Source organism: Moschus berezovskii, chromosome 12 (genome assembly GCF_049115385.1).
Source record: "Moschus berezovskii isolate FMDL1 chromosome 12, NW_MosBer_1.0, whole genome shotgun sequence".
NCBI lineage: Eukaryota > Metazoa > Chordata > Mammalia > Artiodactyla > Moschidae > Moschus > Moschus berezovskii.
In genome coordinates, this window is record NC_142471.1 from 28,204,852 (window position 1) to 28,748,266 (window position 543,415).

The 543,415-nt window shown below is 50.3% G+C and overlaps 4 protein-coding genes and 2 long non-coding RNA genes across 8 annotated transcripts; 1 reads left to right on the plus strand and 5 right to left on the minus strand.

Moving 5' to 3' along the window:
- The first annotated feature begins 5,866 nt into the window (after window positions 1-5,866).
- CDH23 (cadherin related 23) lies at window positions 5,867-448,621 on the plus strand. Its single transcript, XM_088841955.1, has 68 exons — window positions 5,867-6,140; window positions 50,545-50,616; window positions 58,269-58,346; window positions 122,521-122,663; window positions 123,614-123,661; window positions 123,774-123,866; window positions 182,722-182,916; window positions 186,501-186,629; window positions 196,031-196,109; window positions 236,879-236,991; window positions 238,651-238,839; window positions 263,586-263,735; window positions 264,212-264,370; window positions 294,652-294,716; window positions 312,239-312,476; window positions 313,879-313,984; window positions 315,775-315,902; window positions 320,636-320,708; window positions 322,555-322,671; window positions 326,359-326,471; window positions 327,729-327,836; window positions 334,120-334,309; window positions 334,621-334,766; window positions 337,435-337,654; window positions 339,328-339,480; window positions 341,526-341,639; window positions 344,327-344,475; window positions 354,037-354,097; window positions 354,986-355,134; window positions 359,766-359,901; window positions 361,395-361,783; window positions 362,594-362,695; window positions 366,891-367,040; window positions 368,077-368,205; window positions 369,393-369,521; window positions 370,612-370,839; window positions 408,635-408,856; window positions 409,125-409,244; window positions 409,872-410,052; window positions 422,057-422,190; window positions 422,713-422,922; window positions 423,455-423,562; window positions 425,229-425,331; window positions 426,589-426,714; window positions 427,405-427,608; window positions 429,068-429,526; window positions 432,794-432,910; window positions 434,018-434,242; window positions 434,961-435,130; window positions 435,352-435,489; window positions 436,473-436,592; window positions 438,271-438,448; window positions 438,586-438,797; window positions 440,893-441,084; window positions 441,276-441,389; window positions 442,045-442,174; window positions 442,273-442,524; window positions 442,605-442,766; window positions 443,884-444,140; window positions 444,489-444,586; window positions 444,984-445,104; window positions 445,185-445,264; window positions 445,396-445,436; window positions 445,586-445,646; window positions 446,115-446,244; window positions 446,351-446,473; window positions 446,853-446,957; window positions 447,628-448,621. Exons 2-68 carry the CDS (start codon window positions 50,550-50,552, stop codon window positions 447,949-447,951), a joined length of 10,053 nt encoding a protein of 3,350 aa, XP_088698081.1. The 5' UTR covers window positions 5,867-6,140; window positions 50,545-50,549; the 3' UTR covers window positions 447,952-448,621.
- Window positions 267,267-270,990, minus strand: LOC148775952 (uncharacterized). Its single transcript, XR_016038734.1, has 3 exons — window positions 270,641-270,990; window positions 269,528-269,793; window positions 267,267-269,095 (listed from the first exon to the last, which is right to left on the minus strand). It is a non-coding gene; the product is annotated as an uncharacterized LOC148775952 (long non-coding RNA).
- C12H10orf105 (chromosome 12 C10orf105 homolog) lies at window positions 346,585-356,659 on the minus strand. Of its 2 annotated transcripts, none has more exons than XM_088841953.1 (2): window positions 356,571-356,659; window positions 346,585-348,019 (listed from the first exon to the last, which is right to left on the minus strand). In XM_088841953.1, the coding sequence occupies exon 2, from the start codon at window positions 348,012-348,014 to the stop codon at window positions 347,643-347,645; it is 372 nt and encodes a 123-aa protein (XP_088698079.1). In that variant the 5' UTR covers window positions 348,015-348,019; window positions 356,571-356,659; the 3' UTR covers window positions 346,585-347,642. The 2 variants fall into 2 exon arrangements, with proteins under 2 accessions (XP_088698079.1, XP_088698080.1); XM_088841954.1 differs by lacking the exon at window positions 356,571-356,659 and adding an exon at window positions 351,013-351,720.
- VSIR (V-set immunoregulatory receptor) lies at window positions 372,374-403,514 on the minus strand. Its single transcript, XM_055425519.2, has 7 exons — window positions 403,294-403,514; window positions 392,355-392,780; window positions 391,419-391,475; window positions 385,539-385,646; window positions 381,528-381,555; window positions 380,028-380,224; window positions 372,374-379,871 (listed from the first exon to the last, which is right to left on the minus strand). The coding sequence occupies exons 1-7, from the start codon at window positions 403,373-403,375 to the stop codon at window positions 379,834-379,836; spliced, it is 936 nt and encodes a 311-aa protein (XP_055281494.1). The 5' UTR covers window positions 403,376-403,514; the 3' UTR covers window positions 372,374-379,833.
- LOC148775953 (uncharacterized) lies at window positions 437,140-440,883 on the minus strand. Its single transcript, XR_016038735.1, has 2 exons — window positions 440,191-440,883; window positions 437,140-437,515 (listed from the first exon to the last, which is right to left on the minus strand). It is a non-coding gene; the product is annotated as an uncharacterized LOC148775953 (long non-coding RNA).
- A 263-nt stretch (window positions 448,622-448,884) lies between the features above and the next one.
- Window positions 448,885-481,822, minus strand: PSAP (prosaposin). Of its 2 annotated transcripts, none has more exons than XM_055425515.2 (14): window positions 481,670-481,822; window positions 464,258-464,391; window positions 462,125-462,199; window positions 461,458-461,583; window positions 460,003-460,206; window positions 459,478-459,621; window positions 458,305-458,361; window positions 454,049-454,180; window positions 452,519-452,611; window positions 452,002-452,188; window positions 451,758-451,915; window positions 451,355-451,435; window positions 450,992-451,099; window positions 448,885-449,963 (listed from the first exon to the last, which is right to left on the minus strand). In XM_055425515.2, the coding sequence occupies exons 1-14, from the start codon at window positions 481,707-481,709 to the stop codon at window positions 449,928-449,930; spliced, it is 1,575 nt and encodes a 524-aa protein (XP_055281490.1). In that variant the 5' UTR covers window positions 481,710-481,822; the 3' UTR covers window positions 448,885-449,927. The 2 variants fall into 2 exon arrangements, with proteins under 2 accessions (XP_055281490.1, XP_055281489.1); XM_055425514.2 differs by having other exon boundaries at window positions 452,519-452,614.
- Between the last annotated feature and the right edge of the window lie 61,593 nt (window positions 481,823-543,415).

Sequence of the window (543,415 nt, forward strand, 5' to 3'; positions counted from 1 at the left end):
CCAGGGGGAAGCCAGTTCAGTCCCAGGTGGCTTAATAGGCTGGACAGATTTAAAAGGGCAGACTTGGATTCCCTTGGCTCCTTTCCTCCCGTTCTTTCTCACCAAGAGTGCCAGAGGGCCACCAGAGTGTTTGGCATTTTAAGGATATAGAGACGGTGAAGCAGAGGTGCCCATTCCTCCAAGATGCCAGCCCAGGGCCACTGTGGGGCCATGCAGTCTCCATCCTTTAGCTCATCATACTCTTTAGGATTATCATGCATCATACAGGGTGGCACCTTTGCCTCCTAGTCCAGCCCCCTCTGCCTCTAGCATCATTTGCTGAGTGACCCCCAGGCCCAGGTGTGGCAGACCAGGCCACATGGTCCAGCCCATGTCCCTCTCCTGAGATTCCTCTCTCACCCCTCCCAGCACATCTTGGTCCAGCCCTACTGCTTCCCTACCTGAAGTCTCTAAACCATGTGATGCCCCCGTGACTTGGCACACACACAGCCCCTCTACCACAGATGTGCTTGCTGACCTTATCTGGCCAAGCACACTCATCTTACAAGGCTCTGCTTAAGTGGTCTCTCCTCTTGGAAGTCTTCCCCAGTTTTCTTGGTTAGGGTGGACTGTAAACTATTGCAGCCCCTCTGTCACTGCTGAACCTGGTCCTGGCTTCAAATAGCATTGTCTTATGCCTCCCAGCTACCTATTTCTGTAGCTGTCATTCCAACTGGACTATCGCTTCTCTGAGGGCTAGAAGAGGTCACATGCTTCTCTGTGTTCTCAGCCCCCAGTCCAGAGCCTGGCACACTGTGGACCTTCCAGGAATGCTTGCTAGATGAGTGAACAAAGACATTGCCTCTGCCTTTGAGGATCCTAAAGTCAAATGCATCTCTGAGCTAAAGATGAACCCTCTACAGAGATGTGGCCACTTCTGGAGAAACATGGATAAGGTCATTCTGATATAGAAAGAGCCAATATATCAGTTCTTTCTTTTCCGTCTTTCCTTCCTCCCTTTCCCTCACTCCCTTACTTCCCTCCCTCTTTCTTACTATTTCTTCCTTCCTTCTTTTTTCCCCTTCCTTTCCTTCTTTCTTAAATTTTGGAAAAGAAGGGATGGAGGTACCTTGGCAAATCTGACCCCATGTAGCACTGTAATCCCCTACAGCTGACAGGAGAATCTTCATATGGTCCATACCTGGCAGGGTTCTCATAGTTGCCAGCAACAGAAATAGACTCTGGCTAGCTGATGCAGAAAATGAGTTTGCTAGTTAGATAAGGGAGAGTTCTTACAGAATCAAACAGAGGCTGGAGGTCAGGCCCAGAAAACAGAGAGGGACCAAAGAAGGCAGGTCGCCAAGAACACAGCTGAGAATGAAGCCCAGGTCAGGCCTCAAGTGCTGTCAGTCAGGGTTTGGTACTTTCCATAACTTCTGAACTATTCTAAACTATTTCTAAACTTTGTGATTCTCTTCAAGGTTCAGAGTTGAGAGGGGAGCTTCTGATTGGCTGGTCTGGGCCACGCGCTGTGCCCTGTGGCCAGGAGATCGGTGATGGAGGACCTTCCCTTTCAGTTCAGTTGTGACAGTTGGAGCAGGGTCTGGTCCTTCCTCAACAGGAAGCTCCCCCCAGGAGGAGAAGCTCCCCCCAGGAGGAGGGAGGTCTGCATGATGCTGGGCCCTGGGCTGGTAGCATCTCTATGCTTCTTTATGGTTGTCAAAGTGCTCTCTCACTGCCCCAGGAGGAAGGTTGGGCAGGCATCATGATCGTAATTGCAGAAGTAGAAACCAGAGCTCAGAGAGGCTGAGAGACTTGTCCAAAGTCACATAAAGTGGTGAGAGGTGCCCCACAGGTTTGGGGGAGAAGCAAAGGTTTCTTATGGAGAGGCAGATGGGGAGAACTCTGAGCTCTTGGTGGAAATGGTTTGAGAGATGGAAACTCCAGTCAGGAAGAAAGGCTAGCATTCCAGGGAATAATCCCCTGGAGAGGAGAAGGCACTGGCTCAGGGCGTAGAGACTGAGTTCCCTTTACCAGCTCTGAGCCTCCTGCAGATGCTGCCATCTTGCATTTGGCTGCTTGGTGTGTAGACAGCAGGGCTGCTACTCACCTACAGGGACAGAAGGCTTCCACGGCTCCTGCGGGGAGAGTCCACATGCATATCGCTGGAACTTACTCACACTCTTTCCTCTACCCGAGATGCCCCTGTGCTTTTGCTCCCTGTGGAATTCCTGTTCATCGTAGCAAAACTCAGCCCTGAAGTCTCTGGGTCTAGAGAGCTTTTCTGGACTCAACTTTCCTGAGAATCTATCACCCCACTCTCCTTGGGCTACCTCTCTGCTTTGTGACACTTACCTTGTCAGCCTGTACCTGATTTATATATCTGTCCCCTCTTGGACTGGAAGTGCCTCAAAGACAGCCTGTTATTCACAGCTGTGTCCCCAGTGTGCAGTGTGGGCTTGTTCCTAGCAGATCCATTCCCGGCTCCTCTGCTATGCTTCAAATCATAGCAGGACTGACCCAAAATCCCACTTGGGTCTACAGCTTCTGGCTGGGGTCAGTCAAAGAGAAGTGCTGGGGAAGGCCAGAGCTGGGGGAGAGAAGCCAGGGCGTCTCTTCTTCATTCTTGACCTTAAGCAGTGTCTCTGGTAGCAACTGTGTCTCTGGCTCCCACCTGCCAGCTCCACTGTGCTCCCATCTTGTGCTGTGTGACCCTGACCCTGGTGACTGCTTCCTCTCTTCGTCCCTCCAGCCTAGGGTGGGTAGCAGCTTTCTGCTGTTGCTGAACTGAGTCACCTCATCATCCCCTATTTGAATTCTCAGCTCTTCCATCACTATGTGACCACAGTTGCTTTGAATCCCCTATTACACATTCAAAGCAGTTCTGTGGGTGGGTTGCACTCAGACAGACACCCCAGGTCCTAGCACTGTTCTTGGCACAGAGCAGGCACTTGACAAACGCTTGTGGAATAAAAGTGGCTGCCGAAGAATTTCTATGAACAGAAGTATGATGCCCACATTGGAGGAGGTGAATTCAGCTGAATTCAGTGCTGCTTTGTTCACTTGTAAAATGACTGCAGAAAGGCTGGGGAGTCATAGTTTGAGAAAAGGTGGCAAACCAGAAAGAAAGAAGGATTTAAGATTGGAGAAACTTTGAAGAGCACCTCTTCGAGTAGTTTCATTTTAAGAAGGAGAAACAGGAGTCTTAAGAGAAGTCATGTCTAGGTCAAAACCAGTTAGAGGGCCGTCTGAAATTCAGAAACCAGATCTCCCACCTCCTCGCTCCATCACCATCTGAAACTGTGACTCCCTGAGGCCCGTCAGACCACATCTCCAGCACTGCCCTTTGTCTTCAGGCCCAGACTCACGTGTCCAATGGCCTCCCTGCACTCGGACACTCTGCTGGCCTCTCACACTCTACACACCCTAGCAGAGGGTTGGTGGGGGGGAGACTCTTGCTTCTCTTCCCTCTTGATCCTCTTCCCTCGCTCCCCATCTCAGGGAACAGCACCCTGTCCATTTATTTCCACAAGCCAGTAACCTGGGGTCTCCATGACATTTCCCTCTCTCCCCCCAGCATCACTCCGTCTCCCAGGTCTGTAGATATTTTACCTCCTGAGTATCCCTTCCCTCCATTTCTACATCACCACCCCAGGCCAGGACTCTGATACCTGGACAGCTGAGATAGCTTACAGAGATGTGAGCTCTGGGGGGTGTAGGGGGTGGGGGTGGGGGGATTTGTGTGCATACATTTCTGTGTGTGTTTTATTCACTGATGTATCCCAGTGTCAAGATTCCCAGGGGTTAGCAACTTTTTTGTAAAGGGCCAGATAGTAAATATCTTAGGCTTTGCGGACTGGAGAATCTCTGTCGCAACTCCTTAACTTACTGTGAAAGGAGCCATAACCTGATGGGCATGTCTATGTTCTGCTAAAACTCTCTGTACAAAAATGGGGGCCAAGATGGATTTGGTCTGAAATGTGCGGTTTGTTCCTGGTTGAGAACTTCCTGGCACACAGTAGATGGTAAGTAAATATTTCTAACTGAAGATGCTCTTATCATCTATCACCTCCCAGTCAATTCCCTGTTTTTCCTATTTTCATGACACTCCCACCCCTCACCCTCCATCCCAACCATCTGCTTCAAAGCCTCCACTCCTAGAATAGAGGTCAAGCCCTGATTAAGCCAACATGCCCTGTACGTCTGGGCCCTGCTCCCACCGTGGCTTTACACTCACTGACCTCCTCACCCTTTGCAGTGCTCCAGCCCCTCTAGACTTCCTTCACTTCCTTAGGTATACCAGTTCCTTCCCACCATGAGGCCTTTGCACATACTGTTTCTTCTGCCTAAAACCCACTCTCTCTCTCTCCACATCATGCATCCCTCTAATCTCAACTCAGTGTTATCTCCTCCAAGAAGTCTTCCCTGGTCCCCTAGGCCAGGTACCATTAAAATATTCCTCTTCCTAGCACCGATTCTGACTGTAATTTTACCTGATTATGTGTTTCATTGACTGTTTTTCCTGTTAGAGAAGCTCTGCAAGGTACAAGGACCAAGCCTATTTCTTCCTCTGTCGCATCCCCAGAACCTCTTTCAGTTAGCTAGCATATAGTAGCAAAAACGAGTAAATGGTAAAGAATAGGAGCTTTGGAAGTAGGCATATACTAGGTTCAGTACCTGACTCCACCATATGGTAATTCATGCACCTCCCTAAAGCCCATTTTATTCCGGAAAAAGCACGCTAATGACACACCTACCAGAAAAGCTGTGTTGAGATTAGAATGAAGTCAGGCCAAAAGTGTCAGCCCTGAGCCTGACTCCAGGCAGCTATTGGCAATATGCTGATACAGGTCCAGACATCCAGTCATATGATAAATGGTTAAAAGAATTCAGAATGTTTAGCCCTGGGAGGTAAAGATCAGGTCAGGGAATGACCATCTTCAACTATGCCTGTATAGACTCCTGTTTCCAGCTGCCTGGAAAAGTCATGAAATCTCCATCCTTACATGGGCAAAAAGAAGCTGGGAGACCCTTATTCAGGGGTGCACCCTGCATGGGTGAGGGTGTTCAGGTGACAGCACAGGTTTCTTCTAGTTGGGGCCCCTCATTTGTAAGCAACTGGGGACATTTTCAGCTTTGATTGATGGAGAGGGCACAGATGGGAGAGTAAGAGTGGGGTAGGCGAAGGAACCTAGTTGAGCCAACACAGCTAAGTGGTCCCAATGACTGGAGGGAGAGCCCCGCTCGGCGCGACTTTGGGAGCAGAGAGGGGGCGCTTAAAGCCAACAGATGGCGCAGGCTTACCTAGACCCGGGCGCCCGCTCGTTCTGGCTTCCTGGGAGCGTTTCCCCGTTCCGCCCGAGGCCAGCCTGGCCCCCACCCCTCTGCGGGACAGTGGGCGGCCCTGCGGAGCGCGGCTCCCGCAGGCACCTGGGGCCGCTTTCTCCGGCTTCCTCTTTGCCCCTTTGGGGGATTCGTCGAGTTGCCACAGCAGCCGGTGCCATGACATCGGCAGAGGGCAGTTTCGCCAGCCCTGAAATATTCATGCCCTAAGCGCCTGGCCCCGGCTTCGCGCCGCTCCCGGGGTCCGAGCGGGGTCAGGGGCGGGGGGCTCAGGGATCCCGGCGCCCACCGTGGAGGGAGGGTGGGCGGCGGGGCGCGGCGGGGCGGGCAGGGGCCGGGCGAGGCGGGAGCTGCGGGAGGGAGCGTCAGGAGGCGGGGTCTGGGTGGCGGGGGCCGAGCAGGGCGGAGGAAGCGAGGGAAAGTTGATCGCGGACTTGAGCCGCGGCGGCGGCTCGGGAAAGAGGGGCGCGGGCTGCGAGCGCGATGCTTGGTGAGAAGACGCGTCCGACGGCTGCCGGGCGCTGATCCCGGCGGGGCGGGGCGGTCCGGCCCCGGGCATGGGGCGCCGCGGTGCCGGGCTTCGGGACGATTGGGGCGCGCCTCGTCTGAGCCCGCGGCGCGCCTGAAGTTGCGGCCGGCAAGCGGCCAACAGCGAGCGGACGGCCGAAGGGGACCCGGGAGCGGCCGGCGCGCCGCGGATGAGCCTTCGCAGCGGCGGCGAGACGCGGCGGTGGTCAGCACTCGAGCAGGCGACCTTCCGGGGCCGATCCAGCGGAGAGCAGAGCCCAGGGCGCGGCGCCGCTCCGCACATGCACACGGTACCAAGAGCCACGCACCGCCCCTTCCTTCCCCGCTTCCCTCGCCTTCTCCGAGCCGTTCACCCGCCACGCGGTGGGAAAGTTGGAGCCGTGGGGTCGCGACCGTAGCCGCCGAACCACTTGTTCGCGGCACGGCCATAGCCCTCGGCGGGCGCCCGGGGCCTCCTTCCATCCCTGCTCCCAGCCAGCACCCTGCGTCCCACTCCCAGCCCGCGGCTGGACGCGCGGCAACTTTGATTCCTGGCAACTCGAATTTCCCCGCGTTGGCCTTGGGAGGAAAGGCACTCCACTTCCCACCTCGCTTCCTGGACCCGGGAACGTTCGTGCGCTTTGCTTTCTGCGCCTCAGAGAGGGTCTGTCTGGGGTGGGGAGAATTCCGAGGGCAAAGAGGGCGTTGGGGTCCGATCTCGTCTCCTCCAGCGCTCTGGATCCCGCTTTGGACAGCGGAGATGGGGTGGGGCACAACCCCACCTCGGGGTAGGCGTCGGCACTGGAGGGACCTAAAGTCACGTAGCTCTCCCCTCCCTCATCACCTCTCCGTGCCCGTCAGAGACCCCAGAGGACTCCTGCATCCTCCCCTCCCTGGGCCGGCTATGGGAAGACGCGCCCCTCGAGGAGCAGGGAGCCTGTGCGGCTCGCGCTTTGCCTTCCCCGGCCACCGGCAGTGCTGGTTGTCCCCAGGGGCTTGCGCTCAGGAACGCAGCCCCTGTATCCCCTGCAGGTCAGCCCGGGACGCCTGCAGAACCCGTGCGTGCCAAGGTGGTGGCGGCACCAGCCGGAGGGTAGTCAGTGCCTTGCTTTCCCGCGGAGCCAGCACCTACAGCCTCTACCCCTGTGCCTCCGGCCGGGATCCTCTGCCCTTGCCGCCGGCCACCGCCCCCTGCGACCCTCACCCGCAGCCCTTGTGCAGTCAGCAGCCCACTGGGGGCAAATTAGCCTTTCCTGGGTAGCAGCACGCCCCACCCTCCCCAGTAATTCAGAGAGCAGCGCCTGCCTCTTTTTTCATACTTTGCCCTCATGCCGGAGAAAGCATTGACCCTTACCCCTCAGCCGCTAAGCAAGTACCCCCACCCCAATTTGGATTGGATTTTGAAATAAGCTGGAGAGGCACAGGGGGAGAGTGAGTGTGTGTGCGTGTGTGTGTTGGGTGGAGTCAGACAGTTGCCCAGGGGAGAATTAAGTTACCCAGGGTGGGGTGGGCTGGAAAAGCCTGGCTGGGGCCAGGAAGAGAGGTGCTGATGAGTCAGCCCATTTATGGGGGAGACCAGGCTTGGAGTTAATGTTTGGTTCGTGGTGCAGGGGTAGGTGCACTGCGGTCAGCACCTGTGAGGGTGATCAGTGCCTGTGAGGGCACCTACGAGTCTGGGTTAACAGATGTCACTCTGCGGTGGAGGGGCTTGGAAGTGTGAAGTCGTGTCTGACTCTTTGCGACCCTGTGGACTGTAGCCCACCAGGCTCCTTCATTCATGGAGGAGGCCCCTTAACTGGGGGAACTGGGATGCTTGGTGCTGTCCAGGGAGAGTGGGAAAGCAGAGTGGCTGAATGGCAGAGAGGGAGAGGACCCTGTGGGCTGGAAGGGCGACACTGCAGAAGTGATTGGTGTGAACCAGGTGGCTCTGCTGTGGGTGGTAGAGAGCTTCAAGAGTGTGTGAGAGGCCCAGAACTGACTGACATCCTGGCTCCGCTGGGCTGAGCCCCAATACACACGTCTGTCTCCACCTTCCTGACCCCCTCAAAAGCTGGGCTTCTCACATCTGCTTACCAAAGAGGTTAATTTGAGGGTTATGATGGTGGATGGTCCTGGTCACCTCCCAGGTATTTCCTCTGCCCAACAAACAACCTTACCTGCAAACTCACCATTTGAGGTTCATTTCTTTGAGCTTAATATTTTGAAGGGCGCCTTTCTGAAGCCCTAATTTAAAATGCACATACTTCTGGGAGGTGAAGGTCTAGTAGAGCCTTGCTCCTCTGAGTGTGGCCTGTGGACCTGCAGCATCAGCATCACCTGGGAGCTTGTTAGAAAAGCAGACTCTTGCACCCCACCCCTGACCTCTTGAATCAGAATCTGTATTTGACAAGATCCTTGAGAGGTTTGTTTTATCAGTAAAGTTTGAGAAGCCCTGGTCCACAGTACCTTCTCAGGAATGAGCATTTCACAGCCCTTGGTGAAAGAGTGTCAAAAAGGTCGCTGGGTAAGAATGTAGGTTTGAGAATGAGATTGAGACTGGAACTTCTTTTCCTGGACATTTATGGTAGGGTTGGATTAATTGTCCACTGCTGGCTCCTTGAGGGTATCTCCTGCTAGTGCCAGGAGGGTGTCTGTGTTTGGGGCATCTTTAGACAGATTCAAGTAGCAGCTCAGTTTTCTGTGTAATTAAAACACTGCCATGTGTGCTACATATGGGCCAGTAGGAAGTGGGCGGAAGGGGCAGGGTTTTTGGAAGCTGGGTAAACTGCTCTGCCTCTCGGAGGCATGGGCTTGGGTAGATGCTGTCCCTTAAGGAGAAAGAATTAAGGAATTGTCCTCCACTTCATCTATCCCTCCCAAATGAATGGAATGACCCAACGATCACACCTCTCCCCAGTCTTCAGGATTTATGCAGAGGGAGCTGCAGAAATGCTAATTTGGGGCTGTCAGCAGAGGAGAGGATATCAGCCAAGCTCCACTCTTAATTACCCCTGCCACCAGCCCAGGCTGGACACCCCATTTCTACCACCTGCTGCCCTGGGAGGTCCCTAGGCCCAAGAAACAGGATGATGCCAAGGCACGGTGCAAGTCACCACCCATGGTCCTCTGGAGGAATGATGGTGACCCTGACGCCAGCAAGGCTGGCCTGAGACTGGGGATCTGAGGATTTCAGCGCCTTGGTGGGGCTAACGGTATCACAAGTGAAAGATTATGGCATGACTCGTGCACCCTAGACCTACTTAAAGTGGACTGTCCTTCCTCTGTGTTGGCCTTTTTGCCAGGAGGCAGAGTGGCCGGGGGGAGCTGTGGGAGAACGTAAGTTGACATGGTCATGGAACTAACAGACAGTGACATTCATGTGAAAGATACCTTCATCCATGAGTTCAAAAACTCCTTGGTCAGTAGAAGTCTTACTGTTTCCTAGAACCCTCAGGTTTTAAACAAAATTCATTGTTTTAAAATATGAATATGATTTTTTTTTAGCAAATTAATTTAACTGCCTTTGTTCATTTTTTAAAAAATTATTTTCGAGCCTTGATTTGAGTTTTTCTTGGCCCCAGGTAATCCTATTTGTCCATTTAATTGGTGTGCAAAGTTATTTGTGGGTTGGACCCTGCTGGATGGGTTATTTCAGAATGGGGTTACTTTGCCTCCAGTGGAAGAGAAGTGGGGAGGGGAACAGGCTCTTCTGTGCTCCAGCCTCCTGTACTAGTGTGGACAGGACCACGCGTCAGGTGGGTGGAAGGGGTGGTTAACTCCCCAGCTGTGTCTTCCTCACTCACGGCCCTAACATCGCACTTCACCCTACTCTTCAGTGGTCTGATCTCTGACTAGACCGTGCGCTCCTTCAGCATGAGCTGTATCTTATTCCTCCTTGTATCCGCAGGGACCGATGCTTAATCACTGTCCATTGACTCAGTGGCTCATTGGCATCTAGTATGCCTATATACCGGTTTTAACTATTCACATTGATTCCTTTCAGACTGGGCAGCTAGTGCCCATCTTGCTGTATCCTGGGCTCTAGGCAAATGCCTTTGGAGTAGAGGCACAAACTCATGTGCCTAGAGGGGCTGGGAAGCTGACTCGAGAGTAAAGCAGCATCAGATGTAAGATGATAGGGCGTGGTGGGGACTGTGGAGAATAGAAAAGCACGGGTCCCAAGTAAAAGGCACAACTGTAGGCAAAACCCACCTATATGACAGAAGTCAGAATCATGGTTACTCCAGGGTGTGATGACTAGGGCTCAGGGGTTGCTTTTGGAGTGCTGGAAATTTCCACATCTTGATCTGACTATCTACAAGAGTGGTGAGTGATCATTTGTGCGAAAGAGTCAATTCAGAAGAATTAGAGCATTTATGGAGATAAATAGAAGCATATTTATGGTTCAATATGAAAATAGCTTTATTGAATTCCATAAGGCAGAAAATGCATACTCTTACCAATGCTATTGACTAGAAGGGTGTCAGTGAGAAACTTGGCATATTTAAGAAGTAGCCACATGGAGATAGCTTTCTAGTCTTTCATTGTGAAATGTAATCTGGTTCTGTCCCGGGGAGTGGTACGGGCTGCTGCTGCTGCTGCTGCTTCTCTCTGGCTGTGTATTTGGGTCTCAGTGATCATGCTCCTGGGGCTTGTCTCCCTTCAGCAGTGACAGTCTGCGAGGCTCCGTGTGTTGTTGGGGGCTTGGGGCTATCAGAGGTCTGTCCCCAGCCCCAGGGGCCGCAGGCAGTGACGGCGAGAGTGACACAGCAGGCTCAGGCTTAGCATTTGTAGTTTTGATCTCTCCTTTGCAGAGTCTAACAGCTCATGCAAGAGTTGGTTATTATTGTGATCATAAACCTGTTCCCTTCCTGATTTTTGTGAGGCAGCTTGGAGGTAGATAGAGCTTCCACTCCTGAGCTAAGGCTAAGGCCTTGTCCAGGCCTTAGTTTTCTCAGTGGTTGAATGGGAATAATTTCCAATTACACTGCAGGCTTGCTGTCGGCATTAATAAGAAGGAAACTCTACAGAAAGCCTTTTGTGCAGGGCCTGGCACATGGCACACATGCAGAATGTGGTAGCTTTTTCATTATCCCTTTTCGATTCAGTCATGTGTTAGGCACATTGTATTCCAGCAAAGAGGTGAAACCTCCCCTTATTTTGAGAGGTGGACAGTCTGTAAGTTCTTAAATTGAATTCTGCCTGAGGATGTATGCATGTGTGGTTGTGGTTTTTCATTTTTCGTTAATTATTAGCAACATTAAAAATGGCATTTTCGTAATAAAGAGCTAGATTTCTGGCATATCTGGCTAGAACAGGCAACATTGGGTCTGTGTTCCCCATTGACAGTAATTGATTGGGGCTGAGTTAGCCACCCCTTTTATTTATTTGTATTTTTATTTAAAAAATGCTTTGAGGGTTATATACATACAATAAAGTAAACAGATCTTAAATGAAAGTGATGGGTTTTTGCATATGCGTGCATGTGTGTAACCCCAGCTGGATCTGATGCATCCTTGGTGGTTTGATAAGGCCCCCTCAGGCCCCCTCCTGCTCTTTTTTTGTGTGTGTGTGATACTCTTATTTTACGTTATAGCATATTATAATCAAATAATGTAATTACAGAGTTTTCTATAGCATTATTTTTAGAGACTGTTTAGTTTTTCGTTACATTAATTGAAGTAACCACTATTATGATTTTGCTCTGGCTTTTGTCAGCATGTGAGTTTTACAGGTGCACTTATAGCCTTCAGTTCTCAGTCCCCACCATTCCCTGTTGCCTCACATCTGACCCCATTTATCTATACTACATCCTGGCCCCATTAGCCATTTGAGTTTGTGACATCTGTGCCAAGGACTAGAAGAGTCCTTAGAAACTAGCTGGATATACCATGTACCACATTACAGGTGCAGAAACTGAGGCTCACAGTCAGGGAGTGGGCTGCTTCGAGACCCTCTCCTGGGGTAAGGTGGGCCTGGGTGGTAGCTAATCAAGGGCAGAGCCCTGCTACTTCCACCGCAGCACGAGGCCAGGCAGACTGTCATCTCTTGGTCCCTGGCAGCCACAGCCTGACCCTGCAATCACAGTCACCCAGAGCCTCCCGCAGGCTGATCAACCTAAGAGGGAGGGAGTCCTTCCTGAAGATGTATCTTCCCCAGGACAGGCTGTTAGCAGTGCTGCCTTCATCTTTAAAGGCCATGTTCCATTTGGAAAGGACCTGCAATGCCATTTGTGACAAGGGCCCTGTGTACCACCTTGATTGTGTCTGTTTCTGAAAGGAAGGCTGTAATTTGGGAGCCAGTGAAATCAAGGGAGGGAAATAGAGGAGAGCCAACGAGAGAGAGAAAGGGAGGGAAGGGAGAGAAAACAAAAGGGGTGGCTGGGACTATATCTGAGTCTTCATTTGTAGTGCTGGTCCTGTCCCCAAGAAATGCTGGCTTTTCCTGGCTTCCTTGGGGCTCAGTCAGGGTGGGCTGGGTCCCTCCCAGGGCTGCCCTTTAGCTCTGCCCCTCTTCTGCTCTTTGCTACAGAAATAAGAGACTTGTCATCCTGCCCCGGGCTTACCCAGGGCTTCACTCTCCAGTCCTCTGCATCCCTTCTCTGGCTCTTGTCTGCCCTTGCCCTGGGAGGAGACTAATGTTGACCTTTACTTCTGGGGCCAGAAGAGCTGCTATCTTCAGGGACTGGTGGTGATGGAACTCTAAGTCAGGCCTCTCTCTGTCCCTTCTATAGAGGCCTGAGGCTTTGTATTAGGAGAGGCGTGGGTAGACTGCCACAGGAAATCTAGCATGTATTGGACAGTGGGGCAGGAGGTCCTTCCTTTGTGTTTTAGGGTCCCACATCCACTGTTGGGGAGACGTTTCATTTAGCTGTTCAGTCAACCAATACTGAGCATCACCTGTGTGCCAAGCTTATCTAGTGCCTGGGGATTTATGCTGAGCATCTACAGCAGTGCTGTTCAATAGAAATACAATGCAAGCCACACCTGCAAGTCACATACATGGTTTTAAATTTTCTGGTAGCTATTTTTAAAAATTGAAAGAAATAGATGAAATTATTTTTGATAATCTGTTTTATTTAACCCAGTGTATCCAAAATATTATCATTTAGCAATAATCAATATAACAAACTATTAATGAGATCTTTCATATTATTTTTTTTTTAATGAAGACTTTGGAATTTTGTGTGTGTTTTGCATTTATAGCACATCTCAGCTGGACTCAGCACATTTCAAGTGCCCATTGGCCATGTGTGTTCGGTGGCTACTGTACTGAACTGGAGGAGATAGATAATAAATACACACTCAAGACAATTACAGATGGTCATGAGAGCTACAGAGAAAACAGAGGGTCATTGACATGCTAAAGGCAGAAGATACAGTAGTTGGGGAAGGCTTCTTGGAGAATGGGAAGATGGGATCTATCTCCATGGATCTGAGCCCTGGCAGGGTTGGGGAGGGGAGTGGAAGGTGGGGAGGGGTCCATGTGTCCTTAGGCAGTCCCCCAGTATCCCACAGCACCTTGGTTACCAAGCATGGGATTAAATATCCCCTCTCCTTAGAAGACCCAAGTAGAAGGGGCCTGGAACTGCTAGCAGTGTTTTAGAAAAGCACCTTATCTGTGTGTGTGTGTCTCATTTTCTACACATACTTTCTAAGAGAAAGGTAAGGATTAAGTTCATCTTTCCGCTGCTTTTTACACTTGGGAGTCTTCCAAGCAAGGAGGACATTGGCTTGGAAAGCTGAGGAAGTTGGGGCAACCCGGAGCAGTTGGGGTTGTGTCCTCTGGAGGAGAGGGTCTGGCCTATCCAAAGTAGTGGGGCTTGGATGCCAGGGGGCTTCTGGTGCTTAGCAGACCTGAAGGCCCATTTTTTTTCTGCTGGACCAGGATGGGAGGAGGACTGGGAGGGGATCTTGGGGCTTGGAAGAAGTGCCATGGACAGAATGCTCTGGGGCTGGGTAAATGCAGACCTTCCTTGCTGTCTGGACTTTGCCTGATTGACCTGGGCCAGGGTGAACATTCAGGTGCCCACAACGTCCAGTCTGTCTGGGCAGCTGGTGTAAGAGAGTCAGACTGGCTATGCGGACACTGGGCAAATTGCACATGCCTGCCCGATAGAAAAGAGGGCACCACTACTACAGTGTTTGCCTGTGGTTGTAAAGCAGCATGCAGGATAAGTGTGGTTAGACACTTTGACTTCTCAAAATCCTCTGGAAATCTAGATTTAAAAACTACAAAATTGTATTTCAAATGTTAGCAACCAATTCAAGTATTTAAAAACACCATAAAGCCATTCATTCATTGGTCAAATTTTTATTGAGCCCCTACTGTGTGCCAGACACTGTTTTAGGCCTCTGGGGTCTGTCAGTGGCTCCCAGTTCAGTTCATTTCAGTCGCTCAGTCATGTCCGACTCTGCGACCCCATGGACTGTAGCACGCCAGGCCTCCCTGTCTATCACCAACTCCCGGAGTTCACTCAAACTCGTGTCCATTGAGTCGGTGATGCTCCACCCTTGTGCAATCTATATGGTTGGGAAAGGCCCTCTTGTGAGCTGCGTGTAGCCCACAGATGGCCAGTTGATATATGATCTTTGTCAAAAACGGAGAGTTTCAGGGATGAAGATAATATCAGGAAGCGTTTATTAAACACTTACTGTGCGACAGCCCCTGGGCCTGGCACTTCATATGAAACCCCTTGCTTAGTCCTGACAACAACCAAATGAGACAGGGACTTCTGTGGGTTGTAGTTTACAGGTGAGAAGTCAGGCACAGAGAGGGGAAGCAGTTTACCCAGGGTCACAGAGTTAGTAAGCAGCGGGGTGTCATCTGACCCAAGGCAGTCTGAGTCCTGAATCCTTTCTATGTTCTTCTCATTGTACTGTTCTTAGAGAGGGCTAAAGCCAGATCCCTGCTTAGACAGATGGAAACTGAGTCCAGAGAAGACAAGTGAGCCCCGCTGGGTATGCACAGAGGCAGTGACAGGTATGGATTTTCAATCCAGGCCCGTCAGGTGTGTTTATTGCCATGTGGACTTTTACCTGTGATCAACTCTGCCCCAGGATTGGATAGTCAGGTGCCTGCCTTTCCCAGGTGTTTAAAAGCAGGGCTGGGTAGTGATTTAACATCCATGGGAGTAAATGAGGGGTCAGCTCACCAGCTTAGACTACAGGTCATCTGCTTGGATCAGGCTGCCCCGTGTGGGAAGGCCAGGTGTATCAGTGCTCTCTGCTCTTGCCTAGACTGGAGATCCTTGCCTGACCTCAGCTCTCTTCCCCATAAAACCAGGGGGGTCAAATGCAATGACTCTTGTGGTTGAATCTCTGCCCCACACCTTCCCTCTGCTGTTGGCCAGGCTTGCTGATGAACTGCCCTCAGTGTTTCTGGCCAAACTTTAATCCTGGCCTGGACTCTGGGTCCTGACCTGAGTGACTAGAGGACCATGGATTCATCTTGTAGTTTCCTTGTGTTGCTGTACCTATGGTAACCATGAGGCAGAGGCATATGTGTGAACAGTGAAGAAAGATGCCCCTGGCAGGCTTGGGAAGACTGCGTGGCAGGTTTTACTTGGCTCTAGTGCTTTCATCCTCTGAGCCACAGTGTTCTCAGTAGAAGGGAAAACCCTTCTGACCCTTGATTCAGGGAGGAAGGGGCTCTTGTGAGCTATAGGAAGGTACTTGGCTAAATGAATTGAGATATATAGGCAGCTCAGTAAATGAATATTTTGAGTTATCATTATGCATTAATGACTTGAACTATGCAGGATTTACAAGAGATATGCAGATAGGTATGTAAATATCACAAACACCTCTAAATTCCAACAGCAGTGTTTTTGAATGGCTTGATGGCTTATGTCCACTCCAGCAACTTGACACCCCTCTTCGGGGAAAGTGTGTAAGTCAACCAATCCAGGGACTAGTGTTTGCGGGCACTGTGCAAGGCACAGAAAGTCCAAGAGCTTTCACAACTATTCAGAGTACCATATTTGGGCCAGTCAGTCTGGTGTGTGTGTGTGTGTGAGAGAGAGACAAAGTGCCCTATAGCCCCCTTTGGGAACTTCAGCATCGCATGTCTGCCTCAGCTAAAGTTTTCCTTCTCTGCTCTTCCTCACCGAACCCAAAGCTCTCCCCTTCACCCGAAGTGCAGTGTGTGACAGCTGGGGGCCAAGCTAGCACGGGGATGGCTGCGTCCTGGGAAGGAGGCAGGAAGGGCACAGGGTGTAAAGAGTGGGGGTTGCCGCAGGCTAGACCTGCCAGGCTGGCTGACCTGCCAAGACGAGCCTGAGGGCTGCTGGAAACTGGAGCTCCGGCCGGAAGAAGGGAGCCCATGAATAATACAGCGGGAGGGAGGCTGTTAACTAGGTGACCTCGTTGCACCTGTGTGTTTCACAGCTTCCTGGGGAGCCGACACGGGAGGCCGGGGTGTCGGGCGAGGGCAGGGGGAGAGGGAAAGGCCGAGTGGAGAAACAGTGCCTTCTTTTCCTTCCCGCTGTCCTTTCAGATCTCCGGCTCAGAAGTTCTTTGTACTAGCAGCTCCTGCTCCTTCTGGCTTTGACCCAGCTGGCCTTGGCCATGTGCATGGGCGCATGCGTGCTCGGGAGCATGCGTAGGCGCGCGGGTGTGTACGTGGGCGCGTGTGTGCGCTCACACAGGTGTGCGGGTCACCAGCGTGTTCCTGGGCAGAGGCGGAATGTGAGGCTGGGCCTTCTCCAGTGCCCTGCTTCTCAGGCCTGCTGTCCAGGTCTGTTTGCTGAACTGCTCCTGGCCTCTGGCCGTGATGTCCTGTGTCACTTTTGTCAAGGTGGCCCCCTCTCTGGGCCATTTCTGGCCGCCATGGACAATACAGGCTCCTGGGCCAGGACGGTGTGGCGTCCCAAGGTTTCAGATTCTGACAAGGGAAGCACCGTTTGATGTAAGTTGAGGGTCGGTAGCCCTGACCTCTTCTGATGCTATGGGGTCCGTCATTTTAAAGTGTTTGTCACCGGAGCCCATTTACAGCCACCCAGACCTGGCACAGAGGAGCCTCCCTAGTTCCCATAGCTCTCAGTGAAACAAAGATCTCTGGGCAGATATGGGGGCCATTCTAGGACCAAGCAGAAGGAAATGAGCTTAGTTCAAGCTCATTTCAGCAGGGGAGTAGTAGGGCAGACCCGAGGAGAAGCTGGTTGAACAGTGTGTGGGGTGAGGGGCGGAGAAAGAGGTGAGATGCTTTAGTCCATTCCCTGGCTTTACCTTCTGAAGAGCTGTTTCCAGACCCCTGGCCTGGGGGTGGGGAGCAGAGGGCCCCTGGCCAATACCTGGGACCAGAGCAGGAGCCCCGGCCTGCACCTCCTCCTTGGTCCTGAGTGCTGTCAGCAGGGACCTGACCCCTGAGGAAGGGGTCAGGCCCTGCTCCCCAGGCCTGGAAAGGGACTTTCCTCCAAGGCCATGCTCTGGCCTTAGCCTGCTTTCTCAGACTTAGGAGCCCGGGCCCAGTGACCTAGGCCTTCCAGCTGCCCTCTGAAAACTAGGCTTTTAAGAGGTGTTTCTGCAAGGAAGGGGACCCAAAAAAAGAGGTGGTGCTCCTCCATATACACACACCTCTCTGCACAGACTCGTAGACACATTTGCCTGCCTGGACAGTGTGGGGAGCATCTCCTCCTTTGTGTCTGGTCTGGGTGTGTGTGGCCAGAGCTACAAGCACCAGGCTTCATCTTCAGGCCCAATGCTTAAACCAGGAGAGTATTTCTATCTCTGAGCCAGACCATCCAGGTTCAAATCCTAGCTCTTCCAATGATTAGTTGTGTGACCTTCGGCACTTGAATCATTCTGTTCTTTAGTTTTCTCATCTAGAAAATCAGGATAGTAATAGAACCTCACTGGAAAAAACTCTGACGCTGGGAGGGATTGGGGGCGGAAGGAGACGGGGTCAACAGGGAATGAGATGGCTGGATGGCATCACCGACTCAATGGACATGAGTTTGAGTGAACTCCAGGAGTTGATGATGGACAGGGAGGCCTGGCATGCTGTGATTCATGGGGTCGCAAAGAGTCAGACACGACTGAGCGACTGAAATGAACTGAACTGAAAAGGGTTATTAGGAGAATTAAATGAGTTATGGCCTGTAAAATGCTTAGAAAATATGCCTGCCATATAGTAAATGCTCAAGAAGTGCTACTGTTAGTCATTTGTAGGTCACTGTTAAACTTTTATGCTACTGTTACTCTTAGCTCCTGCGTTTTGGAAACTCACAGTCTTGCAGGCTACCTGAGGGTGCCGGGAGTAGCTATTATACCTATAAGAAAAGTTCTGTAGGTTCAAAGGAGGTAGGGGTGGCATCTGGGTTGGGATGAGAGGGCAGTCTTGGAAGGCTTCATGGAGGAAGAGGTGCCCTTGCTGAGAGGCTGTGGCTTTTGTCTGTGTCCACTGGCACTGTACTCCCACAGTAGCAGGGCAAGAAGAAAGGCAGGCAGTTCAGTGGTTAGTAGCATTAATGTTGCTCCCAAGTCAACTAGAATATTTTTAGTCAGCTTTTTAATTGAAATATAACACTTACAAAAAAGGGTACCAATAATACACGTACAACTTGAATCCTTTCATTTCTAATTATTTGTTTCTGGCATATAGAAGTATCATTGAGTTTTAAAATATTGACCTGTATCTGACAATCTTTGTTAAATTTACTTATTATACCCAATAGTTTATCTATAGAATCTTTAATTTTTTTAACCTGCACAATCATGTTTTCAATTAATAATAACAATTATATATCTTCCTTTCCAATATTTATGTATTTTTTCTTGCCTTATTGCAATGGCTAAGTCTTCCAAAATAATATTGCATAGACGTGGTAATAGTAAGCATCCTTATTTTGATTCTGGTATTGCAAAAACTTTCGATGTTTCACCGTTAAGTATGATGTTTGTTGTAAGTTTTTTGGAAACTTACAAAGGAAAAGAAAAATTTTTCCATTACTTTTTTCATAACTGTGGGAAAATACATATAATATTAAATTTACCATTTTAAGTATACATTTCATTGGCATTAATAAAATTCACAATGTTGTACACACCATCACTATCCATTTCCAAACTTTTAATCATCTCAAACAAAAGCTCTGTTAATTCTGTAACCATTGGACAATAACTCCCCATTTTCTCTCCTTCCAAGCCCTGGCAACCTCTGTTTTCTGTCTCTATAAATGTGCCTGTTTCTAGGTATCTTATGTAAGTGGAGTCATACAATAATTGTAATTTGTGTCTGGCTTGTTTAGCGTGCTTTCAGGATTCATTCATGTCTCAGAATTCCTTTTTTTAAGGTGGAATAATAGCTAAGTTGTATGCATATACCATATTTCATTTATCTATTCATCCATTGATGTCATTTGATTGTTTCTACTTTCTAGCTATTGTGACTAGTACTGCTAAGAACATCAGTGTACAAATATCTGTTTGAGTCCATGCTTTCAGTTTGTTTGAGTATATATTTAGGAGTGGAATTATCATAAATAATTCTACATTTAATTTTTTGAGGAACCGTCACACTGTTTTCCACAGAAGTTACTTTATTGTATGTGCCCACAGCAACGCGCAAGTTACAATTTTCTCCATACAGTCACAAATGCTTGTGATTTTTGTTATTATTAATATTTTTTATAATAGCCATTCTAATGGGTATGAAGTGGTATCCTGCTGAGATTTTGATTTGCACTTCCGGGGTCGCACAGAGTCGGACACGACTGAAGTGACTTAGCAGCAGCAGCAGCAATGGCTAGTGATGAGTATCTCTTCACTTAATTGGCCATTTTAATATCTTCTATGGAGAAATAGGTATTCAAGTACTTTGCAAAGCTATTTTTGAATTGGGCTGCTTATATTTTTGTTGTTGAGTTGTAAGAGTTCTTTATATGTTCTGGATATAATCCCTTATCAGAACATAAATTTTTCTCCCATTCTATAGGTATTCATTCTGTTGATAGTGTCCTTTGATATACATAAGTTTTTAATTTTGATGAAATCCAGTTTATCTTTTTTGTTGTTGCCTATGTTTCTGGTGTCATAGCCAAGAAATCATTGCCTGGTCCAATGTCATAAAGATTTTCACCTAAGAAGTTTATAGTTTTAGTTCTTATATTTAGGTCTTTGATCTATTTTTTGTTAAGTTTTGTATATAGTATAAGAGTCCAGCTTTTGCTTGTAGTTATTCAGTTTTCCCAGGATCATTTGTTGAAAAAGATTGCCCTTTCCCCATTGAATGATCTTGGCAGCCTTGTCAAAAATGTTTTAACAGTATATGAGATGATTTATTTCTGTGCTCTCTGTTCTGTTCCACTGGTCTATATTAGTGTCCTTACACCAGTACTTCACTGTTGTGATTAATGTAACTTTGTAGCAAGTTTTGAAATCAAGAAGTATGAATTCTCCAACATTGTTCTTTTTCAATATTGTTTTGGCTATATTAAATTCCACACAAATCTTAGGATGGGTTTTTCTATTTCTGCAGAAAACATCATTGGCATTTTGGTAGAGATTGCCTTAAATCTGTAGATTGCTATGGGTAATATTTTATCTTAATATTAAGGATAGTATTTTAACAATATTAAGTCTTCCCATCCATGAACATGGGATGTCTCTCACTTAATTTGTGTCTTCTTTGATTTCTGTCAGCATGTTTTATAGTTGTCAGTGCACAGGTCATTTGCTTCCTTGGTTAAGTTTATTCTTAAGCATTTTATTCTTTTTGATGCTGTTGTAAATGGAATTGTTTTCTTAATTTTGTCTTCAGGTTATTCGTTGCTGGTGTGTAGAAATGCAACTTATTTTCATAAGTTGGTTTTGTGTCCTGCAACTGCTGAATTTATTTATTAGCTCCAACAGTTTTTAAATGGAATCTTTAGAGTTTTCTTTATATATGATCATGTCATCTGTGCATGGAGATAATTTTACTTCCTTTCCAATTTGGAATTGGGAATTTATTGCCCAGTTACTCTGGCTAGAGCTTTCAATATTATGTTGAATGGAAGTGGTAATAGTGGGTATCCTTGTTTTGTTCCTGATCTCAAGGATGTCTTTAGCAATTGAGTGTGATGTTACCTGTGGGTTTTTTGTATCTGGCCTCTTTTCTTCTGTTTTGCAGAGAGTTTTTTAAAAATTATAAGTGCGTATGGAATTTTATCAAATGTATGTTTGCATCTATTTGAAATGATCGTGTAATTTTTCTTCTTTCTCCTGTTAGTGTGCTGAATTACATGAATTGATTTTCAAAAGTTAACCAACTTTGCATTCCTGGAATAAATCCAACTTTGTCTTGTTGCATTATTCTCTTCATAATCCCTTGGAAACTATTGGACTAGATTTAATGGTTTCTCTTGACCATATTTTGCATGTGAATTATTAGTATCCCTTAAGATATTTTTTTCATCTGTGTTCGTTAAAGAGATTGGCCTATGATTTGCCTTTCTTCTGATATCTTTATCAGATTATAATATCAAGTTGTGCTGGCTTTGTCATATAAATTGGGAACTGTTCCTTCTTTTTCTGTTTCTCTATAGGAGTTTGGATAAGATTTGTATTATGTTTTTCCTCAAATGTTTAGGAAAATTAAATAGAGAGGCCACATGAGCTTATATTTCTTAAAGAGTAGGCTATTTTAAAAAAATATTCTTTATTTATTTCTTTTTGGCTGTGTTGGGTCTTCACGGCTGCACAGGCTTTTTCTCTAGTCATGGCGAGTGGGGGCTGTTCTCTAGCTGTGGTGCTCAGGCTTCTCGTCGTGGTGGCCTCTCTTGTTGTGGAGCATGGGCTCTAGCGCGCGTGGGCTTCAGTAGTTGTGGCTCCTGGGCTCTAGAGCACAGGCTCAGTTAGTTGTGACGCAGAGGCTGAACCGAGCATGTAGGATCATGCAGCTGAACCTCTGCAGCATGTAGGACCTTCCCAGATCAGGGATTGAAGCCGTGTCTCCTGCATTGTCAGGCAGATTCTTTACCACTGAGCTACCAAGGAAGCCCTAGTGGGAAGGTTTTTGATTACAATTTCAATATGTCTAGAGAAATAGAACTATTTATATTTCTGTGTTTTCATGTGTCAGTTTTGGAAAGATGTTTTGAGGACTTTACCTACTTTATATAAATTTTTATATGAATTGACAAAGGTATTCATAATATCTCCTTCGTTATTGTAGTCTCTGTACTTTGTAGAATCTGCAGTGAGACTTGCTTATTCATGATACTGGTAATATATTCCTTCTCTCTCGTTTATTTCATTGTCGTGCTGATCACTGGATTTGTTAGTCTTTTCAAAGAATCAGCTTTTTCTGTTGTTGTGCAGTCACTCAGTCATGTTTGACTCTCTGCGACCCCGTGGACTGCAGCACACCAGGCTTCCCTGTCCTTCACCGGCTCTCAGAACTTGCTCAAACTCATGTTCTTTGAGTCAGTGATGCCGTCCGACCATCTCGTCCTCTGACTTCCCCTTCTTCTGCCTTCAGTCTTTTCCAGAATCAGGATCTTTTCTAATGAGTCGACTCTCATTCAGTTCAATTCAGTTCAGTTCAGTCGCTCAGTCGTGTCCGACTCTCCGCGACCCCATGAATCACAGCACGCCAGGCCTCCCTGTCCATCACCAACTCCCGGAGTTCACTCAAACTCATGTCCACAGAGTCGGTGATGCCATCCAGCCATCTCATTCTCTCGACTCTCATTAGAAATCATTATCACCTCAAGTATTGGAGCTTCAGCATCAGTCCTTCCAATGAATATTCAGGACTGATTTCCTTTAGGATTGACTGGTTTGATCTCCTTGCAGTCCAAGGGACTCTCAAGAGTCTTCTCCAACACCACAGTTCAAAAGCATCAGTTCTTCGGCACTCAGTCTTCTTTAACTCCCACATCCCTACATGACCAGTGGAAAAACCATGGCTTTGACTACACAGACCTTGTTGGCAAAGTAATGTCTTTGCTTTTTAATATGCTGTCTGGGTTGGTCATAGCTTTTCTTCCAAGGAGCAAGCGTCTTAATTTCATGGCTGCAGTCACCATCTGCAGTGATTTTGAAGCCCAAGAAAATAAAGTCTCTCACTGTTTCCACTCTTTCCCCATCTATTTGCCATGAAATGAGTGGACTGGATGCCATGATCTTAGTTTTTTGAATGTTGAATTTTAAGCCAGCTTTTTCACTCTCCTCTTTCACCTTCATCAAGAGGCTCTTTAGTTCCTCTTCACTTTCTGCCATCAGGGTGGTGTCATCTGCATATCTGAGGTTATTGATATTTCTCCTGGCAGTCTTGATTCTGGCTTGTGCTTCATTCAGCCTGACATTTCACATGATGTACTCTGCATTTACATTAAATAAGCAGGGTGACAATATACAGCCTTGATATACTCCTTTCCCAGTTTGGAACCAGTCTGTTGTTTCTTGTATGTTTCTTGTATGGTTGCTTCTTGACCTGCATACAGGTTTCTCAGGAGGCAGGTATTCCCATCTCTTTAAGAATTTTCCCATCTCTTTAAGAATTTTCCACAGTTTGTTGTGATCCACATAGTCAAAGGCTTTAGCATAGTCAACGAAGCAGAAGTAGATGTTTTTCTGGAATTCTCTTGTTTTATGATCCAATGAATGTTGGCAATTTGATCTTTTAATTTACTGATTTTTTAATCAACTTTTAATTTACTGATTTTTGTTTTATATTTAATTTCCTTTCTTTAGTAAATCAAAAAAAATTTAACTTGCTTTGAGTTTAATTTACTTCTTAAAACATGTTCCAAGATAGATACATAGATCATTGGTTTTTGGATTTTCTTCTTTTTGAAAATCTGAATTTAAGGCTATAAAATTTCCTCCAAGCAAAAAAGTTATATGTCACAAATTTTAATGTTATATTTTAATTATTTTAAGGTTCAAAATATTTTCTAATTTCTTTTGCAGTTTCTTCTTTGATTTATGATTTCCTAGAAAGACATTGTTTTATTTCCAAACATTTTGGGATTCCCTCATTTTTTATGCTTGTTTTTCAGCTTAATATGCTGTGATTAGAGAACATACTTTGAATGACTTCAGTTCCTTGAAATGTTTTGAAAGTTACTTTATGGTCCAGAATGTAGGATTTTGGTAAATTATCCATTGCTTCATAAGAAAAGTGTTTATTCTGTAGTTGTACGCAGTTTTCATTTTGTCAGTGAGGTTGGATACGTAAGTCAGGTTGATTAGATGCTGTTATCCTTCTGATTTGTTTTCTGTTTTTTCTATCCATTTTTGAGAAATATGTGTTGACATCTTCTATTACAATTATAGATTTGTCTCTCTTTCTAGTTTTCTCTGAAAGTCCCCAATCCATAGGACAAGGCCATTGGAGAGTCACCTAGATGTAAAAAGGTTCATGTGGTTTTAAATTCTCTTCCTTTTCACCCAGTTGTATCATACCAATTTTTGAATGCAGAAAGTTTAAAAGACCTGTACTGTGGACACCCAGGTACCCGCCACTGGGGATTTTACACTTTACACTTTGTTGCATTTCATTTATAATGTATGTATCCGTCAAGCCATTTCTTTAGGGCTGTATTCAAAGTTAGTTGTGTAACTGGCTCACTTCACCCCTAAACCCTTCATCATGTGTATCATTAAGTAGTCATCTTGCCGAATTTAAAAAAAAAAAATAGGGACCTGGAACAGTTCAGGTACAAAGGACAGCTCTTCAAGAGAAGGTGGGCCAAGCAGGAAAGAAGACGCGTCGCCACAAGGGTTTCCCCGGGAGACCTAGGATGGTGATTGTGAGGCTGAATGTCCCTCTCACCTTCCAGGCAACAGGGAAGGGGTCTGGCTTGGCCTCTCTAGAGTTCTTTGCCTCTAGCAGCTTGGGGCTGGTGATCAGGATAGGTCTGTTGTGCAAATGAGTGGTGTGCTTCAAAGGGCGGAAGTTGACTGTGTGATTCTGGAGGCTATAAGCCCAGAGAGTGAAAGTTCCTGGAAGGCAGCTTGGGGTCCATTTAAAGAGAAAATTTGTCTTTCTTTTTTGAAGTACCAAATTAACTTTTGTTTCTACAACTTTATTTTAGGGTAGGTAATATAGGCATGTTGTTGCTGTTGTTGAGTCGCTAAGTTGTGTCCGGGCTCCTTTGTCCATGGGATGTTTCAGCATGCAGAAAATTCAAAAGGCCCCAAATGGAATGCAGTGCAATCTCTCTCTTCCCTCTCTCCTCCAGCCAGAGGTGGTCAGTTTCTGGTTTCTTAGTGTCCTCTCAAGCAGTCTCTGTACACACGTGATGATGATGATGGTGAAAGTGTTAGTTGCTCTGTTGTGTCTGACTGTAACCCCATGGACTGTAGCCTGCCAGGCTCCTCTGTCCATGGAACTCTTCAGGCACTGGAGTGGGTTGCCATTCCCTACTCCAAGGAATGTACCCAATGAAGGGATCAAACCCAGGTCTTCTGAATTGCAGGCAGATTCTTTACGATTTGAGTCACCAGGGATAGTAACACTACTAATCCCACTTATTGAGAGCTTATTGTATGTGAGCTTGTATTCTGAGTATTTTACATTTGATCTTTGTAGCAACCCTATGAAGTAGGTACTATTATTATCTCCATTTCAGAGATGTAGGAAACTGAGCCCATAGGAGTTAAGCAGCTCAGGCAAGCTAACATACCCACATGGACAGTCGGGATGTGAGTCCAGCTGGTCTGGTTGCTCTCTTGACCTCTTGTTCTATTCCTTTCAGTGTTTCTTGGAACCAACTGTATCAAAAGTTCCCTCCAGTGACCTGGCAACTGTGCATTGAACAGTGCACCAGCCTGGCTGATATGGTGGTGAGCTCCCTGTCCCTGGAGGGCATTCAACTAAATGACCCCAAAGGCTTCTCTACAAATAGCCATGTTAGTTTCCCCCCTAGCTTTAGTTTCTGCTTCTCTCCTGCCTGTGGGATCAGTTTTCTCTCCTCTCTGCAGGGGCCTCAGGTCTGTATCCTATTCTATCAAACCCCAGAGAGGAGCCCTTTGAGCATCTCGTAAGGAAGGATGATGAGGTCTGGGCAGGGTGGCCCCTCCCTGTTTGCAGGAGGCAGTACTGAGGCACAGATGGGCAATGGGAGCTAGTCAGCCACAAACAAGACTGTGTCTGCCAGGAATGGGCCTCCCCACTCCATTTCTGAACCCTGTGTTTAACCTGGCTTCTCTGCCTCTTTCCATCTCCCACCCCTGGCCCAGCCTGAGGAGAACCTGTATGCCCAGAGAGGAAAGTGGAGGCATATGGGAAAGAGCTGAGTAAAATTCTTCACTGGGAACAAATCTCATTTTCAAGAAAGTCTTGACAAAATGAGGCATTAAATTACAATATTTCGGAGAGCGTCGTAATTCTATTGCAGACAGCCCTTCATCATGGAATCTGAAAGCTGGGAAAATACAAAACTCATTAGATTAAAATAAACCACCTACTGCTCTAGAGAAAAGCTTATTTATCAATATCAATTTACTTATGATTACTCTGGCCTGCAATTTGTTATTTTTAAGAATTATGATTTGTGTATTGCTCATACAGATGTGAAATATTTTTTCTTAAATTGGGTGTTTTAAAAAAGATGTCCTTAGTAAAGGTTAGAAAGTGGGTACTGGGGACGAGGAATTGGGGAGGGTCAGGAGATAAATTAAGAGGTTGGGGAGAGGGATGGTGAGAAAAGGGGTGTGTGAAGAGCTGGATGGAAGCAAGTGTGGACAGAGTGAACCAGAAACCACATAAAACCTTTGGGTCTTTAAAAGAGGTATTTTATTCATTAAGAGGAAGGACATCCTAATCAACCAAGCTGTCCAAAGATGGAATGTGTCCTGTGTAGGTAGTGAGCTTTCTGTCACTGGAGGCATCCAAGTTTCAGGTTCAAAAGGAGGATGCTGTAGAGGACAGCAGTTGGATGAAGCACCATCTGTAGTTCTTTCCAGGCCTGATGTTCAGTGATTCTGTGAATCTCACACACCAGGTCTGGAGGGTAGGGCAGTGTGGGGCACCCTTGCATCATGTAGAATAGAGTATTGGATTGGGGGACAAATCCTCCCACCTTGAATTCACCGGCTCCGGTGCTCCTGGTTCCAGCCAGCCCTTGCTGTGTGGTACTATGGAAAGAGCTTTGTTCCCACCGCCAGAGCCCCCTGGGTTCAAATATGGCTGTCATCACTTTCTGCTGTGAGGTGTCAGTCAAATGGTGGATTCTTCCTCAGCCCCACTTTCTTCATCAGTAGAATGGGTCAGTAAAGCCCCTTCATAGGTACTGGTAAGGATCTATGACATTTTATAAAAAGTCTAGCACACGGTAGGCACACTCAGCATGTGTTAATACCATTCCTGCCTCCCTCCTGGGCCAGTTTCCTTACCTGCAAAGTGGAATGTCTGCTGGAAATCTCTGGGTTTCTTCTGGTTCTAGTTTTCTGCCCCAGGTATTCAGTGTTCTTTGTGTGAGGAAGGAAAGAGGTTGGGGTGAGAGGGAGCCCCAGGAGCTCCCAGCACCTTGAACCTCCTTGATGGCCTCCTGCCCTGACATAGGTGGTTTTCCTGCTCAAAGGATCTGCTGTCAGTTCTCCATGTTTTTATCCTGCCTTTGGGAAACTGGATCCCCATTTCGTAGATGGGAAAGTAGAGGCCCAGAGAGGTGAGGATAGTATGCTCACTGCCCCTCCCCGCCCGAGGCGCAGGCCCCCTGTTCTTAACTTCTTTTCCTGAGCAGCTCTGTGGGTTGTGGGGAGCAGAGGGGACTGCCTTCAGAATTTCCGGGAGTGTTTGGCGTGGAACACACCCACTGCAGTCTCTTGCTGTCTTTTCTCCATCTTTCTGCCAGATTGTAGTCTCTCTTTGGGACAAGCAGCTGTGCGCTGGTCCTCTGCTTTCTCTCCTTTGCTTCCTCCCTCCCTCTATTCTTGCATATTTTCAATACCTAATATTGACCTCTTCCTATGCTATGACAACCCCATGTTAGGCTCCAGAGCAACCAAAGTGAATAAGGCAGGGTCCTGATTCGAGGGGATTCCAGAGACCAGTGGAGGAGACAGATGTGTGTACATACACACACAGTGTGTGGCGTGCTGTAACAGTGAGGGGCGCAGCTTCATGCTGAAGCCTAGCTGGTGGACTCAGAGAAGACTTCCCAGAGGAGGTGATGGCTCAGCTACCTGTAAAAAGAGAAAAAGGAGCTTGCTGTGGATTTTGTGCCCCTATAGAGCTGGGACTCGGTGACAGCCGAATGGCTAACCACGCGTTGCAGCTGGGGCTTGGTTTGAAATCACTGCCTGTCCCAGACTCGGGGCAAGTCCTTCACCCCTGGCGGAGGAAGGTGAAGTAGGAAGGCCCTCCTTGGCTGGGTCTTGGTGATGGGCACATTTGAGCAGAGGTTAGCAATGGATGACAGAGGGACAGCCAGCCAGCAGCTCTGGCAGGGTGATTCAGCCTCTCTGGCAGGGTCTCTTTGCTGGGGAGTGGGATGGGGGAGGTGCGGAGAACTGTGGCAGGAGGTGACAGATTTGGGGCTCACCTAAACAGATTCCTAGTTGTCAGGTGAACCGAGGTTTAAGCGCTTCAGGGGTTTTGAGGCCATGCCGCTTATCATTCCTGAGATTGTCTCACCATCCGGAAGAGTGGGTGCCATTGACACCTGTAAGGTGCTGGGAGAGCCAAGTGACCTAAAAGGCAGCACTCGCTGGGCAGCCAGGACGGATGGTGCTCTCCGTCCTGAGTCCACCTGGTACCTGATCCCTCATATGATCCTGGGGGCAGGGACAGGGCTTTGATGAGCATGACAGTGGCACGTCCTGCACATGTAACGGGCACTTCTACTACTGTCGTCAGTGTTCTGTGAATTATGCAGAAGAGACGGGGACTGAGGATGGAGCAAGGCAAGAGGACATTTGAATCTAGGGGATGCTCGCCGTGGGTGAAGCACACTCGAGGGCATGCATTTAATCTTCACGATGTCTGCCGATGTAGTGGTGCTGTTCTCTCGGTTTGTATGGAGGGGAAACAGGCTGAGCAGGGATTTGAGGTACAGGTGTCTCCTTCCAATCTCCTGAAGGTCCCTGTTTGGAATGGTCCCTTTCTCCCTACCCCGTAGTGAGACAGCTTTGCGGTACCTGAGTTCCTCACTGAGCTCTTGGTCGAGGGTCCAAAGCTCCTCACCCATGAAGCCTGCGCTGGGCTCCCCTTTCTCCCTTCAGGAGTTGTGATATTAATAAGCGTAAAGGCAACTGAATGGCATCTCACACAGTTATGTGGGGAGGAAGTAGCTGTCACAAACAATCTGGAAAAGATTAATCATTTAACTTACAAGGAAAACTTTCATCTTACTCTTAGAGAGCCCAGGTCTTACCTTCCCTCCTCCCATTCCTTAAGGTGGGGATCCCAGCCCTGTTTGGGGGCCCCATTTCCACCACGTGGACTTGACTGAGAGTCACTTTCTGGCTGGCTGGAAGGCCTGGGCCTTCCCTGCATCACAGCCTCAGGCTGCTCAAGCTAAAGGGACTGCACCTACATCCATTTCCTCCTGGAGTGTTGGCTGTGCTCCTACTATGCACAGGCTCGGGCTGGCTGGGAGGGAGCGCTCAGCATGGTTAGCACAGAAACAAGAACTCACACGCCCTTGTAAAGTGCTTTAAAACAGTGTGAGTCACACAATAGGAATCCCAGATAGAGGATGGGGGCCCTTTTGCCTGGGAGGCTTGGGGGGGTGGGGGTCAAGGGAGACTCCTCTGGGGAGGTGACATCTCAGCCTCTTCCTGGCAGCGGAGTCCCCATATGGCCAGGTGGGAAGAAGGACCTCGGGGCATGGAGAGGCCCAGGCAAGGGCATGAGCTGTGACGTCCTAAGTGGCATTTTGCAGGCAAGGACACCGATGCCCGGAGGACCCAAAGCCTTGCCCGGGGGGTCACCCTGTGATTTATGTCTGCCCTGTGATTGAAAACTCCTGTTTGCACCTAAGGATGAGGAGGAGAGGCTCAATGCTGAACCGGTATCCGTGAGAGATGGGAGACTGTCATGGAGGGGGTCCTGGAAGGGGTAGGGTGGAGGGCAGGCGAGGGGACCAGTGTGGCTAACATGACAGTGGGAGACGGGGAGAGAGAGAAAGAGTGTGAATGGGCTCCCAGTCATTAAGCCCTGGAGATGGAGGTGAGGAGCCTGGCGGGGGCCTTTCCTCGGAGTGAGGCTGGCTTGGAGCCTTCCCTACCCATCTCCCCGGACAGCGCCCACCCTGGCCTGGACTCTCGTGCTTCCATGCGGGTGAGGCCATGGCAGGAAGTGGGCACCTTCATGCTCTCTCTCTCGCCTTCACTCCCTGCGGCTCTCTGGGGTCCAGTGCCAAGGAAGAGGCCTGGACTTGGCCATCTGATCCCTTGGCCAGTTTTTAGCATACAGTTGACTCTCTCAGCACTCAGCCTGCTCCTTGGTGAAATGGCCTAACCTCTGCCTGTCTGGATTTGCAGTCACGTTCACAGAAAGCCTTTGCAGAGTTAAAATCCACAGAGATGTCCTCCTGGCAGCTACCTAGAGTTGGGGGTCATGCCTCAGGATGCAGCATGGAAATTGCTGGGTGATGGCTGCCCAGCATTCCAGACTCTTTGGAGTAGGTTTTGGGGTATAAGAGGCAAGAGTGGAAAGGGTTAAAGGGGAGAAGGAGGTGGATACTTGGAACAGATGTGGACCCCTCCATCTAAGATGGACCCTCACCATCTGTCTGATGAGAACGATCACCCCCTGTATTGGGGATGGTAGTGAATTACCCAACAGAGGTTGAACATGGTCCCACCCACAGTTCCCTTGACTGCCCCCTGGCCCCCGAGCAAATGGTCTTGACTTGTCTGGGGGCAGGGCAGTGGTCAGCATCTGAGAGGCAGAAAAAGGCAGAGCTGGGAAAACCAGGTCCACCTCGCCCTTCACAGCGGCAGGCCCGGATTTCCCAAAGGCTCTGTCGGAACCTGGTGTCCCCATGTCCCTCCCTGGCTCTCAGGCGAAGGGCTGAAGACGAAGGCAGCCTCCATGGCACTTGGTGTCTGTGTTTGCAGCGTGGGTTGCCTGGCCCAGGTTGGCTCACCATGGGGCATGGACTTCAGGGCTGGCAAGACGGGGCTAGGTGGGGCCAAGCCACCTCCCTGATTGGAGGTGGGAGGCAGGGCCCAGGGAGGCAAGCAGAAGGGTCTGCACGGTGGTCGAACTTGGCCAGTTCACTGGCTTAACTTTTGACACACTTCAGTTTCTACGCTAGTTTGCTTTCTTTCTAAATTTAGTTTTTATATTTTAAACAGCTTTATTGAGATGGTGTTCACATATGATACTATTGACCCACTTAGAGTCTACAATTCAGTGGTTACTAGTACATTCACAGAAAAGTACAGCCTTTGCCACAGTGTGTTTTGGAACATTTTCATCCTTTTCAAAAGAAACTCCATACCTTTTAGCTATCACCCCTGCATCCTTCCATCATTTCAACCCTAAGCAACCACTAATCTATGTCCTGTCTGTATAGATTTATCTTTTCTGGCCATACATTTCATATAAGTAGACTCATATAAAGTGGTCTTTTGTGACTGACTTCTTTGACTTAACATGATGATTTTAAGGTTCATCTATGTTGCATCAGTACTTTGTTAATTTTTATGCCTGAATAATGTCCCATTGCATGGATATACCATGTTTTGTTTATCCATTTGTCCATTAATGGACATTTGGGTTGTTTCACCTTTTGACTGTTAAGAATAATAGTGCTTGAATGTTCAAGTTTCTATGTGGACATAGGTCTTAATTTCTCTTAGCTGTATACCTCGAAGTGGTATTGCTGTGTCTTATGATAACTCTGTAATAGTTTGAGGAATAGTCAAACTATTTTAAAGTGGCTGTACTGTTTTACATCTTTTTTGGGGGGGTGTTAGTTCTAAAAGGTCTTGTAGGTCTTCATAGAACCGTTCAACTTCGGCTTCTTCAGCATTACTGGTTGGGGCATAGGCTTGGATTACTGTAATACTGAATGGTTTGCCTTGGAAACAAACAAAAATCATTCTGTTGTTTTTAAGATTGCATCCAAGTACTGCATTTCGGACTCTTTTGTTGACCATGATGGCTACTCCATTTCTTCTAAGGGATTCCTGCCCACAGTAGTAGATATAATGGTCATCTGAGTTAAATTCACCCATTCCAGTCCATTTTAATTCACTGATTCCTAGAATGTCTACTTTCACTCTTGCCATCTCCTGTTTGACCACTTCCAATTTGCCTTGATTCATGGACCTAACATTCCAGGTTCCTATGCAATATTGCTCTTTACAGCATTGGACCTTGCTTCTATCACCAGTCACATTCACAACTGGGTATTGGTTTTGCTTTGGCTCCATCCTTTCATTCTTCCTGGAGTTATTTCTCCACTGATCTCCAGCAGCATACTGGGCACCTACCGACCTGGGGAATTCCTCATTCAGTATCCTATCATTTTGCCTTTTGATACTGTTCATGGGGTTCTCAAGGCAAGTATACTGAAGTGGTTTGCCATTCCCTTCTCCAGTGGACCACATTCTGTCAGACCTCTCCACCATGACCTTCCCGTCTTGGCATGGCTTAGTTTCATTGAATTAGACAGGGCTGTGGTCCATGTGATCAGATCGACTAGTTTCCTGTGATTATGATTTCAGTGTGTCTGCCCTCTGATGCCCCCTCGCAATACCTACCGTCTTATTTGGGTTTCTTTTACCTTGGTCGTGGGATATCTCTTCACAGCTGCTCCAGCAAAGCGCAGCTGCTGCACCTTACCTTGGACAAGGGGTATCTCCTCAAGGTCGACCCTCCTGACCCTGAACGTGGGGTAGCTCCTCTCAGCCCTCCTGTGCCCACGCAGCCACCGCCTCTTGGATGTGGGGTAGCTCCTCTTGGCCGCCGCCCCTGACCTCGGGCGTGGGGTAGCTCTTCTTGGCCATGCTTCTGCGCGTGGTTGGTTGTGCCACTGCCGGAGCCAGCGTCTCACATCTGCGCCGCCAGAGCTGGCGTCAAAGAGGCAAATTTGTCCTTGGAGCACAGAATGAAGCAGGGCAAAGGCTAATAGAGTTTTGCCAAGAGAACACACTGGTCATAGCAAACACCCTCTTCCAACAACACAAGAGAAGACTCTATACATGGACATCACCAGATGGTCGACACCGAAATCAGATTGATTATATTCTTTGCAGCCAAAGATGGAGAAGCTCTATACAGTTAGCAAAAACAAGACTGGGAGCTGACTGTGGCTCAGATTATGAACTCCTTATTGCCAAATTCAGACTTAAATTGAAGAAAGTAGGGAAAGCCACTAGACCATTCAGATATGACCTAAATCAGATCCCTTATGATTATACAGTGGAAGTGAGAAATAGATTTAAGGGACTAGACCTGATAGATAGAGTGCATGATGAACTCTGGACGGAGGTTCATGACATTGTACAGGAGACAGGGACCAAGACCATCCCCATGGAAAAGAAATGCAAAAAAGCAAAATGGCTGTCTGAGGAGGCCTTACAAATAGCTGTGAAAAGAAGAGAAGCAAAAAGCAAAGGAGAAAAGGAAAGATACAAGCATCTGAATGCAGAGTTCCAAAGAATAGCTAGGAGAGATAAGAAAGCCTTCCTCAGCGATCAATGCAAAGAAATAGAGGAAAACAACAGAATAGGAAAAACAAGAGATCTCTTCAAGAAAATTAGAGCTATCAAGGGAACATTTCATGCAAAGATGGGCTTGATAAAGGACAGAAATGGTGTGGACCTAACAGAAGCAGAAAATATTAAGAAGAGGTGGCAAGAATACACAGAAGAACTGTACAAAAAAGATCTTCACGACCAAGATAATCACTATGGTGTGATCACTGACCTAGAACCAGACATCTTGGAATGTGAAGTCAAGTGGGCCTTAGAAAGCATCACTACGAACAAAGCTAGTGGAGGTGATGGAATTACAGTGGAGCTATTTCAGATCCTGAAAGATGATGCTATGAAAGTGCTGCACTCAATTTCCCAGCAAATTTGGAAAACTCAGCAGTGGCCACAGGACTGGAAAAGGTCAGTCTTCATTCCAATCCCAAAGAAAGACAATGCTAAAGAATGCTCAAACTACCGCACAATTGCACTCATCTCACATGCTAGTAAAGTCATGCTCAAAATTCTCCAAGCCAGGCTTCGGCAATATGTGAACCGTGAACTCCCAGATGTTCAAGCAGGTTTTAGAAAAGGCAGAGGTACCAGAGATCAAATTGCCAACATCCGCTGGATCATGGAGAAAGCAAGAGAGTTCCAGAAAAACATCTATTTCTGCTTCATTGACTATGCGAAAGCCTTTGACTGTGTGGATCACAATAAACTGTGGACAATTCTGAAAGAGATGGGAATACCAGACCACCTGACCTGTCTCTTGAGAAACCTGTATGCAGGTCAGGAAGCAACAGTTAGAACTGGACATGGAACAACAGACTGGTTCCAAATAGGAAAAGGAGTACGTCAATTGTCACCCTGCTTATTTAACTTCTATGCAGAGTACATCATGAAGAATGCTGGCCTGGAAGAAGCACAAGCTGGAATCAAGATTGCTGGGAGAAATATCAATAACCTCAGATATGCAGATGACACCACCCTTATGGCAGAAAGTGAAGAGGAACTAAAAAGCCTCTTGATGAAAGTGAAAGAGGAGAGTGAAAAGGTTGGCTTGAAGCTCAACATTCAGAAAACAAAGATCATGACATCTGGTCCCATCACTTCATGGCAAATAGATGGGGAAACAGTGGAAACAGTGTCAGACTTTATTTTTTGGGCTCCAAAATCACTGCGGATGCTGATTGCAGCCATGAAACTAAAAGACACTTACTCCTTGGAAGGAAAGTTATGACCAACCTCAGTTCAGTTCAGTCACTCAGTTGTGTCCGACTCTTTGCGACCCCAAGAATCACAGCACACCAGGCCTCCCTGTCCATCACCAACTCCCAGAGTTCACTCAAACTCATCGAGTTGGTAATGCTATCCAGCCATCTCGTTCTCTGTCGTCCCCTTCTCCTCCCGCCCCCAATTCTTCCCAGCATCAGAGTCTTTTCCAGTGAGTCAACTTGTCGCATGAGGTTGCCAAAGTATTGCAGTTTCAGCTTTAGCATCAGTCCCTCCAATGAACACCCAGGATTGATCTCCTTACAATGGACTGGTTGGATCTCCAAGGGACTCTCAAGAGTCTTCTCCAGCACCACAGTTCAAAAGCATCAATTCTTCGGCGATCAGCTTTCTTCACAGTCCAACTCTCACATCCATGCATGACCACTGGAAAAACCATAGCCTTGACTAGACGGACCTTTGTCAGCAAAGTAATGTCTCTGCTTTTTAATATACCATCTAGGTTGGTCATAACTTTCCTTCCAAGGAGTAAGCGTCTTTTAATTTCATGGCTGCAGTCAGCATCCGCAGTAATTTTGGAGCCCCCAAAAATAAAGTCTGACACTGTTTCCACTGTTTTTCCATCTATTTCCCATGAAGTGATGGGACCAGATGCTGTGATCTTTGTTTTCTGAATGTTGAGCTTCAAGCCAACCTTTTCACTCTCCTCTTTCACTTTCGTCAAGAGGCTTTTGAGTTCCTCTTCACTTTCTGCCATAAGGGTGGTGTCATCTGCATATCTGAGGATATTGATATTTCTCCTGGCAATCTTGATTCCAGCTTGTGCTTCTTCCAGCCCAGCGTTCCTCATGATGTACTCTGCATATAAGTTAAATAAGCAGGGTGACAATATACAACCTTGATGTACTCCTTTTCCTATTTGGAACCAGTCTGTTGTTCCATGTCCAGTTCTAACTGTTGCTTCCTGACCTGCATACAGGTTTCTCAAGAGACAGGTCAGGTGGTCTGGTATTCCCATCTCTTTCAGAATTTTCCACAGTTTATTGTGATCCATACAGTCAAAGGCTTTCGCATAGTCAATGAAGCAGAAATAGATGTTTTTCTGGAACTCTCTTGCTTTCTCCATGATCCAGCGGATATTGGCAATTTGATCTCTGGTACCTCTGCCTTTTCTAAAACCTGCTTGAACATCTGGGAGTTCACGGTTCACATAGATAGTATATTAAAAAGCAGAAATATTACTTTGCCAACAAAGGTCCGTCTAGTCAAGGCTATGGTTTTTCCCGTGGTCATGTATGGATGTGAGAGCTGCACTGTGAAGAAAGCTGATCGCCGAAGAATTGATGCTTTTGAACTGTGGTGCTGGAGAAGACTCTTGAGAGTCCCTTGGACTGCAAGGAGATCCAACCAGTCCATTCTAAGGGAGATCAATCCTGGGTGTTCATTGGAAGGACTGATGCTAAAGCTGAAACTCCAATACTTTGGCCACCTCATGCTACGAGTTGACTCACTGGAAAAGACTCTGATGCTGGGAGGGATTGGGGGCAGGAGGAGAAGGGGACGACAGAGAATGAGATGGCTGGATGGCATCACCGACTCTGTGGACATGAGTTTGAGTGTACTCCGGGAGTTGGTGATGGACAGGGAGGCCTGGCGTGCTGTTATTCATGGGGTAGCAAAGATTCGGACACGACTGAGCGACTGAACTGCATCGTTTTACATTCCTATCAGCAATGTAGGAGGGTTCAGTTTCTCCACATCCTCTCCAGCACTGCTGTTATCTGTCTTTTTGATTACAGCTGTACTAGCGAGTGTGAAAGGGTAGCTCGTCATGGTTTTGATTTGCATTTCCCTGATGACCAATGACACTGAGCTTCTTTTCATGTGCTTATTGGCCATTTGTACATCTTCCTTGGAGAAATGTCTGTTCAGATCCTTCCGCCATTTTTTAATTGAGTTATTCATCTTTTCACTATTAGGTTGTAAGAATTCTTTATATATTCTAGATGAGTCCCTTGTTAGGTGTATGATTTGCACATATTTTCTTCCATTCTGGGTTGTCTTTTCACCCTCTTGATAGTGTCTTTTGAAGTATACATATTTTTAATTTTTATGAAGCCCAACTTATCTACTGTTCTTATGTTGCTTATGCTTTTGGTGTCATGTTTAAGAAACCTTTGCCTAATTTAAGGTCATGAAGATTTACACCTGTTTTTCTTTGATGAGTTTTAGCTCTTTTATTTAGGTTTTTGATCCATTTTGAGTTGATTTTTGTAGATGGAATGAGCCAGGGCTCAACTTTATTCTTTTGCACCTTGCTATCTAGTTGCCCCAGATCCCCTGGAGAAGGAAACGGTAACCCACTCCAGTATTCTTGCCTGGAGAATCCCATGGATGGAGAAGCCTGGTAGGCTAGAGTCCACGGGGTCGCATAGAGTCGGACACGACTAAGCAACGGAACAGAACAGAACAGATCTAGTTGCCCCAGTACCATTTGTTGAAAAGACAGTTAAATGGACTTGGCCCCTTTGTTGAAAATCAGTTGACCATAGACATATAGTTTTATTTCTGGAGCGTCAATTCTATTTTGATCTATAAACCTCTTTGAATGTCAGAACCATACTGTCTTGACTACTAGCTTGTTTTTAAATGGAGTATTTGCTGCTTTGTTTAAATACTGTTAGTATCTCAATGCAGAGAGCTAAGAAAATACAGAAAAACATTAAGGACAGAAACATCACCTGTTACCTACTCCAAAAAAATGAAATAAAGGCACTGCTTTTACTGTGTTTACTGTGTTGCTGCTGTGTGTTTTCTCTACAGATATAGACATCTCTCATTTTTCTCCAACATGGTAACACGCTTTGCGTAGTCTTGTAGATTGTGTTTTCTGTTTAACAGTTTGCCATGAGCATTTTTCCTTGTCAATAAACATTCTCTGAAAACATGGTTTTGCCTCATAGTTGGCTATGTGAAACCGCCCTAACTTATTCATGTAAAACCTCTGTCATTGATCATTGACTTGCCTGTTTTTATGAGTATAAACGGTGCTGCCACAAACATCCTCAAAACAAACCTTTGCGCCATGATTCTGACAGTTTCCTTAGCAGAATTCCTGCCTGTGGAACTGCAAAGTCAAAAGGTGTGTGAGTGCTTTTAAGGTTAGAGTTTTATTGTGCCAAATGGCCTCCCAGAAAGCTGCACCATTCATACGAGAGGGGGTTTTCATAAAAACACAGTGTGGAATATAGCCTGACTCAAAAGCTGTTTCGGAATTGTTTATGTACTTTAGGTATTAATACCTTATCAGATATGTGATTTGCAAATTTCTTTTGCAGGTTTGCCCTTTTACTCTGTAGATAGCATCCTTTGATGCACAAAAGGTTTTCATTTTGATGAAGTAAATTTATCTATCTTTTTATTGCCTGTGCTTTTGATGTTACAGTCAAATCCAATGGCAAGAGGATTTCCCTCTGTGTTTTCTTCTGTGGTTATATACATTTCATAATGCTGCTATCAGTCATTTATTGCCTCAGTAAAGCTGCGTAACAAACCATCACAACAATCATTTACTTTTACTCATGTGTCTATGGGCCAACTGGGGAGGGTCAGCAAACCTAGGCCTGATGTGACTGAGCCTGATTCTGGGCCTTCTGTGGGTTCAATCTGCTCACTTTTCCTGGGGGATGTTCTTCTCAAATTGAAAGGCAGGTGCTCAAGAGGCAAGCCCCTCTGCACAAAAGCCGTGCTTCTGCTCATAGGGAGATTAGCCAAAGCATCCATTTTTCAAAGCGAGTCACATGGTCAAGTCCAGCATCGAGGGTGGAACAGCATCCTCTGCCTACTGTGAGACCCCAGCATGGGCGTAGATGCTCAGTCCTATGCAGCGTGAAGGGTTGGGACCAATAATTTGGTCATCCTCAGTGATGACCGGGGACAGGAATGAACCTGGCAGATTTGAGACTGGTAAGTAGCTAGTGTGCCTGAAATATGGAGATGAAGGGTATAGGGAGGAAAGTGCCGCTTACTGGGTGCACGAAAGACACCGGTTAACTGAGTCAATCAAAAACTAAAAGAATGGTCAGTGGAAGTGGGTTTACTGAGATGGGAAAGATGAGGAGGGAACCTTTGGAGAAGAAATCGGCTCACTGTCGGATAAGTTAAATGTTAGAGACACACCAGGAGGAGATGTTAAGTTGGCAAATGGCTGTATGCGGTAGACTCTGCTTGCAAGGAACTGAGGGTCTTCTTGCAGAAGGAGGATGTGTGAAAGTCTCACTAACCCTGGCGGCTGGGATGGCTGTCTCCAACATGTACAAACAACGAGGGGAGCTGAGGGTCTCACTGCCAGCAGAAGTCTGGGAAGCCTTCGTGGAAGATGTGGCATTAGAACTGGACATTGAAGAGAAGCTGATTATGCAAGGTGCGGCTAGGTGGTGCTCTGGATGGAGAAAATAGCCTGACCCAGGCACAGGGAGAGCACAGGGTGTGGTGACTGGCAGTGCCCCTTGGGGTAGAGGGTGCAGATTTTAGCAACATGCCAGAGCTGGGCCAATGTCTGTTGCCTGTTCTCTGCTGGTGAGTTGGGAGATAGGAGAAAGCTGACTTTGATCAACTCTGTTCTTCCTCCCAGCCCTAGTGGGACTGGGGATCTGAGGATCAGGACCCTCAGCTGTCTTTTCTGAAACAAAAAAAGAATGAGTCCCTGGTACTGGTGACAGTATGGGGAAACTGGCTCTTTCTTAATTGTTGGAGGGAGTGCGATTTAGTGCACCCTTTTTGGAGAGAAGTTTGTCAACACCTATAAAAATATGAAAATCTCCTCCTTCACATATGTATATAGACATGGAAATAAGGATATTCATTGTGGTTTCATTCATTAATGAGAAGGTTCAAAACAAACTAAATGTACATCACTGTCGTTCAGTCTCTAAGTGGTGTCCAACTCTTTGTGATATTAAGGATTGCAGCACTCCAGACTCCTCTGTCCTCCACTCTTCCCTGGAGTTTGCTCAGATGCATGTCCATTGAGTCAGTGATGCTGTCTAACTATCTCTTCCTCTGCTGCCACTTCTCCTTTTACCTGCAGTCTTTCCCAGCATCAAGGTCTTTTCCAGAGAGTCAGCTCTTTGCATCAGGTGGCCGAAGTATAGGAGCTTCAGCTTCAGTATCAGTCCTTTCAGTGAATATTCAGGATTGATTTCCTTTAGGATTGACTGATTTGATCTCCTTGCTATCCAAGGGACTCTCAAGAGTCTTTTCCAGCACCACAATTCAAAAGCATCAGTTCTTCAGCACTCAGCCTCCTTATGGTCCAACTCTCATATCCATACATGACTCCTGGGAAAACCATATCTTTGACTATATGGACCTTTGTTGGCAAAGTGATGTCTCTTCTTTTTAATACGCTGTCAAGGTTTGTCATAGCTTTTCTTCCAAGGAGCAAGTGTCTTTTAATTTCATGGCTGCAGTCATCATCTGCAATGATTTTGGAGCCTAAGAAAATAAAATCTGCCAGTTTTCACTTTTCCCCCTTCTGTTTGCCATGAAGTGATGGGACTGGATTTTGGTGTGTTTTTTTTTTTTTCTTAGTTATTCGAAAGTTGAATTTCAAGCCAACTTTTTCACTCTCATCTTTCACCCTCAAGAAGCTCTTTAGTTCCTTTTCACTTTCTGCCATTAGAGTGGTATCATCTGCATATCTGAGGTTCAGGATATTTCTCCCAGCAATCTTGATTCCAGCTTGTGATTCATTCAGCCCAGAATTTCACATGATGTACTCTGAATATAAGTTAAATAAGCAGGGTGACAGTATACAGCCTTGTACTCCTTTGAACCAGCCTTTGTACTAGTTTTGAACCAATCAGTTGTCCCATGTCTAGTCCTGACAGTTGCTTCTTGAACACAAGTTTCTTAGGCGACAGGTAAGGTAGTCTGATACTTCTATCTCTTTAAGAATTTTCCAGTTTGTTGTGATCCACACAGTTAAAGGATTTAGCATAGTTAATGAAGCAGAAGTAGATGTTTTTCTGGAACTTCCTTGTTTTCTCCCATGATCCAACAAATGTTGGCAATTTGATCTCTAGTTCCTCTGCCTTTTCTAAATCCAACTTGTATATCTGAAAGTTCTTGATTCACATAAGGCTGAAGTCAAGCTGGAATAAGCCTTTGATTTTGAGCATAACCTTGCTAGCATGTGAAATGAGCACAGTTGTATGGTAGTTTGAATATTCTTTGGCATTGCCCTTTCTTTGGGATTGGGTTGAAAACTGACCTTTTCCAGTCCTGTGGCTATTGCCAAGTTTTCTGAATTTGTTGACATATTGAGTGCAGCACTTTCACAGCATCTTCTCTTAGGAAATAGCTCAGTTGGAATTCCATCACCTCTAGTAACTTTGTTCTTAGTAATGCTTCCTACGGCCCACTTGACTTCAGACTCCAGGATGTCTGGCTCTAGGTGAGTGACCACACCATTGTGGTTATCTGGGTCATTAAGACATTTTTTGTGTAGTTCTGTGTTTTTGCCACCTCGTCTTAATCTGTTATGCTTCTGTTAGATCCTTACCATTTACTTCTTTCCTTTATCATGACCATCCTTGCATGAAATGTTCCCTTGATATCTCCAGTTTTCTTGAAGAGATCTCTGTAGTCTTTCCCGTTCTACTGTTTCCCTCTGTTTCTTTGCATTGTTGAGGCCTTCTTATCTCTCCTTGCTATTCTTTGGAACTCTGCATTCGTTTGGGTGTATCTTCCCTTCTCTCTTGCCTTCTGCTTCTTTTCTTTCCTCAGCTATTGTAAAGCCTCCTCAGACAACCTCTTTGCCTTCTTGCATTTCCTTTTCTTCGGGATGGCTTTGGTCACTGTCTCCTGTACCGTGTTATGAACGTCCATCCGTAGTTCTTCAGGCACTCTGTCTACAAGATCTAATCCCTTGAATCTGTTCATCAGCTCCACTCTGTAATCATAAGTGATTTGATTTAGGTCATACCTGAATGACCTAGTGGTTTCCCCTACTTTCTTCAATTTAAGCCTGAAGTTTTCAACAAGGAGCTCATGGTCTGAGTCATGGTCAGTTCTCAGTCTTGTTTTTGCTGACTGTATAGAGTTTCTCCATCTTTGGCTCCAAAGAACATAATCTGATTTCGTTATTGACCATCTGGTGATGCCCACCAGAATAGTGTAGAGTCGTCTCTAAAGTTGTTAGAAAGGGTATTTGTTATGCCCAGCATGTCTATCAGCAGGGGTTAATTATGGTCCCTTCATATAGAACAGTCTGCAGCTGCTAAAAATAGCAAGGCAGTTCTGTGTGTACTGCGATAGAACAACCTTCAGAATACGTTGCCATGTGAAACAGCTAGGAGGAGGATAGCATGAATAGCCCTTAGATTTTTTTTAAGAGGAGAGACCTATGTGCTATGTCCTTAGGTGCACCTACAATACTTCAGGAGTTGTTGGCTGCCTCTGGAAAGGTGTGGGCTTGGGTGGAAGGGAGGCTCTCTTCCTGCTCAACACCCTCCTGTGCACTTGTGTACCATGTCCGTGTGTGACTTCCAAAAAGGACAGAATAAAGTATAGTTCCTGCTGGATGATTTCCTTTGAAGTATAGGTTGAGGGTACTCAGGCTACCAGGCCTCCCGTGGCGGATGCCGGGCCACCTGGCATGCCACCACGGGGGTCTCAGGCTGCGCCCCTGCTCGTCCTGCCTGACTCACCTGCCTCCCCCTGCCGTGGACCCTGGTTCACTCACTGGGAACTTTGGGGAGGACACAAGAACAGAATGGCCACCAGGTGGTCTTTTCCCTCCTTCTGGGTGGGGTCCCTGTAAGTGTCCTCCCATCCCAGCAGCCTCCCCTGCCAGCGGCCTGGCCTGGATGCTGTGGACTCTGAAGCATGGCGGTCGGTGGCCGACCGTGGCTTTTCCATCAGTGGCCCTAATGGTGTGTCTGCAGGTGCCTCCTCGCATGCACGAACATCTCTGTGTGTAGTGGTGGTGAATAATCCCCAAATTGTCTTTGATTTCTGCAGTGTATTTCTGTATTTCTATTCAAAGTTGAGTGCGTCTGATTTTATGGGAATTCATAACAGTTCAAACGACATCGTGGCACCCTGCTGTGAAAATCTCTCATTCCTGAGAAGCTGAAATGCTGCTCAGATGTCCCCTCCTGCCCTTTCCCTCCCCCTCTGCTCGGTTCCTTCTTGTCCCCTTGCTTGCTGGGACGGAAGGCGCTGCCTCTCCACGCACTGAGTGCACCCTCTGCGCCTGCGTCTCCTGACTGGGCTGCTGTGGGGGGCGGTGGGAGATGGGGACAGGAGGGTCCCACCCAGGAGCTGAGCCGAGAGTGGGCTGGTTTCTGCGAAGAGGGGAGAGGGCTTTGCTCCACACCAAGCAGAGGCAGGCTTTTCAGTCTGTCCAGGAAGCCAGGCTGCCTGGGCTTCATCTCGGGTTTGGTTCAGAGGCTTTTGGTGAAACCCCTGCAGGTTGGGAGGAATCTGGCACCCTCCCACCTGGGGAAAGGGGGGATTCAGGGGTGGGCCAGGGGCCCCACTTGGTGATGGGACTTCCCCGGCAGCAGTTCACAGAGTTTGCATGTATGAGAGGGAATGAAATACATTAGGGCACTCATTTTACTTTTAAATTGTTAGTGTCCCCCTGCTCCGCCCCAGCCCCCTACCCTGGGAAAGAAGAGCCCTCAGAACAGGCCCAAGTTTCAGACCTGGGCCTGGTCTCCAAAGCCTTGGCTTTAGCCCACTCTTCTGCTCTTGGGTCTCCATGGGCAGAGCAGGCGGACTCCTCTTGATGATGGGCCTCCTTAGGCCTCCTCTCTGCAGCGCAGTGTGGGGCTGAAGGCCAAGAGGCAGGGCTTCTGAGCTGGGACCTTCTGCCCTGGAGGAAGGGAACTCCTGTCCCTAGAAGGGTCTGAGCAGCTGCCCAGGGGTGTGGTTAACCTGAAGCCCATCAGGGACCAACCCAGCTCTAAGGGTCTCCTCTGGCATTCAGAGGACTGCGGGCCTGGGGATGGAGGGGTTGGGGCAGGGCTCAGTAGAGAATAGGAAGAAGCTTCCTAATCAGAGTTTTCTGTCTGTTCATGGGCTGCTGGCAATGTTTTGGTAGGGTGGACACAAGTTAGGGCTCTGATTGTCAAAACATTGAGTATATATTATAGAAAATAAGGAGAATGAAAATTGTGTGTGGAAGAATATAACATCAGTCATAACCTTACCAGTCAGATAAAACCGCTGTTTCACATGAGTGTCCTGTATATGCATCCCATACAGACACACGTGCACACATGGTTGAAGCCACACACAAGCCTCTGTATGCTTTCTGTGGGGATCCCACCACTGAACCAGTCCCCGAGGGTGTCTGGGCTGTGCCACTGTTGTAAATAACACAGCCATGGATGTTCTGTGGCTGAGTGTCTGTGCTCAGCCATGATGGTTTCCTCAGCTAAAGTTCTGGACTTGTTGGGCCACGAGGGCAGACACGTCTTTGGGCTCTTCACACAGATTTCAAGTATTCCTTTCTCAGCCGAGCTGCCTCAGCTCAAAGGCATGGGGCACAGAGATCTTGTCCCTCCTGTGGCTTCAAGTGCTGGTGACACCCACGTGTACATCTGTAGCCCCACCTCGGGCCCGAGCTCTGGTTGAGGGTGTCCTCCTGCCTGTCTCACATTGCTGCTTGGTGGTCACTGGCCATTCCAGACTCACCGCGTCCCAGCCTGAGCTTCAAATCTCGCTCCTTGGTCTGTCCCAGCAGCGGCTTTCCCCTGTCCTGGGCCAGAACCCTTGGCCCAGCTCTTTCTGGTGCAGCTCTGTCCACTCCAGCAGGAATCCCCCTGAGTTCTACTTTGAAAATGTCCCCGTCTGCCAGATCTCAGACTCCCTGCCTGAATCCCTGCCGGAGCCCCTGCCCCCTCCAGCCTGTGTCACTGTGATAGCCTCCACTCCTGTCTGCCTGTATCTGCCCTTACCCCTTACAGTGAGCCCTCAGCTCCGCAGCCAGTGTGCTCCTTTAACCCCTGCATCATTCTTATCCCTCTTGGCTGTCTGAAGACCACGACTCCCAGTTTACTTATGTCCCTGGTGGCTCAGAGGTTAAAGCATCTGCCTGCAGTGCGGGAGACCTGGGTTCGATCCCTGGGTCGGGAAGATCCCCAGGAGAAGGAAACGGTAACCCACTCCAGTATTCTTGCCTGGAGAATCCCATGGACGGACGAGCCTGGTGGGCTTCAGTCCACAGGGTCGCAAAGAGTGGGACACGACTGAGCGACTTCACGCTCACTTTCTGGTTTACAAGGTGCCCATGGCGGGCCCATCGTCCTCTGCCCTCATCTCTTACGATTCTCCGCATGGTGTATTCCACCAGCTGCACTGGCCTCCTCGCCGTTCCTCGGGGATGCTAGCACGTCTTGCCTCAGGGCCTTTGCACAGGTTGTTGTCTCTGCCCAGAAGGCATTTTCCCCAGGTAGCATGGCTCGCTCTCCTGTTTCTTCAAGCATGTGTTCATACATTATCTTCAGCGGTACTCAGACCTCTTGCCCTGCTCCTTTCCTCTTTCCCTAGCATGTATCATCCCCAGCATGCTGTAGAACTTGCTCACCGATGCTGTTTGTGCTGGTCTCCCAGGGAGGATGCCAGCTCCCTCTTGGCCAGGTCTTCAGTTTGTATGGCAATGTTTAGCACCGTGCCCATGCCTGGCCCACAGCAGGTAATGTTGGGGTAGACATTGCCTTGTGGCCACACTTGGCCACACTTTCTCTGCAGCTCACAAGCTCTCTCAGGTATACGCAAGGCTTTGATTTGATTTGGGGGGGTCATGCCTCTGTGGGGCAGTTCCCTGGATGTTGTAACTGTGCCACCTGCCAGAGCCTACCTTGCTGGCCCTCAGGGCTCCACGAGTAGCAGGACTTTATGGGCTGAAGTCAGGACAAGGTGAAGGCCAGGGTGGGCAGGGGTGCTGCCTTGAAGCTAAGACAGGTTTTTGTCCACTCCCTCCAGGGACAAACGTGTTAACCTCTCAGGGATGGTGCTGGAGGAGACATGAGGGTACAGAGGAGGGGACTTGGTCACCCCTGGTGGTGCATGCATGCTCTTGTTGGTACTGGTTCCAGAGCAATGTCTGTCAGATACCAACAGCATCGAAAGACAGAGGAAACAGGATCCTGCTCACCAGCCCTAGCTGTGCTTCCTCTTCCTGGCACATGCACTTGGCCTTGCTGCTGGCTCCTGTATACTGTGGCTGTGGACCATGTTGGATCCTGACCCAGGCTTGACTTCCTGGCGTCTGAGTAGATGCAGGATCCTGCCCAGGGCCTTCCCACCAGGCCGTCACCCTGGGCCTGCCCTGGGACATATGTCTGAGCACAGCAAGAGTTGGGGCTGAGGCTGGGAGACCTTGGGCTTGGCCACATACTAGCTCTGTGACCTCAAGCTTTACCTCTCTGAGCCCCAGAATGCAGAACACACTGTCCACCACAGTGGCTGGCACATAATAGGTGCTCAGTAGATGCTGACATTCTTCCTCTTGAACTCTGTGCAGCTCACATCTCAGCTCTTCAGGAAGGCTCGAGAGTTCTCTGTTCACATGGCCTCAGACAGCGACAGGCGCTATTGCTTATTTGGTACCTCACCCACATTTGCAGCCATTCTCATGGCTCCTTATCCTCCCACAGTGCCTGGTACTGGGCTTGACATGAAAAAAGATGCTGGAAATTGGCAGCCTGAGGGCTTTGGATCTTCTTGGCAGTGGGTATGTTTCAGAGATTTCTTGAAAGCTTCCTGCCAGCGTGGATTTTGGGGCAGACAGCTCTAACCCTGTTCTTACCTTTGGGGCAGGTCTCTGGCACCTATCCCAGGCCAGACAAGAAGTCCAGCACAGAAGGGTGTGTGTCTGGGTTTTCTGGTCCAGTAGGTACAAGTGAGGGTTGCTGGGAGCTCAGGGTGGCACAGCCTCCCAGGGTGCAGGAGGCCTTGTAGCTCTGCTGGGGGGTAGGGCAGAGGGCCAGGAGGCTGGGGGAACAGCTGTTGTATAGGGTGAAGCGAGGTCAGGCTCTCCCAGGGGACCTGTGCCACTCGCTGCGGCCCCAGCACTGAGGGAGTGCTGGCAAGGCAAAGGCAGCGTCTGTTGTGGCACCTGACCTGGAGGTGGGGCCCAGGTGCTTCTTCCCACAGCCACCAGCCTCTGTTCTCTCTGGGCCTTGCTTTCCTCCTTGTGGCCGAAGGAACCAAAGGCAGAGTAAGATCGGGGTCACTGGGAAGACCCAGTGGTGGGACGGACCCACCTTGTCCTGGCTACTCTGCTTTGCCCTTTTTTAGCCTGTGCTCCCCGACCTGGCGTTCGTGCCACCTTGCCCAGAGGCGAGGATGGAGAGTCATGATGGAGCTCTGCTTGTCCCGGTTTTTGGATGCTCCCGGGGTGGTCTCTGCCAACCCTGCCGAGTGAGAGCATTATCTGGTTGCCATCGGCTGACAGAAGGGGCACTGAGGCAGTGTGAGTGTCTCTGAAGGGGAGACGGGTGTTTTGGGAGAGAGGGTGGGGACAGGGTGCCCGCCCCGCGGCACGGAGCCTCAGCGTGTGGAAGGGGAGCAGCGTCTGCCCGCCTGTGTGTTGTGCACGTGTGCTCACTTCTTTGTGTCACAGTCATCCTGTGTCTCTTGTGTTGTGTACTGTCCTCCTTGAGGGAGGGGCCACGGCTTCCTCTTTTATGGATCAGGAAATGGAGGGCGGGGTGGGGGTGGGCAGCAGCATGTGTGTGTGAGTGTATGTGCAGGCTAAGTCGCTTTAGTCATGTCTGACTCTTTGTGACCCTGTGGGCTGTAGCCCGCCAGGCTCCTCTGTCCATGGGGATTCTCCAGGCAAGAATTCTGGAGTGGGTTGCCATGCCCTCCTGCATTGGATCTTCCCAAGCCAGGGATTGAACCTATGTCTCTTATTTCTCCTGCATTGGCAGGTGGGTTCTTTACCATTAGCGCCACCTGGGAATTCCAGCAAAGTGTGATGGCAATAGGATGGGACTCAGGTCCAATCCTCGGTGACCTCTCTGAGCCTTAATTTACTCATCTGTAAAATGGGGACTATAACATCTACATTTTAGAGATATTTGGGAGGACTGAATAAAGTCATACCTGTGAAAATCCCAGTGAGTGTTCATTCATTTTCTTCCTTCCTTCCTTCCACTGCGAACTTCCTGCAACACCCAGCAGAACGTGTGTACTCCCAGCTATTTGTGGATGATCTTCTTAGCAGATGTTGTTTAATTCTCATAACAGCTGGTTTCCAAAGGCAGAGAGCTGGAGATTTTTTTTTAAAAGACACTCACTCACTGTGAGATGTCAGCTTGTCACTTAATTGCTCTGTGCCTCGGTTTCTCCACTTGTAAATCAGGGATAATGCTAGCAGTGCTGGTTAGCTTCTTCTCAGGATATGATAAGCTAACACAAGGTAACAGATGGAAAGTGGTTTGAACATTTAGAAAAAGGCATTGTGTTCAACCTTGTTGGCAGTTAGGGAAATGCAAATGAAAGCAACAAGGCCATACCATTTTTCATGCATCCGATTGGCAGCCATTTAAAAGAGGGATGACTTCCAGGTGGGCACAGAGGCCTTCTCCTACACTGCTGGAGGGAGTGGGAATTGCCACAGCCTTTCAGAAGGTAATATGACAATGTCTAAGAGAAGTTTACATACTTGCCCTGTGTTGTATTTAATTGGCCCGTTAATGCTACTGTTGGAGAACCAGGATTAAGAGCAAAGTCCCAACCCAGTTACATGTGGAGAGATGTCCACTGCGACACTGTCTGTGTGGCAAGAACATGGAAACACCCAGATGCCCAACAATAGGGCTGTTTGTCTCCACGACAAAACATCCATACCATGAGCTGTTACCCAGCTCTGAAAATGGAGGAGGTGGATATGGCAGTGTCGACCTGGAGAGTTATGTGTGAATCATCATGACACGAGAAAAGTGAGTTTCTTTTGTGTAGAGGGTATCTTCATCATCCTAAAGAGAAACAGCAGCCACATCACTGGTGTGCGTCTGTAGTGCGAACGGATCTGCTTGGGTCGGGAGAAAGGCCTTGCAGGATGCATACCAGGCCCAAGCTGCCTGCTCTGGCCATCAGATGGGTCATGTTTGGCTCATAAAATGGAATTATTTGCCAACATGTAAAAATTGAATTCATAGTAAAAGCCAAATTTCCAGCTTTTCATTGAGAAAACTCGGAACCTCTGGGCACACTGGGCCCACATTGCCTCTTGGCTGAAACACATCTGCAGCGGTTGCTTTTGTACAGAGCACGTGGCCTCTGAATGGCCGTCTTCCCCATCACTGGGTCTCCTCATTTCTGTGCCCTGCCTGGCCCCTGGGATAGGCTCTTGACCTTTGGAAACACAAAGGGGTGGCAATATAGGGCTATAATGGGGGCATTTGTCTTTTATGATGTGAAAACATCTTAGAATCTTTTCTTCCCCACATTTCTGTTTCATACCTGATAATTAGAACATCTTAAGTATAGTATTCCAGGGAAACATGGGGTACCATGGGCCACTGTGTGTGATGTGGGGCAGTTTCCATCCTGCATTCAGCACGAGGCTGGGAGAGGGAGCTGGCTCCAAGTCCAGAACCAAGGGACTGTACTCTGGGCCCTTTCTGAACCCCCAGCCCAGATCTTGCAGAGATGTAGAAGTCTTTCCACAAAACCCTTTTCTTCAGCTCCCCTGGCCTCCCCAGGGATTTTCTGATCATATATTGATGAGGGAGGAGGCATGTCACCTTGGGTCCAGATGCTGACCTCACCACTCACTAGTTGGGGGTCTCTGAGCAAATTGTTAACAGCTCTCAGCTTCCAGACCCTTACGAACTGGGAAGGGTAATGCCTCCCCGGCGAGGGGCATAGTAAGTGCTGCCTGAAGGAGGGTATGTGGACCCTTGGCTAGGCTGTGGGGGGATGGGGAGGTGAGTGGGCTTGACTTGAGACATGGAGGTGAGACAGTACTAACAGACTGTTTAGTGGGAGGCAAGGATTCCCAGCTGAGGAGTGTAGGCCTCTCTTGGTGTCACTGCTGGGCTCCAAGGAGGCCTGCAGGCGAAAGAAGGAACCAGAGAATCATGGCCCTGCTGTCATGGGGCTGGGCTTGAAGGGTCGGGTGAAACCCCACCCCTGAAGGCTTAGAGATGGGAGCCCGCCTTGCTGAGCTTCTGGCTGCTGGATCCCAAATCTTTCTAGAGCTTAGCTAGAAAAATCCAGATCCAGCTTCCCACAGACTTCCTGGGGACCCTGGGCAAGTTACCTCCCTTTGCTGTGCCTCTTTGGACACTGTGACCTGGGGCTTCCTTTCATATCCAAGGTTATGAGATGATATGCAGACATAAAAACAGGAAAGGACCTCCTTGTTGGGCACTTTGGCTGGGGAGGTGGTCGGAGCAGTGGGTCTGCCAACCACACTGAGATCCCTGCCTTCCCGCTCAGCACCTGTGTCCTAACTCTGTCCCCACTTACCAGGTTCCATCGCTCCTGGGGGATGCTATCCTGGAGTGGCAGGCAGCAGCCCTTTCCTCCACCCATGGAGCCTAGTGTGTGTCACAGACCTGTCCCTGTGCCCCCGAGCTCTGCCCACAGGCCATGCAACCCGCCTCCACGAGGGCAAAGAGGAGACTGTTGCCGCTGTCCTCATCTCCATCACTCTCAGGCCACTGAGCTGTACCCAGCATTGGACGATGACAGAACCACAGGCTGCAGACACTCTCTTCTTCCCTATGTCCTCTCCCCACCCCCGACCCCCATTTGCCTCAACTCCCTCTCCTCCTGTCTCAGACCCAGTTCTCCTGGGAGCAGCAGGGGTGGGCAGTTCTGGCGGGGCTGGAATGCTGGCAGCTCCAATAGGCAGCTTCTCACCCTCTCCCCTTTTTGTCCTCAGGAGCCATGAGGTGCCACGTAGCCTCCAGCTGCCTCGTGTTCTGGCTTTCTCTGCTGATCTCTGGATGCTGGGGTAAGTCCAACCCTCTGCCTTCTCCCCCTGCAGCAGGCATGGGTGGCCGGGCTGGATGGTATGTGGTTGGGGTTTGTGCTCTGGGACTCCAGAGACCAGCCTTGCTGTGTGTGAGACTGAGCACGCGCGTCCCTCTCTGGGCCTCAGTTGCTCCAGTAGGATTCACAGGGCTGAAAATACCAGCCATCCCCAGGGCCTGGGACCCAGGTGGGAAGGGGAGGAGCCTTGAGAAATACTTGTGCTCTAAGGGAGGCAGCTGTGACGGTGAACTGTCCTTCTGGGATGCGGGGACAGGCCCTGGTTCTCTTCAGTTCCATGGTTGTCTTCTAAGCACCTACTGTGGGTCTCCTGTTTGTCCACTTCTGGGGTGTGGAAGAAATGACATTCTCGGGAGTCAGGCCGCATCGGGGAGAAAGACATGGGTGGAGCTGCTGTGAGCAGGGAGAATGAAGTGGTAATAAAGGCTGCACAGAGCTCCAGAGAAGCCCATCAGAAGAAAAGCTCCATTGAGCTGTGGGCACAGGAGAGCCCGACAGAAGGGAGATGTTTCATCTGGGCCTTGAAGACTGAGAAGTTGTTTAAGATGGAGGGACGGAGGGCATCCTGGAGGAGGGAACAGCCTGAGCGAGCGTGTGGCTGCCAGGAGTCTCTCCTTCCTACAGGGAGGACCAGCCCTCTTTCCCCTGGCCCTGCAGCAGCCAGATCCGTACCAGCTCTAGTGCCCACAGAGGAAGCCAGGGAAGGCCTGGGCATTTGCCTTCTCCTGAACAGCAAGAGTAAAGCAGCTCTGGTCTGCAGGAAGGAAGGCCAGCAGGCACAGCTGGCTCGGTGTCCCCCGGGGCCAGGGCGCCCTCAGGGAAGAGCTATGGGAACAGCCTGCCAGGCGACACAGGCAAACACATTCCTGAGGGGGGCCGGCTCCTTCTCCCACTCCAGGGAGCCAGGAGCCTCTGGAGGAAGCCAGGGCTTCGTGCTTGGTGGGTTGCTGCTGGCGTCCTGCTGCCCGAGAGTCCTGTGAAAGTTCCGGTCCTGGCTTACAGGCTGGAAGTGCTCTCTGCTGGAATGCCCCTGCATTGGGGAGCTCACTCCCACCCAGGCAGCCCAGGATGACAGCACAGCCTCAGAGACACTCAGGGCAGATCTGGAAGGGGTCTCAGACCCTCTCTCCACTCCTGGCTCACTTCACAAAGGAGAAAACTGGTGCCTGCAGAAGCAGCTGGCCCCGGGTCATACGGAGCAGGGCCCAACTGGGTCTCCATCCAGGTCTCTGTCCTCCACTGGGGCTTTGGTCAAAAAATCCAGGCCCCTGCCCCTCTCTGCCCCATTCACAGAGGCCTCAGTAAGGGGTACCCGAGACCAGCACTGACCCTCTGGCTTTGCTGGATGATGTCCTCAGCCTCCTCAGGGACTCCGTGACCTTGGACATTCATACCCTCCCCACCCCCATTAAAAAAATATACATGTAAAAGTAAAGCAGGTGTTAAGAGTTCAGCTGCCTTCCTGGAAGAGGTGGCAGTTTCCCCTTGTGCTCTCTAAATTGGAGATGGTTCATGCATCCTAAGTGGGCACAAGGCAGCAACATGGAGTCGGACTTCTGTGTTCCAGTCCTACTTCTCCAAGGGGTTCTCTTGGGCAAGTTTCTTAGCTTCTCCATGTTTCAGCTTCCTTCTCTCTAAAATAGGAAGGACAATAGGACTCTGCTTCTTACATTGTCAGAAGGACCAGATGAATTAATATGTATATCAAGCACTTAGAATAGTGCCTAGCACATATTAAATGCTAAATAAGTGTTCAGTTCAGTTCAGTTCAGTTGCTCAGTCATGTCTGACTCTTTGCGACCCCAGGAACTGCAGCCCACCAGGCTTCTTTGTCCATCACCAACTCCCAGAGCTTACTCAAACTCATGTCCATCGAGTCGGTGATGCCATCCAACCATCTCATCCTTAAGTGTTAGCTCTTTTATTATCATCTGCATCTCTCCCTAAGGGGAGAAAAGTGGGGTGCAGAAACAGAGGAGCTAAGGCCTTTCCTTAGGCCACCCAGCCATTCTCTAGCCTGCCTGTGAGCTATCCTGCTTTGCTCACACATATACACATATGTGTGTGTGTGTATGCATTCTTGTGTCTGTGTCACTGCTGGCACAGCCCCCTTTCCTGGGCCCTGTGGGGAGCAGCCAGTGTGGTTCCTCTGGCACAGTGGGGCCAGGTAGCCCCAGCTGATCTCTGCTCCAGTGATTTCTCTCCAGTCAGCGATAGGTCAGGCCTAGGAACAGATGCCCCCCTCAATGTCATCTCTCTTTGTCAGCCTGCCCTCTCTGCCGAAGCTTTCTACACTCCCTCCCAACATCCCCCCTGCTTCTGTGTGCTTCCAGGCATTCCTCATTGTGGGCCTGTGGGCTTACTGGGAAGGCAGGGGGTGAAGGCCTGAGGAGACCTGCCCTGCCCCTTGTCTAGCCTGGCCAGTGAGCCTCCTGCTGGGCCCCACAGGCCCCTGGTGTGAGGGGTGTGGCGGTGGAGCCCCGAGGCTTCCCCATGTCAGGCCCCTTACTGCTGTGCTCCCGTGAGCCACACTGCATTCACCGTAACAGGGATGGTGTGCACGGGATGCCTCTGACAGGGAGTTGTAGGGTGGGAGGGCAGTGAGGGCTTTTTGTCCTTATCTTGAGGCTGGGCAGCGGTGGCCAGAGAGGTAGAGTGATTTGCCCAGGCCACACAGCAGCAAGTGGCAGGGCTTACCAGGCCTCACTCCTGGTTGCTGCTCCATGCTCCTTGTCCTGTGCACCTTCTAGTCTTGAGCTGGGGGGCAGGGCATAGGGGTTTACCCCGCGTGGACCTCAGTGAGAACCTTGGTACCTTCAGAGGCCTGGGGAGGCGGACTTGAGCTGAAGTCGGGCCTTCCTGGTTCCAGTCCAGGCTCTGCCACTTGCGGTGTTCTTCAAGCTGTAAGAATTCCCTGTCCCAACCCACAGCTCTGAGTGAGGTTGTGCTTCCTGGCCTGGTGGACACCTGGTCCTTCCCACACTGAGTGTCTTGACCGCTCCACTCTTCCACATTCCCACTTTTGCTTCCTTCCCAAATCTTTCCCTTCCTCTTCTTTGTGGGGAAGGCCTGTCGTCCAGCACCTGCAGCCCAAATTCGCCTTCTCCCTTCTCCCCTCAGGCCTGTGATGGTTTAAAGCTTGAATCTCGTTTGTGTGTTTGAAACATTTAAAGCTGGTGGACTCACATCTGCTTTGTAGGGAAGGATCAGTGTGAGTGGGCGGGTCATGTGCGGAGAAGGCGTCCAGGGCAAGTGAACAGTAGGTGCCACAGCAGGGAATGAGCTGTGGAGACAGAGGGGTGAATCATGGTTGCAGGCAGCTGGACGCCCCTTCCTCGCCGAAGTCACCGTGGTCCCCTCCCCTTGCTGCACTCACTCACATTCCCTCTTGGCCAGAGGCCTCAAGGTTCCTGAGGCGGGAGGACACAGCCTCTGTGCCTTAAAAGTGTCTTTAAGCGAACAAGTGACCTGTGAGCCCTCCCCTTTCCCACTCCTCCCAGGACCCTCCCAGCCGCCACTGGCAGCCCAAGGCCACGGGGCTTCCTGGGGTAGCAGCCTGTTCCCAGAACTCAGTCCTGCTCAGTGTGTGGCAGGCAACACACGTCCCCCGGGCTCTGCCCAGCTGCCCGTGCAGGACTCTCATGGCTGATTATTGGCAGGTTGTGTGAAACAAAATTTGAAAAAGAACGATGCTGCTGCGGGTGATGTTTTTCCTGGCTGATTTCCCTCTCCCACCAGCCTGAGCCCACCCTAGATTCTCTGGGCACCCCTGAGCCTTCTCCCCTGGCTCAGCCGCTTTCTATCAGGGAGCCCAATGTCCCTAGCAGGGATCCATCCCCCTCTGGCTGCATGGGCAGCACTGTCATTAATTTTTGTTGCTGTTCAGTCGCTAAGTCATGTCTGACTCTTTGCGACCATGGACTATAGCATGCCAGGCTCTTGTGTCCTCTGGTATCTCCCAGAGTTTGCTCAAATTCACGTCCATTGAGTCAGTGACGATATCTGACCATCTTGGTGTTAATCATAGCTACCACTTTTCGAGTGCTTGCTGTGTTCGAGAGCACGGTGCTAAGCACTTTATGTATGTAATCTCATTTAATCCCCAGCACAGCAAAGAAGTGAAGTCTTGTTATTATCACTGTTTTATACCTGAGTAAACTGAGGTTCGGGAAGGTCGCATGACTAGAAAGAAGTGCGGGGAAGTTCCAAACAAAAGTGAAGCCCTTGACCACTGTCCTGTTTCTGAGGCTGTTGTGTATGTGAGGAGCCCCAGATTCCTCATATGAGAGGGTGTAAGGGTGTGGATGAAATGCAGTGGTCAGGGAGGGCTTCTTGGAAGAAGAGACATCTAAGACAAAAACTTGAAGAATGACTAGGAATTTGGCAAGAGAAGGCAGAAGGGTCAGCAGTCCGGGTCCGGAGGAGAGAAAGAGGCTACAATGCTTGCAGAACCAGAAATGACACGGCTTGGTGCCTGAGTGAAGGCAGGTGGGGGTGGGAATGCCGCTAATCCTGCCTGTTTTCCACTAGGAGGTCTCAGGCAAGGAGGGGAGTGCTGGCCTCTGTGTTCTTGGGCCTGGCCTAAACTCTGAGGGAGCCAGGTCTGTGGAAATGAGGGAGGAGAGGGCTGCAGCCCATCCCATTCAGGGCCCCTGGAAGACCCGGCACAAGCCGCTCACGTGTGTTCTGTACAATGCTGGCCCCATGTGAGATGAGCCAGCCCCCCACCCCCAGCTGGCAGGGTCAGAGCGGGAAGTGCCCTCACTTGCCTACTGGGCTGTTTTCCAATACCATCAACCAATTCTCTAATTCTCCAGACACCGACTGTGTGTCCAACAATTAATTCAATCCTGATGCTAACTACCTGGAGTTGGTGTCAGAGTCCACAGATTTAGGGGGTCAGCTGTCCTTTAGATGCTAGTGGTGAGTCCCAGGCCACCTGTACTTCTGGCCAACAAGCTATAAATCAGGGCTTCCTACTAGCCCTTCTCAGCTAGAATGACTCACAGAACTCAGGGAAATAGTTCACTTATTACATTTACCGGTTGAATATACAGCATAAAGTGTACAACTCAGGAACAGCCAGATAGAAGAGATGCAAAGGTGGAGGTGTTGGTGGGGGAGGCGCCCTGGGGTCAGGTGGAGTTTCCACATCCTTCCAACTCATGGATGTGTTCACCAGCCTGGAAGCTCATCAAATCTTGGAAAGCTCCAGCCTCCCTTCCTTCCCTCCCTACGGTTGGCGATGGACTGGAAGTTCCCATCGAATCACTTGATCTTTAGTGATTGGCCTCTTCCTGAGGTTTTCTGTAGAGGCTCCACTCTAAATCACCTCACTGGGAAAAGGGAACCCTCCTATCCCATTGGTGGAAATGTAAATTGGTGCAACCTCTATGGAGAACAGTACCGAGGTTCCTTAAAAAACTAAAAATAGTTACCTTATGATCCAGCATTCCCACTCCTGAGCGTATATCTGGAGAAAACTCTAATTCAAAAAGATACATGCATCCCGGTATTTATAGCAGCACTATTTACAATAGCCAAGACATGGAAGCAACCTAAGTGTCCATCAACAGAGGACTGGATAAATAATATGTGGTCCATACATACAGTGGAACACTGCTGCTGCTGCTAAGTCACTTCACTCGTGTCCGACTCTGTGTGACCCCATAGACGGAAGCCCACCAGGCTCCCCTGTCCCTGGGATTCTCCAGGCAAGAACACTGGAGTGGGTTGCCATTTCCTTCTTCAATGCATGAAAGTGAAAAGTGAAAGTGAAGTCGCTCAGTCGTGTCAGACTCTTAGCGACCCCACGGACTGCAGCCCACCAGGCTCCTCCATCCATGGGATTTTCCAGGCAAGAGTACTGGAGTGGCTTGCCATTGCCTTCTCCAACAGTGGAACACTACTCAGCCGTAAATGAACGCAGTAATGCCATTTGCAGTTACATGGCTACAACCAGAGTTTGTCACACTAAGTGAAGTAAGTCAAAGACAAATGCCAGTGACGCTGCTTATACGCGGAATCTAAAGTACGACACAGCTGAACTTATTTACACGACAGAAACAGACCCACAGATGTGAAAAACAAGCCTATGGTTACCAGAGGGGAAAGGGAGGGGCAGGGATTTTTTCCTCCAATTAGGAATTTGGAATTAGCAGATCCAAACTAATTTGCTATTTTGGAATTAGCCGATCCAAACTACTATATATAAAATAAATGGATAAGAAGTTTCTACCATACATCACAGGGAACTATATTCAATATCTTATAATAAACTATACAGTGGAAAAGAACATGAAAAGAACTGAATCACTTTCCTTTCACCAGAAATTCACACAGCATTGTAAATTAACATACTTTTTAATTAAAAGAAATCACCTCATTTGCATAAACTTTCAGTTCAGTTCAGTTGCTCAGTTGTGTCCAACTCTGCGACCCCATGGACTGCAGCACACCAGGCTTCCCTGTGCATCACCAGCTCCCGGAGCTTGTATAAGCTCATGTCCATCGAGTTGGTGATGCCATTCAACCTCCTCATCCTCTGTCGTCCACTTCTCCTCCTGTCCTGAATCTTTCCCAGCATCGAGGTCTTTTCTAATGAGTCATTTCTTCATATCAGGTGGCCAAAGAATTGCATGTACTTAGGTGTGGTCAAAGGAACTCTTTATGAATAACAAAAGACACTCCTGTTGCTCTGAAAACTTCCATGGGGTTTTGAAGCTCTGTGCGAAGCCAGATTCTGGGCACCAGAGTTGCAGTGGTTAACAAAGTAGACAACTCTCCTCCTTACCAAGCTCCCATTCTGTGCACATTTGGGCTGCCCAGTAGAAACGCAATGTGAGTCACAAGTGTGATCTTAAATTTTCTAGGAATTGCATTAGAAAACAGGTGCGACTCATTTTAATAATGTATTTTACATAATCCGGTATAGCTGCAGTATTATCATCTCCACAAATAATCAGTATAAAAGACGAATGAGATATTTCAATCTCACTTTTCCATACAGGGCGTCCCTGATAGCTCAGTTGGTAAAGAATCTGCCTGCAATGAAGGGGACCCCAGTTCAATTCCAGGGTCGGGAAGATCTGCTGGAGAAGGGATAGGCTACCCACTCCTGTATTCTTGGGCTTCCCTTCTGGCTCAGCTGGTAAAGAATCTGCCTGCAATGTGGGAGACCTGGGTTTGATCCCTGGGTTGGGAAGATCCCCTGGAGAAGGGAAAGGCTACCCACTCCAGTATTCTGGCCTGGAGAATTCCATGGACTGTATAGCCTATAGGGTTGCAAAGAGTAGGACACGACTGAGAGACTTTCACTTTCCATACAAGGTCTTCAAAAACCTGTGTGTATTTTACATTTCACCACATCCTGATGTGGACCAGGGCTCAATAGCTACATGTGGCTGCTGGCCTGGCTGACGAAATGACCTCACAGCCTTTTGCCTGCCTCATAGTTCCTCGTGATTTGCCTTGAGGCAGAGCAGTGAGCTACCAGGGGCCGTGGCACTGGATGCAGGTTCAGTGCCCACTGTAGCCCCTACTCTGTGCCCCTTGCAGAATGCATAGAATTGGCATGAGGGTACTTGACTGATGCTCTTCTTCTCTAACTTCCAGGCCAGGTGAACCGACTGCCCTTCTTCACCAACCACTTCTTTGACACATACCTGCTGATCAGCGAGGATACGCCTGTGGGTGAGCTGGCACAGGGATTGGTGGGCATGCTGGGTGGTGTGGGGTGGTCTCCTTTCCCACAAGTGAGAGAGATCTTAGACATGGAGATGATCATCCCCCTGTGATTGGAACTTCTCCCATGCTGACCCTGATGGATGTTCATGTGGTCTCTTCTTGGTTGCCTCCAGGGATGGGGCACTCACTACTTCCTATGTTGGCCCATTCCAAGAGAGAGGAGGTCTCAGTATCAAAGATTTTATCACACTGAGCCCAAGTTGCTTGACTTTCACTTCTACATTAATTTTGTCCTACAAAATGACTTGTTCTTTCTTGTGAAAATTGGAAGATAGAAGCTCTTATAATTTGATTTGCAGCCTTTGTACTTTTCTGTGATTACTGAATTTTCTCTGCACTGGGTATGCCTGTTTTTTGTCATTAAAAAACAATAGCTGTTTAGGAAGTGATCAGGAGCATCTTGGTCTGTGCCCCTCACCACCTCCCACCTGCCCCAACTTGACTCACCTCATCACCCAGGTCTGTCTTCATGAGCCCTTTCCGAGGGCCAGGCTCCTTTACCTGCAGCTGGAGGTCAGCTGACGTAGCCCCATGGCCTTAACTCAGCTCTAGGGATCCCAAAGCTTCTCACGAAATGGGGTTGAATTGATCAAAGCCATCTTGCAGCTGTGCTGATGTGTGTGCTAGTTCTGTGTGTGTGTGTTGTGTGTGTTAGTCGCTCAGTCATGTTTGACTCTTTGTGACCCCATGGACTGTAGCCCACCAGGTTCCTCTGTCTGTGGAATTCTCCAGACAAGAGTACTGGAGTGGGTAGCCACTCCCTTCTCCAGGGGATCTTCCCCATCCAGGGATTGAATCCGGGTCTCCTGCACTGCAGGCAGAGTCTTTACCATCTGAGCCACCAAGGAAGCCTGTGATCACAGAGGAAAACTGCACCACGTCACATTCACTAACACTCCCTCTTGTGTCCTTTCATTCTTGTCTGTTTTAGAGAAAGTGCTTGTAATCTGGGGCTTCTTACCCTCAGATCTGCCTGCTTTGTGGGTATCAGGGTGGGGGCTGTGTACCAGGAGCAGTATACACAAAGGGCCAGCATGGTACATCTTTCAGGGGCATCACTTGTACTTGAAAGTGAAGCAGGATGGCTTGGAGAGGGGAGGGCTCTGAAGATATTAACTAATAGGTCATTTAAAGCACTCTTTCATATATGCAAAACCAAACCTAAATGCAAAATTCTTCAAAGAAAATCTCTGCTTGAAGAGGAGAGCCTTAGTGGGCCCCAGACTCACCCCTGCAGTTTGCAGGGACACACAAGCAGCCCCCTGCAGAGGTCTTTCCTTCCAGTCTTCCTTTCTTTGTGGATGGGTGCCGGACACAGAAGGTGTTTCTGACTGTTGTGGGACTTGTCCCCATGGCCTAGTGATGCTCTATTTCTAGGGCTGTGGGGGCCACTGTGTAGAAAGTAGCCTCTCTTTTGATGGTTAGCAGGCCCACACATCAATGTTGTGAGGCTGGATTTGGGGTTTGGTGATCAGGGATGTGGTGTTTGAAGTGTTATCCCAGAATGAGGCAGATTGCTTCTCTGGAATATTCTTCCAGAGGCTTAGAGCACCTTCTGAGGGGTGGAAAGGATGGCTGACAGCCTTTTGGGGACCATGCTGAGCTGTTCCCCCTAACTGAGTTGGGTCAGGGATGGATTCTTCATGGCTCCTCCCCAGGCCCAGACCTGGTGTGGGGCTGGCATGGAGCCAGCAGCGCAGAGGCCCATGCACATGAATCCGTAAATGGTGAATGTTAGCAGCGTTTATCACCATTAGGAGTTCTACTTTTTTCAGTTCATTCATCAGTTTATCAGATACAGACGGGGTGCCCTCCTGTGCCAGGCCCAGTGCTGTGACTTCAGAAAGGAATTTGACAGAGGGATAAAGAGACCAGAGTCATGGGTAGTAGCAGCAGCGCTGGTTGTCTGGTTAAGCCCCAGTGGCGATTGAAGGGGGAAGGTCATCCCCCTGGGGGCAGGGGGAGGTGATGGCACTTGAGCGAAGTCCCGAAGGTTTCCTTTCCATTTCTTCACATGCTGTTTCCTGTGGCTGGTTTTTGTAAGTGTCTGTTAGAACCTCATCCTCCTGGAGAGCCCTTCAGGGTGGAAGATTCTATCTGGGGCAGGTGAGGTCCCTGAGGCAGAGCTGTGGCCAGCCACTCACTAGTCGGGGCTGCTGACAGAGAGGCAAAGGCCCCTCAGGTGAGTGGTGCCATCGCTTGTGGCCCTGCACTGCCCCGCTCAGCCCTGAGTGGGGGGTTCTCTGAGGTCTGTGCTGCAGGGAGGCAGGTGGGGTGCCCCCAGTGAACACACCAGCAGGCCCTGCTCCAGTTACCTTTAGCCCCAGCTCTTGATCATCTTCTGGAGATGCTGACATCGGTTGGCCTCCAGAAATAACTCCTAGGACTCAGCCCATTGTGGCAGTCACAGCAGGGGTGTCCATCTCATGCAGTGGAGATTGATCCCCAGCTCTGGGAGGCTGCAGGAGTTAGAGAGGACTCAGTGAGCTGGAAGACAGCTCTGCTCATCTCTCTGGACAGGGGCCAGTGCTGAGCTGGCCTGCACTGTCCTGGCCTCCTTGCTTCTTTTTACATGAGGATGGCATAGCCCAGTTCTACCCTGAAAGTCAGGCACCCAGTTTCTATTCCTTGCAGTGTGGCATTGGGCACAGTGCCACCCCTCTCTCAGCCTCTGTCTCCCCATCTCATCAATGAGAAGGCACTGGAAAGGCAGGCCCCAGTGAGTTTTGGCCTGGGCAATCCTGCTGCCCAGGGTATTGTATCTCTGGGCCCTCAGATAACACAGGCCTGGAAGCCTCCAGTGCGTGCCATCACCTGCTTGCCTGGGCCACTCAGTGGCTGTGAAGTTTTTAGAACATGCCAGGCTGCAGGCCTCTGACCAGCAGTGGCCAGGGTGAGGGTAAGGGTTGAAACAGCCTGTCAGGGGTCTGGCCCTTTGCTTGCTGTGTGGAATGAGGTAGCCTAGAGCCCTGACTTTGAGGCTTGGCTCTCACTACCCTTTGCTCTCTGAATCTTGGTGCTCCGAACTGTAAAATGGGATGGAATAGTTCCCCCTCTGGATCATTGGCATGTGTACATACACTGTTGTTAACTCGAAAACCTCCATGCCTGGAATGCTTTGTTCTTACAGAAAAGAGGACTTATGTGTGGCCCAGGGATGACTGGTTTACTGTCCCACAAGCCACCAGTTTGCAGGGGGGACAGACAAGCATGTAGATGAGCTGGGTCCAGTGGGGTGGCTAGTGCCAGTGGCTGGAACCAGAGCCCAAATTAGTCAGATCACCAGAGGAGGCGGTCAGAGCTGTGGGCAGACCAAACTTCCAGCTGGAAAGATAATCTGGGACAGAATATCTGGCTTCTGCCTGGACCCCCAGTGATGGGGAACTCAGGATCTTATCAGGCTGCTCATTTCTGTTCTTGGAGACAGTTCTGGGGATGAGAAAGTCTTTGTAATATTACTATGAAACCTGTCCCTGGAACTCCTGCCCACTGAGCCTAATTCTGACCACTGGAAATTTGCAGAATAATAATGACAATTATTATATACAATGTATATGTATAATATATATTGTTACAATGACAGTGTTTATTGAGTGTTCAAGGCAGTGTCCTGAGTGTTTTGTTTTTGAATTCCTTTTAAGAATGGAAGGAAGGTAGAGTTTGGCTACAGGCTCTGTCCGGATGTAGTTTCTGTGAATGTGCTTTCCTGGGCTGGAGAGTAGGACTTTGATTCACCTCAAACCTTCTGAGGGTTTCTATTCTTTATGCTCTTGCCTCAATTTCCGACCACAGGCCCGTGGCCCTGTGCTCGGGAGCGGAATGGGAGGGCACAGCCCGGCCATCTGAAATCCGTTACATAGGCTGCTTGTTCCGTCTCTGTCTCCTCCTATCTTAGCTTCCAATTTCCCTCTGTGCGATGTTCTCTTGTAGACCATCTCCCAGCAGAAAAAGACAGAAGCCAAATGAAGTCATCAAGCAGCTCTGCCTTCCCCCGGCCTGTTAACATCCAGGCCCCCTTGTCCTTGCATGTCTTCTCCAGACGCGAACCTCCGTCACTGACAGCAGAGCCTGGCCTGGGCGGGGTAGAGCAAGGGCACAGCGAGTACTTAATGGTCAGGCTGCTTGGCATTGCCCACACCTTGGCCCTGGCTGTCAGCAGCAATGGCTGTGTGGCACCTTTAGAATGAGGGACAGGGTGCAAGGATGCCGTCTCTGATTGCCCTCCCCAATCCACTCCAACCACTCCAGCAGCTTTGCTCATGTTGAGATCACCGACCACCTCCCCGTGGCTAAAGCCGACCTAATCCTCAGGCCTTGTGGCCTTTCAGCAGCGATGTTTATCTCTTCCAGGGCATTGCCTCTAGCTGTGCCTTCTCAGTCTATTTCCCCCGCCGCCCCCCCCACCCCGCCCCCGCCTCCATGGAGTGACTCATCCACTCCAGCCACATCAGTTTCCTTGCGTTCCTTGAGCATGAAAGGTGAGTTCCCACCTCTTGCCCTTTGCAGCCGCTGCTCCTTTTGCCTGGAGCGTGATGGGCCTCCATTGGTCAGTCAAGTGCCTCCATTGGTCAGTCAAGTTGATTCAGATGCCGCTGCCTCTGTGTGGCCTTCCTGGATTTCTCCAGGCAGGGTTCAAGTGCTGCTTCCTTTGCTTTCTCCTTCTCTGCTAGTCTAGTCGCAGAGCTGTTGTTACTCAGCTCCTCCTCTGTCTCCCGTGTTGCCCTGTGAATCCTTCCAGGTGCCCAGGCATCTCCGTGTCCCCTGAGCCCACCCCTGTGCCTGGCTCATGCTGAGGGCTCCAGGTGCCTTGGGGCAGGAGTGAAGTCTAGAGTTTGTGAGTGGTGGGGGTGGAGGGACCTTCCAAGTCAGGGACTAGGGCTGGCTCCATGCCTGCTCGCTGTCCTCCTGGAATCTCAGGCCAGGCAACCCTGTGCCCCCAAAGGTGTTAGGAACAAGGTTTAGGTGATGATAAGGATGGTTGCCAGGGAGAGAGCCCAGGAGAGCGTGCCCCACCAGATGGCACAGGTGCTGTCTGTGCCTGCACATGTGAATGGCAAAGCCCACATTGTGCCAGGGGTCGTGTTTTTATTACCCCAGCTGCCGCCGGGCCTGTATGTGACATATTTTCTAGGGACCCTCAGGACGCTGAGCTCTGGCTGGCCTCGAGAGAGGGACACAGAAGCAGCCCATGACACCTGGCTTGGAGGCACCAAGCTAATTTAGGATTCTGAAGGGGATGGAGGGCATCTAGTCCATCTACCTTGGCTGCCACCCAATCCTCATTCTTCAGGTCCTGGAGTGGGCAGTGTTCCTCAGGGCTGGGTCCCAAGGTCACTCATCATATCCCAATTCTAAACATCCCTAGCCTAAAGCCTCCCAAGTGCCCAGAGAAAGGAGTGAGAGCTCTTTATCATAGCCCGTCGCACACCGCTCCTTACCTGCTCCCCAGTCACGGGAACCTGCTCAGCACCCCGACCTCTCAGCTCCAACTCACCACTACACCCTCGCCCACGCTGTTCCTTCAGCAGGGAGCACCTTTTCCCCTCCCCTACCTGATGGATTCCTGCTGTCTTTTGAGACGTAACTCAGATGTCACCTGCCTGGGAGGGGCCGTAGCTCCCCCACCCCTCACTCCCTGTTTGCTTTGAATTTGACTCTATGGAAGCTCTTAGCAAAGTCCTATCAGGGTTATTTGTGGTAACTCCCCATTGGCGGTTCGTTTTTGCTTATTACCTTAATTAATATCGACATTGCAATTCATTATCATTTCGGTATTTATGTATAATGTAAGATTGTAGAACAATACTATTAGCTAGCGTTTATTGACTGCCAGCCTCCAGCCAGGGCCTCTGTTAGGCGTCTGAAACGTGGGCTCGTGTCGACCTCACAGTGGATCTCAGAGGTGTCATCATGTCCACTGTACCGAGCAAGCTGAGCGTCTTGGCACACGTCCTGTGTGCCAAGCACGGTGCTCTGTGTAAAGTGGGCCTTAACAGATGCTGGTCGGATGAGTAGAGGGATGAAGGAAGGATGAAAGGATGAGTGGATGTTGAGTGTCTTGCCAGTTCCCCTCCTGTTGGCTCCTATCCCTCCATGTGTTGCCAAGGTTGGCGTACATGAAGCCGACTTCCCCAGGCAGACCTCCCCCCACCTCTCAGACCTCCAGAGCGTCCTGAGCCACAATTCAGGTGATAATGCCCACGCTAATCACCTACACGACTAAATTAGTCTTGTCAGGAGCCATTAAGGCGGGAGCTCGGGATTCATTAGGATGGATTGGGCCCAGGCAGCGCCTGGCACTGCTGCCAGTCGGCACTGATTAATTTCTCTGCAAACTCCATCAATGCCCAGCTGTTTCGTCTGGACCCAGTGAGAGCAATTTTCAGGTGGGCTGACCCGCGTCCGCGGTCTCAGTAGACGGAGGAGCTGTGTGCCTGCAAGCACGCAGACAGCTCGCTGCGGGCACAGCTCGCAGCGGGCTCGGAGTGGGAGATGTGGGGCGGGGATGGCAGGACATCAAGCGTGAGGTTGGAGCAGACACCAAGTGGGCGGGTGAGAGAGGGATCTGGGAGGGGCTTTCCTGCACCTCTCTGTACCTGATGTCCCAGGAGGGCTTCCGGCCCTCGAAGTTGGCACCTGGAAAGCCGGGACAAGCATCCCTGAGGCAGGCGCTCGCGCCTGTCCCTCTCTGTGCCCCTCTCCCTTTGTCTAAGTAAAGGGAAGAAATCATTTCTCGGGAGAGGATGGAGAGCCCCAAGGTGAAAATGATTGTTTCCTTAGCCAGAGTGTTCCTTAGGACACAGAGAAGAGGAGGTCATTGTCTCCCAAAGCAGTTCCTTGTCAGGGGATGGTGGCAAAACTACAGGAATTGAAGGGTTAGAGGGACATGGATATGAGGAATCCAGTCGGGGGGAGGGTCCAAGACATCAGCGAGGTGTGTGCTCCGAGCATGGTTTGTGCTTTTCCGCCAGCCACCTGCACAGAGGCAGTGTAGCTCAGTAGCTAAGAACAATACCAAAAAAAAAAAAAGTAGATTGGCTGAGACAGTAATGTGTTCAGGAGAAATCATGATCTGTGGTTGAAGTTAACTCCAGAGGTAGACAGCACTACTAACAGCCTGTATGCCTCACCTTCAATGTTACCCCTCACCTGAGAATCCTCAGAGGATTCAGCAGTGAACAGCTAGGACCTCCTGTGGGACAATTTGACAATCACTAGTCAGTCACACCCACTTTACAGGTAGGGAAACTGAGGCCCAAGTAGGGAGCTTGCCCAAGGGCCTCAGAGAGTTACTATTGAATTCCTGCCCTAACTTCTTACACCAGCTGCAAAGGAATTTAAGGGGGCTCTGCCCATGCAGGCACTGGGTACTTCTGGGCCTAGGGAAGAAGGGGCTTGGTGGGCTGTGAGCTGGGGACTTGATTTCAGAGAAAAGGACTCCAGGTGCCTCAAAGTTGCTGCAGTCCGAGGTTGGAATGCTTAGGGAGGGGAGCCCAGCTGCTCCCTCAGGCTGTCAGTACTAGGTGAGGTTCTGGAGGAAAGAGGTGATCTAGTATCTGTCCAGGTGAGCAGGTGCTGGACAAGCCAGTCTGGGGCCCTGGCTCAGTGGTGCCTTCACAGAGCAGGGCTTTCATGATTCCTTCTGGGAGGTGTGGATGACTCACAGACTCCAGAAGGGCCTGGATGCCACTGTGGCCCTGCTTCCTTTCTGCCATTCCCCAGGTCAGTTTCGGCCCTCAAAGGGGTTATAGGACAGAATAGTGTCCTTTTGGGGGTTTCTGGATTGTAGCCACTCCTTAGAGGTTCCTGCCTGGGCACATCTGGAGCCCGTGGCACACCCAGCTGTGGACTCCCTCTTGACACATGAGTGGGGATGGGGTGAGTGTTTCAGATGCAGCCATAATATCACTAATGATAACGATGATGTGCCACCTGTCATGCAGGCAGGCGTTAATGGTCTGCACTGCGCACCTGTGCCAGACTGTGCTTGGTGGCCGTGTGGGGACACACACACATTAAAGATAACTGGGGAAATGGCAACTGTCTTTAATTACACACTTACTCTGTGTCTAGGTAAGCTCTTCATACACATTGCTTCACTGAATCCTTGTAGCAGACCAAGAAAGTGGGCCTTATAATCCCTGCTTTACAGATGAGAAGGCAGAGGGCTCAGAGAGGGTTAGTAATTTGCACTGGTCACATAGCTTATATAGGGTGGAAATTGAGCTTGAACCCAGTGCTGCCTGACCCCAAAGCCTGTGCACTTAGCCACAACTTGGGGACTCTGTGTGTGGGTCGTTGCTTTTAAGGAGCCCCCGTTTGGAGCTGAGAAGAGGATGTTGTGGTAAGTGTCCAGTCCACCCCAGGCAAATGGGAACTGTGAGCTCCAGGGTGCTGCTAATGCTTGAGGGGAGGAAGGACTTCATTCTGGGCTTGGAGAGGGGGAGGTTCATAGAGGCAGTAGCATTGAGTGATGGGGTGTACAGGCAGCAGCCACAGGAGTGGCATTTCAGAAGGCCACGGACCAGGTCAGCCCACCATGGGGCAGGCAACTTGTGTTGTGTCTTGGGTGGTAGAAGTAGGTTGTTGTGGTTAAAAATAAAAATAATAATAGTAATCAATTAGTACCTGCATTTTAATAGTTAGATTACTTGCATGATCTCACTGAATCCTTACAGCAATAATGGGAAGTCTGCTCTATCATGATCCCCCTGTTACAGACTCGGATCAGCCAAGCTGCCCAAGCTCCCTCGGGATTTGAATCCCAAGAGTTGAGTCTTCAACATCCACACTCTTACTCCCCTCCTCTGCTACCTCTCAGGAGTTTTGAGGGTCTTTCCTCAGTTTGTCAGCCAGGAAAGGGTCTCAGTGATCAATGATTGCACATGGGAGAGGAGCTGGGCGTAGGGGCAGTTGCTCTCAGAGAGGGGAAAGTGGCCAGCACAGCTCTGCCTTCGAGTGCAGGCCCAGGACTGGGTCAGGAGCCTGGGTTCCCGGCTGGGCTCTGCTCCCGTGCAGCTGTGAGAGCTTGGGCAAGTTGATTTCCCTGTTTGGGCCTCACTTTACTGGCTACTTGGACTATGCTAGTGCTTGCTGGACGTACTGTGCAGAGTTGGAAATATTTTTGGGAAACAACTGGGGAAACAGATGAGACTGTTAGGTTAACCAGGTTGATAGCTCCTGGGCCCACGGCCTTTTCCATGGTCAGCAGTGAAGGAGGTGGCGGCCTCGAGCAGCTGTGCTGGTGGCCAGGCAGCAGGCACCCCCTTTAGGGGTGTTGGCAGATGAGCCTGGCTCAGCTGTGTCATTGGGTGAGATTGTGCTGAGCTTGCAGCCAGCCGGGAACACTTGGGCTCTCTGGGAACTAGCTGAAGGTATGATTTACAGGAGCTAAAAATCCTCCAGCTGGTTGGGGACACAGTGGCAGGCAGAGCCGACTTTGAACTTGTCATCACTCCCCTCACCCTGACTATTCTTTACACGGCTCAGGGGACCTGTGAGCCTGACTGTCCAACTACAGCTTAGCCCGGAATAGATCAAGTCTCCGTGGCAGCCCTGGACCTGTGTTTGGACACTCAGGAAAGTTGTCCTTTGATGCAAGGATCTCCCTGAAGGTCCCCTCACCTGGGTACCATCTCCCTCCTCCTCTCCCCTCTCTGGGCACAGGGCACCAAGCACTGGGAGGGATGGCACAAGGCCTGGGTTCTAATTTCAACTGTACCACTTGTTATCTCTGTAACCATATGAAATCCCTTAGCCTCTCTGAGTCTCTTTTTCCTCATCTGAAAATGGGGCTGATCAACTTGCCCAGCTGACTACACAGGGATCTTTATGAAAGAGTTTTGAAAACTAAATTGCCACGAACATAGCAGACTTTGTTTTTATTGAGATATTTGTCTTGAAGTGCCTCCTCTTCCAAGAAGCCCTCCACTGAATCTTAAACAAGTATGGACTGTATGAACTAGCTACTTAAAAAAAAAAAAAAACTTTCTATGCCTCAGTTTACCTTGTTGGAAAACAGGCGTGATGATCACATAGTATATACTCATAGGGTTAAATAAGTTAACTTAAGACCTTGAGAACTGTACTTGGCACTAATATATGCTAACTATAATGTTGTCATTGACTCGCGCTTTTCCCAACTAGGATAGAAGCAACTTGAGGACAAGAATGATACCCTAAGTGGTCCAACCCTACTGTACTCAACACATAAAAAATTTGGTGTGATTTATGTGTTGCTCTTCCAAGAGCATTTTCACTTTGTAGGTGGGAAAGGCCCAGAGGTCCCTGGTCCCACCTCCCAGCCTGGCCAGGAATGTACTTTGTATAGAGCTGTCAGCCAGCAGGTAGTACAAGCACAGGGTGGACCCTTGCAGCAGTGGGCAATGCCCCATCTCACTGGGTAGTGAGCACACCCTCTTGCTCATGGACTTTCTGCCTCCTCCCCATGCTTTATCATTCCTGCTTTGTCCAGAGCTCCCTGTAGTCAGCCTGTTCCTCTTCACATGATGTTGTCTAGGGTCTGAAGACCAAGGCCTGCCCCTGACTCTGCTCTGTTTTTCTCTAGAGGTCCCAGTTCCTATAGCCAGCCCCCAGACTCAGGACAGACTTTCCACCTACTCTGTCTTGGCCACCCTTCTATGTGCCAGGTGCCATGCGCAATGGCTGTTCATGCCTTGCTCATTTAATCGTCACAGCTCCCTATAAAGGAGGTGGTTATTCAGTCCATTTTATAGATGAGGAAACTCAGGCTTAGAGAGATTGTCACCCACCCAAGTTATTGAGTGTGCTGAATTCAAGCCCACGTCTTTTTCCTTCCATAACCAACACTCTACCCTCTTTGCAGTTGAGTAGATCAGAGTAAGCAAAGAGGAGAACCTTCTGTCACTGGGGTAGAACAGGGTCCTCATCCACCATCTGTGGTCTCTCTTCAGCTGCTTCACCCTGCCCTCATACTACAGCGGGTGGAGGGGAGCAGAGCATCAAACTCCGGCTCCTCTGCCTCTTGCCCTTGGGTGAGGGAGAGGGTGTTCCTCGGCCACCTCTCTCTAGCCGCACCCTGGCGTCCTGGTGCTGCCCGTGGACCCTCTGTTCCTGGGCTCTCTTGGCAGTAGGACTGTGTGCTACAGCAGCCTAGCACTTCTTAGGACTGATTTGGTCTTTGAAAAGGATAATTCAAGATGAATATGCTGGCGTCCGACCCAAGTGAGATGGAGGGGTTATTGAATGTTGAACCCGCTTCACCGCATCAGCTGCTTTATGAGCTCTTCAGAAAACCCTATGCCGGGGATAACTCAGCTCTGTCGGGCAGGGAGGCAGCTTGTGGGTGAGCAGGGCTGATGGGGCCCAGGCACCCCACTCGGCTCACATGGGTGCCAGAAGTGACTTCCAGCCTTGTTGCGGTACAGGTCACTGTCCCTCCCCCCTTATCCATCCTATGTTGCCCCAGAATGTGGGGTGCGAGCAGTGGTGCCCACCTGCCGGTCCCCCTGTGGACTCTGGCTCCAGACTGCCTTGGACATTGCAGGTAGGGTATAGGTGTAGTGGCCCAGAGCCTGTGGGTAAATCTCATTGATTTCTGGCATCCTGTCACCACTACAGGCAGCCCGGTCCTATTGCCAGGGACACTGCCTCTGCAGGCTGACAGACGTCCTAGCAGATCAGAGCGGATCCGTAGCTGGGGACTCAGTGAACTGTTGGGGAGATGTCCTTGAGGGATCACCTTGCTTGGTGTTAACACACAGGGGCACAAAGTACTGGGTGCAAAGCTCCCTTTGGGGCCCTGGCAGCTCACCTCACCCGGGTCACCCCAGGTGTTTGTCCAATCGGCTACCATGGCAGCCCCTCGATGTTAGAGGACTCGCTAGAGGGGAGCCAGGGAATAGACCACGCTGTGAGCTCTTTGAGAGTAGGAACCCAGTCTTAAAGCCTGTTCGGTGGGGTCACTGGGATGTATCAGAGGCTGGCAGTGAGCTCCAGCAGCCTCCTTCTTCAATGTCCCTTGTGGAGCCTGGCACAGGGAATGGCACTCTTCCCATGTAATGACTTAAGCGTCTGTCCCAGCCCGAGAACTCATTCCTCCCTGGGCAGCAAATGTCAGAGAGCCTTTTCTGAGGAAGAGGCAGGTGTCCAGGAGAGGAAGTGATGGGGAGACATGCCCCACACATGAGGGGCAGCTTGGGGACAGGAGAGTGCAGGGGATGGGGGCTTCCCAGGGACAGGGGTCAGAGTGATAACAGTCAGTGCCCTGGGTTGGGGTGGCACCAGCATTCTGTCTCTTAACACAGTCCCCATGACTTCCTCAGTCCTGCCTCTTCTCTGTTCCTGGCCACATCATGGGATTCAAAGTCTGATGGCAGTGTCTTCGGATAAAAGCAATTTACAGACCCTGTGCCAGTTTCCCATACACCTGACCCTCAGGACAGCTGACAAGGGCCACTTCTGCCTCCACTTCTGCCTGACAAAGAGGATGAGATGGTTGGATGGCATCACTGACTTGAGGGATATGAGTTTGAGCAAGCTCTGGGAGTTGATGATGGACAGGGAAGCCTGGTGTGCTGCAGTCCGTGGGGTCACAAAGAGTCGGACATGACTGAGCCACTGAACTGAACTGCCCCCACTTTCAGTCAGTTCAGTTGCTCAGTCGTGTCCGACTCTTTGCGACCCCATGAATCACAGCACACCAGGCCTCCCTGTCCAACACCAACTCCCGGAGTTCACTCAAACTCGTCCATCGAGTCGGTGATGCCATCCAGCCATCTCATTCTCTGTCGTCCCCGTCTCCTCCTGCCCTCAATCCCTCCCAGCATCAGAGTCTTTTCCAGTGAGTCAACTCTTCGCATGAGGTGGCCAAAGTATTGGAGTTTCAGCTTCAGCATCAGTCCTTCCAATGAACACCCAGGATCGATCTCCTTTAGAATGGACTGGTTGGATCTCCTTGCAGTCCAAGGGACTCTCAAGAGTCTTCTCCAGCACCACGGTTCAAAAGCATCAATTCTTCGGCGATCAGCTTTCTTCACAGTCCAACTCTCACATCCATACATGACCACTGGAAAAACCATAGCCTTGACTAGACAGACCTTTGTTGGCAAAGTAATGTCTCTGCTTTTTAATATGCTATCTAGGTGGGTCGTAACTTTCCTTCTAAGGAGTAAGCGTCTTTTAATTTCATGGCTGCAATCAGCATCCGCAGTGATTTTGGAGCCCAGAAAAATAAAGTCTGACACTGTTTCCACTGCTTCCCCATCTATTTCCCATGAAGTGATGGGACAAGATGCCATGATCTTTGTTTTCTGAATGTTGAGCTTCAAGCCAACCTTTTCACTCTCCTCTTTCACTTTCATCAAGAGGCTTTTGAGTTCCTCTTCACTTTCTGCCATAAGGGTGGTGTCATCTGCATATCTGAGGTTATTGATATTTCTCCCCACAATCTTGATTCCAGCTTGTGCTTCTTCCAGCCCGGTGTTCCTCATGATGTACTCTGCTGCTGCTGCTGCTAAGTCACTTCAGTCGTGTCTGACTCTGTGCGACCCCATAGATGGCAGCCCATCAGGCTCCGCTGTCCCTGGGATTCTCCAGGCAAGAACACTGGAGTGGGTTGCCATCTCCTTCTCCAATGCATGAAAGTGAAGTCGCTCAGTCGTGTCTGACTCTTAGCGACCCCATGGACTGCAGCCTACCAGGCTCCTCCGTCCATGGGATTCTCCAGGCAAGAGTACTGGAGTGGGCTGCCATTGCCTTCTCCGGATATAAGTTAAATAAACAGGGTGACAATATACAACCTTGACGTACTCCTTTTCCTATTTGGAACCAGTCTGTTGTTCCATGTCCAGTTCTAACTCTTGCTTCCTGACCTGCATACAGGTTTCTCAAGAGGCAGGTCAGGTGGTCTGGTATTCCCATCTCTTTTAGAATTTTCCACAGTTTATCGTGATCCACACAGTCAAGGGCTTTCGCATAGTCAATGAAGCAGAAATAGATGTTTTTCTGGAACTCTCTTGCTTTCACCACGATCCAGCGGATGTTGGCAATTTGATCTCTGGTGCCTCTGCCTTCAGTGACCTGTCCAAAGTGAAAGGGTGCCTTAAATATTTGTATCAAGGTTTGAACTGGTTGGTCTGACCCCAGCCTGGACTTTTGGGTGCAATGCCCGGCTGCATGCCCACACCATGCGCACAAGTAAGCCGTGGCTCTTTAGACCTCAGCTTCCCCATCTTGTAAACTGAGGCCAACAGGCTCATTCCATTTGTGATCTTTCCCTCCCACTCATAGTTCTGAACCCCCCAGGGGACTTGTTATAACTCAGATTGCCGGCCACACCCTCTAAGTTTTTGATTCGGTAGGTCTGGCTGGGGGCCCAATAATTCACCTTTCCAATAAGTTCTTAGATGCTGCTGCTGCCGCCAGTCTAGGGACCACACTTTGAGGCCTCTCCCCTTGCCCCGCTGCTTCCCAGCCTCTGGAACTGGCTCTAGAGTCCAGCATGAGTCCTCCGTCATCCAGGCCTGCTCAGGCGGTGGTTGCCCTGTGGGCCTCGAGTTGGGCTCTCTGGACCCATCTCTCACTGCCCGGCCATCTTGCAGGTCCCTTGGCTGGGACATCCCCAGTGTTCTCTACACCTCAGTGGTGGCTCCTCCTCGGGTAACAGATGTGTGAAACAGGAGGTGGTCTGCAGGGGAGGGGAGGCACAGTAGAGCCGAGAGGAGACAGTGAGACGCCCTCAGCCCCCGCCTTTTGTGTTTACACAGAGTAGCCGCACAGCAGTGGGCATAATTACTCCTGACGGCCTTCATTAAAAGCTCTGGAGCAATTTACAGTCAATTAAGGAGCAGGGAACTGCTTCCTTCTCAGGTGCACCTGCTTGAGAAGGAGTCCTGCCCAAGAAAATGTGGAGATGGCTCGGAGGCAGGGTGTGTTTCAGGGTCTGTCAGGGAGGGTGGGGTGGCTTCTGAAGCAATGAACCTGCTGGCCTCACTGTCAACAGCCTGGCCATCCATCACCAACTCCTGGGTATGCACTCCCAACGTGGTGTGAGAGTCCGTGAGCTGTGGAGGGAGCTCTGAGGCCAGGCTCTGCCCCTGCCCATGCTGAGGCCGCAGGCAGATCCTTCCAGCCCTGGGAGCCTTAGTTTTTCTCATCTATAAAATGGGGCTGATCCCATGTACTTCGCAGAGCTATTTTGACTCTTGAATGAAATAATAAGTGCGGTGGACACAGGGCCTGGCCCCTACCGGGTGTGCAGTGGCAGGGATGGTCATTCCTGTCCCACCTGGGGACCTGCCCCTGCCTGCACAGGTGCTTTCAAAAAGAAAAAAAAAAGGCTGATCAGATCCTGACATTCTGAGGTGCCCCTGAGCCTGGTTCAGTGCCTGCCCTCACTCTGCAGACAGGAAACCAGAAGACATGTGTGGGGAGTGGGCCTGTGGTGCCTGCCCCTCTGGGTGGGACCTTCAAATTTAGCAGGCCTCAGATCCCAGGGAGAATGCTTCCTCTTTTGCCTGAAGGTCAACTTAGGAAAATTAAAATGTTCGCCTGCTGCGTTTCTTTGGCTCAGTTGATGAAGAGTTTGCCTGCAATGCCGGAGACCCAAGTTTGATACCTGGGTGGGGAAGATTCCCCTGGAGAAGGAAATGGCAACTCACTCCAGTATTCTTGCCTGGAGAATTCCATGGACAGAGAAGCCTGGTGGGCTACAGTCCATGGGGTCACAAAGAGTCTGACGCAACTGAATGACTAACACTTTCAAAATAAAAGTAGCTTCACTGAGTGCCATGGTTGAAGGTAGGGGAGGAGAATGAATATCTTTACAACTTAGATTACCTACTTTACTGACTAGAAACATGTCAGTGAGAAAAGTTGCACTGCCTTTTAGCTCCAAATATGTAAATAAATCTGAGTTCATTTGAGAAGTGGCAGTTATGAAACTGCATTCTGAAATTAGACCAGGGGCCACATTGAGAAGACAGGCTGCCTGGGAGCCTGGGGCTTTTCCCTGCTCCAGCCTGGTACCCTCATTTGGTGAGATGACATATGAGTTGTGACACAGGGCTTGTGACAAATGCCTAGCACTGCGCCTGGCACACCATCCAGGCTCATTAACCCCAGCCTGTGCTCACCCGGTTGGCAGGAAGTGTTGTCTTTTCCTTCCCAGTTACTTTCTGTGCTGTCAGTGCCATTAAAAGAATAATGAGGGCTGAGGACAGGGTCACCCTCCCTCCTTTCTCTATCCCTTGGTCTCCCGTCTGGGCTTTAGAAGTGGTGAGTGAGTGTGTGGCAGGGGAGGCCGGATGGATGGTGGAGAAGATTAGCATTCTCTTACTGGCTGGCTCTCTGGCCAGAGTTTTCTCGTCCATAAATCAGGACGTTGACTCTCTCATGACAAAGTATCAGTGGGTGTGAAGACCTCAGGGTGTCGGAGAACCAGGCCCTCCCTTGAGGTCAAAACATCTTCGAGTTGGAACTGATCTGTTTTGTTGAAGTTCTTCTGTTGTTTCTTATTCTCTGCCCTTTTGCTTCACCTAGGGCAGTGTCCTGCCATCAACATGTCAATTCCCAGGCCTGCTGGAATTCCTTACATTGGCTGCTTCCTTATAAGGAACATACAGATGTCGTCCACCCACCACTCTATCTTTGGAGGACTCATTACAATATTTAGTTTTAGCAACACGTGTAGTATTTATTCTGTGTCAGTAACTGCTGTCTTGCTGCTGCTAAATCACTTCAGTCATGTCCGACTCTGTGCGACCCCATAGACGGCAGCCCACCAGGCTCCCCTCTCCCTAGGATTCTCCAGGCAAGAAGCTCCTTTAAAGTGAGGAAGGGTTACTATCTTTTCCATTTTATAGATAGAGAAACTGAGGCAAATGGTTGCAGTGACTTGCCCAAGATCATATAGCTGGTGAGTGGGGGTGGAGCCAGGATTTGGACTTGGGTGGTCCTGCTCCAATGACCGGCTTGTTAATCAGTGTCTTCTGGCACCCCACTCCAGTACTCTTGCCTGGAAAATCCCATGGACGGAGGAGCCTGGTAGGCTGCAGTCCATGGGGTCGCGGAGAGTCGGACACGACTGAGCGACTTCACTTTCACTTTCCTGCATTGGAGAAGGAAATGGCAACCCACTCCAGTGTTCTTTCTTGCCTAGAGAGTCCCAGGGATGGGGGAGCCTGGTGGGCTGCCCGTCTATGGGATCGCACAGAGTCGGACACGACTGACGTGACTTAGCAGCAGCAGCAGCAGCTGCCTCCCAGTAATAGTAATGACAATAGTAATAACAGCTTTTATTTATTGAGCACTTAGGAGGCACTTTGTACACACTGTTGCATCAAATCTTTATGATAACTTGTCAAGAGGGTCTTTAAGTCTCTGTGTGACAGATGAGGAAACTGAAGCTCAGAGGGAAAAAACAAGATGCCCTGCTCCCAGAGCTAGTAAACGGTGGAGTCCAGACTGAAATCCAGGGCAGACTGTTTGTGAATCCCTGACTGCCTGGTTTTAGAAGATTGTCAAAGAGTCATTTCCCCAGCCAGTCCTGCTGCATCTCCTGTTGCTCTGGCTCCAGGGAAGAGAATCTTCGAAAACCCACCAGTTATCTGTGATGAGGACTTGTCTCATCCAGAAGCAGTTCGACCCAGCCTCACTGTCCAGAGCCTGGGTGAATGGCTCACCTTTACATTTCTGGTGATGCTCGATGAGGAATAGGGGTTGGGAATGGAGGGTGCAGAGTGGGTGGTCGTGCCAGATAACAGGGCCTCTCATGGACCCTTTCAGTCTCATTGATTGCTGACCCTGACCATGCGTCCCGCGTGCCCCCGCACTGGCGGCAGCTAGATCTCCTTACTAGTTAAACTGAAAACACATGGCTGTTAAAGTGCTGTTATAACCAGACACTTCTAAGTTCAACCTTCCCCCTGTCCGTCCGACCCTGTCCCATAGAGTTAACCAGAGCTGCCATTTATGGAGAGCCAACTAGCTGACAAGACTTTATGTGCATCATCTCATTCAATCCTCACAGCCACCTAGGATGAAGGCACTACCCGTATCTCCATTCCTGTCAGCGTGAGACACCTGAACTCTGTGGAAAAGTATAATGCTGCGTTGCCTAAAGTGCAGTGGCTGCTGGCCACACGTGACTATTTAAATGTACATTAATCCCAATGAGATGAAAATGCAGAACTCAGTTTCTCTTTCCCCATGTTTCAAGTGTTCAGTAGCCACACCTGTGGAGTGGCTGTGTCTGGGGCAGCATGGATCATGTTTCCGTTTTCCCTGCACATTTGGTTGGACGACGCTGGCACAGAGTCTCTCTGACCTTCAAATGAGCAACTGAGCCTCAGCATCCTGCCCCTGGCCACTCAGCTGGGGACAGGTGGCCCTCTGAGGGCATGCCTGGTCTTTTAACCCCCGTTCTCCATGCCTGGCCCTGAGGACAAAGAACTTTCTGTCCAGGTGATAGCTGGAAAGCTTCAGGGACAAAGAGGCAATGTGACCTACTCAAGGTCAAGAGGCTGGAATCGATGGGGTGATAGAAACCAGGGGGCTCTGAGTCATCGAGTGCCATCCAGCTCCCCAACCCTAGCCAGGCCAGCTCAGAGCTGGGGCCCTGGAGGCCAGAGGCAGCCCTGCTGGTTATGAATTTTTACAGCTGTTTACCTGACGTTGTTCCGTCCAGGAATGAAATAACTCTCCCCACGGCCACTATGAATTCTTTGCTTCCCGGGGAAGGAAAACAGCCCCTGTGATTGGAACATTGTCTGCAGTCCTGTCAGGTAGCCAGCAGTGAGTGACAGGTGAGAGAAAGCAAGCGGCTGAAAGCCATTACCCTCTTACTTCAGTGGACTTGGGAAAATAGTCATAAATTAGTGCTGTGCGCTGAACAAGGGGAGAGGAAAAAACACAGGGAAAAAAAAAAAACTCCCTGAGAAAGTCATAATTTTCCTCCTGAGTGTGGGAGGAATAGGATGTTCAGAAGATAATGTCTCAGAAGAGCCTGCTCGGCACCCTGGCCTTTGGCCATGGATGAGACAGAGTGTGGTGTGTGTGTGCATGTATTTGTGCTCACGCACCCACGGGGTCACGGTCCACCTTGGTGGCTGCTGTTTATTTTGAAGTAAGAATCCGGGGAAGAGCAGCAAGGGTAGCCTTTGTGGGACTGCAGGCTCTCTGAGGTTGTGATTACTTAAAGCACGTTGGCTCTTTTTCCTTTGTGGGGGATGGTGGGAGGAGGGTGAGGAGGGGCTAGCACAAGGCAGGATGGCTGAGCGAGCCCCTTTGGAGACCAAGGAGAGGATCCCCAGGATCAGGGTTGCTGGGATGGGATCAGCCATCTAATTCCAGTGAGTTAAAGCTGACAAACCTAAGTGTGAACTTGAATTAGAACATTCTGTGGGTGGGTAATGTACACCACTGGTTCTTAGACCTCAGTGAGCCTCCGAATCCTCTAGAAGGCTTGCTAAAACAAATTGCTGGGCCCTGATCCCAGAGTTTCTGATTTGGCAGGTCTGGGGTAGGGCTGGGAATTTGCATTTCTCACTGCTTTCAGGCGATGTTGCTGCTGCTGTTCTGGGGAGCACATTCTGAGAACCGCTGATGCACGCCTTCGAAAGAGTCCTTTCATGAATCCCCACTACCCTGCCCAGCATCTCCCTACTACCCGCCGGTACTGGAGCAGCTCAGCGGGTCCAACAGCCTGTCTTCCTGGGGATTCTGCTGGGGTGGGAGGGTCAGATGCTTCTCGGCTGACCGTGGCCTCCCAGACTGGACATGGGTAGTAACGAGAGGCAAGCTGAGAGGACAGGGTGGGCTCAGGAGAGAGTCTCGCCCTCAGGAGGGGTCCTGGCCTTGCAGTCAGACAGAGCCTAAGTCTCCAGAACATCTCTGTGAGTGCCCCTGATTCGCTGGAACCAGGGTCCTCCCTGGTCTTTCCTAAGGATTCAAGGAGCAATGTGTATCAAGGACTCAGAGTGCAGCAGAGGCACTTGGGTCAGGTCTCAGTCGGGAAACCGCAGGTGCAAAGGGATGGGACAGACAGGAGCCACTCCTCCTCCGCTCCTCGCGCCTCCCAGAACTCCTCCCCCACACACCCTTTGCCTGCTCCCCCTCTGCCTTCTAGACAGCGTCACCCCTCACGCTGGCTCTCAGGGCTTGTCTTTCTCCTAGGCTTCTTCTGTGCTAACCTGAGGAAGGCTCAGCAGTTCCCTTGTTCCACAAGAGCCCCAAAGCAGGGCTCACATCCCTTCCATCCTAAAACACAGCCCTTCTAGACCCTGAAGCTCCCTCCACCAATTTTCCTTTCTTTCCCATTCAAGTTCAATTGACATATGAAAAATGTTGTGTTATCTTATACATATTTGAAGTGTATAATTGATTCTTTTTGAGATATATGTATACCCTGAAAACTGTTACCACAGTCGGGATACTAAGCTTATCCATCACCCTCCAAAAGTTTTCTCATGCCTCTTTGTAACCCTTCTTTCTACCCCTCCTACCTTCCCTCCCCAGATAACCACTGATCTAGTTTCTGTCTCTGTGGATGGGTTTGCTTTTTCCAGAACTTTATGTCAATGGACTAATACTGTGTGGACTCTTTTTGTCTATCTGCTTTCACTCAGCATCATTATTTTGAGACTCATTCATATTGTTACTATGTAATAGTTTTCCCTCTTTGTTGTCCAGTTGTATTCCAAACAAAGATAGATCACACTTTGTTTATTCATTCACCTGTTGATGAACGTTTGGGTTGTTTCCAGTGTTTGGTTCTTCCAAATAAGACTGCCATAGCTCAGGTACTTTATGACATATGCTTTTATTTTTTGGGGGGAAATATCTAGGAGTGGGATGACTGAGTCTTATGTGTGTATTTAACTTCTTAAGAAACTGTCAAACTGTTTTTCAGAGTGGTTGTACTATTTACATTCCTACTCAGCTGTTCCACTCACTATACTTGCCAGCACTTGGCACAGGATGTCTTTTTTTATTATGGAAATATATATGTATATAATACATAAAATTTACCATTTCAACTATTTTTAAGTGTACAATTCAATGGCATTAAGTATATTTCCAATGTTGTGGAAGCATCCCACTCTTCTCAGAACATTTTCACTGTCCCACACAGAAACTCTGTACCCATTAAACAATTACTCCATTCTTTCCACCCACCTCCAGACTCTGGTAACTCAATGATGGGAGATATTTTAAATTTTGGATATTCTAGTAGGTATGTGTGGTATATCATTGTGGTTTTAATTTACATTTCCCTAACGGTATAGAGCTGATTGCAGCCATGAAATTAAAAGACACTCCTTGGAAGGAAAGTTATGACCAACCTAGATAGCATGTTAAAAAGCAGAGACATTACTTTGCCAACCAAGGTCCGTCTAGTCAAGGCTATGGTTTTTCCAGTGGTCATGTATGGATGTGAGAGTTGGACTATAAAGAAAGCTGATCACCGAAGAATTGATGCTTTTGAACCGTGGTGCTAGAGAAGACTCTTGAGAGTCCCTTGGACTGCAAGGAGATCCAACCAGTCTGTTCTAAAGGAGATCGGTCCTGGGTGTTCATTGGAACGACTGATGCTAAAGCTGAAACTCCAATACTTTGGCCACCTCATGCGAAGAGTTGACTCACTGGAAAAGACTCTGATGCTGGGAGGGATTGGGGGCAGGAGGAGAAGGGGACAACAGAGGATGAGATGGCTGGATGGCATCACCGACTCGATGGACATGAGTTTGAGTGAACTCTGGGAGTTGGTGATGGACAGGGAAGCCTGGCATGCTGAGATTCATGGGGTCGCAAAGAGTCAGACGTGACTGAACTGAACTGAACGGTGTAGAGCAGCTTCTCATGTGCTGATTTGCCAGTGATATGTCTACTCTGAAGTGGCTAGTCAAATCATTTGGCCATTGTTGAAAACAAGTTGTTTTCTTATTATTGAATTTTGAGAGTTTTTTATATATTCTGGATCAGAGTCCTTTATCAGATGGGTGATTTGCCAGTACTTTGACTCAGTCTGTATCTTGTACATCCATTTAAGCAGTGTCTTTTGAAGAACAAAAGTTTTAAATATATGCAGCCAGGCGTCTTGATGCGTGGTCTACACTCGCTTGCTCCCTCTTGACCTGGGTTGGTCTGCTGTTTGCTCCTGACCCTCCTGCATGGCTCCTCCCCACATTGCACTGACACCCCTCACACTAAGGCCAGTCAATGGGGCAGTTTTCAGACCTCACCTCTCTGTTTGACCTTGCAGCTCCTGGGACCTGACTCACTGTTCCCAGACACCCTCCTGCCGCTCTCCTGCCTTTGTGATCACCCCTTCTTGGTCTCCTTCTTCCACTGAGCAGTGCTTCCCAGGAAATGCCCTCTGACCCCTTATACATGCTCCTCATGACGGGATCTCCCCCTCCATTTGTCCCATGACCACTTTGAGCCAGTGACACCTAGGTCGCTGTCTGCAGCCCAGCCACCTCCCCAAAGCAGAGCATGCAGTCCCAGCTATGCCCTGCAGCTGCTCTGAAAAGTCCAGAGGCGCCTCCATTGTCATGCACCGAACACTCTGCTGTTTCATGCCTCAGTGCCTGGTTTGCACACTTCTGCTGCCTGAGATGCACTTCTTGAGTTTCCTTTCCTCTTTCTTTGTCTTCATTCACCTCACACCGTCTCTCTTCCAGGAAGCCTTCCTGGAATCCCTGCCTCGGGGGTCTGTCCTCTGGCCTCTCCTGGCCGGTGATACAGCCTTGCACCTATCACTTTATGTGGAAATGAACTGTTTCTATGCTTATTGGGCTTTCCAGGTCGCACTAGTGATAAAGAACCTGCCTGTCCATGCAGGAGACACAGGTTTGATCTCTGGGTCAGGAACATCCCCTGGAGGAGGGCATGGCAACCCACTCCAGTACTCTTGCCTGGAGAATCCCCATGGACAGGGGGGCCTGGTGGGCTGCAGTCCGTAGGGTCACACAGAGTCACACACGACTGAAGTGAGCTAGCACATGTGTTTATTTTCCTCACTGGGCAGTAATCGCTTAGAGGGCCTATATGACTTCTCACCAGTGTCATATGCCCCACATATGTGTCCATATACACCACATCTGCAGGTGTGCCTGGAATGGATTCAGTGCTCAGAAAATGGTGGGTGATTAAATTTTAGGACAGGAACCTGGGTCCTGAGCTTGTTCCTCAGATCCATTCTTGGCCTCTTCACCTCTGCCCTCAATCACAGAGAGCTGACCCCATGGGCCATCTTTCCTGGGTCTGCTGGCTTCTACCTGGATTTAGCCAATGAGGGGCCCGGCAAGAGACTGGATAGTGGGAGGAAGGCTGTCCACTACTTGGGTGGTGGCTCCAGCTCCCACCAGGGGCCATAGTCCCTAGGCTTGGAAATGCCGCTTTCTCCCTTGTCCCTGCTCTGCAGAGCTGGCAGTGGTGGCTTCTTGCTGCTGCTGATTCCTGAGTCACTGCGCCATCCCTTTCTTGGCCTCTCAGCTCTTCCTTTTGTCGTCTGTATGACTGATTCCCAGCACCGCACCCCCTCTCTGCTCAACACTGATAGTGCTTCTTTCTTCTTGCCTGGACCCTTTCAGATGGGCAGGGGCCCTTCTGCTGATACTGAGGACCACCTGGCATCATGGATCCTGGGAAGGCTCAGTAAATAGCAGGCATGGAGCCCCAGGCCCAGCAGGCTCTGTCTAAAGTCTTTGGCCCTGAAAGTCCTGCCCGGTACTCCACAGCTAAGCTGGGCCTGTATCCTTTGCGCTGGGGTCACTGAGGGAGCAGCTGAGTTGGGGGTTGAGCAGGCAGGCGGCTTCAACATTTCCTGTGCTCTTGGCCTGGCCCCTTTATCGATGAAGCCTGCTGAGTGGTAAAAGCCAAAGCAGCCCCAGGTGGTGGGATAATAGCATCTTTAATTGTGCTCAAATGAGATTAACTTCTTATCTGACAGTTTGACATCTTTATTGTTATTAATGCCCGAATAATGTATTGTTATTTTTATAAACTCCATGGTGGCAAACATTTTCCCTTTATTTGGATTAAAAATAGATGTATCTGTTACTTCCCCTCATTACCCTAGGTGGGACTCAGGGTCCCCAGCTGGGAGGAGGGTCTTGGGTGCAGGGAAGTCACATCTGCCTGGTCACCTCCCGAGGGACAAGGCCCAGGACTGGTCACTTGACACTAGAATAACCAGGGCCTAGATGAGCTGAGGCCTCCAGTTTCCTAGTCACTCCCTGAGAAGAAGGGGTGCTTCTGGGTGACCCCTGCCAGAGGCAGTGTTCTGGGATACAGCGTGTGGATTCTGTCCTGGGCAGTTTCAGGAGAAATAGCCTCAAATTGAAATTCAGGTTCTCTGTAGTACCAAATAGATTGAGAAAGAAGATGTAAAATGTAATTAAATGTAAACCATCTGGAAGAACTAAGAGCTCCCTTTGCTTGTTCACTTGTAAGTTAAGCGTTGATCACCTGCCAGATTCAGTGTTAAATGCTGCCTTCAGGTTGTTTCTTTCAAGGATGGGGTCAAGGGGAGGGGTAGCATAATACAGAGGCCATGAGCATGGCTCTGGAGTCAGACTGCCTGGGACCCACCCTGCTACCCATTTATCCCAGGGTAGGATACTCAGCTTCCCTGAGCCTCAGTTTTCCTATTCTGTAAAATGGAGCTAATGAAAATATTTTTTTCCAGGGATTTGGGGAGCATTAAATACATGTGAAGACATTTAATATACAGCCTGGAGCGCATAATAGCCGAACTGTATTGAAGGAAGGACTAGGTGCTAGCCATCACTGGGACTGGTCTGCTTGGGGATCCCACAGCATCTGTGGTATGGGGATAGGTTCTTGCAGAAGGACTGCTAGGAGGTCAGGTGAGCCCTGGGAGGGCAGATTCGTGCCCCTGCCCCTAGGGCTGAGAGCTGCTCATGGTCAGTGCACCGGAGAGCCCTGTACTTCCTCCCCAGTGACCTGTTGCCCACTCCCAGACACCCTGTGGCCTCCACTTACCCACTCGTTAGCCCTGCCAACAAAGTCGATAATGCTTGCGCCTTGGAGAGCTGGCGCCAATGTCTTTATCAAAGCCAGTATTAATTTTCACTAATTAGGAGCTGCCGCTAATGAGCGTCACAGCTAATTTAGCTCATCTATAACCCGGGAACGGCACCGCTCACGTGCCAGGTTCAGGATGCTGGCACCCGTTGCCTCCCCCATCCCCTCACCGCAGCACTGAGGCACCAGCTGCCAGTACAGCCTGCACTGCTTGGCCGACCCAGCCATCTTGTTCTGCTGATGAAGGCCCAGTGGTCCCCATCTCCAGGGTGTCCCCCAGTGGGGCTCATAGGCAAGTCCTTCAGGGATAGGTCAGAGTGTGTGCCTGCTGGCCCCCAGTCCGGGAGACTTCCTATTAGGAAGGCTCTGGCTCCATTCTAATACCTTTGCCACCTCCTCCGGGAAGCCTTCAGAGACTGCCTCAGTCCACGGAACCCTTTCCTCCCTTAGAGAGCCTTGTCCTCACTGGAAAAAACATTGGTAGTGAATTAAAATTTGTCTATGACAGTGTTTGTCAGATTGCCTATTCCTGGGAGATAGTAGAGCCTGGTCATCAGAGAGTGGGCCACAGATTCTGACAAGTAGCAGCCGTGAGGCCTGTGCCTCAGCTTCCTCTTCAGTACAGTGGGTACTAGTACGTTACTCCTAGGGTCATTGTAGAGGTGGGATGGATCATTGCATTAGCTGTGAATCATTGCTATTGACATGCCCAGTGTAGTTCAAGGGTCCACGTGCTTACATCTTGCCTCTTCTTTATGCATCCTTGTACCCCACTCTGTGCCCAGTACTGGATTTTCCTCAGAGCAACCAGTGGGGCAAGAACCCTGACTAACAGGCTAAGCTCCCAGTGTGGTGCCAATAATTGTCAAATGGATGAATGAATGGACTTGGATACATATATCACATGTGTGAGCCTTAGTTTTCCTATCTGTAAAATGGGTCCATCAGCCTGGTCAGTCTCTTAGTGCCCTCTCAGCATATCTGTTTGACAGACTACCTCCAATCCTTGGAGGTTTTGGGTAAATATTTGCTGAGTGGATAGATGTTGACTTCTGGCTCTCACTAGGAAGACTGGAGCAGGGATTTATTTCCCCTCCAGGCCCCTCTCAAGGCAGCTCCCATTTCTTAAATGGGGCTCAAGATCAGATGTTGGTCTGAGCTGTGCACCCTTGGAGTGGGGCCAGTTTACCTGAACCAGGCATAGCTCTCTCTTCCCCTTACCATCCCCAAGCCATCACTTCTGGGAAGCCAGAGAGGTGCTTTACCTGGCTTGGCCCTTGAGCATACAGTGCAATCCCCAGGAGCTGCCCAGGAGTGTCCTCTGCCCCTCCGTCTTCCCCTGCTCTCCTTGGCACTTCACAGCCATGTGTGAACACATTTGAGGATCATGGCAGGGGGAGGGGAGGGTGGGAATGGAGGGAAAATGGGGGCAACGAGCTCAGACTCTCTTGGAGAAATTCCATTCCTGTCTCTTTCCCTCGGATTCCTTCTGTGCAGCCTGTGCCCTTGCTTAGGATGGGGGAGGACCCAGGAGGGTGGGTGAGGACATCTTTTTTGCACTTATCACCTCGGAAAAGCGACCTTCAGGCCGAGCCAACTTTGGGGGAAGTGCCTTCAGCCGTGACAGATTTGACTATAAATCTTTAGTATTAATGCCTGGTTCCCAAGGTCTGTCATTCTGTATGCCCGTGTGACAAGCTAAAACACTGCATGCCCCATCTGTCACCTGAGGGGTCCCTGCCTCTTGCTGGCTTAGCCTGGGGAGGGTGGTGGCTTGGGGTAGGGTTATGAAGGAAAGGGAGAAGGTGGGGATGATCAGTCCAGGATCTGGTGGTGGGGGATGAGGCTCCAGCAGCCTGGAGCGCAGGACTTGAGGGGTGGAGGCCAGACATTCCGGGTGAGAACTGGCCCTAATTCCATGTCTGGGCTTCAGAAGTCTGGAGGTGGGTGGGAGGAACAGCAGCCTGTGGGTCCGAGCCTGATTTAGCATCTGTGGTGGTTGAGATGATTTCTGAGGTCCTCTGCCCTCTGGTTGTTTACACAGCTCTGACTCCCTAAGGGCACATAGACCTTTGGTGATTCTTTTGATGGGAACCGAGTAGAGCTGTACACGGACAGCAGCACACACAGCGGGTAGCTGTGTGAGAGGCCAGGAAGGGGGGATGATGTGTCTCCAATTTGCTCTTCTAGGTTCTCTGCAGAGATTCGGAGCTGAAACAGACACTTGATAGCCACATGGGAAACCACTGACCTGGCTGAAGGGACAGAGGTGGTGTTGGGAGGGGACACGGGACAACGTTTTCACTTTTGTGAAAATATAACATACAGAAGAGTGAATAGAACCTGAAAATGCACATTAAAGAGATATTATGAAGCAGACACCTGTGTGATCTCACCATGAGCATTGCCAGGACCTTTAAAGCAGCCCCTCCCTGTGCCTGCTTGGCCTGTTCCCCCTTCATCAGGAGTGGGGCTACCCCTCCTTCAGGGCTGTTTCAAAGTGAGAACATTCTCCAGAAGAGTCTGAGAAGAACTTTAACAGAGAGGGGCCATGGGAGCATCAGGGCTACGTTATGCTTGACTTTGATGACAGCCTCTGTGCAGCATCCCACATAGCCAGCCTTCCCACTTCTCCATCTGCCCACCTTCTACCTCTCTAAACTCCCTTTTTGCCTTCCTCCCTACTCCTCTTTCAGCAGGCTAAAGAATGGCTCAGCGAGTAGAATCTGCCTGCAATGCAAGAGATGCAGGGTGATGGTGTTTGATCCCTAGCTTGGGAAGATCCCCTGGAGGAGGAAGTGGCAACCCACTCCAGGATTCTTGCCTGAAAAATGCCATGGACAGAAGAGCCTGGCAGGTTACAGTCCATAGGGTCACAAACAGCTGGACACGACTGAGCACAAGTACAACACATCATAGCTCCTCTTTGAATGCTGGCATTCCTCAGGCCTCTGCCTTTAGCCGGCTTCCCCCACACTCTGCAGCTCTTTCCCTGGTCCTCATCCCTACCCCCATGGCTTCAGGCGCCACACGGAGGGTCCAGCATCACAAACAACCTCCAGAGTGAGACGCACGTGTGTCCACCTGTCTCCTGGACCTTACGTGATGTATTCCGCAGGCACCTCCCACACAAGCCTAAGCCAGAATTTGTCTCTTGCCTATCATCCCAAATTCAGTTAGTTGGACCAGTTGCCTAAGCCAGAAATCTACAAAGTCAACCTTCCTACCCCTAAGCTGATGTACTGAGTCACTAGGTCTTTCTATTTTTACTTCTGATATTTCTCCCACGTGTCCCTTTCCTTCTATGCTGGGCTCTTATCATCTCTACTTAGTGCAGGAAATCTCTAGCATTCATACCACATTTCTCTTGTCCTGTGTCCATGCCAGACATCATTAGTCAATCGTTAGATTTTTCCCCTTTCAATGCAGTACCCTAGCAGCCACTTGTATCAATCTGTCAAAATTGGTGCATGAGATGAAACTGATTTGCTACCCGTGGCCTGAGTTTCATAATAACTTCCCAACTGGTCTCCTTGTTTTCACTGTCTGCCCACACAAATCTTCTATACTACTGCCAAAAGATCTTTTAATTTGTTTATTTTTATTGAGGTTTACAATTTTATATGTTTCAAATATACAGCATAGCAATTCAGAGTTTTTATTTAAAATTCTTATATTGATTATATTTCCTGTGCTATACAACATATACTTGCAGTTTATTTATTTTATACGTACTAGTTTGTAACTCTTAATCTCCTACCCTTATCTAGCCTCTTCCCCCTTCCCTCTCCCCGCCGGAAACCTCTAGTTTGTTCTCAATATCTGTGAGTCTGTTTCTGTTCATTATATTCACTCATTCATTTTGTTTTTTAGAATCCACTTGTAAGTATTAACATAGTATTTTTCTTTCTCTATCTGACTTATTTCAGTAAGCATAATATACCCTCTGGATCCATACAAATGGCAAAATTTGGTCCATACAAATGGTTGCAAATGGAAAAATTTCATTCTTATTTGTGGCTGACTGGTAGTCCAGTGTGTGTGTGTGTGTGTGTGTGTACACTTAGCTTGTTTCCATATCTCGGCTATTATAAATTAAGCTATTATGAACGTTGGGTTGCAAGTGTCTTTTTGAATTAGCATTTTCATTTTCTTTGGATATATATTCAGGAGTAGAATTGCTAGATCATGTGATAGTTCAGTTGTTAGCTTTTTGAGGATCAACCATACTGTTTTCTGTAGTGGCTGCACCAATTTACATTCCTACCAACCATGTACAAGAGTCCCCTTTTCTCCACTTCCTCACCAACATTTGTTATTTGTGGTATTTTTGATAATAGCCATTATGACAGGTGTAAGATTATCTCTCATTGTGGTTTTGATGTGCATTTCTGTGATGATTAGTGACTTTGAGCATCATTTCATGCTCCTGTTGATTGGCTGTATGTCTTCTTAAAGTCCCTATTAAGGTCTTCTGCCCATTTTTAATTGTTTTTTTTCTGATATTAAATTGTATGAGCTATTTACATATTTTGGATATTAACCCCTTATCAGTCATATATCATTTGTAAATATTTTCTCCCATTCAGCACTTGTCTTTTCATTCATTTTGTCGATAGTTTCCCTTGCTGTGCGAAAGCTTTTAATTTTAATTCAGTCTCATTTGTCTATGTTTGGTTTAGTTTCTTTTGTCTTAGGAGACAGATTCAAAAAAAATATTGCCGTGATTTATGTCAAAGAGTGTTCTGCCTATATTTTCTTTTAGGAGTTTAACTGTTTTGTGTCTTCCATTTAGGTCCTTAATCCATTTTGAGTTTACTTTTGTGTATGGTGTGAGAAAATGTTCTAATTTCATTCTTTTACAGGTAGCTTTTAGGAACAATTATTGAAGAGACTGTCTTTCCCCACTGTATGCTCTTTCCTCCTTTGTTGTAGATTATTTGACCATAAGTGTGTGAGTTTATTTCTGGGCTTTCTGTCCTGTTCCATTGATCTATGTGTCTGTTTTGGTGCCAGTACTGTACTGTTTTGATTACTATAGCTTTCTGGTATAGTTGAAACCAGAGAGTGATACCTCCAACTTTGTTCTTCTTTCTCAAGTTTGCTTTGGTTATTCAGGGTCTTTTGTGTTTCCATACACATTTTAGATTTATTTGTCCTAGTTCTATGGAAAATGCCATTGGTATTTTGATAGGGTTTGCACTGAATCTGTAAATTGTCTTGGGTAGTATGGTCATTTTAATAATATTAATTCTTCCAATCCTGAACACAGCGTATCTTTCTATCTGTGTATGTTGTCTTCAGTTTCTTTCATTGATGTCTTATGGTTTTCTGAGTGCAGGTCTTTTAACTCCTTAGTTAGATTTATTCTGAGGTATTTTATTCTTTTTGATGCAATGGTAAATGAGATTATTTTCTTAATTTTTCTTTCTGATAGTTCATTGTTAATGTATAGAAATGCAATAGATTTCTGTATATTAATTTTGTTTCCTGAAACTTCCAAATTCATTGGGTCTCCAGTGGTTTTTTGGTAGCATCTTTAGAATTTTCTACATCTTGTATCATGCCATCTGCAAACAGTGATAGTTTTACTTCTTCCTTTCCAAGTTGGATTCTTTTTTATTTCTTTTTCTTGTCTGATTGCTGTGGCTCAGACTTCCAATAGTATATTGAATAAAATGGTGAAAGTGGGCATCATTATTTTGTTCCTGATCTCAGAGGGAATGCTTCCAGCTTTCACCATTGAGTGTGATGTTAGCTATGGGGTTATCATATACAGCCTTTATTATGTTGAGGTATGTTCCCTCTATGTCCACTTTCTGGAGAGTTTTTATCAGAAATGGATGTTGAATTTTGTCAAAAGCTTTTTTTTTTTTTTTTTGCATCTTTTGAGATGATCATATGGTTTTTATTCTTCAGTTTGTTGATGTGGTATATTACATTGATTGATTTGTGGATATCAAAAAATCCTTGTATCTGGAATAAATCTCACTTGATCATGGTATATGATCCTTTTAATGTATTTTTGAGTTTAGTTTGCTAATATTTTGTTGAGGATTTTCACATCTATATTCATCAGTGATACTGGCCTCTAATTTTCTTTTTTTGTGGTGTCTGTGTGGTGGCATCAGGGTGATGCAGGTTTTGTATAATGAGTTTGGTAGCATTCCTTCCTCTGAACTTTTTTGGAGTAGTTTGAAAAAGATGTTGTTCAGTCATTAAGTCATGTTTGACTCTTTGCATGCCCATGGACTGCAGCACTCCCTGTCCTTCACTATCTTCCAGAGTTTTTTTCAAACTCATGTCCATTGAGTCAGTGATGCCATCCAACCATCTTATCCTCTGTCGCCCCCTTCTCTTCCTGTCCTCAATCTTTCCCAGCATCAGGGTCTTTTTCAGTGAGTTGGCTCTTCACATCAGGTGGCCAAAGTATTGGAACTTCAGCTTCAGCACCAGTTCTTCCAATGAATACTCAGGGTTGATTTCCTTAGGATTGACTGGTTTGATCTTCTTGCTGTCCAAGGGACTCTAAAGAGTCTTCTCCAGCACCATAGTTCAAAAGCATCAGTTCTTCAGTGCTCAGCCTTCTTTATGGTCCAACTTTCACATCCATACATGACTACTGGAAAAAATCATAGCTTTGACTATACTGAACTATTCTGTGAATGTTTGGTAAAATTCACTAGTGAGTGAAGCCATCTGGTCCTGGACTTTTGTTTGTCGAGAGTTGTTTTTTGGGTTTTTTTGTAATTACCAATTTAATTTCATCACTGATAATTGATTTGTTTATATTTTCTGTTTTTTCCTGATTCAATATCGGGAGATTGTACTTTTCTAGAAATGTGTCATTTCTTCTAGGTTGTCCATTTTATTGGTGTACAGTTATTTCTAGTAATCACTTATTTTTTGTATTTCTGTGATGTTTCTATAATGTATCATAACTTGTCCTTTTTCATTTCTTAATTTGGGCCCTCTTTTTTTGTAGATTAGTGGGGCTAAAGGTTTGTCAATTTTATATACCTTTATAAAGAACTAACTTTTAGTTTTACTGATCTTTTCTATTTTTTTTAAGTGTCTATTTCATTTATTTCTGCTCTGATTGTTATGATAGCTTTCCTTCTACTAAGTTTGGCTTCTGTTTGTTCTCCATTTTCTAATTCCTTTAGGTGTAAGATTTGGTTGTTTGAGATTTTCTTATTTCCTGAGATAGACTTCTATCACTATAAAATTCCCTCTTTAAACTGCTTTTGTTGAATCTCATAGACTTTGCATCATTGTGTTTATGCTTTGATTTGTCTTCAGGTATTTTTCAATTTCTTCTTTGATTTCTTCAGTGATCCATTAGTATCCATTAGTATCCGTCATATTGTTTAGCCTTCACACATTTGTGTTTTTTTGCATTTTTTTCCCCTGTAAAACAGTCTTTTTAAAAGTACAAATGAAGCTAGGTTACTCTACTACTTTAAAATTCTTCTGTAGCTATTGTTTATTGGATATACAGCTTCAGTGTTGCAAGATAAAAAGAATTCTGGAGATGGATGGTGATGATGACTGCAGAACAATGTGAATGTACTTAATAGTGCTGAACTGTACACTCAGAAATGGTGAAGATGGTAAATTTTATATAATTTTTTTTCTACAAAATATAATGAAGGAAAAAAATGAATTCTGACACAGACTACTGTAGACATGAACCTTGAAGACTAAGTAAATAAGCCAGTCACAAAAGGAAAAATATTGTCTGACTCCACTTATATAAGGTACTTAGGATAGTTCATTTCATAGAGACGAGGTAGAAGAGTGATCGCAGGGGCTGGGAGGAGGGGGATTGTGGACCTTACTGTTTAATGGTGGTGATGATTGCAGAGCACTGTGGATGCACTTAATGCCCCTGAGCTGTGCTCATGGTCAGAATGGTCAGTTTTATGTCATGTATATTTTACTGAAATTTAAAAATATATTTTATGATTTTATAAATTATATTGGCACATACATGTGCCTGCACATATATACAGGGGACCTAGGTTTGATCCTTGGGTCAGGAAGATCCCCTGAAGAAGGGAAGGTCTACCCACTCCAGTATTTATTCTTGCCTGGAGAATCCCATGGACAGAGGAGCCAGGTAGGCTATGGTCCGGACATGACCAAGCAACTAGCACTTTCGCTACTTTCATACGTGTATATTTACGAACATAAATATATGAAATCCCTTTATAGCCCTCCATGGCCAACAGGATAAAATAAAAGCTTCTCAGCCCTAGATATATGGCTCCTCCTGATCCAGGCCCTGCCCACCTCTCTCAGCTTCTTAATCTCGTCTCCTCCCTGCTGCTTCATTGTCACTCCTGCCACACCTGGAGATTCGCAGTTCTTTAGACACATCATGTGACCTCATGCCTCTGTGCCTTTGCACCTGCATTTCTCTTTGCTAGGAACCCCCACCCTGCCCCTACCTCTGACTACTTCCTTTTTATCCTTCAAGACTCTCATCTTCTCGGATTTCATGGTCTCCTTACCCCATCAAAGTGAGTTGCCCCTCCCTGACCTCTTAGAGTTTCCTGCCTGACAGAGCTTGCCTAGGTTCTTTCTACCACTTGACTGCATTTGACTCATCTTGACATCTGCTGGACCTGATGCCATACTGAGTACATGTAGTCCTTAGGTAGTTCATTGGATGTTACTGGGGCAGAGTTTGGGGTGCCATGCCTCCCTCTTCTCCATATTTCTCACTGGTCTCTGGTACTGCTGTCCACTGGTTAGGGGCACCCCACATTCAGCAGTACATCAGTAACTCCACTGGCTGTGGAGAAATCCAAGAGCCTAGTCCTCAGTTCAGTTCAGTTGCTCAGTTGTGTCCAACTCTTTGCCACCCCATGCACCGCAGCATGCCAGGCCTCCCTGTCCATCACCAACTCCTGGAGTTTACCCAAACTCATGTCCATTGAGTCAGTGGTGCCATCTAACCATATCATCCTCTGTCGTCCCCTTCTCCTCCTGCCTTCAATCTTTCCCAACATCAGGGTCTTTTCAAATGAGTCAGCTCTTCGCATCAGGTGGCCAAAGTATTGGAGTTTCAGCTTCAACATTAGTCCTTCCAATGAGCATCTAGGACTGATCTCCTTTAGGATGGACTGGTTGGATCTCCTTGCAGTCCAGGGGACTCTCAGGAGTCTTCTCCAACACCACAGTTCAAAAGCATCAATTCTTCTGCACTCAGCTTTCTTTATAGTCCAACTCTCACATCCATAGATGACTACTGGAAAAACCATAGCCTTGACTAGAGGGACCTTTGTTGACAAAGTAATGTCTCTGCTTTTTAATATACTATCTAGGTTTGTCATAACTTTCCTTCCAAAGCGTAAGCGTCTTCTAATTTCATGGCTGCAGTCACCATCAGCAGTGATTTTGGAGCCCCCCAAAATAAAGTCTGACACTGTTTCCACTGTACTTAATAGTGCTGAACTGTACACTCAGAAATGGTTAAGATGGTAAATTTTATATAATGTTCATTTTTCTACAAAAAAATTGAAGAAAAAATGAATTCTGACACAGGCTACTATAGACATGAACCTTGAAGACATATAGTAAGTAAATAAGCCAGTCACAAAAGGAAAAACATTGTTCGACTCCACTTATATAAGGTACTTAGGACTCACCCTACTCCTCCATGCTGTGGCGAGGTGACCCACAGCACTACCTCTCTGTCCTGTTGGCAGACCTGATACATAGCCCACCTAGGTGCCAGGGGGCTATGAAAGGGGGGGGGTACACAGGTGGGGAGAGCAGCAGGAGCAAAGGTGCAGGGGCAGGAGAGAGCTTTCACCTGCACTAGGCATGCCTGCAGGAAGCCACTGTTGTGTTTGATGAGGGAAAGGTTGGAGTTGGGATGCTAAGTGGAGATGAGGTTGCAGGAGCTGGAATAAGTGCAGGGAGACCAGGTGGGAGGAAGTCATGGTTCCTTCTCACATGGGGAGAAGGACATGGATGGGGGGACATTTGGGCTTTAGACTCAGCAGCGCTTGCCAACAGGCTGGCTCTGGGGTGACATGTACGGGAGTTTGTGCTATCAGGACTAACCTTCCGTTTCCGGCTTTTGGAACTAGAAAGTTAATGACTTCCGGGGACTGCCCTCTTAGAGGAAGATAGGGGTTCAGTTTTAGCCTTTGGTCATCCAAGTGGGCATGTAAAGATGGCTTTGTGAAAAACTGGGGGCTTACATGAAACAGCTATGGCAGGTGGGCAGCTGTCCATTGACTGCCACACACTTGGAAGTCATGAAACAGAGAAGGAAGGGGTGTGGGGGAGAATCACAGCCCCAGGGAAGGGAGCAAGGATTGTGAGAGCCTAGGAGTGGCACCTCTTCTCAGAGTCACTGGGGTCACTGGGCGCCCAGATGCCCTGGGCCAGGCCCTGACCTGCCACGAGTTTGGTCAGTAGCAACCTCTGTCTGAAAATGGACAATCAGGGCTCAGGAGGAAAGCTTTATGAACCTGAAAGCTGGGGAACCACTGAAGAGGGCCAGAAGGAGGGAAGGACTTCTTGGGTCAGTTCTTCCTCTGGAGTGCCAGCCTGAGCTGAGCTCCAGAGAACAAGGCTTTCCTCTCTCTCATTCAAGCTGAGTCTTGGGAGGTGGCTGTGGCGGGAACTTCTGGGGCTGCCCCGAGTCTGGCTCTCAGATGGTTCCTCTTGCCTGTGTGGGGTGAACAAGCTCCCACCAGTCCACAGCAGGCTGATGATGCTCTCTCAAGACAGGGGGAGTTGGATACTGTGGGCCTGGCCTGCATCTCGCTGTTTCAGGGCAGCTCAGTTGCTGAGTGGTGCTGGGAGAGCCTGGGCCACTCTTCCCTCCAAGGGACAGGGGAGTTGCGGCTGGCTTGAGTCACTGCCCACCTACCCACCCTCCCCAGAGGAGTGGGAGCTTGATGGAGGTTCTTTGCAGTGGTGGTGGTGGCAGGGGTGGTGGTTTGGTCACTCAGTCATGTCCGACTCTTGAGACCCCATGGACTGGGTTTCACCAGGCCCCTCTGTCCGTGGGATTTCCCAGGCATGAATACTGGAGCAGGTTGCCGTTTCCTTCTCCAGGGAGTCTTCGCGACCCGACGATCGAACCCGCATCTCCTGTGCTGCAGTCAGATTCTTTACTGACTGAGCCACCAGGGCGGCCAAGTCCTGGTTGCCCCATTCTGCACACTCCCTGCCCATCTCTCTCCATTGTCCGTCCTCTCCTTTCCCTTTGCATTTCTTTACCTCCTCTAGCATTGAACCTCCAAAGTGCAGTTCACAGGCAATAAGGATCTCAGACCCAGAATCCCTTGTGGATCTACCTCCTCCCCACCCACCTCAGTCCCTATCCCAGGAGAGAAACGCCTCTGTCCTCTCTCAGTCACAGAGCTGCTTTCTAGTGGATGCCAGAAGTTTCTGGCCCCTTGGAAAGCTTCTTTCCTCTAGGCCAAGGCCGACAATGGAGGCCATGGGAGGTGAAAACACCCAGTGGGGAAGGAATAGGCTGCCTCCCCAACCCCAGGAGGACACTGGGACAGGGGCTCCAGTGCTCAGGAGCACACAGGTCAGGCCACACTGCTGGGCAGGTGAAGGACCAGGTTGTCGTTAATGCCTGGTTGTTTACTTCAGATTTCTTACTTCCAGAAAGACCTGGGGACTTAACAGGAAAGGCCCAGTGTGACTGGAGACTCAGGGGAATAAAGCATCACAGCAATCTAGGGGAAGCTAAGGGATTAGGTGGTTTCAGGTGCCCGAGTTGAGCAGATTAGAGCATTTGGGGCACTGGCATTTGGCCCTAAGTGTCCTGACAGTTAAATCCAAAAGTGAGCCTTGCTCAAGTGTTTCCAGGCAACAGAACGCGTGCCCATTAATCTAGAGAGGCAGTTCTTCTCCCTGGAAGCAAATCTCAAGCAGGAATTGATCATGTGGGTCTTATTACTAAAGGACATCAAGGGGTACAGTCCATAGTGTCTTCCAAGAAGGTTTTGCAGGAGATCTGAAATGCTGCTCACCTGTCCTGACATTGACCGTGGATGAAGGCAGGAGCCTAATGATAAATCACAACACAGCAGAGATTCAGACCCCATGTGAGGCTGGGCTGGGGCCTTGCTTTCTGTGAAGTTCCCTTGATAGGGTCTAGTCCTTAGGACTCGGCCACCCATCTGGTATAACCGTCCACTGCTCAGGCTCTGAAATCACATCCTCACACCTGCCACGGGTAACCTTCAAGATGCTTCCTAACCTTTCCAAAGCGGGACACACCAAGAAGAAGACACTATCCTGCCATGGGGCCAGAGCAGGTCCAACAGATTCTCTGGTGGGTAGGATTGAGCTTTTTGGGAAGGGGGCCAGGGCAGGGAGGTGGCGAGGGTCTGGGGTTTCGGTGTTTTAGCAACTGGTGTGACTGTCCGGGAGCATCCCAGTGGGTGCTCAGCCCTGCCCCTCCTCCCATTCCCTTCTGTGCTTCATTCCCAGCATCTTTCACAGACCGGGACACCCATCGTCCCCCTCCTTCCTATGGCACCTTCATCCTGGCACCTGCTCTCACATGCAGGTTTGCCTTAATAATTACAGCCGTGGGAAGGTGAACTCCCCACACTTTCCTGGGCCTCCTCTGTCCTCAAGGGCTCAGCCTTTTGTGTGAATCAGCTGATTTAGTCCTCCTGACAGGCTGTGTGGTGGCGTGGTTATCACTCCCGTTCTGCAGGCAAGGACACAGGCCTGGAGGGTTTACGTTGTAGTCATGGTACTGGGTGAAGCAAAAGTTACTGTTGGTGTATTTGCTGACTTACACATATCATCTGTGCCTCCACATCCACACTACTGCACACATGTGTGCACACACACACACGTGCACATGCATGCACACACCCTGTGATGTGCACACTTTTGCATCTTTGCTGTCTGAACTCCCCCTGTCCTACAACCCACAGGCTCCTGTCAAACTCATGGTTCTGGGATCCTCTGTTTCCCCACACCTCCCACGCCCATGGGGCGTGGCCGTGGTTCTCCTGGGGCCTGTGCCTGGAAGTAGGGGGGAGAGGGCCTGCGGCACAGCGGTCCCATTACTCACAGGTGGGAGGATGTGAGAACAGTCGGGCCACTCTTAAACGTCTCCCCACGTCGTCCTCATTAATAACTGTAATGCCGGCATCACTCGCTCTTAAATAGCCTCATTTATCAACAAGCAATTTGCCGTGGCGAGGTGGCAGGGACGCAGATAAGCAGACGGGGCCGAGGTGCTTGCAAGACACCTGCCAAGTATCTTGCTCTCTCCTCCTCCATCTCCAGGGCAGTGGGAGGAAGAGGAGGCGCTAGGTAGGAAACTCAGAGAAAGGAATATTCCAGCCTGGAGAGAGGCTCACAGACTCACCTATTTTTCTAAACACAGAGGACTTGGCTGGTGTGGGACAAGCATGGCTGCTGGCAAAACTCTGCTTCCTCTGGGCCCCAGAGCTTGTGTGGCACTCACAGGCAGTCCTCTGTCCTGGAGACACATGCCTGTCTGTCTGACTGCCCCTGGGCTGAGTCAGGGGGTCAGAGCTCTGCTCCGCCACTTCCAGGTGATGACTTTGGGGACACCATTCAACTGCCGAACTGTCATCTCTAAACCTTAGCAGTGATGGTGAGCATCCCTGTCTTGTTTCTGGTCTTAAAAAGCTTAAAAAGTCCATTAAGTTTAACGCCTGCTGTAGATTTTTGGTATCTGGATTCTATAGCATTGGGGAAGTTGCCTTTTATTCCTTGTTTGCTGGAGTTTTATTACAAATAGGTGTTGCTTTCAATCATATGCATTGGTAGACTCTCATTCTGTAAAATGGACACCTTGTAGCCATCATGGGGATTGAATGAATAATTTACACAAAATTTCTTGTACACTCACTAGAGCTCTGTTACTTAGGAATTTATCTGGCTACAAGTGACAGAAAATTGGCTGACCGTGGTGTAAACCAACGGGGGCTTGTGTCCTCCTTAGAAGGAGGCCTGAAGGTGGGTGGCTGTTGGAACTGGTTCACTAGTGGATGAGCAACACCATCAGAAACCCAGGCTCTTTCTTTCATCCTCCTTCCTGCAGTGACCTTTTGTCCTCAGGCTGCCCCATCCTCAGGCATCACCTCTGCCTCTTTATTCCAGGAAGGAACCAAAGCCTTTTCCTTTGGCATGTCTTTGAGAAAACCTTCCCACTTGCTCCCAAGAAGACCTCCCCTTAGATCTCACTGGCCAGAATCTGTCCAGGAAAGTGAGCCTGTTTGACTGCTTTAGCTTAGTCCTGATTCTGAGCCCAGGATGCTCAGATTCTATGACAAAGCCAGGAGTAAGCTGGAGGCATGGTCTGGACTTCTAATGCTGGGATACATGGACCCAAGTAGCACACAAAAGTGAAAGTTGCTCAGTCGTATGCGACTCCTTGCAACCCCATGGATTATACAGTCCATGGAATTCTCCAGGCCAGAATACTAGTGTGGGTAACCTTTCCCTTCAGGGGATCTTACCAATGCAGGGATCAAACCCAGGTCTCCTGCATTGCAGGCAGATTCTTTACCAGCTGAGTTACACAAAAAACCACAGATAAATCTGACTTATCTTCCTGGAGTGCTAATTTTACTTGACAGTGGGATGGAGAGGGAAAAATTTCATATAAAAATAAACATCATTATTGCATTATGGAGTAGAATGCAAAATTTGTAGATTTTTAAGATAGGCCTAGTGGACTCTAAGCTCCTTGAAGATAGGAGCCATATCTGTCCTGTTCAGTGTTATGTAGGCTCTCAAGTGCAGCTTTATTGAGTGAATAAATGAGTGAATTAAGATGCATATAAGTGAAATATCAAACACACTTTGAATTAAGTTCATCTTTGGGATCTGCTTCTTTAGGTTGCACATGTTAAAAATCTCCCAAGTTACAAGTTCACGTCTCCTCTTGTCTCTAGGATTATTTTGGTGTGAAACACTGAATTAACTTATTATTTGTTGGAGACTCCAGCACTCTGAGAATACAGAGGAGAGGGAGGCAGAGAATGCAGGAATGTCAGAGAAGGCTTCCTGGAGGAGGTGGGCCTTGAGCTGGAAAAGAGGAGGAAGAGTATGCTTCTGTAGCCACTGGACCAGCCTAGAGCAGAAGATAGGAGGGGAGGGCTGAGATGGGATAAATGGGCCAGGCTTAACTGTGGTGATATGGCTTAAGGTGGCCACACTGTCTACCAAAGTTTCCCCACGTATCATCTCATACCAGGCTTCTGACAGAGTGGGCTTAGTATCGTAGTCCTCATTTTGTAGGTAAGAAACGGAGGCTTAGGACATAGCTGCAGTTACATAGTCATTAAGGGGGAGACTCAACTTGAACGCGGCATGGCGAACACCAACTCTGCTGCTCTTGGACCATATCTCACTGCCTCAGGCCAGGTTCCCGAGAAAGAGACTCTGAGATGAAGATGTGTATGCTGAGTTTACTGGGGTATACAGGAGTGTAGGGGCAGAGGGAGAGTCTGGGTTGTGCTGCCATTGCAACAGCCACCTCAGCTGATCCTCTGGGGAGTTCTGGGGCTGGGATGATCCAGCTCCAGAGGAGGGGCTGGATGAGGCAGGGGGCCAGGCCTTTGTCCCCTCCATCAGTCACTCACTGGGCACAGACTGTAACCTTGGGCCAGCCATGTGTTTCATAGCCTCCCCCTCTTGGCAGATGGGGCTGCTCTGCCTCACGCCTCGAGGTATATCTGTAACACACTGTTCCCTCTGCCTGGAATGGTCCTTTCCTTCATACCGACGAACTCCAGCTTATCCTCCAGGTTCACAGGCCATTTCCTTCAGCTCTAAAATCTGTTTGAAATAAAGTATAGGGCAGTAGATGCCCACTTCCTTACAAAAAAAAAAAAAGAGAGAGAGAAACAAAAATATATATACAGATATATCTGTGTATATGTATACACACATACTCGCTTATGTATACATAATGTAAACATATCTCTGGAAAGATACATAAGAAACTGCAAACAGAGGGTGTTTTCAAGGTAAGGTCCAAGTGGGTGGGGGCTTTTTGTGCCTTACAAAGTTAGAGTGACGTAAATTACTGTAACGAGTCTAAATTAGGCCAATTATTTAATAAATAGTAAATTGAGTAAATAAATTTAGTAAATTTAATAAATAGTAAATTTAATAAAAGTAAAATAAATAATTATTAAGAACACAAAGAAGGAAAAGGATGGTTAAGTCATTTGCTGGGGTAGGGCCCAGCTGCTTATGGCCTCTCACCACTGTAATTAAATAATTCCCGGTGTAACTATTTACTTCGAGTCCGTCTCCACCCCCAGACTGTAAGCTCGGTGAAGGCCGTCTTGTCCACCACGCTCACCCAGAGTGCTGCGCACCTAATGAGCAAGCGAGGAGATCCAGCCCACGTCCTCAGGCTGGCTGCTGCTTCTCCTTCACCTCTCTCCTTCCCCTCCCTATGCATAAAAACGGCCTGCTTTCTTTCCATTTTTGCTTATTAATGCTCTTTATGATCACTTATGCAACCAGCCTAGAGGCCCTTTGCATAATATATCCATCCTGTGCACAGGGTGGAGAGTCACTGCATACATAATGTGCAGGCATCTGCATTCCCTGGGCCATGGTCCCCACCCTTGTCTGTACCTTCCTCAGAATCTCAACTACTGTCCACTGGGTAGCTACCCCATGCCCTGCAAGAGACTCAGAGTCAGGCTCTCGAGCACCTGGGGAGATGGGCCATGCATGGACTTGTTCTTTCATGTGCTGAGTGCCTGCTTGATAGCAGCCAGCACACGCATCTTTGTGGGTGGGTCAGGGATGCCTCTCCACTCCTCCCACCCCACCCCAGGACGTGTTTGAACTGAAATATGGAGGAAAAGGCATATACCGGGAGAAAGGAAGTGAAGGGCCCTCCAAACAGGAGCTCTGGCCTTGTACCCTCTCCTGCACATAGGATGCTGAGTTTGGGTACAATGCTCAGACAAAAAGATGGGAAAGTTTCACCCAGGAATGAAGGCTGCCCACCAGTCCTGGGCTTCCCGGTGTTACTGCAGTCGTCCACAGAGCCTTTTTCTCATGCTGCCCTGGCTACTTTAACGTCCCTTACTCTGTTACTTGGTTAGTCATTTGTCTCCGCCAGCTAATAGTGTACACCAGTGATTTACCACTTGCATTTTGTTCCCACGCTGGCTTTATTGGCCCACCCAGGCATTCTTTAAACCTCTGATCTGTTGCCGACACCTAAACACTGGGAAATTTTATATCAAAACATGGATTTCCAGTTTCATTGATTGGATCTGGCGACAGTCAGATACCTGCCCCCTTGAGATGAGATACATATGCCCTGCAATTCAGCATAATCCCCACCTGAACTTCTTTGTTCATCTCTGTCTCCAGCCTGACTCCTAGCGACATTTAACTATGACTTGGTTGTTTCCTAAAGAGACTAAATAAGCTGAGTATGTCTTTGTTTCACTGTTGTTCTTAAAAGGTGTTTTTGCTTCATAGGAAATTCTAGGTTGGCATTTACTTCCCCTCAGCACGTTAAAGATATCGACCTATTGACTTGGGCATCCATTGTTGTATTTGGGAAATTAATTCCAGTTTAAAATGTTGGTTCCGTGGTGGTAGTCTGTATTTCTTCTCTGGTTGCATTTAAGATGCTGTTTTTCTTTGGTGTTTCTGTGGTTTTGCTATGACCTAGTGAAGTGAAGTGAAGTGAAAGTCACTCAGTCGTGTCCGACTCTTGCGACCCCATAGACTGTAGCCCGCAAGGTTCCTCTGTCCATGGGATTCTCCAGGCAAGAATACTGGAGTGGGTTGCCATTTCCTTCTCCAAAGGTGATCAGCTTAAGTCAGGTTTAAATTCTTTATGAGCTTACCGATGGCATTTTGTTGATGCTGATCACCACAGTTCTTTCTCTGAACTACCATACTACAATGCCCTGTAATTTTTTTTTTAAAGGAGGCGGGTGTTTAAAAATGGACTCATTTGTTGGTTTTTTAAGACAATTCCACATAATGTTACCAGTGGGCTAACGATGGGATTCAGACCTATCTGGTATTAATTGCTATGCATTTATCCTGCTTGAGTTTCATTGGGCTTCCTGAATCTATAGATTGGAGTCTTTGGTCAATTCTGAACATTAGCTCTTCAAATGTTGCTTCTGTCCATTCTTTGCTTCTGGAATCTCAGTTAAATATAGGTTAGACCTTTCAATTTTATCCCTGTGCTTACCTTCTTGTTATATTTTCTATTGCTGATGCTTTGTGCTACATTCTGGATAATTTCATCATTTTTATCTTTCAGTTTACCAGTTTTTTCCAGCAGTGTCTAATTTTTAGTAAAACCAATGCTTTTGAAACTTTCATGATCACAGTGATTTCTAGGAGCTCTATTTGATCCCTTCTTTACATGTACTTGCTTTTTGTTTCCATTGGCAAGCTCCTCGTCTGTTTCTTGAAGTATAGTGAACATTTTATGTTTCATGCCTGATAATTCCAATTTTTAAGGTGGTTGAGGTCTGATTACTATTTTTTCTTCAGGTTTTCAGTCATGATATTTAGCATGTGTGTGGATTTTGACTGCAAAATCCTCATTTGGTTGGCACTGTGAAGGAGGGATTCTTTGAGACCTGAGACCTTTAGGTCAGTCACTCCAGAGAGGATTTGTATTTGTCTTATTATTAAGCCTAGATGTTTACATCTAGGCTTGATATCTGTCTGGGACCACGTTAAACTCAGTTTTTTTGCTTAAGGGTTTTTGGACACACAGACAAGGTGAACTTGGACTGCGAGTGCATCTGGGAACGTCTGGTGGTCATGAATCCTTGTGGGCTGAGTTCCCCTTTTCAGTCAGTACCATGGTTTCAGATAGGCATTTTGTTCTTTTCAAACACTCCAAGTTTGTGTGGGAGTACAGGTTTATTTCCAGTTCACTCTTACACTAAGGGTGTGGTTCCTGAGGTCCCTGCTTTGGGGTGGATGGTTTTCTTCTAGACTCCCTACCCTGAATGGGGCCTGGTGGACCCTATCATTTTTCTCCTCTTCTCTGAGCCCTGGGGGCTCTGACAATGAAAACTCAGGTTTACCTGGTTCAGTGAATGCCCCCGAGGTATTAGGCAGCCTCTCTGGGTTTCTTCCTTAGTGTTTCTGGTCCTGGCTGGGTCTCTGAGGGAGCACCATTGTGTGCCACGTGGCCTGGCTGTGGCTTGCTTTGGGCACCTTTTAACTTCTCCCTCAATGCTGCCTTCATCCAGAACCTCTTATTCACCAACTCCCTGCCTATGCACTCCCCCAGGAAACACCAGTCACACTGAGGTCCCCAGTTGGCGCATAGTTGAAGTCCAACAAAGTACCATCCTCCAGACTTGATCAGCCTCAGCACCTGTTTACCACAAAAGGGCTTTGAACTATAGTGATGGTGGTAAATTTGACTGAGTTGCCCTTGGAGGAATCAGTTATTTATTTTTTTTAATAAATATCCCTAAACTAGGGTCACAGTCTAAGCCCTTCATTTGTGATACAACTGGAAACATTACATTTTGTTCTCTGAGATTGTCTTATGTATTCTGTACAACTTGTGGGAGGAAGGGATACAGCAAAGTTGAGAGTAAAAGAGCACGTAACTGGGACAGAAGGGAGCAGGATTTTAGTCCCGAATCCATCATTGTATAGGGGACCTTGACCAGCCCCCGCCCACCCCTCTGTTTCAGGTCCCTGTAAGTAGCCCGAAGGCATTTCATGGTGTCTAAGGCTCTGTCCAGCTCTGACATTCTCTGATTCCCACGGGGGCACACCAGGTCTGGGGGCCATGCTCAGGGGCTCTTTGCCCTACCATCCGTAGGTTCCCACAGTGTCTCATCAGCCTTGGTGCGGGGAGGATGGGAAGGCAGCCAGTGCCTCCTGCATCTGCCTGGCAGGTGGGACTGTCGCTGGCATCCTGCCATGCTCTCTGACCTGCTCTGGTGGGAAAGTGGTCCTCTGTGCCCTGGCCACCCAACTTCAGGCCCTGTTGTAGTGAAGGGCAGAGGGACTTAGAGGGCATGAGATGCATGTCCTCTGCCTCCCTTTCTAGGTTTCTTGAAGCACCAGTGGGTTTCACAACCAATTTAAGAGGGAAGACCCTGCCAGAGAGAGAAAAAGGAAAGAGGCCAGAGTCTTGCCCCCAGGATTCTTGAAGTGAGTTAACCCCAATATTCAGAGAACGGGGGCACTGAGAGCCATGGGGGCATAAGTGTGAATGCAGAGCTGTGTGGACGCCTTGTCTCTGGGCAGTGGCTTGGCTGAATGGCAAGAGAACCCCTCTGCAGCCCACCTGCAGCTCTTCACTCACTTGTTCCCACCACTCGTCCACCAGTGGTCACCATTTCCACCATGTGGGGCTGAGAGCTTCCAGCTCTGTCCACAGGGGATTAGGAGGAAGAATCTTGATTCCAGTAGGAAGAGGATCTCCAAGGACTCCAGGAGTTTGCCCTCTGCCTAATTAAAAGATAAACGTACCTAGTTAAAGAACATCTTCCCAGCTACATAGTCACCAGGCAGGTGGGCACTGGGAAAGCTGTCTGGCTCTTACTGTCTTTTCTCTGCTCCTCAAAGAAAAGCAACAAGACATTCCTTGGGATGCCTATTAGCGACTGAGGATGAAATCCTTGGCGTGGCTTTTAGCAGTGCAGTAACCACGCTCCTGCAAACCCTAGAACCACGTCACCGCATGTTTCCGCAGCAATGCTTGATTCATTCATTCACTCACTTGCTCAGTGGACAGTGGCTGAGGGCCTGTCCTATGCCAGGCACTGGGCCAGGATGTGGGCGATCCAGCAAGGAACGGGGCCACAGTCCCTGCCCCCTCAGGCTGCTCACCATCAGGTGGAAGAGTCAGACCAGAAGATCAGCCCCTCATTAGGATACAGGGTACCGACTGCTTTGGTTGGGTTCTGCTGTGGGGGCCTCAAAGCTTCTCTGAGACGTCTGGGATTTATGATGTGCTTCCCCTTCTGTTGTCTGGCCCGGCCTTTGCCCCAGCCTTCTAAGGCAGGAACAAGGCCAGTGAGGTGGCAAGAGTTGCTTAGATGACACAGATGGGGCCAGGAGTGGGACCTGGAGCCCCACACTGTACAAGTCTGGGCTCATCAGTCAGTTGCACTGAACCACAGCTTCTTCACTATTAGGAGAGCGTGTAGCCCCTGGATAGGCCTGCCTGGAGGTGTGGTGGTGTGGACCTGGAGTGAATCCAGGAAAGCACTTTCCAAGTGTTGGGTATCATGCATATGTTTAGACTTATTGTCTCCGGTGTCGGGTGATCAGAACTTGGCCTGAGCGAAAACTGCTCACCTACCATCCGTTCGGGTGACTTAGGCTCCCCAGTCATGAAGCAGTGACTCCTAACCTGGCTGGCAGATGGGCAGTGCCGTCTGGGGAGCTGTCTCAGGCTCTGCGTCCTGTGTTTCCCTCTGTGACAGACACTCCGAGAGGCTCTTTGGATGTTTGTTCCTTTACTCGTTTGCTTATCCATTCATCCACCCACCCCCTCCAAGAAAAGATATGCCTGAAGTAAAATTAGCCAGAAATCTTCCTGGCCCAATGTTTCTCCAGTTATTATTTCCTGAACCACTGATGTCCTTTGATATGCTCTTAGAAGAAAGAGATTCTTGGCCAAATAAATTTGGGGGAAGCTGTGTTTTTTCTACCACCTCGTGGAGCTCTTCACAATGCACATTAATGTAATAAAGGCTCTGAGAGGTCCTGCAGGAAAGAAACTGATTTGCCTTTTTTTTTAAACACAGTGTTCCCTAGACCTTTGCGTCCGAGCAGTGCTTTTCTGTGGAGTATCCATTAGCCTCCTAGGGAGTTAATGATTCGTGAAATACACTTTGGGAAGCATTCCTTTAAGCACAAAATCTTTTTTTAATTATAATGACTTGCATGGAATATTCATAAGATCTATTTTATATGCACCTGCCTCCTTACATAGGGATGACTCAACATTCAGCACTTTCTTGGCACATCATTGAGCACATCACCGTGAACAGCACTCTGGGACAATGCGTCGTCATTGACAGGAGTTAGTGAAGGGACTTAGAATATTTTAAGTTTTTACTTTACAGAGAGTTTTGATCTTTTCCTTTCGTGAGCAGCAGAAGCTGTTGATAATTTCTTCTTCCATGCATGCATTGTTCATGTACCTGCTTGAGATACCTATGGGTTGAAAATACAAAGAACCAGTCTGATTATAATCATATGTAAAGTAAGAGTAAACAGGCTCTGAATGAGAACCCAGCTATATCTCTCTCTTTCATAACGGGCTTAAAATTTGGTGCATGGGTTTTATACCATGACTCTTAGCTGTTCAAAGACCTTTGGGATGAATTTCCTGCTTTTCATCTATGTTCTGGTAAGTGAATACATGGGATGTGTCTCTTGAATATGTGGAGTGTTACTAAACCCCCAGCAGAGGACAGGCCTTTGTGAATCATTTGGGGCCACTACTGAATAAGAGCACTGTCATCAAGGTCAGCTTGTCCTGAATTTGAATTCTGACTCCACCTCTTTTAGCTGTGTGATCCTGGGCAAGTTGCTAAACCTCTCTGAGACCCAGTCTCCTCATTTGAGTGTGGGAATACCTTTCTCACAGGTTTGTGGTAGATATTAAAAGAGATTATGCCTGTACAGTGCTTAACAGAGTGCCTCTCAGACAATAGGTGCTCAGTGAATGGGACCTAGTAGCAAGGCCAGGACTAGGGTGAGACAAGTGTCCAGGGCACAAAAGCTGGGGAGACACCCTGATGTGTGCAAGTACAGGGTCAGCACTGAGGGAGTGCCACCTTAAGTTTTGCATCCCGGTGCCTCTCTGGTCTCACACCCTTGCTAGTGGGAAGCTGTCACTCAGAGTTGTCTCAGAGACTAAGGGCCTGGAAGGCCTCTGACTGGATGAATCGACCCATGCTCACCTAGAGAATCAGCCCACCACCTGTACCTGCCTCCCCACCTGAGGCGGCAGGTGAACCAGCTACGAGGCCTGGCCCCAGGTGAATAAAGGCATGCCCGGGAAGAGGCGGGACAGAGGAACGAGCTGAATGGGAAGGCTTGCTCACCTGTGCTCTCCCAGGTCGGGAACCCCCACAGAGCCCTGCCCCACCAACCCTTGAGTAGCGGCAGGGCCTCTGCCAGTTGGGCTGGACCCCACTTCCCTGCCAAAACTTTTAAAAACACAAACAGTGGCAAGAGCAGCATTTGCATAAATCTCATTAGAAAAAGTGCAAGTTTCATAAATCTTGTGATAAATTAGCACGATATCATTCTCAACATGATGTATTAATTTTAGGGCAAAATGAATGGTGCTGTGATCATTGTGGGTAATTATGAGTCTCCTCAAAGAGGAAGTGATTTCTGGAGGGACTTTTCTGGCCTCCTTCACAGTGGGAGGCAGGAAGGGGGAGCAGGGGTAAGGGGAAAGGTGTCTTTCTCACCTGCTTTTCCGATTGCACCTTTCTTAGTTTCCCAGTCTCCTTTCCTGCTATTGAGAGGTAAAAAGAAGCAGCCCCTTGGGTTTGTGGGTGCAGGAAGGGGGCACAGGAAATTCTGAAACCAGGCCCTAAGGTCCAAATTCCCTGTGAAAAGAATTCTAAATGACTGGGGCCCAGGCCCTTGGAAGGTCCAACCCTGTGGTTCTCAAAGTTGTGGTTCCAGACCAGCGGGCTTAGCATTGCCTGAGACCTTGTTAAAATGCAGATTCTGAACCAGAAACTCTGGCAGGGGCCCGTGAATCTGTGTTTCAAACAAGCCCTCCTGGTGCCACTGCTGAAGGCTCAAGTTTGAGAACCTGTACTCTAACCCAGTGATTGGCTACTTGGCTGCACACTGGAATCACTGGGGGAATTATAGCAAAGTACTGATGTCTGGGCCCTGGCCTAGACCAGTTAATTAAAACAGAACCCTTTGGGAGCAGAGCCTGGGCGTCCTTATTTTTAGAAGCTACCTAGGTGATGCTAATATGAAATCAGGTCGGGGTTCACTGCTTTAAAGGCATAAATTTACTTCTTTTTTAAAAAAATATTGGGACTTGGAAAATTTTGAACACGGAAAGGGGCAACAGAGCAAATAAGTTTTTCTTTTTCTGCCCCACCTGTGGAATTGACTTGAGTGGAATGGTGTAGCTAGGGACCCACGTGTTTGACACTGTGGAGTCCCCTGGAGTGGGGGTCATTGGGAAACTAGCTTCCCTGTTCACCAGGTGAAAGCATCACTTTGAGCCGTGATTCCCAGTCTTACCGGCATATTAGCATCACCTGGGGACTTAGAACTTTCCAAAGCGTCGCTGTACCCCAGCCCAGTTAATCACAGCCTTAGGGTGTGGGACACAGGCATGGGGGTTATTTGAAAGCTCCAAGTCAGTGTGCTGACAAGTTCAGGGACCACTGACGTGTGAGTTTTCCTATGATGTAGGAAATTGGATTGGACCTGGCAATTAAAAGAATCTCAGGGATCATCTAGATCCTGGTTATCAACCTTGGCGGCTGCCCTTTGGAATCATCTGGGGTTTTTTTGTTAGTTTGTTTTTTGAGCATTCTGATACTTGAGTCCCTTCCACAGAAACTCGATGTACTTGATCTGGGGGGTATGACTGGGCCTCTGGAGTTGCAGAAATGCCACAGGTGATTCAGACATGTCGCCTGGCCTAAGACCCATGGGACTGAACTGCCCCATCATCTGCAGGAGAGGGACGGGGCACCCTGATGATGCAGCCTGTTGGCAGAGCCTCACCTTGAGGTGGCTGCTCTCACCAGGGGGACCGTGCTGACAGGCGACAGTAGCCCGGCTCCTTCCGAGCCAGGAAGAGTGTGAGTGTTGGCATGATGCATGAGAGGCAGGAGGGGAGCACCGGTCCTCTGAGCAGGAAGGAATCAGCATGTGCCTGCAGGTATTTGGATAATCTCTTCTGAGCCTTTAAGGGCCAGCAGTGCTCTGTTTATTTTAGTGATAATGTCAAGTTCAATTTGCCGTCATTTTTCCACATTTCCTTTTGTAAAGTTAATTGAACAGGTCAATGAATTGAAAAGTTTCAGGAAAAAGGAAAAAAATACCCACCCCACTATTATCATTGTTATTAAATCTGGTAACTACAACTTGGCTTTCCTGGCCTCTGTGACAGGACTTCAACCCCCGTGAGCCATGGAGCTGCAGCAAGGACTCGGGAAGGTCAAACAGAATATTGTGAAGCCCCTTTATTCATGGCTATTTCATGCTCAGGTTGCCGTTCTTGAGCAGAAAAGAATATATAGTCTACCCTGCACCCAGGCTGTCTGCCCTGATGAGTCAGGCTCTTCTGGGTGTGTTTCAGTCAGCTTGGAAATCCTTGCCAGTGGGGCCAGGTCATCCATGCCCTGCTGTCCTCCACAGTGCCTCGGACATAGTGTGTGGCAAACAGAACTACAACATCATAGCTGGATGGGACCTTCATGTGGTATAGTGTAAAGAAGACTGGGGAGCCCAGGACTCACCTTAGTGTCAGCTCTGCCACCTGTAGGGGTTCACTGGGTGGCGGTGGACGCTTCACCGAGCCGCCCAGCCTCACGTCTCCTTTGGGTTGTTGGCCTCATCAGTAATGTGAACATGTGGCATGTGTACAACTACCCCTTCCCTACTCATGTCACGTGTCTTTAATGGATCAGAGCATCCTCCTGAACCGAGGTATAGCTTTGAAATCCTTTTCCACACAACACCCATGACCTGGGGACCAGCCTGGCACCTTGGCCACTCACCACGTTGGATTCGATTCTCCCCAAGGCCCTCTGTGCTCTGGCCATTAACGTCAGCACCATCATAGTGTCAGTGGGGAAACGAAGGCTCAGAGAGGTGAGTGACTCATGCTCAGTCACACGAAAGTGGTGGCTGAATGCTGTCTGCTGCCAGCCTTGTTAGTTCTGAGTCCCAGTGCTTCTGTCTCAATAAAGAGATTTCACTGAGGCTGCTTTCCTAGAAACTTCTGTGTCCTTTGATTCTAGGTCCCAAGTGCCCCCAGTGCCAAGTGCTCATTATGGGGGTCACAGCCTGTGAACCAGCGGGAAGGGTAAGAACACAGTTCCTCCTCCATCCTGGCTATGACTGGATCCCAAACCTGCGCTTTCATTCCCGAATGTGCCTGTGAAAGGCCAGCAAAACCATGTGGCATAAGGGATATGTGTGTAGGCCTGTCCGCTGGACTGTCCGCTCCGGGAGGGCAGACAGTCTGTTCTGTTCACTGTTGCTGAGAGTAGTGCCCAGCGCAGAGTGGGTGCTCAGGCATTGTTTGCTGAGTGAATGATTGAAGGACTGTAATTGCTCATGAGGATTAGAAAGTCAGCAAACAGTCCCAGCTCTGCCTTGAGTAAGCTAGGTGACTTTGGGCGAGTATCAACCTCTCTGTGACTCATAAGGTCCTAGGGGATTAGAGTATGTTGGTGTCTGTGACCGGGCCAGGCAGCCCTTGGCCATGATGACTCTATCATGGTTGTGCCAGAAGCAGAATAGCTCTGGGATTCTGAGACTCAGAGTCAGACCCTTCAAATATTTAATGTCTTATCTTTCCTCTTGTGCTTTATTACTTTAAAATAACAGCCACGTGTAGCTCTGGCTCTTCCCCACCTCCGAAGCCTCTGAGCTTACATCACTCTGCTCTGTTAAATGTCTCCTTCTGTTCTGCTGAATTAGCCTGTCCCCTTGGCCATCAGACACCTGTGTGCCCAGGTGAGCTGGTCACCCCTTCGCTGACTCTCAGGAGGGAGTTACCATCTTCCTGGCCAGTGATAAGTGGGTCGTGGAAAGCCCAGCTGATGGAGAGGGTCCACATTTCCTACCTCAAGTGTGCTCACCTTCAGGCCAGCCAAGCAACCCAGGAGTCCAAAGTAGCCTGAAACACGGAGGGAGCCTGGGCGTTAGTCTCTGTGGAGTGAGGAGAGGGAAGCCTCAGATTCCCCCAAAAGGCTTTGTGATTAAAGCTATGAGGGTTGTGGAGGGAAGGTGAATTCTGAGTCAGACAGAATTGGGGTTCAAATCCTTGCTGTGCCACCTCCCAGTTGTGTCACCTTGGGTAGGTTATTTTACCCCAGGAGCCTCAGTATTCTTATCTGTGTAGTGGGGATGCTAACCCCCCTCTGGGGTTTGTGAGAAATAGATGACAGAGAATGAATGAAAACCACTGAGCATAGTGCCTAGAAAATAGTAGGTGCTAAATTAATGCTCATTTCCTTCCCCCAGGCAGTTTATATCATCTGTGCCAAGTAGACTGAGCTGTAGGAAAGAAAGGATGTGAAGAGGGCCTGTGGGCTTTGGTGTCAGAGATACTTCCTTTATCCAGACAAAGGTGTTCTGATGAGTGTAAGGACATTGGCCAGTGCAGGACTGGCTTGAGAACAGGCCCGCCTCACATCTTACACTGGTGTAAGGTGGGGCCTGGGCCCACAAGATAACCCCTAAACAAAGTTGGCTCCCCTGAGGTCAAACCAAGTTCAGGACCCCTGGGAGTTAGAGGGAAGGAGCCTGATAGAAGCCGGAGAGCGGGGAGGGGAAAACCTAAGACAAATGAGATTATCCCCAGGAATCAAGGCACTTAACTGACCTGTCTGATCCCAGAGGGGAGACAAATGAGATTACAGGCTCCAAGGCCAGCCCAGTCTCGGGGAGCGGGGGTGGGGGCTCATTCCAGGGGAGACAGAGAGGGCAGGAGCCCCTGGCTCTGCAGATATCAAGGCCAGAGCAGCTAGGTCCCTCCAGACCAGGGGTGGGGGTGAGGGTCCCTCCTGAATGGGGTGGCCTTGTGTAGCAGGCTCATGGCCGGGGGGAGAGGGGGGCAGTGGTTATTCTCAGAAGCACCTGGGTATAACTCAGGACTTATAACCTGGGGTTGGAGGCCTGCTGTCTGCTACTCCTTGTTCACCCATACACAGACCCATCTCAAGCAGCCATCTTCCAGCCACGACCCCTGCTCCTCTCTCTGTAAAGTGAGAAGGGGCATTTTTGGTTCTCATTTCTGCTGTTATTAGTCCTTGTTTCTGAGCTTACCTGTCTGATTCTCTCCCTCCTAACTGCCCTGAACCTGATAAGAGCAGAATGCTGTTAATAGATACTTAGCCTCTGATTGGAAAGTAACTGTAGATCAGGGCTGATGTGAAGTCATTATAAGTCACAGGTTGCAAAAGGTTTGCTCCCACATGCCTTGGAGGATTGAATAGCAGTGGCTGTATGGAACCCAGCATTGTGAAGGATCCTAAAGTTGAACATAGACTCAACAGAAAAGGGAGCTGTGATCAATTAGTTATGTCTGCTTCGGTTGGGGAAGGAATGGGCCAGCTCCTCAGCCCCAAGAGAAGACTGATTGTCACGGAGGGGTGGGGAGAGTTGCCAGGTATGCCCCAGAACATCAGCCTCCACCTTCAAGGGAGTGATGCCTGCTCCCTGCAGTGCAGAGTTACAGACGACAAATCAGGGAGCACAGAGGAGGGAGATCTTCATGACAGAGGGGGCGTTTGAGGCAGGTGTTTAAGGGTGACCGAGAGTTGAGAGTCCATGAGAGGAAGAAGGGCCTTCCAGGCTGAAGGAACAGCCCCAGGATGTGTGTAGGAACAGGCGAGGTCCTGGTGTGCTGGAGAGGTGACAGCAGTGCATCAGTCTGAGCCCAGGGCTGTGGTGGGAATGTGACTGGCCAGGGAGTTGAGCACAGGTTGGGGGGAGCACTGGCCGTCCAGGAAGGAATTTGATTTGAATTCTGTATGAACCGTGGCAGGTGTCTGAGACAGGCGTGGCACGGTCAGAGGCTTGCCTTCAGCGGATGCCACTGTGAGGACGGAGCATGGTATACTCTTCTTCCCCTTAATTCTTTCTGTCGTGCCCTCTCCGTGTTTGGGGAATATAGCCTTCATCCTTCCCCCATCCAAAACATAAAAATAATATAAAAAGGCCTTGCAGCCTGCCACTTCCCTGCCTGAGTTTCTGGCCCACCCCTGGTCCAACAGGTAAAGACTCACAGCTCCCCAGGAGTGTATGACATGTCAATCCCAGGCCTCACCCCTCAGTGCAAATAACAATAATAACAATAACAGTCATCTCAGTGAGCAGCATGGGCCCAGCAGGGCTGCAAAGGAAGCTGTGATTGTCCACCCCTTGCCAGGAAGATGGATATGGCCTGCTGCTAAGGAGCTTAGGCCACTGTGGGGATGTGTCACCAGCCCTGTGCCTCCCAGGGAGGGGCATTTGCAATCTGCTGGACAGATACCTGCCCTGACTGGGGTTCCTGGCCTCCAGAACAGGGTTCACTGCCCAAGGATGGGGTACTTGGGCCCTCGGATAGGGTACACTGCCAGTGATGGGGTACATGGCACCCAAGTTGGGATACACTGGCCAGTATGTGATGCATGGCCCCAAGATAGGGTACTTGAACCCAGGGTGGGGTACATGGTCCCAGGATGGGGTACCTGGCTGCCAGGATAGAGTCTTTGGCCCCAAGAATAAGGTACACTGCCCCAGATGACCCCCAGGAGAGAGTACATGGCCTCAGGATAGGGTATAAGGCTGTCCCTGAGAGAATGGACCATCAGCCAGTGATGCCCCAGTATGATTCCACCTGCATCCAAAGCCAAGTGCTTCTGGTTTGGGCATTAGTAGGCTTTGATTAGCTGTGCTTTTCCCTGTCCATTAGTGTACATAATTAAGAGTTAGTTTGCTATATTCTCTTTTCTTGTCGTGGCTCAGAGATCTTCGTGACTTTTGGGGACTGTCTTTCTCCAACACCTCTAGGAAGTTGGCAGCATCCATTTATTAACCCAATGACTGTTTACTGAGTGCCTCCATGATGCCAGCCTCATGTTAGGCTTAGGGATACAACAGGGAACATGACAGGCTAGGCTGCTGCCCACATAGAGCTAACAGGAGTGTGTGCGCAAGGAGGGAGGCAGATGGGTTGGGGCAGGTAGTCAGCAAGTCAAGTGAATAAACAAGGTCATTTGAGATGAGGTAGGGGCTGTGAAGACAGTGATGTGGGTGTGAGGACACAGAATGACATCTCTGTAGACAGACTCTATCTATATGATGGTATGTGAGTTACCTTCTCCCAGAAGGGAACTCGTGACCTGAGAGGTGAATAATGAGTAGTATATAGTGACCTCAGGTTGGAACATTCCTGGCAGAGGACACAACCAGGACAAATGTCCTGAGGCAGCTACAGAGTGTTCAGGAGCAGAGGCAAAACCACGGTGGAGGTGGGGGTGAGTCCAGGGGCCACTTTGTGAGATGCAGTGGGAGGATTGTCTCGGGTCAGGTCACAGGGGCCTTACATGTGATCTGGTTTAAGTTTGGGTTTAAAAACATTTTTTTTTAATTGCGGTAAGAGACACATAACATAAAATTTACCATCTTAGCCATTTTAAAGTATACAGAGTGTTAGGTTTGTTAACAGTGTTGTGCAGTCAATCTCCAGAATTATTTTCATCTTATAGAACTAATACTGAACCCCTTAAACAACAACTGCCATCCCTCACTGTGCCCAGCCCCTGGCAACCACCCTTCTAGATTCTGTGAGTGTGACTCCTTTAGGTATATCATATAAGCAGAATAATACCACTGTTGGTCTTTTTGAGACTGGCTTATCAGCATAGACTTAGCATGAGGTCCTTGGGTTTCATCCATGTTGTGGCCTGTGTCAGAATTTCCTTCCTTTTTAAGGCTTAGTAATTTTCATTGGATGTAGGTGCCCCATTTGTTTATTCATTCTTCCATCAGTGGACACTTGGGTCGCTTCCACCTTTGACCATTGTAAAATGCTGCTGTAAACACGGGTATACAGTGATTTAAGTTCTTCAGGGTTCCACTTTCCACCCATGAGGTAGTCTAAGCCCTCACCTGGGTTGGGTTGCCTCAGGGTGGAGGGGGCCAGCCTCTCTGGATTACCCTTCCCGGTGAGGTAGGGGAGGCCAAGAACAGAGAATCCTCCAGAAGCGCCGATTGAGCTGAGAGCCCTAAGACTGAGCCTTTAAATCATCCTGGGGCCAGAGGAGCTTTTCTCTGCATCCAAAATGTGAGCCATAAACCAGGCTGACTTACAGGCAGTACTCACTGGTCTGGTTGTTTATGGCCAGCATCCTTTCTGATTGGTTGATGCCTGTACTGTGCCTGTTGTTAAATATTTGAATATCACCCTGCTGTAAACCAATCTCAGAACTTCTAAACCTGGCTGTGTGTTGGAATCTCTTGCAGGGAGAATGGAAGCTGCTGTTTAAATGTTCACACTCTAGGCTCCCTCCGCAGCCCATCAAGGAGCAAAGCTTGGGCATCTGTATTGTAACAAGCACACTGGGTGATCCTGATGGCATAGTCTTAGGGGGTCTTATGAAACAGAAGCCAGGTCTTGTGATGAGAGTTCAAGTGCAAATAGTTTATCAGGGAGGAGAGTCCAGGAAACACAGGTCAGGGAGTAAGAATATGAGACTGGGAAGAGAAGGAAGTCATAAAGATGCTTCATCAACCGAGTCACCTCAGTGGGCAAGTGGACATGAATCACATGGGGGAACTTCAAGAGCTGGTTTGGAAAACAGTCTTTGAATTACCCCCTGAGAGATGAGGGAGCTAGGGCATTTATCTACCAACTCTTTATCTGCCATCTTTCATCAGTCATTCATTGAGTGCTCTACCAGGGGCATTAGTTCCCTGGCATAAACAGGCCTGTCCTATTTGAAGCAGTCTCTGGTGGTCAGAACCCTTCAGGACTGGCAATTGGCGGTGAGGCTGGTATGTGTGACAGTGGTATGTAAGGGATAGTAGGCAGGATACCAACGGTATTGGCTATGGAGAACTGCCGAGTTCCCATCACTCCACGTACAGGGAGTGGTAAGCCCCTGTGAAACAATGATTACCCTTCTTACCCCTGAAGAGAGCTTGAGCAAGCTCCGGGAGTTGGTGATGGACAGGGAGGCCTGGCATTGCTGCAGTCTATGGTGTCGCAAAGAGTTGAACACAACAGAGCCACTGAACTGACTGACCCCTGAAGAGAACTTCAAGTCTCATCCATTGTTGGCAGAAATGTAAATGGTGTCATTACTATGGAAAACAGTTTGGTGGTTCCTCAAAGAGTTAAGAGTTTCTATAGGATCCAGCAATTCCACTTCTAGATATATACCCACCCCACCCAGAATTGAAAACAGATGTTCAAACAAAAACTTGTCCACAGGTGTCCATAGCAGCATTATTCACAGTAGCCAAAAGGGGGAAACAACTCAAATGTCCATCAGCTGATGATATGGGTAAACAAAATATAGCGTACAGTGGAGTAGTCGTCATAATTAAGGAATTAAATACTAATATATTAGCACAGGGAACTCTGCTCAATGTTATGTGGCAGCCTGGTTAGGAGGGGGAGTTTGGAGAGAATTGATACATGTATATGTATGCATGTCTGAGTCCTTTTGCTGTCCACCTGAAACTCTCACAACATTGTTAATCACCTTTACACCAATAAAAAATGAAAAGTTAAAAATACTAATACATGTTACAAACAGATGAACCTTGAAAACATTATGCTGAGTGAAAAAAAAAAACAGCACTTAATGTATGATTCTATTTATATGAAATATCCAGAACAGGAAAATTTGTAGAGACAGACAGTGTGGATTAGCAGCTGCCAGAGGCTGGGGGAGGAGGGAATAGGGAAGAATGCTAATAGGGATGGGTTTCCTTTTGGGGTGATTAAAATGTTCTGGAAACAAATAATGGTGATGTTTACACCACATTGTGAATGTACTGCATGCCACAGAATTAATTAAAATGATACACTTTATATTATATATATTTTACTACAATTAAAAACAAGAGCTTCAGGTCTTGCATAGCCTGAGTGGCAGGGTCTACTGTTTCCCAGGTGGGAAACAGTGCATGGTGTGTGTATGCCAGGATCCCACAGCTGGAATGGTTCTCCTAGGGGCTGCTTCTGGGGGCACTAAGTGGGATTTGGGCCCCACAGCTTGGCCCCTTTCCTGTCTGAATGGTGCAAACAGAGGTTGCTGGAAACCTCCCTAATGGGGAAACGAGTCCTGTGTCCTAGAGAGCCAAAGCCAGGCCTGGTTTCTACAGAATGGCAGGATAGCTGGGCGGGGGAGTATGTGCCTAGCAGGAAAATTGTGGGGCGTCTTGTCTTAAATATAATATTAAATTGGCACCTTTAATTAGTACACTTAGAAAAGGTCACTAGCAATTACCTGGGACACAAAGAAGGTGTGAGCAGGCAAGAGCCCATGAGGAAGCCGAAAAGGACCATTTTGAGCAACACATAATTGAGGGGAAAATGGATAAAAGTCCAGAAAATTACAGGGTGGGTGACAGCAGCTGATGGCCCCATCCCTGTTCTGCCCAGTGCCCCCCTTCTTGGGAGAGCCTGAGCATCAAGCCTGGGAGAGCCATTTGGGATACTGGGCCAAGTTGTGTGACCTTGGGTGGGGGCCCAGTGTGACCTTTCTGGAATCCCATGGACCGGCTGGGAGCTTGGCCCCATATTCTCTACCTGGGCTGGGCCCTGAAGGAGGTTGACAAGTGAGATTTCCAGTCCAGGGGGCTACCATGGACTTGATGATGTATTGTGGACAAGCAGGGCCCCCATGGGCCTCAGTTTCCTCGTACTGAATCTCCCTAAGGCCTTGGGAAGTAGCTCAGTATTTCTCAAACTTTTCCACTAAAGGACCCCGAGGGTATCAGAAAGGAACCAGATGTCCCCAGAAGTCAGCAGGAGGCTGGAAATTCTTTTATGGTTTTAGATTATATCTTTAAAAATGAATTAAATGTTATACTCACATTATATTCCCATTTGTCTCAGTATAAAATAGTTGCCTGTCACTGAGTGACACAGATGCTTTGGGGACATGTGCTTGGTTTCTCTATGACTTCACATATCCCCTCCTTCCTCCCCTAGGAAGGAGCACTGTACTGCGAGTCTGGAAACTTGGGCTTAAGCCCTGACTCTGTTGCTCAGAGTTGTACTTTGGGCAAATTGCTAAATGCTTTCAGTTTCTCCACCTTTAAAATGGGAAGGGAACTCTCCAAAAGATCTCTGATTTTTCCACTCCATGATTTTACTCCTCCTGCTTCTTACCTCCTCTCATCACCTTGAATGCGGGCATGTCCTACTCTGATGTGTGATCTTGGAAAGCCTATTTTGCCTTTCCAAGCCTCAACTTCCTAATCTGTATAGTGCATGGGAAAATGACTACCAAACAGTTGAGAGGATTTAGTGAAAGAACCCATGTGAATGGGCTCGCATTTCATGTCTGTCATTTCATAAGTGCCCAATGATTGCCCAGTATCTTCTTTTTCTGAGTCACTTAGGGCCTGATAGAGTCATGTCCATGGACATCCTGAATCTTGAGTTCACATATCAAGTGTTGAGATTTGTAAGATTGTGGAAACAAATGTGGGCACTGGGCCAGAATGCCTGGGCTTTGAAGTCCTACTCTGCCATTTGCTAATTGTGTGGCCATGGTAAATTACTTAATCACTCTGTTACCTTATTTGTTAAGTGAGCAGAATAACAGGAAAGACTGAATTAGATATTACACAGAAATCCTTAACCTAGTATCTGGAATGTGGTTAGTGCTCCAGAATACTGGTTCTCATTGTCATGTTAGAAATTCTTTCAAAAGTTGACTTAGAAAAGCTCATCAGCATTCTTTTCTAAATTAAATCCCAAGTCTTGAATCCTTCCTTCCTTAGCTAGATCATCAGAGCTATTCAGTAAATATGAGAGTCAGTATATGGGGCAAAAAGAGTGTCCATCCCATTTTATAGGGTAAACTGAGGCTTTGAAAGAAGTGATTTGCTGAAAGCCATGGTTCTAACCTAACTACTTCGAGAATCAGATGGAAACTGCAGACCCTCCCTGCAGAGAATGACAGACTGTACACTCGGAACATTTTGCACAGTTCTTCGGGGTTTAAGGACCTCTTGAAGTTACAGTCACAACCTAATCCAATGCCTGTTACCCCCTGGTTTTAGCACATCTCCTGGGAAATGCCTCAGTTCAGTTTAGTTCAGTCGCTCAGTTGTGTCCGACTCTTTGCAACCCCATGGACTGCAGCATGCCAGGCTTCCCTGTCCATCACCAACTCCCGGAGCTTGCTCAAATTCATGTCCATTGAGTCAGTGATGCCATCCAACCATCTCATCCTCTGTCGTCCCCTTCTCCTCCTGCCTTCAATCTTTCCCAGCATCAAGGTCTTTTTCAATGAGTCTGTTCTTTGCATCAGGTGGCCAAAGTATTGGAGTTTCAGCTTCAGCATCAGTCCTTCCAATGAATGTTCAGGGTTGATTTCCTTTAGGATTGACTGGTTTGACCTCCTTGCAGTCCAAGGGACTCTCAAGAGTCTTCTTCAGCACCACAGTTCAAAAGCATCGATTCTTTGGTGCTCAGTTTTTTTTATAATCCAACTCTCACATCCATACATGACTACTGGAAAAACCATAGCTTTGACTAGATAGACCTTTGTTGGCAAATATTTCTGCTTTTTAATATGCTGTCTAGGTTTGCCATAGTTTTCTTCCAAGGAGCAAGTGTCTTTTAATTTCATGGCTGCAGCCACCATCTGCAGTGATTTTCATTGTTTCCATTGTTTCCCCATCTATTTGCCATGAAGTGATGGGACTGGATGCCATGATTTAGTTTTCTGAATGTTGAGTTTTAAGCCTACTTTTTCACTCTCCTCTTTCACTTTTATCAAAAGCTTCTTTAGTTCTTCTTCACTTTCTGCCACGAGGGTGGTGTCATCTGCATATCTGAGGTTATTGGTATTTCTGCCAGCAATCTTGATTCAAGCTTGTGCTTTATCCTAGAAATAATGAATGCCTCAGTCCTAGACAAACTTGGGTGGTTGGTCACCCTACCTGAAGGCTACCTGAGGGGGTTGCTGTGAACCCCAGGGGAAGGTGACTTACTCTAAAACTTCTTAGGCAGGGTTAGGCCAGGCATTCTGATGCCCAGGGTGCCCTCTGGCCAGGGCTTTGTTTCTTGATGAAGGCAACACCTCTGTCATCTGATTGTGGACAGGAGGTAGACTTTGTCACCTGGTTTTAGACTGGAGTCCCCTGATGCTGCCGCATATGTTCCTAACCTCTGTGTACTCCAGTGTATACCACATAGCCAGCACCTAATCACTGTTGAATGAGTGTCAGGTTTGTAAAATTTTCTGAATTAGAAGATATTGCTTCCATTCGTAAAAGACAGAAATCCAACTCTGCTAAGGCTAAAAAAAAAGGAGGAGTTGATTTATTAGCCCACACAGCTGAGCAGTCCAGGGATTAGAGCTAATATCACGTACAGTTGACTGCAGACCCTCAAACCATCAGGAATCTCTCTCCATGTACCATTTGGCTCTGTTTTCCTCCTTGTTGGCCTCATCCTCAGCCAGGCTGTTCCTGTGGTGCCAAAGATGGCTTCCAGCAGGACCAACCCCAGTGGAAGAAAAACACCTTTCTCCTATTTGTTTCAGCAGAACTTCCAGGTTTGGCTTTGATTGGCTAGTTTGGGTCACATGCTTATCTCCGAACCAATCACTGTGATCAGGGAGATGCTGTGCTCTGATTGGCTAGGTCTAGAGATACCAAGGGAATATTTCATGCAAAGATGGGCTCCATAAAGGACAGAAATTGTATGGACCTAACAGAAGCAGACGGAGAAGGCAATGGCAAGCCACTCCAGTACTATTGCCTAGCAAATCCCATGGAAGGAGGAGCCTGGTAGGCTGCAGTCCGTGGGGTCGCTAAGGGTCGGACACGACTGAGCGACTTCACTTTCACTTTCCACTTTCACACATTGGAGAAGGAAATGGAAACGCACTCCAGTGTTCTTGCCTGGAGAATCCCAGGGACGGGGGAGCCTGGTGGGCTTCTGTCTATGGGGTCACACAGAGTCGGACACGACTGAAGTGACTTAGCAGCAGCAGCAGCAACAGAAGCAGAAGATATTAAGAAGAGGTGGCAAGAATACACAGAAGAACTGTACAAAAAAGATCTTCACGACCAAGATAATCACAATGGTGTGATCACTGACCTAGAGCCAGACATCTTGGTATGTGAAGTCAGTTCAGTTCAGTCAGTCAGTCGTGTCCGACTCTCCGTGACCCCATGAATCACAGCACGCCAGGCCTCCCTGTCCATCACCAACTCCCAGAGTACACTCAAACTCATGTCCACAGAGTCGGTGATGCCATCCAGCCATCTCATTCTCCATCGTCCCCTTCTCCCGCCCCAACCAAGTGGGCCTTAGAAAGCGTCACTACGAACAAAGCTAGTGGAGGTGATGGATTTCCACTTGAGCTATTTCAAATCCTGAAAGATGATGCTGTGAAAGTGCTGCACTCAATATGCCAGCAAATTTGGAAAACTCAGCAGTGGCCACAGGACTGGAAAAGGTCAGTCTTCATTCCAATCCCAAAGAAAGGCAATGCCAAAGAATGCTCAAAACTACCGCACAATTGCACTCATCTCACACGCTAGTAAAGTCATGCTCAAAATTCTCCAAGCCAGGCTTTAGCAATACGTGAACCATGAACTTCCAGATGTTCAAGCTGGATTTAGAAAAGGCAGAGGCACCAGAGATCAAATTGTCAACATCCACTGGATCATGGAAAAAGCAAGAGAGTTCAGAAAAACATCTATTTCTGTTTCATTGACTATGCCAAAGCCTTTGACTGTGTGGATCACAATAAACTGTGGAACATTCTGAAAGAGCTAGGAATACCAGACCACCTGACCTGCCTCTTGAGAAACCTGTATGCAGGTCAGGAAGCAACAGTTAGAACTGGACATGGAACAACAGACTGGTTCCAAATAGGAAAAGGAGTACATCAAGGCTGTATATTGTCACCCTGCTTATTTAACTTCTATGCAGAGTACATCATGAGGAATGCTGGGCTGGAAGAAGCACAAGCTGGAATCAAGATTGCTGGGAGAAATATCAATAACCTCAGATATGCAGATGACACCACCCTTATGGCAGAAAGTGAAGAGGAACTCAAAAGCCTCTTGATGAAAGTGAAAGAGGAGAGTGAAAAGGTTGGCTCGAAGCTCAACATTCAGAAAACGAAGATCATGGCATCTGGTCCCATGACTTCATGGGAAATAGATGGGAAAACAGTGGAAACAGTGTCAGACTTTATTTTTTGGGCTCCAAAATCACTGTGGATGCTGATTGCAGCCATGACATTAAAAAACACTTACTCCTTGGAAGGAAAGTTATGACCAACCTAGATAGTATATTAAAAAGCAGAGACATTACTTTGCCAACAAAGGTCCGTCTAGTCAAGGCTATGGTTTTTCCCGTGGTCATGTATGGATGTGAGAGTTGGACTGTGAAGAAAGCTGATCGCCGAAGAATTGATGCTTTTGAACTGTGGTGCTGGAGAAGACTCTTGAGAGTCCCTGGGACTGCAAGGAGATCCAACCAGTCCATTCTAAAGGAGATCGGTCCTGGGTGTTCATTGGAAGGACTGATGCTAAAGCTGAAACTGCAATACTTTGGCCACCTCATGTGACAAGTTGACTCACTGGAAAAGAGTCTGATGCTGGGAGGGATTGGGGGTGGGAGGAGACGGGGACGACAGAGAATGAGATGGCTGGATGGCATCACCACCTCGATGGACATGAGTTTGAGTGAACTCCGGGAGTTGGTGATGGACAGGGAGGCCTGGTGTGCTGTGATGCATTGGGGTCGCGGAGAGTCGGACACGGCTGAGCGACTGAACTGAACTGAACTGAAGTAGTGTGTCCATCTTGGAATATAAGAATTGAAGGGTTGTGGACTTGTGCTCATCTGAGCCACATGGAGAACCCTTTCTCTAAGTTGAAAGAGGATAGGTGGAAGTCATAGAACAAGGTGAATGATAGTTCCCTGTTAAACATTGTGACAAGTGACCAGGGCAGAGGCAGGGAGCCTGGGATGGAGCCAAAGATGCAAAGGGGTCCTGTAGCAGTCAATGACCTGCTGGTGGTCTATTGGGCGACTGCTCTCCACAGGAACTCAGCTGCCTGAGTAAGGTGCTCAAGAATGGACTAACCTCCTGTTTTTGTCCTCTGCTGTCCCCTGTGGGTACTTCAGGTTCCTCTGTGACCCAGTTGCTGGCCCGAGACATGGACAATGACCCCCTGGTGTTTGGCGTGTCTGGGGAGGAGGCCTCCCGCTTCTTTGCTGTGGAGCCTGACACAGGCGTGGTGTGGCTCCGGCAGCCGCTGGACAGAGAGGTATGACCCTGCTCAATCTCCGCCCCAGTCCTTCCCTAGGGAGGCAGGGGCACACGCTAGAGGAAGATGGTATATCGTCTCTCACCCTGAAGCAGAATCTTCCTGCCTGAATGGTGTCCCTCTTCCAGGGCCAGTGCTGATGTCTGCATTTGGCTTTAGAATGGGGTGGCTGGGAGTGTCTCCAAGTAGAGGGCAACACTGGATAGGCAAAGGGACAGTGACCTTGGGTACATCCCCTGTAGGATAGCAGCTCCGTGGGAGCCACACTTGTCATTTCCATGTGTGTGAAAGACAGTGGCTCAGTTGTGTCTGGTTTTTTTGCAACCTGTTAGACTATAGCCCGCCAGGCTCCTCGTCCATGCTATTTTCCAGGCAAGAATACTGTAGGGTGTTGGCATAAACCAACACAATTCTGTAAAGCAACTAAAAAATAAATAAATTAAAAAAAAAAAAAAAGAATACTGGAGTGGGTAGCCACTCCCTTCTCCAGGGGCTCTTCTCAACCCAGGTCTCCCACATTCCGCGCCACCTCCCCCCCAACAACAAATGTTTCCTCAAAAGATATTTTCCAGAGACTCAGTAACTGATGACAGTAGCCCTTAGCAAATTAAAGTAAGGGTTTGAGCAAACCCACCCCCTGTTTCTACTCACATTGAAGTGGCCACACTTTGCTTGGGATCACACAGCAGATTAGAGACAGAGCCCAGATTAGAATCCAAGATTCTTGACTTTTAATCTGTTTCTCTTTTATGGGAAAGATCCATATTCCAAACCTACTTTTCCAGTCCAAAAGACAGTGTTTATTTTGTAGGGAAGCCTTCAGCTATCCAGTCCCAGACCAGCTCTTCGGGCAATGCTGGAGGGTCTCCACCCCCGTGTAGGGCTCTGGACTCAGGGCCTCAGCTCGCCTCTCTAATTTTGTTCTCCTCCCTCCCTACATTTTCTTTCAGACCAAGTCAGAGTTCACAGTGGAGTTCTCTGTCAGTGACCACCAGGGGGTGAGTGTCTCCTGAGGCCCCTGCTGCCCGGGGAGGCAGGGTTCCTGGGCCTTCGGCTGGAAAGAGGCCAGAGGCTCAGGCCAACATTAACTCTCCACACTTGTCTTGCCAGGTGATTACAAGGAAGGTGAACATCCAGGTCGGGGACGTGAATGACAACGCGCCCACATTTCATAATCAGCCCTACAGTGTCCGCATCCCTGAGGTAGGTGCCCCCAGGGTCACACTCGAGGGACATTTGGGATCTGCTGCTCTGGGGCCATCTGGGAATAGACTGATGCTGGGGGACAGGCAGCTCCAGCTTCTTCTCTCCTGCCCACACCTCAGCCTGGGCATCTGCTCTGGGCACATTGGTGACCAAGCCAGTACCTCTGTCAGGGCTTGTCTGCTGGTTGCAGAGAGCAGGTTGGTGAGAGACTCATGCCTGAGAGAGGGCCCTGGATAAATCCCCGAACTCTGGCCAGAGTCAGGGACAGGACAGAGGTTGGGAGAGGCAGGTTGTACCTCATTTTTTCCACTCACAGCGTGTGGGCCTTGGATGTGTGGGTTGGCGGACTTAAAACCCTAGGCCTCCCAGCTTTAGCCAGAACAGTCCCCCCAGGATGCAGGGTACATGCAGTGACTGGAAAGGGCTTTCTTTCTTGAACCCCACACTTGCCCCACTGGCTCGCTGGCCATTGGCTCCTCTGGGTCGTCTGTGTACTCTGAGTGTATTTGCATGAGTGCATGAGTGTAAAACCAAGCCATTGCTGGTAATTGAGAAGTACAAATTATTGCATTACGAACGGTTCGATTATAAGCTGGCTGCTGGCCCCAGGGTTCTCATTGCTTTCTGTCCCTCTCCCTGGTGGCTGATGGCAGGCTTCTGGGGTAGCAGTTAGCGATTCAAAGACCTTGAATGTGGTGGATAAAGAGCTTCTAACTGGGTGTCCCTCAGGCCTGCCCTAGGGGCTCTGGGTTGGACAGCAGCAGTAAAGGGTGAGGATGGGAGCTGGCATCCACTAGGGAGAGGGGGCTGCCACTGTGGCATTGGAGTTCTCACCCCTTTATGTCATTGGATAAGGAAATTGAAAGAGCTCTAGAAAATACTTGTTTAGTTTATAGATGAGAAAAGTGAGGCTCAGTGTGGGAGAGTGACTTGTCTAAGGTCACACAGCTTTGACTTCTAGCTTCCTGACTCCCAGGGCAGCCTCAGATGCCTCAAGGATGAAGAAACCTGATATCATGCCCCCATGTTCCTGTTGCTGGCCCTCCTTACTCAGCTGTGAGTCAAGGGTCCTCTGCTTGTGCCACAGAGAGGACCAACGTGCGGGTGGGGTACACCGGAGGTGCTCACGCCCTCCCAGATGGAGTGGGACACAGGAAGAGAGACCCTGCAATCCTACGCGCAGGGGCACAGTGCCCTGAGCTGTGGCCGGCATGCCCAGGGATTGCAGCTTGGCTCTGGGCCCCTGCTCATTTGGAAGTCTCCCTAATTTAATTAAGGGTCTCTACGTGCCAGCCTGCACTCCGGGCCCGGGCTTAGAAACCAAGGGCATGGCTCGGAGTTAATGAGCCTTGGACCCATTGCTCAGCTGCCATCCTGGCAGGCATGGCTGCCCTCTGCCTTCCCTCACAGGGGCAGCAGACAGCAGCAATGGCAAGGGGATGAGGGGTTGCGTCCCTGCTCTCAGCCCGGGCCAACCTTTCCTATCTCCCTTGCCAGAAGAAAATGTGACCTCCAACACTGCCCCATTGGAATCCCCCAGGGTTCTCCAAAGGCCTCTGCCTCCAAGGAGAGAGCCTCTTCAGTCGTTCATTTATTTAACAAATATTTATTGAGTGTCTGCTGTGAGTTTGGCGCCGTGCCAGGCTCTCACTGCACAGACTTGGGAGGCCAGAGGAATATATAATGACGGGAGCCAGAACCAGAGACCAGAGACCCCAGGCTTGGCCCCTGCTCTGCCCCCAGATTTCTGGGTCCATTAGGGTGCATCATTTAACCTCTCTGGGCCATAGTCCTCCTTCTTTAACAAAAACAGAGGACAGGTGAGATAAAATGGCCTGCCTCCTGCCCATCTGATGAGGAGAGGGTGGGCCAAGAGGGGCTAGCTCGAAGGACGCACAGTCCTTGGAGGCTGGCCCATGCGGTTTACTCACCTGCATGTAAACCTCCCTGGGTCACTTCAGTGGCCCGATATTCGATGCCCTGCTCCGGGCAGCTCCATGTAGCCAGTGGGGATGTGGTGTCAGCTGAATGGAGGCCTGGCCACTCCTGACCCAAGGTGGTTTGGCACTGACGAGCCCTGCCCTGGGGTGGTCATCTGAGCTAGAGCTTAGCTGCTGGACTCAGGTCCCAACTGGAGTACCAGTCAAGATTCTGCTGGTCCTTGCCCAGGCTTCAGCCAGGGATCTCCTGCTTACGTGGAGGTCACTCTGGAAACCCCAGGCCCTCGCCCTTGAGAAACATGATTCAGTGGCAGAGGCCCTGTGGGTGTGAACGGGGTGAGAACACAAACCAGAGGAATGGGGAAGGGGCACTACAGACCCCCACAAGGCATCCTCAGGGGTTACCAGAGCAATCAGAGAAATCTCGATAGGCTTCCTGGAAGAGGTGGGTTTCCAGGAGAAGCTCGCCAAGGTGAGCAGCAGAATTCCTGTTATATGGTGGGAAGAGGTAGCCTGGAGGTCAAGACACCTGGGTCCTAGTGCTAACAGCTAAGACTTTAGACCTGTTGCTGCCCCTCTGATGGCTTCAGCTCCAACAGCTGTTACGCTGAGGCAGGTGGCCTGGTCCCTTCCAGGACTGACGTTCCATGATCTGAGTAGGAATCCAAAATGAGTGGCTCCGTCTTACCCCCAGTACTTCATTATTCCTTGAAGGGCTAGCGAAGGCCTCCAGTGGCTCCGTCCATCCACTTAGCTCCTCTTTGGTAGTCCCAACCGCCTGCACACCATCCCTAACCTTCCTGACCTCCACTCCCCCGAGCCCTCGGGGTCTTGATAGTATTTGGGTCTGTTGTGCCCAGAACCCTGGAATAGGCATGAGGAAAAAGTTACAGGGAGGTAAATTCTAGGTCTACATAAGGAAGAATTTGCTGATTGAAACTTTCACAGTCTCCTCCCCAGCTCTGCTGAGGGATGTACTGAGCTCCCCATCCGTGAAGTTAAAACAGAAGCAGAAGCCCATGTTTCAGAAGCCATCTAGTGCTGAGTATTGGAGAGGTGATGAATCAGAGGCTCCCAAACACACCCCATCAGAATTTCCTGGGGAACTAGTGAGGCTGCATATTCCTGGGCCCCTGCAATTCTGAATCAGTGGTTTGGGGAGAGCCGGCCCAGGAAGCTGCATTTTTAACTCCATGGTGACAGCACGCCCTGGGGGATAACATCTGTGGCCGTCCCCACCAGAGGGTTTCTCAGAGGTGCCGCAGCAGCCCATCTTTGAGAACCCTCAGCCTGTCCACAGCTGCCTAGAAACATCAACCCATGGGGAATCACTTCCTCAGGCCTAGCACCTGAGCAGGTGGGAGGCAGGTCAAGACCAGGCACCTCCCCTTTCCTAGAGAAGTTCACCCGCCCCCTGCCCTCCCTGACCTGCCCTGTCTCCCTCCGAAAGCCCCTGCCTAAGCCGGGCAGGTGTGTTTGGGTTTGTTTGTTCTCAGTTCCCCTCCTGCCCACCCCTCTCCCCTCTCTAAGCTGTTCTACATGTAATTATCCATTTTATCAGGGTGAAAGGCCCTGCAATTCACTTGTCGAAGCCCTAACGAGGCAGCGTGGATGCTTTCAAGTCCGTAAAGAAAAGGGAAATCCTGCTAGAATTGGCAACTTAATTCACCAAGCCAGCCTCGACAGACCTCATTAAGTCCCCGTGTATTCATTTCAGGCTAATGGCTGTCATGCTGACTGCTGTTTGATTTGCTGTAATAGACTTTTATGGCATTCCAATTTGCTCAAACGTGTTTGCCTGTGTCTCTGCCCAGCAGCGCTGCTCCAGCACCTCTGTTAGGGGTGCGTGCCCACCTCGCTGACCTTCAGCACTGCCCCATGCTCCTCCTTCTGCCCCCTCTCCTCAGCCCTTCAGCTGTGCCCCAGGGAGGTGACTCTAGGGCCTAGGTGTTTGGGTCAGAAGACAGATGGTGCCAGGAGTCTCCTTGGGCTCATGAGGGCCTCTGGAGTGTTAGGGCTGGCCATGTCGTTGACGTTCCAAGAAGTTCAGCCTCCTTAGCTGGGCCTTTAGCCATCTGGCCTCAACCTACCTTTCTCAGCTTATCTTCTGGTATTCCTCATGAGTCCTCCTGTCAGCCAAAGGGCTAAGCCAGTGCCTCTGAGCATGTGTCTGTGTGTCACTTTTCTTTGTAAAACACATGTTGTACTGTTCTAACTAGTTCTGGAGGGTTTTCTTTCTTCTTGTAGCCTAACTCTATTCTGCCTGTCCTTCAAAGTCCAAATCTGATCCACTGTGCTTTGATTCCCTCAAATTGTTTGAAATGAACACAAACATTTGCTGAACAGCTATGGAGCGGGGCCCAGGGATTTTCAGTTGGCTTGGCAATTCAGGGTAGAAAAAAACAGACTCTACTGTTTGCCAGCTGTATAACTTTGGAAGGAACTTAATCTTTCTGGACCTCAGTTTTTTATCTATAAGATGGGCAACAATATTTCCCTTGTGAGGTTATTGTGAGAGCTATAATAGTGCCAGTAGGAAAAGCCCTAGACCAGGGTCTTTGTGCTCAGGGAAGGTAATTTTACAGGGAGAAAAACAAGTAAGTAAATGTCTGCTGCTGCTGCTGCTGCTGCTGCTGCTGCTACTGCTAAGTCGCTTCAGTCATGTCTGACTCTGTACAACCCCATGGACTGCAGTGCACCAGGTTCCTCCGTTCATGGGATTCTCCAGGAAAGAACACTGGAGTGGGTTGCCATTTCCTTCTCCAATGCATGAAAGTGAAAAGTGAAAGTGAAGTCATTCAGTCGTGTCCGACTCTTTGCGACCCCATGGACTGCAGCCTACCAGGCTCCTGTGCCCATGGTATTTTCCGGGCAAGAGTACTGGAGTGGGTTGCCATTGCCTTCTCCAAGTAGATGTCTGACTACCTCTAAATGTATTATATGCTATGGCAGCTTAGAATGTGCAAAGTGGGATGGAAGGAGTAGACCTATGGAGTGAACTGTGAAAGGAGTGAACTGGTCTATATATGGGGGCTATTCGTATGGGACCTTAGAGGATGAGTAGGAGTTTGTTATGCAGAGAAGCAGATTATGTTGTCTCTGAATATCATATACTTTCTGAGATCCTCTAGTTTTTTTTTCCCATATGTTGGAATTTCCTGAAGAAGGAGGTAAACTCTAACTCCTGACCAGAGATCCTGTTGAGGTGGGACAGTGACTATACAGGTATGTGTGTCCCTTGGTGCCCCCTGTTACCTTGTAGAAACAAATTGGCCTGGAAGTGGGCCTTCTGGCTCCCTGCCCAGGTTTCTGTGATGGACAGGTCCTGCGTAGATCTTTGTCACCCCTGGCTTCAGGTAACAAGATGGGGATGAGGTTGGAGGTGGGGAGGAGTGGGGCTGAGATGAGTCAAAAGGGACCTGAGAGGCTGAGAGTTCTTCTCAGATCCTCAAAGATGGCTCAGGACATGATCGGAGCCAAAACCCAAGGTTCCTGGCCCCAGGTCCAACTAGGCCACACCATCTCTTCATATCACTTAATAAGGACAGATGAAAGTCACTCCTTGTATGTCCTTCCTAGGGATGGGAAAACAGGGAGAAGAGTATTCTTGATAATCCTTTGTCAGTGAAACAAATAAAGAATTCATTTCTAAGATGATTAATAGTAAGGTGGTGTTTTGTTATTGAGAGCTTCCTGTGTGCCTAATGCCATACTTCCGGTATGGGAACTGACTGAACCCTCACTTCATGGGGTAGCCACTCTTGTCCCCATTCTATAGATGTGGACATGGAAGTAGAGACATTATATAAGTTGTCCAAACCTAGGCAAGGATGGGGCCAGGATTCAGGGACAGGTCCGATTATGTGACCTTCAGGAGGCAACTTCAATTCTACCTACAAAATGGAGATAATTATGCATGCCTTGCAAAATTATTTATTGTGAGATTGAAGTATAAGGGACCATGTATGAGAATTGCTTAGCCTAGAGCCCAATGTAAATGCCCAATAAATGGTCATAGTTATAGTCATTGTATGTCCATGTCTCCTGCCAGACAGAGCAGGGACAGAGCTCAAGTACCTGTGCGTCCTCAATACCCAGCCCAAGATCTGGCCCTTGGATGTGAACTTCACAAATGGGCAGAGCCCTGCTGCTTCCTCTGCCTCTTGGGTGGTTGGAAGGACAGCAGGAGTATTTATTGCCAAGAACTCACTGCTGGTGCTCACTGATGCCTGCTGTTGCCTGCCAATTCTTGAACCTTAGCCGTGCCATCCCATGTGCCCTGGGCATGTGGGGAGCCCAGAGTGGCCCAGAGCATGTGGAGGTGGACTTGCTAAATCTATTAGCCCCACTGGGCCCTGTGGCAGTGCCCCCAGCTGCCCTCCTCAAGGTATGTCCATCAGATGATGAATAATTTATAAACTGCATTCTCAGGCTGCAGAGAGAAGTGGGGATGAGAGGGACTCCCACTGGCTTGTGCCTGCCATCCCCCTAAGGTATCAGCCCTGCTCGCAAGAGTATCATCTCCCATGCCAGGAGAGGCAGCCCCTTGACAGGCCATATTAATTTATACCCTGGGGCCACGGTGCTCGGCGGCCCCCTCTGCATCTATAACTACCCGCCTATTGATCTGGGAGAGGGAGACCAGTTGGTCATCTCAGGAGCCCTGGATCCTGCTGGTCAGAGTCAGAGCAGGTGGCGGCCCTGGGCTACGCCTCTGGGCCCCTCAGTGAGCACCCCGGGGTGCCTGTGTCTTTTCTGATCTCCTCCTGTCAGCACAGTGACCGGTACCTAGAAATCCTCCCTTCTTCCAGTGGGTGTCACAGCCTGCAGCAGCAAGGACAGCAGGCTTTGGGCTTGTAGCAGTGAAGTTATGCACACAGCACATCAGCAGCGCTGCCTGTTGCAACAGTCCTGGAGTGTGTGTGTGGTGGTGGTGTGTGTGCACTTAAGTGACGTCTTCTCTGTGTCCTGGCTTTTTCACTGTCTTTCATTTGTCCTTATGACAGCTCTGTAAGTTAGGGGACAATTTTTCTTCCCATTTTCAGGATGAGAGAAATGGAGGCCAGTACAAGATCACTGCCTTCCCTAAGTCCCCTGGTGTCAGATATTCTTGCAACTAGAGCCATAGTCTTGCTGTCTCTCATCTTTCAGCACCTTTGCATGGATTTTTTTGCTACTCTGCCATTACCTGCTGTTTGCCAAAAGTTGCCCTGATTTAGACAGGATGCAGGGAGGTGAGCTGAGGACTCTGGGCTCTGAGCACAGGCTTCCCCCCATCCCAGGCTGGGGCTGGCCCTTGAGCCCTGTGCGCAGGCTGTGGGGGTCCAGTGGAGAAGCTTCACTCAGAGCCCTCTGCCAGCGGTCTGCAGTGAGGACCATCCCAACGGTCAGGACCCAGCCCTCGTCATAGTTATGCACCTTCTGCTGGGCTAGCCCCCGAAGGCAACCTCCAACATTTCCCACATGTACATGCAGCATTATCTGTGAGAAGTGAGAGACCGACACACGTGGGTAAGTGCCAGCCTGCTCCACCTGCCTGCAGGGATGACTCAACAACTTTCTGCCGTCTCTTGCTGGAGTCTTAGGTGCCCAGGAGGGAATAAACGGAGTCCCACAGAATCCAGGCCCAGAGAGCTCAGCCCAGCCGCATAGTTCAAAGCTCCTTGCTCCCTCATCCCCACTGTGGAGTGACGCCCAGGACCACCCCCCCACAAGCCCCCGGGACCCCTGTGGCCCCTCCTTCCCTGCCTGGGGCGCATGGCCAGGCCTGTGGACTCTCGCCAGCATCCTTAGCGTGAGGGAAGAGGACAGTGCAGGAGCAGGAGATGGAAGGAGCCCAGATGTGATTCAAATTATTATTTTGCTTGAATGGTAATACTGCTCTTAATTATGTCAGTTTCCTCGCCGATTCTCACTGGGAGTCTTGGGGGCCATGTAATGCTATTGCAGTGACTGCAGGGCCCTCTGCCATGCATCCGAAGCAGGGGACTGTGTGTGGAATCCAGCTTGTGTGCGTTAGGAATTCTCTGGCACATGCTGGGTTATCTTTTATTGTGCCCCCCACCCTTTAAATAAAGAACCTCTAAATGGAAGGAGATGATAGCTGCCTGCTGGAGATGTTCCCACTGCATTGCTGGGCTGTCGGCCTCGTGCGCCAGAGTCCATCTGGCATCCTTCATCTCCCTTTCTCCATAATGTTCTCCTCTTCCCCCGGTGGGGCCTGTTGGAGGAAGGGAGCAGAACACTTGCCTGCACCCCTTTCACTCTAGGCAGTGGGGTTTCCTTAGACCATGAGTGGGAGGACAGGTTTAGGAAACAGAGGGTTGAAAAAGGTCCCTCGTGCAGCCAAGGGCAGCTGCGGCTTCACTGTATGATAAGAACCTGAGCCCGATCTGTGACATGGGGTCCCTGGTCCCTGCTGGAGCACTGTGAGGGAGCCAGGCACACAGGGGCTCTAACTCCACAGTGGGAGGCTGGGAGCAAGGGGCTTAGCCTGCTGGAGCCTCCATTTCTTCATCTGTAAAATAGGGGTACATTGGGGTTGTTGTGAAAGTTCAGTGATAGCGTGTGTATGAAACAGCACCCATGCAGGATAATTGATTGGCTTTCCTATTGTTCTGAGAAGTTCCCCAAGAACTTCAGGAAAGTTGCTTGAAGTCCAAGTTGCAGCTGGACAGGTAGGCTCTGTTGCTATGGACTGAATGGTTGATACTGGGGTGTCAGTGGCCAAGAACTCACAGTTCAGTAGGAGACAGGAAACATGTGGGAAACATGAAACAAAGACATGACAAGGGAAAAATGGAAACAGAGTCACCTAGAAATATCTAGTAATAGGTAGAGAGCATTTCAAATAGGCTCCTGGAAACTATCACCAGAGGGGCAGTCAAGTTGACTTCCTCCCACCACACATTCTATAGCGATCAGAAGCCAGAGAGGGTCAAGGATGAGCCCAAGGTCACCCGGTAAATCAGTGGCAAACTGCTAAAGACCTCAGGTGACTGGGCAGGATACTCAGAGATGCAGTTTCCAGAACTTGATGAGACTGAGGGCGTGCCTGGGTGGGAGGCGCAACACTGTTTTCCCAGGTGGATGTCCAGAGCTGGGCTAGCAGCACAAGGGGTGGTGCCTCCTGGTCTCCCACAGACCCCCCACACCCCAGGGGCAGTGGCCTCAGGCTGCCTTCTCTATGCAAAACCTTCATGAGGATGTGGACCAGACACCAGCTTGCGCTTCTGCATTGCCTCTTCTCAGGGGCTCTGGGATTTTGTCTCAGCCCCTCTACTTCCCCTAACAAGTTTGAATATTGTCAGAATGGCTTGGCGACAGGCCTGTCAACCCCCCCATAATAATATTGGGGCCCCCACTCAATAAGTTTGTTTTGATGCATTCACAGGCTGCTTGACCCACCTTGTTTTCTACCAAATAAATGAGAGAGGAGAGGTCTCGGGTGATGAAACTATTATAATTTCTGTGATTCCTTAGCATCCTTTAGTTACTTTGCAACTTTGTGGTGCTGCCTGGAAGCTGGGAGGGGCTGAACGCTCCCTCTTAATAATAACCTTAAGTGGAAGCTTCCTGTCCGTCTATTAAAAAGCCAGCTCTTCTCTCCAGATGCGATGATGCGGCTGAGAGATTTCACCCGGGCGTAATCACTAGGTTCAGTGCAGTCGTCCCCCATTCACTGTCTTCTCCATCCATTGGCCAGCCCACCTCCACGGCGTGGGGAATTGCCAACTGCAAAGAGCTGACTGCTTGGTCACGTCCTTGTCCAGGAGGGTCACACCTCCTGGTCCCCTTTCCTAGCCCTGCCCCCAAGAGAGGGAAAAGGCTTGGGAGCCTCTCCCTCCAACCCCTCCCCTGTTGGTATCTTCCAGTGTGAGCTCAGCTGTGCCTCCACCGTTCCCAGCACAAGCCCTGCGTTGTAGAAATCTGTCCCGACTGCGCGAGGCTTTGCTCTCCCAGCTCTCCCGTCCTTTCTGTCTTGGAGCCTCCCTGCAATCTGTTCACTTTGCTGCTGCCCTGCCTGTGTTCATGTTGTGCCCTCCCCTGAGCTGCTCTCACCCAAACCCCCTGCGCCATCTTCCTTCCTGTCATTTAGCCAAGCCCTACTCTTCCTTTTTTGGAACAGAGTGGGGAGGGCAGGAGAGGTCCTCTGTGTCCATATTTACAGATAACCAAGTCAAGTATTAGAGGAGTTGGAAGACTTGCCCAGGTTATTGCCTTTGGAAGTGATCCACTGGGATCAGACCCGAGCTCTTCACTTGGTCTTCTCCACTGAACTTGAAGGCACAGGCCTCTCTTAGTCCCTGCCCTTGGAGTTGCTCCTACACCTATTCCATTGATCCGGGCTTCTAAACCTCCTCCTTGGTGAACCTTCTATGTCCTTACCTTGGCCTGGCATTTCCTTCTTGGGATGGCACCAGGCCTCCCCTCAGACAAGAGAGGTCAGCCAGTCCCAGGTCTGGGTACTGAACCTTCCTCAGGCTGGCTCAGCCAGTGACCAGCCCCTCCAGCTTGTCACCTGTCCATACAGCTCAGCAAGTTCAAGTGGGGTGAGCTCTAGCCCAGAGAGGCCAGGGGCTCCACCACCTGTGGCTGGGTGAGTCTCTTCCCCCTTCCAGGGCTCAGTTTGCCCCTGTGTCAGATAGGACTGTTAGTCTTGTCCACTCCACGGTGTGGGTAAAACTACAGGGCAGATAGGAAGGCCCTGAACTTCAAGCCTCGTTCAGGTTTGGTGGATTAACCCCTGTGTTTTCTCCAGTGGCCCTGCAGGCTTCATGAGTTTTCTTTTCCTTCCTTCCTTCCTTCTTTCCTTCCCCCACTCCTCCCTGCTCCCCCTTCCTTCCGTTTTTTGAGTCTGTGTATTACCTGAGTGTATATATAGAGAAGTGAGCAACCATAACTGTTCATAAGTTTATGAATTAGTTGCAAACTGAATACATTTGTGTTACATCTGGATCAAGAAACAGAACCTCTCCAGGGTCTAGAAGCCCCCTTGTGACCTTTCTAGTCCTTCCTCCTCCCTCCAGAAAGCAAACACTACCCTGGCTTCTAACCTCGTGGGTTACTTCTGCCTATTTTCATTTTATTATATGCATTCTGTTGCATGTGTGCATAATCAGTCACTTCAGTCTTGTCTGACACTTTGAGACCCCACGGACTGTAGCCCACCAGGCTCCTCTGTCCATGGGATTCTCCAGGCAAGAATCTTGGAGTGGGTTGCTATGCCCTCCTCCAGGGGATCTTCCTGACCCAGGGATCCAACCCCCATCTCCCTGCATCCCTGCATTGCAGGTGGATTCTTTACCACTGAGCCACCAGGGAAGGTGTTTTTAATCACCTCAGATTCAGGGTACAGGCAGCCAGCTTCTTCTCGGAGGTCACTTCCCACAATGAATAGAACCACAGTGGTTAGGTTAGTGATTTGAATATTGGTCTCCCAACTTACATCTGTGAGTCTCTAGGAAACTTCCTGTCTCTGGTTAAATGAGTGTGGTGCTGATACAGGGTCGTCACCATGCAGGTGACATGAGACGATGGATGTGCAGGGCTCAGCCTTCAGCCCACACACAGCAAGGCCGGCCAGTCTATCCCCTGTGGGCATCCCCTCTAGGCAGCCCCTCCCTGGTCGTGGGTCATCCCTGCAGGTGGATATGGAACTGCCTGGGAGCTGAGACCGGAGGCTGCACAGGGAACTAAACGGAATGGCTGAAACTTGGGTTGAGAGGAAGGGGAAGGCGAGAAAGGAGGTGGGCCCCTTCCTTTTTGCGCTCTCCTTCAATCCTCATAGAAGTCATCCCCTTGGTAAGAAAGATGTGATTTTCCTCATATTATAGCTGGAGAAATGGGCCCAGAGAGGTTAAATAACTTGCCCAGGGCTACACAGCTTGCCCTAGATGACTTCCTCTGTACTGCCCCCGCAGAGTGAGTCCAAATGCATTTTACCCTCAGTGTATTTGCTTGGGGTTTGGGGTTTACTATAAGTCTATGTGCTTCTGAGAGGCCAGCCCTGGGTCCAGAGAAAGTGGAAGGGGGGAGGTGTTTGCTTAGGAGAGGGCTTCTTGAAGTGACCTTTATTGCGTCCCACCTCCTTCAGTCTTCTACAAAGCTGCAGCTCCTATCAGCAAACCAATCTCAGGCCTGCATGAGAAAACACAAAAATCTTTAAAGGCTTCTTAGCAGCTTGAAGTGATTGTTGTTGGTTTTTTTCCCCCCTTCTCTGTTCAGGGCTGGGGCAGGGCCAGGACGGTGGGAGAAGAATAATAAATTCTTCCAAAGCATTGTCTTTCTCCTCACCTCTCCACATCATCAGGTTCCCCAAAGTCAGGGGCCACTAGGCCTTTAAAAAAACAACAAAATATCCACCCAGTACAGCCCAAACGATAGAGACAGAGGGACATGCAGCAGCAGCTATTGGGGCGGAAAGCCCTAAATGGTGTGGAAGTAATGCCTAAAGTGTGCTGGCGATTACAGACATTTCCACAGAGCCACACTCGGGCTGCATGGGTCGGTAGCAGCAGCCATGGGGAAATAAATAAGTGAGCAAGCCTGGGAGATCCCGTTGACTGTTGCTGTGCAGAAGGGAGGTTTGGGGCAGGTCATTGGTGAGGGCGGAAGGAAGGTAGATGGGCTCATTCACTCATTCTTCCATCCGTCCGTTCATTCGGTTGTACCAAGCTCCTCTGACGGGCAAGGGATGTCACTAAAACCTTTCCGTGGTGTTCTGAGGGCAGTGACCAGAATCCTGCCAGGCTGGCAAGACCTAGCCCCAGTCCCTTTTTCACCTTCCCTTTACCTGTGCTTTCCTATGCCTCTGCCTTCTTTCTGGTGCCTGAGGGCTTGTGCCACAGGATCTTTGCACGGCTGTTCCCTCCCCCTCTTTTCACAAACCATTCCTGGTGGCTCTGTTCCCGAAGCCAGATGCTGAAGGCAGCTCAGTTCTTGCGAAGCCCCCTCCAAGGCCTTTGCAGAAGGGTTGAGCCTGGCCTCACCAGAGTTTGTAGGCAGCGCTGGGAAATGAGGATGCCTTACTCAGGAATTCTGGAGGAAAGGGTGTCATCTAGTGGGGCTGGGGTATGGTAGGCAGACAATAACCTGCAAGGTGTCCACTTCCTAATCATAGGAATCTGGGACTGTGTTACCTCATGTAGCAACAGGGACTTTGCAGGTGTGATTAAGTTATGGGCCTTCCTGGGGAGATAACTGGCTGATCTGTGTGGCCCTGTTGTAATCACAAGGGTCCTTTTAAGGGGAGGTAGGAGAATCAGAGGGGGTATGAATGGAAGCAGCAGTCAGAGAGAGAGATTTGAAGGTGCTATACTTCTGGTCTGAGCATGGAAAAAGAGGCTACCAACCAAGGAATGAGCATGGCTTCTAGAAGCTGGAAAGGCAGGGACACAGATTCTTCTCTGGAGCCCCCAGAAGGAATGCAAGCCTCATAACCGCTTAATTTTAGTCCAGTAAGACCCATGTTGGACTTCTAGCCACAGCAACTGTAAGATGATAAACTTACATTGTTTTAAGCCACGGAGTTTGTGGGACTTCGTTTCACTACATATGGGAGATGGTATAGGTGCTCTGAAGGCAGAGCTGTAGGACATAACATTCTACAGCACATGCCTCCAGCACCCCCAGACTCTACTTCAGTTGCTCCTTTGGGGCCCTTAAGGCAGGGGGATTTTTGTACACAGGGGAGTGTTGTCTGGACATAGGTATGAGACGGTGTTGTTGGAGGTGATCCCTGAGGGTCAGCCATGGGGTAGGGGCACCCAGAGGTGGGGAGCCCACTGTGTGGGAAGAGGCCTTGTAGAAACCAGGAGCGGTGACGTGGGAGAGCTTAGGAGCCCATTCAGTGGGTGGACGATTGTGTTAGAGGTACTACATCGCAGAAGTGGCCCCAGGCTGCTGGGAACCCAGGAAGACCTCTCCATTGCCTGAAGGAGAGCTTAGCAGGTGCCTGAGTGCTGGAGGCCCTCCTCGAAAGTTCGACCTCTTGACACCAACAGGCTCAGAGACAGAGAGGGGTCTCTGCTTGACTGCTGCCAGAGTAGTGGTGGGATGCAGAAGTGTTATTAGTCCCATGCACTTGACCCCACCCTCATTCACTTGACCACTTATTCATCAAGTATCTCCTGGATTCCTCCTGGGTGACAAGTCCATCCTGGGTTCTGGGGACAGAAGAGGAGTGAGATATGGTCCCTGGCCTCTGGAGGTCCCAGCTGGGCCCTGCTCACCCAAGGTGGCACCTTTAAAGCAGGCAGGGAGACCAGTGCTTGAGGACTCGGGCAGCTACCACCCAAAGCTTGGCCCCTTCTGGATTGCTGATGGGTGAAACAGGACAGTTCACCCCTCCCAGCTTTAGTGCTACAGGAATCCTCGGCCTTGCCACCCACCCTCCCACCCCATCCTAACTCCCAGGTCCCTTGTGACATGTGACGTGAGTGGAGATCGAGCACCACTCCCTCCCTCTGGGCAGCAGGATTGGACCCGGGAACTCTAAATGAGCTTGGCAGCTTTGTTCTCTCTGCTCTGTCCTGTCCCTCCGCCACCCTCCCCTGCGGCAGCCTGGGTCACCTTCAGGGTGTTCTCAGTCTGGTCTAGGAGGGAGGAGCAGGAACCAGCTTGGGTCTGAGACCAAGAGAGGCCTCCTCTGTGTCTGGACTCCCCATCTGCTCCCTTATATCTGAGATGGGTGCAGATCCCACAGGAATAGAAAAGGCCCTCTGGATTCAAGGGCGTTACTGAGGAAGGGAGACGTGGTCCCAGACATTGAGAGGACCAGGCATGGGCCCAGTGACTGTGCCTTCCTCCCACTTCCTGTTCCAGCTTCTGACTCTACCCCTTGTCTGAAGCGTGGGTCCTCCTGGTCCCAAGGTCCAAGGTGTGTGAACTGATTAAAAGTGGAATCTCTATCTTATAATTCCTTGACCCGTAAGGGCCAGGGGTACTGGCATGAGGAAGGCACTGAACAACATTCATAACAAAAATGGAGACTGTACATGCATTCACCGGATACTTTTCATTGCCCATCTCTGGTGTAGGTATTGGGATTATCCCCATTATGTCAGGCTCAGAAGGGTTGTCAGTTGCTGAGCTGGGATGTGAACCCAGTGGGTGCACCTCCAGGGCCCCCACCACGCTTATGCTGCCTCTGTTGACAGTGGGTCAGGGGCAGGGCGATGAAGGTGTTCACAGCTGGGCTGTGTGTCCCGTGTGCACACCTGGATTCTCAGGGGACCCAGCAGGTGGCAGATCATTGTGAGAGGGCTGCTCCTGGGCCTGACTTCCAGCCTGTGGCTCCTGGCAGCCCTCAAGGTCTCCCTTTGCCTTCCTCTCTCTAGCACAGTACCTAGTGCCATAATCGCCATGGGATAGCAAAAGGGTAGGGATGCCAGACACTGCTCCCAGTCCTAGAGAGCCTGGCTGGGTAGTGCATTCCTGGAGAGACGCCCCCCCACCCCTGCGCTGGGACACGCACGCATGCACACCCATCAGGCATGACGTCCGCCCTGCCTCCTTCTGTCCCGTGTGTCTCCCTCACGGGTCAGCGCCCCAGAGTGGTAAATCACAAGCAAATTGGCCACAGCCAGCAGGAGGCCAGGAGGACACAGGGAGGGGACATGACCATCAAGGCCATTAGCACTGAGCTGGCCGAGCAGACGAAAGCACAGCTGATCGGGAGAGGGTGGGCCAGCCTTCTTCTCTGGGCACTGTTCTGGAGCCCTCCAAGGCGTGGAGCATGTGTGCTCGCTGGGAATTCACTGGCATGCAGGACTCGTGGTGTAGACCCTGGGTTATGCCTCCCCCATGAGAACAGTTTCAGGTGGGGACACTCACTGCGTACATAGGGGAGTAGAGATAAGCTCATTCCTGCCTATATTCTTTGGACTGGAGGAGACTTCACCCCTGCGTCCCACCTCCACCCCCACCCCCCATATGCACCCCCTACCCCTCACCCCTCACCTCCCTTGGCAGCAGTGTATCTTAAAGAAACACCAGACTGAAATTCTGCTTCAGGCCTTTGGACCTCTTTCATCTCCTTGGGCTTTAGTTTACACACCTATGCAGTGGAGTTAGTGTTTAACCTTAGCTCTAGCTAGCTTCCTAATTAGTCACCATTGTTGTAAAGGCACATGAGCCAATGGGTATGACATGACTTGAAGACTAGACCCCAGGTCCCCAGGTTGTGGCCTAGCTGAATTAGGCCATCATGTCGTGGCACTCAGATGGGTCTGGGTGGCATCCCTGCCCCAAAAGGAGAAGGTAGGATGAGTGTTGTGTCAGTGCAGACCATTCTGGGGCACGTCACCCCCTGCTGCCCCTCTGAACATGGGCCTCAGTGTTCTGTCCCAGCCTCATCGTTGTCTGGGCCCCGTGGTTGACAAGCAGAAGCAGGGCATATGTTGTCAGTAAAGTGGGGCCCTGGACCTCAGGGTCCTCTCTGTGTAGCTGGTGCCTTGGGATGGGTCCCTTCCCATAGTCTCACCTGGAGGGCTGTTAGGCAGGCAGGGCCGTCCCTTCTGCACGGCTGGCCTTGCAGCCGGCCTGTGGCAGACAGGGCTTTTTTGTTTTTGGTTAAAAAGCCTCATCGGAGCGTTATGATATTGGAATGTGAAGGGTAATTGAGCTGAAAGCTATTCTCTTCCTGCGAACAGTGCGAAAGGAGTGATTGAGGCTCGCAGGCCTGTGTACCAGCCTAGGAACCCTGATGAAATCAGGCCTGTGCAGAGATGACGGGTGATAGATGAAGTGGATCCAGGCCCCCCAAACCCTTGTTCCCCACCCGAGGGGTGCAGGCCTCCTGCCCTGAAATGCGCTCCCCTGGGACTCTGAGCTGCCAGGCCGGGCCTCCACCCACCTGGAGCAGATAGCCGAGGTCCCTGGTATGTTGGGGCTAGGAGGAGGGGCCCCGTGACAGGTCTTGAGGAGGGTCCTGGACACTGGACTGAAACAAGCAGAAGAGGCTGGTACTGCGTCCTCTGCACCCCCTCCCTGCTTTGTCTTCTCCTGCACCTACTCCGTAGAGGGTCTCTTTCTCTGCTTTCTGCATCTCTTCTTACCCAGCTGCTCCTTCCTCTCTCTCCACCCGCTCCTCTCTCTCTGCCCCTCCCTCTATATTCTACCCTATCTCTGCCAGTGTTTGGACAGCCCCAGTGTTTCCTAGGCCATTTTACTGCACAGCTGAATCACCTAAGGATCTTGTTAAAATGCAAATTCTGATTCAGTAGGTCTGGGGTGGGGCCTGAGACACTGTTTCTACCAAGCTCCCATGGGATGCCTAAGCCACTGGTCCACAACCTCACTTTGAGGAGGAAAGTTATAGGAAGCAGCCAGGGCCAAGCAGGAGTGACCCAGATTCTCAGTGTAGGGCCCAGATGTAAGGAGACACCCAGAGGGACCGTAGGCTGGTCCCAAGCAAGGCTGCCCCCTGTGGCTGTGCAGGTGGCACACCGAGCAAGCAGGAGCACACTGGTAAAGTCCAGCCCAGTGCTGCTCATGAGCCGCGTACTTCAGAGCTGGTGGCATTGCCTGGAGAAAGGAGCACATTTTTCTTGGCTCCATAGGTCAGTTTGCTCACCAAGCTATGTACTTGCAGGGAAGGGTCCACTCTGAAGGGCAATCTTTTCCTGATTTTGCACACAGGCACCGTACCGGCTTGCCCCCAAACTCCAGGCGGCCACTCTGTGCCTACTTCTGCAGCCCCACGTTCCTCCTCCCTCACAGCCAGTCTCACAGTGTCTGCTGCAGGGCGTGGAAGTCCAGGGAGGAGAGAACTCAAGTGTATCACGCCTGTACCTTCAGACCCAGAGTCTCTCTTCAGTCACTCCAGCCCCACCTGTGTGTGAAGAGTGGGCGTGGGGCTTCCTGAGCCCTAGAAGCCCAAGGAACAGGCCCTCTCCTGCCTTCTGCCTCCTCCCTGCCCAGAGAGTTCAGCTGAAGAGGTTAGGCTGAGCTAGCCCCTCTCTCCCAGCTGGGGACAGGGACAGAGTCTGCTGCAGGGAGGGGTTATCCCTGAGGAAAGAAACTGAGCAACCCCAGCAAACCAAGCCTACACTCCCCACCCCAGCACGTGTACACACACAACCTACACTCCCCACCCCAGAGTATGTACACACACACAGCCTACATTCCCCACCCCAGCATGTACACACACAGCCTACACTCCCCACCCCAACATGTACACACACAGCCTACACTCCCTACTCCAGCATGTACACACACAGTTACACTCCCCACCCCAGCATGTATACACACACAGCCTACACTCCCCACCCCAGTATGTACACACACAGCCTACATTCCCCACCCCAGCATGTACACACACAGCCTACATTCCCCACCCCAGCATGTACACACACAGCCTACATTCCCCACCCCAACATGTACACACACACACAGCCTACACTCCCCACCCCAGTATGTACACACACAGCCTACATTCCCCACCCCAGCATGTACACACACAGCCTACATTCCCCACCCCAACATGTACACACACACACAGCCTACACTCCCCATCCCAGCATGTACACACACAGCCTACACTCCCCACTCCAGCATGTACACACACAGTTACACTCCCCACCCCAGCATGTACACACACAGTTACACTCCCCACCCCAGCATGTATACACACACAGCCTACACTCCCCACCCCAGTATGTACACACACAGCCTACACTCCCCACTCCAGCATGTACACACACAGCCTACACTCCCCACTCCAGCATGTACACACACAGCCTACACTCCCCACCCCAGCATGTACACACACAGCCTACACTCCCCACTCCAGCATGTACACACACAGCCTACACTCCCCACCCCAGCATACACACACACATACAGCCTACACTCCCCACCCCAGCATGTACACACACACACAGCCTACACTCCCCACCCCAGCATGTACACACACACACCATGCTCAGTCTTTCTGCCTGGCCTGTTATTAATTGCCACGAAGGCTGAGCTGAATGGGTCCCATTAATATGTGCTCCGGCAGCTCCGAGGAGCCGGGGCTTGTGCTGGCACGCTGCAGCTTATCTCTCTCAGCCAGGCTTTCCCTGCACAGGACTCCACTGGCATCTAACGAGCCCTCCTCGGGGACTTCTGGGCCCGTGTGCCAGGCCCAGCAAGGGTAGAGTGGCCCAGCCCTCCTTGGCTCTGCCCTGCTAGGTCCCAACCGAGTACAGCCTTTCCTCTTACCCTGCTGATGCCCGCAGCCCGGGTGGAGCCGAGGACAGTCTCCACAGGCTGTCACGCCCACTTCCCACCCCACGCTGGGCCTTAAGCCTCCCCACCTACCCACCCTGGTGCCCCTTTCTGGTTCAGACCTGACTTCCCTCATCCTTCAGTGCTGCTATGCCAAGGACTGTGATGGATTGCCTTGGCATTCTTCTTGCCTGGTTGGTGTACTAGGTGGGCAGGTGTGCAAGGCAGGTCTCTCTTGCAGGTGGGTCACCTCCTCTGTCCTTTCCTTAGCATCTACCTTTCTGACAGCCTCTCATCTAACAACCCTCCTGACTTTGCCTTCACGGCCCCTGTGACCATCACAATAGGGAGGATTCTGGATGCTTATTTTTTCCACCTCTATGTCCCACCAGTGAATAGAGTAATACACAGGGTTAATGCTTACTGGACAGCTATGCTTATCAAACACGTCCTGTGTGCCAGAAACTGTGCTCAACATTTTCTCGGCATTATTTCATTCTTAGACCACCTTGGAGAAAGGTGTATTCACTCTTTCCATTATGCAGATGAAGAAGCAGAGGCTCAAAGGTGTTAAGTGACTGTTCAAAGTCACACAGTTACAGACAATCTTCCAGTAAGCAGGCACCACAATATGCATGGCAAAGAAATGCCTCTATTTGGACATTTTCTTATGACATGGAGCTCCCAGGTTCCCTGGGGTCATCCAGGACAAGTTCTGGCATCTCTAAATTGTAAGAAAATGCTTCGTATATCAAGCTGGAATGTGCTGGCATGCCACCGTGCTGCATCGATCCAGGTTTGCTGGCCAGTGTTAGGGTCAGTGTGTGAGAGTGTAGCCACGGGAGGCTGCCGTGCGGTTGAACCCACCACCTTGACCCCATTAGCACCAGCATATAAGGACTTGTAAGGACCAGGGGGGACCTCGGAGTAATCCTTTCTTCCCAGCTGTGGACCCCCTTCATTTCCTCCAGCTTTTGACCAGGGCAAATAGTCAATGCTCCCGAGCCCTGGAGATAATAAGCCCAGTGTCTCCATTCAGGATTCTGAACCCTCTTAGTTGGGGATTCTCAGACTCCACTGGCACTAACATACCTCCTGAAATATTCTGTTTCTTCCATTCTAAGATGCCCATTTGCCCCTCATTTTAAAATGCATAAAATTGAGATTCATCTCCTGTCTTCACCTGCATAAATGGTGACCACACTCACCTCACCAGTGTGTGACTGCTCTCTGCTCCTCAGCCCTGCTTCCTAGGAAATAGCTCAGGGCCCCATCCTTAGGAATGTGGGCATGGCTCACCCTTCCCATCCCTAGGGGCAAAACCGGGTTGGAGTCCTGAGGAATAGGGAGCCTCCAAAGGCCATCACTGCCTGATCCTTCCAACCATAGCCAACACTCACATTTGGCACTTACTGTGCAGACAGGAAGTGCTGACATTTTTAAGATCCCATACTTGGTCCACTTCAACATTAGTGTGGTACCTCAACCCTGGCCCATTTGGATCAAGATATTCCTCATCTCTTGGCCTCTGAGTGTGCAGGTCAGAACCAAAGAGGGGAATAGCAGTGTTCATTTTTACACTGAGTTCCCAAGTTCAGTTTTTCTAAGAAGTTGAAGAGTTTTGGACTGGAATGAATATTTTTCCCTCCTGTTCAGAAAACAGTTAGTCCTCCCTCAGGGAAACTGATAGCCAGCCCCTCCCGGAAAGAGGGAGTCCCGAGTCCCCTGATATCCACAGCAAAAGGCAGAAGCAGCTGCTTGGGAGCTGGGTTTGAGACCCTATCAGGGGCTTGGGTGGCTTGAGGCAATAGGACCTTCTGCAGGGAAACCAGGCGGCCCCCTCCTCCCCCACCGCAGCTCTTCCCAGAAGTCTTCAGGCAGGAAGGCTCTAATTGATGAACTTGTTCCCCGTAGCTGTCACATGTCTTCAGTTCATTACAGCCCCATCTGCCTCTCACTGAGGCTGCTCTGCCAGCCTCCCGGCTGTGGCTGGGGGAGAGAGTGCACACAAGAGCAGCTGGGCTCAGAGGCCCCGCGATTATCTTGGAGAGTCCAATCAGGGTAATGGCAGGTCCTTCTTCAGGGGAACTGAATGTCTGGACAGGGTGGTAGAGGGGGTGGAACTCAAGGAGGCAGGTTAACCCTTAGCCTTCTGAATCTGGAAGCTGGGACCACTGCCAGCACCTTCTTCCACTCTCCATGTAACCCTCCCTGAAGTCCACCTGGACCACTCTGGACTAGACTGAGACTCAGCTGGGTCTTTTGAATCCCTACCCTTGAGTTCTCCTGCTGCTAAGCTCTGGAAGTCTCAGATTAACAGCATTAAGTTTGACCACTGGCAAGTGTTTTTAAGTGTCGGTGTGTGCACAGCACTGGAGTTAGCACTGCCGGGCATGACAGTGCCCTGCTGTTCCGGCGTCTCCTGGCCGGGCCCCACCTCCCTGTACAGCACGGGCCTCTGGTACTGCCTGACTTAGCCGGCGCTTGGGGAGAGACCCAGCATGATGGGCTTCAGAACCACAAGCCCCCCTCATTCTAGTCCTGTTTCTGCCACCAGCAGGGGACTTGGGGGTGTCATTTCCTACTAGACTTTGGCTTCCTCACTGACACAGTAAGGATGTGACAACCTCCCTGCCCACCTCACAGAGTTAACCCTGCCAGGCTGTATTTAGCCTTCAATTTTATGGGTAATAGATTCCACAAATACTTACTGACTCCGGGGAGATGAAAAACCACATATGCCCCTCAGCACTGGCCTCTGGGAACTTCTAGTCTAATGAGCGAGATGTATGTAATTGTGAGCCAAGGTTGGTTAAACAGGACACCTGCAAACACTCGCTGGAGGTGGAGGCTGGAAGGCACCTGATGGGGAAGGCAGCCTTGCTCTGTGCTGAATGGGCTGAGATGGAGGGCAGGGCAGCCTGGGGGTGTGGGGTGGTGTGGGAGAGGGTCAGAGTGAAGAAAAGCGTGGAGTCGGAAAAAGGCCAGGGTTGCTTGGGGAGCTGTGAGAAGAAATGCTGGAATAGACCCCATGGACATAAGATAAAAACGTGTGTTGATTACAGCCTCAATATAAAGGACCCCAGGTATCCCAGGGTAGTCTGGATTTTCTCCTCTTAGACAATGAAGAGGGGTAGAGGCCAGGGAAGGATGCAGTCATAGCTGAGCTTTTGGGAAGGGTCTCCCATGGCTGCAGAAAGGATGGATGGGTGAGGCAGAGGAAACTGTGCAAGTATTCTTTCTCTGAACGCCCCCCCGCCCCCGCCGGCCATTACCACCACAGACTGTCTAAAGCTGTAACTCCCTGTTCTAGAAAAGGCATCTTGTCCCACTTCTCGTTTCCCTGCATTATTTTTTCCTGAGGTTTCAGAAAGCATCTCCTTTGAGGCTCCCACCGGCCCCCACCCCCCATTCCCAGCCAGGCTCTGAATTTTAACCATTCTATTTTCTTTACTGATTTTATGATAAACAGTCCATGTTTTCTGATGCCTTTCCTAAGTGTGTCAGGCTGTCCCTCGAGGCGCTGCTGCGTCCCTTCACTCTGAGATGCCCAATCTCATCCCCACCCGGATGTATGATTGTCCCCACTTCCAACTGGTTCCTTCTAAGTGGCCAGCACATCTTCGGCCCACCCCAGATCCATAAAATTTGGGGGCGAGTGTCCATCATCTCAAGCTGAATCTGGGTCATGCTGGCTCATAAACTAGCCTGTGGAACGGTCCCCCTCAACTCAACCAAGGGACATCCGTACTGATTTTTCACACTTTTCCTGCCACTTCCACATCTGGAGGAACTGGCTGCTGCAACCAACCACTGTAGTACCATCGGTCTGCCCAGCACAACTCCCCATCGTTCTGGGGTCTCCCAGTCCTGCTTTCCAGCAGCTCCACCCGCTTTCAGTCTTTTGTTGCTGATACAGAAGTAAGTTTATTTAAACCTCTTTGAGCTGGGTACTTTCTTGAATCGTCTCCTATTCCTGGTGTTCAGAAGTCTCGCCAACCTGACAAGCGTGCCCATCTCCACTTCTCCCAAAGTGTTGCCACCACCACCATCCACACAAAAACCAACAGTTAAACTCATAGGATGGTCAGACCAGGTTACCTGAAACATTGGACTCCAGTGGTCTTTTAAGGGTCATTCCTCTGCCCTGACTTCCAGGTCCATTGGCTCTGTTCTGAGGGTGAAGATTGCCACCCACGCTGGACACCAAGGGTAAGACAGGTATAGGCGCTGGCACAGACGACTTTGCTTGGGACCAAAGACTGAGGCTCGGAGGTCTGTAGGATTTACTTTTACTTTAAGCTCTAGGCGCCTGGAGGCTGCCCACCAGCTTGGACAGGCAGAGGCAAGAGGTCCTTTTAGCTGAGAAAACCAATAGTTCCTAGTCTGCTGCCTGAAGAGCCTGCATTGTCCGCTCCCTGCACGGGTGACCAGGACAGGGGCCCCGGGGGTCAGGCTCACTCTGCTGCCGGCTTGCGTCCTCTGAGGCTCTTCAGGGAAGCATGGCTGACTGCCCTCTCCATGCCCAATCTCTTCCATCCAGACTGCTCATTGCACTTTTTATGGCTTGGAGATGGTGGTTTATGGAGCAGGAGAAAGACAGCAGTAGAACTGAAGAAGGGCAGACTGGCTGGGGGCGGGGTGGACGGTGCTTATAAGCTCTGGTTAAGCCCAAAGACATTGTGTAAATTATGGGCCGTGTCTTCCTTCGTCCCCACTTTGCATTCCTGAACAGATCCTCACTTTCTGCCGGGAGAGGGGTGAGTGCTGATCCTCCGCATACAGGGCCCAGGCCCCTCCTGACTCCTGCATCTTGTTCCAGGGGGCAAGGAGTCTTCACAGCCACAGACACCAAGCGTCTGCTCATTTTTCAAGTTGATCCTGGCTCACAAACGTCTTGGGGTTTGGGGCATCATAGAAGGCTTTGTGCCACATCCTGATGTTGCTCGACATCCTGGTAGCCCTGGAAAACTGCCGTGCGTTGAGACCATTCAGTGGGTCTTAAGGAACAGGAAGAAAGCTTCATTGATGGGCAGACGTCCCATCGTAATGGACTGTGACTGTGTGGCGCTGTGCAGGGTACCTGACCTGTGTCTGCCCAGTAGCAGGGTTCTGTGTGTTGTTCACGCCCAGTGGCGTTTGCCCTGAGGCTGGCAAACTCGAGGGGTGGACCCCTGATGTTACCCTCCCCCGTTCCCACCCAGGGCAGGGACTTGGTTAGTCAGACCAGGACATGGCTGGGGCCCACCTTCGCCCTTGTGCATGGAAACGTGAAGATTTATGCCAGCCAACTGGCATCACATCTCCATTCTGTTGTCATCCAGAAGCGCCAAGCAGGCAGCTCTCTGCTTGTGGCATGAGTCTGGACACCGAGGAAAGTGCCCGTAACTGACACAGACGCCATCAGCCCAGGACAGGGAAATTGCCAAGGAAAGGCCACATCCTCTCAGCCCAAGTGCTCAGTCTGCATGTTGAGGGATTAGCTGCCCTGGGCCCCACCCTGGCTGGGTGTCAGAGGGTACGCTGGAGGGGCAGTTGCCTTCAGCCTTGGTGTGTTCCCTGCCCTCAGACAGCCCACATTCTCATCAAAGGATGGAGAACCTAGGACAAAAGGAATTCATGGGGACAGGAGACTGGGGGGAAGTATTACTCTGTGGGGTACAAGCCGGGGGCGGTGCTGATGGAGAGACAGTGGAGGGCCTGTGGGGACAGAAGGGCTTCTGTGGAAGGAGGACTTGAGGCCCCTGGACACAGGGCAACGAAGGGGGCACATTCTGGGAAGAGGACAGGGGAGTAGGGATGGGAAGAGTGTGGTGTGATCGGGGCTAGTGAGGAGCGGGCTGGCCCTGCTGGATCACACACGGCATTCAGGGAAGAGGAAGGAAGAGACCCCCAGAGCTCTGAAAGGTGTGGGGGGCGTTTGCTTTCCCTGCAGCGGGAAATCTGTAGTCTCTACAGATTTTGGAGTGATGGTATGACTGGATGAGAGTGGCAGGAAGACTGTCTAAACAGGAAATGAGTGGCTGCCGTGGGTGCAGAGACAGCCTGTGGGCGGGTGGAGCTGCAGACAGAGGGTGATGAGAATCCACCACCCATGGTCAATCTAGAGCCCTCCTGTTCCATTCAGACCAACAACGGGTCAGTGGGGTCAGCTGGGCACGAAGTGTGACAGGAGATAAGGTAAGAATGTCCCCACAAGGAAAAGGGGCTGGGGCGATGCAGAGGACCTGTCACGGCAGTGCTCAGTGGTGTGACTGGAGGGTGGGGAGACCGTCAAACTCAAAGGGTGAGTGTCTCAGCCACGCCCCTCATCGCACAGGAGGCCCCTGGTGTCCTGGAAGGGGGACAGTCTAGCCTATAATTAGGACAAGGGTCGGGATGATTTGGATGTTTGTTTGCAAGGCTGCTCTTGAAGGTTCCATGTTCCTCTGACACCTGCAGTGTGACAGAACCATCGCAGGAGAGTGTGGGCCATGCAACAGTGCCTGCCCTCCAGCCCCATTATTCCAGCTTCCACGGGTCCACAGCTGAGGGCCTGGGCGTGGAAGCAAGAGGCATGTGGCCATCCTTTGTGGCCAGCAACACTGACTCCCCAGGCAGAAGAGTGGCTCGGATCTCTAATTGAAAAACATCGGGAAATAATAGGATTTCTCCAGAATCATCGGTTATGTTTCAGAGCCAAATCATACCGAGAAAGTCATTAGTAGTAATAAACACAGCCGAAAGGATCTGTCAGGGACCTGACAGAGGAAGCAGGGGAGCGGGGTTGGGGGGTGGGTGGGGAGTCATCCCATTTGCATTTTCATTGGCTAACAGAATGTCACCAATATCCCCCTTTCCTCCCCCCAAAAGAAGTCAAGATTCACAGAAGTACATTAATCTGAAGGAGTTTTCTCTGGTGTTGTGATGCCAAGGACAATGCAGCCAGTAATAGCCTTGTCTCTTCCAAGTGGCTCTTTATGTTTCCTTAAAAATTGAGTGTTATCAACATCTCATCCCTTCTTTCTTTGCATGCCCCAGGAACCTGATAATGAATGAACTCAGTGGGTGTGCATCTCCTGGCTTGTCTCTGCTTCCTGCCCATCCTATCAGTCTGGTTTTCAGTCTTCTGCCAGCCCACCTGCCAAAAGATCCAGGGTCTCAGCCATTGATCCAGTTTCATCCCAGGGCTCACATCGACAGTGACAGTGACCATGTCCTTTCTGTGGGCCAGCGCTGTGTCGATTGATTTCAAACATCACTTCATTTCCTCCTCCTGACTCTCTTGAGATCACGGTGTTATTATCTTATTTCACAAATGAAGAGACCAAGACCGAGGAGAACAAATCAACTACTCCGGTCACTCGGTTGGTGGAGAGCAGAGCTGAAATTCAAACATGTGGCTTCCCCTCCTCCCTCTTAGAAAAGTACAGTTGACCCTAGAACAGTGTGGGGATTAGGAATGCCAGCCCTCCCTGCAGTCAGAAATCTGAGTGTAACTTCGAGTCGGCCTTCCATATCCACGCATGCTCGTGGATTCATCCAACCTTGAACCATGTCGTTTTGTAGTATTTACTATTGGAAAATGGAGAAGGAAATGGCAACCGACTCCAGTATTCTTGCCTGGAGAATCCCATGGACAGAGGAGCCTGGGGGTGGGCTACAGGTCCACGGTGTCGCAGAGTCAGACACAACTGAGCACTCACTGTTGAAAAAAACACTCACGTAAGTGGACCCAAGCAGGTCAAACTTGTGTTGTTCAAGGGTCAACTGTAGGTGCCCAATAAGTGGGTTGGTTAATTTCCCCCACAGCTCTCTGGGGTGCGATCTGGCAGTCAGCATTGTTCATATCGCTGCATCCTTCTCACAGATGGGAGTCACTGAGGCTGGCAGGCAGAAGAGAGAAACAAGCCTGTCTTCCTCTGGCCTGCACTGCCCCGCGAGGTCTCCAGTGGTCCTGTTGCTCATGGAGGAGCAACTGAGAAAGTAGTTAAAATACACCAGGGGTTGCCTGGAAGCCGTGAACTTCCCACATCTTCCGCATGTGCAAATGACCTGCCCCTGGTCCTTCCACAGTGAGGGAGCCTGATGGTCTGATGCCCAGTCGTCCTGGCGCCTTGCAGAATTCTGGAGCCTTTGTGGCCGACCCTCAGTTGACATTTGGGAAACTGAGGTCTAGGAAAGAGAAGAGACTCGTTCTCTGGCACATGATTGGCAGAGCCATTGGCCCCACCCCAAACCATTTCTCTTCCCACTTCCTTGTCATGTCCAACATATTTTTTTCCTGTTCCTCAGATTAATCTGATTTAGCAAAACAGAAAAGAGGAAAGTGTGTCAGGACTGTCTGACACTGAGGTGAGTGCATTCTGGCAAATGACAGGCAGCTACAGGCACTGTCTTCTCAGTGGACACAGTGAGCGATGGACTCCCAGGGGCTAGCAGTCCATCACAGCTGTGTGTATTTTCTTTTCTTCACATGAGCACACTTGGGATGTGAACGTGTACCGGGTGCTTTTGCCTGCCCCATTCTAGTACGTCATCACCAAAACCTTGCGAGGTTGTGGGCAGGAGTTCTTATCCCTACAGTACAGACGAGGTTTGAGGCTGGAGGCAGCAGTTTGCTGAGTTCACACAGTAAAGGGAAAGGATGGGAAACTGGAGACAAGGCAGGAGGAGAGGACAAGAGCCCCGGGCTCTCTGTCCGTGCTCTCCTCACTTGATTTCCATCCTACGAGATTGATTCTGCCTGTCTCCTGGGCCTCTGGAGAGTTTCCAGTGCACCCCACCAAGTCCAGGCATGAGCCCCCAGGGGTGGGGGCTCTCCTCACTGTGTCCCCCGATTGTCTTTCCAGCTGGTGACCATGCCCTCCAGAGGGGAGTGGCCTGGACCTGTCCGCCCCACACCCTCTTGTCCCCTCCCCTGAGTACCCCAGCTGGGAGCCAAGAGGGAGCACCGTGGTGGATGGTGCTCCCCAAGCCGGGACCGACTCCGCTCATGCCTTTCCCGCCTGCAGCCAGGTGCTTCAGGGCTCCTGGCTTCTTTGAGCAGGGCATCTACTCCTCAGAATAAAACGTAGGAGCACTGCTCAGCGCTCAGAGCCAGGGAAGACTGCTCCCCTTGACTGTCTCCCTTCTTTGGCCTTTCTCTTTCTCCAGGGTCTGTCATTCCCTGCTTGTGGCTTTGTTTGTTAGACACATGTCAAGCCTGATGAACTGAATGATGCAGAGCTGGAGATATAACAGCTCCTTTTATCTCTCATTTCAAAACCCAATTTGTTCCTGCTGTCTCCTGAGGGCTGCTCGGCAAACCAGCCTCCCTCCTTCAAGAACTTACATATTCAAGGCCCTTCCACCAGGCTGGGTCTCCTTCCCTTCTTCTCTTGCCCACCTCTCCATGTCTGTGTCTCTCCTGGCCTCTCCCCCTCTCTGTCTCTTTCCCCCATTTACCTCTTGCTCTGACTCTTTGTTGGAGAAGGAAATGGCAACCCACTCCAGTGTTCTTGCCTGGAGAATCCCAGGGACGGGGGAGCCTGGTGGGCTTCCATCTATGGGGTCGCACAGAGTCGGACACGACTAGAACGACTTAGCAGCAGCAGCTGACTCTTTGATCTCTGTCTATCCCTCTGTCTCCCTCTCTGTATATTTCTTTCTCTCTTCCTTCCTCTGCTGCTCGCCCCACCACCCGCCACCATCTTCCCTGACCTCTCACTGGAGACAGGCCGTCTGTGTTTGCCTTCTCTCTGTTAAATGGCAGAAGAACCGGTATGCTTGTTAGGGGCGCAGCTGGCAGGGAGCAGGTTGGCTTCAGTCCTTTCTTTGCTGCCTGGTCCTGGCTGGGGAGTCAGGACATCTCTTTTAACTGAAAACCCTGTGGTTCTAGGGGGCCCACCCCTCCCCCAAAGCTGACTAGGACTTTCTATTCCTTAGGGCCGCTATCCTTAGTACCCACCCCACCCTCTCGGATATTAAATGATCAGGTGGGGGTGATCTTCCTGTCTCCCTACCTCCAAAGTCATGGGTGCAGGGGGCTGAGCTTCCTTCACCAACAAGCAGTTCACGGCCTTCCTGGGTCTGCACGGGGGTCCTCTTAACCAGCCCTTAATCAGCCCAGACCCTGGAGGAGAAAGCAGCTCCTTCCCTACACCTCGCTTGACAAGTTCAGCATGACGGGTCCTTCAGTGCTTGCACTGAGCACCCAAGACCCTGAAGGTGGTCCCTGTGTGGACCTTGTACTTGACTGTGGTCATAGAATGTCCTGCCTACCCCCGCCTCCCAGGCTTATAGCTACAGACCCCCAGGGATTGACAGAGGAGTGGGGGCTGCTCTGATCCCCCTGCGCAACCACACACATGCTTTGAGATGACTTGGTATGGTCTCCCCTTCCCTAAGAGGATCCCTTGTGTATTCCCCCAAGAAATCAGGGAGCAGGGATGAGTTCACTTCACCCTCCCCTGCCCACTTGAACAGAGAAAGGACCTGAGATGGGCTGGAGAAGACCCTTTCAGGAGGCCTCCTCCTACCTTCTCCGAGTTGTGCTGATTGGGGCCCCAGCTCAGGAATCCCCTGCAGCCCAGCTCTGTGCTCATCTCAAGTTTGCAGATATCTTCTAATGGCTTGGGGCTCACTGGGGCTGGGGTTTGCGGGGTCCAACCAGAGGGACCTGCTCAGGATGATGCAGCAGATGAGGCTGCTTCCAGGCCTGCAACAGGATATCCTTTGGCCAGCTACACACCTGGGGTGGCTGGCCTCCCTTGTGTACCTGACTGTTTCCACATCAGACTGGCTCTTGGAGCCTCAGTTTCCTCCCAAGGATGCTCAGCCCAACCTGGTCCTCCTGGTGGTGAGCAGGAGAATAAGGTTAGGGCCCCCTCCTCAGTCAAGTGCAGCCAGAGCTCTGCTCCTTCTGCACACAATTCTCATGCAGCTGATGGTCCCCTTGGAAATAGACAGTCATCAGGCTCTTATGGATCTTTCAAACCCCCTTTTCTCCCTAATAATCCCTCCTCTGGGGCGGTATTGATTCCCAGCTGCCGGCAGCTTCTTGGTATGCCGAGGCCCAGTTTGGGGTGGATATATCGCTGCTTTGTCATTTTCACGCAGCAATTACCCGCTTTGATTCCTCGCCTCCCGGACCCCCGCACCAGCCACCAGGGCCACCTGCTTATTGACAACACACTCAAGACCAGACCAGCTCGTCAGGGAGTCTGTGGACCTGTGAGCCACGGGAAGGCAGGCCTGGGGCCCGCTCTGGGCTGGACGGCAGGTAGGAGGCAGGGCCCCAGAGCTACAGCTCCTGGGAGGAAACCTCTGCATCCTAGACACAGAGGAGAGTGTACCCCTGGGAGTGTGCAGGGGGTATGGCCCAGCATTTCAGGAGACTCCCGTATGCCTGTGAGCAGAGTGATTCCAGCAAGAGTTGCTACACCCAGCTTCCTCTCTGAGCTTTCTCAGCCCTGTTTACTTGGGGGCTTTGGAATCCAAATCCAGCTCAGCCAAATCAGGGCTTGGGAAATGTGTTCCTGTAAACGATTTCTTCTAAAGGAGATCAATCCTGGGTGTTCATTGGAAGGACTGATGCTAAAGCTGAAGCTCCAATACTTTGGCCACCTCATGCAACAAGTTGACTCACTGGAAAATGGGAGGGACTGATGCTGGGAGGGAGTGGGGGTGGGAGGAGAACGGGGACGACAGAGAATGAGATGGCTGGATGGCATCACCGACTCGATAGACATGAGTTTGAGTGAACTCTGGGAGTTGGTGATGGACAGGGAGGCCTGGCGTGCTGTGATTCATGGGGTCGCGGAGAGTCGGACATGACTGAGCGACTGAACTGAACTGAACTGAAAACGATCTCTTGGTAAATATTCCAGGCTTTGCAGACCACATGGTCTCAATTTTGTTGTAGCACAAAAGCAGCCACGGATAACATGTAAATGAATGAACATGGCTGTGAATGTGGAAATGTGAATGTCATGTCATTTACATGTTATGAACTATTATTGTCTTTTTTTAGTTTTTTCCGAAATACTTAATTTTTTCATTTTTAAAAAGTTTAATTGGAGTATAGTTTATTTACAAGACTGTGTCTCTTTCTGCTGTACAACAGAGTGAAACAGTTATACATGCATAGCCAGTCATTTTCCCATGTAGGTCATTGTAGAGTACTGAGTCGAGTTCCCTGTGCTATACAGTAGGGCCTTAGTAGTTATCTATTTTATATATAGTGGTGTGTATATGTCAATCCCAATCTCCCAGTTTATCCCTTCTCCCTTTCCCCCTTGGTAATCATAAGTTTGTTTTCTATATCTGTGACTCTATTTCTGTTTTGTACATAAGTTCATTTGTACTTTTTTAAAAGATTCCACATGTAAGCCTTATCATATGGTATTAGTCTGACTTACTTGACTTAGTAGGATAATCCCTAGGTCCATCCATGTTGCTACAAATGGCCTTATTTTCTTCTTTTTTATGGTAGAGTAATATTCCATTATCTATACCACTGAAAAATGCAAAAAACCATTCTTAGTTTGTGAGCTGTACAAAAACAGGCAGTAAGCCAGATTTGGCCCATAGGCCATAGTTTACTAACTTTTGATTTGGATCTGCAAAGGACTGTAAGGATTTTTCACTCACCGCTCCTCTCCCTGTTTTCCAGATGAGGAAACCAAGGCTCTGAGAGGACGAATCTTGGCCACATGAAGGAGGAGAACTCCTTTGAGGGATCTCTCAGTGTATGAAGACCCTCTTGGGAGTTTCTATGTGGTTTTCTTGAGGACGGAGAGGTGGGCTCAGTGATTCTTGGGGGGATTCTGGGCAACATGGTCTGGAGTTGGACCTCAGTTCAATCAACTCCATGAGGCTTTGGGAAAGTTACAAAATTTCTCCAGAGCCTCAGTTTCTCCTTATGGAAAATGGAGAGGGGTGGGAGAGAGGAGGCAATAGTCACAGGGGTCTTCCAGCTCATAATTCATTCATCGCTTTGATTTACCACCCTTGTTGCTCTGTTTGGAATCAGAAGGTCCCATCTCCTGTAGTAGGACTCAGCCTGGCCTCCCTACCTGCACAGCAGATGTCAACTGTCTGTCCCCAGGTCTTGTCCCTGGAGCAGCCTTGCTCTGGGCTTTGCAGGGAGGCTGAGTTCAGCAGGTACCCACCTGGGCAGGAGGCCGAGGAGATAAGGCCAGCCAAGGCCTGGCCACGGACACCTGGCGTGAAATTGAAAAGCAGCAGACTCTTGCCTCCACAGCTCGGTGCCTGAGTGAGTGAGGACTGGAATGGTGTACGAAACTGAACCTCCCTGGCCTGCTCACCGGGCTGGGCTCCAAGCTGCCACACATCAGCTTCTCGCCCCTCCTCCATGCAGAAGTGCAGGAAGAGCAGGTTCTTGTACATCTGGCTTCTTTGAGGATGCCAGTGGCTCTGAGCAGATAGTCCTTATCCAGGGAGGGTTGGAGGGGCCTGTGTGGGATTTTTAGTGGGCTTTGTGAACCCTCGGTTTTGGAGGAGAAGGGGGAATCTTGGCAAAGGGCTTTGGGGGAGTGTGTGGACTCTGCCTTGTGGAATTGTGCCCATTCAGAACCTCTCAGAACCACCTGATGTGAACTATAGGAATGCCCCTCCACAGTCCCATTCAACAGGTTGGGGCAGCAATGCCCAGAGAGCCAAGCACCAGGTGCACAGGGAGTCGGGGGGGCCCAGGCCCTGATTCCTGGGTTGGGGCTCTCACCTCTTCAGTTTAGAACTTTGCTCCAGGCCTCCTTCCCCATGGAACTCTGTCATCCAGAGAGACCTGGAAGAAACGTAGCTAAGGCAGACTTGAGGGTGGGCAGTGGACAAGCTCCTCCCCACTCCCCCTTGCTGTCAGAGCACCATAGGGCAGCACAGACATTGGTGATGACCTCTCCAAGGACCAGGCCTAGGGGACTGGCTTACTGCATGCTGTCCGTGCCAGGTGATTACATGTCAGGTGATTTCCTGTGGAAACACCCAGTTCCTCATAGATGATTCTGGTTATAACAGTTGTGAGCAAAGAATGGGAAGACCACCATCTATCTTTTTGCTAATCAGTAGCCTGCATTATGCCAAATCCTTATACTTCTCTGGGCCGCTCTAGTAGGGAAAAAGGGACTCTTATCTCATTTGACAGATGGGAAAATAGGAGCCCAGAGGGGTACTCTGACTACCCTCACGCCCTATAGGAGTTTAGGGGCCAAGGTCGAACTGAATTTCCCAGCATCATGTTCTCAGCCACCACCCCGCTCCCCCGTGGTGGGCAGGGAGAGGCCAGAACTGCTGGGAGCCGCTGCTTCCAAATGACTCAGTCCTGCTGAAGTTGCTGAGTTCAGAGGGCAGAGGGAAGACGTCTGTGTGATCGTCGGGCTTCTTAAAGGGCTGAGAAGGTGGGAAAAGAGTGGAAAAAAAAGCAAACTGGAGGTGAGAGCAGGCTGCCTCTTCTGTCCCTGCAATTCTGTCCTACTGTAAAGGGCCAGCTGCATCCTTGTGGCGGGAGCTGAGGAGACCAGTCTCTGCCTTTAATCAAAGTTACATTAGATGAAGCCTTTATTATTCACCTGGCTTCATTATAGCTATTTTTACTCTGAGGTTAGAAGTTAATTTTCCTGGTTTTTACTGAACTCCGGTCTGCATGGCTGCTATAGACCCAGGCAGAGTGGATGAGTGTAGAGGAAAAAAGGAAGGTGGGGGCAGAAATCAAGTCGAATAAACTCACCTCATCCAGCAGTCCAAGAGAACCGGAGGAAAACAACGTTAATAACAGGGGAAGGTTCCAGAGGTGGTGGCAGACTGCTGAAATCAGGCCTAATCAGTCCTAGCAGAAGGGGTTCCAATCACCCCCGCTCCACCAAGGGGAGGGCGGAGCAGACAGGCTGGGAGATGGGCAGGCTGGGGGCTGGCCAGCGGGCAATCAGGGCTCTGCAGCAGAGCCTGCCCCATGCCCTGGCAGCGGGGGTTAACTGGTTAGTGACCAGATAAAGGAGAGGAGCCACACACCCACCCCAGACCCAGGTGCACAGGCTCATTGTCCTGGGGAGTGCTGCCCTGACCCCAAACCTCTCTCTCACCCTCCAGTGTGAAGTCAGGGTCACCAGTGCCGCAGACGAGCCCACAGGCAGAGAATGCTGGGCACAGCTGCCTGGGGGAAGAAGATGGTGCTTCTTTTCCTTACACCTACCTGGGGAGTCATATCATTTTCAGTTGACTTCTCAGCTAGCCTGTCAAGTGACGTTCCAATTTCTTCATAGTTTGGGAGTCGTTTTGTGGCTAGATTGAAGCATTAAGTGGTGGTCCACAGCGGGGGTCTGGTATCCACTCATGACCGCTGCAGTGTGGAGCCTGAGGTCAGCCTGGGGTCTGGGTCAAGGCTGCTCCCTCTCACTATGGCAGTGGAAGAGAAGGAGCCACAAGCGCCAAGTTACTGTCACAGGAGGTACTCATGGCTCCTCAACAGAGCCTTCAGCCCAAAAGCACTGGGTGCGATATTGAGACAGCATTTCTCACCCAGGCTTTCCCAGCAACTGATGGTTTAACCTCTCTAGTTCTGGCCAGAAGGAGGGCTAAGGGCTGCAGAACGAGGTGGCCCAGAAGAGGCATGGGTGCTCCCATGCTGTATTCTCATATCCCAAGGGGAAACAGCCCCTGGAAGGTTGGGGGAAGTGACCGGGAGGGGATGACGAGGTGCCTGTCCTGGACTGAGAGGTCCAGCCTGGAGAGGTACCCACCAGGCTGTTCTCATCTTCCTGGTGTTTTGATAGGAATACCTCGAAGTTCACATCTGCTCTCAGCGAGCGCTCATTGCATCTTCCAGGTGGGGGCTGCAGGTGGACAGTTTCTGTTTGTGCCACAGAGGAACCTGGCTCTTAGTCTCTTTACACTTTAGCCCACGAACAATCTTCCTTTTCATTCATTCATTTGTTCAAGAAATAGTTCGTGAGGGCCTATTCTGTGTCAGGCCCTGTTCTCAGAGCCGGGCACTCAGCTGAACAAAAGTGAGAAAGTGGCTGCTGTTGGCATCTTCATCTAGTGAGGGAGACAGACGAACAGCACATAAATCTATGTCTGTTGGTGATAAGGGCCTGAAGAAAATAAAGCAGGCCAGGGGCTCGAACAGGATTCATGGCCAGGGAAGGCCTCTCCAAGGATACTGGGGGAGAGACCCTGAGGGAGTGAAGCGTGCTCTTCCTTGGGGATGGCCCCTCTCCAGGCAGAGGGCAAAGTGATTGCAGAGCCTGCCTCCCAGCCCACAGTAAGGGCAGTGCCAGGAGGGCATCTGGGGGCTGCAGACACAGAGGGAAGCAGTGGGGCCCAACCCCGGGTGAGGTCCGAGCAGAGGAGTATGGAGTCCTGTGGAACAACGGTATCCGATCTGGCCTGTCTGAGGTTTCCCCTCTGACCTGCTGGCCTCAGACTCATGGCAGGGAAATCCCGGTTCTTCAGCTTGTATCCCCGCTCGGTGTCTTATCTCAAAGCCATCCTCTCTTCCTCTTCGTCATTGCCCACGGTGTCTTCACACATCTCTTCTCCACGTTTCATTCAGCCAGCTGTGCCTCGGTCCAAAGTGTCTCGACCTTAGAGCTTGGGGACACACACGGGAAAGAAGGGGAGGAGTTTGTTCACACTGGAGATATCTCCAGTGGCTGCTGTGTGCCAGGCAGAGGGGTGCAGTGGCGCTGAGGGCACTGTGGTGAGTGGGACAGTCACGGGGTTTCAGTGCTAGGCAGGCAGTGCGAATGCAGTGCAGTAAATGCTCTGATGGTGGCAGAGCAGGCAGGGAGCTCTGGGAGCCCAGAGGATGGGCACCGAACCTAGGTTCAGGAGTTAGGGAAGGCTTCCTGGAGGAGGTGATAACCAAATTGAGATGGAAAGTACATAAGAGTTTGCCAGTGTGTCTCCTGCACTTCCAGCACTGCTTGATATATAGTAGGTGCTCAGTAATTATTTGTCAGATGAATGAGTAAGAATGTTCCAGGCAGGAGAACAGCGTGAGCAAAGGCCAGCAGGTACCAGATCCAGGTGGCAGCGGTGGAGCTGGGAGCCAGAACTCAGGTTCAGCATCTGCCCTTCTGTCTCTGATGCCTTCAGCTTTCCTAGACAGTGTGCCCCCCGAGGGTGCCCGTCAGTGCTGCTTCACCACCCCACAGAGTCTGCATTATCAGAGGCGTTCAGTTTATTTGTTGAATGCGTGAAAGGGAGACGTTTTGGAGCTGGTGTTTCCCAACCGTCTCTCTCAATAGGAGAATGGGAAGAGTGCCCAGAGAGGTGTGCCCAAGACGGCATTCATTCCACAAATATTTATCCAGTACCAGCTGCACGCTGGGCCCTAGGGGCACAGTGATGAGTAGAACTAGGCATGGCCCCTTCCCTCCAAGGGCTTACCCTCTAGTAGGGGGACAGATGGTAATTGATGGATCACAGAATTACCCAGTGAGATCAGAGCCCCTGAGAAAAAGCCCAAGAGGCTCTAAGCAAATAGAGACAAAGATCTGACCCAAACTGAGGGGGTCAGAGAATGTTCTGGAGGAAATGGGCCTTGGCTGAGATAGAAAGGCTCAGTGGGCATTTGTTGGGGGTGAGAATGAGAAAAGATGGAGGGTGGACAGCAAGGGCTAAGGCTCAGAGGCAGAACAGCACCCCGTTCATTTGAGGAGGTGGAGGAGGGCAAAAGTGGCTAGAGCATGGAGGAGGAGGAGGTAAGCAGAGGGAAGCAGAGCTGGACAGGGCCAGGCTGTCCAGGGCCGTGGGAGGGATTCTCTGATATTTATGTTAAGGTCAGCAGGAGGCCACTAGGGAGTTATTGAAGCACAGGAGACAGGGTTGTGGCAATACACTCACATGTGTGTTTCTAGGGGAGTACACATTGCAGGGGCCCAGTTGGGTGGCCACAGCCACGTGCCAGTGGTGAGCTGGCAGTGAGCAGTGAGGCAGAGCCATCGACTGATGTTTGGGGAAGAAATTGCAAAGAGGACTCTGGTTTCTGGCTTAGCACCTGGACGCAAAGGGGGTGTATAGCCATCACAGAGTAAGGGATGCAGTTTCCAGGGGAGACTGAGAGCCTGCTCTTGAACGAGTGGCATCTAAAAGTGTCTTGATGACATCATGCGGAGCTGTCAAGTGGGCAGTGACCTGTTCAGAACCCAGAGGGGCCTCCACGGAGGTTGGGGGTCCCTTGACTGCTGCAGCCAGAGTTAAGGACCAGCTCTGCTTGTCTGACTCCTGCTGGTAACAGAAGCCAGAAGAGAGGCCCAGCGGGGTGGGGTCAGTTGGAGGCTGGCCACGTGCTCCAGCCTGCCTGGAGCCTGTCATCTGCGTGGTGACGGAGTGCATTTCTCGGCACCACAGTAGATTTGGGCTCAGCAGTTGGCTTTAAGTGCTTTTGGCCCTGACGTTTGGAGACGAGTACCGTGGGCTGCAGGAGGGCTGGGATGGGGGAGGGAGCCCAGGGGACAGGAGCCACAGCCTGCTGGGGCCTGCTGCTTGTCTGAATAAATACATGTTTACCCGACAGCCACACATACACCTCACATTACACCCTGTCACCCTGGTGGGGTGGGGATTGTGGTGTTACAGAGCAGGAAGGGGAGAGTATGTCTGTGTGTAAGGGAGGTGATGGCCTGTGGGTTTGTGCTCTGAAGTCCAGTGGCCTCAGAGGACAGGAATATTTCAAAGTCCAGGTAGGATGGACAGAGTCTGAAAATGCCTACCTTGTTTTTCTTCCTTCATTTAGCTAAGATCTTGGCCAGAAACACCAACTCTTCTCCAAGTGGTGATACTGGGAAACAGGGGAGTCAGAATCCGGGACAGGTTTTGAGGTAGGCTGGGGAGAGTCAACATAGAGCCCCTGACTTGGGGAACCAGAGGGAAATTTAATTAATATATATGTGCAACTTCTTTGTAGATTTCTAGGGGTGTGATGATGCCAGGTCTGACCTAGGAGCACAATCTGTATTCACTCACAGAGACACAAGGAAGAAGGAAGTAGTACAATCCCCAAGGTAGTACTTAGTGGTTGTCCTTCATCCTTTAGGGGAACAAGGGAACTACTTTCATAAAATAAATACTTCATTTAAGATCCACATTGAGCTGCCTTTTGTTAGATTGCAAGGCCTGAAGAGGCCACAGGCTTTGCCACATCTATTGGATGTAGCCTGCTGCTGCTACTAAGTCACTTCAGTCGTGTCCGACTCTGTGTGACCTCATAGACGGCAGCCTACCAGGCTCCCCCATCCCTGGGATTCTCCAGGCAAGAACACTGGAGTGGGTTGCCATTTCCTTCTCCAATGCATGAAAGGGAAAAGTGAAAGTGAAGTCGCTCAGTCGTGTCCGACTCTTAGTGACCCCATGGACTGCAGCCTACCAGGCTCCTCCATCCATGGGATTTTCCAGGCAAGAGTACTGGAGTGGGTGCCATTGCCTTCTCCAGGATGTAGCCTAAGCTCAGACAAAGTCCTGTGAGAGTTCTCCTTGAGAAACCAGCTCTAAGTTGGCTTGAAAGAAGTGACAGCCTGCCTGCAATCACCATAATTGATAGCTTGTGAGGCAGAGACAGTAAATAATTGTTCCACAAGTTTCAAGAGCAAGCATAATTAGTACCGTTAACAATCTTAGGTGATTAATTGGTTCATTCAGTACTAGTGTGAATGGGGGGGAACATGAGTGGGAGAGGGGGCTGGAGGCTCCCCAAACTCCCAGCCATGGCCCGTTGCTAGTCAGCCAGGATCTAGCCTCTGAAACAACATCTGATAGTCATGTGGCATTAACCTCTGAGAACTAGGACTCCAGGGGCCAGGGCAGAGGGCAGGTCATAGAGCAAGAGCTCACTGAGTTTGGCCGCACTAGTGAAGACTCAAGGGAAGAAAAAATTGGTTTTGACTTCCATGCTGTTTCATGATAGCCAAAGGTCAGAAAGCTGTTGTTTGTGGAAATAAAACAGATCGATTGATTCATTTAGGAAGGGAGGAAGCAACTGATTCATGGAGCTCTAGGCTCCCTGGGTTAGAGGGACCACAGGAGGCCATGTAACCAGTCTCTTGGCCTCTGAGCTGAACTGCTCTTGGGCATCCCTGTCAGAGAAGACTGGATTACATTTTTAAATTCTCCAGGGAAAGATGGTCTAAAACAGGGACAGCCCACAGCTTTCAAGTCATGCGCCAACTTCAATCCACTGATAGAAGCTGCTTAGAGCACTGGATTGGGAATCCTGCAGCCAAAACTGAGGAAGAGCTCTGTGATCATCTGTCTGCCCTGAGTCCAGAAAGGAGAAGAGGCAGCCTGCGTGCCAGCCGCTGGCAGATCTTTAAAACCTGCCTGAGTCACCCAGGCTGATCTGACACTTTTCTCCAGTGTGGTTTCCTGGGGCCTCAATTACTGCCGTTTAGGAGCAAAAATGGTCTTCGTCTCAACTTTAGGGGACTGAGAGGTTGTGGGAGACAAAGCGAGTGACAGCTATAGACCAAACTTGTTGAAGGCCTCTTTCTTATTCCTGGAAGACCTGGGAGATTACAACATGAAGCCCTGAGCAGAGGGCTGGAGAGTCTGGTTCAACCTGTCAGTTTCATCCAGGCTGTACTTTGCCTTTGTCTGGACGCTAACCCTTACTAGGCGGTTGGCAGCTTCTCTCTGGAAAGAGCTGGTGCACTGGGAGCTTTGCAGTAGGGCAGAACTGAGTCCCAGGCTTGGCCCCTCCTTGCTCAAACTGTCTTAACCTGTTTCCTGCCCTTTACGATGGCATGCAGCCTCCAGGACCATGGTGACCAAGAGGAGAAAGTGGATAGAACTCCTAGCACAGTGCTGGTCAATGAACACCTGAACTGTCTCCCTGAAACATTAAGACCAGTCGGATTGGGGGAACCTCTGCAGAACAAATGGTGGCCATAGCTGCACCCCTTCAACCCTCATTAAGCCAGGCTCCCCTCCACGGTCCTCTTGCCATTGTTTCTTCCCCACCATCCCATCCTCAGGGCCAGAGAGCACACACTGGGTGCGCTGGATTTGGGGGCCAACCCCACTGTCCTGACATGTGGGTCCTGAGCCTGGGGAAGGGCTCTGGGGAGAGAATGTGGAATTCTCTAGGGGTCGAGGTGAGGGGAAAAGGGAGGAAAAGCAGATGTAGCAAAGTCTAGAAGAGGCTTCCCCTTCTTTTGCCACGGGCTGTCTCCCCCACCAAAAGGCAAAGGCACATTCGCAGCAGCAAACATACACGCATATTTGCAAGCTACAGTACAAACGAGCGGCAAACCTAATGATTCGTGATTATTATTTGAAGGGTCCCACTGTTACAGATTTATTTGTCATTTCTTGTAATAACACCGATGGTAATGAATTCATTTGTATTAATGTGAGTGTCACGCGGACTTCCGTCGAAATTCCGCATTAATTAATGTACCATTAAAACAAAGTGTCGCCCAATTAATATCAAACGGAGGTAAGGCTGCCAGGGTCCTCTTCATCTGGGTTTCATTTGTAATTCATGGTATTAGCACCCTGCTTAATGAAAGTTATTTGCAATTCCTACTCATGGTTTCTCCTACTTCCTAGGGGAAGGCCAGTACGCCCTCGGAGCTGCCTCCAGGGGGAGGAGGGCTGGGGGAGAGTCAGTTTCTTGGCAGAAATTGAAAACCTGGGAACTTGCTGACCCGATTGGTCATTGAGTTGCACCACCCAGGACATGTGTGGAAGCACTTTCTCTGGGTTCTGTTAGGAAAGGGGAGGCTGGTTTGTTTCTTGTCGAGTCTGGTCTTAACAGATGAGACCGTGCTGTCCTAGAAACACCTTCGAGCAGGGTGCATCTGGGTCTCTGGGTCTCTATCTTGTCTTGGGGTCAGCCTGGTGGTCTTTGTGAACCAAGACTCTTGCCTGTCCCTGAGGCCAGTGGTGGTAGTCCTTGGTCTTCCAGGCACAGTAGACCACAGAGTTGGGCTCCTTGCCCTGTTTTTCCCACAATCCACTTGAAGGGACCTTCTCCCCAGAGCCTTAGGAACAGATGCTTCACGCCACCCCAGCCTTTAAAGCCTCAGGACCCTTATCATGGGAAAGTTCTCAAGGACAACAGAGCAGGGCACCCTCCCCCTCCCCAGGTGTGTTGCTTGGATGAGTGGGTTTCCCTGAGTCACCCCCACCAAAGCAGGAGAATGGGAGACTGCCATTACCTGGTTATAAAGAGATTCCTCACACTGATGGGAGCTGTTGCTGCCACTGTTACTGTGGGCCAGGCACTGGGCTGAGTGTTTCATGATCATTACTTCATCCAGGACTCACAAATCCAGGAGGCAGGTATTTTTTATCTCCATTTTCTAAATGAGGAAACTGAGGCTCTAAGAATCTTAGTACTTTCCCAACATCACGCAGAAGTGGAAGAGGGGGCAGGACAGACATCTGGGTTGGTTGCAGTGTCTTAGTATCTTACTGTCCTTTCGGGACCATTTGAGAGCTAGTGAGAGAGAGAGCCCCCCAGGTGCCCTTTGTTCTTCCCAGAATGAATGTTCTTCCTCCGCTTGCTGCCCACACTCAGGGTCTGTGCTCTGCAGCCCTAGTGCAGAGCAGACACCAGCAGTGGTGTGGCCTTTTCGCCTGTGTCCTGTGCACGTGAGAGTGTTATGTGTCTCAGTAGAGAGCAACACACTGGAAAAGAGGAAAGGGAGAGGCACAGCCTCCATTGATTCTGGCGCAGTGCATGCTGCCTTTACATCTTCTGAAGATAGCCTCAAGTGAAGAGGCTGGCTTTGCAGCAGGAGAGCCTTGGGTTAGGTTTCAGGAAGGACTTACAGTCATACCCTTGTGGAGAGGGAAGGGAATGTGGAGAGAATGGGCTTCAACTCCCTCACTTAACAGATGAGGACTTGAAGGCCAGAGAGGCTTGTAACTTGCCCAGGGTCCCATGGAACCACACTGATTGTAGGTCTTCTGTCCCCCAGCCCAGTGCTCCTTGTACCTGAAGGGTAAGAGTGATGGGTGTTCACACTCATTATCAGAGAAATGCAAATCAAAACCACAGTGATGTACCTTCTCACACCAGTCAGAATGGCTGCCATCAAAAAGTCTACGAACAATAAATGCTGGAGAGGGTGCGGAGAAAAGGGAACCCTCTTACACTGTTGGTGGGAATGCAAACTAGCGCAGCCTCTATGGAGAACAGTGTGGAGATTCCTTAAAAAAACTGCCAATAGAACAGCCATACAACCCATCCATCCCACTGCTGGACATATACACTGAGGAAACCAGAATTGAAAGAGATACATGTACTCCAATGTTCATCACAGCACTGTTTGTAATAGCCAGGACATGGAAGCAACCTAGATGTCCATCAGCAGACGAATGGATAAGGAAGCTATGGTACATATACACAATGGAGTATTACTCAGCTATAAAAAGGAACGCATTTGAGTCAGTTCTAATGAGGTAGATGAAACTAGAGCCTATTATACAGAGTGAAGTAAATCAGAAAGAGAAGCATCAATACAGTATATTAATGCATATATATGGAATTTAGAAAGACAGTAACAATGACCCTATATGCAAGACAGCAAAAGAGACATAGATGTAAAGTACAGACTTTTGGACTATGTGAGAGAAGGCAAGTGTGGGATGATTTGAGAGAATAGCATTGAAACATGTATATTACCATATGTAAAATAGGTGACCAGTGCAAGTTTGATGCATGAAGCAGGGCACACAAAATTGGTGCTCTGGGACAACCCAGAGGGATGGGGTGGGGAAGGAGGTGGGAGGGGATTCAGGATGGGGGTACACATGTACACCCTTGACTGATTCACGTCGATGTACGGGAGAAACCATCACAATCTTGTAAAGTAATTCGCTTCCAATTAAAATAAATTAATTAAAAAAAGGAGTGATGGATGTTGAGGGAGTCACCCCCACCCTTGCCCGGACAAGGGAGCGGAAGATCAGGGAGGGAGCACTGTGGTGGGTGTCTGCCACCACCGACCATCTATGTGACCTCGGTCAGTCCCTCCAGTCTGCATCTTGGCTTTCTTATCTACAGAGTAGGGTGACTGGTCAGGGCAGTGCTTTTCACCCTAGACTGTACGTGGGAGTTCCTCTGGGAACTTAAAAGACACAGAGGCTGGGGTGGGCTGCAGCATTGATACAGTTTAAAAGCTCCCCACGTTTCCTAACACACAGCCAGGGAAGTAAACTGCTGGATGAGGTGCTTTCTGAAGTCCTATGCAGCCATGGTATTCCCAGTCTCTCTCCACTTAACAAAGCTTAAACCTTTTCCCAAGGTCCCATGACCCAGTGAGTTCCTGTAGCTGCACTCTCCCCGCCTAGGTCCTGCGCCCCAGGCCCTCAAGCCCCCTCTCTCCAGCCCTCACCATCCTCAGCTCCCCAGCAGCCAGGTATGCAGCCTCCCTCAGCCTGTCAGCCTTTAAGCCCCCAGGCACCAAGTGACAGGTTCCACTTATCACATCACACTGCCTGAAGGGCCAGCAGCAGTGGCCACAGGGAGGATATTGGAGAGGCAAACCCTCACCAGGCCTAGACCACACCTGCTGCCTGCCGGGGCCTCTGCTGCCTCCTTCACCCAGCCCTTCAGAGTGTACCCCAACTGGAGGGTGGAGCCCAAGGGGCGGGAGTGGAGAGATGAACAGAAGTTGCATTGCTTGAGCTGTCTTCTTATTCAGAATCCATTTATTAGCCTCAGCTTCCATAGATGTAGGGCCCGCCCCAAGGAGATTTGCATATTCATTTTGTTTAACATGATTCATCATCATGCAGGGAAGGAATTTGGGGCTGGAAGATGGAACCCCATTTGTGAGCCATGGAGCTGTGCACAGAGAGCTCAGGGCAGCATTGGAGGCCTCGCACATCCAGAGTGAACTCCATTAGTACAGAGATGGGGATGTGTGCCATAGGGAGGACCCCCATCCCGACTCTCATCCTGGATTATTATCTCTGCTGAGAGCAGAGCAAGAACCTCAGCCTTTAGAGGCATTCCCTGCCCTTTCAGACCTTCCCCCCAGAAGTAACATTCACAAAGCGCTTTACAGCTTATAGACCTTTACATCTGCCCCATGAGATAATAACATTATGATACAGCCTAAGATTGGTGGAGCATCCGTTATGCACTAAGCATTTATTGTGTGTTATCTCCCATAAGCCTCACAATAATCCCGTGGAGCGGGTTTTCTTATTATGTCCATCTATAAGGAAACTGAGGCTCAGAGAGGTTGCCCAACTTCTGCAAAGTCACACAGCAAATAAAGGGTAGAGCTGTGAGTCATAGAGCACATTACCTTTTGCTCTTGCTCCTCAAAGCCTCCTTTATCATATCGTTCTTTCCCACAAATAACCACTTGTAATTGCTTGTAACCATTTTCCTGTTGGAAAGATAAGGAATGTGCATACAAGCAGTCCAGTCTTGTACTGTGTTGCTCCAGATACGTTTTTGGGATTGATGGATGAAAGAACCTGACAGCTCCTCGTAACTGACTCCTCCCCTTCCAGCATCTTCCTGGTGGTACCTGCCACTGTAAAGTCCTGAGCCTGGAACCTCTACATGACCTAAGTCATTCTGTGGCAACCCCTTTAAACATCCTTAGTAGGCCCTGGCATTTAACATGAATGAGAGGATCCAAGTTTCTCAAGGTCATCTTGGCCATCCCCCTGCCTCCTGGACCTGATACATTTGCTTACTCAGCACTGAGAATAGTATAGCACGGTACTGAAGAGCTTGGGCTCTGGCGCAGCCTGCCTGAGTGCAAGTCCCAGAGTACCTGCTTAATATAAATGGCCTTGGACATCTGGAAAATGGGGATAGTAATGATGTTTGTTCCACAAGCTGCCAAGAGGATTATACAAGATAGTGCATGGGGAGTGCTTACAACAGGGCCTCACCATAGGAAGGCCTCAGTAGGTGTGAGTTATTACCCTAGACCCCTGGAAGGTCTTTCTTGTTTTTAAAAAATCCTAGGAGACTCCATTCTCTATCAGTTGCCACTTTCCAAAATCTACCAAGTCTCATGACCAGCCACCTCATGCCTTAGTCATAGCCTGTTTCTAACCTGGACTCAGCCTGCTGCAGCCCTAGGTTTGGGGACAGTGTCCTGGAACCCAGAAGACCCTGGTTCTGAGACTCCAGGGTAGCTTTCTAGAGAGGACTCTTCTATAGGTCTCACTGTAGCTTTCCCTAATGTTTTGTCTTAGAATTTTCTCCTTCTTCAGAAAGTTATAAAGATTTTGTTTTGACCTTTGACTTTTCAAAGTGAATCATTGTATTGCCTTCACAGTCTGTGTGGAAGGGCAGGGCAGGGACTGTTGTACCCATTTCCTGGATGGGAAAACTGAGGCATTTGATGTTTGCATGGATGCCCTGTAGCAACAAAGAAGGAAGTCACACGGATTGTTATTGGAAAGCTCGAATGTGACCCAGAGTTTCAAGACGGTTGTTTCTGATTTCTTTTTTCCCAATCAGGCCAGTGTGCATGGGAGGGTGGGGGGGCAGGTAATCGTCACTGAATGGATCCTTGCCTGCCTCCAGAAGCCAGTTTTCAAGTTCCTGTTGGGGGAGGGAGCAGGGAAAGCTCCCAGGAGTCCCTTGGGTGACACTGTCAAGTTGGGGAAGGGTGAGACGGTAAAAGTGAACAGCCAAGTTCTGGATTCCTGCCTCCACTCTGATTCCTGTTACTCCTGCCATGCCATAGAGAGGGAGGCGGGATCACAGTCCTGAGGGAGAGGGTATTGAACTGCTGGTGTTGAAAGCAGCATGTATGGAGACTGGAGCCAGCATGGGCACAGGGGCTGCCTCGCTGCCACAGCCCTTCCTGTTCCCTTCTCCCTGCATGGGGCCTGCAGCCAGCTGCTGGGTCGCTCTGCCAGCCATGCACTGTCCATGAGGCATCACGCCCTGTGCTGCAGCATGCCCCCTCCCTCAGCTCCTGCAGTCTGCAGGTAAGAGCGGGGAGAGAGTAGCTGTAGGAGGGCAGGTGCAGGGACAGCCCTGGAGTGTGGGTGCTGCATGGAAGTGGCACACAGGGATGGAGTGGATCTTGAAACCCTTCTGTTACTCATTCTGCAGGAAGGTCCCTGGGCTGGGATGCTCAGTGCCATGGTGGGGAGGAGGGGCGGTGTGGGGGGAGTGAGAAAAACTACCTGGATCTCCTTAATCTCTGAATAAAGATAGCTGGGGCCGTTTCACACTTGGGTATCCTACCTGGCTTTGAAAACCAAATTTCTGAGAAGAAAGAAGGGCAATCTCAGATGTTCCTCTGCTGAGCTTCTTCCAGTCAGGCATGCAGGGCCTAGGACTGTGGGCAGAAGACAGTGTCTCAATCCCAGCCTGGGCTTGTATACCTAGGAAGCCCTGGCTGCCAGGCCGCTTCGGGGAAGGGAGAGAGCCTCGGTCCCCTGTGCTGGTTGGTGATGTTTTTCCCCTGGGAGGACTGCCAGCAGGAATGTGTGTGGAGACATGGAGAGAGCACAAGTACCTCAGGCAGGGTGGGCCAGCATCCTGGGGGCTGCTGTGTACACCGGTCTGACTGAAGCACAGGGTCTCAGTAGGACAAAAATGAAAGATGAGTTTGGAAAGGGAAGCTTCGACCAGACGGTGGTGACATCCAAATGCAGCAGGGACTTGCCTTGGACAGGAAAGAGGAGCCAGTGATGGTGTTTGAGGAGGAAAATGAGATGAAGTGTCCGTGCTTTAGGGCAGTGACTCTCCAAGATTAGTTACAGGAGCAGAGCTGAAAGAGGGGAGGCCACTGCAGTGGTTCAGCCATAGGGAGGTTTTCTCAATTTTTATATTAATGTTATCAGTCATATATGCATGAGTTTAAAAGTCAAATAGTAACGCTAGGCTTATAATAAAAATAGCAGTGCCCTGCCTCATGCTTTCCCATTCCTGATTCCCACTCTGAGATAACCTCATTCAATTTCTGATGGCTGCTGATAGTTACCTTATTTCCAAATTGCATGCTTATACATTTTTTAGTTTTAGACATTATCTATTGACTTTCAGCTGTGAAGGATGAGAATTGAACTTTTATACCACCCTTTTACCTCATCTTTGCTACAGACACATACACGCACTACTCTTAATGTGCTCCACCCATCCTCCCAACATAATTATATTCCTCCTTTTAGCTCACACAACATTTAGTGTATGCAGCACTATAATTATGCAAATATTATTCACAGCTGAGCCACATAGTGTACAATACTGTCATTATATTTCCAGTGTAATTATATTCCTTCTTTTGCTTTCTGTAGAATTAATAATTACCTCTTTTTGTTTGTTTGCTTAGTGTTCTATAAACCTATCATTTTTTCACCCCTAAATATTGTGACATAATTGAATACCACCTCTCCATGTATTAAAAGTATATTGATGTTTAAATTCAGTTCATGTTTTTCTTGGCAACAATCTCCCTGGAGCATTCATCTTCCTGCTCCAATCTGGACTGGGTATGCTCTGGCTTGCTTGCAATTCTGGAGGCTGAATGGCCATGATGTAGGGTATGCATAAGGGAGGAAAGGAAGTTACTCAAAGTCTATTTTTGTTTTTCTCCTGCATTACATCCCCTGTTACATGGGTTCCCTAATATCTTCTATCTCAGTTTCTGCCTTCATTTTAGTAGAATACACCCTTCATTAATTTCATGAACAAGAATTCATGGGGAATTTTTTAAAATTTTGTTTTGAAAAATGTGTTTATTTTGCATGCATATGTGTTGATAGTTTAGCTGGGTATAGAACTCTAGAATAAAAGTAGTTTTCCTCATATTGTGAAGTCATTTTTCCGTTGTGTTCTGGCTATTAAGAACTTTGGTGCCATTTTGATTCTTGACCCTTTGATTGTGGCCTTTTGTTTTCCTTTGAAAGTCTCTAGGATTTAAAAAAAAATAGTGTTTTGAAATTTCATCATTTTATGCTTCAGTGTGGAACTTTCTTCTGAACAGATAGTGTCTCTTTCCATTTGAAAGAATGTCCTTTAGTTCTGGGAGTTTTCTTATTTTACTTCTTGGATAATTTCCTCCCCTTACTTGCTCTGTTTTCTCTCTGGAATCCCTGTTAGTTGGGGATTGAATTTTCTAAACTACTCTAATTTTCTTACTTTCCTCCCCTGTTTAATTCTCTTTAAGTTTTGTCCTAGTTTTGGAGAAATTTCTTTATCTTCCAACTCTTCTGTTGAGCTTTTACTATCTACTAGCTCTTTCTTCTTGAAAGATTATTTATTTCAAAGATGCTGTCCTGTGTTATCTCTCTCAGTTCAGTTCGGTCACTCAGTCGTGTCCAACTTATTGCAACCCCATGGACTGCAGCACACCAGGCTTCTCTATCCATCACCAACTACCAGAGCTTGCTCAAACGCATGTTCTTCGAGTTGGTGATGCCATCCAACCATCTTGTCCTCTGTTGTCCCCCTCTCCTGCCTTCAATCTTTCCCAGCATTAGAGTCTTTTCCAATGAGTCAGTTCTTCACATCAGGTGGCCAAAGTATTGGAGCTTCAGCATCAGTCCTTCCAGTGAATATTCAGGACTGATTTCCTTTAGGATCAACTTGTCTCTTTAAGCATGTTAAAGATATGTATTGTTGTTACTCCTTTTTTTACTACTTTCTTCTCTGTCTTTCACATTAGAAGCTCTTCTCAAATGTTTGGTGACCTTTAGTTGTTCATATTTAAGAGTGAGTTCACATTTACCTGCCTGGAAGCTCACTAGGTTTATTAGGACAGGGTAGGAAGGAGAGTGGGCTTCCCTAGAAGCTCAGCAGGTAAAGAATCCTCCTGCAATGCAGAGACCCCTGTTTGTTTCCTGGGTCAGGAAGATTCCCTGGAGAAAGGATAGGCTACCCACTCCAGTATTCTTGGGCTTCCCTGGTGGCTCAGATGGTAAAGAATCCGCCTGCAATGTGGGAGACCTGGGTTCCATCTCTGGGTTGGGAAGATCTGCTACAGAAGGGGATGGCTACCCACTCTAGTGTTCTTTCCTGGGAAATCCCATGGACAGAGGAACCTGGCAGGTTACAGTCCATGGGATCACAAAGAATCAGACCTGACTGAGTGACTAAACACAGCACAAGAAGGAGGGTGCTGCTTATTAACCAGTGGACTTGATAATTAGATGAGGACTTGGGTTTGTGTGTCGGGGGGTGGATTCAACATGATAATATATTTTCTCTTGGGCCGGTTTTCCCTATTTCCCAGTTTGCCTGGCTGTCAGCCTTCACAAGGCCAAATGATTATAAGAGGCCTGATTGGAGATGGGAATGAGGGGAGATGCGGCTTTTCGCCTCTTCCAGCTCCCAGTCCGAGTCCAGAGCCTGACTACCTCAGCCCCTCCAGAACGCAAACCTCATATCTTCTGCAAGAGTTGGGGAAGGCATCTGGGAGTCTTACCACTCTTCTTAAAGATTTGCAGCCAGTCTTCCTGTTTTGAGCATCACTTTGTGTCTCCACTTTCTGAGCTTTCCCGAGATTCTGAGATGCTAGCCAAAGTTTCAGCTTTCCCTTCTCTCCTAAGGCAGTTTCCAGTTGCATCTGTTTCCAGGATTTTGTTGACTCCTCTCATCTGTTGTCACCTCCTTTCCTATTCTTTTTGCCCTTATGGATGTGTGTATTTTAAACTTCCATAATGTCATTTTGGTGAGGCACTGGGAAACAAATAGAAAGCAGTGGGTATGTTCAATCTACCATGTTTAACAGCAAGTCCTGATTTTGTTAAAAGATTTATTGAATGCCTTCTATGTGCCAGTGACAGTGCTAGGACTCCAGAGGTGGCTAAGGTAAAACACAGAGAGAAGGGGAGGATTTGAGGAATGTTGAAGGAAGACTTGACAGAGCCTGGTGATTGATGAGGAGTGGGAGGCCAGAGAGAGGGGCACATCCGGCAGGTGAAGACACTGGCAGAACTCAGGGATTCATGTTAGACTCATCTACTGGGGATGGAAGTTAGGTAAGCACTTTGACGCAGGTCTTCCCAGGATTCAGAATAGACAGTGTGGAGCCAGAGGCTGAGAAAGGAGCAGGCTCTTGGAGATAGGAGCGCACTGAGCTTGCTCCATGGAGAATGGAACAGCTGAGGAGTCCAGCTCAGTCCAGAGAAAGTGCTTGAGCCATATGAGGGTATGTGGGACTTGGGGCCCAGCCCTTTGAGGCTCATTCTGCCCACAGAGCTGGCACCTCCAGCTGACAGTAAGCCTGGCCCTCAGGGCAGATCTGACACCTTTTAGAGTCCAGTGCACATCATCTGAGAGAGAACAGACACTGGTCGACAGAAGAGATGTTATAACATGATCTCTTCCAGACTGCTCTGCAGAGAGAGGTGCTGGAGCTTGTGTGCACACGTGTGGGTATGGGTGCATGTGTGGGTGTTTGTACACACCGTGTGCCCTCTCCCTGACCAGAATGGGGGCCCCTGATACCTCCACGGAGGCCCAGTGGGCACCTGCCTCTCCCGTTCTCCTCCTTGCACCAGTTCTCTTAGACCTTGCTCTCATCTGGTGTGCCCACACACGCCTTCTTGCTTGTTTGGGAAAGAAATACAGCCCATATCTCCCATAGACCTCATTTCTTCTCCCCATAAGCTGGAATGCCAAAAGACTCCCAAACTTCATACCATCCCCAAGCCCCGAGTAGGCCCTGGCTCCAGAGTCATAAGTGAAAAAAGCACCTCTTTGGCATCAGTGGAGACCAAGACATGGGCACCTCCACTTTGCCTGGCACCACCTACCCCTGCCACCCCCATCAGTCACAGTGGGAGCCCATTTCCTTATCCCCAGTGAAAGTATGCAAATTTTGAGACCCTTCTTCCTTCTGAAATTCTTTTTGGACTAAAACTCTCTACCAACGCTCTCTTCCCTAACCCAGACCACTTGAATCTACCATCTTCGGGCGTGTCACCCCCAGCCCTTCTATAGAGGAAATGAACCAGTTCTGCTTGAGCAGGGGCCCTGAGCTCACTCTCTACCCTTATCTCCAGTGTTCCCAAGGTCTGGGGACACAGAGGTGACCTGATTTTAAATCCTGCTCATCACTTTAGGCTGTGTGACTTTGGGCCAGTAGCTTCATTTCTCTGAGGTTCCATTTCCCCATCTGGGAAAAGGAGGTAATGAGATAAAATTTGTGAAAATGATGACAGGTGAGGGGTTGAGTCCCCGCCCTGCCCTGCCCCTCCTCAGGGACCAGCAGCCCAGCCTCTGAGCCACAAGCTCAGTCCAGGAGGGTCTGTTCACCAAGGCACTGGCACCTTGTCAGAACTCCATCTGTCAAGAATTTATTACTAATGCATTTTATAACAGGCTTTATAATAAGATATTAAAGACTGTGGCAGCATCTAGCAAGCATTCCATAAATATTAATAACGCCTTTAGAGATGGCACCTACGGTGGAAACGGTCGGGTTTGTTTCGAGGTTTGGTCCAGGACTGAGAATAAATCTCACGGGCGGGGAAGGGGGTGCCCCACGAAGATGAGAGGGCATGGCGGCTGTTTTCTCTCTCTGGTCTTTCTCGTGCTGCTCTGAGTTTTTTCATTTCTTGTCTTTTGTTCACAACTTTCCCTCTAGAATGTCTCTTTTGCTCCTTTAAGTCTTCCTCTCCTTTCTTCCCAACTTTCTTCCCTCTCTCTGCTCTCACAAACTCTCCCCCCTCATCCCCAGTCCGCTTTGGCCCCCAGTTCTGCCCCTTTCTCATCCCCCTGGTCTTCCTTTCGCCTTCCCCCTTCTCTCCCTCCCCCTTTATTTACACTCTCTGCTTCCCTGTCTCTCCCACCCTCCGTGCTGCCTGTCTGGCCCTCTTCCTCCCTCGATGCCCCGGCACCCCTCACCCGTTCCAGTGAGCACCCCCGGCCACCTCTGCAGAAACCCAGAGTAACACGGCTCACACTGCGTGTGAGAAGTGAGCTATTTATCATTGTTATTAACGAACAAGATCCCTGGAACGGTAGAACTTAGCCAGAGTCCATTCCCTTGTCACCCCCAGGAGTAGCAAAAAGATTTATTTGTCTCTGAATTGCGCAGGGTGGCCCGTTTACAGCAGGTCCATCAGGAGTGATGCGGAGCTTAAAGGGGGAGTGGAAAGAGTCCGGGGCCTGCCTGGTCTGTGACCTACATGGAGCGGGCCTCTCACCAAGAGGGACGGTCTGGTAGGGCAGGAGATTTGCCGGGGACTATGCCTCACCACAGCATCATCTTTCAAGATTTGAAATAGCTCAACTGGAATTCCATCACCTCCACTAGCTTTGTTCGTAGTGATGCTTTCTAAGGCCCACTTAACTTCACATTCCAAAATGTCTGGCTCTAGGTCAGTGATCACGTTATCGTGACTATCTTGGTCGTGAAGATCTTTTTTGTACAGTTCTTCTGTGTATTCTTGCCACCTCTTCTTAATATCTTCTGCTTCTGTTAGGTCCATACCATTTCTGTCCTTTATCGAGCCCATCTTTGCATGAAATGTTCCCTTGGAATCTCTAACTTTCTTGAAGAGATCTCTTGTTTTTCCTATTCTGTTGTTTTCCTCTATTTCTTTGCATTGATCACTGAGGAAGGCTTTCTTATCTCTCCTTGCTATTCTATGGAACTCTGCATTCAGATGCTTATATCTTTATTTTTCTCCTTTGCTTTTCGCTTCTTTTCGCAGCTATTTGTAAGGCCTCCTCAGACAGCCATTTTGCTTTTTTGCATTTCTTTTCCATGGGGATAGTTTTGGTCCCTGTCTCCTGTACAATGTCATGAACCTCCGTCTAGAGTTCATCAGGCACTCTATCTATCAGATGGACAGAGAGGCCTGGCGTGCTGTGATTCATGGTGTCGCAGAAAGTCGGACACAACTGAGCGACTGAACTGAACTGAACTGAACTAATGCCTCACCACACTCCCTGGCCCCCAGGAGGCATGGGCAATGCACTTGAGGAGATGTCCCAGAAGCTGTGAAGGAGGGGACGGGGCTGGACAGTGGGTGCCGTGGAGGAAGGAGCTCTGGAAGCCGAGCTGAGACGGAGAAGTGGGCTAAGAGGCCTGTCTCAGGAACAGGAGTAATCATGTCCTGTGCAGCCTTTCCTCCGGAGACCAGCTGCTTCTTTCCAGCACAGAGGTGGACCCGGAGCCACTTTCCACAGTGAATATGTGGGGAGAAGTTGCCCTAGAGTGGGGCTGCCCCACCCCCAGCCGAAATGGGCCATTTGGCCCTACTTTTTCATGGCCCTGGCCAACCTGGCAGATGGTTGTGGACCCCGAACACTAAGGCCAGACGCTATAGAGGCACCGTCCCACTGGTCCCCTGACTCCAGGCGGGCAGAAGCTGGCTCTCTGGGGCATCTCTTCTCCAGGTCTGTCCTGGATGATTGTGTCAGCCCCATGGTCAAGCTCTCCCAGACCTGCCCTCCCACCCCACATGCTCGCTGACCTTCACAATGACCTGAGTGGATTTGCATGTTAAAAGGAGTGTCTGGGGACACTGGAAAAGAAGACAGAGCCGACATTCATTCATCCAGGCCTCTCCTCTCCCCCTGTTACCTCCTGTGCCTTCAGCAGTCATGAGCTTTGCTTTCTGTGGCCCAGCTGTGAGCGTGAAAGGGCCAGCTCCCAGCAGGTGAGGGGCAGGGTGAGCCTGGGGTGAGGTGTGCAGTGAGGAGGCCTTGCCCACGGCTGGATGCATCCTGAGCGGACCAGGTTGGCGAGGAGCTGAGACCCATGCAGGCTGGAATGAGCAAGTGGCACCCACAGAACGAACAACATGGCGGGCAGCAGGGGAGGGCCAGGCAGGCTCTGTGGAGGCTGGGGCAGGGGAGGCCCTCTTCTGTTCTGCTTTGCAGTGCCCCACGCTCACTGCAGACGGGCTTCCTCTGCAGCTCCGTTTCTGTGGCTTCTGTGTGACTTTCAGCCTGTCAAGGTCCCCACTCTACCCCAACCAGGCAGCAGGAATCTTTTTTTCAAGTTCCCATGGAAAGTTGCTTTAATTTACAAGGCCCCATGTGATTGGCCTGCTTGAGTCAGATGTTTACCCCTGGACCAATTGCATGTGACCTGGGTCTGAAGTCACTTGGTACAAACACGGCTGCCTAGATCCATTCCTTTGGTAAAAAGAGCATCTCTGCTTGGAAGGACGGTGGGCCAGGATGCAGTGGGTAGTGTCTCTGGGTAGGGTAAGTAAAGCACTTGAGTTGAGACACCTGATTTTCAGTCACAGCTCTGCCATTAAGCACATGTGAGACAGAAAGCTTGGAAGTGCGCCCTCTCACTTTTCCCATCTAAAAACTGGGGAGACTGGGCTGGATAATCTCCAAGGTGCCTTCCAACTTCCATGTTCAAGCCATCTTCTCCCTGAGTGGTGCATGGTCAGGCCTGGCCTCTGTGCTCAGGAGCTCCTTGGCCTCCAGGAACCCCTCCCACCCCTCCCTCAGATCCCACCCCTCATCTCACATTCTCCAGACCCACCTTGGAGGGTCTTCAGAGGTTCTCTGAAAACCATCCTGTCTGCAACAGCCACGAACCAGTCAACAGAGGTGTTCTCTTCCTGAATTCTGATCTACCCACTTGTCTAAATTCGTGACGAAGAGATGAGCTGTTTACCCTGTTTCTAATCCCCCCACACCACTTTAAATTGGCTCATCTCATGCCACCTGTGATGGTATTTTGTTACTGCCATAATAATGGCAGTGACCATTTATGAGCGTCGCTCAATATTGCCATGTGCCTGGCTCAGTGAGAGGTTTTTTCCCCACACCTTAGCTCATATAAAAGTTTCTCACTACCCCAGGATATATAGGTAGTGTTAACAGCTCCACTTGTACATTTTCCTTTACATAGGGAAACTGAGACCAAAATAATAAATTTAGCAGCGCATGTCCGAGGTCTGCAACCAACAAGTGAAAAGGCTGGGACTCAAACTTAGGAGGTCTGACTCAGAGCCCACACTCCTAGCACCAAGTTGTTAACTGCCTACGGTGTACTTGAAAATCCAGATGTGCCTGGTCCCATGGAGGAAATCTGCTTGCATTGAGTGTCAACCTGTGAACGTCTCTGATGTTTCTGTAAAGCAGTAGCTGGACGCTCCAAGAATCCCTCAGTGTATGTGCTGGTGAGAGTCCCCTCCCCCGCATTTCCCTGACAGAGCATGGCGCCCAGGATTGGAAATGCAGGAAGTTAGCATTCTTTCCTCTCCAATGGCCTGTCCCTTCTAAGTACTTGAACGGCTCCTTGTCAGGCCTATTTAAAACCTTTCTAAGTTATGCAGAAGTTAAATGGGTTTTCACTGCAGGGCATGAAACATAATCCAAGAAGGTCAGACTCAGGACCATCCCTTCCTTTCCCCTTTTCCTGTCTTCTTGGAGCTTGCTCTTAAATCCTCTGATCAGAGGCTCAGAGAGCCTTCGCCCCAGACTATGCAGTATGGATGAGTGAAATGTCCTTTCCTCCCTGAGGCAGGGGGCTGGAGAGCTGACATTCTCGTGGGAGCTGTCTCTCTCCTCTGGGCACTGGCTCCATGTGGGGTGCGCTCTGAAGTGCTGTCCAGCTGCCTCACTGGGGGTTGGCCACCCTGAAATCAGAACATGTCTATCCCTTTTGTGGCAAGAGCTACAGGCTGCAATGGCATGCTTTGCTCTGGAGCTTGGGGCTGACACTGGCACTCATACGATGTGTATGTTGGATGCAGAGACGGGGAGGAGGGAAGAGAGAGAGAGCTGTAGGTTAGCTGAGAACCTCATAAAGATCTCTTCCAGACCAGTCTTCTGTGGTTGGCATGTTGGGATGGAGGCTGGCATTGCTGAGCCCAGCGCCTGAGGAGTTCAGTTTCTGGGGCTTTGAATGTGTGGCTTGGGGTAGGCCCTTTGCAGAGTGCCTGTATCTGTGAGGGTGCCCCAGGAGACAGTTCATCTCAGATAGTTCCAATAAAGGCATTTCAGTGAAGAGACAACTTCCAGAGGGTGCAGGGCTAGAGCGGCACTAAGGGTTATTGAGGCTCCAAGGACTAGCAACACGGGAAGTTCTTTCTACTCTTAGGACTGGAGGGGCAAGGGGAACGGCTGGAGCCACTGAAACCTGTGGCTGGAGAGGAGGGCTGCTGGGTTGGAGCTGGAGGGACTGGGAAAGTACCTCAAACCCTTTCTCCTCCTGCCTCCTCCCCAGACTCTGAGCTCCTACCAGCCCCTCGCATTGGCAGCCTGGGGATGCAGTGCACTGAGGCCACCCTGACTGGGGAGGCAGGCAGAGGGTGGGTCATGGCAGAGAAGGGTACTCGGTGGACCTGGGGACTGCAGACAGGGGACGTCCAGTGCAGTATCATTAGCAGTCATGGTCCTTCTTTATGCCTCCCTGCCCTACCCTTGAAGATGTTCTTGTCTGCCACCCTCTAGAAGGCATTCAGACAATAAAATCACAACTGCCGTCTTCTAAGCACTTAATATATGCTGGGAAGTTTATACTCAGGAGCTCGTGTACCCTTCACATTAACTGTCTGAAATATTATTAATTTTGATGCACAGAAAGAGGATTAAGGATCAGAGACATGAAGTAACTATCCCAAAGACACACAGTAAGACGTGGGTTCCAACAGAAGTCTGTCCATCCCTGAAATCTAGCACTTGTCCGCTCTGCCCCCTTGTATACTTGAACACTTTCCCTCTTTTGGAGACAAAGAGAGCATCTGTTTTCCAAGCCACTAAGCTGGGTAGGGCAGACCTCACAAAGGCAAAGCAGGTTCAGGAACTCAAAAGTGTAAGGGAGTGTGCTGGTTTGGAGAAGTGCAAATAGCTCTACCTGCCAGGAAATAGTAAACTGATAAGAAAAAATATTGCACATGATCTTAGGCAAAAGGGTCCAGATTATGAGGCTTGTGTCCTATGCAGAGGGGCATGGAGCGTCAAGGATGGGATGGAGGAGAGGGGTCTTACCTGTCTGCCCCTGTCTTAGCGTGGGTTGGCAAAGGATAGGATGTAAGCCTGTGCATTCAGGTGCACACTTGCCTGGTGGGGGGGGGGGGGGGATGGGCAGCATCAGAGAGAAACAATGGCAGCTCGGTGCTTTGTCCTCTGGAGGCCCTTTCCAGCCCGATTAGAGGTCTTACAGAGAACACACTTGCCTCCAGCAGACAGCCCTGGGGAAGGGCTTCCAGTACGCCTGAGACTGGTCTTCAAAGAGAGACGCTTCTCAAGGTAGTGACCCAGGTCATGGGCAGCAGCACAGAGACGGGCAGCTGTGTGGTACCTTCCTTGGAAGGGGCCCTGCAGGTGTCAGAAGGCTCTCAGTCATTGTCCCCGTGTAAAAAGCTCACACGGGAATGTTGTCTGTGCCCTCAGGGAACTTTCAGGCCAATCCCACACTCCGGGCTAGAGGATACCACCCATGCTGGCAGGTGACCTCAGCACTGTGTGGAAGACTTAGGGGAAAAAAAGCTGCCATCAAGGTTTACAGAAGTGTTTAGAATAGAGCTAAGAGACAGGCTTAGAATGAACTATAGCTGAATTTAGGGTCTTCTTTGCCACTGCCGAGCTGTGTGACTTGGGTGAGTTACTTAACCTGTCTGAGCCTTGGCTTCCTCTCTGAAAGAGGGATCACAGCAAGCACCTACTTGTTACAGAGCTGATGGGCGCAGCGCAGTCAGTGAGCGGGAGGAGCAGGGATTGTTTCTTCCTGCCTCTGGGCAGAGCCTCCTTAAGTGGCCTATCTTCTGATGTGTCCAGAGCTCACTGAGTCCGTGAGTAAATTTACTCACACAGAATTTTGTAGATGTGGCTTACCTGCCAAGCATTGTGGTGGGCACGATCGTGATGAGAGCTGGCAGTTGGGCAGAGGATGCAAACAGATACTTAGAATACAGTGTGCTAAGATGCTGTCATAGAGACTCGTTCATGTCTTCATAGAGGATGCTTCCTGGACACCTGCTGTGCAGCAGGCACCTGCTGGGCCAGGCAGATAGAGCTCTATGGCTTCTATGGAGCACACGTGCGACGAGAGATAGGCACCAACTGGGGAGTTGCAGAGGAACTGTGGGTGATGAGACATCCCAGGGTGCTATGGGGCCCTGGGTATAACAGTGGCAGGGGTTGGGAGCATGGTAGGGGCCGCCCTGCCTTAAGGGTCTGGAAGGCTTCCATGAGGAAGTTACATTTAACCAGAAACCCCAAGTCAGAAAAGGGCAGGGGTCTATCTGTATATACAGTGTGTAGCAAACGGAATTATGGAAGGCTCCCAGGAGGTGGTGACATTTGAGCAGGCTTTGTGTGCCTGTCTGGTTACAGGCTGCCATGGCCCAGGGATGTTGTATAGATGCCCCACTCCTAGGCAAGTCAGGAAATCTCTGTGGGCCAGCCCCACCCCAGACTCTATGCCACCTCCCCATATTACACATCTCCCAGCTCCCTGTCCTTGGAACCTCCCAACACATAGACTCCTGGCTGCCCTCCAGAGCAGCCCGTGCCTGAGGCTTGGGCAGCCAAGGGGCACCTAACAGAGAAAGCAGAACTGCCAAGAAGCAGGGGTTTGGGGACCAAAAGGCCCTCATCCGGAACTTCAGGATAAGCAGATCATCTTTGGAACTGGTGCTGTTACAGCCACCAGGAGGCCATCAAAAAATGGAGGAAAAAAATAGATATAGCGTTTTAAATTCCTGTGAACCCTTTTAGAATAAAAATGACAAAGCCGCAGGTCTGGTTGGCTGGAGGGACATGGTTAATGGGCTTTGGGGGAATAGTCACTGATGGAGGCAGCTGCTCTGAGCTCCAGCTCACCCTTTTATTTGCTTTGTTTCACCCCCAGAACACACCGGTGGGGACGCCCATTTTCATTGTGAACGCTACGGACCCTGACCTGGGTGCAGGCGGCAGCGTCCTCTACTCCTTCCAGCCCCCCTCCCAGTTCTTTGCCATCGACAGCGCACGCGGCATCGTCACAGTGATCCGGGAGCTGGACTACGAGACCACGCAGGCCTACCAGCTCACCGTCAATGCCACGGTGAGTCCCTGCGCCGGGGGCCCAGGCAGCCAGATGTCAGCCTCCTACCCTCAGAGAGGGCACAGGATGTCAGCCTCCTTCCCTGCTAGGCAAGGCTTATAATGTCAGTGCTGATGATCATAATAATGATAACAACAGCTGATGTTCCTGAGGGTTCGTGCTATGTCCCTGGTGCTGTGGGAGCACTCAAATGGCTTATCTCCTTTAAACCTCACAACAATGCTATGGCATAAATATTAAGCTACCCATTTTACAGATGAGGAAACTGAGGCACAGGAGCAATTCAGTGACTTGCTCACGGACTCCAGCACCTGCACTGGTAACCCCATGGGTCATTCCTAGTGCAGGATGTCCTCTCGCTCTGAGACACAAGACAGAGGTGTCAGTCCAGCTGTGTCCTGACACCAACCAGCATGCAGGAGTCAGAGAGTCCAGGCATCCTGGCCACCGCGCTAGAGCGGTGATACTTACACAGGAGGGAACACCCATCTGTGCCAAGCACTGTGCTTGAGTCCTGGGTATTCCAAGATGAATTAGTCAGGAGAGGGAATTCAAAGTTCAAGAGGAATAATTATTCTGTTTTATAGCTGACACTGTTGAGACACAAACCGATAAGTGGTGGGCAGCAAGAACCCAAGCCTGGGTTGTCCAGTTCCCCATGGTCAGGAGTCTCCAAACCTCTAGAACGTCATAGCTGCTTGGCCTCGGGCTGGAGAATGGGCAGATCACGACCTCAGTGGGGTTCTTTCCTTGCACGCTCCTCTTCCCTGCTCCTGGCCACAGCCTCCAAGTGCAGCTGGAGCCTTTAGCTGGCAGCAGGGCGAGAGCTGGCCTGTTGGTCCTTAGACTTCTGTTTACAAAGCTTAGGCTAACTGTTAAACAAATCACAGGAGTCCCTCTTGAGCCTCTGGGACTCATTAGCCTGACCCACAGCATCCACCACCTGGCCCCGTGTCACTGCAGGGGGGCTGCCAGTAGCTCTGTGGGCTCTACTTGGCAGATCACAGAGCTCAAATCCCAGGGGAAGACACACTGCATTGGGGCCAGGGGCCAGTTTGAAATATGAGGTTCCCCCAGAATTGGACAAGATCCAGAGAAGCCCCCCAAACCAGGAAATGCCAACTTTTTCTTTCATACCTGGTCCAGGGACCCTGGGGAGGCCACTGCAGATGATACTCATGTTCTTGCCTTCTCCCCTGGTTAAGTGTTGGTTGCCTGGGAGGACATGTGTGCCGCTATTTGTGAAACTGACTTCTGGGATCAAGGGGCCTTGCAAGACCGGAACCCACTTTTGGGGCACATTTGTATCCTTCTGCACACCCTTGCACACTCACTTAACGTGGTGCCCCTCCCACCACTCTCCAGAAATGCACAATGCTTGTTCTCCTTTTCACTGTGAACTTGTCCCTGTGGGATATTTTCCATCTACAGTGAAAATGGCTTCGGGCTGGGCCAGTGGCGAAGAGAGCAGAGCCGGGCATAGGCACGAATCTGGGTGGCCGGGCCTGGTGAGAGGCCTGGGCTCAAGCTGGGATGGTGAATGTGGTTAAATTGCCATTAATCTTCCAGCGATCGGGCCTTAAAGCAGTGGAACAGGAGGGGCCCTAGAACTAACTCCTTTAGGTCTTGGTGGTTCCCCCACCTGATGCACAAGTCCCTCTCAGGGCTGGCACTGTGCCCTTGGCTACTGGACATCTCCCCAAGGAGATTCTCCCATGTGGCATCGCGGGGAGCATGTGGGTCCCCAGCCTCCACTGGGTGGGTGGTGGGTGGGAAAACATGCGACTCCCCTGGGAACAAGTTGCTGAGACCTGTAGGCACCAGAGTGACAGCTAGAAGCCTGGCCAGGTGCCTGCCTGCCAGATGTGCCCACTGCCATCCCCTTTCCACAGTCATGGAGTCCAGGGTGGGCTGTATGGGGGCATCTGTGGCAGAGGCAGGGCTGTAGCCACAGGTGTGGGACAGGAAGGGCAGGTGCCAGACTGGACAAAGCCAACTGCCCACAGAAGCCTGGTAAGAGCAAACCATAACCATTGGCATCTCCAGCCCCATAGGTCAAGGGCCTTCCTGATGGGCCTCCCGCTCTGGCCCTGTTTGCCTGATACCCGTGCCGGTCCCTAGAGGAGAGCTCTCACCGCTCTCTAGGGTGGTCCCTGAGCCTGGGCTGTGGGCCCCATCATCTTGGAGGCTGGGAGGCTGTCTCTACTGTGGTTTGGAGGGACACAGCTCCTCCCTACCTTGCTGCAGCCGTGACCCATCCTCAAAGCCTCTCTTCCGTCTCCCTGGCTGCCCCTGAGGACTCTTTAGGACAACCAGCCCTTCCTTCTCATTGAAGGCTCAGCATGTGCCTCTGGAGGGCAGGAGCAAGCACTGGGCTTGTAATGTGGGGACTGCCTTGCATCGTTCACATCATCCCAAACAGACCAAGGGAAATCTAACCTAAGGACAGTCACTTCTCCAGTCCCAGAGCGGAGAATTTACAAGGCCTAGAGTCCATAGAGGTCATTCCCGCAAGTCCCTTCATCTCACAGAAGAGGAAGTCGAGACTCCAAAAGAGGAGATAACTTATTTGAGGTGACTTAGCAAGTCAGCAACTGGGCTGAGGTTAGGGCCTCAGGTGAAGACAGATCAAGTCAAAACGACTTGAGTCCTGGCTACACACTTATCAGCTATGTGACTCACGGCAAGTTACTTAACCTCTCTGAGTCTGTTGAACTGAAATAACGGGCACCCCACCAAAGGGAATGAGGTTTCTAGTGCAGTGCCTGGTGTGAAATCTATTCAGCGTGCAGTTTCTGTTCTTCTTGGCTATTGTTATTCAGTAGAAGCAACTATTTCACATTTAGGGTAATAGAAGGTGGGTTAGGCTATTCTTTCTTGGTGAGCTTTTATAGGACTACATTTCCAACTATGAGGGTTTAAACATTGCCTGCTTGGCCACATGGCCTGCATGGTCTCTCAAAATTCCTTTCCAGAGTCCCCCAAGTGTCACAGGCCCCGGAGCTCCCCCTACTGGTTCTACCAGCAAAGTTGCTTGACCAGTCAACCCAGAGTGCAGGGCAGGGATGCAGGGCCCAGACTAGCCCCTCTGTGGTCAAAGGGCTTTTCTTCTGAGAAACTCTTCCATCCTAGTCAATTCCTTTGCTGTCCCTGGAAGAAAGGGTGCAGGAAGTAGGCATGGAGGGAGCAGTGGCCCCCAGGCTGAATCCAGAGAAGGAGCTAAGGGCAGCACCATTCCTTTATCCCAAGGCAGTCACCCGCCCACCAGAGGTCACACTGGTCAAGCCTGGAGGCGGGGGGCGGGGGCAGAGGTGTGGCTCTGCCCCAGCCCTGCTTTGTGCCAGTGGGTACTCCACCATCCACTGGGCTGGGGCACCGTCTGTGTTCTCCTGCACAGGTCAGCGATCACCGAAGGCTCTTAGAGTTCCTGAGCTCCGTGTGCTAATGCTCTTCCCTGTGGGGTATAGGAGTGCATGTGTACATATGTGCACATGTTTGTGCGCATGGGTACTGTGCGTGTGTGCCCATGTGTGTCCTTGTCCATATCACTTAACCTAAGCTGATGTATTCTTTGTCCTTTGAAGGATCAAGATAAGACCAGGCCTCTGTCTACCCTGGCCAACTTGGCCATCATCATCACAGACGTCCAGGACATGGACCCCATCTTCATCAACCTGCCGTACAGCACCAACATCTACGAGCATTCTCCTCCGGTAAGACCCTCCCCCGCCCTTGTGAAACGACCCTCTGCACTTTTGGTGGGCGTGGAGGCCCTGTTTGGTGGGATGGGCTCCTTGGTGTTTCTGACTCCCACATGCCTGGCAGTGATGGGTGTCCCAGCGCAGGGAAAACCCGACTCCTCTTACCCTCCACCTCCTCGCTCTCTCACCTCATCCGCAGAGCTCTCCAAGGGGCAGAGAGCAGAGACTGGCTAGTGCAAGTGAAGGGCAGCAGTTCAGAAAGCTTCAAGTGGGTGATGGGGAATGGGGATGCCCGTGGAAAATCCAGTCGGAGCTGGAGAGTGAATTTGGACTCAGCCCAGCTCACCAAAACATCAGTGGGGCTCAGCCACGCCCCCCACGGGTCAGGTGGTCAATCCTCCTCTCTTGGCCAGCCAACACTGCCCAAGATGGTGGCCACTTACAATCTGTCCCCTGGACCCTCTCAGGCTTGGCTCCTCCCTGAGAACTCACAGCTCCTTCTAACTGCCCAGACTTTGGGTTTCTCAAGGCCATGTGTTCAAGAGAGGTACCTGATTGGCCGTGGTCTGATTTTGTGCCATGTCACAAGGTCACAGGTTGCCAGCCAGCCTGTAGATTGACTGCCCATGGGCCCTGTGTCCACTGTGTCAGTCGACTGTGAGACAAAGCGTACTGCTGCCCCTAGGCAGGGGCTCTGGGTGGGCAGCTTTGCTCAGTTGTGGGCCAAGCAGGCAGTGCCCTGCATCCCACTTCCGGTAGCCATCTGTGCTTATGTGTGAACTAGAATAGAATACCTGCACTGGGCCGATGAATTAGAAAAGGCGGCTCCTCTGGGCAGACACAGCCCCTGAACGTGCAGGGGAACAGCTCTATGGAAAGAAAACTGTGCCTCTCCTTCTAGAGAAACTCAATGTGCTTAGGGGAAGGAAACAGCTTTGAGAGCACAGCGGGGTGCCCGCCTGATCATGTGGCTGTTCAGGACCCTACCTGCATGTCTGCAGAGCCCACAGGTTTGGGTGCAGGTGAGAGGCAGGCTTCCCTGACCAGGCTGCAGGCTGGCCTCCTGGACCACCACAGACTAGGAAGCCTGCCCCCAAGTTTGGTACTGTGGTCTCTCCTGACTGTTGGCCTCTTCCAGGCACCATGCTGCAGGCTCCAGGTGTGAGAGGGTAGCCGCTTCCTTCTTGGGGCCACTTGAGGGCTGGAGGGTCTGACGAGCAAGGTGGCCTCCTATTGCCGGTGTCAGAAGCTGCTTTGAGAGTAGAGGGGGATGTCTAAGTGTCCCCACTCCAACCCTTTCTTTCTTTTTTTTTAAATTTTATTTTTAAAATTTATTTATTTTAATTGGGGGCTAATTACTTTACATTATTGTATTGGTTTTGCCATACATTGACATGAATCTGCCCCGGGTGTACATGTGTGCCGCATCTTGAACCCCCCTCCCAACTCCCTCCCCATCCCATCCCTCTGGTTCATCCCAGTGCACCAGCCCCGAGCATCCTGTATCATGCATCGAACCTCGACTGGCGATTCGTTTCACATATGATAATGTACATGTTTTAATGCCATTCTCCCAAATCATCCCACCCTCGCCCTCTCCCACAGAGTCCAAAAGACTGTTCTATACACCTGTGTCTCTTTTGCTGTCTCGTATACAGGGTTATCGTTATCATCTTTCTAAATTCCATATATATGTGTTAGTATACTGTATTGGTGTTTTTCTTTCTGGCTGACTTCACTCTGTATCAGTTCAGTTCAGTCGCTCAGTCGTGTCCGACTCTCCGCGACCCCATGCATCGTAGCACGCCAGGCCTCCCTGTCCATCACCAACTCCCGGAGTTCACTCAAACTCATGTCCATCGAGTCGGTGATGCCATCCAGCCATCTCATTCTCTGTCTTCCCCGTCTCCTCCCGCCCCCAGTCCTTCCCAGCATCAGAGTCTTTTCCAGTGAGTCAACTCTTCATATGAGGTGGCCAAAGTATTGGAGTTTCAGCTTCAACATCAGTCCTTCCAATGAACACCCAGGACTGATCTCCTTTAGAATGGACTGGTTGGATCTCCTTGCAGTCCCAGGGACTCTCAAGAGTATAATAGGCTCCAGTTTCACCCACCTCATTAGAACTGATTCAAATCAACCCTTTCTTTCTGAGCGATGCATGGACAGCTGGAGTTTAGACTTCTGAGACTGACCTCCACCTCCCCCAAAACCTCTTTGCCAATAAGCCCACACATTCTCAGCCCTCACCTTTCAGCTGAGGTGGGTCCTTCCATCCGTCGGCAGCCTCTGGCCACCCCTTCTTCGCGCTCAGTGCTCCTGCACGGTGCACTCACCCTGGCTTCTCTCCTGGCCTGCGAGGATAGTGCAGCGGGAATGGGCTCTGCTGTGGGCATAGCACACCATGGGTGCCCCGGAGGTAACTGTGGAATGAGTGCATGAAAAAAGGAACGAGCAGATGCACCGCTCAGGCCAGCCCTCTTACTGTCCTGCCATCCTCATCACACCGCGTGACTGCTCTATCCACCCGTCTGTTGGTCCCCAGCTCACTGACGACCTTTCGTAGAATTCTTTTCCTGCCTTCATCCTCACCGGCCCACCAAGCAGAGCCATCTCTCTCTCCTTGTCTCTGCTGGAACTCCCTAGTCCTTAGGCTGCAGGATTCCCCTCTGAATTGTAGCCACATCTTTAACATCCACTGATGTGTAAGTGGGTTACTTTGGGGCTCCTGGTCATCAGGGTGGTTGAGTCTTTGGGTCTCAAACCAGGGCCTCGCAGGGCTTTGTGGCCAGGGTTGAATGAAAGGAAAGACAGGCAGAGCCAACTTGTAGACTGAAGTGAGGATGTGATGGTGGCCCAGCAGCTGGAGGATCTCAGGACAGGCCCCTGTACTACCGCGCGCTCGCTTGGCCAGATCACACAGCATCCAGACCTCCTCCTCCCTGTCGCAACAGTGCCTCCTTGGCCCGGTGGTTTTATGGACTAGGGCACCTAGAATTGCTAGCGCCAGCAGATATTAGCATGCGCTGGTTTTGTCTTTGGATGGGGTTGGCAGGTCCTAGCTTCAGCCTCGTCTCAGAGTCTCAGTGATCAGCAAGAAGGGTGTTGGGGTGAGTGTCCTCTGAGACCCTTCACGTTGTCTCGCTTTTCCCAGCGTCCCTGTATTGTAGCAGAGTAATACTAAATCAAACTGTTACTACAGGTGTTTGTTTCAGATCTGCAGGTTTCTGAGTCCCGCCTGGCCATTCATTCTGTTTTCCATTCGTTTACTCATCCTCTAGACGTTTATGAAGTCCCTGTGGTGTGCAGGGTCCTGTGCTAAGCCAGCCCCTCTCGTTCCCAGATGATTCCACAAGCCCCTGCTAGGATGACTGCTCAGGACAGGCAGACAGGCCCTTGCTCCCCTTGGCCTCAACCCTCCTTATGCTCAGTTTCTTGGCATCTGATATGGTTCTTTCTCAGAATGAGGGACCTTGATATCTCTTTGCCTTGCCACAGTTGTCCCTTTGGCTCCACGAGGCCACTAAAGTCCATGTCTGGGGGGCTCCCAAAGAGCAAGTCTGAATCCACCTTTTGTGTGGTGACCAGGCTCGAGCAAGCCAAACAAGGAAGTAAGTTGGGGGGTTCGGTCTCTCCCAGCACCCACAGAATCACCTCCATGTCCACACACCTCTGCTCTTCCTCCTTGCCTCCAGATTTGAAAGTTTACCTCGCCACTTGCACAGTTTCCCATACACCCTAAGCCTGATTTTTCCAGGCTTCTAATCAGTTTCCGTGCCTTGATCCAGGCCTTCCATGTCCCTTTAGAGTGTGGAAGCCTGATTTAACACGGCACTTCCCAGGCTGGGCCAGGGCTGAGGAGCACAAAGGCCTGATTAGTCCCCCAGGGCCAGAGGCCCCAGGCGTCCCCCATCCCCAGCCCTGCCCCTGCTGGCCCGGGGGCCTGCGTCCAGACCCTTGCCCACTCCCCCTCACTCCCCCTCTTTATCTGCGGCTCCCAGCATGTATGCCTCCGTCTATCAGTGTATCAGGCCAGCATGCCTCATCTAAAGTGTATATATTACCTAATAAAATCCTTCTTATTTGGGATTATTGCATCAAATTTTAATTTCCTCACTCGAGCAGCAGCATGTCGGCCTGCCCGTCAGTGAAGGACCGATAGAAGGTGAAAAGAGCGGATAAACTGCACAAATTACTGCCAGCCGATGCCTATCAGCCCTTTGACTGGAATTGACTGGAATTAAGGACTGAGAAATAGGATTTTCTGCCTCAGAATCTGCTGTGGCAGCTCTTGTCGGAAGTCCCCTTCGGCCCCCTCCGGCCTCCTCCCCAGCAAGGGCTCCTCCCACTCCCAAAGCAAACTGCACGTTTGCCTTTCAAGTCCTTAATCCTGTCGTGGGAAGGGGGAGGGGCTGGGCCAGCAGAGAAAGAGGTGGACAGCCCCCACCGCCAAGGCTCCAGCTTCAGCCACTCTCCTGGCCAGCTTCTATGGAAAGAGGCAGCCACAGAAGGGAGGGTCTTGTTCCTTCTAGAGGAATCCCAGCTCCTCTTGACTCTGTCCCAACTTCACAACTGGTACCCAAGCCTCAGAGGCTGGGGCTGCCTGGCAACCCACCCCCACTCACTAGACTTTGGGACTTTAAGCAAATCCCTGAACCCTTGAGCCACACTCTCTCCACATGTACCCTCACTACGAGGACAAAACGGAGGACCCATGCGGGGGCCCAGCACAGTACTCGGCGCACGTAGGCCCTCAACTAATGCTAGGTCTCCCTGTGAGATCCTAGCTGTTCTCTCTATAGAATGGCCAGAAAACTCCTTACCTCCAGCATAGGGTTGATTAACCTGGGTCTTGGGAAGTCTGCAATTGCTGAAATTGGAACATCACATTGTGTGCATTGTCTGGGAAGAGGTGTCTTAGCTTTCATCAGAAGCACATGGAGGTTCCAGGCCCCAGAGAATAGTGACAGTCACTTTTATAGCTTTTTCTGTGCACCCAGTGCTATTCCAATGCTCCATGTATCACTTGCTGAGGTGTGGGGACTGTTTTATGCCCATTTCATACATTGGGAAAACCAGGCGGTGAAAGGGTAAGTAACTCAATCGAAGGGTTCACACCCTGGCAGTCTAACCACAGAGTCAGACCCTTAACCCCCTTGCTGTGCTGACCTTCCCACAATACGGAGTTGGGGACCCCGCAGGCCTGTGTACCCTAGCCTCTCTGTGGGAAGGCAGGGCCTCCTCTTTGCGGTGGATGTTCTTATGAAGGGAAGAAGCTCCATAGCCAGGTGGGCCCATCCCTAGTGTTTGGGGCCGTCTGTTCTCCTGGTCATACTCCGGTACTCCTTGAACTGGGATCCCTCTCTAGAGAGTCAGACAGACAGAGTACCCCCCTGTAGAGGGGCCCAGGCCCAGGGCGGGCACTTCTCCATCTCCTCATCTTAGGAAGTAAGTTTCAGTATATTGAAAATATAATCACTGAAACTCTGAAACAAGAGCTGTGGGCTCCCAGGAGCCCCCATTCCTCCCTGTTAATTCCTTCTCATAACATTTCCCGTCTTTGTGGCTGCACTTGTATTAAAAGCTCAGGGTTTTATTAAAAATGGATTTATTTATCCAAAAAGAGATGAAACCCAAACTTGTCAGGAGCCTTTCAGAGCTCCCATTGTAGACACTCAGGCGTGGCTTTTCCAGGGGGGAGCCGACCTCCCTGCTCTCTGGTCCTGGGCTCGCCGCTGGACCCAAGGAGCTCCAGCCCACCCAGGGGGACTCCAGGCCACCCAGCTCGGGGCTGCCCACAGGGAGATGCTCACAGGATCTGAAAACTGAGGACTCCCTGGCCGCCAGCCCCCCTATCTGCACAGGTCAGCACTGGCCCCCTTTACTAAGTGCTGCTGAGGCTCACTGTCCTGGACCCGACCAGCCACACCAGGCCCTGGTTGTTCGCCTGTGGGCATGCAGCTGTCCCCTCGAGGTTTACTATTTGCTTGTTTGTTGTTATGTGATGTTTGGCTGCATAGAGTGGCATGCAGGGTCTTAGTTCCCTGACCAGGGGTTGAACCCACACCCCCTGCAGTGAAATCATGGAGTCTTAACAGCTGGACCACCAGGGCAGTCCAGGGTTTATTGTTTAATGACTGTCTGGAATGGTGCTTTTGTAGGCACTGGGCCCAGTCGACCTGGCAGTCCAAGCCCTGCCCTCAGTAGGCCCAGGGCAGCCAGAGAACCCTCATGCTAGAGCACCCAGCATGGGCGTGAAGCCATGGGCTGTGGTCAGATGGGCTATGAAACCCTTTCTGGCAGCTAGAGCCTCAGACCTGAGTCCCATGCTCTCAGGACCTCCTCCTGGATATCCTATTTAAGAGGTGACACCAGGAAAGGCATACCCCCAAAAGCATTCCCCTCGAGTGACAGGGGAGCCCTTTGTGTAGACCCTTCAGATATAATGCAGTGCTTCCCAAATGACCTTCCATGGACTGCTAGGTCCAGGGATATCAAGATATTACATGAAAAGAGCCTGTCTTCAGCTCAGAAAGCCTGGGAGAGCAAAGGTTGATGGATCTTTATCACTTTGCTACTTTGGGGAGCCTTTACCACATTAAAGCAGGTTGTGCATCTCCAAGGGAGGGATGGGGTATATGCTTCCCCACACTTGACATGAACTAATACTGATATTAATACTGTGGCACACAGCCAAAACTTTCATAAATTACAGTTATCATTATATTTATCATATAACCTGTTACAGAGGCAGCATTGTCTGGTGGGCAAGAGCATTTTGGAGCTAAAGTACCTGAAATCGAATCCTGGCTTCACCATTCACTCCTTGCGTTGGGACCTTATAAAGGCCACTTACTTCCTGGCCCTCAGGTTCCTCATCTGTAGAATGGAGCTGTCTCCTGGGGTAGTTGTGAGCGTGAAATGAGTTAAGGCATAAAAAGGGCTTGCAGCGGCGCCAGGCACAGAGCCAGTGCTGGAGAAGGACCCCTGCTGCGGTGGGTGCTTCACATTCTCTCGTACAGCTCAGGTTCTCAGAACCCACTTCAGGAGATACACCTTTAATGGCATCTTTCTCTGACTTTGTAGCAGTCTGTTCCCTGTCCCCCCGACCCCCCATCCAGGGGAATCTAGACAGAGCTCCTGTGAGGGTTGGGGTTGAGGGGAAAGGGATGAAAGGAAGGAGTCAGGCCTGCCCTCTGCGCAGCCTCAGCCTCTGTGTTGTGGCCATTTCTCTGCATTAGATGTTTCCTCTGCAACGTTCTCACCTTCCTTCAGCCAAACCTGGGGGTGTTCCGGATTGCCGCATACCTGGGCTCAGGAGAGGCCAGAGCAACAGCTGTGTGCGGGTAGCACTGCCCCAGGAGGGTGAGGTGGCAGATGCCCCTCCTGTGTCCTGGCAGCAAGACCAGGAGGAATCGGGGAGGCACCAGGCCCTGCCCAGGGCACTCCCTCCGGGGCAGAGTCCTGCGTGTCAGGAACCAGCCTCTCTCCATAGGAGAAGGTGCTCAGATGGGGGTAGAGGGTGCAGCCTGCAGGCTTCAGTCTCTAGCTGATGAATGGCCAATGCTTGAGAGGCGCCATGGCTATTAGAGACCTTCATCAGACATGCAAATGCCAGGGTTGGTATCTCCCTAGGCACTGGGAACTGAGCTGTCCTACTTTCCCTCCATCAGCCATGGGACCTACAGCCTGGGCCAGAAGCTGGGCAGACAGGGCTGGTATGACAGGGCCTGCAGAGCAGACTGAAGGTCACCCAGGCGAGGGGCGACTCAGCAAGTGGTGGTGGTGAAGTTAGGGTCCAGTTGTTCATACGTTCACTTATTCAGTGAGTCAACCAGCCAGGTGGTATTTGTGCCGGCTAAGTCGCTTCAGTCGTGTCCAACTCTTTGCAACCCAATAAACTGTGATCTGCCAGGCTCCTCTGTCCAAGGGATTCTCTAGGCAAGCATGCTGGAGTGGGTTGCCGTGCCCTCCTCCAGAGGATCTTCCCTATGCAGGGATCAAACCTGCGTCTCTTATGTCCTGCATAAGTGGCAGGTGGTTTCTATGCCACTAGCATTTTGTGGGAAGTCCATTGGTATTTGAATGTGTCCGTTATATGCCAGCATCTCTTCCTAGAGAGTCATACCCCCACATCCCTGCCAGTGCTGTGTCTTTTGCCTGAAGCACATTCCATTTTGTGTTCTCTCTCTGGCAAGCTACTCACTCGTCATGCTTGAGTGTGTGCTTAATCGCTCACTTGTGTCCAACTCTTTGTGACCCCATGGACTACAGCCCGCCAGGCTCCTCTGTCCATGGGGCTTCTCCTGGCAAGAATACTGGAGTGGGTTGCCATGCCCTCCTTAGGGAATTTTCCCAAGCCAGGGGTTGAACCCAGGTCTCCTGCATTGCAGGTGGGTACTTTACTGTTTGAGCCATCAGGGAAGCCCAAGAATACTGAAGTGGGTAGCCTATCTCTTCTCCAGGGGTTCCTCCTGACCCAGGAATTGAACTGGGGGTCTCCTGCATTACAGGTGGATTCTTTACCAGCTGAGCTACCAGGAAAACCCCACTCCTCATGACCCATCCTAAATGTCGCTGTTTGTACAACTCTTTCTTCCTGGTGGACTTCTATACTTTGGGGTACATTTATGCCTCCAAGAAACCCCGTACCTGTATAGCAGTGTCTGTCCATACGTCCTTGACCGCTTACCACAGATTGTGTGCTCCTCAAAATCAGGGCACCCTGAATCCCATCATGGGTATTCCAACCCTGGGACCTTCTCCCCAGGTGCTGTAGGGAGAATGAATGGGGTGGAGGATGGAGCCATGGGAGGTAGGAGCTGCTGGTTGCAATGCTGGATGGGGCATGGTTCAGAGGACCGTGGTGGCCACCACAGTTGGCACGGTCATCCCTAGAGATACCCCCTTTCAGGATTTATGATGCTTTCATTCACAGAATAATTCATCCTTGATGTTCTTCTTTACTTGAGTCCTAGTGAAAACAACGTCCCAGGATTTTGTGTTATTCATTTTAAGATGGGGCAAACTGAGACCAGAGGAGGGCAGCAAACTTCTGAGGTCACACAGCAGCTTGTTCAAGACAGAGACCAGATCTCTTGTCCTCCTGCTGGTTGCTCCTCTATCAGTTCTTCCCTGGGTGGTTCATCCGAATGAAGGGCGGTGGGGAGCGGGAGAAGGAGTGAGAGCATCAGCAAGGTTGGGCCTCTGCAGTGGACACTGAGGTGTTTGCCTGGGGCCTTAGTGTATATCCCAGGAATGATAGGGGCAGCTAAGGTTTCTGTACTTGGTCCCTACTTCCTAGACTGACCTGAGGTCCCCAGGGGGAGGGAAGCTGTGGGTTTCAGGACAGCTACAAAAAGAACAGCACCCTGGGGCCTGGCCTACCAAACTCACATCCTTTCTCTCCCACCCAGGGCACGACAGTGCGAATTATCACTGCCATTGACCAGGATAAAGGACGTCCCCGGGGAATTGGCTACACTATCGTCTCAGGTAAGGCCTGGGGTGCCCTAGCGCCCCACCCCTCCTCAAGAAGAGCCACTCTAGGAGTGTCAGGCTCTGTGGGTATGTGGGACAGTGGCATGAGGGGGCCTGTCCCCAGGGACAACCCAGGCCAAAGGACTCAGGAAGGAACTTTCTAGATGAAGGAGGGAGGAGCAGCGGAGGAGAAGAGGAGCTCGAGACAGAGGCTCGGGTGTGGGGGGCCGCTTGGGTGATGGTGGGGACAGGAGTGTGCATTGCTCTCTGAGGTCTCAGGTGTCTGCGCACTTTAGGGCTCTGAGCCCAGGTTATTGGTGATTCTTGTCTGACCTGCTTCAGTACGCTGGGTTTTTCTTTCTTTGTCATTACTTACTTAGTGAAAAGGTGGCAGTTTTTACATCATTTTAGAACTAATTCAGCTGCAACTTTGGCTGATTTCATGCTCTCTTCACATTTCTGACCGTTAGACAGTCACGTTTATCTGGAATGTTGCAGGGAGGCATGTAAGCCCCCCTTTCCCACCTAGGCTCTTGGTTGAGCAGAGAGGTGACTGACTGCAGAGAAAGTTCTGGTTGGTGGGACCCCTGACTCCACACCCCTGCCTAAAGACTAACAAAGCAGCAGCTCCTTGGCCGTCTTGGGCCTGGGTGGCTTTGGAGCAAGGGGGCTGGTGAGTGGTGCAGGAGAAACTGCTCACTCATACCCAGACTCTGGATCAACCTGTCCCTGTTCTCCCAAACCAACCTGGCCTCCCTGCCCAGCCTGCTGGTGAGTGAAACGTGAGCCTGATGCATCTGCGGGGGTGGTGGTGGGGCTGTTTGAAGGCCAAAAGGATGGCAGGCCACTAGGTCAGCGTCCACCCCATTGCCCCTCCCTGCCACACTGCCAAGACAGTAGACTTGGCATTTAGGGGCATTTTCTCCCTAAAGCTCAAGACACCAATGTGTAGTGATCAAGAACATGGATGGAGTCTCTTGAGCATACTATCTAGGGGTGGATCTCCATACCTCAGTTTCTCATCCATAATATGGGAGCAGTAAGAATACCTACCTCAGGTGGTTCAAAAATCAGAAGGCTTTTGTATGTAAAGACCTTAATAAATGTATGTAAGGTATTGATACTTTGTAAGTGTGAACTATTATTAATGTGCATGCATGCATGCTTATTTGCTCAGTTGTGTCTGACTCTTTGTGACCCCGTGGACTGTCACCCTCCAGGCTTCTCTGTTCATGGGATCCTCTAGGCATAAATGCTGCAGTGGGTAGCCATTCCCTTCTCCAGGGGATCTTCCTGACCCAGGGATCAAACCCAGGTCTCCTGCCTTACAGGCAGATTCTTTACCATCTGAGCCACCAGGGTCATCTAATAACACCTTCAGGGTGCTGAGGGTTACGTCGTGGGAGGGAGACCAGTCACATCCTTGGGAATGCAGGAAATCAGGGGTATTGTGGGCTCCCTGTGACCTGCAGCTTCTAGCACAACTGTTAACTGTGCTTCTAAGCCCACAGGACCCTAAGACCCAGGGTGAATGTCAGACCAGTTCATGTGGTGAGCGGCAGCAACAGCAGTGTGGGTTTGGGCCTGTGCTTCCCCCATCCCTCCTCCTCCCCATTCTCATGCCCAACTCAGGGCTCCACAAGAGTAAAGTCCAATTTGTACTTGTAGAGTGGATGAATGGACAGATGGATAAATGAATTAAGGTATGTTACTCTAAGGTAATGGGTTTTCAAATTCCATTTTGTCCAAGAATCACCTGGGAGCTCCTACCAAAAATGCAGAGTCCTTGGCATCCATGAAGGTTCTCATTCTATAGGGTGCAGCCCAGGAAAGGTCCTTTCTCCTTGAGCCCCAGAAGCAGCTGGTCCTCAGGCCAGGATATGGGAAAGGAGGTCCTAGGGAGGAAGCCGTTCTCTAGGAAGACAAAGTCCTCTTGGGAATTGGTGGACTCGCTCCTGGTGGGCAGAGAAGGGAGGCCCATGCTACTGCTGGTCTCCTTCTTGAGTTTGTCAAACTGGGAAGCAAAACAAGTGCCTCCCAGTAACAAGGGGCTTGTGCTGGAGATCTGAGTGAACACTAATGAGCCCCAAGGCTGATGGAGTTGGGGACCTAGTATAAGCTGGCAGCAAGGAGGGGGCACCTGGCTGGGTAGGGGATTGTCTCCTCATCTCATTATCTCTGGGCTGGTTCTAGATATACTCCCAGACAGGAGTGGGGAGCAGAGAGTTAGAACCTGGCCTGAGGTCATAGACAGCTAGAAATTCCTCTCTGATACCAGATGGCCATCCTCCAAGGCATTGGTCTACTTCCAGTCTGCGCTGGGTGCCAAGCCACCAGCCCCAGAACCTCAGGGCCTCTATAACAGAGATGGCCCCAGCCACCCCTTTCCCCTGGAGCAGGAGGCTGGAAGGCAGAGCTGCTCAAGCTTTGGTATCTGAATGGTGCTCTGGAGCTTAGAGTCTGTGGACAATTGCCTGCAGCAGTATTGCATGAAATGGCAACATCCTGTGAAATTTCTAGGGACACACTTTCTCGGGCCAGGTTCCTAAGTGCAAAACACAGGATAAGAAGGGAAACCCAGGATATGACTGTAAAGGTAGGGGATACATGCGAAGGTGGGTGCAGGAGGCAGAAATTTCTGGAAAACCTCGAGCACTTAGCATAGCTTTATAGGATTCCCAGATGTGCCTTGAGGGCTTTTAGAAAGGATGACAAATGGGTTTTCTCTTACCTGTCAGCTTTGATTGATTGGTAATGGCTGACTGAAGGGGACCAGGAAGTCAAACAGGTTCAGTGCGGTCTTCAATTGGTAGAATCTGCAGTGGGTGTGGAAATGGACGGGACAGCACTGGGCAGCTGTCTGCCATTCTTGGTGGGATAGCACTTGGACCACGTTCGCAGGGTGGCCATGACGGTCCTCACTGTAATGGGTATTTGTCACCAGCATCCCACCCGGATCCTTTCCAGACAGTTTGAGGAAAGGGCAGTCTTCTTTCTTCCCTTCCTATCCTGAGCACCTGGTTTCCCTCCCTGCCCTTCTCCCCAGGCCTGGGCTTGCATGGACCCCTGCGAGCCAGCCACAGCCCAAGTCTAGGCAGGCAGACAGGCAACAGGGCACACTGCCCAAGGCAGCAGTGGACAGAGGCTAAGTTTTGACCTCTTCCTACTTCTCTCAGCTAGTCAATGTCGACACTACTGCAAAGAACCTTGTCTGCTGAGGGTCTGGCCTCTCACACCTCCCTCTCCAGCGATGTTAAGGCCTCGGTGGCTTGGCCAGTGCCTGTTTGGCTCCAAACAGAAGAAGGGATGCCCTGCCAGTGTCCCTGACTGCCCCACACTGATCCTGAGTGCCTAGCGGGAGCCTGCTCAGGTGCTCTGCAATCATTTCATTTGAAAGAAAGGACTGAGGGCCTCAGGAACTCCCAGAGCCAGGTGTGAGTCCTGAGGGCACTGTGTGCTACCCAGTCTCTGGGCACCTTAGGAGCCTGGGCAGGTGGTCTGTCTCAGACACAAGCCTGAGCCCACAGTGACGCGTGGCACACGGTTAACCTGCCCAGCTCCCTGAGGCCCTGTCCCCTCCAGGCTGTTTATCAGCCCTGCAGCTGGGGGGATTTATGTCCACACACCAGTGCTTTCCCCATTACTAATGACCCCTCTGTTTTGCCAAGAACAAAGAGGCCTTCAGAGGTAAGTTATGGCTCCATTGTCATCAATTTGTTCTCAGCCTCTTGTGGCCAAACTACGACCGAAGAATGACAAGGCTGTTTCCCACAGCGGACCTGGCACGGGCCCCATGTTCCCTCAGCCCATGCCTGCCCTGACACTCACCAAGGGCATCACTTCCCCAGAGTCTGACCTCCAGAACTCTGCAGGCTCCTGTCCCCAGTGGCCAGCCTCACCCGTGGTCTGAGCAGACCTCCCCTGCCAGATGGACATAGTCCTGCTTCAAGGGGTGGCTGTACCCCTGCCCAGCAGAGCACAGAACTAGGAGTCCAGAATTGTCAGTTTGAGGCCCAGCAATGTCACCTGCAGCAGGGTGTTCAAGCAAGGCATTTGGCTGTCTTAGCCCCATATTCTCATCTGTGGAACAGAGATGACAACTCCCATGGCAGATAAGATGATGCCAGAGAGACCCTTAAGGACCGTAAAATATTAAACATTATTAATTGTTGAAGAAAGTTCAGGACCGGGGGTTCTTGGGACTCTTACTCATTTCCTCCTTCATTCATTTAAGTATAGAGAAGTAAATGGTTGAGCGTGCAGGCTTTAGGGCTGTGTTCAGGGTGGTGACCACTAGCTAAGCTGACCAGTATGGTTGCCTTGAAATGTACAGAGCTCTTGAAATGTAGCTGGTCTGATTTGAGATGTGCTATAAACACACAGGGTTTTGAAGACATAGTATGAAAAATAGATTGTAAAATATCTCAATAATGCCTTACATAGATGACATGTTGAAATGGTATATTCAATATACTGGATTAAAGATAACATATTATTAAAAGTAATTTTACCTATTTTTTCTTTTAATGTGGCTACTAGAGAATTTCAAATAGCAGGTGTGGCTTGCATTCTGTTTCTATGGGCAGCTCTATTCCAGAGGGAGACCGCCTTAGCTTGCCTTCCACTCCGTGTGCAACCTTCTGGGCATCAGTTTTCCACTCTGTGAAGTGGAGGTAGTTATAACCCAGGTCTCACAGGGATGCTATGGCATGTACACACTTAGCAGAGCACCTGAATGTGTAGTCAGTGCTCAACACGCAGGGACTTTGATGTCCACCTACAGTGGACTGAGGGGCTTCTCTGTCCTAAAGTCCTGAGAGCCGGTAAGGCCCGAGTCGCTGTCTCAGCCGCAGGAACCTGCAAGCAGTCTGGGGGACAGGCTGAAGCACCCTGGTGAAATGCTGTGGAGACAGCCATGGGCTGTGCTGATCACTGTTGATGTAGAGCAGTGGCTCCCAGGGGGGTCACTAGACTATTCTTTCTGCTCTTGTGTATATTCAAAAATATCCGTCATAAGAAGTGAGCAAGAATCCGTGGGAGGGGGTACCTCCCAGGCATCACCAGGAGGGGAGGCTCAGCAAGGAGAGATCTTCTAAGCCAGCCCTGACAGATGAGCAGCTGGGAAAAGTGGAGGGAGGGTCTGTTGCTGGCAGAGGAGCAGCACGTACCGAGATCCAGGGCAGCGAGTGTGTGCCCGGTCGCGGAGCTACAGTCATGAGCGTGGCCGAGCACAGCGCGTGAGGGAGGCCACAGCGGGGAGACGAGGCCAGTGTGCAGGGTGTGGAATGCTCTGCCCAGGAGAACGCCAGGCCCTGGTCCTCAGGGCAGTGGGGTGCCAGTTCAGCAGGGCAGGGACATGGTCAGGGGTGTGTTGTGCAAAGCTCACAGTGGGTTGGGGGAGGACAGGTGGGAGCAAGCGGGTCAGCAGGGAGGTGTCCCCAGGTGGTGGACATCACAGAGGGGCACAGAGACGGAGCCAAGGACGGTGAGGAGGCCACGCTGACGGGAGGTGACTGGCAGGGCAGTTGTTGCAGGCACCAGGAGGAGCCCAGGACTGGACCATGGCCTGAGATGCCTTTAGAGTCCCCTCAGGCCGAGAAATTATTTTATTTCCAACCACTGTTTGTTCCAGAGAGGCATCTTCTCTTCCCAGCTAAGTGACCTGGAGGGAGTCACTAAAACTCTTGAAGCATCAGTTCCCCCATCTTTAGTCTGAAGCTGATGGTGTCTTTCTCACAGAGTTGTGACAAGGAAATGAGACTATTATGTAAAGCAAGTGGCATTTGGTGCCTGTCCACCATAGGTCAGCGCACAGCAGGCCTCACATGTCCCTCCTGCCTACCACTGGTCCGGATGCAGTGGGGACAAGCACACACCATGCTGTCAGGAGCCCGTCTTACTAGCTGTGACCACTCATATGTGTCAACAAGCAGGTCGCCTGGGTGGTCAGGGGACTTAGATGGGAGGCTCCTCTCAGTCAGTCCCAAGGGCTCTAAGGCCTGGCATTCTGTCCTGCTATCATCTTCCCACAAGTTCCCAGACTCTTCGTCTCTCATTAAGCACTCGTCACAGGAAGCCCATCCAGGAGAGGCTGTGAAGCAGTGGTCCTCAAGGTGGGGCCTCGGACCAGCCGCAACAGCATCACCTGGGGACCTGTTAGACCTGTGAATTCTCAGGCCACCCCAGAACTACAGACTCGGGGATGGGGCCCTGGAGACTATTTAAGAGGTCCTCCAGGTGATTCCAACACTGTCTGAATCCTTCCCTCCACTTTAGAAACATGTTGATTTTCCAGAAGTACTGGACTGCTGAGTTCTGTCGTTTGACTCTCTCGTTCCCATAACTGCCACTAAACAGACCCTTCCCCAGCACCCAAAGGGCCCCCGCCACCCTGGGGTATGAGGATTTGGTGAAGGAGCCCAAGCTAGCACTTCCTACTCCAACCTGCATTACAGTCCCCGTCTCAGCTCAGACTCCGCTTTCAGGCTGAAGAAGCCTACCCTCTCCCATCGTCTGCTTTCTTGTCTGAGCCCTGCTTCTCTGGGTCTCCTGCAGTTCTCTCATATACCCCATATGTTAGGTGCCTGCTGTGTGTGAGCCACTGGCCATTTAATCCCTCACAATGGTATATGAAGGAGACAGTATTACTGCACTTTGTTGCCATGTATGGCAAGGCTCGGGGACTTTTATATATTGACCAAGGGTCACAGCCACAAAGCGGAAGAATAGGGATTTGAACCCAGGTCTCTTGGGCTTCAGAATATAGCCAGAATTTGCATGACAGCAGCTGTTCTCACAGTGATATCTCCAGATGTCTCCACCTGGGTATTATTAGAAATGAAAAATGCTGTACCCTACCGTAAACCTGAATCAGAAACTCTAGAGGGTGGGGCCTACATGATACTGTTCTGATGGTTTGGGGACCACCCTTTGAGAAGCTCTGGTCTTGAAGAGCACGTGTCATCAACAGATCAGTATTGCCCCCAAGGGGGCAAAAATTTGTTCTGAGAGGTAAAAAAATACCTTACTCCTTATATGTATAAAGCACATATATATATATATACATATACTATATTTGTGATCTAGACATCACTATATATATATCACTATATAGATATACTATATGTATATAAATATATATATACACTATATTTGTGATATTAAAATTTCATGCAGGTCAGGGGAGCAGTTAGAAAAAAATGTCTTAAATGGCTAGGGAGGTTGGAGGGGCGTGTGGTAATGAAATAAAGGGTTGAGAAACAATGGCATGAAATGAAGAATAGGTGTGCAGTGTCAAGGCTGAAACCCCTCAGTCGCAGCTTAAAAGGCAGCGGCCTCACCACTGGGTCATGCTGGGGGACCTGCCCAGGTATGTTAGTGAAAGACAAAGTCTTCACTCACCACTTGCTGAATTTTACTTTTAATGTTACCAAGTGAGGCCGTTCCTTGAAAACACATTGAACACTGAAATGAAAGCCTTATGTGTGTGTGTGTGTGTGTGTGTAGAGAGAGAGAATAAGCAGTCAGATTTGCACAAACCCACATATGCCAGTACATACACCTCCACATATGCCAATAACTAAATCGGGCCCCTGGCCATGGCCTGGTAGGGGACAGCTATCACAGAAGACCATCTTTTGAATCACTTCAAAGCCCTTGTGATTAAGCTGCTTGGCATTTTTCTCCCCCCAAGAAGTAAAAACTTAGGAAAAGCATATCTGCTTTGGAAATCGTAATTGCACACCAAAGCCCCTGGCTTGGAGTACATATTGGGTGCCTGAAAGCCCCAGAAACCTCAGGGCGTCTGGCCAGGCACAGTGGGGAACGGCTGGAGCCAGGAAGGAGTCAGGACTGATGGGAGACAAGTGGTGGGGCCAGTTGGAGGAGGGCATACAGGCAAAAGATGTGGGTTCTTGAGCTCATCTGGGGGTGAGAGAGTCGTCAGAAGATTTATCTCATAGAAGTTCTGGACAGTCAGAACGGGAAAGCACTGGAATGAGGGTGGTCTCCTAACAGGCTGCTGCACCAAACTAGGGGAGGACTAGGGTTCGTTGTGGAGATGTAAAGGAGGAGCTTCATCAAGGCAATATAGTGGGAATGGGTGGTGCAGGGAAAGAGGGAGACAAAGCTCTAAGTCTCGGTATCTAGGGTCCCTGCAGTGGCCTAGGCAAAAGGGGGCGTATTCATAAGGAAAGCTGATCTGCTTACACCGGTGGCTGCCATGTTAGACCCATGTCAGCACGTATACCAGAGCACCCGTATCCCACGTCAAGGCAGAAATCACTAACTGATCCCAGCACACTTTCCCACTGAGCCTGAGTGGGCCTCCGAGTCTCCGTCAGCCATTGGTAGTTGATAGGCATTCTCTAGAGAGCTGGAATGAATATGCCATCCCAGGTTTATCCAGTTTGCATCCTGTGGCTCTCTTCTTTCAACAATATTTAAGGGGCAGTCCCACTGACTTTTAAAAAATTTAATTAAAAAATATTATTCACAGTGCTCTCACACCACCGTACCAAACCAACGACAAGAGGTCACGCTAACGCTGAATTCCTCCTGGTGAACCACGGGAGAGCCCTCACTTCATTCTCCCTGTTCCTTCTCCCTCCTCTCTGCGGGGTTACCCTTCTCCACTTCCACTCCCCACACTCATCTGTGCCGCCTTTGTGCCTTTCCCGAGGCCCTGCACTCTCTCTGTCAGCAGCTGACATCCTTCCTTGAATCAAATTGGCCAGTGGGCTTTGAAGAGGTTTCACCGCCATGGTCTGAGGCTCCCCCTTTCTGCCTCTTCTCTTCCCCATACCCTCCTCATGGGCGGAAGTCTTTGACCCTTGCTCAAGACACTATAGAGCCTCCTATGGGACCCAGGTACTGTGGGAGCTTACCCAGGACCTCCCACTTGGGTCCGAGCAGCACCTGGGTTCCACCTCCACAGCTGGGCAGGGGTGGCCCTTGCTCAGCTCAAGAAGCACTTCTCTCCAGGCCTGGGATCTGGCAGACCAGTCGTGGCTGAAGGCTACTTTCAGGGGCTAGGGCTCATTCCAGTCCATGCCTAGAGATTGCTTTGGAGAGAAGTTCTAGTCTGATGTCAACAGGCATTTGTCTTATTAAAAAAATTGACTCGTTTCTAGTTTTTCCTCATCTCGAAGTAACTGCTTTTTATTGCACTGAGATCCTTGGAGGGCTGTGAAATTAGCCAGCATTTATTTTGCATTCTCTTTCTTTCTTATCTTGGCACATACTTCAAGTGCACAGAACTGATTTAGATATCATCTTTGGCTCAGAGTCAGCACTGGTCCTTGTATGGCCCTCTTTAGTTTCATTATTAGTTTTTAATAATTTTGTGGACACCTGTGAACCCACCAACCAACCCAAGAGCCAGACCGTCACTCATCCTGCACACCTCCCTGTGTTCCCCATCCATCCATCCCGACTCCCCATCCCACAGCCATCTCTTTGCACTTTGCGTTGTTTTTTTTTTTCCTCTTTTTTCTTTGGTTTCAAAAAATGCTTTGTCCCACGTGCATACTGCAGCTGTCTTTGGGTCTTCTTTTAAAGTGTGTTATACGCAGTCCCCTGGAATTGTGTTTTCTCTTCATTGTTACATACAAGATCCATCTGTTTTTTTTCTTTCTTGGTGTCATTATTTGTTCGTTTTTATTACTCTGTATTACTTCATCATGTGAAAATATCACAGGTAATCCATTTTCTTGTTGAATGGTATACGCACTGATTTTTGCTATTGCAAACCATGCTGCTCTAGCATCTCGTGTATCTCTCTCTAAACATGTAAGAGAGGGTTTGCTCCGGGCTGCATACACCCTCTGTCACTCTCACTCCAGAACGCGGCCGGCCAGAGCCATTTTACAGATAAGGAAACTAGACCCACAGAGTTCATGAAACAGGGTCACACAGCGCATAAGTTGGGGGCACAGGATTCAAACCCAGCTTTTCTTGCTTCCAAAACCCACATCCTTTTTACCATCTTTTACTATTCTGCCTGGGAAACCAAATGATTCACGTCAACCCCCTGGTCTATGTACCGAACTAGAACCCCAGGATTCATTCATTCAGTGAACCAGCCAATATTAATTGAGTTCCTACTGTGTGCCAGGCTCCTTGCCAGACCCCGGGGACCAATTGTGAAGGGCTGTCACTGAGCCCACAGAGCTCACATTCTAGAGGGGAAGACATAACTAAATATCAGCAAAGGCAGTGTCTCCTGGCCACATTAAGCACTGAGCAGGAAATACTAGTGTGAGAAGGAAACTGGGAAGAAGGGCCACTCAGGAAGAGGGGGTCAGGAAGGCTGGACCAGGGGGATGACAGCCGCCCGTCTCAGCCTCCCCAGGCTGTGGGCTTGGCAGGAGATCTCATCCCTCCCTCCTCAAAAAAGGTCTCAAATATCTTTTGGGAGATACAATGAGTCCCTCTCAGCGGCTCACATTCCCCGCTCCCTTTCTCATCTCACTCCCTGGATGACTGCTCAGCTTTCAAGACAGCCCCCAGCCGGGGCTAATCTGAAATAAAAGTTTTTATTTATCTAGCTTGATACCTGGTGCAGGGTTAAATCATACAAGAGAAAAAGCAATAAGAGAAAGATTAAGTGTAAGGCGCCGTCTTAGGCATGCCCCTTTGCAATATGGTTACAAAGATATTAAGCCCGAAGTCACCCACAGCCTCACACGGCTGTACCCTCCCCTTTCTAGACTCAGTGATGGGGTGGGTTCCAAAAGAGGGAGACACCCTGGGGTGCCCTGCAGAGAGGGTGAGCAAAGCAGATGGAGTTCTACTGGCTCAGCCGGGCAGTCACCTCCTGCCCCTGTAGGGCTCTGATTCATGATTTCCTGGGGGAACAAAAACGTTGACATCTGCACCTACAGGATGTCAGCGTCTCCATGTCATCAGTATTTATTGTGTGCCTGCTGTGGGCTCGGCACTCTGGAGAGACAGAGGGAGAAATCTAAGTCACAGGCCCTTCTCATGGCCAGCCTGACTCAGGTCTCAGCTGACCTTGAGCAGGTTACCTCTGTCTGTGCCTCAGTCTTCTCATCTGTACAATGGGAATATTAATGGAGTTTATCAAAACATTATCATCTGGTTGATGACAAATGCATACATACTAGGATGCCTCAGCACATAGGTGGTAATGGAAACTCTAGAAAAGTAAATGTCAGTGGCTCTTGCTCCTCCTCTCTGCCTGCAAAAATCAAAGACTATAGCTCTTAGTAAATCCCCAAGCATTGCAGGGCCCCTATGGGCAGGGAGGAAGGCATATGCTATCCAACTGACCTGTTCTTTTGTCCCTGATCTCTTGTGGGTGTCCCTTGTACAACGCCAAGTCAGTAAGTCACCTGGGCCGCTGCTGTCAGCACCCTCCCTAGCCACTGAAATGGCCCAGCATCCCCTGGACACCCCATGATCGTGGAGCCACAGTGGACACGGGCTGCTCATTGCCCCCCTGCAGCTGTACTTGGGCTTGGGCCCCTCAGCATCCCTGCTGAGCCCCTTTATGCTCCATCTCCTCCCCTCCACCATTTAAACAGCTTCTCCCACTCAGCCTTCAGCTATTCTCTGGATGGGGCCCAGACAGAACCACAAGGACAGCATACCACCCTACCCACCCCCATCTCTCCTACAGAACCCACGTTTTAAAGCAAATTTAAAACATGGCAGGAAAGGAAGGGATCTCTCTTTTAGCCCACATGTCAGCAGGCCCAGCCATAGATTCGCCAGACAGGTCCCGTATCAGCCTCAGGGAGAGCCTGACTGCACAGGCAATTTGCCACAGAAGCCTGAAGCGTGGCATGTGTGACGGGTGCTCCAGGAGGTCAGGAAAGTGCTGGTTCTTGAGAAGGGCAGTCCTTGAGGGATGATTTGGAGAGACCACGAGGAAGGGGATGCCACCAGTCACAAGGCATGGTGTGAGCACACATTCAGGGGACCTCCCCATCAGCCCTAACACCCTCTTACAGCGTGGGATTCACACTGGGAGAGCTTTCAATGCCAGAGTAAGGGGTCACGATAACATAGGAATAGTAACTAACACTTATGTGGATGCATAGAACGAGATCTAAATGCTTCTCCTGCATCAACTCTTTAAATCCTCCCTACTAACCCCATGAGGTAGGTACTGCTATTGTCAGCCCATTTTGCAGATCAAGAAACTGAAGCCCAGCTGCCCAGAGTCACATGGCTGGTAGGAGGGAAGAGCATGTTAGCTACAGAACCCGCACTTCCCCAGTGCCTCTGGCCTCCCTTCCCCCTGCCCTGAACACCTGGCAGTACTGCCGGAGGCTGGGGGTCACTGGGCCTGCCTGTGGGCTCGACTGTCTTCCTGTGCCCCCGCAGCCCTCCCTATGCCTCTGTGTCAAGTGCTCCTCCTGAGTCAATTAACTGGCTGCCCCATTCAAATATTTGACCAATATCCTGGAAACAGAGATTTCAGGGCAGATATTTTCAGACATTGATTGAACTGAACAAACATTCTGACACAGAAGGGATTTATTGCTCACATTTTCCTTCTGCTGGGCTGTGCTCCATTCCAGCACCTTCAGAAGGCCTTTCTTTTGTGGGGGCCCATGGGGTGGAATCAGGCTGCCTCTGTTTTCCAGCTCACTGCCCCTCCCACACCCTCCTGCTGCAAGTGTAGGTAGAAGCACCATTCTGAAGGACCATATCAGTGAAACGCTTTTGAATCAGTGAAAGCAGAGGCTGAAGGGCACTTCACAACAATATCCAGCATAGCAAGGGTTATTTTAAAGGAGCCAGTGACTGATTTTTCTTCTTGATGATAGTGTGTGTGTGTGTGTGTGTGTGTGTGTGTGTGCGCGCGCGCGCACTTAGTCGTGTCCAACTCTTTGTGACCCCAGAGACTATAGCCCACCAGGCTCCTCTGTCCATGAGATTCTCCAGGCAAGATTACTGGAGTGCATTGCCATTTCCTCCTCCAGTGATCGAACTTGCGTCTCTTATGCATTAATGGGTGGGTTCTTTACCACTGCCGCCACCTGGGAAGCTCCTTAATGACAGCGGGAGTCTTAAATGTCTGAGAACGATTTCAGTTCAGTCGCTCAGTCATGTCCAACTCTCTGTGACCCCATGAATCACAGCACGCCAGGCCTCCCTGTCCATCACCAACTCCCGGAGTTCACTCAAACTCATGTCCACAGAGTCGGTGATGCCATCCAGCCATCTCATTCTCTGTCGTCCCCTTCTCCTCCCACCCTCAACCTTTCCCAGCATCAGAGTCTTTTCCAGTGAGTCAACTCGTCGCATGAGGTGGCCAAAGTTTTGGAGTTTCAGCTTTAGCATCAGTCCTTCCAATGAACACCCAGGATTGATCTCCTTTGGAATGGACTGGTTGGATCTCCTTGCAGTCCAAGGGACTCTCAAGAGTCTTCTCCAACACCACGGTTCAAAAGCATCAATTTTTCGGCAATCAGCTTTCTTCACAGTCCAATTCTCACATCCATACATGACCACGGGAAAAACCATAGCCTTGACTAGACGAACCTTGGTTGGCAAAGTAATGTCTCTGCTTTTTAATATACTATCTAGGTTGGTCATACCTTTCCTTCCAAGGAGTAAGCGTCTTTTAATTTCATGGCTGCAATCAGCATCCGCAGTGATTTTGGAGCCCCCAAAAATAAAGTCTGACACTGTCTCCACTGTTTTTCCATCTATTTCCCATGAAGTGATGGGACCAGATGCCATGATCTTTGTTTTCTGAATGTTGAGCTTCAAGCCAACCTTTTCACTCTCCTCTTTCACTTTCATCAAGAGGCTTTTGAGTTCCTCTTTACTTTCTGCCATAAGGGTAGTGTCATCTGCGTATCTGAGGTTATTGATATTTCTCCCAGCAATCTTGATTTAGTTTGGACTTAAGGAACACTTTGGAAAGGAGGAGTTGAGGTCCTGGGATGCTGTGGGTCCTTTAGAAGTTTGTGGGGACAGGAGAGTCAGCTCTTCACATCTCAGCAGATGCTTAGTGAGGAGGTCCTGGTGAGCCAGCCTCCCTTCTTGGTGGTCTTGTCTCAGGAGACAGGGTCTAGAATGGAAATTGGAAATGGAAAACCATTCTATGAGAAGCTCAAGGACTTGCTGGAGAGTAAACATATGAAAAGTTGCTTGGCCATCCACAAAGCATTTGCTGAGGGACTCATGCTGTCAGTAAGTCCTCCGGGAGATCAGAGGAGGCTGAATGTGTCGGGGGTTGGGGGGATGGGGTGAGGGCAGCAGCTTCACCCCAGCTGATTACCCAGAGAGATGATTTTAAGTGCCGCACGGGTGGGGCGTGAAATAACACCGAATCACACAGTGAGACGGCTATTCCCTTCTCAATTCTCTTTTAGATTTTCTATTTCTGTCAGCCCTGTCCAGGAGAAAGTCCAGTTGGGTACTCACATCTTGAACACCTCTTCACCATTTAGCTCATCTCTCTATTTAACAAACAGAAAGCAGGCTAGAGCTTTCAGATGCCAAGCTGATGTAACTAAAATCTCACCACAGAGGTTCATTTTATCTATTTTATAATCAGTATTTATGGCCAATGAACTGGTTCTCCATTGATGATATTCTTAAATAGACTATTATATTGATTTTTAAAAGGAGAAGCTGAATCAAATGAAAGATAAGTGGCAAATAATAATAATAGGAGTGACATGCAGATATGGAAAAAGTTGGACATCCAGATGACTGAATTGGGCAATCCGATTGATTATATTCTTTGCAGCCAAAGGTGGAGAAGCTGTATACAGTTAACAAAAACAAGACCAGGAGCTGACTGTGGCTCAGATCATGAACTCCTTATTGCCAAATTCAGACTGAAATTGAAGAAAGTAGGAAAACCACTAGACCATTCAGATATGACCTAAATCAAATCCCTTATGATTATACAGTGGAAGTGAGAAATAGATTTAAGGGACTAGGTCTGATAGAGTGCCTGATGAACTCTGGACGGAGGTTCGTGACATTGTACAGGAGACAGGGACCAAGACCATCCCCATGGAAAAGAAATGCAAAAAAGCAAAATGGCTGTCTGAGGAGGCCTTACAAATAGCTGCGAAAAGAAGAGAAGCGAAAAGCAAAGGAGAAAAGGAAAGATACAAGAATCTGAATGCAGAGCTCCAAAGAATAGCAAGGAGAGACAAGAAAGCCTTCCTCAGTGATCAATGCAAAGAAATAGAGGAAAACAACAGAACAGGAAAAACAAGAGATCTCTTCAAGAAAATTAGAGATTCCAAGGGAACATTTCATGCAAAGATGGGCTCGATAAAGGACAGAAATGGTATGGACCTAACAGAAGCAGAAGATATTAGGAAGAGGTGGCAAGAATACACAGAAGAACTGTACAAAAAAGATCTTCACGGCCAAGATAGTCATGATAACGTGATCACTGACCTAGAGCCAGACAGCTTGGAATGTGAAGTCAAGTGGGCCTTAGAAAGCATCACTACGAACAAAGCTAGTGGAGGTGATGGATTTCCACTTGAGCTATTTCAAATCTTGAAAGATGATGCTGTGAAAGTGCTGCATTCAATATGCCAGCAAATTTGGAAAACTCAGCAGTGGCCACAGGACTGGAAAAGAACAGTCTTCATTCCAATCCCAAAGAAAGGCAATGCTAAAGAATGCTCAAACTACCGCACAATTGCACTCATCTCACACACTAGTAAAGTCATGCTCAAAATTCTCCAAGCCAGGCTTCAGCAATATGTGAACCATGAACTTCCAGATGTTCAAGCAGGTTTTAGAAAAGGCAGAGGCACCAGAGATCAAATTGCCAACATCCGCTGGATCAAGGAGAAAGCAAGAGAGTTCCAGAAAACCATCTATTTCTGCTTCATTGACTATGCCAAAGCCTTTGACTGTGTGGATCACAATAAACTGTGGAACATTCTGAAAGAGATGGGAATACCAGACCACCTGACCTGCCTCTTGAGAAACCTGTATGCAGATCAGGAAGCAACAGTCAGAACTGGACATGGAACAACGGACTGGTTCCAAATAGGAAAAGGAGTACGTCAAGGCTGTATATTGTCACCCTGCTTATTTAACTTATATGCAGAGTACATCATGAGGAACGCTGGGCTGGAAGAAGCACAAGCTGGAATCAAGATTGCCAGGAGAAATATCAATAACCTCAGATATGCAGATGACACCACCCTTATGGCAGAAAGTGAAGAGGAACTCAAAAGTCTCTTGATGAAAGTGAAAGAGGAGAGTGAAAAGGTTGGCTTGAAGCTCAACATTCAGAAAACAAAGATCATGGCATCTGGTCCCATCACTTCATGGGAAATAGATGGAAAAACAGTGGAGACAGTGTCAGACTTTATTTTTGGGGGCTCCAAAATCACTGCGGATGCTGATTGTAGCCATGAAGTTAAAAGATGCTTACTCCTTGGAAGAAAAGTTATGACCAACCTAGATAGTATATTAAAAAGCAGAGACATTACTTTGCCAACCAAGGTCCGTCTAGTCAAGGCTATGGTTTTTCCCGTGGTCATGTATGGATGTGAGAGTTGGACTGTGAAGAAGGCTGATCACTGAAGAATTGATGCTTTTGAACTGTGGTGTTGGAGAAGACTCTTGAGAGTCCCTTGGACTGCAAGGAGATCCAACCAGTCCATTCTAAAGGAGATCAATCCTGGGTGTTCATTGGAAGGACTGATGCTAAAGCTGAAACTGCAATACTTTGGCCACCTCATGCGACGAGTTGACTCACTGGAAAAGACTCTGATGCTGGGAAAGGTTGGGGGCGGGAGGAGAAGGGGACAACAGAGAATGAAATGGCTGGATGGCATCACCGACTCTATGGACATGAGTTTGAGTGAACTCCGGGAGTTGGTGATGTACAGGGAGGCCTGGCATGCTGTGATTCATGGGGTCACAGAGAGTTGGACACGACTGAGCGACTGAACTGAACTGAACTGAACACTGGAGTAACTTGTCCTGAGCCTTTCCTTATCTGCACTATGGGAGGGATGATGGAGCTGCTATAAGTTCTGACAGTTGTATCCATGCATGTAAAGTGTTTCAAACGGTGTCCAACACTGGGCAAGAACTTCAGAAATACCAGCCCTCTATTGGATATGATCCTGTAAATGATATCACCTTAGAGATGAGGGAGAAGGTATTACCAGGACTGAAGGATGGGTGAGTTAGGTAGGGAGGAGGGCATCCCAAGCACGAGAGACGAACTGGAGCAAAATCTTTGAGAAAGGACTCTTCATAAGATGTCTGAGGGGCAACAGACAAGGCCACTAGGCTGCAGAAGAGGAAGGTGATTTGAAGGGTTAAACTAAGGAGGGTTTGGTTGTTCGTTTCAGGGCACCTGTGGCCCCAAGAATTTGAGAACACTCGGAAGCTCAGGGAAAGGGGCCCCGGTGAGGCTGTAGGGGTTCCTATAGGAATCCAAGGCAGACTTTCCTCAGAGTCAGACCTCCAGGGATGAGGAATTGGGACAGAGCTTGCACCCTCTCTCCTCTCTTACAGCATCTGAGTTTGCCTCCTATGGCTTCAGCAACAAATTACCAGAAATCAGGGGCTTAAAACAACAGAAATGTTCTCTCTTATGATTCTGGCAGGCCAGAGTCCACAGTGATTTAGCTCCATGGGGCCAAAGTCACGGTGTCAGCCAGGCTGGTTCCATCTGGAGGTTCTGGGGGGAATCCATTCCTTGCCTCCTCCAGGGGCTGATGGCTGCCAGCATTCACTGGATTGTGCCCAGATCGCGCCAGTCTTTTTATCGTGGTCACATTTCTTTCTCTTCTACAGTCAGATCTACTGTGCTTCAGTCTTTCAGGACTCTTGTGATTATTTGTAGGGTCCAGCCAATAATCTCCCCATATTAGGATGCTTAACTGAGTCACATTTGCAACTTCCTCTTTGCTATGCCAAGTAACATTCAGAGGTTCTGGAAGTTAGGACCTGGATATGTGATGGCCTTTATTTAGCCTACCACAGCCTCTTTGCCCCTGTCGATAAGTTACCCCACTCATACCTCTCTTCCGCACTGGCTCCCTCATGTCCTCTCAGGATGGATCCGTGCATCCTAGTCCATGATGCCCATATTGACCTCTCTCATCATGGCTACCCTTGAAATGTCCTTTTGGCTTCTGTCTTAGTTGTCAGTCATCTCCATATTCTAGTTTTCCAGTTCCAGACTTCCTAGAAGGGATCAGATTGGCCGGTTCATCATCAAAAGCAATGTCCAAAGCCATAGGGAGCTGGTAGCCCAAGATGGTATCACCCTGAGCAGCTGGTATGGAAGAGGGCAGCAGGGCCATGAGAGGGACCAGCCCCAAATTTATCTAATACATTTAAAAAGATAGGCGGATAGCCCAATGGGACAGAATAGAACCAGACCCACATATAAATATGGGAACTTGATATATGGTAAAGGTGGCACCACAAATCAATGGGAGAAAAGATGACTTGTATAGTAGCTGGTATTGGGAAAACTAGCTCGCTCTATGGAGAAAAATAAAACAAGATTCCCTACCATACACCAAGGTAGACTCCAGATGGATTAAAGACTTCAAGGTGAAAGGTGAAATATAAAGCTCATAAAAGGAAATGTGAGGGTATATCTTTGTGACCTTGTAGTTGAAAAGGACTTCTTACCACCCAAAGAACATATGCCATAAGTGAAAAACTGATCATCAAACGATTTCCAATTCCATTGAAATATATAGACAAAGTTAACAATAGATAACATGTGTGGAAAAGATTTTTGCAACAATTAATAAACCAGCACAGGAATAATATTTAGAATATATAAGAAATTTCTACAAATCGATAGGAAAAGTTGGGAAATTCAATAGAAAAGAGACAAAATGCATTCACAGAATGGGATGCCCCAGAGACTACTGAATGTATGTAGAGGTACCCACACTGACTGGAGATCAGAGAAATGCAAATGGCAATTACAGTGAGCAACTTCTTCATACCTCCTGCCTGTTTTCTAATATCTACAAGTTATGGATGGATTTTAAAGATGAGTATTTTTGCACTTGTCTTTGAATTCCACTTAAGTGAAATATTTTGCCCCCCAAATTTCATTCTTCTTACTAGTAGACCAGTATTATAAAGATGTGCTCAATTATTGTTATATATCAAATTTCATCAAAAATTTTGTGGAGATTTTTTTTCTCTACTGTTCAGTAAGTACTAACATCATGTCCTCAATTTTCCCTCTTGTCCTGCAAAGTCTAAAATACTTACTATGGCCTTTTACAACCCCTACACTAAAGCTCTGTATCAGTTAGAAGCAGACACTATTAGGTTAAATCACATGAAATCACCATTTTTGTAGGTCAAAAATGGTCGAATGTGAGCAGTTTCATAGGATTCAACTTAACAGATGTATAGGCAGTGAAATAGATAAATCTTTGAAACTTAGTGTTGAGTGATAAAAGAAACAGAATGGAATAGCATAATACCATGTCTGTAGTTGAAAAACACCTTAGCAACAGTAGATATTTAGCAATAATACATACGTGTACAGAGACATTTAGCAGAGCGTAGGACTGGTACGTCTTTGGGAAGTAAAAGGGGAAACCCCACCTAACTAATAATAACATTGGCCAACATTTATTTGGTAATCACCGTGTGCCTAGCACTGCTTTAAGCAGCCCATGCGTTAACTCACTAACTCCTCACAGCACCCTGATGAGGAAGGTACTATCATTGTTGTCACCTTGCCAATGAGGAAACCAAGCTCAGAGAGGTTAAGTAACTTGCCCAAGGCCACTTAGCTTATAAACATCAGAGCCAGGATTTGGACTCAAGCATTTTGGACTGCAGTTTTGGAGATCAAATCTGGAGCCCAGTAAGATGGGTATTGTTCGAAAGGATGTAGATGGACCCCACAGATCTGAAGAGGCAAACACCCCCATTTACCTAAACCCAACACCCATTCCTTGTCCAGGATGACACCCATCTCTGTTTCTTTCTCATCTTGCTTCTCTGGAACTCAAAGCACCTGCCTCAGCCACTGGCCATCCACCAGGCACAGAGTTAGGAGATATGGACCGTGTCCCTAACTTGACTCAACCTGGAGTGCTGGGCTGTGCCACCCACAGGACAAAATAACCAACTGGCTGCCCCCTGAGAAGTGCTTTTTTATGCTCAGGTAGCAACTTAGGGCTTTGGGTCTGATCTGAGTTCAGATCCTGACTCCAAGTTCATCTGGCTGTGGGGCCTCAACAATCACTTTTGTAAATTGATATTCAAACCCCTACCTCAAAGAGAAGGCAGGGCCTATTTAGCACAGTGACTGATATACATAATAAGTGTTCAATAAATTGCTATCATTCCTAAATTCATTGACATCACCTAGGGGAAGTGACTGCTTTTCACTGCACCTTCTTGAAAGAAGGGAACTTGGGAAGAGCAGAGAGGAGCCTGCTGCCATTATTTATCCATCTTTCTATACCCCTTCCTTTCTTTAAGCCTTATTTTCCCACTCACCACCTCCAGAAGCCTTCCCTGACCACCCAACTTCCCTTTCTGCTGAGTTGATGGGGGAAGGTTGCTTATTCCCTTTCCTTTTCTGATGGGAGGTCATGCTGACCAGCCAGCTCAGCTTCCGTGTTCTCTCTCATCTGCTGTTCCCTACCCTGTGCCAGAACTATGTCCCCTCTGGCCTATGGCTGCCTTGTTGGCTCAGGGCCCACAAGCATCTGCCTTCTTATCCTCATTCTCTTCCTCCCCATCATGGTGACTGTGGGATCCTCTGGAATCCACATGTCCATCAGGCCCCTGGGGCTTGAGCCTCTGAACCCTGGAGGCCTGCTTGGGCCCCATCCATACTGCCCTGGGAACCTGTAAAGCAGCCATTCTTTCCTAAAGGGGCTCATGTATGCCTGAGCAGCTGCCAGGGGCCTTCATCTAAGTTATCCATCCTCTGTGTGACACTGCAAGGGAGGGCTGGCCTTCCTGTTTCACCCCATGAGAACTTGGAGGTCAACTGGGCGAGGTCTTCCTGGAATTGCCGAGGTGCTGTGTGGCCTGGCCAGCAGTTGCTACTGAGCCACACTCATCTCACATCCAGGACCTTTTTGTCACACCCCAACCACCTCCACCCAGAGGTGACCCTCTGATGTCACGTTTCTACCATGAAATCCATCCACCTCCTCATTCTTTCATGGAACTGAAGGCTATACCAACTACTTTTCCTCTGTGGCCCTTGTGACTCAAAACAGATAACTGAGGCTTGGCTGGCATGCAGGCTGGCCCTGGGAAGCCTCTCTGTGATTAGCGCTGATGTTCCTTGGCTCCGAGAGTGGTGCCTTCTGCTTGGCTCCACTTGGGAGTCTAGAGAGTTCACACGCAGTGTGGGCTCAGCAGGGAGAAGGGACTGGCCTGAGAAGAGAGCAGAAGACAGAAAGCCACTGTGACTGCACTCCTTTTGCAGTGTAATTAGGATGTCAGTAGACTCCCTCCCAAGGATGTCATGCCAGGCCGTCTACAGACATTACATGTTATGCTGACAACAAACTCTTTCAGTCTCCCCATTTCACAGGGGAGGAAACAAACCCCAAAAGGTTATGTAAAAGATAGGGTCATTCTAGACCAAGAAATGGCCTGTCTACATGAGTCTGAAGTCCATGTGCTTTTCACAGGCCACTCTGTCCCACTGGATCTTCCTGACAACCTCTTCATGTACAGACTTTGTCTATGCTGTTCCCATTTTATGGATGGGTAAACTAAAGCTGAGATCTCAAGAAACTCAATGTAGACACAGAGCTGGCTTATGGTCCAGTCCTTATTCTGTTGTACATAGAAGTTTCTTATCCATATCAGGAAACCTCCAATTTCTGGGAAGTAGAAGTATAGCTAGGAGAGGACAGGAGACAGTACTGCCCTGAACTGGCATGAGAAACAGCTGGGAGGGATGGCTGGGTTGTTGGAAATTAAGAAGAGTCAAGCTGCAGAAAGTGTTAGAAGCAGGTGAACGTGGTGTGTTAGGCAGGAGGGAGCTGTTTAGGGTCTTCTAGGAGAAATGAAACGCCGACTTGGTACCTTACAGTGCATGTTCAGCCTGCACCATGGCTGCCCCTCAGCCCAGGCCACCCCCACCCCTGCCACTGCCCAAGGCTCCCTCCCTCACAGGTTGGGGACATTCGGCTGCTGAGGTCAGGTCTTTGTTTGAAGGACGGATAATTAATCCCACAAAGTAATCCCAGCACTCTCTGGCAGATTTATGGAGATCGCCTCTGTCCCAGGAACTCTGCCTTATCATCTTTCATTTCCCAGGCAAAGCGAGTGACTTGTTATATCACAGGCCTCACGCCAATAGGAATTTCATTTAGGGGTGTTCTCCAGGTGGAGGGAGATTGATAAGGCAGGCCTGGGCAAGAGCCTGTGGCGGTGCTGGGGTCAGGGAGGGAGGGCGCAGGATAGGCACCTTTGTGCCTTCACCTGTTCCCTTGCCAGTCTCCAACTTTCCCCCAATGCCAGGGGCCTGGCTTCATGGGGCTCACCTGTCACACGCCCCAGGGACCCATATGTCATCCAGTCCAACCCTCCCAAGTCACAGATGAGAAAACTAAGGCCACAGCAGTGAGGGAGGGACTTGATTCGCAGTCTCACTCTTTCAACTACTCTGACCTAGGCTCTTCCTCCTCATTACATCTGCCCCCTCCCAAGTCCCCTCCTGCTCTGCCCTGAAGCTGCCTCAGGTACAGGAAGCTGTCAAGGTCCATCACTGGGAGGACTCCTCAGAACGTCACAACAGTCCTTGGAGCCTGGCCTCTAGGAGGCTCTTATGGTAAGGTACGGAGCAGAGCTTGGCAAACCAGGCAGCTCATCCCCTGCACAGAGCTGGGTCAACCGAGCAGGGAAAGGGGGCCTGGTCATGGAGGGCAGGGTAGCCACCTCTGGTCTGTTGGCTCTGCTTCTAGTTGCTGGGTAGTGTGGAGGTCCTTGTCCCTCTTTGTAACACAAAGAATTGGGGCTAGTTTGATGATTATTCATAAATGCATATTATTATGTGAGTATCTAATACCTCTCATATCAGCTCTGGGAACATAGCCATGAACAAGAGAGAAAATGCTGTTCTCATGGATCTTATGGTCTAGTGAGAAATTCAGAATATAAACTATTGAACAGATGGATGAATAAGATAATTTTAGAGAGTGACAGGGACTTGTAAGAAAATAAAACAGGGGGTGAGGTATGATGGAGAGTGAGCTTCAGCCACTTAGCTGGGGTAGTGACCTCTTTGATATGGTGACATTTGAGAGGGGACTGAACGAAGGTAGCGGAGATAGCCATGTGGAGGTTTGGGGATAAAAGAGTTCTAGGCAGAGGAAGCAGTATGTGTAAAGACCCTGAGACAGCAAATAGCTGGGTATATTTAAGAAAGAGAAAATTGGAAAAAGAGGTTTGGTGAGACTCAGGTGTGGTGGGGAGTAGAGAATTGGGAGTAGGAAGTGAGTTGGGAGAGCTGAACAGAGACTGATCATTTAGGGGCTTTCACGCCAGGGTGCGGACTCGGGGTTGTTCCATTTGCACTGGGGAGACATTGCAGTGGAGTAACTTGATCTGCATCAGGCTTTTGAAAGATCTTCTGGGTGGAGAGTGAGCTGGCGAGAGGGCTAGAGGAGAAGCAGGGCAACCAGCTGGAAGGCCTCTGGGGTATCCAGGTGAAAGATAACATGGGAGGTTCATCATGCGAACCATCTCCGTTGTATCCATCTGTCTGTCCAGCCGCTCACAGCTTTCCCCGTGCTACCCCAGCTCCTTTGGCAGTCTTTCTCTTTCAAGAGAGCCTGGTCATTGTCCTGATCACCCCTGGGCCTTGCCTGCTGTGCCCTGCCCCAGTTCCTCCCTCCTGTATCTCCCCATGCCTCTCAAGACAAAGCTGTCTCACGGGCCAGCCTCGGAGCCACTCTTTGCACATTTCCTACTGCATCCACATTCCTTCACCCCACTCTCAGAGCACATAGGCAGGCACCCTGGAAGGGCAGGAAGAGTCTGGTCACCACCCAGATGACGGGGGACAGTGTGGCAAGCGTGCAGGACCACCCTCGCCAACTTGGCAGTCCCTTGTCAACAGGAACTGAGCCTGGTGGGGCTGGCTCCTTCCCGAGGTTCACACCCGGCTCTTGGTAATTAAAGCCATAAGTCATCTTTGGACAGGGGAGCTGCAGGCTGGGGCTGCTGCAGCTGGCGATGCTCAGGGCTTAGTGCTGGGAGGGAGAGTGGGCACATCTGGGCAGAAGTTGGAGGGGGTGAGAGATCAAAGACTGCCCTCAGTCTGGCCTGGGCGAAAGGGTGTTTGGGGTCTGAGGAATCACTCAGTGCCATCAGCAGTGCCAGGAGCTTCCTCCACAAACAAAGGGTTTCCTTCCTCTTTTCCATGGGCACTGAGAGTCTCAGGCTTGTGAAACATCCCCAAAGATGCCATCTGTCTCCAGCTGGATCCTTTGCTTCCCCTCCCCTGCAGAAGCATACATTCACAGAGCTTGGAGTAGGGGCACCATAGGGTGCCTGTCCCTTCAGCTGTTCTGGGAGCATCCCAGAGAAACAGCCCTCCTGCCGAGGGAGTAGGGGTCTGTAGCCCAGGCCAGCTCCTGTAATTGAGAAGGATCCCAGGCCACATGTCCTGAGAGTGGTCCAGTGGGAAGTACCCTGAACTCTGACCTTTCTCTTGCAAAAGAGTGGTCAGAGGTCTTGCAGAGATTTTGGTGACTGACCATCCTCCCTGAACAAAAAGGCAAGGACATCTCTCTTTTTCCTGTTTTTTGCTTACTCAGGAGAAGTTCCTGCCTGTCTGAGCCAAGGGGACGGAACTGTCTCGGGACACCCCTCCCTGTCTGGCTGGGCTCACTCAGCAAGCATTCTGAACGCCCACTTGGTCTGGGGCACCGGGCCAGGACCCAGGGACATGATGAGACATCTGGGGATGATGCTCGAGCTGGAAAGATGAGGGCATTCTGGAAGCCAGGCTGCCAGGATGAAATGGTCACCCAGCCCCACCAAGCATGCATGCGCGCACACGCGCACAGACACACACATGCACACACATACACACTAGGCCAGGACCCCTGGGGAGAGGGTCAGGGCCAGGATCACTGGCAAATGTGAAATAATAATATTTAGGAAAGTACAGAAACTGACATCAGATACCCCCAGTGTATTCACCACCTGGATAACATTTGTTGACATTTGACCATATTTACTCCTGATCATTTTGCTCTTCATTTTGTTCTGTTTCAGAAGTGGAACTTGACAGATACTGTTATAAGAACCCTTTCTTTCATTTTTGGTGATCCCAGAAGCTTGGTCTCTGAGGACTGAGTAGGAAAGTTTAAGGTGTCTAACCCTAACGTCAGCCTCAAAAATCCCCCAGCTTGCCTGTGGTCTGTCTTAGTTGATATTAAGGACTCATCAGCTTTGTTCTGTGTGATAATGCGTGTCTGACCACATTAATGAAATCCGTATCAGTGATGTGTATGGTATTTAAGGATGAACTGGACTTTGCTTTGATAACTCCAGTGGTGTCAGGGATGAGGGAGTGAGTTCAAAAGAAGGAAGATTAGCAAAATGCTGATGATTATTGAGTCTGGGCAATGGGTACACAAGGCTTCATTGTGTTCTTCTCTCTGCGTTGTTTATCTTTGAAATTTTCCATAGTAGAAAGTTTCTTTTTTTCCCAATATGATCCCAAAGTTGGCAGGGCACCCACCCCTAGTCTGGAATCCATGTCCAAGTGTGTCCTGGACATGCGCCCAGACTTGAGCCAGACTTGAGGTTGACCTGTCTGGTGCCAGCTCTAACTCTTAATTTGCTGTGTGATGTTGGCCAAGTTACTCACCATCTCTGGCCCTTAGTTCCCCAGGAGAGAAGGAGAAGTTTGAACATGATGGGCTCTAACCATCTTCCATTTTCTATCTCTGACACTGGACACATCTACCTTGCGTGCTCAGGGTCCCCACTGGAGGGCAGTGGGTTTCCACACCATTCCTCAAAACAGCCTTTGCAGAAAGGGTTCTGTGGCCAAATCAGTTGGATAGACATCTCGTCATAACATCATCCTTGTCCTGGCAAATCACAAGCCACATTAGCACATTAAAGGCTCTGACAAGTCCTATAGCAGAGATGCCTGTTCAGCATTCCCCAAATTTATTTGACTGTAGAACTTTAAAAGCTGAAACTGCAATACTTTGGCCACCTCATGCGACGAGTTGACTCACTGGAAAAGACTCTGATGCTGGGAAAGGTTGGGGGCGGGAGGAGAAGGGGACGACTGAGAATGAGATGGCTGGATGGCATGACCGACTCTGTGGACATGAGTTTGAGTGAACTCCGGGAGTTGGTGATGGATAGGGAGGCCTGGTGTGCTGTGATTCATGGGGTCGCGGAGAGTCGAACACGACTGAGCGACTGAACTGAACTGAACTGAACTGAACTGAGAACTTTAAAAAGTTGGCCTTTCCTGTACCCCAGGCATCAGAGTTACTGGGGACAACCTCTGGGAAACCCCAGCCTTTCAGTTTTCATGGGGGCTCCTTCTGTGAAGGATGAATTTGCCATTTTTTTCCATGATGATTCTGACTTATTTTCAGTAGAACGGAAGATTTGTTTTCCACATTGTCGAGTGGATTTTGTCCTTAACTAAATCTTTAGTTTTTTTCCCCCCAGTCATTCCCAAATCAGAAGCATCTGCTTTGATGTCACACACTGAGTCACTGACCAGATGCTGGAAAACCCTCTGACCTCAGGAAACTGGGCCTGGCACCATCTAGAGCTTTCTTGATGGGCTTTCTAGAAGCAATGTTTCTAGGGAGGCGTAGGACAGGGAACTCAGGCTTTGCTATCAAATACGGTAGGTGCAAATTTTACCTCAGCCACTTAGAGCCATGTGACTTGGGACCAATTTTTTTTACCTCTCACCTCAATTTAGTAATGGGTGAGGACTAAGCTGCAAAGAATGTGTTGAGTGCCGAGTTTCCTTCCTTCTTCAAAAAAATTTGTAGCAACTAATATTTACTAGCACTTACTACGTGCTGAACTAAGTAGATGCATTTCCTGCTTTCATCTTCCCATCAGCTCCATGAGACAAGTATTGTTTGTTGCTCAGCTGTGTCCAACTCTTCTGCAACCTTATGGACTGTAGCCTGCCAGGCTCCTCTGTCCATGGGATTCCCCAGGCAAGAATATTGGAGTGGGTTGCCATTTCCTTCTCCAGGGGATCCTCCCAACCCAGTGCATTGGCAGGCAGATTCTTTACCACTGAGCCACCAGGGAAGCCGGAGACAAGTATTATCTCTCCCCTTTTACAGCCAAGGAGACCAAAGTCCAGAGAGGGTAGGTAACGTGCCCACAGACACACAGCTTATGAGGAGTTATGCTAAGATTTTAGCCCTGGTCCTAGACACTATAACATCTGCCCTTTTCACATCTGATCCAGATGAAGCAATGCTGATCTTTGAACCTCTTACCTTACCTACCTGGCTAGCATTTATTTGTTCTCAAGTAACCCAGATGGTATGATGACAGGCCCTCCATAGAAAAGCCCACCATAGAAAAGCCCCGTCTTTTTAAACGGCGGAGGACTCTGAAGCCCAGAGAGGTGAAGTAAGTTGCCCAGGCTCTCCATCAGTCCTCCTGAGCCCCAGAGAGATCTCTGTCCTCTCTTCAGGACTCAGCGGGGATCAGATTGAGGGGGACTTCTCAGCCCTCAGGGAGCCCCTCAAGGTCAGTAGTCTGGGCCAGTTCTGCCAGCTGGTGGCCAGTTTCTATGAAGATAACTGTGTCTGAGGCTGGCTCCCTGAACCTCGTCCAACCACATCTATTTCTGGGTCGCGGAGCCCTGACGGAGCACAATTTGATTCATAAATTACCCAGCTCAAGGTGTGTGTGTGTGATGGGCTCTCCTTCCCAGATTTGAAAGTCATTCACTCCGGAACGTGCAGTACTTGGGGTGGAAGTGGGGTGGGGGAGGCAGCTGTGGGATCAGCACTCAAGGAGGGAGAGCAGCAGGAGGGCCAGGGTGGGGGGTGGGGGTGAATCAGGGAGGCTTGCTCCATGTTCTGCATCTCATTGAACCATACCCCCAACCCCAGGGGGCACCTTCCATTATCGTCATCCCTGTTTGGCAGATGAGGAAACAAGCTCACAGACGTGAGGTCACTTGCCCACCCAGAGTCCCGTGGCTGGAAGGAGCAGAGCTTAGATTCGAACTCAGGGCTTTCCGATGCCAAAGTTTTTTACTGTCATGATGATGACAAGACAAGGAACTGAACCAGCGGCATTTAGAGGAAGAGGTTATAGCCTGGGAAACAGGATCGAAAGGGGATTTCAGGAGTGGGGAGCCTCCTCTTCCCACCAAGTTCAGTGTGTACCGACAGCTGGCATTGCCCCCCACCCTGCCCTTCTTCGCCACAGTCTTTCCCATCTAATGTCTTCTTCCAGTTCCAGATACTGCTTACTTTTACCTGCCCCAGGCACCGGGTTCACTATCCTTCACACATACCGTTCGCAGGCTCAGCACTTTACAGTTTGTAAAGCATTTGCTGCTGCTGCTGCTGCTAAGTCACTTCAGTCGTGTCCGACTCTGTGCGACCCCACAGATGGCAGCCCACCAGGCTCTGGTCCCTTATTCCACTAAACCTCCAAATAGCCAAGTGAGTAGGATAGGTATTCTCACCTCCAATGGGGAAACTGAGGCTCAGAGAGGCCAACAAGCCCGTAAGTGTGCATCCACTCAGGTCCTTTATGAGTTCTTCAGTCAACTTTGTACATAAACTTTGTCCTTCCCCTGGGGGTGACCAGTCTTCCCCCTTAGATGGTGGGCTCCCCAGGGACATCACCCATCACCCCCTCACCCTGTGCCTCAGACTGGGAGGCCTTGTAGTGTGGTACACTGGCCCAGTCCCCTCGGCCTGCCTTTCCCTCGTCTCAGTGCTGGATCCATGCAGAGGTGCTGGAGGAGGGGGTGCCAGCTTCCTCAGGATGACAGACAGCACACACCCCGCTCCGTGCCTCCGTCTCCTTGGGCATCTGATCACTGTCCTCTTTGTTTTCTTAAGTGTCTCCCCTCCTCCTTCCCCCCCCTCACTCCCCCCCTGGGACAAGGCCTTTCAGATCATCAAATATCAAACTCTTCTTATGCGAGGGCTGAGATGGCTTTATCGGAGCCCGTAAATCTCCCAGAGCCCTGACGCTCTCTGGAGTGCCAGGCCTCAAGTGAATTATGTGGGCTGGTCCAGCAGCAGGCAGAACACAGCCGAAGGACCCAGCACAGCTCAGTGCCCACCCTTGGTCCAAGGAGGGGCTCCAGCTGAGGGTGGTCTTGGGTGTTCTGGGGCCACTTGCCCCAGATCCTGGAGGTAACACCTCCAGGCAAGTGAGCAGGTGAGTCCTTGAGGGACTCTCAGCCGCTTTTTCACTTCTCTTCACTTTGTTCATCTACTGGCCAGTCTCTGGCCCCCAGAGCCTAGGGAGTGTGAGCCCCACCTCGGAGAAACTATGACAGTTAGGAGGGCCATTTGAGATCCAAAAGACCCAAGTTCTAATGCCAACATTGTCTTTAAGCAATCAGGTGTCCTTAAACATATCACTTCCCTAACTGAGCCTCAGTTAACTCATCTGAAAGCAGTGCTGGCCTTGTGGGAGAATCCAGTAAACTCAGAAGTGCTCTGCCAGTGGGCAGAAGCAGCATCTTCCCTGTCTCTTGGGGGTAGCCTGGTGTGTAAAGTAAGCCTCCAGGCTCCAGGGTCAGACAGACTTGAATCCTGGTTCTGCCACTTGTCAGAGGTGTGACTTCAGGAAGTCACTTAGTTTCTCTGTGCCTGGATTTTCTCATCTGTAAAATGGGAATAGTGATGATGATGATGCCACCACAACCTGGCAGATGGGATTTCTTTGACAAGTAATTGACCAATACATGGGAAGTACTCAGAATAAATGGCCCTGGCCACTGCTCCTTCTCTCACTGTCACCCAGTCCATGCATCACCAACAGGCCTTTCTGCAGGGCCTTCCCACTGCTGTGGACAAAAATCCAAGCTACTTACCCGGCATTTGGGGCTCCTGCCTCCTGACATCAGCCACTCCTGACACTGTTTTGTGTGAGCTCAGCTCTTCCCACTGGCTCCCGCCTTGGGAAGTGGTTGTCCCTTCCAGCCCTTTGCTCAGAATGCCCTCTCCCTCTCCACACTGACCCAAACCCAGTCCTTCAAGGCCTGGCAGAGGAGCCCCCCTGCACCAGGCCCCATGAGCTTTCTCGTCTAGATTGGGTGCCACTTGGGCACAGAGACCTTATTTTTTGCTGCTCAGCCTCTCCAGTGTCTTGCAAACTCCTCTTTAAATAAAGCCCTTATTTCATTTGGCCGAGCTAGCAGTAACCATCGTGGGAAGGGTCCCTGTCCTTAGGGAGGTTAAATTCAGCAAGTTATCATCAGTCATGGTGGTAACCCAGGCAAAGGAAGGGTTACTCATTAAAGTGAATCCATTTCCAAATCAGCCCATGTTGAGCACCAACTTAGACACACATCATCAGATATTGGGGGATTTGGGTGGCAAATATGCATGACATAAAATTTATCATTTTTAAGTGGCATTACATACATTCACAATGTTGTGCAACCATCACTACTATCTAGTTCCAGAACTTTGGGGAGTTTTCTTTAAAGGTACTTGTATTAATTCTTTTTACAAGTATAATTCACATAAATCAACAAGGAAAAGCTGAAATGGCTCTAGAGCAATGGTTCTCGAACAGGAGCAATTTTAGCCCCTTCAGCCCCCATCCCGGGGAATATTTGGCCATGGTCTGAAGGTTTATTGGTTGTCACTACTGGGAGAAGGGGTGCTACTGGTTTCTGGTGGCTAAAGGGTAAGGGTACTTCTAACCACCCCACAATGCACAGAGCAGTCTCCCACAGTAGAGAATTATCCAGCCCAATGTCATGGGCGCTAAGGTTGAGAAACACTGTTCTCATATCACTATTCAGAAATCATTTTTGTTAACATTTTGTCAACATTTCATTTCATTCCTTTCTCTCTCTCTCTTTTTATATTATATATATATATATATTTAAACAACAACAAAAATGTGTACTGTGAACTATGCTATTTTGTACCTCCTTTGCAGGGGTGAAATGTCTTAAACATCTACCTTTTTAAGTAACAAACTTCTCTTCTGCAACATTATTTAGTGGCTGACCAAATTTCATATTGTAGAGTAATTAATCCCTGTTGTTAGACATCTAGGTTGTTGCCTGTTTTCTTTAGTAAGCAACCATGGTGAAAGTCCTGGGAACTGCACCAGTGGGCACGTCCATTGTTACTCCCTCTGGAGAAGTTTACCTGGTCGCAGAGTAGAGGTTTCTCAGGAAATCAGAACGTTCTGATGGCAGCCCTGGCTCCTGGCAACATCTTGTCAATCCTCATTAAAGTCCTCAGAGGACCAGGGTTGCCTGTCCCTGTAGACAGGGAGCCAGGTACGGCCATGCGTGAGAGGGGTCTGGTGTGACCCTTTGCAACCCTGACATAATAGGCTTTACTGTCCTTGGCTGATCAGGTTAATGTTTCATAATTTGGAGCCAGTTATGAGCAGATTAGTCAGAGTCCAGTTTATGGTCTTATTAGGAGAGGTGACCATTTGTTGGTATAGTTGAGCTTGATGAAAAGCGTCGTTCTGTGAAATGCCGACAAGACAAGCAGACTGCAATTCCCACCTGCTTGTGGGACTCGGAGGTCGTCTTTCCCCAGCTGGCCGATAATAACTGTAATTAACCAGACACACTCAGCTCAAACATGTCACTGTGGGTGCATCGGGAGAGTGTGATCGCCCCAGTTGGAAATGCTAATTGACTGCCCCCTCCCCATGACCCTACCACAGTTATGATCTCCGTGAGTGTGACACTGTAAGTCACCCCTGTATCATTCTGTCCTGTAGCCTTTTACACCAGCCTCAGAGTGGCACCCCAACACCCCTGCTGTAGCCCACACACCATTCAGAGCCTTTGTTGAGCACCTATGTATGTCACCCGGGCACTTGAAGAAACTGGTCCCTGCCCTCCTGGGGCTTATATTCCAGTGTGGGAGACAGACAATAACCAAACACATAAACAAGTGAAAAGAGGAGCTCAGAAAGTAGAAGCGCTTTGAAAGAAACAAAACAGGATGATGGAGAAGAGGGTGATGAAGGTGAGAGTAGGATGGTGGGGTAACTAGAGAGTGCTTCTTCAAGGACCCCTCAAAGGTGAGACTGGATTGCAGACAAGGCGCCTGCAAAGATCTGCAGCGTGAGCATTCCAGGCAGCTTCAGGGAAAGCTTTGGAGAAGGGGGTAGGCCTCATCTACCTTCACGGTCCTTGGGGCAGGGGCACACAGCAAGCTCTCAGCTTGTGTCTCCTGTGATTGAAAGCTGAGGTAACCCACACCGCTGGTTGCCATATGTTGGACACAGAGCTGTTGAATGCAGCCCAGCCCAGGTGCCACCCGGGACTCGACTCGGCCCCTTTTGTCAGCAGGCAGCTAAGTAACAATTTTTAATTCATAAGATATCTTGTCCAAAGCCCATACCTCAGACTGACTCCCAGTTTTCATTATGCAGTGATACAGTTCTGTACCAGTCAGAACTGTACGGCTCCACTCGACGGTGATGGGCCTGCCAGCCAGCTTGTCCTACTGGCCCAGGCGACATAGGCAGCACACAGGCAGCTGTTTAATAGGCTGTCCTTGGCTGGGGACAAGGGGGGAAGGGAAATCCAGGGGCCTTTGGGTGGGACGTGAACTCTTTAGCTTAGTGAGAGCTGAGGTTAATTCCTTGTTCCACCCTTCACTGTGATCTAGGACCAGTTAGTCTCTATGCCTTAATTTTTCGTTGGGAAAAGGGGGATAATTGTACCTATGTCTTGGGAGTTTTGTGAACATTAATATATATATATACACACATACACATACAATATACTTTGACGCACATACACATACAATATACTTTGCACGGTGCCAGGCACAGTATATGTTGGCTTTTATGGAGAGAGCCTCTCCTGGCACATTCTGCCTAAGATGGGCCGTGGTTGGGGCTAACTTGGTCCATTCAGAAAACAGTCAGAGTAGGGAAAGAAGGAACAGGAAATAAGACAGGCACCACAATAGGGCCCGCACAGAAGTGATTACACCTGATCCTTACACAACCCTGTGAGTTGGGAGCTGTTATGCACATTTCATAGATGAGGGATTTGGCTCAAAGGAATTCACGATTTGCAGGGGGTCTCACAGCTAGTAACTGGCAGATCTGTTGTTGGCACCTAGATCTCTTTTGCATCCTGCGGGTTCACACCCAGTAGGCAGTCTTCACTCAGGTGTTGATGTAACAGACTCCAGGCAGAGACTACAGCTGAAGGAAGGGCCACCAGGGAGTAGGGGGTGCACATCCCAGTTTCTCTCACTTCCCTGGGAGGGTCGGGTGACAGAGTCAAAGGCCAGGTGAGGGATCAGGCTCCCACTGGTCCCCTCATCCATTTAGGGACTAGTATTTGAGTGGACTGATAGAAGACCACTGGGCCCAAAAGACCAGCTAGATCATGAGTGCCTCATATGCGTGGCTTTTTTTTTTCTCAACTCCATGGCCCAGCACAGGTCAGACCCAGAGCATACCCTACCTAGTGTGCACTCACTGACCCTTCCCAATCCCTGCAGAGGGGACAAGAAACTTCAGGCCATCCAACAGATAGGCAATGAGCACTGTTCTGGGTACCATGGACAGAAGCATGAAACCCTACCCTTTACCCTCAAGGCCATACCAAGTCTCTGGATGTGAGGACCAGGGAGGCCCCACAGCACAGGGCTTTTCTGAGGGTGCCAGTCCAGCTCCGGGACTCAGTGGACACAGCCTTCAGGACTGGCTTCCTGAAGTTGGTGACATTGGTAGTGGATCTTAAAAACAGACAGGACCAAGGTGGGAGCTGTTGGTTTTCCTTATAACTCAGAGGGCAGCAAGAGTGGTTGCTATCAGCCCAGCGGAGCAGACAAAGCAATTGAAAGTCATCAGCCTGTGTTCCCACACGCACCATCAGCCACTCACTAAACTGCTTCTCGCCCAGACCTCGCTCCGCCATGGGTCAAGGTGCTGCCAGCGAGATAACAAGGGGACAAGATGTGGGAGTGATGAGATTTGGCAGGGGCCAGGAGGAGGGGTGCTCGGGGAAGGGGAGAGCTTGCCAGCCTTGAAGGAGCAAGGAGGTAGAAGGTTGAGCTCCCGACAGCCCAAAGAGAGCTGCCCTCCTGCTCTCCAAGCCTGACCCTGTACCCCCACTTGTACTCCCTCCAGTCCAGTTTCCCTCTCCCTCTGCCTGTGACCATCTGTGAGACAGAAGCCCTTCGCTCAACTCTGCTGCGCCCTCTAGCTGCCAGTCCACCTCTCGCCTTGTTTTCCACACCAAGCTCCAGACAGCAGCATCTGTACTCACAGTCCCCAAGTCTGTGCCCCGCTCAGCCACAGCATCTCACAGTCTGACCCCCGGGTGCATCTCAGGATCCAAACAGGAGACCGTCACTGGATCTTTCCTCTCCTGAGCCTGTCTCTCAGACTGTTTGACCCTGATAACCATCTGTTTCTCAGAACTTCCCTTCTTCGGCCTCTGGGCATCTGGCTCTATACTGCTTTCTCCTTTGCCTCCCTGACCATTGCATTGCTTATCTCCGTTTTCCCGCGCCGTCTCACTGGAGCCATAGGTCTCCCTAAAGGCAGGCTTGCCAGTGCCTTGTGTAACTTATCACCGGAGTGCTGGCAACCCCAGCCTTCCACCCCAGTCCCCAGATAGCCCTCCCTTCCAGTTCCTAGAGCAGTGGACCCCAGCCTTTTCTTTGGGCACCAGGGACTGGTTTCATGAAAGACAGCTTTTCCAGTGGTGGTTTCATGATGGTTCAAGTGCATCACTTTTATTATGTACTTTACTTCTATTCTTATTACGTCAGTCCCACCTCAGGTCATCAGGCATTATTAGATCCTGGAGATTGGGAACCCCTGTCCTGGAGGCCATCACCACATGGATATTCTGCTGCTACATAAAACTCGTCATTTTATGAGGAATTTATCTAGAACTTTCCAGAATGTATAGAGTTGTTTTTGTTTTTTAACTAGAACTCCCTCTTGAGAAAAAAAGCAAATTCTTTGCCTCCTCATTCTGTGAAGGAGGCCGATATCTTACTTGTCTCGCCCTCTTACTTGTGCCTTAGTCCAGAGCCAGGTGCAGAGTGGGTGCAGGACGAATGCCTGCAAGGAGAAAAAGAAAGACATAAATCTCAGTCCAGGCCAGCCACTCACCAGCCATGTGACCTTGGACAAGTTATTTAACGTCTCTGAGCCTGCTTCCTCATACGTACGTGGGATATCTTCTTCTAAAGTTATTGTGAAGACTGAGTCATATAGTTGTGCAGACAGCTTAGCTCAGTGCCTGGCATAGGGAAGGGTTCAATAAATTGTAGCCACTATTTTTTTTTTTAATAAATAGGGGAAAGAGGGCTGTGACTCGCCTTCAGCAGCCTTATGTGCTTTTATGAACTTGATTCACATCTTCTCAACCCCTCTCTTGCAAATCAGAAGAGGTCTTGATGCCTGATGCTCCTGGAGGGAGGTGGTTGTCCCAGGAGAACCAGCAGGGCCAGCAGTGACCTGCTTCTCTTGTGTGAATGCTTTAAGCCACCTGTTCCTGAAGCCTTATGGTTCTCAAGGTGCAGCCCCATTCCCCACAAGTTCCCCTCCCCTACCAGGTATATCCCCACACGCCTAGGACAGCACCTGTCAACCCAGGGGAACCAGCTGCCCTTCTGCTCAGCAGTGGGGGCTGAACAGGTGAAAGGCATCCCCCATGAGCCTCCCCCGTAGCCCCCTGGTCCCCATGGGACTTGGGTGAAAAATGTCTGGGAGACCAGAGCACTGACAGGGTAGTGTCAGTTTCCAGAATAACAAAGAAACTCATGTGTATGGTTGCCAAGCCCACGCCACCCTCCCTCCCGCCCAGGGAGGAAGGATTATGGGAGAAGAGCAGTAAGGGGAGAAGGCAATGGCAAGCCACTCCAGTACTCTTGCCCAGAAAATCCCATGGATGGAGGAGCCTGGTAGGCTGCAGTCCGTGGGGTCGCTAAGGGTCGGACACGACTGAGCGACTTCACTTTCACTTTTCACTTTCCACTTTCACACATTGGAGAAGGAAATGGCAACCCACTCCAGTGTTCTTGCCTGGAGAATCCCAGGGACAGGGGAGCCTGGTGGGCTTCTGTGTATGGGGTCGCACAGAGTCGGACACGACTGAAGTGACTTAGCAGCAGCAGCAGCAGCAGCAGTAAGGGAGGGAAGCAAGGAAGTGAGGACCCATCTCAAGGCTGGAACCCTGAAGGCAATGAGCTCTGGACCTGAGGGTTTTGTTCCCAGACTTAGCCTCAAGGCTGCCACCTTGTATTAATACATCTGAGCCCTGGGTTGTGAGACTCTGCTGGTGAGAGAATGTGTTGGCTTCAGTGCTACCACTGGGCACAAACTCTAGGCAAAGGCTCTTGGGTTGAGTGGGTGAAAGAGATGGTCCATGGTGGTATCTTGGTGAAGGACAGGTGGCCAACATTTATTGAGAGCTTCCTGTGTGCCAGACACTGTATTAACTCATTTAATCCTCACAGCAACACTCTGCAGTTGGTACTATTACCCCATTACCTCCATTTTACAGACTAGGAAACTGAGGGCCAGATATGTTAAATAACTTGATCAAGGTCACCCAGTTAGCACGTAGCAGAACATGATGGGAACCCAGACAATTTGCCTCCACAGGGCACAACTGTTTCTCTGTTCCACCTAGCTTTCATTCAGGGACCTTAGCTTTGCAAGTACTCATATACTCAGTAGTGTGGTTGTGTCCTAATTGTGACTCTTGTGTGAGACTAAGGTATGAACCTTGCCTGCTTTTCTCTGCTGATTCTCTAGCATTTCATACACAGTAGGTGCTTGATATGAACTTGGATGAATGAGTGATATGATTGATCCATCAGTCTTCGAATGAGACCTGCCCTGCTTGGGATACAAGACTCACCTCCTGTTCCAGCCCAAGTCCAGCATCCCAGTGAGTGCCAATGTTACCATGGTGACAGGAGGATCATCAGAGCCAGTGACTTGCTTAGGTGGTCTTGTCAGCTCCCAGGGTATAACCCTTTCTGATTGTTGGTCCTGGCAGTTAGTCAGTCATACTTTGTAGGAAACTGATAGGTGAATCCTACCCAGATAGATGTGTGAAAATAATGTATGTGTGTGTTGGGGAAGGTTCCTTGAGTTTCAATTTGCACCAGTTGAGGGATATTTGCCTGCAGGTTGGTTGGACAAAGTGCCTAGGCTGGAGAAGGGGGTGTTTTATGTGCTGGGGACAGACTCTGAGTTGGGGACGGGCAGCATGGCAATGAGTAGGACAAAGGTGCTAAGTGGGGGACCCAACTGAGTGAGCCAGGAGAGACAGCCAAACTGAAAGGCAGAGCACATCGTTCGACACGGGGCTTCTGGTTTGTAAATGATTTATACAGAAATCTTGCAAAGATAAAAGCTGAATCACATTTAAGCATTGATAGCTTCCTTTATTGAGGAGAATAAATTTATATGAAAATCTGGAATGATGGGATGCTGGACAGAGAACCTGGGGAGGCGGGGTCCATGCCTATTTGTGTGTGGCAGGGAGTGGGTGTGGGAGGCAGGAGCCTGGAGGTCTTGCCTCAAGGCAGCCCTCCAGCTTGGCATTTACAGGCTCTGAGAACCCAGCCCCTGAAGCACCCTACACTGTCCACACTCCAGCCACCTCAGTACTGATCACCCTGTCATGGGAATGCCTGGTTGAGGGCTATACATTCCCCCTTGGAAGGTGTCCCTGGTACATTGTAGGAGCTCAGTAATTGTTTGCCGAGTGGATTAGCTAATGATGAGCAGATGAAAGCACACGTCCTCCTGTTTCCCCAACAGCAGAATTCCTAGCTTAAAAAACTCCTTTGTATCCATGCATTTATATGCCTGCTTGCAACCCTGTCCTTCCCGCTACATGAAGGCAGTCATACAGAAGCCCTCAGGAGGGTACCCAGGCTGCAGGACAAAGCCTTAGGCAAGGTGAAGGCTAGGGGGATGTCCCCTCCCTGACCTGGCCCAGGTCAGAGTCTCCAAAGTCCACAGTCTGAGAATGATGAGACCCAAATGGGCTCCTCCATCAGCAGCCTCTCCCCTGCCTTGGGCAGTCTCTGCAGTAGCCAAGGAGGATGGGGTGGGAGTGGGCCACCTTGCTGACCGGCATGGGCCAGCTGAGAACAGCCCCTGCATCAATCTAAAGTTAGAGGAGGATGTTGTCTCCCCTCTTCTTTCCCCCTAGTTAATCCAAGAGAGGATCCAGGCCCTACTGTGTACAGATCCCTTAGAGCTGGGGAAGGGACCAAGTGGGGAGATACAGCAGCCTCCATGGGCGGTCCTGGTGTGCACCTTGTGTATCAGGGGCTTGGATGTTAGTTCCTACCTATGGAATCAGTGTCCATCCACCCCTTCCCCAGTCCTGCCTGTCTTTCCAGTTCCAGTTCAAACAACATTTATTAAGTACTTATTTTGTGCCTGGAACACTTCCAAGTCTGTACATGTGTTTGTTTTTTTCACATTCATTTAGTTTTCACAACCCTATGAGATAGATCCATGATTATCCTAATTTTACAAATGAGACCAAGATACAGAGTGGTTAGATAAGTGGCCCAAGGTCACACAGCTAGCCAGTGGTGTGGTGTAGGGAATTAATGTCACCTCCTCCATGAAGCTTTCCTTCTTTAAGCCTTCCCCTGTGTGAACAGCCTCTTCCTGAAGCAGGAACATCATTCATCTGGTTTGTGCATGATTTATAGAAAGGAGATACTGATTCTTGTGGATGTCAAAGCTCTCTGATGAGGCTATAAGTGCTTCAGTATCAGAATTCCTGGCGGAGTGACCTCTGTGTCCCCCACAGTGCCAAGCACTGGGCCTGGTCATGGGATGGCCTGTCCAAGGGACTGCTGAAAATGTGAATGAATGGCAGTGAGTATTTGAATGAACCAACACACTGGTTAATGAGGAAGAGAAAGTAGTGGAATTGGGAGTTTCCAGTGTGGCAAGCCACTCCAGTACTATTGCCTAGAAAATCCCATGGATGGAGGAGCCTGGTAGGCTGCAGTCCGTGGGGTCGCTAAGGGTCAGACACGACTGAGCGACTTCACTTTCACTTTTCACTTTCCACTTTCACACATTGGAGAAGGAAATGGCAACCCACTCCAGTGTTCTTGCCTGGAGAATCCCAGGGACGGGGGAGCCTGGTGGGCTTCCGTCTATGGGGTCACACAGAGTCGGACACGACTGAAGTGACTTAGCAGCAGCAGCAGCAGTGAACTCACAGGCTGATGGGAAGGGCACGAGGGTAGGTGGGGGCTCAGGTGAGCTGGGGGCAGCCATCCTTCAGAAACTTGCTTACATCTGTGTACCCAGCACTGGCTGGGTACCTTGAACAACAGTCTTGAAAGCCTCCCACCGTCAGGGGGCTTTTAGGCTGGGTGGAAAGAGCCCAGTTACACACAGGAAGCAACTGGAGAACAAACAGAGCAGTGGCTGCAGCCTGTAGGGCTGGAGGGTCAGTAAGAGAGATTAGGACCATCTTCCTGGAGGAGGCTGAGGAGGGGCTGACACCAGGTGGAAGGACAGGAGGTAGGGCCAAGAGATAAGGCGGATAATGAAAGACAAGAGCAGGATTGGATTTGAGGACCCTGCAGAAACCACTGTGAGGGCTGGGGTGCCTGTAGGGGAGCAAAAAGAAAGTTGGTGGGAAAGAGTAGGGTAAGGGTACACTTGAGCCGGTGCCATTTATGTGTGATTTTTGCCAGTACTTTAAAGGTGTATTTTAAATTTTAATAAAATACTTAAAACTTAAAATTGAATTTTGTTTTTAACTTATATTTATCATAAAAGGAAACTTTATATCACTGCCTTATAGAAAATTAGAGTAAAATAGAATAGACTAGAAAGAACAGAATAGAATAGGGAATGACCATAAAAATGAGCACAAGGAAACAAAACAAGGTTACTGCCTTAGTTCACAGGGCTGCTGTAACAAATGTCATAGCCTGGGTGGCTTATCAACCATAGGAATTTATTTCTCACCATTCTGGAGGCTAGAAGTCTGAGATCAGGGTGCCGGCACAGCAGGGTGAGCACACGCCTCCTAGTTCACATGGTGCCTTTCTGCTAAATCCTCATATAGGAAGGGACAGGGGAGCTCTCCGGGGTCTCTTTGATAAAGCGTGAATCCTGTGCAGGATGGTTTCAGCCTCACGACCTAAGCCCAGAGGCCCCACCTGCTCACCGCATCTACTACCATCATCTTTGGAGACTGGGATTTCACCATACAGAGTCTTGGGGTACACAAGTATTTAGACATAGCAGTAATGACTCATTACTGAAGCCTGTTCTCTCTCTGTTAAAGAGGAAAAGAAGCAAATGTTAGAGAGGGTGTTAAAAGACATGTAAGCTCCAAGTCAAGACTTTCTCCTTGACTCAGTCAGAGAGCCTCGAGGAAGACGGAACGGGCAGAATGTCTCATCTTGTGATTCAGTGTCGTCTGCTGCCTGGGCCGTGTGCTCTGTTGTGTCCCAGGGTTCTTTTCATTGCTCCTGGAACCAGCATTCATTTTAAGTTACTGATTAGTCCTTAATGCCCAGAGAGGAACCCTGGCACCAGCCCCTTGTCCACCTGCCCTGGGCCCCAGTCACACCCTGAATTCTTCTCTCTTGCAGGGAATACCAATAGCATCTTTGCCCTGGACTACATCAGTGGGGCACTGACCTTGAATGGCTTGCTGGACCGGGAGAACCCCCTGTATAGCCATGGCTTCATCCTGACCGTGAAGGTGAGAGCCGGACACCTCCATCCTAGGTAGAGGGGATGCCCATTCCTTGGTGCCAGCCTCCAGTGGTGCCCAAGGTGGAGGCTCCAGGAGGCACATCACTGCTGTTCCCATACCCTGCACTGATGTCCGGTGCCTGTGCCCAGGGCCCCTGTCAGGAAGGACCAGTGCTTGTCACACGTCGGCCTTGTCAGGGACCCTGCTGGTCATCTCAGAGCTCTTACTGATGACCGCAGAGAATTGTGACTTTCATCCCCATTTCAGGGGATGAGGAGGCACGGAGTGGGTGCATATCCTGTTGTCCTTTCTGTTACCCCGTGATTTCAAGTTCTCTTATAGCCAACTTGGATTCTGAGAGTTACCCCGTTTCTGGGGTTTTCCCGTTTCTAATTTTCATGGCTTCCCTGGAGGCTATTAGCTGGTTAGGAAAGAGCAATTCAGAAGGGAGAGGCCAAAGCGGCAGTGGTCCCCACCCCAGAAGGTATGACAGAGCCACAGCCCCCCACCTCCTGCAGCCCCCTGCTACTCATGGTTGGTTTTAATTAAAATCAATGACTTGCTGAGGCATTCCCGGGGAAACCTATTTAGGGTGCGGATGCTGCCTGGGCCATGGGCGTCCTCCTCAGTCCCAGACTTCGATTTAGAGAGGGGGTGATACAAGGACCGCGGAGAGGGGCTCTGGGAAGGATAGTGCCCCCAGTCTGGCCTTTCGCTGTTCTCCTTGACTTTGAGAAGGCCTGTGGCAGCAATGGATTGATTAACTCTGACTCTCCCACTGGCTCTGTCCCATCTACCTGATGCCCACATGTGGCCAGCAGGGGAGGGCGAGCTAACGCAGCCTTTCCCTATCCAATTCCAAGCCCCAGGGCACCTCTCAGCCTCCTCTCCTGTCTCTGTTCCCTTCTTCTGGAGGCGGGCAGCTCCAATGTGAGAGAGCTGCTCCATAGTCCCAGCACCACCACCAACTCATTGTGGGACCCCGAGCTCAGCTTTTCTGTCTTTGTATAAAATATAATGTAGGGTTTCCCCCACTTGACTGTGAATCACAGTCCTCTGGGGAGCTAGTAAACGATACCTAGTCCTGGCCTCTCGCATAGAAATTCTGGTTCAGAAGGGTTGGGAATGGCTATTTGGTGGCCCAGGGACTCTGCTCCAGAGACTGGGTGCCCAAGTGTCTGAGTCCATCTATTTCTGAGTCCAACTCGGACCCTCACAGTTGCCTGCACAGTGTTCAGTCTGTAGCAGGTGCTGAATTAAGTCTTGATTATCTGCTAGCACAAATGTTCTCAGCCTCAATTTCATCATTTGCCAAATGAATAATTTGGCATCATTTTCATCCCTTTACCTCCGGATGAACCCTGAAATCTGTCTTGTCCTCTTCACCCCACCTCATCCCACTGCCTGAGTTTGACACGTACTCTGGCTGTGTGTCCTTGCATAAGTCACTTAACCTCTCTGAGTTTCAGTTTCCCCATCAGTAATGGGAACCAGTAAAATGGAGATGCTAATGGTAGAATCTTCTTCCTGGGGTTATGGTGAGGATGAGATGGAATAATTCACATACTGTGCACTGCCCAGCGTTGAGAAAGCCCAAATGAATGACAGCTCTTATTGTGATCATGGCTACCTCCATCCCTAGCATGTTTATTCTTCTCTCTGCAGGGCACAGAGCTAAATGATGACCGCACCCCATCTGACGCCACAGTGACCACAACCTTCAACATCCTGGTGATTGACATCAATGACAATGCCCCAGAGTTCAACAGCTCTGAGTACAGCGTGGCCATCACTGAGCTGGCACAGGTCGGCTTTGCTCTCCCTCTGTTCATCCAGGTGGTAGACAAGGACGAGGTGAGTCCCTTAAAATGTGGTGTCCAGTCCTGCACCTGGCCTGGGCTGTGCAACCCTGGGGGGGACACCAGGGATCTCTGGGCTCTCAGGTCCCCATCTATAAAATAGAAACAAAGTTTGTCTCACCCTCCCCTGCTATGTGCTGAGGATAAATAAGGCTGCAAAAATCCCGTACAAAGTGTCTTAGCACACACCTCCAATGTATAGTTCTGTTTTAGAAATGTATATGTGATCATCCTACTAACCTAGTATGTGTATTATGAAACATACATGCAGAAAATAGAAATTTTAAAAGGGAGAGGCTCTTATATAAATGGTGACTTTGGAATAAGTCTTATTCCTGCTTTTGGGGTGATAACGACCCCACCTTTTCCTTGCAAGTAGCGCAAGTACCTTCCAGAGGATCCCAGGCCACAACAATGCCTACACCCACTTGCCCCAGAGCCTGGAGGCTGAGGCCAGCGTCAAGAGGGAAGGGTGTGGGTCCTGAGTAAGAGAGATAGCTCTAGAGGGAGCTCCAGGAGGCGGGGGCTCCAGCTCCACCCCATGGCATTCTGTTGGCCTGGATGCCTCCCCTTGCCCTACCTCCCTTGCCCGTCAACAGTCACAACCTTAATAGGACTTCTATTTATTACCACTGCTCTCCCGGCCCCACTCTGCTCAGAAATTCCATTAGGTTTTCCCCCCAGAGGTGCTTCTCTGCAGTTACTCCTCACGTGAGGCTCTCACTGGCCTTATTCCAGGCCTGGGGCCCCTCTCCTGTCAGCTTCTCTCAGCTGTACCCAATCCCCCCAAGGACTCGAGTTCACAAGGGCAACTCAGCGCATGCATGCGTGTGTGTGCGCGCGCGTGTGTGTGTGCGTGCGTGTGTGCGTGTGTGTGCGAGCGCGCACCCGTATATGTCCAGTCACAGTTCTGTACGTGTGTACACAGATGATATACCTTCTTCTCCTGCTGAGTCGTTTGGAACCTACCTCTCTGAGATAACTGAAGTATGTCCTGAGCACCTATTGTTTACAAGGAGCTATATTTGATCACTTAAGGAAATCCAGGAAGTGGGATCTTTGGTCCCTGCCCCATGGGGCCAAATGTGTTTATGCAAATATAATATGTAATTTTAAAACATAGGCAATAATGTAGAAAGTTTAAAAGGTGGAGATAAACAGGTATAAAAACAGGTTCTGACATGTTCTCACTCCCCATGGATCACCTTGTATTCCCCGGGAGAGCAGACCCCCTTTAGAGACTGCTGTGTGAATGAGAAAGAGAGAATGTGAATGTGTCAGGAGAAAGTCCCATCTTTGGTTTCAGGCTGATAATAATGCCCAAGGGAAGAGAGACACCAGAAACAGTGTGGCCCAGGGTCCAGTGACTGTAGGCAGTGAGGTTCCAGAGCTCAGCTGAGGAAGAGGCAGACAGGGACTGGGAGGGTCAGGAAAGCCTCTGTGGTAAGAGGGGGAGTAGGGCTAAGCCTTGGGGTAAAAATCAGGTGGTAAAAGGGTGCTCAGGAGGACTGGGGGCCAGGCTATGGGCCTCAGAGAGGATCGGAGGGAGAAAGCTGTACGTAGATCAAGGGAACAGGCAGGAGCCTGTGCAGCTGATCGGGGACTGTGGAGTAGCCTGCTGGGAAGGTGGGCTGGGACACAGACCTTGGGGCGCCTTGAGTGCCAAGCCAAGGAATCAGCCAGGGCCTGTGTTCAGGGCCAGACCTGCCATTTATTAGCTCCATGACCTTGAATGACTCATTGACCCTTTCTAAGCCTCACTTTGCTCACCTGTATAATAAAAAATAGGCAATATATCAGTCAGTTTCTATCACAGGAACAAATTAACCCTGCAAGAGCAGTTTATTCTCCCTTGGACTACTTGTCCAGCCAGGGTAGGCAGGGAGAGCCCCTCAGTGTGGTCACTTAGGCACGCACTCTGCAGGATTGTGGTTGTGGCAGGAGGCAGCCACAGGGTTGAGCACCGGCTCTTCTTTGCTTCATCTCAGAAGTGTGACTTCTGCTCAAGGCCCATCAACCAGCACTAGGTATGTGCCCCCACCTCACTACCTGCAGGCTGGGGGAGGTAGGTGAGCAGCTAAATATCTGTGTCTGCACAGAGGACAGCAACAAGGCGTGTGGAGAGGAGGCGCTCAGCTGACAGTGTATAGGACTTGGCGTGTGCCAGCCACACCCAGATGATCACCGTGTGGGTGCAGGGGGCACCATCCCCAGCAGGGCCTGCTCACCTCAACTTGTTGTGGGATTTCAAGGTTACCCTGTGCCCTTGGGTTTTACCTCAGGCTCCCTTCCCGGGAGAGCTTCCCTGGTGGCTCAGAGGGTAAAGCGTCTGCCTCCAATGCGGAAGACCTGGGTTCGATCCCTGGGTTGGGAAGATCCCTGGAGAAGGAAATGGCAACCCACTCCAGTACTCTTGCCTGGAGAATCCCATGGACGGAGGAGCCTGTCTAAAGCACCTGCAGGAATGCTGATGGCAGGGGCCCTGATCTGTTGGGGTTTGGCCAGTGTCTCTAACAGTAGAGGACTGGCCTCCTTCCCACAGGGTCACACTTCTCCAGGGCACAGCAAGGTGCAGAGAGAGAGGAGGAGAGGCAGCCCAGACCATCCCAGCCTAAGGTCACCTCCAGTTGACCCTAGGTGGAGGAGGAAACTGGGCCCTCCTCCAGTTTCCCAGTAGGGCTGCACCCAGACCACCCCAGATGTGGTCCTGGGCTGGTTTCTAAATAAGAAGGAGAGTAAAATTGCTGTCTCAGTTGCCCTGCTCTTTTGTAGCTCCCATTTCTTCTCCACTCTCCAAACCTCTGGGGGGTGGGGGGTCAGATCTGCCCAGGTGAATGCTCCCAAAGCCTGGTCATGGGTGCTGACAGTCAGGCCTCAGGTTCCCAGGGTGGAGTATTCAGCCACAGGGCCAACAGAAACGCAGACAGAGGCTATTGGCATGCACAGCATGGCCCAAGTGTCCCAAGTCTGGAGAAAATCAGAGAACCTCAAAGAGGAAGCAAGAGCTGTTGTAAAGGACTTGTCATTCCTCTGACTTCTGTTTCTGAGGGGAGACTCCATCTGTTGGGATTTGTGTCTGGGTTGGAAGTGACTCTGGCTTTGCTCGGAATAACAGGAGAATGTTTATCAAGCAGACGTGGAGAAGGGAGCCTGCGGAGAGCTCACGTGCCTTTGTCATGGATTCTCCAGGACGTGATTCTCCCTCGCACTCACCATGCTTGTGATTTTGCAGTTGCTGGTGTGGTGATCTCAAGAGTGTCTGTCTCCCCGTTGGACTGAGTGACCCATGGGTAGGAGCAGGTCTGTTTGCTCACCAGTGTAACCACCCAGTGCCTCGTACTCTGCCTGGCACTTGGGAGGCACTGCAAAAATATATTTTGGTTGAGTTGAAAGCACGATTGAATGATAAAAGAAGCAATGAAGTAGCCCAGGGCTTTATCCAAACTGGATCATCAGTCAGTACCCATATGCTGAAGCCCCAGTTCGACTGAGTTTGTGCAGGAAGGTGACCTCAGAGGTCCACTGCGGGGCAGTAGAGGGTGCTGACGGAAGACTGAAAGGGAAGGAGGAAGCAGTTTAACCTCTCAGACAAGCCTTTGTGGCAGCCGTTCCTAATACAGATGCTAACCTAATTCACAAAGACTAGATAATGCCTACCATCCCCTCCAGGTTCTGCTCAGCCTCTTGCTGAACCTCGGGCTCTGCCAGACCCTTCAAATGCACCGAGAGGTGCTTGAAAGAGACCCTTGCTCTGTCCCAAGGGCTCCAACTCCATTGTCGAGTCTCACCGAGTAATTTCCTCCCCTTTGCCCAGCAATAGAAAACACAGAAAAGCCAGAGGAGAAAGGGTTGGGGTGGGCTGAAACCAACCACCACCCATCTGCACCTTGTGACAGTTGAGATGCAAATAGATGGTTGTAATGCAAATCACACGAAAAAGTCTCTAGGCACAGGCCCCAGGAGTCAGCCTTGTTATAGGAGCTCATCTCTGAGTTTCAAATTAAAGGCTGTGGCAGCTTCATTCCGCCAGCTGGGCGTTCTCTTGTCTCCTCCTTGCTGTTCTCTTGGAAGCCACAGGAAATAACTGCACACTTACCTACTTGGATTCCTACCACATTGTTACCCACTCCCTTGCCCTCAACATGATCTCTGCTGTTTCTCCACTTTGGTCAACTTTTCCTCTCCTAATCGTGCCTGCAGCCCTCCCCAAGTCCTGCCTACAGCTGAGCTAGATACAGGCTGTCGTGTTTTCCCATCTGCATTGATTGGGAGGGTTGGAAGTTTCTGTTCACTTGTCCTAAAAAGCCACTCTTCTATCTGCATTCTGACCCTGAAGTATTGGGGACTGAAGGCAGGGAGTGTGGAATGCCATCCATGCAGCTGGGTGCTTTACAAATTCCAGCAAAGGGGTTCTTAAAAAAATATTGTTTCTGCACTGTGCACGACCCTACCCAGCTGACTGGGCTAAACATGGAGAATTCTTCTTGCATGCTTATCAGTAGAAATACCATCTGTATTACATCCTGCCTCTCTTCTCAGGAGTTGGGGACATTTGATCCACTTTACTTTTGACCCACAGTTTCTTATAACAGAATTGCTACTGTGCTTAGGAATATGTTTGCAGGAGAGGAGGGTTGGGGTGTAGGGTGGGATGCCAATTTCCTGTCCAGAGAGGTCTCTACTGCCCGGTTCTGAGAATTATAGTCATTAAAGAATGGCCTTCAGACCTCATTAATTTGTTGGCCACCCTCTGCCCCTGGCATTTCTAAGGGAATATGTTGAAATTTACACAGGTGGGGGATGATGCATTCATTCAGTCAACAAACGTTATTATATACCTACTGTGTGCTCGCCACTGGGGAAATGGTGCTGAAGATGTGGCCCCTGCCCTCCAAGAGCTTCTGTTTCATTCCAGTGGGGAAGCTAGAGGAATAGGCGCCAACATCACTGCAGGGGGTACTGAGGGTCATCAGGAAACAAGCGGAGTGATGGGTGGTGGGTAGTGGGACTACTTTCAATTCAGGAGTCCTAGAAGGCTTTCCCAAAAGGTGCCCTTGGGGCTGCAGTTCAGTGATGTGGAGGGGTCAGCCATACAGAGTTGCGGAGGGTGCTCCCCTGCAAGGGGAGAGGTCCCCTATGAGGGATCCAACCTGATTTCCAAGGAGCAGAGGAGAAGCTGGTGGGGTGGTCCAGGGAGCTTGAGTGAGAAGTAGGAGGTGAGGCTGGTGCTATCATCAGGGATCAGGCCAGGCCTGCCTGCTGCAGGAAGGTGTTCTTCCATGACGGCGAGCATGGAGGGGAACCAGCTGACATGCTCTGAGTCATCTTTGTTAAGGAGCTCCCTGACGGCTGTGTTGAAAATGCAGGGCTGACAGGGGCCAGGGGTGGAAGCAGAGAAACACCGCAAAGAAAACGCCCCCACCTCCACTGACCACTGTTCCAGCTGGCAGGTGCATCCTAGTGTCTGACTTGAGGCTCTCCTGCCCTTTAGCCAGCTTCCTCTTAAGTGTTTGCAAGAAGCCAGAGAACCCCAGACCCCTTTTAATGAAACCTAAAAAAATCTAGAAGAAACGCCTTCAGAACACTTCTCAGGAGGACACTGAGTGGCTGTCTTAAGTCTTTGTGACAGAGGCTCTCCCATGTTCAGGTTGACCCAGGGTTTTGAACTCTGGCCATAGCCCTCTGCTACCAGGGCTGCCTGGACTGCCCAGGAAAGATGGTGGTAGAGAGAGCAGGGAAGCCAGGTCCCACGCCCCCTCACAGAGGGATTCCAGGCAAGCCTTGTCCTCTCTCTGTGCCTCAGTGACCACCTCTGGGAAACCGTGGGTGGACCCGTGAGCCTTAAGACTATAAACCCTAAGATTCTTTTTGTCTAAGAGGCCCTGGCTGGGAAGAGGGAGGGTGCCGCCCGAAGCTCCCCTCACCACCCCGCACCGCCTCCCAACACTGGCCCACCCTCTCTCCCCTGCTCTTGCCCCGGTCGCCTCTGCTCCCCACTTTGGGTGCGTAGGCCTGCTACCTCTCGCCGCCCCCAATCTCTTTGCCCCACCAACATGCTTCTTTATTTGATACTATCTGGGGTATCCCGGTATGGGTTAGGAAGAAAGAGCCAATTAGAGTGGTTAAAAAATAAGGGCTTTGAAGCCAGACTACCTGGGTTCAAATCCTAACGCTGCCACTTTTGTTCTGTGTAACCTTAGGAGACTTGTTTATCCTCATGGATTCAGTTTTATTATCTGCAAAATGGAGGCAGTACAATTTGAAGTCTCATCAGTGGGGTAGACGCGCTGCCCAGGACCCTTTCCCAATTGGGACTCCAGATTGCTGTTAACGTGAGACTTCCCAGCGCTGTCCAAGTCTAGATATAGCTGTCACTCCAATTTGGTGATATATACGCTTTTACATCTCCCTATTATTTTTACTTCTTTTCTCTTAATGACTGTATATTGAAATTAAGTCAAATAATCTATAAAACTGGAAACTGTTGGAAAAAATGGAGCCGGTAATAATACCTACCTCATAGAACTATTATGAGGATTAAATGAGCCTATATGTGTATTTAGACATGCCTGGCCCATAAAAAAACACTCAAAATCCTAAAAATTCTTACTCCCAGCCCTGGAAGATATGTGTATTATTGTGTCATTTCTAGAGAAAATGAAGTTGAGGTTCAGAGAAGTTAAGGGGCTTCCCTAAGGTGGCACAGCCAATGGGCCTCAGAGCTTGGCCTTAAACATCCCTGTGCGTCTTGCTTGTGCTGCCGGGCTCCCGTTTACAGCCAGGGCTCCCCATTCTCAGAGATCTGGTCCCACCAGAGATGTGGGTCCCCACCTCCAGCCTGGCTGGTAGGAAGGTGAGGGGGAGGTGAGACAGTGGGCGTGGCTGCACTGCAAAGGCGAACAGGGACACATCTGGCAGGAGCTGATCCCTGTTTCAGGCAGGAGATGACACAGTTCATTTGTTTGAGGGGCACAGGAGAAAAAAACCAGCATTACCCCCCTCCCCAAGGAGAAAACATCACCGAACAAACAAGTGAAAGAAAGCAAATGATGAGGAGAAAAGACCATATTCCAGAATACTGGGCTTATTTGTAGGGATGAGGCGGGGAGGGGGAGGGGCAGTGAGGAGAGATTGCTCTCCCTCCCCCCGTCTGTCTTGGCTTTATTTTTATCTGTCACCCTCATTTTCCATTCCACGTGTGTTCCAGGCCTGTCAGGGAGCCCAGTCCATAACCTTGTGTTTATTTAAATTCATTTTCTCATTCTCTGCTGTTACTTGGTCTGTCCGACCTGCGATTCCTCTGGCCCTTCTCCCCACACAGCCCTGCAGGGTTGCAGTGCTGGCCCCTCAAGTCCCTCCCAGATTTCTTTTCAATCCAGGGGTTCTTAATCCAGGAGTGGGAGCCCACTGACTCTCCAAGGCATCCTTGACCCTGGATGGAGAAAAATCTGCATCTTTATTTTTGCTCACCTCTACCTGAACTTCTGAGATCTCTTTGATTATGAAATAGAAACAAATCACAGCAGCCTTAGGACTACCTGTGACTCTGAGCCCAAGAGAAATCTCAGATATTTTCATATCACATTACAAGTGTCACAGGGATCTCAAAATATCATTTACACTCATCACTACTTTGAAATTACAGCATATATTAGACCCGCTGCCAAATCTCATTGTTTCATGCATTAAGAAGCACGTAACTATACTATAATACCCTTTTAAAGTACTTCAATATCTGTGTTTCGAGATAATTAATCGACATTGTGGTCCTTTGTATTTTATTTTATGCAAATAAAATGTTATTCTCTTGAAGGGGGTCCGTGGGCTTTACCAGACCCCCAGAGGGTCCATGGCACAAAAAAGATGAGAGACCCCTCCTTAATTCCCGTCCTCAGTAACTGCCACCCTTCAGCCCAGCTTCCTTCTCAGGCATTTTCTGTAAGGCCAACCTTCCACTGGTTCTCAGAGTTGCCATCCAGAACTGAATATCCATTCAGGGTGAGGTGGGTGAGAACAGGGAGGCCATTTTCTCCATGTCACACATTCAGCTGAGGGTCCATTTTCTGGCTGTGGAGCTTCCAGGCCACTGTTCACCCAGGCCCCATAAATCCACCCACCAGCATCTACTTTGCAGTAGAGGCACAGGAAATATATGTCCCTGGCACCCCAGGGAGTGATCCCCGCTGTCCTGAGCCCTCCCTACCTGCCAGTATGACCCAAGGCACAGACGTCTGCTTCCCTATTTTCCAAAGCAATTTGAGCTGGAAACCAAACTCTAGAAGCACTGAAGAGAGATGGGGGGGGGGGGCGGGGGGGGAAGACTGCCAGCATCCATGGGGGCAGATGTAGGTTTTTGCTCCCTGTGGATGTGTGATTATCCAGTCATCCAGGCCCTTCTTTCCCCTCCATTAGGGAGATAACTGGGATCTGGGAAATCGCCCACCTCCCACCGACTCCCCCAGGGGATATAAAGGCAGTAGTTGGAATGCCTCCAACGTTCTGGATGCCTCACCCAGCTCGTGATTCATCACTGAAGTAAGCAGACAGGAGGGAGGGTGGGTGATCTGGCCCAGGGAACGACCAACACGAGGCACACGGAGAAGAGGAGGTCAGCCTAACGCCTCTTCCCCCAGCCAGGTGGCCATCCCGACTGCTCCCCTTTCTGAAAGGTTTTCTGCTGGTTCTGTTGCAAAGCAGGGGTTAAGCACCCCCACAAAGCACAGTCAGCACGGCTGGGACCTGGGTGAACACTGCCTCTGCGGTGGGCAGGGGTCTGTCTGCATGACCTCTGCCATGTCCTGGCTTCAGTGCACATTCCTAGGGTTCCTCTCTCAAGATTTAGGCTCTCCAGGAAAACATCTGTTGACTTCAAAGCAAAGCAACTATGAAAGGGAAGCCAGGGGGAGCAGGGCGGCCCCGTTAGTGCTTTTTCCCATTAATTTCTCCCCAGTTGCCTTGGCTGAGGTTCTTATTATGACGATGATGATTATTAGGATTTTTCTGTGCGTGGCTGCGTCCTGTGGTATGATTCCTCCCAGCACGCTAAGCTCTAGCCTCTCCCAGGACCAGAGGGTGTCCTCGGCGTGATTCAGACACCTCCTAATTTAGTCTCACCGTAAATCTAATTAGCATGCTATTCACACCAGGCCCCATAGCCTTGGCGGGTGGTGTGAAGCTGTGCCAGCATCGATACTTCACTCCTCCCCACCCAGGTATCTGTGGCTCTGAAGTCCACGCCGGCCGCTGGAGGTCATCGTCCGTGTTGGATCTGGGGGACTGCCCCCCTCTTACTCAGCTCCCTTCCCCACACCCACACCTCCCCTTGGAAAGTATCGTTTTATCCTCAGAGTCCTGCTGCCTAAAAGCAGCAGCTGGCCTCCCTGAAGACTCCCACCCAGATCAGAAGCAGAACTAACAACCTTCATCCTCTCCCCATCGCTACTTGGCTGGGTCATGCTCACTCTGGTGCCCCTTCACCATGGGCCCTGGTGAGCCCAGCCTCACTCCAAATCGTGGTTTCTAGCTCCCACCCTGCCCCGCCTGCCCCATTCACCACCCCCCATCATGGCCCCAGTAGCAATTGGTGGTTGTCTTGTTCATCCCCGACTTGAAGGGTAAGGGTAAGCACAGTGTGGCTGGGCTGTATGGCTGGTGTCCCTCCCCATCACTGATCGTGGGCTGGGAAACCTCCTTGTCAGCAGGCATAGGGAGTGCCGGGCCCCATAGGGCAGCTGCGGTGAGGCTGGCCACCACGGAGGGCAGGGAGCCTCCTCCCCTGCTTTCCTTTGTCCCCTGAGAGGGGAGAATGGTGCAGGAGCGGGGTGGGAGAGGGTAAGAGGCCTTCGATGCCAGGCAGGGTTTCGTGGCTGTATCATCACTGTCCATGAAGGCCTGGGGGGCACATTTCCTCCTTCCTCTCTAGGCCTTAGTTTCCCCAGTGAATTTGAAAAAAGAATTGGAAGTGAGAGAAGTTTTTGAGATGAGTATTGCACACATCCCAGGTTGGAAAGATGTTCTGGCACAGAGCAGAGCATGTTTCCTCTCTTTCATCCTGACGAGGGCCCAGAGCCTGGCGTCAGCAGGCAGATGTTACCTCTGCTCTTCTTACATGAGCTCGATGGACTCGGAGAGGAACCTTCCACATGAGGTCACAGAGCAGGGCCAACACACAGAGCGGCTAGCAAAGCTTGCTATGGAGTGAGCACCCAGGCCAAGGGCAGGAGAGGGATGCCCTAGAGCAGCTCGCACATTGAGTGGAAGGCAGGAACTGATCATTTGTTCATTTATTTAGCAAGTATTTGTTGAACACCTACTGCGTCCCACGTGCTTTTCTAGGCACTATTCATAAGTGAGCGCGCAGCCAAAGTCCAGCCCTTGGGCAGTAGAAGACTAAAGAAACAAATCGATATATATTATTATATGTCAAGTGGTGAGAGTAGCCACGGGAAAAAAAGACAGCAGAGTGAGGGGCCTGAGGGAGCACTGGGGAGAAGGGGGCAAAGGAAGTCTCTCCAATAAGATGATGTTTGTGGAGAGACCTCAGTGAAGCGGGGGTGAGCTTTGTGGTTATTTGGAGGAAGAGCATTCCCAGCAGAGGGAGCAGCTGGTGTGGTGACTGTGGAGCAGGAGCGTGGCTGCAGGTTGAGGAGGTCCGTGGGTAGGGGAGGAGGCAGACAGGCCTGGCTGTTGTCAGGGCTCAGCAGGAAGGCAGTGAGCAGCGAATGAGAGACTTGCTCTGACTAAAGTTTTTCAAGAGGACAGACTCTGAAAACAACCCAGATGCCCAGCACCTGCTGAGTGGACAAACAAATGTGGTGTACAGTGAAATATTGTAGAGCTGTTATAATAATGAAGTTCTGATCCACAGTGTAACACAGAACCTAGAAAACAGGATGCTAGGTGAAAGAAGCCAGATGCAAAAAGTCACCTAGTGGGTGATTCCATTTCCGTGAAGTGTCTACAATAGGCAAATTGGTAGGGACAGAAGGCACACTAGTGGTCGCAGGGGCTGAGGGAAAGGAAATGAAGAGGAAGTGCTTATAGTACAGGATTTCCTCTCAGGGTGATGAAAATACTTTAGAACTAGATATAGATGGTAGTTGTACAGTATTGCAAATATACTCAAAACTGCTGAACTGCACACATTAAAATGGCTAAAGTGATCAATTGTATCTCAGTTCAAAAACTGTAAGAATATGCTGGCTGCCTGGTTTCATAGACAAAGCAGAGCAGGGCCATTCCTTGCAGGGAAGGGCAGTAAGATGTGTGCAGGGGTAGGGAGTGTTCAGCTACAGGGCCTGTTTTGAAAGGAGAGGATTTGCTGGGGTGGAGGGGGGGATGAGGGTCACTGGACTATAAAGAAAGCTGAGCACTGAAGAACTGATGCTTTTGAACAGTGGTGTTGGAGAAGCTCCTGAGATTCTCTTGAACTGCAAGGAGATCCAACCAGTCCATCCTAAAGGAAATCAATCCTGAATATTCATTGGAAGATCTGATGTTGAAGCTGAAACTCCAATACTTTGGTCACCTGATGCGAAGAGCTGACTCATTTGAAAAGACCCTGATGCTGGGAAAGACTGAGGACAGGAGGAGAAGGGGACGACAGAGGATGAGATGGTTGGATGGCATCACCGACTCGATGGACATGAGTTTGAGCAAGCTCCGGGAGTTGGTGATGGAGAGGGAGGCCTGGCATGCTGCAGTCCATGGGGTCGCAAAGAATCGGACATGACTGAGCCACTGAACTGAACTGAACTGAGAATGACTACAGGAACTCTTTGAGCAGTTAGGAACTTGGAGTCTTACTTCCTGAGACGGTGAAGCAGTAACTTTGGTAAGGAGAAGGCAGAAGCTGTAGGTTAGCCTTCAACACATTAGGTTTGACCTGCTTGTTAGACATTCAAATTGAAGTGCCAGGAAGCCAAGCAGGAAATGGGAGCGTTGCCAGAGTCTGAATCGTAGTTAAAGTCACCGGTCTAACTGGGCTTACCTAGGAGAGGGGTACAGGTAGACTAGAGAGCAGGGCTGGGGGCCAAGCAGCCGGAGGGCACCTCAGAGTTAGGGGAGATGAGGATGAACCGGCAGAGACACTGAGAAGGAACCGCCCCTGAGGGAGGAGGAGGACCAGGAGGGAGCACTGAAGGACAGGAGAGCGATCGAGGCAGTGGAGCGGAGAGGGAGGAGGCCGCTGCCTGAGCATCTACCAGTAGTCCCCAGTTAGCATCTGTATCTGTGTTTCCTTTTCTGTTTTCAGCATAAGGACTCTTAATTACCCTCATTAGGGAATGCCCAGATCCACTAACATTTACTGAGCAAGCCCACCAGGCTTTGTTTTTTTCTTTTTAATCCACTGAACTGTCTTCCTGAGTCCACCTTCAAAGTTCTCCCCAGTACACCGGGATGGCCCGCCTCTTAGAGGGATGCAGGGCTTCCTCCCCTAGCTCCGCAGTCCAGGCAGATACGCTAACTCATCCTGCTGGAACGGGAGTGTGCTGAAATACACAGGCTACCAAGGTGAAGTGAGAGTCGGATGGATCTCCAAGGCATTCTGCTGAGCACAAGCAGCCAGCCTCAAAGGCTGCCTCCGAGTGATTCTATGACGTTCTCACAAGACAAAACTCTAGTGACAGAGAACCCATCAGCGGTTCCTAAGGGTTTCAGGGTAGGAGAGGATGACTGGAAAGAAAGAGCACAAGGGAGTTTGGGGTTGGGGTGGACATCTGTAGCCTGGTTGTGACGGGGGAATGCCAAGCTATACATTCTACAGTTTATAGAATTCTATGCACCCAGATGTCAATTCCACTGCATGTTCATTATAAAATTTATAAAAATTTATATTATTGACTTCTCCACCCTCATCCTCCCAAAAAAGATGATGTGAAAAGCACCAGCATGAATAACACCACTGGTGGACTTTTCCACTCAGCACCGTCCTTCCCTCCACTGTCATTTAATTCAACACATGTAATACCACCCTCCTCTAAAGTGAGAAAGGCAGGCTGGAGGGCCATGAGTACCACAGTGAGTCTCAACCTAATTCAGTAGGCGGTTGGGCGCCATCGACGGTTCTTGAGTGCGAGTGATACCCTCAGAGCTGATTCGTCTTTAGGTTGGCTAATCTGGACAGGAGAAAGAGGCTAGAGACCGAGCGTGGTGGCAGATAGCACTAATGGATGAGGACTAGATGTGGGGTCTGTGCAGAAGGTGAGGGCTGGAGTGAGGCTTGGGTTTAGAACCCCGGGGATGGAAGTGGCAGAAGCTCAGAGGGCAGGCCAGGGCAGGGGCTAGATGGGAGAAAAGGTGGCAGCTGCCACCATCTGCCACCACTCTGCTGGGCATGGCCAGGCTCCTGGTTTCATCTTTCCTTGAACTTAGTTCTTTATCTGAATTCCCTCACCTGCTCTCTCTCTGGGTCTCTGCATTAGAGACTTAATTTTCAGATATTTTTCCTCACACCTGTATATTCACAGATATACCACGCAGCTCATTCACTCATCCCTGTATTGCTTTGTCTATTTAACCACGGTTACTATGTGTCCAATACCTGTGTGCCTCGAAAGGCATGGCATGGGTCATATAGACAGTGCTGTTTGCAAACCTGAGCTGTGCCTGGGTTTGACTTCAGGATGCCCCGGGGCAGTTGAGTGACACTGTTATCAGGCATGGTCACCCATCTGCCTAGAGCCCAGTGCCATGTTCCAGCCCAAGATGCTTTCCATAGGGCACTTATGGTGCCTGTGTTCTGAGGGAAGGGGCCCCAAGGCTGGGCAGTCCACCTGGGCAGAGGGCTAGGAGCAGGAAGATGGATTAACCCACTCCCTTCCAGCTCCCAAGACACCCAGGGTCATGGCCTCTAAACAGTCTTGAGTTCTACCCACCCCACCCCACCCCAAGCCTCTTGAGGCAATGGGATCCCTCTCAGCCCCACTCCCTGCCACCCAGAGGCACGCTGAAGGTGGACTGACTATTGGAGAGGCAGAGGAATATAAAGTGGTGTGATTAGCAGCAGGCAGAGTCCCCCTCCTGATTTCCATAAGGCGTTTAGATTTCTTTGCCTTGCCACATTTCTCTCTCTGTGGGAACAGGGAAATAGTTTTAGCATGGTAAATCGACAGAGCCAGGCAGCTGCTTTGTGCAAGGCCCACTGCCAGCTCTACACCCTGCCCCTCCCTGCTCTGAAGCTGAGGACAGCCCCCATCCGCCAGCGCCAGTGAGGCTCATCCTCCTCCTGCTGCCGCGCTGCCCAGGAAGCCACATGAACTTCTGCAGAAGGTGCCCTGAGGAGGGGGCAGGATGATTCTGGGCTTGGGGCAGACTGGGATGCACACCCTTTTATCCTGCATTTTGGCCTGTTTGCCGTGCACCTCTGAGTACACTTACCCTTTAGCGCACTGCCCCAACCCCAGAACTCTGGTGCAGAGTTCTCTGGTGGAGCAGGAAAGGGAATTAAAGCCAGGTATGCGAGTGAGGTCCAAGTTGGCAGATTTTGATCAGAACAGCAGACCTTATTATTAGAAAAGTGGCCGCATGCTGGCAGGCTGGGCCACAAGGACTCTTCAAGCTTTCCACTGAGGGCAGGTTCCTTCAAACAGGGTCCCATGCAGGAGGGAGAGAGGAAAGGATGGGGGAGGGGGGCATGGCCTGGAATCCTTGGAATCTTGTGGGGTGGGGCATATTGTTCCAGAATTAAGAGCTCAGGTCTCATGAATCTCACTTGGTTCCTCTGCCCTTTACATTCAGGGTCGCAGTCCAGTACCTCCGGCCTGGGCAGCAGGCCCCTGCATGTGTGGACCTGGAAAGGTCCCTTCCACACAAAGCTTGCTGTTCGGCCACACCCACAGGCACTGTTAAGGGGAGCCTAGTCCTCCCGACCAGTGCCCCCTGAAGCCACTTTGTTTCAGTAAGTGCCCAGTGGGCTGATTGCTCAGGCCCCTAGAGGTCCAGCGCAGCCTAAATAAAGGTTTGGATCCCACCAGAAATGACTGTTTGGGACGTAGAAACAAGGTCAGAGTGGCTGTTTCCGTCTCTGGGGGTGGTACAGTTCGCTTTGCTGTATCCAGTGGACACCAGTGGCACCTGTGATCTACAGACACCAGGGCTGAACAAGGGCTGCTAGTCAGCAGTGCACCCATCCTCACTGGTAAGCCCAGCTCCTGGTGTGAGCTGCCTGGGGGCTTGAGCCCAGACTTTGCGGAGCATCTGTGGCGCTCGAGGGCCGGTGTGTTAGAACTAGATGCTAGACCCCTTGTTTTCCACACCCAGTGGATGCCACACTGTGTTAGAACTAGATGCTAGACCCCTTGTTTTCCACACCCAGTGGGGCAGTGGTGCCAGCTGGCCCCTGCTGGGCTCTCAGACTCTCCTTATAGAGTGGGGAACCTATTATCCTAATTTTTCTGAGATTTCCAAGGTTATAGCACCTTAAACCAGCATCCTGGGGACACTCTTAGTCCCAGACAGACTGGGACAGCTGGTCAACGAGGGGCAGTGCCCATCATCTCTGATACAGGCTTGGGAAGGGACCCACCCCAAGGCCCTGAACCAGAGAAGCCTGGACCACAGAAGAGAAAGGAACAACAGAGCTGAGCTACCACTATGTGACATGGGCTTTGCTGGGTCACTGGAGTTGGGACTCAGTGCCCAGAGACAGGCGGGGTGGGGACAGGAGCAGAGAAAGAGGCCATCGGGTGTAGCCGGGCTTTGGAAGTGCAAGATCCCCATGGTGCACTAAGGTCGTGGGCTGCAGATTAGGAAAACAGAATTTGGAAGTGTCTGTCCCTCATTTTGGAGAAGGCAATGGCAAGCCACTCCAGTACTCTTGCCTGGAAAATCGCATGGATGGAGGAGCCTGGTGGGCTGCAGTCCGTGGGGTCGCTACTAGTCGGACACGACTGAGCGACTTCACTTTTACTTTTCACTTTCACACATTGGAGAAGGAATTGGCAACCCACTCCAGTGTTCTTGCCTGGAGGATCCCAGGGACGGGGAAACCTGGTGGGCTGCCATCTATGGGGTCACACAGAGTCGGACACGACTGAGGCGACTTGGCAGCGGCGGCGGCGGTCCCTCATTTACCTTAACGCGAGGACCCAGTACACACTGTTTATAATTCCTTTCCCAGAAGTGCTGGGACTGGCTGTAGGACTGACAGACCAGATCCCTCTGGAGAGAGGGAGAGAGGTGTGTACGTGCAGGTGAGGAGCACCTGCCTGCCTCGCACCCTCTTCTGTAGACAAATAATACACACGTCTGCTAGCAATGGAACTGACAGCTCTCTAGTATTCTTCCTCCAAAGTGCCAGCTGCCAATCGGATTGAATTAGATTTCACAGGGGTTTTTGCAATACATGGAATTCACCAGCAAATTACTCTTAAAGAGGGAAAATCAATCATTTGGAGCAGAGATAAGCTGAAGGCAAGGCAGCCTCGGATTGATCCCGTCTGTGCAGGCGTGTATGGAATTCAGCAGACAACCTGGGGAGCAGAGGGTGGGATCTGCTGGAGAGAGGAACGGAGAAGGAGGAGGAGGAGGGAAGGAAGAAGAGCTGGAGGTGGAAGGCAAAGCGGAGAGGGAGAAGATGAAAAGGAGACGCTGAGAGGGGAGGGGAGGAAAGCAGGAAGAAGAGGGATAGAAAAAGAGAGAAACAATGGAGAAGGAGGGGGGAGAGAAAGAAGGAGTGGACAGAGCGAGCATGAGAGGAGCAGAAAGCAATTTGAAAGAGCACAGACGGTGATGATAGCAGGACCTTGGAGAATCACCCAGTCCATGCTTCCCATTTAGCAGGTCAGAAAACTTAGGTCCAGAGAGACAAAAGGGCCTGCCCCAGAGAGGAGCAGCAGATCCAGAGAAAACCTCAGATCCCTGGTTTTCCTGACCTCAGGCTCACGATGCTCAAGGGTCCAAACCACACGGAAATTTGGGAAAGGGGTAGAGGTGGACTGAGAGCCTGAAACGAGGTCTGTCCTTCTCTCTGCTGCATCCTGGAAATGCTCTCAGGCCAAGGCCAACTGGGACAACTGGTCAACTAGGGACAGTACTCAGCATCTCTGGTTCAGGCCTAACTGGTGGCCCACTCCCAGGGAAGAAAAACTGAGGTTCTGAGCCAGGCAAGCATGAAATGCAGAAGAGAAAAACACAGCAGAGCTGAGTTCCCACCATGTGACGTGTGTGGGCTTTGCTGGGCCCCTGAGTGGGAGGGACACAAGGAAACAAAAGATGGCTGTTCACCCAGAAATTACCAAGGAGGTGCCAGCATCAGTTCTCCTAGACTCTGAAACTTGGACGGTCCCTGGGGATTGAGGCAGAGTTAGGGGCTGGAGGCAGTGACAGCACAGGGCTTCTCCCCATTATGCCCTGGACTCTGACTTCACAGCAGGCTCCCTGTGCAGTGGACCTGGGATAGCTGCCCCCAGTGGGCAGGTGGGGCCAGAGAAACTTGGTGTCCCCCTTAAATGTGGGGACTAGAGGGAGAAGCAGCAAATTTTGAGGTGAAGGGGTGAGGAGAGGCCAGCCCCCTGCCAAGTTTACTCTGGCATGTCTGATTGGAGTTAATTAAGTGAAAGGATGGACAAAGGAGTGATAAAGAATACATCTATGGACTTTGATTTTCTGTCGCTCAATAGCATGGATTAGACAACAGGGCACGGTGGAGGAGGGAAGGAGACCTAGGGCCCCTTGCTTACATCCAAGCCTTTGTCCTTCTCTGCCTGCTACCTTCATTCCTGGCCAAATCAAGGTCTAGAAATCAGCCCCACCCCAGGAGTAGCCCCCTTCCCTTCTAGAACAATAATAACCACTCTCCTTTGTTGAGCATTTACTCCATCCCAAGCACTTTACTAAGATTTTGCAGCTCACCCACAATAGGCCTATCAGGTAGGCTTCATTCTTCCCACTTTGCAGATGAGAAAGTTGAGGCTCAAGAAGGTAAAATTGTGCAAAAAAATATCACACAGCTGTAAAGGGTATTACCTGTATATGGACTCAGGTCTAACTCCAAAGCCACCGTTGAAGTTTAGGGCCTCATACCCTGGAATCCCTGGTCAGAGGGCTCTTCTCTGGCTGGCCCAAGTTTTGGACAGGGCTTCTGTGAGGGTGGCACTGACTCCGTGGGCCCATTTCCACACTCCAGATCTCCAGCCCCATTCCCACCTCAGGGTGTCCCACCAGCTCACAGAACTCTCTCCGTGCCTTTGGAGTGGTCCCCGGCCCTTCTTCATCGTGACTCACAACACCGCGAAGTCACTAGTCCCCCTGCATGCATGTGACCCTAGTCCTTCCTCTTCTTCTGGAAGGAACTAAGGTCCCCTCCAGGACACCTTGTGGTTCATAGGATGGATGAGGGCCTCCTAGCATTTGGGTACAAAGGAAAAATACACACAAGGCTCCTGACATTAGGGAGACTCCTTTCTTAGGCAAGAAAACATAATCCACAAGTCACCCACGAAAACCTGGTGAGGCAGAGAGACAACAGTGCTGCTTAATCCTATGGGTTATGCTTTATTCTCCCCACTTCACAGACGAAGAAACTGAGGCTCCAGTAGTAGAAGGTCACACAGCTAGGAAGCAACAGAGCCTGTTTTCCCAACTCTGAAAACTTCTCCCCACTACATTACACCACTGGATCACCAACCCAGCCATAACCCTGACCAATGGCAGAGGGAGATGAGCATCTCCCAGGGGCAAACTGGTGCCGCCATCAGCAGGGAAGTGCCTCAGGATGAGGAGAACCCAGCAAGAGTCAGAGGGATGAAGGAGCCTGGGGGCTAGGTCAGGCCTTCCTCCTTTGGGGCACAGGGTCATCTGCAGAGGGAAGTACCAGGGGATGACTGCGGGAAGCCACATCCAGAGAGAGTCAGGTGCAGGTTCTGAGAGCACACAGGACAGCCCCAAGCAGGCATAGTGGCCTGACAGGGCAGAATCCGCTCCCCAGGAGGAGGGAAGGGCCCTGCATATTGCAGCTGTCAGCCAGTGTGAATCCCACCCCAGCCTCTGCCAGGGTTGTTGTGAACACTCAGTGAGCTAATAGTTGCAATAAACTCTCAATAGTTGAAAACAACGTTGGGTCCATCATGGAGCCAGTGTTAGCTGTGGGAGCTGCAAAGACGTGAGGCCAGCGCGTCCTTGCCAGGCAATGTCTGCTCTGACCTCTCTCAAGGCCAGCCCTCCACTTCCAGGAGGCAGGGGGAGGGTCGGGGTGGTTAGGCAGAGGGAGGCAGCCCCTTCTGGCAGCAGCTGATAACTTGGGCCAGGGACTGGCGTGCTGCCCTCCACGGGGGGTGGCAAGACTTCAGTCACTAGGAGCAAAGCAAATCATAGCTTGCTGCATGGGGTTGGGGGAGCGAGGAGTGATTTCATGCGTCCTTCTCCCTCCAATAAATAAATAAAGCCGAACTGTTGCAGCCCCACGGGCAGCCAGGCGGCTCCCCAGCCTGGTGCGGGGAGGGCAGGCGCTTCAGCTCGGCTCTGGGACCCGCGGCTGCCTGCTATCAGCCTTCTCATCGCCTCTCCCAGCTGGAAAAGAATTTAATCCACCGGGCTCCTCTCCACACACACTGGGACTCCTTTTGATGTTTCTCTTTATCTTCCCTCCCAACAAAATTGCCCCTCGACAGCTCCAAGAGGGCCTCTTGCCTCTCCCCACCTCTCTCCTTCCCTGCCTCACCAAGTAGCCTGGCGGCAAGCAAGGAGCAAGGGCGTGGAGGAGACCCAGCGGGGCTGGGAGGAGCGGGCGTACCCTCCGCCATTTGACTTCCCTCCCCTCCACCAAGGGGCACGCTTTGCCGCTTGGGCCTCACTCCTGGCATTTAGTAAATATAGGAAGGGTTCTCCAGTGCCATCTGATGCCAGTTCTTTGCACCCATGAGGACAGTGTTCTGGGGAGGGAATGATGTGCAGGAGACCAGGAGAGCAGGGTGGTGAGGGGCTTAGACTCGAGCTGTGCATCTTGAACAAGTTACCCTCTCTGGCTTCAGCTTCCCTCTCTGTAAAAAGGGGTGGACCGATGCTGACATCAGTGGAGTGTTGTGAAGATTCTGGCTAAGGTATGGGAAGCACATGGTTAGGGCTTGGTATATGGAAGCGGCTGTTCTTGAAGGCTCTGGGCCAAGGGCTGCAATTCATACGGGGTTTACACCCACTTAGCAAACCAGGTAAGAATCCCATACACACATCCCAAGGGGCAGGCTGAGCATTTGGGAGAATTTAGCCAGAGGGGTCCTGGGGTCTCAGGACAGCCATACGAGGGGTCCTGACAGCTGCAGGATCAAGCCTAGTGCACTTTTAGCCCCTGGTGGCAGATCAAGGGAAGGGAAGAGATCTCATTCCTTGAGGCCCAGAGACCTCACCTGAAGGGGCCAGGAAGCCCTGGGGGATGGGGGCAGGAAACCCAGTGCTGTTACCTGGCCAGCTACTCGCTCTGAATCTGCACTGAGCTCAGCACCACCTTCCCAGGTGTCCCCTCAGTCCTTCTGTCTGTGCGCCATGGCCTCAGCCCCACTCCGTCCTCTCTCCGGCCTCTCATCCACCATCTCACTGGTCGGTCTTCTCACTGTTCTGACTTGCTCTGCACCCCGCCCGCAGCCTTGCTCGGTCCAGCTGATTCTCAAACATCAGTGTGTATCAGAACCCCTGGAGAGTCTGCTAAAATAGTGCTGGGCCCCACCCCCAGAGTTTCTGACCCCAGATTGTGCATTTCTGGCAAGTTTCTAGGTGGTGCCACTGGCTCCCACAGCGCACCCGGAATGAGCCGCTGCTCTCTGAGTAGTCCTCGTCCTTGGGTGCGCGTTAGAGTGAGTGACCTGCGAGCAGTACAAGATCCCGATGTCTCAGCTCCTTCACCCCGAGTCTGGTTTCCTTGGTCTGGAGTGCAGCCTAGCCATGGGGGTACTTTAAAGCTCCCCCAGCGGTTTTGATGTGTGGCTGGTGGGTAACTACCACTCCATGCTGCCCTTCTCGCCCTTCTGGACCCCTGCGGGTGCTCCAGGCTGCCCTCCCTGTCCTGCCTGAGGGCTTCCCTGTGGTTCCCTAGGGACTGTCGAAAAATAGACCTACCTGGGCCCCACCCCTGAGAGAGTCTGACTCAGTGACCCCTGGCGTCTGTGTTTCTTCTCTAGCTCCACTGGCAGTTCTGGCGTGCAGCCAGGTAAGGAGGGCTGCACGGGTGTGATTTGCACTTGGCCACCAAGTTCATCTTCCTTTTTTAACCCTGGCGTCCCCACTGCACATGGACACAAGGCCAGAGCCCTCCAGATGGTGCCTGCGGTGGACCTCCAGGAGAGACACAACCCCCTGATACCCCAGCAGGCTCCCCAGTTTCCGTACGTGAACCCTTTGCAGTCAGCTTGCTTGTCTGCCTCATTATTAAGTATTCATTCCCCTCTCCACGCCTTTGTTTAGACCAGTCGTTCTCAAATGGTGTACTCAGACCAGCAGCAGCAGTAGGAGCATCACCTGGAACTTGTAAGAAATGCAAATTCATGACCTTCCCCCTACACCCACCCCCGCCCCAGACCTACTGAATCTTATATTCCTGGAGGAGGGAGGGCAGCAGTCTGTACTTTACCAAGCCTCCGTGATTCTAATACACACTGAGGCCCAAGGACTTAGTGTTTAAAGCCACTTTCTCCACCTGGAATCCATTTTCCCTTCATTCCTAAGACAACCCCTCTCAGGGCAGCCACTTCCACTGGCGTTCTCTTAGATTCAGCCCTGGAGTGTTCAGCAGTGCCATCTCGGTTTGCTCAGTCCACTCATACTGATGGCTGAGATGCCAGTACATGCCCCTCTACACCCAGGAGCTGCACTTAGGGGATGCCCACGTCAGGCCCCAACTCTGCTTCCCTTGGTCTGGAAGGCACCCCGGCCTGGGCGCCGGGCTCTTCTTATCCTCACTCTGCTGCCCACCTCTGTGAGCTCCGTGTCTTCTGGGGGCGTTCCCAAGCTCCAGTGTTCCTTCATGTCCATCATGTGGCCACGGGAAGAAGCTCACACAGAGTAATGGGTGAGGGAAAGCTGCTGAAGCTCCCTGGCGTCTGCGCACCTCCGGTGTGGTGTGCCTGCTCTGAGGTGGCTTTGCACTGCGCCAGGGACGGGCTGCACCTCGGCTCCCACGTGCCGCCACGACTGACTCCAGAGGGTTGTTCTTTGGTCATTCTGGCAGAGAGTTCACTGGTGTCCAGTGAACGTGTGCTGTGTGGTTGTTGGTATTGTCAGCTCTTTGTACAATTGTGAATCAAGCTTCAGAACGTGGTTTTAGGTAGACACACGCTACTGTGTGTGTGGAAGAGGCAAGCCAAGGATCACAGTGATAATATGCTCATGGATTTCTTTGGGAAAGATACTAAAGATCAGGGTGTGGTCAACTCTGGGGAAGACTCTCCAGTGGTGGGGACAGTGGGGAAAGTGAGTCGGTCGTGTGCCCTTTACACTTTTGAACTGTGTGAAGACTTCCCACGTCTGTTATGCTATGGACATTTTCTGTGTTAGAAAGATTAAAACATGACAGTGCTTGGGATCGTTTCCACCAGGGGTTCTGTCTAGGCTGCTGGGAGTAGGACAGAGGGGCATGGCCCCTCCTCTCCCAGCCTTGCACCACCCCTCACGTCACTCTCGGTGAGGAGGAAGGGGGCTCAGGGAGACAGTAGCCCAGCCCCCTCCCAACCTTGTGCCGTCTTCCTCTGTGTCCCCCCTCCCTGGGGGTGGGGCTGCACAGACCTCCCCACACCCCAGTACCTGAGTGCACCCCCCCACACCCACCCCTCCTTACTCCCCCCAGAGGCCATGGCCCATCAGTTGCGGAGGGGGCCGTTCCTCTGGAGCAGGTGTTCTCCCAGGGTCCATCGCAGCCCCTCTCCCTTACCCTGACCTCGGACCTCACCACAGTCTCTCTGATTCCTTCCTCCTCTCGGTACTTTTCCGGCTCCTTCTCTGTCTCCATACCCTTTGACTGACCGACTCCCACTGAAAGAACCTGGTAAGTGAGCCTGGGAAGGGCAGAGGCTGGGAGGCACAGTGGGCAGGGGGGCGGGGTGTTGCTCCACCTGCTGCGGGCACAGCTCAGAAAGCCCCACCCTCTCAGGGCCACGGTCCATGGGAGGAAGAGGTATCGATGTCAGCTGCTCTGAGCTGTCACAGTCCGCTGGCTTTGGCTATTAGTGCCCCTTCGGGCATTTAATTGGTCCCCTCCATCTGACGGATTGATTCCATGGCAGGGAGCCTAGGAAACTCCACAGCCCAACAGGGCCAAAGGAGCCCTTCTGTCCTGGGGGCCCTGGAGGGCCTGCTGCTTGCCTGAACCCCAAAATTGGCAGTACCTTTATTTCACCAATTTGTAGTTTTAAGTAGAAAAAACTCAAGAGACCTAGAGGTAAAAAAATGTATTCATTGCACAAATGTATCTGAGCACCTAAGGGACAGCTCCAGGGGCATCAGGCTTTACTAAGGGGGTCCTTTCTAGCCTTGCTGGGACCATCCTTCCCTTTCTGACTGTGTAAAGGCTTCCAGGTTGCCTGGATGCCCCTCTTTCAACAGAAACAAGTTCTGGAAGGAAGCCCCTCGACAGACATATCCCTGGGCAGCCAAGAAAAGGGGCGTGACTCCCTGCCAGCCCCCAGTTGCACAGAGGGGCTGTGCTGGACACTGGGCCAGGGGAGGGTCTTGCAGGCTGAGAAGGAGGAGGCATCCTTCTGGTGCTGAGAACCTAGCTCGGTAACCCGCTGGGCTTCTCCTCAGAGGTGGAGAGAGGCTCTTGACTGTTTGCAATCCCCAGGCCCCTGCTGAGGTTTGAGGTGGGGGGTGGCTAGTCTGGGGGTTAGTTCCCCCCATGCAGGAGCCTGGATCACTTTCAGGGGAAGCCAGTCTCTGGGGAGTCAGTAAGCCTTTTCTCCTGCCTTCAGTAGTGGCTCCTCCCCTGACTTGGGGCATGGGTAGCATGGAGATATCACACGTCCTGTGTGGGGACGAGCCAGGTGGCGTCTGAGGGCTCCCTGAGCTCTGACCCTGATTGGAGTGATCAGAAACGCCTGACCTAGAGTGAGGCCTCCTTGCCTGAAACCGTGGCCTCTGGCTGCTGGGTTCTGGCAGAACCAGTGAAGGGCACAGCAACTCTGCACTATCTGGGATCCTGTGTCCTCCCGGCCACCATGGCTGGCCACAGAGAGGGGAATACAGGGGTTCACTTTGCCACTCAGCCATCTGGGTGGTTCCTACTTCACATGTAAGGAAGGCAGTATTCCCCCTGATTGACACGATCCAGAGAGGGGATGTAGGAACAGCAGTTGCCTGCTGCAGCCCTCATGCCCTCTCTGGTCCAAGCTGACCCTGAATGCTTACTTGCTTCATCCCCCTCCACTCCCTTCTGGCCCTCTTTCCTTTTCTTTCCACCATCTCCCTGCTGGGTCTGGCAGATACTTCCCCCAGTTAGCGTCACTGGAACAGAAGAGGGAGTGGGAGATGGAAACTGAACCAAACCACCCACAAGAGAGACTGTGGGCATCTGATGGGCTGATAAAGGCAAAAAGAAGTGGAGGAAGTTTCCAGAAGGCCTGGACATGGGCAGGAGGGCCAGGGAGCCAAGCCAGAATCACAGAGGGGAGGCCAGGCCACTTTGGGGTGGGGAGTTTACAAGTCCTACTTCGGTCCCAGCACCTCACCTGCCTTCCCCACCCCTGCTTCCCTATTCCCCCAGCCACGCTCTGGGCCTTGGCTTCCTGCGCTCTGACGGCTTTCTTCTCTCTTCTGACCTAGGGCCTGAACAGCATGTTCGAGGTGTACCTGGTGGGGAACAACTCCCACCACTTCATCATCTCCCCCACCTCTGTCCAAGGGAAGGCAGATATTCGCATCCGAGTGGCAATCCCCCTGGACTATGAGACTGTGGACCGCTATGACTTTGATGTAAGTCCCCTAACCTCTCCTTGGCTGGGAGGGGATTTCAGGGGAGGCAGAAGGCAACATTTGTAAATGTAAATGTCCCCTACTACCTCTCCCCATTCTTCCCTTGTTGGTCTGACCTAGAGAAGCCCACTGAGCTATGGCAGGGGCTGGCCTGGGCCTTCCCTTTTCAAGGAGGATGAGGAAATGTCCAAGGATTGAGTGGAATTTTATTAGGTACCATCACAGTCTCAGAAGCCCATCAAGAGCCTCTAATGCCCAGCCTCAGCCAGTCTAGCCCCTGCCTCCCCAGCAGATTCTGTGATCACCCTGACCCTGTGAGCATTGATGGAGGGATTCCCAGGAGCACACATCTGGGATGGGCAGTGACTCAGACAGGTGCTCTGGGTTGGGATGGGTGGAGGCCCCAGGGGAACTTATGGGAACAAGGCCTCCAGAAGCATACAAGTGCTCACTGGTTCCTTGCTCTGCATACCCAGCTCTTTGCCAATGAGAGTGTGCCTGACCATGTGGGCTATGCCAAGGTGAAGATCACCCTCATCAATGAGAATGACAACCGGCCCATCTTCAGCCAGCCACTGTACAACGTCAGCTTGTATGAGAATGTCACCGTGGGAACCTCAGTGCTAACAGTCCTGGTGAGTCCTCTCTCCCTTGCAGGGCAACTGAGCTCTGGGGTAAACCATCAGGAGGCGTCCAGAGGGATTTTGCCCAAGGAGTGTGGGCAGTTAGGGGAGGGGGTACCCCCCAAGCCCTCAGAGGTTGTGGCGTTGGTGTATTAGAGCATCTGGTTTCTTCATGATGAGGCTTCCTTGGCCAGGGAAGCAATGTGAAAAAGGTACCCACCTGGGAAAAGATGAAGTTGGGCCCAGGGTTAGTTTTCTGCCTTGTCCCTGAGAGATAGTAAGCTTGAGTGGGCCAGGAGCCCTAGACCTACCTTCTAATGGGGACAGGTGCCAGCCATCTCTCGGGAGGGCAGTTCTCTCTCTCTGAGCATGGGCACCACAGAAGAATGGGCTCCTGGACCTCCCCAGCTGTCTTTGCTGAGACCTTGACAGGGGACCCTCCCAGTGTCCATTTGTATCAGTCAGGACTCATAGTCGCAAGGGATAGAAACCTTTAACTGGATCAAACAAACAAACAAAAAAGGATTGGCTCTTGTAACTCAAAAGTGTAAGTGATTTCAGGCATGGCTGTATCCAGGTGCTAGGTTGATCAGGGATCTGACTTCAGCGCTGGCCTCTGCTTTTTTGTATTGGCAGAGAGGCACACCAGCACCCCCTAGGCTCACCTCTCACCAATTTATCAACCCCAGTGGGGAAAAGAAATATTCTTTTTCAGTAGTTCCAGCAAAACTCCCAGAGCTGATTCTCATTGACCCAGCTTACTGGGGCCCCATAATTCTGATATAACCAGAGATGGGTCATGCTCCCTCTAGAGGAGTCAGGGTGTGGGTCAGCCCCATTCAAGTTACGTGGGCTGAGAATGGGACAGGGGCTGTTCTACAGCAGCCTCTGTTATCAGAACAAAGAGGGGTGCTGAGCAGATCAGTGGCAGACGTGTGCTACACAGGCTCAGGGGCTTGCCCAAGTAGGTGCTCAATAAAGCAGAGAGTTTAACCTGCTGCTGCCCCTCCCTGCCCACTGAGGCCCCCCAAATCCTTGCCCTTCTCGCAGCATTCTCACTCCAGGCACAGACATTGCCTGTCGATCCCAAACCCCCTACTCCAAAGTGTGTTTACTCTACAGACAGATGGTATGAAACTGTTTTCAGCCCCCAGGTCCTTCCCATCTGACAGTTATTAATTTTTCAAACAGATGTTTAGCTAGGCAGGCGTCAGACATAAACAGTAAGTCTGCTGCGGCTGTTTTCTTCCCGGATGCTTCCCCAGCCTGTGGCTCCGCCGGCTTTCACTGAGTTGTTCCTTGCAATCAGTCACCTGGTGCTTGAGGCCCCATGGGCCCTCCTGCAGCCTCTAAGGGCCCCACAAGAGAGAAGGCCAGGGGCTCTGGCCTTCTGGACCCAAAGAAATCCTCTTCATCCCCCCAGCCACCTTCCAGTGTCAGGGTGAAGGACAGCCAAGCAGCCTGTCTCTCACAGGGCCTGTGGCCATATGGATATACTGTACGGCAAGGAGAATGAACAAACTGTAGCCACACAGAACATGGATATATCTCACAAAAATATAATACTGCAAGGGGAAAAGCTCTACATGAAAGAATACTTTTTGTATGATTCCCTAAGTGTAAAATAGATGCAAAATTGATCTCTAGAAAAAGGGATCAGCATAGTGGTTATCTTTATATGGGGCAGTTCTGATGTCATAGGATGTTCAGGGGACAATTCTGATGTCATAGGATGTTCAGGGGAAAGTTCTGATGTCGCCAGATATTCAGGGAAAAGTTCTGATGTCACAGGATGTTCAGGGGAAAGTTCTGATGTCGCCAGATATTCAGGGAAAAGTTCTGATGTCACAGGATGTTCAGGGGAAAGTTCTGATGTCACAGGATGTTCAGGGGAAAGTTCTGATGCCACAGGATGTTCTGATTCTTCATCTGGGTGCTGGTCACATGGGGTGGGCTCTTTGACAATTCATAAGACTACACCTATGACTTGTAAACTTTTCTGCATAACGTCAATAAAAAGCTTATACAAAAATTCAGCTATAAGGCCCAGGCTTGGCAGGTGACTAGGGATTCCTTCCTGTCACTCTTGCTGGAGAAAAGGGTCTTGCTTTGCAGTCCCCATCTCCCGTGGCCCTGGCAAGGGTTGAGGGAACCTAGGGGGCAGGGGTGGGGTGTGAGGTATAGGGAGGCACACCTCTTGGCTGATGCCCAGCTGCAGGTGCCAAGGACTATGTGTGAAGCCCAGTTCCATCCAGGGTTGGCACTGGAGAGTAGGTTCTCACACTGGGTGTCCTCAAGCACTGGAGCAGTTCCTGGGCCTGCGTGGACCCACTGCCTATGACCCCTTTTCCAGCCCCTCTGGATGTTTAGCAGATGTGTTCAGCCTCTGTGGCTGCCTGAGGGTCCCCACTCAGGACTGGCTTATCTGGGCTGCCTCTAGTTCCTGAGTGTGTCTGTCAAGCCCTTCACACCCTCCCGTCACAGCCCCAGCCCCAGGGTCTGTGGAACTGTGCAGCCATGAGGTGGCCATTTCACCCCGAGATAAGCTCTAGCAGCAGGACTCCGTGTCTGAAGGCGCTCAGGTCCCAGAGTGAAACCATGGGCCCTGCCTCCCTACTGTCACTGCATACTCCTCTACCCATATCACCTCTAAGAACCTTCATTTCCCATCTGCAAAATGGGCATGATTCCCCCACCAAGGCCGCCATCAGTAGGTGTGAATGACAGATGTGAAAGCATCCCCCTGGTGACCCGTACTCACTGTCATCTCCCGTCTCCCCCCAAGATACTTCCAGCGCTTCTAGCCAATGGCAAGTTCCGTGGTCACACCCACCACACCCACTGCCCCGGCTTCTCCCACCCTGCCCTTCTCCCCTCACATCCAGTGTCAGCCCAGTCTCTCCACCTGCTTTGCTCCAGGAGGGGCTGAAGTTATAGCCACCTGCTCAGAGACTGCGAAATTCCTTCTCCTTGACCTTTTCTGGGATGTTATTAAAATGTTTCATGGGCAGCTATGTCAGAAAAAAAAAAAAAAAACTATGAAGAAAAGGAAAATGTTTTAATTTGCACTGAAGGCCAGGGCAGAGCCTGCTACATGGGGCCTATCCGACCCTCACCGCAGCAGGCATCCCAGCTGGGATGGCATATCTTCTTACCTCCCTGCGCCCTGAACCTCCCTCACCCCAGGTTTTGAGACCCTTAGAGCCCCCAGTTCTAGAAAAATGAGTTTCTACTGGTGGAGGGAAAAGGGCAGGAATGTAGCAGTCACAGGCTTGACCTTGAGCCCCACTCTGAAGGGTGACCACAGAGGGGAAGGCTGTGTAGGGGCACATTCACCGCATATGTTTGCTTGTGGGGTGTGTGTATGCTTGTGCACAGACATGTCCTTGTGTCTATGTCTTTATTTGTGTTTGTAGCTACATGAACCCCGGAGAAGGCAATGGCAAGCCACTCCAGTACTCTTGCCTAGAAAATCCCATGGATGGAGGAGCCTGGTAGGCTGAAGTCCATGGGGTCGCTAAGAGTCGGACACGACTGAGTGACTTCACTTTCACTTTTCACTTTCACATATTGGAGAAGGAAATGGCAACCCAGTCCAGTGTTCTTGCCTGGAGAATCCCAGGGATGGGGGAGCCTGGTGGGCTGCCGTCTATGGGGTCACACAGAGTCGGACACGACTGAAGTGACTTGGCAGCAGCAGCAGCTACATGAACCCAGATGCCTGTATATAGCACCTGTGTGTGTGGTGCTGGTGGCTCCCCATCCTCTAGGTTGTGTGGTTTCTTCCCCCCTCATATCCCCAGGCTGCTCTGATTCTCACCTTCCAATCCCGCCTCCTGGCCTAATAATAATAGGACTTGAGTAGAAAGACCGTGGAGTTTCTACCTAGGATTCTTCTGGCCTTCGGGCAGCCCTGTAGCCTTGCCGATGGGTACCTGGGTTCTGGTGGGGTATGTGGCTGCTGCTGGACGGTAAGAGAGCAATCTGAACATACGTGGAACACATGTTTTCTGAATCCCTACTACTGTGTCAGGCACATGGCCCTGAGGACGCAGTGGTGATGTGAGTCTTGCCCTCATGAAGTTTATAGTCTCTTGGGAAGGCCTGATGTTAGCACTAAGAAATGAGTCTTTACATTAAGCATCACTTGCTGTATGGAGAGATCGGGGGCTGTGAAAACCTGTAGCAGGGCCCCTGGCCTTGACTGGGCTCAGGGAAGGCTTCCCTGCGGAAGGAGCAATTGAGAAGGCGTTAACAGGTGGGCAAATGGAAGGAAGCGCGTTGGAGAAAACGGGAGTCACGTGTGCAAAGGCCCTGTGGCTAGAATGCAGTGAGGGGCGTGTGCTGGATAAGGAGGTAGGAGTGAGGGGTGGGGGAGGTTCAGCATCTGTCTTCCTCCTGAGTTGTGCCTCCTCCAGACACAGCCACTGGGCTGCTGTTCTGATACTGGAGAAGTCTTGTCTTCATCCATCCACATTCCCTTACCCATTCCATCCTGGTGGCCTGTGGCCGGCATTTGGGCAGCAGCTGGCAGAAGTTTTTCCTGAGATGCGCAAGGAACCGGTCTGGCCTCCTGTGGTATGGAGCTTGTGTCCCCAGGGCAGTGAGAGAAGGACACTGAGGAGGAGCAGCAGCCAGAAGGGCAGGTCTGATCCCACTTTCTTCCCTGCTCCGGGGACAGGGGTGCTCAGCAGAGATGGGCAGAGGACGGACTGTTGGACAAGACAGGATTCTTCCCTGGGCAGGAAGCAATGCAAGAAGGAGAGGTACATAAGGGCCCTAATGGGGCAGGTGCGGGGCCCAGAACCAGCTCAGTCTGCTTAACCCAGGGGTGGCGTGCCAAACCCTCCTGGCTCCTCTTCCAGCCCATCCTTGGGAGGCTGGTACCATCTCAGGCAGGTCCTTGAATCCTGTTCCGTTGTGGACCAGTCACTCCTTCTCTGGGATGTGGTGAAGAAAGTCGTGCCTACCTGTATTGCCTAGGTTGCTGGGAGGTTCCAGCGGAGTGGGATGGATGAAATAGTTAAGGGTTTACAGACCTAAATTGTGCTTCTTACTGTCACTGGCGCCCCATCTGGGCACCCTTCAGCCTGTGTGTAAGCCCAACTCTGCCAAGATGGGTCTATTTCCTCCCCTGCCACCCGGGGAGGTACCCTGACAGGATCCTACCTGGGAGTGTTGTGACAGTTCAGTAGAATGGTGGGTGAAGATGCTCAGCGCTGAGCCTGGCCAGAAACACTCAGAAAATGTCAGCAAGTCATGCTGGCCTCCTGGCTGAGCTGGTGGCACCAGGACTGCCCCCAGAGAAGCCATGTAACCTGGGCGTGTCCCTGAGCCCCTGGGGCCCTGGTGTCCTCGTTATAAAGCAAGATGGTGGCGCCAGTGCTGCTTCGGTGACTTCTGGTTCCTTGAGGCTTAATTCCAGCTCACTGTGCCTGAGAGGAAGGGTTGACTTTTGCTGTCTAGTTTCACTCCTGGCAACATAGACCTGTTCCTGTCCTTCAGGGGTCCCTCACCCACCCACTGTTCTCTAGAGCTCCCTTGCCTCCCTCTCAGCCCCCATTTGGAAGTTTGGTGATGATTCCAAGGTGGTCACTTCCCCACTCCTGGAGCTCACCAGTTTTCCCTTGTCATCCAGCCTGGCCTCCTTCCCCAGCAGCATCAACAGAGGCAGCCCTGCTGCCTTTGGTCCCCTTCTCCTCCTCCCCTGCCCCTAGTGAGCACCGCTGACACCAAAAGGGAAGGGTGATGTGTCTGTCTACCAGGCAGACCCAGGTAAAGGCCAGCCTCGGTCCTGGAAGAATTGAAATGCAGCGTGCCTCTCCCATCAGCTGTCAGGCTGTGGGGCCTCTTCCCTAGCTCTGTGATGCCTACAGGCTCAGGACACACCCCCTCCCATGTTGCTAAGTCCAAGGAATTTAACATGGGCCTCACCCCGGTTGCTGGGAACTCAATGGCCCTGCAAGGTGGTCTGGAAAGACCAGTCCCCTGCCTCAGCTTAAGTGATGCTCCCTGGTCCCCCTGGCCCCTTGCAGAAGGACTTGCTACTCTGCAAGTAGAGGAGATGCCTCCCAGCTGCATCAGTACCTTCAGGAGGGAACCTTAGGAGCAAAACCTGGAAACCAGAGAGACCCAGGTTTAAATCATGCCCCCGCACCGCCACCTCCGTGACCCTAGACAGATGCCTGGCTGTGTCCTATCTCCAGTCCCCAGAATTTGCTGTGGGGATGATAGAAGTAGTCTCTGTCCCAGGATGAAAAGAGGTGCATTTAGATCGCTTACCCCCAGAAAGCACTGAGTGGCTGGCAGCTGTAACAGCTAGCATTGTTGCTTGTGTTCTTATCCACCATAGAATTTGGGGCTCAGTGGAGCTTCAGAGAACACTGAGGAATCACTGCCGTGAATCACTTGCCATGCTTGAACCTGGGTCCTGGGCACTCTCTCCTTGGCTCCGACTCCACTGAACAGTGGGTCCTCTCAGTGGACACACTGGCTAGTTCTTGCCTGTGTCCAGCCCTGGACTGTGGCACTCAGGCCCCAGCGTCAGGTAACAGAAGACAGAGGTTAAAGAGGATGCGGGAGGAGGGCTAAGATTCAGAGGAGCCCACAGCAGGTGCCACAGGAGGACGGGCTCCTTGTGAGTGCAGACTGGGCATTTGCTTGGGAAGCTGGAATGAGGAGAGCCCCACCCTAGGTTTGATGCTCTGCTGTCACCATCTTGAAATTCTTCAGTTTTGAACAAGGGCCTTGTGTTTTCATGTTGCATTGGGAAATTATGCAAATTGTGTAGCCTGTCCTGGCTACAGGAACTCTGCAGCTCTGTGCCCAAAGGAGCTCCGCGGTGGTCCGTTGTTTTTGTCTGTTCCCACATTCCATCAGCACTGCCTCAGTAATCACTTGCCATGTGCCGTGCTCCAAGCAGGGGCCCACCAAGCTTGTTTAGGTTCCAAAGGCTGTGTAAGAAGCCATCCCACATTTGGCCGCAAAAAGCAGTGACCGTTTTCTTACTTTCATGGATCGGGTGGGTCAGGAATGTGGACAGGGCAGCAAGGAAACCCTTCGCTGCCCCTCCAGGTCTGGGGGTGACTCCTCCCTCTGTCCAGTGCCTGGGATGCTCTGGCTGAAGTACTGGCTCAACTGGACACTATGTTCTGAGCTCCTGGCTGTGGTCTCTCCACATGGCCCAGGCATCTCAGACACGGTCTGTAGCAGGAGCCTCCCAAAAGAGGCCTTCAGGGAGTGAGTGTCTCAAGAGAATCAGGCAGAAGCCACGTGGCTTTTTGTGACCTAGCCTAGAGGTCACCCACATCATTTCTGCTGAATGTTGGTTACAGTGAGTCACCAAGGCAGGTTCACACTTAAGAAGAGGAGCTATAATCCCTCCCCAGCTGTCAGTGGGAAGAATGTCATAGAATTTGCACAAGCGAAGGTGTCTTAGACCCCCTTGAAGCTCACTCCAAGTCAGCACCCCTTTCCTGAAATACTGCACATGAGCCTGGTGCCAGGAGAGAGCCAGTTCCCACTCCTCCTCCAGAAAGGAAGGAAGGTAGGTAGGTCACTCAGTCATATCTGATTCTTTGTGACCCCATAGACTGTAGCCCACCAGGCTCCTCTGTCCATGGGGATTCTCCAGGCAAAAATACTGGAGTGGGTTGCCATGCCCTCTTCCAGGGTATTTCCTGGCTCAGGGATTGAACCCAGGTCTCCCACATTGCAGGCTGATTCTTTACCATCTGAGCCTCCAGGGAAGGGAAGCCCTGCGCAAACACAAACAGAAGAGCACAAATAGGAACCCTTCCAATCTCCTCTTCAGCTTGGAAGAGCTCTCCACCAACAGGGGAAGGGAGAGAAAAGAGAGTAACCCCCTGTACTCCCTGGCTCATAAAGTTCCAGTGTTCTAGGCCTGGGTCAGCATTCAAGGCCCCCACACCCCAGCCCTGAGCTGCTTTCCAACCCTCAGCCCTACTACATCCTTCACACCCCTTCTCTCCTGCCTGCCCTGTCTCTAGCCTCCCTGCATATCCCTGCATGTCTTCACACCCTTCCTGCACCTGGCTTTCCCTCCATCCTGTCTGAGACCATCAAAAGCCTGCCAACCTTAAGAGGCAGCCCTCCTAACGGCAGCCTCCCCATAAGAAGCCATCTCCCTCTGTAATGGGCACAGGCCCACCTCCCCCGAGGTCCTCCCCCTCCTCTCCAGCTCCCCTGTGTGCCTGCACCTTGCTTTCCTGGCTGCTCTCACCATTTCTGTTGGGGCAGCGTGGTTAATGTCCTCTCCACAGAGAACTTCCTGAAGGCAGGTTCTCTCTGAACGGGTGCCCCCCTCCCTGGGGTGTGTGGCACAGAGTAGGTTGGACTCCTGTGGCCTGGAGTGTCTAGGGCAGCTTCCTTGAAGGAGGAATGGAGGCAGCAGTCTCATGAGGGAAACTGAGGCAGGGAAAGGGTAGATTATACACCCACGTTCACCCAACAAGTCAAGGGCAGAGGTGTCTGTCTGAATCCGAAGCCTTGTAACTTGTTTCACTACTTGTGCCAGGCACCCAAACACCCGCTCTGGCGATAGGCACTGGGGGAACACTGCTGGACAGGGAGCCCCAAGGCCTGGGCTCTAGACCCTGACTTGCCCTGTGACCCTGTGCCAGTCCCATTCCTTCTCTGGGCCTTGGCTTCCTGCTCATTCCAAGGAGGGGGTGAACTGGATGCCCTCTGATTATCCTTCCTAGATCAGGCAGGGTCTGGGGTGCAGGCTGCAGCCCAGGAACAAAGGCAGGGGTCCAGGGGGTGCAATGGCCAGCAGATTCAAGGGTCTCTTAGGCCTTCTTGTCCTAATCAGGGCATGTGATTATAAGGTCAAGGCTGAAATGTGCCCCGCCCTTCAGCCTCCCTCTGCAGACAGGTCTGCTCCAGCTGACCTTGCTGCCTGGGCTGCTGCTGATGGCGCTGGGGGCCCTGTGAGCCCGTTTCCCCCCTGCAGACACCTTCCCACCGACCCCCCCAGAGTAGGCCTCTGCTCTCTCTGGGGGAAAAGGGACATCTACTAGACTCCTTCACACCCCCAGGTGCATCTGCCATGCTCTTCAATCCATGACTGTTGATCAGTGGCCTGAAATGACAACAGTGAATGAGACAGACCAACCCCCCTGTATGTGCAGGGGCGGGGGAATTTGGAAATCCAGAGTGTGTCGGAGAGGGACACGTGCCATGGGGGAGGGTATAGCTGGAGGCAGCAAGGGAGGAGTCCCAGCTGTGGCATCATTACCTGTCGCTCCAGGTGGTCAAGGAAGACGGGCCTCTCACAGAGGGTGACAATGGATGGAGCTCTGAAGGATGCCAGGGGGAGTCTGAGTTGAGAATTCTGCAAAGAGCTGCCCTAGGCTGAGGGAGCCACAGGTGAGAGTCTTGAGACAAGAGCCTGGTGTAGGTGAATACTCCGTGAGGAGGAGGGAAGACCAGAGGAGGTCAGGAGGTCGCCCTAGGACGGGTGACTGCGCTGAAGGGGAGCCAGATGAATCACAGAGGCTGCTGTGTGGAGAGCAGGAGAGGGAGCGTCTGCCAGGGTGCAAGGGGGTGACCAGGTGAGAGACGACAGCTCCAACAACCCAGGTGGCAGCGGAAAAGGGGAGAGGTGGAAGATTTGGGAACCCTTCCTCCGTGCTCCCTTCTCTCCCGGCCCATGCTTAGGTCTGGACAGAGGATCCGCCGTTCTCTTCCCCAGACCCAGCAAGGCTCACCCATCTTCATCGCCTGACTGCCAGGTGCGCCTTCACAGACACTGGAATGGACGGGCAGCCCTGGGCTGGAGTCCCGCCTCAGTTTCTCACCAGCAGGTTGGCTTCGGGCTGGTTACTTACTGTCCTTGAGTTCGGGTTTCCGCCTCTATGTAAAACAGGAAGAATGGTCCCCATCTCGGCAATGTTGTAGGATGATGCGTGGTTGCTTCCAGCCTCTGCGGCGGCCAGGCGTCCCAGGTTATCCATGCCCCTCGAGAATAGTTGGCCTCTCCCTGTTTCTGACAGCGGTGTTTCAGGTTGATTCTATCATTGTGTAGAGCTGGCGACAGAAATTCCCAACGTGAATTATCAGCAAGTCTGGACGATAACACCACCCAAAGGTTAGGCTTCATCCAAGTTCTTTAGCAAAACCCAACAGAGGTGAGCAGGTGAACACAGGAAAGAGCGGAGGCAGGACTTCCTGGCAGCTGGGTCCCCTCAGCTGCCCTCCCCCTTCCTCCTGTCCCCCCACCTCTGCGCTCTCTCCCCATCTCCTCCTGACACCCCCTCACGGCAGGCATCTTAATTGATCTCATTGTTCTCCAATCCCTAGAGACCTGAGACTCCAGCTGTGCTTAAACAGAACAAAATCTCTTCCAATTTCCCCACCGTTTAAAAGAAAATTGAATTCTTTATCTGCAGCCTGGGGAGGGGAAGAGAGGTTAGACACACACACACACACACACACAAGCACACACACGCACAAGCACACATAAATAGTAGTCACCTAGTCCAGCTCCCAAGCTGTCCTGGAAGGCCTTCATAGGCACACTGTCCCCCATTCAGGGTGGGGGTGTCTAAGCTGTACCTCTGGGCCCCTTTAATCTGCTCTTCGTTCATCTCCAGTCAGCGGGGCCCGGCGCTGGGAGGAAGCTGAGCTGGTTGATGGTGATTGACGGGTCCAAGTTCCTCTGTCTGTCAGGCCTCAGTGCTCCTCTGGATGTGTTTATCTCTTTAATCTAAATATCAGTCCGTGAAACCCGGAATGGGATGGAGTGAGAGGTAGGACAGGCGCTAAGCGAAGAGAGAGAATACGGCTGGCTGCCCACTGCCACCCTGCGCTTCTGGAAGGAGCCTTGACAGGGCCTGTGGTTGGAGGCCAGGGGCTGCTGCTTGCGACTGGCTAGAGCCTGGTCCGGATGGAGAGCCAGGGCTCCCCCAGCTCGGCCCTCAAGTGGATTGTCCCAGACCTTGTTCAAGGTCCAGCAGTTTCCTGCCATTTAGTCGCTCGACTGCTTGATTTTTGGCAAATTGATCTAAAGCCTCGTTTTCCATCAGGCCTCTCACGCCTCCCTCACTGGTGCCTCCAGAATTCCCATCCTTGACAGGAGCAGCTCTGTCTGCTGCTGACCTTTGCCCCTTTGTCCAAAAAAAGAGAAAGGACACTGTAGTTCATCATCACAGCCCTGGTGAGCCCATGCCGTAAGCTCAGTATATAAATGGCAAGCGCTTTACAGCATGTTTCATACCTTTTCCTGGACCCATTGTCCAGAAGAAAGAAATGGAGGCCCAGAGAGGTTTAGTAACCTGTCCAGGATCAGCCAGCTAGCAAGTGACCAAGCCAGGATTCAAACCTGGATCTGCCTGATTCCAAAGCCCTGGGGTCTACCTCCCACTTGCTGCTTGTCACTGTGAGGTGTCCATTCCCATGCTGAGCTCTAGCCTATTGTTGGAATCAGCTGTTTCCAGGGTCCAGAGAGATGAGCTCAGCCTGCCCTCCAGAAGCTGGAGCTACATCGTCATGGGGTGACCATGTGCAGGTCCCTGGCTCCCAGGGTCTTGGTGTCCCCTACTGTAAAATTAAGGGATTCTGCTGGATGCCTGAAGGCTGTCTGTCCCGACAGCACGTGACCGCCTGCCCCTGACAGCCCCCTCCTACATCAGGAACTGTGACTCCCTGCCCTCTGTACCTGTCAGACCCCCTGCAGTAGGGTTGCTGCTCATCGCTCCTCTGAGGCAGTTGCTCAGAAGACACCAGAAGATAGAATGGACCCCGCAAGTGAAGGGACAGTGGGCAACTGTAAGTGCAGCCAGGGCCAGAATGAGGTCATCAGCGCAGTAAAGCAGATGTCTGACAGAGTCCACCTATGTTGGGTGGGTCAGGAGCCCTCAGACCCATCAACAGGAGAGGCGCACAGGCCTGAAAGCTGACCCTGGAAGCAGGAGGCAGAAAGGCTGTGGGAGCAGGGGAAGGGGGCCCGCAGAGGTTTAGGGTTATGTTGAGCTGGGCTTGTGGGTCTGGAGTAGCCTAATCTTACTGCATCATCCTTGTTGGAGGGGATGACAGCTACAGTTCCTTTCACCTTGTTTCTGGAGTGGCTCAAAGCCCCGTATGCCCGTTGGTTTGCTTAGTGTCTTTTAAACATTTTTTTTTTAATCATGATCCATAATAAAAATTATGTTTAACCTCATACCCCAGAAGACACACTCACAGACACACATCCATGTGTAGGACAAAGCAGTACTTCCCTACTAAGTGTGATAATACACCCTAGTTCTTTCTGTTTTATTTTACTAGATGTCATTTTTTTAATGAGAACTTTTAAGATCTACTGTCTTCGCAACTTTCAAACATACAGTGAAGTGTCATTAACGACAGTCATCATGCTCTACATACCTCCTCAGAACTTAGTTTATAATGTTTGTCCTTTTGACCTGTATTCATTTCACCCGTCTCCATCCCAGCCTTTGGCAACCAGCAATTTGTTCTCTATAGCTGTGAGCTGGGCTTGGTGGTGGCGGTTGCTTAAATTCTACTTATAAGTAACAGTATATAGTATTTGTCTTTCTCTGTCTGATTTATTCCAGTTAGCTTCATGCCCTCAAGGAGGTTCATCCATATTGTCAGCAAATGGCAAAATTTCCATCTTTTTATGGCTGAATAATATTCCACTGCATGTGTGCTGCTGCTGCTAAGTCACTTCAGTCATGTCCGACTCTGTGCGACCCCATGGACGGCAGCCCACCAGGCGCCCCCATCCCTGGGATTCTCCAGGCAAGAACACTGGAGTGGGTTGCCATTTCCTTCTCCACCACTGCATGTGTACATCTTCTTTATTCATTGTCTCTCAGTGGACACTTAGCTTGTTTCTGTATCTTGGCTATTGTTTAAAAAAAAGTCGATGTCAGCGTGGGAGTTCAGATATCTTTTCAAATTAGTGTTGTCTTTTTTTCAGGTAAATGTCCAGAACTAGTATTGCTGAATCGTTTGGTAGCTCTATTTTTAATTTTGTTGAGGGATCTCCATACTGTTTCCCACAGTGGCTGCACCAGTTTATATTCCCACCGGCAGTGCATGGGGTTCTCTATCCACCTGCTCATCAACACTTGTTGTTTGTTGTCTTTGTAATCGTAGTTATTCTAATAGGTATGAAGTGATCTCTCTCCGTGGTTTGATGTTCAGTTCCCCGATGATGAATGACATTGAGTACCTCTTCAAGTACCTGTTGGCCGTCTGCACATCATCATTGGAAAAACTCCTATTCGTACCCTCTGCCCATTGTTTAATGAGATTGTTTGGGTTTTTGCTAGTGAGCTGTGTGCATTCCATAGGTATGGGTGTGAACCCCTTATCAGATATGTGATTTGCAAATATATTCTCCCATTCAGTAGGTTATCTTTTTATTTGGTTGGCTTCTTTTGAAGTTCGGAAGCTTTTTAATTTGTTACTTTTGCTTTAAGCATCAAATCCATAAACAATCATCACTAAGACTACTGTCAAGGAGCTCCCCCCTGTGTTTTCTTTTTCAGGTTTTATGGTCTGAGGTCTTATATTTACAGCTTTCATCCGCTTGGAGTTAATTTTTAAACAATTTTATTGGAGTATAGTTAGTTGTGTTAGTTTCCGGTATACAGCTGAGTGATTCAGTTATACACGTACATGTATTAATTCTTTCTCAGACTCTTTGGCTGCACTGGATCTTTTGCTGCGTGTGGGCTTTGTCTAGTTGCAGTGAGCAGGGGCTACTCCTTGTTGCAGCACATGGGCTTTTCATCGTGGTGGCTCCTCTTGTTGTGGAGCACAGGCTCTAGGGCGCATGGGCTTCAGTAGTTGCAACTCACAGGCTCTAGAGCAAGGCTTCAATAATTGTCGGACACAGGCTTAGTTGCTCTACAGCACGTTGAATCTTCCTGGACCAGGGATTGAACCTGTGTCCTCTACATTAGCAGGCAGATTTTTATCCACTGTACCACCAGGGAAGTCTAAGATTTTTTTTTTCTTGTATAGATTATCTGAATATTGAATAGAGTTCCCTGTGCTGTACAGTAGGTACTTGTTGGTTATCTACATTATATATAGTAGTATATGTATGTTAATCCCAAACTCCTGATTAACCCCTTCCCACCACATTTCCCCTTTGGTAACCACAAATTTGTTTTCAATATCTGTAAGTCTGCTTCTGTCTTGTAAATAAGTTCATTTGTATCATTTTTTACATTCTACATATGAGTGATAGCATATGATATTTGGCTTTCTCTGTCTGACTTACTTCACTTAGTATGAAAATCTCTAGGTCCATCCACGTTGCTTCAAATAGCATTTTGTTCTTTTTTATGACTGAGTAATAGTCCATTGTATATATGTACCACATCTTCTTTAACCATTTCTCTATCGAGGGATATTTAGATTGCTTTCATGTCTTGACTGTTGTAAATAGTGCTGCAATAAACATTGGGGTGCATGTATATCCTTTCAAACGATGATTTTCTCTGGATATATGGAGTGGGATTGCTGGATCATGTGATAGTTCTATTTCTACTTTTAAAGAAATATCCATACTGTTCTTCATAGTGGTTGTATCCATTTACATTCCCACTAATAGTGTAGGAGGTTTCTCTTTTCTCCACACCCTCTCCAGTATTTATTTGTAGACTTTTTGATGATGGCCATTCTGACTGGTGTGAGGTGATACCTCATTGTGGTTTTGATTTGCATTTCTCTGATCATTAGTGATGTTGATCATCTTTTCATGCTCTTTTTGGCCATCTGTATGTCGTTTTTGGAGAAATGTCTGTTTAGATGTGCCCATTTTCCGATTGGCTTTTTTTTTTTTTTTTGGTATAAAGCTGCATATATTTTGTTTGTATATGTTGGAGATTTATCCTTTGTCAGTTGCTTCATGGGCAAATATTTTCTCCCATTATGTGCATTATATTTTTGTTTGGCTTATGGTTTCATTTGCTGTGCAGAAGTTTTCAAGTTTAACTAGGACCCATTTGTTTATTTTTGTTTCTATTTTCATTATTCTAGAAGATGGATCAAAGAAGATACTTCTGTGATTTATGTCAGAGTGTTCTGCTTCTGTTTTCCTCTAAGGGTTTTATACTATCTAATCTTATATTTAGGTCTTTGATCCATTTTGAGTTTATTTCTGTGTATGGTGTTAGGGAGTGTTCTTTTACGTATAGCTGTCCAGGTTTCCCAGCACCATTTATTGAATAGATTGTCTTTTATCCATTTTGTTGTCTTCCCTCCTTTATTACAGATTAATTGACCATAGATGCATGGGTTTATTTCTGGGCTTTCTGTCCTGTTCTATTGATCTATCTTTCTGTCCTTGTCTATTGATCTATCTTTCTACCTTCTATATTTCTGTCCAGTACCACACTCTCTTGATTACTGTAGCTTTGTAGTATAGTCTGATGTCAGGGAGCCTAATTCCTCCAGCTCTATTTTTCTTTCTCAGGATTGCTTTGGCTATTTGGGGCCTTCTGTGTCTCCATACAACTTTTAAAATTTTTGTTGTAGTTCTGTTTAAAAAAAAATGCCATTGGTAATTTATAGATAGCCTTGAATAGGATAGTCAAAATTGATTCTCCAAATCCAAGACTGTAGTATATCTTTCCATCTGTGTGTGTCATCTTCAATTTTTTTCATCGGCATCTTACAATTTTTAGAGTACAGGTCTTTTGCTTCTTTAGGTAGGTTTGTTCCTAAGTATTGTAAACGAGATTGTTTCCTTAATTTCTCTTACTGATCTTTCATTGTTAGTGTATCGGAATGTAACTGATTCCTCTGTATTAATTTTGTATCCTGCAGTTTTACCAAATTCATTGATGAACTCTAGTAATTTTCTGGTAGCATCTTTAGGATTTTCTATATACAGAATCATGTCATCTGCAGAATACGACAGTTTTACTTCTTTTGCAATTTGGATTCCTTTTTATTTCTTCTTGTTCTCTGATTGCTGTGGCTAGGACTTCCAAACCTATGTTGAGTAAAAGTGACAGAGTAGACATCCTTGTCTTTTTCCTGATCTTAGAGGAAGTGCTTTCAGCTTTTCACCTGTGAGTATGATGTTAGCTATGGGTTTGCTATATATATGGCCTTTATTATGTTGAGACAGGTTCCCTCTCTGCCCACTTTCTAGAAAATTTGTGTCATAAATGAGTGTTGAATTTTATCAAAAGCTTTTTCTGCATCTATTGAGATGGTCATGAGGTTTTTATTCTTCAGTTTTTTTAAGTGGTATATTACATGGATTGACTTGCAGATATTGAAAAGTCCTAGTATCTGTGGGAGAATTCCCACTTGATCATGGTGCATGATCCTTTAATCTTATTGTTGAATTCTTTTTGCTAGTGTTTTGTTGAAGATTTTTGCGTCTCTGTTCATCAGTGTTGTTGGCCTGTCACTTTCTTTTCTTGGTGTTATCTTTTTCTGATCTTGGGATCAGGGTGATGTTTGCCTCATGTAATTGAGCATGGGAGTGGTCCTTCCTCTGAAATTTTTTGGAAGAGTCTCAGAAGGATAGGTGTTAACTCTAACTTAGTTGTATGAATGTGCTTATCTGCAAAAGAAGGTGGGAAATGTGGTATTTCAGCCAGGTAGTGTTGTACCACCTAGAAAGCCTGGTTCATTTGAGAAAGGTGGCATGGGTATTTAAGTCTCTGCCAGATAACCTCTGTGTGGCCTCACTTTTCTCTCCTGGAAATTGACCATGACAATAGTTCCTTATGGATCTGTTGCGGGGGTTCGGTGAGATAATGTAAACTTTGTGCAGCGCCTGGCACAAAGTGTATACTAAACAGATGACAGGCACTCACATTAAGTGCCTGGTGCCAAACTAAGCACCTTCTGTGTGTTATCTCATTGAATCCCCACGACAGCCTGGTGAGGCAGAAGTTAGTGTCCTTACTTTATAGATGAGAGCACTGAGGTTCAGAGTAGTGAGCCGCTTGCTGGAGGACACACCTGTGGAGCAGGCAGAGCTGAGGGTGAACCCTTGTCTCTAGAATGCCAAGTCCATTCCTTCCCTTCACCATGAGGCACCACAGCCTTCCCTTAGAGGCTGAACCCCTCCAAGACTCACTTGGTGAAACTGTGGGGCTGAGAGGCATGACAGAATGGAAACTGGGCTGGCTGATGTCCAGGCTGAACCCGAGGCCCAGAGAGCCCTCTCTCTACCCAGGATACCCAATGGCCCAAAGGAGAAACAGGACAAGGATCAAAAATCCCTTTAGGCTCCCATTGTCATAAGACCTGCAGCCTTGAAGTCAGGTCAATGATTCAGTTTGCTGAAGGACCCTGGGAAAACCCGTTTTTTCCGTGAACCTGTCTCTGTCTGCAAAATGGACAGAAGGCTGTTGAATTATCTGCCTGTTCTGAGACATTTATAGAGCAGCGTGGCTAGACTGTTCTGAACTCCATGGGAAGCAAGTCTGTATAAATGAGATGTGCTGCTCTCCTGTTGGCTCATTTCTCAGTCTTAGCGCATTCTAACTACTTGTGGGATGGGCAGAGGAGTGAGGAAACCCAAATGTCTATGGATAGGGCCTGCTTCTCAGGCACGAATGTGCCCAGCACACCCTTCCAAGCCCACACTGATACACACAGTCTGGCTGTCTCACCACCAAGCCCTGGGCTGGACTGGCTCAGGTGCAAGAGGGGCTGGGACTGCAGCCCTCTGCTGGGCTCGGGATCATGGGTGATTTATAGTTCCTGCGTCAGACTTTGACCTTAATTTTTTCTGTCGTTGTGGGGCTGTAAAATTCATTAGGGACCTATAGGCGGAGTGATGGAGATGTCAAGCGGGCAATTGTGTGAGTATTTAATCTATCAGTTGTGTGTCTTGCCATTTAGGGAGACAACAGGAGGATGTGGAATCAATATAGTTCATTAGTGAGACACACATGCTGGCCTAATCGGAGCCCATCGATGGCAGCAGGCATGGGGGCTGTGCCACCCAGCTCCAAGTCACCTTGAGTGGGAATGTGTCCTGGCGCATGAGTCAGGACATGAGTCACAGGTACCTCTCCCCACCTCCCCACTAGGCCTGGCACCGCCTTTTGAGTCCCACGGAAGCAGGCAAGGAGAGGAGGGAGGGGGTTGGACTCCAGGCAGGGATACAGTGGTAAGATCTAGCAGTGAGGGGAGGCGTTCCCAACCACAGTTGGGCTGCATCCCCAGGGGGTTGATTGGACTGTCTTTTCCTCCTCCTTCCATGTCCTCTGCACTTCAGGCCCCACTTGACTGAGCCCAGCCACGGTGTCCCCATCTCTCTCTGGCACTCTCCCCTTCTCATCCTCTACCACATAATCCATCTTGATTACTGGCCTCTAGTCCCTTCCGACTGTGAGCGTCACATTCACCCCCCAATCACCCTCCCATATCCCTGGGAAAATGACTTTCTGCATTCTAGTCTTCTTTGTTTGAAGGGGTCTGATGTGATTTTTTTTTTTTTTAAAGACACTTGGTTGAGTCTTCCTCAAGCCCGGGGGCATAAAAAATGGGCAGCGTTGTAGAAGAGTTAGGAGTGGGATTTTTTTGCTCTTTGATTTGTGTGTACAAGGGTCAGACAGATGGAAGGTTCAAGTCCCACCTCTTGGTGACCAACTACAGGACCCTGAGCTGAGTAGCAGCTGTCCCTGAGCTGTTGGCCACTGTGAGTGCCAAGAGGACTGGGGGCATACTGTCGGGTGCCCCGACACCGTGCGTGCCCAGCATCCAGCCTGAGGCTTGTGTCTGAGGCCTGGCTCCCCAGAAGCCAACTCTGAGACAGGGACATGAAGACAGGCAATTTACTTGGGAGGTGACCCCAGGAAACTCAGATGGGAGTAGGAAGTGAGACGAGGTCACTCAAGATGGCACCGCGAAGCTTGTTTCCACGGGGGGCTCCTGGAGTCCCCCGTGGGAACAGTGGGAAGGTTGTGCCTGAGCTATCAGAACTCAGGTCAAGGAGGCTAGGTTATGGGTCCAATGAGTCCTAGCCCCATCTAAGTCGGAGCAGCTTCTGGGGAATGTGGCCACCCCATCATTCCAACAGCTCCCTTGAGAAGAAAGTCCACAGGACAAGAGAGGCACAGGTGCTTCCCCTAAAGCAGCCCCCGGTGCCTGGAAGTGGGCATAGGGGGTCATGTGTGGTGCCAGAAGCTTCTACTGCAGCTGAGCACTTTCCCTAAAATGAGGGTAGAATTAGTACTTATCTCACAGAGTAGGAGTGGAAATGAAATGTGCTAATATTCGTAGATTTCTTGGAATAAATCCTAGAGCCTAGTAAGGACTAAGCAAGAATGAGCTGCTATTTCTATTTTTGCAGTCATATCAGCTGGAATTGCTTCATCTGTAAAATGGGATTGTGACCCCGTCTTGCTGGTTGCTTTAAGGATTAGGGCCATGTCACATTTCTCACATGGTGCCAGGCCCAGAGCTGATACTCAGCAGGGCAGTGATGGCAGTTATCCCCCTGCCTCCATGGGGCCCCCCAGACCAACATGGCATCTCCCCAGCAGGAGGCCTGGTGACCACCAGGCAGCGTCAGGCATGGGGCGCAGGCAGCGTGGCCACCCTGACAGCCCTTGACATCCCGTAATTGCTTTCCCGTGACGACTTCTTTAAGCACAGAGCCGCTGGCCAGAGCAATTTGCTCCCCATCAATTTCTATTTGCAGGTTTTAAAATAAAGAGAAATAAGGAAGGGGTGGAGGAGCCCAAGAACAACACCAAGTCTTCAGTAACAAGCAAGCTGAGGATCCCACACCTTAAGTGCGCTTGTCAGCCCTTTCTTAGCTTTCATTCCTCCTCCCCCGCTGCAGATGGACACAGTAATAGGCGGGGCTTGGGTCTGGCCCCTGCTGGAGCTCCCCCTCCCACAGGGCTCAGTGCCACTTCCCTCTTCCTCCACCAGCCCACTGCAGGCACAGCCCAGGCGGGAGGGCCAGGCTGAGAGAGGGCTCAGCAGGAGCAGGTCTGCTGAGGGCCAGAAAGAGTGAATAGTTAGAACTGTGCATGGAAAGATGAATACTGGCTCCACTTGGACAGCAGGTTCCTATGCACCAGGCACTGGTCTAAAGCACCTTCTGCGGTGTACCTTCTAAAATCCCCACACCAATCCCATGAGGCAGGTACTATCGTTAGCCCCATTTTACAGATGAGAAACTGAGGATTGGAGTGGATGTGACCATGGTTGTTGGCAAATAGGCCAGGAAAGGAAGTCAGAGGCTACAGAGGCTGGCCCACATCAGACCTCAGGGATGCTGCAAGCAGCTGGGACTGTCTTCAGTGCCCTGGGAGCCTTCTAAGCTGGAGAATGTGTCCCATGTGGCGAGATGCTCCATCTGGCTCTGGTGGAGGATGGGCTGCTAGCATCAGAGGAGAAGCAGGCGGACGGTCAGGAGGCTCTGCAGCATGTGGGCCGAGAAGCCAGGGTCTTCCTCAGAGTCCCACAGCTGATATTTGGGCAGAAGCTGGACCAGAACCCAGATCTCACCCTCCCCTTTGGGAGGGATTTTCACAACCCTGCACAGAATCACAGGTCCTTTTGAGGGCCTTGGGCCAGCCTCCCAGGGAGAAAGACATTTCTCACCCTCCAGCAGGCAGAGCAGAGGGGCTCTACCCACGTCCCACTGGTTGTTGACTCCCGTAGGGAAGGTGGGACTGAGATCCTGAGGCCTTCTCTGCTCTCAGTACTAGGACCGCGAATGGTGCAGCATGGGCCTGCGCCAAGGAGTGGTCTACCCTAGGTCTACCACCCACCGGGCGCCCACCCTTTCCTAACTGCCCTCCGACTCAGCTGACCATGGGCTCTGAGCCTCTGTCTCCAGCCTCCCCAGTAGCACTCTAGTCCTGAAGCCTCCTCACACGCAGAAGGCCAAGAGCAGACCCCGGGGGCTTTCCTGAATGTATCTTTCTTCCCATGACCCACAGCCTCCCCGGGATCTCTCCTGCACCCTCTGGCTCACTCCCTCGTCCCACTGCCCACCGCAGCACTCACCTTCTTACCCTCCACCAAGTCCAGTGGGAGGCCTTTCCTTACAACTGCTGTCCTTTCTTCTCCTCCCAGGAGTGTGGCACCCCACCCCCGGGCCAAGAACCCCCAGGAAGGTGCTCACAGCAGCAACTTCCAGCCAAACCTCATTTGCCCACCCCTCACCATGCCCTCGCCCATGAGCCCTGGCTTCCTTCTTGGATCAGATAGCTTCCTTCTGAGATGACGACAGAAATGACATACCAAGCATTTCCCCAGAAGTGGGGGCAGACCAGATTATATTTCCTGGCCATAGGCTTTGTATCCTCTAGAGAAGTCGAAATCCTCGTCCACAGCCCCATGGGAGGGAGTGTGGCAATAGGGGAGAGGACCAGGCCCCGTGGGCCTACTCAGGCCAAGTGGAGGCCACCCCAGCCTCTGGGATACTGGGTTCCTCCAGTGGAGTCCCTCCCTGCCTCACACAGCAACACCCCCAACCACCCCCCCACCCCACAAGCTTGCAAGAGTGCAGTTAATCTTATGTATTTTAAAGAGTTATTCAGAGGGGCTCAGTGAATGATAAATGTGGAAAGCATTACCAGTGAAGCACCGGGGCTCTGTGGAGCTGTTTAAAAATGCATTCTCCCATGTAAATTTCTGCTCCATCAATCCTTATGACATGTCAAACATTGCTATTGTTTCCTGAACAAATTGTACCGTGTGCCCTTCTCTGCAGATTTGTGCACGGGAGCAGAACTGCTCGCCGGTGCCCACTGCCTGCCACGACTGCCGGGACCCAGGACTGCTGGGGAGGCAGCTGGGCCCGCCTTGCTTCAGAGCAGAAGCCCATGCGGGGCATCCGGGCAAGCACGCGTGACGGGAGTGCGGACACTGGTGGGGAGTGATTGAGTGTGTGCCTGCCAGCTGCCGGCCCCAGGGAGAGGCACACAGGTGGCTGGGGAGGGGTGTGGAGGGGCTGCAGGGGCTGAGGCTGGGGTCGGGGTAAGGGTGGCTCGAGACTGAGCAGATGTTCCTGTGTTGGCATATGTGGCAGGATGTGGTCCGCCTGAGCCGGACAGGTTTCTGTGAGAGTGTGTGAGGGTGGGAGGGGAACTGGGGGTATTGGGGGCTGCCTGAGGAAGAGAGAGAGGGTGTGTGGCGGGGAGTGGGTGCGTGTGTGGAGAAGAGAGAGAGTCAGAGGAAAGCGAGACGGCTCAGGATGGGCGAGAGAAGACACAAGAGCAGGACTTCCTAGCTGTGAAGAAGGCAGAGGGTGCTTAGCAACATGAGCGAGAAGGGCGTCTGCCCAAGGGAGGGGATCAGAGTGCAGCAGCTTCTGCTGAGCAGTGGTTAGAGGCAGACCCGAGGGGGCCCGAGCAGGGGGGAGTCAGGTTGGGGCATAAGGCCCAGCATCACTGGATGGGCGTCTGCAGCGCCATGACGAGGGATGACAGGATGGTTTGGGAACCCATGGATATGGTATCGGCAAGGCAGATAGCCTGCAAGGGAGGCCCCTGGCCCAGGGCAAATGAATGGAAGAGGGTGAGAGATGGCGTCTGCTCACTGTCAAAATAGGCTGGGGGAGAGACAGGAGGACCTGACCGCTGTTGACATGGCAGGTCCCTGGGAGTGGGGGTGAGATGCTGTGATGAGCATCAGAGGGCACGGAGCTGGGCTGAGTATAGGGCCCGGCCATCCAAGTTGAAGGGAGAGTTATATCCCCAAGGTGCCAGGGAAAAGCCCTGCGCAAGTCAATAGGGTACCCACAGCCAGCCAGGCTGCCCCGGCCTTTAGCCGATGGCAGCCTCCCCGAGCCTAGGCCCTGAGCCACCTGCACACACCAAGACTAAGCTTCGGTGGGACGAGATGGAGCGGGGGACTGACTTTGAGGGCAGGTGTCTTGGCTGAGGAAACCACAGCCAGAAACCCCTGTGTCCTCTGCGATGGGTATAGCCAGAATTGCTGGAGCCCACCCACTCCAGGTAGAGGCTGGAGGCAGAGCCTCTGTGACAAGGAAAAGACTGCCTGTGGGGGCCTCATCTACAGGGTGAGGACGGTGACCTGCTAGGAGCACTCTGGGTCCCATGGCTGAGCTCTCAGACTGCAGGAGGACGCTTCTCCCCTGGCCCCACTGATGGGGGGACAGAGTGCAGGGGAGGGGAGAGGTTGGGAGCACCTGTCTTGCAGTTGACTGTATTGGGTTCGTGTCCTGGTACTGTTTGACCTTGGGCAAGTTGACCGACCTTTCTGAGCCTCAGTTCCTTCCATCTGTGAGATAGAAATAATACAGGTGCTGGTCCCATAGGACTCTGAGGAAGAAAGAATGAAATAAAGCATGGGAAATGCCGGGCACAGCTCCTGACACAACACAGTAAGTGTTCAAAGGGAAATGCCAGGGGGTCCTTTGCTCCCCACCCCACCCTAGAGCCAGGGGACAGTTGGATGTTTCTGACACAGCCTGGCCCATCTGGGGATGGCTGTTCCCTCACTGCAGGTTCACCTTGTCTTAACCTTTGGAATTTCCGCCCCCCATGTATTTATTTTTTCTCCTTTTTGTCAGCAGAAGAAAATTACACTTCTGCCGGCATTGTCCATCACAGAAATAAGCACTCTTGGATGCAATTATAAAGGCCCAAATGAGGGAATTAGTTTTGCTGGTAATGCCAGTGTTGGGGAGAATCGGAGGAGATGCCTTATAAATCAGGTGCTGGGCAGGAACCAGTCCCAGCTGCACCCTGTCCCTCGAACTGACCATAGGGACAGATGCTGACCTGCCGGTGGTCTTCCTGGGCTGCAGATGCTTCTGCTGGGGGAGGCAGAGACCGTCTGAGCCACCTCCAGGCCTCAGTGAGAGCAGTCCTCATCAGGACCTACCGGGCTTCTCGGTGTCTCGCCATGACTGTCCTGTGGACCCAAGTACACTTTGCCAAGGAGCCTGTCACAGACAAATCGAGCTAAACTGGCAACCCCAGTCACCTGCTAGCCCATCCTCTGTATTTCCGCAACGTTCTTCCACTGTCTGTTATTTAGCTATTTCTCTCCTCTGTCGTTGTCTATCCCTGCTTTCTGATTGTAAGTCACATTCCAGCGAGGGCGGTGTCTTGCTTATGACTGTGGCATGAGAGCCTGGCATGAGAGCTGGCACACTGGAAATGTCAGAAAGTGTTTACTGAGTACGTGACTGAGCGCAAGTCTGGTCGTCATCTTGGTGGAGGTTGTTCTGAGGCGTGCTAGGTACCCCCCGTCTGCCCCTCCAGACCCACTGTGCCCTTCTCACCTGCTCTGCACGTGCCGCAGGCTGACTGCGAGGGCCCTTCACTGGGTGCTCGCCCCCACCCCACTTGCCTCTGGGGTTTGGTCAGTACAGAGCTTGGACAAGAGATCTGAGCTTGGGAGACTCACTGGAGATGCTTTATGAACCCCAGCCCTGCCTCCTGGGCCACCCAAGGAGCCCCTGCTCTGCTGATGGGGAGCATTAGCCCTCCCAGAAGGAAGGCCAAGCTAGCCCTCAGTGTCTGGCAATGAAAATCCCAGACTTTACTAAATTTGACAAAGATTTTGAGCCCTGTGTCAGGCACACCAGGGGATACAGAAATAAGGACAGACTTGTCTGTCAAGGGGAGGGAATGGGACACACACAGGCAGATTTCAGGAATGGCAGGCTGTTCCCAAACCGGTCCAGCTAGGGGTTCTCAGGCCAAGAACAGCGAGCAGCCAGGGGGCTTCCTAAGGGAGGGGGCACTAGGGATGAGCTCTGAGGGGTGGGCCAGAGTGTGGACAGCAGTTATGGATGACCAGGCAGTATGATGGTTTGGGTGCAACAGGGAGACCTGGATACAGAACCACCAAGGCCAGCTGTGCAGAGCCTTGATGCCATGGTCCCCAGGTTTTGCCATCTTGTCCCTGGGCCTCTTGTAGTAATCTTGGCAAGTGGCAGAATGTGCTAATATGTACCTATGGGTGAGACTCTAGCTCAGGTGGGATAGCAGCGGGGACACACAGGTGTCAGAGGGAGGGCCAGGAGCACAGCCCAGGGGCCCACCTGGAACCCTGGTTCTACATTTCTTAGAGTCACCAGGTACAGAATGAGAGCCACCCATCCTGGTCATCCCCTTCCCCCATCCTTGCAGCCCTCTGACTGGCCTGAGAGATCCTGGGGGTGACCCTGTAGGGGGACAGAGCACTCCCAGAACATGGCAGGAGGGACAGGGTGTTCATGGCCTGAGGAGGACATTTGTTCTCTCTGCACCATCCCCTGGTCACGCCTCAAACCCACCTTCTTAAAGGGGAGCCATTGGTCACTGTCTGGCACCTAATTCGTCTGTTGATCTTTCCGTTGCTCAGGCACGATGCAAGGTCTGGAAAGGAGGTTGTGAAAAGTATGGTAAGCAGCAGTAAGGGGCTGGGACAGAGCCCTGCCTGCACAGGACAGGTTGCAGGCGGGTAGCAGAGCAGGCAGGACCGAGCTGCTCCCTGGCCTCCACAGGATGGAACTCCCAGGGCCTGTCCCACAAGGTGCTAAATGGTTTTCAGCACAGGGATTTGGAAGCCAGCTCTGTTGCTTAGCAGCTGTGACATTTCTGGCAAGTTCCTTATCATCCTGTCTCTTTCCTTGTTTGTTAAAGACAGGATCTGAGGGCTATTTAAGCACCTACCATGTATGGATGTGGTCAGAATGAAACAATCTGCAGTTGAGACTTTGAACTTTGGCACATTGAAACATGTGCCGTTGGGAACAGTCTGCCATTCCTGAAATCTGCCTCTGTGTGCCCCGTTCCCTCCCTTTGACAGACAAGTCTATACCTCGTTTCTGTATCCCTTGGTGTGCCTGTCTGGCACAGGGCTCAAAATCTTTTTTGAGTTAAGTGTATAGTGTACCTTAACCTGTGTGGTGTGTATGTGGATGCAGTTGTAGCTATAGATGACGGAGATCCGAGCTTTCCTGAGCCCTCCTTATGTCCAGGCCCTACAACCCCACCCTGGCACAGCTTCAACCCTCTGTGCAGTCAGGGCTGGGAATGTCTGTGGCAGGGTGGAGCCCTGACCCAACCTTGGGGAGCCAGAGGACATGTCAGTCCCAGAGCTCCACATGGTCCAGCTGAGATGAGGCCGGAGCTGGCAGCAAGGCCGGAATGCACGGCTAAGAATGAATGTAAAGGAGGGTCTCCGGCAGGGCTGCCTAGTGGGTCCAATTTGCTGCCTTGCCCTGGGCACAGAGCCCCTAACTGGCCACACTACAGCCTGGCCCTGGCCCGAGCACCCCAGCCAGGCCCCCTCCCTCTGTGTGGGTGCCGGCTGCCCCCGCCCTGGCAGGCGCACAGAAGCAGCTTTTCGTCTTCATATTATTCTGCTTCATGCACTTGAAAAATGAAAGTTCTCCCTCTCCTCTTCACCAGGCATACATATTTCATACGGTCATTAGACGGTGGCAGTAAAGGACTCACAAATCTTCCCTGGTCAGCATCGGCCGCCTGGGCAGGCAGCAAGAGGCCCCCCGGGAAAGAGGTCACCGTGGGAACCAGGGCTGTACTCAGCCCACTCAGGGAGGGAGTGGGGACTCGGAGGGGTGGTAGAGGCCAGCGTCGGCCTACAGACAGAAGACAGTCCCATCTTATCCCCAGGGGCTCGTCACCTAATTTCCCTGAGCCTCAGGGTGAAGGGGACTGGATGGGGGACCTCAGGGGCCCTCCCCACTCTAGCAGGCCAAGTGCTGTTCCATGGGCCACACCAATGTGAAGGGCTTCTCCCCAGGATCCTGATGTGACCTTCAGGGGCAGGAGACGCCCACTCTGCTGACCCCTCTGCACCTCTGAGCCTCTCCCCTCCTTTTCCCTCTCCTCTCTGCCCTCCCTTTTCCTTAGAATCCTCTCTTCTCCTCGCCTTTGCCCCCATCTCCCCACTGCTCCCTTCTTGCTAGGATTGGTTCACTCATTTCCCAAGCAATTGTGAAGCACCTGCTGGGTGCTGGCACCATCTAGGCTAGTAGGTGAGCCCGGCAGACATGGCTCTGCCCCTCTTGCTTCCCAAGACCCTTTCCTTTGATAAATGAGAATGCCAAGACCCCAGGGGATTGCTCTTTGGTCACACAATGACCTCGGCTGTTAACTCTGACCTGGAAATAGGGTCTCTACATTACACTGACCCCTCGCCAAGGGGTTTAATGGCATCTGGTCATCTCCTCCCCAGACCAGGCTACAGTTATTATAGTTTGTAATACCATACGTGGTGGTTGATTGTTTGTTGGTGGAACCGGAGGGGCTTATGGGCACCTCCGCCACTTCTCTGGTCCCTGAAAGGAGAGATGATGGATGGGCTTATGATGAGGGCTTGTGTTCTTCTCTCTCCTGGAATAACCAGGCACCTCTCCGTCTGAGAACAGGTTCTCTTCTTGGTTTAGAAGCAAGAACACATTGAGGTGAAGGGTGTGGCAAGCCGATACTGGGTTCAAACCCTGACTCTGCCACTTTTTGAGCTGAGAAGCCTCGAATAAGCTGTCACCCTTTCTGTGCCTCAGTTTCCCCGACTGTAAACTGGGGGCAGTACTGATAATAACACCTACCAGGCGTGCTGCAGTCAGTGGGGTTGCAAAGAGTCAGACGTGACCGAGCGACTGAACAGCAACAACAGAGTCATTATGAAGGTAAAATACATGACAAGCTCAAGGAGCTGGTAAAGGCAGTTGTCGGGTGTCTCAGGCACAGGGGAGGGTCTGCCCAGGATTCAGTCTTGGGTTGGAGGGTGGGTTACATATCTTGGCATTTATGTTTCCACTTATTTGACCTGCGTCCCCTGAGAACCTGGGATGTGCTCAGAGCCTGGCCCGGGCGGTGAGAGGACAGAGGCCCACAGTCTGCTGAGCACGGTGGCGACACTAAGTGGAAACTGGGTGCAGAAGGCTGTCCTACAAAAGCAGGCTGCCCACAGCCTGGAAGTGGCTTCCTTCTGGATAACAAAGTCTTCCAGAAAACCAAGATTTTAACCCTTTGAATATAAACATATTTGTTTCCATTTAAATCATTTGAAACAGAAATATATCGTTTACTTCTCTGCCTTCCTGAACTGAACATACTGAACACAAGGAGCATTTTCTTGAAAATTCAGGTTTCCATAAAGCACACAGAAGTAACAGAGTTCACAGAACCTAGGAATTGTAAAAGGAATCTCAAAAAATTTTTAGTACCAAGGTATTGAGTGAGAGAGAAATAGGGAGATACTGATAAATGGGTACAAACGTTCAGTTTTAGGATGAGTAAGATCTGAAGATCTAATCTATAACGTGGTGGCTATAGTAGATAACAGTGTGTGGTACAACTGAAATTTGCTGAGAGTAAAGTTTAAGTGTTCTCACCAAACAAGGGGAAAAAAAGGGAAATCTGTAAGGTTATAGGTACTTAATTAACGCAATAGTGGGAATCCTTTCCATTGTCAGTTATACCTCAATGTAATATCAGGGCTTCCCTGATGGCTCAGATGGTAAAGAATCTGCCTGCAATGCAGGAAACCTGGGTTTGATCCCTGGGTGAGGAAGATCCCCTGGAGAAGGGAATGGCTACCCACTCCAGTATTCTTGCCTGAAGAATTCCATGGACAGAGGAGCCTGGAAGGCTGTAATCCATGGGATCACAAAGAGTCAGACATGACTGAGTGACTAACACTTTTACAATATAACATATTATCATAACTTATGTGTAATGAAGTTATAAAATAATTTTCATTAATTATACCTCAAAACTAAAAAATAAATATTTTGAATATATCCAGTTGGTATATTCAATAAAATATATTGAACCATATTTTTAGCAACAGAACCTTTATCCAACTGTGATCTTATCAAGACGTTGTGAGTGAAAAACAGATGACCCCAAGGTCAGCCCAAGGCCTTTCTCTCCTGATGTCTGGTGTCAGGAAGCAGTTTGCCCAGCTCTAGGGCAGTGGCCTGGGAGGGAGCAGAGGTCACAGTGCCTGGTATGGAGTACATGTTTACTAAGTAACTACTGAATAAACACTTGAATGGTGTCACTTACTCTGCACTGTGGATGTAACCACACCAGGGGCAATGCAGAAGCCCAGAAGTCCCAGCCACAAAAGCCAAACCTGCATTGTAACTACCATCATCCTGAGAAGGGAGGGGATGGTGAGGGTCAGGTGGCCCAAAGAAAGGAACTCTGGACTCAGAGTAGGGAATCCCAGCTACTGCCCGACTATGCTTGAACCTCCTAATGACCTAGAGTGGTGACAGGGTTACACTGGACCTCACTGTGGTCTGGGCCTCAGTTTTATAATCTGTGTGATGGGTAGAAATGTGTATCTTTTTCCTAATGTTGTGACAGTTGTGAGGATAAAATGAGTAGTAATAAACATGGGTGGCCCTCGACAATATAAAGTGCTTGATAGCAGTGTAGGCTGGCGGTGGTCACCATTATTGCCATCATCATTAGGCATAAAGCAGGTCACTCTCCCTCCAGTCTCTTTTGACTGTCACTGACAGAAATCCAGCTTGGACCAGCCTGGATAAAACAGATCTTCTTGAGCTCACAAACCAAACTGAGATGGGAAAGGGTGTCAGATTCAGGACTCTAGAACCATCATTCCAGCTTCACTGCCCCAGAGGACAGTTTTTATCCCCAGCAGCAATAAGAATCCCAGGGAAGGATTCTGATAGGCCCCATCTGTGGTCAAGGACCACTCTGAGGTCATGGGCAGAGCAGCCCCTACTCAGACCACTTGTTCAAGCAGAGACAGATGCCAAAGAAGATGGGTGGGGGGTTGGGCAGCAGACTGCTTCCAGCAGAAGAGGTTGCCAGCAAGATGACAGTCTGCCCGATGCATGCAGTGGATTATTCCCAGGGTTAGAGAAGGGGGAACACCAGAAATCTCCCCATAGGGTCTCCCCCACTGGGCAGCACATCTGACTTGGAGGTTTGGGTGGCTGGAGGAGAGTCACTGCAGGAAGCCACCAGATGGTTGAACCCACCATCACTTCTGAGATATTTTGCTAACCTACAAGTTGTGACCCCACGCCACTGGTTCAGGGTCTCTCTTCACAGGTCCAAGCCCTGTGATCATCTGCAGAGAATGTCTGACAGGAGTCCAGAAGGGTGGTTTCCCAAAGTTAGAGATCTAGGGAGAAGACCGATCCTCTGGAACTGTGCACTCCAGTATTAAATCTCCATTTGTGATGCTGTGAAAACATTATTAAACCACATGGCTCTAGAAAATTCTGCCTGAGCCTGAGGAACCATATGGGGGAAGCATGGATTCACTGTGGACATTTCCTGGTGACACTGGGAGCCTCAGCTGGTTCAGGCAGTAATGACTTCTTGTTCTTACCGTTTCAGGCAACAGACAATGATGTGGGCACCTTTGGGGAGGTCAACTACTACTTCAGTGATGACCCTGACCGGTGAGCACCCCCAACCCCCCACAGTGCCCCGCTGCCACTCACCTGGCCCAGGACACTTCTTGGTGCCCAGAAAAAGAGCTGTGCCCCTGTGGCCAGGGAACTGGGCTGGGAGTCAGAACTCTTGGGCCCTGCTGCTGGTTTGACCCTGGCTGTGATACAGTGTTGCTCACATCCCCAAAACTCTCTGGGGCATAGTTTTTCTGACCCCCAAAGATAGATTTTAGTTTGGGGAGTGAAGAAGCTTTTTTTTTTCTTTTACTTTATTCTTTTATAATTTGCCTAATATCTTTATTTTACAAGGGGGACATTTAAGCCAATGGAGAAAAATAACCATTTTAACAAACTTTTTCCTCTCCTTTCCTTCTGTTGTTGAAAAATGAAAATCAAATAACAGATTTTCCCTTTTGCTCTAGTTTCTTAAAAATCTTAGAGTGCAATTGTCCACACATTTTTTTTTAACTCTTCAATACTTTGTTTTAATTTAATGTTCATTTTATATTGGGGTATAGTTGATGAGCTTTCCTGGTGGTTCAGACAGTAAAGAGTCTGCCTGCAATGCTGGAGACCCAGTCCCTTGGTTGGGAGAAGGAAATGGCAACCCACTCCAGTATTCTTGCCTGGAGAATCCCACAGACAGAAGACAGAAGACCCTGGCGGGTTACAGTCCATGGGGTCACAAAGAGTCGGACATGACTGAGCACCTAACACATAGTTGATTTACAATGTGTTAGATTCAGATGTACAGTAGAGTGATTCAGTTATATAAATACATATATCCATTCAGTTATATAAATACATATATCCATTCTTTGTCAGATTCCTTTCCCATATAGAATATTGAGTAGAGTTCCTTGTGCTATGCAATAGGTCCTTGTTGATTTTACGTACAGTGGTTTGTATGTGTTAATCCCAAACACCTAATTTATCCTTTCCTCTAACTTTCCCCTTTGGTTACCGTGAGTATGTTTGTTTTTTTTTTTTTTGGAGGCTAATTATTTTACAATATTATATTGGTTGGTTTTGCCATACATTGACATGAATCCGCCCCGGGTGTACATGAGTTCCCCCTCCCGAACCCCCCTCCCACCTCCCTCCTCCCTTTATCCTCCCTCTGGGTCATCCCCGCACACCAGCCCCGAGCATCCTGTAACATGCATCGACCCTGAACTGGTGATTCGTTTCACATATGATAATATACATGTTTCAATGCCATTCTCCCAAATCATCCCACCCTCACCCTCTCCCACAGAGTCCCAAAGACTGTTCTATACATCTGTGTCTCTTTTGCTATCTCGTATTCACGGGGTCATGGAGAGTCGCTCAGACACGGGGTCGCTCAGACACGACTGAGCAACTGAACTGAACTGATACAGGGTTATCATTTGCATCTTTACTGGTTACCATGCGTATGTTTTTGAAGTCAGGCAGTCTGTTTCTGTTTTGTAAATAAGTTTATTTGCATCATCTTTATATTCCATGTGTAAGTGATATCACATGATATTTGTCTTTCTCTGGCTTACTTTGCTTAGTTTGATAGTCTATCCTGCCGCAAATGGCATTATTGCGTTCTTTGTTATGGCTGAGTAGCATTCCATTGTATATGTGTACCACATCTTTATCCCTTCCTCTATCAGAGGACTTTTAGATTGCTTCTGTGTCTTGGCTATTGTAAATAGTTCTGCAGTGAACATTGAGATGCGTGTATCTTTTGAATTATGGTTTCTCTGGATATGTAGCCAGAAGTAGGATTGCTGGATCATATGTTAGCTCAATTTTTAGTTTTTTCAGGAACACGCATTCTATTCTCCATAATAGTTGTACCAATTTACATTCCCACCAACAAAAGTTTTATTTTCTCCACACCCTCTCCAGCATTGTTTATAGACTTTTTGATGATAGCCATTCTGACTGCTGTGAGGTGATACCTCACTGCAGTCTTGACTTGCATTTCTCTAATAATTAGTGATGTTGAGCGTCTTTTCATGTGCTGTTTGGTCATCTGCATGCCCTCTTTGCAGAAAGGTCTATTTACATCTTCTGCCTATTTTTTAATTGGGTGGTTTGAGGTTTTGTGGTTTTTTTTTAATTGAGCTACATGAGCTGTTTGTAGATTTTGGCAATTGATCCCTTGTCAGCCACTTCCTTTGCAAATATTTCCCCCACTCTGTGGGTTGTCTTTTCATTTTGTTTACAGTTTACTGTGCAAAAGCTCTTAAGTTTAATTAGATTCCATTTGTTTATTTTTGTTTTTATTTTCATTACTGTAAAAAGATGGATCCAAAAACATTGTTGCTATGCTATACATCAAAGAGTATTCTGCCTGCATTCTCTTCTTAGAGTTTTATAGTGTCCAACCTTACATTTAGGTCTTTAATCCATTTTGAATTTATTTTTGCATGCAGTATTAGAGAATGTTCTAAATTCATTATTTTACAAGTAATGTCCAATTTTCCAAGAACCATTGTTGAAGAAACTGTCTTTTCTTTGTTGTATATTTTTGCATACTTTGTTATAGATTAATTGACCATTGGTGCATGGATTTATTTCCAGGTTTTTTAGCCTGTTCCATTGATCTATATTTCTGATTTTGTGCCAATACCATACTCTTTTGATTACTGTAGCTTTGTAGAAGAGTCCGAAGTCAAGGAACCTGATTCCTGCAGCTCCATTTTTCTTTCTCAGGATTACTTTGGTTATTTGGGGTCTTTTGTGTTGCCATACAACTTTAAAACATTTTTGTTCTAGTTTTGTGGGGCGGGGAGGGAAGCATTGGTAGTTTGAAAGGGATTGCATTGAATTTGTAGATTGCCTTGTATAGGATAGTCAAAATTAATTCTCCAAATCCAAGAATGTGATATGTCTTTCCCTCTGTTTATGTCATTTTTGATTTTTTTCATCAACATCTTATAGTTTTTAGAGTACAGATCTTTTGCTTCGTTAGTAGGTTTATTCCTATTTTATTCATTTTGATCTGATAGTAAATGAGATTGTTTCCTTACTTTCTCTTTCTGATCTTTTGTTGTTAGTGTATAGAAATTTACTAGTGTATAGATTTCTCTGTATTAATCTAGCATATAGATTTCTCTGTATTAATTTTATATCCTACAACTTTTACAAATTCATTGATGAGCTCTAATAGTTTTCTGGTAGAATCTTTAGTATTTTCTCTATATATTATCATGTCATCTGCAAAGAGTGACAGTTTTACTTCTTTTCCAACTTGGATTCCTTTATTTCTTCTTGTTCTCTGATTGCTGTGGCTAGGACTTCAAAAACTGTTGAATAAAAGTTACAAGAGTGGACGTTCTTGTCTTTTCCTGATCTTAGAAGAAATGCTTTCAGCTTTTCACCAATGAGTATGATGTTACCTGTGGGTTTGTCATATATGGCCTTTATCATAGTGAGGTTGGTACCCTCTCGGCCCACTTTCTGGAGAGTTTTATCATAGATGATTGTTGAATTTTATCAAAAGCTTTTTCTGTATATATTGAGATGACTGTAAGATTTTTATTCTTCAATTTGTTAATGTGGTGTATCACACTGATTGATTTGCAGATATGGAAGAGTCCTAGCATCTGTGGACATAACTCCCATTTGATCATGGTATATACTCCTTTTAATGTAGTGTTGGATTCAGTTTGCTAGTATTTTCTTGAAGATTTTTGAATCCGTGTTGTTCATCAGTGATATCAGGCTGTAATTTTCCTTTCTGTGATATCTTTTTCTGGTTTTGGGATCAGGGTGATGGTGGCTTCATGGAATGAGCTTGGGAGTTTCCTTCCTCTCCAATTTTTCAGGAGAGTTTCAGAAGGATAAGTGGTTAACTCTTCTCTAAATGCATGTTAGAATTTGCCTGTGAAGACATCTGGTCCTGGACTTTTGTTTGGTGGAAGTTTTTAAATCGGTTTCAGTACCTGTGATTCATCTGTTCATATTTTCTATTTCTTCCTGGTTCAGTTTTGGGAGATAGTACCTTTCTAAGAATTTGTCCATTTCTTCTGGGTTGTCCATTTTATTGGCATATAGTTGCTTGATGTGCCCTCTTATGATCTTTTGTATTTCTGTGGTGTCAGTTGTAACTTCTTTTCATTTCTAGTTTTGTTGATTTGAGCTCTCTCCCTTTTTTCTTGATGAGTCTGGCTAAAGGTTTATCAATTTTGTTTTGTTTATCTTTCCAGAGAACCAGATATTAGTTTCATTGTTCTTTTCTATTATTTTCTTTGTCTCTATATTTTTTATTTCTTCTCTGATCTTTATGATTTCTTTCCTTCTCACTTTGGGTTTTGCTTGTTCTCTCTCTAGTTGCTTTAGGTGTAAGGTTCGGTTGTTTATTTGAGATTTGTCCTGTTTCTTGAGGTGAGAGTGTATTGCTACAAATTTCTCTCTCAGAACTGTATTTGCTGCATCCCATTGGTTTTGAATCGTGTTTTTGTTGTCAGTCTCTAGGTATTTTTGAAAGTTTTCTCTGATTTCTTCAGTGATCCATTGGTTGTTTAGTAACATATTGTTTCGCCTCCACGTGTTTGTGTTTTTGCAGGCTTTTTTTTTTCCTGTAGTTGATTCCTAATTGCATAGCATTGTAATCTAAAAAGATGCTTGATATGTTTTTAACTTTCTTAAATTTAGTGAGGCTCACTTTGTGGCCCAGCGTGAGATCTGTCCTAGAGAATGTTCCAATGTGCACTTGAGAAGAAAATGTATTCTGCTCACTTTGGATGGAATTTTCTATAAATATCAAATAAATCCATCTAGTCAGTTGTGTCATTTAAGGTCTATATTTGTTCCCTTATTGATTTTCTGTCTGGTTGATCTGTCCATTGATGTAAGTGGAGTGTTAAAGTTCCCCACTATTATTGTGTTACTGTCAATTTCTTCTCTATGGCTGTTAGCATTTGGCTTATATATTGAGGTTTTCCTATGCTGGGTGCATATGTATTTATGATTGTTATATCTTCTTCTTGAATTAATCCCTTGATCATTATGTAGTGTCCTTCTTTGTCTGTTATAACAGTCTTCATTTTAAAGTCTATTTTGTCTAAGTATTGCTCCTCCAGCTATCTTTTGATTCTCATTTGCATGGAATACCTTTTTCCATCCTCCCACTTTCAGTCTATCTCTTCCTAGATCTGAAGTGGGTCTGTTTTAGATAGCATATATGCATGCTAAGTTGCTTCAGTCATTTGCAGCTATGGTGACCCCATGACCGTAGCCCGCCAGGCTACTGTGCCCATGGGATTCTCCAGGCAAGAATTCTGGAGTGGGTTGCCGTTTCCTCCTCCAAGATAGCGTGTATATGGGTCTGTTTTTAGTATCCATTCAGCCAGTCTGTGTGTTTTGGTTGGAACATTTAGTTAATTTACATTTAAGGTAATCTTTGATAATTATGTTCTTGTTGCCATTTTGTTGATTATTTGGGATTTGTTTCTGTAGGTTTTTTTGTTCCCTTCCTCATTTGTTCTCTTTTGTGATTTGATGACTATCCTTAGTTTCATGTTTGGATTACTTTCTTTTGTGTGTTGTAGATCTTTCTATTGCAGATTTTTGGTTTGTGGTTGCTGTGAGGTTTTGATGCAGCGATCTATATAAACAAGATTGTTTTAAGTTTCTGGTCTCTTAGTTTCAAATGCATTTCCAGTATCCTGCATTTGTCCTCTTGTCTTCTCATGCTCGCTGGTGTTGATACCATATTTGTGTGTAGGTGATTTCCTACGTTTACTGTATGTTTGTGTCTACTGGTGAGCTTTCACATTTATAATTTTCTTGACTCTAATTATGGCCTTTTCTTCTCCACCAGAGAAGTTCCTTTAGAATTTGTCGTATATCTGGTTTGGTAGTGCTGAATTCTTTTAGCTTTTGCTTATCTGTAAAGCTTTTGATTTATCCATTGAATATGAATGAAAGGCTTACTGGGTAGAGTATTCTTAGTTGTAGGTTTGCCCCTCTCATCATTTTAACTATATCATGCCACTCCCTTCTGGCATGCAGAGTTTCTGCTGAAAAATCAGCTGATAATCTAATGGGTATTCCCTTCTAATTTTTTTTTCTCTTGCTACTTTTAGTATTTTTTCTTTGTCTTTAATTTTTGTCAGTTTAATTACTATGTGTCTTGACATGTTCCTCCTTGGTCTTATCCTGTATGGAACTCTGCATGTCCTGAACTTGAGTGTCTCCTTTCCCATGTTAGGGAAGTTTTTGGCTATAATCTCTTCAAATATTTTCTCAGTCCTTTCCCGTTCTTCATCTGGGACCCCTAAAATCCAAATGTCGGTGTGTTTAATGTTGTCCCTGAGGTCTCTGAAACTGTCCCCATTTCTTTTCATTCTTTTTTCTTTATTCTGTTCTACTGCAGTGATTTCCATCACTCTATCTTACAGCTCTCTTATTGTTCTTCTGCCTCATTTATTTTGCTATTGATTCTTTCTAGTGTATTTTTCATTCCAGTTATTGCGTTGTTCAACTCTGTTTGTTCTTTAGTACGTCTAAGGTCTATCTTAAGCATATCGTGTATCTTCTGGCTCTTTGCTTCCATTCTTTTTCCAAGGTCTTGGGGATTATCTTTGGTATCATTATTCTGAATTCTTTTTCAGAAAGATTGCCTATCTCTACTTTACTTAGTTGGTCTTCTGGAGTTCTGTCTTGTTCTTTCATATGGAACATATTCCTCTGCCATCTCATTTTGTCTAACTTTCTCTGTGACCTTCTTCAGGCTGCAGGACTGTAAGCTTCTCTTGCAGCTGGGGTCTGCCCCCTTGTGGGTGAGGCTGGTGGTCCAGGGGCTTGTGCAGGCTTCCTGGTGGGAAAGACTGGTGCCTGCCCACTGGTTGGTACAGCCGAGTCTTGTCCCTCTGATGGGCAGGACCATGTTAAAGACTGTGTTTAGAGGTGGCTGTGGGATCAGGATGGCTTTAGGCAGCCTGTCTGCTGATGAATTGGGCTGTGTTCCTATCCTGTTGGTTGTTTGACCTGAGGTGTCCCAGCACTGGAACCTGCAGGCTGTCAGATAGGTAGGGCTAGGTCTTCGTGCCAAAATGGTGACTTTCAGGAGAGTTCACGCCAATGAATATTCCCTGAGGCTTCTGCCTCTGGTGTCCTTGCCTCCTCTGTGAGCCAGAGCCGACCTCCACCTCCCCAGGAGATCCTCCAAGACCCACAAGTAGGTCCGGCCCAGGCTTCTTTGTCCGGGGTCCCAGTGCACAGGAAACTTGTGTGCACCCTCCAAGAGTGGAGTCTCTATTTCACCTAGTCCTATGGAACTCCTGTACTCAACTCCAGTGGCCTTCAAAGCCAAGTGCTCTGAGGGTTCCTCCTAATGCCAGACCTCCAGGTTAGGAAGCCTGATGTGGTGCTCAGGACTCTCACTCTTGTGGGAGTATAATTATTTTATGCAATATAATTATTTTCCAGTTTGTGAGTCACCTGCCCAGTACGTATGGGATTTAATTATATCATGAAAGCACCCCTACTATCATTGTGTTGTGGCTTCTACATTACTTTGGATGTAAAATATCATTTTTAATGCTGATGCTGCTAAGCCATTTCAGTCGTATCTGACTCTTTGCAACCCTGCAGACTGTAGCCAGCCAGGCTTCTCTATCCATGAGAATTCTTCAGGCAAGAATACTGGAGTGGGTTGCCATGCCCTTCTCCGGGGATATTCCCAACCCAGGGATTAAACCCAGGTCTCCTGCATTGCAGGCAGATTCTTTACCACTGAGCCACCAGGGAAGCCCTTTTTTTTTTTTTTTTAGTAGGTTGAGTCTTTTTTTTTATGGTGATTGTTCAGCAGTTATGATTTTTGGTGTTTTCCTGAAAGGAGGTGAGCTCGTTTCCTCTACTCCACCATCTTCGGGAATAAATTCCTGGGGACCTCAGATGGTAAAGAATCCACCTGCAATGTAGGAGACCACGGTTTGATTCCTGGGTCAAGAATCCTTTGGAGAAGGGATAGGATACCCACTCCACTCTTCTTGGGCTTCCCTGGTGGCTCAGATGGTAAAGAATCTGCCTGCAATGCAGGAGACCTGGGTTCAATCCCTGGTTTGGGAAGATCCGCTGGTGAAGGGAATGATTACCCTCTCCAGTATTCTGGTCTGGAGAATTCCTTGGATAGAAGAGCCTGGAGGACTACAGTCCATGGAATTGCAGAGTCGGACATGACTGAGCAACTTTCACTGTCACTTTTCACTTTTGAAACACTACTGATATAACAATGGCAGCAACAGCAGTGCTGTATTTCGGAAACCCTCACTGTTTGTCAGGCTCTTTTTCAAGTGCTTTGCCCATGTTATGTGATGTAATCCTCACAACTAAATGCTGGAGGAACTTGGTGCTAAGCACTCTTATTATCCCGACTTTACAGATGGGGAGGCTATAGCCCGGAGAGGCTGTGTTACTTGCCCAGAGGCACTCGGCTGATAAGTGCCAGAGCCAGGACTCAGCATTTGGTCTTCATCACCAGGGTACACAGCCTACAGCAGGAAGTTGCTCTCAAAGTGCCGCAATCATTAGGTGGGTGGGTGAGCTCACCCCCTGACCTGTGCCAGCTTTGCTCTGTCACCCACCAAGGTTCTGAGCCATTTCTTTCCCTTGTCTTCAGTTAAACTGAGCCAAGGTGAAGCCCTCTCATTTTCTATATGATCGAAAGCCAGGTTGAATTCAGAGAGCATGTCTGTTTCTGGAAACAAAGTGTCTGATACATCTGGAAGCCCAACATAATGAGTAAGACAGTTGCTGTCAGCTTGGATTACTGGTCCCAGTTCCGTACAAATGACCAGGAGGAGACAGAGACTGTTAGGTGTACCTAACAATCCTCAGCTACTCTCCAGATGAAAGGAAGGAAAAACAATAGGACCAGTGCACAGGATGCCCCTGTCCCTTGGGACACCCAGGTTCATGTGGCCTTATTCTGATCATCTTGGATTTTTCTCGTCCTTTCCCATCTTCTGGGCTTAGGGCTTTCCTGGTCTCAGAGCCAGGACCTTCCAGGCTTGGTGGCTGGCAGCTGTGGACAAGCTCAGAGCACACAAATGTCAACTGAGAGCTCAGAGGAGGTTCCTGAGGAAATGTTTAGAGGAGGAAGATGGAAGGATGGTGTCAGTGGACCTTACTGTTCCCTGGGAGACATTAGCCAACCACTTACTCAAGGCTCAGTCCCTCGAGCGGAAGACATGCTCCCAAGAGAGGACCAGCCACCCCTCCCCTTGTTGGAGGCTTTACTGCCTTTTCAAAACATTTTGGTGCAAAACTATCTGGATGGAAGTATTTCTTTTTTAATTTCCCCAATATATGTTATTTCTATCGAGGTATAATCACATGTAATATTACATTCAGGTGTTCACCCTAGTGATGCAGTATATGTTGCAAAATGATCACTAGAATTAGTTAACATCCATCACTATACATTTTTTCCTGTGATAATGAGTCTACTCTCAGCAACTTTCAAATGTGTAATACAGTATTATTAAGGATTGTCACCATGCTGTATATTACATCCTCATGGCATTTGTTTCAGAGCTATAAGTTTGTACTTCTTGACCCCCTTTACTTGTTATTCCCGTCCACCCTTGTAACACACCCTACCTCTAGCAACCACCAACGTTTTCTGTATTTATGAACTCTGTTTTTGTTTGTTGGCTTCCCTGATAGCTCAGACAGTAAAGAATCCACCTGCCAATGCAGGAGACGTAGGATATGCGAGTTCGATCCCTGAGTCAGGAAGATCCCCTGGAGAAGGAAATGGCAACCCACTCCAGTATCCTTGCCTGAGAAATCCCATGGACAGAGTAGCCTGGCAGTTATAGTCCATGGGGTCACAAAGAGTCAGACATGACCGAGCGACTTTTTGTTTTAGATTGCACATGTGAGATAATATGATATTTGTCTTTCTCTTTTCTATTTCACTTAGCATACTGCCCTTAGGAGGCCTCTTCATGTCACAGATGGCAGGCTTTCCTCCTTTTATGGCTGAATAATATTCCATTATGTGTGTGTGTGTGTACGTGAATACACACACCACATTTTCTTTACCCATCATTCTTTGATGGACACTTACATTGTTTCCATACTTTGACAATTGTGAATAATGCTGCAGTGAATGTGGGTTGCAGATATCTTTTCAAGTTAGTGCTTTTGTTTTTTTAGGTAAATGCCCAGTGGTGGAATTGCTGGATTATATGATAGCTCTATTTTTAGTTCTTTAAGGAACCTCCATACTGTTTCTATAGTGGCTTCCCTAATTTGTATTCCCACCAAGGGTTCCCTTTTTTCACATTTTTGCCAACACTTGTTACATCTTGGTTTTTTTGGTGATAACCATTCTGACAGGTGTGAGGTAATATCTGACTGTGTTTTGATTTGAAGTTCCCTGATGATTAGTGATTTGAGCATCTTTTTGTGTGCCTGTTGGCCATTTGTATACCTCCTTTGGAAAAATCACTATACAGAGCCTCTGCCCATTTTTAAATTAGTTTGGTTTTCTGTTTTGTTTTTTTTTTCTTTTTTTGTTATTGCATTATAATGAGATCTTTACATGCATATTTTGGATATGAATGCTTTGCCAAATACATGATTTTCAAAAATATTCTAGTTTGTATGTTGTCTTTTGATTTTGTTGATGGCTTCTTCTGCTGTCATAAGCATTTTACTTTAATGTAGTCCCACTTGTTTGTTTATTATTTTGTTGACTTTGCTATTTGTGTCAAGTCCAAAAATTCCTCATTAGCTTTCCTTCTAGTTTTGTGGTTTTGAGTCTTCATAGAAGTTTTTAATCTATTTTGAAATGATTTTGTATGTGCCTGGTTTAATTCTTCCTGTGTTTTTTTTTTAATATAATTTTTATTTTATACTGTAGTATAGTTGTTTACAATATTCTGTTAGTTTCAGGTGTACAGCAAAGTGATTCCATGATACAAATATATATATATATATATATCTCCATTCCTTTTCAGATTCTTTTTCCATATAGGTTATTACAGAATATTGAGTAAAGTTCCCTGGGCTAAACAGTAGGTTCTTGTTGATTTTCTGTTTCATATATAGTAGTGTATATATGTTAATCCCAAACTCCAATTTATCGCTTCCCTCACCCCCTGCCTTTCCCCTTTAGTAACCATAAGTTTATTTTCTAAGTCTGTGAGTCTGTTTCTGTTTTGTAAATAAATTCATTTGTAATTTTTTTAGATTCCAAGTAGGTATATCATATGATGTTTGTCTTTCTCTGTTTGATTTGTTCATTTGTGTGATAATCTCTAGGTCCATCCATGTTGCTGCAAATGGCATTATTGCTTTCTTTTTAACAGCTGAATAATATTCCATTGTACATATGTACCACATCTTCTTTTTTTTTTTTTTATTGAAGGCTAATTATTTTACAATATTGTATTGGTTGGTTTTACCATACATTGACATGAATCCGCCCTGGGTGTGCATGAGTTCCCCTTCCCGAACCACCCTCCCACCTCCCTCCTCCCCTTATCCTCCCTCTGGGTCATCCCCGCATACCAGCCCCGAGCATCCTGTAATATGCATCGACCCTGAACTGGTGATTCGTTTTACATATGATAATATACATGTTTCAATGCCATTCTCCCAAACCATCCCACCCTCACCCTCTCCCACAGAGTCCCAAAGACTGTTCTATACATCTGTGTCTCTTTTGCTGTCTCGTATACAGGGTTATCATTTGCATCTTTCTAAATTCCATATATATGCGTTAGTATATTGTATTGGTGTTTTTCTTTCTGACTTACTTCACTCTGTATAATAGGCTCTAGTTTCATCCACCTCATTAGAACTGGTTCAAATGCATTCTTTTTAATGGCTGAGTAATACTCCATTGTGTATATGTACCAAAGCTTTCTTATCCATTCGTCTGCAGACGGACATCTAGGTTGCTTCCATGTTCTCACTATTATAAACAGTGCTGCAATGAACATTGGAGTATATGTGTCTCTTTCAATTCTGGTTTCCTCGGTGTGTATGCCCAGGAGTGCGATTGCTGGATCATATGGCAGTTCTATTTCCAGTTTTTTGAGGAATCTCCACACTGTTCTCCATAGTGGCTGTACTAGTTTGCATTCCCACCAACAGTGTAAGAGGGTTCCCTTCTCTCCACACCCTCTCCAGCATTTACTGCATGTAGACTTTTGGATAGCAGCCATTCTGACTGGTGTACCACATCTTCTTTATCCATTCCTCTATCAAAGGACATTTAAGTTGCTTCCATTTCTTGGCTACTATAAATAGTGCTGCAGTGAACACTGTGGTGCATGTATATTTTCAAATTATGGCTTTCTCCACATGTATATCCAAGAGTGGAACTGCTGGATCATATGGCAGCTCTTCATGGGGTCGCAAAGAGTCGGACACGACTGAGCGACTGAACTGAACTGCACTGAACTGATGGCAGCTCTATTTTTAGTTTTTTAAGGAATCGCCATAGAGTTCTCCATAGTGGTTGTACCAATTTAGATTCCCACCAACAGTGTAAAAATGTTCCCTTTCTCCACACCTTCTCTAGCATTTATTGTTTGTAGACTTTTTGAGGATCGCCATTCTGATGGGTGTGAGGTGATACCTCATTGTAGTTTTGGTTTGCATTTCTCTGATAATTATCAGTGTTAAGCATTTTTTCATGTGCCTCTTGGCCATCTGTATGTCTTCCTTGGAGAAATGTTTATTTGGGTCTTATGGAAAAACCCAAACAAACTTTTTTGGCCAACCCGATAGATGTTGGAGATTAATCCCTTGTCAGTTACATTGTTTGCAAATATTTCTCCCATATCCTGCATTCTCACACTTTCTTAGTTTTGATACCATATTTGTGTGTGGATGATTTCTTACCTTTTTCTGTATATTTGTCTTTACTGGTGAGTTTTCATATTCATGAATTTTTTGTTTCTAGTTTAGACCTTTTCTGCCTAGAGAATTCCTTTAGAATTTGTTGTAAAATGTATCTGTTGGTGCTGAATTCTCTTAGCTTTTACTTGTCTATAAAGCTTCTGGTTTCTGCGGTAAATCTGAAGGAGAGCCTTGCTGGGTAAAGTATTCTTGGTTGTGGGTTCTTCTCTTTCAACACTTTACATACATTGTGCCACTCCTTCCTGGCCTGTAGAATTGCTACTGAGCAATCAGCTGATAAACTCATGAAAGTTCTTTTATGTCATTTGTTGCTTTTCTCTTATTACTTTAATTTTTTTTTTGTCAGTTTAATTACTAATATGTCTCAGCATCTTCCTCTTTGGGTTTAAAGACTCCCAAAGAGCCCCTCTTTGGAACTCTTTGTGCTTCCTAGACTTGGGTGCCTGTTTCTTTCCCCATGTTAAAGAAACTTGCAGCTACTGTCTCTTCAAATATTTCTCAGGTCCTTTCTCTCTCTCTGCTCCTCCTCTGGGACCCCTGTCATGCAGATGTTGATGCATTTAATGTTGTCCCAGAGAGACAGTCCCAATTAGACTGTCCTAATTTCTTTTTATTCTTTTTTCTTTATTCTGTTCCGTGGCAGTGATCCCTACCATCCTATCTTCAGTATTATCTGTATTCTGCCTCATTTATTCTGCCATTGATTCCTTCTAGTGTGTCTTTCATTTCAGATGTTTTATTGTTCATCTGTTTGTTTGTTCTTTAGTTCTCCTAGGTCTTCGTTAAATATTTCCTATGTCTTCTTGATTTGTGGCTCCATTATTTTTCTGAGAGCTAGGGGCATCTTTACTATCATTCCTCTGAGTTCTTTTTTGGGTGGATTGCCTGTCTCCTGTTTGCTTGGTTGCTCTTCTAGGATTTTATCTTTTACCTTCATCTGGGACACATTCCTCTGCCATCTTATTTTGTCTAACTTTCTGTGATTGTGGTTTCTGTTCTACAGACTGCAGTGTTGTAGTTCTTCTTGCATCTGCATTCTTCCCTACTGTTGGACGAGGCTGTCTGAGAGGCTTGTGCAGACTTTCTGACGGGAGCAGCTGGTTCCTACCTACTGGCAGGTGGAGCTGGATCTTGTCCTTCTGGTGGACAGAGACATGTCGGGGTGTGTCTAGTGGGCAGCTGTGTGGGACCTGAGAAAATATTTGAAGAGATAATTGCTGCAAGCTTCTTTAACACTGCTGAAAGTCAAGAGGACTTTTGGCAGCCTGTATGCTAACAGGTGGGGCTGTGTCCCCACATTGTTGGCTGTTTGGTTTGAGGTGTCGCAGCACTGGAGCCTGCAGGCTTTGGGTTGGAGCCAGGCCTTAATGAGAAAATGGCTGCCTCCAAGAGGGCTCCCAATGAGTACTCCCCAGAACTGCTGCCTCCAGTTTCTTTGTCCATGCATTAAGCCATAGTTGCTCTACCTTCACAGTAGACCCTCCAATACCAGCGGGTAGGTGTGGCCCAGGCTCTTATGTGAGCACTACTTTTTTTTCCTGGGTCCTGGTGGACATACTTCATGAGTGGAGTTTCTGTTTCCCCCAGTCCTTTGGAATTTCTGCAATCAAACCCTGCTGGCCTTCAAAGCCAGATTCTCTGGGGCCTCTCTTCCCATTGTCAAGGTCCTAGGCTGGAGAGCCTGACACGGGGCTCAGAACTTTCACTCCTATGGAAAAACTTCTATGATATAATTATTTTCCAGTGGGTCACCCATCCAGCAGGTATGGGATTTGATTTTATCACAGCTGCATCCCTTCTACTATCTTGTTGTGACTTCTTCTTTGTGTTTGGATCTAGGATATCCTTTTTGATAGGTTCCAGATTCTTTTTGTTGATGGTTGTTCATCAGTTAATTGTGATTTCAATGTTTCTGTAAGAAGAGGTAAAGTCACATCCTTCTACTCCATCATCATGTCTTCCAAGAAGAACTTTTTTTTTCTTTTCCTTGTGCTTCATCTAGCTTCACTTGCTATGTATAGGGTACCTCAGACAGAGGCCTCCACCCAGCACTTCAGACCAGAGTTCTTCTGATCTGTGTGTCTGCTTTTATGCCAATACCATACTGTTTTAGTTCATGTAACTTTGTGATATAGTTTGAAATCAGGGAGTGTGATGGCTCTAGCTTTGTTCTATTTTCTCAAAGTTAGTTTGGCTCTGGGGTTGTGTTATGGTTCCACACAGATATTAGGATTATTGTTCCATTTCTGTGAAAAGTGCCATTGGAACTTTGATAGAGATTGCATTGAATCTGCAGATTGCTTAAAGTAGTACGGACATTTTAGCAATATTAATTCTTTCTATCCATGAGCATGGGATATCTTTTTATTTGTCTTTTTCAGTCTCTCTCATCAATGTCATATTTTTCAGTGTATAGGTTTTTCACCTCTTTGGTTAAATTTATTCCTAGGTAGTATTTTACTGTTTATTGTGAGTGTGTGCAATTGTAAGTGGGACTTTTTTCCTAATTTTTCTTCCTGTTAGTTCATTATTAGTACAAAGAAACAGAACAGATTTTTGTATATTGATTTTGTATCCTGCAGCTTAACCAAATTCCTTTGATTTTAACCTTTTTTTTTGTGGGGTAATTTGGGTTTTCTACATATAATATTATGTCATCTGTCAATAGTGACAGTTTTACTTCTCTTCTGATTTGAATGCCCTCTTTTTTCTTGCTTAATTGTTCTAGCTAGGACTTCTAGTACTATGTTGACTGAAAGTGACAAGAGTGGGCGTCGTTATCTTGGCCCTGATCTTAGAGAAAAAGCTTTCAGGTTTTCAGCATTGAGTGTAATGTCAGCTGTGAGCTTGTCACATATGGCTTTTATTGTCTTGAGGTACTTCTCTATATCCATTTTGTTGACAGTTATTATCATAAATGTGTACCAAATTTTGTCACATGCTTATTCTGTGTTTTTTAAGAAGGTTTATTTATTATTTTCAGCGAGCCTGGGTCTTCATTGCTGCACTTGGTCTTTCTCTAGTTGTGGTGAGCAGGAGCTGCTCTTCATTGTGGTGCATGGGTTTGTTGCAATGGCTTCTCCTGTGGCAGAGCATGGGCTCTAGGCACACAGGCTTCAGGAATTACAGAGTGTAACTTCTCCTGTGGCAGAACATGGGCTCTAGGAGCACAGGCTTCAGGAGTTACAGAGTGTAATTTCTCCTGTGGCAGAGCATGGGCTCTAGGAGCACAGGCTTCAGGAGTTACAGAGTGTAACTTCTCCTGTGGCAGAACATGGGCTCTAGGAGCACAGGCTTCAGGGGTTACAGAGTGTAACTTCTCCTGTGGCAGAGCATGGGCTCCAGGAGCACAGGCTTCAGGGGTTACAGAGTGTAACTTCTCCTGTGGCAGAGCATGGGCTCCAGGAGCACAGGCTTCAGGGGTTACAGAGTGTAACTTCTCCTGTGGCAGAGCATGGGCTCCAGGAGCACAGGCTTCAGGGGTTACAGAGTGTAACTTCTCCTGTGGCAGAGCACGGGCTCCAGGAGCACAGGCTTCAGGAGTTAGAGTGTGGACTCCGTAGTTGTGCTTCGCCGGCTCCAAGCACTGGCGTGGTAGTTGTGGCACATGGGCTTAGTTGCTCCGCAGCATGTGGGATGTTCCCAGAGCAGGGATCGGACCTATGTCTCCTACATTGGCAGGTGGATTATTAACCACTAGACCTTATTCTGTGTTTAGTGAGATGATCATGTGATACGATCTTTCACTGTGTTGGTGTCATGTGTCACATTGATTTGCAGATGTTGGACCATCTTTGCATCCCTGGAATAAACCCCACTTGATCATGGTGTATGATCCTCTTAACATTCTGTTGAATTTGATCTGCTAATGTTTTCTGAGATTTTTGTATCTTTGTTCATTGGGGATATTGGCCTGTAATTTTCTTGTGTTGTCCTTATCTGGTTTTGGTATCAGGGTAATGCTGGACTCATAAAATGAGTTTGGAAGTGTTTCTTACTCTTCTCTTTGGGGAGAGAGTTTGAGAAGGATTAGAATTGATTGATCTTCAAATTTTTGATAGAGTTCACTAGTGAAGCCACCTGGTCTTGGATTTTTGTTTGGGAGAGATTTTTGATTATGGGGTTTATCTCCTTACCAGTGACCAGTGTGCTTAGATTTTCTATTTATTCATGGTTTAGTCTTGGTAGTCCATGTGTTTCTAGGAATTTATCCATTTCTTCTAGATTGTTTGGTTTGTTGGCATATGATTTTTCTTAGTAGTCACTAATAATCTTTTGTACTTCTGTGGTATCAACTTTAGGAATTTCTGACCATTGCAGTTTCTTAACATCTAAATATCTGCAGTAGGCAGAAACTCTTGTCCACAGCAAGAGGAGCGTCATTCTGCCCAAGTTTCTTCATTGATTAAATCAGCATACTTCTGCCCTTTCAGTACCCGACCATCATTCCTCTCTCATGTGGTCCTGATCCCTGCCCACCACCTCCTGTTAAACATAGCTGCTCTTCTTATTTAGGGAAAATGACAAGAAGGCAAATTTCAGACTTCGTTAATGTCTCTCTGTTAATCACCTTGGGCAAGGACAGGCTGGTAAATGCAGGCCCTTATCCACAAACCGCTTTAAACCAGGGTGTTCTTTCCCTTCCTCCTCCTGGCCTGACACAGGTTCTCTCTGGACAAGGACACAGGACTCATCATGCTGATTGCCAGACTGGACTACGAACTCATCCAGCGCTTCACCTTGACGGTCATTGCCCGGGACGGGGGTGGTGAGGAGACCACAGGCCGGGTCAGGATCAACGTGTTGGATGTCAATGACAACGTGCCCACCTTCCAGAAGGATGCCTATGTGGGCGCCCTGAGAGAAAATGAGCCTTCCGTCACACAGCTGGTGCGACTCCGGGTAAGATGCCGGGGTGCCCTTTGATCTGTCTGTTTCCCTTGTCCTTCTCTCTCTCTGCCATCTCCTTGACCACCCCTTTGTAAAGCCACTGCATGAAGTGCTGACACCCATCCACAAAGGATTCTGCTCAGATCAGGGATCACATTCTCAATCTGTGTCAGGCCCTCCTCTGAGCATCACTTTGCATCCCTGGTTACTGAGTAAGACTAGTGTCTGCTTTGGCTTAGATTTTAGGTCTCCAGTCAGCACCCCGCATCTCCCTTGGTAAGTGCCAAGCAGTTCCTTGTGTAAAGTCCCCCATCCAAACCCTTTAGTGAGAGCCTGCAGTCAGGTACTGCTGCAGCTGGAAGGCACCAGAGACCGTGGGCACAACCCAGTTCATGCAAGGGGAAACAGGAAGGGAGGGGCAGGCCCAGTGAATTAGTCGACAGCCAGGACCAGAACTTGAGATTCCATGCTTCAGGCATCCTCCTGCAGTGAGTCCCTCCACCATACGTCGGTGACCTGTAACCAGAAACTTCTTAACATCTCATGCCCCTTCCTCACTGCCTACCGAGAGTGATAGGACCCAGAGCCTCCAATTAGAACTTATTTCTGAAGGAGGCAGGGATAAGGGCAAGGTGGAAGAGGTGGGCATGGGGGACACACAGAAGGCACGACCACGTGCCCACCCAGTGTGGCCGTGGCTCCCCAGTAGACCCTGCCCAGTTCCTCTTACACGCAGACCAGAGGGAGGCCCCTGGAGGCTCCTAGGGTCAGAGACGTTTGGAAAGAGCTAATTAATGCAGCCACGCCAGAGACAGTCGAGGAGGAGGAGGTACCTGACCCCGTTGCAACTGTCTGCTTCTCTCCTTCCATTCACGCAGCCTGCACTTATTAGACATCTGCTGTGTGCCAGACACCGGGCGGAACTCTAGGTGTCAGTTGCAGCCAAGGAACGAAGTTCCTTCTCACATGGAGCTGACAGTCTGAGCAAGGAAGGCAGAAAGTAGACAGGCTATAATCAGGAAGGAGACTAATGGGGTGTCCAGCACAGGACCTAACCCAGTCCAGTGGTCAGGGAAGGCCTCCATGCATGGGAAGGTCCAGCTGGGACTAGGGGTCTAGATGATGGTCATGCCAGGTATGGTAGAGACCCTTTTCATCCTTGGATGAGGCCTAGACTTCCTCTATTCCCTCTAGGCCTTCAGCCTGCCCTCTAGGTTCTCCAGGATACCTCCACACCCCTACATCATGTGTGTCTGCTGGGAGCCAGAGGGTAGCCTCCAACGCAGGGACAAGGAAAGCCTGGATCACCCAGAGAAGGGCGCTCAGAGAGGGGCCAGCCCTTTCTTCCTCCCATCCTCTTCTGGCCCCAGCATCACTGAAAGCTCATGGGCCCTGTTCATCATCTTCCTTCCAGGCAACGGATGAAGACTCCCCTCCCAACAACCAGATCACCTACAGGATCGTCAATGCCTCTGCCTTCGGCAGCTACTTCGACATCAGCGTGTATGAAGGCTATGGTGGTATGTGCGGGAACGAGGGCCCGGCCTGGGGAAGGAGGGTCGACAGGTGGGAACAGGGCTGCACTTCACACCTGTCTCAGGACGGGGCCCTTCTGCCTCCCAGACACCCTGGACCACTTGGGGAGCTGCCCACAGCTCCTGTCGGCTGGAGCAGCACGCGGCATGGGGTCACCTTTTCATAGGCTCAAGGTCTGTGTCTCCCATCAGCCAGATCTTTGAATCTTAGTTTTGTGGCCAGCTGGAATCCCATGGATGGAGGAGCCTGGTAGGCTGCAGTCCGTGGGGTCGCTAGGGGTCGGACACGACTGAGCGACTTCACTTTCACTTTTCACTTTCACACATTGGAGAAGGAAATGGCAACCCACTCCAGTGTTCTTGCCTGGAGAATCCCAGGGACGGGGGAGCCTGGTGGGCTTCCGTCTATGGGGTCACACAGAGTCGGACACGACTGAAATGACACAGCAGCAGCAGCAGCAGGGCTTCTTAAGTTACCACCATGTGTGGGGTCTCTATTAAGAAAAGGTGTCTGGGCAGATCTGTGGTGTGTGGAGAGCGGGGGGAGGCTTATTACCCAAGCTTCACCATCATTTGGGCATGCTGTGGCTACTGCCCAGCCCTTCCTGGCAGTGGCCTTTCCCTGCCTGGCCAGGCACAGTTCCATACTCTGGAACTTGCCCTACCTGCCCCACTGTGGGTCCTGATCTTAGGATCCCAGGAAGGAAATAGCAGCAATAACCTCAAGCTCCAAGATCCCAAGAGACCACTTGTTTTTCTTCCAAAGCCCAGAGACAGAGGGCAATTTGCCAAAGTCACACAGCAAAACTGTCCAGGAAGGCCCTTGTGATCTGGCTCTTGGTTGCCTTTCAGCACCTGCCTACCCACCAGAGTCCAACTGCTGAGAACCACTTGCACTCTCACCTGACAGGGACCACTTCTGTGTCTTTGCAGAGTCTGCTCCTTCCACTGGGAAAGCCCTTCCTCCCGATCCCTTTGCCCTGCTTCCCTTTTACCTCTGGCTAGCTTTAAGATCATTTAGATGTCCTCTCCTCTGCGAAGCTTCCCTAATGTTGGAAGATGAACTCAGTGTCCCCAAGATAGAGCAGATGGGCACTGGGTGTCTCTGAGTGTGGGACTCACTCCTCCTCCTACCCCACAGTTGTGTCAGAGACATATACCTGCAGAAGCTGCATCCTGGCTCAGGATGCTACAGCCTAAGGACCTCTGTAAGATCTGTGTCCCCGTTTTAAAAGCTGAGCAGTCCCACACCCCTGCCCACCCTCACACCTCACCACCTTCTCAGCAAGAACCCTCCTTGGTTTTATATTAGTAAAGTGGTAATTGTGTTTCTGTTTCCCAAATAGAAAGTGGCAGTTTAATATTGTGGGTAATGCCTTTGCACACTACCCATGCCCCCACTCCCAAGCCAGTACATCTTCCTTCCCAAAACTGAACATCAATGGCTTAGCAGGAAAGAAAAAGGTGAGAGTTCAGGCATGTGCAGTGTGTCTCTGGGGAAGACACTGAACCTCTCTGAGCCTGCTTTCCTCATCTGTAAAGTGGAGCTTCTGTTACCTCCGAAACAGTTGCCACCTGCTGGACTCACCAGTGGGCCTGGCACAGATCAAGTAGTCAGTAAACCTCAGTCAAGTCTGTGAGGCTCTGGGAGTTCACAGGCAGGAGGGAAAAGCCAGGCCAAGCCAGCCACACCCTCTCTGCCCAAAGGGGAGCCCTGGCCAGATGGGCATGTAAAGTCTGCTTACAGAGGGCCTGGGGCCTCTCTGTCATTTCAGTGATCAGCGTGAGCCGCCCCCTGGATTATGAACAGATACCCAATGGACTGATTTATCTGACCATCATGGCCAAGGACGCTGGCAACCCCCCTCTGAACAGCACTGTCTCTGTCACCATTGAGGTGTTTGTAAGTACCCAGGGGTGCACTGGCCTTGCTATTCTGGGAACTGGGGTAGTGAGTGTGCTCCCAGAGTGTTGGAGCCCTGCTAAAACCCTGTGTCCCCACATCCTTGGCTGTCCCCACAACTCAGAGCATTACTCAGACTGTCCCAAAGGCTGTCCCCTAGCAAACTGCCTCCCCACTCGGCCAGGGAGGGCACGGGGCCCTGGGACCCAAGGATAGCCTGATGGTCCTAATTTCATTTCAGAGCCTCAGGACCCCCTCTGGGGTGGAACAGGAGCTGGGGCTCATGCAGGGAGATAGTGTCCTGTGTTCCTTCATTTATAGCCACATTCCGTGAAGTTCAAGGGAATTCCTGGAAGGTCATCTGTCTCTCTCTGGGCCCCTCTTTCTTCTTCACTTCCTTTTTCCATTCCTCTGAAGATCTAAAGGGGCCTGAAACCAAACCACAGCTTGTCTGACACGAATATCAAGCACACCTTAGTGCTTTTCCGTGTCTGAAATTATCAGTCACTGAATCCATCTCCACACTGGTTCATTGGCCCCACACAGCTCCCCCAGCGATCCCAGGGATGCAGATCATGGTCTGACACCAGGCCAGTGGGCCTTCCCGCCCCCCACCCCCCCAACCGCCCAGACACCCACCCCCATCCCATTAAAGGCTACTGCCTGTGGAGACGGTGAACACATGCTGATGGAAGAGTTAGTGCGTTACCGGCCTCAGGAGGAGTTGATCAGATTGCCAGGTTAGGAGATTCGCTGTGATTTGACAAAGGCTCAGCAGAAACTCGCCCAGAGCAGGTTGCCGGATGACTTCCCTATCCCAGCTGGCTTTGCCAACATCCCCTGGTGGTGCCTCACACCTGGCTTTATCGAGCCTCATCCTCTCAACCCAAGACTGAGCCTCCAGGGCCAACCCTGGGCAGGGGACCCCACTTGCTTATAGAATATGATGGGGTAGGCAGTGATGGAAAAGCCTCGGGTAATGCCTGGAGGAACCTTGCATCTGGGAGCAGCATTTAGGGGGAGCAGGGGACAGAGAGGCTCTATAGAACCAGGTCCAGGAAATGGAAGGGCAGAGTCTAGGACCTTCATCTGACACTTCAGGCTGCAGGGGCTGGCCAGGAGATCATCAAAAGCCCAAAAGCATGCCTGCCTTTAACCTGAGACCACCCACCTGAAACACAAGGCTAAGAGCAGAGAAGCACAGTACACTTGCTACCAACCCTGACCACATCCTGGTATTCTTGCCTGCATGGCCCTGACCCTGACCACAGCCCCCAGTGCCCCCTTCATCTTGGTCACACTCATAACCCTGGCCAGTCCCCTCACCGCCACCACCACTTTCAACCAGAATCCTGCTCTGCCCAAGCAAGCAGTGAATTCTTCCTGTGTGTGCTGTGCAGTAGAGACTGGGGAGGGATATGCAGGTGACTATGAATCCTGCTCCCCCCAAAGGGACACTGAATAGAGAGAGGAGCATGGCCTGGGAGGCATATAGCTTTGACACTCAGCTCTGCCACCCTCTAGCCATGTGACCTGGGATTCTTTTCCTCTCTGAACCTCAGCTTCCTCATCTAAAGAGTGGGGATCCTCATGGTACTGCCTCATGATACTGTCGTGAAGATTAAACGTGATCATGTGGGTGACACTTGGCTCCAGTAACATAGGCCATCTTACTGTTGGTAAGACGGATGTGTTCCAGTAGCAGCATCCATGCACCAGGCTCTCTAATGCACAGGGAGTTCTAGGAATTCAGCTGGGCAGAGAAGGACCTGCTCTTGACTTTTTGGAAACAGATGTGAAAGAGGGTGAGAGTAGGGGAGGTTTAGGGAAATAAGTTGAGGTGTTCTATGCTACCCAGGTATGGGCACGTAGCATTGACCAAGTGGAAATTCAAACTTCTTGAGCTTTGTGCTATGCCAGCTGCTTTCACGTTACACAGGCTCTCTCGATCCCATTCTGCAGACGAGGCAGCTGAGGCTCAGGGAGGGAGCATAGCTGGTGCAAGGTCACCAGTGCCTTCCTCACTTTCTGGCTGGTAAGTGGCATTTGAATTTACCTCCAGTCCTAGTTAGCCAAGATTTGAAGTCTGACCAGTCTGACTCCTGGGCTCACGTTCTACCCACCACACTCCTAGGCTTGGAGGCTTGGACATCCCAGTCTTCATGTGACTGAGACCAGTGTGCCTCAGAGTTCATGTGGATTCCCCAGCCATCTTCTTAAAATGCAAATTCTCACTTAGCACATCTGGGGAAGGGCTGAGGCTCTGCATTTCTACATGCTCCCGTGAAACGCTGATCCTTCTGGCCAGGGAACCACTCTCTGAGTAGCGGGGCCTTCAAAAATCTGCCCTCGTGGGATCTTGAATTCCAGGGACTGCCCCAAATCCCAGCCCGCTTCCCAACCTGTGGTCGGCTAAGAAAGGACCTGGGGAGGGTCTCTTTCTCTTTTTGCCTCAACCCCTCACACGGAGCTGGAGCAGGAAGTGAATGGCCCAGAGACAGAACTGACCTTTATCTACTGTGAATAGAAGAGTGACCAGCAGCCTCCGCCTCCCTCCCTGACACCAGGGAGCGGGGGTCTCCATGTCCAGGGCAAGTGAGGGCAGGAGTCCAGCTGGCTCTGTCCTCTAAGCAAGTCAACCCGTGCCCTGGCCTGGAGCCACCTCAGTTCAACAGAAGGGGTGCTATTTTCAGATTTCCTCACAACCTCATGCAGGTCAGCAGGGACCCTGTACTTCCCTTCTGGGTCTGCCCTGGCCCATGGCAGCAGGGCAGATCTGGTAACAAAGACAGGTACCACCTTGACTCTGAGTGAGCATCATCTCTCGAGCAGAGCTTTGGGACAGTACAGTCACTTGTGTCTAAGGACCACACTTGAAAAGGTCACCGCCTCTGGGTTGGTTTTTCATGTGGGTGATTTTTAAGTAGCTGTCACTTGGCTGAGCTGCCTCCTCCCTCTTCCAAAGGGATTTTCTCTCAACAGAAAAGAAAAAAAAAAAAAAGCCCCAGCAGAGATGAAGGAGTTGATGGCAGCATTTACTGCTCAGGTTGGGGGTGGGGAGAGGCAGATCAAGGCGACAGGGCTGTGCAAGGAGCGGTCCGGAGTGGGGGCCAGGTGATTCCTTTTCATCCACTGCTTGTTGGTTTTTAATAAAGAAGTCAAACTCGGTTTGTAGATTTCCCATTAGGGGACAATAAGCTTTTGTAGAGGGAGCCGCTGAATTAGAACTAATAGCGAATGTAGCACCAGGATCCGGGGAAATATCAGCGCTAATAAGTTTCTGCCTCATGCTCTGTCACTGACATTCTCCGCACCATTCCGTGCAGCCAAGCAGAAGGCTTAAATATATATGTATATGGGGCACTCGTGCCCACACCAGGGCTGACCAGGCATGCTGCTGGGCATCAGACATCAGGTGGGGCCTCACGCTGCCAGTGCTCTGAGGCTGGGGAGAGGAACAAGTCAGCGAGAACCGGTGTGGGGTCCAGAGCCAGGGGCCAGATTGGGGGACAAGAGCGCTGCTCTCTAGGCACCGCAGTCCCTGCATGATAGGAGCCTCTGACGTCCCAAGGGGTGGAGAGCCAGATATCAGGCTGTCTCCTTCCTTTCTATTTATTTTTTAAATTTGTCTTATCAAATAGTTGATTCCTAATGTGGTGTTCAAGCCACCTCCTACCTGTTTGCTCAGCCAGAAGTGAGTGACTCCAGCAGAGTGGCTCCCTACAGGAGCCTTTCCCCCAGAGGGCTCCCAGTCCAGGGGAGAAGTGGGCCCCTGAGAGTCTGCATCAATGAGAGCTGAAGCCTACAGACTCCCCATGGGGCTGCCACCCAGTCTACCCCCTGAGCTCCACGCTGGGCTCCTGGGGAAGGGGGAGAAGGCACCGAGTCATGTGGGCCAGCGAGGCTCCCTCCAAGAAGAAACAGGGAGGAGCTCTCACCGAGTGACTGCAAACATGGTTGATGAGCACTGAGGACCAGAGTCTTCAAGGGTAAGGGAGTCTACCTGATTGTGGAGGAGCTCTGGGAGCAGGCGGAGGCAGAGGCTGGGGCCCGGGCCCCACCCTGCTGGGTCAACCCACTGACTTAGCACCATCTTCTGGCCACTGGTGCAGGCTGGGCCTGAGGAGGATTGCTCCAGAACTGGAGCTGGGGGTTCTGGACCGGGTTTGCTCAAGCAGGTGGAGGTGCTGCTGTTCTTACGTGTGTGCAGAAGGGTCTGGAATTCCAGCTCTAAGAGCCCCCTACCTGCCTACTTCAGTATCTTCTGGGTTGAGATACTCCTCTCTCCCTTCATTTCTAAGAGGGCGAACATTGATAGGAGGGTTCCTAGAACCTTCTACTAGCATCTTGGTGGAGCTGGATGGAAAGGTCCAAGTGTGGGGCTGATGAGCTGAGGTTGAGAGAACTGGAGTGGACTTGGAGTTCAGGTGGGAGACCAACAGGAGAGCCGGGTGAACTGGGAGTTACGGGCAGTCCCAACTGGCACCTCGTTCTCCAATGCTCTGGCCATCACCGTCCGTTCCTCGACTCCCTCACGTTTCTCCAAGGCCTGTCCTGCCACTGTGAACTGTAGCCCAGCTGGAGGGTAACCTGATTGCCTCGTGACACCCCACCGGGCTCCGTGACACACTGCAGTCAGCAGAGCTCCTTGGTGCCAGTCGTGTCCGGCCTCCCTGCAGTGACCAGTCCAGACTGCCTCCCTGGTTCCTGAAGCCTGTTCATTTTCTTTCCAGGATGAGAATGACAACCCCCCCACCTTCAGCAAGCCTGCCTACTTTGTGTCTGTGGTGGAGAACATCATGGCAGGTATGGCCCAGGTCGGGGAGGACAGCAGGCACAGCATTCAGGATGCAGCCCTGACCTTGCACATAAATGCCAGAGGCCCCTGCCCTCCCTGTGTTTCCCACAAGTGGAACCTCTGGAGATGTGTGGTTGTCTGCCAGCCGGCAGTTCCTTCCAGAGCAGACACTCTGCTGGACACTTGGTCCCTGCACCCTCTGTAGCTAGTTGTCCTTCAGAAATAATGACTGAGGATTAATTCAGCAACATCGGGTAAACAAGAGTGCCCAGAAAGTTCTGGGTTTATGGGGCGTGAGGCCAGTCCCAGGGCCTGTGATGGCTGAGGGGGTCACCCTGGAGGATAGTGTGTGTTCCTAGGTGAGGAGAGAATTGGAGGCTCCTCCCTGGGCTGCATCTCAAGGGCCAGGGCCCAGCTTGCAGACCCAGAGCCACCAGCTCCACACTCAGATACCTGGGAACCTGAGCTGTCTTCAGAGCAAGCCAGAGCTTTACCCTTACACCCTGAGTGGATGTTCCATAGGGGAGACTCAGGTCAGGAATTACTACAGCAGCTGGAGGGGTCAGGGTCACCTGGAGGAGCCAGGGGACAGCTGGAATCAGACAGCTGGAGTAGAGACAGTTGTAGGAGTCTGGGACACCTTGAGTCAGAGATAGCAGAGGAGTCAGGGAGCAGCTGGAACCAGAGGTAACCTTCCCTAGCACTGCCGGGCCTTCTGAAGAGACCTTCTAAAGGTACCCACCTGGTGTCTGATGACTTGCTGGACAGGGCCCAAGCTGGGCCCAGCCCACCCTCTCTGATAAGGAGAGGCCTTCATCCTGCACTTAATCCTCTTCCACGTTAAGTGTGCTGGGATAAAGGAGTGTATCAGGGCAAAGGTGCCTGTCCTCCGGTCAGGATAAGACTAGGAGTCAGATCAGAGGCCCCACAGCTGTCCAGAGGGACCCAGAAAGACCTGACTGTCCACCTCCCCCTGCCCGGCCCTCACACCCCCCAGGGACTGTTGATTCACCGGCATGATAGATACCGTGGTCTGACATGCGTCAGACCTGTGTCTCACCTGTTTTATCCCGCAGGATCCCCACCAGCCACCCCACAAGTCATATAGTTATAGTTATACCCATTTTCCAGAGGAAGAAGCTAAGGCTCAGACAAAATAAGGCATCTGCCAGAGGTCCCACCAGATTCCAGCCAGCGCATGGTGACTCTCGAAAGCCACACATCCACCCTTCTCACCACCCTGCCAGAGCTGGAAGGAGGGAGCCGGAAGCCTGGGGGGCATGGCTGTAGGAAAGACTGCCCTCAGAGTCTGGGCAGGCCACTGGAAAGGCTGAACCCCTGACCCAGGGTTTCACAGAGATGAAAGTGAGGGCCTTAACTGGGCAGTAAAGAGAAAATAAAAACCCTTTACAAATTCTCCCTGTTAAGCAAGATAAAATAAGACCAAAATTGAATATAATAAATTTAGAATAATTTAATATGGAGCTTCATTTCTTTTTGAGTCAAAGTCGAAGCTGGCTGCTCTGAGCTCATTTACTGTGGTGGCCAGTCAGGGAGGGATGGGGTGGGGCAGTGGTGTGCTCTGGGGCTGGACCAGGACTGAGTTGGGGGAGGAAGGGGGTGGGCCTGACCCCTCCCAGGCTCCACTCCCTCCCATGGAGCCTTGTTCCCACACAGCCCAGGAATATGGACCACAGGAGCAGGTGGTGGAGCCCACTCTCATCCCTAGATGGCCCCTGGGGCATGCCTCCTGCCCTCTGAGGTCTTCTCCACTTCCTGTGCCCTGTCCTGCTCCCAGAGCCTGGGGCTATGAGCCCAGGGTGAGCAGACCCCACTCCTTTTGTCTCCCGGAAGGAGCCACGGTGCTGTTCCTGAATGCCACAGACCTGGACCGCTCCCGGGAGTATGGCCAGGAGTCCATCATCTACTCCTTGGAGGGCTCTTCCCAGTTCCGGATCAATGCCCGCTCAGGTGAGGCCTGGTCCTCTGCACCTTCAGCTGATGCTCCATACCCACCCCGGGGACCGTCCTCTGGGCCAGAGGCTCCTGAGCAGTCCAGCTTGGAGCACTTGGCTTTATCCCTAAAATATCCGAGTGAGATTACTGATCTTAAAAAAAAAGATCACAACGTGAATTCATTCACCAAAGAATGTCTTTTGGTGGTGAAGAGTCATGTTAGGTTTTAATATGTTCCATTTCACAATTATCTGTCTAAACCACTGCTCTTCAAGGACACCTTTCTTCAAGCCTAAGTGTCTCAGCGGCTGACCTCATTCTCGAATCCTGGCTCCTCTTCCTAACATGAAATGTGCCTCAGTTTCCCCACCTACAGAGGATACACATAGTAGGGCTGTTGTGTGACTTCAGTGAGTCATCATAGAGAACTTGGAGTTGTCCCTGGCACACAGTAAGTACTGACTAAGTTAGGTTGTTAGCATTATCTTCTTTGGTCTTTACACCCTGGGGCCCCCATCCTCAGCTCCCGGCTCGGCCCGTATAACTCTCCTTTCTTCTTCATTTCTCCACCTGCCTCCCTCCAGCTTTCTGTCCTCCTTGAGGCTGGGAGGGGAGCAGGGCAGAAAAAAGCAGCAAGATACCCCAGACTTCCAAGTCAGAAGCTGGAAAGGAATGAGAGGCCTCTGAGCATTCGTTCATACCTTCACTCACCTGTCAGTGGGGGCCTGCTCTCCACCAGGTGCTGTGCTGGGTGCTGGGGAAAGAGAATGGAATAAGGCATGGCCTCACCCTCACAGGGCTCCAAGTTAGCTCAGTGGATGTGCAAGGCTCCCCACTTCCAAGTTCTCCTTTGTGTATTAGGTAAGGGAACTTGTAGATGCTGAACAGGCCCTGAAACCTCAGTGGCTTAACACAATAGAACTTCTAACTCACAAAACAATCCAGTGCTGTGTTTGGTGGACAGTCTTCCACATGGTGATTCAGGGACCCAGACTCCTTCCATGTTGTGGCTCCAGGGTCACTGCAGAAGGGAAAAGGAAATGTGGGATATTGTGTAAGGAGATGTTTATGGGTCAGACCTGGAGGTAAAAGACATCACTTGTGCCCACATCCCATTGGCCAGAACCAGGCAATGGCCCTGCCAAACGCAAGGAAGGCTTGGGCAACATCATAGTCCCTGGCCTGGCAGCTCCTCTCCAGCAATCATCCTGGCCTGGGAAGGGAGCAGGAATCTTTGAGGGACACTGGCCATCCTTACCACGGGTGGTCAGCGGCCCAGAAGGGCATCTAGTCTCCTGTTGTGTGTGCCTCCGTGCTCCAAGTCTGCCTTCAGTCTCTTTCACCCCACTTTCCTGGAAGCTCGGGGAGCAGATGGCTGGTGCTGACGTGTACAAAGACTTAACACATCCAGGGCCACCCTGCGCCTTCTGTTCCACCTCTGACAAAGCCGGTGCTTCCCTCTGACCTCTCAGGAGCCTCCACCCTCAGAAGTCTATGTTTCTGGGGCGCTCAGAGTGATGTCATTAAGGAATATTAACCAGGCACTCAGCACTGTTCTAAGTGCTTTGACCAACATCACCACCACTCTGAGGCAGGTCTTAGCTTCATGACATCCCCATTTTCCTTACAAGGAAATTGAGGCCGAGGGGCGGTTAAATCACTGGGCTCAGGATTCGCAGAGCCTGAACGTCTGAGTTCAGAGCCCAGGCTCTCAGCGCTCTGTTCTCTAAAGCCATGTAGAGCCCTGTGCCACCCCCAGATACAGTGGCGGGCACCCTGACCCTGCCTCCCCAGTCAGGGGCTCCAGCTCCACCCTGGGGCCTTTAATAACGACTTGCACATTTTCTTGCTGCCTTAACACGGCTCCTTCAGCTCCAAAGGTGTAAGCGTTTTCCTCTGAGCACCTTGGTCAAATTAGCCAGGCCCACTCCACAGAGGTGGCCTTAATTGGATCTAATTTCCCAGACAGGAGGAGCCATCTATCATGCCGACAAGTTCATGTTTAAAACTTTTTAGAGATTAATTTCTTCCTCGCCCTGCCAATTAATTGACACCACCCCAGCATGGAGTGTGGCTTGGCAGGCAAACGATTGCCAGGCTTTTGTTCCTGGCCTTAGCACCTTCAGTGCCCTGGCCCCCAACCCCAGCTTCCTTATCCTGGCAGGAAGGGGAAATATGAGAGTGGAAGAGTCCTAGGGACCACTGGCCCAGCTCCCTTATATTACAGTAGAATAAACCAAGCACAGAGAAATTAAGTAACCTGCCCCAGGTCACACAGCTCAGTCAGTGGGGATAGCACACAGTCCTTGCCCTTGGAGGACCCTCACAGTCCCTTGGAAGGAAATGAGCATTTTCTGAATGTTGGAAACTTCACCTATAGTTATTTAATCCTTACAAAGCTCTGATTTGAAATCTTACTAATCTCTTTTAGATGAAAAAACTGAGGCTCAGAGAAATTAATTAACTTTCCCAGGCTAAGCTCCTGGAAAGGACAGTCATCAGAAGTCATACCTGGACTTCACTGTCCTCAGAGCACCGACTCTTTCCAGTGGCCCTCGTGAGATGGTACATGGCCCGGTCGCCAGACTATACTGAAGCTGGCTTGTGCTGCCTCATGCCTGCTCATGAGAACCAGTTATGTACATCTCTTCCCAACTCCAAGTTCAGAGCTACCGAGTGGGTAGCTTCAAATGGGCCCTGGTGGGAATATTTATAACCCGGGAAATCAGCAAATGCCATATTTTTCCTTTGGGAATCCAGTCGTCAAACATTTACTGTAACACCACTACCACGTGACTTCCATATTTTAGTTATACCAAAACACAAAGAAGAGCCAAAAACAGAATGACAAAGATTACGTGGTGGTGGTTTAAACACTAAGTCTTGTCCGACTCTTGCCCGCCAGGCTCCTCTGTCCATGAGATTTCCCAGGCAAGAATACTGGAGTGGGTTGCCATTTCCTTCTCCAGGGGATCTTTCTGACCCAACAAAGTTTATGGTCTATTTTAAATGCTTATATTTAGTAGAATAACTTATTTATACACTAAAACATTCAAAGCATTGTTTCGTACAAGGTAATTAAGGAAACTATTTTATAGCTATTAATATTAAATCTCAACCCACTATAGGTTGAGCTGTCTAGAATGAGCCACGAGTTGGAACATGCATGAAGCCCTCGGCGTGTTTCAGTCCTGTTGTATTTCTATAACCAAATGAATAAACAGTGCCAGGTGCCTCTCTAAGTCTAGAACCAAATTAATCCCATGTCAGCCCTATGAGATGGGCCCTATAATTGTTCCTTTTAACCAGATGGGGAAACTGAGGCACGGGGGATTTAGGTGACTAGTTCCAGGTGATAAAGCCAGTGAGGTGATGTCCGCAGCCTAAGTGAGAAGTCCTTTGTCACTGAGCTTGAGGCCAGATGACTCTCCTGCCCTGGTTTCCAGCCCCAATCCCATAATCTGTCTCGATTTTCCGCATCTGAAAATGGCTCTTCCTCCTGGGGTTATATTGCCCAGCTCTTGGGAATCCAGGTTCCCAAGTCATGGCTGCTGTGCCCTGTGAGCACCTTCTCACCACCCCCTGTTCACACAGGTCACTTGATCTTGCAAGCATCTCTCTCACACTGTGCTCTCCCGCTCCTTCCCCATTCCCTCCCTGGCCCACCCAAACCATCCCTCACTCACCCTTCTCTTATTGCAGGTGAAATCACCACCACCTCTCTGCTTGACCGTGAGACCAAGTCTGAGTACATCCTCATCGTCCGGGCAGTGGACGGGGGCGTGGGCCACAACCAGAAAACCGGCATTGCCACTGTGAGCATTCAGCCAGCCCCTGCCCCTAGCTCCCCACTTGCCAGCCAGGCTGCCACCCCCAGCTCTTCTTCAGCTTGTACCACTTAGGCCCCTGGACACTTGTGTCCCAAGGCAGTGTGAGGCCTTGTGGGCATGGAGGGAGGGTGGCAGGTACCATTTCGTTGTCAGCCAAGGTCAGCGCTGGGGCCTTCGCAGCTAGGGGAAGAAAGACATGGGGGTGCTTGGGAAGAACAAATACTCTCTCCTGCCCCCAAAGACCAGCTAGGCAGAAGGCATGAGCCCCATAACTCCCTCCCTGCCCTGGCACCTGCCAAGAAACAGGAGAAAGGACTGCCAGGAAGAGTGGCTCAGAACAGGAGGCAGGCCCTGAGGGTTCCCGGGGGCCTGTCACCACCCACCCCTACCTTGCGGTGCTGAGAAATGATGCCCAGGTGTCCCTCCCATGAGCAGGTAGGACCCGTGAAGCCCAGAGCCCCACCCAAGGCCTTCCTGCCTCTGAGAGTAGAAGCTCCAGGAGAGCCATTAGAGGGTCCTAACTGAGCTCTTTGCTGCAACTGCTGCAGAGGAGGGCGGGGTGAGACCTTCCTGCTGTGGGGCAGGAAGCAGGAAGAGCAGCTGACGGGTCACTCCGGCCACTCCCCTCCTTATCCTCGTTTGCTGTCTTGCAGTCCATCTGGAGCCCTCTCTCCTCAGCCCTCACCCGATCCACAGCAGCTGCCCCCATTCTTATCCAGCTAGAGGGGCTGGGGGTGCTGTTACTTGGCCAGCCACTTGGCAGAAAAATCCCCAGTGCTCTATTCAGTCATGAGAGGCCCCTGCTAATAGGACTCAGAATTCTATAAATAATTTACCTGGGTGGCAGGTGAGCAGAGAAATTGCTTGGCTTGTAGCTGAGACTAAAAGGGGAAGCTCTGTGGCTCCTATCAGATGTCCCACTGCAAATCTCCCACACCCTGTCAGTCACATTCAACCAAGACTCGGGGTGGACAGAACATATCCCAGGTGGCAGGGACCATTTCAGGAGTTATTTCATCCATTCCTCTGTCTCCTAATGGGACAGCACCTAAACCCCCTGAAAGATCTAGGCTCCATTCTGTTCTTGAAAGCTCAGGGTCTCTCCTGAGGCCCCCAAAGTGGGTGGAGCTGGTGGAATTAGGGCCAAAGTGCCCATAGGCATCTGAGCGTGTCCCTAGCATGGGCACTGTCCTTGCACAGCTCAGCTCGGTGCATCCCACAGTGCCCCGTGTGGTTTCACAGGTGAACATCACCCTCCTGGACATCAATGACAACCACCCCACCTGGAAGGATGCTCCCTACTACATCAACCTGGTGGAGATGACCCCTCCAGACTCTGACGTGACCACGGTAAGTGGTGGTGGGGAGCAGAGCTTCCGGGTGGCTGTTTGATGGGTGTCTGCCTTTCCCACGTGAGTCCCGTGGGCCTGCCATTGTGGAGCTGTTTCCAAGTCAGCTTTCAGAGCAGAGTTCCAGACGCTCTCTTGATGGTGAAAGGTAGCCAGAATTGGAGGAAAGCCCTCACACAGTGCTCAGAGACAGCAGGCTCTAGACTTCATCAAAAGGAGCACTGGCAGCCCAAGAACAGTGCCGAAGAGGCTAGGGCTGGTTAAGCTCGGGGTCACCCCTACCCTGGCACCCCAGGACTCTGGCCGCCTCCTCAGGAGAGCCCCGAACCTCCCTTGGCAAGGCACAGATACTCTGCTTCGAATAACACAAGCTTCAGCCTTGCCTCCAGCACCTTCCTTCTACCTCACTTCTGTCACTGCAGCCATCCGTCTGGATCAGCAAGCCAAGGGCTGCCCCAGCAGGGGGCTCAGAGTGCACCCAGGGACTTTCTGGCATGAGATGTTGCAGGTTTGCACAGGCTCCTAGGCATGCTGCGTGTGAGGATATGACTCAGGATAAGGAATGGGAGATGCAACCATAAAACCTCAGGGTGTCCAGAAAGGGGAGCAGTGCCCTGGGGAAGCTGAGCAAAGCCGGGGTCAAGCATCCCACTCTCTATGTGCTGGGATTCATATGAGGCTTTCTTTCCCCCTCATGCTTATACCCCATTTGGCCTCATTCAGAGAGACTTACGCCCCAGTGTCTAGCCCCACATACACCAGCCAGCCCTGTGAATCTGACATGATCACATGATCAGATGCTCAGTAGTGTCAGACTCTTTGTAACCATGTGGATTATAGCCCACCAAGCTCATCTGTCCATGAGATTCTCCAGGGAAGAATACTGGAATGGGTTGACATTTCCTTCTCCAGGGGATCTTCCCCACCCAGGGATTGAACCTGGGTCTCCTGCATAAGGCAGATTCTTTACCAACTGAGCCACCAGGAAAATTCCCATTTATTGAATGTCTGGGACATGCCAGGTGCTGTGCTAGGCACACCTCATGGATTCTCTCATCCTCATGGGGATCCCACATCATGGCAGATGGATTCCCTGCTTCTACTGTACAGTGGAGGGAATGGAGACTTAGTGTTTGAGGGACTTGCCCAAGATCACAGAGCTAATGAGATAGTAAAAGATCATGTCAGGATTCAAACCAGGGTCTAGTTGACTCAAGCAAGAGGAAACTACCTGACCTCTGCCCCTCTGCTGGCTCACGGGCACTCTGACAGGTGGCCCAGGTCCTGAAAAACTGGAGAACTCAGGTGGGATGGGAGAAGGGATGGTAAACTTTCATATCCAGTTCTTCAGGAAGGCTGCCCCACCCTGAGGGCAGGCAGTCTTGGACTGGTGATGCCTAACCTCCCCACCCCTACCCTCACCAACCACAGGCAGCAGTGACAAGGTCTGCCAGGTCTCGATGGAGGGAGATGTCAACCTGGAAGAAGGACAGAGAGAGCAAGAGGGAGAGGGGTTGGCCATCACACCTGTCCTGTCTTCCTTTCTACATGTTAACGATACGAATGACTCTCAGCTCTGGTGGGATCCCCTCCCAGGGATTCCAGTAGGGTACAGGATCTGGAATCTGTTTTCTCAGTCCTAGGTTGGAGAATCCTTCCAGCGCAAAGCCAGACTTTGCAACCACTCCCAGTTCCGATGGGCACTCTCTGCTGCCACCTTATGGACACTAGGACTCTGGACCAGGATAACCCCAGCCAGAGACTCCAAAAAGTTGGGGCAGAATGCCTACCTCTCAACACCTACCTCTGGTCAACTCTTACCTTTGCTTTACATGTCTGGGAAATTCCTCCCAGAGGAAACTGAGGGGAGAAAGTGACTGCATGGGACAGCATTCAGGGGTGCCATTATCAAAGAGTCTACCTGCTGGTCGAAGAGTAGGTCTGCTGGGCTGGGAGTGTACTTTCTTGGCTTAAGCATTTCCCAGATCAGGCCCCAGAGGCTTCTCTGGGTCTCCAGCCTTTCCTCACATCCTCTGTGCAGTGAGCAGGTATGGACAGTGGGCCAGAGGCCTGCTGCCCAGTGTTGCCTCACTCTCCAGGAAACCCCCACAAGCCTTTAGTGAGCACCTACTGTATGCCAGACTTGGCAGGCTCGGGAATTCGGGATGCAGCAAGTTTCCTGTCTGCCTTCAGGGAGCTGCTTGTCACTCTTAGGCTGAAACTCCCCCCTGGTTCCCATCTCACCCTGTGTAAAAGCCAGGGTCCTTACTGGACCTGCCTGGCCTGCAAGATCCGCCCCACATTAACTCTGGGGAGAAGGACATGTGAGTCCACCCCTCAACCCTGAGTAGACGTGGGTGTCCACAGCCACAGGTTTGGGGTACCTCAGCTACACTACTCAGGGTCATGTTTGAGACCTGAAAAAAAAAATGTTACTGACTCAGAATTTCAAAAAGAACAGAGACAGAATTAAAGCTTGTTATATTAAACATCTGCCACATATGTTGTGACAACTTTAGAAGTTACAATTATTTAAGGTGTATGAAAATTTCATTGCATTTAAGGACAAGTTGTAGGCTTCATTTTCTAGAATTCTGGAGAATTTTTTTTTAATGTGATGATTTTTCAGGATGACAGAAATCAAGAAGCCCATACATTAATTGAGCTTGTTACAGCAAAATAATTTCAAAAGGAATAGTCATAAAAATTCTTTCAGATTTGATAGCCTTAAAATATATGTATGTGTGTATAGGTGGGTATATTATAATGCCTTCTAGGGGGCCCCCTGGGAACTTCTAAGGTCTCATAATGGCCCTGAGTGAGGTAAGATCTGTGGCTGGGGTTCGAGAAAAGTGGTCTTTAAGGAGGGAACAGCTCACCCAGCGGTGACATCAGGAGGAGGTGATATTTCAATGGAAAAGAAACTAGCCCAGCTTCTGACTGATGTCCCACCCACCTTCGCACACCCACCACACACCCCCCCCAACACACGCAGGACTTTCAGTTTCCTGAACCTGCTGGATTCTTTCCCACCTTGGAGCCTCTGCACAAGCTCTTCCAGCCCCACAGGATGCCCTCTTCTTCCTCTGCTCCACCCCTCCCCCACATCCCGACTCTTTCCATGGCTGGCTCATTCTCCTCCATCTGTCCCAGCTTAAAATACCACCTCTCTACCCTCCATTTCTTTCAGAGCTGACTCCACAATCTATGTTTAGGTTGCTTGCTTATTGAGAGGCAGCGTAGCTGTGATTAATTGAGAAGCCTCTTCTCCTACTCAAAGGTCTGGGCTCTAATCCCAGCCATACCACTTACCAGCTGTGTGACCTTGGGCAAGTTACTTAACCTCTCTGTGTTCCAACCTTCCTAAGTAGAAAATGGGGGTAAAGTCTCCACTCGATGAGCCTGTGGTCGTATTTAATGAGTCAGAATACACAGAGACGCTGGCACACAGTGAATGGTCGGCAAACGAGAGCTGCCTCCCCTGCTGGGATCGAGCCTGTCTCGCTCACGGCTGAGCCCCAGTACCTAGCACAGTGCCTGGCACGTTGTAAGGTTCAGTATTTGTGAATGAGAGCTGTTGATGGACTTGTTCAACTTTCTTCCCCATCCTACCTAGCACCCCACTCCAACAGGTGGGGTCGAGTCTTCCTTGTCAGAGGGAGATGAGGACATGTGGCCTGGGACTTTCCCAAGGGCCCCTCTAGAGGGGGCCCTGGCCACGGCTTCTAAAGCCTGAAGTGCAGGGTGAGTCAGTGTTTTTTGTCTTCAGAGCTGTGTTCAGATGTGCGTGTGCCGTGTTCCCGTGCACTGGGCGCTGGCCAGGCACGTGTCTGTGTGCCCGGGTGCACCTGCACGGGCCTGAGCTTGCAGAGCAGCTGTTCTCTGTTTGCAAGTAAGATTTTGGCCCAACTCTCCCTCCCACTCCTGCAGCCTCCTTCAAGGACCTGGCTGATGGGCATTGATTTAGAGCCTTTCAAAGCCCTCCGGCAAAATAAAGGAGAGGGGAGAGGGAGAGAATTATTCCCCGTCAGGCCAGGAGAAAAATGACGGGCATGAAATGGGAAATAAATGAAGGGAAAGTGGTGAGATTCTGCACAATCACCCAGCAGGGAGCTCACAGGAGGGGTCCCAGCCCACCGCCTTCTCCTGTGCCCCTACACCATCCCACCACCCAGGAGTGAGCCACAGGGCCAGAAGTCAGGACCCACCCCCAACCATGGCCCTTTGGAAGCAGCTGCCCAAGATTCCCCCTCTCTAGCACTTGGGGATAGGAAAAGGTGTATCAGCACACTCAGCAACAGGCTAGTGTGCCTGTCTTAGAAAGGGTGGCTCAGCTACTCTTTGCCTCAGTTTACCCATCCATAAAAATGGGAATAAAAGCTATCTCCATCCTCTACCTTGAGAGAAGCATTGTAGAAACACAAGCCTCTCCAGTCTTCTCTGTCTATCAGTGGGCTGACTGCCTGGCCAAAATGATAACAGGAGAGCCTAGGGAACAGAGCTCTTGTTGTCAATACAGCGGTGATTGGGCCCCCATTATAGAGCCTGGGGAAACTTAGTCCCATGCCCACGGCACAGTGAGGGCTCTCCAGGCCTGGAAGGCTGAGGCCACCTCCCTGCCCGCTGGATACAGCAAGGCTGGGAATGGAGAAGATGGGCTGAGCAGGTGGGGTGGGAGTAACGCCATGTCCCACTCTCTGAAGTGAAAAAAGACCTGGGTGGTTTGGAGTCAGAGCCAACACTGGCCTCTCTCCCTGTCTCCCTGGGGCCTAGGGGCAGACAGGCGCCCTCAGCCGGACAATCCATCTGTCTGTTCTGGTCTAATGGCCCCTGAGATGCCTCTGGCTGGGGATTAAGCCAGAGGAGGGACAGATTCTGCTGCCAAAGCACAAAAGGCCCCACATCAAGTAAGATGAAGGAGCTGACAAGGCCAGGCTGTCATCCCCGAGTGTCCTGCAGTTAAGAATGACACCGTCCTGATGCAGCCCCTGGGACTGCAGTCACACCCCATTGATCTTGTCCATCTTGGATGCTGCTGTGGCCCCCACAGCCCAGGGTCGGGATGAGCTGACGGGTGGGTGCCCCTGCTGTCCTGGAACCTCAGGAGGCTCTAGGGTGGCAGCTGGGTCAGCTCCACGGCTGGTGCTGTGTGATACTGAGTCTGGCCCAGGCCTCTCTGAGTTCTGCTTTCCCCGGTGGGAGGTAGATGGTAGAGGAGTTCCCTATGAGCAGAGATTGGTGGGCCTAGGGACCTGGGAGAGAATGGGCTACAGGGTTTGTTGCCCTGGATTAGGTCAGCATTCAGGTTGATCCCTTCATGGAGTCGGGCTTACAAGTGGGGTACCACAGTGGGGCTGGAAGGTTAAAGGGGCCATAGTGTCTGGGGCCCCTGTCCTAAGACCTCCCCCTTCTCGGATATGGCATCCCCTGCTCCAGAGAAACTCAACCCTCTCCCTCCCCCAGCCCCACCCCGGCCCCAGTCCCATGACTGGCCCCAACTTACTGGGACCCACTCTTCAAACCAGGGGGCTTGTCCATGGTTCCTTTCCCATGCCCTGTCATTCTTGGTGTCACAGAGGTCGAATTGCTTTCAAATTGCCTCACAATCTAAAGTCCCAAAGGAAGGAAGAAAGGGTTTGATGATGAAGGAGCCAGATCCCAAAATCTGGAGTTTCAGATCCTTTCAAAAGATCAGCCAAGGATTTGGATTCCCCAGCCCTCCCTAGCCCCCACCCTGAAGAATTCCATGGCCATAGGCTACAGGGACTCCCTGCTCCCCCAGAAGCCCATGAATACATCAACCCCACTTGTCTGGAAAGGAGGGGCACTGACAGTGTTGCCTGCTAGAGATTCTAGAGCCACGTCCCGGCTGGGAGACTTAGAGAGACTCGCTGTGCCTCGTCTGTAACAAGGGCTTTCTTCTAGGAGTCCTCCCCTCAGACTGCTGACACAGTAGGTGGAGAAGGCCTGTGAGGTTCAGGGCGCTCCTACAGGCTGGTGGGTAGTAGGTATCGCTGTTAGGGTTCAGAAGCCGCGGCTTAAGTGGGGAAAGGAACTTACCTTTCTGTGGTTCATCTTCCGAACCTCCTGCCTCCCAGCCCCTAGACACTGCCTGCTAAAGCCAGGAGGGAGACCCAATGCCTGAGTCTGAGCCGGAGTGCCTCCTGTGCCCAGGCAGTGGGGCACCCAGCATGGGAGCTCAGACAACCGAGGCAGGCAGCCCAGGCCACAGAGACACCTCCCTGGGCTGGGCTCAGTTGAAGGGCCAGTTCCCCCCCCGGCAGGTGGTGGCCGTGGACCCAGACGTCGGGGAGAACGGCACCCTGGTGTATAGCATCCAGCCACCCAACAAGTTCTACAGCCTCAACAGCAGCACAGGCAAGATCCGCACCACCCACGTCATGCTGGACCGGGAGAATCCTGACCCCCACGAGGCGGAGCTGATGCGCAAAATCATCGTCTCTGTCACAGACTGTACGTGCCCCTCACGCCTGGGCTGTGGCCACTGACCCTCGGTGACCTGGGGACCTCCCCCAGTGCGTGTCCTCTGGCCATCCTGGGGCCTACCCAGGAGGGCTGTAACTTGATCCTCAAGAGAGGAGTGACACCCACTTCCCAGTTGTGACCCCCAGAGCACCCTTAGGGGGCAGAGAGGGGCTGGAAGGTGCAAGGCCCAGGCTGCCTCCTGGAGGGGCCACTGGGATGGAAGGCCTCTGAATCACCTTTCTCCCTCTCCCTTTTTCTCCCGCACCCCTCTTCCCCTCTCCTCTCCGTTGTCCCCCTAGGTGGCACACCCTCTCTGAAAGCCACCAGCAGTGCCACAGTGTTTGTGAACCTCTTGGACCTCAATGACAATGACCCCACCTTTCAGAACCTGCCTTTTGTGGCCGAGGTGCTTGAAGGTACCCCTGCAGGGGTCTCTGTCTATCAGGTGAGTTTCCCTCTCGTGGCCTGAGATCCTGCTCTCTGTCATCTCCTCACCGTATACCGACCTGCCAGCCAGGGAGCAGTGGGTGCTGCGTGTGCCCAGCTCGTGATGGGCACTTTGCACGGGTGAGGGGCAGCTGAGACAGGACACAATCCACTCCAGGCTTGGAGAGCCAGTGCTCTGAGAGATGGAAATGGAAGGCTCCCTGGAGGAGGAGGGGCTTGAGTTGGGTCTTGAAGGAAAGCACCCAAAGAGATGGATAAAGGCAGAGACAGAATTCTGGGAAGCCAGATCGTTTCTCAGGGCCTGACTATGATGGTCTGGCCCGAGACTCTCAACACTTCCTGCCTATAGGTGGTTCTGTAGGTGGTTCTAGAACACAAAGAAGGTCAGACTAGTGTAGCCCAGACAGCCTGTCTCCATGGGCAGCCCCGTCTCCCGTAAGCCCCCAGGCAGCCCCACACGGTGGGTGGGATCCCTCCACTTTTTTTTTTAAAGAGACTTGCCCAAGTCGCTGTGGCCGAGAAGAGATGGGCCTGGGCCTTCTGCCTCCCACTTCACTACCCTTCTGTTCGGGGCGGGCCCTGAAGGTGCACGTTCAGGGGAGGTGATGCCCTAATGGGGCTGTTTAGAAACACTGAAAGGCCCTCGAAGTTAAGAGGTGGGCTTTGGAGTAGTCTTCCCAAATCTACCACCGATGTGCTGGGTGACTTGAATCTCCCAGTTTAACCACTCTGGGCCTGTGAAGTAGGGATCAGAATAGTACCTGGCTGGCCATGTTATGGGGATCCAATCAGACATATGTGCTAGCAAGCTGGCACTTGGACTGCAGCAAATATACAGCAAATGATGTACTCATGACGTGTGTGTCTGTCACGAGGGTTTCTACATGAGAGCAGGATCCCATAGCAAGGGGTTAGCCTGATCCCATTCAAAGAAGACAGGGCTATTTGTCAAGATACCAGAACGGTTCACCTTGGCCATGCCCTGAAGGCCTACTGTACTTCAGTTTCTTCATCTGTAAAAGGAGATTAAGGTTCCAGGGAGCATTCTCTCTCCAACAGAACGTTTTCCCCAAACCCCCAGCAGAGGGAGCTGCAATCCAGGAAACTGCAGCCACTCCCTAAGGAGGAGTCCCCCTCAAATAGGAGGGAGGAGCCTCCAGACCAGGTTCTCCTCTAGACTCACAGACTAGAGAGGGAGGAAACGCCCAACAGCACAGCTTCTGAGTTTATGGAGGAACTGGCTCAGAGTCATGTGAAGATGGTTGGAGGAACTGGGAGTGTTTAACTGGGAAGCTGTCTTTAGATACAGAAAGGGAAAGGGAGGTCACTCAGTCGTGTCCGACTCCCTGCGACCCCATGGACTGCAGCCTACCAGGGTCCTCTGTCCATGGGATTTTCCAGGCAAGAGTACTGGAGTGGATTGCCATTTCCTTCTCCAGAAAGAGGGCTCAAACTTGAGCTGTGCAGTTCCCCAGGTCCCCTCTATAACCTCAGCTGATAATGATTTCTGCTGAATGTGCAAAAGTACTTTGCCCAGGGATTAGAGCTGTGTGCAGATAAATTAGAAGTAGTGAGTCCCCCACTGAGGAAACCATTCAGTTGAGTCTGGATACTCTCTTCTTGTCCAGCTTGTTGGATGTAAGTTAGACCAGATGACACTAACATTGACTTTCAATCTTGAGCCATGCCGTGCGTGCTAAGACACTTCAGTTGTGTCCAAGTCTCTGCAACGCTATAGACTGTAGCCCACAGGCTACTCTGTCCATGGGCTTTCTCAGGCAGGAAGACTGGAGTGGGTTGCCATTCCCTTCTCCAGGGGATCTTCCTGATCCAGGGATTGAACCCACATTTCTTAAGTCTCCTGCATTGGCAGATGAGTTCTTTACCACTAGCACCACCTGGGAAATCCCCTCAATCCTGAGAGTCTTGGTTAGATCCAAAGCTCTTATTTTAACTGTTTTTGCACATTTTTCCTCAAATGTCTTGAATCTTCTTCTGTAAAACTTTCAACATATCAGAGTCTTGAGTCAGGATCTCTTATCAGCACTGGAGGTGCAAGCGGTAACAGTTGGGAGCAGCCTGAGGACTGAGAGGAGGTTGGCCTACATGTGTCCTCAAATGGCCAGGATTTAATCAAGTCCTAAAATGACTTTTAAAACCCAGCTGTATCATCTTATTTTTGTTGTCTTACAAATAGAACAGAGCATGGGAGGGAATCCTGTTTGTCAAGCATTTTGTTTTGTTGAGTTCCACATAGTTGAAAGGGTCTGAGCTGTTAACAGTTGCTCCTAGCCAGCAATGTGAGAGTCAGAGGTGAGGGAGACCCCTGAGTTTGGAGGGTCCTGAGCCAGCTGGAGTGAGTCTGGAAGAGCTTCCTAATGAGGAGAGCAGGGTTTTGAAGGGAGAAGGCTGTAGACCTGGACACTTGTTCTGGAAAGCCCCTTTCCCACCTCTCCCACTCCCAGCCCCACTTATTGTATCTGTATACCTTTCAGCTCAGACGTGCTGACCCCCTGAAGAGCATCTGGGAGGCCACATTGTGGGCAGTGGCCTGGCCTGAGGCTCCGGGGTAGCAGCCGTGTCTTTGGGGAGGAGGGGGCACTTCTAGGGGGTGCGCATCAGCACTAGTGTCCCCACACCTCACTCCAGCCCCTCCTGTCCCTCAGGTGGTGGCCATCGACCTGGACGAGGGCCTGAACGGGCTGGTGTCCTACCGCATGCAGGTGGGCATGCCCCGCATGGACTTCGTCATCAACAGCAGCAGCGGCGTGGTGGTCTCCACCACTGAGCTGGACCGTGAGCGCATCGCCGAGTACCAGCTGCGCGTGGTGGCCAGCGACGCAGGCACGCCCTCCAAGAGCTCCACCAGCACACTCACCATTCGAGGTGAGGGGGCGGGGTGCCTCCTGCTGTGCTGAGGGCCTGGCATGGGCTCCGGGGCAATGTCAGGCTGGCTGGGAGCCCATGCCCACCACTGCTGTCCACTGTCCAGGCAGCACAGACTGCCTTGCCAATGGGCATCCTCTTCAACTGGAGCCATTCAACATAACCCTTCGTGTCTCCACCAGTTCAAAAATGCCAGCAGGGCCTTCTCTCTACCTGGTCACTGACTTCTGGGTCCCAGAGCCCAGGAGCAGTGACCTGGACATACTGCTCAGGTCCCCCAATTTGATCCCAGCAGCATCAGAGAGGGTTTGAGCAGGGGGTGGCACCCTCGGGGTTACGAGCAGGCAGGGAGGTTCAGAGCTCTTTGTCTGTCTTTGGAAGGACAGTCTTCCTGTTTGGAGATGTAAAGGGAAACTTCCCTTCCTGTATTCAGGGAACGCCTAAAATTGCTGTGGAAGGGCATCTCCTGGGAAGAGGGCAGCTGGGATTCCCAGACTCCCTAAGATTTCTCACCCGCTGGGGCCCTCTCGATAACTCCCACTGTCTCCACCCTCCAGCAAGGCAGGGCCAGGCTGAGGAGGGTTACTATTTCTCACCTACTCAGCCTGTATCTTTAATTTCTGGGACAAAACTTGGACGTGGACATGAATTCTTACCAGGGGGCCAGAAGTAGTCCCAGGGAAATTAGTTCAGAATGTGACAAGCAGGAGTTCTCTCGGATAGGCCTGGTCCCATCCTGGCTCCTGCTGGCCTCTGTGGGATGGGGAGTGGGTAGTAATAGTTGGCCTGGCACAAACGTTCACTTTCCTTAATCATGACCCAAGATGATGGAGGCTAGAGAGAGCTGAACATCTACTCTCTTGTTGATCCAAGGCTTCGGGGTTCCTCATGCCAGTTTGATGACCCATGTCTGTGCCCGTGATTGACAGGGCAGATGTCCAGCCCTCTCAAAGACGACCCCAGATTTTCTTTTTCCAAGACTCAGCAGAAACCATGTCATCCCATGAGCTGATCATTTCTCCCGGTGTTATCACAAAAAGGAGCCAAAGCAGGGTGGGGCTCATTTCACTATGAAGGTCATCCTAGGTCATCTGCCAAAGGAATGGGGGCCTGACATGCAGAGCTGCAAAACAAATCTGTAAGGGAAATTAAACGTTGGGGGCTAGTTCTCAAAGCCAACCACTTTCCCTGGGATAAACTGGGGACAGCCCTCCCCAAGACCCCCACCCACCATTCTCTCGCTGTGTGACTTTGGACAAGTCATTCAGTTCCTCTGAGCTTCCTCATCTATATAGCGTGCCGAATGATGGGTGCCTAGTGAGGATGATTTGAGGGGCCCATGTGGTCCTGTACAGGAAGCTCTTAGCCTGGGCTTGGCGCCTGGGGAGAGTGGAGGAATGTGGTGACTGTCATCACAGTCATCATTGTCGTTGTTAGGCACATATTGGAGAGAGACTCTGGGGTTTCAATGGAATGAGCTACAGGAAGGGGCAGAATCTCTGTTCAGCTCTCTCTTGGCCCCAGCAGCCGTGGGGGCCCTCGGCCTGTGACCAGCAGGTGTTGACTCCTAGGAAATATGTTTCCTGTTGGTCTGTGGCATGAACTACTGCCTTTGGAGCTGGTAGTTGAGGGTGGAAGCCAGGCCAAGCCCTGAGTGCCGACTCTGCCCCCAGTGCTGGATGTGAATGACGAGACACCCACCTTCTTCCCTGCCGTGTACAATGTCTCCGTGTCGGAGGACGTGCCACGGGAGTTCCGGGTGGTCTGGCTGAACTGCACCGACAACGACGTGGGCCTCAACGCTGAGCTCAGCTACTTCATAACAGGTGTGGCCCTGCCTTCCTGCCCCTCAGAGGAGCAGCAGCCGGGAGTGGGCTCGGGAAGAGGGGATAGGACCTGCACTGGCCATCAGCCTTTTGCCCCTGCTGGGGCCTCAAAGATTAGCTCTTGACTTTTCCCAAAGGCTTTGCACCTGGGTCCCTCTGGTCTGGCTCTCTTGCCAGGGGTGGGGGTGAGGGGTGCCTTCTGTACCTATCAGATGATGGAGGAGTCTTCCTGAGGTTTATTCTAGAGGGTGGTGGAGCCAGTGACTCCTGGGGAGAAGCCCTGCCCCCAACTCCATCCCACATCAGGGTAACAAAGCAGTGGCTAGAGGAATGTGACCTAGTCCTTCCCAGGGTGCCTTTCACTCATGATGAAAATTTTCATCTATTTAGAGACAAATAGTTTTTGTATCTCTGAGTGAAATGATTTTAGCTTAAAAGTGTCAAGTGGCTACCACTTAGCTGTGGAGAAATGTTATGAGGCCATGTCCTGGCTCCACAGGAGAAAGTGAGCTGTGATCGATTAGTGATGTCTGCAACGGCAGTAGTCTTGGTAGGTGGTGGCAAACATGCTATGCATTAGCCATTCCTGGATTAGAACAGTCCACCAGCATTCCTCAGTCCATGGCACACCTGAGAGGTGCTCGGGTGCATGGAAGAGAGCAGGGCAGTTCTTTCACATCCCTCAGTCCTCCCCTCAGCTGTTTTACTGGCTCAGTCTTCGCTCTGTCCCTGGCCTGCCTGCAGCCACATTACACACACGCTCATATGCACACATACGTTGCACACACCAGCCTCCCTGACGCCGCTGCCCTGAGTAAGGAATCCCAGGCTACAACCCACCCCCAGCTTGCTGCCACCAAGGTGACCTCTCAGGCCTCCACCTCTCCGTTCCAGATCCTTTCCCTCCTTCCCCTCCCTGAAGGAGGCCCCACACCTTCAGACCAGCTCCTTGCAGGCTATTCTCAAGACTGCTCTGGAGAAGGCTGTTATCAAGACCCCCAGGTGGCACCAGCCATGGCTCAGCTTCTGGCATTACTTGTGTCTTAGTTCCTTCCCTGTCCCTTGCAGCCAGGTTGTGCCCCTTGCAGATGGTGCTTCAGACACTGGGAAACAGTTATTAGAGACTCGGGGGTCACTGCATTCTCCAGGGGCAAACCATGTGAGGACAAGGGAGCACCTGGTGGCAGCCTCTGGGATGACTTCCCAGCGCCTCACAGTGGCCAGTCCCTGCTGACCTGAGAGACCCCCAGCCCTAGGTTTCTCAGATCTTAATTTTGCAGATTCTGCCAGGCGCTGCACAGCATTCCCAAGCCAAGCTAAAGCAAACCCAGTTCAGTGACGCCCTCTGCTGCCAAAAGGGCCACACTGCCTCCCAGCTGGCAGGGAAGGGTCTCCACAGTGTTCGGATGGAGTCCTTTCCACGCTTGTCCTTTCCTCTCCTCTCCTTGGAGGGGAGACCATCCCCCTTCCCACCTGGCCCAGAATTCAGGAGGACTCAGTAACACTTGTCTCCTGTCCACTTACCTCCACTCTTTACTCTGTGTAGCCTCCGGGAATCCCCACTCAGAGAGCCCAAGACCACTCGACTGACCCCAAAGTCCTCAACCACATATGAAAGCCCTGACCCTTCTACCAGACAGGCAGGTGGCAGAGTGGAAAAGGACATGAGTTCAGGAACCAGACTTTCCAGTTGGAGTACTACACCCCGAATAGGTGACAGTACGCCATAACCTCACTAAAGGACCATTTTCCTGCTCTGTGAAGTCACGACAGCACAAATGAGATGCAGTGACTGGTGCAAAGCAGGTGTTCGACCATGTTAGACCCTTAGGATTTTGGGCATTCGACCCTTCACCTCAGCCTACATAGGCAGGCCCACGCCCTCATCAGAGGCCCCTAGGACCTCCCCTCCCTGGTAATACTGAGTGAACAACACAGCATTTCACCCCTGGACCAGCCCTGTGGTGTCCTGGCTCAGAAGCTGAGCTGGGTGCCACCACCTTTCCCTGGTTCCCGAGCAGTGTTTCATTCTCTCTCTCCCACAGGTGGAAACGTGGATGGGAAGTTCAGTGTTGGCTACCGCGATGCCACAGTGAGAACAGTGGTGAACCTGGACCGGGAGACCACAGCCACATACACGCTCGTTCTGGAGGCCATCGGTGAGCACCAGCCCACCCACCAAGTTTACATGGGTGCCCTTCCAGGAGCTGGCCTTGAGGCAAAAGCTGTGCTCTGATGCTAATGGAGAAAGGGCAACCAGACCCTCAGTATAGTAGCATGACCTTGCCAGCCGTGAGGCTCAGCACATGGTGCTACATGCAAGATGCTAAGGTGGTGTGGTGGGGGCTACATGGGGGCCAGACGGGAGACCAGCATGTAGACAAATCACTGCAAAACTAGAACAGAACAGAAAAGTGTGAAGGGGTGGCCCAAGAGTGCAAGCACCAAGCGTGGTGGAAACATGTGGAGGGGGGTGATCAAGATGGGCTGCTTGAAGGAAGTTGCCTCTGGGAGTGCCTTTGGATTAATTAGGACTATTAGTGCCAATTTTTTAAATAAACCAGCTTCAGCAGGATAGGCTCACAAAACCACACTGGTCCACAGGGAGATGGAGCTTTAACTATTGACTGGCTTTGGGGCTCAGATGATACCACAGGCCTCAGTCTCTCTGCATTGGCACCTCTGCCCACTGTGTGTGAGCGCCATCCTCTGGCTCACTTGGTGACAGGTTCTTGCTGCAGTCCCAGCATTAGTCTGAGTTCCCTGAGCCCCAGGGAACTGGCACTAGTATCTTTCCCAGCTTCCGCAGCAGAAGCCCTCAGATGAGCTCTGATTAGTCCCATCTGTCCCAGCACCTGTCTCTGAACCCCTCATTATGGCCAAGAGAGGGTGCGATGTGCTAGTTAGTTGGGTCTGTCCCTTTCGCTGGGGGAGCTGTCAGACCCACCTGGAATCCCAGGCCTCAGAGTCGGGAAGGGAAGTTTCTCAGAGGGACCTTCAGGGCACAGACTTGCCTAAGAGAGCAGAATAGTGCTGATAGAAACAAGACATGCTGCCCACCACCTTGGGGGCCACATTGGATTTCCATATGTGGAGAAGCAGGGGAGGGCATTTCAGGCCTGGATTGGAAGATGGGAGAGAGCTCTGTGTCTGGGTGTCCCTTGGTGCAGGGGCTGTGATCAGGTAGGGCCCCTTGTGGAGGCCTAAATGTTCAGCTGGAAGTTTGGTCTTTGGTTCCCAGGCAGCAGGGAGCCCTTGAGGACAGCAGATGGCGAGAAGGGTGTGATGAGGCCTGTCCCCCAGATGCCCCAGTCCTCACAGGAGCGCCCTGTTCGGTGTTTGTGGTGACCTCAGGGTGAGAGGCAGTGAGCTCTCTGGGCCTCAGTCCCGCCAGCCTGCAGTTGCTCCCCAGATCTCCCCCATGCCCTGTTCTCCTCCCACCCTGGAGTGGCCACACCACCCTCTGGAGGCCCATCACCAGCCCTGGGTTCAGCCTTCGCATGAAGCACTGGCTAGGAAGAGAGCCTGTGGCCTTCTATGGAGCCAGCCAGCTCACACTGTCCCCAGACGGGGCAAGTAAGCAGTGCCCCCGGCCACTGAGAGGTTGATCCCGGAGAGGAGCTCAGGAGGACAAAGTGACCTACCTCAGGATAACTCACTGACCCCAGTAGGTGGACAGCTGACTTGGGAAGAAGGACAGAGTCACCCCTGGTCCTCAGCCAATACCAGCTGCCTGTGCTCCTCCCTGGGGTGACCGCCCTTGCCTGGACACGCAGCATTGGGCACAAGAAGGATGACCCAGCACTGGGAGGGTCCTTCCAGGAACTGGGGGGGCAGAACCCCTGAATACTTAAGGCTTAGAAATCAGGCAGAGCCCACATCACTGAATGCAGAGGCCCAGTCCGTCCCGCAGGCGTGTTTGATCCGTCTCATGTTTCATAAGAAATGATAGTTTTAGACATTTAAAAATCAGGAGATTTTAGTTAGAAGCTCAGATGTTTGCTTTCTCTTGAGGAATCAGAACATCTAGTGTCCCTGGGCCCCATTCCGCCTGCCCAGTGTGGGCAGCAGCAGAGGATGGCTGCCCCGGAGGCAGACGCGCCCGGGTGTGTGCTGTGGACCGCACACTCCTGGCCCCGACAGCAGTGGGTTTGTCATCTCAGTCCCTGTAGCTGATTCCTAGGGTGTTGAAACACATGATCACACAGTTGGTGGCTTAAGGAACAAATTTATTTTCTCACGGCTCCGGGGGCCAGAAGTTCAAAATTAAGGTGTCAGCAGGACTGCATTCCCTCTGAAGGTTCTAGGGGAGGGTCCTTCCCCACCTCTTCCGGTTTCTGGTGGCTCCAAGTGTCCCTTGGCTTGTGGCTGCAGGACTCTGGTCTCCACCTCCAACTTCACATGGCCTTCTCCTCTCTGTGTCAAATCTGCGCCCCAGCCCACCCCCGTGCCTTTCTCTTGTAAGGACCCTTGTCATGGGATTTATAGCCCACCCAGATAATCCAGGATACCTCCTCTCAGGATCCTTAATGACATCTTCAAAGTCACTTTCTCCCCGTAAGGCTACATGTACAGCTTCCCGGGAAGTTGCAGTAGGTGTGTCTTTCGGGGGCCACCATTCAGCCTACTTCATGCTTCAGTCACCTCCTCTGAAAATGCACCCGCTTGGCAGGCTTGTTGTGAGGACTGAATGAGTTCTTGGGACATGTTAGATACTGTTAGTGTTGTTCCTAACCTAGAGAAAAAGAGTCACCCCCTTGCAGAGGTCAGGGAACAGAATCTGGCTGGCACCCGGGAGGGTGCCCCTCAGGCAGCTGCTAACACCGCCTTCCTCGGCCCCCCACAGACAACGGCCCCGTGGGCAAGCGGCACACAGGCACGGCTACCGTGTTTGTCACCGTCCTGGATGTGAATGACAACCGGCCCATCTTCCTGCAGAGCAGCTATGAGGCCAGCATCCCCGAGGACATCCCTGAGGGCCACAGCATCGTGCAGGCAGGTGACGGCGGGGGTTGGGGGGCAGGCAGGGCCACATTCAGTTCAGAGCACGCACTCAGTGGCCTTGCGGCAGGATGGAAACGGGGGCCAGTCCAGCTGCTGCTCCCAAGTAGCCAGTGCTGTAACCAAAGAGGGACCCAGGCTCCCTCCTCCCTCCTGGGGAGAGTAAGCCTCCAGGTTATGTAACCCAGGATGGATGGGCCCAAAACAGAAGAAAGGCCTTGGCCCTCCTCCCCCGCCTCCCTCTGTCCCCCACAGTCCTCTCCCCATCCCCCACTGCACCCAGAAGGTCCTTTCAGAGCAGGAGGGAGCTGGAGACGTCACATTTCCCAGAAAGGAGGAGAGAGCCAGGGCCCAGCACAGCCCAGAACAGAGCTGCTTTCACAGGGCTCTTGGCTGAAGCTACCCTCTTGGGAAATAAACAGGAGCAAAAAGAAAGGGCTCCTTTGCCTGGGGAACAGGAGCCACAGCTTTGGGCCTCAAGGGAGGAAGGCAGGGACCTGAAAAAGGAGGCTGGGTGCCCTCCCGAGCCCTCCCTGGAGGCTTCAGTTGCTGGGTGGGGAGGGAGGCCAGGCATGAATTACTCTCCTCACCAGCTGTGGGGTTTCCAAGTTGGAGGCTGAGCCAAACAGCAAATCTGGGCCTGCCCGCTGGGACAGGCTCCCAAGCTTGGGAGGGGCCGAAGAGTGGGAGGTTGGCAGTGTGCCCACCTCCCTGCATCAGGGCCAGGCATGGGGCAGGAGGGGAGCTGGGAGCAGGGTGCTGACTCCCAGAGGCACCAAGAGTCCAGGAAGCCATGGGTTGGCAGGGTCTGGGGGCTGGTTCCAGAAAAAGGTTTTCTCCCTCTGAGCCTCAGCTCCTAGGGCCTTAAAGACACCCACCACACCAAGCCATGGGGCCCCACTCTCCCCTAGCCTAAAACTTAGCACCTGCCATCCCCAGCTCACACAGGTCTCCAAGGATCAACCTGGGAACACAGATGGGAGTACAGCAGACCTTTGAGAGCCCTCTCCTCCCCGCCCCCAGCTTTTCGTCCTTCAGGTCAAGGGTAGGCTTACTGCCCACCCCTGTGACACCACATGCCAGGCAGAGCATGCTGGCCCAGGGGTGGTATGGTGACCAACTCCAGGCAGAATTCAGCCTGGGGTGTCTCAGGTAGACATGACAGAGGAAAAACCTGTGCAGGAAGAGGTTACTCTGCACTGCGGGAGGAGGCCTGCCTGCTTTCTAAACCCCAAGACTTGGTTTCTATTTATATAGACTGCTCAGAGTGAGATCCTAGAGCCTGTGAGTAATATAAGGCAGTCTCTGATTCTCCCCATTTCTCGGGAGGAAATCAGGCTCTGGTGATTTCTCAAGGCCCTGGAAGTAAGTTTCTGGCCAAAGTGGACTTGCTTTCAGGTGTCAGACTGACCTGAAAGGAAGGCACTTGGGCCTGCTGAGAGAGACAGCTTCTCTGCAGGGGCATCCAAGGGAAGAAGGGGGTGCCCCCAGGACTAGACAGGGCCACCCTTCACTCAGTAAACAGAGGCCCCATAGCTCTGAGCCTGTTGCTGGTGAGGCAGATGAGGGGTTGTACTTGGTCTCGCTCTCTGGGAACCTCTCAGGCTTGTAGAAAGGAGCCGACATGACAGGGATGACCCATACTGCCCAAAGGAAGTGGTCCCTTTCCTCCCTTGAGTTCAGGCAGGAGGAAGCTTCAGGTGGAGACAGGGCTTCACGGAGGGCGGTGCATACCGTGTGAGCTGTAGCCCGGGGTGGACAGATATTTCAGTTTTCCTGGAGTCTTGGGTCAAGATGAGGCTAGAAACATCATTCTCAGTCAGCTCCCAGTGGGCACCGAGCACCAGACAAAGAAGCTCTGGCTTGACCCAGCAGTAGGGAGCCAGCAAAGGTTCTGGAGCTGGGGAGTGGCAGAATCAGAGCTCACTCTGAGAAGACGTGCCTGGCTGCTCTGTGGATTGTAGCAGGGTTAGTAGAGCAGTCCCTAATGGGGTACAGGTGACCCTAACCAGGTGACTCTCTGGGGCAGGAGCTGGGCAGTTCAGACCCCTCTACCCAGCCCCCCAAATTGGGGACCAACCAAAGTGGTTAGCCCCAGCCTTATGAGGACAGGTTGAAGGTTTAGGATTCTGAGAAGCCCACCCTGGGGTGGGATTGCTTTGACAGTAGCCAGTCAATGAAGCAATCACCAAAAATATGATAGCACACCTCGTGTGGTCGAGGCCTGAGGTTCTACAGCTGTCCTGGAGAGGCCTGGACCCTCCCAGCTGGAGGAAGCCTGCCTCCCTCCCTGGGTGAGGCATGGAGCCTCTGCGACACTCTCAGAGCCTGGATAATATCACCTCCAGTTGCTGACAGTGTCCTCCGGCTCTGACACAGTGCCAGTCCTGGCCTCTGCAAGGAGCTTCTTAAGTCACTCCCAGCCCCTTCCTCATCCATCCTGGCTCAGGTGCATTGAGGGAGGGGGTCGTGCCAAGGTGACAGCCAAGATTGTGATTGGCTAGGTGTGTTGAGAGCCCCCAGAATGCCCCTCCTCCTAGCAGACACCCAGCATCTGATTCACCACAGGGGTGCTGGCTGCTCCCGTGGATTACAGGCAAATGCAGACAGGGTCCAGGAAGTCGGGGGAGAGGATTCCCTGGGTTCCCCTTTGCTTCGAGCACTGAGTTGGCACAGAGGGCAGGACACTCCCTTGCCCCCAGCATGGCTGAGCATTTCACTTGGCTGGAGGGAACCTTTGGCTGTTCAGCAACTCGCACTGGAATCTGAGCTGGGCTTTGGCACCTGGAGGGTGGGCAGGGCTTCTCTTGGGAAGAAGAGGGGCTGCTTCCTGGAGATGGCTGGTGCCTGGTGGTCAGAGAGGGGCCTTGGGGGCCCCAGGTTTGTACCATTGAAAGCTTTGGGCCAAGGGTCCAGATGGCTGCAGGTGCCCAGTCACTGGTCCAGGAACCTTCCAACCGGCAGCAGCTAAAGTGACAGCAGGAAGGAAGGCATTCTTCCGGGGACGGTCCCTGGGAAAGGCCACAGGCCTGTGTGCACAGGGTACCGCTGGCAGTGGGCATGTGGCCCAGGTTGTTTGGGCCACTGCCCTCTTGCAGCCGGAGGTGCCTGGTTCTGCCCAAGGCAAGAGGGTCTGTGGATGGAATAGGAGGACACCCCTGTCACATCTTGGTAGATTCCGTGCAGTCGCAGTCGTGGTTGTCCTCTCTGCCCGGCAGGGGGCGCCGGGGGGCAGGCCGGCCGCGGCGGAAGCTGTGCAGGGAGCGGCGCAGCGAGCCCAGGCGCTTCCAGAGGCGGAGCTGGGGCTCGCTGGGGCTCCCCGGGTGGTGGGGCAGGCACTCGCGGGCCCGGCGGCGGCTCGGGTCCAGTGCCCGGGGCTTGCAGAGGGTCATGAACAGCAGACAGGTGGCCAGCAGAAGGAAGATGCAGGCCAGGGCAATGAGCACGGGGATGGGGTCAACGGCCTCTGAGAGCCTCCCGGTAGTGGCTGGAGCTGTGAGGAAGCTGGGGGGGCTGGGACCCACTGTGTTCATGGCTCCTGCAACAGGAATGGGACAGGAGCAAATGAGCTGGACTCAGGGCTGGAGGGAGAGGGGGACTTTGATGGGTGCTGGGCGCTGCCAAACTAGCTGCAGATAAGATTGCAGTCATTTTCCAGGTTAGAACAGTGAGCCTGGGAGAGGTAACAAGTCTAAAGTCATGCAGTGGGAGAGTGATGGAGCTGGGCCTGAACTTAGATCCTCCATCTGCTACAGTCCCTGCCTACCTGTCACAGAGGAGGCAGGAAGGGTAATGCCTTCTGGCATTTTAAAGTCAATTCTCATGAATCACAACAGAGTCTTGGGATCTAAGACCAATCCCGTCCCTAACTTGCCCTGTGACCAGGAACAAATCATCTGTTTTAGCTGCAGAGGGCAAAGACCCTAGCAGTTATCTGCCATCAAGGCTACAAACTGGTTGAGTTCTTACCGTGCTTTTATAAACTTAAATTAATTGTGAATTTTTTAAAAAAATAAACCAAAACCGAGGTTTCACATGAATATCTAAACACCTGGCTTCTCATGAAATTTCAGAATTTCAGCAATAGCAACATGGGGCCCATTGCTGCCGGCCCCCAGGGGCTGGGGCTGAGCAGCAACTGCCCAATTTAGATGGGGTACTAGCCCCCAGCTCACTGCACTCCCTGCCCTCAGGCCCACCGCACACCTGTGTCACCCACCTGACCCCCAGGAGAATTCCTTTTGGTGCTTCCCAAAGAAGCCCAGCCTGCTCCAGAGACAAGTGAGGAAACTGAGGCCCAAATAAGGGATAACCAAGCCCAAGGGCTTCCCTGGTGGCTCAGAGGTTAAAGCATCTGCCTCCAATGCGGGAGACCCGGGTTCGATCCCTGGGTCGGGAAGATCCCCTGGAGAAGGAAACGGTAACCCACTCCAGTATTCTTGCCTGGAGAATCCCATGGACGGAGAAGCCTGGTAGGCTACAGTCCACGGGGTCGCAAAGAGTTGGACATGACTGAGCGATGGAACGGAACAGAAGCCCAAGGCCACACTGTGAGCCAATGGCCAAGCTAAAGCCAGAACCAGGGTTCCCGACCCCTGGACTGGTGGCATTGCCACCCTTCTGGCTCCCAGCCCTCTCCCAGGACTTCTTGAGAACAAGTGGGAAAGAGCCCCCAGAGAGCAGCCCACTTGACAAGGTGGGGCTTGAAACCCCCAGACATAGTCATCCATTACCACTTAGGATCATCCCACTGGTGGGTGAGTGGCGGGGAGGGGGGCGGGCACGGCAGATTCCTTATAGCTGGCAAATCAAACGAGCTCTTGGTTGCAGACTAACATGGTTAGAGACCAGCTAGGAGATAGCATGTTACCAGCAGGACAGGTGGGCAGGTCTCCCTGAAGAGTGGGGACAGAGATGCCTCAGCTGAGCTGATGGAATTGCAGAAGGCGGGCCACTGCGGTCCCTCTTCCAGGTTCCTAAGAGAAGCCAGAAATCTGGACTTTTTTTTTAGGCAAACTTTCCTGATGTTGAAGTGTTGCCAACTAATCAAATCTGGTTGAATCCCCTCTGGAGAGACAGGGGTAGGGAAAAGACACCGCAAAGGCCAAACAAACTTGATTTTTTTAAAATCCAAATGAATTTTCAAACATTTAAAATACTACAAATGGGCCAAACAAAATACATAAGGAGGCTACATACAGCTTGCAGGCAAACATTTGTGATCTTTGATTTCTACAAACACAGGACAGGAAATCCAGAACGGGGTTTAATAAGAAATAATCATTTGTTTCTCTTTGACCTTTGAGACTTTCATGACCTAGAGGATAACAGAGTTCTCTCCTTTTCCCAAGTCACAGCCTAGTCTAACTTAGCCAAGTTCTAGCACCAGCAGTAGGGAGGAAGAGGGCTTCAGGTTATACCGAGACTCTGCCTGTGGGCTGCAGAGCCCACCAAGTCAGCAGGAGGTGGGAAATGGAGAGGGGCCCCCAGCCCACACCCTCCCAAGCCGCCATCACCCCCTCAGGCACTCACCAACAGTCGCAGGACCTAACTCCTGGCTCTCTGCACCCAGCCTCCTCTGCCTGCAGCCTGCCCTGTGCCCAGGGACTAAGGGCATCCAGTGTACCCCACCCCTACCCAGTCCCCACCACCACTCCTTCCCAGCATTTTCAGAGAATGACCCCTCCCAACTCCCAGATGGAAACTTTGATGCCCATCTAGCTGCCCGGGGCCTCCGCCTCTTAGCATCAGGCCTAGAGAGTGTGCTGGCCAGGCCATATGTGGGTTGGCCCTTCCTTGAATCTGGAAGGGAAGAGATGGGGTGTGCCCACTACCATGTCTCCTGGGGAGAGAACTGCCCATCCCTCCATCCTCCCCAGGGAAGCACTTGGCTGGGAGTAAGAAAAGGGCAGTCTGAAGTGAGAGAAGTCGCAACCCTGCTAGTCCTAATGCTATTTCGAGACCTCCACATGGATCTGGAGACCCTATCAGACTGTCAAAGCAGGCCAAGGCTTCAGTCCTTGGGGCAATGCTTTGAAAAACATGTGAGGCTGAACTGGCGTTGGAGTATTTTCTTTGGGAGCAGGAGATTCCCAAGTGGTTGAAAATATCAGGCCATCCTTCCAGGGAGGTGCAGCAGACTGACTGCAGGCCCCCCGGCTGCCCTGTGTGAGCAGCCAGCCAGGGCCAGTGGTTCTGGGGAAAGGAGGCCTGTCAGACCAAGGCTAGGAATGATCTCAAGAGCAGCTGAATCCTCTTCTTGCCCACTGGAGCCCCAGGCATGCCTGCAGGCCTCACTTTGCAAGCTCAGCCTAGAACCTTCTTTCTTCATTCAGAGCTCCAAGAGCAGGGCCTGCTGTGATCAGAGGGGACTGACCTCAGCACATCTTTCTGGGTGGCCTGAGACTAACCACTGCTCCTACCTGGGCCTAAAAGCAGAGGGATTCCCAGGCCTGAGCACATGCGCACATCCTCCCCACAACCCCAGGCAGCAGCATGCTGACCCACTTCCCTGCAGGCCCCAGCACTGACCTCAGAGCCAGCCCTTGGCAGTCTCCAGCTGGGCGAGAGGTCTTCTCAGCTGTTCAAGGGAGGTCCCGGGAGCACTGGTCGTCTCTGTGACCCCCACCTGCCTTGGGCTCTGCCTGTGTCCCTCAGCCAGCCAGGCAGAGTGGCCCTTGCCCCTTACTCTCCAGTTAGACCTGGCTTTGTCTGGAAGAATCTGGGCCCTCCCTGGGGGAAGGGGAAAGCCAGGAAGGTCGGGATGGCAACTGGACTGGGAAGAGGGAGCCTCGTGAAGGAGTTGGGCGCTCCTGAGCCTTCCCACGGCCTTCACTGGCCGGTCTCCTTGGAGCCCTCTGGAGGGGCGGGGGGCCTTGGGGGGAACGCAGGGGGGAGGGTCTCTGTGACTCTGTACCCAAGGCTCTCACCTTCCCCTGCTGGACGTTTGAATGGTATGGTCGAGGGCAGCCAGCGGGTTGCTATTCAGTGCCTGCCAGCCTCCAGGTTACCGGGGAGAGGGGCTACAAGCCACGCAGCGGGAGGGGACCGGCCCCCCTCCCCTTAGCTTCCCAGAAGAGCACCTTCCCTTTGAGGGTATCTGGCTGTAGAAGTGACAGGGAGAGGCGTTTTCAAAAGTCATAGAAATCACAGGGCAGAACACAGAGGATTGAGAGACTGCTAGGGCTGCACTCCTTGTAGTTTGAGTGAGCCCTTGGAGACCCCCAGGCGGTGGCTACACGCACGCATACACACACACACACTCCCCACCCCCACCCCACCCCCACCACCCCGCCTCCTTTCCTCCTGGAAGCCAGCATTTCCCTGGCAACCAGCCTGCTTAGAAGCCTAAGTCTTCAGCAGCTTTCCCATCAAGGACCCCCAAGCTCCCAGACAGGGGGAGTTGTGGCTCTGCCCAAGACCTGAGCCTGGGGTCTACCTGCTTTTGGGGGAGCCTGTTTTTTTGACAAGTAGCTCAGGTGGTAAAGAATCTGCCTGCCAGTGAAGGAGACCTGACTTTGGTCCCTGGATCGGGAAGATCCCCTGGAGAAGGGCATGGCTACCCACTCCAGTATTCTTGCCTGGGAATCCCATGGTCAGAGGAGCCTGGTGGGCTACAGTCCATGGGGTCACAAAGGGTCGAACATGATTCAGCGACTAACACTTTCACTTCCTGCCCTTAGCCCTTGACAACAAGAGAAGCATCCTCTGCAGAGTCCCAAGTGGGAAGGGTTAGGAGAGTCCGTTAGGTGGCTGAGGGGTTTCCTCATCCAGCCGTGTCTTCCAGATAATGAAACTGAGGTCTGAAGATGTGCAGCCTGGCCGGGGTCACCCACCTCGCTAGTGGTGTGTACTTGGTGCTTTTCCTGAAAAGGCTGGGCAGGCGTGGGCACCGGCTCCTGGCACTCCAAGCCACATCAGCCTAAAGATGTCCCCAGTGCTCAGAGGTCCTGCTGGATGCCTGTATCTTACACCTCGCCCTTTGGTGAACCTCATTCACTTTCTCTTCCCACACTGACAGCACACCTCACCTGTGGCCTCCATTTTTCTTAAATGGCCATAGGCAAAACTCCCCAGGTGGTACAGGCTGCCGGGAAAGGGAGGCATCCGGGAAGTCCCACCACAGACAGCAACACCCAAGGGTGTCCACTGGACAGCTCAGCCCTCTTCCTGTCCTGATCCCTTTCAGAGCCAGGCTGTCAAAGTGCCCCACTACATCCGTCCACCTTCTAGCTCTTAAGTCTTCTCAGGCAAGGAAAGAACTCCACAGCAAGGGGCAACGCAGCCATCCCAACCCCAGTGTAAATCAAGAGGACCTTTCAGGAAAAGGTGGCATGTCTCATAACATCCAGCCTTCAGCATCTATCTTGGCACCATACCAGATGCTTTGCAGCAATTATATCTAATTTGCCCATCAACCTCACAAGGTTGATTACCACTGTACCTGCTGAGGCTCAGTGGGGTCATCGTATCCATGGCCACATAGCCAGTAAGTGAAAAAGCCAGGACTTGAGTTTGGGTCTGCGTGACCCAAACCCGCTGTTCTTTCACACCAACAGACTCCCTCCTCTGCACCGTCAACATGCTTTTCAAAACCCTCGGACACACAGCACAGGGTTGACGTGATTGCTGAGGACAAGGGGCATCCAGGAAAGAGGGGAAGGTCGCGGGCATTACACAGCAAGTCGCACGTAAGGTGGCCCCGTGGGAGCCAGCCCACAAGCCCAGGCCTCTCTCTGCATCACTTTGCAGGGGTGAACTCTGCTGCTTTCCAGTGTGTAGCGGGTAGAGGAGGTATTCAGCTCTTGGTTTGATGGGACAGAACTCAGGGCCATCTGAGACTCTGCCAGCAGCCTCAAGGTCAGATGCGTTGTCAGAAGGGCTAAGCACTGGGCATTCTCAGAGTGAGAAGAGCACCCCCAAGCCCCACTGGAAACAGGGCATAAGCCTGAGGTGCAGCTTAGCAAGCCGGGGTGGGCTGGAACTACAGTGGAATGATCGTGTGTGTGCATGGACATGGAGCCATTCCTTTGGCAAATGGGGTTTCTGGGTTTCCACATGTGGCTGTTACAGTGTGCAGTATACTTTCCGGGAGTTGTAGTATATACAGTGCCAGGCCTGGAGCCAGAATAGCTTCAGACCAAGAAAGTGTGGGCAAGGAGCAGTTGTGCACCCCACCTACCCCAGGACTCTCAAGAGGCTGAAGGAGGGAATCGTGGAGGGCCAACTGAGCTAGCCAAGCCTGGATCCAGAGAGCCGTGGTGCCGTCACCCACCTTCTCACCCGCTCACCAGGAGCCTGGAGGGGTGTCAGGAAGAAAAGGTGGCAGGTCTCCCGCCACGGACAGGGCAGCCTGGGGCCATCAACAGACAGGAGTCCTCATAGGGAGCAAGAAAAACATGCCGCTCTCCTCTTGTACATCCCCAGCTTCGTGGGAAACTGGGTTTGGGCAGGACAGGCTTGGGGTGGTATAAGGAAAGGGGAGGGACTCCACAAAGACCGACTCTGCCTATGGGTGGAATTCGAGGAGTAACCACGTGTCTCATTCTCCCTCAGCTAAAAGCCACAGATGCAGATGAGGGCGAGTTTGGGCGTGTGTGGTACCGCATCCTTCACGGTGAGTAGGCTGCCCTAGGATGGCAGGGGGAGGTGGTTCCTGCCCTGGGGTAGCAGAGCTTCTCTAGGCTGCCAAGGGTCTGGGAGATGGGTCAGAGGGAGGAACCAGGGATGTTCTCAAATCATTCGCACCAGGTTGGTCGTGTTTTCAGTGAGGATGCATTTGACTGCTATGCTAAGTTCTTCAAGTCCCACAGTGGGATGTCACCCTGACAGAGGGGACCTCGAAGACCAGAGCAGCCCCTAGCAGTGAGCTCCCAAGACACTCAGTGTCATTGGCTCAGCGTATATCATGTGCCCCTGCCTGAACCAGTCACTGTGGCCTTGGATATTAGGATAGCCCCCCACCCCTACCCCAGCAACCTCCCAAGGATGAGTCTCACTGGGCCAGCTAGAATCCCGGGACCATGCCTGAACCAGTCACTACGACCCGAGACTACAATGTGCTGATCTCACTTCTGGAATCAGGGGTGAGCTCACCCCTATGAGTAGAGGTGGCTGGATCCCAAAGGAAAACGAGAGTCCACAAGGTGAGGGAGTGGGTGCTTCCTCACTAAACCTCTCACAGAGAATTTGATTTGCGTTCCTTTCTTTGTAATGACCCAGTGTCCTCTGAAATAGTGAATCTGCTGACACTTGAGGGTGTGGAGGTCTCGGGACCTCTAGGCTTTTCATAAGGGGGGCACGGAATGAGCATCTACCCCCTCCCTCAAATCCTGCTAGGCTAGGGCAGTGTGAGGCAAGCCTTCTTTATCACTTCAGGCTTCAGCCAAGTGCCTGAGACCTCTGGGAAGGGTCTCGGCTCCCCATCTTCCCCTCCATAATGATGATCCCACAAGCATCCTACTCCAGGGCAGAGCCCATGCATATCCTCCATCCCTCCACACAGGTAATCATGGCAACAACTTCCGGATCCACGTCAGCAATGGGCTCCTCATGCGAGGGCCCCGGCCCCTGGACCGGGAGCGGAACTCATCACATGTTCTGATAGTGGAGGCCTACAACCACGACCAGGGCCCCATGCGGAGCTCCGTCAGGGTGAGGCCAAGGGCGCTCTGGGGCTGGGGGGCTTGCACATGGGGCAGCATGTCGTGAAGCCCTGTGTTCTGTTCAGCACTGCTGTCAGGGCTGAGCCAGAGCCTCAGGTGGACCAGAGATTGCCAGCAGCTGGGGCCCGGGTTGGGGGGGCACCGCTCATCTGGGTGCTGAATGACACCTGGACCTTGGGTTCAGTAGGGGTGCCTTGGGCTCAGACCCACCCGGGATCTTGGATGTGTCATTTTGCTCCCAGCCCGAGTTTTTCCAAGTGTGGAAAGGGATCGGTGATGCTGATGCCTGTCCTAAAGGATGAGGTATCCTTACTACACTAACACCTGGATCCACACAGCTCTCTAGTGTGGGCCAAGGGAATCTCACACATGGGATCTTGGAGCTATAGATGTCACCAACTTCATTTTACAAATGAGGAAACTGAGGCACAGAGGAGCCCCTTGTGATCGAACCAGGACTTGAGCCCAAGTCTTCTGAGTCCAAGTTCAGTGTTCTCTCCATTGAAAGTGACTGCCAAATATTCCAGTCAGCACTCCCAGTTGCCCCATCAGGTGTCTTCTCTGCCTACCTCTCCCCTCAGGCCTCACCCCTATGCAACTAAAATCAGATCAACCATAATCTTCCTGAATGGTCAGAACATGCACCCAGATATTCCATTGGCTGGGCCAGATGTACTCTCCTGCCCAGTAACAAGGGGATGACAGAGAGGAAGGAGATGACCTCCAAGGTCACCCCACCCTACCCCACTGCACACTCAGCAACTCACAGCCCCTTCCCCTTAACCAGGTGGAAAGTGAGTCAGACCTTAGAGGTGAAGAGTAGGAGGAAGATGGGAAAAGTTGGGGTGGGGAGCAAGCAGGGACTTTTACCCAGAACTGAGTGGGGCAGAAGCAGCTCCTCTTATCGGCCCCATCTCCACCCCGCTGTTTCCCTCAGGCTGGAAACAATGAACAGAAGCCTGCCTCAGGTCCCCATCACAAAGGAGGGTGCTGGGGAGCGGGTGACTCAGCCTTGGCCCGTCTTCTGCTGTTGCCCCACAGCTCTGCTCCAGGAAGAGATGGTGAGGGAAACCTGGGTGCTTACGGCTGCCCCTCTGAGTGAGGTCTGCCCTGATGAGGTGGCTGAGGCAGTTAGATCCCTCGGCGTTTCATCCCTTGGGGCTGTTTAGAACGATTCCAGGTAACTGGTGACTGAGGGTCAGACAGTTACCTAAATGTGCACCGAATCAGCTCCACACAGCCACGCTCACCTTCATGACTATGAGATACTGAATCAGCACGTGAATAAGTAATCCACCCGCTTCAGAGCACGCCCTCAGTGGGGCCAGCTTTGGGCCACAGGGTGACCGATGTCAGCGTAGCTTGGCTTGGCACCCTGGCCCTCGAGCTGCGCAACCACAGCCCTCCTGCCCCACCCGCACTCACCTCCCTCCCAGGAGCAGGTGGGCACCTCTCTCCAGGGTCCGCGCCTGTCTCTGCCTCAGCATTGCAGCTGCAAACCTTTCTAACAAAATAGTATGCAGCACCCCAGGTACAGTGTAAAACAAAACAAAGCCGAGCTGCGCCCATCGGTGCAGGGTGAGATGCCCAGAGCCACACCTGCTCAGCCACGCTCTGTTTGTGCCTCTCCGCATGAACCCTGCGGAATATAAAGCACCCTCACTCTGTGCCAGGCACTTTTCTAAGTGCCTCGTGTGCTTGAGCTCATTTAAGCCTCACAACAGCCCTCTGATGTAGGCACTCTTATTATACCCATTTTAAAGATGAGGAGATTGAGGCAAGGAGGGCTAGGCCAATGTGTTTAGGGTCACATGGCAGTAAGGGTAGACAGAGCCAGGCTTCACACCCAGGCAGTCAGTTCAGATCTATTCTCTTAATCGCTGTATTCCACTGCTTCACAGAAGGTTCCAGAGCACAGAAACCACTGCTGCCTTATGCCCAAGAGTCATTTTTAAAGTGGGGATTTAGTTGCTTGCCCACAGAGTCAGAACTTGATGGCCCTTATCGTACACAGCTCCCACACCCCTGAGCCCAAGAAAAGCCAGGACCTTCCTGAAGACAGTATGGGGACTCCAGCTTTGCCCTGGACTCTTTTCCCCAGCAGCAGCAGAGTTGGCTCGAAGGACCATCCGCAATCTTCAGGTCGGAGACCAGGACAGCGCCTACGAGGGGCCAGGGAGTTTGGAGTGAAACGATAGAGACTGGGGGCCTTACGTGCATACTGCGCATGTGCCCACGCAGTCTCCTGACTCGCCCCCTCTGGAGGGCACAGCACTAGAGAGAAAGTGGGGCTGGTTCTCTGGGGAGCCCAGCAGCTGAGTCACTGAGCCCTCCTGCTCAGCAGGAGCTTGGCAGACCTGTTTCCTGTGCATCTGCGTCTCTCAGGTTCGCAAACCACACACCATGTTGCCTCCTGTCTCTGCTGCTATAAACAAGGCTGAAACCAGCAAGAGGAGAGTGGCATGCAGCCAGTCTTCTGGAGGGCCACACCCAGGCCCCATGCTCCCTCACTCCTCTGTTTATTGCACTGCCAGACCAACTCTGTTTTCTTCTCCCCATGACTCTTGGAGTCAAGGTCATTTGGCCAAGCCGACTCGGGAAGGGGAAGGCTCACAGTTTCGAAAGATGGATGGGTAGTTTCTGTTTATAGCTAGAGAGTTCCTGAAATTCGTCCATGCAAATTCCCCCTCATACACACCTATGCACCCCACCCAGGATCTCCCCAGCCAAGTTCTTGGTGAAGCCAGACTTAGAAGGTTCTGGCTTGTGAGCAGCTGTGCTCTGGAGTAGGCATGCTAGTTTGCATATTGGGTTCTGGGTGTCTGGACATGAAAATTTGATGACCTGGCAGAACTACAGGGGCCTCAGGAGCAGGGAAATAGAGAAAACTTCACCCCTAGAGACATCTCCTCCCCACTACTCTGCCACCCCACTCACCTCATCGTTCTCTGCCACTCAGGCCACCATTTCTGCTAATACCAACAGAAGCCTCTTCGTTTCCATCTAGCTAATTCCCCACTAACCCAGGAAGAGAAGCTGAGGCTGGTCTGAGTGGCAGTGATCGATCAGAAGCCAAATATGCATGTTCTCAGATGGGACCTCGCTCCGCCATCGGCACTGGGGACCACATGCGAACTCCATGCTGTGCATCATTGCCCCAGCCCCATTGGCTCCCTGCCTCCTCTGTTGGCAAGCTCCTGCTGGCCCAGGCTCTGTTAGTCTGGGAGGAGGGTCTCTCTCCTGTTCTGGGGCCAGCTCATCCCCAGCATGGAGCAAAAAGTGGTAGGGCTGCTGGACTGGGAACCAGGAGAACCATCACTCTCTTCCCAGCTTCAGTGACCTTGAGGCCTCGGGCAAGTCCCTCCCCACCTCTGGGCCTCTGTTCCCTCATCTGGGAAAAGAGGCAGGAGCCCTGGGCCTCCCTTTGGTTCCTTGAGCACCACCACCCTCTGACTGTAACTCCCCTCCCCGCCACGCTGGTCCTTCTGGACACAGCCCTGGTCTTACCCTTACCTGGGCCAGACCTCCTATGTGTGGCCATGCTCCTGTGTGTGTTGAGAGGGGAGGGTGTACAAAAAGAAGAGTGAGGTGCTGGTCTCTGGCCGTCACGTCTCTCTCCATCTTTCACATTGTCTTTTGCTGTTGTGGTTATGTGAGACATACATGTTCAATAGGGAGAAATTAGAAAATAAGCAGTAATGAAAACTGTGCATAATTCCACAACTCAGAGATAACCGCTGTCTTGGGCTGGGTCTGCAGAAGCCAGTTCTGAAGCAGGGGTAGTGGGAACGTGATTAGTAGGAAGTATCGGAAGTGTGCCCGGGAAAAGCCGGAAGGGGCATGGACCAGGAAGGAAAGGCAGCCAGCAAAGTGGAACACAGGAAACTGACTCAGCCCCCCGGGGAGCTCTGGAGACGGTCATCTCGGCTGCCCCTCAGTCAGCAGCTGAGGACTGCCTTAGCCTGAGTGGGCATGATTCCTAGGCGGCTCTGGCTCCCTGGCATCTTCTGGCTCCGGCAGCAGGAGTGGGGCTGGTGGGGTGGGGTTAGTCCCCCACCAAGAGCCGCAGTGTTGCCCGCTGGTAGCGAGAGCACGGGAGACAGCGTGTGAGCATCTAGAGGAGTCTGAGCACCAGCGTCCTCGGCTGTGACCGCACCTAAAAATGTTTTCATGTCTTTTCTCCCAGAGGTATCTTGGTATTTGAATGGGGTCCCTTTAAACTTTTCAAGCACTTTTGCAAAGCCCTGGCTCATTTTGTCTTCATAACCATCCTAGGAGTGGCACAGGGTGTGAATTGTTGAACTGATGTTACTGTCTCATAGCTGAGAAGCTGAACAGCCCAAGTTTCACCGATTAGCCACAGGTTCCCACAGGCTTCATAGCAGAGTCAAGAGCCAGACAAGATTTGTTCTCTGACAAAACGATATTTAAACACCCGCCACGTGCCAGCTACTATGTGAGGTGTGGGGACACGGCAACCAGCCAGACAACCCCAGGCCCTCTGTAGAGAGCTCACAGCTGGCCTAGGAGCACAGTAACCGCATACGCAGGCTCGGGGGGCCCTGCCCTGGGCTCCCCCGACCCCTCCCCTGACCTTGCGTCCCTGGGCGGCTCCCACAGGTGATCGTGTATGTGGAGGATGTCAACGACGAGGCCCCGGTGTTCACGCAGCAGCAGTACAGCCGCCTGGGGCTCCGCGAGACAGCGGGCATCGGCACGTCAGTCGTCGTCGTCCGAGCCACGGACCGAGACACAGGTGAGGCCGGCAGCGGGAAGGCAGGGAGCCCTCTCCCCGGAGTGGCCTGCTTGGCTCAGGCCCCCTCCCACAGGGCCTGGCATCCTCTGGTTGCCTTGCGCTCTCCCAATCAGTGGCTCCCACGTGGACAGGGACTCCCGGGGCAGTCTTGGTGGGATCCCCACCAGATTCCCAGTCCCAGGAGGAAAGGAGTCTGGAAAGTGGTCCTGGTTTCAGGGAGAGGAGAGGTCACAAGCTGGGGAAGTCCAGATTTGTCATTCCAGGGCCTGGCAGCTCCAGGCTAACCTTTGGCTAGGGGCTGGGCAGGGCCGGGAGGGGTGAAGTTCTTGTCCAAAAGCTGGCTGAGGCCTGCGCCTCCAGCCAACACAGCCCAGGGCCTGGCACACACACATTTAACATAAGCCAGTGTCCTGTTCTACAGGGCAGTGAACATCCCCGGATCCCTAGAGGTGGCGATTGTTAGCAGTGCAAAGTGAAGGAGAAAGGCAGTCAGGTCACTCTGGCCCTCTTTACAGGGCCTGGTTATCTAGGCCTCTGCCCCAGGCCAGGGATACAGCCAGAGGAGACCCCTTCCTATCCTTCTAGTTTCCCAGATCCTGTCCTTCTTTCATGTCAGCTGCTCTGGTGGCTTCCAACCCAGCCCCTGTCAGCGTCCCCAGCTCATTCCTGGAGCATGGGATGGAGTAGGTGGAGAAATAGGCCTGAAAACTCCTGAAAACTCAAATGGCAGGTTTATACAGTGCAGGTCACATGGACGTTGCTGGTGGATTATGGTTCAAGTCCTTTTCTGGGTCAGGAATCTGTTTGAGAAACTAGTGAAAGCTATGGATCCCTTCCCAGAAAGAATGCACCTAGAATTTTGCAAATAATTTCAAGGAAGTCTGGGATTTCCTGAGGGATTTTATAACCATCTTCTCTGAAGTATGTGGACTTCAGCTAAGGGATGCCAACTTTGGCTCCTGGATGAAGCATGTACTCCAAGGCCACAGGGATTGGGGGTGGAGGGAGTGGGCAGAACAAAGAAAGGTGACTCTGGCACTGGAACCCTTTGGCTGGAGGGACCAAATGAAGGCTTAGCCACCTCTGAGGATGTTGCCCCATCTAACACTTTCTAAATCAAAGCCTCCACTATAGAAGAGATTCCTAATTACCCCACCGTCTCCTTGTCCAAATACCCAGTGGAGGTACTTGAACCTGAATTTTAGGACTCCAGAAGCTGAGTCCTCCACTGGCATACCTCTCATCTTAAGGCCAGACCCCAGGGGAGTCAGCAGTGCATGCTGGGCCTTGCCATCCTTGACCTTGACCGCATCCTCTGTGTTTCTCTTGGGAAAATCTGACCCACAGAGGCCGGGGGTGGTGCACACTGGGTAGGCCAGCCAAGGCCCATCACCCTGTCCCTCTGGGACAGCAGTGGGTGTGCTCGGGCAGCTCGTAAACCACAGGCAGCCCACCCCCGCCCCAACTGCACAGCCTCTTGCGTCCTCCTGCAGGGGACGGCGGCCTGGTGAACTACCGCATCCTGTCGGGCGCTGAGGGGAAGTTTGAGATTGATGAGAGCACGGGGCTTATTATCACTGTGGATTACCTGGACTACGAGACCAAGACCAGCTACCTGATGAACGTGTCCGCCACTGACCAGGCACTCCCCTTCAACCAGGGCTTCTGCAGCGTCTATGTCACTCTGCTCAACGAGCTGGACGAGGCTGTGCAGTTCTCCAATGCCTCTTATGAGGCTGCCATCTTGGAGAATCTGGCTCTGGGCACTGAGATTGTGCGTGTCCAGGCCTACTCCATTGACAACCTCAACCAGATCACCTACCGCTTCGATGCCTACACCAGCGCCCAGGCCAAAGCCCTCTTCAAGATAAATGCCATCACGGTGAGGGAGGCTGGGGACAAGCACAGCCAGGGCTCCCTCTGAGGGCAGGGAGCGCAATTCCTTTAAAGCTAACCAGCGTTAATTGAACTCCTTCTATATGACCAACACTCTCTTCTTTGTCATAAACATCCCTTTAATACATCTCTTTAACATGTAGCGATAAGATAAAGTTTATACATAGGCAACCTGGTGTCTTCTTATTAACTAGACAATGAAAGTTGTGCAAGTCATCACATTTCCCTTTTTACCTTGGCTGTTAGGAAGCTCAGATATGAATTTAGGGCATCACTGCAATAGCTTATCTTAGTGTCTCGTGCAACTATGTCTTATCTGTTGCCTAGACCTTACTCTTCCAACTTTGCTTTAGTGGGTCTTCTGTCAGAATCCCTTCTCTGAAATTAGGCAAGATAGTAATTGCTGCAGTGTGCCGGGCCTTGTCACAGGGTGTGCTGGGGGCTCAGAGATGAACAAGCCCTTTCCCAGCCCTCACAGAGCTCTCAGGCTAGGAGCAGCAGAAGCAGGAATAATGTAATATGCAGATCAGAGCACCACAAGGAAAGGTATGAAAAGAACTATGGTAAAGGGGTAATGGAGTACCTCTGGGGCCCAAATAAGAGAATGCCCTTACCTGGCTGGGGAAGCGGGAAGCCTGCACGGAAGAGGTGCTATCTGAGTGGGATTGAGAGAGAAGTAGGATATCAGTGGATGGAGAGGGAGTGTTGTGGAGGTGGGAAAGTGGGCCAACTGTCCAGGGTGGCACAGGACTGCTTGGAATACAATGTCACTGTCCATCTGGCCCCCTCCCTGCAGGGTGTGATCACGGTCAAGGGCCTGGTGGATCGGGAGAAAGGTGACTTCTACACTTTGACGGTGGTGGCAGACGATGGCGGCCCCAAGGTGGACTCCACCGTGGTGAGTGGATCCCCGGGTGAGAGCCCCCAGCGGGCGCAGCCCGTCAGCGCTCCAAGGCCCCCCAACCCACATCTTTGCCAGCCACCCAACCTGCAGGAAGGCAGCGGGTGAGGGTTCCAGTCGCCTGGGGATGGCGCTGCAGCCGGCCGCGCCACACCTTCCTGGGCAGGGCTGAGACCTCAGACCAGTGGGAGAGGGGTGGCATCCTCGACAGACCACTGCTCCGGGAGTGGGGGCTGGAAGAGCTGGGACCGATAACCACCTGCATCTTTCCTCTTTCTCTCCCTCGGCCACCTCCTGCCACCTCTGCCGTCTACAGAAGGTGAGTAACCTGTGGACTGGGCTCTCCCTTGTGGGCTGTCTGTGGCCGGGACTGGCTGGGGCCTGTGTGGTGCTGGGCCTTCCTGCCTGTCCCGGGGAGAGGGCACGTGGACAGGCCTGCCACTGGTCCCTGCTCAGACCCCAGCCAACCTCCCCAGCCCATCCACTCTCACGCCTGAGCCCAGGCCCCTCTCAAGCACGAACTCCACATCTGGCTCCATCCTCTCGGGCCTCTGTGTCCTGTCACACCTCCCGTGGCGGCCTGGGTGGGAGGTGCGCTAACGTGGGGCAGGCGAAACACCCGTGGCAGGGACACTGAGGCCCCACCCCAGCTCTGCGCCTCAGCGGCCGTGTGACGTGAACCAGTTGCACATCCTCTCTGTGCTTCCTCTCGTCGGATCTGAAGTGGGGACCGTGCTCGCTGCCCTGCCTTCCTCAGGGCCTGCGATGGAGACAGCAGATAGGCGGCCTTTGCAAGCTAGGCGGGGTGATGGGAGCAGCGTCTGTAAAGGGGCCCCTTCCGTCTCCCGGGGCTGGTGTGAGGAGTGTGTTACAGTAGTCGTGTGAAGCGGGGCACTAGTGCCGGGGCCTGGGGAGTGCTGAGAGGGTCAGTGGTTGGCATGTGGTGTGAGTCACTACCCCCGAGGACTCTCAGAAAAGATACAGAGAACTTGTAGACTGGGAGGAGGGTGCTGCTGAGGTTGAAGGTGTTAGGCAAGACTCCCGAAAGGATAGGAGAGGTGATGACTCAGGCTAGGCACGGATATGGAGGTGAGACCCAGGGGCGGGTTATGAGGTGGCCTCCTGCCATGTTAAGGAGAACATTATGGATTCGGCCTGGGCTCCAGCCGGGCAGGTCTGAGGCCATCTGTAGACTGTGTGGGGTGTCCAGCTGGTCCTTAGCCTTGGTTACAGCCACGTTTTCACCCCTGCTGAGTCCCTTTCACCTTGGCCTCAAGGATGAACCCAACCTGATGTCAAGGCTGAGATCCAAATGCAGCTACTAGGTGTCTCGTGACCCACGCACAGCTCCCTTGAGTTGCTAGGCCATACCCCAAAGACCCCATCATCCACAGGGCCAGCCTGGGGTGAGTGAGGCTACAAGCAACTGGGAGCTCACACAGCTCCCCGCAAGCCCTGGTCCCTGAGGGCAGCCAGTGAGCAGAGCCCGCCAGCGGTGGGCAGTGGGCAGGCGCTCTGTGTCCTGCAGCTCCCAGCGAGGCTCCTGGTCTTCCAGGAGGGTTCAACGGGGCCCCTAACTGAGCCCCAGCAGCCTCATCCATAAAGCAGGCCCAGTCGTCCCTCTTCCCTGTTGTCAAGGGACATTCCCTGCAGGGTGCCAAAGCCCCTCGGGGGGCCAGGGGGCCACTTCCTGTGCTCGGGCTGGCAAGGCCGTTTCAGAGCACACACTCCTGCTTGGGCCCCTATATTTCTAGTCCCTTCACCGTCTTCCAGGAAGCAGAACCCACCCCGCTTTGTTCTGCCCTGGCTTCCTCTCAGAGGCTCCCAGAGCCACTGGCCCAGATACACCAGCCCTGTCAGCCCCAGACTTGAAGGTGTCGGGGTGGAGGCAGGTTGAGGGGCCTTTTAAAGGCACCACCATTTCCTCCGTGAGGCCGGAACCCCCAAACCACAACTCACCTACACCTGACTCCTCCCCAGTCTCAGCAGCCCCTGTGGCTCTGAGACATGTGGGGAGGCAGCCGGAAGGGGCAGGCTGGGCGGGGACAGCTCTGCTGTAGGAGCTCTGAGTAATATTCTCGGGCTTTTGAGGGATGGGTGTGGGGATATTTGGACCATGAGACCCTGGGTGAGGGCACAGACCCGTGGCTCCTTCCCGTAGATCTTGGTACCTGCTCTCCCTCTTCACTCACTGATGCAGATTGCCCATTGCTGGAGCACATCATCAGAGTAGTAATCCTAGAGGGAGCACCTAATGTGTACCAGCCTCTGGGCTGGCTTAGGGTATATGCAACAGGAAACCAAAATCAGACGCAGCCTCTGCCTTCACAGACATAAAATAGAGGAGGGGAAAGACACTGGTCAAATCATCACACTGATAAATATATGCCACAACAGAATGGATAATGAGATATCAGGGAAATTGAGGAAGGCTTCCTGGAGGAAGTGATTCAAGCTGAGATTCCTCAGAAAGCACAGAGAAGGAAGAGCATTTCAGGTGGAGGAAATGGCATGTGCAGAGGCCCTGACGTGAGGGAAAACACAGGGATTCCCCACAAGACCTTGACCAGAGAGAGAAGAGTTTAGGAGCGTGCTTCCCGGATGGCCCAGAGGGTAAAGAATCTGTCTGCAGTGCAGGAGACACAGGAGACGTGAGTCCAACCCCTGGGTCAGGGAGATCCCCTGGAGGAGGAAATGGCAACCCACTCCAGTATTCTTGCCTGGGAAAATCCCATGGACAGAGGAGCCCGGCAGACTACAGTTCACGAGGTTGCAGAGTTGGACACAACTGAGCAACTAAGACACACAAATTGTTGGGGCCTTGTTTGTTTTCCCCCTGAGAACAGCGTGGTAGACTTTATTATGCCCGTTTCATAGGTGAGCAGACTGGGGCTCTAGAACTTCACAGAACTCCCTGACGAACATTCATGATGGATAAGCAGCGTCTTGTCAGACCAGAAGCAGGACAGGGACCACTTTTTGCTGCACCATCACTTTTTGTTGGCTCATTTGTTCCTTCTAGCGTCCTGATGCTGTAGGTATTCTTGTTCCTACTCTCATATGAGAAAATGGAAAATCAGAGAAGTTGAATAACTTTTGCCATATCACATAGCTAGTAAGAGGTAGAACTGGCCCGGCTGTGAAGCCTGGATTTGTTCCCTACATTTCTGACAGCTGCCTAAAATTTGGAAGTGTGGTTAGAACCGAGAAGGGGGAAATCCTGATTAGGAAGGAGGGGGCATGAAATGGAACCTTGTCTGCATGGTGGCGAGCTTCCACAGGTTCCCCATGGAGTCCTGTGCACACCAGGGAGCAAGTAGACCTGGGAGCCCTGGAGCTCCAGGCCTGAGGAAGGAGAATGAGGTGGTGGGGGAGGCCTGGCTTGGGATTGCTAAAACCTGAGCCTGCTTCCCTCCCACCTCAACTTCAGTCCCCTCATCAGTGAAGCTGAGGGCCACCTATGACTCTGGCTGCATGGCCTGTGGCCATCCATGGGCTGGAAGCTGCATCCCCAGCTGGGCCTTCTCTCCAGGCTTGCTCTTGAGACCCTGCAGGAGAAGCCTGAGCTGCAGGCACAAAACAGTGTGCTCTTCACATGCAACTTACATGTCCCCTGTTTTTATCTGGTAGTTGGAACATTCCCTCCCTTCCCTCTCCACATTGGGACCACCAAGCCACCTGTGTCCCCTCTCCTGCTCCTGAGCCCTGTTTCCTTCCCTTTAAAGGTGCAAATGAAGAGGGCTTTGGGCAATACCTGGTTACCAGATGTGTTTTAGCTGGGCTGCACAAAATTTTTTTTTTAATTTTTATTAATCATCACCTAATTCCACATAAAAATCTGGATTCCTTAGTTCCTTTTGAAAAACAGGAAGCTATGCCAATGCCAAGCTGACACACCCTCACAAATTTGGAGCTAAGCAGCTTCCATTTCCTTTAGCCAGGGCTATGCCTTCCAGTTCTCCCAGGCCCCATCACTTCTGAGCGCCCTCCAGGCTCCCAGCATTTGTCTGCAGCACCGCCCGCACTCAGGGCCTCTGTGTAAAGTCAGGTTGGCCTAGGCAGGCTCTGAAAGCTTGCTGACCCGCTGGGACTGATTGGAGGTGTGGTCCCCGCTGGGCCCATAGAGGGACGCCATCTGTGGGGCCCAAGAAGGGAAGGAGGTGGAGGTCTCTGAGACCATGTTCACTCCCAGGTCTACATCACTGTGCTGGACGAGAATGACAACAGCCCCCGGTTCGACTTCACCTCCGACTCAGCAATCAGCGTGCCTGAGGACTGCCCCGTGGGCCAGCGCGTGGCCACTGTCAAGGCCCAGGACCCAGACGCTGGCAGCAACGGGCAGGTGGGTACCAGCGAAATAGTCCAGATCCGCGCTGTGAGTGAGGGCTCCACAGCCCTTCAGCCAGAGGGGTTGCTGGAGCCGTCCCCATCCTGAGCATGAGCAGGTTGTCCAGGCTCTGCCGGGTCCTGAGCAGGACGACCCTGCCCTCACTGCAGTCCATGTCCAGGGCTGGAGACAGAGCTATGCAAGCCGTCAGCCCTGCCTGGGTCCTAGGGACACAGCACCCACGGCTGGCCATAACTCAGCCCCTGCAGCGAGCTGAACACAGAGGGTTTTAACCTTCCCATGACCCCTTGGTCACCTCATCCACAAACCACACAGCATCTCACCCCAGGGGCCATCCCTCCCCACACAGCCCCAGGGCCCCAAGGGGACCCAGTCCTCCTCCCCCTGCTTCTCAGCCCCCCCCCCGCTACAGGTTGGGGCACCCCCAGAGCAAAAGGAAGAGGGGTGACAGAGCATGCCAGTCTTCACACCACTTTGATCTGTCCTACAAATTGAGCCGTGTTGGAGGAGGTTTCCATCATTTTTTCAACGCTTGGACACCTCTGGGGACTCTGGAGTCAGAAGCCAGTGGGTTCAAATCCTTGTTCTCTTGGGACACTTGCGAGCTGTGTGACCTTGCCAGCAGCTTCTTGTTCCTGAGCCTCCTCTCTGAGCTGAAGAGGACAGCTCCTTTATCAGGACTGTTGTGAGAGCCTAACAGAGCCCATGTGACACCAGGGCTGTGCCTCTCCTTGCAGGGGGCTCAGTGCCTCCCTGCCCCCCACCTTGGGAAATCACCTGTAGTGGGACTCACACCTGCCTTTCTGGCCCCAGGCCAGTATGCTCACATCATTCCCTATCCCCTGGAGCCTGTCACAGACCCCTCTCAGTGGACCCCACTTTGAGGGATATAAGCCCTTCTGCATAAAACATTCTTAATTTCCAGGCTGAGCAGAGGGCCCTGGCGGACAGGGGAGCGTGCCTCGGCCTGGCCAGCTTCACGTCCTCCCCACTTCTTCACCCTCACCCCTCACCCTCTCTTCCCTGGCAGGTGGTCTTTTCCCTGGCCTCTGGTAACATCGCCGGGGCCTTTGAGATCGTCACCACCAACGACTCCATTGGCGAAATATTTGTGGCCAGACCCCTGGACAGAGAAGAGCTGGACCACTACGTCCTCAAGGTGGGCAGCAACCCCTTCCATCCCAAGAGCGCTTAGCCCATCAGCATGCCCTGGTGGTCAGCTTCCCGCATCACCAAGTACCGTGGGGCAGGCAGCACCCCTTAGGGCCAAGAGCATGAGCAAGGCTGACCTGGGAAAAAAGGTGTGCTGGAAGGGGTCCCTGGACCCAGAGTAGGAAGCAGCAGGGGTGTTCATCTCTGCTGTAAGAGCCAGGAGAGAAAGCCTGGCAGCTGATAGAGTGCTGGCTCTCCCACAAGCACACTGTGAGCAGGGCAAGTGGTCTATTCTGTCTGGGCCTCAGTTTCCCCTCTTATGCAATGGGCAGAAAAACCTGACTTGTTCTGCTGAGGTGAGACATAAATGCACGTGAGGAATCACAAAGGCCTCCATTATTGCTGAACTGCTTTGGCTACTGTGTTTCCTGGGGCTTCCCAGGTGGTGCTAGTGGTAAACACCTCACCTACCAATGCAGGAGTCGCAGGAGATGTGGGTTCAGTCCCTGGGTCGGGAGGATCCCCTGGAGGAGGGCATGGCAACCCACCCCAGTATTCTTGCCTGGAAAATCCCTATGGACAGAGGAGCCTTGTGGGCTACAGTCCATGCAATCACAAAGAGTCAGACAAGACTGAAGTGACGTAGCACGCACATATGCCCTGTATTTCCTGGGGGGGTCTCTGGGGACCCCACAACCGTGCTTCTGCAGGGATCTGAGCTCTAGCACACTGTAGGCCTCCAGAAATTATCAAGGCTTCTAGGGACAGGCTTAGTTTATGAGCCTGAGGATTCCCACTCATTCCTGAAAAGATTATTTGAAGCTCTTTCTCTATTTGCCAGAGAGCAGATCTGAGTGCATGGAACAGAGGCATAGAAGCTAAACACAGGAGCCCTGGGTGGTCTGGTTGCAGGGCCAAGGTTACAGTCGGGTGCAGAATAGGGAGGTAAAGACTAAACGCATCAGAGTCAGATTGCAAAGACAGGTCTCCAAACAGACAAGAATTGGGCAACAGTTGTTTGCAGCATGGGACAGAAAACCTTGGGGAGAGCCAACGGGCCAGGGGGCAGGGATGGGCCAGCAAGCCTCTCTGACATCGCAGTCCTCCCCACTGAGCAGACAGCCCATCTGGACTCCATGTTCCTCATCCAGCCCCCACCTTGTAACCCTGACTCCAGTCTCCCCCTCCTTGCAGGTTGTGGCATCCGACCGTGGCACCCCTCCACGCAAGAAGGACCACATCCTGCAGGTGACCATCCTGGACATCAATGACAACCCTCCAGTGATCGAGAGCCCCTTTGGATACAACGTCAGCATCAACGAGGTGAGGGTGGCCCTTTGGCCCATACAGCTGTCCAGAATGAAGAGTGGGTATAGCCCACTGTGAAGCACCTTTTTAAATATCTGCCTGGCCCACTAGTGTCTCAGCTCATGGGGATGGGGACATGGCTTACTCTTTCATGGTTCAATCCCTAACACCTGGGCCAGGTCCTGGAAAAGGGAAAGAAGAAAGTGGCATTTCACCACCAACAGGAAACTGAGGTTTACCTGGGAGAGCTGCCTTTAAATAAAGCTGTTTATTTAAAAAAATATATTTATTGGAGTTGATTTACAATATTGTGATAGTTTCACATATACAACAAAGTGATTCAGTTGTGCATATATTCATTCTTTTTCAGATTCTTTTCTCATATAGGTTATCACAGAATATTGAGTAGAATTCCCTGTGCTATATAGTTCAGTTCAGTTTAGTCGCTCAGTCATGTCCGACCCTTTGCGACCCCATGGACTGCAGCATGCCAGGCCTCCCTGTCCATCACCAACTCCCAGAATTTACTCAAACTCATGGTGCTATACAGTAGGTCCCTGCTGATTATCTATCTTATATATAGTAGGGTATATATGTTCATCCTAAACTCCTGATTTATCCCTACCCCCCACCCCAGTTTCCCCTTTGGCAACCATAAGTTTGTTTTTGATATCTATATACACAATTTATTATTCAGTCATAAGATTAAGCCACTCCAGGAAAATTTTTGCCCAGGCACTAGTGGGTATGTCAGGTTGGACGTTCATGAAGACCTCCCTTGATTCAGATCCTGGCTCTGCCACTGACTGGCTGTGTGATTTGCATACATTCCTTCCCTGAACCTCAGTTTTTGCATCTGTAAATAGGGTGACCTAATCTATAACACTGTGAGAGGATTTTATGTGTTCACGAAGGCCGAGGCATGTAGTAGGTACCCACAGGATGTGCGCCACCATCATCTTTATCTGCCTCATTGCTGTCCCAGGGACATCAGAGCAGAGCTTTCTAGAGGTCCAAGTCTTGGGCTCCCGAGCAGGAGCAGGAGCTAGACTTTGCCCCCAAAGGCCTTGAACCTGGAATGACCGCTTTCTTGCTTTCCCCCCAGAATGTGGGCGGGGGCACTGCTGTGGTCCAGGTGAGAGCCACCGACCGTGACATCGGGATCAACAGTGTCCTGTCCTACTATATCACCGGGGGCAATGAGGACATGACCTTTCGCATGGACCGCACCAGTGGTGAGATCGCCACTCGTCCCGCCCCACCTGACCGCGAGCGACAGAGTTTCTACCACCTGGTGGTCACTGTGGAGGATGAGGGCACCCCTACCCTATCGGTGAGTGATCGGGGATGGCCGCTGGGAGAAGAGGGTGGGGGAGGGGCCGCTCCGCTTTCTGTGCCACGGGACGAGATGGGTAGGAGTGGAATGCCACGCGCCAGTGAGTTCGAAACAACTGCTTTATCATGCCTTGAATCCCTCAGCCTGTGAGTGCCAAGCTAGGGTGCTGGTTCACTTGCCTCTGCAGCCACTCTGAGCCTTGATTTAGCCGTGTTTGCTCACCCAGGGCAGTGCTAGGAGACCAGGGGGTCTGGCCAGCCTGCACACCGCCGGCCAAGTGTGCTGCATATCTGTGGGCCTCTGTGTCAAATGGGGAAAGGTGCCCTCTGGCCTCTTCCCCTGTGTCGTGTTGGTGTAACATGCTGTGGCAACATTTCTGGGTCACGGGGCTTATGTCTGTGGTCCAGCCTGGTGCGTGAATGGGTGGTGGGGCCGCTGCCCAAGGCAGTGTGCAAAGTCTGCCGAGCTGGAGAAGGAGGTGGGGCTGGTGGGGCTGGTGGGGCTGGTGGGGCTGGATGGTGATGCCATGTGGTGTGATGGGCTGGGGTGTGATTTCTCCTGTGAGCTGGACGCATGATCGTGAGCAAGTTAGGACCTCTCTGAATACTGGTTTTGTTGTTGATAAAAGAGAGATAATATCTGCTTCACAGGTGGTGTGTGGGGAATTGAGTTAGTTCTTGTCTGTGGAAGCGCTTGGTAAACCATGAGGAAGAGGAGTGTATCAGCTATCTTATCACCACAATATTCCTACATTCAAAACTAAACCAAAGAGGCATTAAACAACCATCAACTTAGCTCCAGTTCTGCAGGCCGGCAGCTGAGACCTGGCTTAGCTGGAGGGTGGTTCTGCTGTCAGCTGGGCTCCCACATGTGTGTGTGGGCAGCTGTGTGTGTCAGTTGGATAGCTGTTCTTTCTGGGGTTGGTTGCCCGTCAGCCGGGATAACAGGGCTACTGGGCCACCTCTCTCTCTCCTTCTAGAAGGCTAGTCCATGCTGGTTCATGTGGAGCCAGAAAAGGTCCAGGGAAAAGAGCAGAAGCATGCAAGGCCTCATAAGGCCCAGGCTTGGAACTGAACACAGTTGCTTCTGCCACATTTCTGTTTGCCACAGCAAGTCAGAAGACCAGCCCAGGTTCAAGATATGGGGAAATAAACTTGATCTCTTGAAGGGATGAACTGCAAAGGCACATTGCACAGCACGTAGATACAGGGAGGTGTAAGGATTAGGACATTTGTGTAATCTGTTTATCCTAGGCACCCTGATTGTAAATGAGACCTCAGCTCCATCCTTCTGCCCCCCAAAGGGGACTCTGTTAGACCCCTCTCCTCGGCAGTAGCACTACGGACTGTGGGGTCAGAGCAGGTCTGGGCTGGGCTTTTTATGTGGAGTTTCTCTGGGGAGGATTGTGGAATTGAGCCAATCCCAGGAAACCACATCCTGAAGACCCCAGGATGATAGTAATCGCTTCAACCAATCACACCCAGTAAGCCAAACAGAAACATATTTACAGAACACACATAACTAGCTGAGGGGAGGGCAGGTAGGGTATCATTTATTGTGGCGACATGGAGGGACTCAGTTTTTTTATGTGGCAGCTCCTCTGTACCTAGCTTCAGAGTGAATCATCATCTTGGTCATCTCTCCAACAGCATTTAAAGATGTGTTTGATTACAAGTAACAGAAACTCAAATATGGATTCATAAATAAATGAGAATACATTTTTTATCACATAACAGCAATTCCACAGAGAATTACAAACTTTGATTTTGTGCTCAGTGATGTCAGAGCAATGTATCTTGTCTTTTCCTTTATGGTTGCAACATGGTTGCTATAGCTCCAGCCATCATGGCAGCATCCAAGGCAGAAAATGACAAAAAGACAAAGAGCCATGCAAGCAATTTCTGCCTTTTTATCAGGAAAGCACAAAATTTTCTGGACCTATTCTTCAGAGTTCTCTTGTGACTCATTGGCCAGAAGAGGTTCCCAGGGGCACCCTAGCTGTGAGGAGGTTGGAAAAAATGAGGGACAGGATTGTTGGGGTTGGCTTATTACCTGGGGGCCACATATAACACTACCTCAAATAAAAGTAGGGCCCTGTTAGCGAGAAAGAGATGGGCAGCTCAGCATTTGCCATGCTGCTCTTCCTCACCCTGACCTAGGCCAGTGAACACACCACTCTCATGCCCACTCCCCATGCTTCCCCACACCCCGCAGTCCTAGGGTTTCCCAGGAGGCAGTTGGTGAGACCCATAATATTCTAAGACCCTGAGGTGGGGAGGCAACTTCTGGTTTCCTTTTGGTCCCAGGAAGAAATGAGAATTAGAGAAATGTGAAATCACCCTAGCCTCATTTAACCACCCAAAATGAGTGGGCTACTCCCCAGGCAGTCCCCACAGAACTTGGGGCTGGTCCTCATGGTCAGAAGTTTTATCTGTTGACCATACCCTCTGCAGAGATCCACCCAAGCCCAGTGGAGACCCACAAGCACTGCCTCCTCGCACACACAGGGAGAGCATTCTGGTCCTCCTTGAAGCAGGTCTTGGCCTGTTCCAGCTCCCTGGTAGGAGTGTGGGAATTTGGCTGGTGAGAAATGCAGTCTCCTTTTGTCTACCTCCCTCATCCTGGTCATCACTAACTCTGCTCCCAGAAAACACCTTCAGGATGACCAAGATCAGGGATGGGGTGTATGCATATGTGTGTATATGGCTCCTGGGCTGTAATATCATAACAAACAGCATCAAACATTTCTAGGAGAAATGAATCCATCCCTTCAAGTTTTTTTCTGCTTCTTCGTGTTGGGAAAAGATCACTTTGATTTGATATTTTGTTGGTGACACCACAGCAAAGAACTGCAGGGACCACAGGGGCATTGTTGAGAACTTAGCACTGGACCGTGTTTGCTCAGGTATTCACTCAGCCAGCACTCCCTGAATACCCACTCTGTGCTAGGCCCCAGAGGTACAGAGGTGAAGCCAGTGTGGGTCCTGCCACAATGAAGTGCAGCCGAGTAAGGGAGACAGTGAAGCCAAGGTGTAGACGGGGCCTTGGGGATGGCTTCCTGGGGGCAGGTGACACCTGGCTGTCTTGTCAATCACAGTTAGCACAGCAAAGGGGCAGAGCATGTTCTGGATCTGGGCATCAACCTGAACAAAGGCCTAAGAGCACGTGATAATCCAGGCGGGTCCAGGGAGCCGCAGGTGGTCGAGGCCCAGGGCAGCATTCAGAGCCCAGAGCAGGGCTCTCTATCTCTATACCCTCCCCGTGACGTCTGTCTGCAGCAGCCCCAAGGGCTGGTGCCGGCGCTTTCTCAGGCATCCCCTTTACTCCCTTCCTGCCCCAGCTAAGTTAGAACCCTACAGCCACTGCTCCCAGCTCCCCAGAACTGGCATTTGTCTCCAAGGAATGCTGAACCCTTGAAGATTTGCTGCCACTGACCAGACTGTCACGTCTGGACTGTGAACCTGCCAGGGTCCTGAATGCCCCCAAGCCAAAGGTGACCAGAGAAGGGACCTTGTCTACTATTGGGCAGATTTTTTTGGAGGAGTGTTTAAAGAAGTAGAATCATTCCAGCCTCTCCTAGATCAACCAGAGCCCAAAGTCTCAGACCAGGCAACCCAAAGTTCCAGGAAAGGCCACCATGGTTTCACAGGGTACATACATCTGTCTAAAGACACACATCAGACCCTCATGCAGTCCTCTTGTTCCAGCCTACAATTATCTGCCTGGTTCAAGCCAGCCCTCAGTAGTAGCACAGGACCAACCCTCCTGTTGGACAAGGGCAATTAAGAGTTATTAATTCATTATTTCATTCATTCACTCAACACTAAATATGTGCCAGGCCTGTACTGGAGGTCAGGAAGTCAGAGATGGGTTGGACACAGCTCTGCCCTCACAGGGCCTACAGTTAGTGGCGGGGGCGGCGGAAGGGGGGGCGGAATAGACACGTAACAGAGAGCTGACAACCCTCAGATATGACAGAGTGCTAGGAGTTCAGAGACAGGAGCCATGGAAGGCGCTGGACAGGGCTTCTGCCTCCATGTCTTAAAGGAGAAGGCTTCCTAAGCAGGGAGGTGGGATTCAGCTACAAAGTCTCCCTAAAACCAAGAGAAATCCTATATCCACGCCCTCCCATCTCTTCTTTTCTCCCTGGGCTCTCCTCCACCCCAGTTTCCTGAGAGCAGAGCTTTCCTGCAAACAGCTGAGGCCATCCCCACCCCGCTCTCAGCCCTATATCACCCAGAGCTCAGAGCAGCGGGGCTGCAAGGGGCATCCGGGCCAGCCCAGGCCGGTCGCACAATGGTGTACCACCCAGCAAGGGAAGTCGTGCAGCCTCAGTCCCGGCCCGCTCCAGGCCACAGGCAGGGCGGCCAGGCTTGGGGGAGGGGTCTGAGCGGCGTCAGGAGGCCTCTGAGAGGAAGGGCCGGGCCGGGGAGGAAGGACGAAGGACGGGAGGCAACTGGGAGGTCAGAAGCTGAGCCCCAGCCACAGAGGCACCTTGGCAGGGGGATAGGGAGAGGGAGGCTCCCAAGGGGACCTCCCTGCTGCACAAATCACAGCCAGAGGTCAGACTGTCCCAGATAACCAGCCCTGGCTTCTCGGGCTGGTGGGGACCTGCAGAAGACACCTGTTTAGGCAGAAAGACAGGACATCTCCCACCACTTCTGGTACGAGAGCCGCCAGCAACGGCCCCATAAAAGTCTGTGAGTGGGGAATGCTGCTCTTGTCAGCTCACCTCGTATTTTTAGGGCTGAGGGCGCCTCTGTTTATTAAACTTGGACCCTGCTGCTGTTTATGAAGCCTGCTTCCCCTTGCTCAAGCTCAGGAAAACGCCAACCCAGCCCCTTCCCCATGCAGCACACCAAGTAAGCCGGCCTTCTCTGGCCCAGCCTGATTCAAGTCAGGCCCTTCACGTAGCCCTGCTTCTCGAGAATGTTCTGCAATTGCTCAAATGCTACACATGCAACTGGCTCAGTTCCTCCTGGAGACCCTGAGGCTCTGTGGATAGACGAGTTCCTACCTTCCCCATTCCCCGCCCACGAGCAAGTGGGCACACAGGCTGCCATGCCCCCCAGGAGTCCTGTGGCTTCAGGGCTGCCAGGAAGGAAGGGGAAAGAAAAGACTGATGTGGAAGGAGTAGAGCCATGGGCTTGTGGGCACAGGCTCATCCCCCGGGCCCGGTATGCACGGTAAGCAAGTCCAAGTCCTGGCCGGTAAGGTGACGTGCTTCAGTGCAGAGAAAGCAGCACAGGGCTGGGAAGCAGGGGACACAGGCTTCAGTCCCAGTTCCACATTCACTTGTGACAAGACACAAACCTTTGGAACCTCAGTTTCCCTATGCAGTAAATGGAACAGTAAAACCTTCCAGGGTTTTCTGTGAGAGGAGGGAGTGAGTCGGAACCAATGAAGTCATAACACCTGAGAAAGTGCTTTGGAAAGCCCAGAGTATTCTCACAGAAGAGCAAAGATATAGAACACATACTGCCCTTCCCTATCCTGTGCCCAAGGCAGGCGTTGCTAGCGGATGTCAGCACTTTCCTATACTGAACTATGTTGACACTTCAGAATCGCAGGAAGCCATACCAAGAGATCAGAACTGCAAAACAAGGGAGAACCCACGTCCCTTGGCCTGCAAAAGCTCAGGGCACCATTGCTATTGAGGAGATTCTACGAGGCCCAGACGAAGCTGCTGGGAACTAGAGCCAGTCAAAAGTCAGAGGTTGCCCTGCCAACTCTGAGTGGTCCGGAGAACGGAACCCTGGCATCCTGCTTCAGTCCATCACCCAGTGGCTATGTTTCGGTCATCAGCTCTACAACAGGGTCCAAAGGGCAGGCTGTTATCGGACCCCTACCCTAGAGCTCCAGAACAGTTCCCTAACCTCCAAAACAGTTAGGGAGACACAGGGGCCATGCAGGAGAGGCAACCATGCAGCAGGTACAGTCCCAGTAGAGGACTGGGTGGTCCGAGCTTTTGGTGGGCTGGGACAGAAGTTCATCTGAGCTGTGGGTGTCAGCTTCGCAAGTGCACTTTGCACCTTGCATCCTGGCTGCCAGCCCCAGTTCTTCTTCCCGCCACTGTTATTCCCTTTGAGTTCCCTGAGCAAATCTTAGCCCAGCCCCCAGCACAGTTAGGCCAGCCCTGTCAGCTCTAGCTGACACCCGGAAGCACTCTTCCAGGAGGCAGAGCACCAGTGCCCCAGCCAGGGTGGAAGGTGACAAGGCCTCTTCAGCCCCCGATTCCTGCACCACAGAGCACTCCCTGAAGGTGATGCGTTAGCCCCTCTGTCCCAGGCTGCTAAGTGTAGGAGGGAGCTCTGGCCAGGCAGGAGCCAGAGTATCCCCAGGGCTGGTCTTCTGAGAAGGGCCCCCCAGGGTTCCTGCATACCCACCCTAGTCTAACACCACAGACCCCCAAGCAGGGCCCACCTGATCCAACAGCAGCATCTCCAGTGGTCTCTGCCGTGTATTTTCAGAGAGTGTCAATCTCATTCCCTTAGCCTCTCACTTGCAGGAAACAAAGGTGGGAGATCTTTATTAAATGTGAGCATCAAGAGATAGGTTACAGGCCCCATAATTCCTGATACATCTCTTAACAACGACTTAATGCCTAAAAACACAAATTTCCCTCCCAGGGCTCCTCCCAGCTCCCTAAAGGCAGGCACATGTTCTCACTCCCCTACTCTCTTCCACACACCCCAGCCCACAGGCATCTCCAGAGGCACTGCCACCCCAAGGCGAGCACAGAGGGACAACCGGGTACCCTGCCTTTCCCCACAGCATCGGGGTGGCGGGTGGGGAGTGCCTTTACGGTTACTAGGGACAGGGTGTGTTGTCGTGGATGAAGATGGAGATTGGAGCTCAGAGTAAATTTTGCTGAAAACAGGAAACCACGAAGCTATACGTTCACTAGTAAGTGTCCAGAGACGAGCTTGAGGCCACGCAGGAGGAAGCTGGGGAGGAACTGTGGTGTCTTTCTACTCCGGGGCCGCCTCCCTCCTCCACACAGCGGTAGGTGGGCCTGGGGTCTGGCACCCAAATTCTTAGAAGTTGTCTCTGCCTTGAGGTCAGAGCTGAGGTTTGGGCCAGGCCAGCCTCCCCGACAGGCAGGAACATTGTTTCTGAGCTGGGGGATGAGGAGTCTAGTCTGTGGGCTTGTCCTTCAACCCCAGGGGCAGCCTGGCCCTGCCTTGAGCAGGTATCACCCTGCCCATCCCTGCCCCCCGGGACCCCACAAGCCCTGAAGACAGCACCCTCTTTTTGTGGCAGCTGGCACTAAGTGTCCACAGCAGCAAAGAAAACAGAGGAGTAGACCCCAGGGACAAAGCAGGAGCCAGGGTTTGGTGTTCTGGCCGCTGGAGGTGTCAGTGCAGTCTTGAGGCCCAAGGCTCACACTCCTGTTCTCCTCCAAGCCCCCTGTACAGCTCAGGGCCCATGCTGGCCGACAGCCTTGGACCTGAGGAGGGAGCTCCCTGGCTCCAGGTGCAGGCCTGGGGCTCACTGCTGCTGGAGAGCCTAGAGTTGTTCCTCTCCCATCCCCAGCCAGGCCAGGGGGGCATCTCCCTGCCTGCTGGGCCCTTATCCTGGCCAGAAGCCTGGGCTCTCAGCACCCAGGCCCGGCTCAGCAAAGCCAGCGTAGGTTGCTGGCAGACGAATGCCCAGTTGAAATGACACCCTCCACAGTGCAGTGCTCGGAGTGCCTGTCCCCTGTCAAATTGCCCCACCCGCTCTCAGGCCCCACCACCCGTTTCACCCCACAGGGTACCGAGATCCCTCCCCACTCCTCTCCATGCTTTAAAGCTCTTTAATTGAAATTCCACAAAGGATTCCCCTCCTATTTGTATGTAAAGACAAACCTGGGTCATGCATGAAGCAGGAGATGGGAGCAGAGAGTCTAGGGCAGAGCAGGCCCAGACTTTCTGTGCACACGCCCACTCCTCCACCCAACGGGGGGATGGCTGATGGCTCAGTGCAGAGTGACTGGAACAGAGATCCTCGAAGACTGGGGGTGGGGGTGGAGGGCTCCCTGGGCCTCAGGCACCTCGGAAGCAGAGTAGGGATTTCAACCCAGCTCTTACAATCCGTCTGTGGGGTTTTTACAGTCACCCACGTAGTTTTTAATAGCACCCCCTCTTCACACTGAAAAGTAGTCATAGTTTGGGCAGTATACTATTGGTCACCAGCTCTCTTGACCACAGGGAGAGGGGGGAGGAGCCCTCTCCTCTGAACCTCCACAGCAGGCCCCCGTCCCCCACCAGCCCACTCTCCCTCCACTCCCCACTGTGGCAGTGACCTGGCTCCCATTGCCCAACATGCCAATTGGCTCACAGTGGTCACCGTGCCCCAGGGCGTACTTCCCGTTTTGGGGCTTCCGGCCAGTGCATTCTGGGGACCCAGAGTGCAGGCAGTGGGAACCCCAGATTTGTTTAACCTGTTGATAGCCCCTCAGAGAGTCTGCTGGTTAGAAGGCAGCCAGGTCAGGCAGGCCTAGCCCCAGAACCTCATGATGACAAAGAGTGAATCTGATGGATGAGCAGTCTCGGGCGGGAGTGGGGAGCCAGCCCACCGCAGTGGGAAGAGTCTCTCCACATCTTATCCTGTGTCTCGGGCCTGGAGGGTGGCACTGGGAGGTCTGCCCAGTGCACGTCTATACTGTCAGGTTCCAGGGCTTATGTCCCAGAGAAAGAGGCTGCCACGGGAGCTGGCAGTCCTGGGGCCTCGAGGACAGAGGTCATCTGGCATCAGTAGCTGGTGAATTTCAGGTCCCTGGGGTGGGATCCCAGCCTCTCACCGTCCTTGAGAGGGGCTGGACTGTCCAACACCTCCCTTCTGCCATCCAGAGAGGTGGAAGGTCTGGCCATCAGGGGTATTTCAAAAAGTCTGAGCTTATAGCTGGAGGGAAGAAACCAGGGCCAAAGGGACCAGTCAGAGGGCCAGCCCTGGCTCAAATGCCCCTGCCCCAGGCCCAGCCACATCTTCCACGGGCCCCCAGCTGGTTTAGATGGCCTCAGAATTTGGGGAGTCAGGGACAGGGTCTGCAAAAGAAAGGAGAAGCAGAGTGAAGGGGGGCTCCTCTCTCCGTCATCCCTGCCGCAACCTTACACCCTGAGGCTGTGAGGATTCCCAGGGAGGTGGGGAGTGAGGCTGGTACACTGCTGGTCACAGCACTGTGGGGGAAGAGAAGCACTCACCTAGGGAGGGGAAGAAGACATCCCCGGGGCCCGGTGGAGACAGAGGAGTGTTGGGCTCAGAGAGCAGGTGCCGCCCAGACTCAGAAGGCTGCCGCTGAGCCATGTAGGACAGGGGCTGCCTGGGCTTGGCCTCCAGCATCCCATGGGAAGGTGGCGAGGTCTCAAAGCCAGGGTTTTCAATTCCTTGAATGTTGTTGCTGGAGAAGCAGAATAGAAGGTCATGTGTGCTGCCTGGGCTAGGCCTCTGACCTCCCACCTGGCCTGCCTCACTTCTCTCCCCTCACCTCCCACTTCCCCTCACCTGCCTTCCCACCCCAGGCCTCAGTAGCATCTCCTAGCAGGAAGGGAGGCTCCAGGGCCAGGGAGGAAAAGCCATGGGCTGCACTCCCCACCTGCCCTGAGTTGAGGGCATCTGACCATCTGCCCCCAGGCCCAGGAAGGAAGCCCCAGGTAAGAGCGGCTCCAGGACACTGGCTTCGGGAATCAGGGGACAAGTCTATCTTTGGTCAGTAGAATTAATGGCCTTAGGACTGACTGTCCCCACAGCTCGTCTTGAGCTAAAGGAAGAACTTCTTCCTCCCTCGGAGTGGGACAACCTCTGAGGACCGCTCTAATTCTGAGATTCCAGCAGGATCTAGCTAGGACTTCCTGTGACCTGTCTTAAATATCATCCCTTTCAGACACCAGGGAGGAGCTCTGAATTTGGTGTTACATGTACTGGGGCCAAGTTCCTGAGCATGGCCTGTTCCCAAGCACACCCTCTGTTCCAGGCCCCATGCCAGCTTCCTGCCCAGGCCACACCACACACGCTCCCCATCCACTCCATCCCTAAGCTGCCCTCCCCACCACCACCACGTCTGAGCTAGGTCAGCCTCTGCCCTTGTGACCTGACTGCTTTCTCCTTGGGGTGCCCTGCACTCCTTGGGGCCTCAACTCCACGTGTGCTGACCTCTTTTGCATGTTTCAGGGTCTGCCTGGGTTCAGCTGCTTCCTCCCCTTCCCCACCCCAGCTGACCACTGAGGCCCAAAGGTGGGTGCATCGCTCATCCAAGCAGCGTTGGAGCCAGCCAGCTGGGTGAGGGGTGGCAGGGCAAACAGCCAATCGGCACAGATGGCAGATGGCAAATGCTCTTCTAACCAGCTGTGCCAGGCAGCTAAACTGGGGCCCCACTGCACAGACATACCTCCTTCCTGACAGCTGGCCCAGAGCACAGGGAGGACCAGGAAGTTCATGTCTGTGTTCTCAGGCCCATTGTGTTATATATAAGCAGTGACCGGAGAGGAGAGGGGGAAAGAACCTAGTGGAGGCAGGAGAATCAGTCTGTCCTGGCTATAAAGTTCCCCAACCCCTTCCACATTAACTGCTGTATAAGAAGCTGGTTGTAGATACTGCCCAGCAGAGACCACAGCCCAGGGAAGGCAAGGAGAGAGCCTGCCAGGCTTTGACTGGGACAGCACAGCTGTGGCAAGTGTTCTCAGGAAGGTCTCCATGGGCCTTACCTGTCCATCCGCACCAGTTCCTGGGCACCTAGGGACAGACAGACAGAGAAGCTGGTCACAGAGGGAAGGCTTTCCCAGACAGCATCCTGGCCCTCGCTGGCAGACACTCCTCGGGAATGGGAGTGAACCTGTGCAGGGCTGTGCTCAGCCCCGGATCTCACTTCTGTTCCCTCAAGAAGCCGGGAGGGCAGTGCTCTGTGTCTACCCAGCAGGTGAGGCCTTGCTCAGCAGCCCGTGTTGATCCATGATAAATTAAACTTGGGATGCATTTGACAAGCGTGTGGGGCAGCTAGGAAACCAAAGGCAGCGGTGGTGATGTTAGGCATTCAGGATCAACCAAAGGCCTGGCTCCTGAACTGTTGTTTCCTGTGTGGCCATTTGTCACGTTCTGGTCGTCAGCCATTATTTACTGGGCAGGAGTGTTGCAAGGTCAGTTCCTAATTAGAGTTCCTGGTCCTCTCTGTTCTGTCCCTGGCATTGCCTAATAGGGTCAACATCTCTCAGAGGAGCCCTAGAGGGCCTGAGACTTCATCAGTTCTCAGCCGCACTTCCACTCTCTACCCTGCAGTCAAGCTGCTGCCACCCTGCCCTGCTGTGGAGGTTCCCCATCCCGCAAACCGGCCACCAACCAGATGCAGCTACCCCAACTTCCCTCTTTCTTGCAGCTCCCCACGTACTCCCACAGATCCTCCTTGTTTTTTTAAGAGTTTTGCTGCTCATTACGATGGGGAAACAAGTGGTGGGGGAGGGGCACAACAGCAGAATACCCACGGGAAGTTGCATACAAGTTCCTGAAATCTCCGCGGTATCAGAATCATGGCTTCTTGTTTACCAGGGCGACTCTGTGTGGGGCTTCCTGCAGGTCTCTGCCTTCCCTCAGCTTATCCTCTCCTCCGCCCTTGAAGAAACCAAGTCTGCCTGATACTAGGGAGGCTGCCATGCCCATTGGCCTCTGTTGCACACTGCCTTCCTCAGTGCTCCCAACATCACCACCGCTGCCTTTGGTTTCCTAGCTGCCCCACACGCTTGTCAAATGCATCCCAAGTTTAATTTATCATGGATCAACACGGGCTGCAGAGTGACTGGTTGCTCAGTCACTCAGTCATATCCGACTCTGCGACCACATGGACTACAGCACGCCAGGCTTCCCTGTGCTTCACTATCTCCCAGAGCTTGCTCAAACTCACGTCCATCAAGTCAGTGATGCCATCCAGCCATCTCATCCTCTGTCATCCCCTTCTTCTCCTGCCCCCAATCCTTCCCAGCATCAGAGTCTTTTCCAGTGAGTCAGTTCTTCGCATCAGGTGGCCAAAGTATAGGAGCTTAAGCGTCAGTCCTTCCAATGAATATTCAGGACTGATTTCCTTTAGGATGGACTGGTTGGATCTCCTTGCAGTCCAAGGGACTCTCAAGAGTCTTCTCCAGCACCACAGTTCAAAAGCATCAATTTTTCGACACTCAGCCCTCTTTATGGTTCAACTCTCACATCCATATCATGACTACTGGAAAAACCATACCTTTGACTAGACAGACCTTTGTCGGCCAAGCAGTATCTCTGCTTTTTAATACGCTGTCTTGGTTTGTCATAGCTTTTCTTTCAAGGAGCAAGCATCTTTTAATTTAATTTAATTTCCCAACCCTTGCGCTTCCTCTTTTTCCTGAGTGTGGCTTACTCCCAAGCACTCCCTCTGTGCCCAGCTCTGTGGCAGCACCCTGCCCGGAGCACACCACACACAGTCCTATCCATTCCATCTCTGACCTGCCACCCCTGCTCCAGGCCACTCAGCCTCTAACCCGGGGGCCACACTCCTGCCATGCCCCAGGTGACTTGTGCTGCCATAATTCCACCAGCTGCTTCTCTAGGATCTGGATCACAAAAAATGACCCGCATCTCCACTCACCCTCCATTTCATACCTGGTTTCTCTAGAATCGTCCCCTCTGGCATCTCGTGTGTCTGTCTCTGAACCTTCAACCATATAAGTCTTCTTTTGGAGAGGACAGAGGACTAGCTTCAAAAATACTTTTATTAGGAGATAAATGACTGATACCTTCCTGTTACTGCATGTATTAAATCTGGGGATAAGATGCTATGAAGTGGTTGTCCCTCATGAAAATGGAATTTGTTTAGAGTTTCAGAAGGCGTGCTCATCATTGGTCATGGCACAGCCCAGTGGGCTGGCCCACCGCACCCCCTCGAGCTTTCTTTCACTGCAGTTTTTCAGCACCCAGCTCATCTGTCCCTTTCTCTGTGAAGCCCTCAGTCTGCAGGTCTCCAAGTACCTGCAGCAAGAGATACTGGGGGCTGACCCCAGGCTGCCCGTGTCCTCAGGACACTGCCACGGCGTTCTGGCCTGGGGGAGTCCCCTCTCTGGTTTTCCTTCCTCCAGCCTGGGACATAGGCGGAGCCCTGGCCCAACCCCTGGGGGCCCCATGAGGATCAGCAGTGCCCCTCCCCTGCCCTGTGCCCGCCTCTGCCGGGAATTTGTTTCCCAGTTCCTGGGGCTTCCCTGATGGCTCAGAGGGTAAAGCAATGTGGGAGACCTGGGTTCAGTTCCTGAGTCAAGAAGATCTTCTGGAGGAGGAAATGGCAACCCACTCCAGGATTCTTGCCTGGAAAACCCCATGGACAGAGAAACCTGGTAGGCTACAGTCCCTGGGGTCACAAAGAGGCAGACACGACTGAGCGACTTCATTTTCAGTTTCCTGTTCCCTGATGGAGGCAGACCTATGGTCTGGAGTAAGAGGGGACAGAAAGCACCTCTTTTGCTGGGAGCCAAGCCTACCTGAGCACGGCCCCTCCTCGTCCCTTCCCGACCTCCGTGGAAGCACTCCACAGATGAGCAGGAGCTGAGGTTGGCTCTGCAGCCACGCCTCTCCCTGGTTCATCTCCTGGGTTCCTCTTTCTGCTCCAAATCCCTTCACCTTCCCCCACCCCAGCCCCAACCCCGGGGTGTTTGTGTAGATAAACTGTGGTTGGCTTTGTGAGAGGAATAAGGGCCTCCTGAGAGGTGGGGGAGAGTGACCCACTGAAGAGGGACAGAGGGATGTCCAGTTGTTCCAGTCCAGCCAAAGCCCCCCTCAGTTACCTCCTGCTGCAGACAGCAGGGGTGGGGGGCGGTGAGGGAAGAGGTGGGGGAGGCCGTGCAAGAGCCCCCGCCCTCCTGCTCTAGGAGGACTGAGGCTGGCCGAGGCTCATGGGAGGAGTCGAAGGGAGGGCAAGGGGCACTGTCACCCGAAGAGGCAGTGAAAAGGTATCACAACTTGAAACCTGGCTCCACCACGTACTCACTAAGTGGTCCCTTAAGGGCGTTCCTTAACTGCTCTGTGCCTCAGTTTGCTCAGCTTTAAAACGGAGCCAATAGTAGGACTAGACTCTGCTATGAGCAGCACATGAGAGAATGCACAGAGCAGCCTAGGCCTGGCACCTGGCACAGCAATCCTACTAGTTAGGGGTCCTCAGCTATGATACTCATGCGGAGTGTTTTTATTATGCAGTGGAACCATGTTCCCTGAAAACCACTGAGTTGAAAAGCTTTGAGTCTGCATCTTAGCTCTGCCACTCACTAAGTTTTATAATATTTGGTTAGTTATTTAACCCTGCTGATCTTAGGTTTGTGACCTGTAAAAGGAAAGAGTTGAATCGAGTTATCTCAAAGATCCCTCCCAGTTCTGATAATCCAAAGGTCATTTTGTCCCAACCGTTGCTACGAAGACAAACCCACCTATATGTTAAAGCAGGTCCCCCAACAATCTCCGGGTGGCCGCACTTTCATAAACCAGTTTCAGCTACTCCATATGACTGCTCATTCATTCAACAGATCCTTGTTGAGTAGCAAGTCAGCACTGCCAGGGGCCAGTGGGTCCCCTCCTCTCCACCACAGAGCCCAGCTCTTATCTCTTGAAGAGCAGAACGGGGTCAGCCTTTTGCCTTGGCTCTTCCCTGTGGCTGAGAGGGACGCTGGGGCAGGTCACTCACACCCCACCTAGCCCAGGCAGGCAGGGATACTCACGGCGGTTGGAGGCCACCTGCCTTTGCTTGTAGACCAGGAGCAGGATGAGGGGGAGGCAGAGAATACCCACGATGCAGGCGCTCGTAGCCAGAGCAGCAGCCGTGATGCCTGAATGGACAGAGAGGCAGCCAAGGTGAGGCCCCACTCCCGTTACTCCTCCTGAGGGAAACTGAGGCCCAGGGAAGGAAGGCCCAGCAACACGGGGACCCACCTTTACCCAGGCCCCACAGCCAGACCCACAGTGGCCTGCAGAGGCATGGAAGGTCTGGGAACCCCAAGAGGGCCAGAGCACCCAGAAATCAGGCCAAGCGCTTGCAGCTGAGACAGCTACAGGGGAGAAAGAGAAGGGCCCCCGTCACAGCCTGCAGGAGACATCTCAACCACCTGGACCACTGGTTGCTCCCTGAAGAGGAGAGCAGGCCCTTCACAGACCCTATGTCACAGAGTCCAAGGTTGAAAGAAGCCCGAGAGATAGATTAAAAACTTGTGAGAACAGATGAGTGGTGATAACTACACAACACTGAGAATGTAATTAATGTCACTGAATCGTACTCTTAAAAATGGTTAAAATGGCAATTTTATGTTATATATGTTCTATCACAATGAAAAATAAATGAATGAAAAGCCCTGTTTATCCCCTCAGAGATCCCTTGGCTCCAGGACAGGGCCTCTAAAAGTGATCTTACATGTACAGTTCACGGGGAAACATCTTGGGGCAAGAACTAGGTAAATGTGAATCCTTGTCCAATTTAAATTTTTTTAAGCTTTTGAAATTACACACACACACAAATTTACAAGTTTTTTTTTTTAATTCAACATTTTCTTCCTCCACCTGTACCTGGGCCCCCTCCAGAGACATAACCTAGATACATTCTCCGCATGTACAGCATATATGGGAATCATGTGACAACTGCTTTTCCCACTTAGCACAGCTTGGACACCTCTCTGTATTGGCACAGAGATCTAGTTCATTCCGCCTAGGGCTTATCACGGGGCTCACCTAAGTTTACTGAAACAGTCCCCTACTGGTGGGTATGTAGGTTGCTTCCATTTTTCAGCATAATTAATAATGTAGCAGTGAACTTGTGTAGGCATCTTTGCTCACTCAGGCAAGTACATTGCTACATAAAACCTAGTAGTGAAAGTGCTGAGCCAAAGAGTATGTATATTTTTTTTTAGGCTACTGCTAAATTGTCCTGCAAAAAAAAGAAAAACAGTTGTACCGCTTCATGGTCCCATCCACAGCATGGGAGGTTTTATTTCAGTCCATCTGCTGACTCCAGGAGTTTAGCTGGGAACAGACGTACCCTCAGAACCACAACCAGCGTAAATGCTTTTCCTTCCCAATTTTAGCCCTTCCCTCTGACAAAAAAACAATGGGGTAGAATACCTTGTCACAGCATCAGCTTGGCCCCGGGAGCTTTGGGAAGGTGAACGACCTCATTGTTGCCTTTGCACTACTTATTTGGGTATGAAGGCTTGTTTTATATCTCATTGTATTACTGAACAACCCAACAGTGTAAACAAGCTTTCAGAGGGTTTGTTCAGACCTCGGAAGAGAAAAAGCTGTTTTTGGGTGCGTTAGAAGTACCCGCTGGTACAGGGACAGTCGCTGTATTGTTACAAAGCAAGTTCAGCTCCACATTAAAGCAGGCTCCCCACATATCTTAGCGAGGCTGTACTTTGATGTAGAGTACTGAAAGTAAAACATTTTATAATTCAGACACTGAGTATCTCAGAACCCCATCACGGGACCTTTTTGTGGGCACTGAGAAACCGGCTGCAAAGCACCCTTTTCTGGTCATCCAAGCAGGTTTACTCCAGACTGGCATTAAGCAGCGTATGGTGTAGTCAGTCAGTGACAACTGAGCATCTTGGGCCAACGTCTCTCCTGACTGCGGTCCCCAAGCAAAGACTCCCTCTCTTTGGCCCCTCTAGGGGATCAGGTCTTGGTGTCCTTACAGCCTGGGCTGGGAGTTGAGGCTAGGCCCAGGGAGCAGGGTTTGGGCAGAGTTTTGTGGGCCAGCTGCCCTCCGAGACCATGGGCTCCTCTGCAGAGCGCAGCCTCGCCACAGCTCCCCACCCCTCCCCACCACTCCCCACCCCTCCCCCCATGTGTGGCCAGTACCTGGGGCAGAGTTGGGGAGGGGTCTGGTCCTGTAGCCATCCAGAACCAGGCTCATGCCGAGAAGGTGATCAGGCACTAGCAGAGGCAGCTGCCCAGCCAGTACCAAGCAGTGTGTCAGGCCTTTACAGAGTGGGGTGGGATAGAAGGGGCTCAGTCTGCTCAGCAAGTCTTTGTCCAGGGCCTGTCAGTACCCCGAGGGTGTTTATGGAGGAAGGAGTTCAGTAGGACTGCCTGGTTCCAGGGAGGGGGCTGGATGAAACCATACATCCTGCTGGGTTGCGGGGTGGAGAGGTTGCTTCTTGGGGAGATGGGCTGTCGAGCCTCCTGGCGCAGGTTCAGTGAAAAACCACAGCCCCTCAGCAGCTCGGGGCTCCCAGGCTCCTTCAGTACCAGCTTCCTCATCCCACTCCTCTCTCATCACCTCCCCTGCCGCCTCAAGCTGTTGTGGGCCTTCAGAGGACTTCATACACCAGCTACCTTCCTGCTCCCCCAAGATATTGCAAGATGGGGGCTGCAGCTTGCTGCTGTTTTTACTGTTCAGTCACTAAGTCATGTCCAACTCTTTGCAACCCCATGGACTACAGTTAGAGAAGGAAAACTCAAAGAGCTTCTTGGCTGGAAGCATCATTAACTGATCAGGTACCAAGGCTGGCTGTGGAGCCCCTGTCTTATAGCAGGGACTGGGGTCTTTCCAAAGCTAAATGGCAGCAGAGGGCAGGACCCAGGAGTCAGCCCTGGGCCCTCCTAAGCACATGGATCACCAGGAAAATGTTTCGAACTGTTAGAAAACAGGATATGCATCTACCGTCCACTGACATCTACTTGCCATCCTACCTTGGTACAGGGGAATGGATGAGAGGATTGAGGAAGCAGCCAGGCCTAGAACTGCACATTAGAAGTAATAATAGCCAGCACACACACAGCACTTGCTCTGTGCCAGGCATGGTTCTTAATGCTTTCTTTATACAGAACACCTCATTTTAGCCTCGTAACAACCTTAAAAGTATACATATAACCATCATCTCCATTTTACAGATGAAAAAACCAAGGCACAGGGAGATTAAGCAACTTGACTGATTTCAGGATCTGTGCTCTTAACCACTTCACCACACTGCCTTTCATTAGAATAGACTCAGGTTGCAAATATGGCCAGCTTAGTACTTAGCTTTTTTTTTTTTAATTAGTTGCCAACAGTTTAAAATTGAGAGTTTAAGTAAAATCTGGACTTCTGATGTTGCTTGAAAATGTAGTGACTCTGGCAACCCTGAACCCCTCTCCTGGCGTGTGACAGTTGGAACTACATGTGCAAACTGGCAGCTGGTTTTCACCAGTCTCTGCTTCTCCGTACTGTCTTCCCCACCAGCTCCCTGGCCCCGTGGGCATTCAGTCTTTGATCCCTGACTCAGCACCTCTGATAACATGGGGTGCCTCCCTGTGAGTTGGAAAGGAACACGTGCGCTCCCCTTGCTCAGTGGACACATGGTACCCAGAGAACAGAAGCACTGTCAAAACACCCACACCACACCCCGAAGTATAGCTGGGTTTCTTTTCATCTGAGACCACTTCCACCTTAGTGCCAAGGCTCCTCACAGCTGTCGTCTCCAGACCTCCAGAACCAAAACCCTGAAAGGGGACTCCAGCCTTTCAGAAGCTTTCAGATTGATGCTTTACCCCTGCCCTTGACAATTGGGACAGAAGCAAACATGTCCCTGTGGCCATTAAGAAGCCAATTCCCTGCAGACAGTAGTTCAGGGAAGCAGGGAGCAGAGTGAGGCTGCACATCCCATGAATTGGAGAGGAAGGAATATGTCAAAACCTGAGAGTCGAGGTGCCCAGCAAAGGAAGCCTGACCTACTCTTAGCAGTCAAGTTCTGCCTCACCCCTGGGCATCAGTCAGACTCCTAGAACTTCCCAGGTGACTTCTGTTCCCTGAACTCCAGCAGCTGCTGCTCTCGAGTCTAGAGCAAGAAAAATGACCCAGATCGCCACCCCCTCTCCATTTCACACCTGGTTTCTCTGACACTGTCCCCTCTGGCATCTCTTGTCACTGTCTCCAAGACAGCTGACTTTCAGAAAATGAGTGCTGACAGAGGGGAGGGCCCCAGTACTCAGGCAGGGTTTTCATACTGAGAACCAGGTTGCTCTGGCTTCTCCTTTTTGGCTCTGGGAGACTAAGAACCACTCACTTCATCCATCTGAACCTCAGTTTCTCCATCTGTGAAATGGGGGCAGTGGCAGAGTTGTTCTGCAGGAGCCCCTGGAGGCAGAAGTGGGACTGGGGGGTTGCTCATAGTAGAAAGGGTGATGGGGAAGTGAACACTCACGGACCCACCAGGTGAGGCTTACCCTGTCCTGTGCACAGCGCGTGTGTGCACACACAGTCGTGAGGCTGCTGCATGGGCAGGAAGGGGCTCCCGGGGGTGTATGTGGGGGGGGGGGGTGCTCTCCACCCTCCCCAGGGAGCCACCAGTGGAGGAAGTGAGGAAGGCAGCCAGCTTGGTGCGAGGCCACACATGAGCTCTGTGGTGTGCAGACGAAGGGGCTTGTTCTTAGTTTCTTACTTCCATGTGGGTCTGGCTCAGACCAAAAGTGTGTTCTAATTTTATTCCTGGCTGGTCTGTTTGTTGTTTCAAAAAAAAAAAAGAGTAGTTTGAATAGAAAGTCACCATGGCCTTTGAGTGGGGGCGTGACTGTGGCTGAGCTTCCTGGCTTCAGCTGTGATGTATGCCTCTCCCTGGAGGGCAGGGAGAAGGCCTGCACTTGTGTGTCTCCGGGACCTAGGCAGGGACTGGTCCAGACTGGATGCCCAATAAATACTAATGGAGAGAAGGCTGAGGAAGCCAAGAGCCCCTCCTGTCAGAAGAGGGGGCACGCCTAAGACATCTCCCCTTTGCTGTCTCCAAGCTGCTGGGTATTCTCACCTGGACTGCTCGTGCCCAGGTATCCCTCAAAGCAATGCCCCTGCCCTCCATGGGCACCTCTGGGCAAACACCAAGGGGCTGACTGCCACCCACTGCCCTGTGCATCCAATTTCTTTCCCCAGCTGTGCTCACCTCACCTCCAGAAGGGGAGGTGAGCACAGTGCCAGCTGCACTTCCCTTGTCAGATGTGTGAATTGAGGCTAGTTATGTCACCTCTCTGGGCCTCTGTTTCCATGAGTGTGCCATGAAGTTGGTGACACCTACTTCACAGGGTTCTTTTAAGAAGCCACTGAGATACCAATACTTAGAAGGACTTAGCACAGTGCCTGAGACATAGTAGCTTTAGGAAAAGTCGTTCTATTGCCCTGCCTCAGCCTCTCCCTCTGCCCTCTCCACACACACAGAACAAGGTTGAGTCCAAGCCAGGAGGACCCACACACACACCGCCCTCCTTCCCATGTGGCAGAGGGCTGGTGGGCAGGAGTGGTCCCCACTGAAAACAAGCTTGGCAGCCTGTGGCACCCAGTATCTGTCATGGGGGCACTTGGCCCAAGGTCGCTGCCAGGGCACAGCCTCACCCAGGATTCAGGGGTAGGACTCAGAAGCCAGCTTCCTCAAGCTTCAGGCCGTAGAAGGGGAATGGGCTTCTGGAGGCTGCAGCCCAATGGCTCGGGTGAAGAAGGAAGCAAAAGGGAGGGGCGGCAGCAAAAGAGGAGGAATAGGGTTCCGTGGGCTTGGGGTGATGAGGTCAGAGTTCAGAATGAGGTCTGGGTCCAGGGTGAGGACAGAGAAGAACAGAGAATCCAGAGGAGCCAAGAGGTGGTTTCTTACTTTCGCTCTCATTGGAGGAGGGTGGGTATGCGATGCACTTGGATAGTGTTTCTTCGCCTATGGGAGCAGAGAGAAGGGTCATTAAGTGGGCGTCAGACCCTGGAGGCCGGGAAGACTTGTCCAGGCTGGTATGCCCTGCTCCTGTCACAGATACCTTTGCTCGTGTCCCCTTGGCAATGCTGGCCCAGCTGCACACATACACACACGCACGCGCACACACACACACCTAACACACACACACACCTAACTCACACACACACACACACACACACACACGCATGCGCGCATGCGCACACACACACACCTAACTCACACAGAGGCATAGTTTCACTGCACAGCCAGGCCTGCCCTGCCCATCACCATGACACCCCCATGGATGTGTGGATACCTGCCTACACCCACACCTCTATCTAGTCCTCTTACTGACACACGCACACACACACACACCCTTAACTCACACCACAGGTCATATATCACAGCCCTGCCAGCCCAAGTTCATATGCTCAGTCACTCAGTCGTGTCCTACTCTTTGCCTCTATGTGACCCCATGGACTGTAGCCCGCCAGGCTCCTCTGTCCATAGGCTCTCCGAGGCAAGAATACTGGAGTGGGTTCCCATTTCCTTCTCCACTGGTTCCTATACCTTTTCCCATTAAAAAACCCCCACTGTCATAAACGGAGCCCCGAACGCCCTTCCTCTCCATCACACCCAGCAACCCAGAAAGAGGTGTTCACAGCTCTACACGCCATACCAGCCCTGGCGTGCCAGCGCCACCCATACAGAATCAGACCCCCCCCCCGGCACAGTGTCACACCACCAGACGCACAGCACCGCCCCCGCCAGCCACTCCGTCCTCTGCTCGTCCTCCCAGGCAAACCCAGACACCATCCCCGCAGTGACAGCCACCCCCGGCCGCCCCACAGAGGAGGCGCTCACCTCGCTGCACCTGCAGCTCCATGGCTCCAAAGAGCCGCTGCTCCGGGTGGTGGTGCCTGACCTCCACCACCAGGCAGCAGTAGAGGCCCCCGTCCAGCAGCGTCAGGTTGTGCATGGTGATGGTGAAGTTGCCGTGGTGGTCGGAGGCCGACTCCAGCCCGTAGCGCTGGGCCAGGTCCTGGCTGGTGTTGGGCTGGTGGCTGCTGTGGTGCAGGTGGAGGTCCTGGAACGTGAGGTTGCGGATGGGCCGGCGTTCCGAGCAGACCTGCACCTCGCCCCGCGAGCTGCGGTACCAGGTCTTGTAGAAGGTCACGTCGTGCCCTTTGGCCAGGGGGCCCAAGAGCCTGCAGGTGAGGGTGACGTTCTGCCCCTCGGGACACACGTACAGGGAATAGGGCGTGGCAATCTTGAACGCTGTCACCAGGCCTGCTCAGAGAGACGAGAGCCCGTCACCCACCTGAGCCGGCAGCACTCCCAGTACCCACCCGAGTAGGGAAGAACCTCGGCCTGGGGCTTCAAAGATAAGGGTTCCCCAGCCACAAGCTCAGGGCCAGTCAGCTGACCTCCCCAAGCCTCAGCTTCTTGTTTTGCTCGTGAACCCGGCTCCCTCCAGGCTGTGTGGGAGGAGCCACAGGGGCCTCCCCAGGTAAAGCTGGATGAGGCATAGGCGAGACACCGGGCAGGCAGCAGGGTGGGCCGGGCCCGCGGTGTCCCTCTCCCAGGGACACGCGTTGACCCCAGCTCCCGTCCCCTCACTGCAGGCACCGTGGCTCTGCCCAGACCTGGCCCCTGACACTTGCAGTTCCCGTGCTCAGCACATCAGGTGGGAGAAGCAGAAGGCAGTTTGGAAACAGCAGCCCCTTGCCCTGGACCACCCCTCCAGGGGCCATCGGCATGTATTCCCACTCCTGGGGCCCGCATGTCCCGCACCCGCCTCATTAGCACTAACAGAGCATCTGCCTGTGTGAGGCCTGTGCCAGGTGCTCTATCTCACCTGGACACTGAAGACGGAGCCTCCCTTGGGAGCTTATGGCCTAGCTGGGTAGACAAGTCCTACATCCTGACAAAGTAACCCCACAGGACAAAGGGCAAAGCCAAGCCAGCCTTCGGGGCACTTGAAGGAAAGAGGACATGACCTTCCTGGGAATAGTCAGGAGACTTCTTAAAGGAAGGAGAGTCTTTGGGGTTGATGGACAGACAGGAGCCCAGCACGTGAAAAGGAGGTAAAGCAGGAATACCCAAGGTGTCTCAGGGACACGGACAGGTGTGCAGAAAAGGTCATCTCATCCAGGCACTTGCCTGCCACCCGGGCTTCTTGGACGTGTTTTCTCGTTCATTTTGTTTCAATAAGCAAATGAAGCCAACCCCTGGTCCTCTTTACCCTACCCCCGTCTCCTAGCATGTAACCGTGTTGACCCTCCAAAGCACTGGCCCTTTAACGGAAAATCCTGTCTAGCTGTGAGCCTCAGTTTCCTCAGGTGTGCAGCGAGGAACATATTAGCTGCACTGGGGTTGTGAGAGGACGGAATGAGGGAAAGAGAAGAACACGCCATGTGCGCGCTCATGACCTCTACAGACATCGGAGGGGCAGCTGTAGTTACTAGACATTCATGATGTTTTCATTTTATTTGGCATCCAAGGGGTTGTTGTGGGCCGACAGGGAAGGAGGGTTTGGAAATATGTACAGGATCCAAATGGATATGCTCCTTCCATTGCCATTGCCTGAACCCAAGATAATAATGCCGCTTCTTTCCAGACGCCCCTTTCCTGTTTTACAGCCTATCTCCCTACCCCTACCCAGAGGAGCTGAAAGCCTGGCCCAGTCAGGAGAGAGGCAGCCGCTGTAGCTTTGGAATCGGCTCAGCCTGCAAAGGAGTCCAATAGCTGTGAGTTACATAGACACTGAGCCTCAGATGCCTCGCTGTAAAACACAGAAGTGGAACAGCTCCCTGCCAGAGTTGAGGCAAAACTACAGATAATTTACGTGAAATGCTCTGAAAGTTGGGGCTTGATACCTGGGAGCTAGATAGGTCTCTAAGTCATTTCTGCGATTCAAAAGACATTTCTTAGGAGTGAAAATAGAATAGAGAAGCCTGCTTTGAATTCTTTCTCACTAAAGTGTGAATGACCGATAACAGCTGTGGCCCAGTCTTGGCACACTTGCATATTTAAAGCAGAGTGTGAGGAGGCAGCAAAGACATTTCCCCCAAAGAATATGTCTGCAAGGGTGGAGTTTTAAGCCCCAGAGGGTAAAAAGGACAGATACGCACCAGAGCCTCCCACTCCCGGCACCCGCATGTAAGAGGGAGCCATGTCTAGGAATCCCAGATATTTGGAAAGTCATTGCCAAGGTGAGCAAAGACTTCAGAACTTTTTGGTCAAGATGCTCATCTCCTTTTCAGGGAGAAATGTAGATGTCAAGAAAGGGAAAGTGGTTTGCCTGAAGTTCTGGAGGGTATAATCTCAGAACCTGAAGCATGGGGGCTTCAGGTAAAGAAGGATCTAGTTAGGACTAGAAGAATAATAAATAGGATGGGCATGGCTAACCACCCAGTAAGGCAGGTGTATTTTTATTCCTGTCTCACCAATGAGGAAACTGAGGCACAGAGATGTTAAGTAACTCACTGAAGTTCAGAGAAAATACCGTAGTCAGAATTAAACTCAAGCACTTAAGACACTGTACTAAAAGAAAATGTTTCAGAATTTGGCAGCCCACAGGCCATATTCAGCCTTCAAATATATTTTACTTGAACCTCAAAGTATTTTACTTTTTTTCCTTTTTTTTTGAGATTGCCAAAATTTAAAGACCAAGAATTTGATACAAAAATTCTGACTTCCAGCTTCTCTTTGAAAATCAGAACATTAACACTAAACCTAGCTTTCCAGATGGTACTAGTGGTAAAGAATCTGTCTGCTAATGCAGGAGACACAAGAGACCTGGGTTTGATCCCTGGGTCAGGAAGATCCCCTGGAGTAGGAAATGGCAACCCGCTTCAGTACTCTTGCCTGGAAAATTCCACAAACAGAGGCACATAGTGGGCTACAGCCCATGGGGGTCACAAAGAGCTGGACACAGCTGAGCGCAAGCACACACAGCTTTCCTTTGAGGCCCTTGTCAACTGGAACTGAGCAGCAGCCTCCTCTTCCCATGGGGCACTGGTGTTCTAGCTGGCCGCAGTCCCCACCTCTCCCTAATGTTTGCCCCTAGTCTGCTTCACTCTCTTGCCATCAATGTCCCATGGACATTTGAGTTTCTGGTCCGTGAGTGGGCTCCTTGGTTTCTAACCAGGGAGGCATTCCACTCCCCAAGCCCACTGTCCTACAGATATAACAGTCAGGCTCAGAGAGAAAGTGATCCACCCAAGGCCCCCAGCGGAAACCGAGCTACTGAATTATGGCTGTGCCAATAAATGAAAGTGGGAAGTAGTCACAGAAAGCGCCCTCTGAGGGAAAATAAAAACCCACCCAAAGAGGGGACCCTGCATTAGCTCTGCCCTGTACTCCCCCTTTTCCCCAGCCGGCCATGTGACAGCTCCCTTGGGGGCTAGAGGGAGGCTGGCTCAGTGGAGCCAGGGCCGCAGGTCAGGTCAGTGGAGGCAGAAGCAAGACGGAGCATAGAGCCGAGCAGGGCGGGGACTGTCAAGTGGACAGCGGTGTGGATGGGGTGGGGCGAGTATGCGGGCAAGATGCGGCTAGCTCGTGGGCAGGATAGGCGTCCGTGAGCACAGGGTGATGGGGCACGGTGGGAGCAAGCAGCAGGGCCTCCAATGGGGCACCAACCCAGGCCTCCCCGGTCCAAGCAATGGTGTTAGGGACCACAGAATTCCCCAGGAAAGTAGTGGGGAGGGGCTTTTCAGCCCAAGAGGCAGTTTCTTTGCAGACTCACAGGGGAACACAGAACTGGGGTTCAGAGACAGAGCTGAGGAGGGTCATTGCTCAATTCCTAATACCCCAAGCACCCCAAAAGGACCTCTTCCCCTTTTAGAAAAAGGAGAAGCTACACTGGACTTTAGGTTTGGGTGTGGGAGAGAGTATTCAGTTCCAGCAAACGGACTGGATGGGGTGGGCCAGATGTCCACAGGACTTGTCCTGGGGAAGAGAAAACATTTTGTTTGTTGTGTCTGAGACTCCAGCAAGGATAAGGCCCAGGGGCAGCCTGTCCTTAGGTGGACTCTCAAGGGCACGGCGCTAGGGAAAACTGCACACGTGCCCCATGCCTTCCACGACTGCACACACACATGTGTGTTATCAGGGGCTATAAATAGCCCAGCTGGAATTATAATTATTTGGCCAGAGGATGTTGCTTATTGTAAGGAGCAGATCCTTTTGGACACCTGGGGCATTGTCGGAGACTGGGGAGGAAGGCCCCTGGCTCCAGGGTGGCCGAGAGCATGTGGAACAGGAAAAGGCCCCAGGTCCTAGGCTGAGCCTGTGCCTGTGTGGGAACCATCCATCATCGTGCTGTTTTAGGGCCCAGCCCCCACCTGCTGCTGGGTGAGTTTGCAGAAGCACCTGCAGGAAGAGTGCTGTGACCCTGGGGTAATTCTAGGTCAGGATTAAAACACTAGCCTGGGTGGGCAGATCCCTAGGCCCCAGTCCCCACTTAGCCATGCCCTTACTGTGTGCCTTGGGCAGGTCCCATCCTTCTCTGGGCCTCCCTTTCTTATCCTATCTTGAGAGGCTCCCCACATTCCTAGCCCCCTTCCAATTCTGAAACCCTGTGACAGGTGAGAAAGGCTGTCTTTCTTCAGGGCAGAGGAAGGTGGCAAGAATGGGCAACAATACGAAGATGATCACAGGCATTTATGAGCGCTTCTTATATGTCAGGACTTGCTGAGCACTTCACACTCATTTAATTCTCATAACCTCTGATGTAGGTCTTATTATCCCCATTTTAAAGAGGAAGAAATAGAACCAGAGAGGTGAAGCGATTTGCCCAAGGCCACACAGCCCTACGTGGCTGAACAGAGGCCCACACCTTGGACAAGCCAACAACACTGCAGACAGGAAGAGCCCTTCACCCCTGCAGCGGGTGGGGCTAACACCTCATCCTCCAGCTACTCAGAGAGTGAACTGACCTCCAGTTGACTTCTGCGCTCTCCACACAATCATCCTTGCTCTGCCTCAGACCCAAAGCAAAAACATCATTCTTTCATTCCACAAATATTTATTAAGGTCCAAACTTGAGCCGGGCCCAATGCAGAGAGGCTGTCGGGGTGCAGAGTTCCTTAAGGGACTTCCACTCAGAATTCAGTCCTGCTTCTGCCACTTTTTAGCAATGGGACCCTCAGCCACAGAGGGGCTCAGCCTCTTGTAAAAGCTTCTATTTGCTAGTTTGTGTGACCCCTTTCCCCCGCAAGCAGGCACCTCGTGAAACCCTGTGGGTGTGCATGGGATGGGTGTGGGGGCAGGGGGTGGGGCGTGTAAACAGGCCTGTGTATTTTCCCTGACCAGGCATGAACTTAGCCCACAGTCACCAAGGCAACACCCCAGCCTTTGGAGGTGGGTCCCTGGTTCAGTTAGTCAGGCCTAGAAGGCCCCACCCAAACAGCTGGACTCTGTCTAGCTGCTAGGGGCTGTAAGTAAACAGTTACTCATGGCCTGCTATTGCTGGCCCCGTGCTAGATGCAAAAGGCCAGGTCCTCGCCCTCACAGCGGACCCCAAATGGACATGAGTGTGGCCTCCAGCTCCCTGCCAGGGCAGTCCATGAAGGGTATAAGGAAAGGCCAGGCTCTGTCTTTATCAAGATACAGAGCACAAAGGGCAACAGAGGTAAGAACCAATCAGGACTGGTCCTGATTCCAGCGCTAAGCTCCAGGAAGTAGCTCCAGGGCAAGGCGCTGAGGGCCCAAAGCTGGCAGGTCCGCCCATGGGCCTCCGTAGCCAGTGTGGACAAAGGGCATCTCAGATGTGTTTATTGATACCTTCTCCTGCAGGAAATGTCCATTCACATCAGACCAAGGAGGCTAGGAAGGGGAAGCCAGGCTCTATGGGAGGAAGTGGCACTTCCAGCACCTTGGGAAAGCATCGCTGCCTCTGGGGCTGGAGGCTGCTGGCCAGCACACCTCCCCAGGGAGAGCCTGGAGGCTGGCCAGAGCTGCACCAGTGACCACTCCTCTGGATGGCTCCTTCCTCAGCTCTCCCAGGCCTTCCCTGAGGACGGCTCTATGGAGCCCAGATTGCCAGCTCCAGCTACCCTCGAGATCCTGTGCTTTGAAGACATCCTAAGGTTCAGGCTCATATCTCTTTGTGCCCTCCCTTCAGTGCAGGAGGCTTGGTGGTAATGGCAGTGGCAGGTGCTTACTCTGTGCCAGGCATCATTCTGATCACTTCTGCATTGATTCACTTATTGAATCCCCCCTCCCTGTGACCATCTCCACTTTACAGATGAGGAAACTGAAGCACAGAGAGGCTAAGTAACTGGTACAGAGTTTCACAAATAGTCCTTGGTGGTTCCAGGATTTGAGCCCAGGTCATCCAGCTCCTGAGGTCTGCAGTGTAGAAGTAGCCAAGGATTAGCCGGGTCCCCACCTCCTCCCTAGAGATGTACAGTGTGACCTGGCCAATGGGGCTGCCAGCTCCCTCTCCCACTCTCCCCCATTGGTCAGCCAGCTGGTCCCGGCATGAGGAGAGGACCCAGCTAGAGCCACTATATTTATTTGCAGAAGGCAACGGGGGCCGGGAGAACTGGGGTCTAGAAGAAGCCCAGATAGGCCTGCTGACCCTGTCCTGGCCTCTTAGGATGGGAAACTGCCCTCCTTCCCTTCTTCCAGGAGAGCTAAACTGCCCCCTGCCACCGGCTGCCACTCTTCACAGTGGCGAGTTTTCTTTTGCAGTGGAGAGGAGCTGACGGCATCTATAGCATAAGTAGTTTTACTTTCAGTTTGATGGCATTAAATAACATTGAATCACATAGAGAGAAGGCTATTCCCTTTTCGATTCTCTTTCAGTCCTGATTACATCAAAGAGAAAGTCCTAGTTTGATGCCAGTGTATCTTCAAAACATCTCTATTATATACTAAGCTCATCGTCTTTTTTTTCTCGCAAGGTACAGCAGGCTTGGAGCCTTCTCCAGGCTATAGTTTCCAGTCAGAATTTACCATATTTGGTTTTCTTATTATGCACTTTTATAATTTTGTTCTATTTGTGGCAAGTGACACTGGCTTTCCATTAATGGCAAGTGATATACAGTTTCCTTTTAAAATCTATTTACCTAAGTAAAAGAAATGAGTAGATTTTTTAAAGTACATATGGTAATAGGCAGACACTGTAGAAATCCCCAAGGTGGTGAAGAAATGGACTGAGGGTCAGGAAACACCATCATGGAATTACCCTTCAGAATCATGTCTTCAGCCTTGCTGAGACCCTGTTACCCAGCCTGCTTAGGGCTCAGATAAAGAGGGAGTGCGTGTTTGTGGTCCCATAGTACGTGAACAGCAGAGGCAGGACTTGACCCCCTGGTCCCCATGAGAAGTAAGATCCTATGTAGAAGGGTTAAGGGACTAGGCTGGCTTGCCAAGGAGCCGAGCAGCTTCATTACTGAATTATTGGTGTGCACAAAGGTGGCCATTGTTTTTCTCTCTGGGGGTGGTCAGCCAAAGTAAACTAGGCTGAATATTAAGTTCAGTTACAAGAAAGACCCTAAGAAGACAAGCAAACCCTGGCTTGCCTTGAAATTGCAGAGTCCCCATCTCCAGGGAACCTTAAGAGGAGACTCTACAGGCACCTGCATGGGCATTTCAGACTCCACGTGCATAGAGGTGGCACGAAGGGCTGGGCTCAGCACCTCAGACCTCCAGGATTCTAGAGAGTCCTGTCCCAGGGAAGCCAGTCGGTGCCTTCCCATGCTCTGGGCACTCTGTTGGACCCTGTAGGCAGCCAGGAGCTAAGACAGTGAGCCAGTGGCATGTGGCCTTCAAACGCCAGGAGACAGACTCTTACCACACAACCAGAAGCAGGTGCCAGGTGCTACACTGTGTGTGTGCCCTTCAGCACAGCCCCTGAGGAAGGCACTGTCGTCGTGCCTCTTGGAGGGATGACAGAACCTGCTCAGGCGTGCTGAGTAACGCACAAAATCACAGAGCAGCACAGGGCCATCTTGAGAGGTGAATGGGGGGCTCATTGCCTCCCCAGGCTGGACTGTTAAGTAACGGGTTGTACAAGAAACCCTGGAAGGCAGGGCACATGACTCCAAGTCCCTAACTTTGCCATTCTCACACACGGTGGCATCAGGAAGGCCTTGCGTGTGCCAGCACTGCTGCTGAGGGGTCCCCAGGGTCTATCAGAAGCTGTCCCGGTGCTCCCTGGTCCCCTTCCCCTGGCGAGGCCAGACTGCTCCTGGATGAACAGCTGGCTCAAAACCTGCAGCCTCAAACTCAGTCTTTGGGACTTGGTCGGTGCTGGTTGAGGGGTCACTGCCAGCATACCCGCTGGGCACTGAGGACCCCTTCCTTCCTCTCTCTTTCCCTCAGTCTGCCTGGCCCTCAGATCCCCTGTGTGTGCTGCATATAGGGAGCCGACCCCTCAGCAGTGTACCTCCCACTAGGGCCACCCTGTCCCCGGAGGTCAGACCCAAGCAGGGAACCTTTGCCCTGTTTGGGAGAAAAAGAGAGCAACCAGCCCAGCTATGTGCTCCCCAATATAGCTGGGGACCCCTGCCATTGGGTAGAGGCTCCCTTTGCCCATGGGCTGGCCTCAAGGCTGCTTCTCTCCACCGCAGGGCTTCTGGGCAGAGGATTGTGGATTTCCTAAGACTAGTCCTTGCTGCATCAGAGGCTTGCACCATTGGGTTACTCAACAAGGGCCTGCAACACTGCTTACCATACAGGGGAGGATGGGCTCCTCCCTCCCCAGTGCACTAGTCCCAGAGTTGGAGACTCCTGGGTCAGCCTGTGAGGTCATGGCAAGGTCAGTAACTTCCATAGGCCCTAGGGATGCCAAAGGGGAAGAAGAGGCTCTGCCATCCTTGGGGTCTTCTGGGTCCTGGGCTCCTAAGCATCAGACTCACCACCACCATTCTCCACGGAGCTGGCCCAGCCCCAAAAGTTAGAGAACAGATCTGTACCAGCTACCCCATCTCACCTTCCCAAAGCATCAATCCTGCCCAAGGCAACCCAGCACCTCAGCGGGCCGGCAAGCCAGTCTTTTCAGTTCACAGACCCTCTGGACCATGCCTGCAATTAGGCCTGCCCATCTCTTAGCCCCCTTGTTGCAGACTCTACTAGGTAGTAACATGAATACTCATTAGCATGCCCATATTACAGGTAGGAATACTGAGTCCCAGACTAGTTCAAAACTAAGAGAATTCTCATGACTCCTTTCAGTGGAAAACTGCTTCAAACCCTAATTATCCCCCTGAACTGGGCCCAGGAAGAGGTGGAGTGCCAAGCTCTCTCTGGGAAGTCTCCTGGCTTGAAGCGAGGGGCTCTGAGCCTCTGTGCAACTGGCTGCCCTAGTCCTCTGGAACTCAGTTTCCCAAACTGGGGCTGCTGAGCAGAGAGCCTAGCCAGAGGAGGACACAGGGTAGGGCTAAGAGAACTGAAGGGCCCCTCAGGGTCACTTGGAGAGGCTGAGACAGGGCAGGGGTCTGGAGCCAGCGGGCTGCTGGCCTTCCTGCCTGCCACCATCCCCTGCTCCTCTGGGAAACCGTGTCTTCCACGAGCCATGGCCTTGATGCTGAGACTGCTCCCCCACCCGCTTTGACTCTTTCTGGGCAGCACCCACTTCAGGGCTTGGGCAGCAATGTCTGTGGGAAGTGGGCTCCCTCCTCCTCATAGAAGGCCAGGCCAGCCTTCCAGTGCTGGGATAACATGAGCCTGCCTGCAGGCTCCTCAGTCTCTCAGGTGTTTTCCAGGTCCTCTCAGGCTCCTCCTCTTGCTCTTATCCTGTCGTCCGCTCCCTCCTCTTCTTCCGACTCGCCCACTGGGTCTCGTGCCAAGCTCCCCACCTCCCTCCTGCCTCCCTCTGACTCCCTGCATGACTCACACTTTCCCTCCGCCTTCCCAGGGAAAAAGTTTAAAAGTTGAGTTCCATAGGCTGCCTGCCGGTCCCCTCCTCCCTCACGATCCAACTGCTCCAGTCCAAGACAGACAAGAACTGTCGACCAGACTATGGGTGCCAGGACCTCCTGTGCCCCCCCAACTCAAGGAGCCCCTGTGTCCTAACCAGGATACCACTTAGAGCCATGAAAGTCTGGACTTTGGAAGAGGAAAGTGACACCTCCCCGTGTATGGCTTCTGTGTTTGAGCTGAGGAAACTGAGGCCTGAAAGATGCTATAAGCTATCCAAGGACCTAGAAGGGGCTCATAACTGAGCTGGGAAATGCCCCCATGTTCTCCCCTGCGCATGCTCTACATCAGTCCCCCGGAGGCAGCTTTGCTAGGATGCCGGGAATCCGCTGACCACTTAGCACTCAGACCCTCAGAGGAGTGTGCATGTCCAGCAGTAGCCCAGTGGCCACACTGACCAGTGCCCACCAAGGCTCAACCCTGAGTGTCACCAGGGTATAGGACAATGGCTGTGAGTATACAACTCCCCTACCGTGTGAGATCCTGGAGCCCTAAGGTGGGGCAGGGAGATGCCGCAGGTGTCAAATGCCAGGGGCATCCACTAGAACACACTGGGTTGTCTCCACTTCGTCCACCGCCTGTTCGGCAGAAGGTGCTCATGCCCTGGGCTCTCTGGGCTGGGAAGGCTTGGACAGGCAGCCGCTCAGGCAGCTGTCAGCAAACAGATGTGCCCACCACCCAGCCAGGGCACTTGGCAGAGAGCTGCTGCCCGCTGCCAAGTAGTCCTAGCAGCCGCTCTGCCATGGCGGGTGGGGTGGGTCACAGGGGGCTGAAGGGGGCGCCCGGGGCACCCCCGTCTGACCTGTGACCCCACCCTGCCCGCCGTGTTCTCCCGGTGCTCCTCCCCCGCACCCAGGCTCGCCGACCTTACCTCGGGAGGCAGCCAGGAAGAAGGCGAGGAGCACAGGCCTCCAGCGCCGGCTGCCAGCCTCCGGGACCGGGGGAAAACCCATGTCGCCGTCGGGCAGAGCTGCGTCTGGCGCAGCCGGGCCGGAGCGGAGCCCAGGGGCACGCAGAGGGTACTTCTGGTTCTCAGCGAGCGGACGGGACGCGGCCGGCGGGGAAACCTCCGGGCGAGTGAGTGTCGAGCAAGTGAGCGCAGACGGCCGCCCGCTCCAGGGGCCCCACAGCACCCCCGGGCGGCCATGGAGGGCACTGCCTCTCCAAGGCTCCACGGGAGGGGCTTTCCACTGTCCCGCAGGGCCTGGCCCTGTAAGGTGGGGCAGCCAGGCAGTATCCCAGAGTCAGCAGCGCAGCTTCATCGCTAGTTTCAAGCCCTTTCTTCTCTCCCCTATTCCTGTTTGCAGAGGATTAGTATTGGTGCAAAGCCTGAGAAGTACATCTACGTCTAACTTAGCATCATCACAGATTGCATCAGCCCTCACCCACCAGCAGGGGCTTGCACCGATCACCCTCCAACCCATCCCAGGTCCTGATATGTAGTAGGCACTCCCAGGAGTGGAACGGATGGATGGAATCTAACTTTTGTAAAGAGCTGGGTGAGTTGGAGCAGGCTAGACAATAGATTCCAGAGCCTGCAACACTCCTCTGCACATGTACACATGCACACAGGTACGGGCTTGGCACATCCCTACACTGGGACACATGTGCGGGGTGTGTGTGTGTACAACATTGTGTAGTGTGTCTACAACATTGTGTAGTGTGTCCCATAGAAAATCACCAGCACTCCTCTGGCAGGGTGTGTGTGTGTGTGTGTGTGTACAACATTGTGTAGTGTGTCCCATAGAAAATCACCAGCACTCCTCTGGCGGGGTGTGTGTGTGTGTACATTTGTGTAGTGTGTCCATAACATTGTGTAGTGTGTCCCATAGAAAATCACCAGCACTCCTCTGGTGGGGTGTGTGTGTGCGTGTGTGTGTACCATTGTGTAATGTGTCCACAACATTGTGTAGTGTGTCCCATAGAAAATCACCAGCACTCCTCTGGCAGGGTGTGTGTGTGTGTGTGTGTACAACATTGTGTAGTGTGTCCCATAGAAAATCACCAGCACTCCTCTGGCGGGGTGTGTGTGTGTGTACATTTGTGTAGTGTGTCCATAACATTGTGTAGTGTGTCCCATAGAAAATCACCAGCACTCCTCTGGTGGGGTGTGTGTGTGCGTGTGTGTGTACCATTGTGTAATGTGTCCACAACATTGTGTAGTGTGTCCCATAGAAAATCACCAGCACTCCTCTGGCGGGGTGTGTGTGTGTACAACATTGTTAATGTGTCCACAACATTGTGTAGTGTGTCCCATAGAAAATCACCAGCACTCCTCTGGCGGGGTGTGTGTGTGCGTGTGTGTGTACTTCATTGTGTAGTGTGTCCCATAGAAAATCACCAGCACTCCTCTGGCAGGGGGGGTGTGTGTGTGTGTACAACATTGTGTAGTGTGTCCACAACATTGTGTAGTGTGTCCCATAGAAAATCACCAGCACTCCTCTGGCCCAGGCCCCAGTATCACCTCCCACCTTGCAGCTCTCTTACTCCCTGTGCCTCAGATGTCTGCAGGACGCTCTCACACACGCCCACCTCTAGCCCTCTGCTCTTGCACCACCCCCAGTACTGGCGCTCCTGGCAGTGTCTCTCTCCTTTCACCCAAGTTCTTATCGCTCAGGGCTCAACTCAGGCTCTTTCCCTTTACAAAGCACCCTGAATGTCCCCTGAAGGTCTCCGTCCAGTCTACGCCCCCTCTGTCTATCATACCAAGCCTGGGGTTACCAAACAGCTGGTCTTCTCCCCAGGCTCATTTGCCCTCCTGGGCTAGACTATGAGCTTTAGGGAACCAGGGTCTGTCTCTGATGTTTCCGAGTCCCTGGCACAAAACCGGGCATAGGGGAGATGTTTGACACACACTTCTCTGAATGGATAAGTTGATGTATAAGTGAGTAGTGATTTCCCAAATAGAAGTGGAGGTGACAATGGTAAGGGCCAGGGATGAGGGGAGAGGGAGAGCACAGCACTGTACTCTGTTTACCCCAGCCTCGGTGAAGCTTCCAAAGGCTTTGCCGACCCGTTAAGGGTCTTGAGCTCACAAGCAACACCCAAGCTGAGAGACAAAGTACAGCCAGAGTCCATGTGGGTCCAGAGTCAGGGTGGTGAGACTCAAGGAAAGCCAGGAACTCTGGGTGTCCCATGGGCGGACTGGTCCAAGTCAGAGATTCTCTGAATGCTTCCAGACCTCACTCTCAGGGTAGGGAAAGCTGCAACAGAGGAAGGGTGGGCATCATGCTGTTACTATGTGAACTGGTATGCGCCTAGTCTCCCTGAAGCCAGGGACTCCCCCTGGGATGTGTCCTGATTTCCAGGACAAAATCCAAGTTCTTGGTCACAGTCCTGATCTTGTGACCCTGCTTTAGGGGACAGCCTGGGGCCCTTCTTCCTGGCAGAGTGAGAGTTCTTCCACCCAGGGAAATCACAAAGCCAACTGAAACCAGGTGGGTACCAGGCGCTCTTCCCACCCTGGCCATCATCTGGTGGAAGTGAGGTGGGGTCACTGTAGGGTGAGACCCTAGAGCACCTGCTCTCCCTCCCGTCATCCCTTCCTGGCTCGGCCTGGCCCTAACCACCCTTGAAACCAGACTCCCTCTGCCCCAGGGCCTAGAAGGTGGGTGTGGGGAGGCTGGGATTGGGGGAGGGGAGCAACTGCTCTGCCAACCCCTTACCCAGAGGGCGAGAACACCTGAGCTGGGCCCAGTCCCCCTCCACTTTCTTCCTCCCCACACTCCCCCCACCCCAGCGAGCCTCCTAGGTTTGCATCAGGGTGAGACACAGAGGCATTGCCCAAGGTGTGGGCATGGTCCAGAAACCTCAAGCACTGTTTCTCCAGTATCAGGGCGGAAGAGCTTGGCTGAGAGGGCCTTCAGGGCACCAGCTTCCTCCTCACACTAGAGGCCAGGGGCAGTCAGACCCACCTCCTCCTCCCAAGCTCCAACCTGGTCTTAGAGAGAAGGGGTACCACAGAGCAGCTCTGTTGGAGCTCCCCCTCACTCTCAGGCCTGCACTGGTTAGACCCACTTCCAGGAGTCTGGGAAAGTGGGAAATGTCAGTACCACCACCCTTTTGGTGAGGCTGTAGGGTGGCGCTGGCTTGTCTTGCTGGCAGAAGGGGCTCAGAAGGGTGCAGTGCTGGGCTCCTCGCTGGTGGTAAGCGCTCACAGCTGCATCTGTGTGCAGAGCCACAGATGAACACAGTGTCCTTCCTTGAGAGTCATCTTTACTCAAAGATTTGGGGCCTCCACCACCATTTTTAATGGAAACTAACAAACACCTTATGAGGAAAAAAAGTGTGAAACTTACTTACATGAGCTTTCAATAGGAGAGATTTCAAAGATATTTCATTCTTGAGATAAATGCTTCAGGGGTGTTCCCCAATTCAGTGCAAGTCCCCTCTCCACTCTGGTGGGAAAGTCTGAGAAATGTAAAAACAATGCATTTTCCTTCACTGTGTGATTGTCATTTTTATGAAGACTCGTTGAGACTCTAAGACCCAAAAGCGTATCTCCCTGATGGAGCAAGGGTTCAGACTGATGGTGGCAGATCAGCTCCTTGGAATGTCTGAACCAGAAGGGATGTTAAAGAACAAGTCGGGGTCCTTCACTAACAGACAGAAAAGGTCCAGAAAGGATCTCTGTGACATGTCCAAGGTCACCGAGTCCCATCTCCAGGTTTCCAACACTCCCTGCTTTGGAAACAGTTCTAGCAACCACCTAACATACCCCACCCACCCCCTGCCAAGATCCAGAGCTGCAGCTGTCCCTGCCTCCCCAGGGTGCAGGTCTCCTGTCCGTCTGTCTGTCCTTCCACAGGTGATTCCAGAACCAACTCCACCCCCAATAAAGGTGCACATAAGTTGTCTCTATCCAGTTTTTCGCACTGCCTGCTTTTGGTTCCCTGTTCTTGACAATTGCCTGGTCACATTCTCTCTACCCAGAAGTTTTTAAAGTGGTTATAACCTTATTATTGTATTTTATATTAGTCACTAATTATAGTTTGTATGAGTCAGGGTACTGGAAGGAAACAGACGGCACACTCAGAAAGGGCTCAACTGAGAGAGCTTAATGGAGGGACTGTTCACAGATGCCTGGCAAAGAACCCATAGACTAAAAACTGCAGGAAGCCATTTCCACCCATGGGTGCAGAAGGCAAGAGGCAGATGGTAATTAGAGCCCAGTGAGGGCCAGAGCTGTGACAGAGGGGCCACCCAGCAGAACCACTGCCTCTGGCAGAACTGCCGCGAAGAAAAGGGGGTAGAAATGCCCCCACCCCATCTCCGTCTTCTGCCTGGACCTCCCATGGGCCAAATCATGTGGAAGCCAGATGGCAGGGGAGCCCAGGTAAGGCAGTTCACAGAGGACATCCTCCCAGGTGGAGAAGCAGAAAGGGAGGAGGGAGGCTGAGTGACAGAGAATACCAGTACATGGCCAATTTCTTTCTTCCACTTAGCGCTTCTGCTTGTGAAGTGCCACATCAACCACTTCTCAATGGTTCTTGGGTGCTGCTTGCTGAGTTTCGATTGCCTGGGTATTACCTGTGGTCTAATTGGACCAAACATCCATCAACAATGGCCAGTCACTAGAGAGCATGGTGTGAAATTGTACTTGCATTGAAGTCATATGCTGTTAGCTTTATTTTTCACAACTCTACAAATTCTGTCCATGGAACTGCCCCAAACCCAAGGTCCTTCCTCTCAAAAGTGCTGAAAATAGGTATTTCTATTTTCTTGATCACCTGAACAGTGGGTGAAGTTTAAATTCCTGGACTATGTACATTACATTCTTGCCTTTTGTGATCTAGAAGGAGGCCCAGGGTAAGTAAGGCCCTGGCCCAGTCAAACCTATGGGCTGGAGGCAGTTACTGGGGCTCATCTGATGTGCCAGTGTTAATCACTAGATCAGTGTTCTGATACGGATTCTGAGGTTGCATCTGGCCTCAGCAGTACAACAGTTGATTAGTAATGTCTGCCATTGACATGGACATGAGAGTGGTGGTGCAAGTGCCATCTTGGACCAAAGCAGTTGCCTAGCTTGGCTCTCAGTGGAGCCTCTGTAATTTCCTCTATCAGCCTGTGACTTCACTCACTCTCACCCTTCTCTCTTTACCTCACCATGTTGTATCACATTGAGTAAGTTCAGCCTAGGAACACGTCCAGCTAACTCCACCTCAACCCCCTAGCCAGCTGACCGAGGAACCTAATCACGCTCTTCTCCACAGGCCACCACCCACGTGTATGTGACCATCGTGGATGAGAATGATAACGCGCCCATGTTCCAGCAGCCCCACTACGAGATCTTACTGGATGAGGGCCCGGACACAATCAACACCAGCCTCATCACCATCCAGGCCCTGGATCTAGATGAAGGACCCAATGGCACAGTTACCTATGCCATCGTGGCAGGCAACATCATCAACACCTTTCGTATCAACAGACACACGGTCAGCAGCTGGTGGAAGGGGCCACGAAGAGGGTCAGCTGGCTAAAGGGATTGGAGGGAAGCTAAGCAACATCACGGGGCTGGGGCAGAGCAAAGATGGAGTCCAGGAGGAAAACAGGACGGCAGCATGTGCGGGAGGATGAACAGGCTGGGATAACAGGGGCTCCTTATCACAGCCAGGATATCAGGGCCAACCTCCTAGGGTGGTCAGAGGGCACCCCAGACCCACGACACATTGACCCACCATTGTCCTTCTCTGTATCCCACAGGGCATCATCCGTGCTGCCAAGGAGCTGGACTATGAGATCAGCCATGGCCGCTACACCCTGATTGTCACTGCCACGGACCAGTGCCCCCTCCTGTCACATCGCCTCACCTCTACCACCACGGTGGGTGGATGGGTGGGTGGCACACAGCCCCAGCCTGGACAGTTCCATGGGGAAACAGCGTAGGGAAAGATTATTCAGGAGAAACACCTCAATCCACAGTCCCTGTCCTGGTCTCTGCAACTCACCCAAACTTGCACTGTGACTTTGAGATTCCAGAACCTCTCTGTGTGGCTGCAGCTGTGAGATGGATGATTATGCCTGCCCTTCTCCCCTTCATGGGGAGAGCACAGACTCTGGTCAAGCCAGCAGGAGTTCATGTTCCTGGTCTTCTACCTCCTGTGTGACTCTGGGCAAGTCACTTAACCTCTCTGAACTTCACTTTCCTCCTCTGTAAATGGGGGATAATATAAACTGTTTCAGAGTCTTGGAGGTGAAAATAAGACCAGATAAAATGACCACAGTACAGCAATAAGTAGAAGTTCATAGCATTATTATTAATAATATCATTCTGCCCATAGAGAGACTTTGACAATAACAATAATTTATCTACATGTATAGGTTCAAAGACCCTCCCACACCCATTAACCAATGCGATCCTTACATCAGAAGCAGAATTGTCAGGTCCAGTTTACAGGTACATAGGGCTGGCTGGGGTCCGGTCCTGACTGAGCTCACCCATCATCTCAGGTGCTTGTGAACGTGAATGACATCAACGACAACGTGCCCACCTTCCCCAGAGACTACGAGGGGCCATTTGATGTCACTGAGGGCCAGCCAGGACCCAGAGTGTGGACCTTCCTAGCCCATGACCAGGACTCAGGCCCCAATGGGCAGGTGGAGTACAGCATCGTGGATGGAGACCCTCTGGGTGAGTGGGCCTGAGCTTGGTGATGAGGGTGGCATGACCCACTGGGCCTCTCCCTGACCCCACTCAGGAATTGGATGAGAAAGGAGGTCTTTCTTACTACTAATGGTAGTTTACCCCGCAATTGTGTGATCTTGCACTCTCTGGGCCTCAGTTTCCCCATCCATAAGGTAATGGAAATAAACTCGTCCCAGGAATATGGTGAGAACACCCTGAAATCTGGGAGCAGAGGCTGGTAGCCTTGGAAGGTCACAGACTCCTTTGAGAATCTGATAGAAAACACCCTGGGTCATACCCAGAGTGAAGGCTCCAGGGAAGAGGAAAGAAGGCAAGACAAGCATTCTTGTCCCAGACCTTCCGGACCCCCCAGATGCACTCCTGAGGGAGCACCCAGACTTCTCCTCTGCACACCTCATCACCATCCCTTAATAACCTTCACAGCTGCCTTGGCTGATCCCCTCAGTTGAAGAGCAGTGTTTGCCTGGCCAGAGCAGTTTCTCAAAATAGTTTTTACTCACTTTTGTGGAGTAGGAATCCCAAACTGGGACAAGGCCTACTGGGGCAATGCAGGGAGCATACATGGGTGGGAAAGATCTGGGCTAGAGAATAGGGAGCCAAGGGACTGTGGAAGCCAATTGTGGTCAGATTGAAATGCAGACCCAGGGATGAGGACTTCCCATTTTTAAAAAGAAATGATGGAAATCCAAATCGTTGTGAAACATCCTAATTTTTGATTGATCACTCAATAAATATTTATTGACCATATTTGCTGATCACATTCCAGATCTGAGTATACAGAATGGTATAAAAAAAATCAGACTCAAATCCCTACATTTATAGAACATGTGTTCTGGTTGGAAGATACAGGCCATGAACATAACTGATTAAGCACATGACTTTGTCTATTGGGAGGTGCTAAGTGCTATGGAAAAACATAAAGCCAGGAGAATGGGGAGTGTCAGAGTAACCGCTGCAGTTTTAGAGAGAATGTTCAAGGAAGATCTGTGCAAGGAGGTGACATCTGAGCAAAGACCTGAAGGAGGTGATGAGTGGGTCAAGTGGATATCCAGGGAAGAGCATGGCAGACAGAGGGAGCAGCAAGTGTAAAGACTCTCGGGTTGGAGTGTGCCTGGCTTATTCACAGAGGAGCAAAAAGCCCCAGTGACTGGCATGAAGCCAGCAAGGGAAAGAGTAGGAAGAGATGAGACCAGAGAGGTAACAGCCAGATGTTGTTGGGTCCTGCAGGCCATTGTGAGGACTTGTCTTTTTCTCCAAGTGACGTGGGAAGCATAAGGGAGCTTTGAGCACCAGAGGGATATGATTTGACTTGAATTTCAACAGGAGCACTCCAGTTCCTGAGCTCAGAACAGAGAATAGAGGTTAAGGAATGACTGCTACGAGCCCCTTACAGTCACTCGGGCTAGAGATGTGAAGCTAGAACCAGGGAGGTGGCACTGGAGATGGTGAGAACTCTAGTATATTTCATAGACAGCCAACAGGATGTGAGATGAAACTCAAGGATGACACTAAGATTTGGGCCTGAGCAACTGTGCTATTAGCAGATGGAAAGACTGCAGGAGGAGCAGGATAAGTGGGTTGGGGGAATGGGAAAGGTGAGGTTAGGTTTGAGATGTCAGATTGTTGTTCAGTTGCTAAGTCATGTCCGACTTTGTGACCCCATGGACTGCACCACAACAGGCTTCCCTGTCCTTCACCATCTCCCAGAGTTTGCTAAAACTCATGTCTATTGAGTCAGTGATGCCATCCAACCATCTCATTCTCTGTCACCCCCTTCTCCTCCTACCCTCAATCTTTCCCAGTATGAGGGTCTTTTCCACTGAGTTGGCTCTTTGCATCAAGTGGCCAAAGTATTGGAGCTTCAGTATCAGTACTTCCAATTAATATTCAGGGTTAATTTCCTTTAGGATTGACTGGTTTGATCTCCTTGCTGTCGAAGGGACTCTCAAGAGTCTTCTCCAACACCACAGTTCGAAAGCATCAATTCTTTGGTGCTTAGCCTTCTTTATGGTCCAACTCTCACATCTGCACACTGGAAAAACCATAGCCTTGAGTATATGGACCTTTGTCAGCAAAGTGATATCTATGCTTTTGAATACGCTGTCTAGGTTTGTCATTTCTTTGCCCTTTCTTCCAAGGAGCAAGCATCTTTTAATTTCATGTCTATAGTCACTGTCCACAGTGATTTTGGAGCCCAAGAAAATAAAGTTTCTCATTATTTCTATTGTTTCCCCATCTATTTGCCGTGAAATGATGGGACTGAATACCATGATCTTAGTTTTTGGTGGTTTTTTTTTTTGGAATGCTGAGTTTTAAGTCAGCTTTTTCACTCCTCTTTCACCTTCATTAAGAAGCTCTTTAGTTCCTCTTCACCTTCTGCCATTAAAGTAGTATCACCTGCATATCTGAGGTTGTTATTTCTTCCAGCAGTCTTGATTCCAGCTGGTGATCCATCCAGGCTGGCATTTCACATGATGTAGTCTGCATATAAGTTAAATAAGCAGGGTGACAGTATATAGCCTTGACATACTCCTTTCCCAGTTTTGAATCAGTCCATTGTTCCATGTCCAGTTCTAACTGTTGCTTCTTGTTCTACATACAGGTTTCTCAGGAGACAGGTAAGGTGGTCTGGTATTCCCATCTCTTTAAGAATTTTCCACAGTTTGTTGTGATCCAGACAATCAAAGGCTTTAGCCTTTTTCTGGAACTTTCTTGCTTTTTCTATGAGCCAATGGATGTTGGCAATTTGATACCTGGTTCCTCTGCCTTTTCTGAATCCAGCTTGTATATCTGGAAGTTCTCAGTTCACATACTGCTACAGCCTCGCTTGAAAGATTTTGAGCATAATCTTCCTAGCATGTGAAATAAGTACAGTTGTATGGTAATTTGAACATTCTTTGGCATTGCATTTCTTTGGGATTACAATGAAATCTGATCTTTTCCAGTCCTGTGGCCACTACTGAGCTTTCCACATTTGCTGACATATTGAGTACAGCACTTTCACAGCATCATCTTTTAGGATTTGAAATAGCTCAGCTGGAATTCCACCACCTCTGCTAGCATTGTTCATAGTAATGCTCCTAAGGCCCACTTGACTTCATACTCTAGGATGTCTGGCTCTAGGTGAGTGATCACACCATCATGGTTATCCGGGTCATTAAGACCTTTTTTATACAGTTTTTTTAAATAGCTCAACTGGAATTCCATCACCTCCACTAGCTTTGCTCATAGTGATGCTTCCTAAGGCCCACTTGACTTCACCTTCTAGGATGTCTGGCGCTAGGTGAGTGATCACACCATTGTGATTATCTGGATTGTGAAGATCTTTTTTGTACAGTTCTTCTGTGTATTTTTACCACCTCTTCTTTATATCTTCTGCTTCTGTTAAATCCATACCATTTCTGTCCTTTATTGAGCCCATCTTTGCATGAAATGTTCCCTTGGTATCTTTAATTTTCTTGAAGAGATGTCTAGTCTTTCCCATTCTATTGTTTTCCTCTATTTCTTTGCATTGATCACTGAAGAAGGCTTTCTTATCTCTCCTTGCTATTCTTTGGAACTCTGCATTCAAATGGGTATATCTTTCCTTTTCTCCTTTGCTTTTCTCTTCTCTTCTTTTCACAGGTATTTGTAAGGCCTCCTCAGACAGCCATTTTGCTTTATTGCATTTCTTTTTCTTGGGTATGGTTTTGATCCCTGTCTCCTGTACAATGTTATGAACCTGCATCCATAGTTCATCAGGCACTCTCTATCAGATCTAGTCCCTTAAATCTATTTCTCACTTCCACTGTATAATCATAAGGGGTTTGATTTTGGTCATACCTGAATGGTCTAGTGGTTTTTCCCACTTTCTTCAATTTAAGTCTGAATTTGGCAATAAGGAGTTCATGATCTGAGCCACAGTCAGCTCCCGGTCTTGTTTTTGCTGACTGTATAGAGCTTCTCCATCTTTGGCTGCAAAGAATATAATCAGTCTGATTTTGGTGTTGACCATCTGGTTATGTCCATGTGTAGAGTCTTCTCTTGTGTTGTTGGAAGAGGGTGTTTGCTATGACCAGTGCGTTCTCTTGGCAAAACTCTATTAGCCTTTGCCCTGCTTCATTCTGTGCTCCACGGCCAAACTTTCCTGTTACTCCAGGTGTTTCTTGACTTCCTACTTTTGCATTCCAGTCCCCTATAATGAAAAGGACATCTTTTTTGGGTGTTAGTTCTAAAAGGTCTTATAGGTCTTCATAGAACCATTCAACTTCAGCTTCTTCAGCATTACTGGTTGGGGCATAGACTTGGATTACCATGATATTGAATGGTTTGTCTTAGAAATGAATAGAGATCATTCTGTCGTTCGTGAGACTGCATCCAAGTACTGCATTTCGGACTCTTGTTGACCATGATGGCTACTCCATTTCTTCTGGGGATTCCTGCCCACAGTAGTAGATATAATGGTCATCTAGTTAAATTCACCCATTCCAGTCCATTTTAGTTTGCCGATTCCTAGAATGTCAATGTTCACTCTTGCCATCTGCTGTTTGACCGCTTCCAATTTGCCTTGATTCATGGACCTAACATTCCAGGTTCCTATGCAATATTGCTCTTTACAGCATCGGACTTTGCTTCTATCACCAGTCACATCCAACTCTGGGTGTTGTTTTTGCTTTGGCTCTATCCCTTCATTCTTTCTCGAGTTATTTCTCCACTGAGCTCCAGTAGCGTATTGGACACCTACTGACCTGGGGAATTCATCTTTCAGTGTCCTATCTTTTTGCCTTTTCTTACTGTTCATGGGATTCTCAAGGCAAGAGTACTGAAGTGGTTTGCCATTCCCTTCTCCAGTGGACTGCATTCTGCCAGACCTCTCCACCGTGACCCATCCATCAGTCTTGGGTGACCCCACACGGCATGGCTTAGTTTCACTGAGTTAGACAGGGCTGTGGTTCGTGTGATCAGATTGGCTAGTTGTCTGTGGTTTCAGTCTGTCTGTCCTCTGATGACCTCTCTCAGCGCCTACCATCTTACTTGGGTTTCTCTTACCTTTACGTGAGAATGGAATTCCAGTTGAGCTATTTTAAATCCTAAAAGATGATGCTGTGAAAGTGCTGCCCTCAATATGTCAGCAAGTTTGGAAAACTCAGCAGTGGCCACAGGACTGGAAAAGGTCAGTTTTCATTCCAATCCCAAAGAAAAGCAATGCTAAAGAATGCTCAAACTACCGCAAATTGCACTCATCTCACACACTAGTAAAGTAATGCTCAAAATTCTCCAAGCCAGCCTTCAGCAATACGTGAACTGTGAACTTCCAGATGTTCAAGCTGGTTTTAGAAAAGGCAAAGGAACCAGAGATCAAATTGCCAACATCCTCTAGATCATCAAAAAAGCAAGAAAGTTCCAGAAAAACATATATTTCTGCTTTATTGACTATGCCAAAGCCTTTCACTGTGTAGATCACAATAAACTATGGAAAATTCTGAAAGAGATGGGAATACCAGACCACCTGACCTGCCTCTTGAGAAACCTGTATGCAGGTCAGGAAGCAACCATTAGAACTGGACATGGAACAACAGACTGGTTCCAAATAGGAAAAGGAGTACGTCAAGGCTGTATATTGTCACCCTGCTTATTTGACTTATATGCAGAATACATCATGTGAGATGCTGGGTTTGAAGAAACACAAGCTGGAATCAAGATTGCCGGGAGAAATATCAATAACCTCAGATATGCAGATGACACCACCCTTATGGCAGAAAGTGAGGAAGAACTAAAGAGCCTTTTGGTGAAAGTGAAAGAGAGTGAAAAAGTTGGCTTAAAGCTCAACATTCAGAAAACTAAGATCATCCCATCAGTTCAGTTCAGTCGCTCAGTCGTGTCCGACTCTCCGCGACCCCGTGAATCACAGCACGCCAGGCTTCCCTGTCCAACACCAACTCCCGGAGTTCACTCAAACTCATGTCCATCGAGTCGGTGATGCCATCCAGCCATCTCATTCTCTGTCGTCCCCTTCTCCTCCCGCCCCCAACCTTTCCCAGCATCAGAGTCTTTTCCAGTGAGTCAGCTCGTCACATGAGGTGGCCAAAGTATTGGAGTTTCAGCTTCAACATCAGTCCTTCCAATGAACACCCAGGATTGATCTCCTTTAGAATGGACTGGTTGGATCTCCTTGCAGTACAAGGGACTCTCAAGATTCTTCTCCGGCACCACAATTCAAAAGCATCAGTTCTTCGGCGATCAGCCTTCTTCACAGTCCAACTCTCTCATCCATACGTGACCACGGGAAAAACCACAGCCTTGACTAGATGGACCTTGGTTGGCAAAGTAATGTCTCTGCTTTTTAATATACTATCTAGGTTGGTCCTAACTTTCCTTCCAAGGAGTAAGCATATTTTAATTTCATGGCTGCAAGTCAGCATCTGCAGTGATTTTGGAGCCCCCAAAAATAAAGTCTGACACTGTCTCCACTGTTTTTCCATCTATTTCCCATGAAGTGATGGGACCAGATGCCATGATCTTTGTTTTCTGAATGTTGAGCTTCAAGCCAAACTTTTCACTCTCCTCTTTCACTTTCATCAAGAGGCTTTTGAGTTCCTCTTCACTTTCTGCCATAAGGGTGGTGTCATCTGCATATCTGAGGTTATTGATATTTCTCCCGGCAATCTTGATTCCAGCTTGTGCTTCTTTCAGCCCAGCGTTCCTCATAATGTACTCTGCATATAAGTCAAATAAGCAGGGTGACAATATACAGCCTTGACATACTCCTTTTCCTATTTGGAACCAGTCTGTTGTTCCATGTCCAGTTCTGACTGTTGCTTCCTGACCTGCATACAGGTTTCTCAAGAGGCAGGTCAGGTGGTCTGGTATTCCCATCTCTTTCAGAATTTTCCACAGTTTATTTTGATCCATACAGTCAAAGGTTTTGGCATAGTCAATGAAGCAGAAATAGATGTTTTTCTGGAACTCTTGCTTTCTCCATGATCCAGCGGATGTTGGCAATTTGATCTCTGGTGCCTCTACCTTTTCTAAAACCTGCTTGAACATCTCACTTCATGGCAAATAGATGGGGAAACAGTGGCTGACTTTATTTTGGAGGGGCTCCAAAATCACTGCAGATGGTGACCTCAGCCATGAAATTAAAAGACATTCCTTGGAAGGAAAATTATGACCAACCTAGACAGCATATTAAAAAGCAGAGACATTACTTTGCCAACAAAGGTCCGTCTAGTCAAGGCTATGGTTTTTCCAGTGGTCATGTATGGATGTGAGAGTTGGACTATAAGGAATGCTGAGCGCAGAATAATTGATGCTTTTGAACTGTGGTGTTGGAGAAGACTCTTGAGAGTCCCTTGGACTGCAAGGAGATCCAACCAATCCATCCTAAAGGAGATCAGTTCTGGATGTTCATTGAAAGGACTGATGATGAAGCTGAAGCTCCAATACTTTGGCCACCTGATGCGAAGAGCTGACTCACTTGAAAAGATTCTGATGCTGGGAAAGATTGAGGGCAGGAGGAGAATGAGACAACAGAGGATTAGATGGTTGGATGGCATCACCGGCTCAATGGACATGAATTTGGGTAAACTCCGGGAGTTGGTGATGGACAGGGAGGCCTGGTGTGCTGCGGTTCATGGGGTTGCAAAGAGTCAGGCACAACTAAGTGACTGAACTGAATTGATACAGTTTTTTGTGTATTCTTGCCATTTCTTCTTAATCTCTTCTGCTTCTGTTAGGTCCTTGCCATTTCTGTCCTTTATTGTGCCCATCTTTGCATGAAGTGTTCCCTTGGTATCTCCAGTTTTCTTGAAGAGATCTCTAGTCTTTCCTATTCTGTTGTTTTCCTCTATTTCTCTTCATTATTCACTTAAGAAGGCTTTCTTTCTCCTTGATATACCCTGGAATCTGCATTCAGCTGGGTGTATCTTCCCCTTTCTCCTTTGCCTTTCACTTCTCTTCTTTTCTCAACTATTTGTAAGGCCTCCTCACACAACCACTTTGCCTTCTTGCATTTCTTGTTCTTGGGGATGGATTTGGTTACCACCCCCTGTCAGTGTCATGAACCTCCATCCATAGTTTTTCAGGCACTCTGTCTACCAGATCTAATCCCTTGAATCTATTTGTCACCTCCACGGTATAATCATAAGGAATTTGATTTAGATCATACCTAAATGGCCTCGAGGTTTTCCCTATTTTTTTCAAGTTGAACCTGAATTTTGCAATAAGGAGCTGATGATCTGAGTCACAGTCAGCTCCGGGTCTTTTTTTTTTTTTTCTAACTCTGTAGAGCTTCTCCATCTTTGGCTGCACAGAATATAATCAGTCTGATTTTGGTATTGACCATCTGGTGATGTCCATGTGTAGAGTCATCTCTTGTGTTGTTGGAAGAGGGTTTTTGCTATAACCAGTGCATTCTCTTGGCAAAACTCTGTTAACCTTTGCTCTGCTTCGTTTTTTACTCTAAGGCCAAACTTGCCTGTTACTCCAGGTATGTCTTGACTTCCTACCTTTGCATTCCAGTCCCCTATGATGAAAAGGGCATCTTTTTTTGGTGTTAGTTCTAGAAGGTCTTGTAGGTCTTCACAGAAGAGTTCAACTTCAGCTTCTTTGGTATTGGTGGTTGGACTTAGATTACTGTGATGTGAATGGTTTGCTTTGGAAACAAACTGAGATCATTCTGTTGTTTTTGAGATTGCACCCAGGTACTGCATTTCAGACTCTTGTTGACTCTGAGGGCTACTCCGTTTCTTCTAAAGGATTCTTGCCCATGGTAGCAGATGTAATGTCAGATAGGGCTTGGGTATACAAACCAGGAGTTCAGGAGAGAAGTCTGCTGTTGAGAGGTATTTGGGAGTAGTCACCCCAGAGATACATGAAGACATGAGATAAGAGGAGTGCATTGAGACGGCTGACAGAGAATAGAGCCTGGGATGAATTTTCAACTAAGAGACTGTAAAAGCAAGTCTACGTCTATAGGGCCAGACTTGGAGCCCCTGCTGTCCAGAGCTTGTGATGGGTCACTCTGTTCTGATGTGTCACTCTGTCGTGTCCCAAGAAGTCCTTTCTCTGGCCAAGCACTGTGCCTTCCTGCTTTGCAACCAGCAGAGCCTGGGCCTTTCTCTGCTACTGTCAAACACAGAGGTGGTGTCACTTAACTGGAGTCCTGCTCCTGTTCAGGAGGCTGCCAGAGCCTGCTTGACAGGTGGGTGTTGGGTGGGCAGCTGCGCCCCCTCCCAGGCAGGGGCCCTCTCTGCACCCGCCTCTAGGGTACAGGGCTCACACATATGTCCAGCAAACTGTTCCCTGGCACCGGTCTTTGCAGTCCTGTGCAGAACCTGCTGGGTTAAATGTACACGTGATCAGGGTGAGCCCAGGAACTTGGGGCCTCATGGAGGCAGGCCAAGAGTAGACATTCAGAGCCCAAAGATAACTTGGGCAGGGGGTGGTCACTGAACACAGCCCCGACTCCAGAGGAGATGCGCAGAGGCTGGGTGGGGTGGGGAGGCTGACAGTGCCCTGCTGAAGCAGCTGGCTCAGGTCATGACATCCCCTCCCCTTCTCTCTCCTCACCTCTGGGTTCACTGACACCATGTTGGTAAATCGGGGGGTGGGGTGCTATTTTCCGCAGAGAGCTGGTTTAGCAACACTGCATGTGAAGGGATGTTCTCCAGCCCACCCAGCTTCAAGGTCACCTTCCCACTACTGCAGTCTGAGTGTGGAGGGGGCTTCTGCTGGGGGGAGACTGGAGGCTGCCTGAGCTCTTCGAGCCCCACTAAGCTGCAAGGAGACATGTCAAAGAGCACTTGGGAAACAGGCCATATCACTTGTGCCCCTGCCACCAGCCCCAGCCTTCTCAGAACCTACATTTACCCCTTGTGGTAGGTCCACTCCTGGGACCCCTTTCATACATCTTCGTCTTCTGTGTAAGGGTGGGACACTGACTTGCTCAGACACACAGCCTCAGGGTGCGGGAAGGACAGAGGTCCACGCTCCCCAACACTTTGCTCTGCCTTCTCCTACACGTCCTACCTCCTAACTCTCTACCCCCAGCTCCCACTTCTCTAATTCACCAAAACAGCCCGTCTGAGGCCCCAGCTTCTTCACAGGGATGCCTGGGCTCCCTTTCAGGGTTCCCCTAATGGTATAAAGAGCTGCTGTGAGTCCAGCACACACAGGGTGAACTGGGCCTTGTCCAGCACCAGCACCACCCTGCAATGGCATGTCCTTATTAGCCCATTTTTCAGATGAAAACATGAAGTCGAGATTTAATCGTATGTCCAAGGGCACACAGGAGTGAGTCAGCATGCGTACCTGGATATGACTGTTGGAAAGCCTCTGATTTTAAACCTCTGTCTCCAGAAGCAGTGGAGTGGTGGGGAGTTCAGGCCCCCGGGCAAGCTCTGAGGAGGGCAACTTGCAGTGTGGGGGGCCTTTGACCTCCCCACTGCCTCACTGAGCTGACCTTGTGTGGCTCTAGCTTGGGCCCAGCCCCTGAGCTTCAGAACTTCTTCCCTTTCTTCCAGGGGTGGCTGTCTTTGGAAAGAAGGCAGCTGGCCTTCTGCTTGCACATGGCCAGGGGCTGAGACAGGGCTGGGAAACCCCTACAAAGGGAATCCCCAGTCCTCTGGAGACCTTGGACTATCAGGCTCAGGAAATCCTGCTTCAGGCAGCTTCTGCACCCCCAAGCAGGGTGTAGCCCATAGGGCCACTGGAAGCGGAAGGGCTGGTGGGAACTCCCAGCTGCAGGCGGGCCTCGGACGGGCTGTTTTGGTGAATTAGGGCAGTGGGAGCTGGGGGCAGAGAGCTGTGAGGTAGGACGTGTAGAAGCAGGCAGAGCAAAGTGTTGGGGAGCTTGGGCCTCTGTCCTTCCCGCACCCTGAGGCTGTGTGTCTGAGCCAGTCAGTGCCCCACCCTGAGCCTCTGCCCCTAAATGTCAAAAGGGAAAGCAAAGGAAGTAACTTGCTCCGCATCCGCATTTCCTCGGGGAGTGCGTGGAGAGGACCCCTCTTCCTCGCGGTCTCTGCTGCTCCCCCCTTGTTCATCTTCTCTCACTGTCAGCCCCCTGAGTGCGCCCGTCCGGCTGGGACCCCACTCACTCCCCTGGCATTCCCCCGACCCTGCTCTTCTCCTCCACTCCCTCCCTGATATTACTCCTCCCACCCCAGCCAGCTCTGAGTGCTCAGCCCCATGTGCAGTGAGTCCAGCTGCTGTTGTTAACTTGCAGTGGGAGCTTGAACCAGTCATCAGCCTTCTTTCCCATTGCATTTTCCAAAGGACACCGGATGGTGTCTGAGGTCTCTTCCCGTTCAGAGCCTGAGAATCTGAGGTTCTTACTCTAGGCATTCCCAGACATCTGGCCCCTCAGCCAGGCCAAGACAAGGACTGAGGCCACAGGACCAGCTGAGGGTCCTCAGAAACCTCAGAGAAAGGAAGTCAGGGCCAACCAGGGGCTGAGGGGTGGCCGCAGGCCTGGGAGAACCCTGGCTGTGCTCCACCTGGCTCAGTACCGGGGCTGAATGGAGGGCAGCTGGGGGCTTCCCTGTCCTCAGTCCCTCCCGCTCCATCCTCCCCAGCGCCTCACCACTGGCAGGGTGCTCCTCTATGGTAAGCTTTGCCCTACCCCAATATCCTGTTTTGCAAGATGAACTATCTGGAAAGAATAGCATATTATGAAGTTTCCGATATCTTCATTCATTGATTTCTGATCAAGGGTGGACAGAAAGCGGATGCCTGTGTAGAAAGGGAGCCCCCACTTTTTCAACATAACCATCATACCCCAGGTGGTCAGGGCTGTCAGGGCCTGAGTGGCCCCCTGTCCGCTTGTACCCCTAGCAGTTATCTGCTCCCCTCCTCCTCCATGTCCCAGCCTTTGGCAGGTCCCGAAGTTGGGGGCGCTGGAGGCCCCTTGCCTTGACTGTAAGGCTCACTGGAGGAAGCGGAAAGAGGCCTGGGATCCCCACCACTCCCGGCCATTCTCTGCTGACTCCAGCCTCTCCTGGGCGACACCCAGGGGAGTTTCTGATCTCTCCCGTGGAGGGGGTGCTGCGGGTCCGGAAGGATGTGGAGCTGGACCGGGAGGCCATTGCTTTCTACAACCTGACCATCTGTGCCCGAGACAGAGGGGTGCCCCCGCTCAGCTCCACGGTGAGTCTGGGGGCCCTGTTCCACTGGCTTCACCTCCCCACCCCCTGAATTCTCCAGAGACTCCTCTAAACACTGCCACCTTCAGGCCCAGGGCGGCCTCAGGCTGCCCGAGAGCCAGTCCAGGCCCTCAGGGCCCCTAACAGAGCTGCGAGTCCCCATGGCGGCTGGGCCTGGCAGCTGCGGCCACTCAACACTCCCGGGGAAGACTTTCCTGGCAGCCAGGCCTCTGCACCTGTCACTCTGCTGTTCGCATCCTGCCTCGTTCTCGTTACCTTTTCCGTCTCCCTCTGATCCTCACTCTCATCCTCGTGCCCCTTTGTTATCATTTTCCTTTCTTCCTCTCTCTTCCCCGTGACCAGATGCACCTCTCCTTCAGGCGCCACCCCTGCTGTCTTGCTCCCTCTGCCCCCGCGCCCCGTCTCCTGGGCCACCGTGCGCGCCGTCCCTTCCTCCCGCTCCTCTCCCCCATGCCCCCTCCCCTGGCCGTCCTCCTTCACCTCCTCCCCCCTTGACCTGCCTCAGATGCTGGTGGGCATCCGGGTGCTGGACATTAACGACAACGACCCTGTGCTGCTCAACCTGCCCATGAACGCCACCATCAGTGAGAACAGCCCCGTCTCCAGCTTCGTCGCTCGAATCCTGGCCAGCGACGCTGACAGCGGCTGCAACGCCCTCCTCAGCTTCAACATCACTGCAGGCAACCGAGAGCGGGCCTTCTCCATCAATGCCACGGTAGGGCCAAGTCTGACCCCAGGGAAGCCCCCGGGATGTTTTCGAAAAGAGAGGACCCTGCCCTAGGGGCTTTTCTACTCTACTGTCTGGGTCTCTGCTGGTTCCACTTCCTCCTCAAGTCTCTGCCCTCCAGTGGCATTCGGGGGTCTCTGGAAAGCTCGGAATCTTGGATTCCTAAGGGAGCCACTTCTGGGACCCTGTCACCCCAAGGCTTGTCATGTGCAGGGATGGGCCCAGAGCTTTGGTGCTCCTTGGTTTGCATCAAGGTGCACCAAGAAGTCCTCACGTAGCCTGTTGGAGTGTTTCTAGCTGCTGACCCCATGGAATCCTCAGAAGGACCATCCCTTTCAGGCAGGGGGGCACTCTTGTCCTAGCAGGACCCTGCTAACCCACTGTGGTCATCCAGAACATATCTTTAGTGATTTAGGGAAGTCATCCAGTCACTCCTGCAGGCAGAGCAGTTGGGCCTCGGTGAGCCAGAGCCCAAAGTGGGGAAAAGTCACCCCTCAACTCACCAGTCTCTACATCCCAGACAGGGATCGTCACAGTGAACCGGCCCCTGGACCGCGAGCGGATCCCAGAATACAGGCTGACCATCTCCGTGAAGGACAACCCAGAGAACCCACGCATAGCCAGGAGGGTGAGACTGCAGGGGGTGGGGTGGGGAGGGGCGCAGCTCTGCTGGATTTATGCAGGTGGCATGGCCTGGGCTTAGATGCACTGCATTTACAGTAAGCAAGTGCTCAGTTCAAATCCCATTTCCACCTGTCAGTGGGCGTGTGGCTTTGGCAAGTCAGTTTTCCTTAGCCTCTACTTTCTCTTCTGCAAAGAGAAGGATACACATCAAAGTCATAGAGAGGCCTCGAAGGAGCCAATATCTGTAAAGTCCTTGGCACAGTGCCTGGCACATGGCAAACACTCAGTAAACACCAGCTATCATCTTTTTTCCTCAAACCACTGATACTTGGGCACACAGGACTGGGGGTAGGGGGAGGGTGTGGGCAGGGCAGGGGGATACATGTACTCACAGCATGTACTCTGGGATTCCAAAAGGGTTACATTTTCCGGGTGGCTTTTCCCTCAAAGGGCTTCCCTGGTGGCTCAGACAGTAAAGAATCTGCCTGCAGTGTGGGAGACATGGGTTCAGTTCCTGAGTTGAGAGACCTGGGTTTGATCCCTGAGCCTGGAGAAGGGAACAGCTACCTACTCCAGTATTCTGGCCTGAAAAACTCCATGGACAGAGGAGCCTGGCAGGCTACAGTTCATGGGGTCGCAAAGAGTCGGACATGACTAAGCAACTTTCGCTTCACTTTCCCTCAAAAGCCAAAACGTTGTCTCTCTTTACTAGGAGGAGATGGATATTGCAAAGCAAACAGTGCATTCAGGGGTAGGGTCAGCCCTCTTCCCTGTCCATGAGGTCTGGGTCCTGGACAGGAGTCCTAGGATCTGGCTCATCTCAGCTCTGCTTCTGACTAGTTGATGGCTCAGCCCTTTCTGGGCCTTGGTTTTCGTGTCTGTACAGGCTGAGGAGCCTTAAGGCTGGAGGTCCTTGCCGACCACCAACATTCTCATCCTGTGTGCCTTCCCTTCCTTCCTTCCTTTTGTCACTCCTACCTTTTCCTCCTGCTGTCACACCCTCCCCCACAGACACCTGCCCTCTTAGGAGGGCCTGGGGCATCCCGGAAAGGAACAGCATGGAGTGATGGGAAGGAAGCTTGGAGGCTGCTGGGCCCATCCTGCTGCTAACTTGCCATACAGCTTTGAGTAGTCACCACCCTCTCTGGTTCCCCCAGGTCTGCAGTGAAGAAGCTTCCAGGGTACTGGGAGGTTCCGAGAGATAAGGATTATACCTGTGGTTTTTGAAAGGTGTGGAGTGCAGTACCGGATGAGAGTTTGGATAAACTCTGACCAGGGCATGAGGCCAGCCAGGAGGATTTGGAAACTAAGGTTCATCTTCCTGGCCAAAGTCCTTCCTTATCATGAGATGGAACATGACTCAATACTATTTACATCCGTTCTCCTGTGAACTTCACACAACCCTGTGAAAAGGAGTTAAGATCCCCATTCGTCAGACTGGAAAACTGAGTCCCAGATAAGGGAAAGATTTGCCCAAGGCCACCCTGTAAGCTGCTAGGATAGCTGGGGCTTGAACCCGGGTCTCTGGACCCACGGTGTGGGCTTTTTAATCATCTACCTCTCTTCCTTGACCTTCCTCCCACCCCACTTCCCAGTCCCCCTCCCCCTGGAGCGCTTTGCCAGAATCAGAACAAGGCCTACAGCCTGTCCTCCCGTTGTGCCTCCCACAGGATTTTGACTTGCTGCTTATCTTTCTTGCGGATGAGAATGACAACCACCCCCTCTTTACTGAGAGCACCTACCTGGCAGAGGTGATGGAGAACTCTCCTGCTGGTAGGTGCTGGGCCCACCTGGGAACCCCTGCTGCTACCAGAAACCCCCTGAGCTCAGATGCCGAGGACTTCCTTGTGCCTGCTCAGGGCCCAGCTGAGGCCTGGCTGAACACACAGCTGGCAAGTGCAGATGGTGTGGTGGGGAGAAGGGAGTATAGCTCTGAAGGGCTGGAGGACCAGGGCTGCCAGGCACCTAGAGGCCACCAAGGAGGCCACAGGTCTGGTTGGAGGCAGTCCTTGGTCCCCAAGACTGAGAAGAGCCCCAGTTCCCCTCCTCAAGGGGCATTTAGCCATAAGGACTACCCAGGAGGGGAGCAAGCCCACTCTTCGTGCTCCCCCAACTCCAGGAGCATAGGGCATCCTGGAGGCTTCTGAAAGCTCAGGGAGCATCTGAAATCAGACGGGGCGCCAGGCCCCTCACAGATCAGTGTGGCTCTTCCCCCACACACGTGCACTGAGTCTCCTCTTCACTGTCTCCCCAGGACGTCCTCTCACTCCTCCTCCAGCCTCCCCAGCCCCCAGAGCTCGGAGTCTGAAGTTGGGAAGAGATGACCTGGGATACTCCCTGTCTCTGACTGGGTGTCTCCCCTGTAGGAATATGAATCTTAAACCTGCCTGTGTATATGCTCACACGTGTGCCAGTGCACGTCCATGTGAGGCATATGTGCAGCTTACCCGTGTGCAGAGATACATATGGGTGCCTGCACGAGGCACTTCTCTGCAAATATAACCACCTGCAGAGGCAGAATGCACAGCCGGGGCCTCCCAGGCCTGCGAGGCTTACAGAGTGAGTGCTTGTGGCTGTGTAAACAGGGAATCCAGTGCACACGTGTGGGTTCCTAGCCTTGAATGGTCAGGCAGCTGTTGGAGCATTGTGTACACACATGCGTGGGCAGACTGGGCTGGGGGTGCATACCTAGACAGGGCCCCCACACGGGGAGGGGACGTCAGGGAGCCCCCAGACCCTCCCGCGGTGGCCAGCCTCAAAAGCTGCTGGGAAGGCCGGCGTGCTCCGGGCAGGCCAGAGGGGCTTGCTCACCGCTGTTGTGTTTTCTCCCCAGCAGGGCTTTGAGGCCGCTCCCCAAGCATCTGCGTCAGTCTGCCAAGGCTGCCGCAGCCCGGCCCAGGGCCCCCCAACCTGTCCGCCTCACCTCCCCTCCTCTCATCCATTGTCAGCCATGGCTCACCGGGACGGGGTGGGGGAGGGGTGGGCGGGGGCTCCAGTTGGCCCTGCAGTGACCCCTCTCCCCCGGCCCAGGGACCTCCCTGACGGTGCTCAACGGGCCCATCCTGGCCCTGGATGCAGACCTGGATGTCTACGCTGTGGTGACCTACCAGCTGCTGGGCGCCCAGAGCGGGCTCTTTGATATTGACAACAGCACCGGTGAGGCCTCTGCACACGCCCCCAGCTCCCCCAGCCCAGCTCCAAGTCTTTCTCCCACCGGTCTCCACCACTCAATCCCAGGTCTCCTTTCTCAGTGCTGGGTCCAGGCTCTCCAGAGGGACCCCGTTCCTCATAGCCCCCATCTGACAGCTGGATTAGGCCACCCAGGGGCCAGCAAGGAGGAACCAGGAAGAGGCTTGGGGTCAACAGAAGTGACCTGCTGACGCATAAACTCTCAGCCTCAGTAGAGAGCCCCCAAAACCCACTCCCTCTTCTTTCCTCCCCCACCTGGAGGATGGGGCCCCTAGTCTTCCAGAAGAAGCAAACCATCCTCAAATCAGACTCAAAACTCCTGTTGCGTCATTCTGGGCCTGGCCCATTTGGTGACAGGAGACATGGAGGGATGTACTAGCACCTCTCTCAGCAGAGCTGCTCAACCCTCCAGCCTGAGGCGCTCATCTCGGGCAGAGCTCTGGAGAGTTGCCAAGGACGCCTGGGGAGGGGACCTCGCTGAACATTGGTCGTTGAACTTTGGAGGAAGAAAGTCACTGTGCTGCTTTCTCTGCCCCTCTTTCCTCTCTGTCCCCATCATGCCTTACCTTTCTCTCCCCCCCGGGATGGTTCTTGCCCGGTCTCCCCCCCACATCCCTTATCCTTTGTATCTCCCTGGCCGGTGGTGCTGGGAACCAGGTGTGGTGACTGTGAGGTCAGGTATCGTCATCGACCGGGAGGCCTTCTCACCCCCCGTCCTGGAGCTGCTGCTGCTGGCCGAGGACATCGGGCTGCTCAATGGCACCGCCGGCCTGCTTGTCACCATCCTGGACGACAATGACAACTGGCCCACCTTTCACCCTGCCGCTGTCACCGTCCACCTGCTGGAGAACTGCCCACCGGGTAGGCAGGGGTCAGCCCCCAGCCGGGAGCTGGTCGTGTGTGGGGGTTGGAGCCTCACAGTTTAGAGGCAGAAGTCGCCTCCGGTGGGGAGAAGGATGGGCAGCAGGGTGGGCAGAGAGGGAGTCAGGAGACCCAAGTCCCCCACTTCCTTTCTCAGACCTACAGTGTCTTGTGTGCAAAACAAGATTATTAAGATATGTTCCCTCCATGTTCCTGTGATTGTTTCAAAGTTAAAATAAGGTTAACATGATTTCCATCAAAATCAAATATGATTTGGGAGATAAGTTTGATTCTAAATAACATTTTGAAAAATAAGTGTAATAAAGCTAGATTTCTCTTACCAAGTTTTACAACATATTACCAGTATTTAAAACCACATGATATGAACACAAGACTCTGAGACAAAATAGCCCAGCAACAGTGACGGGTAAATTAAGAAATGCAACATTATGTCATAAAGGAAACGATGAAACCAATAGTGAAAACTGTTTAATGTGCAAAACATTTGTTCATATTTACTGTAGATTCTCATCCCATATCAGACACCAGAAAGAAACCCAGACATCCTAAAGAAAATATAAAAGAGTATAAAACATTGAAAAATAAAAGAAGACACTTCAGGTGAATATTTATCTGCTTTAAAGATAAGGTTCTAAGCATTTAAGAAACAGAAGAAGATAAAAAAGGGGAAAATATTAAGTTCTGGTACATATGAACCATTTCAACTTCTTTCCATCATATAACCAGTATCAAAAGGTGAACTAAAAACTGAGGGAAAAAAAAGATATTTATCACAAGTTATTATCACATATAATTTGCATAAATTGACCAAAAACGGGCAAAGGACAAAAACTGACACTTTGCAGAAGAGAAGATACAACTAATCATTGAATTTTTAAAAAATTGTTCAGTCTCAAATAATCAAAATAAATAGGACAAAATCAAAATAAATAAGCAAAATAAAATAGGACACCGTTCTCCTAGAAAACTGCAGATAAAAAAGTGAATAAAAGATGGATGTTTATTTGCAAAATAGAATTAGACTCACAGACTTTGAAAACAAATTTATGGTTACCAAAAGAAGCTGGGGGTGGAGGGATAAATTAGGAGTTTTGGATTAACAGATACACACTGCTATGTATAAAACAGATAAACAAGGACCTCCTATATAGCACTGGGAACTATATTTAATATTCCTGCAATAACCTATAATATAAAAGACTATATTATATATATATATATATATAGCTGAATCACTTTGCTGTACATCTGAAACTAGCACAACATTGTAAATCAACTATACTTCAGTTAAAAATAAATAAATTTAAAAATAAATATATAACAAAATAACAAAGATAGGTAGGGAAGAGGCCCTTGTGACCAGCAAGGAAAGTATCTCAGTGTGATGTTTTTATATAAAAGATAACTGTTCAGCTGCTCCCCATTCCCACCCCCACAGGATTCTCAGTCCTTCAGATCACAGCCACAGATGAGGACAGTGGCCTCAATGGGGAGCTGAGCTACCGAATAGAAGCGGGGGCTCAGGACCGCTTCATCATCCACCCGGTCACCGGCATCATCCGCGTCGGCAATGCCACCATCGACAGGGAGGAGCAGGAATCGTATAGGCTGACAGTAGTGGCCACCGACCGGGGCACCGTCCCTCTCTCGGGCACAGCCATCGTCACTGTCCTTATCGATGACATCAATGACTCCCGCCCCGAGTTCCTCAACCCCATCCAGACAGTGAGCGTGCTGGAGTCAGCTGAGCCGGGCACTGTCATTGCCAACGTCACCGCCATTGACCGTGACCTCAATCCCAAGCTAGAGTACCACATCATCGGCATCGTGGCCAAGGACGACACTGACCGCCTGGTGCCTGACCAGGAGGACGCCTTTGCCGTGAATATCAACACAGGTACAAAGGCCTGCTCCCCTCCAGCCCTCCTCCTGACTCCCTGCCCAGTCTCCTGGCTCTCTGCTTACCCTCCTCCTTGCTGTTCTCTCTCTCCGCTCCTCCCTACCCATCAGCTGCTCCTTCCTCCTCTCTTCTCCCTCCTACTGACACCACATCCTTCCCTCTCTTTGCCATCTCTCCCCTGGCTCTTTCCCTCTCTCCCTTCTCTTCTTCCTTCTCCCTTGACCAGCTCCCTAATTATCTTACTCTACCAGTATTGTGTGAGTGTGCCCATCTCATCACCCTCGTGATAGCATTAAATATTATAGGAAAATCGCATTTTTTAATATGCATTTCTTTAATAACTGAGTGGCTGAACACTTTCTTCATATGTATCCAGGCCATTTAACTTCTTCCTAAGTTTCACACACACACACATATATGTAGGTACACACACATATATATTTCTGTTATATGTGCATGTATGTATACCCTTAATGATTTTCTTACACTATCACAAAACAAAAGGGAACTGTGGCTTATCTTTCACAATTTATGCAGCTTATAACTTTGATTTTAATTTTATTATATTTCTAAAAGTTCAGCATTTTTGCCTCTGAGGGGAGTTAAGGAGGGGACATGGGACTAACTTACAGGTATACTTCTTGGATGGCCCAGAGAAGTGACAGAAAAACTAACATGGCTATGACAAAATGCTAAAAATCATTGTTATTCAGAGAAATGCATAGTAAAACAGCAATGAGATATTGGTTTTCCAAATATGATCAGCAGACATTAGGATACTGGACAGTATTGAGTATTGGTGACAATGTGGGAACATCATACACTACTATAGGAATTTTGACTACTTTCATATCTAGACAGCAATCCAGCAATACCCAATGGCCCAGCAGTTCTGCTCCTAGATATATGTCGTGAGGAAGTTCTCAGATGGATAATGAGACTATTTGAGGATTTTCTCTGCAGTGTTATTGGTGACTGGAGCTTGGAGGCAACCAAGGCATCCATCCCTGGGCTATTGGAGAGTAAAGTGTGGTGGGTATCCCACATCATGGGATACCAGGCAGCTTAGAAGCAATAGATTAGGCTCACACAGAGAAACATGAGATGGGGGGACCTTAAAATCAAGTACTTACTAAAAATGATAAGAAACAGAATGCATATATATATACATATACTCAAATCCCATTGCATAAATATAAAATACATACACAAAAAAATACATGATTTTCAGGAACACTTTCAACAAATATACTTTAATACATTGCCCAAAGGGAGGAGAGAAGGGGAGAGGAGGGTGAGAACAGCAGGGAAAAGAAACATACATTAAACAAGAGTGATGCCAGTGACCATCATGTGCAAACAACTAAAGAGTATGATTAACTCGATATGCCTCTGAGGCCCAAAGGGAAAAAGAAGACAGGAAAACCATGAGCCACGAGTAGGAATTAGATAACTTAGTCCTGAGTCAGGTTAGCAAAATTCCCACTGCAGTGGTTTCTCAGGACCATGGAGAGCTGCCCCATGCCCCTGCCCAACTTTATGCACACTGTTGCCTCTACCATTTTTTCCTGTTCTCTCTCCAACTGACTCTTCTGTCTGTTTTTCTTTCCAGTGTCTTCTCTGCCCCTCTTTCTCATGCTTTCATCCTCCCTTGCTCACCTCTCTCCTTCTTGCTAGAGCCTCAGCCCGCTGGGTGCTCCTCTCCTACTAGGCCCCCCCTTGCTCCCCTAGCTTCCTGCCCCTCTGCCTCTTCCCACCCACCCCATCCCTCCCAAATCTCCAGCCCTGGTCAGCTCTGAGCCCTTCAGTCCCCCATGCCCTACTCTGCTCCATCCCCTCTGCACCCTGAACTAACTGATGTTAACCCTCTTCTCTCTTCCTCATGGCTGGCAGGCCCACAGGTTTGAGCTCTGTTTCTCTGTCACTTCCCACCTCATCTCTTCTCTGCTTCACCCCATCGCCTTCCTCCATACCCACCGCACCCCCACCACCCTTCCCATCCCGTGGGACCTGGGCCAAGGCCGTGGCCCAGCCTTTGCAGACTGAATGCAGCCACCCTCTCCCCATCCTCGCTCCCCAGCCTCGGGGACGGGGAGCGAGAGTAGGAAGAGGAGGAGGAGGAGGAGGCAGCGGCCCAGGGTAAGTGACTGCCCCACCATGGGGGACCCGAGGAGGACAGGAGTTCAGCAGGGGGAGTCTGCCAAGGGGGAAGGGAGTCACAGACACCCCAGTGCCCGAGAGGGAGCTGGGAGAGAGAGGAGGTTTCACCCTAGGATGAGGCCAATGGGAGGAAGAGCCACCAGGCCCTCACACTGGCAGGAAGAAGAGAGGTCCCAACAGAGCCAGGCCTGAGACTGGCAAAACTCAGTCTGTCCAGTTCAAGCCCAAACTTCTGGAGGGCTCCTCTGTGAATCAGGAGCAGGCTAGGGCTTGGGGGCAGCGTCTGGGAGGGAAGGAAACAGCTCTTTGTCGTACAGCTCCTTTCTCAGGTGACCATGCCATGCCCCCCGACCCCGTTACCATGACAAGGGGGTGGGCCTTACTGTCCAACTCTGCCACTGCTGTCCCTTCCAGGGACCCCCATCAGGGATTTTCAATGCATTGACCTTCCTTTATGCTTGATCTCCCTAGAATACAAGTGTTTTTTAAGTTATAAAATACGTATAAAATTTACCATCGTAACCATTTTTAACCGTAAGTTCAATGGCTCAATATATTCATGTCGTTGTGGAATACAAGGTGCTTTTTTACTTTGGCCATGCAGTGTGGCTTATGGGCTCTTATTTCCCAAACCAGGGATCAAACCCAGGCCCTCAGCAGTGAACGCATGGCGTCCTAACCACTGGACCACCAGGAAATTCCAACAAGCATGTTTTTAAACAAGCAATTACATAGCACTTTCTATGTGCCAAGCCCTGTTCTAAGCCCTTTACAAATATATTAAACTCATTTAACTGTTATAATCTTCCAAATAGCTCTCTGCAGTAGGTACTGTAATTGTCCTCTTCTCACAAATGAGGACACAGGGGTGCAGAGAGGTTAGATAACTGCCGGACTGGTGAGCGGTGAGTGAGGGGCAAAGTGGCGTGCCCCAGCTTGCCGGTGGCTGTGGTCTCATCCAGCCAGAGGAGACCGGCAAGTTCCAGGTCCACTGGGGCCCACTGCCCCTGGTGGGGGTTGGGAGGTTTGGCCAGGAGCACCCCTGGGAGGCCCAGATTTTAGGGGGTTCCCCTGGGGCTGAGCCTGACTTGGTCTGGTCTACAGGGTCTGTAATGGTGAAATCCCCTCTGAACCGGGAGCTGGTTGCCACCTATGAGGTCACTCTCTCTGTGATTGACAATGCCAGCGACCTACCAGAGCGCTCCGTCAGTGTGCCAAATGGTGAGGCCTCTCCCACATTATCCCATAGAGAGGCAGGCCTGGTCCTGGGAGGGAGCAGCAGGACCGGCTACAGGGGCTGCCAGTAGTCAGGCTGCATGAGGAGGGATGGGGGCCGGGGAAGGTGGCAGCTACAGCGAGGCTGGGGGTGGCCCTGTGTCCCCGCTGTTAGGCAGAGCTCAGCAGTGGGGGACCCAGAAGCCCAGAGCTGTGTGTGATCTTGAATTCTAAGCTTCAGAGTGGAAAGGAGGCATGGTAGACGCTGGAAGGGGACTGAGAAAAGGATGGGTTGATGGAGACTTAGGTTGGAATCCCATTGTCAGAACTGGTAACCAGGGTATAGCTGGGATGTGAGACAGGAACTTCAGATCTGCTCAGAAGCCACACGGTCAGGCCAGAGGCAGCAAAGAGCAAGGCAGGTTGACTTGAAGCCACAGACACCGCAGTGGAGAAGAAAAGGGCATGCAGGCTGCCTTCTGTGCCTGGGCACAGGCTGTCCTGCCTGCGGCATGAGCCAGGAGGGGCTGCTAGAGGCACTGAATCTTGCCAAGCAGGGAGCGTGGAGGGGGATTTATGGATGGAGTGGCCTCTGCCATGAGGCGGAGACAGCTGGGGTGGGGGAGATACTGGCTGCGGCTTGGCAGATACTGGCTGCTTATCTTTATAGGCCAGAAGCCCTAGTTTTCAGGAAGGGTGGACCTAGTCATCTGCCACTTGTCCCAGGCTCAGAGAGCAAAGGGCCCAGGCTGGTTATACAGAGGGAACAACTCAGAGGGAAACAAAAGGTCGAATCATGGAAAAGGGTCTTACAGATCATCCGAGTTCTTCTGCTGGGACAAGTTAGGAAACAGCAACAGTGATGGCCAGGGCCTCCACCAAGGTTACCAGTCAGTTGGCAAAACCCAAGCCCCTTTCCCTATGGAAGAGTGAGCGACCTGACCAGAGTCGGGGGCACAGACCACCACCCGAGGCTAGGGCCAAGCTTCAGGAAGCCCCGGGAGGTCTGTAAGATGCTGCCATCCTCTCCGGGCTTGGCTGAGACTTAGGAAGGCCTGACCCAGCCACACCGGGGCCCTCTCATGCCACGCTCACCTGCTGCCTCCACTCCAGCCAAGCTGACGGTCAGCATCCTGGACGTCAATGACAACGCACCCCAGTTCAAGCCCTTCGGGATCACCTACTACACAGAGCGGATCCTGGAGGGGGCCACCCCAGGCACCACGCTCATCGCTGTGGCAGCTGTGGATCCCGACAAGGGTCTCAATGGGCTGATCACCTATACCCTGCTGAACCTGATGCCCCCGGGCTATGTCCAGCTGGAAGACTCCTCAGCAGGTAGGTGGGAAGGTCTGCCAGAGGAAGGCTGGGGAATATCTGTCTGTGCCTGCTTAGCCTCCCAGAGGGGCCAGGATCACTTCTCACCCTCCAGTTGAGGTCCCACCATGACCCCTCAGCGGGCGGGGCCGGGGCCGATATGGCCAACATTCTAGTCACTCCCACATGCCTGACCTAGAAGCATGGATGGGCTGCCTCACTCTCGCTTTCTGCTGGAAACCTGGACTAGTCCCTCTCTCTGCCACTCAAGCTCCACAGTTAGTATCACTCAGGGAACAAGTAGGCCAAGAGAGGAGTGTCCCAGAGGAGGTCCTCGACTTGTTTTTGTACATCCCCCAACTTTTTTTTAACTATTCCCTCTTTTTCTTTTTTTGACTGCACTGGGTCTTGGCTGGTGTACCAAGACCCATATCCCCTACATTAGGCAGGAATCGAATCCATATCCCCTGCATAGGCAGGCGATTTCTTAATCAATGGACCATCAGGGAAGTCCCTCTCTGCCTTATGAAAAGCTTTCTCACCCTTCCAGTGAGGAGAAGAGCTAGACACCAGTTATTCTCAGCCGTCTGGCCAGCTGCTGGGCAGTGATGCCTAGCCACCCTTCTATCTCAATGGACCGTGCTCATCCCTCAGAGCCCCAGATCCTTCTCTTCACACTTCAGAGAGCGTCCACGAGTGAGGGATGGCCAGAATGGCAGTGAGAGTCTCTGTGTCTTAGGGAAGGTCATTGCCAACCAGACAGTGGACTATGAGGAAGTGCACTGGCTCAACTTCACCGTGAGGGCCTCAGACAATGGGTCCCCACCCCGGGCAGCTGAGATCCCTGTCTACTTGGAGATTGTGGACATCAATGACAACAACCCCATCTTTGACCAGCTGTCCTACCAGGTGGGTGGCCAGGCCAGCACACTGGGTCTGGGGCCCGTGCCCGTTCCTTGGGACCTTTGGGCATCTTCCACTCCCACCCTGCTGGCCTTCAAGTCCCGTGGGAATGGCCATCATGAGTAGCTGGATGCTCTGGGTTGTCCGCGTCAGTGAGTTTCTTGGGCAAGGGCAGAGACTCTAGATTGACCACGGCCCATGCTTTCTCTCTGCCCACTGGGCTCCAGGAAGCCGTCTTTGAGGATGTTCCTGTGGGCACAGTCATCACGACAGTCACTGCTACTGATGCCGACTCAGGCAACTTCGCCCTCATTGAGTACAGCCTTGTGGATGGTGAGGGAAAGTTTGCCATCAGCCCTGCCACAGTAAGTGGGCAATGGAGGGCCTGGGTTTGGGGAATGGGGAGTGGGAAGGGCCCAGGGTCATAGGCTGAGAAGCCACCAAAAGTATTACAGTCACCCCTCTGTTTCTGGGTCCTGCCACCTGGACATCTGTAGCCTCAGAGGTCTTCCAGTCAAGTTGGCAAGCACTGTTCTCAGAGTCCCAAACATCCTTAGACTGCGGCCTTTCTGTCCCAGCAGACCTGGAAGGAAGTGGGTAGTCTTTTGGAAGTTGCCCCTTGTGGGACAGAATCTGAGATTTGTCTCCACCAGACTAGAAGTCTTGATTCAAGTCCATGAGACTGCTTTTTGAAACTGCCCAAGAGAAGCATAGGAAGCTCTGTAAACAGTGGGCACAGTAGCTGAGCACCTACTGTATACATGGCCCTATTCTCAGTGCTGGGAGAGGGAAGAAGTGCCTACCACACAGCCCTCACGTTCCCATGAGTCTCAGACTTGTGGGAATGCAGAAGCTCAAGATTTTGAATGTCGGCAAATTGGTTCAAATGTGCTGTTTCAGTACAAGGAGGGAGGAACAGATCCCTGTGGCCTGGGGTTCGCTGGCCAGGCAGAGCCTTCCCCACTTATGAGGCTGAAGCTGGACTTTCCCTCCCGCTGCCTGCCCACATCCCCCTGCACTCTGCCCTTTCAGCCGGGTTTCTCTCCTTCCTCTTGGTGTGAACAATAAGACATGGTCCCAGCCTGGCACTGTAACTGTGAATAACTGTGGAGCATTACTAGGTACCTGGTCAGGTAGTGAGCTCCTGCCTGGGCTGTTCATCCCGTCTCCAGGTAGACTCTGGAGTAGAAGGCAAGAAGAGCCACTAGAACAGGAGCTCCACGGGGCCGGGGCTGTTGTCTCTCCAGTGCTGTGTCTCCAGAGCCCAGGACAGTGTCAGCACTCAGCAGGTGCTCAGTAAATACCTGCCGGACTGAGGAAGGACCTGACTGCATCCTCCCCCTCCTAGGGTGACATCTACGTGCTGTCCTCTCTGGACCGGGAGAAGAAGGACCACTATATCCTGACTGCCTTGGCCAAAGACAACCCTGGGGATGTGGCCAGCAACCGTCGAGAAAATTCAGTGCAGGTGAGGGACCTTGGTGTGGACACTAAGGACTGTGGTTGTGGAGGCAGCAGGCAAAGCCTTGACAGGATGGGTGCTGCGGGGCAGAAACAGGGCCACCTTGACCCCCGAGAGCTGTGGTGGCAGGAGGGAGAAGCAAGAGCTTAGCTGGGGTTCACAATGGCTGTAGCTTAGGGAGACAGGGGCTCTGCAGGAGAAACTTCTTGTGTCAGAGCCCTACTCAGGCAACTAAACATACATGTACGTAAGAGTTAGATGCTCAGTCATTTCCAACTCTGTGATCCCATGGACTGTAGTTGGCCAGGCGCCTCTGTCCATGGGATTCTCCAGGCAAGAATACTGGAGTGGGTTGCCATTTCCGCCTCCAGGGGATCTTCCCAACCCAGGGATCAAACCCAGATCTCCTGCATTGCAGGCAAATTCTTTACCATCTGAGCCATCAGGGAAGCCCAAACATACCTGGGGGTAAACCAAATAAAGCCTGGGGCTCTACATGGCCCAGTGTCTCTATGGTGTCCCATTGAAAGAAACACAGTCCAGCGACCAAACATAATCATAAAGCATCTATATGTATTTAATGTCTCAGAGAACACTCGTGAGGGATCGAATCATAACCCCATTCCCAGTCCAGGTCTAGCATCCACACAGTCGCTCCTTTGTTCTGTCCCCATTTCTATCCAAAGTCCTTCTCCTCAAGACGCTGCTTTCTTTTCTTTCTCTCTGTTCTTTCTGGCCTTTCCAGTCCTGTCTTTCTGTATTCAGTTCTTCCACTTCTCAATAGTAACCTAACCATCCAAAGAAAAGTCTCCTGAAGGGTGGGGAGGTAAGAAGCTGGGTTGGCAAAGAAAAATTCTCCTTCGCAGGTAGGGGGCAGGGCCGGGAGCACTCACACATCCCATCGTTCTCTCCTGTCTCATAGGCAGGTGCTGTGGTGGGGAGAACACAGTATTTGTGGTCAGGAGTCTACACTAGCTGAGCATACTGCCTGTAACCTCTCTGAGCCTCTGCTGTCAGCAGTGCAGGGAAGGAGGCGCAGGGACAGCCCTGGGGAGGCCTCCCTCCCACAGAGATGCTGAGTCAAGGAGATGGGAGGTAGCAAAGTGCTTTGTACCCTGAAAGAGGCTCTTGGTGTCAAGGCTGTGAAGGAGGTCTGATACAGGTGCAGTCAGGCAGGGCCACAGCATCCAGGGGGAAGAAAGGCCTCCTGGTGTAGCTAGAGGACCTACCCTGGGCTGTGGGGTCAGCAGACAGAGCCAAGTGCCAGGCCAAAGAGGGGCCCTCAGGAGTGTAGGCACCACAGTCCCGCATCAAGGTCCAGAGATCAGAGTCAGATGTATGGGGCCACTGTGGGAAGGGACGAAGGACGGAGTAGAAGGCCGGTGGGGAGGGGTCCCTGCTGCAGGACCCAGACACCAGACTACCTGTTAACCACAGTGCTAGCTGCTGAGCATTTACTCAGGCCAGGCACTGCGCGTGCACCATCACAGACGAGCCTCACAAGCCCTGAGAGGTAAGATCTTCCTGTCCCCAATGTACCCGTAAGAAAACGAAGGTTCAAGGGGTTAAGGGAATATTTTGAGGTCAGACTAAACAGTGGGCACCCCAGCCTACGCTTGTGTGACCGGGTCACCTGAAGCAGGCCCCGCTACACTCCTGACCTTTGACCACAATCCCCCTCCAGGTGGTGATCCAGGTGCTAGACGTCAATGACTGCCGGCCACAGTTCTCCAAGCTCCAGTTCAGCACGAGCGTGTACGAGAATGAGCCGGCAGGCACCTCTCTCATCACCATGATGGCCACCGACCAGGATGAGGGCTCCAATGCAGAGTTGGCCTACTCACTTGAGGGCCCCGGCGTGGGTACGTAGCCTGCTCCCTGCTCCCAGGATGCTTTAGGGGTTGCAGCCCCAGGCCAGGCAGAAGGTGGGGGGTGGAGGAGGGATGGGAAGGGTATCTCAGCCAGACCCATGCCCTGCTTTCCTACCCTCCCCCGCCAGAGGCCTTTCACGTGGACATGGACTCGGGCCTGGTGACCACAAAGCGGCCACTGCAGTCCTACGAGAGGTTCAACCTGACCGTAGTGGCCACAGATGGTGGGCAGCCCCCGCTCTGGGGCACCACCATGCTCCTGGTGGAGGTCATCGACGTCAATGACAACCGCCCTATCTTTGTGCGCCCACCCAATGGCACTGTCCTCCACATCAGAGAGGTACTGCTGTCCCCGGGCCTCCTGCACCCCTTTCCAGTATCCAGGCTAAATCTATATTCTGCAGTTGTCCTGCAGTCTGAGGCTGAAGGGGCCCCCACTGTGAAAGCAGGGAAACTGAGGCCAGAGTAGGGAACCAGCCAGCTCAGTGCCACACAGGGCAGTACTGAACAGTGGTTAGTAAGAAGGGCTGTGCCAGCCAAAGCTCTTGGATCCACATGTGACTCTATCACTTACCAACCAGATGACCTTGAGCAAGTGACTTCTCTGAGCCTTTTTTTTTTTTCATCTGCAAAGTGGGACTAATAATAGTAGGTGTCCCATCTCTCCTCCTAAATGTCTGCCAAGGCCAGTCTCCCCACAAGTCACTTCCCCACTTGTCTCAAAATAAACATGCAGCCCCTTCTGTCTGTCTGTCTGTTCCTGCTGATACCAGTGTTGGAGACAGCCTGGGACCTGAGGGTGCTCATCGAAATAAGAAACAAGGGGAAGTGGCTGAGCGTCTGTTTCCAATTCTTCTTTCATGCCTTGTTCTCAAATGTCTTATAAAGATAGGGAAGGACCCCTGCCCTTCTCCTCCTTCCTCTCAGCACCAAAGCCCAAAATGCTCCTTGAAAGAATGCTTGGGGTGTCTCCCACTTGTTCTTTTCTCCCCAGACGAAAATGAGCCAGTGGGCTCAGCATCTCTCCACATCTCAGAATGCCAGTGTTAAGTCTGTCTCATTGAGGTCCCACACGATAAGTTTCTCCCAGGGCTGAGCTCTAGGAAGCACCACACTTTTACCTTGTGGTTTGTTTTCTCACCTGTGTCTACTGCAGTCACACAGTGGCCCTCTTTCCTTTGTTCACTAGAGAGCTCAGAGCGGTCAGCCCACCTTGATTGATGTACATGTTAGTGTACACACCTTCCCTCCCGTCCCTCTGTTTCCATCTTCCTGCCAATCATTTTTTTCTCTACCCTGATTTTTTTTAACCCATTCACTCTTATTATAGTTTATACATTCTTGTCCACTGCCTCAAATCTTCTTTACAGAATGAGGCAGCGTATAAATTAATAATAATCTAGTTCTTTGTAACTTCCCTGGTGGCTCAGACTGTAAAGAATCCACCTGCAATGCAGGAGACCAAGGTTCAATCCCTGGGTGCGGAAGATCCCCTGGAGAAGGAAATGGCCACCCACTCCAGTATTCTTGCCTAGAAAATCCCATGGACAGAGGAGCCTGGTGGGCTACAGTTCATAGACTCACAAAGAGTCGGACACAATTGAGTTGCTGAGCATAGTTCTTTTCCACACCAAAGGGCCCCTTTTACTAAGTTTTTTTTTTTTTTCCTTCAAGGGGGTCCATATTTGAAAGATTCATGTTTTTGAAACAACCAGCATTTGTTAAGTAATTACCTCTGTCATCCCACTTTCAATCTGTTAGATGTAACTGCCAGTTGGAGTTTCTGATTGTCATGATCAATGAGATAAACAGTGAAATCATGCTGAGCTGATGCTTTTTAAACTGAAAGAAAAAAACTTGTTCTTCTTCTTGTGCCCTTGGCAACCTTTTCATGGGCCAATGTTGATGTCTGTTAGGTTTTTTGATAGCTCAGACTTAAGGGACTTGGGATCCTGAGGGTCAGAGAAGTGACATGTCCAGGTCACAGAGTGAATTAGTAACAGACTTGAACTCAAATATCCAATCTCTAGCCACCAAATCACCCTACCTGTATGCCCTCCCCATTTTCAGGAACCCCATTGGGTGGATGTGTTCTTTGGGGATACCTAGAGCTCCTGTGATTGGGGTAGTAGGCCCAGAAAGAGAGGGTGGGTCTGAGGGTCTTCTCAACTTCAGCATGCAGTGGGATGGAGGGATGGGATAGCCCTGGAAGGGCAGTCACCCCAAGAGTCTGGAACATGGTGGATCCAAGGCTGGACTGTCCATGGGCAGTGGCCTTGGCTGGGGTCGGGGGTGAAGGAACATTCTAGCAGGTGCTCAGACTCCAAGAGAGTCCAGCCAAACAGACATTTTCTAGGAATGCTGAAAGGTGGCAAGGACATTCTGCTCTGGGAGCTGGGATTCTCTCAGGATGCCTCCTTCTGTACCCCCTGTAGGAGATCCCACTGCGTTCCAACGTGTACGAGGTCTACGCCACGGACAAGGACGAGGGCCTCAACGGAGCAGTGCGCTACAGCTTCCTGAAGACGACAGGCAACCGGGACTGGGAGTACTTCACCATCGACCCAGTCAGCGGCCTCATCCAGACCGCGCAGCGCCTGGACCGGGAGAAGCAGGCAGTGTACAGCGTAAGGGGGCGGGGCCTGGCACGAGGGGCGGGGCCCAGTGCCGGGGGCGGGGCCGGCCGAGAAAGAAACTTTCTTATGGGCGCAGGACCACTGCGTCCCCACCTAGAATGTCTGCGAGGGTAGTGACCTGTCCTCCGGGGATGCCTGTCTGGGGCCCTTCGTCCGCTCTGACGGCACTTCTCCTCCCCCAGCTCATCCTGGTGGCCAGTGACTTGGGCCAGCCGGTGCCCTATGAGACCATGCAGCCGCTGCAGGTGGCTCTGGAGGACATCGACGACAATGAACCCCTCTTCGTGAGGCCGCCAGTGAGCTTACCCCTCCCCTGCACCGGCCACACCACACACCGTGCACACTGTGCTGTAGGCACACGTGGTTACATGTGGAAACTGCCCGGCACTTCACAGAACAAATATTGTCTGAGCAGCTACTATGTCAAGGCACTACCCAGCAGTCAAAATGCAGACAGAAGTGCCTGACTCCTGGAGCTGACGTTCCCATGTCTGCATGCACGCTCACAAAAAGGAGCCTGAAAATCAATTCTGCTCTAGTGAGCTGGGGCTGAGCCTCTTCGTGTGGACTCAGACTAACTTTGCGGTGTTCTCATCTTGCGCGCACATAGGGTGTGATGTTTCCTGGAGACTGCACGTATGTATGTGTGTGAGAGTGTGTATGTGTGCACACGCAAGCCCCCTTGTTCAGACATCCGTCAGGTCCTAGGAGACCTTGGAGAATGTGCCCAGCCAGCCCTGCCCTCCTGGAGGAAGTCGTGGGTGACACTCCCTCAGGGCAGAGCAGGGGTCTCTCCAGCCCAACCCTTGCTCCCATAAGGTTACAGCAGTTTCTCTAGGCCTGGGCAGGAAATTCCCACAGCACCCACGAAAGCACTGCCCAGTGCCCTCTGGCAGGAGCAGAGGCTCAGGCCTTCCCTCGGCCTCCCATGACCTCCCTCTCCCCCTGCAGAAAGGCAGCCCCCAGTTCCAGCTGCTGACGATGCCCGAGCACTCACCACGTGGCACCCTTGTGGGCAACGTGTCAGGCGCGGTGGATGCAGACGAGGGCTCCAACGCCATCGTGTACTACTTCATCGCAGGTGGGGCCTGGCAGGGTGCTGCCTCCCTGCCCCGGGGCTGGAGATGACCCGCATGTGCCCCCTCCCGGCCCCTCATGCTGTGCCACGGTCCCCTTCAGCCGGCAACGAAGAGAAGAACTTCCAGCTGCAGCCCGACGGGCGTCTGCTGGTGCTGAGGGACCTGGACAGGGAGCGCGAAGCTGTCTTCTCCTTCATCGTCAAGGCCTCAAGCAATCGCAGCTGGACGCCTCCCCGCAGGCCCTCCCCAGCCCTTGACCTGGTCACTGACCTCACCCTGCAGGAAGTGCGTGTCGTGCTGGAGGACATCAACGATCAGCCGCCACGCTTCACCAAGGCTGAGTACACTGCAGGTGCAGGGACCAGAGCCTGGGCCCCGGGGTGTGGGGCAGCCTCTCCTCTGCGGCTTACACTCGTCTGCCTATTCCTGCAGGAGTGGCCACCGATGCCAAAGTAGGCTCGGAGTTGATCCAGGTGCTGGCCCTGGACGCAGACATCGGCAACAACAGCCTTGTCTTCTATAGCATCCTAGCCATCCACTACTTCCAGGCCCTGGCCAATGACTCTGAGGACGTGGGCCAGGTCTTCACAATGGGTAGGGGCTCCAGCCACTTCATGGACTGTACTGGATGAAATAGGGTCTATGGGGGTACCACAGGGTATGAGTCACATCAGCCCTTCTGTTCACCCATCCAGCCATCCACCTACCCATCTCTGTATCTACCCACCCGCTGTCTCCTCCTCTTCCCATTCCTCATCCATCATCCACCCGTGCACCCATCCATCTTCATTCGTCTGCCCATCCATCTCCCCGTTCTCCTTTCCATATATCCTCCTATCTTTGCATTTGTGCGCCTCACCCTCCCCTGCGTCAGGCATTGTGCTAGGTAGGCACTGGGGAGCCAGAATTCAAAAAACACACTTCAGCCTAAAAGTATGCACGGTTGCTTGTGCCTCTGCCTATGTGGAGAGCTGACCATCTCTGGGTTAGGTTCCAGAAGGTGTCCCAGTGGATGTCCCGATCTAACCTCCAGCTCCAGCCCCTTCCCTGCACTTTGCTGCCCACAGCAATCAATTCAGGTTCTTTGGCCTGGCTTTCTAGGTTCATCAGCTCTTCTTTCTAATCCTGCTTTCTGGTTCCACAGCCCCTTTTTTACCCTTAAGGCTGAACTACTCACCATTCCTTCAGCCTGCTTCACACCGTCCTCCCTGGGCCTTGGATCCCTTTGTGTTCACTTCCTGGAACACCATCCTGACCTTCATCTCCACCTTCAGAATGCTCCCCTCACCACCCTCTAAAGTCTAGTTCATGTGCCGCCACCTCCAGCCACACCACCAGACAACCATCACTTTGTTCTCCAAATTCCCACTGCTCTTAAACTAACAAGCAGCTTGCTACAGGTCACAAAGCTACAACGTGGACGACTTTGAACCCAGATTTAAGTCTCTGAATCCAGTCTTTTAAGAGAAGACTGTGCCGGTCATCTCTGCTGTGGTTGTGAAATTCCAAGGCGCATGTGTTATGTGTGAGAAACAGACACGGGGGTGGGGGGGCTCAGAAGTGCTCCACAGCCTCCCAGCGTGGGATGGCCGAGTCCAGCTTGTCATCCTTGGGCCAGTGCAGCCCAAGTTGTGTTTTTAGTATGCCACATGTTTAAATAAAACTTAGAATTCTCTAGAGAAAGTGCACCAGCCATGGGCTCTCCCTGCAGGGAGCGTGGATGGCATCCTGCGCACCTTCGACCTCTTCATGGCCTACAGCCCCGGTTACTTTGTGGTGGACATCGTGGCCCGGGACCTGGCGGGCCACAATGACACAGCTGTCATCGGCATCTACATCCTGAGGGACGACCAGCGGGTCAAGATTGTCATTAACGAGATCCCCGACCGCGTGCGTGGCTTTGAGGAGGAGTTCATCCGCCTGCTCTCCAACATCACCGGTGCTATCGTCAACACCGACGATGTGCAGGTGCCCTGAGGAACCTGCTCTGGGTCTGGGGGCAGTGGAGCAAGAAGGGGGCCAGGACAGGGACAGCAGTGCAGAGAGATCGGGGTGTATGAAAGGGATCAGTCATTTCTTAGCTGCCTGAGCACGGTCCTTCCAGGTCTCTGGGCCTCAGTTTCCTCCTCTATAAAATGGAGCTAATAATAGTGTCTGGCCCAGTGCAGTTCAGTGGTCAGCCTCGAGCCTGACCCTTGGTGATTATTCAGTAGCACTGGGGTTTTGGCAGGGTAGGGCAGGAGGGGCTGATAGAAGAGGCCTGCCCCTCCCATGCCTTGCTCCTGCCACACCTCCCATGATGCCCTTCTCACCTAGTTCCACGTGGACAAGAAGGGTCGGGTGAACTTCGCACAGACGGAGCTGCTCATCCACGTGGTGAACCGTGACACCAACCGCATCCTGGACGTGGACCGGTAGGTGTGCGTCTGTGCTCAGCTGTCTGTCTGCCCGCCCCCTGCCCAGGAGTTGGGTCTGTCAGCCTGCCCTCACCCTGGAGTTGGGGAGCAGAGTAACAATGCCTGCTGTATGGGAGGCTATCACCCAGGGGTGAGCAGGACAGGTAGAGAGAAGGTGTGTGAACAGAGATCCACCCCCTGAGCCTTACTCTTCCCATGCGTGAAATGGGACTATTACAGCAATTGTGAGGATCAAACAGGATCTTATGTGAAGGGATGGGGAAGCTGTAAGATACAAGGTTATCTGAGTGGACCTGAATCTCACAAGGCTTTGTCGGGGGTGAATTTGGGGGCAGACTGGCCTGAGTGGGACGAGCTCTTGAGGAATGGCTGAGGCCTCTGCCCCCTCGCCCAGGGTGATCCAGATGATCGACGAAAACAAGGAGCAACTCAGGAATCTGTTCCGGAACTACAACGTCCTGGACGTGCAGCCCGCCATCTCTGTCCGCCTGCCCGATGACATGTCCGCCCTGCAGGTAGCCTGGTGACACCCATCCCCACAGGCCCCGTGCTGCCCTGGGTGCTCACCCACTCAGGCCTGGCCCTGCTCCCCTAGATGGCGATCATTGTTCTGGCCATTCTCCTCTTCCTGGCTGCCATGCTCTTCATCCTCATGAACTGGTACTACAGGACCGTGTGAGTGACCCCTACTGCCCTGCCCTGAGACACGCTGACCGCGGACAGTCACGGAGGCAGGCAGGGCCATTAGGCCCTAACGTGCCAGTCCAGCCCCAGCCTCCTTCACCAGCCCCTCTGCTTCTTTCTAGACACAAGAGGAAGCTCAAAGCCATCGTGGCTGGCTCCGCAGGTAAGAGAGGGCTGTGATGGGTGGGGAGATGGGAGGGGCCCCTGAGGGCCTAGAGTGACCGCCAGGGCCTCACAGGGCTGGCTCAGGCCCAGCTCACCAGCCCCAGCAGGGTGTACCCCCTACCCCACACCCCAACCCTTCTCCTACAGGGAATCGTGGCTTCATTGACATCATGGACATGCCCAACACCAACAAGTATTCCTTCGACGGGTAAGTGGGGTCCCTGAACCCTGCCGGGTGTACTTTAGGGAGACACGCCCTGGACCAAGCTGGGGTAAAGTCCCTACTGCCACTCAGACCCTGAGGGCATCATGGACTGCCTGAAACCTGGGATGTGGGTGCCCCCTGCTGGGCCAAACACCCCTCTCTCCACCCTGACTTGGGCTCCCCAACCTGATTGGGCCGCAAGTTCCAGGGAGGCATAGGTTTGGGGCACCGTGTGCAAGGGGAGGCCTCCGCACCAAAGCTGATCCAGATGGGGATGTTGTCCTGGTTCTTGTGGGATCTTTGAGGGGAGGATGTACCCACAGGTGCCACAGGCAAGGGGCGTTTCTTACTACCCTCAACCCCTAGTCCTGTGACAGATATGGCCAAGGAAACGGTGGGGGCCCGTTTCCCTCAAAGGCGTCAAAAGTGTCTGTCCACTCCTGCCTTCCCCCAACCCCACTCAATCTGCAGGGCCAACCCTGTGTGGCTGGATCCTTTCTGCCGGAACCTGGAGCTGGCCGCCCAGGCTGAGCACGAGGATGACCTACCGGAGAACCTGAGTGAGATCGCTGACCTGTGGAACAGCCCCACCCGCACCCACGTGAGCCCGGGCCAGGGCAGGGGGGGGACAGTCATGCGGGACACGTGCGTGTGTACACGTGTGCGTGCCGTCTACCTCTGCTCCAGCTAATGCCTCCTCTCCCCAGGGAACCTTCGGGCGTGAACCAGCGGCAGTCAAGCCCGACGACGACCGGTACCTGCGGGCTGCCATCCAGGAGTATGATAACATTGCCAAGCTAGGCCAGATCATTCGGGAGGGGCCCATCAAGGTGAGTCGTCCTAGCAGGCTCCTGGACCCAGACCCCTGGCTGGGCTTGGACTTACTCCAGAGGATGCAGGGGCGGAGAAGGGTCCTGGGAAACAGCTTCCTCCACCTCTAGGGCCTCAGCTAGACCTGCCCTCTGGGGGGCCAGAACAGAGAGCGGCCCTGGGCTGAGGAGGAGCTGCTTCAGCCCAAGTGGCCTCAAGGCCAGGACTCCGGCAACACAGGTCCGGCTGGCCGCTGTCAGCAGGCTCTGTTCCCACCCTCTCCCCTAGGATCAGATGCCCAGAGTCACCTTCCATTACCCCCTCCTGTTAGGGGCGTGAGTGGGGGGTGGGGCAGGAAGGGGAGGGCCTTGGTAGGGGTTAACCCTCTCCCTCCCCCAGGGCTCGCTGCTGAAGGTGGTCCTGGAGGATTACCTGCGGCTCAAAAAGCTCTTTGCACAGCGGATGGTGCAAAAAGCCTCTTCCAGCCACTCCTCCATCTCCGAGGTAGCGGGTGGGCCGGGAGCTGTGTGCTGTGCCCCAGTCCTGGGGGTGCTCTCTCCCTCTCCCATCCTCTTTGGCGTCTCTGAGATGCAGCCAGGACCCAAGACTGCAGTGGGTGGGGGTCCAGGGAGTCAGACAGTTGGGTTCTGCTCTCTGGACTCTGCAGTGGACTTTCCCGGGGATGGGTGGGTGCTGAGGCAGCGTTTCTCAGATGTGCTAAACCCCCAAAGGGGTATCTTTGAGAGAGCATGTCATTTTTAGAAACTGACTGCCGTGCCACGTCAATCACTTTAAACAGTCAGACTTTCCCGTGGACACTTCCCACCTGCCACAGTGAGAGCTGATCCTGCTTGAGGCCAGCCCGGTAACAAGTCCAGGTTCCAGAGTTGCAGTCACAGAATCTTCACAGACCTCAGAGTGAATACAGGAGCTTACCCAGATTCTCACAGGAACCCCATGTTCTGCAGAAACACACCTGTAGCACCAGACATAGGTTCTCCTTTGTACCCAGTTTGAGCAACACGGGTCATAGGCTGTGCAGGCTTCTGTGACACAAGCCCAGGGTTCCTTGTGTGTGGTAGGGAGAAAACAAGCCCATAGCAGGTGGGACTCTGGGGCCATCAACCTGCGCAGGGGCAGGCCCTGAGCATGTGGGGGTCCCGGCCTCTTGTAGCTGATCCAGACCGAGCTGGAAGAGGAGCAAGGGGAGCGCAGCCCCGGCCAGGGCAGCCTGCATTTCTGCCACAAGCCGCCTACCGAGCTCAGAGGGCCAGACGGGATCCACGTGATGCATGGGAGCACGGGCACGCTGCTGGCCACTGACCTCAACAGCCTGCCCGAGGATGACCAGAAGGGCCTGGGCCGCTCCCTGGAGACGCTGACAGCCGAGGCCAGCGCCTTTGAGCGCAACGCCCGCACAGAGTCCGCCAAATCCACACCCCTGCACAAGCTTCGCGACGTAATCATGGAGAGCCCCCTGGAGATCACGGAGCTGTGACTAGATAGGGGGACCCCGCTTGGGATGAGCAGCCCAGCCCCTCCCAGGGCCCCTCCAGGGCAGCCTCGGGCTGGCCAGCAGCAGTCTCAGCTGCCCAGATTCCACGTCTGCCAGATGCCTTCAGCATCTGCTCTCTACCTTCACAAATGTTATTTTTTTAAGAAAACCAAACAAATGGTAAGCATCCAAGGACGAGGTAAGGAGGGTCACCGAGAGCCCAGGAGTCTGAGGTCCAGCTCAGCCCAGGCTGAGCTGAAAGAGGCCAAGCCGGCACTCTCCCTCTCCCCCCCGAACCCTAGCCCCACTGCACAGGAGCCCAGCGCAGGCATGCCCTGCCTGGCCTTGACTCTTGGACTCCAGTTCAAGTCCCAGCACATTTCTGCCACATCCCTGACTGGACATGCAGGTGGGGGCGGTGAGTGCTCCCGTCTCCCACACGGACACAGTCAACGTCAACAAACAGCACTCTCTCCATTTCACTGGCTTCCCAAACGTTCCCGGCTCATACAGAGAGAATGACTGATGTTCCCTTGGGTTCTGAATGTAGAATGTTCGTGTGTATCCCCCTTTTAAACTAAGTTATTCCCTCAATATTCTACCCTTGGTTTTGTTCAACTGGTACGCACTGAACATCTCTGGAATGGTCTGAATTTTAAAAAGAAAAGCAACTCACAAGGAACCGGCTTGTCGCTCTGGTAAACTTACCTGCGGGCCTGGGCTGGGGCAGGGGGGTGGAGGGGGTGAGCACGGGCCAGAGCTGGACCCATCTTCGGAGGCACTCCCTGACCACTGGCTGCCACAGAGAACCAGAGATGGGACTTCATTCCTGTGGCCAGACAGGGCCTGAGGCCTGCTGCGCACTGACAGGCTCACAGCCTCAAGAGCTCTTCAGAAGCCAAACTCTTCTGGCTGAGGTATCACAAACACTCAGGCTCTGGTTGACAGATTTTATTGTTAAATCACAGAAGTTTTAGTGCAAAACAAACCAAAAAATCGTTAAGTTCCTTTAACAGCAACCGCATGTCTTGCTCTCTCCTGGCAACCGGAAGTGGAACAAGATGCAGCCAAACGTGAGAGAGGAAGGCAGGGCGGCAGCCGAGGCCCCGGGGCAGCACACCCAGCAGACCTTTTCTACCTGGAAGCCAGAGGCTCAGGAGCTTGTCATCCACATTTATTGGCAGGTCGAAAAGAACATCTACAAGATGGGGGTCGGAGGGGAGGGGCTGTCCGGCCCAGAGCAGTGGTGGCGCTGGGCAGCAGAGTGGACACAGGAGCAGGCAGGAGGCGTCACCATGGTCCACACACGCACACAAGCAGGCCCACAGAGCCTCCAGGGAGAGCTAGCAGGGTACATTCAGGTGAACTGGTTTCTTCCCCTCCCACCCGGAACCACGGAACTCCAAACAACGCATCCATCAGGAAAGACAAGAAAGCCGAACTGAAGGTTGACCCAGGGAAGCGAGCCCCGCCCCACCAGGTCTCCTGAGCAACTGCTTCCAACAGCTCTGTTACAGTGAGAACCGCGTTGTTTAAAAAGCCTCATTATTCTGAGTCTCTCAGCTTTCATATAAAAACTGCCTTTGTTTTGCAGTCAGCAGGCCCACAAAAGGGGATGGTGACTCCTTCATTAGAGTAGGCAGAGGCCTCAGCACCCAAAGCCCAGCCAGAAGGACGGCCCACCTGTCTGGAGGCTCCGGCTCACGCCCCCAGCCAGAGCCCCCGCCTCCACATAACCACACGCAGGGACAGACTCAGAAGACCTCCAGGGTACGCTATGTCAGCATCTGTCTAGCAAAGAGAAAGGGACACCGAAGCAATGACGTCAGCATGCCACTGGCAGCAATGGCACAATGAGGGAGAAAGGGACCGAGGGAGAGGGATCCTATTTCTATAACAAAGTCACGAGATCAGTGTTCGTTCCCCCAGATACACAAGCAGGAGAAGACGCTGCAGTTTCTCCAGGATGGAACGTGCCTCTAGTTCCACACGTGACGCTTGCAGTGCTCGACGGCCTGACAGGAGAGAGGGGACAATTTAGTCTGCAGGTGACACTCTCCACCCCGAGCCCCTTGGCACATGAGCCTGCACCCAGAAAGGGGACCCGATACCCTGGCCCAGATCAGCCAGAGGGCACCACATGCTGAAACCCCAGGTCATTATCTCCTTTAAACCCAGGCACAGTATGCAATGGGGTTCTAAGACTCATAAGGCAGGAGTCCAGAGCAGTGGGTGAACAGCGCCCCTGCAGGCAGGGCCAGGACCCCTCCCTCTGAGTACACACCTGAGCCCTGGCACAGAGGGCCCCAAGGCAAAACTCCTCAGGCAACAGTCGGCCGTTCACACCCGCTCAGAACTGGCCCAGGTACCCAAGAGAGCGGAGGATCCCACTCCACCACTGACTGTGCTGCAGGGCAGGGTACTGGGGCAAGGGGCTTGAGGTGGGGGGGCCTCACACCCTCCCTGCTGTGGCCCAAGATGATGCAATGCCCCCAACACTGGCTCACTGAAAGAATCCCCACAAGGAAGAGAAAATTGCACAAAGAAACATCAGGTAACAGAAATTGAGATAACACGTCCCCACCCAGGAAAGCAGCACGGGTCACCCAGTAGTGGCCGCCCAGCCGGGAGCCAACGCCCAGGGTGGTTCGAGAAGAGCTCTGCCAGGCCCTAGTAAAGAACCAGGCCAGGCTCCAGTCAGGGCAAGAGGGAGCCAAGGGACACGAGGCCTTGTGCAAGAATCCAATAGGCCTTGTGCAATCCCTCGGGTGACTGACTTCCTGTGAACCTGACCCTGTCACAAGGGAACCGAAGGCAAAAGCAAGAAAGCGGAAGCGAAGAACACTGGAGAACATCCCCTACCACCCGTCACTCCTCAGAGGCGAGAGCGCAGTGAGCCCTGCTTTTGCTGGTGACCACACATAAGTTACTGTGCCCCATCCTAACCCCGAAGACAAAGTAGAGAGCTGAGCGCCGAGGCGCCTCCACGCCACCAGAGCACAGGCACGGGCCTAGCAGGCGGGCCCACAGAGCAGTCACTCACGTTGCACAGGGCTGCCGACTCCATGTTCTGGCACCAGTAGCTCGGACCCCAGACACACTTCTCAGTTCCCAAAAGCGGCTTGTGGGCTGCTGGGCAGGCTCCAATCTTCTATATGGTCAAGAGGAGGAGAAAGTATTAGATCTGCTCAGCTAATCCTTTTCAAAACTGAGATTATCAGCTGCTAGAAGCAGCTAGAATCAGAGCTCCAAAAAGGCAAAGTTGCTCGGTAAAGTGGTCTCTCACATACTGTCCCCAGACTCTGCCTCCAGCCCCAGATCTGAAAGGAACCCTTCCAGGGTCCACACAGCGCTCCCCTGCCAGGCGGCACTGCCCAGGAAACTACCAGCCTAGCACACGGCTTACCAAGCACACGAAGGAAGGGTCCATCACCTCCACCAGGATTTCTATCAGCACCGGCTCATACTCCGTCACAAACTGGTCACACTGTTAGGGAGACAGCAGGGCAGGTCTGGGTGAGAGCAAGCAGAGAGCGGGCAGACAAGGAGCGGCGCTCTACGTGCTCTTCTACCAGAACTCCTGGCCTCACCAGTCTCCCTGCCCAGGTGACCTACCTACCCACACCTGCTCATTTTCCTCCCGGTGGCTCCAGTGGAGCTGACAGAGCACCTTTAAGAAATCTCAGTGGACTCCATGGCCAGAGGCAGAAATGGCAAAACTTCACCCAGAGGTACAGTCGACGAGCGCCAGCTCCTACACTCCCCCAAGCGGGCACTGCCATTTGGGCCGAAAACAACCCACGGGGCACCTGCTTCTGGTACTGGTCCGGCAGGAAGCTGCAGCCTTTCTCGAGGGCAGCCAGGATCTGCTCCTTGGTGCTGTTCTTCTCCAGGTTGCGGTCCAAATAGCCCACAAGCTTCTTGCACACCTCGCAGAAGCCACCGTCCTTCCTCGGCGTCACACGGACTACACGAGAGAGTGCAGGCTCAGTGCCGGCGAGGCCCCTCCTCACCCAGGGGGGGCCAGCCAGCCTCACCCGCCCCAGGGCTCACCCGTCACAGCGGGCAGCCCCCGGCTGGAGCAGAGGTGGAGCATGCTGCACACCAGCTCAGGGCTCGCCTCCTCGAAGAGGATCGCCAGGATGGAGCTGCCGTAGGTGTCCACCACCTCCTGGCATTGCTCAGCTAAGGATGTGGGCAGCTTCGAGCACACTTTGTCCAAAGCGTGAAGTATTTCTTCCTGAAACACCAGGAGAGAGCCTCAGTGAGAAAACGGACGCTGCCTGGGGGTGAAGAGACTGAAAATGCTGACGTGACCAGGAAACCAGCCAAGAAGCAAGGTGCTGTTTTGTGCCCCAAAGGCTAGAGCTCAGAGCAGGGCAGGTGCCTCCTCCAGCCCCAGCCCAGAGGGACCTGCTGGTGGGGAGGGGGTGCTCCGACCTCCAGGCTGCTGTCCCTCACCCGCCAGGGCCAGCCCAGGTGGTCTGCCAGTCCTCCCACGAGGCCGCCCTGGCTCCAGGGCCAGGAGAGGCTGTCCCCCTGCCGTGGCGGGCGTTCCCGACCCACACACCTCAGTCCTGTTGTTGTCAATCAGCTTGACCACCTCCTTCACCACGTATTCGCACACCTCGCAGTAAATGTCAGCCTTCGCGGGGGCGGGGTCCTTCTGTTAAAGGGCGGGAAAAGAACACGGACATACCCAGAGCCGAGCCTCGCCCCTCGGTCCTGCTCCACTAAAAGGGGGCCGAGGCCAGGACGGGCTAGCGTCGCCCAGAAGCCACTTTCTGCTGCTTTCAGAACAGGCTGTGACATCTTCCCAGTGTCTCAGCCCTGGTCCCTGCTGTTCCTATACAGTGGGAAACCCAGCCCTTTCCCTAATCCTCCACCTCCCACCCAGAATAGGAAGAGAAGCAATGAAACTGTCCCCCAACCCGAGAGCGCTGTCCATTCAACATCTGTTTGGTTCCAATCACTCATCATTCAGCATTCGTTCTGGGGAGATGAATGAGGCCGTAGGAACAGAGCATCCACTATTCTACTATTTAGAAGACAGTTTTAAACACATCTGAGATTGTCTCTTGACTTTCAAGTCTCAGCACCGGAGGTTTCTTTTCTAGAGCCTATCTTTGATACCACAGTGTTGAACAGAACTTTCCAGGACAACCTCCTATCGTTGTGTCCAGTACAGCAGCCACGGGCCGTGTGTGTCTACTGAGCACCTGAAATGTGGGCAGGGTAACCAAGGAACTGAATTTTGTTTCTAATTTTCTTTAAATTTAAGCACCACATACATCTGAGAGTACAAGCTATACCTCTCCATTTTGTCTGGCCACTAATTCAGTCAGAGAGATGGGCCGCAGCCTCTGAGCATCTGGACTGGGCAGGAGGGGAAGGGCGGTCAGACACCTAACCCATGCGCGGTCCACACCGGGCATATGCTGGGACGACTGCAGGAGGAGACAGGACCACTAAAGGTCAAGCAACACTGACATGGAAAGCTTCAGAACAAGAAGTGCACACACGTGCCAAGTGGTGAGGTGCCGCACGCCTGGGTGCTCCTTGAACACAAGAGTGATTCTGTTCACTGCCGACGAACGACTGTAGGCCTCAATCCCTAAAACAGTACCTCGCCCATAAGAAGTGCTGAACAGAAGTCAATTATGGAATGAAGGTGATCTTTACCAAATGGAGGGTGCTGAGGAAGCAAAACCACACAAGCAGCAACACCCAGAGAAGCTCCTGCACTAACCCTGGAAGTGTTCTGGAACATCGAGCTGGGACCATGGCTACAGCGTGGGGAAGGATGTGGGAGCGGCCACAGAAAGCACATCAGAGAGATTTGGCTGGAGCCAGGCACTGAAACATGACCTTGAATGGTGTGTTAAAAACGTAGCCTTGATCCCATGAGCACTGGGGCGTGTAACTCAGGAAAGAAACATATGACCATGAGGCTGCTGCATTAGTTTAGGGTAACGCTGTAAACTAATGGTCTCGAACTCCAGAAACCTCAGAAACCAAGCAGGGAACCACAGGCGTGTGTGCTGTGCGGGGCGTGACAGTGTGGAGTGGCGGGGCATCATAAAACAGTGGCACCAGGTACCTTGATGGGCTCCACCAGCTCCAGGGCGGGGACAACGTTCTCCGAGACCACCTCAGCAGGGACCAGGGCCGTCATGGGCACCTCCTTCACATCGTCACAGAAGCCGACCAGCACGCAGATCTCCTTGGGTTGCTGAAGAGAGCCCAGAAGCAGCTGTGAAGCAGGCGCACACTCCCCACACACACTGTCCCTCGCTCTACACACAAAGGTCAGGGTGCCGGAGGAACATCCTGGACCCAGTGTCAAAGCTTGGTCAGGCAAAGACTCATATTCAATCGAAGGGGCTTGTGCAAATACAGATGTACCAAGGAGGCCATGCAAAGCTTTGAAGGGAGATCAGCAACCAATGTCGCTTCAGCCAGGGAGCTCCCAGGGGAGCACGACCCCTGGCACCTTTCACTGGCAAGCGAATCCTCTCCAAGGTCATCTGGTCTGTTCTAGAACCTGTTTTCCTGTTGAGCTGGCTCAGTCTCAGGAGGAAGTAAGCTATATGTTCTTTCTGGAGGAAGAACCAGCATGCTTAACAAAGCCCCAAGTGTTACAAATAAAACCATACCAGAACTTTCAGCGGCAGGACCATTAGAAGTGATGCATTAAGGGGCAACACTGACTTTTATAAAGTCACAGTCTGTGCTCATAATGGCACACACAGCGCACACCAAAGCCCAATGTCCCCAGGCGATGAAGCTGTTCGAGTCGTAAGATCTGCAGATTTGAGCCCCTTCCCCTCCAGACACCAAACCACAGAGAACTAGAGTTTGGACAGCACCTTGACCGTTTCACTATGAAGGTGGCCAAGAGCAAGTGAAGTACCCATGCCAGGTATACTCTGTAAACAAACGCGCTCAGCAACTCGCTCCGGCCTGATGGCATCTGCCTCCCACCACCAGACCATAAAGCAGTGAGAAGAAGATGGTAGAAACAAGCCCTGTTAATGGGAGAGGGCAAACACACTGCCGTGGCTCATGGTATCCTATCTCTGACAGGCTTGAAGAATGGGGAAAAAATCAGAAAAGGGTTGGAGACAGAGCAAGCTTTTTAGAAAAAAGACCAAGATCAGGAGGCGTGGCTGCTTTGTCTCTGACCAGTTTTGCTATACTAACTCCTTGAGGAGGCCTAGATGAAAACCCAGATAGTTCAACCAAGGTGCTCTCCAATTAGACTTCACAATACCTTTGAAAATCTTGAATTCTAGAACTAGATGAGGGCAGTGCTCAGTACAACCCTGAAAGGGCACTGGTTCAGTAAGTCTGGTCAGGGGCTCAGTCCCCAGGTTTTGCCACCAGTGGCCTTGCTCTTGAGCTGTCTCATGTGGCTCCAGAACCCAAAGGACCCCATCACCCAGAGGGGCAGAAGCTATAATCAAGAGATTGTTTCCAATTCTCTGGATCCAACAGGCAGGGTAACAGTCTGCTTGCTATTTGCAAACGACTCGCTCATGCAGCAGCAGCAGTTCTGGGCTGATGAAAAACATGACTGTGACATGCAGTGCTCTCCTGAGTCCTGACAGAAACAAGGTGTCCCACTGGAGCCAGGCCCGCACTGCAGAAAGCAGTGGCCAGAGGCCACCCATGGTTCCCCACCCACTGGTGGCCTGCGTGTGGCCAGCTACTCCCTGATTCTGACCACAGCACAAGGCTCTGCGGGCTTCATTTTCTGGTCCCCCTGGAGAGTAAATGAAACCCCTGACCCCTCCAGTGCTGAATCACACAGGAGAGATGTAGATTCTCCCCCTGCCGGCCGATTTATTAACAGAGAGAGGGAGCCTACCTGTCACAATCATTCCTTGTATCTGTCAGAGCTGATTATGCCATACAAAAAAAGATGAGCAAAATAACTACAAGCAGCAGCAAACCACTTCTACAAGCAAATTTCCATCACATACCTGATCCTGCTGTTGAACAAAAAAAAAACAGGAAATCGGAGATGAAAATAAGAGAAAGGAAAGGACACAACAGTTAAGAAAAAATTAAAACAACAATAATCAAGCAGTTAACTAGGTGTAAAAACGTCTGTCACGAGAAGTTTAGGGGAAATGCCCTTTCGGGCATCTTATCTCCTACTACTGCCTGCACACGGGGGCCGGAAAGCTGTTCTCCCGTCAAGGGTCAGACCACACTGTCCAGCCTGTCTGTGTACCGTCCCCTTGTCCCTGACACCGAATCAGAACTCTGAGCGGCAAGTCCCCAGAAAGCACCAGTTATGAAGGGCTCTCCTCGCTCTGAAGCCAAGCCCACCTCGCCTGCAAGGCCCTCACCTCAGGCTGGTTGATGAGCAGCCGGGAACAAGACACAGGGCTGCTCAAATCAGAGCACCGTCTTAGAACATCAAATGCACCCAGAGGGGTCACGGAGCCCTGGCCCAGGTCTCAGGGCAGACTGCCCCCAGGTGGCCAAATGCCAGCCTGGAAGGCTGGTCTGACAATGCAGGCATACCTCATTCTGTTCAGCTTCACAGATTATACAAACTGAAGGTCTGGAGCAACCTTGCTTCAGGCAAGTCTACCAACACCCTCCCCCCACCCCCCGTTATATTTGCTCACTGCATGTCTCTGTGCTATATTTTGGTAATTCCTGCAGTATCTCAAATTTTTTACCTCACTAGTTGGTTAGTTAAGGTGATCTGTGTGGTCAATAATCTTTAATGTTACTACTATGACTCACTAAAGGCTTAGGTGATAGTATTTTTTTAGCAATAAAGTATTTGTATTTAAGGTATATACATTGTTTCTTTAAACCTAAGGCTACTGAATACTTCAGAGTGTGGTACAAACCTTTCATATGAAATTTCATATGAAATTTTTCTGAAAGCCAAAACATTCATTTGACTCACTTTATCGTGATATGATTCACTGTACTGCAGTGGTCTGAAACTAAACCTGTGGCATCTTCGAGGTAAGCCTGTGTACCAAAAACCTTGCCCTTTACTCAGCAATTCCAGTCTTACTTACCATTTACCTATCTTGAGGGAAAAAACAGGGATGTGCATGTCTATCTCTTTGGCTCTACAGGTGTTCATCGTACTTTTTATCCTAAGAGTAAACCTGAAAACAACCTCAACATCAGCCATAAGGAATTTTATCTATACAATGGAATATTATGCAGCCATTTAGCAACTGTACACGCAGAATATTTAATGACCAGGACAAGTTTTGGACAAAAAATGCAAAAATATGGGTGATTATCCCTATTTCCAAATATGTCTACGCAGCATGATTTTTAAAAATAATAAAAATATTTTGTTAGCAATGACGAAGCGCTTAAGTAGACCACGTCACATCAAAGGCTTATTTTTTTCCTGCTTTAGCAGCATGTCTTTGTATGCAAAAGCCCTTTGCCTTTAAACTATTTTTAGAACAAGGCAGGGTATGAGTAATATTTCCACAAAAATTCTATTGTGCCTGATGGTCAAATCAGGGCCAAAGCGTAACTCACTTAGGCTTTACAGGCCCTAAGGTCTTAACTGCTCAACCCTACAATTATAGTGCAAATATGCTATCACTATATTCCAGTAAAACTACTGGGCTATAGCTCTCTGAGCCCTGGTTAGAGAGCAAACTTAACAACTGTAGGCCAATCTCAACGCAGTCAGGAAGTTCGCATGACAGAGAGAAAAGCAGTATTAAATACAACCCACCCCTCACCCACTGCGGATTAGATCCTAGGAGGCCAGGGCATCTTCCCTGTGTGAGGATGCCTTCAGACCACCCTGCTCTGTAATTTCCTGCGTGGAGTTAGGGGGCTTCCCTCCACGTGATGGACGGTTTCTACCTCTAACAATGGAGGACCACCCCCAACCACCTGGCTGTATGAGAAGCAAGGGCAGCGGTTACGGGCTCAAGCAGCAGCCGCAGCCGACACTGCCGCAGAGCGAGGACCAACTGCGGGAGGCGGGTTCTCCCCGCTCGGAACTCAGGCTACAACAGGGCAATCCTCGACAGAGCAGGCTATTCCCACGGGTCCTAGGACGAGAGCCAGACACCAGAAATCTGATGGCCGGCTCACAGACACAGAGGCAAACAAACCGCCAGGAAGCCACCATGGCAGTCCCGAGGGTCAGGCTGCTTCCGCCTTTCCCCAGCCCGGGGAACGCAAAGGGGAGGCACTAAATTGTAGGTGGACAAAGAGGGCTCCTTTTAGTTTAATTCAGTACTCAAAGGTAAAAAAGGGAAAATAAACTGTACAATTTTCAAAATCCTAGAAATCACAGTCTGAGACAAAGAGAAATGCTAACAAAGAGCTTCCCCCAACACCTACCATATGCATCACCATTTGGATAGCAATTTCCGAATACTGGTTGATATAGTTCTTGCACTGGGGAGACAGAAAGAGACTTTTAGTAAAACACGGCTACAACAATACACCAACACCCTAGCCTTTCCAACAGTGTCAATATGCAAATATCAAGACAAGTTTCCAAGAGGAGAATGCTATCAAAGTCTGTTCTGGGCAGCCTCAGTAAGACAAAAAATGGCAAAGTGTCTTGAAAATGTTTTCCAAAGGCCCTTAGAGATGAGGTCCTCCAATCTCCTTTTATGGCCCTTGCTTTCTCCAAGGTCACACAGCAACTACTCAGGGGCAATTCAGGGTAAGTGAGATACACGGATCAATTTGAGGTTACTTCCCAAATTCGTTCAGACATTCTTAGACAGGATTATAAAGTTCACATCTAGTGTAATCCAGTTAAGTTATGATTTTCATAAATATCTAGGTATTTCCTGCAGACCCTCTGGTCATGACTGTGAAGTGTCTGTAAGTAAGAAAATAGAAAGTGATATAACAGCCCTCAGGGAGGTCAGCCTGGGGAAGCCAACTGACACAGCAAACACAAAAAGACTCTGCAATGAGGCTGAGAGAGTCCCAGGTTTAAGTGGACAGAAAGGGACCCTTACCTTCCAGAGCTCCACCTAGGAAGGCTGCTCTAGAACCCAGACCCGGGAGTCCAGGTCTAGCAGAGGTTTAGTTTCCTAGTTCTCGGGCATTAAACAGCATTTGGTTTTAGATTTCAGTCTCATGAGTGTGGTTAATGCGAACAGGGTCCAAGAAATAAAACCCTCGTGGAGCTAACAGAATTTCTGAGTCCACAGGACCAACATCCTCCAGAGTTAAACAAGGGACGCCGCGCAAGCCTCCTGCCAGCCAGGGCCTGAGCTTTCCCCTGGGAGCCGCCCTGCTGGTGGCAGGGACAGCACAGTCAGAATTATGAATATACAACAACCCAACTTTTCAAACCAGGGTTCTAAGTGGTTCTATTCTTGTTCCTCACACATGTGGCAACTGAGAGAAATGAAGAAAAATCTCTTCCTCAGGGCCCTTAGGTGGAACCTGAAGTGGTACCCCAGAAGTGAGCTTTCTTGGCTGTCCCACTCCCGTCTCCAGAGCCCAGCTCCCTGGCCCAGAACATCCTACGATGCAGGAGGCAGGGCTCACCATGTCGGACATGCCGGGCCCCAGGCGGTCGCACTCCTCCTTAGCATGGTCCACCAAGGCCTCGACAAAGGTGGAGTTGGTCTTCAGAGCTTCCTGGACGTCAGTTACCATCTGAATGCAGTCCTGGCAGACGTCCCCGTTAGCCTAGACAGACGGGGTGGTTAGGCCATATACCCTCCTTAAACAGCTCAGGGTATTCAGATCCCTACATGCTCATACTATAGCACTAGAAGTGAGCCCCTAAGCAGTTCCTAATGAGTTTTAATAGGCTCTAAAGTGACTGAAGTTTAAATCATGTGGGCATTTATTACAGTGAAACTTAACAGGCAAGGGGGCGTGTTAAACATCCCAGTTCTTCAGAATCTCCATGGCTCAACCATTAGAAGGGTGGCTGGTGGAACTGTGGAGCCAGGGAAGGAATGAGGCCTCGGTTTCAGAACTGTACATACTGCCCCTTCTGTGTTTCGGCTCTGATTCCTCCCCAACCCCGAACGGGGCCCTGGGCAGCCTGGCCCATCACCTCACCTTCGTGGGCTGGGGCCTGCTGTGGGAGCCGTCCTGAGGGTACAGGAGGAGGGGGATGTTGGCCATGAAGGGAGCTACCACCTCCGCCATATCCAGCTCCGGGATCTGATTGGACTCGAGCTGTTTCTGGTGATTCAGCTCCGCCAGGTGCTTCTGAAGAGACTCGCAGAGGTTGAGAGCGGAGCACACCTCCCCGGGATGGCTCTGGGGGGAAAGAGGACCAAATGGAAACCCTTGCCCCAGAAGGAAACAGGCCACCTGGTGCCTCAGAATTCTCCCTTTCCTTATCTCCTGGCTTGACTCACGCGCCCATGCCCAGCTCACAGGCGCCTCAAACTACACCACTCAACCCTCCGCAGCTCCATTTTAACAAACGGTTCTACCACCGTCCTCCCAGAGGCACCGGCCACAAACATGGAAGGCATGACTAACTCTTCCGTTGCCTGCAGTCCCATCCACCAGCAAATCTAGTCCATTTATCCTCTAAGACAATGTGCAGCTCTCCGCCTCCCCTACCCGCCTCACATCTTTTTTTTTTTTTGGAGGCAAATTACCTTACATTAATATATTTTGCCATACATTGCCACGAATCCGCCCCAGGTGTACATGTGTTCCCTTTTTTGAACCCCCCTCCCACCTCCCTCTTCCCCATATCCTCCCTCCAGGTCATCCCAGTGCACCAGCCCCAAGCATCCTGTATCATGCATCGAACCTGGACTGGTGATTCATTTCACATATGATAATATACATGCTACAATGCCATTCTCCCAAATCATCCCACCTTCACCCTCTCCCACAGAGTCCCAAAGACTGTTCTCGCCTCACATCTCATACCTGACCGTCCTGCCAGCTTCCCCTCTCGCAACTCCCCATTGGTGGGACCCAGATCAACCCCTCTGAACAAGGATCCTGTCACTTCTCCTGTGAACCCCTCCCAGGACTCCCCACTGCACTGGCAATGCTGGAACACGGCCTGAGGTCTTGTGGTGACCCCTGCTTTCTGCACCAAAACTGTGGCCCCCGCCCAGGACAACCCTACCCCACTAGAGGTTTTTAGAGTCTTTCCAAATTCACAAACTTGGTTCCTTGTTTCTTGCTGAAAACCCAACCTATGACATGTGGTTTATGCATAACACATACTTACTGAATGAAAGTCGAGCATCCTTATGGCTGACATGAGTTATCAAATCAACACCTGTAACTGTTACACCAGTTTACATTCCCTCAATAATTCTATGAGTTCCCATATTTCCTATACCCTCCCCAACCCTTGAACACTACAAGCTGAGTGGCCTGCTGTGCCAAAGACATTCTGGATGTTAAAACTGTAGAAAAGATCTGTTGACAAAATCCCAATCTATCAATAACTCTCCATCGTGGTCACTGTAATCTGATCTGGAACCTCCCCTGGCTCCAGAGGTGCCCTAAAAAAAGGGGATCTTCTCCATCACATACCATCTGTCCTTTAATCATGTCCAGGATGACTGGGAGGTACGAGTCGACAATCTCCTTACAGGAGGCAGACATGTTCGGCTTAGGGAGCCAGTCACAGGTCCTCTCCAAGTACACGAGGATCTCTTGCTAGAGAGGACAGAGGCAAGAGTCAGACCCGAATGGACTTCTCCACCAAAGGGCTGAACGCAAGAGGCCCTTCGGCTCCAGAGGCCCTCAGGGAAGAGGACAGGGGAGAGGACCAGTGAGGAGCCGTGGCTCTGTTAGACCAACGAGGCGAGCAGATGCGAGCACTATTCACAACAGAGACGCTCGGACTTGCAGTCTCACACGCACAGGGAACTCTGAGCAGAAATCACCAAAAATGAACCTAAAGGTTAACAGCATGTGACACAAAATCCCAGTCTGTCATGGGCACTTAATGCTGCGCTCAGGAGTCGGCAAACTAGCACCCGCAGCTTATTTCTGTACAGCTTGTGGCTGGGAAAGGTTCTTATACTTCTAAAGGATGGGGGTGGGGGATTACGTGACAGAAACAGTCTGTGGCCGATGAGACAGTTATTTCCCGCCCTTCCTAGCTGGCCCCCCAGAATCACCGCTCTGGGAGGAACCGACACACGGCCACACAGCCGCCACTCACACACGGTCACACACGCTGGTGGCGGCTCACCTCAGTGGCGTTGTCTTTCAACATGTCACCAGCCGCAGTGATGACATCTTTGCATATGTCGCAGGGAAGCGATTTCTAAGAGGAACACAAGAGAGATCTGCATTGTAGGACAACACTCACATCGCACAGGGGAGAAAACCACCGTGGCCTGTCTCCTCATTCCGTCCAGCCAGGGCCACCTCTGACACACCGCACACGCCAGCCCCCCAGCCTAGGTGAGAAGCACTGGACACCGCAGGGGAGGGTCGGGGTGGCCGATCACACTACTCTGTGCCTCCATGGGACAGAAACCCTCCTCCTGCACCCTCAACACCTCACACGGCGCACCTGGCACCAGCCACATTTCGTATTCCTGCTCACAACACATCTGTGAGGAAACTGAGGCTCAAAATGTATCAGCTGGAGGGACTTCCCTGGTGGTCCAGTGGCTCAGACTCCATGCTCCCAATGCAGGGGGGCCTGGGTTTGATCGCTGGTCAGGGCACTACATCCCACATGCCACAACCAAGAGTTTGCATGCGTCCACTGAAGATCCTACTCGCCGCAACCAAGACCTGGTACAGCCGAAGTAAATGAAGTGAAGTGAAAGTCCCTCAGTCGTGTCCAACTCTGTGACCCCACGGATTAGACAGCCCCTGGAATTCTTCAGGTCAAAACACTGGAGTGGGTAGCCTTTCCCTTCTCCAGGGGATCTTCCCAACCCAGGGATCGAACCCAGGTGTCTTGCATTGGTCTCCGGCATTGCACGCGGATTCTTTTACTAGCTGAACCATGAGGGAAGCCTAAGTAAATAACTATTTTTAAAAACCAATTGGAAATCAGAGTAGCAAAAATCAGAGAAAATTGGTACTGTGATGCAGAGAAAGGAGGGGAAGGCAGGGAAACAAGGCCCAGGCAGACCTCTGCACATTCACAGCAGCACCACTGCCAGTACTTCACCTGCTTTCCACCTCCTGAGCTGTGCTGCATGCCAGTGGGGGCCACACGTCCCCACTGCAGAGCTCAGAGACGGAAAACCTGGCATCCCTCCATGGCCCAGGACCATGGAAAGTCTAGCCAGACCTCAAAGCTTGTGGGGTGTTCCCTTCTGTAGGTCAGCTGATTTTCGACCCATGAAGAAGGAACTGACACATCTCACCTGACACAGGTGAGATAAAGGAACACCTGTGAGTTCAGCTGCGTTTAGAGCAACCGCCTTGAACCTTAGGACCTAATCAGGCTAATCCCATGCATGGGGCCACTCAGGCATCCTGAATGAGTGCCCACGAGGTTCAGGTGTGTCCACAGGACTGTCCTGTCAAGAGACAGAGATCTAAAAAGTTCCCCTCATGACACACTAAACTTCAAAAGAGGAAGCAGTATTAAAAACAAGACCAGAAGCAAATGAGAAACAAAATCTGAAATTCTGGCCACGGACGGCAGGTCAAGAGTGAATTCAGAAACTTAAAGAGCAGTGTTATTTAATTAATTCTTCTTCTCTTACTGAAGTACTAGGAGCCACTGACAAGTTTTAAGACTTCAAGCTCCACAGAGTGGCTTGTACCACGGGCGGAAGCACATCCCGGAGTCGGCTGACTCAGCCAGCAGAGCTTGGGCGTCTCCTGAGAAGGTTCAGATCGCGTGGACTGCGCACTTGAGGTCTGTCATCTCAAGAGTATTCCCACATTAACGTGATATATATTTATCACTGTTCAGATGAAAAATCAGTGGCATCTTTTCCAGGCTGGCTATAGCTGGAAATAAAATTTTCAACAGCTACCAAGCTCTAGGATCTGAATCAATGATGTGTCTGTTTGAGAGGCAGAGAGAGAAAATACCAAAAGAGGGGGAAAGACTTTCAAGAGCTTAGCATCTGCTTTGAGAGAACGACAAGGGCAGCGCTGTGCCCCTGGGTGCAGCCCCGGGAACGGCAGCCACGCCTCATCTGGGGCGGGGACGCTGTCTGTGCATGAAGACACCGAGCGGCCTGGGGGCGGGGCCGCCCCCTCCAGCCCTCCATTACTCCCGTGGGCACCCTGCCCCCCAACAAACAGGTCCTGCCTCCCCAGGGTCATCGGGAGGAGCAAACAAGAGGAGGCAGGAGAGAGTGCTCCGTCGAGGGCAGCAGTTCCAGACGGCACTGAGCACACTCACCACAGCCGGCTTGTTCCAGACGGTCTGCAGGCAGTGCTGCACGGCCCCGCAGTCGGACGCCGTCTTCACATTCTGACACCACACGGCCGAGCCTCTGGTACATTCCCTCAGGCCCAGGATGGGGCTGGCGAGAGCTGCAAGCAGAAGCAGCGTGAGCACGTGGCCCACTCCCACAAGGCCCGCCTCCCTCGCTTCCCCAGGACAGGGCCCTGGCATTCTGTGGGAACACTAGGCTGCCCCTCACCAGCTGCAGGAGACACGAGTCACACAGCCACCGAGCTGCGTTGCCACCTGTGTCCCGGGGTGGGGAGGGACTACCCATCTGGTTCACAGGCTCAGTAACGGTTTTCCTCTACTGTTTTTAGAACAGTTATCAGGCAACAGACCAGTTGTTTTAATCTTTATAAACTTCCATGAAGTAAAGAAAGAAATCAAAAAATAAGACTGGCAGGTTTAAAAACAAGATTCAAACTTCTACAGAATGAAAACAGCCAAAGCTTAAAAAACTGTAATGAGACCACCAAGATTCATAACCTATAAAAGAATGGCTCCTGCATTCTCAGTCAATCCTAAAGGAAATTAGTCCTGCATATTCATTGGAAGGACTGATGCTGATATTTTTGGCCACCTGATGCAAAGAACTGACTCACTGGAAAAGACTCTGATGCTGGGAAAGACTGAAAGCAGGAGAAGGGGACAAGGGGAGGACAGAGGATGAGATGGTTGGATGGCATCACCGACTCAATGGACACGCGCTTGAGCAAGCTCCGGGAGTTGGTGACAGACAGGGAACCCTGGTGTGCTGCAGCCCATGGGGTCGCAAAAAGACATAATTAAGCGACTGAACTGAATGTTGTTGTAGTAGACAAGACCCTTTATAAATCAACTGGGTGAGTTTCTGCATATAAACAAATCTACTAGCAAAAAACAAGATCACACAGCCACTGAGCTATCACAAAGCGTACGCGTGTCCACGTGAAACCAGGTGCGCACGCAGAGTTTCATCTCTGGTGTAACGAGGGAAGCCCTCGCATGGATGTCACAGCCACAGAAAAGGAATTAGCAAAAAAAAGAAAGGCCTAAGTCACCTGGGACCACAGAAATGCAGGTTAAAGTGAGAAGGTACCATATTTCTAAATAGCTAAGGGGAAACAAAAACCTTGTCACAAAACAGTGACAAATTTGCGGTGAAAATGTATTATTATAAGGCTGACGGCAGTGTGTGTGACTGGTAAGTACTTCTCAAAATGTATTAATGTATTTGAAGAACTGGAGAGAAAAATTCCTCTTCAAAAGTCCACTGCTAATAAAACACTGTCGGGAAACACAGTAATTTAACAGGTAGAATACGACACGCATAAGTATATTAAGTAAAATTTACAATATTAAAAAAAGGCAGATGTAAGCCGAATGGTCAAAAAATCGGGGGAAATTAGGAAACTAGTGATATTCTTACTAAAATATGCAGCTGCTAAGTATACTTATAAAGATGACGTGTGTCAAACAGAAAAAAATTCAAAAAGAATACGAAATTGGGGTTTTAAAAAAATCAGAAAGTAAAACAATGTGGTTGGCTAAATTATTTCTTTTAATTCCCAATGGAATGTTGCGTGTGTGTAATTTTCAAATAATACTTTATAAACTCCCTTAGAGAGCTTGTGTTTCTTAAACAGGTCCATGGTATTCCTTAATTCTGTGACTGAAAAACAGCAAGAAAACGCTCACATTCACACCTCACTAGGACACGACAGGTTACATCAGGCTGCACGGAGACGACTGGCCAGGGGTCAAATTCCAGCACATATCGCGAGAGGGCTGAACGAACTTCTATTGCAAACAGGAAACATTTGGTGCGGGTCTGAGAAGAAAACCCAAGAGGCATGAAACAAACAGACCTGGCACCTCAGCATCATGCCGCTTCACCCAGTAAAGCGGGAGAGGACGGGTAAATTCCAGACACCTCTCTCCCACACCCTCCCAATGGGCTACACAGTGAGGGGGGCAGGGGCTCCCCCTCCAGAGGAAGGAAATGCTGCTGCTGTGACACTTCACTAGCATTCAAGCCTAGTTATAGTTCCACAAGCTATTCATGCAAAGATCGGAGCCGCACATTACCAGAAAGTTCAAGTCAGATGACGGGCGCCCCTTCAGACACCAACAAACAAATGCCTCATCTGCTGCCCAGATTACAGCCCCCTCTGACCTTTCGGAGCAAAAACATCACAACCCACAACCAGTTCATGAGTTCAACAGAACCGCATGCCAAAAGCTGTTGGTTTGCTCTGGTCTCTGTGGGAAGGCACATGCCAGGTTCGTAACGGCACCGCACTCCCCAGACAGCGACCCGTAACAGAGCGAGGGTTGCAGGTGCGGGAGGGCGGAGTGGGGCCGAGTCTCGAGGGTAAGGAGGGCTCTGAGCAGCGAGGGGGCCACAGACACAGCCCCGCGAGCACCTCCCACACTCCTCCCAGGCACTGGCCTCAGGCTTCTCCTGAACGGCACCCACGAAGACCCACTGCCTGCTTCCATCTCCACACAGGGAATGCACATTTTCAACAGGAGTCTGCAAAATGGGTCTCTGGGCAAAGGAACACACAGTGGCCCAGAGAAGCCAGAAGGATGGACCTCAGCAGATAAAAACAGGGCAAGTGAATAGCACTGCCTGCACAGGGTCCGACCATCATTCTCCATCCTTACAAACACACAGTCACGGACAACTTTCATCGACTCTCCCTGCCAGGAACTGACCAAAATCTATCAGGTTTCAGGAACACAATGCACTATCACGGGCCCAAGCAGCAAGAATGCTTTGTGACTTGCTTACTCCCTTAGGAACCTGAAGCAGTAACCACCTCCTATATAGACTTTGTTACAACCACCTGCTCTAAAGACTTTGCTACTTGTTTTGGCCAAGCCATTCTAGACTAAAAAAGTAGCCCCTTTTATCTGATATTGGTCAAGCTACCAAGAACCCAAGGTCATTTCCCAATGCCAACAGTTACTGAGTAGTAACAAGCCTGCACCTCAGAACTAGAGATAAAAGATATGCAAGGGAACCCATCTGGTAGACCTAAGAGGTCACCCAATCCAAGCCTAAGAGACTTCATGGACACTAAGAAATGAAAACTGAAGCCCGAGCTCCTAGAAATTCAGTTCTCAGCTAGACATCCCCACTTCAGTTCAGTTCAGTTGCTCAGTCGTGTCTGACTCTTTGCGACCCCATGAACCACAGCACGCCAGGCCTCCCTGTCCATCACCAACTCCCGGAGTTCACTCAAACTCACGTCCATCAAGCCGGTGATGCCATCCAGCCATCTCATTCTCTGTCGTCCCCTTCTCCTCCCGCCCCCAACCTTTCCCAGCATCAGAGTCTTTTCCAGTGAGTCAACTCGTCGCACGAGGTGGCCAAAGTATTGGAGTTTCAGCTTTAGCATCAGTCCTTCTAATGAACACCCAGGATTGATCTCCTTTAGAATGGACTGGTTGGATCTCCTTGCAGTCCAAGGGACTCTCAAGAGTCTTCTCCAACACCACAGTTCAAAAGCATCAATTCTTCGGCGATCAGTTTTCTTCACAGTCCAACTCTCACATCCATACATGACCACTGGAAAAACCACAGCCTTGACTAGACGGACCTTTGTTGGCAAAGTAATGTCTCTGCTTTTTAATATACTATCGAGGTTGGTCATAACTTTCCTTCCAAGGAGTAAGCGTCTTATAATTACATGGCTGCAATCCCCACTTACCTCCAACCTGAAGCCAAATTTTACAAAGGTGCATATTATTAAAATGGCCTATGGTGGGATTTCCTAAGATGACCGGAAACAACTGTTTTCTCAGGTTGGTAATGAGGCTGAAACAAGCCTGGTGATGCCAGCGAGCTACCTGCTAAGGTTCGGGGCTTATTTCAGGAGCTGGTCTCCTGAAACCAAACAGTGGGTCAAAACAAGTTTGGGACACAGATCCTTTCCCCAGAAAATTCCCTTGTACACAAAACCCCCACACCCCTTCAAGGCGCTCTCAACAGCTGTGCACAGAGCAAGCTCTAGCGGTAAGCACGGTTTATGCTCCACAGAAGTGAGAGAACAACCAAGATGAAGATGTGATCATTAACCCCACTGAGACAAGCACAGGGCCCTTGGGTGGGAGATCAAGGTGAAGACAGACAGACTCCTGGACCCCAGAGCAGAAGGGACAGATGCTGCAGTAACAGAATCCTGGCGCTGCAGGCCTGGGAGCAGTGAGGAGGGTGCCAAACTGCCTGGGGCAGCCAGGGGCGGCTTCTTCAAAAATGAAAAATGAAGTGGCACCTGAAAGACTGTCTAAGGAGAGCCGGGTGTGTGTTTGCGGGAGGGTGGCGGGGGAGCAGGGCTCTTTATAAAAGGAACCACTGTGCTTTCTCTGTTCAGGAGCCAGGCTGAAGCAGACTCGGGCCCACTGGGAAGGACCCCAGCCGGCACTCCTCCCCTGTGATGGGTCCCGAGGGCAACAGCACATGCTGGTGCCACCAGGTGGGATGTGGGAGAAACGAGAGGGAGGTGGGAGATCGGGATGACGGGCACCGAGTGGAGTGCACGGCTCAACCCACGAAGACCAAGCAGGGAGCGGGGCAGCGAGGAACGAAGGAGACAGCTGGACAAATAAAACCCTCTGGGTTCGGTTTAAATCTGAAGTCTGTGCAGCTGCAAGAGAGAAGAGGGCAGCAAGAGCCAACAGCACGAGGACGGAGGTGGGGGTCGGAACCCAGGGACACAGGCGGCAGAACACGCGTGCGCCTGCTTCCTGGGACAGTGAAGGGCGCTGGGCGGCGGGGAGGTGGGACGGTGCGGCCCCTACGAGACTGGATTCCAGGCTAGGCACAGTTACCACCACGGGTAAGGACACCTTCCACCTCTGACACGGGGGCAGACCTGCTCTGGGCAGTGCTTTCAGACCCCACACCCTAGACCTCAGGGCAGTGGGGAGAGGTGAAGGGAAGCTGACCGCAGCTCAAGGAAAGAAACATTAACATCCACAGGCCATAAAAAGGGAGTGGGCTGGCTCATTACATGATGAGCTTGCCAAGAGCAGGAGCAACCAAGCAAAGGAAATGCCCAACCTGTGAGGGACTCTGTGTGAGAGGGATCCTGAGTGGTGAGTGGCGGAGGACCTCTAGGGGCTTCAAGTCTTCACTCTCATAATAACTAGGCAAATGACATTCAGTATTTATACGTAACCAATGTTGAAGTTACCCTAAACTACTTTCTTAGGTGTTATTTCTCAAAACATGTTCCCAGCAAAGCTTTCATCTCTATTTTGATCTTCCCACACTGCCCCCAAATACCAACTTCCTTCTCTGAGGCAACAGGCTGAACTCGAAGAAAGTTCTTAGAATGTCTGCCTGACCCCCTGGAGATTTCTGATTTAAGTCAGTCATATTAAGTAGGATCACTGCTCAGGGTGAGGCAGGCACTACACTTCTTAGTTCAAGGGTCTGGCATTCGAGCCCTCAATGACAAGCACTGGTGGGCTGAAGTCAGAGAAACAATGGCTTCAGAGACACTAACCACCACAGGCAACTTCCATTTTATTACAACAGGGTTTTGGTTTTGCTTTTTTTTTTTAAAGACTTCAATTGTTATTTCCTTAGGAAAGGGGTGGGTGCTCTGTTCCCTTTTTACTCCCCAGGCTTAGAAGAAAACAAGCAGATGTCTTCTAAACCACTCACGTGTAAGTCATCAAAGACAGGCTGCAATGGAATTCTACCATCTTGAGAACAGTTGCCATGAGCCCATCAGTCATGGGCTTTGCCTGTGGCAGCTCTAGACTCTGACCAAAAATCCTCAGCAAGCCTGGGAGGGAGGGAGGGAGGGGGTGAAAGCTCACCATAGCCATGTGTGTTTCTGGTGCTCTTATGATGACTTCTTAAGAGAGAAGGAACTAAATCCCTTTAGAGTGAGGCCTCTAAAGCAACTTATCCACCATCTAAGTTAAAACGTGGTATACTGAAAAGAAAATAAGATCTCCCTGCAAGACCTGTCCAAATGACCTCAAGCAAACCATTATCCTTCTGAGTTTGACTTTCATCTGTAAAGCAAGGATTTTACTGGCTTGTTTTGAGAAACAGGATGACAAAACTACGCACTTTCAACTGCCAGAGTACTACTCTCTCAACCACCATTCCTTACCATCATCTCTCTGGCATCTTAATTTATCTACATTATCCCCTACCAGACTGGCTCCGAAATCAGTGAAGGTTCAGATCATGGCTCTATTACTTCCAGTCACATGACTGTCAGAACTTTAGTCTTCCAATCTGCAAAATGGGCCTTTTACGAGTACCTACTTCAAGGGATTTGCAAAAATTAATCTATTTGAAAAACAAAGTGAGTGCAGTGCTGGCATGCTATGAAAGTCCAAGGAGCACCATTACTATTACTATCCACGGCAGTAACCAGATCTTCCTCAGGTCCACTACCCGGCCCAGAACAAACATTCCACAAATAGCTCAATCAAGGCTGTCCAATCTGCTTTCTCTACATTTAATCAGGTCATTAACTGGCAGCTCAATGACCTGGAGAGCTGCACCCCAAACAACCTCAGAAGTTGCTGGTTGCTAAATTAAGACCCAGAAATCACAAGGAGAGTGAAGCACAGGCTATACTGCTAATGAGCCCAGGAGCCGACACTGTGTATCTAGGAACCAAAGAAGAAGCCCGGCATGAACAAAACTGAGAGGTGCCCAGCGAGATACCTACGAGCACCAGCGAAATGCTTTTGGCAATTCATGTAATTGCAGCTACAGGCTGACTGCCTTCCAATCCCAAGAAAGCTGCCACTGTTCAAAATATTTTTGGAACCCAAGTTTTTAAAAAGCCCTCTCAAAACCTATCCTTTGCTGGAAGGGCAGGAGGCAGTGTGGCGCCATGATCACTGCCCTGGTGATCAGGGTAGACAGACCTGAAGAAACCCCTGGCCTGCTGTCTATGGCAGCCAAGTCTCGGAAAACTCACTAATGCCACAATTACCTGCAAAATATGGAAAATAAGCATGCCCTCTTCTCAGGAATTCTGTGAAGACTAATGAGAAGGCAGAGAAAGCATGGACAGTGCCTAGTACCTAAGAAGCTCAGTTGATTATAAACCAGCTTGTCGTTAACGGTGAAGCTGGGGGGAGAATGACAAAGGGAGGTGGTCGCATTCTAATTTTTATGTTTTGGCATAAATTAACATTTTTTCATGTTACCTTTAAAATCAGGAAAAAAAATTGTTAAATCTTACAACCTGTTATAGGGAACAATTATCGCCCAGTGAGGCAAAGACCACAGGTGCTCCCTGTATCTATTCTCCATCCGTTTCAAAGGAACAAAAGTACAAATTCTTAGCTACATATAAGGCTGCCAAAATTAAAAGCTACATTTTCCAGTTCCCCTTTTAGCAAGATCTGGCCATGAAACCACATTCTGGCCGATGGGGTGGATGTTAGCAGAGGCTACTGAACTTTTAAAGACAAATGTGATGGCAGGAACTCTGGCAGCCAGGATGGGCCACAAAGAAAGGGGCTAAACATTCAAGGATGCTGAACATTAACCTAGAAGAATGTGGGTCTCTGAATTCTTTTGGAAGTAGAAACACTATACCAGCCCTAGACTGCCTGGCTCCTAACTTACTATGATAGATAAGAACAGTTCAATGATATTTAAGCCATCATTATTCTAGGTCTCTGTTGCCTGCAGTCAACTGACTGCTAACTTTAATATCATCAGTCACCAAAATAGTCTCCAAATGACAAGTGTTTACTAAGGCTTAACTTCATTAAGGATATTTAAAAATCCATGTACACAACATAATTGACAAAAATTTTCAAAAACAACCTCAGAATGAAGGGGATAATTATTTCTAGAATGTGTATTTTATGCCCTATTGGTTATAACAAATCAGTCTTACTATTTTAGCCATATAAAATCTTATCTTTTTAAATATTTCCGCTAAATACTGTTCGAGTGAGATTATCAAAAAAAAAAAAAAAAGGGTGGGAGGGTGTTACAGAAAATGAAAGCAGCCTCCCTGTATCAATAATCAGAACACTCAGCACACATTCCACAGGGCAGTGGATCTGATGCCTGGGTAATGCACTGCCATGGCAACAAGCAGGTTGCTAGGAAACCAAGAGAGATGAACCCCAGGAGGGGCAGCATCTACCTCAGGTCCCCCGCATTCAGACATTTCTCAGGAGAATTCGTGCACTTAAGATTCCCTAAGAGCAAGGAGATAATACAATGCAGTCAACACTGACTACTCGATGAAACAGCTTGTGTAACAAATACCCTCGATGGCAAAGAACATTTGTCTCTTCTTTATAGGATCTTGCTTTTGGAGAACATTCCACAGAGCTGAATAAAAACACTGCCCATTTAATCATTCAGAATGGCATTAGCTCAGAGGCAGCCTGCCTTGATCTGGAGGAAGTAAGGTCCAAATATTCCTCTTATCACAAAAGAAATCTGTGGCAATAAAGCTTTCAAGCTCCCTAGGCTGACATCCCATTACCTCTGGCCCAGATAAGCTATTATTTCTGTTACTTAAGACAAAGGTTCTTTCTTCCCTGTTTCTCCTCTCTCCCACTGCTGCCATGTTTCTAAATTTTCCTCATAAGCCAAATCATTCTAGGAAGAAATTAATCCACATGAAGAGAGCAACAGAATGCTCAGGTACGGCCCTGTGTGGTAAGACACACTGAGAGGCAAGGTGATCTTCTTAAGACTGTAAAAGAACGATTCAACTTGGCATAATTAATTTTGGGAAGAGAAATTCCTATCTCCTTCATTCAAAAGCATTCCAGTCCCAACACAATACTGTAAATCAACTATACTCCAATAAAGAGATTTTTTTTAAAAAAAAGCACTCTAGTCCAATATAAACTATTAGCAAAAGCTCTTCCAACATGTCAACCTATTAGGTTGATGATCAGAGATGAACTTAAACCACCTTAGGTAAGATTATGCCACAGGGCCAGACAGGACTGCCTAAAATCCAGCCAGGCGGATGGGTATAGGCAGAGGTCAAAAATGCACATCTGCATGGCCCAGGGTACGGCCCAGCAGCCAGTCTAGGCTCTACCCCATCCCTGCTAATCAGCCAGATGGTCTCTGCACCCCTGAAGAAGAAAATATTCTTGAAAAAAAAACAAAGAAAAAGAAAAGATTTTCATGCAAACTCCACTAATAAGGAGTGCTCTGGGCTTATCCCACATTGATTGCTTATTAACTAAAAAGTGTCAGGGACTTCCCTGGCGGTCCAGTGGCTAAGACTCCATGCTACCAATGAAGGGGCCTGGGTCTGATGCCTGGTCAGGGACCTAGATTCCACACGCTGCAACTGAGAGTCCTCATGCCTCCACTAAAGATCCGCGGGCTGCAACTAAGACCTGATGCAGCCAAATAAATTAAATGTAAAATAAAGCAAAAGTTTCAGACACGTGTGTGTCTACAACAAGTGTCACCTACTTAACACTTAAAAAGAATACCACCTTCACTGAAAATGCCGAAATCTAAAATTCAGACCACAGCATGGATGAGGGCAGGCTACTAGAATGCCCCCAGCATTCTGATTTAGTTGCTCTCACCTGTGAGGGCTCTTGGGGGGATAAAATCGATTTTAAGCAAAAAGCTCCTAGAAGAGAACTGGGCACACAGTGAACTCTCGGGAAGGGTCACCTACTCTGACACATGCATTTCCTGCAAATTAGCTACACCAGTGGTTCACAATCCAAGTATAGTCCATGGAACCCTGAGGGTCTCAAAGATTCTTTCAGAGGGTCCATGAGGTCAAAATCTCATAATAAGGGTAATATGAAGACGCTAGTTGCCTTTTTCACTCATTCACCCACAAGAAGCAGTGGAATTTTTCCGGAAATATGTGGCATGTGACAGTGCAAAGAATGAATGCAGAAGCAACTGAAAATCCAGTCAGATGTTAAAAAGATTGCAAAAACGTAAAAGAAACTGTTCCCTTCCCTAAGTATGTTTATGTTTAGGAAAAGAGCTATTTTTCATTAAAATCACAGTATTTTAACATGTGATGGATTTTTTTAAGCATTATTTTTAAAATTTTGTCAATTTATAAGATGGTAAATATCAACAGATATAATCCACATTAAGAAAAGTTCTTTGGGGGTCTCTCAATGTCTCCTGAATACACAGGGATCCTGAGACCAAAAAGTTGGAGACCCACTGCGTTAAACATTTATAAACAATCAAGTTCTGGAACCAAAAGGAGGGGAAATAACTTCCAGAAATTATCAGGGCCACCAGGGCTATCTAAGTTATGTTAGGCTCTTGTGTTCCTACTCCCTACATAAAATCCTCTCCCAACAAGCTTGGGGAACAAGGGACGGGCAGTTTCTAGCCTGGACACAAATTATTATTAAAAGCCAACAGTTCACCTGAATCCAAAGTCACTCTTGATTTAGAAACTCCTAAACACAATTTCTCAAAATTAGTTTCAGTTAGTAAAAGAAAATGCTTTGTTTAATCGTGACAAAGACGGTGCTACCAGCATTCAGCTTTACTGAGCTGACATCTACTTTCTATGCCTCACACAACAGTCCAGCAGTGCTAAGCACCGATTAGGTGCTGAACACTGTTACACATGCTGCAGATCCAGCAAGTGACCTTGACAACAAATAAAAACACATCACATGATGCCAGGCAGAGCGGAGTGTTGTGAAGAAAAATGAAGCCAAGGAAAAGCAAGATGAGGGCGGGATGGCACAGCCATTTCAGACAGAGCAGTGGACAACAGCTAAGCAGAGAGTAACCACACAATTATCTAAAAAGGAAGATGTCCCAGACCGGTAGAACACAAACGCAAAATTCCGAGCAACAGTAACTCAGCAGCCCTGACCTGACAGGAGAGGGAGAAGAACCCTTTCAAAGTATCCAAGGACTAGAAGACGTGACCATGCACAATAAACTTCAGATTCTCCTCCTACATGGCCCTCTGGTGTCAGTGCCTGCACATGCAGGACAGCAGCCCAGCACGGCTGTTAAAGCAGTTTTGTTCTGGCTTTTATCTTTTTTTTTCACTGTAATAAGTGACATCACTAAGACTGGCCAAAAGAACTTTCTATAACATCTCCTGTCATGTAAAGAATTACCTTTCAAAAGCAGTATCTATCCAAATATGCCCAGAATTCAATTTTAAAATTTAGAAGTTGTCATAAGAATCCATCTCACTTTTTCTGGGACACAGATGTCCATCAACAGGTTTAACTAAATCAAAACGTCTATACAATAAAATACTCTGCAGCTACTTTTTTAAACAGCTGGGAAGCAGAAAGTGATTAAGAAGACAGGACAACTGAAGTGCAATGTGGTACTCTGGATCCACTCTTGCAACAAAAACATGAGCTTAGTGGGAAAATTGGTAAAATTCAAATAAAGTGTGCAGTCTGCATGCATACTCAGTTGTCTCCGACTCTGCGACCACACGGACCATAGCCCACCAGGTTCCTCTGTCCATGAGATTTTCCAGACAAGAATACTGGAGGGGGCTGCCATTTCCTCCTCCAGGGGCTCTTCCTGACCCAGGGATTGAACCCGAGTCTCTGGCACTGGCAGGCAGATTCTTTGCCATCTGTGCCACCAGGGAAGCCCAGACACACTCTGCAACTCAGCAATTCTGCTCCCAGGTATATCCTGTGAGGAAGTGTCTGCTCACGTGTACAGCAGTATTCACAGCAGGAAAATAAAACTGGAATAATCTGAATGTCTAGCAATAGAATGGAGAATAAATATCATATAAATGGAATACTGCACTGTAGTAAAAATGAATGAAACAGACCTAAATTCCCAAAATGAACCTCACTAGCAAAAAAACCCCAAGAATACATATTATTTATTAAATGTTTAAAATATCCAGAACAATACTACTCATACCTGCTGAAGATCACACTTATATGCTTGAAAGCATAGGGGGATGATAAACACCAGCCCAGGAAGGCAGTTAGCTATGGAAGGAGGTGGGTTGTTCTGTATCTTACCTAGGGCATTAGAACTGTGGTGTTGGAGAAGACTCGAGAGTCTCTTGGACTGCAAGATCAAACCAGTCAATCCTAAAGCAGATCAACCCTGAATATTCATTGGAAGGACTGATGTTGCTGCTGAAGCTCCAGTACTTGGGCCACCTGATGCAAAAAGCTGACTCACTGGAAAAGATCCTGATGCCAGGGAAGATTGAGGGCAGGAGGAGAAAGGGACGACAGAGGATGAGATGGCTGGATGGCATCACTGACTCAGTGGACATGAGTCTGAGCAAACTCTGGGAGCTGGTGAAGGACAGGAGTGCAGAAGTCCATGGGTCACAAACAGTCGGACACCTAGTGACTCAACAACAAAAATACACGGGTCTTCATTATAATTACTCTTCTACTTCTCTGGATGTCTAGGATGCTCCATGATTGAGAAAAAAAAAAAAAAGAGCAAGGCACAAACAGCCAGGGTAATATGTGCTTGTGTTAAAAAGAAAAACAGAAGGGGAATTATACACACAGTCACCTGTAGGTAACCAGGGAGGTTCCTAAAGAAGCTGGTACCAGGCTGCCTCTGGGAAAAGCCCGAGGGTGGGGGTGGGGGTGGGGGGAAGGTGGCAGGAGGGAGACAGACTTTTTACTCTCTGCCCTATTACAATAATGTAACTTGTTAGTGATGTGCAGTTATTACCTAATTAGTTCACCTGCACTGATGGATAGGGAACCAGACTTGGGGGTGAGAGGTCGCAGAGGGGGTGTGGAACAGGCTCCGGGGACCACGGTTGGTGACGATGGGCCTAGAATCTGAGCAGTCAGGTTACCAGGAGCCAACCCAATCTGCTGGTTAAAGACAGATGTATGAACTGAGAGTCTGGCTGCCGAGCCAAACTCTTTCCCACCTCCCTCCTAATGGCTGACTACCTACCCTGGTTTGTTTTCTGACCCAGTAATTATAACCAACATACACATTCACAAGTCAATGTAATTTTGTTTGTTGTTAAATTTACATCTTTTGAAATGAAAGATGGCAGGAGACATCACAAAATCAAGGGGCAGAGAAGGTTCGCTGTGCCAGCAGAACAAGAACATTACCAAACACGGACCTGCTTCTATATATGGTGTAACAACAAACCTTACAGTGCTTAATACCTGTGCCCTGTCATTCAGTAAGCTATGAAAGCATCACCACAACCCGGTTAGATAGGAATGACCATCAATCCTACTTTACAGATGAGGAAGGAGTTTAAGAAAACTGCCCAGGGTCATACGGTCAGTGGTGTGATTAGTTAAAACTTCAATTCCACAGTATCATCTCACTCCCATATTAAAGAATTACAAATCCCACAAGAAAACATGAAATTCAGTGCATAGGCCATTACCCAAGGTCACAATTGAGGGGTTATTTTCTGGAACTTCAAGAAACAGAAGTAAAGGAATGAGGGCTTTTGCCAACAGTCAAATTCTTCATCCCAATCATTGCTGTATTTACCATCAGTTTTTAAATGATTAAAAAAAAAAAAAAAAACAAGACAAGAAAAATTCAGACCCTCCTTGAGGAGGAAGATCCAAATCACGGGTGTCAGGACCAAGGCTTAGGTTCAGAACGCCCATGCCAGAATACTGCCTCCAGAAGCTGCAGCGCACACTAGCCCACCATGGCAAGGTCTTGGTCTTGAGAATGTCCCATGCCTTACTAGGTGCTTTCCCCAGTCAGCAGTTCCCTGTTCTCCCTTCCTCTTCCCAATCCAGTCAAGCCACAGCCCGGCCACTCCACGGTTTCACATCTCAAGAAAATGTAGGAGCAAGTTCCCCTTCCTCATTTAGAAAAACTCAGACCACCCGATCCAATACACTTCAGCTATCATAGGTGGTACTGGATACACCTTGTCAAATGCAATTAAACAGCACTTACCAAATCCTTGATTGGCTAATACAAATAAGCCCGTCATGATTTATATTCCTATTATTATGAATGTTGATTTTGACTAAAAACTGATAAACAGGGTAACTGTCCAAATTCCTGACAGGTGAGAACTGGAATTGGCTTCCCTGGTGGCTTAGACAGTAAAGAATCTGCCTACAATGCAGGAGACCCAGGTTCAAACCCTGGGCCAAAGAGATCCCTTGAAGAGAACAGCTACCCAATCCAGTATTCTTGCCTGGAGAATCCCATAGGCAGAAGAAACTGGCAGCGAGGTCCCAAAGAGTTGGACACAACTGAGCGACTAACACTTTCACTCTCTGACAGGTGAAAACTGAAACTGATGATATTCAGCAGGCATGCCATAATCATGTCCTGCATCTTAGTAAGTGGATTCCCAGGTGGCTCAGTGGTAATCTGCCTGCTATAAAATACAGGAGATGTGAGTTCAATCCCAGGAAGATCCCCTGGAGGAGGAAATTGCAACCCACTCCAGTATCCATGCTGGGAAAATCCCATGGTCAGAGGAGCCTGGTGGGCTATAGTCTGTGGAGTCACAAAGAGTCAGATTTGACTGAGCATATGCACGTACACAACATCTTAATAAAAATAAGCTGTCAAGGGACTTCCCTGGTGGACCAGTGGTTAAGAATCCACCTGCCAATGCAGGGGACATGGGTTCGATCCCTGGTCCGGGAACTAAGATCCCACATGCTGTGGGGAAACTAAGCCCAGATCTACAACTACGGAGCCCTCCCACACCGAAAGCCCGTGCTCCACTACAATGAGAAGCCCCCACACTGCAACTAGAGAAAGCAAGCACAGCAACGATGACCCAGCAAAGCCAACAATGAAGAAAAAAAATTTTAAAGCAGCTATCAAATGAATATAAGTTTGTACATAATACATTCTAGCATCCCTAGAGAGCTACCTGCCTCAGTGCTGGGCAAACTGTTCAGCAGGCTAGCCTCTACACAAGTGACAGTAACAGGCACCTAAGCTTCAGGGAATATGTACCACCTCCCAGACACCAAGCCACAGGTCTTATACTTTTCACCTCATTAACCCTGGGCCTGCCTTTCTCCACTAGAAGAATCACCCAACAGTATGTCCTCACTATATGATACCATGTATAAAAAGCTCAAAAACAGCAGTTGGGTTTTTCCACTGACAGTGCTAGAAGCCAACCAAGTGGCTTCCTTTGGGACAAGTTAAGAGATGGGGAGGCACAGGGAATTCTGGAGTGGGCTTGTTCATGTGCAGTAGTACCTCAATTTGTACTTAAAACATGCATGTTTTCTGTGTGTAAATTACAGCCCAGTAAATTTGTAAAGAAATAAGCAGTTCATGTTGATGGAAGGACAGACAAAGAGCAAGCACTGTCACGAGTCCTGGGTTCTGATTCTGACTTCTCCAGTAAATGGCCTACGATTTGGGTGAGTCATTTCTAGGGGCCTCAGTATACCGTCACTGCCATTTCTTTCCCAGGTGGAGAAAAAGGATGAGCAATAGGATGATTGGAAAAGTAACTCAAAAGCAAACGTCTCTACCACCAGGACATCATTGAAACACAAAGCAGAAAGCCTCTGCAGATCCAGGATAATACACTCTCAGGGAGCAGATGATGGCTACCATCACCAGGCACGTTCATTAACAAGCTCAACATCAGTCCTAAATATTTTTTATCTTTTCAAAAACCTACATTGAGGCCAGAACTGTCAAAGCAAGCAGGCATTCACACATTATGTTCAGAGCACGAACCAGTGAACCAGTGAAGTTGCTCAGTTGTGTCTGACTCTCTGCGACCCCATGAACTGTAGTCTACCAGGCTCCTCCATCCATGGCATTTTCCAGGCAAGATACTGGAGGGGTTGCCATTTCGTTCTCCAGTTCAGAACATGACCTTGACGTAATCCTGAAGGCTGGGCAGCAAGGTTAGAGCACATTATTACACACTCCTATTGCCCAAGTGCTCTGGGAAGAAGGTGTCTAGGTTAACTGTCTGGTTAGCCACACTCTCATGTATATTGTACCAGAAGAGAACTTTACATTTCCTCTTTGTGTGGTGTGATTCAGAACCCCTAAGGGTCTTGTGAGGAGTGACTCACTGCCAGTAAGAAAAATTGGATACTGAAAAACAAAACAATTGTTCTCAATCAGAGACTAGCATTCGTTTATCATACAGACCATGGAATAACAAACAGTATCAACCCCAGCAAGAAAAAGTTTCTTCAGTTATTATAAACCAAAATCTTTATAAACTGATCGCCGTTCATAATCCACAAGTAAAACAAGGTTAGGAGTTTGGTTTAAGGTTAAGACACACTCCTGGAAGTTGCTGAAAGCTAACATGAGGAAAAACACCTTAAATCTATCTCACCTATAAATAACTTATTTCTTTGATTTTTCCATCAACTGTCATCCATTTTGTTATGGTTTAATTAAAACTTGGATCGTTGCAAGAGTTAAAATGGAAGCGAGCCCTTAAATTACAGTTCAGCAGAAACAGAAACTGAGAATGGCTGTAAAGATCAGATTTATTTCCCTCAGTGGGCTATTATCTGAAAACACCCGGATTTGTGAAAGCACCTCTCTGTATTTAAATTAAACTTTGGCTCTATTTATCTCACTCTGTGCCCTTTACCATGATGATTTAAATGAGGGTAAGAAGGGAAGACAAAAGCTGAGGGTGTGGGAAGGGCATAGGGCCCTTTCTAATTCCAGGAAGGCGGTGCAGCTAGTTCTCAAGCTCGGCCGTGTAAAGACTTTACCAACCATTAGTACTACTTCAGGACAATTAGTGGTTTAAGAATACTGCTGTGTCGCACCAACTTCTCAGGTACCTACATTTTCACCAAAATAAAGGCCACTGCCAAAGCCGGCCAATGGCCATGCAAGATGAAAGAAGGGCTCCATTGCAAACAACAAAAACCTGTTATCATCTTCGAGATGTAGGGTGAAGAGTAACCATGTATGCAAAGATAAACATCGACACAGAAGATACATAATACTTCAGCAACTTCAATACTTTTAATAACTGGGAAAAGTGAGGCCAAGGGCCGAAGTCTGTCCAGAAGTTGAGGCTCCAATCCATCTCGATCACGTGCGCCCAGCAGAAGCAGAACACAGCTGCTGGAGGGGGTCACCCTACAAGCCCACCCCGAGAGCAGGACGGAGTTTAAGGGAAGGCCCAGGTGAGTCCCAGCCACGCCCACTCAAGCCCTGAGGGAGACGCTACTTCCCCTGCCCCACCCGCCGGACCCCAGATCCTTGCAACCAGGTTTCCAACGGCCTCCCGCAGCCCCTCCGCCGCCCAGCAGCTTCCAGGCGCAGCGCACGCGCCTGCGCAGTGCGCGCCCCTCGCCAATCCCTGAGGAGAGCGGAGGGGCGAGGCCCGGTCCCGCCCGCTCCAGGACTAGCGGGCCGCGCTCCGCTGGGGACCCCTACCCCAGGCTGGGCGGGGTGGGGCTCTCAGGGCTTACCCGCGCCGAGGAGGCTGGCCAGGACGAAGAACGAGTACATGGCGCCGCCGGACTCCGCAGTCTGCAATGCAGAGCGTCAGCTGATTCTCGGCGAATATAAACCTGCTCCGCCCCAGAGTCGCCCACTGCGCAAGCGCAAGGTCCATCCCACCGGGCGGGCCCGTCTCCCCCCGCAGCCTGACTCAGCGCCACGCTGGGCGCCTGCGCGGAGGGGCGGGGCGGCGGGGGCGGGGGCGGGGCGGCGGGGGCGGGGGCGGGCGGCGGGGGCGGGGCGGCGGGGGCGGGGTCACCAAGCGAGAATACACAAGTGAAGACGGTAGGGGTTATTTATATAAAACATCTGTCAAGCCTCACCTTTTCTCTATGACGTGCCATTTTCTGTCATTAGGGCCATTTTTCAGCCGAGAATCGAAAAGGTTATCTACTTTTCCTAAGCTCTCACAGTCAGAATTCAAACTCACCACCTGACCCAAAGCTGTCTCCTAAATTGACATTCATGGTATTTAAGTGGCTGGGCTAGCGCATAGCTTCATTCTGGTCCCTGATTTCCCTCTTCACATCTCACATACGCCATCCCTTCTCCCCATGACTCACTGACCGGTTTTACAATATTAGATACGTAGGGTTTCACGGCAGGTCTCAGATGTGCCACTTTGGCATGTGAGTCTTTTGCCCATCCAATGTGTTAGTTTAAGAAATGCCATAGAGTGGTTTTCTATTTCATTTTCCCCCTTTTAGGTCTTAAAGTATCTTTGACTAGTGACTGTCATCATGTCAACAAAGTGAAACATGGTTGGCTGAATGAGAACTGGAGTTTGTGGAAGATTCCCTGGAGGAGGGCGTGACGACTGGTTCCAGTATTCTGGCCTGGAGAATTCCATGGACAGAGAAGCCTGGTGGGCTACAGTCCATGGGGTAGCAAAGAGTCAGACTGGACAGAAGTGGTTTAGCACAGGCACATACAATGGGTAATAAGGGGCTTCCCAGGTGGTGAGGTGGTAAAGAATCTGCCTGCCAGTGCAGGAGATGCAAGAAATGCAGGCTCTGTCCCCAGGATGAGAAGATCCCTGGAGTAAGAAATGGCAGCCAACTCCAGTATTCTTGCCAGGAGGATCCCATGGACAGAGGAGCCTGACATGCTACAGTCCATGAGGTCGAAAAGAGTCAGACACAACTGAGTACACACACACTTGTCTTTCACATTAAAGGCCATGGAGACCCTGCGGACTTAAGAGAAATGACTGCTTCTCCCTATACTACCTAGAAGAATTTAAATTGGGAATTTAAAAAATAAAATAAATTGGGAATTTTTCCCAGAAAGAGAGTTATTACCAGGGACACATTTTATCTACATGACCTCCATCTATATGGCAGGGCAGATCCCTAATTACCAAAAAATCTGCTCTTATCTGCCTATGGGTGACCCTCCTGTCCTTGGAAGCCCCAGGTCCCTATTCTATTCCTTATCTCAAGATGGGGTATATATCTCATTTTACCTCTCTGTCTCTGACCTGCTCATATTTGTGAGATTCCTGAACATATGAAATTAAATTTTACTTTCTGTTAATCTGCCTTACATCATTTTAATTATCTGACCAATCAAAAAGAACCAAAGAAGAGAAGGGAAAATTTCCCCTTCCCAACAGACACACTCCATCCCAAGGCCCTACTAAGGTCTGTCCCGGAGTTGGAGGGAATGGAGGAAAGGGACTGAGGAGCAAGGTGGGGGAGGATAGGAAGTGCATGAGTCATTGGAGAAGGGAACAAGAAGTGAAGCTCGAATTGAAAACCAGGCTAAAAATCAGCCATCGGCCTTGTTGGAGAAGGAAGCAGCCCCCGCCCCTCCGTCTAGTGCTCGACTGTCATCTTACTCCAGAATGAGAAAGGCCTGGGTGACCCACAAAACCACTCGCCTTCTACCTATGCTTGACCCTCTGGTTCTGAGCACAGAGATGATGACCCTCACCTCACCATCCCCCAAAGGACAAGTACCTAAAAGTTCAAAAGAAGGAAGGGAAGGAAATCTCAGCCTAATTTTAGGGCAAATCCTTAAAGGTCATTTAGTCTCATTCCATCATTGTACTGAATGAGAATTTCAGACCTGGAATGGGAAGGGCATTTATCCAAGGTTACACTTGACCAGTGGGGGGCAGACCCGGGGTCCCATCCATCTGTGACAATATTAGGAACAGGCCACAGACAGAGGTCCCGGCACCTTTGGCCATCTCCCCCGCCTCACCTCCTCCACCACCACCCCCACACCGCGGTTCTTACTTCCCACTGGGGAGCGGGATGTGGAAGTGGGCACTGCAGTGGGTGATGTGAAAGAGCTGAGTAACATTGGGACGAGATTCGGTCTAAACTGGATGCCTCATTGACTGGCCTCAGTGGCAAGATGGAGGCTGCACGGCTGCCCCCATCCACAGGCTTCCTAGTCCAGGCACAGCATGGGGCACATCACCCCAACACCCAGATAAGTGCAAGGGACGTGGGGTCCCAGGACACAGCCTGATCCCCAACTCCTCATAGGTGAAGGAGGCAAAGCATTCCATGCAGAGGTTACAAGACCCCAAACCAAAAGGAAACCTGGAGACCTACAGGTCACAGGCTCTCACTTTGCTGGAGTTACTGCGCTCACAGAGCTACTTATTGACAGAGCCTGAACCAACCATGACTCTTTTTTAATACCCCACCTCCCTCATAACCACAGGGATATGTCATTGTTTTTGCGATGAACTTTTCATGCCTTTTATTTGCACACCTGGAGCACAAGAATAATATGTTCCTTAATCCACCCTCTTCCCTGTAAGGATAGAATTTTAATAAAGAATATAAAAGCAGTAAGTGGGTCATAATCATTTTTTACCAAGTCAGTAGATGCTTAAATCCTCTTAAAATACCTTCCTAACCATCTGTGAGCAGGCAACAAGAGCTATGAAGCTATTTGGACCCTTTGACCCTATAATACCATTCCTAGCTTTGTACCCCCCTCAAAGAAATAATCCAGAGCTAAGAAGTATTTTATCCAGAGTGTTCACAGAAGGGCCCTTTGTAACAGTGGAAACTGGAAAGATTTCAAATGCTAAAAGATGATGGGCTAGCTAAGGAAATAGGCCTGGACAAAACAATGTTAGTTGAAGCAGCTTTGAAGCATGAGGCAGAAGCAGCAGCATGCCCTTCTCTCTCAGAAGTGGCAGGATTTTCAGGAGAGGAACAGAGAATCAGAGGTGGAAAGAGTCTTGACTTTGGGTTGTACCCGTTATTCCGTTATTTCACTCATTGCCATGTCCATGTTTTATTTTATACTTTTTAAAGAAAAAATTACGGGAAAAATTTTAAAAGGTAAAAGAAAATCCCCTTCTTTTCCTCCCTACTATGATCTCAAGTTTTTAGGAACTCTGAAGATATTTTTCCTCAGAAATGTGAGCCATGCTGGAGATCCTGGCAGGGTTCTTGACAGCTTTCCAGTTCCGGGTCCCAGTTCCTCATGAGGCCCCACTTCTAGGGCCTGAGATCTGTGAAACTCCTACCTGTAAGATGAATAATTCCCCATCTGGCCCTGGATGGCATCCCCCTGTCACGGTTTCACATGGAAAGGGCCCTTGGCCAAGACAGCTAATAGAACAGAGGCATCTACTGGGAAGGCCCAGCTCAGCTGTCTGGCACCAAAGCTCCACCCTGGCTCCCCCTCATTCTGGAAGCACCCCCTAAATCCCCCCAGCCAATTCCTAGCCTCTGATGTCTGTTCCTCTCTTCCCACCAACCCCGGACTGCTGGAGAAATCACCTGTGTCAGCTAGGCTCACAAATTCCTCTGTGCTCGTAACACTTGGTACTTTTTGGCCCTCCCACGTGGCCAAGTCTGCTACTGTCCCTTAATATCCTTCACCTCTTTTTCCCTTGATCTTGGTAATTAGTAATCAAACTCCCTACTTCTGGCTGTACATATGGCCACCCAGAAAAAAGACATTTCATAACCTCCCTTGCAGCCAAAGGACTTCATTCTGGCCAATGAAATAGAGGAACACGTGCCAATTTTGTGACTTTTAAGGTCCTGTTCTTAAAAGGAAGAGAAAGAGCCAGTGCAAATATCTGACAAATCTGAGTGACTAGAACTTTCACTTTCACTGCTAGGACACTGACCATTTTGTTGAGGGAATGTCTTGGAAGATCCCAGCTGAGCCAAGGTGTTGTCCTGGAAGGGTGGGTGGTCCCAGAGGACGAGTAAGCAAAGGAATGGCCATCAGGGAGTCAGCAGTTATTTACCAGCTGGTACAGAAGTCGGTGAGTGTAGGACCATAAAAAAAGGCTGAGCACTGAAGAACTGATGCTTTCTAATTGTGGTGCTGGGGAACTCTTGAGAGTCCCTTGGACAGCAAGGAAATCAAACCAGTCAATCCAAAAGGAAATCAATCCTGAATATTCATTGGAAGGACTGATGCTGAAGCTCCAATATTTTGGCCATCTGATATGAAGAGCCAACTCATTGGAAAAGACCCTGATGCTGAGAAAGATTGACAGTAAAAGGAGAAGGGGGAAGCAAAGGATGAGGTGGTTAGATAGCATCAATGGACATGAACTCGATGGACATGAATTTGAGCAAACTCTGGGAGATGGTGAAGGACAGGGAAGCCTGGCATGCTGCTGTCCATGGGGTCGCAGAGTCAGACACGACTTAGCAACTAAACAACAACAAAGAAGTATTTTGGGCTTCCCTAGGACTTAGTGGTAAAGAATCCACCTACCAATGCAGGAGACGGGTTTGATCCTTCGGTTGGGAGGATCCCCTGGAGAAGGACATGGCAACCCACTCTGGTATTTTTGCCTGGGAAATCCCATAGACAGAGGAGCCTGGTGGGCTACAGTCCATGGGGTCACAAAAGAGTCTGACATGACTTAGTGACTAAACAACCACAGAAGTATTTCAGTAATTTTACTCCTAAACAATGCTGTTGATTTGTACCAGCTAAATGTCAGCTGTGGCTGCAAATTCCTTTCTTATGTTGGATTGCAGACACATACAGGAGCTCAAGCATCCATTCTGGGCCATGAAGTAGAAGCCTTGCTATGGATGACAAAGCAACAAGAACCTGGATCCCTGATAATGATATTTGTTCTATATTATCCACCTCCACTATTTACTATCGCCCACTAAACCACCTCCACTAAAGTACCATCAACCATTCCTACTTATGTAAACACATCCATATCTCATTTAAGGTTTCATTATCTCAAGTTTTTATTATCTTCCAGATCTTTTCAACAATGCTCAAGTCCCAACCGCATCTTTGTCTTCTTCATGCTCAGTTCCTATTTTACCTCTTTCCTTCCATCTCTGAAAAGGAAATGCCTTTTCTTCTTTTTGTGAGGCCAGACTGTAGCTGCTAAACCCTCCTGTGCTTTTGCTGATCAGCTCCTATGACTGACCCTGTAAGGACAGAATTGATACCCTCTCCATTCTTTTTTATATTTAATATATTTTTTCCTTTTTAAAAATTAGAGTATAGTTGATTTACAATATTACATTAGTTTTATGTGTGTTCATTCTATTCATTTGCTCCTCATACTTTACCAGTTGTCAAATATTTTTATTATTCATCCCTTGAGTGCTTTGCTCCATCAACTGTCCTTTTCTTTTTCGTATCTTCAGTCTTCCCCCTCACCACTGACTCTTCTCCCTCAGCTTATAAATACACACAAGGCTCTCCTAGCCTAAAAGAAGTATCACCCCTGACTTTCACTTCATTTACTTTCTCTTACCTTCCCCTCACTTCCTTGCTCCTTGAAACAGTCACCTACATTGTTTAGTTCTGTCCCTCCAGACTAACCATAACCCTGCCCACTGCTCCACAGAATGGCTTTTTGAAAGTAAACAGTAAATCTCTACTTGGAAAGTCCAACAGCACCTTCTCATTCCCTTTAGCCTCTGACCCTGTTGGCCTGTTCCTCCTTCCTACAGCTCTCCCAACTTGGCATCCGTAACACCACAGCTCTCTGCAGAATGCTGGACATCCAGCACACAAGTCCCCATGCCTGCTTCCTCACCCATGATAGACATCACTAGAAGAACCTGACTTTGAAGCCTCTTCAACTCAGTACTCCAGCTGCTAGGACCAGCTAATCAAAGTTGAATCTTGGATTGACACACTTACCACCTTTCACATCTCTGGGAAATGTGCTCTAAGACTGAGATGTGTGGGCAGGAGTTTTCCGCACATACTCACAGAATCACACCTGTGAGGCAATGAGGGCAGCAAGACAGGGCAAAGGGGAAAGCTACTCTCCAGTGAAGTTGCCACTGAGGCCTCAGCCCACCCCCGTGTTGCAGGGATGGCCCTGCAGAATTGTCCTGAATTGAGGCAAGAGGAATGGCCCTTGCACCTCAGCATAACAGTGTCCCAGGGGAGGGGCAGAACTTTGGGCCAGGGGCTCCCTTTGGCTGAGGGCAATTCCTGAACAGGGGCTATCCATCAGTATGGGCTTCCCTTGTGACTCAACTGGTAAAGAATCTGCCTGCAATGCAGGAGACCGGGGTTGGGAAGATCCCCTGGAAAAGGGAAAGGCTACCCACACCAGTGTTCTGGCCTGGGGGTTGCAAAGAGTTGGACACGACTGAGTGACTTTCACTTCATCCGTCAGTATGGACTGAATGGTTGTATCCTGCTCCAAAATTCATACATTGAAGCTTAATCCCCACGCAGTGACTATATTTGGAGATGGGGCCTCTAAGGAAGTAATGAAGGTTCAATGAGGTCAAGGGTGGGCCACTGATCTCACAGGATTAGCATCCTTATCAGAAGAGACACCAGAGATCTTGCTCTCCCCTGCACCCCAACCCCCAACCCCAAATGCACACACTTAGTTAGGAAAGGCCGTTCCGTTCCATTCAGTCACTCAGTCGTGTCCGACTCTTTGCGACCCCGTGGACTGTAGCCTATCAGGATTCTCCGTCCATGGGATTCTCCAGGTAAGAATACTGGAGTGGGTTACCATCTCCTCCAGGGGATCTTCCCGACCCAGGGATCGAACCCGGGTCTCCCGCATTGGAGGCAGACGCTTTAACCTCTGAGCCACCAGGGAAGCCCTAGGAAAGGCCATGTGAGCACAAACCAAGAAGGCAGTCATCTGCAAGCCAGAAAGAGAGTCTTCACCAGAAACCAAAACAGCAGAAACCTTGATCTTAGACTTCTGGCTTCCAGAACTGTGAGAAAATAAATGTCTGTTGTTTAAGCCCCCTGCTCTCTGGTATTTCACTGTGGCAGCCCAAGCTGATGAGGACCAGGGCGCATATGTGAGTCCTTAGCAGTCTGCCCTCCAGGCAGCAGGGAAATGAATTCTGTTAAAAAGCAAAATTCAACTGAGTAGATTTTAAAGATCTTATTGGCTTTATTCAACAATTCATGAATTGTTGCAGCATCCAATCTGGCAGATAAGAAGGAGCTTGGAGGAGCTGTACAAAATGAAACATTTTTAATGGACAGAAGGGAGTAGGAACAAAGAAGTTATACTAGGTCAAGTTTGACTAGGTCAAGACAAGCTTGGCTATGGCAAGGTCACTTTCCTTTAGGGGATGTCAGGGGTCTATCAGCCAGATGACCTGACCTAATGTTGATTGCTCACTAGGTGATTCCCTAATGACTGGTTAAAGATTCCATCTCTGGAAAATCCAACACTGAAATTAAGTCTCAGTTTGGAGCCACCGGGCTTAACATAAGTGACTCCATTTGGGGCCTGCTGTCTTGTGCTTAACAGTCCCTTGGTCCTGATGGGAGATCTAGGGGTGCACAGCACCACTCTCACGACCCCTGCTCTGAGCTGTCCTTCTTCTCTGACATTTCTTCTCAGAACACAAGCCTTGGCCCTAACCCAACTCTGCAATCTGCTCCCTTGAAGTCCCAGCCTTGCCCCTCCCTCGCATGGTCCCAGCCACTCTGCCCCACACCCCCGAGGGTTGCCTGAATAACCTGTGTGGTTTCACATCTTTGTGCCCAGTAATACCTACTTCCTCACCTCAAATTCCCTTTTCTACTTCTTTCCCTGGGGAACTTTTATTTAACCTTCAAAACTCAGTTAAAATGATACTCCTAGAGGAAAGCCTTTTTGAAGGTGTAGGAGATGGTCAAGGCTCCCTCCTGCCGCTTCTGTACTTGATTCACTTCTCAAGTAGCTGTCTTGTTACTTTCAGCAGTACTTTTACTGAGCATCGAGTATATACCAGAGGCTGTGGATGCTGAATTGAAAGACACAGGCTGAATGGAAAAGTCACACTTAGGGCCTGATGTTATCTCAAGCTCTCCAGGGAAGCCAGAGTGCCCCACTGGGTGCACGGCTCTCTCAAGGTTCCTGGAGCACAGGTCCCCTTTGGCACCTTGGGGCTCTGCCACCTCTGGGCTGGAGATGAGCCCAGTCCCAGGCAGCCAGTCTGCTCTGGAGGCTGGCCACCCCCAGGATGCGGCCGGCCCCAGAGCTCTACTCCCAGGTGTAGTCACAGTGGACCGTGCCTGGATGAGCCAGTTGGGTGCTCTGTGGGGAGCTGGCCTGGCGGCTGCTAAGAGCTCACACTGGTGAGTCAGTTGCGGGCATTAGAGCCCATGAGAGATAGCTGAGTCACCGCGACAAAGTCTGCCAGCCCAAGAGGTTGGAACCGTTCTGAGAATCAGCTGAAAGCTGGGAGCACTCTGCCAAAAAAATGCTCAGACACAACATTTTGCACTAGTTTCGAGATTCTCAGACCTCCACTGTCCATCTGTGAATGTCAGAATGAGAACTATAGTAAACCCAAACAGGGAAGTGACAGAACAAGTCACACGGCCAGTAGTGAACAGAGCTGGGACCAGACCATTCCAGTCCTCCTGGTTTAACACTTTAATCTCAGTCCCAAGCACCTCCCTTTCACCTCCTGGAAAGTGTCCCAGTTCCCTCCAGCCTCAGGCATCATTCTCTTCCTCTGATTTCTAGAATACCCACAAGCCCTTGCTTCAGGTCAATTTTGGAGGGTGAACAATAACAAAGATAAGATTAGACTGAAGAGTTAGTTCCTGAGCCTGAAAGGAAAGCAAGAACTGTTCAATAATCATATTGAGTACATTAGCATATCTTTAACAATGAAGGTTCCTAATGAACTTGGATTTTAGAGGAGGCAGAAGAGAAGAATCAAAAAGGCAATCTGGCATTATCCAACAGCAACCACAACCACAACTGGCATTAACCGACAGGCTGTTACATGCCAGGCTCCCTCCTGATCGCTCTACATGCATGGGCTCAAATCCTTAAATCAGGATCATGCCCATTTTAAAGATAGAGAAACTGAGTCTCAGGAGGCTGACTTACCTGGGATATCCCTGTTCCTGGCAAAACCAGGATTCAAGCCCAAGACAGTCTGGAGCTGAGGCCGATGCCACACAGCCTCCACTGAGAATGGCCAGGGGCTTCCCTCGTGGTCCAGTGGCTAAAACTCCATGCTCCCAATGCAGGGTCCCCAAGTTGAACCCCTGGTCAGGAAACTAGATCCCACAGGCCATAAGAACCAGTGTGCCACGACCAAGACTGGCAGAGCCAAAGAAATATTCTTTTAAAAAAAGAAAGAGAATGCCCAGAATTGCCCAGGAGTGACAGAGCTGGGACACTCATCTTAATACTCAAGGCACAGGGGCCAGCCGCGCCTGATGCCATCAGACAACCACCTTCCCCTTTTCAGGTTCCACGTGCCCAGAACAGACTCTGTAACTTGTCTGACCAGCCTGATCACAGTGGGGAGACTGCTGCTGGCCTGGGCAGATAATTCCGTTCAGGAGACAGGGCTATTCCTTGAGTAAAGACTGCTCATCTGGCTTTCATACTGAACTTGCCAGTTGGCTTGTGAGCCTCATTAACTCTGGGCTCTGAAGACATTAAAGTTCTCACTGGGCCAGGTAGACTAAGATCCTTGGACCACAGTCATTTCATCACAGTTGTTATACCCTATGAAATCAGCTGAAGAAAGCGGAGCCCACGGAAGGGGTCACTGTAACCCTGGGAGGCATATGTCTGTTTCGAGTTCAGATCTGCCCATTCAGCCACGAGTTCAACTAATGTGTAGTCCTGGCCAGCACTGGGCACCTCATGGCGGAGATGTCTTCCTGTCCTCAGGAGGTGGTAGTCCCGGTGGGGATGCAGATGGATAAATGAACACCCACCCTGTCTGAGAGGAGACAATTTCTGAGCAACTCTTCTTCCCTCTCTCCATGGAGGATTAGGAAGGTATACTCTTCATGATCCAGATCCTTTGCCCAGGTGACCCATGCAGCGCTTGACTCCTTCGTGGGCTCCCCTGGGGTACAGCAAGGTCAGTTCTGAGAAAGTTCATGTGCGTATCAGGACTCATAAAATGGGGACTGCCCTCACCAAGTCACAAATCTACACTGAGGTCAGCCTTACTTAATTTACTGATGGGAAACCCCTGGCTAGGAAACTTGCCGTACACCATCACCATCCTCCAACCGGCAGCTTAGCCAGCTCACTTGACCCTAGAAAACAGAACCCATCAGCTATAGCCAATCTCATCCTGTTTCCAAATTGCCTCTTCTAATGCTCTGAAAATGTGCTCCTGCCTCGAATTTCTCAGCAAGAGTGCGCCCCTGCTTGTGGGGTATTGTGTCCCCCTAAGCTGTGAGATGTTTCTCCCTTGAATAAAGGACCTCAAACATGACTAAATTGTTTTAGGTTTATCACTTGACAGTTCTCAACAGACCCCCTGATCTTAGCCCTTAAGTGGCTTCCAGTCCTTCCCTGGAGCTGGGAGCATCAGCCATGAAGAGGGCAGGCTTGCCCTTCAAAAACCCTGTCACACAAAACTAGAGAATCAGTAAAAAGATAAGTGGTGGCCTGGGATGGAGAAAGTGGGAGGGATGTTAAGTAGGTGGATTTGAATCTGTTCTGTGTGATCCTGAAATGGTGGGTACATGACATTATGCGATTGTCAAAACTATAACACAAAGAGGGAGCCGATATAAACTATGAACTTTAGGTAATAATAGCGCATCAGGGGACTTCCCTGGTGGACCAGTGACTGCGACTCTGCACTCCCAGTGCCGTAGGCCCAGGTTTGATCACTGGTCAGGGAACTAGATCCCATATGCTGCAACTAGAACGTCCTGCATGCCACAACTAAGACCCGGCACAGCCAAAGAAATAAAACTTCTAAAAGATAATAATAGTGCATCAACTGGTTCACTAATTGTAACAAACACACAGCACAAATGCAATAAGTTTGTAATAGGGGAAACTGGGGAGGGGAGAGAAGGGGCATATGAAAACTCTATTAGTTGCTCAATTTTCCGCAAACCTACAACTACTTTAAAAATAAAGTCTATTAACTAAAAGACACACACACAGAGCAAACAAATAAAAACACCCTGTCACAGAATCCAGACCTAAGGCCTTCCCAGATTCTGACTGATTCTGCCTCTCCTGAGACATACTAAAGGGTCATGACCCTGCAGTCACACTGGGACCTCCCGCGGCTCCAAAAGCAATGCTGAACTATGTAATGATAGCAAGTGGAAAGTCAAAGTACAGAAAAGTGGTCTAATATGCTCCATCTGTGTTTAAAAAGGGACAGTTGTACATATTTTATCATATTTGCATGGAATATCTCTGGAAGAATTTCGGAGCGGTGGAAGGGAAACTTTTTACAAAATTTCCTTTAGAATTCATTTAGAAATCATGTAAAGGCACCATCCATTTTCAAAAAAAGATAAAGAAGGTTAAAACTATTAACTGATTAACTCTATCGCCTGCTGTACCAACTGTGAAATCCTGGGCAAGTTACCAAGCCTCAGTGTTCCCACCCAGAAAATGGGGAGGATGCTGCACCATGATCATAGGACTGCTGTGAGGACTGGGTGAGATGAAGGTATTCAGAGAGCCCAGCGCAGGCCTGGTGGGTGACAGTTCGTCAGCACCGCGTAAGGGAACCCTAAGCAAGAAGATGTTATAGGCGTTGGGGGAGGGGGGTTGCTTCTCTCTTATTTATTAAGAGCAGGAGAAGAAGGTCTCCTCAGGTGGACAAAGTAGGGAACTGCCCCAAAGCCTGCAATCCCAGGGGGCAGTTGTTCTCCATTCCACACCCCTGCTATGGCCCTGTTTCTGCTACACAATTCTGTATCATCCCAGGACCTAAGTCCCCCCAAGCCCGAGCACCCGACAGCCACATCACCGTGGGCATCTCACCCTGGGGGCCTGCAGGAACTGGAGGGGTGGTGACATCAATGCTGGGGAAGCAGAGAGATCCCTGGCCCCCCGCCACCAACCCTCCCCAGCCCAGCTGCCTGTGAGCTTGCCTGCTGGCTGTGGGCAAGGGCCCTTGCTTCCTCTGGTCTTCCCACAACCCTCAGGTGCTCCCGCAGACCCCCCCACACACACCCCCAGCCCACCCAGCAGGTGCTTAGAGAATGTCTGACAACATTTGGACTCAGGAATGTAGGAGCCTGCCTTCTGCCTCCCCAAAGAGCTTCTCCTGGTCCAGGGGCTTGTTGCCTGCAGAAGGGGCCCTGAGGAGCCAGGAGACGTGGTTCCTATCTCCCACTCATCCTAACAGCTGCAGGACCTTGGGTGACACATATGCCTCCCTGGGTGTGCTGTCCCCATCACCAAAGGCCAAAGAGAGGCTGGGAACAGGCTGTCAGGCCCCATCCTGTTCTCATGCCCCAAGTGACCCAGAAGCCCAGGGTAGACCCCTACACGGGGCGGCGGGGGGGATATTCCTGACATCACTGGGCATTACACCTGCCCTCTCCGACCTTGGGAGGAGTCAGGGGAACGTCTGCTGACAGCTTGAGCACTGGCATTTAAAATAATAACAGGCTTCTCCCCTGATTATCAAAGCAGGTATGTTCACTGTCTATAATTAAGAAAATTCTGGAAAGCACAAAGAGGGAGATAAATGTCATTTCCCAACCATACCTCCTGAGGACTGTAAAAAGGAAGAGCAGCTTCGTTCACTTGGAGCAAGTTCACTTAGAGGGGCCCAGAAGGAACTGTGACCAGCACCCACCCTCAGGGGCCCTCTTCCACCCCCGCCTGGAATCACAGCCTTGAGGAAGTTCACTGCTAGTCACACCCCGCGGCTGCCTGGTCACATGCTCTGGTAGGAAGCCTGGCCACAGGCTCACCCCTCCTGGACCTACTGGGTGGCTGAGAAGGCCTGGGGTCACATGCAGAGCCGCAGATATGGGACCAAAGTCTCCAAACCAAATGTCACCACTTTCAGACAACCTGTACGCCCTTCCTCCTCGGTTCCTTCCTTAGGCCCCGAGTGAAGCCTGCAGTGGAGCCTTGGCTGGGGCCCGTGGGGCAAGGGTCTCCTCTGCTCAGCGGAGACCCTGACCGTGAGGCTCCAACACCAGTTAAGACAGAATTTTTCAGTCCCCCCAAAAGCCCCCGAGGTCAAGATCTTCTTTCTACAGAAAGAGAAACTGAGACCCAGAAATGGGGAATTCCCCCAAGACCACACAAAGAAAAGCAAGAGCTGAGGCTAACCCCAAGTCTCCAGACACCCTGGACGGCACTTTGTCTGCAGTTTTGGCCTTTTTGTCCTGGAAACACTCTACTAAAAACACCAACCTGCAAATTCTAAGGCATAAGGAAGCCTGTGTAAGGAAAGAAGAGGACTAATTATCAAACATGAGTCTGGAAGTGACAGGGTTGAGAAGGACATGAGCCACCCTTGCCCCTTGGGCAGGAGCAGCTGGTATTTATGGAAAAGGCTTTACCTGCAGGAGGGCAGGGCCCACAGGCATGTCGGGAGCTGGGGTGCCCCATGAGTCAGTGGATCTGACGCTGCTCCCTCAATTTCCCTTCCCCATTTAAGCTTTCTGCGAGGCTTCAAAGGTGAGGTGTGGGTAGATCCCACAGCCCACAGCTGAACCACTACTGAGGTTCTCATCCTGACGAGGACACTTTTGTGAGTGATCAGTCATCGGCCATGCCACCCACCTAGTGACCTGAGCGTCACAGGAGGTTAGAGGGTCAGTCGACACAGGGGCTGAGGATTCCCTGGGCACAGGGAAGTGCACCCAATGGGAAAGAGAAACTGAAGCCCCTGTCCTGCCAAGCCTCAGTCCCGGGCACAGTGGCACACAGCCTAGGACAGTGGGCCGGAACCATTCAGAGCTGAAAGCGCCCCTTGAGCGCTCTGGACCCGTCTGCTATATCCCTGTAATGCAGGACTGGGACACCAGCAGCTCGATGAGGCCAAGGGCCTGGTTCGAGATCTCTCCCCAGGAGGTCAGGAGAATTCAAATCCAAATGTCCAGCTCCAGCCTGAAGCGCACTGCGCCAGTCAGAGCTACCTGAACCCCACCCTCAGCACAGCCTGGATGCTGAGCAGCACTGGGTTTCGTCAACTGTTCCTCACTCTGGGTTGCTATGTGCCTTTGTGTGTGTGGCCTCCCAGACCTGCGGTCTTCATAGGCAGGCAGGTTCTGCACACAGGAGGGCTTTAGGTACCTAGTAGGTCTTGGCAACCCACTTGAGTATTCTTGCCTGGAGAATTCCATGGACAAGAGGAGCCTGGAAGCCTCAGTCCATAGGGTCACAAAGAGTCAGACACGACTGAAGCGACAGCACCCAGCACAGGTCTAAACTCTTCCCATTAGAACCTCTGTGCTGTGCCTTCAGAGGTCAGCCTAGTACACGGTAGGGCCTCGAGAGGGGAAACTGATGCCAGAGCGGGCTACCGTGAAGCGGGAACAGGTGGAGTCAGGCTGGGCCAGGAATCCTGGGGCCTGCTGGTAAATCCTTCCTTTCTGCCTCTCCTCTGACCTATGAGTTGGGCATTCAGAACACACCAGCAAGGTTACTAATTAGGGAAATGCCCTTGAGGGGTGAGCTTGGGCCGAGAAAGCTCAAGACAGTGTCAGGAGGAAGAGGCAAGCTGGGTTCCTTGGTGCCGATCCTGGAAACCTTGGGTCTCTGGGACCCTAACCCCTGAAGGCACAAAGCAGGGTGAGCCCTCCCAAAGCCTGCCCCCTCACCAGCTCACCATTACCACTCCCTGAGAGTTAGGCAAGGTCAGAGTAACCTTTCCTATGTGACAAATAAGCCCCAGAGAAACGGCCTTGTCAAGGTCACACAGCTGCTTAGTGGCAGGGTTAGGCTTTGAGTCCCTTTGTTTATACAAAGCCCAGGATCAGTCACCCCTCCAGAGAAGTGTGTCAGGCTCCAGAACACAGCACAGGGGCAGCCAGATATCTACTGAATGAAAACACCTCTCACCACCTTTGCCCTAGTCCAGACCACATCCCACCCTCCCAGGGTGGTCTCAGAGGCCTCTGGGGGTCTCCTATTTCCCGCCTTGACCGCCTGTTCTCCAGCATGCATGCCGGGAATGTGGGTGTGGTGAATCAGTGCAGAGGTGACAGAAGTGAAAGCATGAAAGTGTTGGTCGCTAAGTCGAGTCCAACTCTTGTGACCCCATGGACTGCAGCCTGTCAGCTCCTCTGTCCATGGGATTCTCTAGGCAAGAATTCTGAGGTGGGCTGCCATTTCCTTCTCCAGGGGATCTTCCTGACACAGGAATCAAACCTGGGTCTCCTGCATTGCAGGAGGATTCTTTACCATCCGAGCCACCAAGGATGCCTTTGACAAAACCCTTCCTAAAAGCCATCCGTGCCCACGGAGGCTCCTGGGATATACAAAGCCATCAGCACGGCCAAGGCCACCCGTCTAGCTTTCCCATGTACCCATTCCCGGGTGTCCTTCTCCCACTCCAACCCCTGTCCTCTGGGGGCACCAACCCATGACAACCTCCTGGCACCCGGGGAAGGGGCAGTTTGAGACAGAGAACCGTGAGGCAGGCCCAGGCCCCAGAGCACAGCCATGAGGGCAGGTCCCAACAAGGCTCTACTTCCTGCTGCCTCTCAGCAGTTAGAACTCTGAAGCAAAAAGGTTGTCATGGGGATGCATACTTATTTGAATTTAAAAACTGAAGTCAGATGTTGTCTGACACCAAGGCAAATCTGCTTGGCTGACTGCGGTGACACAGCTTGATGTGACAGATAAGCTTCTCAAATCAAAGGAACTGAAGCTGCAGCCCCAAGTTTGGGTGGAAAAAATATTTTTAAAACGTTGACAGCATACAGCAAGCCACAAAAAGCATCATTTTCCAAGTTTAAATGTATGATTTAAAAGACTTCAAATGTGTTTTAAAGGGTGCTTGCGAAGAAAAACTGTGATGACCACTGTCTTGTTAAAGCTATCTTTTCCAATGCCCATCATTTTTACCTGCTCAGAGATGTCCCCTGTGGCATTTCATGGCTGTTCCTCCTCAAATGCACCCAGCTCCTTCCCACAAGGTGGGGGCTGTGATCCTTTGTCCTTGCCTTCCCTAGGACATCTCTCCCCTAGACCTTTGCTCTCATGTGGGCTCCCTGATCACCCCAACCAACAGAGCCTCCACACTCACCGTACCTGTCACCCTGTTTTCATAAGTGTAAGGAAGGCACTTACATTCAAGTACGCTGGACAGTAAGTCAGAGTACTGCTGGAAAGCCAAGGATGATGGCAAGAGAAAATGACAACAGGGGGACAAGCACGGTGAGGGTGGAGGCCACTTTCAATCCAGCTGTGTCTCCAGCCTCTAGGTCAGGGCCTGGTGCACACTGAGTGCTCTGGAAACAGGCTCCAGACATTCTCAAGATGAAGTGGGGACAGTTTAGATCCAGTCTGGGCCACAGATAATCACTGTAGTTGGCCCTTCACATCTGTAGTTTTCAAATCCACAGGTTCAACCAATTGAACTGAGGATCAAATGTTTTCCGAAAAAGGGGGAAAAAAGATTCTAGAAAGTTCCAAAAAGCAAAACTTGAATTTTCTGCACACCGGCAACTATACATATGGCATTATATTGCATTAACGTTAGGTTTTATAAGCAGAGATAATATGAAGTATAGGGCAGGATGTGCATACGGTTATATACAAATACAGTTGACCCCTGGTCAAGGAAGGGGCTGGACGCACCAGCCCTCTGCACAGTTGAAAATCTGCATACAACTTTCAGTCAGCCCCCAATGTGTGCAGTTCTTCCATATTTGTGTTTATGCATCCAAAGATTCAAGCAACCCTGGATCATGTGGTCCTACAGTATTTATTACTGAAAAAAAATCTGAGCATAAGTGGACTCACACAGCTGTAACCTGCGCTGCTCAGGGGTCAAGTGTACTACTCCATCCTACATGAGGGAGGTGTGCATCCTTGGATCCTGATGTCCGTGGAGGTCCTGGAACCAAACCCTGTGGCTACCGAGGGACGACTGCACTGAGGAAGGACTGGGTGAATAAACAAAGCCGCAGAGGGATTCGGATGTGAGGGCCCGGAATCCCACCCTCTGCCCGGTCTGCCAAATGCCTCACGCGGCCTTCCTGATCCAGCCCCAGCGTTACCCGATTTGTTGCAGTCTTCTTCAGTTCCGCGGGGGAGCGCATCCCAAGATGTGTGGACTGACCTCAGTGGGGTTCCTGATGACACAGCATTGGCAGCCTGGGCAGCAGCAGATAAGTATTATCAGTTCCTGAGAGGCCTTGGGGTGGCTGACTCCCAGAGAAACCCGGAGGCCTCAGCCCAATGCCATTCTGGAAGGGGCCTCAGGCGTGGGACCGGAGGCCAGAAAGAGGCCAACCCCTGCCCGGGGCTGTGCTTCAGCCTGCAACAGCCCTCACTGTTCTCTATCTCGAGGCCACTTTCTCTGAGCTCAGAGACACAGGACTCACTGGGAGGCAAGACAGGTCTTCTTGGGACTTCCCTGGCGGTCCAGTGGCTGAGACTACTTCCTCCCAATGCAGTGTTAGGGTTAGGTTCAACCCCTGGTCAGGAAACCAGATCCCACATGCCTCAACTAAGACCCAGCACAGTCAAGTAAGTAAATAACTTTTTTATTTTATTTGTTAAAGACAGGCCTTCTCCCTGGGAAAGGAATCGGCTGTGGGTTGATGGGATTACAGATAGTCCTTTCCTCCACCTGGCTCACCCTGATACACATGGCAGGCTGGGTGGGTGCTGGGTATAGACAAAGAGGAGGGTACAGTGGAGCCCTGGCCTCAAGAGATTCTGAAGGGGGCCATCAAGGCTCCATGCAGACCAAGAGATGCCCTACCTCCCCAAGTGCCCATCTCTGGGACCTCCTAAATCTCAGACATCACTGTCATCTTCACCATCCCCTCCACAGCCACCACAAGCAACTTCACATCGGCCATCCCTTCTGATGGTCTTGACAAAGACCATACAGCCTAAATTTTTTAAATCACTTTAAAAAATATATATTTTAAGTCACCTTTTTTTAAGAAAAAAAAATCAGGTAAGAGAATTTCAAGTCATAATCCATATTCATGGCATAGTCTTCACTGCAGACTACATCGCTGTGAAAACTAGGAAGGATCTGCGGGAACAAGGCCTGGGTCACTGTGATGGTCACTGAACGCCCAGGGCTCAGAAGCGTCTGGCATGATGAGGTGCTCAACACCTTCTGCCCAGTCAGGAAGTGGCAGCGACAGGATTTGAACCCACATCTCCAGGCTGATTTGGTCCCAGGTCTTCAGCTGGGCCCGTCATATTTCATGCCACTTACAGTGTCTCTATATTGGTTTGCAAGAGAGGGAAAAACAGAACTGTGAGCCAACAAGCCCCTGCTCTCCCACCTGGGCGCCTTCCTCTCAGTGTGAGGTATTTGCCGGGTGCCAGAAAGACACCAGGACACGCCCCTTACAAGCCAGAGAGCCTTCCCGGCCAGGTCCCGGGAGGACACCTGGGGAGGAGGTGTGAGCAGTTCCAGAAAACACTCTCCAACCCCACCTGAGCACCGGAAGGCAAGGGCAGGTGCCTTCAAGCCGAGCGGGAAGGAAGGGAGGAAAATAAAAGTCCAGGGAGTCAAGTGATTTTCTTTAAGTCATAGTCGGTCACGGGGCCAGACATGATTTCAAAACCCACAGTCCCCTGCTCTGCCAACGAAACTATGCGGAAAGGGAGACAGAAGTAGGGAAACTGAGTCTGTGTGCAGGGAGAAGACTCAGAAAGGAAACTGGCCTTCTTAGAAAATGAAGTAGAAAAAGACCTCCTCAGGGCAGGCTCCGAGAGGTACAGGGTAGTGGGTAGTCTCCTCTCCTTCGTGGGCAATTCAGGAAGAAGTGCCAGGGACTTAAAGGTATTCTTTCCAGTTAGCCCTGGAATGCAACTACTGGGAATGGATTCTAAAGCCCAAATGCAGGAAAGCATTACGGACAAAGATGTTTACACCGCATTAGTCGTAAGAGCAGGAGGTTGGACACGATCCAAACAGCTGACTGTAAGAAAATTATGAAGAAAATTGAAGCAGTCGTAGACATTTACACAACCAATTACGGTGTTCTTTGAGAGGGCTTTCTCGTGGTGGGAACACTAAGACTAAGGTGCAGGCGGAGAAAAAACAGGATGTGAAACCATTCATGCTGAATGACAACTGATATCTACCCGAGGCACAGGAGAAAAGGGCGCAAACAGGCCAAAGCGGTACTGCAATGGCCTCCGTGGGAGAAGACCAAGGGAACTTGTGTTGCTTCTTCTGCTTGTTGTATTTCTCTTCTTTTAAAAAATGGAAAATATTTTAAACATTTTCCTGATTATAAATTAATACCTTCTGTTGGTAAAAAAAAAATTAATATAGATGTGTGTTAAAGTAAAAAGTGGGCAATTTCCTGGCATTCTAGTGGTTAGCATGCCGTGCTTTCACTGCCAAGGGCCTGGGTTCAATCCCTCGTGAGGAAACTAAGATACAGCAAGCTACACGGCATGGTCAGAAAAAAAAGAAAGTAAAAACTGAAAGAACCTTTGTAATTCCACAGGATACATTATATCGGGCTAAGACTCCAAGCTCCCAGTGCAAGGGGCCCCGGGTCCAATTCCTGGTCAAGCAACTAGATCCCATATGTCGCAACTGAGTCCACATGCCACAGCTAAAGATCCTGCACGCCACAACTAAGACCTGGCACTGCCAACTAGATAATTATCTAAAAAATTAGTTACTATCCTATTAGTCACATACACACATGTATCTACAAACATACACAGATGCATGTGTTCAGTTCAGTTGCTCAGTCCTGTCCAACTCTCTGTGACCCCATGAACCGCAGCATGCCAGGCCTCCCTGTCCATCACCAGCTCCCGGAGTGCACCCAAACCCATGTCCATTGAGTCGGTGATGCCATCCAGCCATCTCTTCCTCTGTCATCCCCTTCTCCTCCTGCCCTCAATCTTTTCCAGCATCAGGGTCTTTTCAAATGAGTCAGCTCTTCACATCAGGTGACCAAAGTATTGGAGTTGCAGCTTCAACATCAGTCCTTCCAATGAACACCCAGGACTGATCTCCTTTAGGATGGACTGGTTGGATCTCCTTGCAGTCCAAGGGACTCTCAAGAGTCTTCTCCAACACTACAGTTCAAAAGCATCAATTCTTCGGTGCTCAGCTTTCTTCACAGTCCAACTCTCACATCCATACATGACCACGGGAAAAACCATAGCCTTGACTAGACGGACCTTGGTTGGCAAAGTAATGTCTCTGCTTTTCAATATGCTATCTAGGTTGGTCATAACTTTTCTTCCAAGGAGCAAGCATCTTTTAATTTCATGGCTGTAATCACCATCTGCAGTGATTTTGGAGCCCACCCCCCAAAATTAAGTCAGCCACTGTTTCCACATCTATCTGCCATGAAGTGATGGGACCAGATGCGATGATCTTCGTTTTCTGAATGTTGAGTTTTAAGCCAACTTTTTCACTCTCCTCTTTCACTTTCATCAAGAGGCTCTTTAGTTCCTCTTCACTTTATGCCATAAGGGTGGTGTCATCTGCATATCTGAGGTTATTGATATTTCTCCCGGCAATCTTGATTCCAGCTTGTGCTTCTTCCAGCCCAGCGTTTCTCATGATGTACTCTGCCGCCGCTGCAGGGTGACAATATACAGCCTTGATGTACTCCTTTTCCTACTTGGAACCAGTCTGTTGTTCCATGTCCAGTTCTAACTGTTGCTTCCTGACCTGCATACAGGTTTCTCAAGAGGCAGGTCAGGTGGTCTGGGATTCCCATCTCTTTCAGAATTTTCCAGTTTATTGTGATCCACACAGTCAAAGGCTTTGGCGTAGTCAATAAAGCAGAAATAGATGTTTTTCTGGAACTCTCTTGCTTTTTCCATGATCCAGCGGATGTTGGCAATTTGATCTTTGGTTCCTCTGCCTTTTCTAAAACCAGCTTGAACATCTGATACATACAGAAATACACATACATATTATTTCCTTTAACACAAAAAAAGGGACACTATATAAACCCTGTTGTGGAACCTGCTTTTTTTCATGCAATATAATGCATTCATTTTTCCATGTGCATGTACACAGATTAGCCTCATTATTTTTACCCCCAGTGACCGCTTAATGCACCACTGTGGGATGCAGCAAAACTTTTGGCTCTACACTATGGAAAACAGTATAGAGGTTCCTCAGAAAACTAAAAATAGAATTACCATATGTTACGGCAATGCCATTCCTGGGCACATACCCAGAGAAAACTGTAATTCAAAAAGATACATGCACCCTTACGTTCACAGAAGCACTCTTTGTAATATCCAAGACACGGAAACAACCTAACTGTCCAGTGACAGATGAAGAGAACAGATAAAGAAGATACGATACATATATACAATGGAACACTACTCAGCCATAAAAAATGAATGAAATGGTGCCATTTGCAGCAGGATGCAACTAGAGATTATCATACTAAGGGACATAATGAGACAAAGACAAATATTGTATTATGTAACTTACATGTGGAATCTAATATATGACACAAATGAACCGATCTATGAAGCAGAAACACACACACAGGCGATTACACACAGAATGGATAAACGAGAAGGATCTACTGTTGCTATTCTTAGATAAACCACAATGGGAAAGAATAGATACTCCCAGAGATCCTAATCCAATGTTTTAAAAAGCTTCAGGTGGCTCCTTGTGCAGCCACAATGGAAGACCCACATGAAAGCAGAGCTGCTCTGGCTAAAAAGAGGCACAGCCACAAACCTCACTCAATCCCCTTCTCAGCCATCCTTGAGGCTGCTCCCAGGACCATGTCGGCTCCAGTAATCTGTGGAGAGGCACTGATGCAGCAACTCCACAACTGTAAGATGAACACTAGGCTGCCATCAAAAATAACAAGGTAGCCTGTGTGTACCAACTGGGAAAACTTCCCATGATGCATTTTTAAGTGATGTGGACTGAAAGAAAAATGCACAGTATAACACTGTGAGTTTCAGTTTTCTGTTTGTTTTTCTGGCCACATCAGATGGCATGTGGGCTCTTAGTTCTCCAACCAGGGATTGAACCCATGCTCCTTGAATTGGAAGCTCAGAATCTTAACTACTAGACAGCCAGGGAAGTCCCTGTGGACTTCAGTTTTACTCGGGGACCCTGCTGGAGACTATAGCTCAGGAAACAGCCTCTCAGAAGCTCTGAGGGGACTGCTCTGAAGAGGGAGGGGGAGAAGTCAGTATATATATGATTTCAGGGAGAGAATAACAAATGCAGTCAAGCATGAAGATTGTTACCAGTCACAGCCCAGATGTCTCAGTTGATTTTAGTGATCTTCTATGTATGGGAAGATGCAAAAAATCTAGATCCATTAGGTTTTTTTCTGAGATATCACCAACTATCTAAGTGGCCTGCTTTTCCAAAGCACATAGCTCCTCATCCTGTTTTTCACCCTGAATTCTTTACAGGGTACTGTCCCTCGGTGACTGCAGTGGTTAATGACTTAATCCTTGTAAAACTGGATGGCGGGCAACACTCCTTGTTTTATAGTGAGAAAGACAATTTACTGAACAGCAGGTACTGTATATGATCCTTACATTTTTAAACGTCTACATATATGTATTATACAAAATTTTCTGTATGCTTGAGCATGCATACAAAAAATCTGATATATGCCATTTCTGCAGAATTCTCATCACAATGTGCAGTGACACAGTATTTGTTTTCCTATTAATCTGTCAACCTCCCTTCACTAGACGGTACTCTCTTAGGAGGCAGGAACCATATCTGTTCACCAGTGGAGCTCTAGAGTCCAGATTATTCCTTGGAACATGCTGGGTCCTCAGGAAGTATTTGTTAAAGGTGGACAGGAAAATATAAAGAAAGGAAAATAGGAGTGAAAGAAAAAAGAAAAACTTGTTCAAAGAAAGGAAGAAGGGAAGAAAAAGAAAAAGAAAAGAAAAGGCAGGGAGGCAAGGAGAAAGAGATGGGAGAGAGAGGGCAGGAGGGAGGAGAAAATCAGAATTGGAATTTTACTTTTACAACTCTAATTGGTTGTGATTGTCCAATCCCTAAGTCACGTTCGACGCTTTGTGCCCACGTTCGACGCTTTGCACACCAGGCTCCTCTGTTCCCCCACTGTCTCCCAGACTTTGCTCAATTTCATGTCCACTGAGTCCGTGATGCTATCCAACAATCTCGTTCTGTCGCCTCCTTTTCCTCCTGCCTTATTGAAGCCTTATTTCCCAGCATCAGGGGTTTTTCCAATGAACCGGCTGTTCCCATCAGGTGGCCTTTAGCTTCAGCATCAGTCCTTCCAGTGAATATTCAGGGTTGATTTCTTTGGCACCCAGCATTCTTTATGGTCCAACTCTCACAAGCATGCATGGCTACTGGAAAAACCATAGCTTTGACTATATGGACCTTTGTTGGCAAAGTGATGTGTCTGCTTTTAATTGGTTGAATATCTTTTAAATGTTTTCACTGGAAAATAAAACACAGATACAGAAACTCCTACGGTCCCAATGTATGGCTTAACTAATAACTACTACAAGGTGAATGCCAACGAGACCAGGAAAAAGAACCTGGCCAGCCTCCTGCAACCCCCTCCACGTGCGGTCCCCAAGCACTGCTCCACCTCCTCCAGAAGCAGTAACCTTTATCCTGGCTTTTCCAGTACAGTGATTGCAAACCAGCCATCAGGGAGCGGGGTGGGGTGGGGGTTTTAAAGCTCCTGGGGCCGCCGAGATTCTGTTCCCTCTGCAGATACACCTCTCCTCCCCAGGCTTGCACAAGACCCGCCTGACCCTGCGGACCCATGGTGTGGGCTCTGCAATCCTCATCCGCTTTCAAAACACAATTTTAAGCAACCCTAGTGGATTGAGCTTCTGGTCTACGGAGAAAGGGAACCGAAAGAGGATCAGAAACCGCGCTGAATGATTTCAAGTTCAACGTGGTCCATCAGGAAGGAGGAGAGGACGCTTACCGCGCGGAAGGGGCAGCCCCGGGCCGGCGGGGCGGTTGGTGTAGACCCGGCGGGCGCCAGGCGCAGCTGGTCGGTGCTTGGCTAAGCCGAGGCGCAGCAGTGCGCGGGCGGCCTGGAAGTATCTCAGTACCTGCGAGCGGGCATCCATCCATTCATCCATTCACACAGCGGGGCAAACCGGTCCTGGGGGAAACGGGCGGCGGGAAGCGCTGTGAGTGGGCCCTTGAGGGTGGAGGTGGGAGTCCAACTGCGAAAAGTCAGAATTTTGGGAAAGTGCTCCCTGTCCTACCCGGAGCCTCCTGGTCTGTCCAGTGGGGACTGGGTGGTTGTGAGGGGGCAGTGCTGAAATGCTGAGAACACTGGCATCACCCTCCACCTGGGAGAGGAAAGAGCCTGGAGGCCTGAACTCCACCTCTACCCACGTTCCCCTGGCTCAGGCCCTGCCACCAGCTTGCTGTTGCTCTATCCCTTCAGAGGCTCTCCCCTCCTGAGTTCTAAAATGGAGCTGGAGAAGCTCTGGGACTGCATATCATGAGGTGAAGGACAATGAGGAAGCCTGTCAGCTGCTCTGACCACATCTGAAGGAAGCAGGTTTGCTCCCCAGACCCAGCCTCTGAGCACAGTCCCTGGGGTCCAGTCATCCATTATCACTGGGAAGGGAGAGGGGGGATTTCCAAATCAAGGAGAAAGCAAACCGGTGACCACTGAGTCCATCCCCTGAAGGATGTGTTTGAGCTGCACAGTCTTGAAGAAATCATGTGTGGCTTATAAAAATTTCATTTTGCTGCCAACAATTAAGATACAGAGATTATACGTAGAATTCGGGCCGGTTTCCTGCAGGGTCACAGTTACTCAGCTGAGCCCTTTGATGCATCCACACCCAGCCCCCCTGAGTTCCCCTGGGCCTTTGAAACCAAGACTCCCACTTGAAGCTAAGAAGTGCATGGCAGTGGTTCCACATGGCAGAGGAAGGATGTTTGGAGTTAGGAACTCTCATCTACAGACGAGAAATTCCAAAGGCTGACTGTGCCCTAGGAAATGGCACACTGGGCTCCAGGCCTCCGTTTTCCATCCTCACTACGGTGAAGCAGGCGAGTTTAAACATCCCTGTGGACCCAGCACGTTAGACATTTCAGAGTCTGTGCACTTCCTGTGTGACCGTGCCTTGTTCCGTCCTTGCTTGGAGGTTGCTGCTCCTCTTTCTGCACCCTAGCCAGGAGCCGAGCGTGGGAACGCTGAGCCGCGTCCCTCCCTGGGAGGGGGCCTGAGTTCCGACAGCTGCCCCGCCAGTCACTGTCCGTGGCAGCTGCTGACCTGCTGTACCCTGATGGGAGTGTACTTCAGACGCTTTGTGCTCATCCCAACAGAACCGATCCTCAGATAATTAAATATTTTCAAGAGAAAAGTTTGAACTCAGTTAATTACATCTTCTCATACTTAGAAAAGCACTAAAAACATTAACTATGATAGCTGCTTCTTATGAACAGCAGGAACCTTCTACCAAGGGGTATGCTAGATTGCACATACCCCTTCATCAAAATCACATATGCATTGGACTTCCCTGGTAGTACAGTGGATAAGCAATGCAGGGGACACTTCAATCCCTGGTCTGGGAAGATTCCACGTGCTGTGGAGCAACCAAGCCGTGTGCCACAATTACTGGAGCCCACACTCCAGAGCCCGGGAGCCACAACTACTGAAGCCCGTGTTCCTAGAGCCTGTGCTCTGCAACATGAGAAGCCCCGTGCATCACAACGAAGAGTAGCCCCTGCTCACCACAAGCAGAGAAAAACCAAGAGAAGCGAGGTGCAGCCATAAATTCATTCATTAATTATACATAAAAAAAGACATGCAAAACTTTTTAAAAAATCACATATATTGGCCTCTCCCGTCATCTCAGAACAGTTCTCAAGGCTCTCTGAGAGACTGTCTCCTGGGTTATAATCCTCAGGTTGTCTTGAAGACAGTTTTCCATTCCTTTATTAGATTGACTACTGATTACTTTCCCTGTTGACAGTACCCTTGGAGGCACCCTGGGTTACTGCAGTGATGAGGGAGGGGAACCACTGGCATTTGTTGCAGAGGCTGAGGACGCCGACTCCGCGGTGCTTGAAGCTGCCTCTCAGGACAGAAACATCGTCCATGCCCTCTCCTGATTCTCGTATGTCCCTTCAGATGTTCATGTCAGTGAAAAACACCAGACTGCATTTCACACTTTAGCACAAGAGGTTGTACAGATTTTAAAACACACTCTGAGAAGGCAAATTAATGGAAATCTGTAGTTTGTTTTGTATGAAATTCTACCAAGAGTTTTACCCATTTCAGAAAATCACAGCAGGAACAGCCACATCTCTCCTGGAATTCAAGACCCCAAAACAGTATCCTTAAGGCGCCCTGCATTTGCAGCCAGGCACGTCTGATATTCTATTGTGCTGTGAGCCTCTGTCACCTTGGGTCACCTTGTGCCTGCTGGTGGAATTGGTAGGCATGTACCAGCTGAGATGCACATAGGTTATTATGGCCTTCTTTTTCCTTTATATATTAGTTGGGACATCATACGGTTTGTAAATTTTTTTTAATTATTTATTTATTTATTTTTGGCTGTTCTGGGTCTTAGTTGCTGCTTGGGCTTTTCCCTAGTTGGGGCATGTGGCTTCTCACTGCGGCAGCTTCTCTTATTGAGGGGCAGGGGCTCTAGGGCACACAGGCTTCCGAAGCTGCAGCATGGAGTTGAGGCTCCCAGGCTCTAGAGCACAGGATCAACAGTTGGGGCTCATGGGTTCAGTCGCTCTGCGGCGTGGGGTACCTTCCCAGACCAGGGATTGAACCTGTGTCTCCTGCATTGGCAGGTGGATTCTTTACCAGGAAAGCCTCATTATAGCTTCTTAAAAATTATATGTATAGTAAGTTTTATTATCTGTTGATGATTTTTAGTGAGGTCCATGAACCCCCCTGGAGTCTGAGACTCTTTCAGGGCAGTGCTGATATCACCATGATAACATTTGATGATTAAAAAGCCACAGTGGGTGAAACTGCTGGCACTCCAGCAGGAAGCAAGGAAGTAGCCCCAAACTGGGGCGTGTCCTATATAGACACACACTCACAACGACAAAATAGGTCAGCATTACTGAAGAGGACCCTTGATGAAGCAGTAAAAATAATAAACTCCATTGACTCTTAGGCCTTGAGTATACGACCTTTAATCTTCTGTGTCATGAGACTGGCAGGATGTATAAAGCACTTTGGCTGGAAGCCTGGGTAGACGGCTGTGGAGGAAAAGCACTAGAGAGTTCGTCAGAGTTGGCGCAGATTCTCCTCTTTGTCCACGGAACACTGTTTTTACTGGAAAGAACAACCAACAGACACTGTGGGTATTCAGACTTGGCTATTAGGCAGTCTTTTTAAAATGAGCAAAATGAGCCTGTCCTTTCAAGGAAAAATAGTTGACCATGTTTGTTATCAATGATGAAGTTTAAGCTTTCGAGCAGAAATCAAAATTTTGGAAAACTTGTACCCACCACTATGAGCCTGACAGCTTCCCAGTATTTAAAGACCTTACTGAGATGAGTGGCAGTGTTAACAAATGCTATTTTAATTAATTTATATATTTTTGACTGTGCTGGGTCTTCACTACTGCACGCAGGCCTTCTCTAGTTGCAGCAAGCTGGGTGGGACTACTTTATCATGGTACGTGGGCTTCTCATTGCAGTGGCTTCCCTCGTTGGAGAGCACAAGCTCTAGGTGTGCAGGCACAGACTTAGTTGCTCCACAGGATGTGAAATCCTCCCAGATCAGGCAGAGAATCCACATCCCCTGCATTGGCAGGTAAATTCTTATCTACTGTGCCACCAGGGAAATCCATGAATGCTATTTTGCCACTGTTTAATGATGTGTGTCATCTTTTGGAAGATCTGAACCACTGGGTTAACAAAACTTTCCAAATGACCAATGTGGGCGTACAATAAAAATCACACCTGAGCAAAAGATCCACCTAGGGTATAAGATCGGAGAAGGAAATGGCAACCCACTCCAGTATTCTTGCCTGGGAAATCCCATGGACAGAGGAGCCTGGCAGGCCACAGTCCATGGGGTCGCAAAGAGTCAGACACAACCAAGCAAGTAAACAACAAAAGAGTACAAGAAAGACCCAAACATTTTAAAGTCAGACAGCATGAAACGCTCACTGATACGGTTTCAGATTCCACAAGGCACGAACCTTTAAGAAACTCCCACTTGTTGATTTCTGTGTAGCAACAAGGAAGAAAGTCCACAATTATCTGCAAAGGCTATTAAAACCCTCCTCTCTTTTCAAACTACATACTGTGTGAGGCTAGATTTTCTTCAGTCAAAATGCATCACATCTCACACCTGTCAGAATGGCTATCATCAAAAAGACCACAAATAACAAGCACCGGTAAAGACGGGAAGAACAGGAATGCTTACGCACATTAGTGAGGATGCCAACTGGCACAGCCACTGCGGAAAACAGGTCCGCAAAAAGCTGAAAACAGAGCCACCACCTGATCCAGAAATGCCATTCCTGGGTCTAGATTCACAGAAAGTTAAAACACTAACTGACGGATTTTCATGTTCATAGCAGCACTATCTACAACAGTCAAGTCACGAAAGCAGGCTCGGGGTCCACGAAGAGATGCGTGAACGGAGAAGATGGGAGACAGACAATGCAATGCCACCCCGTCATGGAAAAGAATGAAAATCTGCCATTTCGACAACATGGAGGGGCCTGGACAGTATTATGTTTAGCAAAAGAAGCCAGACAGGGAAAGACTAATAGTATGTCATCATTTATATGTGGACTCTAGAGAATAAAACAAACGAGTCAATGTAAAATGGTGCAGCAGCAATGGGGGAAAAGTCTGGCGGTTACTTAAGCAATTCCATTCTTAAGTGTATACACCCAGCAGCAATGAAGATATACATCTACACAAAATATGTACACAAATGATCATAGCGGAATTATTCACAATAGACCAAAGTAGAATCTATCCAACTATCCATCAGCTCATGGATGCATAAACAAAATGAGGTCAATCTATAATATAATATGATTTTGAAATAAAAAGAAATAAAGTACCAGTTCATATTACAGCCTGGATGAACCTTGAAAACATTGTGATAAATAACAGAAGCCAGTCACAAAAAAGTGTATACTGTTTGACCCCATTGCTGCAAGATGTCCAGAACAAACAAATCTATAGAGATGGAAAGCAGATTAGTGGTTTCCCAGGGCTGCGGGATAACAGTTAATGGAGGGTACTTTCTTTCTGCAGTCACGAAATGTTCTAAAATTAGATTGTGGTGATGGTTGCACAACTCTTATGAATACACCAAAAATTATTGAATGGTACACTTTGAGTGGGTGAAGGGTACAATATAAGAATTATAGTTCAAGGAGTGACCAAGTAAGATGGTGGAGTAGGAAGGCCGGAGCTCAATTCCTTCAATGGGTACACCAAAATTACAATTTCTTACACAGCAACTTCCTAAGAAAAAGACCTGAAGAGGAGCAGAAAAGATTTTCCACAACTAAAGATATATACACGGAAACATAATGAGATAGGCAGGAAGGGCAGAGACACAGTATAGGCAAGACCCACATCCCTGGGTAGATGATGACAAACAGGAGGATAATCACAACTGCAAATGTTCTGCCCACCGAGCAAGAAGTCTGAGCCCCACTTCAGACTCCTCGAGACCTGGGACCCTGCACTTGGCAGACAAGCCCCCAGGATGTCTGGCTTTGAAGGCCATCAGGGGTATGGGTACTGAAGAGCCAGAGGAAAGAGACTCTCCTTTTAAAAGGTACATGCAAGGGGCTTCCCTGGTGATCCAGTGGCTAAGACTCTGTGCTCATACTGCATACCGCAGAGGGGCATGGGTTCAGTCCCTGGTCCCAGGCCAGGGAACTAAGATTCCTCATCTGGCAAGAGGAAAAAGGGGGAGAAACAAAATCTCACGGGCTCTGGTTTAAGCCCAGAGACAGTAATTTAAAAGGAGGCTGGATCAGGTCACTTGCTAATCTTGGCAAACCTCCCAGAGAGGAAGGAGGCAACTGAGACTCACACTAGGGACAGTGAAACTGAAAAAGACTTTTTGGTCACTCCTATCTCAAGGACACTGTGCTGGCAAGTGCAATTTAGAAATACTGCCCCTACCCTGGTAGTTCCAGGAACATACCCACAGACAAGCAGGCGAGCAACAGACCCTGAACCCCAGGCCATATGACGAGCCAAAAGTGAAGAATCCCCACCTAAAAGAAGGGCCTTGATACAGGGCCTTGCAGGCCTGGGCTAGTGGAAAGTGCCACCTACCAAATTTATGAAACGTATAATTTTCAAACATATATGCACCCTTATAGTCACTGCTGCATTATCCAAAATAGTCCAAGTATGCAAGAAACCTGTCAAGCAATAGGTGTGTAGATAAAGAAGATGGGATGTATATACACTATAGAATAGAGCTCATCTAATATAAAGACGGATATACTGTCACTTGCAACAACATGGATAAATATGAAAGGTATAGTTTAACTAAAATAAGACAAAGAAGCAAAAAATTCAATTGAACCCAGGTATGAAATCTGGAAAGAAAAAAAAACACAACGCAAAAACACAACTGAACATACAGAAATAAAACCAACTCATATACACTGGAATAATAGTGAAGTAAGTGAGAAAGAAAAACATAAACACCCTCTGCAATGACTAATATGTGGAATCTAAAGATAAATAAATAAATAAACATAAGAAAACAGAAATAGGCTGAGATACAGAGAAAAGTCTGGTGACTGCCAGAAATGAGGTGAGTGAAGAGGTGAGGAGAATAAACGAGGGAAACTAAAAACCAAAAGCTCACACCAGTAAAATAATCACATCACAGGATACAGTGCACCGCACAGGGAGTACATTCAAAATATTGTTAACAATTTTGTATGCTGACACAAGCAACTCTACACACAGACACATCCCCAGATGGTCAACACCAAAATCAGGCTGATTACATTCTTTGCAGCCAAAGATGGAGAAGCTCTATACAGTCAGCAAAAACAAGACTGGCAGCGGACTGTGGCTCAGATCATGAGCTCCTTATTGCCAAATTCAAACTTAAATTGAAGAAAGTAAGGAAAACCACTAAGCCATTCAGGTATGACCTAAATCAAATCCCTTACAATTACACACAGGAAGTGACAAATAGATTCAAGGGATTAGATCTGATAGACAGGGTGCCTGAAGAACTATGGACAGAGTTTCATAACACTGTACAGGGGTGGTGATCAAAATCATCCCCAAAAAGAAGAAATGCAAAAAAGCAACATGGTTGTCTGAGGAGGCCTTACAAATAGCTATGGAAAGAAGAAAAGCTAAAGGCAAAGGAGAAAAGGAAAGATATACCCATTTGAATGCAGAGTTCCAAAGAATAGCAAGGAGACAGAAGAAAGCCTTCCTAAGTAATCAATGCAAAGAAAAAGAGGAAAACAATAAAATGGGAAAGACTACAGATCTCTTCAAGAAAATTAGAAATACCAAGGGAACATTTCATGCAAAGATGGGTGCAATTAAGGACAGAAACAGTATGAACCTAACAGAAGCAGAAGATACTAAGAAGAGGTGGCAACAATACACAGAGGAACTGTACAAGAGAGATTAATGACCCAGATAATCACGATGGTGTGATCACTCACCTAAAGCCAGATATCCTGGAGTATGAAGTCAAGTGGGCCTTACGAAGCATCACTACGAACAAAGCTAGTGGAGGTGATGGAATTCCAGCTGAGTTATTTCAAACCTTAAAAGATGATGCTGTTAAAATGCTACACTCAGTATGTCAGCAAATTTGGAAAACTCAGCAGTGGCCCCAGGTCTGGAAAAGGTCAGTTTTCATTCCAATCTCAAAGAAGGGTAATGGCAAAAAATATTCAAATTACTGCACAACTGCACACATTTCACGCGCTAGCAAAGTAATACTCAAAATTCTCCAAGCCAGGCTTCAATAGTATGTGAACCAAGAACTTTCATATGTACAAGCTGGATTTAGAAAAGGCAGAGGAACCACACATCAAATTGCCAACATCTGTTGGATCACAGGAAAAGCAAGAAAATTTCAGAAAAACATCTTCATTGACTACGCAGATCACAACAAACTGTGGAAAATTCTTAAAGAGATGGGAATATCAGACCATTTTACCTGCTTCCTGTGAAACCTGTGTGCAGGTCAAGGAGCAACAGTTAGAACCGGACATGGAAATACAGACTGGTTCCAAATTGGTAAAGGTACATCAAAGCTGTATATTGTCACCCTGCTTATTTAACTTATATACAGAGTACATCATGCAAAATGCTGGGCTGGATGAAGCACAAGTTGGAATCAAGATTGCCAGGAGAAATATCAACAACCTCAGATATGCAGATGATACCACCCTGATTGCAGAAAGTAAAGAGAAACTAAAGAGCCTCTTATGAAAGTGAAAGAGGAGAGTGAAAAAGTTGGCTTAAAGCTCAACATTCAGAAAACTAAGAACATGGCATCCAGTCCCATCACTTCATGGCAAACAGATGGGGAAGCATTGGAAACAGTGGCTGACTTTATTTTTCTGGGCTCCAAAATCACTGCAGATGGTGACTGTACCCATAATATTAAAAGACGCTTGCACCTTGTAAGAAAAGCTATGACATACCTAGACAGTGTATTAAAAAGCAGAGACATTACTCTGCCAACAAAAGCCCAAATAGTCAAAGCTATGGTTTTTCCAGCAGTCATGTATGGATGTGAGAGTTGGACCATAAAGAAGGCAGAGCACCAAAGAACTGATGCTTTTCAACTGCAGTGCTGGAGAAGACTCTTGAGAGTCCCTTGGACTGCAAGAAATCAAACCAGTTAATTCAAAAGGAAATCAATCCTCAATATTCATTGGAAGGACTGATGCTGAAGCTCCAATACTTTGGCCACCTGATGCAAAGATGTGACTTATTAGTAAAGACCCTGATTCTGGGAGAGATTGAGAACAGGAGAAGGGGCTGACAGAGGATGAGATGGCTGGATGGCGGCTGGATGGCATCACCGACTCGATGGACGTGAGTCTGACAAGCTCCGGGAGATGGTGCAGGACAGGGAAGCCTGGCGTGCTGCAGCCCATGGGGTCACAAAGAGCAGGACACGACTGAATGCCTGAAGAACAACAATAAGGCAACTAACCTACAGTGGTGATCAATTTGCAAAGTATCGAAACATCAGTGTATTACACACTCTTACAGTATGTCCACTGTACTTACGTTAAAAGAAAAAAAAAATAGAGAACTACAGTGTAATGCTGTTGTTTTTGTTTTTTCCAAAATTGACTTTTCTGGAACCGGGATTGCATCCGGGAACCTTAGCCAGAGGGCTACTGTGGAGAATCCTGCCCTAGGACAGCATCCCAGAGGAAAGGAAACTGGCTCCTACCACCCTAGAAATGACCACAGGAGGGCACCACAAGGCAACAGTAGCTGCCTCACTGCTGGGAAACTGCTCCCAATCTTTGGAAGCCCCACATCCAGTCAGATGTTTCAGGGACTGAAACAGGTGAAGAGCAAGAGCCCGGCCAGGGCAGGAGTGACCTTACGCAACTGTCCACAGTAACGATGCCCAGGTGCCCCCAGTAGCAGCCTGACCCATCTCCACACCACTGCACCTGATTCGCAGAGAACTCGACACATATAAAACAACTCCTTCCTGTAAGGGACTAAAAACACCACTCACTAGCTCATCCCATCTAGAAAAGATGCTGGAGCACCTCCAGAGTGCCAGGGACTGGACAGAAGTCACCAAGGACACAGGAGGAGCAAGAAAGCCTACGTCCTGCCTAGTTGGGTCTTGGCATCCAGTGCGGGAGACAGATTTGAAGGCAAACTTCACCAGCACACAAAAGCTCGCTTAAGGGGACTTTACCAGCAGGTCTAGTGATTCAGAATTCAAGCTTCCACTGCAGGGGCACGAGTCTGATCCCAGGTGGGGAACTAAGATCCCACAGGACTTCTGGAGTGGCAAAAACAAAAATAAGCTCCCTCGGGGACTCTGAAGGGGTCAGGTGCTTTACGGGCATCTGAGGGAGGGGTTTGTTGATCCTCAAAGGCAAGAAAAAGATACTGGAGAAGGTGCAGGAGTTTCTGAGGTGATGCTGGGGAAGGGGAGTTTCAGGCTGAGGGAAGAGCCCAAAGTGCAAAAGCCTGGCAGCAAGAAAACCCTCGGTGCCCTCCAGGAGCGGGAGGAGGCCAGTTAGGTTGCAATGGTATCATCTACAGAGCAGAATGAAGCTCTCAGACAGGCCACGGTGTGCATGAACCTCCGAAACACTCTGAGAAGTGGAAGGAGCCCAGGTCCCAGAGTCACCTCCTGCATGATTCCGTGTCCGTGAAGGATTCACACTCTGCAAATCCACAGGAGGGAAAGCATCAAGAGGCTGTCGGGGCTGGGGAGAGGGGATGGGGAGTGACTGCATCAGGGGTGCAGGCTTCCCTCTGGGGTGACGACAACGAATGAGGCAGACGTGACGGGGGCACAACGTGCTGAGTGGACTAAGTGCTGTGCACAAGACTGAGCTGATGGCCTCTGACCTCAGCTCCAAAAAAGGCACAGCCCAGTGTGCGCAGGTCAGTGAGGGAGGAGGAGGCAGGCGGGGAAGCCCAGGGCGGGGCACCGCTGGGAAGGCAGGGAGGGGTCTGGCCTCTGTGTTCAGGGATCCTGAAGCACGGAGCACTGAGTGGGGAGGGGCTCCCAGGGACCACACTGACCAGTGGGCAAAGGGAGGCAAAAGAAGAGAGAGAGAGGACAAGTCAGACCTAATAACCCACGGTTGTGGCAGGACAGGCAAGACAAGCAAACACAAGCAATAACCAGTGTTGCTGTCTAGTCAAGGCTGTGGTTTTTCCCGTGGTCATGTATGGATGTGAGAGTTGGACTGTGAAGAAAGCTGGTCGCCGAAGAATTGATGCTTTTGAACTGTGGTGCTGGAGAAGACTCTTGAGGGTCCCTTGGACTGCAAGGAGATCCAACCAGTCCATTCTAGAGGAGATCAGTCCTGGGTGTTCATTGGAAGGACTGATGCTAAAGCTGAAACTCCAATACTTGAGCCACCTCATGCGAAGAGTTGACTCACGGGAAAAGACTCTGATGCTGGGAGGGATTGGGGGCAGGAGGAGAAGGGAACGACAGAGAATGAGATGGCTGGATGGCATCACCGACTCGATGGACATGAGTTTGAGTGAACTCCAGGAGTTGGTGATGGACAGGGAGGCCTGGCGTGCTGTGATTCATGGGGTCGCAAAGAGTCGGACACGACTGAGCGACTGAATTGAACTGAACTGAGCCGTCATGGACTGTGGGAGTGCAAATTGGTGCAGCCACTGTGGGAAACAGTGTCGAAGTTATGAAGAAATTAAGACTAGAGCTACGATGTGACCCAGCAATTTCAATCCTATGTATTTATCCACAGGAGAAAAAAAACAGTAAACCAGTAATTTAAATGCAATCCTATCAAAAAAAGTTCTCCTACTGGCGAGAGACGCCCGGCTCCGGCGGTGCAGACACGGGAGACGCCCGGCTCCAGCGCAACCGACCACGTGCAGAATCGTGGCTGAGATGAACTACCCCGCGCCCAGGGTTAGGGCGGTGGCCGAGAGGAGCTGTACCACGTTCAGGAGGCGGTGGCTGCTTGGGCACCGGAGGGCCGAGAGGAGCTGATCCACATTCAAAGCAGGAGGGGCGGCCTTGAGGAGATACCCCTCGTCCAAGGTAAGGTACAGCGGCTGCGCCTTGCTGGAGCAGCTGGGAAGAGATACTCCACGACCAAGTGGAATATAAGAATCCAGTGTTCTGGGGAGGAAGGAACAAGATGGTGGAGGGATAAGATGGCAAGACCACTTTCTCCCCCACAAATTCATCAAAAGAACATTTGAACGCGGAGTAAAGTCCACAAAACAACTTCTGAATACTGGCAGAGGACATCAGGCTCCCAGAAAAGCAGCCCATTGTCTTCTAAAGGAGAGAGAAGAAATCCAGCTCCACCCACCAGAACACCGACACAAGCTTCCCTAACCAGGGAACCCGGACAATCACCCGTCCTACCCCACACACAGCGAAGAAACTACATAATAAAGAGAACTCCACAAACTGCAAGAAGAGGGAAAGGCCACCCCAAGCAAAGCAATATAAGCAAGATGAAGAGGCAGAGAAATACCCAGCAAGTAAAGGAACAAGATAATTGCCCACCAACACAAACAAAAGAAGAAGTTATAGGGAATTTACCTGATAAAGAATTTCAAATTTTGATGGTGAAAATGATTCAAAATCTTGAAAGCAAAATGGAGTTACAGATAAATAACCTGGAGAAAAGGATTGAGAAGATGGAAGAAAGATTTAATAAGGACTTAGAAGAAATAAAAAAGAGTCAATATACAATGAATAATGCAATAGATGAGATCAGAAACACTCTGGAGGGAACAAACAGTAGAATAACAGAGGCAGAAGACAGGATAAGAGAACTAGAAGATAGAATTGTAGAAATAAATGAAACAGAGAGGAAAAAAGAAAAACGAATTAAAAGAAATGAGGACAATGTTAGAGACCTCTGGGACAATGTTAAACGCTCCAACATTCGAATCATAGGAGTCCCAGAAGAAGAAGACAAAAAGAAAGACCATGAGAGAATACTTGAGGAGATAATAGTTGAAAACTTCCCTAAAATGGGGAAAGAAATAATCACCCAAGTCCAAGAAACTCAGAGAGTCCCCAACAGGATAAACCCAAGACGAAATACTCCAAGACACATATTAATCAAATTAACAAAGCTCGAACACAAAGAACAAATATTAAAAGCAGCAAGGGAAAAGCAGCAAATAACACATAAGGGGATTCCCATAAGGATAACAGCTGATCTTTCAACAGAAACTCTTCAGGCCAGAAGGGAGTGGCAAGACATACTTAAAGTGATGAAAGAAAATACCCTACAGCCCAGATTACTATACCCAGCAAGGATCTCATTCAAATATGAAGGAGAAATCAAAAGCTTTACAGACAAGCAAAAGCTGAGGGAATTCAGCATCACCAAACCAGCTCTCCAACAAATGCTAAAGGATCTTCTATAGACAGGAAACACAGAAAGAGTGTATAAACTTGAACCCAAAGCAATAAAGAAAATGGCTACGGGATCGTACTTATCAATAATTACCCTAAACGTAAATGGGTTGAAATTTTCAAAAAGGCTAGGAAACAATTCTCATAGCCATCAATAGTTCAGTGTTGAGTTTATGAATAGTTTTTAAAGTTTGGGACAAACTGTAGTATTTGCTATTTGAAGTACTATTTGTAATTGGCATATTACGATGTAACATTGGTCTTCATTTCCAACTTAAAACGCCTAAAAATGCCTAACAGGTTTTTAGATTTGTGAATTTTAGTTGAAATGTATTTTACGATGTTACTAAGCCTGCAGAAATATTGAAATATTTCAGAGAACTTATTCACTGTACATTTAATTTATTTATAAAAGTTATGAACTGTAGAAAGTTTTACTTGTTGGGTCAAATGCTTGTTGCTTCAAATGCTTGTTGCATTTGAAGTGCTAGTTACAAGAAAATCAAATACCTTCAATGTATAAATGCTATTAAGTTTTTAAAGGACTCTGGAGTATAAGTAAGTTTGTTTAAAGAAATTTAGTCTGTTCAACTTGAAAAAATAAATAAATAAAATTGGATTATTTGATTTAAAAAAAAAAATTCTCCTACCGTAGGTATTGAAAGTTCAGAATAAAGATCTCATCCCAAAAAAAATAAAATAAAATAAAATAAATGCAATCCTATAAATGCACTATGTTCAATTCAGCATTATTCACAATAACCAAAACACAGAAGTCATCTATGTGTTCATCCACACAGGTATAGAGAATGGAGATGTGATGCACATATTTCTAAATACATACACATACTAATAAATGTATATATATATACATACTTATAAACAAACATACACATGTATTATTACCACATATTTAATATTACTCAGCTGTAAAAAGCAAGATATCTTGCCATTTGCAACCACCTGGATAGACTTAGGAGGTATCATGCTAAATGAAGTAAGTCTGACAGAGAAAGATAAAATAATCTCTGATTCTCTCATATGTGACATCAAAGAAAAAAAAAAAAACAAATGAACACTGGAAAATGGAAACACGTTCAGAGATACAGAGAAAAAACTTGGTTTCCTTAGGGGCAGTGGCTGGGGAGATGCAGACAATTACTGATGGAGACTAAAAAATATATGTTTCCAATTATAAAACAATTATGTCATGGGATATAATGTACACAGTAGGGAACATATTCAAAATCTTGCAACAACTTTACACGGTGAGGGAAAGCAACAAGCTTTCTCCTGGTGATCATTATGCAGTGTATCACATCACTGTAATATACACTTGAAACTCTTACAGCAAATCTCATGTACTTCAGTTAAAAAAATAAAGAATTACAGTTCAATGTTGTTGTTGTTTTCAAAATAGACTTTTACAAAGCTGGGATTCCACAGAGAATCTTAGCCAGAGGACTAATGTGAGGAATCCTTCCCTCTTGTGGCCAATTCTAGAATAGCATCCGAGAGACAAAGAAACTGGCACTTGCTATCCTAGAAATGACCACAAGAGGGCAGCAAAAGGCAACATTAGCTGCATTCACCCCTGGGAAAATGTTCCCAATCTGGAAGCCCCACACCCAGCCAGATGCCCAAGGGATTGAAGCAGGTGACAAGGAAGAGCCAGGGCAGGAGTGACCTGATACAACTGTCCACAGTAATGATGCCCAAAGTGCCCCCATTAGCAGCCTATCTCCTCTGGCTCCCATGACAGCCCTAGTGAGGGGCACCCCAGACGCCAAAACTCACACAGGGCTGAGGAGGATACAGAACTGAGCACCATAGACCCACAAGTTCTCGGATGCCAATTCTGATTGCCACTGCATCTGAAGTGCAGAGAGCTGGACACACATAAAATAGTTCATCCCTATAAGGGATTTGAAACAGCATTCACTTGTTCATTCCATCCAGAAGAGATGCTGCAGCAACTCCAGAGTGTCAGTCAGGGGCTGTACAGTAGTCACTGCGGACACAGGGGATGGAGAGGGACCCAGGTCCTGCCAAGACGGGTTGTGGCATCTGTCGGAGGAGGCAGGCCTGAAGAAAAACGTCACAGGCATCCAATCAAAGCCCACTTAGGAAAGTTCCCGACGGTCCGAGGGTCAGGAACCTCCACTTCCACTGCAGGGAGTGAGGATTTCATTTCTGGTCAGGGAATTAAGATTCCATTGGCCCATGAAGTGGCCAAAAGAATAAAAAAGAAAACAAAAACTCAGAGGCTCTGAAGGAGGACAGATGCTCTAAGAGCACCTGAGGGAAGATCTTGTTCATCCTCAAAGGCAAGACAAAACTGGAGAAGGCACTGGAGTTTCTCAGGTGCTGCTCAGGGAAGGGGAGTGTCAGGCTGAGGGAAGAGCCCCAAGTGGGGAATCCTGGAGGCAAGAAAGGCTCGGTGCCCTCCAGGAACGGAAGGAGGCCAGTTAGGTTGCAATGGTAACAGCCACGGAGCAGAATGAAGCTCTCATACAGGCCGCAGTGTGCATGAACCTCCAAAACACTCTGAGAAGCGCAAGGAAGCTGGGTCCCAGAGTCACCTCTGGCATGTTTCCGTTGCTGTAAACTATCCAGGAACAGCAAACCCACAGGGAGGAAAAGCAGACGAGCGCCTGTGAGGGGCTGGGGGGAGGGGACGGGGAGTGACCGCGTCAGAGTGCAGGCTTTCCTTTCGGCGTGACGACAACGTTCCGGAACAACGTAGCCGTGACAGGGCACAACATGCTGAACGAGCAAGCGCTCTGGACGAGAATGATCTGCTCTCCCTAGAATGTCACCTCCAGAAAAGCCACAGCCCAGTGCATGTGGTCCACTGAGGGAGGGGGAGGCAGGGAAGCGTAGGGTTCGGGGGGCACCTGCCTGGGAAATCGGGGAGGAGCTGGCCTTTGTGTTCAGGGATCCTGAAGCATGGAGCACCGGATTGGGACATGCTCACAGTGACCGCACTGGCAGCTGGGCAGAAGGAAACGGAAGAGGACGCAGAGTCTAGGTAGAGTTGATGGCCCAGGGCTGCGGCAGGGCAGGAAAGACTGGGAGACGCAAGGAGTAACAAGCATCTGCGACTACACGGAGCAAAGGAAACCGTCCTGCACTGTTGGTAGGAATGCAAATTCCTGCAGTCACTGAGGGAGCAGTGTGGAAATGACAACAAAAATTAAAAGTAGAACTACTGTGTGACCCAATCCTGTGTATTTCTACACACACACACACAAATTCCCACTAATTTGAAAAGATAAATGCACTGCTATGTTCTTGGCAGTACTATTCACAACAGCCAAGATATGGAAGCCACCTATGTGTCCTCCACACAGGTGCAGAAAATGGAGATGTGGGCTCCTAAATCACTGAGGACGGTGACTGCAGCCATGAAATTAAATGAAATTAAAAGACAGTTGCTCCTTGGAAGAAAATCCATGACAAACCTAGACAGTATATGAAAAAGCAGAGACATCACTTTACCAACAAAGGTCCATCGAGTCAAACCTATGATTTTTCCAGTAGTCATATATGAATGTGAGAGTTGGACCACAAAGAAAGCTGAGCGCTGAAGAACTGATGCTTTTGAACTGTGGTGTTAAAACAGATTCTTGAGAGTCCCATGACAGTAAGTAAATCAAAGCAGTCAGTCCTAAAGGAAACCAATCTCGAATATTCATTGGAAGGACTGATGTTGAAGCTGAAGCTCCAATACTTTGGACACGTGATGCAAAGAGCTGGCTCACTGGAAAAGACCAGATGCTGGGAAAGACTGAGGGGAGGAGCAGAACGGGACGACAGAGGACGGGGTGGCTGGGTGGCAGTATCGACTCAATGGACATGAGTTTGAGCAAACTCCAGGAGATGGTGAAGGACAGGGAAGCCGGGTGTGCTGCAGTCCGTGGGGTCTCAAAGAGTCGGACACGACCGAGCGACTGAACACAACATACACATGCACACGTGCGTGTGCTCAGCTGCTCAGTCGTGTCCTATTCGACTCCACGAGTGCAGCCAGCCTGGCTCCTCTGATTATGGAATTTTCCAGTCAAGAGTACTGGAGTGCATCGCCATTTCCTCCTCCAGGGGATCTTTCTGACCCAGGGACTGAACATGCCTCTCTTCTGTCTTCTGCATCCTTGACATTGGCAGGCAGATCTTTACTAAAGTACTACCTGGGAAATCTACAGAGACACACACAGACATTCAAATATTACTTAATGTAGAAAGCAAGAAATCTTGTTATTTGCAACTACATAGATGCATCTAGACGGTATTATGCTTTGTGAAGTAACCTGACAGAGAAAGATAAAAACACTCTGATTTTACTCATATGTGGAATTTTTTTTAAAAAGTGAACGTAACAAAATGGAAAAGGGCTCTGAAATAGAGAAAAACTGGTGGTGATCTGAGAGGGGCAATGAGGGGAATACCTTAAGTGAGATTAAAGAATATAAACTTCCACTTATAATTATGTCACAGAATATCGTGTACAACACAGGAAATGTATTCAAAACATTGTAATGACTTTGAATGGTAACAGAGGGCAAACAGTCTTATCCTGGTGATTGTATTGCAATGTATGAAATCACTGAATTATACACCTGAAAACTCATATAAAGTAGATTGTAGTTCAATTAAAAAAAAGAATTACAGTTCAATGCTTTTTTTTTTTTAATCGACTTTTATGAAGCTGGGGTTCCAAAGGGGAACCTTAGCCAGATGCCTAGTGTGGAGAATCCTCCCCTCTGGTGGCCAATTCTAGCATAGCACCCAAGAGTCAAGGAAACTGACGCTTGCTCTCCTAGAAATGACCACCAGGCAGCAGCACCAGGCAACAATTACTGCACTCAAGTCTGGGAAACTGGTCCCAGCATTCTGAAGCCCCACACCCTGAGATTCACAAGGGGCTGGAATAGGTGATGATGAAGAGCTTTATACAACTGTCCACAGTAATGATGTACAAACTGCCCTCATTAACAGCCTATCTCCTCTGGCTTCCATTGAAGCCCTAGGAAGGGGGACCCCAGACCCCCAAAACTCACATAGAGCGGAGGAGGCAGAACTGGGCACCAGTAACACAAGTTACTGGATCAGACTGCACCTGACTCTCAGAGAATTTAATGCATATAAACTTTTCCTTCCTGCATGCATGCTAAGTCGCTTTAGTCATGTCCGATTCTTTGCGACCCTATGGACTGTAGCCCACCAGGCTTCTGTCCATGGGATTCTCTAGGCAAGAATACTGGAGTGGGTTGCCATTTCCTTCTCCAGGGGTTCTTTCCAACCCAGGGATCGAACCCACATCTCATGTCACTAGCGCCACCTGGGAGGCCCCTTTCCTTCCTGCTGCTGCTGCTGCTAAGTCACTTCAGTCGTGTCCAACTCTGTGTGACCCCATAGACGGAAGCCCACCAGGCTCCCCCGTCCCTGGGATTCTCCAGGCAAGAACACTGGAGTGGGTTGCCATTTCCTTCTCCAATGTGTGAAAGTGAAAAGGGAAAGTGAAGTCGCTCAGTCGTGTCAGACCCTTAGCGACCCCAAGGACTGCAGCCTACCAGGCTCCTCCATCCATGGGATTTTCTAGGCAAGAGTACTGGAGTGGCTTGCCATTGCTTTCCTTCCTAGTCATTCCTAAATAAAATAAAACAAAAGACACTATGAGTTGCATAAACTGGACTTAAAATATCTCAAGTATTTTTTTTTTAATATCAGACACCTAAGATTGGACAAAAGCAAAATAACCCAGCATTATAATTTTCAATTCTGTTTCTTACCAATATTATGTGTGAATTAGTGACAGTCAGCTGGTGGCGCTGATGTGACCATCAGCTGCTGTAGGGCTGCATAACAGAAGCTACCCTGGGGGCAGGCCCTCTGGCACAGACTCAGGGCAAAGGAGTGGCTTCCTGGCAGCCTATGTGGCTGCAAAGCTACGTGCAGAAGGGATCATGGCCCTTCCACCAGTGTCTGAGAGGCCACATCTGTTCTTGCCCTATTTCTCCAAGGGGGAGATCCCACCCCTCACCTCCTGCCCTTGGCCATAGATTATTTTTATCTGTCCCAATTACCAGTTAGTCTGGCAGCCTGTCATTTGGGAGCCTCACCACCTCTGTACTATAATTTCCCAGCAGACAATTTAGACCTTAAAAAGGCCCCTCAATGCACACTCTGGTGATGATCTGTGGCCACAGACTCTTCTGGAAATTAGGGCCGGGACTTGGTTCTGTAGTGTCAAAACTGGGGAAGGAGGAGGTTAGGCCTCTGGAATTTCTGCATCCGCCTCTTCTCCACCCTTAAACTGGGCTTTCAAAATGGCTGTCCGAGAAGGCCTTACAAATAGCTGTGAAAAGAAGAGAAGGGAAAAGCAAAGGAGAGAAGGAAAGATATACCCATTTGAATGCAGAGTTCCAAAGAATAGCAAGGAGAGATAAGAAAGCCCTCCTCAGAGATCAATGCAAAGAAATAGAGGAAAACAATAGAATGGGGAAGACTAGACATCTCTTCAAGAAAATTAGAGATACCAAGGGAACATTTCATGCAAAGATGGGCTCAATAAAGGACAGAAATGGTATGGACCTAACAGAAGCAGAAGATATTAAGAAGATGTGGCAAGAATACACAGAAGAGCTATACAAAAAAGATCTTCACGACCCAGATAATCATGATAGTGTGATCACTCACCTAGAGCCAGACATCCTGGAATGTGAAGTCAAGTGGGCCGTAGGAACAAACAAAGCTAGTGGAGATGATGGAATTCCAGTTGAGCTATTTCAAATCCTAAAAGATGATGCTGTGAAAGTGCTACACTCAGTATGTCAGCAAATTTGGAAAACTCAGCAGTGGCCACATGACTGGAAAAGGTCAGTTTTCATTCCAATCCCAAAGAAAGGCAATGCCAAAGAATGCTCAAACTACCGCACAATTGCGGTAGGCTTCCCCACCCGGCTCCCCTGTCCCTGGGATTCTCCAGGCAAGAACACTGGAGTGGGTTGCCATTTCCTTCTCCAAGGCGTAAAAGTGAAGTCGTTCAGTTGTGTCCGACTCTTAGTGACCCCATGGACTGCAGCCTACCAGTCCTCTGTCCATGGAATTTTCCAGGCAAGAGTACTGGAGTGGGTTGCCATTGTCTTCTCCAGATTGCCGGCAGAAATACCAATAACCTCAGATATGAGGATGACACCACCTTTACAGCAGAAAGTGAAGAAGAACTAAAGAGCCTCTTGATGAAAGTGAAAGAGGAGAGTGAAAAAGTTGGCTTAAAGCTCAACGTTCAGAAAACTAAGATCATGGCATCCCATCACTTCATGGCAAATAGATGGGGAAACAGTGGAAACAATGGCTGACTTTATTTTTTGGGGGCTCCAAAATCACTGCAGATGGTGATTGCGGCCATGAAATTAAAAGATGCTTACTCCTTGGAAGGAAAGTTATGGCCAACCTAGACAGTATATTAAAAAGCAGAGACATTACTTTGCCAACAAAGATCCGTCTAGTCAAGGCTATGGTTTTTCCAGTGGTCATGTATGGATGTGAGAGTTGGACTATAAAGAAAGCTGAGTGCCAAAGAATTGCTTTTGAACTGCGGTGTTGGAGAAGACTCTTGAGAGTCCCCTGGACTGCAAGGAGATCCAACCAGTCCATCCTAAAGGAGATCAGTCCTGGGTGTTCATTGGAAGGACTGATGTTGAAGCTGAAACTCCAATACTTTGGCCATCTGATGCAAAGAGCTGACTCATTTGAAAAGACTCTGATGCTGGGAGGGATTGGGGGCAGGAGGAGACGGGGACAACAGAGAATGAGATGGCTGGATGGCATCACCGACTCGATGGACATGAGTTTGGGTGAACTCCAGGACTTGGTGATGGACAGGGAGGCCTGGAGTGCTGCGGGTCATGGGGTCGCAAAGAGTCGGACACGACTGAGCGACGGAAGTAATCTTGCGTGTGACAGTTCTTCTCACAGGGGAAGGACTGGTGCTGAGAGTGGGCTGGCAGGAGCAGCCCCATAGCCAGCTCAGACGTAGGGTGACCTTTGGCTCCCCACTGACCTGGCCTGGCATTCTTGATGTGGCTGCTCTTCTGCCTCAAAGATGACTCCAGGGACCCTTTGTGTGCTTGTCACATTATTTCACTACAACTCAACTTCCATCGTGCGCCCCCTCTAACTGCTCATAAGAAGGAATCCAGATGCTATTGAGGACTTACAGAGCACCTAAAATGGTTGAGGTTGTTTTATTTGGGGGTTTTCAGGGGCAGATTTTCATTTATTTAATGAATATTAATACATCAACATACACAGAAACCTTAATGAAAAAGAAAGGAAATAAAATCAGAAAATGGATGAACTCATTTGCTACACTGTCTTTCCCTGACACACGTCACTGGTAGTCAGTCTTTGGCTTAAGAATATGCCATTTTTTTCTGGCATCATTTACTCTGGGTGGCAAAGGTTTTTGTGATGATATTTGACCCTCGAGAGGTGGGCATGCTTCATTCCAGGTCACAGATGAGGAAACTGAGGCTCAGATTTGGGCCAGGAGCTTTACCAGGGCCAGAGCTCCTTCTCTGAGCACATTACCTAAGGTAACCTCCCCCAGGAGAATCCTTCTCTGTGCCTTGCCCTGAGTTACACTTCTTCATAGCACGCACCTCTATGTTCTATGCCTAAATGGCACATCACACCACACTCCATGCTATTCCATTACATTGTTTGATTGTCCGTGGCCCGAGTCTCTCCTGCACTGTAAGCCCTTGAAAACAGGGATCTGGGTGGCTTTGATCACAGCTGAATCCCTGCACCTAGAACAGGAAGGGCCCACTCGGGAAAATCAACAAGCTTCGTTGAATAAATTCTAGGGTGAAGTCTACATTCAGACCCAGATCTGCCTGATTCCAAAACAGGTGCTTTTTCCATCCTGCTATCCTGCCAAAGAAACAGGCTCAGCGAGGTTATGTGACAGATGAAGCCAGCTAGAGGCAGAGCTCAGGATTTGAACCCAGGTACTCCACTCCTGGGATTCCCTGGTGGCACAGTGGTAAAGAATCTGCCTGCTAATGCAGGACAGCAAAGATGCAGGTTCGATCCCTGGATCAGGAATATCCCCTGAAGGAGGAAATGGCAAACTGCTCCAGTATTCTTGCCTGAAAAACCCCATGGACAGAGGAGACTGGTGGGCTACAGTCCACGGGCTACAGACAGTGAGGTCGCAGAGTCAGACAAGATTGAGAAACTGAGCATGTCTCCAGTCCCAGGCTTTCCTGATAGAGTCCCTAGACGGAGGGGCTACAAAAGAGTCTGCTAACCACCTCTGCTCCTCCCTCTCACCTCCTACCTGGGAAGTTTCAAGCAAAGGGATCTGAGTGGATGGCGGGAAACTTCAGTATTTCTGAGTCTGGCAGCAGAGCCTATTTAAAGTGCTCCTGCAGGGTGGGAGTTACTAAGCTGGCCCATCCCTGTATAAAACACTCCTCCCACCACAGCTAAGGAGGCATACACTTGGCCAGCCTGGACCCAAGGTGTGTATCCCATTGTCAGGCCTATAATAAGAGTCACACAGTCCTTTGTGATCTTCAACTGACTCCCCACCCCCATGAACATTCTCATCACCCGGGAAACTGGCCTCTTGGCTTCCCTTCTGTAGGCATCTCTGAACAGCATCCCACCGGCCCACAAGCCCTCACTGCCTAAGCCAGCTCTGGAGAGAGACTCCAAGTGGATTGAGGCCTCCAGGGCTTCAAGGTTGATCTGCTGACCTAGTTTCTGATCAAGATCACAAAAAAGAGAGAATGCCAGGCATCAGATTGTTTGGCAGGGAGGTGGGGTAGCTGGAACACTGTGCTCAAGGCTGGGAAACGGAGGATACGGGAGCTGCTGATCTGGAACACAAGGGGCCTGATGATAAAGGGACATCCCCTCTGTATCTCCCACATAATGACAGCAGTAACAAGCACTACCACGCTCTGTGTCAGCCACCATGCTGATCACCTGTGCCGCAGAGTTTGCTACTGGCCCATTTTAAAGATGAGGAATCTGAGGCTCAGAAAGGTCTCTTGGCCAGCAGGTAGCAGAACTGATTTCCTCGCTGTGGAATGCTTAATGCATGCCTGACTTATCACCAGTATGCAAGCTCCCCAGCAGAGAGAGTGCATTGGTTTTACCTCTGCCTCCCCAGCATCAAGCATAGGGCTGGACATGTAATGGTAAATATTTCCTAAATAAACTAGTGGTTAATTATAAATTGCAAAGCTATTTTCCAACATATATTTCTTTGCTCACCTTTTCACTTACTCTTGACTTCTCTTATTTTTATTAAAAAAAAATTTTTTTGACCATGCAGTGCAGCTTGTAGGATTTTCGTTCCCTGAGCAGGGTTTGAACCCAGGCCCTCGGCAGTAAGAGCATGGAGTCCTAACCACTGGATCACTAGAAAATCCCCCCCAATCATTTTAACATTTTTTTTCTTCTGGTTTTATTGAGACATAGTTGACACACAGCACTATATAAATTTGTGTGTACGGCATAATGATTTGATTTACCAGCATCATGAAGTGATTACCACAAGTTTGGTGAACATCCATCATCTCATATAGATACAAAATTAAAGAAAAAGAAATTGTTTTCTTATGCTGGAACTCAGGATTTACTCTTTTAACAACGTTCATGTATCATATCCAGCAGTGTTAATTATATTTATCACATTATGGCCCTTCTTCCCCAATAATTAAGTCTAACTTGGTGACTCTATTTCCCTTCACACCCCCAGAAGGCTTTGGAATCCGTAGGCCCACCTAAACTGGAGGTATTGGGCCACTGTCTCTGAGATTCAGCTTAATATAATGGATAAGAATGCAATCTTTAGGGACTTCCCTGGGGGTCCAATGGTTAAGAATCCACCTTGCAATTCAGAGAACTTGGGTTTGATGGAGCCCTGGTCAGGGAACTAATATCTCACGTGCCTCAGAGCAGCTAAGTCCCCACGCCACAACTATTGAAGCCCACATACTCTGGAGCCCGTGTGACGCCACTGCTGAGCTTGCCCACCACAACTAGAGTCTGTGAGCCATAAAGAAGAGATCTTACACGATGCAAGGAAGCTCCTTCACGCCATAACGGAGACCTGACACAGCGCCGCCTCCCTAAAAAAAAAGCATGCAATCTTTAGAGCCGAACTACGGGGGGCTGAACCCTGGCTGTGCTACTGACTAGCTGGGTTACCTCGGTGAGCGTCAGTTTTCTCACCTTTAAAATGGGGACAATGCTGGTGTGTGCTGCAAAAGATGATGGGGTGTGCTCTCAGACACGCCTGAGAGGCTCCTGGCCTCCGCTGTTACTCTAACCACTGAAGTGGCAATGAGCTCTGCATGCACCCTGACCAGTGTCACCAGGGTGTAACCTGACGGCGCCTGGCCTCGTGGCCATGCTGCACACATCTGGCCTCTTGTCCTGGGGCTTCTCTGAGGCCATCAAAGCGTGGGATGCCTATGGCCCTGCTTTTGTGTGTGAGTGTGTGTGTACAGCCCTCTGGGGTGGACACTGGCCAATAAGAAACAGGAGCTGGTGGATAAATCCTCCCTCCTATCCCTCCTGGTCCAGCTGTCCTGAGTTGCATCTTATATGCCATCTTAAAGGATACCCCCTGGGGATAGAGCAATCGTTCCAGTGCACCCAGAGGCAGCCAGGTGGATCACACCCCTTGGCTTCAACTCTGCCTCCTTCCCTGCTCCACTTCCATCCCTTCCTCCCTCCTGCTCCCTGAGGTCACTCTTCCTAACACAGCAATGGGCATCAGCTCTCAGCCTCAGGCTTTGCTTTCTAGGAACCCAGACACGACAACAGTCATCTTCTTCAAAGGGTGTTAGAGGATGGAAGGAACAGAAATGGCCACTGACCTGAGAAGAAAGGCGTCTTGAGACAGGAAAACGAGGCAGGCAGCTCCATCTCATCAATGGATCTGTTATCACAGGATAACCTACTCTCAGGGTGGGATCGGGCAGACAATGACCTGGGAGAATTCACAGCTGCACTCTGCGCCGCCAAAGGGCCATTCGGACAGTTTCATAGTTAACCTAAGGTATGACAGTATATGTTTGGAAACAGGACATGTATTCCTAAGTCAAGATTCATGAATGGGTAACTTGTCTCATGGGGGCAGGTCTTTATCATTGTTTGGGGACTAACAGAGCATAGCGGTCACCTGGTCCAAATGATTATCAAACAGCATTTATTAACTACCAAGCCCTTGAGGACAGAGAAGTGATTTACTGCACAGTACGGGCTGGGGTAGGGTCAGTGGAAGGACAGGAGGAACTGAACAGGCCCAAGACGGCGTCAGTTACGCTAACAGCCTTACAAACGGTCTGTGTGAAGGTGAAATAAGCTCATTAATGTCAGGTGCTTAGACCAGGGCCCGGCACCAGTGGGCTTCTGTCTTATCACAACCCTCCTTCTCCCTCTTCCTCCACATCCAATCAGGAGGCCCTCTCACTCCATCTCCTCATCAAATCCTGACTAGGTCCACCAGCCCCATCCCCACTGACACTAGCTGTCCAGGCCACCGCCTGCTCCTTGCCTGGATGCCGAGTGGCTTTCCCCCTGCCAAACTCCTGTTACTGCAGCCATGGTGACCTTCCCAAGGAACAAATCTGCCACTGTTCTACTTGAAAGCTTGCCATTTCTCCCCATTCCTCCTTAAAGAAGATGCAAGCTCCAAACTCTAATTCAAAAAGAGAACACGCACTCCTACATTCACAGCAGCACTATTCACAACAGCCAAGACGTGGAGACAACCTAAATGTCCACTGACAGGGGAACAGGTAAAGAAGATGTAGTACATATATACAAGGGGATACTATTCGGCCTACAAAACAATGAAATAATGCCACTGGCGGCAACATGGATGGACCTAGAGATGATCATACTAAGACGTAAATCAGACAGAGAAAGACAAATACCATACGCTATCACTTCTCTAAAGATACAAGTGAACTTATTTACAAAGCAGAAACAGACTCACAGACATAGAAAACAAACTTATGGTTTCCAAAGGGGAAAGCAAGGGCTGGCGGGAGGGATAAGGTAGTAGGAGGTCTGGAATTAACAGATACTACTCTAAACAAAACAGATAACTCATAAGGATCTATTGGCACAGGGAACTATATTCAATATCTTATAGCAAACCACAATAGAAAAGGATATGAAAAAGAATATGTGTGTGTGTATATACATATACGTGTGTGTATATATATATATATATAAATATATATATATACACATCACTGAATCACTTGGCCGTACACCAGATTCTAACACAACACTGTAAATCAACTATACTTCAATTAAAAAAATAGAAGGAGCAAACTCCATAGTGTGGGGAGACTCAGACTCTCCAGGCTCCCCACTGACCAAGCCCACGCCATCTGGGCTCCTGGCCACTCTCGCTTCCCCGCTCAGCTCCTCCCTCGCTTGGTCTCTTTGCCTGGAGGACGGTGTGTCCCGTCCCCCTCCTCATGTGCCTGATATCAAGTGCCAGCAGACACAGGGAGACTCCTGTTGAACTTTTTATTGAAGAAATTTCAAACACATATAGAATAAAGCAACTTTTGTAAGGAAGCAGCTTCAACAGTTACCAATACATGGTCAATCATGTTTCATCTCTGCTCCCACCCACTCCTTCCTCCTCTTCAGATGTTTGGGAGGAAATTTCATCTGTTACTGTTTCACTATGTAACTCTAAAAGAACTCTTTTTTACAAAAATAGTACCACAATACTACTATCTCATCTTTACAATTTAACAATAGTTCCTTAAATCATCAAAGATGCCGTCAAAGTTTACATTTCACCAATTATTTTATACATTTCTTAGGAAGACTGTTGGAATCAGGATCCAAATGAATTCCCTATACCATGTTTGATTCATATGGATTTAGGTTACTTTTTTTCCTTTTATTTATTTTAATTTATAAATCTCCTATCCATCTCTTATTTTTCTCTTTGCAATTTTCACTTAGTTGTTGGAAAACTTATGTCTTTTATCTGCAGAATATTCCACAGTCTGGATTGCGTCAGTCTTGAGGGCATCATTTTAACCCTGTTTCTCTGTCATTCTATTTCCTTAAATTGGTAATTAGATTATAGGCTTGATCAGATCCAAGTTCATTGCTCCTTCCCCTCCCTCTCCTCGTGCTCGCTCTTCTGCTTCTTTTTCTGGACAATTCTATTTAATATTTGATATTTCATTCTTCCACCAGGGCACGCACAATGTCTGATGATATTTCTTTCTGCGTTATTACCAGTCACAGATGATCAATGCCTGGATCCATTAACTCATTGAAAGTGAAAGTTGCTCAGATATGTCCGACTCTGTGCAACCCCATGGACTGTAACCCGCCAGACTCCTCTGTCCATGGGGATTCTCCAGGCAAGAATACTAGAGTGGGTAGCCATTCCCTTCTCCATGGGATCTTCCCAACCCAGGGACTTGAACCCAGGTCTCCCACAATGTGGGCAGATTCTTTACTGTTTGAGGCACCAGGAAAGCCCAAGAATGCTGGAGTGGGTGGCCTATCCCTTCTCCAGCGGATCTTCCCGACCCAGGGGTCAAAATGGGGTCTGCTGCATTGCAGGCCACCAGGTGAGCAACCATTTTTTACCAGCTGAGCTAACAGGGAAGCCCATTACCTCATTAGGGATGCAAAATGGTGATATTTAACTCCAAGATTCCTTATTTGATTATTAACTGGCAAAACAATATCAATGATTTACCAGTATTTTAGGTTTTTTGAAGCCTGGATTATCCAGAAAGAGCTCAAGGGAACAAAATTTCTTCCATGTTCATAACAGTTCAGCTTTTATATTGAAGGTCAGGTTCACTCAGTATAAAAATCTTTTGTTCACATTTCCTAAAACATGTCATTATATTGTCCTGTAACATAAAGCATTGCTGTTGAGAAGTCAGATGACAATTTGTTTTTCTTTCCTTTATAAGTGATTTGGCCTTTTTGCTTGTATTTTTTTTTTTTTCCTTTAAAGCCCTAAACATAAGTCTCAGGGTTGATTTGCCCAAGTATATGGTATGCTTCTTCTGTATGAAATTTCAGGCCAGGCTCTCTGTAAGGAACATTTCCTTGAGTTATAGTTTTCTGTATTTGTTCTGTCCCATTGCTTTGCTTTACTTCAGGGTTCTTCACGAATTCCTATTGCATGAATGCTGACTCTTCCTTTTCTGTTATTTTCTCTGCTCTATCACTCTCAAATCTTTATTTATCTCTCTTTTAAAACGCCCTCCTATCTTAGTTTTCTTTGAAAAATAGTCTCTATTATGGTTGTTTTCTCTTCTATTCCTTTTCTTTTCATCTTCATTTATGAAATGGATTCCTATTCTTTTATATTTATTTTCTGACTTATCATCATCCTTTTCAAAACATTTTTTCCCTAATCACCTGACTTCTGAGCCCATCTATTTTTACTTTATGTTTTAATTTCATAATTTCTATCACTTAAAATTTTTCTCTAATTTTTTGGAAATATTAAGTTTTCCCCTCCTTTGTAGACATGTTTTCCTGACATGTGCTTTACTACTTGTAGAATATGTTATTTTACAACTCATTCTTCTTTTTCTCATAATTTTACACAGGGTCCAACCTTGATGCCTTCCTGATGCTCCTTTTTAAAGTAAAGGAATTTCCCAGTACTCTTAGGAGACGTCAGGCGAGTGAGGTCATTTTTCTAGCTTCATGGATCTTTAGTTCCTGTTCTGCTGAGTTTGCAAAGTGACTGTTCTCATCACTTCTGCTGCAAAACAAGTCACCCCAAATTTAGTGTATAAAACAACCACTTTACTGTGTTCATGGATTCTGCGGGTCAAACATTCAGAAGGAGCGCAGTGAGGACAGCATGTCTCCACATCATGATGCCTGGGGTCCCGGCTGGAAGACCCGCTGGAGGTGACTTGAGAGCGCTGGGCCATCTGACATCTCTTCCACTCACCTACCTGGTACTGGATGCCAGCTGTCTGCAGAATACCTACCTGCAATCTCCTCATGTGGCTCGATGGGCTTCCTCACAGCATGGCGGCTGATTTCCAAGAGTGAACATTGCAAGAAAGAAGTAGACATGCGTGGCATCTGAGCAGTCTTGGAAGCCACATGGCCTCTACCTTCTCAGTACTCTACTGGTCAAGTCAGTCACAAAGTTCCAGTCAGGTGCACAGGTCCCACCATTTAAAGGGACAAAAGTCAAAGCCACGTTGTAAGAAGGGCATGTGGGATGAGGAGATGATTTTTGCAGTCATCTTCGGAAAATAAAATCTGCCTCAGTAATTACATATATAAATGTGTGTATATTATCTAACACATATGCATGCACACACACATACACACACATTTACACTTCTTGAGATCTCCTGATCCTCCATCCTCCAACCCCACTTTTGTCTGGAGTTTTCCTTTCTTTGTCCTTAGCGTTCCTGTCCTGATTAGTTTGGATTCTACCCTCCAAGTCCCAGTGTGGGACTGTCATTAAAGAGGGCTTCAGCCTATTAGTTTTAAGAGTGTATAGGGGAAGCAAAAATGAGTTTATGGAACCCAGATGGTTCTCAGCATCATCAGACATCACTGCACAGCAGTCCCCTGGCACTCATATGCAAACTGGATCCTGCAGAAGTATTTTCTAGTTTCTGCTGCTTTTGAATTGGCCTGCGATTGAGTACACATTGGTGGTGTGAGAATTCAACTGTTCTCAGGACCATCAGAAGCCCAGGTGTCTTCCTTCTGCTTTCTCCTTCACAAAAGCCAGTGCCACACAGTTGTAGTAACAGTGGTTTGTCCCCGCCCAGTCCGCATTTTGAGCTTACGGGTTACGTCGCCTAGCTCTGCTGTAGAAGTTGTCTGTGACTCTTCTCATTTCTTTATTCTAGTTGTTTTCCTGCAGGTGGGGGACAGGAAGGGTGGCATATGAGTCTGTTAGGTCTGTCACAACAAAATACCACAGGCTGGGTGTTTCAACCAACAGAAATGTATTTTCTCACAGTTTTGGAGGCTAGAAGTCCAAGATCCAGGTGCTGTCAGGTTGATTTCTGTGAGACCTCTCCTCCTGGCTTATAGACAGCCACGTTCTGTCTTCACATGGCCTCTCCTCTGTGAGCACATGGAGAGACGGACAGTGATCTCTCGTGTTGCCTCCTCTTCTAAAGACACCAGTCCTGCTGGATTAGGCCTCTTATGAACTCATTGAGCCTTAATTATATACTTTACGGCCCTGTCTCCAAGTACAGTTGCTTTGGGAGTGACAGTTTCAACATGTGGATTTCAGGGGGACAGGGTCCAGTCAGTAACAGGGAGAACTTGAGGAGAAGCTAGCACCACATTCTGCTGTCTTCCCAGAATGAGAAAGGTTCTGGATGCAGTCCATACAGGTCAGTGACCCAGGGCAGGGAGCACAACGGAGGAGGGTGGGAGTGCTCTGGGGGTGAAGGGAAGATGCCATCAAGCACTTGACAAAGGCCCCCTATGGCTGGGCTCCTGCCTACGTCGAGCAGCTCCTTGGTTTTCTTACACACACCGTCCTGCTCCTGGGTCTCCTTGCCTTTGTGCCAACAGTCATGACTGCCTGCAACGCCCTTCTTCGCTTCCTGTCACTTCTCTCCAGTTCAACCGAGAGCTCCTATTTTATCCTTTAGAATTTATCTTGAGCATCTCCTTCTCCAGAAAGTCTTCCCAGATGTCTAGCTGGCTGCAGGGACCCACCATCTCCACGCTCCCAGACTGTGCCTGCATGCACACCCACACCCCTCCCCACTGCACTTCCCTCACTGCAGTGTAATTGTGTCTTTATGAGCACATCCACCACTAGACTGTTAAGCCTTCTGAGGACAAGGCCTGTGTCTTGTCACCTGCAGCAGATTGAATCCCTGCTCTCAATTCATTCCCCTCATCACAAAATTCACTCTCTATGCCATCACCGTGGCTTCATGGTGGATAAACAGACTCCTCTACCTTTATACTTTTGGGCTGGGCATGGGGTTTGTTCTGGCTAGTGATGTTGGCAGAAGTTTTAAATGTGCTCAGGCAGTTTTTTTTGTCTCCTGTGTTCCTGTGATCTCCCTTGAGAAAAACGTGCCCCAGGCTAGCCACTGGTCCATGTGGAAAATGGGGATATGAAGAGTAGACCTGAACCCAACCCAAAGGCTGGACCCAAGCCCAGCCAACCTGTGGTCTGAAACAGAAATCCCTGCTGACTCCCCCTACCCCAATGCACCGAGGAAAGAGAAAGATAACTACCTGTTGTTGGAGTTTGGAGGATGTTTGTTTTGCAGCATTACTGCAGCAGTAGCTGACAAAAACAACATTCATCCTAGTGTTCCAAGCCTGGCACAAACCTGGACCAAAAACTGTTTGCTGAGTAGCAAACACATCCTTTGATTCAATACCTTTGCAGTATGAGTTGGTTCTACTCAGCTCCCCTGCTGAGACCTCTTGTATCTTCTTTGCAAAGGGGATAATGACGGTTTCTTTGTAGGATTGCTGTGAGGATTCAATAAAATAACCTACGTACAGCTCCTGGCACTTTTTGCCCAATAAGTACCATTTTCCTTCCTCCTTCTTCACTCCTTGACATCTTTAAATGAGCTCTTAAGGTAAAATGATGGGGGCCCAGGGAGCTGAGTGGGGAGAGGGAAAAGCTTACTCTAGGCTCATGGGCCTCGGGCCCTTTAACTCCAGTGGGGGAAGCCTCTTCTTACCCTTCCCCTTCCTCTCTTCCTTTGCCTGCAGGGTTCTCCCCTGAGTCACTGCCAATCACCTCTTCCTGGCCCAGAGAAGAGGAGACGTCCCAGATCCCAAAAGTGGCTTGGCAATTCCTTGGCAGTATGCCGCTGGGCTCCCTTAAGAGGTTGGGAAGCTTACACTTCCTCTCTCTTGGACGGCAGCTTGGATGGCAGCTGCTAGTAAGAGGCCTGACTATGCTGAAAGCACCAAGCTGGGAGGAAGCCAGGCCAGCCACGTGGGGAGAGAAAGGCCACACCGAGGAGCACTAAGGTGCCACACGTAGGAGTGAAGCCTCTTGCACTTTACAGCCCAGCCCAGCTCAACTGTCAGCTGACCACAGCAGAGTGAGTGGCCTCGGCCGATGCCGGGTGGAACGAGGAGCCCGGTTTCCCACAAGATAGGAAGAATGTTTCTGTTGTTTTAAGTCATTAAGTTTTGAGGTGGTTTGTTACCCAACAGATAAACTAATAAATGAAACTCTTTCTATATAATATATATGCTATATATAATTATATACAATGCACATCTTTATTATTATTCCTGAACCTTTGAGAGGAAGTGGTAGAATGACCTTAAATATTTCTGTGTGTATCTCTAATGAATCAAGTATCATTTTACAAAACAGGACAGTTATCAAACATCGACACAATATTTTTATTCATTCAGTCCCTATTCGTATTGGGTCAATGATCGAAATCATGTCTTTCATGTTGATTTTGTTTTCAGTTTCAGATTCCAGTTCAGAATTAGACATTACATTTAGTAGCTATATTACCTGTAAGCACGAGCATAACAAGTCACCCCAAAACTTAACATCTCACCATTTCTGTGGGTCAAGAATCTGGATGTGGCCTCACTGGGCTATTTGGCTCAAGGCTTCAACTGAGGTGTCATCCAAGGCTGCAGTGATCCTAAGATACACCTGAGACAGGATCTGCTTCCAGGCTCACTCAGGGATTGCTGGCAGGATTCAGTCTACTGGCCCGAGGGCCTCAGTTTCTTAAAACACTGGCCTCTCCACTAGGCAATCTCACAATTTGGCAGTTTGCTTCATCAGACCACGGAAGTTGAGAAGAACGAGAGAAAGAACGCTAGCAAGAGAGAAGTCACAGTCTTTTATAATCTAAACACATTCTTCTGGACTCTCAGAAGTGACATTCCATCACCTTCGCTGTACTCTACTCATTAGAAGCAAGTCATCAACATGTAAGCAACCTAAGTGTCCATCAACAGATGAATGGATAGGACTTCCCAGGTGGTCCAGTGGTTAAGAATCTACCTGCCAATGCAGGGGACATGGGTTCCACCCCTGGTCTGGGAAGATTCCACATGCCGTGGGGCAACTAAGCCTGTGTGCCACAACTACTGAAACCCGTGCACCCTAGAGCCCATGCTCTACAACAAGAAAAGCCACTGCAATGAGAAGCCTGCATGCATACTAGAGTGTAGCTCCAGCCTGTCACAACTAGAGAAAGTCACATTCAGCAACAAAGACCCAGCACAGCCAAAAATAAATAAATAAAATTAAAAAAAAAAAGATGAACGGATAAAGAAGATATGATGTATTTATACAATGTAATATTACCCATAAAAAGAATGAAATATTGCCATTTGCAGTAACATGGATGAACCTGGAGAGTATCACACTAAGTGAAGTAAGTCAGAAAGACAAATGTTGTATCATTTGTATGTGGAATGTAAAAAAAATACATCTAAAAAATGAAATTATTGACAAGCAGAAACAAACTCACAGGCACAGAAAACAAATTTATGGTTACCAAAGGGGGAAGACAGTGGTGGGGGCGGGGATGGATAATTTAGGGACTAACACACACCCCACCATATATAAAATAGGTAAACAACAAGGATTTACTGTATAGTTCAGCAACCCACTCCAATATTCTTGCCTGGAGAATCCCATGGATGGAGGAGCCTGGTGGGCTACAGTCCATGGGGTCGCAAAGAGTCGGACACGACTGAGCGACTTCACTTCAGAGAACTATATTCAGTGTCTTCTAACAACCTATAATGGAAAAGAATCTGGAAAAAGAAAACTGAATCACTTTGCTGTATACCTGAAATGAACACAATATTGTAAATCAACTATATTTCAATAAAAAAAGAAAAAAAGAAGCAAGTCACCAGACCCAGGCACATTCAATGCGAGGTGATGATACATAAGACACAAAAGAGGGGGTTATAATTGAAGCCTTCCTGCTGGCTCAGAAGCCAACCTGGAATGGTTTCTCAGCCTTTTCCTTTATCTTTCATGTCATTGATATTTTAAATATTACAGGCTAATTGTTTCTCAAATGTCTCTCAGTCTGGATTTGTTTGATGCTTCCTCACGATGAGACTCAAGTGATGTGTGTGGTTTCGGGGGCAGGAATACTGTACACGTTGTGTCCTTCCCTCCTGCCCATCTTATCAGGAGACACACGATGTCGGTGTGCCCATTATTGGCAACCTCAGCCTGTGTCAATGTTGGTGAAAAAAATTAATCAGTAGTCAATCTAAGAAAGAAATGGAAAATTTTATTTGAGCCATCCTGAGAATTATAATCTGGGAGACAGTCTTTCCAAGAGCTCTGAGAACTGTTCGGAACTCTTGGGGACTCTCTGGGGAGGCCAGTATATACGTGAGTTTGGCAAGGGGGTACACAGCAACCAAGCACACGCTGTGGTAGAAGGTTACCATTATTCGAAGGAACAGAGATCTTGGTCAAAGGCTTTAGTGCTTTTCTAAGTGTGGGAAGATGCAAGAATCTGAGTGTGTAAAATTTTTCCTGAACATATCCAGTTATCTGAGGACCAGTTCTATCAGTTTCCCTAGAGGCACAAAGTATCCCTGAACCCATTTCAACATGCACTGTAGGTCAGCAACTGCAGTCAATAACAACTTGATTCCTGTAGAGCTGGGTGGTGGGTAACATTCTTTGTAACATTCTTAATCCCCTCTCTTTCAGTCTTAATTTCGACCAAAGTTTGGGAGGCATTTCATGACCAATGTGTCCCACAGCCTTAGGAATGCTCATTCTCGGGCCAGATGAAGATTTCATTGATAAGCCACTCACTGTGCTATCACCCTGTTAAGAGTAACCAAAGCCTCTGGACTGCCTTTCTTACTAGTCTGCTATGGTTCAGGAAACAGTTCCCTTTTATTGCTTCCTCCCATATCTAGACTTAACACTATTACCATCATGATCTTATAGGACTATATATTTGGTCAACTATTTCAAATTGCCTAGTCATCATTATCTTTATCAGAGGCTCAGTCACACATTTGGAAATGCAAGAAACAACAATCTTGTAAAAGAATCTTGTAAAATAAGGCAGAATAAAAGTAATACAACTAGTAATATTAATAAGGTCAAAAATAAGTATCTTAGCTAAGAATTTCCCTTAGATGTGGCCGGTATCTCCCCGGGTCATCTGACCAGTCTGTTTTGCACCAGTCAACATCTTTAAAGGAAATGATATATTGACATTTTAATAACAAGTTCACCAAAGATGTCTGCACATACAAAGCGAGTGGTGGGTCACCGTGACCCTTTAAGGACTGAGAAAAGAAAGATGCCTTTTAAGGAGTTACATGACTGGTGTCACAAGGAGAAAAATGGGTCTTTCTGGCTGAGCAGGTATTTCCACCACTGTCAAGGCCTAGTTAACATGCAGTGCAGATGCACACAGTGTGCTAGAGGGAAGAGAGGAAGCCAAAGAGCAGAGAAAACTGTTTAAATTTGTCTTGTCTTGCTTTTAAACTGAGAATTTTTAGAATTTTTCATTTTACTTGCTTTTTAAGTGTGAATTTTTATTTCCTCTGTCGGATCACTTGGTTAACATGGTGCTCAGGCTCCCACAGTCTTAACTACCCTGCAATTCTGCCTCTGGCCTGGAAAGTTCTTTCAATTTTTCAACATCATTAAAGAGAAAGAGAGAGACCTAACTCTGTTAGCAGAGCAACTGTGGGGGGACATTAAGCCTGGAAACTATTTCAGGATGAAAATTCTCAATGTCCTGGATCAGACCCTCATTCTTTACCTCTGCCTTTTGCGCCCAAGATACCCTCACTGAAGGCCCAAGTGGAAGCTGGCGTGCTTGAGGAGTGAATACTCATTCACACCTATGTTTTGTTTCTTTCAATTGCTGGTCCCTTTACCTAGGAAGCCCTAGCTCATCGCTACTTTCTTTCCTACCTGCAGAACTTCCACTCATCTCTTAAGCCCAGGCCTGCAGTCTTCAGCTCCAGGAATAAGGCTGCCACACTGCAGAGTCCCAGGGGCCAAAAGTCACATCATGTTCCATGATGAGCCTGATCCCCCTGGAGCTGTGCAAGCCTGTGCTCTTATTCTGGAGACCTCTGTCCCCACCGCCAGCCTCACCTCACACAGCATATGGACTGACTAGTGCTTGTTTAGATGTAGGTCTGTCTTCTCTAATCAGAAGGTGAGCCTAGGCTTGTTCACCTCTCTGGGGCCCATATCCAGTACGTGCTCAACAGGAATTCCTCAGTGACCACTTGGGCACACCCTCTTTACCCCTGACCAACATCAGTAGCACAGAATTTCATTATCTATAATCTGGTAGTGACACGGTCTATGGTTCCACCTTTGTATCCATTGGGGGCATCACAAAGTTCTGGCAATAAAATTCCAGACTCTGCAGGTCCCACAGGAAGGCCTTCCTTTATAAGAACAGCTGCTGCTGCTGCTGCTAAGTCACTTCAGTCGTGTCCGACTCTGTGTGACCCCATAGACGGCAGCCCACCAGGCTCCCCCGTCCCTGGGACTCTCCAGGCAAGAACACTGGAGTGCAGGTGCGGTTAAACATAGCTTTTTGACACATTTGTGAGGTTGAAATGGAGACTCTTACCTCTGAGAAAAGGGATAGGGTCTGGAGAAACCTATATGCCATGATACTTACTCCGAAACAAGCTGGAGAGTCTGCAGACTGACTCAGGGGCAGAGGCCCAGCCTCTGTGATGTGAGGCGAGAGCAACAGAGGGACCTGCAGGCGGAGGGGTTCCAGGAGCTAAACCAGGAAGTAAGCTGGGGTCTGATCCCCTCTCACAGGTCACTGTTAATAACAAAGGGCTTCCCAGGTGACTCAGTGGTAAAGAATCCACCTGCCAATGCAGGAGACACAGTTTCGATCCCTGGGTGGGGAAGAGCCCCTGGAGGAGGAAATAGCAGAGGAGCCTGGCAGCCTACAGTCCATAGGGTCACAAAGAGTCAGATACAACTGAGTGACTGAGCACGCACGCAGATTAGTAACATAAGGGAAGCACCCAGTCGGATTTTTCTGCTATAAGAGATACCAAGGTCTCATCTCATAGCCTGGAACACTGCCCAGGCCCCCTCCAGCTGCCAGCTGGTTGAGACTTTGCATGGTCTGAACCCAGGTAATGAACAGGGACCTCTGACTTCTTGCACCTGTGAGGACCTGTTCCCGGGAAGGCCTGGGTCATTCTCAGTCCTCTTTGGGCTTCTCATCTACACATATTGAGAATGACAGATGCCAAGTGCAGATTGAGGTTTTCGCTTTTTTGTG

Excerpts from the sequence above, each read along its gene's own strand:
- C12H10orf105 (XM_088841953.1), bottom strand. The coding sequence starts at position 348,014 with ATGAACACAGTGGGTCCCAGCCCCCCCAGCTTCCTCACAGCTCCAGCC.
- VSIR (XM_055425519.2), bottom strand. The coding sequence starts at position 403,375 with ATGGGTTTTCCCCCGGTCCCGGAGGCTGGCAGCCGGCGCTGGAGGCCT. Across the intron at positions 392,781-403,293 it reads CTTCCTGGCTGCCTCCCGAG|GCCTGGTGACAGCGTTCAAG; the intron begins GTAAGGTCGGCG and ends CTCTCTGAGCAG. Across the intron at positions 379,872-380,027 it reads TGTCTTCTTCCCCTCCCTAG|ACCCTGTCCCTGACTCCCCA; the intron begins GTGAGTGCTTCT and ends TTTCTTTTGCAG.
- PSAP (XM_055425514.2), bottom strand. The coding sequence starts at position 481,709 with ATGTACTCGTTCTTCGTCCTGGCCAGCCTCCTCGGCGCGG. Across the intron at positions 459,622-460,002 it reads GCAGGCCCCAGCCCACGAAG|GCTAACGGGGACGTCTGCCA; the intron begins GTGAGGTGATGG and ends CCGTCTGTCTAG. Across the intron at positions 451,100-451,354 it reads ACCCTTCCTTCGTGTGCTTG|AAGATTGGAGCCTGCCCAGC; the intron begins GTAAGCCGTGTG and ends TTGACCATATAG.
- CDH23 (XM_088841955.1), top strand. The coding sequence starts at position 50,550 with ATGAGGTGCCACGTAGCCTCCAGCTGCCTCGTGTTCTGGCTTTCTCTG. Across the intron at positions 368,206-369,392 it reads TGGACCACTACGTCCTCAAG|GTTGTGGCATCCGACCGTGG; the intron begins GTGGGCAGCAAC and ends CCCTCCTTGCAG. Across the intron at positions 438,798-440,892 it reads CTGTCCTCCACATCAGAGAG|GAGATCCCACTGCGTTCCAA; the intron begins GTACTGCTGTCC and ends TACCCCCTGTAG.